Source organism: Theropithecus gelada, chromosome 14 (assembly GCF_003255815.1).
Source record: "Theropithecus gelada isolate Dixy chromosome 14, Tgel_1.0, whole genome shotgun sequence".
In the NCBI taxonomy this organism is placed as follows: Eukaryota; Metazoa; Chordata; class Mammalia; order Primates; family Cercopithecidae; genus Theropithecus; species Theropithecus gelada.
In genome coordinates, this window is record NC_037682.1 from 104,579,109 (window position 1) to 105,155,824 (window position 576,716).

General features: G+C 43.5%; 4 protein-coding genes, 1 long non-coding RNA gene and 1 pseudogene across 16 annotated transcripts; 4 read left to right on the top strand and 2 right to left on the bottom strand.

The window, feature by feature from the left end:
* Positions 1-32,046: 32,046 nt before the first annotated feature.
* Positions 32,047-36,274, bottom strand: LOC112605560. The gene is made up of 3 exons (XR_003115523.1): positions 36,024-36,274; positions 34,151-34,260; positions 32,047-33,635 (listed from the first exon to the last, which is right to left on the bottom strand). It is a non-coding gene; the product is annotated as an uncharacterized LOC112605560 (long non-coding RNA).
* On the top strand, positions 33,993-347,073 carry NCAM1 (neural cell adhesion molecule 1). 8 transcript variants are annotated; one of them, XM_025355123.1, is made up of 23 exons: positions 34,121-34,448; positions 277,434-277,508; positions 279,339-279,557; positions 280,595-280,738; positions 281,128-281,265; positions 282,381-282,498; positions 282,953-283,122; positions 289,828-289,970; positions 296,436-296,465; positions 300,802-300,952; positions 301,322-301,506; positions 301,849-301,945; positions 302,269-302,439; positions 304,059-304,190; positions 305,326-305,340; positions 309,617-309,664; positions 311,649-311,690; positions 324,740-324,864; positions 328,740-328,917; positions 338,809-339,016; positions 340,403-340,519; positions 341,591-342,406; positions 343,918-347,073. In XM_025355123.1, the coding sequence occupies exons 1-23, from the start codon at positions 34,397-34,399 to the stop codon at positions 344,036-344,038; spliced, it is 3,495 nt and encodes a 1,164-aa protein (XP_025210908.1). In that variant the 5' UTR covers positions 34,121-34,396; the 3' UTR covers positions 344,039-347,073. The 8 variants fall into 8 exon arrangements, with proteins under 8 accessions (XP_025210909.1, XP_025210912.1, XP_025210910.1 ...); XM_025355124.1 differs by lacking the exons at positions 305,326-305,340; positions 309,617-309,664; positions 311,649-311,690; positions 341,591-342,406 and adding an exon at positions 315,196-315,198 and having other exon boundaries at positions 33,993-34,448; XM_025355127.1 differs by lacking the exons at positions 296,436-296,465; positions 338,809-339,016; positions 340,403-340,519; positions 341,591-342,406; positions 343,918-347,073 and adding exons at positions 315,196-315,198; positions 331,454-333,813 and having other exon boundaries at positions 33,993-34,448.
* On the top strand, positions 50,429-50,494 carry LOC112607456 (annotated as a pseudogene).
* Positions 347,074-374,373: 27,300 nt separating the features above from the next.
* Positions 374,374-427,038, top strand: TTC12 (tetratricopeptide repeat domain 12). Of its 4 annotated transcripts, XM_025357580.1 has the most exons (24): positions 374,374-374,755; positions 374,822-375,027; positions 376,072-376,144; positions 383,128-383,291; positions 383,842-383,863; positions 384,456-384,533; positions 385,374-385,495; positions 389,475-389,638; positions 389,750-389,809; positions 394,756-394,827; positions 398,612-398,672; positions 399,441-399,629; positions 400,810-400,879; positions 401,975-402,063; positions 404,411-404,579; positions 410,186-410,278; positions 411,363-411,423; positions 412,195-412,332; positions 419,503-419,601; positions 420,077-420,145; positions 422,824-422,925; positions 424,471-424,570; positions 425,478-425,703; positions 426,871-427,034. In XM_025357580.1, the coding sequence occupies exons 9-24, from the start codon at positions 389,756-389,758 to the stop codon at positions 426,944-426,946; spliced, it is 1,668 nt and encodes a 555-aa protein (XP_025213365.1). In that variant the 5' UTR covers positions 374,374-374,755; positions 374,822-375,027; positions 376,072-376,144; positions 383,128-383,291; positions 383,842-383,863; positions 384,456-384,533; positions 385,374-385,495; positions 389,475-389,638; positions 389,750-389,755; the 3' UTR covers positions 426,947-427,034. The 4 variants fall into 4 exon arrangements, with proteins under 4 accessions (XP_025213365.1, XP_025213362.1, XP_025213363.1 ...); XM_025357577.1 differs by lacking the exons at positions 374,822-375,027; positions 389,475-389,638 and having other exon boundaries at positions 374,374-374,462; positions 394,738-394,827; positions 426,871-427,038; XM_025357578.1 differs by lacking the exons at positions 374,822-375,027; positions 389,475-389,638 and having other exon boundaries at positions 374,374-374,462; positions 426,871-427,038.
* Positions 427,039-448,647: 21,609 nt separating this feature from the next.
* Positions 448,648-461,202, top strand: ANKK1 (ankyrin repeat and kinase domain containing 1). The gene is given in 10 exon segments (XM_025358353.1): positions 448,648-448,804; positions 448,807-448,831; positions 454,345-454,639; positions 455,811-455,898; positions 455,901-455,961; positions 456,296-456,359; positions 456,985-457,153; positions 458,179-458,297; positions 458,934-458,970; positions 459,899-461,202. Coding segments are annotated over 10 exon segments (2,319 nt in total).
* Positions 461,203-470,428: 9,226 nt separating this feature from the next.
* Positions 470,429-537,012, bottom strand: DRD2 (dopamine receptor D2). 2 transcript variants are annotated; one of them, XM_025357010.1, is made up of 8 exons: positions 536,809-537,012; positions 485,457-485,772; positions 478,855-478,964; positions 477,698-477,834; positions 476,255-476,445; positions 475,211-475,297; positions 473,391-473,718; positions 470,429-471,757 (listed from the first exon to the last, which is right to left on the bottom strand). In XM_025357010.1, the coding sequence occupies exons 2-8, from the start codon at positions 485,739-485,741 to the stop codon at positions 471,564-471,566; spliced, it is 1,332 nt and encodes a 443-aa protein (XP_025212795.1). In that variant the 5' UTR covers positions 485,742-485,772; positions 536,809-537,012; the 3' UTR covers positions 470,429-471,563. The 2 variants fall into 2 exon arrangements, with proteins under 2 accessions (XP_025212795.1, XP_025212796.1); XM_025357011.1 differs by lacking the exon at positions 475,211-475,297.
* Between the last annotated feature and the right edge of the window lie 39,704 nt (positions 537,013-576,716).

Below are 576,716 nucleotides of genomic sequence, written 5' to 3' on the forward strand. Positions count from 1 at the left end.
GGGGAGTTTTTTGAGCCAGGATGAGCCAGGAAAAGGACTTTCACAAGGTAATGTCATCACTTAAGGCAAGGACCGGCCATTTCCACTTCTTTTGTGGTGGAATGTCATCAGTTAAGGCAGGGCAGGGCATTTTCACTTCTTTTGTGATTCTTCAGTTACTTCAGGCCATCTGGACATATACTTGGCAAGTCACAGGGGATGAGATGGCTTGGCTTGGGCTCAGAGGCCTGACATTATAGATTTAAGTTTTACCTTTAGGTTTATAATCTATTTAGAGTTAATTTTTTTATAAGGTGTCACCTTTTTTATTGCTTATGAGTAATTATTCCGGTAGCATTTTTTAAAAGACTAATCTTTCTCTACCGAATTGCCTTTGCATTAAAAAAAATCAGTAGATTGGCCAGGTATGCTGGCTCATGCCTTTAATCCCAGCACTTTGGGAAGCTGAGGTGGGTTGATCACCTGAGGTCAGGAGTTCAAGACCAGCCTGACCAACATGGAAAAATCCCATCTCTACTAAAAATACAAAATTAACTGGGTGTGTTGGTGCATGTCTGTAATCCCAGCTACTCGGGAGGCCGAGGCAGAAGATTCGCTTGAACCCAGGAGGCAGCAGTTGCAGTGAGTCAAGATCACACCACTGCACTCCAGCCTGGGCAGCAACAAGAGCAAAACTCAGTCTCAAAAAAAAAAAAAAAGAAAAAAAAATCGGTAGATTCCATATGTGTAGGTCTATTTCTGAACTCTCTATTCTGTTTCCTTGATCCATTTGTCTAGCTTTGCACCAGTGCTGCACTGTCTTAGTTACTATAGCTTTACAATAAGACTTAAAATCAGGTAGTGTAAATCCTCCATTATTTTACTTTTAACCTATTTGCGTTTTTATATTTAAAGTGTGTTTCGGGTTCCAAGATGGCCAAATAGGAACAGCTCCAGACTACAGCTCCCAGCATGAGATGGCACAGAAGATGGGTGATTTCTGCATTTTTAGCCAAGGTACTGGGTTCATATCACTGGGGCATGTTGGAGAGTGGGTGCAGGGCAATGGGTGCAGGACAGTGGGTGCAGCCCACCGAGCGACAGCCGAAGCAGGGTGAGTCATTGCCTCAACCGGGAAGTGCAAGGGGTAAGAGAATTCCCTTTCTTAGCCAAGGGAAACCGTGACACAGAGCACCTGGAAAATCAGGTCACTCCCACCCTAATACTGTGCTTTTCCAAGGGTCTTAGCAAATGGCACACCAGGAGATTATATCCCGTGCCTGGATCAGAGAGTCCCACGCCCACGGAACCTCCCTCATTGCTAGCACAGCAGTCTGAGATCTAACTGCAAGAATGGCAGCGAGGCTGGGGGAGGGATGCCCACCACTGCCTAGGCTTGAGTAGGTAAACAAAGCCACCAGGAAGCTTGAATTGGGTGGAGTCCACTGCAGCTCAAGGAGGTGTGCCTGCCTCTGTAGACTCCACCTCTGGGGACAGGGCATAGCCAAACAAAAGGCAGCAGAAACCTCTGCAGATTTAAATGTCCCTGTCTGACAGCTTTGAAGAGAGTAGTGGTACTCCCAGCATGGAGTTTGAGATCTGAGAATGGACAGACTGCCTCCTCAAGTGGGTCCCTGACCCCCGAGTTGCCTAACTGTGAGGCATCCCCCAGTAGGGGCAGACTGACACCTCACACGGCCAGGTACCCCTCTGAGACGAAGCATCCAGAGGAATGATCAGGAAGCAACATTTGCTGTTCAGCAATATTCAGTATTCTGCAGCCTCTGCTGCTGATACCCAGGCAAACAGGGTCTAGAGTGGACCTCCAGCAAAATCCAACAGACCTGAAGCTGAGGGTCCTGACTGTTAGAAATAAAACTAACAAACAGAAAGGACATCCACACCAAAACCCCATCTGTACGTCACCATCATCAAAGACCAAAGGTAGATAAAACCACAAAGATGGGGAAAAAACAGAGTAGAAAAGCTGAAAATTCTAAAAATCAGAGTGCCTCTCCCCCTCCAAAGGAATGCAGCACCTCACCAGCAATGGAACAAAGCTGGACAGAGAACGATTGACGAGTTGAGAGAAGAAGGCTTCAGATGATCAAACTTCTGTGAGCTAAAGGAGAAAGTTTGAACCCATCGCAAAGAAGCTAAAAAACCTTGAAAAAAGATTAGATGAATGGCTAACTAGAATAACCAATGTAGAGAAGTCCTTAAATGACCTGATAGAGCTGAAAACCATGGCTCGAGAACTACGTGACAAATGCACAAGCTTCGGTAACCGATTCGATCAACTGGAAGAAAGGGTATCAGTGAAGATCAAATGAATGAAAGGAAGCGAGAAGAGAATTTTAGAGAAAAAAGAGTAAAAAGAAATGAACAAAGCCTCCAAGAAATATGGGACTATGTGAAAAGACCAAATCTACATCTGATTGGTGTACCTGAAAGTGACGGGGAGAATGGAGCCAAGTTAGAAAAAACTCTGTAGGATATTATCCAGGAGAAATTCCCCAACCTAGCAAGGCAGGCCAACATTCAAATTCAGGAAATAGAGAGAACGCCACAAAGATACTCCTCGAGAAGAGTAACTCCAAGACACATAATTGTCAGATTCACCAAAGTTGAAATGAAGGAAAAAATGTTAAGAGCAGCCAGAGAGAAAGGTTGGGTTACCCACAAAGGGAAGCCCATTAGACTAACAGTGGATCTCTCAGCAGAAACTCTACAAGCCAGAAGAGAGTGGGGGCCAATATTCAACACTCTTAAAAAAAAATAATTTTCAACCCAGAATTTCATATCCAGCCAAACTAGGTTTCATAAGTGAAGGAGAAATAAAATCCTCTACAGTCAAGCAAATGCTGAGAGGTTTTGTCACCACCAGGCCTGCCCTACAGGAGCTCCTGAAGGAAGCACTAAACACGGAAAGGAACAACCAGTACCAGCCACTACAAAAACATGCCAAAATGTAAAGACCATCGATGCTAGGAAGAAACTGCATCAACTAACGAGCAAACCTTAAATATAAGTGGGCTAAATGCTCCAATTAAAAGACAAAGACTGGCCAATTGGATAAACAGTCAAGACGCATCAGTGTTCTGTATTCAGGAGACCCATCTCACGTGCAGAGACACACATAGGCTCAAAATAAAGGGATGGAAGAAGATCTACCAAGCAAATAGAAAACAAAAAAAGGCAAGGGTTGCAATCCTAGTCTCTGATAAAATAAACTTTAAACCAACAAATATCAAAAGAGACAAAGAAGGCCATTACATAATGGTAAAGGGATTAATTCAACAAGAAGAGCTAACTATCCTGAATATATATGCACCCAATACAGGAGCACCCAGATTCATAAAACAAGTTCTTAGAGACTTACAAAGAGACTTAGACTCCCACACAATATTAATGGGAGACTTTAATAGCCCACTGTCAACATTAGACAGATCAACAAGACAGAAAGTTAACAAGGATATCCAGGAATTGAACTCAGCTCTGCACCAAGTGGACCTAATAGACATCTACAGAACTCACCACCCCAAATCAACAGAATATACATTCTTCTCAGCACCATATCACACTTATTCCAAAATTGACCACATAGTTGGAAGTAAAGCACTCCTCAGCAAATGTAAAAGAACAGAAATTATAACAAACTGTCTCTCAGACCACAGTGCAATCAAACTAGAACTCAGGACTAAGAAACTCACTCAAAACCAATCAACTACATGGAAACTGAACAACCTGTTCCTGAATGACTACTGGGTACATAACGAAATGAAGGCAGAAACAAAGATGTTCTTTGAAACCAATGAGAACAAAGATACAACATACCAGAATCTCTGGGACACATTTAAAGCAGTGTGTAGAGGGAAATTTATAGCACTAAATGCCCACAAGAGAAAGCAGGAAAGTTCTAAAATTGACACCCTAACATCACAATTAAAAGAACTAGAGAAGCAAGAGCAAACACATTCAAAAGCTGGCAGAAGGCAAGAAATAGCTAAGATCAGAGCAGAGCTGAAGGAGACAGAGACACAAAAAACCCTCCAAAAAACTCAATGAATCCAGGAGCTGGTTTTTTGAAAAGATCAACAAAATTGATAGACCACTAGCAAGACTAATAAAGAAGAAAAGAGAGAAGAATCAAATAGATGCAATAAAAAATGATAAAGGGGATATCACCACCAACCCCACAGAAATACAAACTACCTTCAGAGAATACTATAAATACCTCTATGCAAATAAACTAGAAAATCTAGAAGAAATGGATAAATTCCTGGACACATACACTGTCCTAAGACTAAACCAGGAAGAAGTTGAATCCCTGCATAGATCGATTACAGGCTCTGAAATTGAGGCAAATAGCCTACCAACCAAAAAAAGTCACAGACCAGAAGTATTCACAGCCAAATTCTACCAGAGGTACAAGGAGGAGCTGGTACCATTCCTTCCAAAACTATTCCAATCAATAGAAAAAGAGGGAATCCTCCCTAACTCATTTTATGAGGCCAACATCATCCTGATACCAAAGCCTGGCAGAGACACAACAAAAAAAGAGAATTTTAGACAAATATCCCTGATGAACATTGATGCAAAAATTCTCAATAAAATACTGGCAAACCAAATCCAGCAGCACATCAAAAATTTATCCACCATGATCAAGTGGGCTTCATCCCTGGGATGCAAGGCTGGTTCAACATATGCAAATCAATAAATGTAATCCAGGAGATAAACAGAACCAAATACAAAAACCACATGATTATCTCAATAGATGCATAAAAGGCCTTCAACAAAATTCAACAACCCTTCATGCTAAGAACTCTCAATAAATTCGGTATTGATGGAACGTATCTCAAAATAATAAGAGCTATTTATGACAAACCCACAGCCAATATCATACTGAATGGGCAAAAACTGGAGGCATTCCCTTTGAAAACTGGCATAAGACAGGGATGCCCTCTCTCACCACTCCTATTCAACATTGTGTTGGAAGTTCTGGCCAGGGCAATCAGGCAGGAGAAAGAAAGAAAGGGTATTCCATTAGGAAAAGAGGAAGTCAAATTGTCCCTGTTTGAAGATGACATGATTGTATATTTAGAAAACCCCATCATCTCAGCCCAAAATCTCCTTAAGCTGATAAGCAACTTCAGCAGTCTCAGGATACAAAATCAATGTGCAAAAATCACATACATTCTTAAACACCAATAACAGACAAACAGAGAGCTAAATTGTGAGTGAACTCCCATTCACAATTGCTTCAAAGAGAATAAAATACCTAGGAATCCAACTTACAAGGGATGTGAAGGACCTCTTCAAAGACAACTACAAACCACTGCTCAATGAAATAAAAGAGGACACAAACAAATGGAAGAACATTCCATGCTCATGGATAGAAAGAATCAATATCGTGAAAATGGCCATACTGCCAAAGGTAATTTATCAATTCAATGCCATCCCCATCAAGCTACCATGACTTTCTTCGCAGAATTGGAAAAAACTACTTTAAAGTTCATATGGAACCAAAAAAGAGCCCGCATTGCCGAGACAATCACAAGCCCAAAGACAAAGCTGGAGGCATCATGCTACCTGACTTCAAACTATACTACAAAGCTACAGTAACCAAAACAGCTTGGTACTGTTACCAAAACAGAGATACAGACCAATGGAACAGAACAGAGCCCTCAGAAATAATAGCACACATCCACAACCATCTGATCTTTGACAAACCTGACAAAAACAAGAAATGGGGAAAGGATTCCCTATTTAATAAATAGTGCTTGGAAAACTGGCTAGCCATATGTGGAAAGCTGAAACTGGATCCCTTCCTTACACCTTATACTAAAGTTAATTCACGATGGATTAGGAACTTAAATGTTAGACCTAAAACCAGAAAAACCCTAGAAGAAAACGTAGGCAACACCATTCAGGACATAGGCATGGGCAAGGACTTCATGTCTAAAACACCAAAAGCAATGGTAATAAAAGCCAAAATTGACAAATGGGATCTAATTAAACTAAACAACTTCTGCACAGCAAAGTAAACTACCATTAGAGTGAACAGGCAACCTATAGAATGGGAGAAAATTTTTTCGATCTACTTATCTGACAAAGGGCTAATATCCAGAACCTCCAAAAACTCAGACAAATTTACAAGAAAAAAACAAACAACCCCATCAAAAAGTGGGTGAAGGATATGAACAGACACTTCTCAAGAGAAGACATTTATGCAGCCAACAGATACATGAAAAAATGCTCATCATCACTCGCCATCAGAGAAATGCAAATCAAAACCACAATGAGACCATCTCACACTAGTTAGAATGGCAATCATTAAAAAGTCAGGAAACAGGCCGGGTGCGGTGGCTCAAGCCTGTAATCTCAGCACTTTGGGAGGCCAAGACGGGCGGATCACAAGGTCAGGAGATCGAGACCATCCTGGCTAATATAGTGAAACCCCATCTCTACTAAAAAATACAAAAAACTAGCCGGGTGAGGTGGCGGGCGCCTGTAGTCCCAGCTACTCAGGAGGCTGAGGCAGGAGAATGGCATAAACCCGGGAGGCGGAGCTTGCAGTGAGCTGAGATCCAGCCACTGCAGTCCAGCCTGGGTGACAGAGCGAGACTCCATCTCAAAAAAAAAAAAAAGTCAGGAAACAACAGGTGCTGGAGAGGATGTAGAGAAATAGGAAAACTTTTACACTGTTGGTGGGACTGTAAACTAGTTCAACCATTGTGGAAAACAGTATGGTGATTCCTCAAGGATCTAGAACTAGAAATACCATTTGAACCAGCCATCCCATTACTCGGTATATGCCCAAAGGATTATAAATCATGCTGGTATAAAGACACATGTACACGTATGTTTACTGCAGCACTATTCACAATAGCAAAGACTTGGAACCAACCCAAATGTCCATCAATGACAGACTGGATTAAGAAAATGTGGCACATATACACCATGGAATACTATACAGCCATAAAAAAGGATGAGTTCATGTCCTTTGTAGGGACATGGATGCAGCTGGAAATCATCATTCTCAGCAAACTATCGCCAAGAAAACCAAACACCACATGTTCTCATAGGTGGGAATTGAACAATGAGAACACCTGGACACAGGAAGGGGAACATCACACACTGGGGCCTGTCCTGGGGTTGGGGGAGGAGGGAAGGATAGCATTAGGAGATATACCTAATGTAAATGATGAGTTAATGGGTGCAACACACCAACATGGGACATGTATACATATATAATAAACCTGCACGTTATGCACATGTACCCTAGAACTTAAAGTATCATAAAAAATAAAAAAATAAAAAATAAAATAAATAAATAAATAAAGTGTGTTTCTTGTTGGCCAAGTACAGTTCTTGCTTTTGTACGTAATTTGCTAATCTCTGCCTTCTAATTCAAATACTTAGGCTATTTACACTTAATGTGTTTTTAAAAATGTGTTTGAGTTTAAACTACCATCTTGATATGTCATGTCTAATTTATCTGTTTTTCTCACTTTTTTTCTCTTTTCCTCCTTTTTAAGAAATTGAGTACTTTTATGATATATTTTATCTCCTTTGTTAGTTTATTAGCTATAACTCTTTGTTGTATTACTGTAATGGTTGCTTTAGAGTTTATAGTATACATGTTTACCTTATCAATATCTACCCACAAGTGATATTAGACCACTTCATTTATAGTATAAGATCTTTACATTTGTATACTTGTCATTCTCTCCTTCTTTTTTATGTGCTATTTTTGTCACACATTTCATGTTATGTGTTATAATCTGCATGATATATTTTTATTATTTTTGTTTTAAATGACCAATTATTTTTAAAGAGATTTAAGCAATAAGAAAAAGTATTTTTTGTTTACCTGAGTTTTCATTTCTGGTCACCAACATTCGTTTGCATAGATTCAGATTTCCTTTAGTCTCAGTTCTTCCTGAAGGACATCCTTTAACATTTTTTGTGGTACAGATCTGCTGGTGATAAATTCTTTTTTAAAAAAAAATGCTGGCTGGGCGCAGTGGCTCAAGCCTGTAATCCCAGCACTTTGGGAGGCCGAGACGGGCGGATCACGAGGTCAGGAGATCGAGACCATCCTGGCTAACACAGTGAAACCCTGTCTCTACTAAAAAATACAAAAAAAAAAAATCTAGCCGGGCGAGGTGGCGGGTGCCTGTGGTCCCAGCTACTCAGGAGGCTGAGGCAGGAGAATGGCATAAACCCGGGAGGTGGAGCTTGCAGTGAGCTGAGATCGTGCCACTGCACTCCAGCCTGGGCGACAGAGCGAGACTCCGTCTCAAAAAAAAAAAAAAATGCTTTATTTTGTCTTCCTTACTGAAAAACATTCCTGCTGGATATAGAATTTGGGGTTGGCTTTTTTCTTTCAGAACTTTAAAGCGATTGTTTTACTGTATTTTGCCTTGCATTGTTCTGACTAGAAGTTTGCTTTTATTCTTATCTTGACCCTCTCTAAGTAATGTGTCTTTAATTCTCCATGTACTTTAACATACAGTAGTCCTCCTTTATCTGCAGGGGATGTTTTCCATGACCCCCAATGGATGTGTGAAACTATGTATAGTACTGAACCTATATATACTATGTTATTTCTATACATACATACCTATGATGAAGTTTATTTTATAAATTAGGCACAGTAAGAATTTAACAGCAATAATTAATAATAAAATAGAATAATTATAGAATAATAAAATAGAATAATATAACAGTATACTATAAATAAGTTATTTGAATGTGCTCTCTCTTCTCTTTTTTTCTCCTCTCTCTCTCAAAGTATCTTAGTGCACTGTACTCACCTATTTTCAAACTATGTTTGACCATGGGTAACTGAAACCATGAAAAAGGAAACCACAGGTAAGTGGTGATTACTGTATTCTCTTTATCACTGATTTTAAGCAATTTGATTATGCTGTGCCTTGGTGATGTTCTCTTCATGCTTTTGTGATTGGAGTTCATTGAAAGTCTTTGATCAGTGGGTTTATAGTTTTCATCAACTTTGAAAAATATTAGACCATCATTTTGTCAAATATTTTTCTGCTCCTCCCATTTTGAAGACTCTAATTACATGTGTATTAGGCCATTTGAAGATGTCCCACAGTTCACTACTGCTAATTATTTTTAGTCTTTTTCTGTTTGTTTAACTTTGGATAGTTTTTATTGTTTTATGCATCTTTCTTATGCAATATCTAATCTGCTGTTAATCTGTCCCACACCAGTGTATTTTACTTACTCTGAAACATTATAGATTTTACCTTTAGAAATTAAATTTGGGTTTTAAAATATTTTCTATCTACTTAACTATTCAATATTTCCTGTAGCTTCTTGAGCATATGGAACATGGTATAATACATTTTAATGTCCTTGTTTATGAATTCTATCATGTGTGTTATTTCTGGGCCAGTTTAATTAATTGCCTTTTCTCCTTATGAGTTCACAGTGTCTTCCTTTTTTTTTGTTGGCGTATTAATTTTTGATTGGATAATAGGCATGAATTTTACTTTGTTGGGTGCTGGATATTTTTTTATCCTATACCTATTCTTAAGTTTTGTTCTGAGACACAGTAGAGTTACTCGGAAACAGCTTGAACCTTTCATTTCTTGCTTTTATTTTTTTTAGGTGAGGCCAGAATAGCAGTTTGTCTCTGATGAATTTTACTCTATTTCTGAGGCATAATGTTTTTGAGTATACTACTCAATGCCCCATTAATTATGAAGTTTTTCCAATCTGGCTGATGGGAAAGGTAACTATTCCTAATCCTGTATGATCTCCAGTGATTGCTTGCTATAAATCTTCTGCAGTGCTTTTCCCAGCCTCAGGCAATTTATTCACATGCATAATCTGATCAGTTCTTGGTTGAAGACTTAATGAGACTCTTTGTAGATCACCAGAGCTTTCTGCAGCAGAGTTTACTCTTCTCCCATAATTTGTTCTAAGAACTCTAGCCGCCTTGGCTTCTCTAAATTCCTGGCTCTGTCTCCTCAACTCAGAGGAGTCCTTGTGCCATGACATAGAAATTAGTAGGATAATAAGATAAAGTGATTGTAGGGCTCATCTCTGTTGTTTCCTATCTCTCAGCGATCACTGTCCTTAATTGCCCAGTATCCAATGTCTTAAAAATCAATGTCTCTATTTTGTCCAGTTCTTAATTGTTTCAGGTGGGAGGGTAAATTCAGTCAAGTGACTACAGCTTGGCTGAAAACATTCCAATGTATGTTTGTAAAGATGACTTTGCTCTGTGGATAATAAATGGGAAGGCAAGTGAGTTTTGCTGGACATCAGATTTAAAAAAGGAAGGGGTGGCCTGCCCCTCCACACCCGTGGGCATTTCTCGTTAGGTGGAACGAGACACTTGAGAAAAGAAATGAGACACAGAGACAAAGTATAGAGAAAGAGAAAGAAAAAATGGGCCCAGGGGACCGGCGCTCAGCATACAGAGGACCCACGCCGGCACCGGTCTCTGAGTTCCCTTAGTATTTATTGATAATTATCTTTACTATCTTAGAAAAAGGGAAGTAGCAGGATAATAGGATCATTGTAGGGAGAAGGTCAGCAGTAAGATATATGAATAAAGATCTCTGTGAGATAAGTTTAAGGAAAAGTGCTGTGCCTAGATATGCATATGCAAACATCTCCATAAACCTTTTTAGTGCATAAAGAGCAGCATTGCGCTAGCGAGTCCCACCTTTTGCCCTAAGGCGGTTTTCTCCTTTCTCAGTAAACAGAACATACAGTCAGGTTTTACACTGAGATGTTCCATTGCCCAGGGACGGGCAGGAGACAGATGCTTTTCTCTATCTCCACTGCCAAGAGACCTTCTTTCCTCTTATACTAGTCCTCCTCAGCACAGACCCTTCACGGGTGTCAGGCTGGGGGACGATCAGGTCTTTCCCTTCCTACGAGGCCATATTTCAGACTATCACATGGGGAGAAACCTTGGACAATACCTAGCTTTCCTAGGCAGAGGTCCCTGCGACCTTTGGCAGTGTACGTGTCCTTGGGTACTTGAGATTAAGAGAATGGTGATGACTTTTCACAAGCATACTGCCTTCAGGCACTTGTTTAACAAAGCACACCCTGCACAGCCCAAAATCCATTAAACCTTGAGTCATCACAGCACATGTCTCTTGCAAGGACAAGGTTGGGGGTAGGGTCACAGATTAACAGCATCTCAAATACAGAATAAAATGGAATCTCTTATGTCTTCTTTCTATATAGACACAGTAACAGTCTGATCTTTCTTTTCCCCACAAAAAAAAACAAATCAGTAAAATATAGCCAATATAGGTAAATCCTATTCCATATTGTTATTATGAAAATTAAGTTAGATAATACATACAGTATACAAAGAAGATCAGCTCCACTTTTTTCTTTATGGCATAAAGATGATAAATAATTTAAAGAATATTCTTTTCATATTCCCAGGTATATACACTTAATACATGTTTGTTGTTGGAAATTCAATCCACTTGTAAGACGGCAAAATAATCTAGCCAACAACGACATCAAGATGTCAAGGTAAATAAAAGTGGTTTAAAAAAACAATAGCAGCATGGCCAGGCATGGTGATTCATGCCTGTAATCCCAGTACTTTGGGAGGCCAAGGCAGGTGGATTATTTGAAGTCAGGAGTTTGAAACCAGCCTGGCCAACATGGTGAAACCCTGTCTCTACTAAAAATACAAAAATTAGCCAGGCGTGGTGGCGCTCGCCTGTAATCCTAGCTACTCAGGAGGCTGAGGCACAAGAATCACTTGAACCCAGGAGGAGAAGGTTACAGTGAGCCGAGATTGCCCCACTGCATTTCAGCCTGGGCCACAGAGTGAGACTCTGTCTCAAAACAAAAACAAAACACAATAGCAGCATATGTATACCTATTACCCTGGTAAGTTCTTACAGGAGGGTCCCACCATGGATGGAGGAGCCCCAGATAATTGTGAAGGGACTCAAGAGATAAACCTGACAAAGACCTTTTACGAACAGTTCACTCTTAGGCTTGAAGGATATCTGTAGGACAATAATGCCACCTTGGAACCACCTGTGATGAACATGTTAGCAGAAATAACGCAAGCGTATTATTTCAGAGTACACAATGCCTCTAAAAGAAAACTTCCTCAAGAGGAACACATTTAAAGACACAGCTGTTTATTGTCAAAACAGAGGGAAAAGATAGAAATTGTCTGAATTTTAAAATTAGAGTCTTACTATTTATAGTTCCTGAGCATATGAGCACACGTGAAACATCTTCTTTATTGCACATGAGAATTGATTCTGTCCCTTCTAAACAAATGGCTACAACAAAACCATCTTCATTTCCAGCTACACTGAAGAAAAGTCTTGCTTTGTTCTTAGGCTATTTCATTTCCAACATGCACTGTCTTGAGCCAACTCTAAGATAAGCAGTTATTATGTTAACAGTTTATCAAATAATTTCCAAGAGGCTTCCCTTTGCTGTTTATGTTGGAAAGTTGTTTCTGCCTAAGATTATATCGATTCTAAGCAGTGTATGTGGTGAGAGTCCATGCTGATCTGACGTAGCTTACTCCAAGCTTTCACGTATATGAGAGCTCATTTTGGGTACATTTATATTTTTTAAACAAAAATAGCTGATTAGCAAATCCCACGGCGAGGTAAGTCCCCAGCTCAGCCCTCCAAATGTTTACTAGCTACTTTTTGGCTGCTGGAATATTTACCATAATAAGCAAAACTTTAATCATATCAGCAAAGGTTTTTCAATTGCAGTGTTCAAGTTCCCTCATTCTGAATTCATGCTGACTGTCTCCATTAGCACTGAATAACCGGATGCAAAGAACAAGGGATGGGATAAAACCCTTTTTTCACTGAAAAGGAAGTTACAAATACTGATAAGTCTTCCTAGCTTTTGAATTTAACAGCTCAGCTAACAAAAATGAGCATATTGTTGTCTCTCTAACCAAAGTGATCTAATTCCCTGAAAATAGTTGATCATATCTGCTGAATTGGTGCTACTCCCTGCCATATTTTCTATTTCGATCCTCATTTTGTTCATGAAACAGCAACGATGATTTAGAGTGACATGTTGTTGCTATGGAATCTTATTTCTCTCTGCTTTTAGTCTATTGAGGACTTGTGAGCTCTTAAATGTCTTTGCATGAGTTACTGCTCAAACGCACTGATGCACTGATGGGCTGGGCAGCTGTTCAAACCCAAACTCAAACCAGGGATGGTTACAGAGTCAAAGGTTGGGTTTTGAGCTGTGTAGCACATAAAATAAAAACAAGTCAAATGTTTAAGTCATGGCCTGTAACTTTATCTTGAAGGATTTTGATGATTCGAGCATTACTGCTGTGGTTTGGGACTGTTTTAGCCTCAGCATTTACAGTTATTCTTTTTTATTCCATGTATGGCATGCTCAGTTACTTCTCTTGCCTGATTTTCATAAGGCAAAGTGGTGCAGATTGACGAAGGCTCATCCTCTCATGGACTGGCAACAGATATCTTTACATCTAAAGGAAAAATTCAGCTCAGTTGCTCTGATATCAAACATTGACTGTTTGTTACCCTGCTGAGGGGTTCCATAGGAAATTCACTGGAGTGCAGTCTCCACAAGGATAGGGACACTGTTTTATTTACTGCCGTCTAGCTAGCAGTTTGAATTGGAACTTAATCCAGAATAGGCAATCAATTAATATTTGCTTAAATGGTTGAATGTAATCAAGGAAGCTTATTATTGAAAGGGCACTGAGCACTGCTGATTCTATTTCCCAGTCACTTTAAGTGTCTCTTCTACAGAATGATGACTGCTGATCTACATCTGCTGGAACCCCTACAGCTACAAGACCCTTCACTACCTAGAAAGTAATCCATTCCATTTGTGGAGGTCTTCCATTGTTCAAAAGCTTCATCATACATGAGATCACAATCTATCTCTTTCTGTATTTCTTCTTTAATTCTTATTTTTCCCTCTAGAAGTACACCTTCTTTCTCCTGACAATGCTTCAGATAGCAGGGGACAGGTCCCACAATCCCTGTAGAGCCCAAATGGCATAGAGTATAAATGGCTAAGTGGTGTAACCCATAAAACCAGGAAGGCGCTCTCTTCTCTTACAGAACAGCTGATTTTTAGGACAGTTTTCAGACCTACCAATTTTAAACATTGCGTGATACTAATAGGGTAATCAGGATTCATTACAGTATAAGAAATTACTGGACCTTAGTGGGGAAATCTCCATTTTAATTTTGCCTGACACAAAGCTTTAGGGAACTGAGATGATCAAGGAATTATATGTTAATTTTTGATTAGTAAAGACCTTGGAACTGAAATCTTAATTAATTAATCATCCAACTCTTTCTTAATTGAGCACCTACTCTGTGCCATCACTTAATTTTCCTATATTGAATTAAGGCTTTATTACTAAACCTTAAGATTTATAGAGTGCTATTGCTCTGCAAATGTTATCATACTGAATTCTCATAAAAATCTCTGATGATGATTCTATTATTATCCTCATTCTCATAAAAGGAAACTTAAGTTCAGCAAGGATGAGGAACTAATCCAAGGTCAATAACAGGAATGTCAAAGATTGAGGCTTCAAACTCAGATGTATCTTGGCACCAAAGTGCTCTTAATCTCTAGGCCATATATTTCTAATGAGAAATAAACTACTGCAGGAAAAAAATCCGGGTTCAATTAATTTTTGTATTTCTCATAGTGCCTTTCATAGTCAATGTTCAATAAATATACATTGAATAAATGAACACATTTGGTGAATGTGGACCTTGGGACAAAGCATGAGCCACGACTTAACACTTTATGCCTCAAATTTCATTTCCATGAAATGAGAGAATCGGGCTGAATCATCTAAGTTTTCCCCCAGTCTTAAGCGTGTCTGCTGCTAGTCTAAGAATGAGGATGAAGTGGAGTTTAACAGCCACAGACAAGAGTGAAGAGCATTTCTAGAGGAGCAATATGACCTAATAGAACATTCCTTTGAACAGAATGTCCCTCTGCCCAAAATACCCTTTCTCCACTTGTTCACTTGGCAAATGTCCAATGACCAGCTCAGCTGGCCTCCCCTCTGAAGCTGTCCTTGACCTCTCCCTCAATACACATCTCCCCCTACCACACACACACAATTATCTCCTTTTGAGGGGCCCCAAGTACACTGTGCACGATTAGTGGTTATTTCACGTGCCTGTCTCTGTACTCTCACACCCTAGACTGTGAGTTCCTTAAAGACAAAAACTGCATCGTATTTCTCTCCAGGCCCATCACAGAGCTTGGCACATAAAGCAAGGCTTCAGTAAGTGTTTTTTGAGTGCCCATATGCATCAGCGGGGCATATGTATGGGAACTGGAGGGGAACAATTTGACCTTGATAGAGGATTCATGCCAGGAAACAGGGAGAAATCAACTTAGTAGGATAGGATGAGGCTTGAAGTCCAGAAAGGGGAACTTGGGCTTGGTGTCCCAGGCATTACAAAGCCACTGTACCATTCTTAGGGGAGAAGTGATGATAAAAAGAAAATCCCATTGGGAAGATTAGTGTAAATATGGTTTCTCATTTTAAAAAGATGAATAAAGGTTATGAATTTGCTTTCTTCCTTTACATACTATTAATAAATCCACATCTCATCTACTATATCTAACACTTGCATACATAAAAAACACAGACTAGTCTGGTTTGAAGGCGTTTTTCTTATTTTATTTTAAGTAAATGAATTTTTAATAAATTACTAACATAGTAAACAAACATCTTAACTAGGATGAATCAAATTTGAATAAGTCTAAACTGTTGTTATCATGTATGTAGCACCAAGCTCAGTGCCTCACACATATTAAGTGTTCAATGAGTATTTGTGGGATGTCAAGTTGATATTGCATTGTGGTTACCTTCACTCTGGTTATTCACATAGATAGAGAAAAACAGCAGTCCCCAGATCTAAAATACTGTGATTATTTTAGAAGATTAAAAGATTAAAAAATAAATTAGGCTGGTCGCAATGACTCATGCCTATAATCCAAGCACTTTGAGAGGCCGAGGTGAGTGGATCTCTTGAGCTCAGGAGTTCAAGACCAGCCTGGGTAACACAGTGAAACCCCATCTCTACAAAAAATACAAAAATTAGCCAGGCGTGGTGGCACGTGTCTATAGTCCCAGCTACTTGGGAGGCTGAGGTGGGAGAAATGCTTGAGCCCAAGAGGTTGATGCTGTGGTGAGTCATGAATGTACCACTGTACTCCCACCTGGGTGACAGAGCAAGAACCTGTCTCAATAAATAAATAAATAAATAATAAAATAATTAATTAATTAAAGATGGAAAGACTTTAGCCTTTATGTTTAGAATACAGCACAAATCTTTTTATTCATATCAATGCTTGCCTTTTAATTCTCTAAAATGTAAAGTAATATTAAAATATGTGCATTGTCAGGGCACATGTCAAATAACTACAGCAGATCGTAGCTCAAAAATGCATTCCATGGCAGCAAGACACCCACCCCAGTGTAAGCAACCAAGTGGATCAAATTTCTCTAAAATCCAAACAGGCCCTTTTATCTAACTCTGGTGTCTTGAAGAAACTGGCCCTGGAAAAGAGTCGTCTCAGTTCAAGTGCATTGACAGAGGTGCTTTAGCCATCTTCCCCCAGGTAGTAATCCATATTATCATGTAGTTGCATCATTTTGCAATCTTGGGATTTAAACTCATAAGCAGTTTCAGAATGTACAATTTTCTTCCTAACTTGAAGAGCAGAAAGGGGTGTGTGTGTGTGTGTGTGTGTTTGTGTGTGTATGTTTTAAAGTAGGGAGGGCCTAAGAGGGCTCCTCTGTGGTATTTGGTGTCTGATTTTGAGTAATTAAGCTTCTCAGTGACTAAGTACGGTGCTATTAGATGAACAATATGTGACGCTGCCTGATGTAGTGCATAATGATCTCATTTGGACCACCTATGAATCAACATTTATGCCTAGGAAAGGGTGAGGCTTTATCTTTATTCCTAGATTATGATAAGGATTTCCATAATTTTGCAGCTTTACGGATGGCTTATCTCTATCTGTGTGTGGAGCTGTGCAGCTCTTCCAAGCTTGGCTCTCTTATGCATATTTATCACTTTTAAATTTATAGCTAATTACTAGGATATCATGTCAGAAATAAATGGAAATCAACCCCAGTCTCCAGTAGTTTCATCTATAGTGAAAGTGCAAAGGAAAGAACTGAGGAAAGGTGGCAGGCTCTTTCCTTATACTTGGAAACCTTGTCATAACATAAATTTTAGCCAGAAATTGGCTATTGTATAACAGGTCTTTGAACCACATCCTAGTTTTTAAAATCCTAAAAGATCTCATGATAGCAAGGTCTCACTTCTTGTGTGTATTATTATAGGTGCTTGTAAATTTGGAGGGTAAATCTGAATCGTGTCAAAAAGGATCCCATTCCTCACTGATGTTCGTGTATATTTCAAAGATAACTTATCTTCATTCCTGATTTTGATCTTTCTTTGGTATTGGCTCCTAGCTCCCTGGATTTATGTATCTCTGCCCCTGTCCCTTCTGAAAGTAGTTAATCTTTCCCAATAGTTGTGAATATAATGTATTGGAAAAGAATGTAGGCTTTGAAGCCTGTGGTAGTTATTAGGCTGTTTATTAAATATTCTGATTCTCCCTCTGGGCATAATAGATTTTTACCTCCCTGACTCCTTAAAGGTAGGAATATTCATATGGCTTGTATTGGTCAAGAAACTGGAAGTGTAAGGGATGTGGCCACTTCCAGATGGAAAGTTTAAGGGCCTATGCATGATTGAACTCACCACTCTCCTTTTTAACTTCTGCTTCCATAATCATGGAATCATGGAGATGGAGCCTTCCTCAGATTGAGTCCCCGAGCGAGTACAACATAGAACAGAACCCTCAACAAATAACCTTTGTTGTTTTTAAGTCGCTGAGACTTAGAGGTTGGCTGTTATCCCTGCAGAACCCAGCTTCCACAGTGTCAGAGACAGTCCTAGACTCAGATCCTTGAACAAAGTGCAGAATTTCTTTGACTCCCTCAGGGAGTCATATGAAGAGTAAATAAATGTATGTAAGTAAAATGGTTTGCCCCCCTAAATGTATATGCCAATGTTGATTTCCTCTGTCCTCCTTCCTCTTTATCCATGAGGAGAGAAAGGGTGTCTTGTTTATCACTTGATTATGCCTAGCATAAGCCCTGAAATATAAAGGTGCTTAAACAAATAAGTAAAAGCATAGAACTATTTGAATGAACTTAGAGAGTAACTTTTTCACACGATCCTTTAGCAATCATTGTGCGACATAAATATTCTTTCTATCAATTTTCTTACATCAGGTTTTCCAAGGCACATTTGGACAATGAGACAGGTTGGATAGGAAGAGAGGTCTGTATAGGGATTTTAATTCCTGCATAACTAGTTGCAAATCAGAGTGACTCTGGACTGAATGGGACAATTTGTAGCATTCTGAGCTGAAGTGGCAATGGCTCCACTGGCCTCCACATTGACCGGACCTCTTTTGGAGAAATAAGCTCTGCTCTGAGCATCACATTGAGAATTATCTTAACAAACTGGAAAACACACAAGTAGCAGGTGAGGGGGCAGACATTGCAGGCAGAGCAAGATGCTGAGAAGCCGGAAAGGTATTGTTTATTGCTCCAAACTCCCTCATGCTGTTGGGAGGTTAATTGAACATAGAAACTATTCGTATTCTCACTACTTTAGCAGACAAAGTGAGTAAAAATGTTGCCAGTGGATAAATTAGTCTGTACTGTGACCCAGGGACACAGAGTTTTTAAGAAGAGAAATAATGTCCCCATCCACTTGTTTAGAAATCATAGAGGAAGAAAAGAAACTTGAAATTATCCAGCAAACAGAAAGATGGAAAATCATTAACACAGAGTTTTGCTGCCCTATTTCATCATGAACTGCATTGGCAAAGGCAACAAGGGACCCAGCATTAGACAGGAGGAAAAGAGGGCAATGCGAAGAAGAGAGGAGCTGTGAGCCATCAGCCAGGGCAGATCTCTTTGCAGAAATCTGGGGGCTGCTAATCCAGGGCTTCAAGGAGGCACTAAGATACCAGAAGAAACTACCGTTGAGATGGGCATGGTGCCAGGGCACCTGAGCTTCATTGGGAGAAAAACGATGACATTAGTGAGAAAATAGAATCTTCCTGATTAATCTGGGATAGGAGAATCAGAACCATACAAGACTGGTTACAGAGACTGGCCCGAGATTATCTAAGATTCTCTAAGATATCTTAAGGTGAAATTCGACTTTACTTGCTAAATCTACAATTGTTGTCACCATTGTATGCATTTTTCCCTTAGCAACTCCTATATAGTTTTATTAGTTCATTCTCATGCTGCTAATGAAGACATACCTGAGACCGGGATAATTTATAAAGAAAAGAGGTTTAATTGACTCGCAGTACTGCATTGCTAGGGAGGCCTCAGGAAATGTACAATCGTGGCAGAAGGCACCTTTTCACAGGGCAGTCGAAAAGAGAATGTGTGCTAAGCAAAGGGGGAAGCCCCTTATAAAACCATCAGACCTCATGAGAACTCACTCACTGTCATGAGAACAGCATGGGGGAAACCACCTCCATGATTCAATTATCACCACCTGCTCCTGCCATCGAGATGTGGTACAATTCAAGGTGAGATTTGGGTGGGGACACAGAGCCAAACCCTATCATTCCACCCCTGACCCCTCTCAAATCTCATGTCCTCACATTTCAAAACACAATCATGCCCTTCCAACAGTCACCCAAAGTCTTAACTCATTTGACTGTTAACTTAAAAGTCCACGGTCCACAGTCTCATCTGAGACAAGGCAAGGCCCTTCTGCCTATGAGCCTATAAAATCAAAAACAGGTTAGTTACTTCCTAGATAAAATGGTGTACAGGCATTGGGTAAATACACTCAATCCAAATGGGATAAATTGACCAAAAAGTACATGGCTACAGGTTCTATGCAAGTCTTAAATCCAATGGGGCAGTCATTAAACCTTAAAGTTCTAAAATGATCTCCTTTGACTCCATGACTCATATCCAGGTCATGCTGATGCAAGAGGTGGGTTCCCATGGTCTTAGGCAACTCCATCCCTGTGGCTTTGCTTCCCCCTCTCCACTGCTTTCATGGCTGGCATTGAGTGTTTGCAGCTTTTCCAAGGGTACAGTGCAAGCTGTGGGTGGATCTATCATTCTGGGGACTGGAGGATGTCAAGCTCCACTAGTCGGTGCCCCAGTGGGGACTCTGTGTGGGGGCTCTGACCTCACATTTCCCTTCTGCACAGTCCTAACAGAGGTTCTCCATGAAGGCTCTGCCCCTGCAGCAAACTTCTGCCTGAAAATCCAGGCATTTCCATACATCTTCTGAAATCTAAGTGGAGGTTCCCAAACTTCAATTCTTGTCTTCTGTGTACTGACAGGACCCACACCACATGGAAGCTGCCAAGGCTAGTGGCTTACACCCTCTGAAGCAATGGCCTGAGCTGTACTTCGGCCCCTTTTAGCCATGGCTAGAGCAGCTGGGATGCAGAGCTTGAATTTTTTCCCAGAAAATGGGCTTTTCTTTTCTGCTGCACGGTCAGGCTGCAAATTTTCTAAACATTTGTGCTCTGTCACCTCTTGAATGCTTTGCTGCTTAGAAATTTATTCCACCAGATTCCCTAAATCACCTCTCTCAAGTTCCAAGTTCCACAGATCTCTAGGGCTGGGGCAAAAAGCCACCAGTCTCTTTGCTAAACATAACAAGAGTGTCTTTTACTCCATTTCCCCAGAAATTCCTCATCACACCTGAGACCACCTCAGCCTGGACTTCATTGTCCGTATCACTACCAGCATTTTGGCCAAAGCCATTCAACAAGTCTCTAGGAAGTTGTTGCAAACCTTCCCACATCTTCCTGTTTTCTGAGTCCTCCAAGTTTCTATGTAAAGTTTCAAACTTTCCTACATTTTCCTGTCTTCTTCTGTGCCCTCAAAACTGTTCCAACCTCTGCCTGTGACCCAGTTCCAAAGTTGCTTCCATATTTTGGGGTATCCTTATAGTAGCGCCCACACCCTTGGTACCAACTTACTGTATTAGTTTGTTCTCACACTGCTAATAAGGACATACCTGGGACAGGGTAATTTATACAGGAAAGAGGTTTAATTGACTCACAGTTCTGCATGGCTGAGGAGATCTCAGGAAAATTACAATCATGGCAGAAGGCACTTCTTCACAGGGTGGCAGGAAAGAGAATGTATGCCGAGCAAAGGACGAAGCTTTTATAAAGAAGCCTTTTATAAAACCATCAGATCTCATGAGATCTCACTCAGTATTATGAGAACAGCATGGGGGAAACTACCCTCATGAGTTCATTATCTCCACCTGATCCTACATGTGGGGACTATTATAATTCAAAGTGAGATTTGGGTGGGGACAGAGAGCCAAACTATATCAATAGTATAAAGGTAGCTTTTACCACATCCAAGGCAAGTGGTCTAGGAATAATTTATTGATGACATTATTCATTACATCGTAAGCACTGAACACCTACTATGTGCCAGTCAACATGCTAGGTACTAGTGATACATAAAATTAAAGTCTTTGTCCTATAGAATTTCACTGGCTAGTGGAGGAGAAAGAGCCAGAAACAGGCAATTAGATTGCAATGTGTGATCTGGGTGCCGTGATAGGGGTGAGTATCCTGGAAGCTTCTGGGAAGAGCACTCAATCCAAGGAAGGAGGATAAGGAGCAAGAGGTGGGAAGGGAAGGGTCAGGAAAGAGATGATTCCATAAAAGCTTGGAGGATGAGCTGGAGTCTGCCTACGCAGGATGGTGCTGGTGTATGCTATTACTTAGGTCCACCATGTGACATAAGAAGAGGTGAGAGGTGAAACTGAGAGAGCAAGGGCCTGGTCCCTCAGAAGGCCTTCATAGGGCTTGGACTTCATTCCAGGGGGAAATGGGGAGCCTTGACAGGGTTTTAGTTAGGGACATGACACGTTCAGCTCCTCATAATTATTCTTTGAAGGAGATGACTCTGGGGATTGGGGGAGATGGATTTGAAGAGGGGAGAGTGGAGGTGGGGAGATTAGTCAGGAAGCTTGGCAGAAAACTATGTGAGATATGACAAGTGCCTGAATAGCAGCCATGGGAGCTGGGGAAGGAATCCTGGGCCGAAGCCCCAGAGCAAAGGAACCTTGAGCTATTTGTGGATTTGCTTGTTGATTCCATTCTTTCAACAAACATTCAGAGTGATACTTATGGTGGAACACTGGGTGGGGCAGTGAGGGGCAATGGGAGGAGAGGTCTGGTGTTTGTCACAGTTCTCTCCTGCTCAGACTCACTGAGTAGAATCTTTCTTCTTGATTTCTTCTTTGCTTGTGCAAGGATAGATGGTGGTTGGCGTGGGAGCCTCCCATGCTGGAACATGCCTGGCTCACTCCACACTCCACAGTCCTTGCAGATGTATCAAGGAATTTCTTTTTCAGAGCATGTGACTGGAATGAACGCTGTGCCTTCTTGGAGCTTCTGGAAGCTGTCAGGCTCTATGGAAATCTTAGCACCCAAGGAGCAAAGGAGCAAGGATAAAAATGTCTGCCAGCCTTTGGAAGGCATAGGTGGGGATTCATTTATATCCATGTTGACTTCCAATTCTGAGCTCTTTAGGATTCTGTAACTATTGTGGAGCTAACATCATCATCTAGGCACTCTGTTTCTTCAGGATGGTGACAGAGTATTGAGATGTTGTGCCATGGCTGTGTCAAGGCTGGGGAAACAGTTCAGTTCTTTTAGCAAAGAAGAGGGGGGGAAGATGAGATGAATGACTGTCAACCATAGTGAATGACAGCCATCTTGCTTCCTCCTCTTCCTATCTCTTTCCTCACTCTCTAGGGTGCTTGTGCTTAGGAGAAAAGGTGGCATGGGCTCCCTGGATGGGCATTTCTCTGGCCCCAAAGATATAGATGAACCTAGAGAGACCTACATTTAACTTTGGCTCTGCCTACAAGGCCCCTCTCTTTGGTGCTGGGGCTGATGCCAAATGGTATTCTGATGTGTGACAAAGGGAAGCAGTACAACCAGAGAAAGCACAGGGGAACAGTGGTGAAGATGATGGGCAGGATTAAATTGGAGAAATAAAGATAGCAGGGGAGAAACAAAAATATTTTTTCCTTTTCCTCCAAGTACTGATGTAATCAAATCTTCTAAAACATGAGTTGCCCACAACTGCTATGATAATTATTCATAAAAGGCAATGGAGTCCTAGCCTACTCCTTAAAATAAAACCAACTTCTACTTGTGAATAGCTAATTGTCCAGTGCTACACTCCTGTCCCTCGATGAGGTCCCACATGTCTTTCTATCATCACACAAGCTCAAAGAAGGAAAAAGCATGGACCTTCTCTGTCCTCCTTCGACTTGGCCTCTTAGCAGCATTCACCAGAGTGACACCTCCTTCCTGAACAAAACTCTCACTTTTCTTGGTGCTGAGACACTGCTTTCCTCTGGTTGGCCTCCTACTTCAATAGCGCCTTATCTCAGTCTTTTTGCTTGTTGTTCTTTCTCTCTCTGAACTCATGATATGGATGCTTCTCAGAGTCAAAGTCTGGGTCTTCTGCTCTTCTCTTTCCATATTTTTGCCTAGGTGTTCTCATTTTTTTCCCATGGGTTAGGTACTGTGAATGCTGATGACTCTGAAATTCATATCTCCTGCTAAGACTTTTCCTCTTACTTTCTCTCATATGAGAACCTCAGAGATATGAGAACCTCTGAGGTTCTCATATCTGACCATCATCTTTATGTCTCCATTTGGATGTCTCAAAGGTAGACCCAACTTGTCCCAAACTGAACTCTTGCTTTCCCCTCCCCTCCAAGGAAACATACCCTGCATCTTCTACATGTTGACTTCTCTTCACTGTTCTTCACATCCATCTGCAAGTTTGGTCAATTCTGTCTCCACTTGTCTGCATCTCTTCCACTGCCTCCCCAGCCTCCATCATCTCTTTCCTGGATTTCTACAGTGGTTTCTGATTAGCCTCTCCACACCCACTCCTGCTTCCCTACAAAATGTTCCCCACTCAGCAGTTGGAGTACATATAAAAACATGTAAAATAGGCCGGGCGCGGTGGCTCAAGCCTGTAATCCCAGCACTTTGGGAGGCCGAGGCGGGTGGATCACGAGGTCAGGAGATCGAGACCATCCGGGCTAACATGGTGAAACCCCATCTCTACTAAAAATACAAAAAACTAGCCGGGCGTGGTGGCGGGCGCCTGTAGTCCCAGCTACTCAGAGGCTGAGGCAGGAGAATGGCGTGAACCTGGGAGGCGGAGCTTGCAGTGAGCCGAGATCGCGCCACTGCACTCCAGCCTGGGTGACATAGCGCGAGACTCCGTCTCAAAAAAAAAAAAAAAACAAAAAACAAAAAAACATGTAAAATAATTCATGTCTCCAACTGAAATCCTATTTAATAACTTTTGGAAGCTTAGCAATATTTATTTATTTATTGAGATAGAGTCTTGCTCCATCACCCAGGCTGGAGTGCAATGGTATAATCTCGGCTCACTGAAACCCCCACCTCCTGGGTTCAGGTGATTCTCCTGCCTCAGCCTCCCAAGTAGCTGGGACTACAGGCACTTGCCACCACACTTGGCTCATTTTTGTATTTTTAGTAGAGACAAGGTTTCACCATGTTGGCCAGGCTGGTCTCGAACTCCTGACCTCAGGTGATCCACCCACCTTGGCCTCCCAAAGTGCTGGGATTACAGGCGTGAGCCACCACACCCGGCCGCGATTTTTACTTATTAAACTAAAAGCCTTTACACACACACACACACACACACAGAGATGTCACTCTGCTGCTGATAATCCTCTAGCGGCTTTCTTTGAACTTTGAATAAAATATAAATTCCTTACTTTAGCCTTCAAGGTAGCTATTGTGCTCAGCTCATGCTTTATTTTGTGTCCCTCCTTCCCTTGCTTTTTCTATCCTGGCCATCCTGGCATTCTATTAGTTTCTGGAACCATCCAGGCTTTTCTGCCCTCAGGATCTTTGCACACTCCTGGAATGCACCTCCACTTGCTATTTCCATGGCTGGGTATTTCTCATTATGTAGATTACAACTTATATGTCATCTCCTCCAGGAAGCTTTCCCTGATCTCTGCTGTCATACTTTATCAGGGAATCCTGTTACTTCTTTCATGGCTCTCATTACAACTTAAAATTTTTTCATCTCTTTGTTTAGTTATTTATCTTCTTGACAGTCTGTAAACATGTGTATTTTGTTCACGTTTTGTATTCCTGACTACTAACAGTGATTTGCATGTGATAGGTATTCACTATATACATGTTGAATAAAAGAGTGTCAGGCTTGCACTACGTCCTCTACACACCTTATTCTAATTAATGTTCACAAGAAGTCTGAGAGTTAAATGTCACACTAATCCCATTTTATGGACAAGAAAAATTAGGTTTACAGGCGTCAAGGTAATATACCCAAATCCACAGAGCCTACAGGTGAAGAAGCTAGGATTTAAACTTGGATTGTCAAACTCCTGGAGCTGAACACTCATCCACATCACTTCATTGCCACTGGGGTGTGGGAGGATACATAGAAGAGAGCCAGGAAGTTGTTGTGTCTTTAACATAAGTTCAGTCATGCTTTCTGATTTTTAAGATCTTGACATGAAGACCCTAGCTCTTTTCTCGTCTGTTAAGTGACCAGTTTCAGAAGGTTTTGTTTGTTTGTTTCTTCAGGCACAAAACAGGGAGTTGGGCAGCCTGGAGTCTGAATTCAGCTCTGGGCCCAGGAACCATTTACAACTATCTCTGTCTTGCTAGTTCACTTTAACTTCCTAAAGCTGTGCACACTCCATGGCCTGATTCTTGCGATTTGATTCTGCCTCATCCCTCAATATTTACATTGAAACATATAGATTGCCCAAATGGTAATCCGTGACAGTTCTCTGTGACTCAGTTTCCATAACTCTGGAGTAACTTGTCTAAATATACTCATCTCTGAGATGTCAGCATGATTCTAACACTTAGTCCAAGTAACAACTCTGGTAGATTAGAAAACAGGACCCCTCCGTTCCTATCAAAATCTCAATGATAGTTTATGTAGAAATAGAAAAGTACATGCTAACATTTGTATAGAGTCTTAAGAGACCCCAAATAGCCAAAAGAGTCTTGAAAAAGAAGAATGAAGTTGGAAGGCTCACACTTCCTGATTTCAAAGCTTAGTACAGAGACACAGTAGTCAAAACAGTGTGGTACTGGTATAAAGACAGATATGTAGACCAGTGGAATAGAATAAAGACTTTAGGAATAAACCCTTGCATATATGGTCAAACAATTTTTGACAAGGGTGCCAAAACTATTAAATGAGAAAAGGATAGCATTTTCTACAAATGGTGTTGGGAAAACTGGATATCCACATGCACATAAATAAATAAATTTGGATCCTTATCTTATACCATATACAAACATTAACTCAAAACAGATCAAAATGTAATAACTAAAACTATAAGACTCTTGGAAGAAAACATAGGGGAAAAGCTACAAGACATATTTCACAATGATTTCTTGGATATGGCAATAAAAGAATAGGCAACAAAAGAAAACATAGATAAGTTGGACTTTCTTAAAATTAAAATGTTTCTATATAGTAAAACACTATTAAACAGAGTGAAAAGGCAACCCATGGAATGGGAAAATATTTTCAAATCATATCTCTGATGAGAGATTGGTATATACCATATATAAATAATTGTTACAACGTAACAACAGCAGAACAAACAACCCAATTAAAAACTGAGCAATAGGCTTGAAAAGACATTTCTTTTTTTTTTTTTTTTTTTGAGACGGAGTCTCGGCTCTGTCCCCCAGGCTGGAGTGCAGTGGCCGGATCTCAGCTCACTGCAAGCTCCGCCTCCCGGGTTCACGCCATTCTCCGGCCTCAGCCTCCCGAGTAGCTGGAACTACAGGCGCCCGCCACCTCGCCCGGCTAGTTTTTTGTATTTCTTAGTAGAGACGGGGTTTCACCGTGTTAGCCAGGATGGTCTCGATCTCCTGACCTCGTGATCCGCCCGTCTCGGCCTCCCAAAGTGCTGGGATTACAGGCTTGAGCCACCGCGCCCGGCCGAAAAGACATTTCTTTAAGGAAGATATAGAAATGGTCAATAAGCACATGGAAAGATGTTTAATATCATTAGACGTTAGGAAAATGCAAGTCAACACTATAATAAATTACCACTTTACACTACCACTTTACACTAAATTACCACTTTACAGCACTATAATAAATTACCACTTTACACTAGGATGACTACTATCAGAAAAAAAAGAGAAAGAAAAGAAGACAAAGAAAATACAAGTATTGGCAAGAATACATTGCCAGTGGAAGTGTAAGATGGTGTTCAGTCCCTGTGGAAAATGGCATGGAAATTCCTCGAAAAATTAAATGTAGTTACCACATGATTCAGAAATTCTACTTCTGGATATATACAAAAAAGAAGTGAAAGCAGAGACTTGTACAGATATTTGTATACACACGGTCATAGCAACATTATTCACAATAGCCAAACGGTGGATGCAACCCAAGTCACCATCAATAGATGAATGGATAAAGAAAATGTGGTACATACATACAATGAAATATTATTTAGCCTCAAAAAGGAAATAAATTATTACATGTTACGACATGGATGAGCCATGAAAACATTATGCTAAGTGAAAGTAACCATTCACAAAAGGATAAATACTGTATGATTCTCCTTACACCAGGCACCTAGAGAAGTCACGTTTATAGAGACAGAAAGTGGAATGGTGGCTGTTAGGGGCTGAGCAGGAGGAGGGAATTGAGAGTTACTGTTTCATGTGTACGGAGTTTCAGTTGGGGAAGATGAAAAAGCTCTGGAGATGAATGGTAGTGATGGTTGCACAACAATGTAAATATGCTTGATGCCACAGAACTGTACATATTAAATGGTAAATTTTATGTCATGTGTGTTTTATATTTTTCCACAATAAAACAAAAGAAAAGAAAAAAAGCTGACAATGTAATTGTCTACCTAGAAAACCCTAAAGACTACTACAAAATCTCATAGAACTGATAAAAGAATTCAGCAAAGTTTCTTGATATAAAATTAATGTACACAAATCAGTAGCTCTCCTATACACCACCAGTAACCAAGCTGAGAATCAAATCAAGATGTCAACTCCTTTTACAATAGCTGCAGAAAAAAGTAATAATACTTAAGAATATACCTAACCACGGAGGTGAAAGACCTTTACACGGAAAACTACAAAACACTGCTGAAAGAAATCATAGATGACACAAACAAATGGAAACACATCCCATGCTCATAGATGGGTAGAATCAATATTGTGAAAACATCCATACTGCCAGAAAAACCTCTACAAATTCAATGCAATTCCTATCAAAATACCACCATCGTTCTTCACAGAACTAGAAAAAAAAAAAAATCCTAAAATTCATATGGAACCCAAAAGGAGCCCGCATGGCCAAAGCAAGGCTAAACCAAATTGGCTATTTTGGAGTATAGCTAAAATCATGTAGTGGGTACTATGCTAAGCTGTTCAGAGTCCCCCTTCAGGGCTGGAGGGCTTATTCCAGATGCTGGGGATGCCCTCCTTCAGCTGAAACGAATCACCTTTCACAAGGCCAGGTTACATTCTTGGGGTGGCCTGAATTTGGTGATTGGTCAATGTGAGGATATTGCAACTATTTTCAGGGTTCTCAAGGTGGGGCTGAGGCTTTGTGGTGCCTGCCCGGAGGCCCAGTTTCCTCTTCTTTATTAGTAACCTGTTTATTTCCCTTCCCACACAGATGTTGATCCTGAAAGTAATTCCTAACAAACTTTCTGCACAATATAAAAAAGGAAAATGAAAACAGCACCTCTTCCTTGATGCTTTACTTCCACTGATGCCAGAAAATATCATCGTAACAACCGTATAAATATATGATGGGTACGATTTGCAAAACACCCCTTGAAGCTGTGCAGTGCACAACCCGCACAAAGGAGCAGTGGTTCTATGTCAACCTCTGTCTCGTTTCTCCCGCGTTTGGAAGTCCCCAGCACCACTGTGCTGGATTGACTGATGAGTGCTCGCTAGTCCTTAACCAGTGCCTGAGCCAGCCTTGAACAGGGAGGAAGCACATCAGTTGCCCCAGCCCTGCCATGCATTAGAGTTTATAAGTAATTTCTCATGTCAACCAGATTTGGAAGATGAGAAGTTAAGAGTGAGCTGGGAGGGTTCCCGAGAGACTTTCACGCTTGAACTCTGTGGGCTCAAGTTTACCTCCTGGTCCTTATGCTTTCCTGGCTCATGCTCAGCTCTTTGGATAAGCCAGAGAAAAAAACAGATTAAGTTGGACTTTCTCAAAATTTAAAACGTTACTGTATGGAGAAAACACTATAAACAGAGTGAAAAGGCAACCCATGGAATAGGAAAATATTTTCAAATCATGTATCTGATGAGAGATTGGTATCTACCACATATAAAGAATTCCTATGACTTAACAATAACAGAACAAGAAACCCAATAAAAATAAAAAAAATGGGCAGAAGATTTTCAGCTTCTATTAGCCTCAGGTCTTAAGTTGGCTTAAGACCTGTCTCTTGTGTTGGTCTTAAGATGCTGTGTTTCTCAGACTCTGTTTTGCCTGTATCGATAGTGAAATAAACTTCTTAGGGTATCTGTGAGTCCTAGGATCACACCTGGGGTCCCCACTGTCAACAACAACAGGAAAGAAGACCTAAATTAGGGCACTTTATTCCAAGTTCATTTTTCAAGTTGTATAAGTCAAGCTGTTGCATAAGGCCTTGGTGGTGCTGAGCAAGAGTTAACACCAATTTAATTTACTTTATAACCTGATAATAAAGTCCTCACGTTAAAAGAGAAGAAAAGAAAACCCTCTTCTAAGCCTCCTTCTCTCACAAGCTTGCCTCCCTGTCATTATCCCACTACTCTTTCAACATCACACTGCTGGAGAGAGTGTCCACACCCCCGGCTTCTCTCTCCTCCCCTCCCTTTCATTCCTGGGACCATGATGTCTCCCTTCCCCTCCATTCCATGAATACTGTTCCCCCAGGGGCCACTAAGGAATTTCCAATGGTCGAATTCAGGAAATTCTTTTAAATCTTCCTCTTTTTTGACCACCTCAAAGCTTTCTTCTTTAGGTTTTGTGACACTGTCATATTTCAATTTCCTTTCTAGCTGTCTGTTTTTCAGTATTTCATTGGTAAGTCCTTCTGCCTGTATCTTAAACACTGATGCTCTCTGGGCCCTCTGTCTGTCTTCTACACATTTCCACTTGGATGTCTCTGAAACATCTCAGACTTAGTATGTGCAGAGCTGACATCATTGCTTCTTTGCTTATCACCTGGTCTGAATCTGCCCCTCTTCTTCTGCTCCCTGTCAATGTTACCAGCAACTATTCAATCGCCTACAATGGACCCTTAGCAGTCATCACTTTCTCGAGATCTCTGTCATGTACACCCATATAGATCCACTAAACAAAATGGTAATCCCTCTCCGCCCCAGAATTCTTATCTCTCATTATTGCTTTCCTTAGCACTTATCACCACCTTTACACTACTAGATGTTTAATGATTTATTCTCTGTCTTCTCCCATAAGAAGGAAAGCCCATGTGGGCAAAGGCTCTACTTTGTCCCGGGCTACATCCCCAGTGTCTAGAGCAGTGCCAGGCACTTAGTTGAGACTCCATAAACATTTGTTGAATGAATGAAAGGAACTTGGATTTCCTCCTGTGCCTCATACTTCCATCTTCACACAATTCCCAAGTCTAGCTGTTCTTATCTTATCTTGGAATTGCAAATCTGGGCCCCTTTTTGCTTCTTTTCCCACTGTCGCTTTTTTTTTTTTTTTTTTTTTTTGAGACAGAATCTCGCTTTATCACCCAGGCTGGAGCGCAGTGGCATGATCTTGGCTCACCGTAACCTTTTTTTTGAGACAGAATCTCGCTTTATCACCCAGGCTGGAGCGCAGTGGCATGATCTTGGCTCACCGTAACCTCTGCCTCCTGGATTCAAGCAATTCTCCTGCCTCAGCCTCCCAAGTAGCTGGGATTACAGGCACGTGCCACCAGGCCCGGCTAATTTTTCTGTATTTTTAGCAGAGACAAGGGTTCACCATATTGGCCAGGCTGGTCTTGAACTCCTGACCTTGTGATCCACCCACCTCGACCTCCTAAAGTGCTGGGATTACAGGCATGAGCCACCGCGCCCGGCCACCCCACTGTCGCTTTCTTAATTAGGCCTTGTCACCCCATCCAGAGTTATCATGGCCTCCTTGCTGTGGCTGTCTTCTTAGACCTTTCTCTGCTTCCTCTCTAAATAATTTTCTCTCTAACGCACAGTCTGGAGTCTCCTTCCTTTGCCTCAATCCCATGGATGTTCACTTTGTAGATGTTCATTAATGTGTGCCTGACAGCCCGGGCCTCTCTCTGGGGAGAGAGGTCCAGTGAGAGTCACAGTTTTGTCCCATTTTAAAATGAGGATCAGGGAGGGATTGAACATAATACAGAGCTTACAGATGTAGGCACTGACCAGCAGAGATACACAGAATTGGAGACAAGTGACACAACCTGTTAAAAGAACTTGGGAGAGAAACCGGGAGTGTGGACTGGAATGACTGGGGCAGCATTCTAGAATGAATCATTACAACAGAGATCAACAACCACATGGGGTAGGGGTAGGGAGGGGCTGGAGAGAGAGAGGGGAAGAAAAAGAAATTCAGTCATGCTGAAGTGAGATTGGATTTCCACACTTGTCTACACTAAAAAGCTAAAAATAGGGACATCTGGGGAGAAAAATAGTGAGGAGTCTTTTAATTCTACTGACATGGACTATAAGGAGGGAGGTTTGCAGGGAAGGATGTGTCTCTTACTCTTAGGGGCAAAACTGGAAAAATTTTTATTTTGGGGGCCCCAACCTTCACTCTCTCCACTCCATCCCCTGCCTGTTCTCTCTATCTTTCCTCACTATCAAAACCTCTTTTTAAAGGAAAGAGTCTGATAACATTCATTTACATAAATCTGTAATATTTAATGTGGTGATTTTAGATGTTAGAAGCAGAAGTCTGAAATTAAAGACGCGTAAGTACAGCAACCATTAAAAAAAGACATATATAATTCACTGCATCCAGCACAGGGCTAAACCCAGTGGTTGCTCCACAAATATTTGTTGAAAGATGTTCAAAAAAGCATTATTTATATTATCAAACTCCACAAACAATACAAGTATCCAAAAATGGGGAAACCATTGCAAAATCATCCATATGAAGAAATATTACATAGCTATAAAAATATCTAGAAAAGCTTTTTAATGATCCAGAGGAATAAATGCTTATACTAATATTAGGCAAAAATAGCAGGATTCGAATTGCTACTATAATATGTCAATTATAAAAATCATATGCACATACAGAAGACAAAATCTATGAGTATCTCTGGAATCCGTGGGATTTGGGGTTATTTTTAGTTCTACTTTTCTGTTTTTTTGAATTGTTTATACTTGGTATGAAAGAAATAGCCCAAAGTAAACGTTGTGGAAGATTTACTTGGGGGAAGAAACACTTTTCAGGGGTCCCCTCTAATTACACTGTACTGGTGTGGCCCACTTGGTCTATTATAGAGGAGGAAAGCGGGGAAGAGATAGGGCCTGTCCAGTAAGGGAGGATGGATGGTCTGCCAGCAGAGGATGGACTTTTAAAAACTGCTACAGGGGCTGGGCGCGGTAGCTCACGCCTGTAATCACAGCACTTTAGGAGGCTGAGGCGGGCAGATAATGAGGTCAGGAGTTCGAGACAAGCCTGACCAACATGGTGAAACACTGTCTCTACTAAAAATACAAAAATTAGCTGGATGTGATGGCACCCGCCTGTAGTCCCAGCTACTCAGGAGGCTGAGGCAGGAGAATGGCTTGAACCCGAACGGAAGTTACAGTGAGCAGAGATGGCGCCACTGCACTCCATCCTGGGCGAGAGAGCGAGGCTCCCTCTCAAAAAAACAAAACAAAAACAAAACAAAACAAAAAACAAAAAATCTGCTACAGGAGTGGGGAGGCCGACCTTTGAAGAAAAAGGGCGTACCCGGTAATATTAGTGCTTTAGTGCCTTTGAACTTATGCAGACTTCCTCTGTTAGAGGGTTTCTGTGTTCTAGGCTAATAGGTTAACCTGACATCTAGAACACCTTCCTCACATTAGTTCCTTACACACCCAAGCCTTCAGGTGCTGAGACATGTTTCTTTTCACCCTGCTCTCTCCACCCCCTACTTTTGAAAACACAGCTGGAATTTTAATTAAAGCCTATTGTGTTGGTACCTCAGTAGTGTTGGTACCTCAGTAATATTCTACATTAATATCTTTAAGAATTAAGGTCATGTCCCCATGTAAGAAAATATTATTTAATGTTGCTTCTGTATCATAATATCTATATAAAAGCCCTGGCTATTTTAATAAAGAGACCACAGATTTCAGAATTTATATAAACAGGAAAACATTTTCTTTGGGTTATTTCTGGAAATCCCTTCCAAACATCTGAGTTTTCTTCTAACTCAAGTCTCTTCCCACCTCCTTCCCAGGGGATCTGCTGAAGGGTGTTGTATGTCTCCCTGTGGGACAGCAAACTTCACAGTCAGGATAAAACAAACAAACAAACAATATCAAAACAACACCCAGCAACGGCAACCTCCATCCCTCTCCAAAGTTCTAATTTCCCGCACTTAAAATTAAGTCCTGGGCTATCCTTGTGTTGCAAGAATCTTATAATCGAAATGGAGGGATTTGATAACTTTAAATCTAAAATTTTCTTCTATTATTTATTAGTTATCAAAATATGCAAACTGCTGATTAAGGAAGGCTGGGTGGCAGGAGCGCCTGCGAAGGCGTAGGGGAGAAGTGTGAAAAGAAATCCCAGCTCTCCCTGGGAGACTGCGTGTGAAAGAGCCCGGCTCCCCCGAAAACTCCAGGCCGCGTTTTGCAGGCTTCCGCATCTGCCTTCCCTGTCTCTCTTACCTCCTTGATGTTCGGCACTATTTGTGGCCGGCGTGGTGGAAGGACACAGTGAGGTTCTCACCCCCGCCCCCCCACCGCTCCTCGCTCCCATCCCAGTTCCATCAAAACGAACCCGGGCCAGCGCAAGGATCTCCGAGTTGCGAGTGTGCTGAGGCTGGGACTGTCACTCATTCTCCGATCAGCGCGTGAACGCAGCTCGGCTGCCGCTGGCAGGAAACAATTCTGCAAAAATAATCATACTCAGCCTGGCAATTGTCTGCCCCTAAGTCTGTCGCTCTGCCGCCGTCCACACTCGCTGCAAGGGAGGGGGCACAGAATTTACCGCGGCAAGAACATCCCTCCCAGCCAGCAGATTACAATGCTGCAAACTAAGGATCTCATCTGGACTTTGTTTTTCCTGGGAACGGCAGGTACATTTTTTTTTTATTCTCAATCTGGTTTGCTAATTACCCCTTCCAACTACTCCTAGGAGGAACGCTATTATTTTGGGTGGTTTTACGTGGACTGCTAAGGCTGGTCATTTGCGTTTAGCTGTGAAAGGAGCGCGTCGCCCTTGCTGCCCAGCCGAACCCCGCTCCCTCCCGGGCTGCGCTGCACGGGAGCTGCCTACCCGCGCCGCCAGCGCCCGGCGCCCCTCTGGCGCGTCCGCCCTTCCCACTTTGTGCGCCTGCGGCGGTGGGAGCAGAGCCGGTCGGCTCCTGGGGGCTCAGCGGCCGCGCTGGTGATGGGCAGCGCTCCTTCCTCAAAGGCGGGCGGCGGGGCGGGGGACATCGCGGCTCGGGTGGTGCCGCTGCACGGGCTCGGATTCCGAGGGGGAAGGGGCTTGTCAGCCCCGGCTCCGGGAAGAGTGAACAATAAGGCTAGGGCAGCCGCCCCAGATCGTTATATCCCCGGGTCTAATAAAGTCAGGATCGCTGCTTTGCCTCCCCCGCCCCAGCCGAATAACGGTTTGCAAAATGGGGCGAAATGGGCAGAATAGCAGGGCTATGTGGCCGTTGTTGCACCCCAGTCGATATGACGTTAGTTTTTCATTTGCCAAATTGCTGGTTAGTTGCAAAGCCTACCCTCGGCCGCGAGCACTGAAGGATGGGAGGGTCGAGCGCCGCGTTTTGACAGGAGGAAGTGCGGAGGGGCGGAGGGCGAGGAGGGCGTGATCGGGTCTGCCTGGTGTGTGCGCGCGTGTGTGCGCGCGTGTGCCTTTACACGCGCCGCGTGCCCAGTGTTGCACGGGGCGGGAGAAGAATGGCAGGTAGCCGCCCGAAACACCTCGCCCTGTCTCCTTTCTTTGGGCGAGGTTCTGGATCCTGGCAAAGTGTGAACAATAGGGAGCTGGGAGGAAGACAGTAGCGATGCTGCCGCGGGTGGCGGGGGTTGCGCCGCCGCCCAGAGAACCTCGGCAGCGGGGAGGGAGGTGCATTTCATTTTGGCTATTTCCATCCCGGCCTCCCTGGAAAATTCTTCTGTGCGTGCCCACCCTCCCCTCCAGCTGTCATCCCCCCACCTCCACCCAAGGATTTGCGCTTTGGCTGTGATGGACGGGAGGGGAGGAAGAAAAGCAGGGGCCGCAGAGAGCTGGGTGGGTTGGGCGGACATTCTGGGCGGGGGGGCGTGTGCTGGGAAGCGACTGAGGAAAGCCGGGCGGAGGGGCTGTGTGTCGAGGTTGCCGCTGCCAGGTGCCGTTGTACCTTCTCTGGACTGCCGAGCCCGGGTTGGGGAGCGCACGAGGCGGGTTGGGGAGCGCACGGGGCGGGCTGGGGAGCGCAAGGGGCGGGTCAGGGAGCACCCAGTGAGCCCCCTTCGCGGGCGGCACAGGAGCAGCGCTTGGCCGCCGCCTCCAGCCAACTCGGCTCCCTCCCATGGCGACCAATCAGCGCGAGGCTGGCTGGGCGGGAAGCCGCGAGAGGCTTTTATTGCGGCGCGGGTGGCGGCCAGGAGCTGCCAGGACAGTCTCCTGGTGCTCCAGCCTAACGGTCTCGCTCAGTCACCGCCGGGAGAAACCCCGCCCTGCGGCCGGTCCCCAGCCTGCCCGGCAGTTTCTGAGGAAATAAAATGGAGACTAGGTAGTCACCTGGAGTGCTCCTGGTCCGGCCGCCCGTGCTCGCCCACTCTCGCCTCTTTCTTGCCGACTTGGAGCATCCCACCGCCCCCGCCAGCGCTCACTCTCGCGCCGCGGAATCCGAGCCTGAGCGCGTCGCCGGGGAGGGCACCCTGGCAGGCACACCGACGCGCGTGCGCTGACCGGCCGGCCGCTGGCTGGGGGCGCTACTGGCGGCGGGGCGGGGCCGTGGTAGGGCCCGGAGGGTTGGGGACCAAGCCTAGTCTGCCTGGCGCTGGGTCTCCGCGCTGCCACCTGGGCGGGGGCCACCCCGGCTATGCCCCTTTCCGCAGTCCCGTAGGTGCTGCGACACGACCTGTCCGCACGGGGGGGGGGGGGGGGGGAGGGGGTGTTTTTGAGACCTCCTCGCTCCCAGGTGGGAGCGTGACAATGGAACCCGGATCTTTGGTGGGCCTTTTGGGGGATCGCCTGGCGGTCCTTTCCATCATCGTGATGGGTACAGTCATTAGTATTTGGATCCCGTGGAAGTTGCAGGCCCAGGAATTCCCACTGGGATATTCGTGGAGGCCCAGGCAGGGGAGGCATTCTGACCAGTGTTCCCTGGAATGAAAGCGACCTCTTTCCTGGCCTGGTACCTTTAGAATGGGAAGAAGGCAGAACGTGAAACACATACAAGGTTGCTTAACAAAAGAAAGAAGTCGAATGGTTTTCTAAAGAGAAATAATTTCCCATTAAAATGTCTTTTGTACCATATATTTAAAAGAAAATCAAAGAATTCAAGTCAAAGGGTCAGAATGAAAATGAAAATATAACACACAAGTATATATACATATGTATATATATCTGAGGATTTTTTTTTTTTTTGGACTCAAATGTAGCATGTCCAGGGCAGTGGTAACTGAGTTTATGTGCTCCGCTCTGTGCATATGAAAATTTACATATAAGGCAAGCTAACGTTAATATATCAAGTGAGTCCGATGGGCTGCCCCCTCCTCTTTTGATGTCCTCTGCTCTTTAGAAATGCAATGAAAGGTTGTGCAATTGCATAGTAAATTTGAGTTTACTCTAGTATAAATTTTGGATGTTTTGAAGAATTGTTTGCTTGAACGATCTGGGATGGTTAAATCACATGTTTACTTGATAATTTTAGTTTTGTGTCAGTTAAACTTGCAAGAGTCAAGGAATGGATAGGACTGGGTTTCTAAGAAGATAACACCGGTTAAGAACAAAGAGCTACTTTACAAAAGCTAACATTGAAATCAAGTAGTATACATAATATCTCTGACTAAGCAAATTAAGGTGCGCTTCCACAAAGTTTACTATGAGCACAGTTATAGTGAGCCATATATTTTTGTTGATTTTCATTTTAAGATTGAGAATGTGTGTTTTTAAACAGAATTTCACTGAGTGTAATAAAAGCTGTATAAAAATGTGGAAAACCTTTCATAACTCTAACCAAACCCTAGAAAGATTATTTTCTTTCAATAAATACTAGCATATTTAAAAATATTAATAACTGATAATTTGTTTAAAATCCAACAGAGTTATTAAAAACAGGGAATATAATCCAGACATTGTAGACATGTGGGCTGTGATTTATGTAAGTTTTTGAGTTACTATTCCCTCTATAAAGGTCTTAAAGATCTGCTAACCTAGCTAAGCTTTCATTACTCTCAAATTGTTTGCCTAAGCTAATTCTTTATGAACTCCTTCCTTCTTTCCCTAAATTATCGAACCTGATAACTGCCTTCCAAATACCTTTATCTAAGATTTTTTTTTAAAAAATTGGAATATCAGAAAATAGCAGGACACATTCTTGTTTAGTAAAGGAGGTTCCTGTAAGTCTTACTATGATAATTTATTAAACTAAGAATATGTTGATTTAACTGGTGACTGGTTTCTTGAGTTTGATAGTTCAAGAATTAAGATAGTAATTGCAAAGAAAAACAATCCCACATCAAAACTTAAAAAAAAAAAATGGTGTGGGTGTGCTATTTGTAAGGGATGTGGGTGTTTACTGAAGGCAGCAATAAGGAGAAATTAGTCTGTAGCACCCCCAAATTTCAAGTTTTGAACAGTGCTTCTGTTTGGAATCCATTTATCATTAATTGAATTCCTCAGATAGGTAATATGTAATTTAACGGAAGTAACCTATATCCGTATTTTCTGTTACAAGGAACAATGTCTTAATTGCCTTTCAAAAAAGCACCATTTTGTCACTCAAAAGCTAATCTTTAGACATGTGTTTGTTCACTACAGAACCCAGTTTCTCAAATTATAGAGAGCATTTTGTAAACTTTACACTGCTTAAAATATGGACTCTGGAATTTCTGATGCGACCACTTAATTTTTCAAGGCGACGAAGCCTCTGTTAAGTATGAGTTTGATAAATTTCTCATATTTTTTCGTTAGTATTAAGGAACTGTGGCTGCTGTCCAGACTGAAAGTGGCTTCAATACTACTGGCAGACTTCCAAAGACATTTTACAGACAGTCCTTTCTGACTTAGTGTAAAATAAATGATTGAGTACCTGTTGCTAAAGAACGGGTTGCACTTTCCCTTAGGATCTTGAGCTTGTGATGGAGAGCAGAACCAATTGGCAGGCTGGGGAGAGAAGGGATCGCACCTGCCCCCATCAGTCTGCAGGAAGAGTCATAGACTGGGAGGAGACAAAGACATTTTATAAAGGCTCTCCTGTACCAGTTCAGCATTGTGTTTTTGAGCACACACATGTTTTCTGGTGTCAAGATAAATATTTTAATGTAAATTCCATAATTGATCATTTTTCAGTTTAGCAGTTGTAACATAGAGGAGACTAAGGAACATCTGGAACTTTAAAAGAAATGACATCACATTACAGGGAGCATTTTACTAATCTTAAAACTGGGTTACAAACTACACAAAATTGAAAACATTAATCACGTGGCTGCGTAAAATGAGGTCATTTGAGCTTTTAATAAAAATCTCTAAGGTGAAAATTCCTTTGGTTAAAAAGAAAGAATTCTAAGTAAAATTCGGAAGAAGAAAATTTGATACGTTTCATAATATATTCAATGCCTCTGAGCAATACTGTAAGAGATGGCCTCTTAGGAAGGAGGAAATGTCCGAGACCTCTCTGAATCCTAATGATTAGGTTTCTATGAGCTCCAGAGTTTTTACTATTTGAAAACATTGTAGTGAAACTATTTTTGCCAATACGGGTAGATATGCTTACTACTTACGGTAGGATAATAGAATACAGAAGTCAATCTGAAGGTCATAGTCCTGTTACCTCTAGCCTCTTTTGTTATTAACTCTTGGGGTCAAACCTTAAAACCATTTGCTGATGTAAAGGGATGTAAATTATTTGGCATTGGCAGTGGTGCCATTATGCCCTTTCATTTCATGTTGTTGAAATACTGTCTCTCAGCTGCAGATGCTCATTAGGAGCATTGCCTTTTGATGTTGGTCTGGGTGCCAAATGGCGTCCTTTCAGGCAGTTTCAATACATTACATTTAAAACGTTCTCAGGCCGTGTCTACATCCAGCCACTGAGTTAACGGATTTTCAGTTGGGTAGACACACTTTTCCTTTCCTGCAGTATTAATTTAGCTTCTAAGCAATCGGAGACTCCAAGAGGACTGCACTAAAAGGATAGGCCATTTGGTATATCTTGTGTATGTGTGCTTTTGAAAAATAGATTGTAATAAACCCATTATGCGTTCTTTTTTCTTCCAAATATATGTAACATTTTCTTGAATTCAAAGATTGCATGGCTGATATGATTTAAAATGCTTCTGTGTTACCTATGTTCCACTTTGTACTCTGAGGACTTCTTGATTTGTAGCTGCAAACCCCGGTAACAGCTGATCTTCCGTTTTCTATTTGGCGTCATTCCTGAGATAAGGTGTAAAATGCCTTTTGTTGTACATTAATCTCCTCCTTTGGTATCTGATTACCTCATCATTTAAGAATATTCGTAGTAATGTCACAGTATTTGAGATTGTGTTACATTAGGTATTCTCTTCAATAGTTGATCAAATATGTTTATTGAGTGCCAGCTTTTTATCTTCTGCTCTGTGGGGAATTAAAAGGAGTGAGATGACATAATTTCTGCTGTCAGGGAACCTTGGGAGTAGTAGAGACTAGAGATTAAGAGAGGTAGATAACCCTGGATTGAAACCCCAGACATATCCCTTACCAGCTGTCTGATCTTGGACAAATGATTTAACTCGTCCAAGTTTCAGTTTCCTCTTCCGTGAGATTGGAAAATTAGTAATGCCTACTTGTTAGAGTTATAAATATTTTAGAGATCTTAGGAATTCAGTGCATGTAAACAGTGTTCATTAATGAGGAAGAGGGATATATATGGATCTGGAAAAAATAATTATTTAGACATAGTGCCCTCCTTTTAGAAGGATTTTAAAAAGAATTTTATGAAAACATGACTCCTTCAGAGATTAGAACTAGGCTTAAAAAGTTGGTCACTAAATATGTCTGCAATTCCATGTTGGTTTTGAATACTTCAGAGAAAAAAATGGCCTGATTATAAGGTTGAAAACTCTGCACAAGGGTGGATCTAGGTTTTGTGGGGCCTGAAGGGTATACAATTTTGAGGGCCTTCTTTAAGGAAAATACAAAACTCTCTTGCTTTTGCAAAGTTTAGTTGAATACATGACCATGAGAACACATTGCCAAGTCCCGGTCCCCCAGAGCCTTGGAAGGAGTCCATGCAATTGAGGAACCCTGAAAACTTCTGGCCCTGCTTTAGCAACTATCCTTTGGTCCACTTGGACTCATTGCTTGGGAATATAAACTAATTGTTCCAGTTTATTAAACGTGGACCTCATAGAGTTTGTTTGTGTAGTGCTTTGAAGATTACAATCATATCTTAGAATCACAAAGTCGTTTTTAGAAAGAAGTATTTCACTTTTATTTGACAGAAAATCTTAAATGAGATCTGAGCTGATTTGATATTTGTCACTGCCAATATTCTTGTAAATTACTAACTAGAAGAAAATAAAGCAATTGCCATTATTATTCAAATGAGTGAGACATAAGTGCCCGATTGGCAGGGCAAGAAGTAGTTTTGCCAGCTAAAGGCATATGATATTGGAGAGGAGACTGAAGATTTTGTCGTAGCTATCTAAAAGGAGATAAACTGGATATATAATACCAATAATTACATCTTAATCATCACGTTATGGTTTACAAAACACTTTGATATGCATTTAATCTTCACACTAATTATTTAGTAAATATTGACTGAGTACGTGCTCGGTCCTGGGTGCTGGGAATACAGTGGTGAACTAGACATACATCGTCCCTGTTTTCATGGAGTTTCCAGTCTAGTAGTACAGAGAAATATAGACATTAAAAAGTAACACACAAATTTATAATTACATATTCAGATTAAAATCCAAGAAAAACCCAGGATGAGAGATTATCAAGGGGGATTGGGTGGTTGGGGAGGTGAGGATGTAACATTTAAACAACTGTGAAATAGGAAGAACAGATGGTATTCTCATTTTAGGGCATGATTGATTGACTACTTAATTCAACAAATGTTGAATTACAGCAAACATTCCTGAATTCCTTAATTCAACAAATCTTTGTGAAGTCTGGAGAAGGTTGGACAGCTTCAGGAATTGTGTAGAGTTTCACGTTATAAAGTCCAGGAAAATATACATCTGCCTTTATAGAGCTTACCACCTGGAAGGAGAGGAGAGAGACATACTATACTTATAAATAGAGGCACGAAGTAAATGCTGTTGGACCACAAGAAAGGAAGCAATTAATTCTGCCTGGGACTCCCTCGAGCCGGGCTTGGGGAAGAGTTGCTTTCATTAGATGGAGCAGGAAGAAAGGGTGATCTGGGCAGAGCAGACAGCCTGAGCAGTGGTTGAGACATGAATCCGGTTGTACATGGGGAACAGTGTGAGAGTAGTGGGGAGGAGTAGCCAGAGATAAGGAGAAAAAAATTCTGCAAGTCCAGATTGTAAGTCTTTAAATGGAAACTGAGACTGAGAAAGGTTAAGTGACTTACGCAGGTGGAGCTGGGACTGTAACTTGCATTGGTTGTCTGAATTGTATCCTTTTCTAAGGCAAGGATAATTTGAATATATATAGCATCTGAATACGTGCGAAGCAAACAGGAGTTCCTGTGGCTTCTGGACTGAGTCTGACCAAAGTGTGGGAGGAGTGATGGGGAGGAAGAGCACTATTCAGAGCTGTGGTCTGAAGGAACCGTCCTGCCATTCTGCAAGTTGCTGTCATTTGAGCCTGTTTCCCCATCTGTAAAATGGGGTTAATGACACTTCCATTGTGGGTCTTGGTGAGCTGAAATAAAACCACATACATAAAGCAGATATGAAGTATGTACTCATTATGTGCTTTAAAAAAGTTCCCCATGGTCAGATTTTATTTGAAATGTTTGTTTAGGCCGGGCGCGGTGGCTCAAGCCTGTAATCCCAGCACTTTGGGAGGCCGAGGCGAGCGGATCACGAGGTCAGGAGATCGAGACCATCCTGGCTAACACGGTGAAACCCCGTCTCTACTAAAAAAAAATACAAAAAACTAGCCGGGCGAGGTGGCGGGCGCTTGTAGTCTCAGCTACTCGGGAGGCTGAGGCAGGAGAATGGCGTGAACCCGGGAGGCGGAGCTTGCAGTGAGCCGAGATCATCCGGCCACTGCACTCCAGCCTGGGCGGCAGAGCGAGACTCTGTCTCAAAAAAAAAAAAAAAAAAAAAGAAATGTTTGTTTAAAAAGGTGTACAGTACTCTGAATATGATGTGCAAAGTTCTGTGCTAGAGGCTGAGAGGAAAAACAATAAATTTAAGGTTACTATACTGACCCTTTCAGGTGGTTGGAGAGGAAGTACTTTTATTTAGTTCAAGTTGTGAAGAAATCATGAAAGATATTATATCAATAAGTGCCCAAATGAAGCAGGCAGGTAATAACTGGGAAAATTGAAAGGCAAAAATCACGTCTAGGTTTTAATGTCTGGGGGGAAAAGGTACAGAAAAGCTAGAACTTGACCTGGACCTCCACAGATATGAAGATAAATAGGGAGAGAGGGCCTGTTTTCCTATACGGTAAGATGGATCTGGCCAAAGAATTTCTACTGAAGAGCAGTTAAAGGTTGGATCTTGGGGCAAGTCATATTTAAATCTTAAATGTCAGAGAAAGGAGAGGGGTCCTGCTGGAGATGATAGAGGAAGTAAAAGTATGTACATGTTTAAGAGTATAGTCAACAATAGCAACTGAACGTGTGCTGCGCCAGGCTGTGTGTTTGGGACTAGCTGGGAATTAGCAGAGAGTTAAGTGGAACAAATTGATAGAGTTCACTGCAGCACTTAAAGGGAATTCTGGTTTTATATAGCATCCACTATGGTGGTTGGACAAAATGAAGGGCTAACGAAAGGGTTTTTATTGCTGCGTGAAACATCAACTAGATGATACTAGGAGAAGGGAGGTCAGTGAAGTCCAATGAAGGTATCTTGCTTAATTAGTAGGAGCACTTGTATGTGGGGAAAGGATACCATTGGGTTTAGATTCAAAAGATGTGGGTTCAAGAAGTTGCTCTGCTACTAACTAGCCAAGTGAATTTATATCAGTTATGTAACCTCTTTGAACTGTTACTTCCTCATTTGAATATAATAACAAAATAAGATAATATATGGGAAATGTATTGCAAATGAAATATTTCACAGCTGTACATTTTATACATTTTATTAGTAGACATGTTGCTGAAAAATTAAATAAAAATCAAATTTTATGTACTGCTAGAGGTGCTTGTTTGATTAAAGAAACCCAACTACGATATGTTTTCTAAAGCAGGTAATTTTGGAAAGATACACTTGTAATGATTTTGAATAAGGATAAAAGGGGCATAGCTGAGATGTTAGAAATAACAAAGCAACCAAGGGTAGATGATAGATCCCAAATGGTAGATGACTGAGAGGGAGAAAGATCTTTGAAGTTACAAACTCAAGGAAATTAAATAATCATGGTACTCTAAATATGATAGAGAAGTTCAGAGGTTAGGTTTTAGAAAAAGTTTGGACCTCCTAATACCTTAACCTGTAGGTCAGTATTTTTCAAACTATGGATGATGAAATCTATTTATTGGGCTTCCATATACATTAAACAAGAAAGAAGGAAGGGAGGAAGGAAAAAGGGGAGGAAGGAGAGGGAGAACGAGTGAAGGAGAAGTGGAAAAAGAGTGTGTTTTATGTAAGGGTAAGTATTGCTTTGAGTACTTCAAATTTTCTCTCTTTCTCTCTCTCTCTGTGTGTGTGTGTGTGTGTGTAATATGTAACTTGGTTGTGATGGAAAATACATTCTTTTGGCTCAGGTCAAAAGAGTTTGGAAGCTACTGTTGTCGAAGGAAGAATGTAGGATCAAAGAGAGGGTAAAGCAGTCTGTAATGGAGTGAGAGTACATCAGAAGGTATAGAATAGAAACTGAATGGGTTGTGAGGGAGGGAAGGAAGAAATGACAGCAAAATTAAGTATTGAGCATCCAAGCAATCAGTTAACAACAGGGTGTGAAAAAACAAAACAAATCAAACTCTAAATGTTATATCTTTTTTTGAAATGGTATTTCACTGTTGCCCAGAATGGTCTCAAATTCCTGAGCTCCTGCCTCAGCCTCCTGAGTAGCTGGGACTGAAGGTGCACACCACGGTGCCCTAAATGTGGTACCTTAACCTTACAGAGCTCACTGTCTGGGAATGAAAAGATAACTGGGAACACCAGGTAGCATCTACAGCCAAAATATGAGGCACTTAATGTTTCAGAGTCAGGATAAATATTGCCTGGGAACCAGGGGGTAGTTACAGCTGTACATTTTATTAGTAGACATGTAACTGAAAAATTACATAAAAATCAAATTTTATGTACTGCCATAGGTGCTTGTTAGATTGAAGAAACCCAACTGTGATATATTTTCTAAAGCAGATAATTTTGGAAAGACACACTTGTAATGATCTTGGATAAGGATAAAAGGGGCATAGCTGAGATGTTAGAAATGATAAAGCAACAAGCAAGGGTGGATGATAGATCGCAAATGGTAGATGACAGAGAGGGAGAAAGCTCTTTAAAGTTATAAACTTGAGGGAATGAAATAAACACAGAGAATTCACACGTTAGGTGAGAGTTGAAGGAGACTTTGAAGGAAGAATTTAGCCCCGCTGAGAGGAAGGGTGGATGAGGTAAGTATGTGTGTTCCATGTTTGGGAGGTGACTGGAGGAAAGCCCCCAAGAAGACTCAAAGATGGTAGTAATCTAATCTATATTTTTATATGTTCAGTGGAGAGAAAAACACCATGAGTTACGGTCAGTACTTTGCAGGGTTTTTATCACACCCACAGGTATTTATGTGGCACTATTTCTATAGCACACAGAATGATATCTTGCCTATAATTCAGAAGGTGATAGTGAACAAATGAAGAGAACCAGAGCTTAGTGGTACGAAAGCCTAGGTTAGAAAAGTACAATCAAGTGAAGTGAAAAAAAGTTGGAAACAAATAGTATATATAGGTATAATCCCAATCTTGTCAAAAAGCACCTCTTTCACTCACTCTATAATCAAGACTGGAAGAAGGTAAATCACTATTTATGTTGTCTGAGTTTTTGATAATGAGCACATATTGCTTTGCAAAACAAATAGTGCAGTAAAAACAAGGGCAGCAGTACTAAGGGTGGTTAAAAGTATAAAGAAGGTGAGAATTAAGTAGAAACTTGGGATTTGTGTCAGAGGAGAGTGGTGATGTCAGAGGGATTTCAGTTGACTGGTGAAATTCAAGTTCTTTACTTAGAGTCAAATACTGAGGAAGAGCTGATGTCCAGGATGCTTGGCAAAGAAAGAAGGAAAGGAGGGCTGCTAGTTTGGGTGATGGCTTCATCATGAAGGTTCCTGGGCACATTGAACTATGCATCACCACGGAAAAGAGCCAGAGGGAGGGGAGAGGTGATGAGCAACCTTTGCAAAGGACAGCAGGATAATTTTATGCCAGAGGAAATGAATAAAGTTAGGGGTTTTCCCCAGTGACTTCATTTATCATATGAGTTGATTATTTTTAGATTCAGTTTTGTCTTCTTACCTCATTGCCCGTGGTATTCAAACATTTATTTCTAGACCTTTAAAAAATGTTTCTATAGCAAAATCTTTTTGAAGCTTGTTCTGCATGTCACAAATTGGATGTGTTGTTTTTATCAGATCAGCACATCAGTGATTGATTACTTTTCTGATGTTCTTTTATTCATTTTCAGTTTGAGTGTCCATTCTGTTCACATGACAGGCTGCCAGTCACCAGTTAACCTGCAATTGCTATATGAGAATTGGACTTACAGTACACCATAAAGGTGTACTTTAAGCAGCCTTAAAGGCCTGTTATCATGGGCATAAGAAGATGGAAATCCAATGAAAGCTCTTTGATTTGGGTACATAATTATAAATTATCTTTCTTTCTGAATTTAGTATCTCCTTTTGGTGTCAGAGGCAATGCATACTGCACCGGGTGCCCCGAGGACCTTTGGTATCAAATCTACATTTCGAACCGTGACTCTCCTGCTTTTCATGACCTTGAGCCAGTTATTTAATCTCCAATGATCAGTTTATTTCTCTGTGAATCGGGGATAATACCCAACTAATAGGGTTATTGTGAGGACAAAATGAGGTAGTTTATACAACTGTCTGGCACATAGTGAGCTCAGTAATTTTTTTCCCATGTCCTTTCTTTTTGCTAAAGTTCACAGTGAAGGGATATGCAATTTGTGTTGGATTTAAGTATTTGTATTGATTCTAATGAGAATCACATTTTCCATTTATTTTTCATTTTCTGAGAGTTCAGGATCACTGTGAATTGCAACTGAGTTGGAAATGCCATGCTTAAATTTGGAGCTGTTTTACCTCCTGTGAAAGCAAAGCCTAGTAGATCTTGATTTTGACAATAGTAATATTTAAACAATTAAAAGTGGTTTATCTAGATTCTCCTTTCCATTTGCATAGAGTTAATATCAAACCTGTCAGTTCACTGTAATGGTGGAGCCATAAAATTTAGTATATTTAAATAATGGTTGCTGCTAAAGATCATATTGGTGACACTTCATTAATCTGGAAGTCACTTACCTGGCAACCTTGATTCTTTGAAACATGAAGAATGAAGAAGTGAGGGAGAGAAGCCTCTGAAGAGCTAGCATAGCATCTTTTTCTTTCTTGATGCAGTATCTTTCATATCGCTGAGAAGTTCGTAACATTTCTCTTGCTTCTTGTCTCTTTGTCTGAATTCCTCTTTATTATGTTTGCTCTAGTATCTCTTTTTGTGTTTCATGTTGTTTCATTTAACTCCTCAAATTCTAATGATCCCTGGCTGCCTATTAGTAAAGAATGAGACCTGAAGCACTGTGGGGCTCAGTGTGGGGTGTCATGCTGAACGACTGTGCAGGAACTTGGTTCATTGGGTGGGGGACATCCATGTATATTCATGAGTACTTACATTTTCTTTTGGACTGATTGACTTAAGAGAATCCAAAATTTTGCAGCAGGCAGGATATAAGTCCAAATACTGTTTTTCTCTAAGCTGAATAGGAAGAAATGGATTGGGGGTATTTTTCCTTCTGTAGTGTAGATTTCATTTAATTCTCCTATTTTCAGTAGGGTGTTTCTGTCCTCAACAAAGTCTGGTGTACCCAAGGACAAAGTGCATCTGGTTCAGTCTCTCTATTAATAAAAATTGAGCCTTCTGCTGGGGTGAGGGGAGTATAGGAGAAGAGATATATGGTGCCACCTTCCTGTAGCTTACAGTTTGTGTGTGTGTGTGTGTGTGTGTTTGAAGTGAGTGGTATGAGAGTCTCTATTGGCTTTAATTTTGGAGCAGACTCAGAACCCACTGATGACCTGTCTCCTTCAGGGTTTCTAATTGCTAAAGTCCAAAGCAGACTTTTAAAATCTTTTTTGAAATCTTTTATCTTGCATGTTTTAGGATAGAATCGTTGAGACTGAAAGAAGCTTGCAGTTCTTAAAGGAAAAGGGACATGCTCTAGGGGTGCATCAAAGGCAAAAACCCAAAAAGAGGAATGTTCAGACAACTTCAAGAGATTGACAATTTAAATAGTTTTAAGGAAACTTTTCTGAACTGAAGCATTCTCAAGAGATTCCAAGGTGGCCTGAGATTCCACATTTCTTAGATAGAAAGACGTGGACTTGGCAGTGATTTTGCAAATCAGAACAGGAACAATTTCACGAACACATTGGCAAATGGCCATGTCTCAGACTTGTTGAGTAGTTAAATGTTCACTAGAAACATTGACTTAATCCAGTATTTATGAAATAATTCCCGTGTTCTATGTAGTTGGTCTAGGAATTGGAGGTAAAAGATGAATACCATTCGGTAGCTTTGTGAAAAATTCTAGACTACGTTCGGAAAGTTTTTGTTCACACTTGTAATATTTATTCCTGTTGAATGACACAAAAGACAATCTTGAAATGTCCGAAAATGATAAATAAGAGTTATTTACTCTTTTCTCAGAGTTTTTTTCCTTTTGTGTATGTAACTGAAAGTTACTTATCACATGTTTAAAATTTAAAAATTTCATCAAAGAAAGCCATCTGTCATAATGAAGTAAAAAAGGAACATTATGTGATTTTCTTTGAAGATAAGGGATTGAAAGTGAGTCAGTTAACTGCCCTAGATTACCATTTGAGGTCATTTTGAACTAAATTGGCTTTGGAATCAGAATTTAAATTACCAGTCAGACTCAATTAAGATAACTGGTCATGAAGGCAGTTCATTCGCCTGCCTTCCTTCTCATAAAAAGAATATTTTTATTATTTGTATTCCTTTCTAGCCAAGTTAGACATAGGCGTTATTTTTGAGAATATAAGCATTTCACACAATAATTGATTTAGGTATTTAAGGGTAGTTTTGTATCTAAATAGGAAACCAGAAAAATCATTCACTGTTTGGTGTTCTAGAGATAGTCACAGTAGATGCTTTTGAAGTCACTGGGAGGTAAATCAATATATTACTGAGTCATATTTTTGCTGCCCTGTGCAATATTAACAGAATAACTTTCACAAACAAACCCCACTTAAAGTTATTTAGTCACAATAATAAACTTATAATTGGACATATTTTAAGAAAACATAAATTATAAATATGTACAGTTATTTTAACAATTTATGTATGTATTTCTAAATACTAGACTTTTTGTTTGTGATAAGTGAATATAAAATTATATATATATAATTATATACTCTTAACTTGCTCAACATAAGAGATTTAAAATGATGTGAGTTTAATCTTCTGCTGTGAGTTTAATCTTCACTTTCATCTTTTTATTTAGTTATAGACTAGAACAAATAAATCAATACTTTTTTAATTATAAATTTTTAGTACTTGAAAATTATTAAATGTACAAAAGAGGAGAACTTTTAGAATTTAGAAGTACAAAGGAGGAAAACAATTTAAACCTACAGATGAATTTGGTGGGATTGGTTGTGTGTCTGCGGCTGTCTGGAGAATCCAGGTGCTTAAGTGCCTTGTACTAGCTGGACACTGGAACTTCACAGGGAAACAAAAATGTCTTGAATGACTTGTTGATGTTCTTGAAATGATGCTAATATCTATTCTATACAACCTGAAAGTATGTAGATATTATTGATTGTTTAGAGTCACGTGTCTTGGGATTTGGGACTGTTGGTGAGAAGATTGGTTTGATGTAGACCATGATAGGTATCGATCTACATATATTTTTGAAATATTTTGGCTAAAATGCAATTTGATGGGGTAAGTCTTATCCATATCTAATATTTTATCTTAAAACTGTATCTAAAGAAGTTTTTTAAAAAAAGAACAGAAAAATCAAAGTTGCATTTTGATGTTTAATGCATTGGTTTTAAAAAATTATATTCAGAGCAAAATGTTTGAGTTTTTGATGATTTTTTGCTGAAAACATTAGGTGCCAATGTCAGGTAATTCTGTGACTACAATTGTGTAATGATACTTTGTGCATGGAGACAGTCCAAAACCAAAAATGAGACAAGTGAAATCCTTATTAAGGAAGGCCTAACAACCATATCAGATAAGTTTGTTTTTTTCTTGGAAACTTTGGTAAAAAAAAAAAAATTCACCTAGGAAATAATGTGATTAGAAATGCTCCTTAAATGTGCATATATGTTTAATCTGTTCTACAAAGATATTATTTTCTTTGTGGCATTGTTTTATTGAACAAATTTTGTTAAATTTTCTATTAAAACAGTCTTATAATGAATTTAATAACAATTTGGAAAACTCGCAATCTTTATAAGTGCACATGTAAGTGAGATGGATTACTATTAAAATGCAATTTCTAGTATTACAGCTCTTTTAGAATTTGTCTAGCAGATTTTGTTTTTTACCATGAAAGAAATGTCATTTCTTAGTCTTCATTTGGAATTTATAAAAAATTTTAAAAATCACCACATTTTCCAAAAGTTCATGCCAGACATCATCATTCACTGTTTTAAAATGAAGTGCAATTTCTTAATAAGAAAGTATAGCTTGAGTCTTGTCCCATATAAATGAGTTTCCGAGATTTGGAAAAAAAAGTTAATACATTGGAATCAATAGTTGACCATAGATTTAAATATGATACAAAAGGTTTAAAAATCTAAATTGTCATTGTTTACAAAATATTGGCAAATTAGAGCTACAGCGCTTGGTGTTATTGTGTAATCTTCTGTTTAAAAATAAACAGTGGAAATAATTGTAGAAACCTCTGGGCTTAGAAAGGCTTGTTGGTGGTTCTTCACATCCTACTAAAAAAGCAGGCTGTCTTTGCATATTAATCACTCTGTGAAAGGAAGCTTGCCTTATTTGCATTGTGCATGCACTAAGAAGTCCAATAGTGCGCCTGAGAAAAAAAATGAGGGGATTGTAATTGTTGTTCTGAAAAGGGTTTTTATTCCATTCAAGTGGAAAAGCTGAATACTGGAGAATTAGTGCAGTGTTTTGTGGAAGAAGAGTCCCTTTTGGCCACTGCATTGCATGTGGTGCAGTCCCAGTGTGTAAGGATCCTGAACGTTGGGGTGAAGAGGAAAGTGACTCATCTTTCTACGATGCAATAGTCTATGTTCTTGCACATCTCTAAAATTTTGTAAGCATTTTCTCCTTGTTATGTATCCAAAAAGAGGTAGATTGAAATTCTGAGAATATATGCCATATTGGAAATCTTGGGAGAATTAAACATGAATCAAAAAATCTAAATATAAGTAGCTTAGGTTTTGGGAGTGGGGTGAGATGGGGACACACAGCACAAAATTAAGCAAATTGTATTTAAGTGTTATTGTTTTTAGGAGATACGTGATTTGGTTAATGCCTGGAAGATATTTTCCCCCAAATTGATTTTAAATGATATTTTTGACATTATCTTAGTAATAATGGCATGGTTTTTTCTTCATTGTATTTTAAGATTCAGTGGTTGAATGTAAACATTGAGAATAAACAGAAGAAATGTTCTTAATATCAGTGAGGCCTTCTTTTAATAAGACTGTGTAAGATGAGCTACTTATAATGTTTCTCTTCTATGGTAAAATACTCTTCATGAAAGCTTTTCCTGATCTCCTAGTTCTAGCTGGCAACAGCCACATTAGCCAGAACAGTTTCCAAAACCTCAAAATGTACATTAATTATTTTGGAGGTCTGTTACTTTGGACTGGTTTAATATACTTTACATATTTTAAGCATCTTTTGAAAAATTCTGCACAGAATATGCCATTTCCAAGTAGATTTGAATTTCACAAGGGGGAAAATATGCCATTGTCTGTGTTCACATATTTTGACAAAATGATTGTGTATAATCATGGAGACAAAGCTTATTGTTTTTAAATGATTTTGTTAAATACTAGAAAGTAGTTAACTGAGTTAAAAGGTTTCATACAGGTTTCCTAAAACCCATTTGGCTTAGATATATTTAACTATCTATGAAACTACTTGTTTTTATCCTCTTTACTCTTGTATGGATTTGGTTGGATTTTGACTCTTGAACACAGATCCTCTGATGACACCATTTTGATTTTATTTGAATTGCTTTCTGTAATACTCAAGTACATGGAAATTGTGTTTAATTTGGGCTTATGTACAGTGGTCCATAGACTTTGAGTGTGTGCTTGGGTTGCTGTTCTGAAGAACAGAAGTAGTCAAGAAGTAGTCTGAAAAAGTAGGACCATAAAAAATTAGACTGGTAGAACAACAACAATAACAACAACAAAACTATAATTTTTGTCATTCAAAAGTCCTTATATAGGTTTCATAATAAATTTTTTGCAAAGTATTACTAATGTACTTCTCCAAATGTTTATTATAGACGTGTCAAAAGACAAAATTACAACAAATTTAGTTATAAATCTAATTGTCTTTTGTTTGTGATTCATAAATTGGGGCAGCCTCCATTCAACAAAATAGAACGAGAGCTCCCACTGAGCAGTGGCAGAACAGTAGGTTTGGAAAGTGGGAACATGGAAACAACTATAGAAAAAAAAAAAAAGACTGGTTAACATCAGGTTACTTCCAGTGACTTTTTTTCTAGTTAAAGCAGAGGAGACTTCTTTATTGCACTGACTCAGGTTGACTGGAATCTCCTGTTTTCAGGAAAACCCAATCTGTTTTGGGATCTATCTGCTTCTTTAAAGTTTCAGTTTGATTATATGGCATGTAGCCAGAGTGACTCCATTTTGGTTTGGTCTGGTCTCTTGGGATCGGGTGCAGAAGCTCAGTCTAAGACAATGGCCTCCCATAATTTTTGTTTAACAGATACAATTTTTAGGGTTTATACTTCATTTACATTTGAACCTTTTTATAAAAATCTGAAATGCATTACACATTTTTAGAATTGTGTAGACTTCATAAGTATGCAAAACAAAAACAGCTGGTATCAAACGTCACATGATCACCTCTAAATTCAGAAAACATACTTGACAAAATTCGACACTCCTTCAGGATGAAAACACTCATTAAACAAGGAATAGAAAGTACTCCCCTGACCTGATAAAGGGCATCTATGAACAATTCAGAGCTAACATATACAAATGGCCCATAAGGACAAATGGCCAAAAGATGCTCAACATCATTAGCCATCAGGGGAACTGTAAATCAAAGCCACAGTAAGATACCACTTCACACCCGCTAGGATGGCTAGAATCAAAAAGACAGATAACCACAAGTGTTAATAATGTTGTGGAAAAATTGGAACCCTCAGACACTACGGGTGGGAATGGAAATGGTGCAGCCTCTTTGGAAAACAAGTCTGGCAGTTCTTAAACAGAGTTACCATGTGAACCAGCAGTTCTGTTCTTCCAAGAGAAGCAAAAACATATGTCCGTATAAAAACATGTACGCTAATGTTCGTGGAACATTATTGACATAATAGTCAAAAAGTGGAAAAAACCTAAATGTCCGTCAATTGATGAATGAACCAAAAAATGTGGTATATTTATACAATACAATATTATTGGGAAATAAAAAGGAATGCAATACTGATACATACTGCAACATGGCTGAGCCTTGATTCGGCATTTTAGTAATGTGAGATCCTTAATTGTGTTAGCTGTTTGTTTGTTTGTAACCATGAAGGTTTATGTATTTATTTTTCAATAGTTTTGAGGGTACGGGGATTTTTTTGTTACATGGATAAGCTCTTTAGTGGTGATTTCTAAGATTTTGGTGCACCTGTCACTGGAGCAGTGTACATTGTACCCAGTATGTAGTCTTTTATCCCTGTACAGGTTTATTTTAATCTTAGCATTTGTTAATGTTTATCCTTAATTCTTACTAACTTTTAGATGGTGGGTATAACATCTTCATGAGAATAGCTAAAATAATTTTATTTGGATATTCCTCAAAGAACTACTGAATGTGAGCATGCTAAGATTATCCCTGGCAAAACGGAAAATGCCTAGCACCTGGAAGCATCTGTTTCTGTCTTTCTGGTAGGAGAGGGGAAACATTTATGTCTTCCATTTATGTGTTTTGACTGGGGAAAATTTTCCCTTTTATTCTGGGGAGCTGTTACTCAGGATAAGAGAATGTAGAGGAGAATCACCCCTTTCACATACCTAATAGCTTTACCATATTACTACAGTACTATCTTATCTTGTATGCATTGATTGTCAATCTCTTCCCTTTGTCTCCACCATTTTGATAGCTTAAGGCTTATCATTCATTCTCTGTGCATAGAAAAAAAAAAAAAACGAAATGATGTTTCCCAGTATTTTATAATCTTTCCTTCATGAACTGCAGAAGAAAGGTGTTTGGGTTTTGTCCCAATCATCATAAAGCTGTATATAATACATATGGTCGCATTTTAAAGCAAGGCTAAGATGGATTTAAGATGTATTTCTTGTCATGTGAAATGTCCTTCTCAGTGGTCTTAAATAAAATATTAATTAGATAATTCTGCAGTGATTAATATGAAAATGGTTACATAATTCTTAGATGGCATGTATTGTGTTGGGCTAACACCACATGGCTTTTCTAGAATACTGGCAAAGAATATCTTATGGGACTGCCCTTTAACTAAAAGAACAAATCTTTACTAGTGGTCCTGAGCTAACTGGAACTGCTGTAGATCGCTTGCCAATTTTCCACTAGGATGCTTTGGTGTATTTGGTGCAACTATTCCCACAATCACTTAGAGGAGCCATGCAGAGGGAGCTAACCCATAGGAAATTAAGGAATTCAAAGAATCTTTGAAAGTTCATCTTATTTAACTTCTTTAAAACAAAATTTGTGAACATCTCAGATAAGAATCTGTCTTTAAAAATAAGACATCTTAGACATACAGATGGAGGTTTAAGTTCAAAGTTTTTTGCATTCAAATAAAATTAGTTGTTGACTTTCACTAGATGGCTCTCTTTTTTTTAGAATGAGTTCAATATTTATTCAAGTAAACAATCAAGTTTTGATGTGCCTGTTCGGACAGACGTCTTATTTTGTGATACAGGTGACACCAAGCCCATAACGTGATTTTTCCCCCCTCAAGAAGTTTGTAACTTACTCTGGCAATTGGGATGCATTTCCCTATAAGATGTTATATGTGGTGGTTTTGTCCAGATTAACCAAAATGCAAATCTTCGTATTCTCTACAGTGCCTAGCAAAGGGTCTTGCACATAGGTACAAGTTGTCAGAGTTGGCTCAGTTTCACTCTGAGCCCCTTGTAGGTAGCCTTTATTCATTCCTGCATTCTACATGTATTTATGCCTTTGACTGAGAGGTAAGATCTAAGAGAGGAATAGATATATCTGAATTCATTTGTAAAAAGGGTGCTAGCTGGGAATGTATGCAAAGGTTTGGTGGCAGTGAGTAAACGAGAACTGGGGATGGCCATGCTCAAAAGATGGGGAAGTTGGGAGGTCATTGGAAGCAGTAGATTCTGGGAATGACTTGATGGGAGCATGTTTTGGGAAGTTGGATTTGTTGCTCTTCTTTTGGAAGCTGGGAGGGATTACAGTCTGGAAAACCAGTAGTGAAGGGGTAGGAGGAACTACTGTAGAAGCTGTGTGAGGTGATGGGAGGTGGAATTGGAGTTCCGATTATGAGATGTAAAGGAAGGCATTATGCAAGAAATACTACAGAGGGAAGATTGATGAAGTTAGTGACTGATTTGGATATGCAAAAGAGGAAAGAATGGAGATTATTTAGATCTCAGGTGAGGCACATGGTAAGCGTAAATGTCACTAGTAATGGAATTGGGGAAGGGGAAAACAGGGACTTTTAATTAAAAAAAAAAAAATGAAATAGTTTGGCTTGGGCAAGGTGACCCTGAGATTAAAGTGGACTGTCTAGGAAGAAAAGCCAGGTATACCGCTGGAAATAGAAGTCTACAGTTTTTAGGAGAGATCACGTTAGAGACATAAATCTGTAGTTATTTAAGTAGTAGATGGCTCTCGAAGAATAAGTCCATTTAGAGAGAGAAGCAGAGAGGACCAGGAACGGAACCTAGCCAAGCACTTACATTCTGAAGATGGGCAGTTTTTATATGTAATAGTTACTAAAAAGCGGTACCAAGTCATTTAAACAAGTTACTGTTTTGTATATTTTCAAAAAGAATTAAAACCACAGAGCTGCCTTTTTTTATATCGTGGTACTGCTTTGAATTCTTATTCTCTTTTTAATTCACTCTCTCTGTTTTAATGAAGAAGTTTGTTTGCAGTCTATACCAATTTCTTGTTGGGGTTTTTATCTTTTAGTGCTTTTGGTAATAACATAGCTGATACATGAAAGATTGTGTAGCTGTCATTGATTTCAAATCTTTAGGCCTTAATGAAATTATATTCCAGGATACCAGGAGAATTGTAAATAAATCCATGAACAGCTACAGAAAATGATTTTGAGAAATCATGAAAATGAACAAAACTTCTGATTTTTTTTCAAGTGGAAAGAGGGTGAATTCTTCTCCCAGGAAGATGGGGGAACTTAATGCCCATCCCAGAAAAGTTTAAAGAATCGACAATTAAGCAGATGATATGGGAGCCCAGAGAAGAAAGTCAGCATCTAATGTGGGTTCACTAAGGACAGGTTATATCAGAACTCAATTCTGTCTTTGGCAAGATTTCCAGACTGAAAATGGAGTTTATATTCGTTTATCATGATAGCCAAATGGAGAAATACAAGCTTGGTGCAAGTAATTGGTCAAATGACCATGCGCCTCATCAACTTGGAATGTGTTGGCTCTGCATTTTGCAGGATTTCCTTAATTATTTACTTATTTAATATTTAAGGTGTTAACTATGATGTTTTGATATACATGTACATAACAAAGTGATTACTATAGTCAAGCAAATTAACATATTCATCATCTCACATAGTCACCTGTATGTATGTATGTATTTATTGTGAATAGAGTTCTTAAAGTCTACTGTCTTAGTGAATTTCCATCATACAATACAATATTATTACCTGGTCATCATGTGGTGCTTTAGGTCTCTAGACTTATTCATCCTCCATAATTGCAACTTTGTATGCTTTGACTTATGTCTTCCCATTAGCTCCTCTCCTAATCCCTGCCCTGGTAACCACCATTCTACTCTGTTTCTATGAATTTAGTTTTGTTTCTTTTAGAATCCACATATAAATGAGATTATGCAGTATTGTCCTCGTGTGTCTGGCTTATTTCACTTAGTATAATGTTCTCTTGGTTTATCTATATTACCTTAATGGCAGGATGTCCCTCTTTTTAAAGGCTGAATAATATTCACACACACACACACACATATATACACACACACGAATTTATATGTATATACTAATTTATATATATACTAATTTATATATATATATTTATTGTGGCACAGTTTTAAAATTCATCTGTCAATGGATACTTAAGTTTTTTCCTATAACTTGTCTATTGTGAATAATGCTTCAGTGAACATAGGAGTGCAGATATCTTCATGAGGTGGTGATTTCATTTCCTTTGGGTACATATCCAGAAGATGGATATTTTCTGGGGCATATAGTAATTCTATTTTTAATTTCTCTAGGAACCCCCATACTATTTTCTACTGTGGCTGCAGCAGTCTTACATGCCCACCAACAGTGTACAAGGGTTCCCATTTCTCTACATGGTTACCCACACTTGTTATCTCTTGTCTTTTTGACAAAAGCCATCCTAACAGGTGTGAGATGATTTCTCATTGTGGTTTTGATGTGTATTTTTCTAATAATTAGCACTGTTGAGCACCTTTTTGTATACCATATCTGTTGGTTATTTTTAGGTGTTTTTAGGAAAAACGTTCAGATCCTTTGCCCATTTTTAAATTGGTTTATTCATTGTTTTTGCTCTTCAGTTTGTGTGTTCCTTATGTATTTTAAATATTAACTCCTTTTCTGATACATGGTTTACAAATATTTTCTCCCAACCCATAGACTTCCTTTTCTATTTTTGATTGTTTCCTTTGCTGTGCAGAAACTTTTTAGTTTGATATAGTCCCACTTGTTTATTTTTGCTTTTGTTGCCTGCAGTATCCTATATATATATTTTTTTAAATCATTGCCAAGACCAGTGTCAAGGAGCTTTTCCCCTATATTTCCTTCTAAGAGTTTTATAGCTTCAGGTCTTTAATTCATTTTGAGTTGATTTTTGTGTATGATATAAGATAAGTATCCAATTTCATTCTTTTGCATGTGGATATTTATTGAAGAGACTGTCTTTTCCCTGTTATGACTTCTTGGTGCTCTTGTTGAAAATTAGGGCATATAATACCATATAATGCATATAATGCCACATATCTTTTGGTTTATTTCTGGGTTATCTGTCCTATTCCATTGGTCTATGTATCTTGTTTTTTTTGTTGTTGTTGTTTTTTGTTTGTTTTTTCTGCCTGTACCATACTGTTTTGATTATTATCACTTTGTAGTAGATTTTGAAATCAGATGGGGTGATGCCTTCAACTTTGTTCTTATTGCTTAGGACTACATTGGCTATTCAGAGTCTTTTGTTTTCCATATTAAAGAATTTTTTCCTATTTCTGTAGAAAATGTCATTGTAGTTTTGATAGAGATTGCATTGAATCGGTAGCTCCCTTTTGGTAGTATGGACATTTTAACAGTATTAATTTTTTCAGTCAATAAACATGGGACATCTTTCCATTTATTTGTGCCTTCTTCAATTTCTTTCATCAATGTTATGTAGTTTTCTGTATACAGATTTTTTACCTCTTTAGTTAAGTTTATTCCTAAGTATTTTATATTTTTTGATGCTATTCTAAATGAGATTGTTTTTAGATTTCTTTTTCAGATAGTTTGTTTTTAGAGTATAGAAATATTACTGATTTTTGTATGTTGATTTTGTATCCTGCGATTTCACTGAATTTGTTTATTAGTTCTAACAGCCTTTTGGAGGAATCTTTAGTGTTTTTTTTAATATAAAGGATTATGTTACCTGCAAATAGTAACAGTTTAACTTCTTCCTTTCAGATTTGGATGTCTTTTATTTTATTTTTATTTTTTCTTGTCTAATTGCTCTGGCTAGGACTTTCAGTACTATTTTAAACAGAAGTGATAAGAATAGACATCCATATCTTGTTCCTGATCTTAGAGGAAAAGCTTTCAACTTTTCAAGGTTAAGTATGGTGTTAGTTGTGGGCTAACACATATGACCTTTATTATGTTGAGTACAGTCTTTCTATACCTAATTTGTTGAGAGCTTTTAATCACAAAAGAATGTTGAATTTTGTCAAATGCTTTTTCTGCACTTATTGAGATGATTGTATGATTTTTGTCCTTCATTCTTTTAATATAGTATATCACATTTATTGATTTGCATCTGTTGAGCCATGCTTGTTTTCCGTGAATATGTCCCCTTGATTATGGTGAGTTATCCTTTTAATGTGCTGCTGAATTAGGTGTGCTAGTATTTTTTTGAGGACTTTTGCATCTATATTCATTAGGGATATTGGCCTATAATTTTCTTTTCTTGTAGTGTCCTTGTCTGGCTTTGATATCAGGGTAATGTTGACTTAGTAAAATGAGTTTGGAAGTGTTCCTTCCTCTTCAATTTTTTGGAAAAGTTTGAGAAGGATTGGTATTAATGCTTATTTAAATGTTTGGTAGAATTCATCATTGAAGCCATCAGGTCCTGGGCTTTTCTTTGATAGGAGATCTTTAATTACTGATTTAATATCTTTACTTGTTACCTGTCTGTTCACATTTTCTATTTCTTCATAATTTATTATTCATAGGTTATATGTTTCTAGGAATTTACTTCTAGGTCATCCAATTTGTTGGCGCATAATGTTCATAGTAGTCTCTTATGATCCTTTGTACTTTCATGGTATCAGTTATGTCTCCTCTTTTATTTCTGATTTTATTTTTAAGTTAGCCTAGCAAAACTTTTGTCAACTTTCATCTTTCAAAAAAAAACTAACTTAGTTTGTTGATTTTTAAATGTTTTTCTACCTTACATTTTATTTATTTCTGCTCTGATCTTTGTTATGTCTTTTTAAAATTAACTTTGTGCTTAGTTTTTTTCTTAATTTTTTAGTTCTTTGAGGTATAACATTAGGTTGTTTACTTCAAACCACTATTCTTTTCCAATGTAGGCATTTATGGTTATAAATTTTCCTTATGGAACTGCTTTTGCTGCATCCTATAAGTTTTGGTAAGTTGTGTTTTCATTTTTGTTTGTCTCAAGATTTTTTTTATTTCTCTTTTGATTCTCCTTTGACCCACTGGTTGTTCAAAAGCATGTTGGTTAATTTCCATATTTTTGTGAATTTTTCAAAATTCCTCCTGTTTATGATTTCTGGTATCATGCCATCATGGTTAGAAAAGATACTTGATATGATTTCAGTCTCCATAAATTTAAAATTTGGTTTGTGGCCTAACATATGATCTGTCCTGGAGATTGTTCCATGTGTGCTTGAGAAGATTGTGTATTCTGCTGCTGTTGAATAGAATGTTCTATGTATGTGTGTCAGTTGGTCTCATGTGTAGTTCAACTCCACTTTTTCCATAATGATTTTTTGTCTGGACAATCTGGCCATTGTTGAAAGTGGGATATTGAGGTCTCTTATTATTATTGGATTGCCTTATGTATTTCCCTTATTATTATTGTATTGCCCTCTGTATTTCGCTTCAGATCTATTAATATTTGTTTTATATATATAGGTACTCTGATGGTGGGTGCATGTATATTTACAGTTGTTATATTCTCTGAATTAATCGACTTTATCATTATGTAATGACCTTTTTTGTCTCTTTTTACAGTTTTTGACTTAAAACCTATTTTGTCTGATGTTAATATAGCTACCCCTGCTCTCTTTTGGTTTTCATTTGCATGAGATCTTTTTCTGCCCCTTCACTTTTATTCTATGTGTGTCCTTAAAGCTTCCAAAGTGAGTCTCTTGTAGGTAGCATATAGTCAAGTCTTCTTTTTAAAATTAATTCAACCACTTTTTATCTTTTGACCTTTTGGAGACTCTAATGTATTTGCATTCAAGGTAATTATTAATAGGTAAGGAATCACCACGGCATTTTATTTGTTTTGTAAAGGCTTTGTTCTTTTCTACTTCTCTTGCTTTCTTCCTTTGTGATTTGATATTTTTTCTAGTGGCATAAGACTTGATTTTTTTCTCTTTATCTTTTGCATATTTACTACAGGTTTTTGCTTTGTAGTTACCATGAGGCATACATAGAACATGTTTTAATTATGATAGTTCGTTTTAAGCTGATAAAACAAACTTAACTTTGATTGCACACAAAACCTTTACACTTTTATGCCCCACCTCCCAGCCTTGTTTTACGTTTTTGTATCCCAATTTACATCTCTTTATATGGTGTATCCTTTAACAAATTATTATAGCTATGGTTATTTTTAATAGTTTTGCCATTTTACCTTTATATTATACATAACAGTGATTTACACACCACCATTACAATATTAGAATATTCTGAATTTGACTATTTACCATTACCATTGAGTTTTTACTTTTATGTATATTTATTTTGTTCATTTGCTTTTTTTGTTTCAACTTAACACCCTTTAGCATTTTTTTTTGTAGGGCAAGTCTAGTGGTGATGAGCACTCTCAGTTTTTATTTGTCTGGGAATGTCTTTTTGTCATTCATTTCTGTAATACAGCTTTGCTGAGGATAGTCCTCTTGATTGGCACTTTTGTTTTGTTTTGTTTTAAATCCATATATTAACCCATTTCCTTCTGGTTTTAATGTTTATGGTGAGAAGTCCACTGATACCTTTATGGGGGTTTTCTTGTATGCGATGAGTTTCTTATCTTTTGCTGCTTTCAAATTTTCTCTTTGTCTTTGACTTTCAACAGTTTTTTTTTTTTTTTTTTAGATGGATTCCCACTCTGTTGCCCAGGCTGAAGTACAGTGGCATAATCTCAGCTCACTGCAACCTCTGTCTCTTAGGTTCAAGTGATTCTCATCCCTCAGCCACCCAAGTAGCTGGGATTACAGGTGTGCACCACCACACCTGACTATTTTTTATATTTTTATCAGAGATGGGATTTTCTCATGTTGGCCAGGCTGGTCTTGAAATCCTGGCCTCAAGTGATCTGCCCACCTTGACTTCCCAAAGTGTTGGTATTCCAGACATGAACCACTACACCTGGCTGACTTTTGACAATTTGATTATAATGTGCCTCGGACTGTTCTTCTTTGAATTGATCTTGTCTGGAATCCTTTGAGCTTTGTTAATCTAAATGTGTGTATCTCTTATGAGATTTGTGGAGTTTTCAGATGGTTTCTTTAAATAAGCTTTCTGGTCCCTTCTAGCTCTGTTTGCCTTCTGGAATTCCCATAACTTGTATATTTGTATGCTTGATGGTTTCCCATAGGCCCCTTATCCTTTCTTTGCTCTTTTTCATTATTTTTCCTTTTTTCCCCTATAATTGGCTAATTTCAGATGACCTATCTATATTTGAGTTTGCACATTCTTTCTTCTGCATGATAGAGTCTGTTGTTGAAGCACTCTTGAATTTTTCAGGTGTGTTGTATTCTTCAGCTCCAGGATATCTTCTTGGTTCTTTTTTATTTTATGTTTCTATTTATTTATTACATTTATTATTTTGTTCATGAATTGTCTTCCAAAACTCATTTAGTTGTCTAATTGTATTGTTTTGCATCTCACTGAGCTTCATTAATATTATTTTGAATTCTCTTTCAAGCAGTTATTAGATCTCCATTTCTTTGGAGTTGATTGTTGGACCTTTATTAGTTTCCTTTGGTGGTGTCATAATTGCCTGATTCTTTGTTATCCCTGTAGTCTTGTGTTGGTATCTGCATGTGAAGGAGCAAACAGATCTTCTAGTCTTTTCTTGGGAAAGAGTTTTTAAAATTATATGTTATATATTGGACAAAATTACTTAAAGCCAGTAAATTTTTATTCAAGGAATTTCACATGTGATTCCTTCTACTGTTCATCAAGGTTTCCTTAATTCCTCTAAAGCTGGAGTCAAGTTTTATCTTCAAGGTAACCCTTTTAAAAAGAACTGAGGCTTAATCCACAATTGTCCTGTCAGCCCTGTCATAATTATTTTATTTTGCCTTCTTTTCTTCTAGTTTTAATGGGGTTGGAGCTGGGTCATGTGGCTGCTACTCCTTCTGCAGTGGGGCCTGTAGGTGGCCAGCCTGTTACCAGGTGGTTTACTGGGCATGGATCCTGCTCTTTGGTCTCTGGGTGGACTGGACTGTCTCCAGGACTTTGGTCTACAAGGCTAGTTCTGGGTTGAAGGTCTGCTTTAGGGTCTGTAGAGAGCAGACTTGATTACTAGGTTCATAGACAGTTGTGTTTTTCTCTGGGTCCCTGGGACATCTTCCCACTGGGTCACTGGTTGGGTCCCTGGGCAAGCATTATTGCCCTGGTCTATGGTTGAAGAAGGCTGAAACTGAGTGCAGGTTTGCTATAGGGCCCACAGCTGGGTCTAAGGTCAGCAGTGCTACCTGGAAGACTCAGGAAGGCATGTCTCCATCTTATCTCAGTGCTGCTGGCATGACTTACCTCTGACCACCATTGAGAGGGACTGTAGCCAGTCTCAGAGCCATTTCAGAGTTTTTTTGTGGGACTGAAGTCAGCAACCCTGTTCCGGGGACTTACAGAGATACAGCTCTCTCTGGGACCCTAGTAGATCAGCTGGACTAATCTCTGACTGCTGCTGAGAGGGACTGAAGCCAAGTCTCTTGGCTGTTTCTGATCCACAGGTAGAGCTGAGGTCTGTAGGTTTATCATCCATGGCGCGAGTGGGTGTGATTTTTTTTCTGGGTCCCAGGGTGAATGGTTCTAATAGAAAGACAATGATCAAACAGAGCTGTAGCTGAGTCCACAGGAGTATGGAAGCCATTTTTGGGTCTAGAGCTAGGGCCATGGTAAGAGAGTCTGTCACCTGGGTGCAGTGCTGTCCTATCAAAAGGTTCTCCTAGGCCTTGTGCTCCACTGGAGTTTCACAGTCTCTTACTTGGCTCTTTAAGCTTCCATTAAAGGCACTTTTGCTGTAGAGGGCTCTGAAATTACTGTCTCTGTTGGGAGCTATGTGCATCTGTTCCACCATCTCTCTGGTGTTCTCTTGTGTTTTCTTATTCAACTTTTACATTAGTATATTAGGTAGAATGCCATTATAGGTGGCATGGATTGGAACTGAAAATTAATATGATGAGTAATAGTATCATGATTCAGTATCTCAATAAGTTGGATTAATGAACTAAACATGATGAAATTTAATAGGAATAAAAGCAAAATTCACACTTAGGTCCTCGGTCTGCTACCCCAGGACATATCAAATGATCGATTGAATAAACAAACTAGAATTTAGAGGCAGCACTTTGAAAAAGCCTCAGTAACCTCACTCAGATTCAACAACGTGATGTGGTTTATAGGCTATTATAGTTCATCTGACTTTCAGAATAAGTAGATATTAATGGCTATGAACTGGTTACATTCACTAAGTGATCTTTTGCTGTTGATTGTTCACTAGTATATGGCCTGAGAATTTAAAAAAAAAAAAAAAAAAGATTGGAGCTGGCAGGTATTTTAGAGATGATTGAGTTTACCCAACTCACTTTACAAATGAAGAAGTGAAGTGAAGAAGAAAGAGAGCAGAGCTTACTTGACTAGGTTCACACAAATAACTACTCATTGTTCTGGGACAGCCTCTGGGACTCCTGAATTTTAAATTTTACTCTCAACATTACATTTTGTATTTTGTATTTATTGAAGGAAATGTTTTTGATAATAATTTTAGACATATTTTGTACTATCATCGGTTACTAATTGTGCATAATAAAACATTTTATGATTGGCAACATGTTCTGTAAAAGTTGATACAGTAACTTAAGTTTCCATTTATTTTAATGACGAGTAATGTAACAGTTTATATCTGCTTCCTGCCTCATTTATAAAAGTTTTAAAGGAGAAATATTCATTTTTATTGACTTTATTAAGTCTTTAAGGCATTAAATATATTTTTATATTATTTTTAGTGTTGAAGCATCTTTTATTGGAAATTCTGTTGTAATTATGAATATCTCTTGGGAGGAACAGGGAAGAGGAAGCTATGGAGAAAATGGGAGAGAGGAGACTGTAGAGGATGTTTCATTATTTGTATTCTTGTGGGACAACTGCTTCCTCTCAAGGCATCCTTTCTTAAAGAGGCCTGTTATTCAATATGAGATTTTTCTTTACTTTTATGCATTTTTTTCAATGAAAATTCATAATCATAAATTGTTAAAAATGCAAGTGAGTTTACAATGAAAAACACTAGTTCACTGATTACTATTTTCCATCTAAAGAAGAAACCACTTTTACATCTTATAGTTGTTTCATTGAGTGGTTGCTTGCATATTGCTAAATAATATATTTTTATGTTTTAAACTTAATATGTCTAATTGTTTTAAAATGTGACTCACTTACATGGTTCGAAAATGAAAAGCATAAAAATATATGTACTGAGATATCTCCTCTAAACACAGAAAAATCAATGAACTCTTTTTTTTTTTTTTTTGATATGGAGTCTCGCTTTGTCGCCCAGGCTGGAGTGCAGAGGCGCGATCTGGGCTCACTGCAACCTCCGCCTCCCGGGTTCACGCCATTCTCCTGCCTCAACCTCCCGAGTAGCTGAGACTACAGGCGCCCGCCACCACGCCTGGCTAATTTTTTTATTTTTGTATTTTTAGTACAGACAGAGTTTCACCATGTTAGCCAGGATGGTCTCGATCTCCTGACCTCGTGATCTGCCTGCCTCGGCTTCCCAAAGTGCTGGGATTACAAGTGTGAGCCACCACGCCCGGCCCGAAAAAAAACTGAGCTCTTATCTCTTCTAGAAAATATTTCATATTAATGTGTAAGCAAATACAAAAATCATTTCTCCACTCCATTTTATGTAAATGTATCCTATTATCTGATTTATCAATTTTTGTCCTTATTTGTTGACTTCATGCTGTGATAAAGAAAGTGTATATCCCTATGTCACCCTACCTCACTAAACTTTCATATCCCAAAACAGGTCTGTCAGTATTTATAATTCCTCTGTTGGTTAAATTCTTAATTTTAAGCGGTCAACTGATGCTTTGCTTTTTGTGTTGTTTTAGACCATTCTTGCATTGCTATAAATATCTGGCACTGGGTAATGTATAAAGAATAGAGGTTTAATTGGCTCATGGTTCTGCAGGCTTTACAGGAAGCATGGTACTGGCATCTGCTTGGCTTCTAGGGAGGCCTCAGGAAGCTTACAATCATGACAGAAGGCAAAGAGGGAACAGGCATGTCATATGGGGAAAGTAGGAGCAAGTGACAGAGACTTGGGGGTGGGGAGGTGCCATACACTTAAATGACCAGATCTTGTGAAAACTCACTATCATGAAGATGGCACCAAGCCATGAGGGATCTGCTCCATGATCCAAGTGCCTCCTGCCAGACCCCACCTCCAGCATTGGGGAATAAAATTCAACATAAGATTTGGGCAGGGACGGATATCCAAAGTATGTCAGTTGTCAACTATAGATGATGTCTCTTGATTCCTCATTTTGTGAGATGAGGATTCATAGTATCCCTGTACTCCCTTCAGCTATCCTTTTTATCATTCTTCTTCCAATTGTTAACATTAGTTTTTAAAATTTTTATATTATCAATGTCAATAACATCTACATTTTGTTCTTTATCCATAATTAAGTTATCAGTGATTTCTTTATAGCTTAAATTTTAAAAGTTGAAAACTGTACTTTTTACATTATGATGAACAAGTAAATATTGTTCACTGAGGAGCCAAGTGGTATACGATTATTATATTTCCTTTCCTATAAAGAAATATTACAGTTTCTACTAGTCTTTTTTTCCCTTTCATTGTCTGGCTAAGTGATCTTCTTAAGTTTTTCCAGTGTCTTTACTCTCTGATACCCAAGGAGAGTGTCAAATCTGTGAAATCCCTTATTGAAGAGGAATCTATGATTCTTCTGCCTGTCTCCTACTCTCTTCTGGGTTGATTGACCCTGGATCAGCTGCACAGCTGTCACCCTGGGATGACCTTTCATTGATCTTCTTGCCTGAATCCAGTTTTGGTAATGTAATGCCTTTTTCTTTCTGCTTTGCCATCTAGCTTTGAGCAAAATTTCAAGTTATTCCCAAAGGAAGAGTGAATGAAAGGTAAACTTTATGCATTATTAGTCGACACATTTCTAATAATGTCTATTCTTCCCATAGATATCTAATAATATCTTTATTCTGTCCTGCTGATTACAGGGTTAACAAGGTGTGGCTTCTAGACTGAGAAGAATTTCTACATTGTAACTGGAAGGCATTTCTCATGATCTTTTAGCCTCTATGACTCTGATGAGAAGTCTGATGCCAATCTGATTTTTCATTTTTTGTAGATGACTTTATTTTTCTCTCTGGAAGCTCATAGGATCTTCTCATTATCCTTGGTGTTCTAAACGTTTTAATGCAATCTAAGTGTGGATCTTTGAAAATTCATTTTCTTGTTTATGTGGTGGCCCTTTTCAATATGAAAACTTATGCCCTTCATTTTGATACATCTTCTTGTATTAGCCTGAGATCAAGAAACCTGGTAATTTAGCCCTCAGTGATGGGACAATGGGGAGGAGGAGTCAGCAGTCTGGTCTGTAACTTTCTCTTAGTCCCGACTAATTAGTACCCATTGTTGGCAGCCCCTACATCATGCTTAGAGTACCCCGCAGTTCTGCACCTGGAGGCTATCTTGGTTTCTACAGGGCAGGTCAGCTCCTTCCTAAGCTGTAGGTCCCCCAAAGATGAATTTTCTACAGTTTCTTTACCCTGCTTCTTTAGGCACTATTTGGTACCTGCTTGTGTAGAAATCTTTTAATCTTTGTTTGTTGATGGCTCTTCCATTCTCTGCTTGTGTGTTTGTATGCTATCTTTATCCTTTTATTATAAAGGTATTGGAGTCTTGGTGAGAAAAGAAATAAACTCATGTGTTCTGTCACCCCAAAGTTTGAGGGCCTCAGTTGATCACAAGCTCAATAGGGCTTTCCTACAGCCTTGTCTCAGTAAGTGGAGGTAGGGACCTTTTCTTATTTATCTTTTTATATATCCTGGAGGTTGGCACATAGTCAACACTGAGTAAATGCTTTCATACCTACTGCTGAATTACAGTAGTTATGAAAGTTGAGTTGCTGTATTTAGGAATGAATGCTAAACTGCACCCCACCCCCTGCCACTGGAATACATAGGCATTAAAAGGACATATGAAAAATAATGAGATTTATGGTGAATTTGATACCCATCTACCTTACTTTGTATTAACAGAATTGTTGGGTTTAGTAATTTCATTTTTCATATCATAGCTGTCTGAGAAGTAGTTCTTCTAAATATACTTCTGTTAATTACCTAGTTATTTTTTGCAATTAGAAAGCTGCTCGAACTTGACACTCTATTTTAATGTAAGCTAAACTGATTGTTAACTAACGTAAGAATCTTGGGGTGGCATAAACTAATGTTTACAACAGTATTTTATACACTATAAAGTGCTATGGACATTTAAGTTTTTGTTGATATTATGTACGAACAGCCAGAATTGTGTTGTAAGCTGTGCTATTTTAAGCAGGGATTAAGGCACTAATTAGCATGCTATTGTTATCTATTTTTGTACTTTAAATGGAGAAGGAATGATTTTATAATGTGCAGTTGTGAACTGTAGCTAGCAATAGCAAAGATAGAGCAGCTCTGCATAGTTTTTGATTATTTTCAGATGAATTGACTAGTGTAGACATAGCTTTAGGGAAATATAGAGGACTGAGCCTGCTGTGAAGATCTTTGGCCGTATCTCATATATAAATGTAATGTAGCCCCAGTGGTAAAAATCTACTGACCCATGTCTGTTTCTGTTTGGCTAGTTCTATTGAAGTAATCAATCAACTCTGCCTGACTGGGTGGGAGTGTGGTGGAGCCTGACCACCGGCAGGGCTGAGACATTGAGTTATCATTGAACATAAGAATCATGCTCTTTGTGCAAGTCAAAACTCCTGGTGGCATTTGTATCTGAGGACCTGTCCTCCTCCCCTTTGTCCACTATTTTGATCTTTTTTTAAAGTCATTACACATTGAATCAATTTAGCAGAGAAAAGGGAATATAATTCATTTAAATCTCTGTTTAAAACATTATGTTTCCTTCCAATTTTTATCTGTGTGTTTGTACACTTTGCATTGTTGTAAACAGTGTGTAATATGATGTTTAACTTTTCCTACTTAGCATTATTTTATATATGATTTTAAAAACTATGTGCTTATGTAGGTACTGTCTTCTATTTTGCGGTAAGGACATTTAACATGAGCTCTACCCTCCACAACTTTTTTCAGTATACAATCACACAGTATTATTAAGTATAGGTGTGACTTTGTACTGCAGATCTCTGGATCTTAATCATCTTGCAAAATAGACTTCACATGTACTGTCTTTTAACGTTGGTAAGGCATTCACTGGTATGATATAGTGTACTTAACCTTTCACTGTTATAAATTGGCTTGTTTCTAATTGTTTATTATCATAAACAGCATGATATAGGCATCTTGATACAAATGATTATTTTGCTTTGGGATTATTTTCTTGGAATTAAACCCAAAGTGACATGATCAGGTCTAATGTTGTGTACCTCTTGTTTATGCAGTCATTTTGGACTCCAGAATGACAGGGTAGTGCAGTTGTTTTATTCTGCATTTCATCATTAAGGAGGCTAGGCATTTTCTCCTGTAATGATTTATCGTTTTTCTTTACTTATGGAATGGGAGAGCCCATAGTTTGGTACTTTCAGCTGAATCTGATAATTGCATGGAAAAAGCTGGAATGTGGGATAACAATGTCATTGAAGGAACCTCATCCCTTTTCTGGCCTGCTCATCATACAGTGGTTTTCTAGGGAGGACATTTCTCCAGCTAAAATGCAGACGTTACTGGTAGGAGTAACAGAAGTCAAGTTTTTAGTGGCAAACCCTGTGGTAAGGATTACTTTATCAGCTCAATTTCCAGTGCTAACAGCTGGCTAAGAGCAGTGCCTCCCAACAACAGGACACAGGACTGGTAGGGCAGTGGGCATGAGAAGCTTGTGTAGGATAGAAGAATGAGGGAGTGGTCACAAGGATGTACTAGGCAGGGTTCACTCCCTTTCCTGGGCTTCCTCCTGTTTATGAGAAAGTTAATCAGAAAAGAAAGATAATTACTGCAGTGAGAGAGTGGGTGTTACAGAACACTGCCTGGGTCAGAGAAATGATTATTTTGAGAAAATAACAACTTAGAATTAAAAGGCTAATTTATTTCCACCAAAGTCAAACATAAAAACTAGTGATAATTAAAATGAAGGAACATGAATTAATTACATAGTATATTAATTTGCCGCAAGAATAGATTTATAGGTGTTGTCATGTCCTTTGTTTTTAGGGGGTGAATTTTCACAAGAGAGGTTAATGAGACCACATAAAATGGTCATATGAAAAATGTTTTTGCCTTCTTTGGTAAAACTGCTCTGGGGACAGTGCTCATTATTTTCGATTTTTCTTTTATAAAGATCCAAATGATAGGGTCATGAGTTCAGGGCTAGGAAAAAGTTGATTTTTTTTTTTTTCCTGAATAGTATGATTTAATTTATTAGATAATAAGATGCACGTTACCATATGTAGCCCCTTTCTCTCTTTCTTGCTTTCTCTCTGTGTGGCTGGAAGGTAAATGAATGAATCAAAGGGAGTTAAGACCTAAAGAAATTATTTAAGGCTGCTGCTTCCTGGAATATCTCTCATAAGAACTGTAATTAAATAAAGTAATACGTTATCCCCATCAAAGATTATTTTCAAGTCCAAAGCAGTGTATTTTGGTGGCAGCTAATTGATGATTCTGTTTCAAAGTGTATAGTTTTGTGAATATTTTGTTCTCTTCTTATGAAAGCTTAAAAAATGATTATTTTCCCGTGAAGACACTTTTGCTTCGATCTTTTCTGGTGGTTTGCCAGGAGGTGGGTTGGCCTGCCTAACCTTAGCCTCCGAGGGAAGGAAGTGCCAGTTCAGGAGCTCAGCAGAGGACAGAGCTGGAGTTAGATTGCATCCTCAGGTCCTGGAGTCACTAAATGTTAGGGTTGAAAAGGACACAGTGAGGAACTTGAGGCCCAGAGAGGGGAAGTGCTCATACATATGCGCATACTTTTTAGTGGCCAACAAGAACTTTTGCCGTTTGATTCTACATTCAGGCGCTTTTATGGTGTCATGTGATGTTTTCATCAAAAAAGAAGTTGAAATTGCAGAGTAATTTCTGTTGAACTGTGGCCAGTTCACCAAGGCACATGCCTGTAGGGCTGGAGACCCACATGAGGTATTGTCTGATTGCGATTCCTGGAGGCAGTTAGACTTCTTTAAGGATGGATGGCAGAGAGATGGGGATTCCTGCTTGATCTGACTTTTATATTCTCTTATTATTGGTTTAGTAGAAGAAATATTTAAACTTTATGTTCTACTAATAAATTGTAGTGTATCCTAGTTAGGAAAAAGGGAAAAAAAAATCCTAGGTGCAAGCGTAGTCCCTGATCTAATTCTCCAAATAATTGTCCCACCCTCCCCAGTCCCATTTTATGGTCCCATCTGTTCTGCTTGTGTTCACTGCCATTTAAAATACAAACATTTACTACTTTCCAAACACCTCGCGACACGAAGATGCTTTCCTTTTCTCCCAGCTTCAGTTACCACTTTTTAGTCAAAAACTCAAAACGATTATCTACCCTATTCTTACCATAAATTCTGAATGTCTTTCATACACACCCAATTTAATCGTGTGTGCCCAGGTCTCTTTTTTACTCTTTCATCCAGAACTTTACTTTCAAGGGAATTTCTGCACCAGTTAAAATGTTTTTTGAGCTTTTGGATTCTGCCAAATAAATAAAGTGTTTTAAATACAAAGCTAAAGAGTTTCCTCTATACTTCAAAGACACATGACCATCATAGTTTCATACTTGATGGACTGAGCCAAAAATAAAAGCAAAAACCAGACCCCTCCCCCTCTTTATTTCGGATCCTAATTTAACTACCGATTAGGTCCCACACACCTGGCTCCTTCAGAGGGTATATTTACTGTAAACCATCATGTTTGTATGAACTACCATTCCATTCAAAATGGCGGAAGGAATTTAAAATAGTGTGATAATTTTATAGGCCTCCTTCTGATATTGTATGGAATACTGATTATGTATGTTGTGGTAGAAATTTTAACAGGAAAGATTTCTCAAAAGGCCTTCACTCTTCTAAGCGAAAAATGTACTGCTAAAAATAAAACTTAAGGTCTCTTCATTTTGTAGCTGTGTCTGTGGCTCACCTTGGTAATTTTTATTCCATATTGTTCAAAGGGAACAGAAGTGCCACTGAAACATACCAGTAAAGTTAAAAGATGGTTCATGTTTTCTGGAATATTTACAATATCCCCACATTGTGAATTTCTAGAGAATCTTGAAAAAAAACTATTTAAAGTATTTTATTTCCTTTTTTGTTTTTTAGCTCTCTGGGTCCTCATTTTCAAATTATGGAGCCTTTGAGTCTGTCTGCATTTCATGTTTTGAAGAAATTTTTTTTAAAATAAAAAATTAGGGAAAAGTGGATGATGCCAATAACTCTAATTAAGAGGAAACCAGGTCCCACATGGATATTGTCTGATTCATTATAAATTACAGCTTTAGAATTTAGAAAATTGTGTCATAAATCATGATGTCATTTCCAGGTAATCACATTCGAGCCATGTTTCCCCTGAGACAGTGTGCCTGTTACAACAGCTGTGTCATCCCAAGGGCTGCAGGAGAGGTTTGGGCAATTCGTAATTGTAGAATGAAGTGTATGCTGATTGTATACTTCTTACCTTTGTTATTGCTCACTGTAAGAAGTAAAGTTTACTTACATTAAAACATCAGCTTATGAATAAACAGAGTTTGTTTAAATTAAAACACCATTAGTCACCATGGCAGTTGATTGTCCTGGTACACTTTCGATTATAAAATAAATTCAAATTAGTGAAGACTCAGATAAATAAGAGGCATTGTTACACAGAGGAAAGAGTGTGCACCCTGGAGGTAGACCTGGCCTGATATTCTGCCACTGATTAATTAGGTCTGATCTCATATATTTTACTTAATTTTTTTCACTTAATATCACTATCTGAATGTTGGTTTACTTATTCATTCAGCAAGTACTCTTTGAGACTGTCTTAAAACCAGCCATTAGCTAGGTGCTGGAGATAACATGATGAGTAAAAAGGAAGTAGTCCTTGATCTCATAGAGCTTATGGTTTAGCGAGAGAGCCAGGTGTGGAACAGAGAATCACACAAATGATACAATGACAGTTGTGATAAGTGCTGTGAACAGAAAGAATACAGAGCTATCTAGTAAAATTGGGATAAGATTGCCTCTTTTTCAAGGTTCTGACACATAAAAAGCACAGTGAATGGTAGTAGTGATTGTTGGAAGTGTTATTAGTATTATTATTATGTCATCCTAAACCAAAACATGATCAGGTAAGGACAGATAGTACGGATAACTAGGTGCAGGCTGTATCATGAGATAATGAAATATGGTGAATTCAGGCTGTATCATGAGATAATGAAATATGGTGAATTCAGGTTGAAGAGGTATAATGCATGACTATGTGAATTAACATACAGCCTCCTAAGGTACAGATGGCATCTTCTAGGGGTCAGAGTAGATGTTACATTGATGGATCCTTGGGTGTTCTGTGGTTAATGCTCTGTTCCTGGAAGGCTAATGGGTCAGGGTTGCTATAGGAGGGTTGCATTCTAATGGTTACTTTTTAAAAAATGCTTTTAAGCTCTTTGGCGTTTGAAGGCAACCCTATAGAATTCCATATACAGATACACACACACACACGCAAATATATATATACATACATGCATATACATGTACGTGTATATGTATATGTGTATGTATATAGCCATGTCTTTCTCTACAGGATATAGGCACTTCGGTTGTAATTATGGGAAAGAAGGAATGTTTCCATGTCTTCAATCTGAAGTTGAAAAGCATGCTGCCCCAAATCCCAAAATAGAAATTCTCTGAAGAGTTCACCTAGAGGTGAGAGAATCCATGAGCCCTCTAGTCGGTTTTCAGAACAGCCATTCTATATGTGTGACCTGCACTTTTTGGTATAGCAGGGTGATGAGGGGAACCAGTGTCCCAGGTGTCCTCCTAGGTCTGGAGCGATCACCTCTTTGTGATTGTGTGTACCCCACACAGAAACTGTGAAGAGCAAGCATATAGACTCTGTGCTGATGAATAGCCATGTTTCCTGGAGCGTAGAAGTTATTATCGGAATGTCTGCCCTAGTTCAAGGAATTACTGGATGTAACAGAACTGAGTTCTCTACTCAAATGACATGGAATTGTGGGTGTAGAACTCAATCAAGTTTCCCTTACTAATAATGGTCATGGTTTATTGGGCATTTAGCTAAGTGATTTTCATTTAGAATCTCATGTAATTGAGACCAGGCTGTGAGGTAGGTACAACAATACTGCTTTTCTAGAAGGAGACAATAGAAGGTTATATATCCAGTAAATAGCACAGCAAGGTCTGGAACTTGGGTGTTTCTGGTTGTGAAGCTGGCTCTTTCAACTGGACACTCAGTCGTCCCTGTTTGTTCTCTTATTGTGAAAGCTGCACTGATACCTACTGACGCGTCTCATTTGCCATTGTAGGCCGAAGGCTCGTGTGGTGACTAGCCTTGGGTTAGATGTCTTAGTGCTCTGAGGTTGCAGGTGACAGAAATAGAACCCAGACTGGCGTAAATATAACTCAGACTTTATTGGCTCATATAGATTAGGAAACTCAAAAAACTCCAGTGGTGAGGTACAGTGCTTTAGACATGGCGGGATACAGGTGGATAGATGATATCATCAGGACAGCCTTTCTTTCCATCTTTTGGCTGTGCTTCCCTCCACGTTGGCTTCATTCCCAGGCAGCTTCTCTCCGTGGGGAGGCAATTAGAGCAACCCACAATTCTAGACTACTCAGCCCAGAAATAAGAGGTTGTCTCCTTCTAACTGTTCTAACAAAAGCCCTAGGGGTGACTCTGGTTAGCTTGGTTTGGGCCAGATTCCCATTTCTGAAACAATTAGTAAGCTGGGGAGATGATGTCCCTAACCCTGGCGCTGGAGGGTAGAAGAGTCGACCCCACCTGAATCCCATGGACTGAAAATGGGGCAGCAGTTGTTTCCTCAGAGATACGGGCAAAGCGGAAACCTATGTTCATTGCAAAAGCTGTTTCATAAATATTTGTCAAGTAAAGGAGCGAAGGAAGCAATGAATTTCTACTCCATTCTAGGGAAACTTCAGAAAGTACACAAATCTAAAACTATTTCCTGCTGGCCTTAGTGAAACAAAAACATGCTGTTTAATTGAATCTTATCAATTTTAGAAAGTTGGGTTGAATTGAGGAGAACCAATACCATAAATATCTAAAATATTACAAAATTAGGCTATATATTAAGCTTGTAGTACCTTTTTACAAAATGAATGTAGGAACAAATGAACAACTTTGAGAGGAAAGTTTAGAATCTGTGTTCTACAGAAGAAGAAAATCAAATAAATGCTCCTTGTCAGAGTAATGCATATTTGAAGGGGCTTCCATTAAGTCCTTTCTGTCTTACGTTCCTCTGCACCTTTCAGATATCGGGATCAGTACTGGGATAATGGAGGGAAAGGAAGGCCAGCAATGAGAGAATTAGATTTTCCAAGTGGGCCCTCTAGCTAAGTCTCCTGTGGCAGAGAGGAATTGTAGACACCTTGAGGGCTCCTGCAAAGGGAGAGTCAAGTGAAATTTCCTGGAAGTCTTATGTTTTATCTTAAAAGATTATGCAAATTTTGGATTCTGCTTTATGATATTTACATACTGCTTTTAATAAGTTAATGTTTAAAGTTAATTACCATTGAGAGAAAAGCAAAAATAGTCCCCACTGGTCTTAGTGAGACAGAAAGGTGCTGTTTAATAGAATCTTACCAATTTCAGAAAATTGAGTTGAATTGAGGAGAGCCAATCAGTGTCATAGTTCAGGCATTTCCTTCGGTCTTAGTTTCTCGGTATTTCACATACCCAGATCCACATAATTAGAAGCCTCATAATCATTTAGAAGAGAAGCTTAAAATATTGCCAGGAGGGCATCAACTCTTCCTATTAAAGGAATAAGTCATTATTCAGTGAGTCTCTTGTCCAGCAATCTCTCTTTGTCTGTCTCTCTCTCCCTCTGTGTGTTAGGGAAACATGTTCAAAGGTCTCTCCATGTCAGAAGAGTACTGATGGTCATATGTGTCATTTTACCACTAATGCTTTTATTTGTTTTGTGTGTGGACAAATGAAATGTCCCAAATAATTCATAGTGCTCATGTTCAGCACTCTTCATCCAACTCTCAAACTTCCTTTTTATTGCAGTTGTCTTGTGTTGTGTGGCAAAAACACTCAGCTTGGTTATTCTTTTTTCACCTTTCAGATGTTGTTGACTTTAAGTTGTTAAGGTAGCCCTGACTTTGTGAACCACTGTGTCATTAAGGTGAAGAGTGGATTTTTTCAGCTTGTTCAGATTTATTTTATGACTATGGGTTTCCCCCACTATGTGGAAAAATATGTATTAAACCCTTCATTCAAATATTTGGATTAGTGCCTTCTGCTAAGCCAACATAAAAGTCACTTACTTGTGCATTACAGATTTGCTATAGAAGAGAAGTGTTCCATCTACAACACACATATATTAAAAGTAATTTTAACTGTCTTGTTGATCATGCTGAACCAATTGGGCATCAGACTCTTTGAGATCTTTGCAGTGATCGGGGAAGGGGCAGTGGCTTTGGCATGGGCTCTTGTTTCTGCAGTTTCTCTTTTCATAAATTTGTCCACATTTACTCCTGTATTTATGTGTCAGTATCAGCCTTGCTAAAAACTCATAATCATAGTTAAGATTTCTTCACCAGGTGGTTTTACTTAAGAATTTTAAGGACGGTTGTCTTCAGAGCACATCTTCATTGTAAATATGTCAGGGAGATGAGAAGATGACAAATCATTGTTGTGCGTGCTTTCTTTTAACCGTGGAAAAACAATTAGATGCATTTTAATATAGAACCGGCTATTTGAAAACTATTTTTCTAAAATGTTTTTGTTTGTGTTCTTATTTTTCTTCTGCTGTGTGTACTTACACACACATATATACACTTAAAAATGTTTTTTTGTGGCTGGGCGCGGTGGCTCACGCCTGTAATCCCAGCACTTTGGGAGGCCAAGGAGGGTGGATCATGAGGTCAGGAGTTCAAGACCAGCCTGACCAACATGGTGAAACCCCATCTCTACTAACAATACAAAAATTAGCTGGGCATGGTGGCACGTGCCTTTAAATCCCAGCTACTCAGGAAGCTGAGGCAGAGAATTGCTTGAACCCGGGAGGCAGAGGTTGCAGTGAGCCAACATTGCACCACTGCATTCCAGCCTGGGTGACAGAGCGAGACTCCGTCTCAAAAAAAAAAAAGAAAAAAAAGAAAAAAAAATATTTTTTTTTTGCTAAGATGAGGATCATACAAGAATTTTCACTCACCATTTTGAAGGTGTCATTTCCTTGTTCTCAGACTTCCAACGTTGATGTCAGGAAGTCCCGTGGCATTGTGATTCTTGCTGTTTAGAGTGTACCCTATTTTCCACTCAGGGTGATATTTCAATATCTTTTTTCTATCCTTACTATTCTGAAATTTCACAATTCTGTGGCTTGCTGTGGCCTCTTTGCCTTTATTTTGTTAGACACTCAATGTGTCTGAAATGCAGTCTGAAACCCCAAACCCTCAATTCTGTGAAATTTTCTTGTACTCATTCTTGGATTTTTTTTTTTTCTGTCTCTGTCTCTTCTCTAATTTTTAAAAATTTATTCTTGTCCTTCAGATTTAGGGTCTTCTGGATTCAGCTTCTGATTTTCTTATTTATTGTTTTTCTTTTGGCCATTCTGTTCTGAATTTGAAGAGATTTCTTTCAACTCCAGTATTGATTTACTTTAATTTTTGCTGTCATTTTTTTAAATTTTCGAGAGCTCTTTCTTGATATTCTCTTCTCCCCCAAGCTCTTGTTTTATAGATGTAGTATATTCCTTATTTTCTAGTGGTTCTTGTTGATGTTTTTCATTTTTTTTCTTCTTCCTAGATAGTCTTCATTATCCGATATCCTTTCTTCTCTTAGTAGAAGAAAACTACTGGCCAGTTAGCCTAATTAGTAGTTTGGCTTCTCTTTCATGTGAAAGGCTTTCCCCAAATTTCTGGTGATCATTGACTATCCATTCATAATCATAGAAGGTACAAAAAGCCACAGAGACCTTGTGTGGATGGCTGAGACTTACTGAATGATGAGCTTCATTATAAGGTTATGGGTGACCAGCTGCACTTCTCACATCCATAGGTCTTTTTTGGGGTGTGACTTGGCTCCTCCTGGAAAAGATCTTCCAGTCTTCTGCCTGGGGAACGGAAGCTTTGCTCTGGTGTTCTGGGACTGAGTACAAGGAAGGAGATTAGTGGGGAGTGGTCTCATCATTCAGCTTGCAGACATTCACTTGATCTCCCTGTATGCATCTCCATTTCTGTTCATACCTTTTTCTGGGCCTGGTGTCTCCCATTCAGTTTCTGTTGACGCTAGCTGTGTATCTTCTGTTCAGGAGGAGTAGTTTAACTGTAGTATTGAGATGGGGACCTGGCAACCTATCTGCTCATTTTATAGACTTTCAGACAATGCATCTATTTTCAGCTTCTGTCTCCAGCCTGATTTTCTAGTTTTTGAGCCTTTTAAGTGTTTTTACTCTGCATTTTGAAAATAGAAGTTAAGTATGTCTTTCAAGCACATTAAAACATATCCTTTATAAGTGTCATTCAACAATGATGCCTTTTTTCAATTTGGTTATTCTGATTTTTTTTCCCTTTAAACTGTTTTCACCACATCTCCAGTTTAGAACTTCAACCAATTTTCTCTAAATATGTAAATCTTTCTTCTAAAGAGATTCTGTAAGCAGTCTCAAAGGCACCTTTGAGCACTCTTCTTATTTGCTTGGTGGAATTTTGTATCATATTGCTCCTGGCTAATACATATCCTTTTTTGGTTTCAAAAAATTCTGGCAGTTTCTCTTTTGATTTTGCATGATTGGTTTTATGAAATGTCATTCTAAAGTGAATGGCTATGTATACTTCTTGGACATATTTTCACACACAGGAGTCATCCATGTGATCGTAATTGGCATCTGCACATAATTAAACTCCTATTTTAAAGACAGCCTTTGCCTTTTTGATTGATTACTGCTATTCACTGGGGATTCATTCATTTCGGTAAGGGGTATCCTACAGTATCAGCTCATTCTGGGGACTCTCAGGGACAATGAATTCCATGTCTCAGTTCTCAATACTTGCAGGTTGTTTTTAATTTTAATCACTGTCTTACAAATTTGCATGAGTCAGAAACCTCTGTTTCTCATTTCCTGCTTGAAACCTGCAATTTTTATTCACAGTTGCAAATATAATTTTTAAACTGTTTCACTTTAAACAAGTAAATAAATAATATCACACAAGTGCAAGCACCATGATTTTTGCTACTTTTGTGCCATGGTGAATTGGATTTGAGAGTAGTTGTATGTTGGTAAAGAGAACTTTTGGTCAGTGTCAATTATGGCAGAAAGTTGAACCAGTAGGTTTTTGTATAATCAAAACTGAAGCAAACAAAATCAGACAAAATGCTTCCTAAGGTGATAAGACAAACATAATTTTCAAAATAATAGCCCTAAGGGGATCCTGGGAGTTCCGAGCTGTCACAGATTTCAGCCGTGGGACAGGTGGTGGAACAGCACTGGCTGTGGCAATTTCTTGCATAATATAATCTTATTGAAGTAGTGCACCATTTCCACTTTAAGACTGTAGCTGTGATATTTAAAGGATGATACATTTTTCAGTCTCTTCTGGCTTTCATGAAGAAACAAAAAGACCCAAAACAAATTAGCCACTATGAAAGAAGGCATTCTGCTAATCTTGGTGAGCATGACAAACATTTTTAAGAGTACGGAAATTCGAAACCTGCTCCCCTTCTCCCTTCAGTCACAGAGTAGGAAGTGTTGCATTAATCGGGGCAACTTTCCAAATAAATAATTATACTTCAGGTTAGGACCTATTGTGTACTTCCACATGAAGGGAGCAGGGGAATGTAAGACCTGTCTGTATCCTCTCTTTCTTTTTTGTTTGAGACAGGGTTTCACTCTGTCACCCAGGCCGGAGTGCAGTGGGTGTGTGCTCATGGCTCATTGTAGTCTCAACCTTCTGGGCTCAAGAGATCTTCCTGCCTCAGCCTCCCAGAGTGCTGGGATTGCAGACGTAAGCCACATGTCTGGTCTGTCTATATTCTCAAATTGTTATCGAATAGTCTAAAAGCATCATGTGATAACTAGGAATAGATCTGCCCAAGCAAAACAATGCAAAACAAAAACAAAAACAAAAACAAAACAAAACAAAAACAACAGAATGTAAAGACCTGAGAGCCCTCTCTGTTTATCAATTAGCAGATGAAATCCAAGCTAAGGGACCTGCACAAGGTCACAAAACTGCCATATTTTACTGCTTCTAAGATGCCTACATTTCCATTAGAACAATTTTGAAAGTGAGATGGCTTCTTTTAGCTGACGGCATCTTACAGTTACTCAGAGCCACACAGTGGTTGTGATATAGTTATGATTGCCTGTGCATGCATGAATAGCCCAAGTACCAGCAGTGCAATTTGCAAAATGGAAGAAATCCCAGAGACAACAGTGAAACATTCTTACCAAATGCTGCATTGCCAGTGTTCTTCAAGGCACAGGGATGGTATGACATGGAAAAGCAGGGGCTTGAAAGGTTTGGAGTCAAAATAAATTCAAAGTTGGATTCTGAATGTGAAGAAGGGTTAGAGATACTGAATGAACTCATTGTTCTGATATTTTCTTTTGTACTTAAGCTTAAAAGTGATATATGGTAAAAATATGTGTCTGTGTATAAAATGATTTCCATGATAGGTGGAAAATAAAAAATTTGAAGTAATAAGGCATCGTGTCAATTTAATTGACAGCTTCTATTTCTTTCTTAGTCCATAAAATAATGGTGTATCTTACAACACATTGAGACTTAGAGTTCATGAATTATGATAATTCAGAGTTGCTGAAAGTCCTTCCTCTTCATAGTCGTATTCTAGTATGGCCTCATCATCATGGATTATGAATATAAGTTATGGCACTTTTTGATAGAGGATCAGAGAATTTAGCCTCAAAGTTGGACTGTTCACATTATGATACTCCGATACTATCTTTCAGAATGATCACAGATCGGGGGCAGGGGTCACATGGCCATTTCTACGGCTTTCCTCCTTGCAAGCTGAGGAGATTTCTCCAGAGCACACCTCAAGAAAAGCAACGTAGGAATACGTGGCTATGATGAATGTAGCCAAGACAGTTTCAGAGCATGATTAACAATGACTGATTTCAGCCATGGAAACATTTTATTGGTCCAGGTGTCTAATTTTATTTCCTGCAAAACTCTCCCCATATATTAGTTGCAAATTATCCCCCTAAATGAATTGTTGGTTTTAAGCCAGTTAATATTGGAGGACTGCTTCTCAAAATTATGATTTTGATTTCAAATTGAAGCCATTCTTCTCGATACTAAATAGTTCCATTGAGACACCAATTGTCTGTCAAACTAGTGAAACTAAAATCATATCATCTGGAGGTTACTTATCTCTCGATTTCTATAGTGATTTTAAATCAGTAAGTTAAAAGTCAGAAAGAAAGGGAACCAAACATCTCTTTGTTTTACACTCTGAAACGTTTTCTGATCCGCTGGAGATCATTCTTACTGCTCTTCCTCAAACTCTGGCATTTGACGATAGACACACCATCAGCAGTATCTGGGCTCAGGATGGCCCGCTGAGCCTGAATAGAGCCGAGTCAAGTGCACAGAACAGAAGACTAAGGAAAGGTCAACACAAGCTGCAAATTGTCCTGTGTTTTTCTGACCGATCTCCCACAGGGGCCTCAGGGGTGTCACGGCAGGAGAGTGCAATAACCTGGTCTACGTCTTTTGCTATTCATGGAGAATATTAGCCTGAGAAACTGAGCCTTGAACTCAGTTTCTGACGGAAACTCATAGACATTATGTTTGGCACACAGTCATCTCAATTCATTTTTTTCTTTTTCAAATAGGACAGACTCATGTGGGACCACATTGGTAAAATTATCAAAAAACTGGCAAACAATTTATCTTCTTAGTCAGACTAGACCTTGAAATCTGTGGTGGCAGGAAGTCTCCATTGGGCTGATTTAATTGAAAAGGTTTTTTTTTTTTTTTTTTTGATTGAGACAGGGTCTCACTCTGTCACCTAGGCTGGAGTGTGAGGATGTGATCATGGCTCACTGCAGCCTCAACCTCCTGGCCTCAGGTGATCCTCCTACCTCAGCTACCAGAGTAGCTGGGACTACAGGTGCCCACCACCATGCCTGGGGAATTTTTTGTATTTTTTGTAGAGCTGGGTTCTCACCCTGTTGCCCAAGCTGGTAATTGGAAGATTTTAAACTGTCTCCGTATGTGAGAGTGAGCACAACTAGCCATCCGGTGAGGATAAGAGTCTCCATGCAACCAAGTGTGATTTAATGTTGTTTTTCTCTAGGACTCATCTCTAAACTCCAGTCACAGGTCAGGAAACTTTTCCAAGACCATGTCTCCACATTTTGAGTTTGAAAAAATGAGATCAGGGTCCTAGAGATGTTTGGGGATTGTAGAAGATAAAAGGAGTAATATGGGTTTGGAAGACCCTGTTATTCGTGACAATGCAGAAGGGACTAGAGCAATGCTTATTTTTGTGTGTCAGTGAAAAGGGGGCCTACTAAGAAGGGAATAAAGTCAACAGATGCATAAGAGACCAAGATCTTCAGGCACAGGGAAGCTCGTATTTATGCACCATCTACAATTCCCAGTGTAAGCAGCGACCAGTGTATAGGCTAAGAAGTACTGAAACTTTCTTTGACTTAGGAAATTGAGCAGCATAATCACCTAATGAACCAATTTTGTATTTTCTGAAAGTAGGAAACTAGACTAAAACTAGGATGTCAGGCATTCTTACATTCAATTCTGCACTAAATTAGCTTTCTAGTTGATTCATGTCTTTGGCTGTGATATGCTAATCGCAAACCCTTTTTATATATTTATTAAAGTAGGATCTCATCTTGAGCAATTCATTATGATTTGGTTTTAAAAAATAATTCTACCCTTGAAAGAATTAAAATGTATTTCCTCAGAAATATTCTATAAATCAGACTTCTCTATTTTAGTCAGATGGGCTTTCAATAATGTGAATGTGAATTAGTGAGGCTTGATTTTAATTGCTTCATTTTCCTTATTCTGATGAATAACAGGATCCTATAGCTTTTCAATACAATAGCTGATAATAAAACCACCTCACCTGTTATTTATGAGTCATATTCTATTCTCCAGAGTGCCTTCAGCTAATGAGCAAACATCAGCTGTCTCCCTGAAAGAATAATTGTTCTTATGGAAATAATGACTGATTGATAATTACTGACTTTTTTGAGATGGAAAGACTTGCTCTCTGTTTTTCTTTTATGCTGTACTCAACAGGAAAAGTCAGTTGGCGAGAGTACCAACTATTTAATTACTCAAAATATTAATTTAATTAAATTCAAGTAATACATATTGAGTGCATAGTACTGCCTGTCAGGGGGACTCTGGTAAGATATGACCCATACACATGAAAAGTTAAGTGACATGAAGTCAGGTTATCATTATGTGTCAATCGAGCACTTACGACAGTAGCTATTGCAGAATTCAAGAAGCGGAGGAGTCATAAGATCAGGAATTAATGAAGGATTCATCATGGCGGGAGGCCTTTTTGGGGGCCTTTAGTTGGGTAGGATTTTTAAGGGAGTGAGGAGAAGGTCAGAATAAACAGAGAGATGGTAGCAGTGGTAGCTTGTATAGCATAAGCAACCATAAAAGGAAATAACTGTGTTTGGAGGGGACCGTTAAGCAGTCTGCTTTGCTCTGCCAAACAAGGGGCTTGTGCTCGTCAACACTGTCAATGTCTTGAAGGACAAGGAAAGGCTGAAGAATTGATTCATATGGAAGGAGACTAAAGAGGCGTGACAACTAAATGCGAAGTGTGATTCTGGATTGGAGACTGGTTTGGAAAAAGAAAATTCCTTCCCTTCCTTCCTTCCTTCCTTCCTTCCTTCCTTCCTTCCTTCCTTCCTTCCTTCCTTCCTTCCTTCCCTCCCTCCCTCCCTCCCTCCCTCCCTCCCTCCCTCCTTCCTTCCTTCCTTCCTCCGTCCCGCCCTCCCTCCCTCCCTTTCTCCCTTCTTCCTTTCTTTCTTTGGACAGATTCTCTGTCTCCCAGGCTGGAGTGCAGTGGTGCGATCTTGGTTCACTGCAACCTCCGCCTCCTGGGTTCCGGTGCCTCAGGCTCCTGAGGAGCTGGGACTGTAGGCGCGCGCCATCACGCCCGGCTATTTTTTGTACTTTTAGTAGAGGTGGGGTTTTGCCATGTTGGCCAGGCTGGTCTCAAACTCCTGGCCTCAAGTGATCTGCCTGCCTTGGCCTCCCAAAGTGTTGGGATTATAGGCTTTTCCATTGTGCCCGGCTGGGAAAAACATTTCTATATAAGACATTATTGGGAAAAATTTCTGAAATTTGAATATAGGTTGTACACTAGATGCCAATATATCAGTGTTAAATTTCCTGAACTTCATAAAGGTATTGTGATTGTGTATCCCTAAGTGTTCTGTAGTAACGCACCACAAACCAGGGACCACAAACCAGAAACACATTATCTCATAGTACTGGGGGCCAGAAGTCTGAAATGAAGATGTTGGTGGGGCCATGCTCCCTCTGATAGCTCTAGGGAAGTCTTTCTTCACCTCTTCCCTGCTTCCAGTAGTTGTTGGCAATCCTTGGCATTCCTTGGCTGGCAGCTGCCTCGCTCCAGTCTTTGCCTCTGTTGTTTCCTGGTGTTCTTCTTGTGTGCCTGTGTCTTCACATGGCCTTATAAGGACGCCAATCATCGGGTTTAGCCCCCACCCACATGTGACAGCATCTTAACTAATTATATCTGCAATAATCCTATTTCCAAATAAGGTAACATTCTGAGGTTCCAGGTGAACATGAATTTTTGGGAGAATATTATTCAACCCAGTCCAGATTACATATGAGACTGTCCTAGTTTTTAGGAGATAGATGCTGAAGTATTTAGGGGCAAAGGATAATGATGTGTACAACATACTTTCAAATGGTTCCTCAATAATAATAAAATTATGGTCGTATTTATGGAGAGGGAGACAAAATACAATATGGAATAATGTTAACAATTGATGAATTTCAGTGAAGTGCATGTGGGTTGTATAATTTTTGCAACTTATCTAAAGGTTTGACGTTTTTCATAATAAAAATATTTTTTAAGAAGCAAAAGGAGGTGGACTGCGGTGGCTCACACCTGTAATCCCAGCATTTTGGGAGGGTGAGGTGGGTGGATCACCTGAGGTCAGGAGTTCAAGACCAGCCTGGCCAACATGTGAGACCCCATATCTATGAAAATATAAAAATTATCCAGGCATGATAGCGTGTGCCTATAATCCCAGCTACTCAGGAGGCTGAGGTGGGAGGATCGCTTGAACCCAGGAGGCGGAGGGTTGCAGTGAGCCGAGATTGTGCCATTGCACTCCAGCCTGGGCGACACAGCAAGACTCTGTCTCAAAAAAAAAAAAAGAAAGAAAGAAAAAAGAAAATTCCACAAAAATGTTGATCATAGAACATTTTTCCTCTGAACATTGTTATATCTGGAATGGTGCCAAAACTGCTAACTCTGTACTGCTTCAAGTCTAAAGAGGTAGCATTATCAACTAGCCTTAAAATTTATGCTGTCTCTGTTCTTCCTCTAAGGGAGATTTTTTTTTAATGGCTTAAACAGGTTTGACTCAGGATTTTAGTTTCTTGCAGCTGAAAACATCTTACCTCAAACAATAGACTATTGCAAGACTGTGTGTTATATTAGCCAGGTTAAAGTCAATATTAGCCAAGTTCATGTCAATATATTTCATTTATTTGAAACAAATAAAAAATCTACTTTGATACTTTCGTGCTTTATCTATATTTATAAAAATAGGTTAACTTTTAAAAATCAGAATTCCAAGGCAGTTTTCTTAAGTGAAATGTTTGGCATTTTGCCCAAGATTTTGATACATGATACCTGTCCTAATTGTCCCTTTGAATGTCCCAGATAAAACTACATTTCTTAGAGACAAGTTAAAAAGTCTAGATTTGTCTTCTCGTGACTTTTTATTCCTTATAAGAAATAGCTATGAGCAAGAATATGGGGCTTTGGCGGGAAGGTACATTTCTAATTTTTGTAACTTTACGTATTAATACAACTGCAGATAAATGATATACTACACAGGCTTGGGAAACACATTTAAAATGCGTTTTGGTTTTTAGTTGAGAATACTTTTAGAATATAAAATGCAATGCAGTTTGCATTTCCTGAAATAAATAAAACAGAGCTGTGCAAAATACACGGTGCAGCCCTTTGAAGAAAGAGATATACTAGCTCAGGGCAAGCCATTTGATGGAAATAGCATTTTCTCCAAGCAGATGGGGCTGGCTCCACCTAGTCCTGCAGAGGGCCAGGGGGACTTGTTTGTGTGCAAAGCCTTGGTCTCATGCCAGGAGAGCCAGCTTGTAAAGTTATTCCCATAGGGCTCATTCCCGTCTGCCCAGCATCACCCCTGACACGAACAAAACAGCCATGGGCCTCCTTCATTTCTTTAAGATGAATGAATGCTGCCGTAAAGAAAGACTTTTATTGAACAGTGCGACGTGATGCAGAAAGAATGCTGTAATGAAACACAAAACTATATGTTAACATAAGAGAAGTAGTTTGGGGTGCATTTTCTGATGTCTACCATACTGTAAGACGTTTCGAAGGATAAGTTAGAGTAGTAAAAGGCTGTCTCCATAGTATTGGAAGTACCTGCTGGATTTCTCTGAGGCTGTCTTGGTTGTAAGGACAGAAATACATTCAGACTGGCACACAGCTGAGACGTTAAGTGAAATATAAGCTCACGGAAATCTGAGAGTGGGAACCAGGGGACAGGGCCTAGCAGTGTTGGAGCTTGAGGGGTTATTCTGGATCCAGAGCTGCTGATCTGGGGCCCAGAGCAGCAGGTGCTTCTGGATCTTGCACTCAAAGGCTGCGAGTGGATGTGGCCCAGCCACCGTCTGCCTGGGTGTGCCGCCGCCAGCTGGCTTCCAGCCTTCTGCTCTGTTTCATCACCTTGCAGTCTCCACCCCCTCACCATTTCTAGTTTCTCTTAATGCTCTCCATGCATCTCTGGCTCGCTGTGGTCCCTCTAAGCCATTTACTCCCTCTCATCCTTACAACTTCTCTACTTGCACCTCACCCTCTCATTCCTTCAGTATTTTTGAGTTCAGCCCCCTAAGGAGACAGATAGACTTATGGCCCAGATTGTCTGTGTGCTCTGGGCCATGTCATTGTCCCTGACCCTCCCTGGTCCAGGTGGCAGCAGCTGGCAAACCATAGGGGTTCAGTGGGACAGAGAGTAGTCAGCCAAGGCAGCTTCCTTCAGCAAGAGCTTTGGACATAGCAGACCTGATTGACATGTCTGGTTCAACCAAATATTACAAAATACTTTGGGTGTAACCCTCTGATGCCACTTTATGATAGACACTTTAAGATAGATGGTTTAGGTCAGGTGCGGTGGCTTATGCCTCTAATCCCAGCACTTTGGGAGGCCTAGGTGGGTGTATCACCTGAAATCAAGAGTTCGAGACCAGCCTGGCCAACACGGCGAAACCCCATCTCTACTAAAAATACAAAAATTAGCCAGGCGTGGTGGTGGGTACCTGTAATTTCAGCTACTCGGGAGGCTGAGGCAGGTGAATTGCTTGAACCCGGGAGGCAGAGGTTGCAGTGAGCCGAGATCGTGTCACTGCACCCAGCCTGGGTGACAGAGACTCCTTCTAAAAAAAAACCACACACACACACAAAAAAAAAACAAACAAAGAAAACACAAAGACAAACAAGACAGCGTCACATCACTCCTAATTTAAGATCTAAGATCTAGATATATAACCAGGAGTAAGCATTACACTTAAGCTCTTCATGCCGGAGTCAGTGCCTCTGTCGTAGGATGTTTGTTATAAAAGGAGGGCATAGAGAAGAATGTTTTCCTTTGAGACAGAGGTGGTGAGATGAGAGAACGTAGGGTCAGCAGCCTGATGTTATCAGGTGTCGAGTGGGCTTTGTAGGAGAAGAGCCGGATCAGGGTGATGGTGGTGTTCCGAGTATCAAATATTTGACTGAATTGACTGGAATACGGTAACAGCTTTAACTGAAAGAATCCAAGGACATACCCATAAATGGTTCAATTTATGAAGCCCATTCATGGATCTGTTTAGGAGGTTGAGTTCATGCAAACGTTAACAGTAATTCTTGGGTCTCTACTGTAGTAAGTCAAGCACTGAGCCGAGAACTTTCACTGGCCATCCCATTTCATCCTCATGGCAACCTTTTAGGACACTTAGGCTTGTTGTCTCTATTCGCCAACTGCAGAAATTAAGTTTTAGGGAGGCCAAGCAACTTTCTCAGGGTTGCAAGATGGTGACCTGGCTGAGATTTTGAATTTGGGTTTCTGCCTAACAGACAGACATAAAAATAGGACACTGGGTCCCATTTTTTTCTGGTGCTGCTCCCATGCCACCTCCTTCCACCAAAGCAGCTGCTGCTTAGCAGTGACAATCCACCATCCAGCCTTTAGGGTTCTGTATGGTGGCTTAAGACAGGAATACTTGTCATGCAGTGCAGAACTTGCTGGGAAGAGCATCCAAGAGGGAAAGAGACACTTGGGGGCAGACACCAGAGCTTTGTAGGGTGTGCCAGTTGCCTGTTGTATGACAATCTCCTAAGAGACTTTACGGGTGGTAGTTGGTGGCCCTACACACTGCCAGGTGACACACAGTGCTCAACTAGAAGGAGGGAGATGGTGAGGAGGTCATTCTGTTCCTTTTAACCATTCTGGAAAGTGTGTAGAGGTGTGCCCTCACAGTCAGGGCAGGTGAACCCTCAAATTTTATGAAGAGCTTAGGTGAGACAGGGGACATGTGTGAAAGCAGTCATGTCTAAATTAGAAATTATTGGCCGGGCGCGGTGGCTCATGCCTGTAATCCCAGCACTTTGGGAGGCCGAGGTGGGCGGATCACAAGGTCAGGAGATCGAGACCATGATGAAACCCCGTCTCTACTAAAAATACAAAAAAACTAGCCGGGCGAGGTGGCGGGCGCCTGTAGTCCCAGCTACTCAGGAGGCTGAGGCAGGAGAATGGCGTGAACCCGGGAGGCGGAGCTTGCAGTGAGCCGAGATCGCGCCACTGCCCTCCAGCCAGGGGGACAGAGCGAGACTCCATCTCAAAAAAACAAAACAAAACAAAACAAACAAAAAATAAATTATTTCTGCATGCACCGGCAAACCGTTGGCACCCATAAAAGTCTCTGCTTTTCGTTGCTGCTTCTTCACTAATGAGTGTTTGTGAGGAGAGGGTGCTTCCAACGAATGTTTGCATTAAAGGAATTTGTTAGGTCTAAGAACATACCGAATACAGTGTTCTCATGATTTGTAGCATTAAGCCTTCTTTAATTCAGAGTTTTGTCAACGTGTTGCAAGAACCTATGAATTGGAGGATGACAGTTTGAATCCTTGACTCTTCAGCAGTTTCCATCAGGTAGAAGAAACTGCTCCACCTTCTCTCAGAGGACCTGAGAGACACTCTTCTTTTACTACAGCTAGAGAGGGTTTTTTGTTTGGTGCTTTGGAGCTGGAAGAGGTGAATGAGGCAGACTGGAAAAATAAAACAGTTATTATACAATACACTTGGATGGAAATTTAATTGTGTTTATACATGAACAAGTTTTTTTTAAAGCAGACATAAAGTTATTATGCTTTTCAAATCTTTAGAATGTATTTTTGAAGGTTCTCCTTCTCTTCAACCTTTAAATAAGAACCAGTAGAAATAGTGCGACTTTTGGAGAAAACAATGGTTAGTATTCCCCTGATGTCACAGCCAACTTATTTAGCAAGTGAGTAATTCCCAGGGTTGTGGTGACTTCATCAATGAATCTGATGCACAAACAAAAACACCCTTCATTTGTGTCCAAAAAATAAAATGATTATTATACTTTTATGTTGATAATAAAATCAGCCATCAGTACTGTTGTATGTGTGTGTGTGTGTGTGTGTGTGTGTCCCTAGACCCTGAGGATTCCTTGATAAGTTATTAAATCCTAACCAGAAGCTTTGGACTTAAAGGAAGGAATACTGTATACACAAAGTGAATGAGGCTTTTTTTCTTTCGATTGGTAGCAATGATGTACTACATATATTATATCATATCAGTATATTGAAAATTTCCCAAGATTACAATATTTGAATAGAAAGTGATCTTGGCCTATCTAATGCCAGTGATAAGGCAGAATTTAAGCTAAACAGGATTCCTTTGATCCCTTCCAACAAACAATTGTAAAATACAGAATTCAAAAAGGAGAAATGAAACAAACTGAAAACTCTGTTGACCATGTGCTACTATTAGTACCAACTGTAGTTGGAGTAAGTTTCCATTGGGCAAGGCATAGAAATAAAAATACTTCTGAGGTTTAGATCTTACTTCTCTTATGCTGTCCTGTTGGCCTATGACTTAGCCAGGCTTGTGGAATGCCATGGCATATTCTCTGTCTTTAATTAAAACAAGTTTTAATTGTGTTTTAAAAAAAAACACATTACACAAAATTTACCATCTTAATCATTTTAAAGTGTACAGTCCAGTACTGTTAGGTATGTTTACTTTATTGTGTAACAGCCATGCCATTTCTCTCACTTTTACATTTTTTAAAAATCTTTTTTTTTTTTTTCCCCAGAAAGAAGTGGGGAATGAAAAGGGATTTTTCTAAAAGGTGCCTGCATCTCCAAGGAAACTTATTTCTCAGCAGTATAACCTGTTGGGCCATGTAGATGAATCTCTTCAGGCAGCCCTTCCCTTGAGATAATATTATTCATGTGTGCGTTCCCCATAGAGCAACATCTATTCTGCTTTTGATGATTCTTACCTTGGGGTTGTGGGTGAGGCTACACAAACAAAATTACCCCATAGTTCACCTCATCTTAGTCATGAAGACCTAGGCCTTGTCCATTCAGTATCCCCAAGTCAGCCACTGCATACTAAACTTGAAATATTTGGCTCTATTATTGATTGATCTTATAGATAATGGCCCCAGATTCAATCACCCATCCGAAATACTACTGTGGTTGTACTTGTTTTTTTATTTTTTAAAGTCATTTAAAACAGACATAGACTTAAATACTTTCTCTTGGAAATCTGATTTAATATAGTAATTATAAAATTACTAGGTAGTTTAGTTTTATTGGACTTTTATATTTGGTGGAGAATTTTCATTACAAAAGTTACCTATTTTTTCCCCCCAATGTTGGGCTTTTTATAAAGAATAGAGGAAAGTGCTTATATAGATTTACATAATGAACAAAGGTGAGAGAGTTAAGTTTCTAATTTTCTGGAAACAGTAAAAGGTGGTTTATCCCCTATCTTTGCTCTGGTCATAGATGAGAGGATCCCTTCCATGTGAAATGCCCCAAATGAAGTGTGACAGTGATACTCGGTCATGGTTAGGGAGAGGTGATGCTTCCTGTGTCATTATGCTGAGGTGTGTCAGCACACCTCTGTGCCATTCGGTAGGCTGTGATCCCTCTGGCCAGCCCACCAAGAGCAAACCTTAATCCAGTTGTGTTGTTAAGCACACAGATATTTAGGGACTTTGTTTTACCTTTGACAGTCTTCCAAGGAGTTCTTAGTTCTAACATTTGCATGATTTCAATAGCTGATGATAAACTCTGTGCAGGTATTTAGGGACGTCACTTTACCTTCAATAGCCTTCCAAGGAGCTCTTAGAGCTAACGTTTGCCTGATTTCAATAGCTGATGATAAACTCTGCAGATGCGGTCTCTTTTTTGAAGACCTACCGATTTCCACATTTATCTTTGTTTCCTACAGATACTGTCTCCTGAATAATTCATATTTTTCTTACTTTCCTGGCTCCTTTCCTCTATCCATCCTTAAATGCTGGTGCATCTTGGCCATCTTCTTTTCTTTTACACTGTTCTTGGGCCATCTCTGCCACTTCTGTGGTATCAGATACCACTAATAACATATGTATGCGTGTATACTTGGAACAGATAACATCACCTGAGTTCTAGGTCCCACGTATTCCATTGCTTCTTAGATATATTACAATTTCTAGTCACCACAGACACGTACGATTTCGTATGTCCAATACAGAACTCATTAACTTTCCCTTCACTGCCCTCCCCTGAACCAAATGTAGCACATGAGTTCTCCTGTCTGTGTTCCTGACCTCTGTGAAAGCGGAAGTCTAGATGCCACCTTTGGCTCTGTCATTGCTGTTATTCTGCATCTGTGTGGTAGTCTTTGGTAATGATGTTCCTGTTATTTCTGAAATTGCATAATAGCACAGTATGACGTCTGTTGCTTCACATTTCGCTTCCCATTCTGTGATTATAAAGAGGTCATTTTTGCAAGGATGTTAAAGGCCATCGTCAGCTTCTCAAGGGCCCTCCAAGTCCTTCGGGAGACAGCCATGCAGTCCTTATCCCAGTTCACTTTCACCCCTTCCTTGTTTGCTGGTCCCTCCTTTGTCAACAATGTGTTCGTGATTTGAGCAGTTTTTCAGCATTCCTTACATTGCCTTTATGAAATCTTATATCTTTATAAGATTTGTGAATATTTTCATTGAATTTGCTTTCTATCCTTGAATACCTACCTCATCTGACCATCAGGAAGAGGCTGGGTGAGGGTGCTGGGTTGATGAGTGGAAGAGGCGCTTGCATGAGGCAGGGCTGTTTCAGTTGGAAGTCATCTCCTCCGTACTCAGCTCACCCCCAAGTGTTGCATTCTTAAGGCACCAGTCGCTTCCCCACCTACTCTCTTAACCGTAGGTCTTGGATATTCACAGACAACGATCTCTTGCATATTACCTTTGAACTGTCCCTTATATATTTTGTTATATTTTTACTTTAGAGGCTGTAAAGATTTTTCAATAGCGAAGGACGTGAAAACTTAGGGAGACAGTGGCCAACTTAGTTTGCTATCTTAGAGCACAACCTAGTTTGCTCCCAGAAGGAGATATAGGGACATATCGCTGTTGATGAAACCATTCTTAGAATTTGAAAAGCAATTTTATGCCTACCATTTTATTGGATTTGTTACTTCATTTTGGGTAGCTGGCAATGTTTTGCCATTTATTATTATTATTATTATTATTATTATTAGATGGAATCTCACCCTGTCACCCAGGCTGGAGTGCAGTGGCGTGATCTCGGCTCACTGCAACCTCCGTCTCCCAGGTTCCAAGTGATTCTCCTGCCTCAGCCTCCCGAGTAGCTGGGATTACAGGCGTGTTACAGGCATGTGCCAACATGTCCGGTAAATTTTTGTATTTTTAGTAGAGACAGGATTTTGTCATGTTGGCCAGCCTGGTCTCCAACTCCTGACCTCAGGTGATCTGCCCCCCTCGGCCTCCCAAAGTGCTGGGATTACAGGCATGAGCCACTGTGCCCAAGGTTATTATTTTCTTAATTGGTGGCTCCTACTAGTCAGCAACTGCTAACTTGTAGGATAAGAAATTAACAATAATAATAGGAATAATGGTAAGACAATTGAGTGCTTACCACATGCTGGGCAGTATGCTTAGTGCTTTCCTCATATTTGAGTGTACGAATTGACTGAATAAATTAGATCGTCACTGCAAAGGATCATGAGTTAGCATGCTGTAGCCCATTCTCTGTCCATCTAAGTTCTCAGACCACTTTTATGGGACATGCAGTGAATGGAATCAGTTGTTAGGATTGCAGGAGTCCAGGAAGTTAACATGAATGGAGAAGACATTATATAAATGTGTCTAGAGACATGTTTGGAAGCCTTATTCTAATAGGAAACATAATAAAACTATTATGACATCCTTTGGCTATTTATTTGGGTTTAAGTCATATAGTAATTGGTATAGGAAAATGGTCTTAAGAGACAAACTGGAGTATGTTTGTTTTCATCCTTCCTAAATCTCAGAGACAATCAGCTTTGGTAATTCCTATGAATTTTTTCCATGCTTAAGAATGTGAGGAAAATATTTCCTATTTATACATTATATTAATTAAAGCCCTCAAAATATCTCTGTTACACAAAATGCAACTAATAATGCCACAGTGATTTTCCCATTGTCATGTCACTAAATAAGTTGGCTTATGCAGACTTACACAAATTGTCATTTTGCATGATTATAGTATTACAAGAAATTTTTGTGGCTTTTAAAAACCTGCTGTGGACCATTTGGCTTTGCTTGACTAGCCTTCAGGATAATAATGCCATTTACAAGACTTTACTAAACCCCTGAAATAGCAAAGGTAGATAATTAAACTAAGCCACAGCTACTGCATGGTTGTTTCTGTGCAATAGGGAGAAGATGGGAAGCCTGGTAATGTTTTGAGCAGAACCAGTTCATCATTGAAATGCTAAGAACGAGCTGGAAAAATATTTTGTAATAGGAATTATATAGCCAAAGCCAATGAAACTAACAGAAACTCATAACAGTTGGTCTGGTGTTAGTCCACCCACCCTAAATTTGAGTTTAAAAGATGCTTTGGGACTAAGCATATGTTGGAAGGAGTTGGTTTAAGCCAACAGGCCTCTGACTTACTTTGCTTAAGATAATGCACTCAATACAAACACCTCACTTGGGGCATTCAATCCAATTGTCCGGTTCACCGTTTAGAGAGCCATACTTTTGTAGTTTTCAGAGATAAATATTTTGCTTGTTTATGACTCTAGGGAAGAGGATAATACATTTCTGAACAGCACCATCAGAACTGATGAGGTCTCTACACTTTATTTATTTATTTATTTATTTATTTATTTAAGGGACGGAGTCTTACTCTGTCACCCAGGCTGGAGTGCAGTGGTGCGATCTCAGCTCACTGGAAGCTCCACCTCCCAGGTTGATGCCATTCTCCTGCCTCAGCCTCCTGAGTAGCTGGGCCTACAGGTGCCCGCCACCACACCCAGCTAATTTTTTGTATTTTTTTTTTAGTAGAGACTGGGTTTCACCATGTTAGCCAGGATGGTCTCGATCTCCTGACCTCATGATCCGCCCGCCTCGGCCTCCCAAAATGCTGGGATTACAGGCGTGAGCCACCGCACCCAGCCCCAGGTCTCTACACTTTTGTTGTTTCTATTCTGGACAGGGTAAATTCTTCTGAAATTGCATAGATGATGGATCATCCCAAGATACCATCCTAAGATAATGCTGTGCTTGCCCCTTAGACTTGTGGGATGAAGGAATATAGCCAGTGGCTTCATATAAACTTCCCCAATAGTATTACAGATCCTGCTTTTCAGAACTGAGTACAGATGGGTTTGAGAATAGAATCTGGTAGAGGGATGGCCAAGGAAGCACAAGTAGAATGCTCGTATTAGTTAGAATTGGGTTTGGCCACATGTGAGCAAAAACTTAAAATAATGATGGCTTCAACAGGTTACTTTATTTATTTTTCATAAAAGAAGTCCAAAGGCAGGTAGGTAGGTAGGTAGTCCAGGATTGTTATGGTGGTTTCACCATGTGATCGGGGAACAAGGATCCTAGTTTTCCGCTCTCAATCTTTATTACTAGGATCTTACCTTGTGGCTCAACATGGCTGCTACAGCTCCAGCCATCACATTACATTGACAAACTATAAGGAGGAAGTGACAAAAAGAATAATCTTTTCTTCCCTATGAGGAAGCTTCTAGGAAGTTACATATCTCTTTGGCAGAAACTTGGTCACCTTACCACACCCACTGCAGGAGAGGACAGAGAATGTAGGCTTTTAGCTGAGTATACCTCTCTTAAAGTCCAGTTCTTACTACTATGTAATAAGAAACAAGTGAATATTGAGAGAAGAGTTGCAGACCCTGGCACAACTGCTAGATACGATACTATTTATGCAAATATCAGAGCAACATGAGCTTGAAAAGATGGCACCATAAGTGTGGGTTATCTTTCTTACCATGGAGAAAAACAATATATGTGTTGAGGCTCTTATTAGAATATAAATATTGGGTAGTTGATTGAAATTGTGCATTAAAACATTGATTCCCTCTTAGTAGTCTGACAAGTCTTATGCAAGCCAAAAGGAAAGATGTGGCCCAGGAACAGAGAAACGGAAATGATTAAATGCCAGCTCCGTGACTTTTATAGCAGTTCATTCAGCTGCCTACCCACAAAGCACTTCCCAAGGAAGTTACAGCCAAGAATTCACTTGGCTGTGCTTGTCCATTTTTCATTCATTTCAATGACCATCTCCAGGAATAAAAAACATTCTGAAAGAAGAAAACCTATTGAAGGACTTGAGGAGTATGAACAGAGTTTTCCTTTAAAAGAAAAATTTTAAAAGAAATCGCTTTAAACCACCTATGTTTGATTAGGAAGTTTAGGGTCCTGTTTTCCTCTGTGTGTTTGTTTGTGTATCTAAGTCGCTACAAATATATACCTATGTATTCAAGATCAAGTTATGAATTTCATAGAATTAGGAAATTTGTATATTTTCTTGTTTTAATGATGTTGAGTGAAAACAGAAAATAGGAGGACATTCCTTTAAAATAGCCTTGCCAAAAACCTGAAAAGGACTCTAGCATTCAATAAACTGTACGTTTCTCCCCCATTGGGGGTAAATGAATGTTTAATGCACGGGGCAAGATTTTAGTCTGATCTGCAAAAAAAGGAAAGAAAAGGGTAAATCACAGACACAGGTTTGCAACAACGTCTTGGATAGATCCCATAGCTCTCCAGTTACTTTCAGGGATTTAAAAAGTTGGGTCCAGCTTTCTTCATGGCAGGTACCTTGGTCACTTTGGAGGGTTCCCTTGGGGTATCCCTTACTCAGCTTGAGGCAGGTGAGTGGGCAAGGTCAGAGTACTGCTTATGCTTGTGCATTGCTTATGCCTCAGAGAATCTCCCAGCAACAGCCTCTAGTCTCTTACAGTGGTATGGCTGGGCCAAGGAGCAGTTTCAGTATCTCAGGAAGGCCTGCGGTGATGCATCTTTAAAGTTACGGTAATTTGTCATCTACTGTCCTTGGTTTTGAACTTTAGCTAAAATTTGGAGCCAACACGCAAACTTCCATTCCATATCCAGTCATACATGTGATGAGTTTTATATTTTAGGTATTTTTTACTCTGTCATTTACTATTCACCCCTTTTTGTAGTGTCCTCTCAATTCATTGTTCGCTTCTTTCTGTGTTTGTTGGAGTAGTTTATTTGCTTATCTCTAGTATTTTAGAAGTTTAGTGTCATTTAGAAAAGGAGGTTAGTACCAGTTAATGTGTTGCAAGCTTTTAGAATATAGTCTTGTAGAAGGTTTTCTAGGCTTTAACTTATGCTGACAAGTTGTTTGCAAAAGTAACATAAGAATATATGTATTTTTTCCATCATTATGAAGTTTATATTTTTAGCAGTAAAGTGGGGATTATGAAACTTCAGACTTACCGTATGGTCAAAAAAAGAAAAAAAATTGAAGCCAGGGGTAATTTGCCACTGGTGTTGTGTTTCATGCCTATTCAAAAGAATCTGAAATTAACCCCCTCTATTTTTTTTGTCTAAAAATGCACTACATTAGGAAGATTGTTTAGGATATCTTCACTCACTGCTTAAAAACAACTTAAGTGAACTGCTGCAAAGTGGTAGGTGGTTTCAAAAACCTTAAGCAATTGCTTCAAATTCTGTAGTCTTCTGAACCATCTGTTCATTTGCCAGGTATGGACAATTAGGGAAAGCTGTTTGAACCAATGTTGAAATAATTTAAAATCTCATTGGAAATAAATGGCTAACAGCTTCCAAACGGTCTCATCATTGATTTCAGGAAATGGTGTAGTCGTTTGAAAATGGTTTTGTTGTTAAAATATTTGACCATTTAGTATGCAAATCACCGGAATTAAATAATTTGCTTAACTAACAATAATTTAGCTATTTCTCGAGTCATTTTTTAAATCAGGATTTACTAAACACTTAAAGTATACATAGAATTGTACCGGACATTTTATGGAATAGTAAATGGAAACGAGGTCTTGCTCATGTGTTGGATTATAGCGTATTTAAGTTAGTTATAAGACATAACTGTAGAACAACCACGAAAACAGCCATAGTTATTCATTCTTTTCTTCCTTTATTCACATATTATTTGCCGAGCACCTACTTATACATCATGAATGCTGGGTTACCGTGGTAACTATACATTAAGATGCTGTTCTCATAGATCTGTTACTCTGATTGGAGGAGACACATGGTGTAAAGGTAAAAGAGTGAATGAATGAATGAATGAATGAATGAATGAATGAATAAGATGTTTCAAATACTAAGAAGTCCTATGAAGAAAATAAAATGCTATATGCTCCGGAGAGTAAGTGAGCAGAGAGGAGGGTGGGTTAAATAAAGAAAGTGCCCTCTGATTGAGCTCAGGAGGTGGAGGTTGCAGTGAGCCAAGATCGTACCACTGTACTCCAGCCTGGGTGATAGAGTAAGACCACATCTCAAAAAAAAAAGCTCTTTCTGATACTGGAAATGAGATTGGAATGACACAGGGAGCTGAGAGAGAGAGAGAGGCAGAGAGAATTGTAAACATGTAAGCATAAAGTAAGAGAAAAATCAGCATGGGTTGGCTGCTTTATGGAAACTTTTTTTGAGTTGTTTTGTGGTTGTGCCCACAACACTATACATCTTGATGTAGTTTGCATATATTTTTAAAGTGGGTTAGCATCATCAGCTAATGCTTATTGAACTGTCAGCAAATATTTATGGAGAGCCTGCTGTGCTCAAGAACACTTATTAAATGCAGAGCCCTGAATTGTGAGTTACAAGGATTTTCAAAAGACAGAATTCTAGGGTTTAAGGGAAATATTTCAAAGGAATTACAAATTAACTTGAAAAAACTCCAGGGCCTTCTTAGAGAAGCACTGTACATTCCAGATACAGCATCTAAAGCCAAAAGATTAAACCAGATGGGCAATCATTTTCTTTCTCATTACCCAACTAATAGGGACTGTGAAGATGGGCAGGGACTCATGTCTAGGGCCCACATGAAGTCACAGTGGACCTAGAAATAAGTTAACATCATAGTTAAGATTTTCACCGGCCACTTTGCTTCCCCAGGATTTTATATTTTTTGAGGAAACAGAAGCTCTCTGTCATACACAGAGAGGTGCTGACTTCCTTGCATGCCGTGTAGACATAGGAGGAGTGGTCACAGAGGGGGCATGTGCCATCAGCCTTCTTCTTGAGCTAGTGGCACCCTTAAGGATGCAGGTGGGGAATATCAATGTATTATTTTAGAAAAATCAGAAGCACACATTGTATAAAGTTTAAACAGTGGCAACAGAAGGTGCTGGACACTTTAAAATGTCCTTGTGTGGATAAATATTTTGTATGGGAGAGAGCACAGACTCTGAAAGCAGCCAGACACATGGTTAGATGGATGACTTATGATCTTGGAGTCTGCGTCTACTCATCTTTAAGATCGTAGTAGTAACGATGATAGCTGTCATTTATTAAGCACCTGCTAGGCATTTAATGTAAGTTATAGCCATGCTGAGCTGGACGTTTTAATCTCTATTTTATAGCTGGAAAAACAGGCTCAGAGTGAGTAGGCAACCTACCTCATGCCAGATATTCAGTATGTGGCAGAGCTGGACTCAGACCCCGTTCCCTCTCTTCCGAGGTCTTCCCACCCACACTGCAGTGTCCCTTGCAGTCTTGTTCGGAAGATTAGCAACCATGAATGCAAAGTGCTGCTAAGCAGGCTCACAGAGAAGCACAAAGATGAGGCATGTCCCTGGCTGCTTTTTCCTCCTACATCCCAGGACCTGGGATCACCTTGAGATTCTCTGTGAACAAAGAAATCAATATGACTAAATATAATTCTTTGTACAATTACATTTCAAAATTGACAGCCTCTTTCATTGTTGCCTCAACAATAAATAAATAAATAAATAAATAAATAAATAAATAAACCAAAAACCTAGGAATGATGTTTATGTGTTTTCAAAATGAAGAAAAGAAATTCGGGATCCTAAAGAGTATATAAAACATGTTGATGTAGCCTGTAAGTGGAAATGGCTAAAAGGTAACAGAACAGAACAAATGTTGTAGGAATTTAAAATGTTAGTGTCTTGTTTAATGACATAGACAACATGCAACAATGGGGCTTTGCATGTGAAGTCCCGTTGTAGTATGATGAGTCTCAGTACAGATAGGGAGGCTGCTACTCAATATTAGGTTAATTTTGGTCTTCATCAAGACCTTTAAAGATGATTTCCTGGATTTTAGTTCTTATGATCATTGTTCTGCCTTCAACAAGGACTTGGTAATGATAAATTGTTGGTGTAGATAAGTCACTGGCATGAAAGTTGATCTCAAACAGCTTCTTTTGGCATTTAATAATTACTGTAGTGAATTTTCACCTGAATGTATAAGAACTGTCTCACCCTGAACTGTCAAATCTAGGAAATTATTAGATGAGACACCTCCAAATAATGAAAGACCTGATTCATATGACTCCCATGAGCTAACTTTTCTAAGAGTGAGTTTCTTTAATACGATTTTATTTCAATTTAAGGTAATTTATATCAAACTTTTTACATTCCTGGTCTTAATGCTAATGTAACTTACCAGAAATTGACTACGTTTCAGGGTTTTGATTCATATAGAATAAAAAGGAAGGACATAATGTTAAATGAAACTAGCCAGGCACAGAAAGATAACTACTTCATGATTTCACTCATATGTAGAATCTAACAAAGCTGATCTCATAGAAGTAGAGAATAGAATAGTGGTTACCAGAGACTGGAGAGGGGAAAGAGGTGAGCAAGCTGGGAAAAGGTTGGTCAGCTTATATAGGAAGAATAGTTTTGGGTTTTCTATTTCATAGTAGGGTGACTATAGCTGATACCAATGTGCTGTGTATTTCAAGATAGCTAACAAAGAAGATCTTGAAAGTTACGACCACAAAAAAATAAAGGTTTGAGATGATGAACATGCTAATCACCCTGACTTGGTCATTAGACAATGTATACATGTATACATCACACTGTACCCCATAACCATGAACAATTATTATGTGTCAATTATAAGCAAATGTTTTACACTTGTCAAAAAAAAAAAAGAATAGAATGGGAAGCCCCTTTGGGTATTATTGGTATCAGAGAACATGAATCACACCCGTGTAAAAGACATTCTCTTATGATGGAGAGATGCATGTTTATTCCTAAATTACCAGGAGGTGTGGATTTGACTCATACTAAATCAAATCCATGAATTAATGTTTCCTAGAAAGTTTTCTCTAGATGGAAAAAAAGTGTCTATATAATACCTTGTTTTCTTTGTCAAGTCATGCCTACCGTTTTGAGTTGCTTTGCACTATAGCACTATAAGGTTATCTAGTGAATCAAACAAATGTATATGCACATTTTAAGCATTCAGTATCTATACTTTTGTGCAGTATGAAGGTGATTTCTTTCATCCTAAGTTATCTGGTTAATTACATCAACTGGCCATTTGGTTTTTACTTTATAAATATCGGCTTAAGTAAAATAGCATAATAGCCTAACAGTTGCTCAGAGAGTATTTACTTTACATCCACTTTTATTTTTCCTTTTATTCTCAGCAGCATGTCTAGTTTTTTTAGCCAAAGTCTAAAAATATCACTATAGCTCAGAAAATAATACCTCTTAAATAGAACTAGCAAAAATATTTCTTCAGTGTTACGAGGTCATCTCTTAATGCTAGCAGGTTATGACATGAGCAGAACTGAGAATTACCCAGCTGGCATTGCTCCTTTAGCATAGAACAAAAGCATCTTTTCTGTGACTAATGTAAATCCCAAAAGTTAGTGTTTTTCAGATATACAGAATAAAATTTCGGCAGTAATGATTGAATTGATGATATTGTCAGCCAGTGGTAACATCCTAGGTGACCATAATCACAGGATTGGTTGGCAATCAATAACTGTATGTGTTTCTTGGAAGTTATTTGGGGATGTGCTTCAGCAAAGTAAGGGAGAAAATTAAGAAAAAAGGTGAGGAATTCAGGAAAAATCTATCTCCAGAGAGTGGTGAAATATTCCATTGACTCAATACATGCAATGGGGTTGAAAAGTCCAATAGTTTAACAGAAGGCCCTATGTTAAAAAGCAGTGGTGCCCTGTCCCACCCCTTCTCAGTTGCTTTGCATGTAGTATTATTATAAAGTTATCTATGAATCAAACAAGTGTATATGCACATTTTAAGCAATTCAGTATTGATACTTTTGTGCAATATGAAGGTGAGTTTAGAACACAGCAGGGCTAAAGAGGAACCAACAGCACCAGGGTTAAAGGGAGAGCCAATTCAGATGACAGCAAGAAGAGTCAGGGCTCCTGGAGAGCAGACTCTGGAAAACTCAAGAAATATCCATTTAAATAAAGTATTTAGAGATGTGGCTGTCACTTTAGAAAAAAAGTATTTTAAAGACTTAAAACGTGCTTCTTTGAAACATAAGGCCTTCTGCTGAACTATTTGACTTTTTAACCACATTACATGTATTAATTTAATGGAATGTTTCATTAAAAATAATGCTGTGATTAAAAAAAGTTAAACGGAGCTGGTAAGCTGGTGGAGGAAAAACTTTGCCATTCTTATTAAGGATGCTGGACTTTGGCCTGGGCCTTTGTATTTTCTAGGGATGCTTCAGGTATGGTGGAAAAAGTATAGGCTGGGGACCCAAAGAGACTGATTGTCAGTCCTCTCCCTGCCCTACTCGTTGTGTGGCTGTGGATGATGGCAATGTTGCATTTCCTGCACACCTGCTATGTACCTTAGGGGTTGGTGTTATCTTTATTTGATAATAAAGGGAGCGTCAGAAGGTCTGTGACCCCAGGCCAGTTACTTGAAACTTTCTGCATCTTCATTTCTGACACAGATATGAGTAGTGCCTGTCTAATAGCATTGCTGTGATGGTCAGAGATGTACTGTATGGGCAGTAGCTCTAGCTGCTTGTTATTGTACTAAAGTGTATGGTTTCAGCCATGCCCCTGGCCAGGTATTTGACTTAGTTCCTCTCTTCTCTAAAAGATGAAAACAGTAATTCCAGACTTGTATTGGGGCGTACTTTAGGATTATATATTGGAAGTTCTCTCAACTCTGTGATAAGAGGATCTAGCAGTCTAAGAAAAAAAGATGAGACAACATCATCTACAGATACCATCTCAAACATGGTTCCTTCCAGAATTAAGATGTTATATCTCATTGATGGTTAAGATGGAACAATTGACATGTAAATATGATGCATTTTATTCTCCCGTTAATTTTTTGGTGAGGTTATCAATCTCATTGGAAAGCAAGAAGGGTCTGCAGATGTCTGGTAAGGAAAGCATTAACATCAGTTGTACATTAGACATATCACTTGCTTTCCAGATCTTGTTAAGGTATCAGGAAATCCCTTTATCCTTTGTTATACAAAGTAGTACTTGAATTCTTGCAATATATTTTGTACTTCCTGTTGCAAAAGGGAAGATTTAACTAATTTTTTCTACTAGGGATTTGTAGTAGGATATGAGAATAAATAAAGCAGTTTCATTTGCTCACTTGTGCAGCTGAAGCTTGTGAAAAACCCCACCTAGATATTTCAAGGAAGTAATAGCTAATTTTTTTATCCCCTATACATGAAACACTTTAATATACATCATCTCCTACAATCCTCACAACAACTCTTAAGGATACTATCATAGTCAATGCTTATTCTTTTTGGTAATTACATTCTACACAGTCACCACAAACACTGAATAAGGGAACACTGAACTGTTGCTTCTAGTGAAATGCAGGATTAGGTTCCTGGGAGCCTCTGGCCACAATATTTTTGTCGACGGATCAACATCTTAGCTTGTTTTATGTGCGTTTCTGTTTAAAGACACCTTACTTAATATTTATTTTTGATTAGTTAAAATTGAACTCATAGCCATCAGCATGACTATTAATAATCTGTGACTGAATGAAGCTTAATTAACACTTGTATTTTTATTGTAAGGCACATCACAGATTTCTTGTACTTAGGAACACTAGATAGCACTTCACCACTACCTTCGGAGGCATTTTAAACAGCGACATCACCGCCAAAAGCACAAAAATGTGAAAGACCTGGCACTAAATAGACCGTAGAAGACTGAGCATGGTGGCTCATGCCTGTAATCTCAGCAGTTTGGGAGGCCGAGGCAGGCAGATTGCCTGAAGTCAGGAGTTTGAGACTAGCCTGACCAACATGGCGAAACCCTGGCTCTACTAAAAATACAAAAATTAGCCAGGTGTGGTGGTGGGCACCTGTAGTCCCAGCTACCAGGGAGGCTGAGGCAGGAGAATTGCTTGAACCCAGGAAGCAGAGGTTGCAGTGAGCCGAGATCGTGCCGCTGCACTCCAGCCTGGGCAACAGAGTGAGACTCTTTGTCTCAAAAAAAAAAAAAAAAAAAGAAAGAAAAGAAAAAAAGAAGAGCATGGAAAGGACACTTGTTTATAGTATGAGAGCTGAGGCAGGAAGGCAGAGCATCGCCTTGTTTAGCTGGGAAGGACAGTGCTCTGCACATGACCAAGGAAGTACTGCAAGTATTGATTTTGGGGTTACAAATAAATTTCAGAGAATAGGTGAATTTGTAAATACAGAATCTGCAAATAATGAGGAATGTCTATATTACTGTATTATCATCATTTTGTTTGTTTGTTTTTGAGATGGGGTCTCACTGTCTTGCCCAGGCTGGAGTGCATCAGCTCCCTGCAGCCTGACTACCTGGGCTCAAGTGATCCTCCTGCCTCAGCCTCAAGAGTAGCTGGGACCACAGACGTGCCACCATACCCAGCTACTTTTTTACTTTATTTAGAGATGAGGTCTCTCTATGTTGCCCAGGCTGGTCTTGAACTCCTGGGCTGAAGTGATCTTCCCAGAATTTTCAATTTCAAATAAAAAACTTAATTTGAGTGACTTGCCTAACTTCCACATAGGTAATAGATAGGGAAACTGACGCCTATACTTTTGGACTTGCTTTGTTCAGGGTATGCCATCTACTGAAACACTCCCTTCCACCCAGATCTCAGGGGCTTACCACAGGTCAGCAGGGATGTGGGACTGCAGCAGACCCTACTCCATACAGTCATTCAGGGATTCAGGCACCTCTATCCCCTGGCCCTTCCCAGAATCCCCTGCATCCCATCAACTGACTCACAGGAAGGAGGGAGGGGCAAGGCCTGGATGTAGTTTGGGGACATTGCTGTTCGTCTATCTACACTGCATTGCACCCGGAGCCTGGGGAATATTCTTTTCCTGTGTGCCCAGGCAGAAAAAGTAGTGGGATTTGGTGAGCATCATGACATTTTCTTCCTTCCAGGAGCACATAATGATGTTTTAATCCCATTCTTATATTCCTTACACCATTTTTCTGTGTCCCTTCGAGAAGTGTTAGAGACTTATAGCTTCTACCTGTCGGGATTCAGTTGAAGAAAAGAGTGTAAGTGGAGGTTTTGTTTTCTGGGCAGTAAGTTTCCTGAATGCCAGGGGAAATGAGCTGATTATTTTCTTATACTTAGCTGGGTCTTTCAACAGAGAGTCTTTTCCAAAATCAAAAGAGTTTTCTAAATGAAATGACTTGATTTAAAATTAAAATAGATGCAGAGATGTATTTTTCCCCCTCAATACATTTTCTGAGTCAGGTTCTTGCCTCCCATAATTGAAGGCAACCATAATAACGAATTTGATTGCATGGCTTTTACTATTACTTTTGAGGTAATTGCCAGATTGGCATACACAATAATTTGTATGTGAGAGGTGATCAGATGTGAACATTTCCATTCAGTCATCTCCCTGGAATTCAGACACATCACTGCTTCTGGTTTTAGAATTAGGACCAGTAATTGCAGCTCTGGGGTGAGCTGCGCATCTGAAATAGGCTGTGTTTCATGTGTGATAGTAATGTTATCAGACTTGCTTAGGGAGGCAGAGGTGAACAGATTTCTAGTCTCCTCCATATCCTGAAGTAGTAATGGTAATAACAGTAGTAGTAGCAACAGCAGCAGCAGCAGTTGTTGTTGTTGTTATGAAAATATAGCAGGAAATGTGCAGATGGGGGTGGAGTTGGGGGTGCCCAGCTTCAGGATGTATTAAAACAAGCGTGGAGACAGAATGAAGACTGATGAAAGATTAGGATGAAAATATACAAGTTTCTTACTTTTACTTTTAATCTCAAATTAGATACTGGGTTAATTTTTTCTTCAGCAGAAGTGGAAACATATTTTTCCTCTACTATGCAAAGAGAATAGTGGCTATTCTTCAGAGGATTTAAAAAGAAATCATGTGAATTAAAGGTAAACAAGCCATATGGCTGTGGATCTATGCTTCCTTCTGGAGCTGTCTTTTAAAAGGATCTGTTTTCCAGCTTCCTTACTCTTATAAAAAGCACTTTCATTCTCCTGCTTGTTTTTAATTAGTTAATATGCATTTGTTGAACTTCCGCTGTATTCACGGCATTGTAACAAGCACTCCTGGTGGATACTGAAGACATGACTAAGACATTTAGATCAATCCTGCGTATGTTGTAGGGATTTATAAAGTTGATTGGCCGGTAGCATCTTCATGCTGCAATCCTGTTACCGTTGTTTTAGACGTATTCTGTTTGATATCCATAAGAGACAGAAAACTGCTGAGAGTTATAATCTGCTTTTGTTCAAGTTGTGACTTGCAATTTATTCTGATTTCTTTTAGATTTGGCCTAGTTTCTTTGAGGCTTGGGCCTGAGGTCCGTGCTAATTTATATGATTGATGAGCTGTCTTTCATTTTGTGCTGTTGACAGAAAAGAAATATTAACCTCAAATCTGGTCATGATAATTAGGCTCCAGCTTAACTCACTCACATGTCCTGGGGGTCAGTTCCTTTCTCTGTCTGTTGTCCAGTCATGCACAGGCAAGTGGCACATTAGTACCTGGGCAAAGAAACTCTTCCCTGGGGATTTGTCCTTGAGGACAATAGACTTTTTTTTTTTCACTTTCACCTACCCTTTAGGGGCTGTGAATTTGGTACAGAGATTTAAAAGAAAACCCTAAAGGCTTTGCTGTAGAGTATTCAAGATATAAACACACTGATATTTGACTGGAGTCTTGGTGTTACCATGACTCTTTCCCTTTATTAAGAAAGAAAGCCATTTTTAAATTGTAGAAAAACTAAATATCCAGAAGTAAGAGAACTCATCTGTACATGTGAATTTCTTATGAAGTTTTGTGGTTATTTCTTTTCTTCTTTTTCTTCTTCTGGCACTGCTTCTCTTGAGTGGCCCTGGTTTCTGTAGACCTGGACGATGTGTGATTGGGTGACAGCTCCAATCTGTTAACATCTCATGGTGTAGGATGGGACAGAAGATGAAGATGAAATATTGTTTTAATATCCCCTTTCCTTAGCTGTCAGCAGCTTTAGGGATTCACAGATAGCTTGTGGTTTATAAATATTAAATCAAGGATTCATTATGGGGAGGCGTCACCGTGACTAGCCAAACCCCAAACCCAAGGGATCTAGCTATCACAATGCCATTTGTGATGAGAAATTCAGGGCTGAAAAATAGTTTCTATTCTCCTTAGACATTTAAAAACACATGGGAAATATTCTGTTATTATAGTAAAGTAGTCTGGAGTCTACGTTAGGAAGACCCTGTTAATAACCTTGAATCAACACTCTCTAGCATGGTGGAGAAGGCAATATAATAATACTGCATTTACCTGGGGCAGTTAGATTTTTGACACCTTATTCCTTGAATTTGTAGAGACAAGAAAATGAAACACAGTAAAAATAACTAAGCACTGAGTAAAACTGTTGTTATAAAACTCCTACTTAGTAGGAGTCTTACAGAAACACCCTTAGACCTTATAACTAGGGCCCATTTTGTTATAATTCTATGAAAACAGCAATTCTGGTTTGATAAGTTTGATTCTCAATTTTTTCCCTTGAAACTCTTAATTCAAGTTTATATGGACAACACATTATAAGACACATCTCACCTTGAGATGAGACGATTGAGCCGGAGACAGCAGAATCACTAACAATGACATCGAGATCTAGGATTCCTTATTGAATGGGTGAGTAACTCTGCACATCTCACCACCCCTGAAGGCATTCTAGTATTATATTGTCCAGGATAGTGACAGATTTTTATAATGATGACCCCAAGACACCAAGGAGATATTAGATTATGCTCAGCCTACTGGGGAAATGTGTAGTTCTTTTTTAAGAGCACGCCACCGAAATATTTTTTAAAGGCCTTGGTGTTCTAGAAAGAAAGCTTCATTATTGGGTGAGTCACGTGTGCGAAGCCCATATCATCTAACAGAGCTGGATGTGAGAAGCCCTGGAATATTTTCTAGATGAAATGTAACACTACCCCCTGCTTTCCATATTTGCATTTATGAAGTATGTTTGGTCTAAATAATTATTATGTCACTGTTATTTTATGATTACTGTGATTTCCTCTTTAGTTTTATTTTCCTCTTAACATCTGTCTTTCCAAGACAGGGGTATGTCAGGAAGGAATGTAGACCATCTCCACGCCTCCTGGAATATGCCTTTGCCTGGGAGGGCCTGAATAAAACATTTAGCATTTACCAGCCAGTTTAAGGATGTGACTCCAGTCCCTGAGAAGTCCAGGTCTGTTTCAGAGCCTGCCTTGTCAGCCCTACGTCAGCATGGCCCCGTCATTTCCCTGCTCCTGTCCCGGGTGCCTGGGGGAAGTCTCCAATCTCAGGGAGTCCTTGTAGCCTTGTCTGCTTTACTCCCTATCTCAGTCCCCACCCGGGCTCTTCCAAGCCCTTTCCACACTCCCCAAGCCCCCAGCCCTGAGCCTGATCCTGCCACTCTTAGTAAATAACCTCACCTCTGGTTTGGAAGTTCTAATCTACCTGACATGAGCTGCTTCCTGTTTTTATTCTTCCACTCCAACTTTTTGGAGTCCTTATTACCCTCTGCTCCCAGCTCAAGAGAAGAGCCACCCTCTTTGTTTTCCAGGCTGGACGCAGCAGCCCTCTCCGGCACTCTGCCACCCTGAGCCATCAGCTTTCCCTTCTCTCTGGCCTGCCTGGCTTGCTCCTCTGCTCTGGTCTAGGGCGCCTCTCCCCAATTCCATTGCTTGAACCACCTGCCAAGCCACTGCTTCCCCCTGCCTTGCCCCCGCGCTCACCTCCCACTCTCCCCTTTCTGTGTTGCCGTTGCCTCTACCCCCTCTACTTTATAGATGCCTTCCCTCCAGGTCACTGTCTACTCCCAGGACCCCCATCCTTCTGCTGTTTTGGGGTTCATCCTTCTTGCCTTCTGTCTTTATTTGGTGCTTCTGACCACCTTTTCCTTCTGGAACCCTCTTTCCTTGGAACTCTTTGCTATTATCATAATTCTCACTATCCTTGTAAACCATTCTACCTTGCAAGGTAAGCTCCTGCCCCGCCCCACCCCAAATATTTCAAGGAAATGGATGCCCTACAGATAGGCTAAGACTTCAGTACCATTTCGCATGTCTCTCTAGGTCCCAGGGGCACCCGCATCTGAATTCTAGTGCCTGGGCTTCTTGATTCCTGGCCCAGTTTTTTTTCTGATGCCCACATTGCTTGCCGGGAACAGGTGGGCATTCATCTCAGTTCATTTCTCAGCTTTTTTCGCTGTGCTTTTTCCATTCTACCCTTTCTTCTGTACCCATGACTTTAGCTACTATCCTTATTAATATGACTGCCAAACTTATCTTTAGCTAGATCCTCCTCCTTCAGTCTTTATATCTGAGTTTTTATCAGGTACCTGATGCCACACCAATGCCTTAGAATTAACACCCACATCAAATCATATTCATAAAGCATTTTGAGATTCACAAAGTGCTCCCACATTCCTTAGCTTATTTAATCCTCATTATAATTCAGAGAGGACATTATTATCAGCCACCTTTTTAAGATGAAGCAGTTGAAGCCCAGAAAAGTTACAGGATTGCTCAGAATGACAACAAGGAAAACAAGAGGGCTAGGTTTGTAAGTTGTAATCCCTTTGCTCTTTTCCTGCCCAGGCCGCCTCGGGTCTGTTCCCAGGCTAGTTCAAGGCTGAAATTGCCATTGTCCCCCCTCTTGTCTCCTTGATAACAGTAATAAAATAACAGAAACAAGGTGCAAGCCATTAGCAGCCTCAGACTGTCGCTGGTGTGGGAACGTGTTAGCTGCAGAGACCCCGTCTCCATCATGTCTGGACGCCTGAGCACAGGTTCTGTTATATAGGACTTTATTTTTAAAACATCTGCTGATTGATATTGAATTGTTCAGTGTTCAGTTCTTGTCTAATGCACCCAGACTCACAGCCTCATGATCACATTGGAGTCCCTCCTTACTCTTCTTCATTAAATGCATGAGTTCGATATATCTGTCCTTTTCCAATGCTGTGGGCATTTCTATGTTGCTCCCACTTTCTGCTTCAGACACAAACTCTGGTCTTCATGTTGACATGTCTCTTGTACTGTGCCTGTAGCGTCCTCCATAGTCCTTAGGCTTCCAGCCTCTGGCTGCACGAGTGCCAGGTACATCTCCTGAAAATACAACTCCCTTCCTGGACTCAGACATTTTCTTCGAGTGTGTGAGAATTTTAGAGATTGCCTGGCCCAGCCTCCAAGAAAAGAAAAATGTCAAAACACAGTCCCAGAGGGCCAGGCCCACCCCTGCGGGTGGGGAGCACTACCCCCAACCAGGGCCTTCTCTACACCCAGTCCCGGGCTCTTGCCTCTGTGTCATTGTGCATCTCGTCAGTCCCTCCATCTGAAGCCTGCACCAGTTCTCCCCAACCTGCCAAAAACGGAGTCCAGGTTTCTTTGTCCGGCATTGAGGCCCTCTCCATGACCCAGTTCTAACATGCTGTTCGAATTATTGCTCACTAATCCCTAAATCAATGTCCCAGCCAAAGTGCCCTGCTCACTGCTCTCCAGCAAGCCCACTGCTCTCTGGCCTCCTTGCCTTTTGTAGATAATTCTCTCTGCACAGAATCTCTTCATCATCTTCCTCTCGTGCCATCCTTTCCAAGGAAAGTTTCCTGATTATTTGTAGTTGAAAAGAAAAGGGCTCTCCTGGCTGGGCACGGTGGCTCACGCCTGTAATCCCAGCACTTTGGGAGGCCGAGGTGGGTGGATCACGAGGTCAGGAGATCGAGACCATCCTGGCTAACACGATGAAACCCCGTCTCCACTAAAAATACAAAAAAATTAGCCAGGTGCGGTGGTGGGCACCTGTAGTCCCAGCTACTTGGGAGGCTGAGGCAGGAGAATGGCGTGAACTTGGGAAGCGGAGCTTGCAGTGAGCCAAGATCACGCCCCTGCACTCCAGCCTGGACGACAAAGCGAGACTCCGTCTCAAAAAAAAAAAAAGGGGACTCTCCCATCTCTGAGAGCCCCATAGCACTTTAGTCTGGACTTACCTCTTGGTCTGACTTGCATCGTACTTATTTTTATGCCCATCTTATCTCCCTACTAATTCTAAGCATCTTTAAAGCAAGCAAGAATTTCATTTGTTCACCACTGGTGTCCCTTACCATCCAGCATAGTAGATCTGCTTGGCTTGGGACTGGTACTGATTTGATGATGGGTAGTTGAAGACATGACAGAGAGATGGTGCTGTGGAGGGCCCACGTATTAGGAGCCTTGGATTTAGTTCATCCCAAAAGAACTCTAGGGTTTGGCCTCCATTGAGTTAAAATTAGATTAAAGTTTTGAAAACATCATAGAGATGTTGAGAGGAAGAAATGCTTTGCTTCTGCCATTTCTTGCCCCCCTCCCCCCATGGTCGTTGCTCAGTGGTGAGAATCCATCAGCTTTTATCACAGTCACACCTTTATGGCTGGTTCTGTGCTTTCTTGGGAGAAACGAATGTTGGTGTTCCAGGAAGGGGTATTATAGTTCACAAATACTGTGGATATGATGAGGTGAATAGACATCACCAGGGCTGCAGACTTCTCATCATGTATGTAAATGTCATCCATTTGTCTCCTTATACGACATAGATTTACATGGAAAAAAATATGGCTAACCAAAGGGAAAACTCACTGATTTAAAAAATATATATATGTACTGTAAATCTGTTAGCTTTGGGTGTTAAGTGAGATAAATGTTAAGCAGAATATGTGTGAATCTGCAATAATAATTAATGCATTTTGTATGATAGGTTGTATTGTCCAGATTTGTTTTTTGCAATTGGCAAACAGAGGCTCACTTGAACTTGGCTTTTCCTGGCAAGGCTTTTCTGCTCTTCTCTTCTATTCCTTTACTTGTTAGTGTGCTACAGGGAACTTGATGGAGGTGAGACTTTGCATTGTTCTTATCTCTGTAATGAGGGAAGATGAAAGGATGTAATTGGTCTTCACCAAAATGTATTGCTCTCAGGCAGTTTGATACCGGCAACTTACACTGTGTCTGTATGTAGCCAATAATTGAACATTTTCACTCATTTTCTTCAGTCATCTCAAGGACCAAATTAACCAGACAAGTTGTACAATTTAGTTATGAAGCGAATGAAAAAGCAGACCAATTACCAATCATTTGCTGTCTAAGTTCTGGGAATATAGCCTAGACACAGGATGTAAGTTGAATTATGTTATTTCAGCATCACATCCTGGAGAAATATAATTTTCAGAGTATTATTTGTCTGGGGCCTAGACTCTAGGCTACTTCTCTTCAGGAGAAATAAAATTAGAGCTTCATATGTATTTAAAAATTTTCTAGTAGCTGTGTTAAAAATAGAAACTAATTTTAATAATATGTTCTGTTCAACTCAATATATCAAAAGTATTATCATTTCAACAGGTATGCAGTATTTTAAAAACAATTGGCCAGGCACGGTGGCTCACACCTGTAATCCCAGCACTTTGGGAGGCCAAGGTGGGCAGATCACCTGAGGACAGGAGTTCGAGACCAGCCTGGCCAACATGGCGAAACCCCATCTCTACTAAAAATACAAAACTTATCCGGGTGTGGTGGAGTGTGCCTGTAGTCCCAGCTACGCGGGAGACTGAGGCAGGGATAATTGCTTGAACCCAAGAGGCGGAGATTGCAGTGAGACGAGATCGCATCACTGCACTCCAGCCTGGGCTACAGAGTGAGACTGTATCTCTGAAATAATAATAATTTTAAAATAAATAAATAAATACAAATAATTGATGTGATATCTTACCTTTTTGCTATTGTTTTACTGACTCTTTGTAATTCGGAGTGTATTTTGCACCCCTCAATTTGTGTTAGCTACAATATATTCCAAGTGTACCCTGGTCGCAAATGCATGGTGGCTGCCGTATTGGACAGCACAGGTCTAGGCTGGTTGGGATGTGATTGTCTGAGAAGGAAACAGGTAAAGGAACAATTGTATCATTACCCTTAAAAAGAGGACAGCAAACATTTTCAATAATGGGCAAATTGTAAATATTTAGGTTTTATGGGCTGTGTGGTCTCTGTTGCTCTGCTGTCATAGCACAAAAGTAGCCACAGACAATACATAAACAAATGGATATGGCTGTGTTCCAATAAAACTTTATGTACAAAAAGAGATGGCGGGTGAATTTGACTTGCATGCTGTAGTTTGTCTACCCTGTTCTTAACCTTAAAATACATTGCTCTCTCGTATAAATCTAAATAATTTCTGTTTGGAATTGTTGCTTGTATGTTGAATAATGGCGTATTTAGAAATCATAAGTACAGCAAATGATAGCCTCTGTTGTTTATTTCCTCTCTTATAAAGTGCTGGGTGATTCTCACTATGTTATAAGTGTTGTTCGTTGGTTGGTTTAGAAAATGAAAGTGTTTTTACATCACTATTGATTACCACTTTTCTCTTTTTTCCCCCTTCTGCTCTTCATCCCTTCTGGCTGGAATAACATTTCTGGATGGTTTGGCTACTGTCTTCCAACTCATATTATTCTGTTACAATAGGTAAGACCCTTTTCTTTCCTTTTGAATTATTATTCTGCCCAATGTTATAATATTAATATGTATGGTTTTGCTTTTAAGTGTTCAAGGAAATAGCATGGCATAGTTTCCATAAATTTATTCTAAATTAAATTATTTTCAGCTACAAGGAAATGTCATTGGTACAGAGTATAAGATGAGATAGATTCCAGTCAACTGTGGAATATCCTTTTAAAATATTTTATAAAACATGGTTTACACTCAATACACAGTCAAAAAAGAGATATGTGCAGAATTTTACTGTCTTATTTTTTTTCGTTCTCAAATTGGATATAAGAGAGTCATAAACCCATACACGCCTTTATGTTTGTTAATGTGGTTATGTTTAAAAATTTTTTTAAGCTTTTTCTCACATTAGGAGTGCTGGCAAGAGATGTTTCTTTGTGTTATAGCCTTGGGTAGCATGCTGGTAACTAGTCTGTGAAGCCAGGAGAGTAACTATATAATGAATTGACGATTTGGTTATGTAATGGGGATGGCTATCTTCAGATTTATTTTGACAACTTGATGTGAACCAATAGTAGACCTGCTCATCAGGGTGTAATAGGAACATTTAATGAAATAAGATATAATGAACATCTTTAGGTCTCTTCTTGTCATGTCATTTTATTGTGTCTGAAAAAAAATTATTTTAAAATTTGTTCTCCGCCATTTAAAACAACAACAGCAACATCACTGTGAAACCCTCCAGGGCGAGGTCTGACTAGTTCCACTGCTCCTCCCATGGGTGACCCAGTCATCACTGGTAGAATCCTCCCCACCATCCCCCAGAAGCACTTTACCCCTTTACCTGTCCCTGTGTCCATCTGTGGCTCTTACACATTACGAGGAAGAAGCAGTGCTCTGAAAAGAGTCCCTTCAGCTTTTCTCTTCTCTCTCTAAAAGACCTCCTTTCTCTTAATTCGCTTTCTCCTTCTTTCTAGTTTCATGGGAAAAACCAATCCATCTTTCAGAAGCTGAACTTTGCCCTTGTCACTCGCGCCTCCCTCCTCTGACTTCCTCTGGTACCTATTTCATTAGTTAAGCCTCGCCCTGTGGCATTTGATGTTTTTTCTTCTCCAGCAGATCTCTGAGCCCAGAGTCCAGCCTGCAGACATCACAGGGCTTCCTTGTGCCTGAGAGGGACAGAGAATATCCCTTCTCCTTGCTCCTTTGTCCTTCCTTTCCTCACCACTTGTCTGAAGAGATGTTATCACCTCCTTTTCCTTCCACTCCTGACTCCCCGCCCCTGCCACAGCCTTTCCACTAGCCATATCCTCCCAGACACCGAATTCAGTGGCGCCTTCTCAGCCTCGGCCTCAGCCCTCCGCAGCACCTTCCTCCCTCTGTCCTTTGGCCTCCCTCCCTGTTCTCCTCTGGTTTGCCTTCTCCCTTTCTGACTTCACCTTACTTTTGTTCTTCTTAGGCTCCTTCACTTGTTCCCAGTCCCCGAATGCAGGTGTTCTTCAAAGCCCTGCTTGTATCTTTCCTCCTGTCCTCATTGACTCCTGAGTCATCCCTAACTCTTCTCTCTCATCTGCACTGCAGCCCATACTTCCAGTGCCTGCCTAGGAGTGCTTTGGATGGAATACACCCCAGACACATCCGTCACCTTCCTTCCTCCTGTTAGGGCCATGGTCATTCCCTTGGTCTCTTCCTCACCTGTTCCAGCTGTCATTTGTGAAGGCCTCAGGTCTGCCTCTGCCCTGACTTTTCCATTCCCTTCTCCATAACCACTGTGGCCTTTGCAGGGTCATGCCAGATTCCCCGGCTCGCCCCTTCACCCGTTGCTGTTAGATTCATCTTCATAAAGCGTAACTCTCATCCTGTCCTTCTTCTGCTCCAGAAAGTGTCCCTGACTTTTCATCGTTACTTAGATTAGTGCCTGACACATAGTAAGGACTCAGTCAATACTGGTTTTCCTCCTTCTCATCATTTGTGTTCTCAAATTCTTATTTTGCCATTTAAAGCTTTCTGTGATCTAGAACAACCTTCTTTTTGACTTTATTTCCCGCCAGTGGAAATAGAGTGGGAAAGGGGGAACTGTAGGTGGTTCCTCCCCAGGGTGGGAAATGGGGGCCAGTAGGAGATGAGGCTGGCGAGGGGGCACTGGGGACATATCAGGGACGGGGGCTCTATCTCGTTTTAGAACTTCATCCTGTGGGTGCGATGAAGGATTTCAAATAGAGGCGTGATATACCTGTGTGGTCATCAATACAGACCACTCAACCTGCTGACTCACACTATCCATCCCCTCTCCTGTGTCCCTATTGAAATCCTACCTTTTTTTTTTTTTTTTTTTGAGACGGAGTTTCACTCTTGTCACCCAGGCTGGAGTGCAATGGCTCACTGTAACCTCCACCTCCCCGTTCAAGCAATTCTCCTGCCTCAGCCACCCGAGTAGCTGGGATTACAGGCGTACGCCACCACGCCCAGCTAATTTTTGTATTTTTAGTAGAGATGGAGGTTTCACTGGGTTGACCAGGCTGGTCTCGAACTCCTGACCTAGGTGATCCACCCGTCTCGGTCTATCAAACTGCTTGGATTACAGATGTGAGCCACAGTGCCTGGCCTGAAATCTTGCTTTTAATCAAAGGTGGATTTGGAATGCCATCACTTTTAAGAAGTCTTTTGTTCTCTCTCCAGCTGGTAACAAGCATTCCTCCTCAGGGTCTCCTCGTTGCTGCGAGCACATCCAGCTTTCCAGCTTGTAGTACATCTCCTTATGCCCCAGTCATATCTCCCTCCCCAACCGGCAGGGCCCCTGCCTGACACAGCCTCCAGGGCCCTGCTCCGACTAACATTGTGCCATGTGCCCTGCCTGTGCCCTGCAAGTGTTTGTTGCAGTCTAAATGTGCCTAGACGTTTTTGAGTAGTTTCCTTTTTTATTTTTTTTCAATTTCACAGCAGATTTATTCAGGCTCACTATTTTTAGTGATATTTTCATTATAATATTTAGCCTCGGTAATATTTAGTCCATGTCAATAACATCTGTTTAACTAAAGGAAATAAAAGTTTGCTGGGTCAATGAGTGGTCTACCAAGTCTGAATCGTTTTTCCCCAGACAAGGAGGACACTTTGCCTGGTTCCTTCCTGTCCACCTGTTCTTTCTCATGCCCTTCCATATCAGGCTATTGTCTGAACAGCTTTGGACCCATAACTTCTTCAGGACATGGCAGAATGCCAGGATGGATCTAGTAACGTTCATTTGACTTTTGAGGGAGGATAAGAAAGTAATTATTTTTAGTTATTTGTTTCATCGTGCTGCACTTTGCTAATTCCTTCTCTGTGTGACACACATACACACACATACACACACACATGCTGTAAAACATGATTTGTAGGCTGTGTGCCATGGCTCATGCCTGCAATCCCACCACTTTGGGAGGCTGAGGCAGGAGGATCACTTGAGGTCAAGAGTTCAAGACCAGCCTGGCCAACATGGCAAACACCCATCTCTACTAAAAATACAAAAATTAGCTGGGCAGTGTGGTGCAGGCCTGTAATCCCAGGTACTTGGGAGGCTGAGGTAGGAGAATCACTTGAATCTGGGAGGTAGAGGTTGCAGTGAGCCGAGATCGCACCACTGCACTCCAGCCTGGGCGACAGAGTGAGACCTCCGTCTCAAAACACACAAACAAACAAAACTATGATTTGTAGAACCTAACAACGAAATGCTAGCTTGTGAGCTTTCTCTCACTTTTATTTCTAAGGCATGGAAGGATGGCAGATATTTGAGCGAAAACATCCCCAGTTTTAGTGTATTCTTTAAACACATATAAAACAAAGATACAAGTGTTTACAAGCGAGGAAGATGACAATTGGTTTACACTGTAAGCATTCTCCCAGGACAAACTCGCTGGGTTTGTTTCCCCTGTCAGTAAGAAAACTAGCACTAGGTGGATTCCCTCCACCGTCATGGCCTTCTTGGGTAGAAAGACAGGATGGCCGTTTTCAGGGGATGGATGAGTCACTACTGGGCGGTGAGAACTTCTCAGCGGGTCACAGTCAGGCTTCGGCAACTCGGCAGGTGAGAGAGCACCCACTAAGACAGTAATTGTGGTAAAGGAAGGACGTGCACTCAGACACCTCCGCGCCCTGGGAAAGGCAATTCCCTTCCCACTTTACTCCCTAAAACAGCCCCCTGGGAACCACATTCGCGAGCTTGCTGTGGGATCACGCACGCTGTGACTACAAAATGTAAAGCAATAGAACACAGAGAACACACTGGAGCATTAATCTGAGGTTCTGAAATGCCATCATGCATTATTTATACTTCCTGATATGAAAATATATCACAAATGAATTTAAATGAGAGAGATAATAGTTCTGCTTTTCCCCTGATGATGGATTCAGAATGGGTAAATTGCTTTATTTTATTTCAACCTGTCTTCTAAAATAGGCCAGTATGTTATAGAAATAGGCTTTTCTCTTTGAGGTGAGTGAAGTGGCTCAACTCAAGGAAATTTTTCTTTGGATAAAGGAGTTGTTTTTTTTTTAATTGGTTTTCTAACTGTGTTATATTATCTGCTGATCAGTTTTGGGAATGTTAGAAGTTTTGTCATTTAAAGCTCTGAGGTGAGATGAGTAGAGCCACAAACCTATAGGTGAATGATGAGAAAAAGATGAATTGTGGTATGTTTCTAAAGACTTACTCTGTTCCCTTTAACAGCATTTGGGGAAAATTACATGGGAGAGACAGCGCAGTTTGTTAATTATTCATCACAGGAGTGCCCATTAGCCTATACTAATTTGATTGCTTTGAAAAAAACAGATTAAAATACTCTGTAGAAGGCAGAGCCATAATTATTGAGTGTCCAGTAGGTGTCTTGCTTATTTAATTCCCTGGATCCAGTCTCAGAAGTTAGCATTAATATCACCTTGCTTCACAGTGGAACAAACAGAAGAGCAGAGAGGTTAGGCACCTGGCTTAAAAGCACAGAGCTCATAAGAGAGGAGGGTAGGCTTTGAACTCAGTCCAATGTTGGAGCTTGAACTCTTGACTATTATTTTATACTGACCACCTCCCCATCCCAAAACAGCACTGATCTAAGGTACACAGAATCCATAACTTCCCCTTAATGTTTACAGACAACTCTCAGTTACCTTAAATTGAAACGTTGCTTTTACAGCCATAGATGAATAGGAGTTGACTCTTTTCAACAGGAGGGTCAAAGGTACCGGGCATGGAAGATATCCTGTCCACAACCATAAATGTTTTGATCTTAGCAACATTGCAGATGGTAAATAGATGAAAGACAGAAGCATGAATGGATAGATAAACACAACGATAGCTAGATGGATAGCTAGATGAATAGACAAAAAGACAGATGAACAGGAAGAAGAAAGGAAGATAGAAAGATGGACAGAAAGATAAATGGATGAAAGAAAGATGATAGAATAGTAGATGAAAGAGAAAGAAGGAAAGAAAGAAAGAAGGAAGGAAAGAAGGAAAGGAGGGAGGGAGGGAGGAAGGAAGGAAAGAAAAAGAAAGAAAGAAAGAAAAGAAAGAAGGAGAAGGAAGGAAGGAAGGAAAGAAAAAAGGAAGGAAGGAAGGACATAGATGGACAGACAGAAGAAAGAAAGGAAGGGAAAGGAATAAAGGAAGAAAGATGATAGGTAGATGGTTAGATCAATGGATGAACAGCTAAATAAATGGCAGTTCATAGATGTGGAAATACACTGGGTGTTAAAGTTCATGCTTTAAGCTTTGTATGTGTTAGGTTTTCATGTAAACAGCATTTGCTGATGGGAACAGCAACGTAGGCACTCAGGAGATTTGTGGCTTGATACTACTGGTACTTTTACTGGAATCCATGTGTTCCCATAAGGCTGGTAATACAGGAGCTAACTTTTTTATTTTGCCACATTTTTTTCTGAATAATAACAGATGATCAAAGTAAATCCTATTTTCCCATTAAATTCCAATATTTATTTAACCAAATATTTATTGACTTGAGGAAATTCTCATCCATGTAATAAAATCATGATGAAATATAATATGACACTTAATATAAAAATAACATAAAATCACACTTAAAATATTTTTAAAATAACTTGATTATAAGCAATACTGTAAAAATATTTGAAATATTAATAATGTCTTAGGTTCAACCCAGCAAATAACAGAAAATAAAGCCTCTACTTCCCAGGCCATACCAGGTTGGAGGCAAAAATTAAGTTGTATGTATAGTCTCAGAACCATTTCTCTGTCCCACCTGCTCTGGGGTGATCAGAGTTCTGCACTGTTCCTGTCGTCTCTGGAAGTCAGCATCATGTCTTCTTGATCTTCATCGTCTGTTTTAGTCTATTCTTATGCTACTATAAGGACATATCCAAGACTGGGTAATTTATAAAGGAAAGAGGTTTAATTGACTCACAGTTCCCCAGGGCTGGGGAGGCCTCAGGAAGCTTACTATCATGGTGGAAGGGGAAGCAAACAGGTCCTTCTTCACATAGTGGCAGCAAGGAGAAGTGCAGGGGAACTCCCCTTTACAAAACCATCAGATCTTATGAGACATATTCACTATCATGAGAACAGCACAGGAAAGACCCACCCCATGATTAAGTTACCCCCAACTGAGTCCCTCCCACAACACTTGGGAATTATGGGAGCTACAATTCAAGATGAGATGTGGGTGGGAGTATAGCGAAACCATATCATCTTCATATATTCTGGTCCTGGTGGCTGCTGTCTTCCAAGGCTCCAGCTGACTGCAGTAACATCTCTGCTTGCAATGAATCTCTCTGGGCTTCAGGTTCCATGTCTGGAAATGGGCATCAGAACAGTGATGATGACTGTTGCTGAGACTTGAATAATCAGACACTCTGACACTGCTGTCCTGTTTTTTCCTGAGAAAAAGAGACAAAACTTAGAGCTTTAAAATATTGAGGAGGGAAATAGACCATTTGTTTGGAGTGGCATTGCCATTTGTTCCAAGAATGTTGTTTTTGACAGAAACTTTGAAAACTTTTAAAACAATGTCAAAACAATGGGTATTTAGGTGGTTAGCAAGTTATTTTTAACTCTTTACAATATCCCAGAAATGGCTTTGTGCATCACTTGCTATATTAGGTTTGCCTTCTAGTAATACCTCTGGTCCACCATAGAATCCGTGCACACTTGCAGAGATCACCAGAAGATAAGCTCCTGCCTGTGGTTGAATTACTGAAGAGCAAGGACTTCCCTTGTGGACACGGATGTCAGCTCACATTTTGTTGGTAGCTTTACTACCCATCCTGATGATCCATCCATCTTGTGAGGCCTGCAGTTTCTCTGATTCCCTCGGTTCTCCCTGCTTTTGCAAAATGAGTAAAGGACTGTGCTCCGGACTTTAATTTTTCTCGTTCTGTAAGGCATCCATGGTCTAGTGTTAAGAAGTGTGGACTTTGGGTTATCCTGCCTGGCCCCAGGCCTGGCTTTGACACATACCAGCTCAGTGAACTCAGACAAGGTGCTTCTCTAAGCTTCAGGTGTCCCCATGCAGAATCGAATGAGATAATGTAAAGCTTCTATCACTTAGGTGTGTCAGAGGGAAAGGGTTAGTAGTTCACTAGCTTAGTACCAATTCCAGCTGCTTAGTACTCTGCTTGGTTCACAATCCTTCAGTATTCCTTGAAGGAGTGTTTCTTGGGGTGCTCTTGTGAGCCAAGTATTGTTCTACAGGCTAAGGGTGCAGTGATGAACCAGATCCCTACAGTTCCTGCCCTGGGATTAGACTCAGGGCAGGAACCTTTTGTGAACAGATCTCACTGTCAGACCAGCTTTTGAACTCAAGATTCTGTGACCTGGGAGTGACAGCTTCATGGGTACAGGGTTTTCTTTTGGAGTGATGCAAATGTCTTGGAACTTGATAGAGGTGGTGATGGCACTACTAAATGGCACTGAATGTACTAAATGGCACTGAATTGTACACTTGAAAATGGTTAGTTTCATGTTATGTGAATTTCACTTCAATGAAAAAAAGATGATACTATGATCAACTCCCTGGCCTTCATGCCAAGCTGTGATTCATCCCGGACCTGATTCATCCTGATCTTAGGTAATTTCTTCTCTGAAATTTTATTTCCCTTTATTTAGAAATGCCTTTGAAACTCATGGGTCAGGGCCAGAAAGTAGCCTATGTAATGTGTCATCAGCTATCTTGCAGAGTGTTTTGCACATGTAATGAGTTAATAATAATTAACTCTATCACCCAGGAATGCCTGCTTTCTACTTCTGCTTCCATTCTTTGAGCTAGGGTGATGATTCTTTTCCCGGATACTCTTTGGAGGGCTCCCAGGGAAGGGAACAGAAGATCTGAAAGTGCTGAAGGTGAACTTAGCTTCAGCTTGAGTTTCCTAGGGCTGCCCTGACACAAAGAGTGCAGGTCTTTGCGTTAAACCTCTGCTAAAGGCAGAACAGAAAAACAGCAGGGGCTCTAACAAAAGGCCCCCTAACCTTGTGCCAGAGTCCTCCTTTCTCTACACTCCCCTGAGCTAGAACAGTTACGATCATTTCCCATAAAACTAAACAGCTATGTGTCTGTCCTATTGACAAAGCGTGTTTGAGGGCCATTCAGGTGGCATGGCTGAAGCAGGTGTGAGAGAAAGCTGGATTGAGTTAGTTGTCTTCAAGGGACACAAGTCCACCATTCTAATGGTATCTAATCCATTTGATTCAGGCATTTGGCATGAGTCTGAATGCCTGAAAAAGAATGCCTTGGAGAAAGTCTGAAACAGACATTTGTCTCCTCGTGGCTGGTATGGATGTCTCAGATTCAGTCAATTCTGTGGGGTTTTTCTATTCCATTTTTTGCTCTGTGGTGAGAACACATGGTGCAAGGTGGGGGGCAGAAACAGAGGGTAGAGGGAATGAGTGACAGAGAGAAAGAGAATGAATGACTGAGAAAAAAGAGTTTATATGTGGCTGGATACAATTTACACTCATAGAATCAAAACAGTACATAGGAGAATGTTGTCCATACCTAATGGTAGTAAATAAATCAGTTAGAAATAAGGCATTTAAGTGCTTATGCATTGTAGACCAGAAAGACTGAAACTACTGGCTCAGACTCTGACTCAAATATTTAACTTCTAGTTTTTTGTCTCAATAGCACCAGATAATTTATTATAGGAGGTTTGAGAAATTCCATTCTTTCCCCTTATTTTCTTCAAAACGTATAATTAACTTTGTCGATTATCAGTTGGTTGTAGATACGTGACTTTATTTCTGGGTTCTCTATTCTGTTACATTTATCTGTGTGTCTATTTTTATACCAGTACCATGCTGTTTAGGTTACTGTAGCCTTGTAGTGTAGTTTAGAGTTAGGCAGTATGATGCCTATAGAAAAAAAATACACAAAATTCAAAACCCAGTACAAAATTTAATGTAAAAAAAAGTGTAGTTCAGTATTCACTTAAATCACCCACATGCTGTTTTCCCTCCTAGTGCAGGATTTTTAAAACTTGGGTTAATGAGCTTCTGGGACAGTCACTTTCATATTCTTTAACCCCAATCCATGGTGATAAATATATTTTATATCACAATCTAGAATACACAAGCAAATCATACAGTTAAATATTCCTGTGATATATTTAGATATTAAAAATAATTCCTGAGACAAAATTTTCACAAAATATTACCAACCCATCTCATATGCATGCTATATTTTATATTGTTCTATTTGGTTCTTCTTTATTCTATCATTTTCTATCCTGTCCTTCAATTTTTTGTCACAAGATACAGCATACAACACACTGCTGTAGGGAACCCATGGACCAGCTTTGGGGTCCCTTTTAATCCATGAACCAATGCGCTAAATTTCTACTAGGTCATATGCATTTTTCCAGGAAGAGCACTTGTGGTACTTGTCAAATATTTCAAAGGTAGATTCAATGACCCAGAAAAGCTGAAGAACTGCTACTATAGAGGGTCTTTTGATAAGTTACAGGTTATTTTGATAAGTTTGTAATTCATTTAAGTTCCAATTTAGTTTAAGACAATATTAATGCAAATAGTGACTTAAATTCTTTCCCCTTTTGGTGGGAGAGTTTCTTTTTCCCCCAATATAACTTTTTAAGCAACAGCATCACTCTATATGAAATGAGGTCTTGGGTTAGATTATTCTTAAGTCTCTCATAATTCTAACTTTACCCAAATACTTTATTAGTATCAAAAAGTAATACATATTTATTATAGAAAATTTACAAACACAGATAAACAAAGTAGGAAAATAAAAATTGCCCATTAAACTACCACCTAAAAAAAAAATATGTTCAACATTTTGGTGTCTATCCTTCAGGTCTTTTGTTTATGTACAAACATAGACTTTATAAACTACATTTTTTATATTGTAGTATAAACTATTTTGTAACATTTTGCTCACTATAGCATCATTTCTCCATGTCATCATATATTTTCTACTGTATTTTTTTATGCCTGAAAATACCTATAAAATATTTAATTGTATAATTTAACCAATAGCAACACTGAGCATTAGTTTACTTCAGTTTTTCTCTCATAAGCAACATTACAATGACCATCCTTTCAGTTTTTTATATTAATTTGATTTTCATAGTCTAAATTAACTCATATAAATGGAATAGCTGGGTCTAAACGTGTAAACATTTTTGAGACTTTGATACCTGTTACAATTTGCCCACCTAAAAGGTGTACTTACGTAGATTCTAGGTACTGCACTGGTCTTCCAGATGCAAGGCTCCTGTGTCCCCGTGCACTCTGAGTACTGTGTAGCATCCAGGTGCACCTTTAGGCAAGAGAGACTTTTAAGTTTCCCTTCATAGAGAAGTGTTCAGTAACATGAGGATTTCATTTGGGACTGAATCTGTGTGGGTAGTAAGTTGTTTACCGGACAGTAATCGAATCCAATCCTTAGCTGAATTGGATGTGCTGGTGATACCTACCTAAGGAAATTGCTGCAAGTCAAGTCAATAAAGCAATTTCAAATGGGAGAAAATCCGAACTTCCTTTTTAAAGAATAAATAGACAAAGGACTTTTCTTTTGAAACATTGTTAATTAAAATGGAGTTTGAACAACCCTTGAGCCATGAGAAGCAGATTTGGTATTTCTCAGAAATCATCTTTTATGAAATGTGACTTGAATTTCTATTTTCTGCCTAATCTGAACAGAAGCCTAGCAGCAGTCCCTCCCCACCCCCGCACCTCCACCCCTCTAGAGATGTGGGTTTCACATGGGACTCAGGGTAAGCTGGGACTCACATAAGCTGGGAAATGCCATAGTATGTCACTAAAAGGAAATTTAGTTAGCATGATTTAGCTTGGCTTGATGATAGCAGTGGTTTCTTACCTCACAATAACTGAAGCAATATTTTACCTTTCTCCAAGTATAAAGAAAATTTTGTGAACTTTAGATTTTGTTGTTGTTTATTATTATTTTTATTTTTAAGTTCCGGGGTCCATGCGCAGGATGTGCAGGTTTATTACATAGATACACGTGTGCCATGGTGGTTTGCTGCACCTGTCAACCCATCACCTAGGTATTAAACCCAGCATGCACTAGCTATTTATCCTGATGCTCTCCCTCCCCCCACCACCCATACCCCAACAGGTCCCGGTGTGTTGCTCCCCTCCCTATGTCCATACTCTTTGGAGGGCTCCCAGGGAAGGGAACAGAAGAGCTGAAGGTGCTGAAGGTGAACTTAGCTTCAGCTTGAGTTTCTTAGGGCTGCCCTGCCGCAAAGAATGTAGGTCTTTGCGTTAAAACTCTGCTAAAGGCAGAACAGAAAAATAGCAGGGGCTCTAACAGAAGGCCCCCCTACCTTGTGCCTGTGTCCTCCTTTCTCTACACTGCTCCCACTTGTTCAGCTCCCACTTACAAGTGAGAACATGTGGTGTTTGGTTTTCTGTTCCTGCATTAGTTTGCCGAGGATAATGGCTTCCAGCTCCATCCATGTCCCTGCAAAGGACATGATCTCATTCCTGTTTTATGGCTGCATAGTATTCCATGGTGTATATGTGCCACATTTTCTTTATCCAGTCTATCGCTGATGGGCATTTGGGTTGATTCCATGTCTTTGCTATTGTGAATAGTGCTGCAATGAACATACCCGTGCATGCATATTTGTAACAGAATGATTCATATTCCTTTGGGTATATAGCCAGTAATGGGATTGCGAGGTCAAGTGGTATTTCAGCTTCTAGATCTTTGAAGAATCACTGCAGTGTCTTCCACAATGGATGAAGTAGTTTACATTTCCACCAACAGTTTAAAAGCATTCCTGTTTCTCTGCAACCTTGCCAGCATCTGTTGTTTCTTGACTTTTTAGTAATCTCCATTCTAACTGGCATGAGATGGTAAAAAAAAAATTTGTGAAGTTTGGGGTTATAGACAAAATTTTTCCAAACTTTTCCCAGTATGAATAATAATGCTAATGATCCAGATGCCTCTGGCCTGTCCCTGCTTATAACTTCAGTGAGGGTCACACTGAGAGTAATGATATTACTTACTCTTGCCCACCCACACACCACAATCTTCGCCACAGAAAAATTCCTCTCAGTTCCTGGAAGTCCCCTGGGGGCTTGTGAATGCCCTTATGTTACCCAGAGCAAAAAATTCTTCTTTGGTTTTCCCATGTCAGCCTTCTCTTCTCAGGGTCCAGGCCTAAGCCATAGGTCTAGGCAGGGGCAGACTTGGGCAGTCTCTGCCATGCTGTGTTCAGAATCATCGTCTCCAACTCTGGGTCAGGTTGGTGGCCCAGCTCTATGTCACCTTAGGATAAATTCATTTGCTGAAAGGACCCCAAGTCTCTCACGTACAAAGATATTTGACAGATCCCCTGGCCCCAAGTCCACCAAATGTGCTTAGAGATGTTGGAATCCAGATTCAGGCTACCAGCCGAGTGAATTAACCGAGGAAACAGGCACGTTTCTGGTGAGAGACTGAGGCCCAGAGAAGTGAAATGAGCTACCCAACTAGTAAGTGAAGATTGCTCTGATCCTAATGTTCCATGCTGTTTTTAAAATTCCTGATACTTAATTGGAGTCCAGTGTCAGCCAGTATAGTGCCAGGGCTGGTGGGTTTACCAACTTAAAATAAAAGTCCCACCGTCAGCATTTTAAACCCTTACCTGAGGCATTAGGCAGCCCCTTTAGAATCTGGTCCTCCCCTCGAGGAAGGATATTTTTCCAATGGAATCCTCTGGGTGCAATTGAATTTCACTGGGTGGTCCCTGAAATTCTAATTGCAGATAATGGCTACACCTCAGAAATTACTTACAGCCTTTAAAGTTTACTGGAGAATTCTCTCCTTATTCCTCGATACAGAACTAAAGAGAGGCCTGAGAGAGGCTGTTGTCACTGTGAAGACGTCAACCTCCTCGGCTTGTTGGGGGCCAAATTGATCCAGTCTCGAAGCCTTTTTAGACGATTGCTAATAGCTGTATGTTTTTGATGGAAAGCCAGAAGTCATTTTTTTTCTTCTTCCCTCATCCATAATGTTGCTTGAAAGGCATTTGGGGCCTTCTGCATGGCTGTCGTGATTAATTCAGTGTCTGAGAGAGCAAGAGAGCCACTCAAAGGGGAAGCATAGCATTTATAGAGAGGATTGAAGCCCTTTAAAGGCAGGATATAGGAAGGTTTTGAGACAAAGTTATACCTTGAAGTGACCACTGTGTCATTGGCCATCTTAGGGCGACCCGGCTGGAGAATGGCAGGTCCCTCACAACTTTGTCACAGGCTGCCGTTTGCTGAAGACGTGGTACAGCCCACAGGAACACGTTTAAAGATTGCTGGTGCATGAAGTACATTCTTTATGTTTTGAAATGTTTTACTATACTTCCTTGACTTGCCTTATTTCCATAAATTTTGCTTTCTCTGAGGAAAATTTGAACACCTCTCACTTTTCAAATTTCAGTTTTTATGAGGTTGACATTTTCCTTAGTGTATTGTTGGCTATAAATTATTGAGATATATTAAATAAGGCTCTGCCTCCTAGGCCCCAAACACCCTATAAAATGGATGGAAAATAAATGATTTAAGAAGATTCTAGCTGATCTACAGAACCCGTTACAAAAATAATGAAGCTCAAAGGAATGCAAAAGGAGAAAATAGTCAACGTTTTAAACTTGGTGTTTCCACCCAAACCCTGAGTTATGCTTTACAGAAATTTTTAATTGTAGAATTCTCTGGTAACCTAAAAGTCATATTCAGGAAGATAAAAAGATTAAGATTGTATGGTAATATTTGCATAGAAACATATTCCTTTTTCCCTTAACATATTCCTGCTGTTCTCAACCCACTCCTTGCTGTTTTAGCTACACAGCCTTTCTGGTGTGGACCTACTCCAAGATGGCCCCTGTGATCCCCACCTCCTAGTCTTCATGCCATTGTCTAATCTTCTTCCCTTGAAGTGGGACCCGTAATTTGTTTCTAATCAATGTAACGTAGCAAAGGTGATGAGATATCACTTCTGTGATTATACTATGTAAGATTGTAATGTTTGATATGGAGGTTCCTCAAAAAAAACTAAAACTAGAACTATCATGTGACCCAGTAATCCCACTGCTGGGTATTTACACAAAAGAAAGGAGATCGGTATATGAAAGAGATACTTGCACTTCTATGTTTAATATAGCACTGTTCACAATAGTCAAGATATGGAATGAACCTAAATGTCCATCAGTGAATGAATGGATACAGAAAATGTGATATATATAATATACATACACACGCAGTGAAATACTATTCATCCAGAAAAAAGAAGGAAATCCTGTCATTTGCAGCAACGTGGATGGAACTGGAGGTCTTTATGTTAAGTGAAATGAACCAGGCACAGAAAGACAAATATCACATGTTTTCACTAAAAAGTGGATCTCATGGAGGTAGAGAGTAGAAGGGTGGTTACCAGTAGAATGGTAGAGGTTGGGAAGGGAGAAGGGGAAATGAAGAGAAGTTGATTAATGGTTACAAAACTATAGTTAAATAGTAAGGATTAATTCTAGTATTCAATAAAACAGTAAAGAAATGATGGTTAACAATATATGTTTCAAAATAGCTAGAAGAGATGAATTGTAATCTTCCCAACACAAAGAAAAGATAAATGCTTGAGGTGATGCATCTACCAATTACCTTGATTTGATCATTACACATTGTATTCAGCCATCACATGTACCCCTAACATAGGTGCAACTATTATATATCAATTTTAAAAGAATGTCATGTTTATCTTGCTAAGAAACTCTTTTCCTTTCTGGTCATGCCGGGAAAACCCATATGGCAAGGAACCAGGGGGTGGCATCCAGCTGACGGCCCTCAGTCCAGCAGCCCACAAAGAAACGAATGCTGCCAACAAGCACATGAGCTTGAAAGCCAACCCTTCCCTAGATGAACCTCAGATGAGATTACAGCCCTGGCCAACACCTTAACTGTAGTTTGTGAGACCCTAAAGCTGAAGACCCAGCTAAGCTGTGTTTGGATTACTGACTTACAGTAACTATAAGATAATACATTTGTTTTGTTTTAAGCCACTAAGTTGATTGTAATATTGTTGCACAGCAACAGATAACTAATGTATTTTGGTACAGATATATCCCCTGAGACTACATTCATAGAATCATTTAATCATCCAATTATTAAAAATCCCTTGAGCATCCACTACAATGCCAGGCTTGGTGTGAGGTGCTGGAGAAACAAAAAATAAGTATGTCATTGCCTCTTGAAACTACATTAGTAATGAGTGTTGTATGAGGTGCTGGAGATGTAGTGGCAGGAGTAGTCCAAGTCTCTTACAGGAGCAAAGCAGCGGGGGACCTAACCCTTCAGGTGGTGAAAGATGAAGAGTAATGTCAGGAATGACTTCCTAGCAGCAGAGACACTTGAGCTATGCCAACAGTGACAAGGAGATAACCAGGTGAGGTGCAAGAGAATGCAGAAGTGAGGATCGCCCAGACAGAGAGGGGACAACATTGGCAAAGGCACTGAGGTTCTGGGAACTGCCAGCAATGAAGTGAGACAGTGAGGGGTGAGGTACTGTGCATAAGAGATGGGAGGGGTGAGATAATGAAGGATCTAGTATACACTGTTAAGGAACTTGGGCTTATCCTATAGGCAAAGGGAAGCATTGAAGAGTTGAAAGAAAAGGATGAGGACACATTTGTACTTTAGAGGGACAACTATGGCTTTTTGGGGGTCTCAATTTGGAATCCAACTAGTTCTGCTCTTTTTCCATAGCCCACTAATGAGGTAACAGATGTCTAAATTAGGACTACACTAGAATGGAGGAGAAGGACAAGTTTAAAAAATACATATGAGAGGAAATCTAGTAATTTGTTAGTGAGTATGCTTTTTGGAGAGAGAGGCAGAAAGAAGTCAAAGATAATCTCTAGTTTCCTAGCATGAGTAACTGGGCAGATCTTACCAATTAAATAGAATATACAAAATAGCAGGTTTACCATGGAGGAAGATGAATCAACTCAGTTATGAACATGTTGGATTTGAGTGCGTGTGGCACATCCAAGGTGAAGATTGCTGTTCAGTAGACTGCAAGACTTCTTATCTCTTGCCCCACTTTATGGCCTGGCAGTACAGAAGCTATGGAAGGATATGTAGATTTCCTTGACTGGCGCTATGGGGAAAGAGTTGTCCTCAGAGAAGAGCCTGGTTGTCATTAAGACATGGAGGTGGGGTGGGTTTGGTGGCTCACACCTGTAATCCCAGCACTTCGGGAGGCCAAGGCAGGTGTATCATGAGGCCAGGAGTTCGAGACCAGCCTGGCCAACATGGCAAAACCCCGTCTCTACTAAAAATACAAAAAATTAGCAGGGTGTGGTGGTGGGCACCTGTAATCCCAGCTATTCAGGAGGTTGAGGCAGGAGAATCGCTTGAACCTGGGAGGTGGAGGTTGCAGTGAGCTGAGATCTCACCATTGCACTCCAGCCCTAGAAACAGTGCGAGACTCCATCTCAAAAAAAAAAAAAAAAAAAAGACATGGATGTGGAGAGACTGTTCTATAAAATATAAAGGAGAGAGGTGGTATGTTTTCAATGAGAAGGAATGTCAGGGAGCCCGATAGAAAAGGTTATGAGAGGAAGATTGATAGTGGAAGGCACACGTAAGCATTAGGAAATGCAGGGGTTTTGATTGAGATGAATGTTCTTCCTTTGCACAGAAGCTATGCCGTGAAGCACTGACTTCTCCCTGCATGCCTGTATTTATAGACTCTTTATATTAAGGCATACAGGCCCAGCTTATTGAGTAGGATAATTTGAAATTTGCCACTTTCTTCAGTTTAGAGTTTGAGTTTTCCTTCATTCTGTCGTTGTTTTGAACAGATGGTGCAGAACTGCTTCTTCTTGACCTTTAAAAAAACTATTAAGAGTAGAGTCCAGTTGTTGTCCATTTCTGCTTCTTCACGCCTCTACATAATGATCCCGCCAGCTTAACTGCAACTGCTTTCATAGCCGGCTCAGCCTGGGGATGCGCCATGGCCTTTTTCCTGAAGCCACTGGGAGCACGTTGTACCCTCCTGACAGACACACTTTCATCTGGGGGAAGCCGTTATTCATTCCTATAGGGTCACCTAAATTAGAAACATGACTATGATGAACTGAAATCTTTTATATCTGTTATTGGCTGTTTTTTCTAGCCTGGAAGCCTTGGTTCTCCATTTATTTCATTAATACATGTGTGCTCTGGACAAACAGCTTGAAAAAGTAACTAGGAGAATGGCTGGACGGCACTAAAGAAGTGACAGAACAGAGTTCTAGGCTTCTCCCCGACTTGCCTATGACGAGGTGATTGATGCATTCTGCTATCCTGGACAAGCCATTTAATCTTTATGGGCCTCAGTTGCTTTCTTAGTAAACCAGTATAAATTATACTTTACCGAGCTTAAGATAGTGAGCTCAACCAGAATCTCTTTAAATCGTTTTCAGATCTAACTCCCTTCCAAAGCCAAGCCCATGGGACAGTGTTACTATTATCTACTGCTGTGTAACAAACAACCCTGAGATTTAGTGGCTTAAAACAGCCTTCTTCTTTTCCTCCTGTTGTGAATCAGGAGTTCAGGAAGGATTTAACTGGAAATTTTGTTCCCGATCCTCTCAGCAGTCATGTTGATGATTGGGGCTGGAGGATCCACTTCCAAGATGGTTTCTTCACTTGCACATCTGATACCTCCATGCTCTTTGGCCTCTCCCTCCATGTACTGGCTTGTCCTCCCAGGCCTTTCTATGTAGCTCAAGATTCTCACAGCCTGGAGATCTCAGGTAAACACTTCTTACGTGGCAGCTGGTTTCCAAGAGGCAGGAAGAAGAAGCCACAGGTCTCTCAAGGGCTTCACATGTAACCAGCACTGCATCACATCAGCCATATTCTGTTGGTCCAGGCAGTCACAGGGCCACCTCTTGATGGTAACACGACACAAGAGTGTGTGAGATGGGGACGTCGTGGCCACCTTTGGAAAGTATAACTTGCCATAGCCAGTGACTCCTTCCCTCCAATGAATGGAGAAAAAACTTGGTTTTAGGGGTCATGTATGTAAAGCACTCAGCACAACAGCAAGTGTTTAATACATAATACCTCTTACTAGTCCAGTGAAAACAAAAGACAAACAGGAATGAGAGCCAGGGCCTCTCTCCCTCATACAGGGAGGAGGGTATTTTGCTTAGGAGACAGAATGGATGAATAAGAACATAATACAGAAGACTGAATACTGGATGTGAGATGAGATTCTCAAAATAGACTGACTGAAATAAAAGAGTTAAATGTTTTTAAGATTAAATTATTCCTGGCTTTATAATATTTGTCTCTAGGCTTTGTAGATCTTGACTGCTTCACTTAAAAAGACAATTCAGAAACATTTTCAGACAAGATTTTTAATATGTGATGCACGTCCTTTCTGCTTTTGCGACATCATGATTTATGATACCATAGTGGCTGATTCCAGGGCATAATTGAGATTGCTGCCTATTTTTTGGCAGTGATTTTTTGCCCATTTTATGAACTAAATTTGGGTATTTACATTCATTTGTATACAGTGTAGCCATCTTCACTTGAAAGACTTGGGTCAGGTTCTTTAGAAGGTATGTGTACATTTCTTTAAATATTTTATGTCTTTGGTGATGTGTGAGGTTCAGCTTATGAAGAATTCTAGCTTTGAAGTTGGTTTAGAAAGATTGCCCCTTCTATGAATGCATAAAAATAGTTTAAATTATTTATAGTTCTAGAAAGGCTGTGTTATTTTATGTGGGACAGAAATTATGGGAGATTCAGAAGGTTTCCCATTGCTTCCTGTCCAAAACTGAATCTCAATTTTTTGGTTGCAGATTTTATTTTTAAAATTTTTATATTTAAACTTTTATATTTGGAAAGAGAATGCATTTATATCTTTTGCATTTCATTTCCTTGGTGTGCCCCAATGTTTTCCCTGGATATGCAGTTTGGGTGCTTGTCACTAGTCACTCTGAATTTTTTGTAGAACCGTGGAAAGGTTTACAAGATAGTGATCAAGATGTTGAAAGTAAATGGAAGAATGCGTAAAGAATGGTGGTTAAGAATACTTGATGTAAGATCTGCCCTTGTAGTAGAGTTTATGTATATAATGCCATTTTGTTAGCTAGAGGCCCTATGCTCTGTAACGAATCTCCAGAACTTATATATCTGGCATAACTTGGACCCTTTAATCAACACTTCTCCACTTCCTCCTCCTTACAACCCCTAGCCACTACCATTCTACTCTCAGCTTCTGTGAGTTTGCCTATTTTATTAACAGATTCCATATTTAAATGAGATCATATACAGAATGGTCTTTCGGTGTCTGGCTTATTTCACTTAGCATAATATCCTCCGTCTTGTTGCAATGGGAAGGTTTCCTCATTTTTAAGGCTGAATAATGTTCGGTTCTATGTTAAAAAAAGAAATGGTTAAGTTACTGACCAGCCTCCTAGGTAGGAACATATGTACTTAACTGGAGGTTCCTTACAACTTTAGAGTCTAAGTAGTATTTTAATTGAACAATTTCTTGCAATACCTGCCTCCCAGACCCGTGTTTTATGAGTAATCTCAAAAGTAGGTGAATTATGGAAGTGGTATACCAAATAAAAACGAAGCTCTTAGATAGTTAAGAGGAGCTTATTTGTGGTTTATTGCCACTTGCGATGGGAATGACATTCACGGAAGAGGGAAAGGAATACTTGAACAGAAGCCATCTCCTTCTGTTTTGAAATCTCCCATGTCCCATTTCCCATTGGGCCAGCTTGGTTGGCTCGCACAGGGGACAAATACATGGAACTCACATCCTGTCCCCTGTATGTGTAAAGCAAATGAAATGCAACAAATATCATTTATTCACTTTCTGCTTCTAATCATGCAGCTTGTCCTGAGCTCGAATTGGCCATGACAATTAGTATTGAGCATGACAGTAACAGAAAAGAAATTATTGGTGTGCTGTAGTCTGATTTGACCATAATATTAGGAGACTGGAACCTGGGGTTCCATATGTGACTGTGTGTATTTACAACCCCCTGATTTTCCTTGGATTAATTAACTTGACAAAAGTAGATAGTCCATCTCGATGGTTCAGTGTTTGAGGACCTAGTCTGTTGCTGTCACATCCAGAAAATGTGCAGCCTGGCATGAGTCTTAGGAGAAGTACCCTACCTCGCAGCTGTCATCTGCCTGGAAGGTGGGGGACCATGTGAGCACAATGCATGCACATAGAAACCGGTTGGTTTTCTATTGTGGTAAAATACATGCAACATAAAATTTACCACTAGTGACGTTTAGTAAATTGACAACCTCATGCAACCATCACCTCTATGTAGTTCCAGAACATTTTCATCACTACAGAGGGAAACCCTGTACCCATTAAGTGGTCACTCTCCATTGTTCCTTTCCCCCAGTATCTGGCGCCACTGAGCTATGTTCTGTCTCCATGGATTTGCCTATTCTGGACATTTCATACAAATGGAATCAGGCAATCTGTGACCTTTTGTGTCTGGCTTCTTTCAGCGAGCATAATGTTTTCAGCACGACTAATTTTTACTGAATGCCTGCAATGTGCTGGGCACTGGATCTACAGAGACAAACAAAACCAACATATTATCTGCCCTCATGAATCTCATGTCATAGTGGTAGAATCAGGCCAAAAACCAAGTAAAGGGACTAATAAGATGACTTTAAATCATGCTAAATGCCAACAGATATCAAAGAGTGTGCCAAGCAGTATAATATGAGAGCGAGGAAGGGGTTTGCTACTTCAGAGAGGGGTCAGGGATGACTTCTCCAAGGAGATGACATCTAAGTAAAAAATTTAAAGTTTAGGCCAGGTGCGGTGGCTCTTGCTTGTAATCTCAGCACTGTGGGAAGCTGAGGCAGGAGAATTGCTTGAGCCTAAGAGTTCGAGACCAGCCTGGGCAACCTATTGAGACTTTACCAAAAAAATTTAAAAAGTAGCTGGATGTAGTGATGTGTGCCTTTAGTCCTAAATACTTGGGAGGCTGAAATGGAAGGTCCACTTGAGCCCAGGAGTTTGAGGCTGCAGTGAGCCATAATCATACCACTGCACTCCAGCCTGGGCAACAGAGTGAGATTCCACCTCAAAAAAAAGGAAGGAAATCAGTTCTGTGAAGAATGGAAGGAAGGGATGTTCAGAGAGAAAGAATAACCTTTGCAAAGGCCCCAATGTCAGAAAGAATCCTGCAGCCTCCGAAAGAAGGCCAGGATAGCTAAAGCAGCTGGAGGGACCGGAGCAACAGGGAAGACTCTGGGTTTTACTTCGAAGGTAATGGAATGTCAGTGAAAGGTTTTAAGTAGAGGAGGATTATGAGTAAACTTACCTGGTGCTGTGTGGAACACTCAGTGGCTATTCCAGTGATTTGCAGAGGACAGAGAGCCCTTTCCTGAGATTCATAGCCATATGGGCTACACAGCTGAGTGTGGCCTGCTGTTAATGCAGAGATAGCCTTCCTCCCTTTCTGATTTAGACTCTGCTCTCTGCCTGTGCCTAGCCTGGCCTTGCAGTCATTGACAAGCCTTATGCTCAGATGTCTTCATGACCAGAAGTCTCCACTGACATTCCACCCAGTAGCACAGGCTGTCTGTGAGCCTCGCTCTGTGTCCTCCGCAGACCACTCAGCATCCAGTGTTACTCATCTAGAGGGTTTCTGCTGAGTTCTTCAAATGAACTGCATTATTTCAAGATGCCCAGTTCACATGGTGCTGAGGAGGCACACAGTGGGCCCACATAACTGAAGTGACTTGGATGGGGTTCAGACATTCTGCTCAATTCCAGGAATCACTCACTTCCGATGGACCCATAAGCCCTTCCAACACACTCATACCTTGTCTATGCTAAGAAAACATGATACCTTGGTCCATTGTAACCCTGTTAGGCCATAGCCCTTGTAGAAACAATACAAAATTTGACTTAGTTTAAGTGAATGTTTAAGTAATCTTTTAGAGCACCAGAATATGCATGAAGGACTCATCAGCATTAGCTTGAAATCAGTCCACAGAAAGCAGAATCTGTATTCTGAGCAACTGGTATCTCATTTGGCCCTTTGTAAAGAGATAATGCAGTTTATTTACCAAATGTAGTCGTTTAAAAGATGGAAGACATCTCTGATTATATCATTCCAGATCTATATGGACAGGTTTTACAAGTATTGAGACAGTTCTAATCAACTGTAGGAATCGAAATTATTTTCTATGGGAAGTCTGACTTCCTTCTATTCAGTGGTCTGCCTGATATTGAATGATTGACATTCTGATGGAGTGGGGAGATGTGGAAATTGCAGTCCCACGTCTTATTGCTCTCTTTTCTTCCTCACTGTGACAAGTGTTTTTAACCCGCTAATATCCCTTGAAGTGAGTCATGAGAGTGTGTATTAGGAAACCAGTTTCTCAATGCCTCCAGGCAGGTAATATGACTAGTAAAATTATGACTGCTTAATCTTTCAAGTGGATATATTTGGAGTGAAATAATACATCTAAACCAATGTTTAGTTTTAGTTAGATGGCGAAAATGAATACTACAGTCAAACATAAAGGAGTTCTAGACTTAAAATTATACCAGTATACCTTTTCTTCTTGAAATTATTTTTCCTTAAACTATATATTTATTTTATTTATTATTGATTAAATATTTGTTGCGTGTTAGATTCGGTTTTAAAAATTTAAATACATCATCTCATTTAATTCTCCAGTAGTCCTTTGCAGTTTGTGTCATTACTATCCCCATGTTTTAGGTCAGCAGAGTGTGGCTTACACACTAATGTCAGATATATTTTAACCCACTCTCAAACTCTGAATTTCAAGTCGGCACATTCTCTTGGATCACCCAATACCAGGTGCCTTGGCAAATTTAAAATGTAAATGACATAATTTTCTTCGAAGGCACTTTTAAAAACTTAAAGGTGTTAATTTTTTTCTGAAGAATCAAAATATAATGTTTAATTTAATATAGATTAAGATGGTTGCATATAGAATATTTATAGGTATGTGTACATACACAGGTTAGTATACATACATACATATATTTCTTTTCAGCTGAGAGAGCATAAAAGAAATGATGCCCCAGTAGCAACAAGTACACCTAGCACCCATATCTTGGTTTCTAGTACCATTCTCTGAAAAAAAAGAACCAGAGATTTTTGGAGAAATGTCTGATGCTAGGACTAGCAGGGGCAGGAAGTATGTAAGATGAGCCTGGAACATCTTGTAGTGCCTGAAATAAGGAAGTGCTGCAAAAGAAAACCACAATGGTTGGAGTCTGTCAAAGGGACACAGAAGCCAAATGAAACAACTCCCAATGTCCAACGCTGAAACAATTGGAGCACCAAAACAACAAAATATTGAATTATAACCTAAAGTGAAAAATAAATATCCATGAATCTATACCAACACAAATAAATGACTGAATAAATTAATGTATGCGGAAAAGAGACAAATTTCACACGTAAAGGAATTTTAAATAAATTATGTAGCTACTCCATCCTAGAGCGGGGAGAACATAGCCCCCTCCTTAAGTGAGGCTTTGCATAGTGACTTCCTTCCTGCAGCATAGAAAGGGGAGAAAAAAGAGCAACTTCACAGGGGAGAAACCTGGTAAATACTACCCAAGCCAGGTGACCAAAGGCAATTTCAGTAGTTGCAAACCACTGATAGTATGTAGGCTTGAGATGATGCAACGAAAACGGCACTTTACATGTGTGATCTTCCTACCCATGCCATCATCCCAGTCTAATTGTGAGAAAAACACCAGACATAGCCAATACCAGGAAGTTCTGTAATATGCCTTACTAGTACTCCTCAAATCTGTCAAGGTTATCAGAAACAAGCGAAGTCTGAGAAATTGACACAGAAATTGACATATGAGGAACCTAAGGAGATGTAACAACTAATTATAATGTGATACCCTGGATAGGATCCTGGAACAGAAGAAGGGCATTAGGGAATAAAAGGAAATTTGAATAATCTGCCTCAATATTGGTTCATTAACTATAACAAATATACCATGCTAATATGTTAATAATGGAGAAAATTTGCGAGTTGATGAAGTGTATATGAACACAATTTTCCCTACAATTTTTAAAAATAATCTAAAACAGTTTTAAAAACTAAAGTTTATTAATGAAAGAAGTGTGCGTGTGAACATTTTACTATGATTCATGAGACAGGGTCACTGGCTTGGTTCTTGCCCATTCATTTTCATAATTCATCTGTCTAATTTATCCTGTGAATTAGGATGAACATATGAATTTATTGAAGTGGAGATTGTCAGATAAGTAATTTTTGTAAAAGGAAGTCGTATAAAGATCCCTTGAACCCATCCAGCTTTAGAATATGAACAGTTCAGTGAGAAAAAAAAATCTGTAGGCAAGAAATGATTCTCTAATGTAATTTTAATCTTGTAAATGTCCACATAAAGGTATTGAGATTATTTATGTACAGAAATATATTTATTTTTGTAATAGTTGTTTTAATAGATTTTAAATTAGCTTTTGGTCTTTTCTATTTTGCTCCACTAATTACGTAAGACTTTGACTATTACATTAGGTTAATTTATCTCCATTGCATCCATCCAGGATTGGGTAAAAAAGGTAAAAAGGCGAAGTGTTGGATCACTCAGGATCAAAACAAGGCTGCAGGCATCTCAATTCCTGGTTTCTGTGCTTTGCCTACCATGAATATATTGGTTGACTTTCAGATTGCATACTCCTTTAATCAGCTTTTCTCTTACAACTCTAGTTTTCATTTTCTCTTGGGATTTTACAAGGCAGATTTTATTATGAAAGTACTTTGAAGTGAGAAATATGAAGCCCTTTTGCAGTCTCTTTCCCTCTAAAAAGAATTAGATTGGCTGGGCCCAGTGGCTCATGCCTGTAATCCCAGTACTTTCGGAGGCCGAGGCGGGCAGATCATGAGGTCGGGAGATCGAGACCATCCTGGCTAACCCGGTGAAACCCCGTCTCTACTAAAAATATGAAAACAAAATATTAGCCGGGTGTGGTAGCGGGTGCCTGTAGTCCCAGCTACTCAGGAGGCTGAGGCAGGAGAATGGCATGAACCCGGGAGGCAGAGCTTGCAGTGAGCCGAGATCACGCCACCGCACTCCAGCCTGGGTGACAGAGTGAGATCCCGTCTCAAAAAAAAAGAAAAAAAAAAAGAAGAATTAGATTGCAAGAACACAGTGGCATTTTCGAGTTTTCTGTGATAACACTTAACATAGTTTGTTCATCTGATTGCTGGTTTCTTTCCACCACACTGCGGGAGAGGCTGTGTTTCTTCCTTAGCATAAGAGTTTGGCATATAGGAGGTGGTCAATAAATGGAATTTCAATAAATAGCAAAGAGTGGTTCAGCGGAATTGCCAAGTACTGCAAGTTATTTGTAACAAAGACACTTGTTCTCCTTCAGCCTTTTACTATCAGGTTTCCCAGACTCATGTGCTTTACTGGAAACCCAAGATTTCACTGGGGGAATGTGAGTGTCCTAGAAAGGAAGAAAGTGTGGCAAGACTGGAAAACCACATAAGCAGACACGGATATAACCTCAAAATTAGAAAACCGTGACACCAATTAAGCAGTCTGTATACCTTTGCCTCTTTGACAAATTGTCTTTTTGAATTGGCTTTGTGATTCATGGACTCAAATTTGGAACACTGGTGTTTAATTCAATGAATGGAAAATACTTTTCATTTGACTCACGAATATTGTCACCATTGTTGTGTCACCTGGCATTTGAGATTGTGACACAACTGTCTCACTAGTTCTACCACCTATAATTAATCCTGCAATTAGCTGCTTTCTCTTCCTGGCCTCAGTGGGTTCATAATCCCTTTAGTTATCATCTAAAGCCAAATTGCATTTTGCAAAACATATGCTCCCTGACAAATTACAAATGGTTCCATTACAAAGGCTCCTGTAGTCAAATAAGTTTGAGAAATGTCGTGTTAACAAAGTTAAAGGACTATCTTTATTGGGAGACTTCTGAGAATCCTGACCCTATTAATGCATGCAGAACCCTCCAAGTGCGGCATTCATATACCAAGTGTTTTTGGGTTTTTGTTTTTTTTTTTTTTTTTGCGACGGAGTCTCGCTCTGTCACCCAGGTTGGAGTGCAGTGTTGCCATCTTGGTTTACTGCAAGCTCCGCCTCCCGGATTCAAGCCATTCTCCTGCCTCAGCCTCCCGAGTACCTGGGACTATAGGCGCCCACTACCACGCCCGGCTAATCTTTTTGTATTTTTAGTAGAGACAGGATTTCACCATTTTAGCCAGGATGATCTCGATCTCCTGACCTCGTGATCTGCCAATCTCGGCCTCCCAAAGTACTGGGATTACAGGCATGAGCTACAGCGCCCGGCCTCCCAAAGTACTGGGATTACAGGCATGAGCTACAGCGCCCGGCCTCATATACCAAGTTTTTAAGACTTGCCTGAACATGGGCTTGTTGATAAGTACGGCAAGAGTGGTTAAGAACTCTGCATTAGAGTCATATTCATCTGGATTATAGAGCCTTAGGAAAGCCCTATGATTAAGCATCAGTTAGGTGGGTATACTAATAACAGGTGACCATAAGGTTATTATGAAAATTAAATGAAATAGTTGTGTATAAAACACTTGGCACAGTGCATGGCACCTAGGATGTCCTTAGTAGATGGTAGCTAATGGTGATATTACTGTCTTGGAGAATATGAGAGTGCTGCAAAATACAGTTTTGGAAAAGCTGATCTGTAATCTTATAGGTTGTTCATTTCATCCAGTTTTACATATAAGGCCAATATAAATTCCTGTGATTAATTCCATGGTCGAATCCTTGCTCTATCTCTAGTGCAAATGCCAGATCTTCAGTCTTACAGGACATATTGTGATGTAAACATTCTACCAAAAGGATCTCATTTCGAAACCAGGCCCTGTTTGTGACTGCTTTAGGAATCTTACCGCTGGAATATGAGGGGTTTTGATGATTTGGTCCTAGAGGTGGGGTTTAGTCTATTCAGTTGTATTGTTATGGCCATCAAATATTATCTAGTACCCCTTGAATGAACATAATAATATGTAGTCACATTACATCAAGGTGTAATATGTGGCTCACCAATGGAGAGAAGGGGTGTCTAGCTAAATTTGATGCTTGTGTTTAATTTAGATGTGAGTAATGTTTGTGCTATCTTAACAGATGTCCCAGCACATGGTACTTTGTTTGTATTCATTAATTCATGTATTGATTCACAGATATTCAATGATTGCCTCCTATGTGCTGGGTATGGGGACTGCAAAGATGAGCAAGAAGTGTGCCCTGTCTCCAAGGCTGTAGAGTTGCCTTGTGGAGCTGATCCTGAGTGTGAATGATCAGAGTACAGTGGAGGGAAGTGTCCCAAGGAAGGACAGAGAGATGTATAGAGAAAAGGAGGCACTCAAACCCAAGCAGAAAAGTCTCCGAGGTAGAGTAGAAATATGCCAGACAGCTTATGAAAGAAAAGAGCTTTGGGGCCTTTCAAGTGGTCTAGTATAATGCCAGCAGCAGTGGGCAGCAGGGAAGGGGCTAGGAATGCCAGGATATGAGATGGAAGTGGAGGCAAGAGCAGGCCATGACGAAGCCTCAATGACAGGGCAAGGGGTTTTGTAGGAGTTTGGACTGTGACATACTGATTAGGTTGCTTTTAAGGCAAATACCTGGAAGCAGTATGGAGAAGGACCCGGAAGGAACCAAAGTGGATGCAGGGAGAGCAGTTCAAAAAGATGAACCATTCAGGTCTGGGCTGGTGCAGGACGAGGGGCATTTGTGTTTAGGAAAAAGAGGCAAGTGCAAGTTTTAAAAAACTCAAGCAACATTGTTCTAAGCACTTGAAGAGGGACTTATGAGGCAATGGCTGTGGAGATGGAGAGGTGAGGAGAGGTTTAAGAGATTCTTTATATGCGGGATTGACAGAATATGGAGACAGTTTATTGCTGGCATTATTTTGGTAGACGGGAGGGAGAAAGGACATTGAGGATGACTCAGGTTTCTGGCTTTGATGATTGGAGATACGGTGAGACCATTGACTGAGACCTGGAATGCGGTGGCCAGAGAGAAAGAAGCCATGTGTTCCCGAAGGATGGGATCCAATGAGTTGGAAGTGTCTGTGAGGTATTCAGGAGGACTGGTCCAGTAAAAAATGCAAATATGGCCCTGGCACTCCCACAAGCTCTGGGTTAGAGATGTGGACACAGGATTCATTAACCTATTTGAAGAGAGGGGAAGTCATGGGGGCAAGGGAATGGTTCAGGCTGAATTGGAGTGAGCCAATGAGAAGGTCATAGCTAGGATAAGCCAAGTGCCATTGCACGTTGATTCCTTCTCAATCTTAAGAGATCCTGGCTTGGGTGCTGAATAACCTGATTATGCTTGATGGAACCCTAGGACATATCAACATTTATAGTGAGAAAGGGAGATGGAGACTAATAGCCAGGGAGGTGAAAGGAAATAGCAAGAAGAGTGATGTGATAGCAAGTGGGGGAGTGTAGACAAAAGCTGGATGGCAGTGCCTTTAGGATTAAAGGAAAGATGCAGAAACATCATTCTTTCAAGAAGTTTGCCTCAAAGGAAAAAAATGCACAGGTAGCTGGAGAGAGGCATGGGGTTGAAGGGGAGGTGCTATTTATTTCACAGAAGACTCTACAGAACATTTTAGTGGACTGAAGGGTATCAGATAGTGGAAAGGGAAAGATGAGAGAAATAGAGGAGAGAGAAATGATGGACGGAATCGCAGAGGAAGACAGGAGGAGATGAAGGATACAAGTGGGAGAAGTATACTTTAAAGATAAAGTATGGCTTTTTCTAATTGGAGGAATCATAAAAAGATTGATAGGAATACAGATAAATTTGGAAGTAGCTGGGGAGCAGGCCTGGAAGCTGAGAAAATCAGTTCTTCAGTGGCCTTTCTTCTCACTATAAAGAAAGAGGTAAGGTCATTTGCTGATAGGGGAGAAAAGGCAGGAGCTAGGTGCTTGAGAAGGTGGTAAAAAAATGGGATAAATGGGAAAGGAGCTGACTGGATGCCTCCCTCACAGAAATATTTTTGGGGTGTGCTGAAACTGGAAATCACAAATTTATCACTAGCCCAGTCTGCATCATTTATTTTTCTTCTGCAGCATGTGGCAAGCCCTGTGCTGGTGAGACATCCATAGATCATTAGATTGATCCTATTCTGGGAATAGGCTGTGTGTGGTAGAGAGATGAGGGCTGAAGAACTAAGGCTGAAGGTGAGCGAGCCCTATGGTGGAAAGTGAAGTCAATGAGGCCGATTGGAAGAAAAAGGACAGGAAGAGGAATCCCAATAGATGGCAAGGCGTTGGTATGGCTGGAATAGATGAATGAAAAAGAGCAGAAATGTGAATGGATTGCCGTTGGATATAGGAGTATCCAAATTTAAGATTGCAGAGATGGAACAATTCCCAGTGGCAACAAAGTCTAGGATGTAGCCGTAGGAAATTATTGCTTAAGTGAAATAAAGAGACAGTTTGTCAAGTGAATAACATGATATTCTTTGAAGCTTTTCACTTGAGCAACCTTTCCAATTTATTACTTTGGAATTTACCATTGTTGGTTGGAATTGTACTGAGAACCTGGATCTTTCTATGATTGGTCTAGATAGAATGTTTTGTTGGCAGTAGGCAAACTGCAGGACTGTTTTCATTGGTAACTCTTGAGAACTTAAAAAGAATCTGAAGGTTGCCAGTTAGACAAGGTGCCTCACACCTGTAATCCCAGCACTTTCAGAGGCCGAAGGTGGACCACTTGAGGTCAGGAGTTCGAGACCAGTCTGGGCAATATGGAAAAACCCCGTCTCTACTAAAAATATAAAAATTAGCCAGGTATGGTGGTGCATGCCCAGTAATCCCAGCTACTCGGGAGGCTGAGACAGGAGAATCACTTGAACCTGAAAGGTGGAGGTTGCAGTGAGCTGAGATTGCACCACTGCACTCCAGCCTGGGTGACAAAGCAAGAATACGTCTCAAAAAAAATTATTGATAACTGGCCATTAATAACTTGTTCCTACAGTTGTGTTAACTTTGTTGGATTTTGATGTGGCCAATGGTTACACTAATTTTGAATAAGCTTATTAATAAAGACAAAAATTGAAGAATGAATTTGGAATAATCATTTGGAGGAAGCCAAAGGGCATTATCGTATTTCAAATAAACAATGTCATCCATGAAATGGTAGTCTCAGATAAATGTGGTATAATGAATGCGATAAATGTGGTATAATGAATGCAACAAATGTGTATTTTCAGTTGCCTAGGGATTCGGGTCAGCATCCTGGACAGTGAAGACAGAGCATTTTAAAGGAGACTTTGTAGTGGTGCTCAGGATAACTAGAGAGAGAAAAAAAAAAAAAAGCCAAATAAATCTAGACTGGGCCCGTTTTGTTGAATTATGTTGTTTCATTAGTCATGTAGATTTCTCATACATTACCTAACAATAGAGGGTTAATGTTTTGGGGCCAACCTCATCTGGTGCACGTTTATTATGTTACTTTAAATACAATCTGTGACTTGATCTACATGTTTGTTGACTCAGTATGCATACTTGAGACACATCGAAGCCAAGTTGTTTGCTATGTTGCTAGAGTCATCTTTTTTTTCTTACTTTACTATAGTAAACTTTCTTACATGGATTTTAGACCAATAATCATGATTTCTAAGTATTTTACATTGTTTCTTTCCTTTATTTTTTTCATTTTTTTTTGATTGTGGTAAACTATACATAACAAAATGTATCATCTTAACCATTTTTAAGTGTACAGTTAAGTAGTTTTGAATAGATCCATAGTGTTATACAACCCCCATCACCACCATCCATTTCCAGAATTCTTTTCATTTTGTAAAACCAAAACTCTATACCCATTAAACAATGTCCCCCTCCTCCCAGACCCTGGCAACTACCGTTCTGCTTTCTGTCTCCAGGAATTCAATTACTCTAAATATCTCGTATAAGTGGAATCACACAGTATTTGTCCTTTTGTGACTGATTTATTTCACTTAGCATCATGTCCTCAGGGGTCATCTATATGAACTTCTTTACTTTTTTTTAAGACTGAATAATATGCCATTAAATGTATAGGCCACATTTTTTTTCTTGCCTTTTTTTTTTTTTTTTTTTTTGAGACGGAGTCTCGCTCTGTCGCCCGGGCTGGAGTGCAGTGGCCGGATCTCAGCTCACTGCAAGCTCCGCCTCCCGGGTTCCCGCCATTCTCCTGCCTCAGCCTCCCGAGTAGCTGGGACTACAGGTGCCTGCCACCTCGCCCGGCTAATTTTTTTTTATTTTTTAGTAGAGACGGGGTTTCACCGTGTTAGCCAGGATGGTCTCGATCTCCTGACCTCGTGATCTGCCCGTCTCGGCCTCCCAAAGTGCTGGGATTACAGGCTTGAGCCACCGCGCCCGGCCTTCTTGCCTTTTTTTTTTTTAATACTTTTCTTTCTTTCTGCAGCTGAATATAACTGCATCTTTATGGGGGAGAAAAAAAGGCCCTCTTTCTCAAAAACACATCTTTCTTCCACTGAGTCCAACATGTGTTAACCAAACTAAAGAGGGTAAGAAAGAGAGAGCTATGTGTAGAAAAGTTATCTTTGAAATGTAGCTCAGGAAACATTTCCATATCTCACACACCGTAAGAGTGCCTCTCTGGCAATGTGTCTGCCTTCATACCTCTCTGGCAGCTGCCCCACCTTCTGGTGTTCCTAAAAGTATTTTTAGCATGGCATTCGACTTACTGGATGATGTTTCTCCATTTTTTAATTATAAGGTTATTTTATGTTAATTTTGTTATTTTAAAGAGTATTGCTAACTTTTCTTAATGTCCTGAGGCCATATGGAAGCATCTTGCTCCCATTTAAGCTAATGAGAAAAGAACCTTTTACAGAACCTTTAAATCCACATCACACATTTTAGAACACCCGAGTCGGATGGTGGTGTGGAGGTGGTGGTGGGGATGTGGAGGTGTCAGAAATGAGGAACACACCTGCTGCTCTTATTTCTTCTGATCAATTCATTTGCAACCTCCATGCAAAGAAAGTTGCAGAAGGAAATCTGAAGCACTCACCTGTAATTCCAGTCTTGAAAATGTTCCTGTAAAGCATCTACGTCTGATATTTATGGCTCTGTAAGTGGCAGTGCCTAGCTGTTTTCTGAGTGGGAGTTGATTTCTGCTGTTGAGTAAATAGTAGGTGTCAGAGAAGCGTTTGTAATGAAATTTAGAAGGAGAAACACGTCGGTGTGGAAATAATAATAGTATTTACAGGGGAGCACCTTGAAAATAAGGTAAGTTATTTTAAAATTGCTTTTTGGTGCTGCTGCTGTGTCCTTCTCTCCAGATTCCCTTTGAGCTTGGCAGTATAAAGTTTCCATAGCTCCTAAATATGAGGGCATGATGTGGAGCAATTGAAGAAGAAATAATAAATTTGGAGTGGCCAGGGTTGCTGTAGGGAGCTATGATCCAGGACAAGACATTTTAACATGCATTGTGAGGGAAACGGGACCCCTGGATTTGTATAGCCTGGTGGCCCTGGCTGTGGCAGAAGGGTGCACCTGGGGAAATAATCATTTATTCAGTGGTGTGTTTTGGGCTTACTGGAAGTAACTTGAGTTCTGTCTGAGTTATGCCTAAAATTAAAATCTTGGGTCTCATGGTGAAAAAAGAAAACAGTCTAAGACAGCCCTGTCCAAATAGTACTTTCTTTGATGAGCTAAGTATTCTGTATTTATGCTGTCCAATACGGTAACCCTTGTCACATGTGGCTTTTGAACACTTGAGATGTGCTAGTATTACTGAGGAGCTGAATTTTTAATTTTATTCAGTTTGATTTTTTTGAGATGGAGTCTCACTCTGTCACCCAAGTTGGAATGCAGAGGCATGATCTCTGCTCACTGCAACCTCTGCCCCTCAGGTTCAAGCGATTCTGCTGCCTCAGCCCCCCAAAATAGCTGGGATTACAGGCCCATGCCACCATGCCTGGCTAATTTTTGCATTTTTAGTAGAGAGGAGGGTTCACCATGTTGACCAGGCTGGTCTCGAACTCCTGACCTCAGGTGATCTGCCCACCTCGGCCTCCCAAAGTGCTGGGATTATAGGCATCAGCAACTGTGCCCAGCTGATTTTATTCAATTTTAATTAGTTCAAATTGGAATGAAAACAGCTTCATGTGGCTAATGGCTACGGTATTGGATAGCACCTGTGTAAAAAGAGAGCCACTTCCTGAGTTTCTGCCCCGCACTGTGTTGTTTGTTTGTTTTTGAGACAGGATCTCACTCTGTCACCCAGGCTGGAGTGCAGCGGCACAATCATGGCTCACTCGCTACATGCTGGACCTCCCCGGCTCAAGCGATCCTCCTGCCTCAGCCTCTCCAGTAGCTGGGAGTACAGGTGCACAGAACCACACTCGCCAAATTTTTTAACAAATTTTTGTAGAGATGGGGATCTCACTATGTTGCTCAGGCTGGTCTCGAGCTGCTGGGCTCAAGATATCCTCCTGCCTTGGCCTCCTAAAGTGCTGAGATTACAGGTGTGAGCCACTGCACCTGGCCCTGATTATAAACCCTCTGCTTCCCACACATTTTAGAGGGGATAGCCTTTAGCATAAGAAAAGCTGCATATGGGATGCTGGAAACAGTGTTTCTGTATGGGATGCCTGGTCACTGGCCACTCTCTCATTCTCACATTCCTTAGCTATCTTTGGAACTCAGCTATTGATTTCCTTGGTCAAGGGGTAAGAGAAGGTTGAGATGTGTAGTTCTTGAATCACTAGCTGGGGCCTTTAGAGGAGGGCTCTCAGCTTTCCTGAGTTGCCTCTACAAATAAGAGTTTGAATAAGCCTACATTGGGAGAATTTTTGAGGTCCTAGGTAGGCCAAAGAAGCCAGGGTTAAAGAAAAAATGATGGAATATTCATAAGAAACCTTACCAGCATCAAGTACTCTTACTAGCCAGATGACCTTGAGTCAATCACATACCCTCCTAGAAACTCAGTTTCTCCCACATAAAAGGGGAAGAATAATAGCTGTTCTGCCTACTTGTGTGGTTCTCAGGAATCACCAAATGAAACAATGTCAACTGCGAAGTGCTGTTTAAATGCTTGTCATCATTCTTGGCCAAAGGCCTGTGCTTACAGCTGTTTTTTGTATCCATTCCCTCTGACTCCTTTCCTTGTTAAGTAGAAATAAAGCTAAAATGGGGAAAAAAAAGAATTTTATATTCTAAAAGAAATGCGTAAAACCATCAGTGTCTTCACCATTGGTTCAAAGAAAAAGGCCTGATGTCTGTTGGGCAAGGGTTCCCTGTCCTCTTTTGAATTGACAAGTGTCTAGAGAGGCTGGGGTTCTGGCATGGCTAGGACTGGGTCAGCATCACCAAACTCAGTGTCCCTGGTCAGAAGGCCACACACTTGGCCTTGAGGGGAAAGTTCTTGCTTCAGGAGAAAGAGGGACCCTTTTCTATTTTCTGTGACCCAGGAAGCAGCAGCAGTTTGCAGATCAGTTCTGCTCCTTGCCAAACACAGTCGCATTTGCCCCTCCCTTTCTGGGTTCCAGTTTTCATTCTGCAGGTTGTGAAAACTGCTTGCTCATTTTGCCACCCAGATGCATAGCCATGGCCCCTCTAGGCCAATGGCAACACCACATTAGCTGCCTTCAGAGGGGAAAATAATATATGAAGAAGTAGAGGAAATGATATCCTCATTTCTACACAGATAATGAGAATTTCCTAGACCTAGACACTAAGAAAACATGGTTAGAATCTGTCCCAACTAAATAGTTGAGTGACTTTTTCTTGTATTCTATTTCTCAGCATCAAACCATTTCTTCTAATGCTAGACTACTTAGACAGCGGTCGGATCCAAAATATTCCTTCCCTCTAAATGCAAAATAAAGTAAGATATTTATGTGTACCTCTCCCTTCTGGGAAAAAATATAACAGATTTGTTTCTAGGGTTTCAAAGGATTGTGCTCAGCTGAATTGAAATTGATAAATTATTACCTTTTGTTGCATCATGTTCAGCCCACTTTATTATATATTTGCATCTAATACTCTTGATTATGTACCTAGGGAGAATGTAACATTGGCATTGAATTACAATTGAGCAGAAAAAAGGAGAAAAAATTTCTATTTTGATACAAGAATATGATTCAGTTTGATTGTGAATATGACTACTCTTAAGTATCTGACCTAAAAATATTTTAATACCTGATTATTATCCATGTGTCAACATGGGATCTTGACTCATGAATAAATAATCCCAAGTCACTCATTCAAAAAATACATTGAGCATCTCTTGTGCCGGGTACTAGGGATGCTAGAATGTATCAGACACAGCCCCTTCTTTCTAGGAGCCTGTAATTAAGTGGAGGAGGCAGAATTGTCAGCAGACAATGACAAAACTGCATGATTAGTGCTATTATAAATGTATAAAGAGACTGATGGAGATATATAGAGGAAGAAATTACTAGTTTCCCAAGGGAGTTGGTCAGCAAAGGTTTCATGGAGGAGATTGTATTTTGATCTTGATATAAAGACATTTACTGGTCAAAGAAGGGAAGAAGAGCAAGCCAAGAAGTTCTTTCTATAGGGCTTGGGTGAGTGCTTGGCTTATCCTAGGCACACTGCAAGTGTTTAACTTAACTGTATATACTTCTTCTCTGAATGTGATATGTCTGTCCCCAGGGATCCAGCTGCAGAGTATCAGCCTGCTTTGTCATGTACATCTTTTATTTAGGCCAGTTTATTCTTGTGTACTGACCGTATTCTAACATGAGGTTGGATGCCAGCCCAGTCCATATGCCAAAATGTGTTTGTTGAATTCACCTTTTCCTTATCTCATCCAACATGTTCCTCGTGTCCTGCATAGCTCAGAGCTTGGCATGTAGTGGGTGTTAAGGAAGTACTTCTTCTTTTTTTTTTTTTTTTTTGAGACAGAGTCTTGGCTCTGTCTCCTAGGTTGGAGTACAGTGGCACGATCTCGGCTCACTGTAACCTCCTCCTCCTGGGTTCAAGTGATTCTCCTGTCTCAGCCTCCTGAATAGCTGGGATTACAGGCGCAGGCCACCATGTGTGACTAATTTTTGTATTTTTAGTAGAGACAGGGTTTCGTCATGTTGGTCAGGCTGGTCTTGAACTCCTGACCTCAGGTGATCCACCCGCCTCAGCCTCCCAAAGTGCTGGGATTACAGGCGTGAGCCACCACACCCAACCCAGAAGTACTTCTTGAATGGGTAAACATAGCTGCTTATTTTAGAGTCTACATTTGTTTCCTAGAACTGTCATAACAATTAGTATAATCTTGGTGGCTTAAAACAACAGAAATGTATTCTCTCCCAGTGTTAGAACCCAGAAGTCTAAACTCAAGTGTCGGCGGGGCTGTGGTCCCTCTGAAGGCTCTAGGGGAGAATCCTTTCATCTTTCTTCCAGCATCTGATGGCTCCGAGAGTTCCTTGGTTTAGGGCTGCCCAACTCCAGTCTCTGCCTCTGTCTTCACCCGGCTTCTGTGTCTCAAATCTCCCTTCCCCTTTTCTTTAAGGACACAAGACATTGGATTTGGGGCCTTTCCTAAATTCCAGGTGATCTCATCTCTAGATCCTTTGTTACATCTGCAAAGACCCTTTTTTTTTTTTTTTTTTCCAAATAAGATCTTATTTACCAGCACTGGGTGTTAGAACATGCACATGTCTTTTTGGGAAGCATATCACCATTCCACCAGCTATAGGATGCTTGCCAAGGCCTAAGGCTGAGTAGGGTACAGCAACTATAGAAAGCTTTGGTCAAATAGCTGTTTCGATTGCCATGTTTGCATGGGAGTGGAGGGTAGTGATGAAAGACTTTTAAAGATGTCTCATTATATTTCCCTCTTTCTTATCTGCCTCATTTTGAGGAAGGGTCTTCTGGAAGAGCATTTCAGTGAGTCATCTAGGCCATCCCATGTGGCTGGTCTATAGCTCCTTTGACCCCAAAGGCTATGCTGTAGTCCACAGTAGCTCACTTCTAATCATGGCTGACTTGAGGCAGGTTGGAGACCTGTCCCAAGATCATCCAATCTTCTAGGCTGTCCAGTGGCTCATGGCAGATGGTCTTATTAGCAAATTGAGGTGATCCACTTATATTTTCACATGGCAACTTGAGTTTTGAAACTCAAGAGACTGAGTTAGTTGATAGTGCACTCTGCAACTGGAAGGTCCCAGGGAGTTCCTCCCAGCTGGGCTGGCTACTGGGCCAAGGGTCAGCAGGAGTTTCGAGGAAGCTGGTCAGTAGGGAGAGCTGACTCAGCCATGTGGAGAGAGCTGCAGAGGCACCATGATGGAGGGGCACCCGTGGCCTCTGAGAAAGACCAGCCTTGGACCTCAGCCACCTTCAAGTTTACATGAGGCTGTAATTTTGTGTTTCCTATTCTTGAACTTCCATGACATATAAAGATATACCAACATAGTGTTGATGTGTTAAGCATGCGCTCTATATTAAGCTTTTTACGTGCATTATCCGATTTATTCCTCATTGAATAGATGCTGAGATGGAGGCAATAGAGAGTAAGGGACTTGTCTAGAGTCAGTCCACTGGTAAGTTGTAGAATAAGCCTCAACCCAGGGATCCAGCTCCAGAGCTGTGCCTGCAGCAATCCCAGCACCTCCTCTGGTACCCGTGTTTCTGTCCCAGCTTTTATAAGCCTCCCTGGTTTTCTCCCAAAGGAACTGGGTATGTCCCAATTCTTATATCCCAAAGACAGATGCTGAATTGATTAGCCAAATTAGTAACAAACTAAAAACTTCGCCAAGTTTTTTGGTGTAGTCTTCATTGGGTTAATGTGAACATGAAGGTAATCTATGATAAGCCACGGAGATGTAGAGTTTTTGTGATATACATTTTTTGGAAAGTATTTATATTCTTCATAATAAATCCATTATAGTTTTTTAAAAATTAAAGCAACCTTGTGTTTGATGAATGTCATGCCATGATACCCTAGCACCTTCAACTCAATCAGCCAGTCTAATCAGTCTGTTTCACAGTGGCTGAAAACACTGCCCTGACTGTTTTCCTGGCCATTTTCCTGTACTGGGCAGACATGGGCACTGTAATATAATAAAACTATTTCAAGATTGGCGTATTAGAGAAATGTGCTCTTGCCTCAGCTTACTTTTTCTTCAAAAGGAATGGTCTTCATTCTTTGGAAGGCTTTGTGCACAAAGGTATCTTTAAGGGTTTGAAGTCCTGAAAATATTGCAGTATATTATAATTTAGCTACAAAGTCTTCCAGAATAATACCGGAGATTCAGATTCTGAAATTCTACAGAGAACAGTCTGAGATATTTGATTGTGTTTCTAGAAAAGGGAATAGATTTGGGTTTGAATAAGGCGTGTGAAATTACAGGTTATCATTTTTTTTTCTATCATCCACTTATATAATAATGAAAAGGGAGGCTGGCAGAAGATAATACACCCTATTGAGTTAGTAATATAGGGTGTGATTTTCAAGTGCCCACTACAGAAATGTGATTTACTTGATAATTTGAAACAAGTCCTCAGGTAAACATATATCTTTCCCCAAAGTCTGAAATGTCCCTAAAGAAACACTGTTTCCTGATGAAAATTTAGGTTCACAAAGTAAAAATCTAAAAGTATTCCATCTAAATCACATACCGATTGTCAAATCAAACACATAAAAACCTGAAAATTAAATGCTCTGAAAAGAGGGTTTTGTGTTTTTTTTTTCCTTTTTTCTTTTTTAAAGGCCTGCCTGTCAGTCAGGTTTGATGCGGGTGGTATTCACATGCAGCCTTGCTTTTGTGTATAAGAGCAAGCATCTGCCCCATTGAGCATCTAATTGGTAATCACGGAGTATTAAGTTAATTATTTGAATGGAGGCTATAACTGATATAATTTATAAAGCTCTGGATTATAGAACAGTATTTTTATAGTGATAGGAAGGAAAGGGACATGGCTGTGACTGTATTGCCAAAACATTGGATCTTATAGACGGAGCCACACATAGGGTCATATTAGTGGTGGTTTTGTTTTCCTAGGTGCTTGAAGGGCTCCTGAGTGCCAAGTCATTGTATATGTAGTTACCAAGGGAAATGTAAGTAATTAAGGGAACAGAGTGCAGCGGCTTCCGCTGTGCTATTTCTCACTTTGTTTTGCATACTGCAAGGATCCAGAGCGATATGATTGGCATTTGAGGGAAGATAAGCACCATACTTGTGTTGCTTATTTTCTTTTCAAATAAGTTGCTGTCTGACAATCATGCTTTCTGACATTTATTTAGCCTTTCCATTTTGTAAATGACTTTCACATATGCTGTTTCATGTAGTTCTCTTAACATTAAAAGGTAGTGTGATTTCTCTTCCAGAAGCTAAGTTCAGGGAGAGATGATCCCGGATAAACACTGGGGATGCCCGTAAGAGGGGAGGCTGGCACACTATTTCCCACTGGGTGACAGCCTACCCGCTGCACTTACCCTGGTGCTACCAGAGCAGGGGGAAGGAGACTTGCAGTGAGATGGCAGGACGGGGGTCCCATGAGGTAAAGGAGTCTAAGACAGCCTTCCATCCTCCAGTCAGCCAGATCCCAGTTTCCGAGAAGTATGGCGGGCGGCTCCTCAGTGCTTGCCGGTTCTGGAATTGGGCATGAACGGTAGAGGAGGTCAGGAGATACAGTCTTGCTGAATCTTCCACAGCGTGGTGGGCAGAGAGGCACTCGCCGAAGGATGCTACGTGCAAGGCCACGGCCAGGGGTCTGCCCGCAGATCTGCCGCATGCCACAAGGAATGAGAGACTTTTTTCTTTTCTTTCTTTTTTTTGTTTCGCTCTTGTCACCCAGGCTGGAGTGCAGTGGTGCGATATCGGCTCACTGCAACCTCTGCCTCCGGGTACAAGCGATTCTCCTACCTCAGCCTCTCAAGCAGCTGAGATTACAGGTGTCCACCACCACACCCAGCTAATATTTGTATTTTTAGTCGAGACAGGGTTTCGTCATGTTGGCCAGGCTGGTCTGGAACTCCTGACCTCAAGTGATCCACCCACCTCAGCCTCCCAAAGTGCTAGGATTACCAGAGTGAGCCACCACGCCCTTTTTTTTCTTTTAAAGAAAATCTCATCTAGATTCTTTTTGTTAAAGAACTAAACCCAACTCCAATAACGCCTTTACTATCTGCCTATTTGCAGTTATACTCAATTTGCACACAATTTGTATGCCATATACAAATATATACACATTCTTTTTACACTATATGCACATGAATGGAAATCTGCTGTACTAATATTGTCTTTTAATGTATATGTTTCGATTATAAGCATATCAAAAGCTGCGATTGCCTCTTTTTTTCTATTATCGTTCTTCTTGGTCCAGTATTGATTACAGGCTTGGTACATTGTATTTAAGACCAGTTGGTACTTCAGCTTGACAATGGCCAGTTATAATTGATAACTGAGAAAAAGTTGTTGGAAGCGAAAACAGACCAAGGACCATACAGATTGTTCCCACATACTCTTAAGGCTACTTGGTATTTAAATTGGAAAAGCTGTGATTATACGTTTTTTGATATGCCCATAGACTTGTACGTGTATCTCCTGAGACGCAGATTAAATTTTGAGAAAATGTTTTGAGCAATAATTTAATATAACGCTGTGGTAGTCTTATTGTAAAACCACAGGGCTTAGTGGAAATTTTTGTTGTATCACCATAGATACCAAAATCTAATTTGATTACTCTTGTGAATAGTTGCTAACTATAATCTGATATTGACTGTTACTTTTCATCAGCTGGAAGTAGTCTGCTAATTGAGCTGGAGGCAAGCCAGGGAAATCTTTCAAAGGAGTAGTTTTATATACAGCAGTTTTAATAAGCAATTCAATGAAACCTTTTATAAAAGCAACAAAGGCAAGAAGGGGCTGGACGCTGTGAGCGTGCTTGACACATCTATGACTGAATGCAGGACAATGCCGGATCATGTCGGTCACTCAGACCTGGCTCGGCAAGGTTAAATAAGAAGAGCTTAATGTATTCAGCAACCGTGAGTATCCTTATTTGCTTAACAACTCTGTCAAAAGCAGCCCTCTATGTCCCTGGAGTTGAATAAATGAGCAAGGTGCCTCTTGCATCATCAAATTATGCATGTCTATAGCTCTGCGAGGAGGGCACAGTTTGCTGTGTGATTTTTCAATCACAATTAAAGTAATATCAGATACCTTTACTGGGAAGATAGTTTTTTCAAAGAGGCAGCCATATCTTTGCGTGTTGTCACCTAGGATCTCCCAAAACACAGTGAATGTTTTTTTTATTCTTTTTCTTGAGGATAAACAAATTCCATAGGGCAAATTGTTAGACTAGTTATTTGTGCTTGTTTAGTTTAACAAGTCTCTGCTCCTGGCCGTGTGGTGGGCTGTGCTGTATTCGTTGAGCTTTTCCTGCACACCATACACTACTAAACACTTTACGTCCCTTCTATAATTTCATCCTTATAACATACACTATCGTCTCCTATTTTTATGATGAAGAGACTCAGTTTCAGAAAATTTAATAACTGGCCCAAATGTACACAGTTAATATCAGGCTGTACATCCTGGTCTTTAGTCATTTTAACTGTACTGCCTCCTACCAGGGCTTGATCATTAGATGGTAGGTGAGTATGACACTATTTGCAGGAAAAAGGTGTAAAAATGCTGTTTCATTGGGCTGAAATGATTGGTGTACCACTTCTACTTGGGCCATTGAATTTAAATGAATTAGCATTTATTTCTCTATATGGTTGCATGTAATGGAGTTGCCCTATGGAAAACACTTGACAGGTATTAGGTGCTAATAAGTAGTCGTTATTCTCATTGGAGTTGCTTTTCAGTATGTTCGGCATGATTTTGCCAAGTCCTGTGCTTCTCAAACTTACTGTGCTTTCAGTCCCCCAAGAATCTTGTTAAAATGCAGATTCTGCAAGTCCAGAGAAGAGCCTGAGAGTCTGCAGTTCTAAACTGTTCTGAGCCAATGTAGTGCTGGTGGCCCAAGTACCACTTTTTGAGTAGCAAGGGCTTTGTCCTTGAGCACAGCAATGGATTTCCTGTGAGATGGTGTGTAGTTTTTAACTGAGATACAGCCAAATCACCAGCCCAGAACAGACGTTTGTCCTTGGTCTCAGTAAAAGAGTGAAGAGCCAGTTGAACTAACTAGGAATTAGGCATTTTAATAGAAATGGGAAGAAGCTGGAAGGGAATAGAAATGAAAGGAATGCTCCAAGTCAAGGAAATACATCTTCGTAGGAAACATGAAAGTAGTTGGAAAAAGTTGCTCTGAAGTGTGAACAGGTTTATCATGAAAAGATCTTGGTAGGAAACCCCCAGAGACAAACTGTCTCAATCCCACATTGCTTTCATCATCAATGCGCCTACTAATGAGGCAATTAAGGTTGCCAGGATACAGACTTTAAGGAGGTGCCCACTCTCAGGGCCCGTCTCTATTTGCACCACCCTGAGAGTGAGTGCCTCATTAAATTTGAGCCCTAGAGACTTCATTCTCCTCACCCCTGTTCTATCTATCTAACATTGTCAGACTGAAAGGGATCTTACTAATCACCATATTCAGCCCTCTGTTTTATAGATATAGAAACTGGGCTCCAGGTTAAATGACTTGTTCAATGTAATTAAGAGTGAAATTATGTTTAATGGATTCCAGGATGCACATTTCTCCCTGATGGTTGATCTGAGATCAGGATTGTCTTATCATTGATGGCTTTTGACTTTAGTGTCATAGTTTGATTGACAGTGTTTCACCTTTCTTAGTGGTATAAAAATAATGATGGTGCATCTTACCGTGGATGGGTGCTTATGTACCATGAGCCACAGTATTAGAGAGCCAGGTCCTCTGCCTCCTGATTCGGTGCTCCTCTGCTGCACACCTGTTGACAAAGTTATCCTGATGTCTGCATGGTTACTCTGATGCTTTTGGAGACAGCTTAGCATTGTGGCTGATAGCATGGGCTGTAGAACCAGACTGCCCTCCCACATACCAGCCATCTAACTTCTGCCCATGCAGTTTACTCCTCTATAACCAAAGGTGGGAAAAGTGTTAACTACCCAGTAGTGTCCTTGTGAGAGTGAAATGAATTAATCCATACAAATCAGTTGGAACAGTTATTGACACATAGTAAGCACTCAATAAACATACTGTTGTTGATGACAGTCTCACTGACCAAGTCACCTTGGACCCCCGCTGGTGTCTGTACAGTAACTTGAACCAAATAGGTATTCCTCTATGCATGCTATATGAATATAACTCTATTGAGAGTCCTGTTAAACCCTGGACAGGATTTCTGAGTATCAGCATAATTCACTTCTTATACTTACTACCAAGGGAAACCATAGCATTTCCACCCATAAAGGGTGTTAAAAGTATAAATTGACAAAGATTTGTCTTGACTGGTACAGATGTTGGCCTATCTGCAAACAGAGCTATACCAGGTGAAATCCATGACAGTTCTGTAATTTTCTGTTAAGTGAGACCCGTTATTGTTTTAGTACTAATCCCACAATGACCGGGGAGTTCTGACTAGATTGCAGTTGTTGTGAGCCTTGATCAGATGAGACATGATTGGCCACTGTGCCTTCTTCCTTTACCCTGCCTCCAGCTCTGCAATTATCATTTGTATTAGCTCCCTTGTGTGATTGCCTAATACAGTCATCTTGAAAGTGATGGATATAGACAACATGATTGTTCTTCACACTTATTCTCAAAATTTCTCCTTATTTTTTCTTTCTTCTCTTGTTATCACTGTGTTTAACTAGGTGATTGGAGAATCTGGGTTAAGCTTCTCCTAAACCTCTTCCCTTCACCTTGCAGGATACAGTTTCTCCTCCTGAACCCCCAGGGCACTCTGCAGCTGTCTTCTACCACTTATCACAGGCTTCAGTTTATGTGTTTACTTGTTTTGTCTGCTGCTCTGCTGCTTGGTTATGAGGACCCTTAAAGAAGGGATCTTGGCTCACTCTTTATCATCCTGCAGCAGCTGACATAGTACTTCACGGTTCTTAGTAGACATTCACTGAATGGATACCTTTTGGGTTTCTGAGTAGATCTGGGTTAGATTTATTTCACCCAGTTCACATATATTCTATAAATAGATAATAGCTCATCTGGGATTATGCCAACTTCCCTAATTATCTGCCTTATAAAAGCAGGGCACGTTATTCTCCCACAACATAGCGAATTTTATCCAACTTCTATAAGCTGCATTACACATCAATAATAGCAGTAATACTATACCTTGGAAGATGATAATAGATGACTTCAGTCCAATTTGCTTCTAACACCCAGATTCCATACAACGAACCTCACATTGCACTGATGCTCAGTTGTCAAGGAGAAAATCTATTCCATTGGTGGTGAGAGTTTCAAGGGGCTGAGCCTTGGAAGGCAAGTTGAGGGAGGCACTCACTTTCTGTGATGTAGCTGTGAACAAGAAGGTGCAGGCTGTGCAGGGCTCCTGGCCCCAGGCAGTCTAGCAGATCTCATGAATGGAATTTTGGTCTTCCAGAACTTACAAAGTAGGGAACACTTTTGGTGAACGTTTTTTGGTGAATGCTCTAAAAGACACCTCAGACTTCCTGCCAATCTTCAGGTAACATTTACTAAGTTTGCAATGGGTCTGTCTTCTTAAATATACTTTTCATTGACCAATGGACGTATATTGGGAAGGGCAGAGCAATCTGATATTGAAGAGCAGCTATTTTTCTATTTGAAAGGAACTCTACAGTTCAGATGCTCAGGGATGTGTCTTGCTTCGAAGTTCTTGTAAACGTTCTTAAGGAAGGTAGGTGTTAAAAGTTCATTCATTACTGAGGCATTTCACTGTCTCTTATTTATGTCTTTCACTTTGAAAAGTGTCAGCCACACATTTTGGTTCCCTGTGTTACTTTGCATCAGTTTAAGGTGAAAAAGACTGTTCCTAACTCACAGAGTTGGAAGAAGCATGAACAGAGGAGTGGATTAGGAAAGTTAGACAAATTTCCAGCTTCTGGCAGAGTCTTTATTTGGTAACTTAAAAAAAAATAATACTAGTAGTGCTAAAAATTCTCAGGTTATAAATCATAATCTCAATAAAAGTTAAGAAAAATAACAGGAGGTTTTATTTTTGATTATCTGAATAACTTCTCTTCAGTTTTCATGAGTACTTATAAGTTGACTGTACTTAAATCCCCTTTGTAACAATGCAAGGTGAAAAAATAATTAAAACATGGCAGCTGTGCAGATTAGTTCAAGCCTACAGACATATTTTTTGACTGAGGCTTTAGAATCCATTTTTCTGAGGCTTAGATAAATGCAAATTTTAACCAGAAAGAAAGCACATAGTTGTATTCTAGTCATTCTTTCTTGAGGTGGTTTTTCTTTGCAAACAGATAAACTAAATGTATAGTTGGTAATGCATATGAGAATCACAGAGAATCATTTATCACAGGCTGGAGGACTTTTCTTTGTATTCCTTTGCATTTATATCTGGGGGCAGGTCATGAATGTATCTCCTATTTCCCTGTCTCCCCATCTTACCTCACTGTGCTTATAGCATTCATGTTATGGGCTAACAATGGAAGGACTAAAAGGCAAAAGAGCCTAAAGTACAATCCACAGATGACCTCAGCTGACTTTGTTTTTTGTTTGTTGGTTTGCTTTTTTGTTCAAAGTGAACTTTTACATTCATAATTCTCTAGCTTCTCAATTCACAGTTGTTCCAGATCTTTAGCACTTTGCCATTCATTCCCATTTTGTCTGTTCCTTTCTGAAGTTGTCCGCACCTTAGTGACCCCAGGAAAGCCCTTCCTGATGGCATGCAGCTAACTTAAGGGTGTCAAACTTCCTATTGATAGGAGCTGTTAAACTTGACAGCCTCGATAGAGGGTGAGTATGAGGCATGAATAACTCAATTTGTTCCCTTGATCGCTTGGGGGGCTTCATAGCATAGTTCTCTCTATTATCATCATAAAATAAATTTGCATGAAAATGTCTGTGCATTGCTCTTTTGGCCTTTTCAGAGAAAGCAGATTTACTCCTGCTTTAAGGAGCTCAGTCTCTAGTTTCATTTGACTTGTGGCATTATAGAGGTCAGAGGACATGGGCTATCGTTAGCAGCTAAGATCACAAGGCATTCTGCATGACCGTAACTGGCAAGGTAGCATTTCAGGCCAGTGCAGTGTGTTTTTCAGGTGTCATAGTGATTGCCTTCCAAAGCATTTGAAAAGAAAAGTTAACATTAACCACCATAACAAGTGGTAGCGTCATTCTAATGTTGAGATCATTATTTTAACAAAACAATGGTTCTGGAAGGATACTATATGCTGAAGAATCAAAGTTTAATGTTAGTCTTGAGTTTATTTGATTTTGAAGTTGCTTCATCAGAAATGAAATGAATAGACTTAAGGAGAGAAATACCACAAGCTTCAAACATAAACACTAAGTAGATTGACATCTTGTCTTTAACTTCAAATCATAGTAAAATCAGCAATTCACAAAGGAATTATATATATTCCTCAGCCAATGGTAAGTGGATTAGATGATGGGAATTCGGGCTGATACAAGCTAATCAATAGAATTTTACTATCCTTAGAAGACAATCCAATGGCCATTCTGTTGTAGTCAGTCATTATGAGAAACAACCATTTACCCACTAGGTTTTATTCCAAGTAGAAGCTGAAACCACATGGTGGGATTAGCTTGGTCAGTCCAAACTGACTGACCGTGGTTTTTTGTTTGTTTTTTTGTTTGTCTGTTTTCCCCTCCTCAACCATTTGATATGGCATGGAGAGCTCCCTGGTCGTTGGGTAAAATACTAGTACCGAGCTACCAAATTCATGTGCAGTTTGCAAAGCTTAACTTTATGGGCCCATCTTCTGATGTTCTTATTTGGGCAGTGATATGATGCGAGTAACAAAAGATGGACTTTTATAGGCTACAGGTGTATGTAGGAAATTTGTCATATTATTATATTTCTCTCACTCCTTTTTTTCTAGGTTGCTTTTAAATGTATCATTAGCATCTCTATATATTAATGAGTTACTTTTCAAAATCCAGTTCCTAATAACACCATTTTTCATAAGTAGATTTTATCTTTATTGACTTGTTTTGCTGGAGTTTAATGGCGGTGTTGAAGGATATTATTTATTTTTTGATTTGGGCTAAGATAGCTATAATTGGGAACAGTATGCACTAAAAATATAAAATTAGCAAAGCAGTTGAGAAATCTAAATGTACCAGATCTATACATTTCGTTAAACTCTACATCTGGCTTAAAAATTATAAGGCAGCCGGGTGCGGTGGCTCACGCCTGTAATCCCAGCACTTTAGGAGGCCGAGGCGGGCAGATCATAAGGTCAGGAGTTTGAGACCAGCCCAGCCAACATGGTAAAACCCTGTCTTTACTAAAAATACACAAATTAGCCAGGCGTAGTGGCTCGCTCCTGTAGTCCCAGCTACTCGGGAGGCTGAGGCAGGAGAATTGCTTGAACCTGGGAGGCGGAGGTTGCCGAGATTGCACCACTGCACTCCAGCGTGGGTGACAGAGCAAGACTCCATCTCAAATAATAATAATAATAATAATAATAATAATAATAATGCTTTGAGTCTTTCCCTTGAAACTAAAAAATAGAGTGGATTTAGTTGTTTTTTTTTTAATCAGAGCATAACAGCTATTAAGTAGGTTTACATTTACTAAATTGAACAACCATGTTTCAAGACAGTGTTAGACTTAGAATTTTTCTTTATCGAGGTCTTGTTATGTTGCCCAAGCTGAACTCAAAATCCTGGGCTCAAGAGATCCACCCACCTCCACTTCCCAAGTAGCTGAAACTACAGGCACATAGTACCGTGCCTGGCTATGCTTAGAATTTTCTCTCTTTCCTGACTTTAGGGTGGTATGTAATTCAGCAGGATGCAGAATAAGTGTGTTGCAAGAGTTTGGAAAAGTTAAGATAGCTGTGTGTTGGAGAAAAAGAACAGAATGTTTTATAAAAAAAGCAACCGGGGAGGCATTTTGGAAAGGGAGAAGATGAAGATACATAATAATGCTAATCATAACATGAAGAAAGTATATTTTTCCAGAGAAAGATGATAATGCTTGTTGTTTTGATGAAATGAACCAAAGAAGTACAACCAAGGATTCAGATCCACTTTTCCTTCCAAAAGTAATTGGAAAGGTTCTTGTCTATAAGATTCGATTCTGTTACAGGAGAAAGAAATTTTTCAGTACATTCAACCTAATATTATGCAGAGTGAAATACATAGATTGACTAAAAGAGTATCCTCAAAATTTGTAGGATTTTGTGTGCATTCAATAATTTGAGTTTTTCCAGCAATTCGTAGATTGTGGTATTTCCAATTCTTTTTGTATCGTAATCTCAACTAGTAGTTACGAGAAAATAATTTTTAACTGTCCTCTCTGACCTAATTAATATTACGTTGTGCTGTGTACTACGAGCTGTTAAGTTCGAAGGCTCTGACAGGAAAAAGCTATTGTTGGTTGTATGTTTCAGTTAACATTCATGATGACTTTGTCTTGCATGAATTATTACTTAGAGTATTACTGACCCATATTAATGGGATCAAGACCAATATATCTTCTGTAAGGGAGAAGTTTTACATCACTGAACAATAAAGCAGGACAGCGTAGTTTGTGGAAAAGAAGATTTAGAACTACATAGCCCATTATTTCACTTTCTGCGACATAATTTGTAGTGAAATGCAATGAATGAACTCTTGAACTTGTAGGAGATATATGCAACATTAAGGCCAAGGAAGTAATGTTATTTTCCTCCTTAGATGCAATGCCTAATGTCACAATGCCATCGCATCACCACATCATCTGAAGAAACATTTGGGAAAAGTCAGGTCTGCATGTCTGACTTGTGAATTACATTAGCTAAGTCTAAATGTAATAGCCCGAGTATGCTAGAGGGAAAGGAGAAAAGGGAGAGTTAAAATTGCTTTGAATTAAAATTGGAAAAAAAATGAGAACCTTTGTAGAAACTTAAATTATCCCCAAAACATGACTACCAAAAAGTAGCACTTCTAGGCAGGGTTTGATATGTATTTCATCATCACTGCCATTTGTTTGTTCAGCAAATGCCTACTAGCACCTACTATAGTGAGTCAGCTATTGTGTTATGCACTTGGGATATGGCAGCAAAAGGTATGGGAAAGATTCATTCTCTTGAGCTCACATCCTAGTAGAAGATTTGAACAGTAGACAGTAAACATAATAAATGACCAAATGCTATAGTATGTTAGAAAGTGGTAATAGCCAGGGAAAAGAAAGCATAGAACAGAATAATAGTGACTTGGAGTATGCGTGGGATGAGCTAGTGTGTGGGCAGTTGTCACAAGTTTGATTTCCTAGAAGATCTAATCCATATCATGGCATCTCTCCCCCGCTGCACACACTTTGTAGAATAAATCTATTTTAAGATATAAGCCAACTGCTTCTCAAAAAGGTTAAGTAACTTGCCCTAGATCAAGCATCTGTTAAGAGAGAAATCTGTTTACCCTAAAATATTTTTATCATACCCTGCTGCCTCCCAGTTCAGTGACTCCTTGCTCCCCTGTTTCTGTTGCTTTCTGCCAGGGATATCTTTGGCTCAAAGGGTTATCTCAGGATGGTATGCTGCAGATGTTTTATCGGACACTTGCTTTTTCTAGGCCACTCAGGGTTCCAGTACCAGACATAGTGCACTGCTATACTTATATCCTTGGGAATAGCAGCTTATAATAACTGGAAATTAGATATGCATGAGAGGGTAAGAAGGCTAGGATCGAAATGTTAAGATGTAGAAAGTAGGTTAGAGGCCAGAGCTGTATAATAGGTGAAGGGAAATAATTACTTAACAAGAAAATTGTGTCCAGGGTTGGTGCTGAGGACAGTAAATAAGGCATGACCCATAAAGGATGCAAAAATCACATGAAGAGTTAGTGCTGCTGGTTCTTAAAACTCACATGCAGTATCTCATTCAGTCGTTGGGGCCTGAAAAGTAGGGTTTATAGCCCCACTTCATGGATAGCTAAACTAAGAATGGAAAAAATTAGGTGGCTTGCCTAACAGTCATGAAGGCAGGTGAGAATTCAAATGTAAGTTCTCTAGTTGCAAAGCGTCTTTCTTTCTACTACACCAGAGAGTAAGATTAGAAGAGAAAGAAACAGAGGCAAAAGGAACAAATACAGCAATGTCTGCCCTTTGATGTCCTCCACCAGTTCTTCCTTGAGTGAGGATTGAGTTCTACTCGAGTTCTGATTTAAGAAATATTGATAGAGAGGTAGCGAGATTTATTTCCACCCCGTCTACCAGATTTCCGGGACAGCCTTCCTTTCAGTGGAAACGAACTCACCATTCTCATATTGTCTTTACAGCAACTTCTAGAGCTGCAGCTTTTAGCTTGCTGTGAACAAGAATAGCTAGCTTTTATTAAGCACTTACTCTCTGCCAGACAGTGTTCTAAATTTAATTCAATTAAATTTCATAATGTGCCTATGAAGTAGGGTCTGGTATTTTCTACATTTTACATATGAGCAAATTGAGGCATAGAGAAAGGATCTTTCCTGAGATTTCACAAGTAAAAGGAGGACCTGTGTTTTAAACCCAGTAAGTCTTAAGCCACAATGCTGTGCTACCTCTCAACTGAAAGGTGAGTAGCTACCATAAACTGATAGTTGTCAGTGCTTTGCCAGAAATTGAATCATTACAACTCTGGAGGCAGGTCCTTTTATTATGTTGTTTTTATTTTACAGGTGGGGAAACTGAGTCACGGGGAGGTTAAACTATTTGCCCCTAGTTACACAGCTACCAAGTAGTGGAATTGGGATTCAAATCCCAGCAGAACTGAGCCAGTTCTTGATAAAATTGCAATTATATGAAAGTCTATTATTGGTCTTTAAATTCTTAAGATGTTAGTGAACTTGGAAGGTGAAGGGAATCTGATCACCTTTTTTCCATCCTGCTTGCTTATCAGTTGAGGGCTACAGAATCAAGATTGTATGGACTAGGTAGAAAACTGCTTTTTATCTTAGGCAAATAAGTCATTACACTCACTTGTATAAGAAAGGAGTGAGATTATATGGCATCTCTTGTAACTGTCACTAAAGAATATCTCTATGTTTAGCATTAGGAACTAGCACTGTCTGTCCCACAATTGCTTCTTCACAGCAGTGGTTCTCAAAGTAGGCACCCACAAAATACTAGCATTAAATGCTGAATGTGAAAATACTAAATGCTAAAAGAAAATAATGGTAAGCCTAACTTGCAGAAAACAATTATGCAGATAGAATTTTCTTCATTGAATATTTCTTTCTCATGAATTCTTCTTGAATCTTTGGAGCCTGGCTTGTCAGCGAGTGACAATATAAATGAAGAACAAACACAGAGCATTAGAAATTGCCTGGTCTGCTCCAGCTATATTTTGGGAGTATCCAAGAGTGCAGTTTCCTATTACATTCATAACTTGGATCATCACTTTTGGGGGTTCCTCTAGGAGCACCTTAGCTCCCAGATGGAGGCCATAAGGTCAAGCAGCCAGCATGGAGCAGGACATTTGATGGAAAATGGGTCACTCAATCTACATGGCTTTTCTTTCTGGCCTCTGGTTTAGTATAGACAAGGCCCACTCAAGGAAAGCTTGTTTCATAGAAAAATGCTCAAGTAGGCATTCAGAAAAGCTTTGCTGTTGCATCGCACCAGTTGGAATGGGAGACTTTTTTTTTTTTTCATTTTATTCTCAAATGTAGTTCACATCCTGGTCTTCCTCCTTCGTCCCGCTCCACAACTCTCATTCAGCTACGTTGTGAAGGGTCCACAACCCATTTAGGGTTTATGGTCTTATGAAGCACAGCTGGAAAGAGGTTCTTTATTCCTAAGCCTTTGGAAGGCTTCCCTTTGAAAGTTGACAAACGCCCCATCTCTTTTCTCTAGGTAGGAACATTAGGAGCAGACTTTAGTGGAAGTGAGGCATGCTCAGTAGCTACCAACACAATCAGGTACATGGAAGTCATTCCATTTCTGACTGCAGGGATTGTTTCCCATTCTTTTACTTAAAAGCAAGTAAGCAGATGGATTGGAGCAAATAACAATAGTCAAGGCCCTCTGCAGACTGGTGGAAGCACTCAGGAATGGCCTCCCACCTCTGTGGGCCATGAAGTCATTACATTCTCCTGATGCTCTGCCTTCGCTCTGTGGTCTTCCAGACCAGTTGGAAGCTGCAGTGTGCTGTGCTTCTCTGCAGGAGCTCCCCTTCAACCCCCACCCCCGACACAAACACACCTGCAAGCTGCTTTAGTGGCTGTTCCATCTGTGGCTTTAAGAATAGATAAAACAATCAATAGCAGATAAGTGGTATCATGCTGCTTCAAGCACAGAGGGAAACATAGGGTCCTCTTTAGACAGTTAAAAACGGCAGCTGCAAAAATGAACAGCAATGACTTGGGGGAGGGACCAATCTGACATCTGTTGACCATTTGGCCAGTAGCTAGTGGTGAACCAAAGAGGTAACTTGAACAAGTTCAGAATCCAAGAAAAAGAGGTTGAATTGATTTGGATATCAGAATAGGGGAACACATTCTATCGTTTGGCACCATTTTGATCAGAGATAGACGATAGACGAAAGGCCGATTTATCAAAATCATTGTAGAGATGATGGGTTTTGTATTTTTGTATAGTCAGCTTTGGGGTGCTTTGTACACCTTCACATAGCTGGCCAATTAACCTTCGGAGATGGAACTACATTGTTCCCTCAGTCTTCCTCGTTGTCATAGAACAGAGAAGTTTTTCATTTGCTGTGCTTGTGAAATCTTAAGGCTTTTCCATTGCTCTGCCACCCTCAATCCTGCATTTCTCATTCCTCCTCTGGCAAAAGGCTTCTTGAGGCCCATGTTTGGGTGTCATTCCATGTTTCATAAGCACTTAGGGCCTGTGATTTGCTGTTGTGGCCCCACACTCTTGTTAACTGCCCCCTGTCTGCGGTCTGTTTTTCAGGCCAAGGCTCTACCAGTCCATGCTAATGAGCTAGCGGCAGGTAGGTCAGCAAAGGCATCTGGGCTGCCTGAATTGGAATGAAGGGAGAACAGATTTGTTGTTGTTGACTCTTAAACAACTCAGTTAGCTGTGGCCTAAGTCTTTTCTAAGTCACATTGACAAGAATGAAAAATGTTGAAAGGAAAAACTTTAATATTAAATCATATTTATTTCATATGCAAACAGCCATAGGTGTATTTTTATATGAGGGCTTTTATAAATAGGGAAAATAGTATTGGGTTTTGAATGATTAATTATTTTATATTTCTCTTATTCAAGCTGCTAGACCACTTACAGAAAATGATACCTTCAAGTTCTTGCAGTTAAGACTTCCTCATAACCTTGAGCGCTAAAAGAAACTAAACCTTGATCTTTTATGGAGTTTTTTTTTATCAAAACTCAATAATTTTGTAAAGAGAATGTAATTGAAGCGCAGCAGTTCAGCTGATCCATCATAAATTAACATTAGCTAAGTGCTCATGAGGGATTTGTGCCGTGTCTTTAATTCCTTCCAAAACAAAGCTAATGACGACATTCTCAGCTTTGCATTGTCCTCTGATATAGCACTGACCTTGCTGTGATAGAATGTGTGTGTGTGTGTGTGTGTTTATCTCACTCATAGACTGAGCATCTAAGATCAGTTTACCCAGTTTTCAGCACAGTGGTCAATCAGTGGTTAATCAGTGCTGAGCAAATGAATAACCACACAGTCCAGCAATTGCTTGGATGTGGTTCTTTTAGCACAGGCAGCCCATATTCACGCCAACTCTGTGAAAAGGCACTGGCTCCTCTCAGGGGTCCTAAAACATACTAGGGAAACCATGGGGGGGACCACACCGAGCTAAGACTCACCAAATCCCTTCTCCAGAAACTGGAAACAATCCAATTAATAGCAATAGCTGACGTTTTCTGGGTTCTCATTTCATTTTATCCTTACAACAATCTTACAAGGCAGATTTTATTAATCCCATTTTACAGATGAAGAAACTGGGTCTTAAGAAGGCTAAATTTAAGTTGGGAGCCAGTTGGATTAGCCTTGTGCTTTAGCCACAGACATTCTGGGTTCACAGCCTGTGCCTTGCCTCCTACTGACTGTGTGACCTTGAGCAAATTCCTGTCATCTGCCGGTGCCTCAGTTTCTGTATCTGTAGAATGTATAATAATTGCTGTTTTTAAAAATCTGCTGCAATGATTAAATAAAATGATGTAATTGGAATATCTAGTATAATGTCTGAGAGTAAACATTTAGTGTTTTTATTATAATTAATTATTGCTGTTAGGCCCACAGGAATTCAGACACAGACTTGTCAGGCGCTGCAGGAGGTCTGTAAGCAAGGCTTGGCAAGGTCAGGTCTGACTTCAGGAAGTACACCGGGGTCACAGAGCAAAGGATGGCCTGGCTTGGGATAGTTATTGGCTCGGAGAGAGGTGGGCACTTACCAAACGACTCCAGGCTGAGCTGGGTCTCCAGCAGTGGGATATCAAGTCGGGGTGGTGGAGTTGAACTTGAGATACCTTTCTGAAATAGAATTGACAAAATGTGTTATCAGTTAAAAATAGGGAATGAGAGACAGAGAAAAGCTAATGACAAGGGAGCCTGGGGAAGGGAGGAGCTACCTTTAAGAAGCAGAATAAAGGAGAGAGAATTGTCAGGGTGAACATGAGAGATGTTAATGTGTTAATATGTTAATGTGTTAATGTGTTTTGTATGGGAAAGGTATACACAGGATTGTGCATTATGTTCAGGTTAATGCAGACAGTGGGTATGAAATGCCAGCTGCGGCCCAGCTCCAAGGTCAGGGAATGCTTCTCAATGGAAATTGAACCCTGAGTATGTTTTCTAAGCACTTTATTTATCACTTTCCGTATCTGTAAAAATGTGGCTATTGGACAAGATCAGGTCCCTTCCAACTCTATGCTTTTTCTGGATTTTTTAAACTTTTGTTGATTATTGCAATGCAGTGGATCCCTTTTTAACTGGCCTCACGGATGACAAACCCCTGAGCCTGGGGTTCAGAGCCCTCATCCCACGACGATATCTTACTTTTCATTCTCCTGTCTTGTTTCCTCAGCCATCCTAATGTAGCTAACAGAGTGACTCACCATCCCCCAGATACACCCTCATGCTTTTTTTCCAGGTTCTGCTCACAATGCTTCCTCTACCTGGAGTGTCTGTCCCTTGACAAGTTTGTTACATAGCAGGCACTACTCCCTGCAAGCTCCCTTCCATGCCAGACCCTGATTACCATTTGTTGAGCCCCTGCCCTGTCCCTAGCCCATGCTATACAAGTATCCTATCTAATGCCCTAATGGAAAGTCTTGCAAGACGGCAGACTTCTTATCTCCATTTTATGTGGGACCAAATTGAGTCTGACATGTTAAGAAGCTTGCTGAAGCCTCAGAGTTGAGATTCCATCTTGGCTCACTCTTATCCCAAATTCCAAGCCCTTTCTACTCCTTCAGGCTGCAGGCCTTGGGACACTTCATAAATCTTTCTTATGGCTTTTATCTAATGTTGTCTTCTGCTTTAGTGAATTCAGCATAGTCTTATTGAGCATCTTCTGTATGCCAGACACCTGCACAAATGTTAACTCATTTGAGGGTAGGTTTTATGTCTTACTTATTATGGTTTTCCAAGACTTAACAGAAAGATGGCACCAAGGTAGAAATTGAGTAAGTTTGTTGATTTCAACTGAAATGAGTAGAGTCACTCATCTGACATAGAGAGCTATCATCAAATTAGGAGTCAACAAACATGTCCTCTTGTTAGCTGAATGATCTTGTTACCTGTAGGATGACTGCCAGCTTCATTGGGAACTCTGTTAAATAGATCAGTTGAAACTGATAAGGGGTGACTTGGGCTTTTTTTTTTTTTTAACTCTTTGTCCTTAAGGTTAGTAGCTGTTTTTTAGAACATACTTTAGAGAATTGTTAATGAAAGCAATTAAATGGTTCCTTAAAGGACAAGAGGAATTTATGTCAGAATAAATTGACTTATCATTAATGGACATGTATTTTGACATAAATACCTAAAATCACAGTGGGATTACTACTATCATCAACAAGATGTATTTAAGTTGGATTTGTACAAGCTCTTGTGTTAAGTGTATGAGAAAGAAAACTATGGAGAGACTTTATTCATCTCCTGTTGCACGGGCAATGGGGCTTTCCTCATACCTAAATATTTAAGATAGCTTAAGCTTATGCTACCAAGTGCCAAGGCCTTTTATTTTAAACATAACTGATAAACATATTTCTTAAGCAAAATATATGAGAGCAAAATTTTCTAATATTCATGCAGTGTCCTAAAGTTCATGACGTGGAATGTATTCAACAAACTGAGCCCACTTACGATACTAAGTGATCTAAGTGCCAGGTGGTGATCTAAGTTCCAAGGATAAGGCAATAAATGACACAGGTGCTTGGTCTCATGGAACTTCATTCTAACAGGAGGAGCATGGAATCAAAAAATAAGCAAATAGAGTTGTCCCTCAGTACAGAGGAGATTGAGTCTAGGACTACCCCTTATCAGGATACCAAAAGCCATGGATGCTCAAGTACCTGATGTAAAACGGCAATAGTATTTGCATATAACCTACACACATCCTCCTGTATAATTGACTCATCTCTAGATTACTTATAATACCTAAGGCAACATAGATGCTTTGTAAATAATTGTTATACTGGGCCGGGCACGGTGGCTCACGCCTGTAATCCCAGCACTTTGGGAGGCCGAGGCTGGTGGATCACGAGGTCAGGAGATAGAGACCATCCTGGCTAACACGGTGAAACCCTGTCTCTATTAAAAATACAAAAACAATTAGCCGGGTGCCTGTAGTCCCAGCTACTCAGGAGGCTGAGGCAGGAGAATGGTGTGAACCTGGGAGATGGAGCTTGCAGTGAGCCGAGATCGCGTCACTGCCCTCCAGCCTGGGTGACAGAGCAAGACTCCATCTCAAAAAAAAAAAAAAAAAATTAATAATAATAATTGTTATACTGTATTGCTTTTTATTTGTATTATTTTATTATTTTTTTTCCCAAATATATTTGATCCACGGTTGGTTGAATCTGTGAATGCGGAACTCATGGATGTGGCAGGCAGGCTGTAAGTGAGAAAGGTAACCTCAGATATAGTGATCACAGCTATGAAGAAACTACAACAGAATATTAAGACAAGGAATTATTTGCTTTGTAGCAGGGGCAGGGGAAGAGGCCCCTTTAAGTAGGGTGGTCAGATAAGGACTCCTTGAGGAGGGACATTAAATCTGAAAGTAGAAGAATGACCATCATATGAAGAACTGGAGTAGAGCAAAGGCCCTGAAATGAGGGAAGCACAGTGTGTTCCAGTTTGAGCCAGTTTGTTGGACCTGAAGTGCTCACGAAACTTTCAAGAATATAGGTTGGGCAGGTCTATGACCATGGGAATCAGAAGCATGGGAGAATGATGGCACAGGAGTTAGGACTGGATGGGCCTCAAGTTCCTGGAGATAATTAAAACCATTGAACAGGATCATTGTTTACAAGAACTATTATGGAAGTTGCTTCCCTTGTCTGACACATCTCTCAGTGACAGCAGTAAGTCCTATGGGGCATTATTCTAAACATGTTTCAAATATTAACTCATCTAAATGTCAAAACAACCCGAGAAGGTAGGCACTATTACTTTCCTTCCATTTTTCAGATGAGGAAACTGAGGCACAGAGATGTTCATTTTCCCAAGATCACATTTGTTTAGTAGTGGAGATTAGAGTCAAACCTAAGTAGTTTAGTTGAGGAGTCCAGGATTTTAATTGTTATGTCCTGCAGCCTCATGCATTATCCATCAAGATGGGATAAATTAGACCTTAGAGAAACAGAGATAAAGAATAAAGAAGCATAATGAGAAGATGGGAGAAGAGTTGAGTCGAGTAATATATTCATTGTCTGCTGGGAAGTAGGTAGGGTACCATGTTTGTTTTGGTTCTCTTGAGTTTATCACTCCACGGTTGCATAACTGTTGTTCTGTCACATTCACCATATGCTTTCCTGGACCAGTAGCTAGAATAAACTCATTGTTTATAATAACCTCTTCAACTAGCTAACAGAAGAATGTGCGTGAACAACAAACAAACCAGAAGCATGAAAGGAGCTGACAAAAATGAGCAACAGCAAAATCAAATGACCACCTAAAGCCATCTTTAGCAAAGAGGAAGAGCACTGGTTCCCCAGGCTGCTTTTGCAACGCTTGCTTCAATGACTTTTTTTTTATTATTATTTATTTATTATTTTTGAGACAAAGTCTCTCTCTATCACCCAGGCTGGAGTGCAGTGGTGCAATCTCAGCTCACTGCAACCTCCGCCTCCTGGGTTCAAGCAATTCTCCTGCCTCAGCCTCCCGAGTAGCTGGGACTACGGGCACCTGCTACCATGCCCAACTAATTTTTGTATTTTTAGTAGAGATGGGGTTTTACCATATTGGCCAGGCTGGTCTCGAATTCCTGACCTAGTGATCCGCCCGCCTCGGCCTCCCAATTGCTGGGATTATAGGTGTGAGCCACTGCTCCCGGCCCCAGGGCTTTTTATTTTTAAGAGAACACAAGGGCTGTTTGAAGTCCTGGTTATGGAAAAATCCCACCTTCTTTTCAACCAGAGCCTAGCACCCTAAATTTTGCCTATTGTACTTGGTAGAAGACACTAGTACTGCCTTCTCCTGTTATTTTCATCTCTTAACTCATCCTGGGGGTTGTCATTGAGACAGAAGAGTTCCTTGGTCCCCTTCGCAGAACTTATGAGAGGGGTACGGCTCACTTACAAGGGGTGTGGTTCAAACCCCTTGTGGAAGGAGGAGCACACAGGCAAGTGGATGCCAGGGCCGGAGTGAGCGCTTTTGGGCTCTGGCCCCACTGTAGCATCTAGGGTTGTGTTATTACAATTAATGCTCTTTTAGCAGTTGCTGTCTGTGGATGGCTAAGTGTTAACCAGCTCAGTAGAGGGTCAGGGTGACAGCCTTTTACGCCCTGCTCTCTTGGTACCTAGGTCCTTGTCTGACATCCAGGAAGAATCAGGTCACATGAACTTGAAGGATCGTGAATGCAGAGGTTTTATTGAGTGACGGAGGTGGCTCTCAGTGGGATGGGGAGCTGGAAAGGGGATGGAGTGGGAGGATAATCTTCCCCTGGAGTTTGGGACAGCTGAACTCCTGTTCAGCTGCCTCTTCAACATTCAGCTGCTTCTCTCTTCTCTCCTTCTCTGCCACACCACTCTGTTCCTCTGCCAGTGGAGTCTGGGGTTTTTATGGGTACAAGATGGGGGGGGCGGTGCATGGCAGGCCTGGGTGGTTTTGGAAAAAGCAACATTCAGGCGGGAAAACAGGGATGTGAAGTTCTCATTTATGGCCATGGTCCCAGGCTTGTGGGTGGAGCTTTTGTGAAGGAACTGCCCTCTTCTACCCAATGTTTCCCTGCCTCCTGTCAGTATCACTGTGGCCACTCTGTGATGGCTTCTGTAGAATGTTTCTAAATGACCCATTCTGGTCCTTTACACAGCTCTGAGATTGCAAAGGAGAAAGTGTCAAAAGAAGGACTTCCTCCTGTTCTACTCAGTTCTCCTTGTCCCCAGAAGGAGCCTGGTAGTATTCAAATTAGGAGAATCCAGCTTATATTATGCCTGGAGGAGTAGCACTCACCACCCTTTCTTGGGAGAGTTAAGGAAGCTTCCCTGGTTTGCCTTTGACCTGGAAATCCCTCATTGTGATTGCTGTCACTCTGCCTTGGTGTACTCACTTACTTTCAGTGTATTCTTTGGTGACCACCTAGAGTTCCTATGGCCTCCACTATTGTGGCAGTGCCAGGAAATTTTAATAATTTTTAAAACCTTTAAAATGAAATGTGAAAGAGGCCACAAATTCTTCTGTCACGGCTTCAATTCCCCTGTTAGTTGTTAGCACCGCTGAGCGTGTGACCTTGTTTTTAATAGCATGGTTATTTTCCTTTGTTACTTTCATACTCTATTTCTTTCCATATTTAACTTTGCTTCTCTATGATCTGTTCTAAATTATGGTTGCATTGTGTATTGTGTATTGCTCCTTAATTATAAATCCTGGTGTCACACTTTCTCCTGTTTTTCCCCCATTTGCTTTCTGATTATCTGATTTCTCCTCTTTGACTGGATTTATGCTCATTGAATGAACCATTTATTTTCTACTATCTCTTTATGTATCAAAGAAGTAAGATTCTTAAGAAAATGTGATCAAAACTTTAGGAATAATTTTATTAAGTAAGAATAGTTAACACCTGCAGTGCTTACACCGTGCTAGGCCCTTTAGTAACTCATTTAATCCGAACAATCAGGCCTTGCAATCATCTTCCCCATTGGGAAACTGAGGCCCAGAGAGTTATATAGCTTAACAAATTTGGCCTTGCTGTTTCCCAAGATGTGCTTCTGCAATTATTTGTATTATTTTATGACATAAGTAAGTTGATTTTCAAATATGGTATTTCTTCTTTGTTTGCATACATTAGCCTATTTACATGATGTTCTATTAGCTTTTTCTACAAATTGATTAAGAATACTGTTATGTTTGTTTTTATTTTCCCCTAAGTATGGGTTAATACCTGGTAAAAAAAAAAAAAAAAAAAAAAAAAGAAAGACATTGTGGTTGTTTACTCATTCTGCAAACTCATTGTTTGTTCAGAAGATTGTAATAAACTCTACCCTTGTATAATGTCAAGAATAATCATTACTTTTTTAGCCATGTGAAAAAGTTCTTTAGGATTATTATTTCATCCATATTTAAGTTTTCAGGAGGATTTTTAAATGAAATATAAATTGTAAATATGATAAGGATTGTCCTACAGAGCAAAATGGAGGTTATAATCCGCAGGAAGGCAAACCTGTGCACAAACGCTCTCATACACTATGCACGTGTACTAGAAGCATGGTTGAACTATGACAGCTGCAAAGGCAGTTGACCATTTCACTCCATAGGAAACTTGAAATCAAATTTGCTGCAGATAGTGAGGTGAGAGTTGAGTGTCTTTAATCAGTATTTTTTCTGGCCTAAGCACCAGTCTTGCAATTCCTTTTTTAGCTGGCATGGAGGCTATGGAGGTGACATTTATCCCAGCCATTGTCAGATTGGAAGCCACCACTGGGATTACTGGCTCTTGGGCATAGTGATATGCCAGCTGGACTTCTCATAGATCCCCCAGCCATCTATACCTGTTTGCCACTTGGTATTTCATATTTACTTACTTACTTTGAATGATTAAAAAACTTAAAAAGGAACTGAAGAGTTTAAACATGAGCAAATTTTGATTACAATGTAGACCATTATTCTACTATTGCACTGAAAGGAGCCCTGGAAAGCTGACCATAGATTAGCAGTTTCATGGGGAAGGTGAAAGGAATAGCTAGAATTTTTCAGAGAAAAATCTTTAAGGCAAGGTGAGCTTGTAAATCTTTTAATTCTCGTTCCAGACTTTAGAAACCGTTAGAATCTGAGTTATTTCCTTTGTTCCCTCCTAAGAACAAAAACGCACTTGCTTGATTATTAGACACAAAATAAACTGGGTGACATTTAGATTATGAAATTTGGGTACAGACATGTTTCTGCATGTTATTTTGTGATTAGGCAGAAGGCACAGAGCATGGCATTCTCTGGTTAAGTACAGGATAGTGTTAAGGAAACATGAGTATATAGGGAATGGTTGATAAACACATGCAATCAATGAAACTTTGACATCATGGCACTTGGCTGTTGTCAGTGAGCTCGGGAGCCTCTGGCTCCTATTCATTATTTATTCTGTTTCCCTAGTTGAATCATTCCTCCACCCTCACACAGGCAACATTATTAAAGGATGGATTAAAATGGAGTCCAAATTGATAAGAAGTAGTTATCCAGTGTTTCTGGATGTGTTGGTGACTTGAAAAAAGTTTCAAGCTAAATGGAGTGAAGACGATTTGAAATGTAAATGGATTCCTTGTCCTTTTTGTAGATACTTGTACTAAATGCTAATTTGTGGGCAGCTAATGTGTTCTTGTGTTCACTGATAAGCTGTGTGGCTTGAAACAAATTTATAAAAGGGGACAAGTTATTTGTTGGCCAAAACTCTCAACACAGTCAACTCTGTATGTGTGATACTTTTTGTGTTTCTGTGAACAGGAAACCCATCTATGTTACCTGCCTCTACAAGTGCAGAACTCCACACCACCTCCCCAGTGATAATGGGTGGGTTATCACTGGCTGTCTTTCTTTGAAATCCATTTTAGAGATTTAGGATGAAATGTACACTTAGGATGGGCTAGACAAGGGGTCCCCAAAGTTCATCTGTGAAGGGCTTAATAACAATTTGTTTTGTCTTTGCAAGCCATATGGTCTCTGCCACAGCTACTCAACTGTGTCTTTAAAGCCCTGAAGTAACCACAGGCAATATGCAAATGAAGGGGCAGGGATGTGTTCCAATAAACTTTCATTTAGAGGCACTGAAATTAGATTTTTATGTGATTTTCATAAATCATAAACTATTGTTCTTCTTTTGTCTTTCTTCCAATAATTTAAATAATTTTTCCAATAATTGAATTTTCTTGTAGCCACAGGGCCTTACAAAAACAGGCAGTGGGCAGATTCGGCTGCGGAACCCTGGGTTGGATGCGTCCTTTCTGCTGTGAGGTCCGAGGACCCTTCTGATCTCTTCTCTTTTCAGCTTTCTAAACTCAACCCAGTACTGCCTCCAGGATTTGGGTTTTGTGGCTTTGCATGGAGGCCCTGACTAGGTTTTCGTTTTGTTCTGTTTCTCCTGTTGGAGAGCAGGGGAGGAGGAGGTGGGGTGGGGGGGTGGGCGGGGTGACAGTGGCAGCGCAGGGGAAGGGAACAGGCAAAGCTTTTTTTGTTTACAAGAGTAGGGAGAACAGTAACAGTGATTTATACTGCCTTACTACAAGGGTGAAGAGTTTAGACATATAGCATCTGAGGCTGCTTCTGTGGCTATTTTTTTCTATTACAAGAAATTTAAATGCAATAATTTAGTTCGTGAAAAAGATCACGATGATGTATGTGTGAATGAGTATAATGCATTTGAGACTTATCTGTTTGTTATTGTTTTTGTATTCCTTAAAAAAACATGCAGATCCAATTGTGAAAAGCCAACCGGGACTGACTGCAGTATTATTGGGCTCTGGCTGCCTTTCAGCTTGAAGTCCTTTCTAATGAGAACAAAGCTGAATTGGGGGTAATCGCTCATTGTCCTCAGGCACTAGTTAGCAAACCACCTCTGGTAATTTGGAGGATGCAAAACATTTTTTTGTCCTACATAGCCTTATAATTACTGATCTTTTGAACCTCTCTCTTTGGAATAAATTGGGTCTTATGCACTTGAGTCCTGTAATATTATTTTACTTGAGGGTGAAGAAGTTAATGTATAACCTCTTTGGCTAGTACTTCAGACACTTTGAAAATGCCTTTGATATTTAATCAACATAAAAACAAAGTAAATTTTAACTGTGTATGTCCTTTCCTAGGAATATTTTAATCGAATAGGCTGTTACTCTTTTATTAACTTCTCTGTTTATTTGAATCCTCTCTTTTCATTTGGATAAGGTGGTGTCACAGTCAAAGGGAACATTAATAAAAGCCTGATTTGCCTATTGATCTGCTTCAGGCATTAGTGAGAATACATTTTGATGTCATTTGAGAAACTTGTCAGAGTTTGGCTCAAACATCTCCTTCCACTTCATATTGGAGGAAACGGTGCTGGATTTTGGAGGCTTGTGGGTGGGATGTACAAGCTTTGCTCATCCTTGGCTATGTGCAGTTGAGGTTGGCAGGCCTGTGGGGTCCCAATAGCAGATGGAGGAAGCCCAGAGAATTATGCTGCTGTGCAGCAAGACTGGCCCAGGAAGGGTATGGACCTCACCTTGCACTCCCATAGCTGGCTTGTTCATTTCTGTATCCTGCTCTCTCACAATTCTTACCATTAAGACTTTCCTTTCATTGGCATAACATAACATATTTCTTTCTTTGTCGAAGATTGTGATTTTCATAAAAAATGAGATGCTTGACATACAGCCACGCAAAAACGTGTGCACAAATTTCATAACAGCGTTACTCACAGTAGCTGAGAAATGGAAATCAAACAAATGTTCATCAACTAATGAATGGACAAATCAAAGATATGTATTCATATGTTGAATTATTATTCAGCCATAAAAAGGAATGAAGTACAGATATCTTGCTACATGGATAAATGTTGAAAACATTATGCTAAGTGAAAGAAGCCAGATAAAAATGACCATATAGTGTATGATTCCATTTATATTAGATGTCCATAATAGGCTACTCCACAGACAAGAAGTCATATATTAATTGTTGCCAGAAGCTAGGCAGGGAGAATAGGGAGTGGCTGCTAAGAGGTGTGTTATGGGATGATGAAAATGTTCTAAAATTAGTGGTGCTGGTTGCCCAACTCTGTGAATATATTAAAAGCCACTAATCTTTAAAAGGCTGAATTATTTGAGATGTGTATTCTATTTCAGTAAAGCTGTTATAAAATGATGAGTTTGAAAAATAGAAAAATTATGTTCATATCGTTTTGTCATCACCAAAAGCTAATTAGTGTTTTGTATAACTAGTTACACAATTTGTAACATATATTTTAAAATAATTTATTTATTTACGTTTTATTTGACTTATTGATTTAGTAGTCAATTACCAAACAAATATTATCTGAAAAAACTAAGTCCTATCTTATGGATGAAATATTAAGTTTATTATTCAGTATATTGTGATTTCAGTAATTTCTAAATATTACCAGGTCTCATTTATGTGATGAGTATTTTGTGGTTGCAAAGTACTCAAATGTGAAAGAAAATATTTGGTTAGAGATCTGAATTCTTTTTTTCTATAACAACAAACATCTTAACTCAGTAAACTTCTGAGTTCATGGCATTATGGTTCAAAATGTGGCCAGCACAGTTTGTGGTTTGTATAAATTTGCCTTTCTGGGGAGGCTAACAGTTGATGACATAAAATGGGCAGTTTCGTGTGACATCCTACATAGGGAGGCTCTTGTGTTTGCTAAAGAAGAAAGTAAAAAACAGTTGAGTTGTCTCTCATCTTGATTTTCCTTTATTGTGACAACTGAAGATAAAAAGTCCGTTATATACCAAATAGTATCATCTGGTATATCTGCCTCCACTAAGACATAACAAAGATCAGGTGGCCCATAAGATTTCTTCAGCCAAAACACAAAAGGACATTGTGGTTTAAGATGAACTGAACCGTGGCTCTTGGAATGGGAAGAATGCTCTCTAGGCCCACTAACGGCGTAATTATAGGAGCAGCAGCAGTTGTTTGTGGCAGGAGAAATTATTCAGAAGATTGCTATTTCTGCAATTCTGGGATGCTCCAGCTGCATAGGTTGGAACTGATAATACCCAGTCAGTAGCCCATCTGTTTCTAAAAAAGCCCAAAGAGAAATGTAAAAATGGCAGTCGGAACAGAGGCAGTTATGTGGTGTGGACTAAGACACACAGTCAACAGTTGCTTGTGGTCTCTCCTCCTTGATTTTCTAAGTAATGGAATTGGAATCGGGATTTTACCTATTTGTTTCACACAATGATTTCTGTTACAGTATTTGCAACTTTCAATTCCGTTTAGTGAATATTTAATGACGAAGATGAGGATTAAGAATATGATTGCATCTTGAAAAGAGACTGGATGGCTTCAACCGTTTAAGCTCAGACCAGTAGAAGACAGAAATGCTTGGGGGAGTGTGGTTATATGGTGTAGTTGAGAAAGTTTGGGTTCTAAAGTTAGAAATACTGGGGTTCTTGTTCCTGCTCTACCTCTTCCTAGCTGTGTGCTTGTAGGCAAGACACTTAACATCTCTGTATAGTCTCTGAAGGTTCTCAAGGGGTTGAAATACTAATTTTATTAGGTGATGAGAGTTAAATGAAATGATATGTGCAAAGCTCCAGGCTTTTTGAGTAAGTATTCCATAAATGCTTTTGAGATTTACCATGAAGAAAGAAAAGACTACTATTGGAAATGTTGTACCCCTCGTATTAGTCCGTTTTCACACTGCTAATAAAGACATACCTGAGACTGGGTAATTTATAAAGAAAAAGAGATTTAACGGACTCACAGTTCCAAGTGGCTGGGGAGGCCTCACAATCATGGTGGAAGGGGAAAGGCGTGCCTTATGTGCTGACAGGCAGGAGAGAAAATGAGAACCAAGCGAAAGGGGTTTCCCTTTATAAAACCATCAGATCTCTTGAGACTTTTTCATTACCACAAGAACAGTATGGAGGAAACGGCCCCCACGGTTCAATTCTCTCCCACTGGGTCCCTCCCACAACGTGTGGGAATTATGGGAGCTACAATTTAAGATGAGATTTGGGTGGGGACACAGCCAAACCATATCACCCCTAGTGTTGACCAAAAGGCATAAATTAAGGGAGGAGAGTCCTCTGCAGTAATTCTAGGACATAACCCAGCAGAAGTCCACAAGCAACCTGCAACTTCTGTGTTATCAAACTGCATTATCTTTTTGTCAGAGTCAGAGTCAGAGATGATTATTGTTAACTCCTAGGTCAAGTTAGAATTTCCTGGAAATTCTATGGTCATTTGGAGGTAAGTTCCCCCAAGCTCCTTGGCAGTTAGCAAACAGGTTGTATTCCATGAGTCAATTCAAGATGAATTAAACCAACGGTGCCCGTAAGTCCCCACATTTTAATATTGGACTTTAAAGATTAACTTATAGGAATTTGGCTCTGGTTTGAGAATTTTTTTTATGGACCCTAGTGTATGCATAATTTTTAATAATATAAGCGTTAATATTTTCATCTGCAAAATGAGCTTAATTTACCTTGTGTGAGGGCGAGGTAAGCAAAGGTATGCAAAGCCACACATCAGGAAGTCAGTGAATGTTAGTTATCTCTGAGCAGGGCGCTGGAGCATGCTGTATCTTTGTTCTCCTAAGTTTTAAATTTTTGAAACTTTGAAAAAGACAAGAGATGCCAAATTAGAATGATTATTGTTCAAAGCTCTCTGACTTTCGGGTAATGGCTTTCCCAGATTTATAGAGGAAGGTATCTCTCCATACTTGATTTGCATTTTCTTTCTTGACTGATCTCTTCTGTAGATTGTTTCATTGATTAAAACGTGTAAGTTAGCTGTGATTCCTGAGAAGACTATAGTATTAGTGTCTGGACAAAAAGTTCTTTGTTAACCTGAAAGCATATGGCAGACATATCATTTCTTCATACGCTCATAAATCCCAATCTAAGCACTTTGTACTCTCTGAAATAAGTTTCTTCTTTAACTTGATACTCAATTCTTTTTATTTTTTTTACTGGGGTTGGGTCCAGAGATGCTATGAACTATCTGATACATCCCTTGAAGTGTGTTTTTATTTTTGTTTTTGTTTTGTTTGTTTGTTTTTGAGACAGAGTCCCGCCCTGTCGCCCAGTCTAGAGTGCAGTGGTGCAATCTCGGCTTACTGCCATCTCCGCCTCCCAGGTTCAAGCAATTCTCCTGCCTCAGCCCCCCAAGTAGCTGATATTTGTAGTAGAGGTGGGGTTTCACCATGTTGGCCAGCCTGGTTTCGAACTCCTGACCTCAAGTGATCTGCCCGCCTCGGCCTCCCAAAGTGCTGGAATTACAGGCTTGAGTCACCAGGCCCAGTCCCTTGAAGTATTTTAACAAGGTTTTAAGAGGGTTGAGGAGGCCGGGCACGATGGCTTATGCCTGTAATCCCAGCACTTTGGGAGGCCAAGGTGGGTGGATCACCTGAGGTCAGGAGTTCAAGACCAGCCTGGCCAACATGGCGAAACCCCGTCTCTACTAAAAATATAAAAATTAGCCAGGCGTGGTGGCATGCGCCTGTAGTCCCATCCACTCAGGAGCCTGAGGCAGGAGAATCGCTTAAACTCGGGAGGTGGAGGTTGCAGTGAGCCAAGATAGTGCCACTGCACTCCTGCCTGGGCAACAGAGCAAGACTCTGTCTCAAAAAAAAAAAAAAAGAGGAGCAAGGAATTGTCAGGAATTGGAGATTAGAATATTGCCAGAGACGTATTCCTGAGTCATCTATTCTGGTCTGTGCCGCTAGTGCTATCTGATGAGAACAAAAATTGATGATTGTATTAAAATGGAATGAAATACTGGTTTATTTCATTCTGAAAATGTATATTAATCCCCAATTTTGGACAGAGTGCTATCTAAGCTAGGCACTGAGGACAGGGAGATTGCACATAAGAATTGTCCCTGGGCTCTGCTTTCAAGGAACTTTTTGTTTTGTTGTTCAGAGATGTACATAAATCATGAATTCAAGGTAGAAAAGAGAAAATTACTGTTTCTAGCGCAGGGAAACTTGGAAGAACTTGATGGAAAAGTGACTTTGGAGCTGCATCTTGAATGGTGAGGTGTCATCTTGAATGTGGATCTTGAATGTGGAGATAATGAGTTTTTTAGTCAAAGGGACCATCTCATGCTGTTCCGGAGACATCAGATAGTGTAGGCCTGATGTTTGGGAGGTCATTCCTTGGCCCCTGAGTTTTCTCAATAATGTATGATCCGTGAACATTTTACATACGTACATGTATACATACATATATACATGCAAAATACATATGCATAGAGACATACACATGTGAATGTGTATATATAAATGAATTAACTGTAATTCATATGTGGTTATAATTTGTTTTTTGGCAAAAGTGCATGAAGCCAATAGTCCTGTTTTTAATATACGTATATATTTGGCCAAAGATGGCAGGCATATTTTTAATTCAATTGCCATTTATTATAAAAATCCTGGATCAGTTCAGTGAATTATGAACTTGTCTCAAGGATGAGAATTAAATGAGATGTTCTATTTTAATCTAAACATTTGGGAGCTTCCCAGCAGAGACAGATAGACTTTCTCACTTCCTGGCATGTATTACAGCCTTGGGAAGATAAAGGTGGATCATATTTGTTTTTTCATCAACTCATTTCACCCCAGAGTCTCTGACAACTGAAAACCTTGCAGAGATGAACATCTATGATTGTTTGGCCTCTTATGCACTGATCTTAAATGTTATGCTCTGGTTTAAATTTGGCTAGCTTTATAATTGACTATCCTCATCTCCCCTAAATTCATGCCATATTGTGGTATGAATAAATGTTATAGGGTTTGGGTCATTCATACAGAGGGAGAGGAGAGTTAGACAAATGTATATTTTCACTAAAGGATCACTGGGTTCTAAATAGTAAGAAAACATTGATTAAAGTTGTAATGGTGACTGGTGTTTACTATTACTATTCCCAAGGTAATGATTTCACTGAGAAATCATAACAAAGCACTAAGAACTTTATTGTGAAAAAGCAGAAGTTTTAAATTTTCTGAAATGGAATGTCTTGAATTTAGTTTTGAGATTTAAAAGTAAGCCTGTGGCCTGGCTCCATGCCCCGACACCACTTCCCTTTGCCTATAGAGGCAGAGAGTCCTTTCCCATTGGGATAGGTCCTTTCCTATCGGGATACCTCCCAAAGTCTCAGTAATGATAGTACTAAGAAAAGCCAAATAAATAACACACATAATTCTAGTGCTAAATTTTACCAGGTACCAGTGACCTAATGCACAGCCTCATCTAATCATTATAATGACTTTGCACGATGGGCACTATTTTAACCTGTAGTTTAAACATGAGGACATCGAATCTAAAAGATGATAAATAACCTGCCCAATGTCACACAACTAACAGCACAGCTGGGAAGTTTGCCTTGCTGTAGCTGATGGCGCATTGCCTCTCAAGGTTTGGGTGAAGTAATATTCCACAATTTAAAGATCATACACACAGCGTTTGTTTTCATCTGTGCTTTCATGGCTTTATCTACTTCCATAATGGCCTGTCACAATTAATTAAATTTTTACCTTTGTTTTTCTAAATTGCAGAAGTAATTATGTTTGTAATAAAAAATTAGAAAATATAGATAAGCCAGATACCAAAAATAAAGAAATCATCATGATCTATAATCCCTATTCTAGAAAAAAAAAGTGCTAATCAAAGGATATTTACCGTCTGATACATGGATGATTTTTGAGACTAAGCAATACTACAAAGAAAGAAAACAGATCAGTAGCATCAGGGCCTGGAGTGGGAGGTCTAGACCACAGGAGGACACACAGGAACTGTTTTAGAGTAATGGACACATTCTCTATCTTGATTGTTGTGTGGTTGTATGACTGTATACATGTGCTGAAACTCAGGATTGTATACAATATAGGGAATTTTACTGTATGTAAATTATTCCTCAGTAAACATGACTGAAAATATAAGCCAATGTTAACACCTTGTTGTGTATCCTTCCACACATTTTTCTATGAATATCCATTACAAATATATATCAAATATGTATATATTTAAAAGAGAGACTCTGTCTTATAACCTATTTTTTCACTCAAAAATGTATCGAAAGCATCATTTCTGATCAGTAATCATTCATCTCTATCATTAAAAATGAGCATGATTATTTGAATAAACGTATTCATTATTCAAATTAGCTGTTGTCTGGATTTTCTTATAGCAGATCTTGTTTTTAAGCTTTACTAGCGCATGTGTACTATGTGAAAGAGAAAATCTTTCTCCCAGAACATCATTGCTTTAGCTGGAAAGTAATGAAGCTGGTCGGTTGCCTAAGGTAATGGCTTTGTGGACATTCTGTCTGTTGTTAGACTGCTAGTGATTAGGTAGCTGAAGACTCCTTTTCAGTACATTTTCTTTGACCTTGAATTAGAGGTAGGGCTAAGGCAGGACCAACCTGTGTGAGTGAGCAGTCACAAGAAGCTCATTTTACCTGATGTTAGTCTTTTGTAATCTCACTTTTAAAAACAAACTTCCCTTTCTTAGGTTCTGCCAGTGGAAATATTTACCACTTGAAACTTACTCTTCGGGGAGTCTAATGAATGTTATTCCCTTTAAAAGGTACAATAAATATTTTCCTTCTGACCTCTAAAAGTAGATGGCAGAAAATAAAATCGATTGTTTTCCTCACAAATTTAAATAGACATATTACCTCTGTTTCAGAAATGACATCAGCTAGTTGACTTCCCAGGCTAATGACAGTTTTCCTGCCAGACAGAACACTTGATTTACCATTGCCGTGAAGTCACTGTGCCACCCTGTTTCCCATTCCCCTTGCACGCTTGAAGAATTGTGATACTTAAGGTTTCCTATAATGAAAAATAAGAAAAAACTGGACAGGGCTCATTGTTTACCATTATGTAGAGAAAGATCTCTCCACAGCAAACATTATGAGAGTATCTTCATGGGTCTTGCTGAGCGTGACCAGCCTTCTCTGTCCGCCCCCCACCCCCCACCCCGTTAACACATTCCCTGCCTCTTCTATGTGGATTTTTTAAAAATACATATTAGTTTTATGAAGGTCTTTCTGCCTGGAGAAGTGGAATCCCCCAACTTTTGGAAAGCCTTTTAAAGTCTCCATGAGTCCAGCCAGGTGTGGTGGCTCACACCTGTAATCCCAGCACTTTGGGAGGCCAAGGCAAGTGGATCATTTGAGGTCAGGAGTTCCAGACCAGCCTGGCCAACATGGTGAAACCCCGTCTTTACTAAAAATACAAAAATCAGACAGGCATGGTGGTGTGCACCTGTAATCCCAGCTACTCAGGAGACTGAGGCAGAAGAATCGCTTGAACCCAGGAGACAGAGGTTGCAGTGAGCCAAGATCGCACCACACTGCATTCCAGCCTGGGCGACAGACCGAGACTCCGTCTCAAAAAAATTAAATAAAGTCTCCATGAGTCCAATTAGCTACAGTGTTTCATGTCTTTTCCGTATCTAAAATTGTTATCCTCTGACCTAGTAGAAAGGGTCTAAACCTCTGCTTTCTTTTTAAATAAACCCCTAAGTTACTTTGGGGGTGGTTGTGAGGTTTTTTTGCAAATTAGATAATCAGTAAGTCCCTAGTGCCATAGACTGGGCCAGATGCACTGGGCAATGCAAAGAAATAAGCAATGTCCTGCCCTATAGGAACTTGCCATTGTTCATTTGAATTTGTTGACTTTGTTTCTCTCTGGAATTATATATAATTTCCTGTTTGCTATAATCCTCACCTTAAAATAAACCTGCAGTATTATCCCATTCACTCCTTGGAGTGTTCTGATTTGTGACTGTTCAGCAGTTCTCTCCCATCAGTAGGCTCTCAGGAATGTCCTAAATCGGCTATCTGTGGACTGGTGGGTTCCATCTAGAGCCTGATAGGGTGGAACCACTAGGCAAATGGAGAGTGTCTTTTGTTGTCATTGCTTGTTTCAGCATCCCTGGAAGGATATTTACTTTCCAAAGCTTCATTAGCTAAATGAAACTCAAGTCTTGCCTCTAGTTTGAGACAGGTTCTTTTTTGAAAAAAAAAAAAAAAAAATCATGATGTATCTTAGATAGACATTCTCTTGGATTATCTTCCCTTTTACATGATGTGGCACTTATAAAATCAACCTTGCGTTTGACACGATCAGTGGATGGAGATCCAGGAGGAGGATTGGTTCTTTAGGATTTCACTTCACATTGCTGTCCTCTGCAGAGCCTTCTCTTCCAGTTGACATGCTGAGGGACTTGGAAAGGGCTAACAATCTACTTTTAAACTAGCCACGTATTCTGATGCCCAGTCCTTCAAGCTGTTTCCCTCTTTAGGTTTAAGTTTGCCTGGAGAGGAAGGTGGAGACCTTGAATATTAAACTCGTATTGCCTTGTGTGATTTGATGGTGGTTTTCTGGAGAATTATTTGTCCTTAGCTGGAATCTCAGCCCAGTTTGGAATGAAGTCATCATAGCCACTTGTGCCAGGCCCCAAACAGCCCATATAGCTGATCTTTTCCCCAGAGTCAGAGACACAGATGGAACTGTTTCAGAGCAATGCAGTGGGGAACTCTAGAGAGGTCTGGCCGCGGCCACTCTCTTTTCTGCTTTTGAGATGAGGTGCATCGTGCTTGGGCTGACTCCACGCTGGTAACCAGGAGACAAGCTGCTCCAGAAGATGTTGCTCCTAGGGCATGGGGCTCCTCTGCCTAAGAAACTCTAGGGCATTTAAGCAGCAGGAAAAGAAAGATCTGTTTTGGCTTTATCTAGCCATGCCACTGAGTATAATAACCCAACCATTTCTTCTTCTTCACATTCGTTTTGATGCCAATTCCTTTTTGCTGGCTTGGGGATTTTTGTTTTTCCGCTTCAGGCACTTCCCAGCGTTCTGCACAAGCGTCCTCTGCAGTGGGGTGGCGTCCCTGCTCCCTCTGGTGGAAGGCCTGAGCCACAGTACTCTGAGAGCACCTCACTCACTGCAGTGAAGCAAAACATCTTGCCTAGCCTGTGTGGCGCAGCTTTCTATTTTGCAGTCATAACCAATTTACTCAGCTAGTCAACAACAGGTATTCTGTGACTGCCCGAGGCTGGAGAATCAACTGTTCCTATCTCATGGAGCTTGTATTTTAGACATGCATCAAAATTTTGTATCTGAAGTGCAAATACCAGAAATACATAAATTAAGACAAGCTCCCCTCTCCCCCACTGAAAATAAAGGAAGTCTTACTCAATTCTTGGGAGGAATTGCACCCAACTCACCAATGTTTTGTAGTAGGAAATTCAGAAAAGACCGTTATAAATCTTAGATTATATTTCAAGAGACATAACTAATAAATAGCACCTGGGGAGGCCCCTGGACAGTCAGTGCTCCCCTCCTCAGCTGGTAGCATCCTGGGAGCAAGGTAGCTGTGCCTTTTGAGTTCCTGAGTTGCTGTTACCTCAGCATTTTGCACATTGCCCCACCAACCAGCTGAAGTGCATAAGGAGTGCCAAAAAGTTACTTTAACCCAGATGCCCATCGTAAAACATAAGAAACAGCTTGGAAATAGGTCCTGTGTCAAGGAAGCTTTATTATGATAATATTACTAATGAATGGAAAGACAAAAGTTGAACCAACATTTGTTGCCTCCACATTCCTGGTAAAGGTTCAAACGTAAGCACAGAATTACCAGTGTGTGAGCTGTCTTTTCCCTCATTCTGTGCTAAGGAAGCGAAATTGCCATCAGTTTTAGTTTTTATAATTTCTGAGCATCCACGTGAAATAGCAAGAAAGGAAATACCCTACCCTCCACCTCACTGCCAAGGGTGCCAGCAGTTTCTTTTAGATTCTGTAAGGGACACGGTGACCAGAAAGTCAGGACAAATGGATTCTACCAATAGCCAACCAACAAAATGAATTTTCAGATTGTTCTAGAAATGAGAACAGAAGATCAGAGAAGCCACAACAATGAGATCCCTGTTACACATGTATTCTTGGATCTCCTTCTTCCACTTTGTGGATGCTCTGAAGGAGACTTTATTTACATGCACTAGTTGAGAAACAGTTTTTGTTGAAAACAAATAACAATTACAAGAACCTGGCCAAGCTTAGACTCACAGATTCTGCCCAGCTAAATGGTGGGATATCTCTTTCTTACTTTTTAATTGTGCAAAAATACACATGACATGAAACTTTGCCATCTTCACCATTTTTAAGTGTACAGTTTGGAATATGGATGTCTTTTAAGAAGGATTCCGCTGCTAACAGAAAAAAAAAATTAATTATTTATCTCATAAGTTTAAACTAACTTCTCTAATTCCCAAATAGACATGGGTGTATGGAAAATACAAAAATCTAGGCTTAAAGTGACAAAGCAGAAATAGATTATGCCAAAATACATGGGAATAATAAAGGTATTCTTATATGCAGTTGATATCTGATCACCTCCTTCGCCTAAGTAGGGAGCTTTTGACAGTAAGGGCTGTCTCATACTAATTCATATCTTTGTAGCACTTAGCATAATGCCTTACTCAAAAGTACTCTAAAACTATTTGTTGCTTGAGTGCTACCTATTTTTTGGTCAATAATCTTTTGTCCATTCAGGCAACTGCCCTGAAATGTTGCTGTGTTATGCCTTCATTATGGAAGGGTGGTAGACAGGCAATGCCAGGGCTCCGAGGCTGCAGCCCTTTCTCCAAGGGACCATCATAGCACTGCAAAGCAACTAGAGAAATGACAGCCCAACAGACCCAGTGGACTTTAAACCAAAGCTAATAAGCTAGTTCAGCTGGCACATATTTTCAAGTGACTCCAAACTAAAATGTGTATTTGCATCAAACGATTGGAATTATTTTAGCCTTGGAGTTACTTAAACTTATCGACAGGGAGAAGAGCTTCTGATTTTTTCTATGGGTTTGTCCTGTCAAACATTAGTCTGCTCATTTCAGAGAGCAAGACTGATCAATAAGGTGCCTGAAAAGCTAACTCCAGGCAACGCTGGCAAAGAGAGTGCTGCTTGGAACCCATTGGCACTGCACATTGACATTCTTCAGGAGGCTCTTTCTGCGTCCTTTCTGGCCTTTTTGAAAAGGCGCCACTGTGTTTTGGGAAAGGGTCCAAAGAGTAGATTAAGATCTAGTATTACGACTGTAACCTTTTTAACAAGGTGAGATTTCATAGAAAAATGTTTATAAAAATATGCCCCTTTATGAATATCGAAGATTAAATGTTCTGTAGCTGGTGAGCTCAAGTGGGCACTCCCAGCAGAATGAATTCTGTATTTTCCACCTCAAATCCTTTTGAATAAGACTGGAGTAGACATAAATTACATGTTTCTCTTTGCAAATTGGCCTTCAATATTTCATGTGCCAAGAATATGTTACAAAATTGGGGCACCATTGATATCTTTCTCCTAATGCTCTCTAAACAGATTTTTTTTTTTTGTATTTCATCTCATCTGCATAAGCCATTTAGTGGCCAGCAAAAACTGTTATGAGGGCGCAAACTAATACATCAGAAGCAAAACCCAAGATATATTTAGTGCTCAGATCTAAGTTATTCACAATTTAGTGTCCTTTCCACTGCATGGGGTCTTCAGACAGTGTTCTAGGAAACATGGCTTAAAAATGTCACGTCCTGCCTGTTGTTAATGTTGTTAATGAACAACACCCTCCCCTCCTCTCAACATTCTGCTTGGGGTACACAGAACCTGAATCTTCAAACTCCTACCTTCCCACTCCCTCTCTAATTCCCTCAACTCAGACCAGCTACTTGTGCTGTGAACGACCTGATTGTCATTTTTGCTTTAAACCTAACCAAAATAACTACAAAAATTTTGATGACCATCCAGAAATTTCTTTGGATTGTAGATTTCTGGGATAATGAAAATTATTGATTTAGTCAGCAACTTTGTACAGCTGTATTGAGGGAAAACGAAATTGTGTATGAGAATTTAAATTGGCAAAATAATCTAAATCCTGATAAATTTCATACCACTTATAAATCTGTGAGACTTCTTAGCCTTTTAGTTTAAAGCCAGAACAGAATATGAAGACACTGACCTATGAAGGTCAAGTAAACATGCATCTTATTATCATCACAGCAAATTGCTTGACATTGTCTGAAATTTTGAAGGGGGGAGGAAAAAGGAAGACAGATTTTTAAATACACAAATTATTACAAACTGGCATCTCAGGCAGTCATTTGGTCTCCATTTGCAAGACCATTCTGGGCCACTTAGACCTGAGAGTGAAGTGATTAATAGCACAGATTGAAAGAAGGTATTTTAAAAAGTGCATTATCATCTCTTATTTTCATGAGGTTTAGGGATCAGGAGGTTACTGTGATACTTAGTTTTATTATTTAAATAACCCACTATGAATAAGAATTTGTCACATTTTTCCACTTGAATCATTTTTTTCTCTGAGGTTTCTTTTTTTTTTTTTGTCATAGTATCTAGGTACTTAGAATCTAAAAATAAGATGTTAAATGTTTTTACTCTTTTTGTGCTCTCAGAGGACACTCATAAGCATTTGTTCTTCAGCTGTGTCTGTCTTGGAGAGGAGTCCTGCTTCTGTTCAGCTGTTATTTTAGCCTGACAGGAAGATGAGCCCAAATGAGATGCATGTAATTGACAATGATACCTATTACTGATGTCTCAGACCAGGGCCCTGCCTTTACTGGGAAAGATTTTATTGGACTTAAGATGTTTTAACTGGGCCAGTTTCTGTGGCCTAAAAGCACCTGCCTCATTCACAGCCCTTGGTGTTTTCGAGAATGAGAAGGGGAGCCTGGATCATTGCAGGGTGTTCTTCAGGGAACCCTGGGCTCTGTGTCAAGGGTGGGGGCTAGGGCTGGGGTCTTAGAGAAAAGAAGCAGGCAGGCAGAGGTGGCGGGCTAGCGTGTGAAGAGACAGTGACAGTAAGAGTGGTGGAGGATGCAGAGCACATGGAGGTTAGGCCAGGGGCAGACGGGGGGAATGATAGCAGGTATGAACAGTAAATTCTCCATGGATTTGTGATTGATTGGATTAGAACGGGGGTTTACATTATGAAGTGATTGTTTCCCAAAGTAGATTAAGTTTCTCGTCACTTGCTCCCTATTTATCACCTAAAATTCAACAGATATTACATGGACACAGAGTTTGATGGTAACCAACTAACTACATAAATACAACTTTTAAAAATCAGGAAACTGATCTTAGCCACATAGCCATTGGTTACTACTTACGCTTCTCACTCTTCTCACTCTTCTTACAATGTGTTCCTTAATTCGTTTTTAAAAATAACTTCCTCATCATTTCAGTGAAATATTTCAGGAAACTGGTGTATTAAATTTGTATTAGTGATTTCTTTTTTTTTTTCTTTCTTTCTTTCTTTTTTCCTTTTTTGAGACAGAGTCTCGCTCTGTCACCCAGGCTAGAGTGCAGTGGCATGATCTTGGCTCACTGCAACCTCCACCTCTCGAGTTCAAGCGATTCCTGCCTCAGCTTCCTGAGTAGCTGGGACTACAGGCACCAGCCACCATGCCCAGCTAATTTTTGTATTTTTAGTAGAGACGGGTTTTTGCCATGTTGGCCAGGCTGGTCTCGAACTCCTGACCTCAGGTGATCCACCAGCCTCGGCCTCCCAAAGTGCTGGGATTATAGGCATGAGCCACTGTGCCTGGCCTGTATTAGTGATTTCGAAGGAGACCATGTTGGGGGAGCTGGGTGCTGAACAAACATGTGCAGGTAGGAAACTTGTCCAATTTTTAGAAAGTAGGTCCATCTGTAATTTCACAATCATGTTGATTATATGGCCTCAAAATTCTTTGTGTTCATAAAGGCAGATATTGCTTTGTTTTAAGTGGTGGTCCTTTTACAGAGAGACTCTCCATGGTGGTGGTTTAAAGGTATAACTAGTCATTGATCTTGGAAATCTGATGAAAAGAGCTCGGAAGTCATGAGTTCACATTCTTCCAGAGTAATGCATAAAGAGAAATATCTTAAAAACCAGATTATGCCATTCTTCTGCTTAAAACCTTTCGACGACTTTCTAGTAGTCTGAAAAACAGCATCTCAGTTCTTTAGAAAAGTCTCGCAAGCTCTGGTCCCTGCTACCTGTCGTCTTGCCCTGTCGCTTCCTCTCCTTTTGCTAGACCCAGTCTAGCAAAACTCATGTTCTTTCCAAGTTCCTAGAAAATCCAAACTCCTCCCTGCCTCAGGGCTTTTGTCCTTGTTCCCTCCCCTGAAGTTCTCGTTCTCAGCCCTTTGTATGGCAGTTCCCTTCACTTTTTAGGAACGCATCTTCTTGGCGAGGCCTTCTCTGTTGGCCTGTCTCAAACAGGCCTCCTGCTTCTTCACTCAGTGTGCGAGTCTTTTCTTTGCCACACAGGTCATGTCTGATTATTTTGTGTATAATACTGTTATATTATACACAAATATAATGTTCACATATTTATCGTCTGTCTCCCCTTCTAGTATGCTTGTCTCATGAAACAATGAATTCCCCAGTGCCAGGCCTGATTCCTGGCCTCTGTAGGCATTCAGTAAAAAAGTTGCGGTGAATAGAATGGAAGAATGGGTTCAGAATTGAAACCTGTGAGTCTAAGGAAGAGAAAGGAATCTGTATAGAAAAAAAGTCAGAAGCTGTTCTACTGAATTTTAGTATTCATTTGAAGCATAGAGAATGAAAATGAGCCATTAAAAGACAGAAACACAAGGAAAGAAAAGACCTTTATATTCAAAACAAGTCAAAGAAAGTAAGCGTTTAAAATACCAAAACGAATGATTACAGAGCACAGACAAACAAAAATCAATTGTGTTTAATTCCTTTAAAAAGGTTTTTGGAAAGAAATAGGAAATATTCAAATCACCTTCAAATTAAGAGAAGAACATTAAAAGATACCTCTTTATGGTTAGTTTTAAAAGAAGGTAAATGGGAGGAAGGGGAAGAGCTGGAAGACAAAGCAAAAGAAGGGAATGAGGAGGAAGGACAAAAAAGGAGGTAGAAGTGACATGTAGACAGAGAGGAAGGGAGAGAAAGATGCTCTGAAAACTCTGGCCACTTATAGGGTTGGACAGTTCTCCCTGCCCTGTGAAATGCTAATTAGTTGAGTCATCACAGTTTAGAGCCCTAGACCTGCCATATGGGAGGGAAAACTGCTTTCAGAGCTGCAGAACTTCTGTCCGGAACAATAGCCGATGATAGCCATGGAGCAGAGGAAATAAAGCCAGAAGTCAGATTTGGCCAAGGGGGTATAGGTTTCACACACTGTTTTATCAGCCACTGGTTCTGTGATCTGGAAGCCCTCATGTCATCTGCACAGTGTCATGGAAAATGGCACCATTCACAGTGAATTGTCTTGTTTTTGTTGGAATGGCTGGTAGCAGTGCCCTAGACCCTGGGATTGACCTAGGGGCCATCGCGATGGAATTTTGGGACGTGCAAAATTTGCTTGCTGAGACTAATATAGGTTCCAACCTTGGTGGAGGAAGTGATATTTAATATCACATAAAACCAAAATAAATTATTCTCTAGGGAGTTGTCTGGTTGGCATTTCTTTCCTATTTTTCTTCCTTCCCAGGCCAGCTCAATTCTATTAAAAATTCTGTTAGCTAAATGTCAATGGGTTCAGCATGTCTCCTCTCTGTGCCACACATTGAAATTTTCCTATAAAATACTATTTTAATGTATTAGAGATAAACAGAATTTTATTAATGTCAGCCCCATAGAGCTACACACAACCCAGTACCCGGTCTGGGGTTACATTTCCCACCACTAGTTTATTATTGGTCTCAATTCAAGGTGACAAAATACTTATTTGGAGCACAGAAAAATGAAAGTGGCTTTGCTACTTAAACTAAATTGCTGGAGGATGAAGATTTGCATTTAGTGCTCTAGCTGTTAGGCTTAATTAGGCTCCACAGTTTTCTAAAAGAATTGAATATAGAGTGTTCTCTCAGTTGCCTAAGAAGAATTAGCCAGCCTTGACTGTGCCAGGTTGGAAAATTTACTGGTTTATGAAGAAAAGGCATTTTACAGAAACCAAGTCAAAGGGTTTTAAGCTATGCTAGCACTTTTGTTTTCTCCAGTTAAGAATTGGTAGTGTTAATGTTTGCTCTGAGGAACTTCCCCGGGGCCATTAGCACCCTGTAGGCTGGCATTATCCAAGGGTAGTGTTAAAAGTGAACTCATTTTGCAAAGTTGGAAGGTTTCCGGTAGAAGTATCCTTGTCTTTTTTAGTACTCAGCCAATTTAAAAGTAACGACCACCATCTATACCACTCTACCTTATAAACAGCCAACAGCCTAGCCTTCATGAAGGACCTTTAGCTGTATTCAGACATGATCATCTGACACTAAATAAAATCGTGACCCAGGCTCATTAGGAATACCACAGGCCTCTCGCAGTACTGCTGTGATCACGCCTTGCGCTGATTCACATCTCAGATTGATTTTATTATCCGAGGATATAAGGCTTGGCTTGGATGGAATCAGTGAAAGAGGCAAACACTGTGGCTACAGAAAGGGGGTGATCTCCTTTCTCCCCATCATAAGGGATCACGGCTGACACTCCTATAACAAAAGACAGGTTAACAAGAGAAAAGCATAACAAATGGATTGCATGCACATATGTGGACAGGAATCATACAAAACACAAAAACTCGAAGAAAATGCCAGAGGGTTGATACTTAAATCCCTTAAATGCCCTCTTCATTGGGGAGAAGGAAGGAAGGCAGCGAGGGCTGTAAATGAATGAGCCTGAAGACCAGTCAGTGCTTTGTACATGATGCTGTTTGAGAATTGAATGGGACCTGAGAACAGAGGATAGTTTGGGATGATTATCTAGGCTCTAGGTGTGATGTTTAATTTTCAGTCTCTTCCTCTGTGATATGAGTTGTCATCTTTCCTGCTTAATGAACTTTCAGGGAAAGGATTGAAGGCAATTGTGTCTTTAGGGGTCCAGTTTCTGGGTAGATAAGGAAACATCAGAGGACAGTGTTATCCTGTGCTTTGGGAGAGACAGGATTAGCGGGGTGGCCTCCTTAGTTCAGCATGTTAAAGTGCCATATTTTGGGATATCATTTTCTGAGCCCCAACAACACCAATTTTTTTTTTTTTTTTTTTTAGACAGAGTCTTGTTCTGTCACCCAGGCTGGAGTACAGTGATGTAATTTTGGCTTACTGCAACCTCTGCCTCCCAGGTTCAAGTGATTCTCATGCCTCAGTCTCCCAAGTAGCTGGGACTACAGGCATGTACCACTACACCCAGCTAACTTTTGATTTTTTGGTAAAGATGGGATTTCACCATGTTGGCTAGGCTGGTCTCGAACTCCACTCCTGACCTCAGGTGATCCCCCTGCCTCGTCCTCCCAAAGTGTTAAGATTACAGGCATGAGCCACCATGCCTCTCCAATGACACCAATCTTAAAAAAAAAAAAAAGGCATTGTACTCCAGACAGGGACTTTTGAGAAGAATAACAATGATCCTCCTCAAAAAGGAGACAGGAGTAGGATTTACTGTGAATTTCGGAGTCATCATCCCAACACCCCAGAGACTCGTTTTTGTCTTGGTAGGACTTCATGAGTTTCAAGATTCTCCTGCCTTCCCAATCTCTCAGGAGGCAGAACAAAATCCTTCTCCAGGAAAGTAGAATCAAATCAGAAACTAGGAATGAAGACAAAATCCATTCCTTCAGGTGCCTATCCAAAGATTTTTGAGTTGTCTGTAAATGTGGACCTATTTGCTGTGTAATGTCTTTTGCTCTATGAGTAACTATTTAGAAAATATGGTAGTGCTTCCACTGGCAAATGTAAAGCAGATCTTAAATTCTTATCTTGTCCACAGTGCTGCTGTGGCCATGCTTTGCACAGATTCCTGTCTCAGGTTGATTTTATTATCCTGAGGAGATAAGGCTTGGTGTGGATGGAATCAGTGAAGAACGCAGACACCATGGAGGCAGAAAGGGGGTAATCTAGTCTATTTCGGCCGATTCCAAGTGCCCTTACCCATCTCTGTAAGCCCGTAACAGTTGCTTGGTGTCATCAGCTTGCCTTCAGATCCCATCCCCTCCTCTTCAATCTCTAGGTCCTTTTGCAGAACTTAGTGTTTTCGTGAGAGCAAAACTTTTAGAAAAAAGTTGTTTAATCTTAGAAAGCTGTTGAAACTGGTTTATCGATTAGTCTGAACCCGGTAGAAATTTAGTGGTTTTATTTTTCTCCACTGACTGTATTAACTGCACTGTGTTAAATCTCTCTTCTCCATAAGTAACAGGAAGGCTGGGCTCTTTGTTTCATTCATTAGTGTCATTGTCACTCAAGTGCCTAAAATAGTGACTGACACATGGTGGATCCTCAAAAAAGATTTATTAAATTGAACATCTTTGGTGGAACCTCATTTGTTTTTGTTAATTAAAAAGAAACTCGCTGGGCATGGTGGCTGATACCTGTAATCCCAGCACTTTGGGAGGCCAAGGCAGGCGGATGACCTGAGGTTGGGGGAGACCAGCCTAACCAACATGGAGAAACCCTGTCTCCTACTAAAATACAAAGAATTAGCCAGGCGTGGTGGTGCATGCCCATAATCCCAGCTACTCTGGAGGCTGAAGCAGGAGAATCGCTTGAACCCAGGAGGCGGTGGTTACAGTGAGCCGAGAATGTGCCATTGCACTCCAGCCTGGGCAACAAGAGCGAAACTCTGTCTCAAAAATAATAATAATAATAATAAAAAGGAACTCAGGGTTGTCTAGTTTAAGGCACCATTCTCATATTCTTTGCAAATCTCATCTTTTCCATTCCCTCCTGCACCTGCCTTGTTTAGTTTTAAAAGGACTTGGATGAACCTGGAGGTCATTCTGTTAAGTGGAGAGAGTATGGGACAGAAAGACAAATATTGCATGTTCTCACTCATATGTAGGAGCTAAAACATGTTGATCTTAGGGAGGTAGAGAGTAGAATGGTGGTTGCCAGAGGCAGGGAAGGGTGTGTGTGTAGGTGGAGGAAGGAGGGGAAGAACAGGTTGGTTAATGGATACAAACATAGAGTTAGGTAGAAGAAATAAATCTTAGTTTTGGATAGCACAATAGGGTGATGACAGCAACAATATGTTATATATTTCAAAATAGTTAGAAGATCTGAAATATCCCCAACACAAAGAAATGATAAATGTTCCTGGTGATGGATAATCTAAACACCCTGATTTGATCATTACATGTTATATGTATGTATCAAAATATCACATGTACCCTGTACATATGTACAAATATTAATGTATCAATTTAAAACATAAAAATAAAAGACTTGAATCATTGGAGGGGGTGCTTACTCTTTCCATCCTCCTCCCCTTCCCTTGCCTTTGGAGAAGGGTAAACGAATTTGATTTAGCTCTGGGACACTCTTACTCTGTCCTTCTTCTCATTCTCCTTCCCTTCCTGTATTTTAGGGTGGGGAGGAGACAAGTGTCTCTTACACCACTGGCCATGGCTACCATCCTCTCTCTGGAGATGTGCCTGCTTCTCTGGTACCCCTGACTGGTGGTGGGGGCCTGCCAGATGGGAGACATCCAAATACTGGCCTTTTCATGGTACTCAAGGGAGGTTTCTTTAGAGCCCTTTCAGGGGACTCCCTATCCTGTGGTTCCTGGATGTAGGAGATACAGTGTCAACCCGGCTTTATCAAGCCACCCCTCAGCTCCGTTTCTGGTGGTACAGCCCACAGCCTTTCCTTTCTGAGCTCCCTTGACATTCTGGCTGCCCCCTTAGGTAGGACCCTGGCAAGGGGATGTAGGCCCACTGGTGCTTGGGAAGCTCACTCATCCTGGCCTTTGCTAGATGGTTCCTGACCCCTCTTGCCCTATCGTTTCTCTCCAGTTCGCTTTTTGCCTGCTCAGGGTGGTTGGGGGACTCAGGGCCGTTCAGCAAAGCGGCTGACCCCGCAGTCATCCAGCTGGGAACCGGGATGCCAGGTTCTCCTTCACGCTGGCTCCTCCAAAGTCATTCTCTTAAGTAGTCACCTTTGTCTTGCTTTAGGTGAAAGAAAGGATAACAATGCCAGGGAAAGAAGAAGGGAAAGCTGTAGCTACTCTCACTAGGCAGAAGACCCCGAGCGAATTCCACCTCCTGTCTTCTTTGTCTTCTCTAGACTGGGAAGGAGGAAGGAGGGGCAAGTGGGGAGTGCGGTGTCGCGGCACTATTCTGCCATCTCCCTGAGCTTTTCCGGAGGTGTCTCTTCTCAATCATTAGTACTCTGCAGACTGCAGTGCACCTGCCCATCTCTTTGACCTTAGCTTTGCTTCCTTGGTCACCAATATAGGGCAACAGAACAAGTCCTGCTCAGGACTCTGCTGCGCAGCGAAAGAAACAGATCTCCACCTCTCTTTTCTGACTCTTTTAACTTCAGCCGAGCAGGGACTGACAGCACCATAGCCAAGTCCCTGTCTGTACAATAGAGCGGCTGTGGTATGTTTACAGTCACAAGATATTTCCAAATTCTTTGCTTTTAGTCTTGTGGTTCATTATGTATGGGAAACTGAGGTGTATCTCATTCTTCAGCATAGCTCCTGATGGTAGCTGTTTATTTTGGAAGAACTTTCCTTGGATAATAACTTATCAAAAGATGCCAGAGCAATAAAGTATAATACTTCAAGGAAAAAAGAATTCTCATTTTTCCTGTGTGTGTTCATTTGACTGTCACTACAGCATTAAAGTCAATATAAGACACGTTTACTGACAGCTGGATTACTCCGGGTCTGGCAAAAGAGCACGAATCAACACTTCTGCTAAATTTCTCAGCAGTACATTGAATGTATATTTAATGTGTGTCATAAAAATGTGTGCAGATTGCTTGAGGCCTTCCGTCATTAAAGGCCTGAATGTCTACCATTAGCCATCACACTGGTGGTACCTCCAGTATAATTGAAAAAGGTTTAGCAATATATAAGCATATGTAATGTTTGTCATTTCTATTAGTACTCTAATTAAATCAGCCTTCTAATCGGACAACTTCTAAAATCTTAAGTAATATGATTAGAGAAATAGAGGATGCAGCCCTCGTATTCTGAAGCACAGTTGGGTAGTAACTTTTTGATATTGTTTTACTGAATGGATGGCTTTGCTCAGGAAGCAGGTAGTCCAGTGTTGAGATTCTGACAAAGCTGGCTTTCTCTGAGTCCCCGAAAGATTCCAGGCAAGGCAGTTTCCATTGTCACACTTATTAAGGAATGGACCACATTTGCTCTATAATGATTGCAGCAGTATCTTAGAAATTCTAATCTCTAACACCATTTGCTGCAGAAAAATAACAGCATATTTCATTTATGAGAATGTGGGAAAATGGTTGTAAATAAATCAATAGAAATCTCAATTATATTTATTAAGGAATGGGATTAAGTTGGATTAACGTTTATCACCCTTATATTTTGATTATATCAAAACTGCAGCAGAGATTGTGGCTTGGGTGGATCCAAGAGTGGCCCTTTACATGCTATTGGCTTTGAGCAGACAGAATTGATCAGCAGTAGTGGCTTATACTACCTTAGTCTAGAAACCACTGTTTGAGTCAGCCAAAGGTGGATAGTCAGCTCAGAACTCGCTGGGCAGAGTGCAGAATGCCAGGTCACCAGGTTGGACATGAGGGCAGACCTTTGCAATTAAAATATTGATTGAAGTCGTCATCTGTGGTATCTGTGCTACTGGCTTTTGTCCCACACTGCAAAGTTTGATTTTACATCTTTGAGTCTTTCCTTCCCTACCCTTAACAACAATAACAACAAAAAATAATAATAAAACCTGGCTGGGTGTGGTGGCTCACACCTGTAATCCTAGCACTTTGGGAGACTAAATTGGGCAGATCACTTGAGGTCAGGAGTTCAAGACTAGCCTGGCCAACATGGTGAAACTCCATCTCTACCAAAAAATACAAAAATAAGCCGGGCGTGGTGGTGCATGCCTGTAGTCCCAACTCCTTGAGAGGGTGAGGTGGGAGAATCCCTTGAGCCTAGGAGGCAGAGATTGCAGGGAGCCGAGATCACACCACTGCACTTCAGCCTGGGTGACAGAGTGATACCCTTTCTCAAAAAAAAAAAAAAAAAAGTGACAATAAAACCTTCCCCTACCCTTAACAAAAACAAAGAATAATAATAATATACAGTAATATAATAAAAACAGTACATAGCTGCCATTTATTCAGTGCCTCCCATGTGGCAGGCCTTGTGCTGTGTGCTTTCTAGTGTCAGCTCTGGTCTCTGCGCCACTCTGAGAGGATTGGGCTCAGTGAGCGTTTACAGCTTGCTCAAGGTCAGACAACTCATCCAAGTGGTAAAGTCAGGACTTGAACCCAAGGTATAGAGTTCTACATGTGGCCTCCATCCCAGGGTGGGCCTACCCCATGTGCTCATGAAACAGACTCAGATGTGTTTATAGCCACAGCTTCCGATGCTTATCACCCTGCTCTTTTATTGCTTAGTCTTTAAGCAACACAAAAAGATCTGTTATATCATTACAGTTCATTTTTCTCATAATTGTATTCTCAGCGGATGCAATTGACAAATTATCGAGCTTCTCTTGTCTCCCTGACATTCTTACATAGTTTTGAAATTCTTTTACATGAACGGTTCTCATAAAAAGAAATTTTGTTACTTTTCAGTAGGAATCCACTTAAGTGCCCAACCCCCACTGCAGACACAATGCAAATTTGCCCACAACACAGACAGAGAATAAGTAAATTCGCAGCAGAAAAACTCATCCACGTTATAGGCCAGACTTAGGCAGAATTGCCGTAGTGCCCATTTATCCCAGGATATCCACCACACCTCCTTACAGTGTGCAGTTTATTTCAGACCAGCCAGACAGATCTTGGTTCAAGGGACACAGCCAGGTTTAAACTTTCTCTAGAGGATAAATCCTCCCTCCGGTTTGTTTTCTGTGCCACTTTCCTGCCTACCACAGTGGCCGCCTATATTCCAACATTGAACTCAGAGAAGATAGTGATGTTTGCTGATTGTCTGAACAACACATTGTCCCTATTCTATTACCTCTTATGTATTAGAATTGTGATTCCCAAGCTTGATTCTGTCGTAGACTCATTTGGGAACTTGTTAAATCCACATTCCAGGGCTCTACCTCAGAATCTCCAGGAGTGGGATTTAGAAAGCATTTTTACAAAAGCTCTCCAGGTAATTCTTTTGGACAGACACTGCCGTAGAATAATAAATGGAATTTGCAATGAACAAGAGCTTATCAGAGCTCTGCAAAAGCTCCATGTCCACTCCTGCCTGCCATAGGGAGCTACAAGACTGTGCACAGAAAACTGTTTCACAGGAGTTACCAATGCTTTTGTCTCTTTTCTTCCGGAAGCCATTTAAAATAAAGCTTGCATCGTACTGTTACTGGTCTAATTGCTCCTGTAAAAAGAAAGGAATGAAGATTATAATGGAAGTATAAATGCAACACCTTTTAAGGCAGGAACTATCTTTTAGGGATAGTGTTTTTAAACCCTCATTGCTTTTAGCAAAATTGGTGATGGGTAAGTCGTGATGAGAGGATAGAAATTTTAAAAAATTGGTGTTAAGAGTCACGAGGCATTGAAACTTGGTAATTCAATCTCCACTAAAAGAAAAAGGAATTATAACAATAAAAAGCTTAAGTGATTAGTGCCCAGTAACAAAAATCAGACAGCTGCTCAGCAGCGTGCCTCCCTACAAGACAGAGAAATAGTCCAGCGGTTCTCAACTGAAAGATGGGCTGCCTTTCAGCAAGTCAGTTGTATGTTGAGTATGTGGAACTCCAAACATAAAGTAGCCTCAGGGCACAGGGGATTTCGGGAGGGTGGCTGCTTATCACATGGGGCGTGGCTGAGCCATCATTTTGACCAAATACTCCCTGTGGCATGCTCACCAGACTGCTGGGGCCGACAGTGTGCTCCCTCTGTCTATTGTCTTGGCCTGGTCGTACATTTTTCCTTGGCTGGTGTCTGTTTTATTACTTAATCCGTGCGCCATGCACCTCAAATCACTTTTGGCAACCACACTTTCTTTCCAACAGCATCTAATACGTGCAGCATCGCCCATTTACTCGGTAGCTCTTCACTGCTCGGGTCTTGTGTGCATCACCAGAACGGTTTGGGAGAAGGCAGACCGAGCTTTGCATCTCAGGTGTGTCACTTATCAGCTCCGTGAGCTTGGGTATGCAACCTCACATGTCCAGGCCTCTGTTCTTATGTGAAAAGGGAATAAAAGTACTCTGTGACTTATGTATCAGTGCATTCAGGTATTAGAAAGTGTCCTGCACATACAATTCTTCTCCAGGAGCTTTGGATACAAGAGTCAGTGGTAAATGGTTCCTCCCCTCCATGTTCACAGTCTAGGGAACGAGACATTTGTATAAGAAGAAAAATCACAAAAAGGGGGATATACTCCATGGTGACAATGGTGACAACAAACTCGGCTTTTATCCCTTCCCACAGCAGCGTCCTTTCCCTCTGCCCCCTTCATAGGCATGCCCCCTCCTTTAGTCCTCTTTATTCTTGGGATGACTTACTCGCATCTCTGTGCCTGGGCTTACAGGTTGAAAAATAGGCCTTGTATTTCTCATTTTATTTGAGACTCTTTTTAGCAGGGTCAACTTGGATTCCAAAGAGGAAGGAATGAGTGGAGAGATAGGGAGGAGAAGCTGCCATGTGGGCATGGGCGTGGGGGTACAGGCCATGTTTGTCACTGGGGACAGCTGGAATTATTAACATTCATGACTGGCAATTGGAGAGTAACTACAATACTTTAAGTTGTGGGGGGGGTGTGTGTATGTGTGTGTGCATGCGTGCCTACACGCGATATATTAAAAATTAATCCTTGGGGGAGATTATATAGAGCAAGAAAGAGAGCAGAAAGATTAAACTCATATTTATTTTATCTGGGAGCTGTACAGTTTAAAGGAGGCTTTTTGTCTTCTCATTGGACAAAACCTGATAGATGAACTCTGGGGAGAGCCACCATGGAATAACAGCTTTCTCCTTTCACTTCTGGATTGGAGAACTGTAAGGCCAAGTCTCCTTTGAATTTCACATGGGACCTCTCATTTCCCTAAGAGGACACTTTGGGTCTGACAAATGAAGATATTTTCAATGAAAATCTCTTATTAGCTTGGTATCTTAGGGCCAAGTTTTACTTTTGAAGATTAAACTGTTGTCCTGGCAGATTGGTTTCTGCATAATTTTCTGTGCACGCGGAGCTGGAGCTGGATGTCTCCATCGGCTTCGTCTTCACTATAATGACATTATTTTTGGGTGTGTTTCCTGGGGACTCTATAGACAAGGACCTGTATTTTTTTATGCCAGTAACAGTGACCAAGACGTATGAGCATCCATCGTTTGCTCAGTAAATGCCCACTCAGTCACAGCTGTGAGATGAGCACAGGGGTGAACTTGGTCAGGAAGACTAAATCCTGTTCATTTCATCCACTGATTAAATATGGCATTATTCTGGAAAAACTCCTTAGAACTGATCTTTCTCTACTCATGCCATAGGAGCCCCAAAGTGTCAAACGAATACACTGGCACCAAGATTGCTAGGAGAGAGGCAGGAATGTGGATTTCAAGATTTCTTACGAGACTTCACAGTATTGTGAACATCCTGAATAAAGAAGATATGTGTTCAGTGACAAGGGTGAACAGCCTCAATTCATCCTGCCCTTGCGGTTCTTTTCAGACCGTTGCTAGTTAAGTAAATAGGCCAGCAATTTAGCATAGTGCTCTGGTAGTTTCAGGTTTTGCTGTATTAGACACACATTTCATGTGGGACACACAGGCTTGCCCTTTTTAATGTTATTACCATGTTTTTTTAACGGCACTAACAGCACTTATGGCCCTCTGGATTTACACATGGGTGTCTAAGGGCCCCCTTTTTGGTTACACCATTAATTCAAATAAGAAGATGGCCACGTAGAAGACAGGCTTTGCCCACTACATCTTCCAAATATCAGTGTCTTGTCTTTGACAGTGGAGATCCTTATAAATTTGAAGCCTTGTTCAGCATTCACATTGGCGAGCAGGCTCTAGCTATTGTTGGCAGGGTGTCTGCAAACAATATTTTTAGGAGCATGGGAATTACTTTTTTAAAAATTAATTTCTGGTTTCAGAAGCTTGTCATGGTTTTCCTTTGCTTGACAGATATTTATTATGCATCTTCTATGTGCCTAGCACTGTGCAAGGCACTGGGGCACAACAGTGAACAAAACAGAGAAAATCCCGGCCTTCATTTAAGCTTATTAAATACATTCAATGAGTCAATTAAACAGCATACCACAAAGTGATGTATATTAATAGGGAAACAAATCAAACAACTAGGGCAACTAGGATTGGGAGTGCCGAGGAACAGTAGCATTGGCAGATTAGATGAGTTTGAAAAGCAATTTGGGTACAAATAATAGGCTGAATTCCGCCCAGTGACTGGGCTGTAGGTACTTTTGTGACATCATTTGTGCTATTGTCTTGTTATTTTATTTACTCTTTCATGCTATGTCTTGCTTCTGTTAGTAGTTTGTAAGCAACTTGAAGATGGGAATGATAAGTCCTAAGTCCTGGCTTCCCCTACGCTGATTCCAGTGTAGGACACATTGCAAATGCTCCCTACCTGTGGTTTAAATGGATTTACACCTCCCCATCAGCAAAAGATAAGTGTGACCTTGTACAGGGCTATTTCCTAAGCCTATATCAAGTGTGTAATGGGGGTGTATGTCATATTTAGGATATTCTTCCTAAGGTGAAATGGTGCTATTGTTGCAGTCCTTCGTCGAACTGTCTCCTTCATAGTAACTTCATAGTAACTGTCTCCTTGCAGCACAGGTTGGACTATGAGGAAAACTACCAGAGACCTTTTCTTTTTCTATTCCTCCTCTGGAAAAATTTGCTTCCTTAGCCTAAAAGTCACAGGACAGACAGTAACGACTTGACCTAAACCAACTGGGAACAGTTGCCTCTGTATTCATATTTAGCTCTGAAGAGCTTCAGACCTTGTGGTCTGATCCAAGATATTCCAGTTGCTGTCAGGAAATTCTTTTTTATGTTCTTTCTAAATTTAATTGAAGCCTATTTGTCTTTTTTCAAGGTAGGCTGTAGAAGAGGCAAACAAGCTAGTTGATGTGATTAGCAATGAGCCCTGTCAGGGCCTGTCAGGAGCCTTTGTCTTGATGCTTTCTGCCCTCTGGGCTGTGTGAGGGATGACACAAAAGCACCTGCCCCACTCCAAAAGCCAGTCCACTGTGCCTTCTCACTGGGCTTCCAGGACATTTTCTTCAAGCCCATTTTACTCAGGGATTCATTGATTGTAAGGAACAACACACATTCAGAAGAGCTTAAATGAGAAAGAGGGGTGTGTTAGAAGCACACAGATGTGTCTAATGGAAGCTAAACCTGGCAGTGTGCCACCCTCGCAAGGGGTATGTAAGTGAAGTCGTCATAACAGGTGAAGCCTCAGACCTCAGCAGCTCAGGACAGCAGATGTTGATGTCTCATGCTCAGAAACTCCCATAGCTGGGTGGGGCAGGCTGTGCTCCACACAGTCATTCAGGGGCCCAGGATGTCAAAGCTCTGCTGTCTTCCCCCTAGATGTCCCCAGCCAGGCAGCTGATAGGGGAGGAGAGATGACTGAAAGATCGAGCAGGTGGTTTTAGGGGCCAGTCACAAAAGTGGCATAAATGATTTCTACCCATAATCCACTGGCCAGAACCCAGCCACATGGTCATGGCTCACTTGTCGGGAGATAAGGAAATGAAGTCTAGCTGGATGCCCATTGGTAAAGGGAAGTAGGTTTGGAGAACGGTTAGCCATCTCTGCCATAGCCAGGAAGTTGAAGTCTGTCTGGAGCTAGGTGAGCCACTTCCTTTGCCCTGACAGAGAGCTGTGTGTCTTCTGCGCTTGTTTCTGTTCAGATGGGGAGGGGGACAGAAGATGCTTTTTAGTGAGTAAAGAAACACACATCCTCTCCCTCCTCCATGACTTTGCAGTCCTCTGTGTGGACACTGTTTCGGCTTGCTGGAACACCATGCTGGGGTTCGGTAAGGCCCTTCATTGTCCCTTGCTCTTGGCCAGGGGTCAAAGGTCAGCTGAGTTGTTAGCATATTCTGTGCAGGCTCATCTCAGATAGCTAACAACAGGCATTGAAATAATGTCTGTAAAATACGTGAGCAAAGACAGTTCTCCCAGGAGACTCTGACCTAAATTTTGAGCCAGGCTCTGCAAATTTGCCTCTTTAACTAGGAAAAGATGAAAAAAAGGACAGGTTCCTTCAATTCACATCTGTTCAGTCTTGCCTCAGCTCTAGACAATGTGTGTTCCTCCATGCCCCCAAAGGGATAAGGGGCTTTACCTTCTCTCCTTTCGGGGTTTCTACACTGTATTTTCTCCCCAGTATAGCAGTCAACACAACTCCCAGCTCCTAGGCTCAGCTGCACAGCTTTAAGGGGGTTCAGATGAGTTTGGGATCGGGCATATATTAGGAAGCGTGTGTGTGTGTGTGTGTGTGTGTGTCAGAGAGCGGGGGGCAGGGGCTGGAGAGAGAGAGAGAGAGAGAGAGAGAGAGAAAGAGAGCGTGTTTAGGAACTGCTGGGGAACACTGCAGTTCTCCAGTGAACACTGTCCATTTTCCCTGCTTAATGTTTGAGGTAGCTATTACAGGAAGAGGAAGGACAGTCGGCCTGACCCGCCCCATAGAGGTCTGTCCCACCCCTATTGAGACTGGAGAACTGTCACCACCTTCCCACACCAGAGGCCTCTTCCACAGGGCCATGTATACTGTCTGTTTTATAAGCCACGTCTCAGAAATGTTAGGGAATATGGAAATGTTCGTGCCAGTGCCATGGTTGTATTTTGAGGGAATGAAACTCTCTTCTCAGGTTCAGGAGAGGTATTATAAGAAGAGGAACCCATGCCCAGACAGCCCTGCATTGTTGAAGGAGGAATTGTGTCCTACGTGTTTGTAGTAACAGAATCCACAGCTAAGAAAAGACAAGCTCAGGAGGGAAGTCTTTGGGTAGATGCTAAAGAGCCTTCTCTTTGTTCTTTGTGCCAGAAGCTATAGGTTTCTAATTATGATGGCAGGAGAAGTGTCTCTTATGAAGTGTGTCGCTGTGTATAAAAATATCTCTATATTTTGTTATTGCTGTGTTCTTTGTGTGATAGATGTTATTAGGAGCACACTCTGTCCTTCTTTCCAAGGACGTAATCTAACTGTTCTCTGTTTCCTCTTCTTTTTTGCTTTTCTTTCCAACCTGGCGATGTGCTGCTGTGTTCTGTTGCAATGAAATTCCATCATCTGTTTCACATCGCAACAAAAAGGTAAGGAACTGCAAACCATATTAACATGCTGAAACAGCACCAACTTATATAACATGCAAAAGGAGATGCATTTTAATCACTGGGAATTTTCTTACTTTAAGAGAAAAAGTGATGGATTGTGAGGACCTCAATTCTCGTATTGATGTTTGGCTGATGGATTTCACATCTCCTGAGGCCTGGTGTTGAATGAGACTCAGGTTTATGTGTATGATGGGGGAGAAAGTCGTGGAGGGGGGGAGTCTTTGCGTTTATGAGTTTTTGTCAGCAGCTCACAAACTTGGAGAGAAATTCACAGACATTTCAGTTAAGCTGTATAAAGACTAAAATATGAAATAAAAAGGTGAGAGGGGTGTTAATATTGCTTTGGCTCCAGACTTTGAAGCAAAAGTAATTCAACTAATAATGAGTTCATTAACTATGTGTCATGATAGGGGAGAGGCCATTTATGTTCTTTGCCAAATGAGAAAATTTGTAATTTTGTATCGGCTAATCACATCCACCTACCATATATGCTTTCTTCTCTCTTTGCCTTTTTTCTGTGGAAAAAACAAAACAAAACAGAACATAAAATTGACCGTGTTAACAGTTTTTCAGTATACCCTTCAGTAGTGTTAAGTATTTTAACAATGTTGCAAAATACATCTCCGGAACTTTTTCATCTTGTAAAACTGCAAGTCTATACCCATTAAACAACTTTCCTTTTCCTTTCCACTTCAGGCCCTGGCAGACACTCTTCTGCTTTCTGTTTGTAAGAATTAAACTACTTTAGATACTTCACATAAGTGGAATCACATAGTATTTGTCTTTTTATGACTGCATTCTTTTACCTAGCATAATAGCCTCATGGCTCATCCATATTTTCTCATGTAACCGGATTTTTTTCCTTTTTAAAATCTGAATAATATTTCATTGTAGATATAGACCATATTTTGTTTATCCATTCACCCACCGATGGACATCTGGGCTGCTTTCACTTCTTTGCTACTGGGTTGCCGTGAACATTGTGCAACTTTCCCACCATATCTTTTGATTGGATGAATGGATGTGTATATCCATTCCAAAAGTCAATTTTCACTGTCTCTTGTATTATTAAACTTTCAACATAGTCAAGCCAAGCATTAGTGGCTCCTTAAGGCTGAACACTCATTTTGAGGCTTAGTGGCTGTCAGGTTCCTATCCCCTGTCCTATAACCCAGCATCCTTTCTCTTCCCTACTTCTCTTTCCTACAAATTTGGGGCAGAAGGCTGTGGAAGCACATGTTCCCCCTGCACTCCCCATCACTCTCACACTAGAATGATTGTCCTTTGTGACACACAGTTGCAAGTATTTTCGTAATGTGTATCATTTCATGTAAATGATGTGAGCTCAGGATTAGCCATGAATTCAAATCGTGTTGCTTTGTTGCTTGGGAAGAAGCTTATTTTATTGCAGTAACCCATACTAAGAAGAAGAAAGCACCATGTGATCCTGAGTGGCAGACAGTTTCTGTTTTTCCTCCCACTCCTCACTGGGGCACACTGGATCAGGCCAGGGAGAACAGTGCCTGAGCTGTAGGGCTATGGGAACAAGACCTTACCGGTCATTGACCTGAGGTTCTGATGGTGAAAAAGGGCTCTTTTCCCAAAGTTCTCTTGGGTGCTGCTAACTGTGTGAGAATAGTGGAAAGGGTGGGAGCTAAGGAGGTGAGTGGGTAGGGAGATTTTGGTAATGCTAGAGCTTGTGGCAACCAACGTGGCTTCACTACAGTCCCAGATTTTCTCGGGGAGCAGCTTCTATAGGCAGAGGTGGGGTTCACCTTCGGATAGCCAAGTTGAGAAAAAAGTAACAACCATTCGCTGATTTTTTTTTTTAATTTCATCTGTAAGAAAGGATCAAGAATGTGCTTCTTAAGCAGTAATATTAGTAGATTCGAGAGTGTGTCCTAGACTGGGTACTTGACACAGAAAACAGACTTGGGCAACAGGGTCTGCAGAGATTGAGCATGGGAAGTGCAATATGTTGAGCCCTTGTGAGGCTCCAGAGCAAGATGAAGATGCTCCGACTGTTCAGCTTCTTGAAATACACCAGCTGGGTGGTGTATTCCCTGGGTAGGCAGTGAACTTGCTCCTTAGATAGGCCCTCTGATTCAGGAGGTTTAGTGTTAGTGGCACTTTAAGCCTTCGAGAGCTGTTTGGGAGCTATTTTGCTTACTAGTGCTTTTGTGTACATTCCTCTGTGTTCTGCATGGGAAATCAAGGACGTGCTGGACTAGGCCCCTGCCAGAGCCACCTGCAATGCCATGTAGGCAAGGTGATTTAACACCCAGGGTTCCACTTACTGATTAGACTGTTTGCTGAGAAAGCCAGGGCCAGCTAGTTCTTGAAGATCAGTAATGGGGAGGTTGGATAACAGGTTTTCTGGCATATTATATGGGTCTGGGGAGTACCTCTTTTTGTGTGTGCCCCAAAATTAGTATAATTGATAAAATGCAAGGAATCTCCCTTGTGGTTTCATTTACTTTTACGTTAATTTGCAGGCAAGGGTGGACACTGGACACTTAACTTGCTCAGGGTTTTTATTTTAGTGCACTTTAAGTTGAAATTAAAAAGTAATACAGGCTGGGCATGGTGACATGTGCCTGCAGTCCCAGCTACTTGGGAGGCTGAGGCAAGAGGTTCACCTGAGCCTAGGAGTTCAAGGCCAGCCTGGGCAACAAAGTGAGATCTTGTCTCTAATTTTAAAAAGTAATACATTGCATGCGTGGCAAGAATGGGACTGCCGAGAAAGGAGACAGTTTGAGACATGGTAGTCTTAGGAAGTCCATCACTGCAAAACATGCAAGTGGAAAGAAATACACAGCCGCCTTAGATTTTGGCTAGAGATGTTATTCCTATTGAGAATTATAAATGAGCTATGGGAGGGGAAAAGGAACAGGTGTATGGGGCTGTGGGGTGGGCGAGAGGCAGTGAAGGAACCCTGGCTAGGTCCACACTCCCCAGAGGGCTGTCCTTCGCCGTGGTGCAGGAGCAAGGCCCTCTAGTGAGACGGGGCTGGGGACCGAGGAGAATTGAAGCAGACTGGGCAACAGAATAGTTTCTGTGAGGTCTGGGTCAGGAAGATGAAGAGGCGTGCGTGAAGCATATCTGAGCACCATCCATGCTTCTCAAAGTTGGTGGTGTTTGAATCAGTAATAAGCCAACTTCGCAAAGATTTGTCTTCTCTCCATCTCAGTGATCTGCGACCCAGGCAGAGGAATGGATAGAATGGATGGTGGGAATGGTCTGAGGCCAGGAATTGGCTTGAGGTGTTTAGGAAAATGCTAGCCGTGCAGGAGTCTGGGATGTGGAGAGGGTAGCTTCCAATTCCTTACTCCTGAGCCTTGGAATGGAAAAGGAAGGCTGGCAATAGACAACAGAGGGATAAGTAGTCCCAGTGCAACAGGAGGAGCTGAATGGAGTGGAATGATGCTGTGGGTGTGGTCAGACTGGGGACATGGACAGAGGATGTGTCCAGGGGAAGGCCAAGGCTGACACTGACCAAACAAAGGGCAGCTGTTGCCTCTTCTGAGGAATGAGGGGCGCGGAACATGGACAGTATGCTTAGAGAGAGTCACTTTTCAATTAAATCCAAGAAGAGAAGGAAAGATTGAAAAATAGGTATGGGATACAGAGTAGCTTAGTAGTCCTAAAGCAGGGCATAGCAGGCAGAGGTTGTAGAAGGGAATAAATCTTTCCTTTAAAAGGAGGGAGCAGGCAGTGGCCATGGTTTCTTTCCCCTTCAAGACCAGCAAATAAAAAAATGAGTAAAATATAGAAACAGCTTAAATAACATGAATATTTTATGTTCCCCATGTTATCTGGAAACCCAGCTGTTTGCTGACCATTAAAAGAAGACAGTTATAGACCTGGTAGTAAGTTATTTAAAAGGAGAACTCAGAAAATATATCTGTTGAAAGATGTTTCTTGCCTTGAATTCTCCATTATGCTTTTGGCCTTTGCAGAAAGAAGGAAATAACATTATGTACAAACGTTGTTAATTACTCATTAATCTGACATTTTGATGGCATTAAGCAACAAATATTAATTTGCGACTCAACATTGTGATTATATCTAAAATGTATGACATCTCCAAAAATATGAAACCTACATGTCAAAATTACTTTCTTCAAAGACTGATTGTGGCAAAACTCATTATTAGGGCCTTCTGTACTTTAAAAGCTTTAAATGAAACACTGCAATTTACAGAATTCATTATGGTGCACAACTAATTAGAACTTTAAAGGAAATCACAGTAGGGAATTAGACATTTTAAAGAGCATTTTCTTGAGCTGGAATGTTCTTCAGGATAAAGGTTGTTTTGCATCAAACGAGGCACTTGGATTTTACATACATATATAGACACACACTCTGGAGAGTAGCATGTTTGACCAGTCGTGTTCGGAAATCATTCTTGTTCTCTATTCAGACAAAAGGAAAAAGCAACAAAGGCAACAAGGGAGGGACAAGACAGAAATGCAAATTAGATGTCCATAGCATACTCGGGGAGCTAAACAAAAAATGCAGACATATCTAATTAGTTTCCAAAGCCAAAGCCAGTTTTACCCTAGGAAAAAAAACATTCTCATCTAAGAAACAGCAGTGCGGGCCGTGAGTCCCAGGTGTATGGGTGATTACAGCACACAGCAGAGAAAGCCACTGTTGTTCGGCTCAGCTGCCTCTGTGCTACACAAATGTGCTTACAGAAAGAGTATAAAATCGACCATGGATAACTCCCTCCCTTTCCCCCAATTGATTAATTTCTCGACGTGCTGGCAGATTTTTCCATGGATGGGGATCAGGTTTGAGAGATGAATGTGTAAATCAACAGCAGGTGGAAGTTGAATTTGTCTGGCCCAGCTGCTGTTCCCCGCATTTCCTATTCTTTTTGGTTATCTCAGTCCAGCATCTGTCATGGAGCAGGACTCATGGGCTTCTGTCATCTCAGGCCTAGGGAGCCACAGTGTTGCCTGTGTCTTCCGACAGCTTAGTGCTTTCAAATAGCAAATGGCAAGAATGACAGCCCCGTCACCATTAGCAGGAACTGCCAGAGAATTGAGGAGGGTATTTTTTGTATCGTGTATTGAGATTTCTCTTGATATGGACACATGCCTTCCACTTCACCTTGAATTTGGATACTTGAATGATCTGGGCTCCTTTTACAATATTTCCTTTCCTAAATTTATTGCATAATAACAGTCATATTTGAATGTGATTTTCTTTGTATTTTAATCTTGGTGATTGTACAATGGCGATAAAAAATGACCTGCTTTCTTGCCCCTTAGATTAAGTTTTGAAGGAACAATGTATTTTCCACACACTCCGGAAATCTCTGTGGAATTTAATCATCCAGCTGAAACACATTTTCAGAATTTCGTAACATCATACAGTTTTAGTGTTGGGTGTAATCTTCAGAGGTCAACGTCTCTACTCTTCCAATGTGGGAATCCTTCTGCCTGACTCATCACAGATGGCCCCCCATTCTCTGCCTAGCGTAGGTCGACGAGGTTGACTCCGATATTGAGGCAAATGGCTGATGCCTATCTTTGACAGTACTTCACCATTGGGGCATTATCCTAGTAATACTTAGCTTACCTTTCTTAGACAATAAGGTTGCTGTTTCTCCGAGGCTTTCTTTGAAAGCGCAAACAGACTGCCTTGCTTGCTTGCAGTGTTGCTTGGATAGATCTTATCTTCCAAGTGAAATTACAGTTACTAATGTCATTTAGAAATGTTCTACAGAAAATATTGACTGATTATTACTGGCAGAAAGAAAGTCAGGTCTTTGTCTGATATTTATTATAAAAGAGATGAGTGACATTGTCTTAAGTTTAGCTACAGCACAAAATATTACTTTCAGTGCTATAGCAGGATGTGAGCGCTGAACTATTTAGCTTATGTATATTGTTTATTTTCATTATTTGGGCATTGATTTTCTCTACCATTTGTTTCCACATGAAGTCTTTTTTTTTAACAAAATCTAATTTCTCATAACAAGCAGAAATGCTTTTAAGGAATTTATTCTTTTTCTGTCAAGTTGCAGGAAACATCAAATATTGACTGTAAGCTGTTATCAATTTGATATATGACAAGGTCTGCCATCTCTTCATGTACACATTTTCACAGCCCTTAATTACTTTTTTATTCTTTAAACCTTAGCTAAAGTATTTGGTACACTACATTTGTTTTTATATAGTTATTTGTAATCTTTGGGGTAGAGAAAAGTAAAACCAAATATTATTATCTACAGATTTCTAATAGAATTGGCTTCAAAAATCTTTCTGTACATTTTCAGCAAAAAAAAAAAAAAAAAAAGTCATCAGAAAGGAGAAAAAAATTTAAAAGAAAATCCCAAATTATTTGGAAAATTGATAGAAATAGACTATCACCCATAGAAATGTGGAGTATTCAATTAAAAACTTGTAAAGAGGCTCCAAATTGTTTTCTAGTGATATTTTAATTTGTCAAGGAAAAGATTATATGCAGATAAAAAATTGTGACATCTTAGAGTTGGAAATTTCCTGGAGATCAAACCCTTGCAGCCTCTTCATACCTCAGGTGATAAGCAGTTTGTCAACATGATCACAAACATTTGCAGAGAACAAATTAGATGCCAAGCAGTGTCTCCAGTATGGGTTGCAACACTGAACGGGACAAAGATGAAGAAACAGCTCCCACTGTCAAGGAATTACATTTGTGTGGACTATCTGCCATGCACAACAAGCTGAGTTGTTTAAATTTGCATCTTATATCATCCAGACCCCGCCTCCTGTGTCCTCAGGGACTCATAGAGCTCAGAGTTAAGATTATCTTGGAGGTCTTCTAGGCCAGCCTTTTACAGGTGTAGGAAACCTCTCTGTGGAAGCCATAGTTGAACACCGTCCTCTGGATGGGCTCTGATAGGTCAGTGTTTCTGGTAAAACTGAGCACAGCCTTCCACCTGTGGTCCAGCATTATGAAGTGAAGCCATTACCTCTCTAGTTTTAGACACTAGACATCCCCTGAGGAAGGCAGCCTGAGATTTTGTTAGCTGCCACACAGAGTTACTTGGCATAAAGCTGACGGTCAGCTATAAACCTTAGGCCTTTTATAACATGCATTGCTTTGGAGCCAAGCCTCCCACATCCTGTACTTGTATATTGGATTTTTTGACCCTGAATGTAGGACTTTACATTAATCTTGTTTATGTTTCATTGTGGTTAAAATTGGCCCACATTCCAGCTTATTTTGAGCGTTATGAGTCTTGATTATTTTCTCCAAATGGTTTTGATTGATTACTTCATTTGTAAGTAACTTTTGCGTGTTCTCCTTCCATATATGTGTATTTATTATTTTATAAATCATATATGTGTGTCATTAGCTAATACCTCAAGGCATAGTATATACTAAAGGAAAGATTCAAATAGTGAATTAAATTCATATTTCACATCATCCTGAGGATTTCATTTCATTTTTCTTTTTTCTTTTTTTTTTTTTTGCTTTTTCTGATCAGATGTTATCAAATCATTGTTTTTATCCGGTAGGATGAACATAGTGCTCGTACTAGGAATAGTAGAACTATCCGTTCTGCTATTCACTTATGCTTTCATTATTAGTATTATCTTCAATACACTATGTTTTTGTGGGAATCTTTTTTGTAAGCCAGCTGTTCATTTAGGGAAGATTGGTTTAGTTAAAACTAGATAATGTATTGCATAAATCCATTTAACAGAGCTCAACTAAAAGGCTGTGTGTGATAATATGGAGAAGAGAAAAACAGATGAGAGAAGGCCCTCTGGATGGGCTCTGCTGTGATGACCCACTCTGCCCTCAGACTTGAATCCCTGGCATGACATGCCATCCTCCCAATTACAGACCAGGTGGCAGTATCGCTGTCAGTCAGTGCATTTAAAATGTTAGTGAAGCTGGCCAGGTGCGGTGGCTCACACCTGTAATCCCAGCACTTTGGGAGGCTGAGGCGGGCAGATCACGAGGTCAGGAGATCGAGACCGTCCTGGCCAACATGGTGAAACCCTGTCTCTACTAATAATACAAAAAAAAAAAAAATTAGCTGGGTGCAGTGGTGTGTGCCTGTAATCTCAGCTACTTAGGAGGCTGAGGCAGGAGAATCACTTGAACCCAGGAGGCGGAGCTGAGATTATGCCACTGCACTCCAGCCTGGCGACAGAGGGAGACTCTGTCTCAAAACAAGCAAACAAAAGTTAGTGAAGCTTAAGGAATTTTAGTTTAAAAATAGACAGAAAGTGCTCAAGCACTGCCTTCCCACATCGTAGTGAGCCACCTTGCATACCTCTCGGGGCTGTACTCACCCTGCTTTAGTGATCTCTCCTCTCGTATATCAGTTGTCTGCAATTTTTTTGTCATCCATATTTTGACAGCTCACTTTTAGGTGTTCATTCCAGTCGTATATAAAAGTAGGAGTTGAAAGAAGGATTAAGGCAAATTACTGGAACACTTGCGACCTCTTTCTAGCTTGACATTGATCCATTTATCAACCCTCTTGAGGTACAGATTTTTAACTAGATGGGAATAAGCTTGATTGTCTTGACAAACAGCCTCTAATTTTTCCATTTGGGCTAGAAGATTATCATAAGACATACAGTCAAACACATTGATTCTAGTGGTAACTGTGACTACCGCTTACTGGGTGCCTCCCCAGTAACAGGCTTAGTACTAGGCTCTTTACGAATGTTATTTCGTGTGTTTCTCATGGGAAGCCTATGAGATGGGAATTTATTCCTGTGTTGGGAGGAATAAGTTAGGAAACAGACACAGAAGGGTAAATTTGGGGGCAGCTGCAAGTGTCACATGAGCAGGTTTTTTGACATTAGTGTATGTCATTAGGAAATGTACCAGGGCGTGTCCACCACATAAATCCCTAGAGTGAACAGCAAGATGGTTTCAAAGGATGCAGAAACATGAGTTTTAAACCGCTGTGTTCTCTGAGTATGTAACACTTTATCCGCTTTTGAAAATTGGGACAGCTGCATGTCTGTAGTATGCTAACCTCCCTCCTCTCTGTGCCACACTGCCTAGGGGACAGGTACCAGCGTGTTTTTGGTTCATACGCACGCTCCTTTAACAACCCAGGTAGAGATTGCCAGGACCTGGACATAGGAACATGTGCAAAGTAGCTAGGTGCCCTCTTACTCTTCCTCACCCACCTTTAACTGCAGGCCCCGTTTGCTGTGTTTATCTTTGCTGGTTGGAGAATCATTTGAGGAAACAGAGCTGTTTTCTCTGCCATCTGCTGCTGTCTTGCCACCTTCCGGAAACAGTGGCTTTCTGTTCTCTGGAAGGTGCGTATAAACCAAGCAATTTAGAGTTAGGATACTAAAGTATCATTTGAAATGATACGTTAGTTATTTTCATTTTTTATTGGAAATTTTCAAACAAATTTCAAAAATTGAAAAAAAAATAGTACAATGGATACCTATTTACCAACCAGGTAGATTCAAATGAATGTTTTCCATATTTGCTCTTTCTATACTTTTTTTCTGAAAATTTAAAGGGATGCAGACATCATGACACCTAACTCCTGAATAATGACTGTATCTCAGAGTTGTATCTACTAAAAATAAGGATATAATCTCTAAAATAAGGTCATTCACCTACATAACTGCAATGCCATTTTCATACATAAGAAAATTAACACGAATTCTCTAGTATCATGTAATACCCAGTGCAATTATCCCTCCGAAATGTATTATGTATTTTTTTCCCCCAAACTAGGATTCAATTAGTTTTCATACATTGCATTTGGCTTTTATATCTCCAATAGTTTTAGAATTTAGGCTTTTGTTGTGACAGAGGTGAGAATAAAAGATCTGGATGATTTTCAAAAAAATATTTAAATCCCATCTCACATGAAGGATGACTTTTCAGATTAAATAGACTATTGATCTAGATTGTTCCGGTGGTTATTTTACTTGGTAGTAAATGGTGCCGGATATGTTAAAGTTGTAAAATATAGAAATCTCTAAAGTGTGTACATGAACCACATCTTAACAGAGGCAGTCCGTCATCTGTAAATGTACATGGGACCTGAGTACTTTGATGCTGTTGTACGTGTGAAACCATCTCATAAGCAAATAATGCATCAAGAGTTTTGGCTCAGCACTGATAATGGATTATAATAGACTGAAATTAAATATGATTTAAGTGACAGGAAAATGCTGCCAGCTAAGTAAATAATTGATTCATCATCCCCCGATTAAACCTGGCAAGTTAAATTGCAGGGCTGGAATCGAACGCTTGGTAGAAGCTCCTCTCCACATTTTAGTCCTGATAAAAACCCTGGTGAAGAAGAAAAGAAAAACCAGAAACTGTTCAGAGAAAGGGCCTGTCCCTTGCTGCGTCTTATTTGCAGCATCGCATCGTGTGTATTAGTTGTGCTGTGGAAGTAGTGATAAGAAAATGAAGATCCAGGAAAGAGCTGTCACAGAAAACATAAACAAGTAGAGATCCATGGTTGCTTAGAAATCAACAAATTTAGAAGGCAAGTGACAGCATACCTTTTCTTTCTTCATTTTGTTCTGATTGTGATAAGTGGGATCAATATGACTTAGCCTAGCAAAACTGGTCCCAGCGTGTGCGTGTCACTGTGTGGCTGCCACTGGATGGTCAAATGACCTTGGCTCGGTCACTAGCCTGCCAGTAGTCTGGGTGTCTGGTTTCTAATCTGTAAATAAAAGACTTAGATGGGAGATCTCTGAGGTGCCTTCCAGCTCTTCAGATCTAAGATTCTAACAGCCAGAAATCTCTGTAACATAGCGCTCTCCTGATTTCCTCGTGTAATTATAACTGGTCTTTGTCATGATGACCCTCGGCCATTACAGTCCTCCATGTGTCTCCTGAGTCATCAAAGAAAAATTAAGGTGTGCACTTAGTTTATATGAAGCATATGATTTTGTTCTACGTCTTAAAGATTAGCAGTATTCTCCTAACACTTTATTAAGGAGAATGCTATATGAATCAGAATAGTCTGTTCTGGGACCATGTAGAATAAGAGAAATTTTATTGTAATTAGAAAAAGATGTATACATTTTTAAAAATGGAATAACCGGTCAGGTGCGGTGGCTCATGCCTGTAATCCCAGCACTTTTGGAGGCCGAGACGGGCGGATCACGAGGTCAGGAGATTGAGACCATCCTGGCTAACATGGTAAAACCCCGTCTCTACTAAAAAAATACAAAAAAAAAATTAGCCGGGGGTGGTGGCGGGCGCCTGTAGTCCCAGCTACTCGGGAGGCTGAGGCAGGAGAATGGCATGAACCCGGGAGGCAGAGCTTGCAGTGAGCCGAGATCACGCCACTGCACTCCAGCCCGGGTGACAGAGCAAGACTGTCTCAAAAAAAAAAAAAAAAGGAATAACCACTAATACATTAAAGTTACTGCTTAAAAGCCCTTAATTCACAGTAATGCAGCAACCTAAAAGAAAAAGAGCTGACCCTACTCATTATCCAGGGTAATGTTATGTTGCATTTTAATTATAAAGATCGGTTCAGCATTTGTATTTTCTGGGTCAGCAGAATATGTCCTGTATAGCCTTTAACAAACTTTTTAGACTTTTAAAGCTATGATTTCTCCACCATCAAATGGGAAAAATACAGTACATGTGTCAAAGAGTAGTAAAAGGGTGAAAAGAAATCACAAATCGTGTATGTAAAGAGCCTGGGGCATAATAGGTGTTGACAAATGTTAATGATCATAGCCATTGTGGTATCACTGAGTCCTTGGCAATTTCATTCAGGGTGGAGAGTCCTCCAACCAATCTGCATGATCAGGAATCAAGACTCATTATGTTATGTCAGTCACCTTCATTGGCTCGCAACATTGGATTGACCTTACAGCAATTCACTGTCTAACTCACAACCTGACAAAGATCGATACCTCCTCTTAGTTTAATATGGAAAATAAGAATTCGCAATACGCTGATTTCAAGCTACATGAACATTTTGTCTAGAAAAGATTGACACTCATTCATTCATTCTTTCCATTTTACTGACCCCAGAAATGCCAATAGCAGCTGTCTTATCTTCAAATGTAAACATATAATAATATGAACAAAGAATCCACAAAACAGACCTTCGTTATAAACTGTGATGATGATTCTTTATATTTGAATCTGAGCTAGATCAAATCACATTTCCCTAAATATAAAAAGCACAAATGACAAAAACATGATACAATTCAGGAATCATGCTCAACATTGACATTACAATACTATACTACCTTATATGAAATGATTTAGTATTTGTTTCTGGAACAATTGCAAAAAGGAAAAATCAGAATCTCCCACTCAATTTTTCATCTTAGAAACTTGAAAATACTCTTAACCATATTAATGAAGACAACTCCAACGTTGTGAATAGTGGGCAAGTGAACACTATTATCCTGTCTTATTGGCTCTCTCCTCTTCTTTTTAAACACCTGTCTATCCGTGGTCTTCTTCATTGCTATACAGTTGCAGAAAGGTTAGCTTTTAATCTTTTCCAGGTCCATGTAAAGAAGGGTTTCTATTTTCACTTCATGTGTGTGTTAATTGAGGTCAGAATGGCATTATCCTGTGTGATTGGGAGCATGAGCCCCACCCCACCCCCACTTTCCTCCACCCCCTGGGAAACAGGCCGTGAAGTGGTAAGAGTCTGTGATAATTTAAGCACATCTAAAAGCAAGTAACCGTCTCTGGAGGCAGTTTCTTGAGGCACCAGCATCAGGATTTATTCTTCTGGAAACAAGCATTGTCATAGAAATCAACTCTGGTGACACTCCTTTTTTGGGTCGGAAAATGTCAGAGTCTTTGGTTTTAATCAAAATTGCTCATAATCTGGCTTAACAATGCCGTAAAGGCTTTGGTTTATTCTGCCCCAGGTGAATGAAAATATTTGCTGTGAAAAATAGGTTATTAGTTTTATAGCCCTACCTACTTCAATGCCTCTATCAAGAGTATGAGAAGAGATATTAAATCTCAATTTTTAATAAAATTATTGACATCATCGGGGAGCTTTATAACACTTGACATTTGCTTTCAGTGTTGGGGGAAAAAGAGAAAGTAAATTGATTGGATATTTATTTCCTAGGTTGGAGTACAAGTTACTTTAAACATAAAATATGTATTTTGCCTTTGAATACAATGAGCAGAATGGGTTGTTGGTTCTGAAAATGAACATAAATTTTAAGATAAAATGGGTAATGTGGTAATGATAATAAGGTAATCTGATTGCTAAATGAACCTATTTTATTATATTCCTCATTGGATTCCTGTTGCCACCTAGACACTCTTCCAAATTGATATAAAGTATTGTTTGGACCCAGAACACACAGCTCAGGAGTGACAATATAGATCACATAATGAAGTTAACTTCTTTTCAATAATGGGCTTTCAGTATTACTTTTTCTACAAGAGTTTAAAACAAAACTCCCAGAAAATATCTTTGAATGTGAACTTGCTTGCAGAGAATATCTGTCTATATTCCAATGGAATTTGCTTGTAATGAATGATCGTGAGATACTGGGACCAGGGCAGCGATGGAGTTGATGGCAGTGGTTGCTAGGCACAGGCCATCTGGGACTGGACAAGGTCCAGCGAAGATTTTGGGGGATAGAGGGAAGCCAAGGGTCCTCTGTTACTACCTTAACAGGTTGGTTTGCCTATCACTAGCTGGTTCAAACCCTAGATCATCAATATGGAAAGGTTCCTAATACAGTGGGATAAGTGAGGGGTCTATGTCATTAGGGGAAAAAAAAAAACCTGCTTATTAAAGTGTCAACCCTTTAACACCATTTGTCACTGGCCTCTACAGGGAGCTATTTAGGAATGGGCATGCCTCTTTGAAAACATGAGATCCATTTTCCTGAAGAATGATCTCAATTGATAAGTTTCCTAGTTGTGCCATTATATTGCTACCAAATTCTCTTGAAAATATGCTGGCTTCTGCAGTGATCACTTGCATTTTCAGGAAAAGGCCTACAAAACTTGTATAAAGGCCAGCTGCAATTCGGTTTATTTTATCTGTTCCTACACTATGTGCAACAGACTGTCTGAATTCTTCTTTTTCCTTGCCTTGCTAAAGGTGATGCCAGCTTATTTACCCCAGCAGTGTTCTTGATGTAGATGTTAAAGTGCGCGATAGATTTTTAAATGAATGTTTAATTACTTTCTGCTATTCTGAGCTCATTGCAATCAGCAGCCATCTTGCTTGAGGATAAAACAAAACAAAAACGGCTAGCTCATGGGAGGAGCAAAGGCCTTTGCAGGAGTGGGGGACAGAAGACCATTGTCAGCGACAGCTGCTGGAAGCTTTCCCCAAGCACAGGCTCAACTGCCAGAGGGTTCTGGAGGCTTTGAGTTTTCTACTGATGGTTCCTCTTCTCTAATGAGGTCACCTCTCAGCACAGTAGGTGGGACGACTCTGCTAATGGGAGATTCAGAAACGCAGATTGCAATTACAGTCTTTGTTTCCAGCCATCTCATAGTTTCTGAACAACCCCGGAAGCTTGTAACAGGGACAACTCCTCTACAAATACATAAGAGAGCCAGATAGGACATATCACTTATTGGGCAGCACCTCAGTGCCAGACGCTATATGGTGAGAATGACGCTGGCCAGGAATTTACATGATGCCATTTCTATAACATTTAAAGCTATGTCATTTACAGTTTCATATAGTCAGGCAAGTCTTATCATCCACATTATGCCAATGAAAAACGCATGGTTCAGAGGGTATAAGTTGCCTGTCCATGGCCACTAATCTAGGCTCCGTATTCTTCAAAGTGTGAAGAATACAATCATACCTGTGCCAGTTGTTAGAGTTTTATAAAATACTACGTGTGAAAATACTTTAAAAACGAATGAATGCTCTACAAATATCATGTCTTACAACAATTAATCCTAATATATTAATATATTAATATTAAAATAAAATATATTTTTAGTACCACACAGAGAATGGAAGCAGATAAACATCTTCTCTCCCCTCCTTTCACTTTCCTTAATGGAATTCGAGGAGAAGCCTGACCTAGGGACCTAGGGACAACAGAGCCCTGGTCATCTGGACTGGGCAGTTCGGACGTGCAGGTGTGGCTCCCAGCAACCGCCTCCATCTCTGCTTTCCCGTCCCAGGATTATGATGCTCATGTCACCATGAAGACAGGCCACCTCCCTACTCCCAGCTGGCCAGATCAGTCATCTGGGCCAGTTCTGGCCAGGTCATTTTTTGTTTGTTTGCCAAGCTTTTTTTTTTTTTTTTTTTTTTCCCCAAGTTAACCAGATCAAACTCCATATCTCATTTGGATTTTTCTGTCCTCTTAATTTCTGTATATTTTTTGGATCTGATTGTGAATTAGTAATTCTCTTAGTGAGGCAGAATGAAGGGGAGAATACCAAACAAGATTCTGCTTGAATTCCAGCCCCAAGGTGAGAAAGTGGGCATTCATCCAAGTGAAAATTTTTGCTCAAGTTAGGTAAGGATTCAAAGGCTCTGACGCAAAGCTTTAGTACATCTCCTTATCTTAGATTGAATTGATGCATAGCTGTATGAATGTTTTCATCAGGCATCACCACAGGTACTTTCAAACCTGCTCACTCAATCCCTGCCGCAGTTTCGGGTGGAGGGAATTATTGTCCCTTTTGTTCACAGTGAAGACTCTTCCAAGTCTCAGGAAAGCTGCTTTGCTCCAAGGCAAGGGTCCCTCCACTCCGCTGCGCTGATTCTCTGCACAGCCATATGAATGGGGCTCTTGACTCTTCCCAGAGGGGTCAGTGGGCTGCAAGATAAAGCAGAAGCCAATGAGTAACTGTCTCACCTCCTCACTCTCCTCCTTGGGCTGAGAGCTCCAGCATCTCAGCTCTTCTCTAAAAGGATCCTGCAGTGACCAAAGTGGAACATCACTTTCTGGTCTTCAAGACCAGACCAATATTCGGGGACTTCCAAAGAGAACAAATTGCTTATGCTTCCTTCAGACCAAGAATCCTGAAAGTCATTTGAAGGTGCCTGGACTACTTTGAATGGGAGCCAGTACATCTGCTGGACCCTGGGTGGGGCCTGCCAGTGGGGGGCCTTCCTCCAAGACAAGGGTGCACATTCCCACAGCAAAGGCTGACTAGGGCTGTGCCTTTCTGATGTGATGGGCATGTGACATCTTGCTGATGAGAACAATGACAAGAGTAAACATATGTTGAGGGGTTCATCGGAGCACCACATGCATAGTGATATTAAGGAAGAGATTGGATTTAAAAAAAAACCACTGGGAAACCATTAGAATAATCTAAATAAGGAAAGATAACATCTGGCTGAGGACGGGGCAGAGGAAGTGGGAGAATAGATAAATGGAAGAAATAAGATGAAGGAAGGATCAGAAGGGCTGGTGGCTGAGTTGAGGAGGTAGGTGTAAAATTTCAAGATTTAGAACTGGGTGCCAGTGATCGAAGCCCTCGAGATCTCCACAATTTCTATTTCCCTGTCTGTCTCTAAATAAAAGTATTTTTCTTTAATTACAAAAAACTAGGAAAAACTTATTTTTTTACCTTCACTTTTTAGTGTTTCATTTAATTATACTGTTACCATATTGCTTTCTGCTACTTTTCATTGCAGATGGATTAGCCAAACTTTGTTTCCTAGCCAGAGAACAAACTGAATTACTATTTATAATTCAGTTTCTATGGAAAATGAATTATAAATTTCAAACAGCCTCACAAATAGAATTTTGGAATATGGAGTTGTGGACTTCTTTTATTGAATTTTATTTGAAAAAGAGATATTCTCGTAGTAGATGTGGGATTGCCTGAGAAGAAAGGTAAAATTGGGCAGCATATATGTGGGGGTCATTTGCATAAAAGGGAGAATTTAAGAGGATGGAAACGATCACAAAGTGGGCAGTGGGGAAAATCAAGGCAGCAGTGTACTCCATTTGCCCAGCTAGTTTAGAACTGAAAGGAAAATGAATACAAGGTCTGCTTTATTTTAAATTTTAAGAAATGAACATTTCTATGGTAAAAATCAACTGCAAAAAATAAAGGTAAATCACTCTTTTAGGAAAGACTAATTTTGGTGAATTTATCTTTGAGTTGTAAAGAATATTAATTAATATATCAAGCAATGTAAATGTCCTTTTTGAAAAAAAATGGATGGAGCCATACATCCTAGTTTAAAATGATTTATAATTAATTTGTTTGGCGAGGCAAATGAATGGTTTGTGGCAAAGGGCTGGTGGTGGCCCTGTCTATATGGAAACTGCATGAGTCCCTCAGATTCATATGCATGCCTGTCTGAGCTGTGACACCAGCCTGCTCATTTGGGATTTCCTGTTGAGAGTATAATTTTTCATCCAAGTTGCTATATTTAATTCAACGCAACAAGTCTTTATTAAGCATCTTTCATTCACATGCCAGCACCAATATAGGCACTGGGAGGAGTCAACATCATAGGACCCTTTCCCTGCCATTAAGAAATTTGTAACTCATTTGGGGAGGCAAGACAAACTGACATCAGCCAGTTAGAGTTCAAAAAATATGGAGTTATCTTTCTGTTCACAAACTGTTGGACAGTTTGTATTGCAGGGACATGGAAAGAAAGAGAGAACGAGAGAGAGAGAGCACAGGCTCTGGAAACTGAAGCAGTATCAGAAGACCTTGTGAAGGAAGAGGGATGTGGGAAGAGTTTGAGTGGATTCAGGATAGAATATCATCAGACTAGGAAGAAGGGGAAAGATGGGCTGGGCGAGGAGGAAGGGGTGATCAAAGCCTCATCCTGATTGTCCACATCAAGAATTATGGGAGAGGAAACCCAGATAGTTGAAGTGTGTTCAGTTAAAGTGTGAAGACCTCGAATGCCTGGCTAATGGATGTGACCTTGATCTAATAAGTAGTAGAAGCAGGATGTGGCCAGTGAGACAAACCAGTATTGAGCACAAAACTGTACAAAGCCAGGTAATGGTGCTGATGCTCCTCAGTGGGAACTCGTGAGCCATGTTGACATTCTGAGATGACAAGCCTAAGAATAATGAATCTGTCAGTCCTCTGGCTTTTAAAGACCTGAATCCTAAATGGACAAGGGGTATGGCCCTAACTTGAAAAATGCTAGCTGCAACCAAATGGACAGAAGTATAGAGTCCAGATAGAAAATCTCTTGCAAAAGAGAGAATGAAGCTGTGGGACCCTTGTCAATTTTCAAAAACCACAACCCAGTCAGGCAGCACATATCAGAGCTCAAGAGAGAAAATATGGCCAAATTGAATCGACCGTCTTCGTGATCCTGAAAGCACTGCCTGCAAGTGAAAATATACTCACTCCTGGGGAGGCTGAAAATGACTTGTCAATTGGATATGGTCAGGAGACATTCCCCTACTTGAGAAACTCAATGAATTTTTCACTTTTAAGGAAGTTTGCCATTGTGGAGAAAAAGCCACAGAACTTCCTGATTGGTGCACACATTCTGAGAGCCCAGCATTCCACTCACTATTGCATGAAGTTGAAATGATAGGAAAAAAGGAATCTGCAGCTGTCTCTTTTTTCCTGCCCTTCCGCTTCTGTCATCAGCTTTCATGGAAAGCTTTTCATGCAGGGGCAAGCAGAGCCAGGCCCATACCAGCAGCTCTTGGCCTTCAGTTTCCTGAGCTTTGTTACTCATCAGTTATAGTGGTCTGTTCTTATCCCCAGTGTAGCAAGTTCTAAATCCCATCAGCTCACCAATCCACGGGGCTGAGCAGCTGACTTGGGAAAGATGGAAAATGGATGTAGGAATCAACCACAGAGCAGAAAGATCCCCAGCAGAGCTGCAGGCTTGGAGGTAGGAGGGGAAGGGAATGGAGGAGGCACATTGGGCATTTGATCATCTCTAAGTACATAAAGCATGCCTGTGACACACCCTAGAATGGGTCATTTAAGTGTGCATTTGCAGTAAGTTCCAGAAAACTATAAGAAATGGTTGAAAGCATCCAAAAATTTAAGAATCCTGTTTAATGAGTTTTAGGAGGGCATCTCTCATGGGAGCCTGGGGTGCTGCAAAGTCGCTATTGGAACTTCAGCATCACAGCTCTGGCCTTACTTCTTTGATGTACCCCATGTGTAGGGTGTTACAGGCCCTGCCTTTGCAAACAGAACCCAGGTGTAAAGGCTGCAGAAGTCTTACTGTGGATGGGCTGTGCTTCCACCATACTGCATCTGTGCATTTCTGCTTTGGGCATTATGGTTTCCATTTCTTTTAACAAGTGGAAACTACAACTGCCACAATCCCCTTGGCAACTTCTCTTTTCCAAGCCAACATATGAAACAAATCAGTGTAATGTGCTCGAAAAATATCCATGTGATGTTTTAAACATGCGTATTTCCAACCTGTTCTCCTTCAGAACACTTTGCCTTGGCAGGCAAGCACTACCTTTACATGCTTTTGCTCTTTATGTACTAGGCCCATCCTTAGCCAGGTTGATTTTGCTTTTATTCATGTTCTTTATGAAATTGGCTCAGATATAGGAACATGGAGCATTTGTAACTTTTACTTATTCATTTAATCAACAAAACTATATTGAACATTCATTGCTGTCCATTGTTCTAGATGCTGAACATAAAAAGATGAAAAATTTGGTCCTTCCTTCAAGCATCTTGAAAGGAAACAAGCAAGTACACAAATATTTGGCACATAATGTGGCATATCCTTTATAGAAATCATAATGTACAGTAGAAGTTCCAAAGAGGAGTGTTAAGGATTAGGGAAGACTTCGTTGAGGAGAGTGGGGTTTGCAGCATGTGTAGGAGTTTGTAAGGAGGACTATAATGTGACTGGAGCAGAGCTTGGAAACATAGGCAGAATGAAACTCTAGAGGTCTGTGCATGCCGTTGTTAAGAGCATTTACTTAGTTATCTCATTGACTGGGGTAGCGAGCCTTTGCAAAGTGTGAAGAAAGGCAGTGACCTCATCCTCATCTTTGTGCTTTATAAAGATGACTCTGGTATAAGAGGAGAATGAATTGTAGAGGGTCAAGCTAGACAGATTCAATTGCTGGTAGTTCAGAATTGCTGGTAGTTCAGGTGAGGTTTATATGAGCCTAAACTGCAGCAATGTCTGATTTTTTTTTTTTTTTTTTTTTTGAGACAGAATCTCTCTCTGTCACCTAGGCTGGAGTGCGGTGGTGCAGTCTTGGCTCACTGCAACCTCCGCCTCCCGGGTTCAAGTGATTCTCCTGCCTCAGCCTCCCGACTAGCTGGGACTACAGGCACCCGCCACCACACTCAACTAATTTTAGTATTTTTAGTAGAAATGAGTTTTCACTATGTTGGCCAGGCTGGTCTCGAACTCCTGACCTCCTGATCCACCCGCCTCGGCCTCCCAAAGTGTTGGGATTACAGGCATGAGCCACCGCGGCCACCCGCAATGTCTGTGACTTAAAGGAAAGGATAGATAGGGGAGATGTTTAGAGAGAATTGACAGAAAGTTATCACTGGGATTTGGTGGGGGTTTGGGGGGGGAGGCAGAGAGAGAGAGAGAGTATATGTGTGTGTGTATGTGGCAAATGTGATGGATAAGATGTTTGTCATGATTCTGGCTTGGATATGTGGATAGATGGTGACACTTTTAAGATTATGAGTGAAATAACTGGTTTGAGTGGGAAAATACTGAGTTTTGTTAGAGATAAACTTTCAGATAGAAACTTAAAGTGAACAGTTATATGTCTGAATCTGGGGCTAAGTAGAAAGGCCTGGGTTAGATATATAAATCTGAGAGTGTGTCTTGTGTGTGCAGGTGGCAGTAAGGGTAATAGAAGGAAAAGGATCACAGAAAGTGGAAAGCTCACAGGTTTGATCATTGTTTCTGGATTTGAATCCTGGCTCTGTAACTGTGCTTCCTGTGTGACACATTGAGAAAGCTGTGTAACCACATTGAGCCCTACCTTCTCATTTATTAAATGGGATTGGAAGGATTGACCTTAAGGCATTGTTTGGTTATTTATTTAGTCATTAATTGAACAAATATTTATTGAGCTTGTACTATGTGCTTGGATGTGGGAATGCATATCTGAACAAAACAGGGATAGTCCAGGTTCTGAGTTGGCTTTCAGCCTTGACAATTACTGTAAGGGAAAATAGCAAGAAGAATTGCATAAGAGAATAAATGTAGGACACCTGCCACAATTGAAGTGCACAGAATAGGCCCTCAGATAGTTCCAGCCAAAGTTCTAACTTTAATGGAATGATGCAGATAGACTCCAGTTTCTGATGGGTTGAGGAGCAAATGAGAGATGAGAAATTGGCAATAACAAACAATGATTACTCGTTCAAAAGTTTGGCAGTTAAGAGAAATAAGAATTTTGAGGACTATATGGAGAAGACTGGTGGTTGAGGACAGATGGGGGGGGCTTTCAAGATATGAGTCTTGAACATGTTGACATGCTGAGGGACAGGAGCTAGTGGAGAGGATGAAGTTAGAAGAAAGAAGAAGAGAGGTCTTTCGGGAAATCAGCAGATGCAAAGAAAAGCCCCTTTTTCTGAAATAGCAAAAGAAGCATGTGAAGGGGATTAAATGAGATAATGCATTATAAAATGCAATGAATGTCATTTGGGGTACTTAAAAATTGTGTTGACTTTGGCTGTAAGCATGGATACACACATATCCATATTCACATCCGTGTACTAGTATCTATAACTACACACACCCGCCACACACAAACACACAGAGTTAAACGTTTTAGTTGAGACTGAAGGAGGAAAGCTGAAGTTTATACCTGGTCACCTCACTTTCTTGATAAAGGAGGAAGGCGTCTGCTGAGAAATGGGACAGAATTGTAAGGTCACGAGGATAGGAGTGATGGTTTAAACTGGCCTCTAAAAGAATGAGAGAAAGAAGAAGGGGCATCTAGAGGAGGACTCCTGAATGACACTGGGGGTCTGCTGGAGATTGGAGATCATGTGTTATAGACACTTAGGGCTGGAGATTTCCTGCAGCAAGCCCCATTTCCCTCAGAAGCTTTGGGATTGGCTGGGAAGCTGTGGTGTAACAAAAAGCAGGTGAGAGAGAGTAAAGGATGCTACCAGCACAGGAAGTGAAGTGGTGGACTACAGGGTTTGAGTGCATAGAATGAGAAGATGCAGCCAAGGAGATCCCAGAGAGGATGACACTAGATGGCTCCATAACATCCAGGAGCAAGTGCACAGGCAGTGAGGAAGGAGAGGAAGTGGAAGAACTGAAAATGGTCATTAGAGAGCTGTATATTGGAATTTCAATTTTTAAAAAGGCAATAGCTTGGCCAGGTGTGGTGGCTCATGCCTGTAATCCCAGCACTTTGGGAGGCCAAGGCGGGTGGATCGCTTGAGGTCATGAGTTCAAGACCAGCCTGGCCAACATAGTGAAACCCTGTATCTACTAAAAATACAAAAGTTAGCTGGGCATGGTGGCGGGTACCTGTAATCCCAGCTACTCAGGAGGCTGAGACAGGAGAATCACTTGAACCCAGGAGGTGGAGGTTGCAGTGAGCTGAGATCATGCCACTGCACTCCAGCCTGGGTGACAAAGAGTGAGGCTCCATCTAAAAAAAACAAAAACAAAAACAAAACAAACAAAAAAAAAGTAGTCTTAGAATGCCTCCTAGGTAAGGACTTGCTAAGGTAGAATACAAGTGATAGCCATAGGAAATTGAGGAGCTTTGAGGCTGCTCCTGCACCCACCCACACTAATGAACTGAATCTTCTTTCTGCAAGGTCCCAGTGGTCTTTAGTTGCCCATTTATATGTCCTTTTCTTCATTCTCAAAATTTTTCACATCTCTTAGAGTCCTTTCCTGTTGACCACCTCCTTCTTCATGCCCTCTGCTCCTTGGGTGTCTGGCACATGTATGTACTCTTGGTTCTCCTCTCCTTCCCATTCCTCCACTCTCTTCCTCTTAACCCTCAGCTTGCTGATGGAGACATACTCTGAAGACTCCTCTGTCTCCACATTTGCGATCAGAGTCACACTGTGACAAAGGTGTGCACAAAAGATTGGTGGAGGGAAAGAGGAGGCAAGCAGACCAGTTACAACACTGGTTCTGGAGTCTGAGCAAATGACACACAAGCCTAAAATTGGAAAGTGGCTCTGGGAAAGGGAAGAGAGACGGATGTGGAACATATTTTAGAGTTGATAATGAAGTCAGTAGGACTTGACAACTGGGAGAACACGTATATGGGGAGATGAAAACAGAAGGACAAAAGATGACTAAAATGTTGAGACTAACTAAAAAGAAGACATTAACAGAAGGAGAGAACATGAGAGGACAGAGGCTTGGGAGTAAGGATCAAGGGAGATATTGGGTTCTGTGTGGGGCATGTTGAGTTTCGGGTAGTAGCCGCCCATTCAGATAAGATGTACAAAACATAGATGAAAATTAAAATGGTGACCAAAGACAGCGAGGTGAGTACTAGAAATACATATTGGGGGTTAATGACCCTAAGTTAGTTGTGTGAATGACACACTAGAGCAGAGGAAGTTAATGCCAATTGAGAACTAGTAGGAAGAGATGATAGGAGGGCCAAGTAGAGAACCTCAGAGACAGCTATATTAAGTGGTGGCATGAGAAAGGCTCTCAGAAATACAGATTTGTCGTGACGTGGGCAAGTAGCAAATAGACAGTGAAAAGAAAAGAGAAAGCAATAATCTTGAGGTCTAGGGAAAACTTTGTAGAAAGACTAGAATTTTTGTGGCTCAGGGGAAGGAGAAAATAAGGAAGAGAGAGAATATAAGCAAAGAGCTACTTGTTGGATTAAGCTGTAATCAAGGAAGACCACAGCCTTGTACCTTTATTCCTCTGAGGTGGTAGAGAAGGAGGAATATGTGGGCAAAGAGGGAAATGTTCAGATGGAGAAACATGGCAGGCTGGTGGTCTTCAACATTCTTGGTAAAGGAGAAGGTAGGCATCTCCACATGGAAGGCTTGGAGTAGATGCTTTAGGGAATGGAAAAGGCACTAGTTAGACCTGTAGGTGATGGCCTGGGAAGAAATTGGGTGATTGGATATCCTGGGTTGCCCAGGACAGTCATGGTTTACACATGTCATTCCAGCATAATTATTTTAATTGTACCTCTTGCCACTCAGTTTGGAATATATATTGCAGGGTCACCCCAGAGAGAAGCAATGAAGACTTAAAGACAAAAGATGTTTCCCTAAGAAAAAAAAAGAAAAAAAAAAAAGTCAGACACCCTGGCATGTTCTGCTTAAAAAGCTGAGGCACACAGCATGTCATTTGCACTGTTGGGTCCAACAGAGAAATGAAAGGCTCAAAAGCCTAGAGAGAGCACCTAGGGCATTTGAAATTTAGTTCATTAGAACTTCACTGTTGAGCAGATGCCCACACCCAAGTTGAAAATGTTCAAAGTTTATTTCCACATCAAACAAACCAAATAAACAACAATTTTTTCTTTGTATTGGTTCTGTTTGGAGCAATTGTCAATACATTCTTCTGTCCTCTTTTTTCCTACTTTCTCGGTATATAATACGCATCCTAGTCAGACAGTGGCATTAAGTTTTTTGGAAGTCGTATCTTTTTTTAAATCACCATCTAGATCATTAGCTCTAAGTATTTTTGGTTCAGGCTTCTCTATACTCCTAAACATTACTGAGGACCCCAAAGATCTTTTATTCGTGTTGGCTCTCTGAATCGATAATTATAAATACAGAAAAACTGAAAAACTTGAATATTTATTTATTAATTCACTTAAAATAGCAGTAATACATGTTATCACAAATAATATATTTTATGAAAAACCAATAAATTTTTCAAAACAAAAAGTATCAAGAGTCACTTTTTTATTTTTGCAAATTATTTTAATATCTTCCTTAATAAAAGACAACTGATTCTCATATCTACTTCTGCATTCAATCTACTGAATATCCTTCAATAGAAATGTATGAAGAAAATCCAGCCTCACACAGATACGTAGGGAGGAATATTTTAATAGACTTCAAAGATAATTGTGGGTATTCTTTAATACTACACCAAAATTTGACAAGCAGAAGTTTTTTAAAAGTTGATTGCAATGTGGAATCTGAAATCATCTATTGGTCATTTAGAAAATATTGGTTCACTGAATGATGCAGTGTTGACAATAACAATATATATAATATTTAAAAATTGTATACATTGGTATCGCCACAGTTTCATCAGACAAGTCTTTAAGTATTGGAAAATTGTTAAGCTCACATTGGTAGATACAGAGTTTCCAAAAAGCAATTTTTCGCTTGAAAGCTTGAATTTTATTGTTAGCCACAAATACTACCAGGTTGTTTCCTTAAAATGACAGGCTTACTTCATTCATTGCTGGGAAAATGTCTTCCAGAGACCCAAGTCTGGATAACTTTGTTTCTCTGTCAGTAGTTATTTCATGAAAAAAATGTGAATCCATCAAAAACGTGGCCAGTTGAGCTCACTACTCAGTTGCATGAACTGCAACTGAGACTATTGTACTTCAGTGCACAGCAGAAGTGCTCTATTCTCCCTTCACCTTTGGTCGCACAGAATTTTAAGAAGATGTGTATGTTCTCATGACACGCTCCCACCTTTCTCTTCTTCTCTCCCCTTGTCCCTCTGTATTCGTTGCTCCTGTAATAAGGCAATCCGTGTGCATTGTACATTATCCTGGTTGCTTTTTAAAACTGTCTTCTTAAATTGTGGTTTTGCAAGCCAAATTATAGAGTTCACCCAGGGGCACAGCTTAGATATCATTCCTTCTCATTAATTAATATGTTTTACCGAGATGTATAGTAGACATGGTATACATAGTTGTCCAGAGAACACTGGATGAATGAAGTGGATGAGAGCCTCTCTATTTATTGGGTTAAGTAGGGTTGTTGAGGGCATATTTTTTCTCAATTGAATTATTAAAACAAACATCACCACCCAAAACAGCAGACAGCTTAATAACTGTGTTTATCTAAAACATCAAGTTTTGTGTTTCAGACATGTTTCTTTAATAATAAATAATAACACACTATTTCTAACAATAGTTATCTCTAGAGACCGGTGCTACCAAGTGAAACGTAAAACTCAGCATCTCCTTTGATGCAAGATGGGGGTTTTTAGATACAATGTAGACCTTTATTGAGTAGAGTGATTTATTTAATCTTTTTAAATTACATACTGATGCCTGTGAGAATTCCATAAGATTAATCATCCAATATCATCGATAGCTTGTTGCAGCTTATTTGTAAAAGGTAACGAGAATTTTTAAAAACTTACATTCATCTATCTTCTCAAATTTGATAGTCAGAAATATTGTAGTTTATAATTAGGAGTTACACTCTGTGTATATATATTTTGAATTGTATATATTTAAATTGTATATATTTCTTCAATGAGATGTTTATGTATTCTAATAATTCACTTTTTTGTGTGTAAGCACCTGTTGGAAATAAAATAATACCTAGATAATTAGGCAGTATCCAGAGCTGCAGAAGTGTTCACAGTGACAGTTCACAGTGAAAAGTCTCCATTTTCAGTTCACCGTCTCCCTCAGAACTGCCGCTCTGAGAAGCCGCTGCATATCTGGGTGAAACTTACTAGATATCGTGAAGAAAAGTCTGTGGTGTAGCCCTTACAGTTGAGAATGAAACTATCCTTTCAGACTTTTTCTGCATATATAAACATGTATTAGAAAGAGAATTATTTCTAGTAAATGCGTTTTAAAAGTGAAAATGTAGTTGTAGCTTTTAGCAATGTGATTTGTAAAATATCATTACTCAGTGTTCATTACTATATGTATTCATTACTGTATGTAGCTCCATCCTTCCCACTGTGCCCGAAACTAGGTTTCACGTGTGCCTGCTAATACCTTGTAGGCAGAACCATGAGTGCCCCATGCCTGGAGAGACTATGGCCAGCAACAAGGCTGGTTTGCAGCTGATGTTATTCCTATCAGCGCCTGAGGTCACACATGGGGCAGGCCATGCTGAGCTTCCTAAGGCAGCCTTTGAACACCAAGCTTAGGAACACAGCCTTGGACAATCTCTCACCACATTGGAGTTGACAGCATGAATGCAATCATGGAGCTAAATGGTGTTTCAGAGAATGAGATTGTACCTCCTCTTTAGTTCTGCTTTGCTCCAGGTTACCAGCTGCCCCAGTTTCCATGGGACTGTTCCAATAGCAAGACATGAAGTCCGAGGGCCCCTTTTATGTTGCCCAATTTTCCTGGCACTGGTACAAAATCCCAAATCATGCACGGTGGGAGTGAACTTGGAACCGCAGAGTTTTGCAGGGATTATGAAAGAATCAGACACAACCCATGTTACTGATCTGCAATGAAGAGAAACTCCAGAGCATTTCTTCCCCTGAACTGATTTTACTTTTTGTCAACAGCAGCCAATACAAAGCCTCAAACCCACTTGGCATTCAGCACTTTTGCGTTGGAAGCTGCCTGTGTTATTGTGCCAGTGGTTGCCCTAGGTGTTCATCATGAGCACTTAAAATGATTGCTTTCGCAGTTGCAGATAGCTGTACCAGTTCCAAACAAAGAGGGTCACTGAGGGCTCTGCTTATACAGTGCAGTTTCTGGAAAGAATTCACCACAGATTGTACAATGAAGCCCAAGCTCACTGGACTCTGCTGGCCCAGGGAATTTTTACAAGGTTAAGTCAGCCATAAATTCTATCTGGGCCTTGTCTGTTCCCTGATAGTTCCTCTAGGGCTTTTTTTGAGAGTTTAAATTAAACTGTGTCTTCTTGTCCATTGAGATGCACAAGTCTCACTCCCTATGAATGTGTTTGTGCAAGCTCCGTCACAAGAATATGTGGGAAGTTGGACTCTGTCTTCACTGCCATCTCACAGAGAAGAGAGTTGAGGGACAATACTGAATTACACATGATCGTGATCTACATAGACCATCCATTTTAGAAAAAAAAAAGAAAATCTCTGCCACCTAGAAGAGAGGAGGGAATCAAAATAGCCCCCTAAGAGATGATTACTTTCATCTTATAAAATGAAAATTGTAAACTACAGGGAGTTTCTTTGTAGATTAAAAAAATCTTATTTCAGAATGTTTTACTTCTTGCTTCAGAACGTTTCATTTCTGCTCCTTACATCTACGTAGTATTTTTAAATTGGTGCATGTCATACCTTGGACTTGGAATTCTTTTCTTTTTTTTTTTTTCTTGTTATTGCCAAACCCTGTGCCACTGAAAGAGTTCCAGGTGTTCATAAGAGGTTGCTGGAGTGTATTCTTCCTGTCAAATGTGCAATTACTGAGTTATCAAAAATACGTGGGCTCCCTTACCCTGATTCTGTTCTCACCTTCGGACATTTTATTCCTGAGACTAATCAATCTTGTGATCAGGTTAAATCTCTTATAAAAAAATATTTAGTGCTCTTATCATAGTTAAACACACATAAAATCCTCCTGCCTGTTGAGTGTGGTCAGTATGTCGTGCTAGTAAAGAAAGTCACCGTGTTTCCTGTTAAGCATGAGGATGTAGTAAAAGAAACTTGTTGATTTGGCTTCCCGCCCACCCCCTTTGCCCATCATTCAGCAGAACCTGGAGTGTGTAGGTTTCCACTGACTCGCAGCAGAACCGAGGGAGAAGAGAAGGTGGAGAAGCACTGCGGTTGAGCTCCATCACGTAGGCTGGGCTTCTGCAGAGCCTTCTGTGCCAGGGAGCAGCTGGTCATTTTTGTCCATCCCCTGAAATGATTTTTTTTCCCTGAAACCTTGGCTTGGATCGCTTCCTGCAAACAACGTGAAATCTTGCATGTGTGCCAGGTGAACTGCTGTTTGAGATATTTTCAGAATTCAAGGGTGTTATGCTAGGAAGTCAGGATCATTTAAGTAAAACAAACAAACAAACAGTTATGGGGTTTTATTTCTGTATAATCTGTAATTTTGAGTTGTAGTTCCTCGGGGGGAGGAGCAGCCTGAGATGGTTATGGTGTGTTACGAGGCAGTTGCTACAGGAGCAAGGCCAGGGGCCTACTGTAATTTAGCCTTTGCAAACAGAGCTAAAAATATCAAAACATGATATTATAGCAACCCCTTTGTCTTTTTGGTTTCCAGTCATTAGAAGCATATTCTTTGTCTTGTCATTTATTTGTTTTTAAAAAAATAAAAAAAAAAAAAGGTCCATCTCAGGCTCGAGGTACCTGCCACAGTATAGGAGCAGGGTCCTGTGCATAATGAAGCTGTCCTTGCTGGCTGCTAACACAGAAGCCAGGAGACCAAGGTACCTGCTGTTATCTTAGAGGTTGTTTTTGTAGTGCTTGCTTCTGGCCTAATAACTACTACTGGAGATGAAAATTGAATAATCCATTTTTCTTTTCTAAATTACATGGAAAGCCAGCCCATGATGTCACTCTCCTAGAGCAAATAACAGTAAAAAAGAAAATTGTTTTAATGGCTTTTTGAGATAAATATGAATTGCTGTGGAGGGATAGCGGTGATGTAATGGAAAAAGAAAGAAATGAATGTGGGACTGTCTAAACGTTTGTCTCCACCAGGAATGTTATTGGATTCTGCCCTGTTTGTTCTTCCTTTGTTGTTACGGTCACGGGGCATATTCTCAGCGGGCAGACCACAAGACACAGGCAGTGGAGATGCGATCTCATTAATGATTCAACACGCCACCCTAGTGGCCACCCGAGCACATATTCCACATGGAAATTCAAAATGGACGTTCAGTTCATTGCTTTGGCTCTCTGGGAAAGAGGCTCTCAGCTTGGGGTTGCATGGGAAAATCACCTGGACTCTTAACAATTACTAATGCCCTCCCCATCCTCGCACACTCAAATTCCCCTAGTCAGAGGTAGGGCGCAGATGTAAATATTTTTCAACCTCCCGGTGCAGCCAGGGTGAACAACCGCTGTCTTAGAGGAAAGCAGGCAGCCTCATCTGGCAACCTCAAACTGCTGACCTTCTTCTGCTCAAGAGTAGATGTCTTCTTGCCCTCCAGAAGGAAGGCAGAGAAGACCTTTGGGAATTGGAGTCAGGGTTGTCATTTTCTTAGTCTGCGGCATATCTTTTTCTGTCTACAAAATAAATACCACAAAAGTGCTCAAAAATTCGGAAAAAAAAAAAAAAAACCACCCATGCCGCCGTTTTGCATCAGTATTGGCTCAGCAGTCGGGTCAGCCAGGCAGATTTAATGCCTTTGTTATAATGAGAACCTTTTTCTTCACCCAGGGGAACAGGATGTCACAGTTTTGACCTTTGTGGGTTTCACTATTGAACTGATCCTCAAAGCCAGAGAGTTCAGAGCTAGGTCTGAGGTTCTGAGGTTCTTCTCCTGGGAATTGTCAAGAGTATTTTGGAAAGTCATCGGTCAGGGACGAGGCATCTTTCTGGTGAATGGTGACACTCTGAAAGGAAGAGATGTGTCCAGCCTTGTCTCAGAGACGCCAGCAGGGAGTGCCCTTTGCTGTCTGCCAAGAGGGAAAACCATATGTTGGTCAGCGTTCTGCTTGTTGGATAAGAAGTGAACATCTAGAATGGAGTTAAGGAAAAGTTTTGCTCAGACTTGGCTAAGATCGAAGGAAGAAAGTGTCAGGGTTCAATTGCCCTAAAGTCGTAAGTGTCCAGGCACTATGCCAAGTGCTGTGGGTGCCAGGCTATGCAAATGAGAGCTGGCCTCAACACCCTAGAGTATGCACTCACGGGGAGAAGACAGTGAGTGAGCAAGTGTCGGGGAGGAATTTCACAAGGGAGGTGCTGGGTGCCATGAGAAGAGACGACTGTAGGACCCTACCCACTGGCATGTTCCCAAATGGCCACTGAATGGGATTGCCGAGCACCCCACTATCTTGCAAGGTTGGATGAAGCATCCTCCCTCCCCATGTGCAGATGTCATTGCAGGTAGACCAGATGGCTCTGGGTACATGCTCTGCAGTCTGCACTTAGCACAGCACTCTGAACTAAGGGTGGAGAAGAGGACTCCATGGTAAGAAGCACAAACTGACTTGTTTTCTCCTACAATACCCATACTCACTTTCAATACTTCACTTCTGACATGAGATGTTGGGGCAGGGGCATTCCCACACACCAAGCAATTCTCCAGTGAACACCAACAGGGTATCCTAGAATTTAATTCATTTCTGACGCTGTCTTCCTGGAGTTAGAGTGAGATCCCACATGCTCAGGGCTCAGTCCCACGAGACTGCCCTCACATCACATTTCAGTCACAAGTACCAGGTTGTGACCTTTGCTTCTGACCCTCCAGCCATTAATCAGGGTTCCCACAACTCCCTCCTTGGGTTCCATGATTGCTAGCATGGCTCACAGAACTCAGGGAAACACATATTTACATTTGTTGGTTTATGATAAAGGATAAGGATATGACAGAGGATACAGATGAACAGCCAGATGAAAAGGTACCCAGGGCAAGGTGTGTGGAAAGAGGTTCAGAGCTTCTCTGGGTGCACCCTCCTCCCAGAACCTTTGCCTGGTCAGCAGCCCAGAAACCCTCTGAACCCTGCACTTGAGGGATTTTTATGGCGGCTTCATCACGTAGGCAGGATCCATTATTAACTCAATCTCCAATCCCTCTGCCCTTCTCAAAGGCTGTGGAGCAGGGCTGAATGCTCCAACCTTCTAATCATGATTTGGTCTTCCTGGTGACCAACTCCAGCCAGGAGCCCACTGAAAGTCAACTAATTTGACCAAAAGACTCTCCTATATCACCCAGGAAATTCCAAGACAGTAGGAGCTGTATGTTGGCATAAGGGGTCAAAGACCAAATCTACGTTTCTGATTTTGTCACAATATCACAGGGACCCACTGTCTGCTCATGGGCAGCAAGTGCCCAGCATGACAGTGGAAACATGTCTGTGGGAAGAACAGAAGCTAGACAAATGTGGCTGTGAAATAGCCTGCAGCATTGTGGAACCCACCCTTCCATCACTCAGGACCCTCCACAAGGTGGAAAGTGACTTAGAAAGAAAAGGAAATTTAAGTAAAACCACCTCTGTCCACTTAGGTGGATTTGCAAAAGGCCAATCGCTTTCTGACACACCTGTTCAAAAAGATAATTTCTAAGGCCTTTTTAGAGCTAAGATCCAGAATCTCAAGTGTGGTCTCTGGGCTCCAAGTAGACTCACTCAGTCTGTTTTGACTCAACCTCAGGCCTTCTGCTTGTCTTACAAGCAGAGAATGGGAAGTATTGAGAATCTCCACTTCTCAGGTTGCAGTGAGCCAAGATCGCACCACTGCACTCCAGCCTGGGCAACAGAGCGAGACTCCGTCTCAACAAAAAAAAAAAAAAAAAGAAAGAAAAAGAAAAAGAATCTCCACTTCTCAGACTAAGTCAGGGCCTGTAGTTCATTTTAAAAGTAGATTCGAGATTTGCAGTTTAAACCTTTGAGACATCTGGTTGTACCTGGGATCTGTATAGCCTTTGCCTCCCCCTACCCTCGAAAGGACCATTATGAGAGTAGAATGTTTTCCTGCACCCTTAAGAGCCTATTATCCACGACTGAGTGAAGAAACCTCTGGTTTCTCTAGTTGGGGAAGGCTCTGGCTGTCTGGATTCCTCTGTGGTAGCTCAGACCCAGTATAGAGAAGACCACCATTGGCTTTCCTGGCTTCTTGCCTGTTCCCCTGTTTCTCTCTTGCTCCTAAGTAGCAAAATTGATTAATTTCTTTTTTTTTTGAAACGGAGTCTCGCTCTGTCGCCCAGGCTGGAGTGCAGTGGCGCAATCTCGGCACACTGCAAGCTCCGCCTCCCAGGTCCACGCCATTCTCCTGCCTCAGCCTCCCCAGCAGCTGGGACTAGAGGCACCCGCCACCATGCCTGGCTAATTTTTTTTTTTTTTTTTTTTTTTTTGTATTTTTAGTAGAGACAGGGTTTCACCTATTTTTAGCCAGGATGGTGTCGATCTGACCTCGTGATCTGCCCGCCTCGGCCTCCCAAAGTGCTGGGTTTACAGACATGAGCCACCACATCCTGCCGAAATTGACTGATTTCTTTCCATGCCTGTTTATATTTCCCGCCTTCTCCCTGGGAAAGGTGATAATGATCAGAAAGATAGCAAAAAGGCAGCAGCAGGAAGATAGAGAAGGGGCATAGGACTGGATCTCAGCCATGGTCCTAGCTGCCTTGCAGCATAGTTGCTAGGGGCAAGATCTGTGAAAGGGATTTGCAGATGAGGGACTCTGAAAATTGTAGGAAAACAGTAATAAAGAACCCACCAATGGGTGCTGCCTGTCTCCACGTCAGTGAGCCAGCCAGAGGCGCTGCTGTACCATTACAAATCCAGTGGAATAGCTCTATGACCTTGGGCAAGTCATTTTAACCTTTCTCAGCCTCAATTTCCTCACTTGTAAAATAGGTACATTTTACTTAAAGGGCAGATTGTTTTAAGATCGACATGATATGAATATGACAGGACATGGCAAAGTACAAGGAATAATAAAATATTGGTGGGAGATTCTTACGCCCATACCTTGCTAAGTGATAACAAATAATGACTCTCTTAGATCATGAGAGAGCCTTTCAGATCCTCAGTTCACCATAGATAACTTGTCATAGAAGGAAGTGTGGAGCTCTCTGTCAGGCAAGTATAGTCGTCACTGGGACACACACACACACACACACACACAAAAAAAAAAAAAAAAAAAAAACACTGACTCTGTTCTACCTAGTGTACATTAACTTCATAGTGCATATCTCTATATAGCCAAGAAAAATGAAATACAAATATAATCATTTTAAGCACTCTTTTTTTTTTTTGAGACAGCATCTCACTCTGTTGCCCAGGCTGGAGTGCATGGCACAATCTGGGCTCACTACAAGCTCCGCCTCCCGGGTTCACGCCATTCTCCTGTCTCAGCCTCCCGAGCAGCTGGGACTACAGGCGCCCACCACCACGCCCAACTAAGTTTTTGTATTTTTGGTAGAGATGGGGTTTCAACGCGTTAGCCAGGATGGTCTCGATCTCCTGACCTAGTGATCTGCCCGCCTCGGCCTCCCAAAGTTCTGGGATTACAGGCGTGAGCCACCACGCCCAGCCTTAAGCACTTTTTAGTAATCACAAATTCAGCTGGGTTAGGTCAAATTTCAGGTTTAAAACGAACTTCTTGTAGAATCACTCACTCATTCACCCCTTCATTAAGTCAGCAAAAATTTGATTTCTGGCTCTTTGGGATTTGGTGTAATGAATTTTCCCTTGCATTTAAAGAGGGCTGCTATATTGATAAACATGTTGACGAACACACAGGGTATGCCACTCTCACAACACTGACTACAAAGTACACAGTCTGGATCCTTCCATAATCAGAGGAGCTGTCAAGCAACACAGATCTGCCGGTGTGAAGAATCCAGAACCCTGACGCTTTTACTGTTCATCACTAGCCTTGAATTTGACTCATTTCTGGAAAAAGCTCAAATGTCCTTTGTATGTGTATGTATCTTTCTAAGCTTCATCACTCCTATTCTTGGAAAAAAATACCGTTGTTTCTAAATGCTTTACGAGCAGTGTTAAAGAGCCCTACAGTCTGGGGTGCCATGAGGGAACCAACTTCCAGAGTCTGCTGCCCAAAGCCTCCTGATATGGTGCTGACTTGGGTCACCCACAGTGGCTCAGGCCACTTCTCCACAGGCCTTCCTGTGAAGGTGGGTGTCATTTACTATGGGGCAGTTGGCCGCTATTTCTGAATGGCAGAAACGTTTTTGTTTTGTTTTGTTTTGTGTTTTTTTTTTAATTTTAAAAAAAAAATCACCAAACTCTTACTTAGCATTCAGCAGTCACTCAAATTTGGCAGGCAGACTTTTCTAGAATGGATCCAGCGTGACCAGTTTGCTGTGGCTTCATAATAGCACGAGAGATGGCGGGTGTGTGTGTATTATTGTTGCTGTTGTTTTTGTCCAACAGCTTGGTTTTCTCTTCTCTCCCCAAAAAGTTGATCCCCATCTTTACATACTTGTTCTATAACTTCTTTGGAAACTATGTATATGTTAGGGTGTGACTGGATTCTGAAGCCAGAATTTCACAGTACACATTTTTCCACATCTAAAAGGAATTGGAATTGAATTCCAAAGAGCATTTAGAATTGAATCGGACAAGTAAGGCCTCTTCCGGGTTAGGCTGGATAATCGAGTTAATTCAAATCCATTTGAAGGATGTTCCTTGAAAAGTGTTGCCTTGTGGAAAGGTGCTGTATACACAGTGAATGCATCATCTGTCTGTATTCTGAGAACTAAAACCTTGTGGTCTCGGTCCTATTTGAATTTGGTGTCTTGGTTTTCTTTTTGGTTTTTTTTTTCCCAATTCACTTTTACTGTTTTTGTAAACACAGGTTTGGAATACCAGCTCACGACTGTTTTTCCAAGGGAGATGCTAGATGGTCGCTGTCTGGTCGTGGCAGCCTCCCTGCTAGCTTGCATGGTCGTGACTAGCTCAGTTCCGAAGTTCGAATGTGCCTTATGAAAAATGTGCCTTATGAAAAAAGAAGGGCAGCGTGTGTCCTCCTAGATTGGTTTACACCCTGCATCACTTAGGCATGTGTAATTGTAGTTCGTTGCAGTGTTGATATCCATTACCTAGTAATTAATGTACTTTCTTCCACTTCTGTTTGAGATGTGTTATTAACTTCTCAGATCTGTCCTGCTGCTCCTGGTTTAATCTGTACACAGTAGGAAGAAATTCTGTTTCTTACCAAAAATTGCAGAGCAATTTGATCCAGTTTCTTTTGTTGAAACGCTGAGCTAATTATATTTAACCACGGATGATAGTAAAGTTGCACTAACAGCATTTTTTAATCAATGGGAAATGTTTAGCTTGTGTGGGGTGGGGGAGCTGGGAATCCAGATGTGGGGGAGGCCAGGCAACCAATTCTACAGAAAAACGTTAACTGTGTGATTAAGCATAAGCTTTCTAATGGAGTTGTTGCAGGACTGAAGAGGCCTTTATTGCCTGAACGTGGAGGCAGGATGTGCTTGTGTGTGTATTAAAGAGGAGAGAGAAGATCCTCTCTCTTCCTCTTTCTCTCTCTCTCTGTGTGTGTGTGTGTCTCTGTGTGTGTGTGTGTATGTGTGTCTTTGTTTTTTGCACATCTCCAAATTGCTCTGTAGAAGTAACAGCCAGCTTGGGAAACCCAGGACAAGATTGACCTAGCCGATAGCAACCATATCCCAAAAACTGAAACCTGGGACAATGGTTTATGTGGTTTAATGGGCAGCTAGACAGACATGTTTGCCCACGTTATGAGGCTAGCAGATCATTTCAACTTGCCTTTATTGGTAGAACAATTAGGGTTGAACTCTCCCCAGTGTAAAATTAGTGCTGCAGATTGGCTCCACGTTAATAATGCAGAGAGAACATATGTTTGCTTAGAAAAAGCTAGAACGTGAACTGTGATTTGCCTTCTCCTGACCCTGTGGCAGCTCCTCAAAAATATAGTTTGAACTGTACCTCACATAGGGGAAGAGATAATACATATTATCACGTGTCATCAATTCCCCGATTTTTGTTTAGGCTCTTGAGTGTAAGATAACGGTTCTATGAACACATTGGTCCTGGTAAGCTTGCATTGCTTTTTCAGTGTGGGATGGGAGATTTTTCAGTGTGAGATGGGAGATTTTTTTGTTTGTTTGTTTGTTTTTGGAGACAGGGTCTTGCTCTGTCACCCAGGCTGGAGTGCAGTGTTGCAATCTGAGCTCACTGCAACCTCGGCCTCCCGGGTTCAAGCGATTCTCCTGCCTCAGCCTCCTGAGTAGCTGGGATGACAGGCGCCTGCCACCTGCCCGCCTAATTTTTGTATTTTTAGTAAAGATGGGGTTTCGCCATGTTGGTCAAGTTGGTCTCAAACTCCTGACCTCAAACTCCTGACCTCCCGCCTCGGCCTCTCAAAGTGGAGAGAGATTTTTTACAGCTGTGTTTCATTTGTTTGTTTGTTTGATTGATTCTTTTTTTCAAGAGACATGAAATAACACAGCCAGTAACTTTCTGTGATTTCCAGGCATCTTCATTTTCATGTATCTCGATTCCTACAACTCTTTTGTAGATCAAAGCTACCTTTTCCTGCAAATTATATTTATATTTCTGTGGTGCTTTTCAAATCATTTGACAATTGCCAGATTATTGAGAACTCATAGCAGCCTGAAACCAAAGAAGGCAGATTGCTAGGACTGTCCTTTCATGGAAGAACAAGCAGATATCAGAGGACATGCCCAGCACTCCATGGTTAATAGAGGGAGAGGGTTCCAGGCCTCATACCAAGTCAATAGACCTCTTCCCAATAAGCACTTTGCTCTTGATTTGATTTTTGGCAAACAATTTCTTCCCACCATTAAAAGATTCTACCAGCTCTTAAAATAGGATCGCTGTCCTTTGGTCATACCCAATCCTCTTTGGTTTTCTGTAAAGGCGGTGTGCAGTGAAAGTGACGAGTACCTGACAAAGAGCAAAAAAGCAAGGGAAAATAGAAAAGCACTGGCTAGATGTTAAGAAGATACAAAAAATGCACACTTACGTCCTCACTATTTGAAAATATATCCAAAGATCAAAAGGCTATGGAGAATCACGTTGAGGAATTGGTCTTCAGGAGGGAAGGGAGAGAAGTGAAGGAAGAAGAGAGTGATTTATGTTGCTGTGTGTCTTGCTTTGTTTTTTTCTTTTCATCTCTGGGCTGCTTGTTTAGATTTCATTTTTATGTCTCCCTGGCCTGGTTGGTTATTAAACAGAGGGCCTAAGAAAACTAAGAGCAGAAAGGGGTTTCTCTTTCATACTACATGGAATAGACATTGAGAGTCATGAATTAGAGTTCTCTTTGGTGGAAAATGAAAATCATTAAGCTTGTCTTCCAACACCACTAAAAGCTAATTGCATTAAAATAATTATGTATGCTGTAAGTAAGGGCCAGGTAATCTGAGCTGATGTTGGTGTTACATTGTATTTGTGTTTAGAAAATCTGCAGTAGTATAATTAAAAGTAAAATACAGTGACTTGATTTTCAGGGGTCTTGCTTTCTGTGGGAAGTGCAGGGTTCAAGAGGGAGCAGGAGAGAGATAGGGAAAGTGGATTAATGAGTGCTGGTTGTCTCTGTGTGCCACAGACTGTGACCTTATTTATTCATGTTATCTCATGTAATCTCCACTATAAAACTCTCAGGTAGATGTTATCATCTTCATTTTGCAAAGATGGAAACAGACGTTCAGAGACGTTAAACAATTTGTGCCAAAGCATACAACTCTTAAGTAAGTGGCAGAGCCAGAATTTGAACCCAGGTCTCTCTGATCTGTTCCCCCATATTGTTTCTCAAAGGACAGTTTGGGGAGGCATGTGGCTTGAAATGCTCGTGAAAAGGGATAACTTTCCCAGGCATGGTGGCTCACACCTGTAATCTCAGCACTTTGGGAGGCCAATGCAGGTAGATCACCAGAGATCAAGAGTTCGAGACCAGCCTGGCCAACATGGCGAAACCCCGTTTCTACTAAAAATACAAAAAATTAGCCAGGCTTGGTGGCACACGCCTGTAATCCTAGCTACTCAGGAGGCTGAGGTAGGCAGAATTGCTTGAACCTGGGAGGCGGAGGTTGTGGTGAGCCAAGATCATGCCACTGCACTCCAGCCTGGGCAACAGAGTGAGACTCTGTCTCAATAAACAAACAAATAAATAAATAAAGAGAAGAGATAACTTATTGCCCTCCTGAAGCTAACAATGAATTAGATTTTCTGATCACTCACTGTCCAATTGGGTAATTCATTGCTTTCCTATGAAATATGGGTTGAATTTTGTCCTCCCCAAATTCCTATGTTGAAGTCTTAATCCCTAGTACCTCAGAATGTGACCTTACTTGGTAACAGGGTCATTGCAGATATAATGAGTTAAGGTGAAGTCCTACTGGAATAAGGTCGGCCCTATCCAGCATGACCGGTGTCCTTATGAAAAGGGAAAATTTGGAGACAGACATACTTAGAGATGAGAGTTATGCTACCACAAGTTAAGGAACTCCCAGAAACTAGAAGAGAAGCCTGGGACAGTTACCTGGACAGTACCATGGTACCTTCCGTACCTTCTGAGGGAGCATGACCCTGGGGACACTTTGATCTTGGATTTCTAACCTTCAGAGCTGTGAGGCAAGGAATTTCTCTTTACCCTGCTCAGTTTACACCAGTTTGTTTCAGCCAGCCCTAGAAAACTAACACAGTACATCTCATCTCTTATTCCCATTAGGCCCTTGGTCTTGTCTCATCAGCCCAGGCTGGGCAGTGATACTCCTTCTAAGCTACCTGTTCACATACTTTTGGCGGATTCCAGGGGCTGCCATCAAAACCATTTTGTCTTGTGTATTGCATGAAGCTCATCCCCTCTGCATTCCAAATAGCCGTCCTCACCTGTATTCCCAGCAGTCCCTCTCCCCTCCAACTTATCCTCATTGTGTCCTGGAATTATTATTTTCTGTGCCACAGTGGATTCCGTAAGTACTCCTTGGCTGGATGTCAGCATATTATAGCTTGAGGATTGATCTTGGTATGTTCTTTTTTCTGGGTCTTTTATTTTGCCTTATATTGTTTATTCACAGATTTTAGGAGATTGCACATTTTGTTTAATTATGTTGGAGACAGACTGGCATTTTAGCTGTTACAGTCTGTGGGAGAGGGGTTGATAGCAAAAATTATGTGGAGTTTAAATTGTGTTCGGTAAAGGAAGTGGAAATGAATAAAGCTGTTTTACCATGAAAAGTAGGTATTTTGCCTTGGATCTTAGAATGGGTCTTTTTTTTTCCTTCTTAGCTGGAAATGTTCTAAGTGCTGCATTGTCTATTTCGTTTGCCTTTTACAAGTCTGACTGTTATAAAAAGGAAATTTGTATCTGTATTTGCAAATTTGAGCCTGGCAGCTGTGTTTTGAAGGCTTAATCTGGGATCGAACTGAGATGCAAATGATGTCGAATAGTTTTTCCCATGATGTTGTCAAGTTTTACTTTTCAAAAATACTGCTCGTGGCAGCTCTAGCCTCCACATAGGGTCTATTGAGTTTTAGATTTTTAAGTAATAGGCAATTTTAAACTGATGTTCACTCAGAAAAGCAGTGGCTTCTCGTTGTACCCTCCCTACACAATGCCTGCGCAACTGCCGTGGGGGTGCAGAAAGAATCCTTTCTCTGCTCTTATTACATTAGCCATGGTTTTGATTAGTTGAGGGAAAAAAGAAGCCCTCACAAAACCACAAAGCTTTTTGTCTCTCATGTCTGTCAAAATGTGGCTGATTTAATTTGAATGAAATTTTAATTAGAAAAATTCTGCCAAGATCTAGCCCTGATTTGAATATTTATAGATATGTGAAGAATCTCCGTAAACCTGGGGTCTAATTTGAATTACTTCCCTGGACCTCAGCCCTAATGGTACAGTAAGCGGCGGGGGCGCTGCGCGATAGGGCAGAGTACCCACACACTGGGCTAGAATGGCGGTTCGGACGGGGAAGCGGCTACGTGCGTGGTCTCTGATGTTTTAATAGCAGCAATTTATCCAGAGATGTCTTTCAGGCTTGTGAGCACTTCATTATGGGCGTGGAAAAAATATGACTAATATTAGCACGTTACTTGGAATATATATATTTTAGAGGGTGCAGGGTATGTCTGAAAAACCATGGGAGTTGGGAGAGTCAGAAAATCCCTGTCCACGTTCATTCTTGCCTAGTTCAAGGCTTGTGTTCTTGGACTTAACCTGCAGACCCTCAACATCTTTATCTTTAGAATAGGGAAAATAAGATGTGCGAGGCTCACAGAAGAACCGGACCAGCCTCAGGAGTCAGCATGGAAGGGCTGGTGGCCTTGGGCAGCAGGTTACTGTGGTTTATGAGTAAAGATGGTGGACTTGGATTGTTGTTGCTTCTAGCTAGCTGAATGCCAGAGGTCACTTGTTCCAAATCATCCCTTAGCCCTAATGAATGTGCTTGATGTTTAAAAAAAAAAAAAAAAAAAAAAAAACTCCATGGCGTGTTACCTGTGTCATTGTGTGTTTAGAATAAATACTGTGTGTCCAGTGCAGCAGAATGAAGGCTTTTAACTAGCAAATGGAGTTGTTATCACAGTCTGCCTTCATCTAGGAGATTAGAAGTGGAAAATCCTAAATATATGCAAATATAAATATATATCCCCTCCTGAAGATTTCCTGGCAATCCTGTTCTTTTTAACAGACCTACAGAAAAGACCCACAGGGGACTTGTTTCTCTACAGTGAATCTGCAGACCCACAGCCCCTCAACACTTCCTGAGTGATTGCTGGGGTTTCAGCCCTTATTGACATTTCTGTTTCAGAGATAAGACTCCACTTCCCCAGCAAACACCAGGTATGTCTAAGCAACCTCAATTTCATTTAGTAATGTTGGTGCAAAAGTGCACAGGGAGTGCAGCAAGTTCCTTTGTATACGGCAAAATAAATTGGTGAGGTTTTAGTGAAAACAGAAACAAATCTGCAACAGTGATTTGCTCCAGTAAATATTGTCAGCAGGTATGGCTGTGACTCCTGGAATAGGGGTCTTATGTGCACATGAGCTAGTCATTTTGCACATTGGTCCCCCGGCTCCTCCTGAGCCAGAGACATGGAATGTCCCCACCCAGCTCATCTGACCACCCATGGCTAGTGTAGACTTTAACCTTATTGCAAATTCGGGAATGTGAAAAATTCATATACAGTATGCTTAGTATTTGTTCCACTTGCAAGTGGTATCAAGAAATCAGGCTTCATTAGGACTATCTCCTGAGGTTAAGAAAGACCAAGGGGTGGTGAAGAGCAGGAAGCAACATGGAAGATGGCTTAGAGTAGGAGGGATTCCTGCCAAAACTCTCCTCCGTGTGCATCCCAAAGGAGACTTTTGGGGAGTACAAGTATTATGCTGACACTTACTCTCACTCCAGGCCCACCAACAACTGTATCTCCATCCTCGGGGAATAGTGCCTTTATATCTGCTGGAGAAGGTTGTGGGTATGTGTGGAATTTGCACACCAGCCAGGGTCCAAAAGGCTTCCTCCATGGAACTCCTACAAAATAAGACTCCAGAGGTGCCTTGGCAACTGAGGTTGCTGGGTGATGTCATGCCCTTGTGGGAGATCTGTATTTCTTAGATTGACTGAAGCCTTTGAATACTGACTTTGATGTGTTATGTTAACCATCTGGAGACATTTTACCGTTGTTGTCAAGAGGTTGACTGAGGTCTCTAATGCAACACGAGGAGTTGATGGAAGCTTAATAGAGTTTACCAGTTTTGCTGATTTGTGAATGACAGCACCACAATAACCCTTGGCCCAAGAGATGGCGGCTGTGTGTACTGTTTGAATGAAGGTGGCAAGGGGTAGAATGTGAATCGTGCATTTTGTAACAATTTGGAAAGCAGTTGAATTGGATACATCCACCCTAGTTGGGAAACTTTGCCCTGTTGGTTACATATGTGTCATTGATTTATTCACCACTTATTTGCCTTGTAGAAAGCCCTCTTGGTTTAGGAGTTTCGCACATCAGCCCTCATTCCTCAATAAGAGGGGTGTGGTATATTTCAATATATCTTATGTGTGCATTTGGTTTTAGATCAAGGCCTAGCGTAAGCTTCCAGGGTATTGCTGATAAAGCTGTTATGATACCGAGAAAGATGAATCTTTAACCTTTGCTTCTTTTCTTCACATGAAGAAATAGTAAGACGTCTTCGGTTTCCTGTTTTTCGTATCATTCACCATTGTGGAAAAACATCAATCATACTCCCCACATATCTGAACATATTTAATACTGTGTCCCTACATTTATAATCCCAACATATTTATGCATGTGTATAATTATGCATATGTAAAAATATGAGAGAGAGAGGAGAAAAAAGCAAAAATAATGAAAATGGGAATACTACTTAAATAAAATGGAAGCAATACAGAAGTTGATGAGAGGGTAGAAGAAGAAATCACGATAAGAATGTGAGTGGCAGTTACCCTGATTTGATTATGTGACTGTATGAAATCATCACATGTGCTCCCAAAATATGTATACATATTATATATCAATAATAAATAAATAGTGTAAAAAAAGAATGTGGGTAGTTGGTCAAACAACTACCAGATGCTGGTGTTTTGATACGATATAATATGTCTTAGGGAAACAGGGTTTAATCATCAGAGACTATGTTGAGAACACCAAGCTGGGAATCCAGAGATTAGAGTGTGTTCGTTCAGGTCCCTTCATCAACTGCGTGAACCCCCCGATCTATGCCAGGAATGGGGCTGGTCCTAGGGATGCACAGAACAAGGACAAGCATAGCCTCTTTGAGGTTAATAGATTTAGGAAGAGTTCTCTGTCGCCTTTTCAAAGCAAAGGTATATGGTAAAGATGGTTTATGTTACTCTAAATTAGATTCTGCTTTGATTGTGGTGAAGCGTTAGTATAAGGAAGTGGTCCCAAGGTCAGAACAGATGCTAGGTATTCTAGAGCCCATGAAAATGGTGTCATCTGCAGTTGATTGAATTGTTGTATTCTATAAGACATTAGGTGAAGGCCCATTTTACTACCATCCAGTTTTTAGGCATTTTGAAAAATCGTCTGGTCTACTCTGAGGTCACATCCCCACCTCAGAGAACACCCACTAGTCTGGGAAGAATAAATACAAAACACTCCATGGTTTTCAAAGGAGGTGTTATGGGTTTTTGCAAAGATTAATTTTCTTTCTTAGTTACATCCTAAGATATGAGACATCTGTAAATCCTCTCATTATTTGTTTTTTGTGTGTTTAATTTATGTGTTTTTTCTTTCTCTATGGCTATGGGATGGGGCCAAATTTAGCTTAACAAATTCCTAAAGGCAAATACAAGAAATGCTTTCCAAATGTTTCCACTGTACCATAAAAAATACACCGTTTATTTCCCAGCCTGTTGAGAAAAGCTGGCCCATCAACCTCTTATGAGGACTGCATCCTTGATGAAAAATTAACATACAGAAGGGCATATGAGAGTTATATGCTACACTGGGTTTACCAGGAATGATAAACTTGGCTTTGCAAGGTTGCAATTTATAACCTGCTTCATCTTCTCGAAACTCCTCAATAGACTTTCTTGCCTGACAATGCGGCGCAGGGGTCATTGGCAAGATCACAAAATGTTATCTCAGGCATATCCTGGGATATGTTTTTCTGGCTGCTTATGAGTCACAGATTACATATTTTAACATACCCCTGGTTAGAATGTTTGCAATGCTGGTGTTGATCACACTTATGCACAGAGTAGACCCTGGTGTAAGCTGCTGACCACATGAGTGGCTTGAAGGACGTCGGCTTTTCCAGCCTCTATCTTCTCCGATCATGCTAGGATGCTGCTGCTGCCATCCTACCTTATGTAGGCTGAAATTCCACCAGAAAGTAAGATGGGATATGTTTTCCCCCAGAAAACCACTGTTAAAAGTCGCCTAGGAAAGACAGCCTTATGTATTATGTCTTTTTTTCTTTTTTTTTTTTTTTGGTCGGAGTCTCACTCTGTCATCAGACTGGAGTGCAATGGCGCAATCTCAGCTCACTGCAACGTCTGCCTCCTGGGTTCAAACAATTCCCCTGCCTCAGCCTCCTGAGTAGCTGGGACTACAGGCGCGCACCACTATACCCAGCTAATTTTTGTATTTTTAGTAGGGACGGGGTTTCATCAAGTTGGTCAGGCTTATCTTAAGTTCCCGACCTCAGGTGATCACCCCCACCCCCCTGCCTCAGGCACCCAAAGTGTTGGGATTACAGGCGTGAGCCACCACGCCTGGCTGAGAGCATCATGTCTTTCCTACAGTTTGTAGCTGAACACTCGCCTGTCATAGGCAGGCTCAGATTTCAATAGAGCCTGGAGCAGCTGAGGTGGGACTGTCCCTCTCAGCACTTCCTTTCTGCTTTCTCTCTTTTCTCTTTGTCTCTCTTGCTTGTTACCGTCACATTTTCCCATGGCCTCTCCCTTCACTCCCTCAAAAGGAATGCCTACAGCAGCAGTGAACGAGAGATTCACTAGAGGAGAGTGGGTGGGAGAAATGCTATTTTAGAAAAGTAACTAAATAAATGGATAGTCAAGCTCTAAAAAAAACTTCCTTAAAGACTGTGTGGGATTTAACATCCAAGAAACGAACATGAGATAGACCATACAGATGAAATAAATGCAAATATGGTCCCGACATTACATATTTCCTTCTTCTTTGCCCCATTCTCCGGGTGCCTCCATTTTAGAAGAGAAAAATGAAGAAGGAGAGACAAAAAGTGAACCTGAGAGCAGAAGAGAGGCAGGGAGACAGAAAAATGGGGGCCAAATGGGAGAGAAAGACATCGGAGAAGAGTAAAATAACTTAGGACGGGGACACTCTCACGTTACACCACATCCCTGATGCATTAATGTGTTGACTTAAAAAAGGCTGCAGGGGCTCATCTCCCTACACAAGGCCTGCCTTTCTGCCCTGAGAGATGATTTGGAGTTCTGATGTGTATTTCATTAACAGATTGATGAAATGTGGTGGCACATGCCAACCGTCTGGAAGTGTGACAGCGCATCCAGGCTGGTCTCGCCTCATATCCGTGGACTCTGATGAAGCTCCTTCATCCGGGAGGCCAATTAGCAAACTGTTGAATGCTCTGCTTTTTTGCAAGTTTCTGACAGACAGCCTGGTTTCTGGCAGATGCAGGGTAACCAAAGCAAGCCTGCTTGCTGGGATCAGGAGGAGGAGCTCAGTGCAAAAAGAAAGAAAATGAATTTCTCCCCGAGTAAATGGCACGTGAGCTGCCTGGTTGATGTCAGGACAGAAAATGTTTGCTGGGTTTCTGAAGAGTGAAGAACCTAGGACTAGAGTTCACAGAGTGATGACACATGGCAGATTACAGCGTTCGAAGGCCAACCTTTGAAGAGCCCAGGTGCTTTAGTCTAATTTGCGTCAGCTCACTCACCTGCTGCTAATGCCAGGCTGGAAGAAGCAGGCTCTTGGTGACCCATTTTTGTTTCAGAGTCCAGGACTAGGACTTGAATGTCAGGCAAGACAGTATTGTGCCAGAGCCACTCCACTGGTTTGTGAGAATCAACCATACGCATCTCTTCTCAGCTCTGCATTTGCTAATATACCATGTTGGTAGCTTGAAATTTCACAGTGGGAGGATTTACACCACAGATATGGGTGAATGTTACAAGTCAGGACTCCCCCACCACCAAGAGCCTTTTGGTAAATATTTACCAGCATGCCACCGCGCAGGAGAGAGAGATGAAGAAAACTGTGTCACATATATTTTAATTATACATTTTAACTATTTTGAAGCCTAGCCTTGTTTTCTGTGAGAGTGTATGATTATGTGCGTACCCCAACTTGTTGATTCCTAAGTGAAGAATTTGCTCTCCTTTTGCTATGGAGCAAAATGAAAGCACATTTCCATTTTCAGGGTTTGTTTAAGAATTTTGCAACAAGTTGAAGGAAATCATGTCTGCTCAGCTAAGCAATTTGGTGTCTGTTGATAGCCAAACAGCCTGGAAAATTATCTTTGCCTCAGCTCACCCACTGTGCAGGGAATTCTGCTGACAAGCTGGCTGCTTCCAGAGGCCTATTGTGTGGCAGCACAGTGGTGAGGGAGAGGCAGGTATGTGACTTAGCCATCTCTTGCTCTGTCTGCTCTGCTTAATAAGTGAACACTGCCAGACTGTCTTTGTGTGCCTTTTCTATCAACACTTGGGTCATTTCTTCTCTCTCATCCCCCGAAGGCATGATAAAGTATAGACAATCACCAAAAGATTTTGGAAAGCATTTCCAGCAAACCACATGGAAATTGCTAGCATGAAATGCCAAGATTTCTTTTGCTTTTAGATTGCATGTCTTAAACTATGGAGACACTTGGCTTTTGTGACAGTGTCTTTAAGAGGCATCTTGGTTAATAAGAGACAGTGGATGGGGAAGGATTCAACTCATTAATATTCTAGAGTCAAAGAATGTTCACACTCAATCTCAATGATTTTATTAATGTAGAAACTGGGGACCCTGGGGTTATATGACTTTCGTAAGTTGGGCACACAGAACAAGACCCCAGATTCCTGGGCAACCCAGGACAGCAGCAACATCTGCCGCCACCGCTGCAGCTGCTGCTCCTTCTTTTCTCACTCCCACGATTTGTGGACCACTGACTGGCAGGCTCTGTGCTGAGCATTCTCCTGGCTTCTTGCTTCTTCTCATAGGCATTGAACAGCTGCTGGGCACAGGTATGACTGAGCACTCGGAGGATGCAGAGAACAGTGAGATATAGCCCCTGACTGGAAGAGGGTTACAGTCTTATCCTTCTTATTGGATGTGGACTACCCCAAAAAAGAGTGAGTTGAGTGCTACAGGGGTATTGAAAGGCAGGAGAAAGTACATTTGGTTGGGCTTATAGGAAGCTCCAAGATTCCTTCTTGGGAAGCATTAGCTGCAGGATGAAGACAAACTTTTAGAGGTAAAAACTATAAGGTGAAGTTTTTCTTAGCATGACTTGATACTAAAAGAATTATAAGGCATTCTCTGGAATGATCCTTCATAAAGCCTGACGTAGGAGCCCCTATCCCTGGCCAGAGCACACATAAGGGAAACCCTGGATCTCTGTGAGATGTGTAGGAGGCCGTCTTCCTGTAGCACTAAGTTTTTCTTCCACTCTACTCGGAAGCGAAAACAGCAAGGACTGGTACAGAGTAGAAAAAGTAGAAGAAATCTCTCATCTGAGGCCTCACTGCATTAGTGGGGATGGCATAGTACAAAAGAAAGGAAATGGACTTTGGAGCGGAATAAATCCAGCTCCCCAGCTACTAGCTGTATAATACTGAGCAATGTACTTAACCTCCCTAAGCCTCCGGCTCTTCATCTGTATAATGGGTGGGTGGATGTGAGGTTCAACCACTCAGTCAATGAGTATGCAGAGACCATGCTGCATCCCAGAGATGATGTTTGTAAAGCATGTGGCCCACACTTAAATGCTTGGGTGTTGATGGGAGTCTTGCGTCTGGGATGAGGACCTCATTCATATTGCAGTTTTTGGTACAGTATCAAGCAAGAATAAAAATATCCCTGATCTGAAATAGCAATGCTGACTCTACTGCTGGGGCTTCTTTATCATGTTCTCAGTTTCACTAAACTGTAAAGATGAGTTCCTACAGCCTAGGCTGGGAGAATCCACTTAGAGTAATTTGCTACTGATTTTAAGAGGGCTCTGAGATCTGGTCTGCAGCTGTGGTGTGGGAGAGCCCTGGGCAGCCTCTCGGGCCCCGCCAGCCCTGTGGTTCCAAGCTGCCCACTCTCCAGCTGCCCAAGTCAGCTTGGCATCCTGAGCTTTATTTGGTAGGACGCAGGCTGTTTGGCCTTGGCAGGTGCAGGTTCTGAGGTGTAAGTACCTGCTTTGAGTGTGAGTAGGCTAATAAGTGATGGCCAGACTTTTCTTAAGAAAGGGGTTTACCAAACTCCACATGTTCTTACTTATAAGTGGGAGCTGAACAGTGAGAACACATGGACACATGGGGTGCCGAACAACACACACTGGGGCCTGTCGGGGCGGAGGATTGGGAGACAGAGAGCATCAGGAAGAACAGCTCATGGATGCTGGGCTTAATACCTAGGTGATGGATTGATCTGTGCAGCAAACCACCATGGCACACGTTTACCTATGCAACAAACCTGCACGTCCTGCACATGTACCCTGGAACTTAAAATACTAAAGAAAAAAAGAGGGGTTGGTTACTATGTGGTAGTAATCCAGATGGTCTTCTCTCCCCTCTTCTGAAACAGGTCTGGACCTCAGAAGCAACCAGGGGTCCTGGTCCCATCTCTCTGATGGACAGCCACTCAGGATTAGATTGAGGGAATGCCCTCTATTTTTGACATACAAGCCTCCAGAGTTTAAAATTTCTTTGAATGAGACCACTTAGCCACTTTAGCTTCAAAAAGTATTTTTTGAAATTAGCTCCAGGGGTACATTCAGAATACACATGTCTAAGTAGCTTACTGCTGCCTATAGCCAAAGGAAAGAAGAAAAAGACAAATCAAGACAGTGATTTTTTTCTCTAGCTCCTTCGTTTTATTATAGCCCTGGTTGGAATGATGTTATTTGGTAAAAGACAACTTACTGTCCTCAGAGGTATTCATCTCGCTTCCCGTCAGTCCATAGGAATTGCTTCACACTTGAAGAAACATCAAGCTTTTTGACTATACCCCAAGGGAAGTAAAAGCCTTGATAGAAGAATAGTCTGTCTCGTTCTCTGTTTCTCCAAACTCACTCTCCTACCAGGTAGCAATATGTCCAGAGACGACTGGGAATGCATTACAGAAGCACACCGGGCCCAGCCTGTAGAGTTCTTCCTGCCGGTCAGGCAGGAGGTGTGGAGAGTGGATCTGTTCCTTCCTTCATTGTCCTCTGTCAACCTGGCCCGGATGCTTCTCCTCTGGGCCCTCAACGCAATGTAATTAACAGCTGTGCAGAGTGTCCCTTTTTGTGTCTTGTATGATGGTTATAATGCCATTTGCAGAGTGCCTCCTACATACTAGGCACTCCATGTGTCATTTTGCTGGCTCTTCACTGCCTCTCTGTGATGCCGATAGTGCTGTCATCTCTATTTCACCAAAGAAGAAAAGCTGGGAGTAGCTGGTTCCTCCAGAGCAGCAGCAGCAGCAGGAGCTCAGAGTGGCAGCAGAATCCCCTGAGTTAGGGGCGGCGCTGTGTTCTGGGTGGACTGTCTGATTTGAACTAGAACTTCAGCCAGCAGCGGAGAGTCCAGGGAGCAGAGCCCCCACCACTGGGGAGAGGGGCTGCAAGAGGTCAGCACCTCCCAGATATTCCAGGACCTCAGGCTTACAGTGGCAGCCCTTGCTTTGCCCAGGTGACTTGGGACCTCTGATGTGCTGCCAGCATCAGTGAAGACTGGCTCAGAACTAGGTGGGCCTGGGCCACAGATTGGAGCCCCACCTGGCAGGACTGGGGTGAGCCAGCCCTGGAAGAAAGATGGGAAAATTGGGAAACTCCTTGATAAATTGTCAGTTGGGCCCCAGTTGTATGACTATAGAGGTCAAATGAGTGTTAAAAAATCAGTTAGTCCAGCCCCTTCCTTTCTAGATGAGTGAGCTGAGCAACCTTCCTGGCAAGACACAGTCACTTGCCTCAAATCCTGTGAGTGTTGTAGGGGCAAGACCAGAACAAAACCCCTAGTTTTCTGGTTCCTTTTCAACTGCTTTTCCCATTTTGCCACCCTCTGTCTCTTTTATCCTAATTCTACAGCTGGGGCATCAGTGCCACAGAACCCATGAGGACGTTAGAAACCAGAATCCGGATGCCCTGCCTTGTGTGCACAGCAGGACTCTTTCTGTGGGACCTCTCTGTCTTGCTCCTCCGATTGACCAGGCATTGCCATTGAAAACAATTTCAAAATGCGTTTTTTACCAAGTAATTTAAGAAACAATATACACCTTAGGAGATAACACGCAAATGAAAGAGGATTTGCTGTCAGGCAGTGGAGAGCATTTATTGGAACCTGCTGGGTATAAAACCAAGTAAAAGACACTTCGAAATTACAGACACGACCTGACCTCACTCTGGGTAGCTTATCGTCTGACTTCTTGGTGTGATTTTTTTATCCCCTCTTTTTCTCCAATTAACTACTTGCGTCATCTCGTAGATATTGTTATCAATTTCTAATTTGAAGACCAAGAAACTTTCAGCAGCAAATTATTTAACCAGCTAGAACTCGCGTCCAGGGGCTTCTTCGTGTTCATGAATACCAACCGTTGGAAAGCAAATGACATCCTCACCTGGGGACCAGGAGGCTGCTTTGAATCCTGTGGGTCAGGTCCTCAGGAGAGTGAGCTGGGGAATGACACTTCTGTGTCATTTGACTTTCTCTTGATAGTTTAAAATAGGGAAACAAAAAGATTCTATAGGAAAATGCCTTTATACATTTTCTTGTGTATTTTCTACATGTAGGCAATGTCTAGGGAGTCTGTAAGCTGTAGAGATCCGTATGGAATGCTCAGAAAGATCTATCATTCCAATGGAAAGGGTATCTGCACTTGTGCAGTGGCTATGAATTCCCAAATTCAGAGAAGAGCTAACAAATCACTGAATGGCTTTTTCTTTAAAGCGAGGCAAGTGTTGTAGAGGAGGGAAAAAAATCAATCAACAAGCATAGAGATACCAGGAATAAATAATAATCTTTTACATATAAAAAGAGCATCTGTCCTTGGGACTCCACAGCTTTGAAGGCAAGATGAATTCAGCTAGGAACTGAGGGAAACAATTGAAATTTTTCTTTTGTTGGATTCAGCAGGGGATTGAGAATCCTAGTTAATGCACCTGTAGAGGTTTAAAATTCATCAGTAAGACAGAATAAAGGTAAGAGGCAGGTAGTTCCTTATACCATGGAACAGAAAGCTTTCTATGCTCAAAGTCTGCCATTTAGTGCCAGGTATCCTTTTAACTACCATTTTGAAGCTACAATAGCAGTAATTCATCTTGTTTTATGATTTATAGCTAATTCAGAATTTCTAAAGACTTTTTATTTCAGAACCCCAAAGTCTCATTTTAGGAAGGCAGTGTCTGATGCCTCATGCATACCCACTCCTTTCTTTTTCTTATGCTTAACAAGAATCTGCTCTGAGCTTCTGAATACTTCTCACACTATATCCACCTGGTGACCAGCACATTCATCTGTGGGAGCTCTGGACATGACTCACACAGGGAATATGTCAGACCGACCTGCTTAGCAAATCAACAGAAAGATTGCCCAACTGATCAGCTGACACTTATGGAGACCTTCCACTTGGAGTGTGTGAGTTGTCATCCTGGGCTATGGACCAAGGATGCCAAACTGTGTGCTAAGGGCAGTGGTGTCCAGTTGTAACTTCCTGTCTTTTATATTATATCCATTTTGATTGCAAGTCATATCTACTTTTAGAAAAATATGACATTTTCATGTATATTGATGTACTAGTCTGGGTTCTCCAGAGAAAGAGAACCAATAGGATATACATACACACATGCATATAAGTGTGTGTATATATATATTATATATATGTGTGTGTGTGTGTGTGTGTGTGTGTGTGTGTGTAGAGAGAGAGAGAGAGAGAGCGAGATTTATTATAAGGAATTGGCTCACACAGTTATGGAGGCTGAGATATCCAAGATCTGCAGTTAGCAAGCTGTAGACCCAGGAGAGCTTATGGTGTAGTTTCAATCTGAGTCCAAGAACCAAGAGAGCGGATGGTGTAAGATTCAGTCCAAGTCCAAGTCTGAAGGCAGAAGAAAACCAATGTCCCAGCCCAAAGATAGTCAAACAGAAAGAAAGAATTATTTATTAATCAGCCTTTTATTTTATTGAGACCTTCAACTGATTGGATAAGGCACACCCACATTGAGGAAGTCAGTCTGCTTTACTCAGTCTACCCAATGTCAATGTTAATCTCATTCAGAAACACCCTCACAGACACAATCAGAACAATGTTTGACCAAATATCTGGGCACTTTATGGCTCAGGCAAATTGATGCATAAAATTAACCATCACAGTCAGTTTTAGTGTCGCATTGTACTTTCTAAAGTGTTATGGGACAAACTTAAAAACAAATGCATGAAATGAGAGTTTCTACAGAGCCATGTCACATTGCTTAATGTAATACATGGTCAAGTAGGCAGCACAACATTAGAATAATTGTAAAAATAAACAATTCCAGGAAGGAGCTCGAAGAATTTAACTGAGTTTAATGGTATTTGCAATTCATCAGTTCTCCTCCCAGGTAGGTTATTGACTAAGCCAGTGACCCCTCACCTGGCTGTATATAAAAGTCACTTGAGGAGCACTTTAAAACTAGAACCACAGTGGCCTACCACGGAGGTACCGATTCAAAATTTTCAGGCTGCAGCAAGGAAATCTATCTTTAACAAGTTCTGGAGGTAATTCTTAACCAGATAACCTGACATTGGTCCAGGGCCTGCACCCCTGCATTTGGGAACCATTAGACTGGTGTGAATCTCAGAAAACAATGGTCACAATATGATTTTCAGGTTACTTCAACAACTGTACTTTTAAGGCATGGCCAGGCACTATGCTGGGCGTTGGAAATGCAAACACTCAGTCCTTACAAAGTTCAGTCATTTAGACCAGGGGTCCCCAGCCCTGGGCTGCAGACTGGTACTAGGCCATGGCCTGTTAGAAACTGGGCTGCACGGCAGGTGAGCAGCGGGCCAGTGAGCATTACTGCCTGAGCTCTGCCTCCTGTCAGTTCAGCAGCAGCATTAGATTCTCATAGGAGCACATGCGAGGGATCTAGGTTGTACGCTGCTTATGAGAATCTAATGCCTGATGATCACAGTTGGAACAGTTTATCCCAAAAACACCTCCCAACCCTCTGCCGGTCCATGGAAAAATTGTCTTCCATGAAACTTGTCCCTGGTGCCAAAAACTTGGGGACTGCTGATTTAGACAGATGATAATGCATTACATTATAACACAGTGAGAGCTTTGATCAAGGCACAAGCTAATTACTATAGGGACACAAAGGAAGAATTGACCTTCATATGTGTTTACCTTCATTCCATGGTCTTGGAGAATCGTTGGTCAGATTTTGACAGTTAAGATCAGGAGATGGGCCCGCATCGGCACTCTGGTGATCTGGTTTGGTTTTTCATGGGAGAAAGAATCCAGAAGTGTCACATTTTGAAGCCTACAAAGGGCCGCCCTCTATTCTTTCCAATCTAGTGTGTCCCAGCCCTCTGACAGCTGGTCAGGGTCTCATGGAAGGTCCTAGCAATAGCCTCTGAGTTCAGAGCATGCAACAGGATGTTCACACACAGCAGAGGTGCGAAGCCGGTGTCCCAGCTGGTGTTTCTGGAAGGCTGTGAAAATCAACAGAATTAGTATAGAGGGTGGCTTCTTACTCAGGCTCCTTAGGGGCCATGAGTGACACTCACTAATGTGTCCTCCGGTTAGTTCCATCTCTTTTTGTTGCCACGGTGGTATTTTCCTTCTCAACTGAAGTGCTTAGCTCCCTTTCTTGACTAATTCTCACCTTTGTAGGTTTGCCTCTTGCAACTGGTATCTAAGGTATCTTCTTACCTGGGGCAACTGGTACCCCAGGTAAGAAGAAGCCTCATCTCTGAGCTGAATAGCAAGGTTTTTTGCTAAGATGCAAAAATAAGCCAAATTCATGTTTGACTGCAGCAGATTTTGCTCTGTGAGGAAACTGGACCCGACCCTCTTGACTTCAGCCTTTGGTCTCTGGGTCAGTCTTCCTCGTGACATTACAAAAGGATCTTGGTCCAAGACAAGGGCCAACCCTAGACTTCAACTCATTTTGGGCGTTTGATGGCCTTTCCCCAAGGGTTCAGGGAAGGTACAGGACACAGAGGGCAAGAAGTCTTTGATGTGGTGGTTATTTTTGTTTGATTTTTTAGCCTTGTAACTTACCTAGCAGTTTTGGAGAAAAATTTGAGTTTAGAGTCTGATATTGTATAGATTGGGGATCTCTCTCTCTCTCTGTCTCTCTCTCTCTCTGTGTGTGTGTGTGTGTGTGTGTGTGTCTGTGTGTGTGTGTGTGTGTGTTGGTATTAAGATCTGCATAAGCTATGCAAAATGTGTCAAACTTGCTTACATGGACTCAGTGAGAAATGTTCCATGAAATGTGAAGCTATGTGTAGACCCCACACTGAAAAAGAGGAGTAGACTGTAGTCACTTATACCTCCAGAGGCAGAAAGAAACTCAGCGACAGATTCGTTGTACCAGAGGGAGTTTGAGGACCGCTACTGGCACTGTGTGCTCTTTTTTCTCAGGCCATTTATTCTGGCAACTCTGGCCCTTTAGCAGACATGGTTGTCAGGTTGTTACCATTTAATAGCTTTCTATAAGATACTGGCATCTTTAAAGGCCAAATAGTGTTGCTGACAGCTATGACTTTATAGAAATAAAGGCAGCTTGCCTTGTTATAAAATAAGGTACATTGCATGAGCAGGAGTACGTATTCATATAGATCAGTGCCTTTTCTTTTTGACCAAAGTTTGTTGCTGCTGTTGCTGCTTTTGGGTGTGAAGGACTTCTGTCTTGTCTGCCAGTCCTGTGACATATTCAGAAAGCTCACCCTGGGAATTTGAGGGTGTGAGGAGAGAGAGAGCCAAAGGGGAATGAAGGTAAGGATGCCATTAGACAAAAGACAGACACGTCGGAGAGATCCCAGCCCTTGTGAAACCAGCAGCCCATTTTATCACCATCATCTGTGATGAGAGCCTAAAAGCCACACCTCATCCTCTATGATGAGAGCCTGAGAACCTCAAAGGGGCTCCTCAGTCACCCCTAGGACTCCATATCTATCTAAGAGCAGACAGATGTGTTACTGTTTCTACAGCAGCAGAAATTACAGCCTTGGCTGTCTGAATCATTAGAGCCATTCAGCATGGAGTTTGTTTGGGGAAGTTTCTTATAGGGATAGAAGAGAACTGAAACTTGAACCTCTCAGCATTACATTTCAAAACATCCTTCATGAACTCCTAATTTAAATCTGTTCAGATTGATACTAGTCTGAGGGCTTCTTGGTTTTAGAGCTGTCAGTCCAATTTGGAATAGAAACTAGTTATTGCACCCCATATTTAGCTACTGTTGAGGTTGATTCTATTTTTAAGGAAGAAAAATTCAGTGACTGGTGACCTGGGTTCTTTTTAAGGAACCCAGTTTTGCCTGGTCACTGTGACTTGACACCACTTTGAAAGTTCAAAGCTGTCAGGCCTTTGAGAGCCTTGCCCCAAGGGTTTAGAGAAAAAGTACAGGACACAGAGGGTAAGAAGCCTATGATGTGGTGGTCAATTTTTTTGTTTGTTTGTCTTGAGGTTTTTTTGTTTGAGTTTTTCAGCATCATAATTTACCTACAAGTTTTGGGGGGAAACGGGTCTTATCACCACCTCTCGTCATCTAGGAAGCAGGCACATAACTCACAATCCAGTGACTTTTGGTCACTAACATTCCCAGGGGGAAATTCACTGTCCAGGGAGACACGATGAGGAAGGTGATGTGTGTATGTGTGAGTGTGACAGTGTGTGTGTGTGTCTCCCTGTGTGTACGTATGTGGTTTCTTCCCATTGTCCCACTCACATGCCTTATTTAGAGTTGGTGCTGGGATGCCAAGCAGAGTCACTGTGGCCACTGTAAACGTCCACCTCCAGAAAAGGCATTTGTTCTCCTGAAGATGGGAGGAAGTTTTCCGCAGGCCTGCCCTGAAAAGAGTTGTCCTCTTTGTAGGCTTTTCCCTTTCATTTAGACAGCAATACAAGTGATCCAGGAATAAGGAAGCTTAGTTACTTGGTTTAAAGTTGCAAATAACTAGAATTTGTCACCTTGGTGGAGAAGTTAAGAAACATAGCCTTGCCGGGCATGGTGGCTCACACCTGTAATCCCAGCACTTTGGGAGGCAGAGGCAGGCGGATCACAAGGTCAGGAATTTGAGACCAGCCTGGCCAATATGGTGAAACCCCGTCTGTACTAAAAATGCAAAAATTAGCCAGGCATGGTGGCATGTGCCTGTAGTCCCAGCTACTCAGGAGGCTGAGGCCAGAGAATCGCTTGAACCCAGGAGGCAGAGGTTGCAGTGAGCCAAGATCATGCCACTGCAGTCTGGCCTGGGTAACAGAGCGGGATTCTGTCTAAAAAAATAAAAAAGAAGCATAGCCTCTGTGAAATTCTTCCTAAAAGGAGACTCAGCTGCCATCTGATTAACTTGGTTTGTGTTTGTTTCTCATGGGTGAGCCTCATTACTTGTCCCTGACCTTTGAATTGGTTCGTTGGGACTCCATTCCAATTTTAGTCCTTGAACATCAAAGCATATTATGACATTGTGCCTTGGGGGTGGGGGGCTGTCTTTAATGTTTGTCTTTGATTTCACAGACTGGGATTCAAAGCCTCTCTTGCCTATTGGATGAAGCAAAGTGAGTTTGTCAAGGACAGTTGGGTTTGGATTGAGGGAGGAGGAAAGTCTAAGAAAATCATGAATGTACTGGTTGCCTAAATAAAAAATAAAAATGCTACCATGAAAACAAAACCCTGCCGGGCGCGGTGGCTCACGCCTGTAATCCCAGCACTTTGGGAGGCCGAGGCGGGTGGATCACGAGGTCAGGAGATCGAGACCATGGTGAAACCCCGTCTCTACTAAAAATACAAAAAAAATTAGCTGGGAGTGGTGGCGGGGGCGCCTGTAGTCCCAGCTACTCGGGAGGCTGAGGCAGGAAAATGGCGTGAACCTGGGAGGCGGAGCTTGCAGTGAGCTGAGATCGAGACACTGCACTCCAGCCTGGGCGACAAAGCGAGACTCTGTCTCAAAAAAAAAAAAGAAAACAAAACCCAAACAAACAAACAAAAAACTATGCTGGATAGAAGGATCTTATTCCATATTCAGTTTGTATGACTTATTAGCAGTTCTTTTCGGTTGTAGCATTATTCTGGGCAGGAAGACAGGAGCATAATTAGCACATGGGGGAGATCCCGGTGACCAAGTTTGTGTGTTTGGTCATGTTCCCCCAACCTCCCTACTCCTACCAGTGAACCATTTCCCCAGCCCTCCCAACTGACTCCATCTAAATCTTTGATTTATTATAAGTCAGGAAAAAAATGGATGGCAACCTTGAGAGCAGCCAGAGGCCCTTGCTGTTCTTAGACATATAAATCACAAGGTAGAAGTGTCAAGAATGAAGACAGAATGTCAGTAACCAGCCTGGGGGTTGGGGAGGGATTGTGGGACTTTTCTGGGTCTCTGAAATTACAGCGTGTGAAGACAGGAGGAGGCCATCCACATAGCCCAAGGATTGTTAACTGAGAAAGAGAAAGTAATGCTATGGGTAATTCTATGGATGGATGCATCATGATGTTGACAGATGTAATACTGCAGACTCACAGAGGAAGAATGTAGTTTGGATGTGCCAGCACCACCCCACAGCCACCATCTGCTGCTGCCCCTTCTCCTCTCCCCTCTCCACACCCAGCCCTAGGTTGGGCTACTCTGGGTTCTGAGTTCCTGATAAGCCATGGTCGTGATGACGTGGCATTTCCTACCCTGATTAGTGGTGAAAAGATGAGGGTTCCAGGGACAGCTTCACATTTGTTCCCTAACTCAAGAAAGCAAAACAACGATGGCCCAGGGTATTCTGTTTGGCAAGTTATTATTCAAAGGGCTGGATTTTCTTCTGCTCTACCTCCTTCAAAATTTTGTATAACTTAGTTTATGTATTATCTAGCAGGTCAGGCACCATCTGATCTGGTGTGACAGTGGTTGTGGGGGTGGGGAATGGACTCTCCATCCAGTAGAAGAGTGTGACCTCCAACAGGAATCCCTTTAACACGGACACTCTACAGATGATCTCTTAAGGAGAATGGCTGCTTGGAGACAGCACAAGTTGAGTGGCTGTATGAATAATCTGTTTCAAATGCACAGTCTGCAGGGAGTGGGGGCAGATCCAGTCACAATTTATGGATCATCAAAGGATAATTTTATTATCAACATTTTAATAAGGGAATGTATGGCTTATCCAGAACCCAAATTCGGGGATCAAGAGTAATCCATAGATGGGAAAATGAAAATCCAACTAGCAGCCCCTGACCCCATCCCCGTTGACGTCCACCACCAATGCTGAGAACTGAGCCGTACGTGGACATCGAGGCTGGACCCACTGGTGGTGAGGAGTGGGGTTGGAGGGAATTCAGTCAGAGAGGAAGGCGGGTCTACTGCAGGGAGATGCGTGTAGCCAGGTGGGCTCAGGAATTCCAGCAACCTGTTTCCATTCCCTGTTGAGACTCAGTATATCCGTGGGGCTGAATCAGTATAGCTCCTAGGAGACGGTATTTTTGTTTTCTTACGTGCCTGCCTGCCAGTTCACCCAGTAGAAAATCAACTTCTTTTTCATCAGAGGTAATTTTGAGATTGACTTTATAGAAATACATACTTAAGAGCAAGGGCTGTGGAGCTGGATCTCCCTGGGTTCACATCTTGGCTTTACCACTCACCAACCTTGTGGCCTTGGGCGGGTTACTTAACCTTTCCATTCCTCAATTTCTTTGTGTGTCAAATAGGATGATAACAATACCTATCTCATAGGATTGTTGTGTGGAGTAAATGAAGTGGTTGGTACAGTGGCACAGAAGATAGAGATAGATAGATAGATAGATAGATAGATAGATAGATAGACAGACATATACATACATAGATATACACACACACATATGTGTATATATATATGAATGTGGAATTTTCCACTTGATATAAACCAAATTTAACAATTCTTTGCACTGGTTGTTGGAGAGATTGTAAGCCTTTGTATCTTCAATAGCCCAGATGTGCTTAAAGCAATGAACACATAAGGACATTATTGAAAGGCATGGGCAGGATCTAAAATTCTCAGGATGAAGTTGCATGCTAGCATTCTCTGAATTTCTATTTTCTGAATGTAAAGAATACAACATCTGCAAACAACAGCTGGACAAATATTGAAAGATATAATTCCAACTTCTTGCCATGTTGGCAAAAGCAGTTGGGAGAGAGGGAAATGCTTCGCCTTGTATCAGTACCTTTTTATAGCCGGAAGAAAAGAACATCGACAAGTTATTTTGTCAAGGTTTCAGGAGAGCAGACCAAAGAAAACATTGTCTGGAGCCTCCTGGAAGCAATCAGATAGTGTGCAGTCATTTACTAAGAAGGCCTGGCTTATCAGGGCAGATTGATGGATTGTGCTTTGTTTATCTGGAGAAGCTTAGCTGAGTTCCGAACATCAATTTGCATCCTTGCTCTACATTTTAGTAATTCAGCTTCATGTGAAGTGCTGGCCCACAATCAGGGACTGCTTAGACAAGGGAAAGAACAGGAAAGGTGGCCTGAAAAGGGAGCAAGAAACCTGAGCTTCTGTTAAAAAGTGCCCCTGGGGTCGGGGGAGGCACTGGACGGATTAATCAGCTTGCCACAGGACTAGCAGAGCACACACCATTTGTCCAGCTTATTTAGCTGTGCTTAATAGAGCTATTCTCTCCATTTAATGAGAGAATGGCTCTATTAGGATGGAGGTGAGACCAGGACAGAGCAGGCAAAGAGGAAACAGTTGAAGAAATAACTACTGAGGACACAAAAAGAAAATGAGACACAGAAGCAATAAAAAGCCCTGGGTCAAGTGTCAGTACAACGGCCAACCCCATGGCTTTCAGACTTCTCTGCAGGCATCCCAGATTTCTGCTCCTGGTGTCTCCCTACCTATAAAATAAACAGGTTGGAGATAAGCATCAGGTCCTTTCCAGCTCTAACCTCCTTTGTTAGTAAATGGCTCTGCAATCCTGGCCGTGACTCCAATGTAGTAGAAGATGGAAAAATTGTACTTATCATTAGGCCAGGTTCACCTCTTCTTGGCAGACCCCCTCGCCCTTGGCTGTCTGCTCCTCAGTGCATGAGGCTGCGAGACATTCCTGCCTTCACCTGTTGTGTTCTATATAAGACTGGGCTAATGTCCACTTGAAAAGGATTTCACTCCTGGCCCGGAATGTGGCCCTTGTGGAGCTCTATGGAGATACTTCTGATTTTTTTTGCTACTTTGGTAGGAAGCCATAACATCTGGAGAGCATTCTCTTCTTTTATGAGACTGTTAAAACTAGAAAACAAACAAGCAGGCGTGTATCATCAAGTCAGGCGGGAGTCTCTGGCTATGTGCTTGATCCACGGCTTTGGTCTAGGACATGTCTGTCTCCTGCTCTTGCTTATGCTCCCTTTGAGTCATTTCTTCTGACTGCCCATTGAGATGCTCCAGCGGGCTCCTAGTAAGAACTGGGTGACGAGCGGTGGCTTACTCCGGTAATCCCAGCACTTTGAGAGGCCTAGGCGGTTGGATCACCTGAGGTCAGGAGTTCGAGACCAGCCTGGTCAACATGGTGAAACCCCATCTCTACAAATAATACAGAAATTAGCCAGGCATGCTAATTGGTGGTGTGGGCCTGTAATCTGAGCTACTTGGGAGGATGAGGTGGGAGAATCACTTGAACCTGGGAGGCAGAGGTTGCAGTGAGGTGAGATCATGCCATTGCCCTGCAGCCTGGGCAACAAGAGCAAAACTCCATCTCAAAAAAAAAAAAAGAAAGAAAAAAGAACTGGGTGCCTTTTGGGGGCTGGGAATTGGTGGTGGGAATGAGAGCCCGGGAACCACATAATTCTATCACTTCTGAGGAGATCAACCAACGTGTAGATTTTCTTGCCCTATAACCAGAAGCACAGGACGCTGTTATGTGAAATTAGCCACAATTTCCAGCAGCTAGGTGGTTTGTAGGGGCAGCAACCATGGTTCGAAACCACTCACTTCTTTCTATAAAACTAAATCGGATGTAATGAAATGCTAATTTGACCCAGGGAACTTAGGAGGCCAAGAGAACTGAAGCCGTTATCTGGCTTGGCTCTGTGTTCTGATCTGAAGCCAGCCCCCATGGAACAGAGCCAGTCCCCAATTATGCCTGATTCCCAGCAGCTCATATAATTTATTACGCTAAGAAATAGAGCCTCCTGCTTCTGGCTAGTTGGTTTCTGTTGTTTGGTTACTAGTGTTGCATAGGATAGAGTATGGTAATAAAATATCGGATAATCATCCAGGGCTCAGTTGTGCAGGGGTATTCAATATCTTTCCTTATTGTAATATTAGAGTATCAATTATGATGTCATATTAGACAGAATGCTGAAGGATTCTGAAGCCATATTCACCTTCTCTATCCTTTCCACCTTCACTCTGTTTGGAAGAGTCATAGGATTTGGGGACAGGGGTTAAGCAGAATTTTTACCAGGACTGCTTGCTGCATGGTTTTTGTGTATGACTCAATACCCAGTCCAGGTAACTTTATTTAAAATGATAGATTTTGGAAACCAGCTTGCTGTATGAGTGTAACGAGCCCAAGTGTCTCTTTCAAGTGCATTTGGTTTAGAGATGTCTATATAGTATCTGAAAGTTGTCTGTGTGGCTCGTCTTTATACCAGGAAGCTCCATTCTCTTTATCCGGTGGCATAAAAAATGAACCTACCAAGAGTCATCTTTCCCTCCGCCTTTTGTCTCAAATTCTGCTTTCACACATCTGCTATGCACTAATATTCCTAGCCAGAAAAGACTGCAGCTTTCAAGAGGGGTTTCCTTCATTCTCCAGGCTGCTTTACGCCTCAGGGGAAACCCAGGGGCCTGTGGGGACTTCACACAGAGCATCTCCCAAGATAAGTTGGTTATAAACTTATCTCAGTTGACTTGGAAACCTAGCCAGATCACTTCTAGATATTTATGTTTAAATAGGAATTAGATAGAATTCTTGGGATTTATAGAAGAGGACCCCAACTGCCCTGACGGAAGGACTGGCAGTGCTAAGCATGACTTCTAGGTGATTTCAGTTGCTGTTGTGAATCAGCTTTAAGCCATGAGGATACTTCCAGTGGCAATTAATGTATGGTCTGCCATTATACTGAAACAGAAGCCAAAATCTGTACAAACACATATTTTATAGTCTCTTTAAAATGGCCTCTAGCTTTTGGATTAATATTTGAAAGTTAAACAGTCTACGTCATTTTCTTCTTCCACCCAGTTACTATCAACAGTAGCTTAAGCTGGAATTGTAAGACTCACATGTCAAGTATAGACAAGACTGCTGTGTCATCCCTAATAATGTATTGGTTCTTCTCTCTGCCAAAATGAGATACATTTACTTATGTCCAGCTATTTCTTGCAACAATATCAACCTGACAAGTTCCATTATTCTATTAATACACACACATATTTTTTATCAACTCTCAATGGATGTATCCACACATACACAAAAATGTAAATACACACCACACACGCACACATCCCTTAGTAGATTTTTAGACAGGCTGAATTCAATAGTATATAAGAGGCCCCTGCTATCTCATTCTCATTACATGTGTCATTGGGAATTGTGTTTGTTTGCAAGGTGTGTGTGTGTGTGTGTGTGTGTGTGTGTGTGTGTGTGTAAGTTCAAAGTACTGTCATATGTACTGTCATTTAAAAACATACACACAGCTTGACCTTGTGTTTGGTACTTTATGTACATTACCTTTCTAAATAATTTCAATATCCCTTTGAGATGAATAGGATCATTATATTCACTAGCAGTTGAGAAATACAGGCTCCGAGATTCACCTGAGAACTTAGTTTACTAACTGTCAGAGATGGAATTTGGACCCGGACCTCCCTGACTCCAGATCCTGAGTTCTTAATCACAACCATCTCCTGCCTATTTAATTCTTGTGACAATCCAATCGCTTTCGTTCAGTTTTATTATCCCTATCTTACAGACAAGAAAACTGAGACCAAGTTGGAATTATTTGTCTGGAGCCCCCCATGTTATGATATTTTGGCTGTGGTTAAATTCAGTCTTTTATATCTGTAATGTTCTGACCAACAAATAAAATGCCTTGTTTTAATGTAGCGAGTAGAACTGGGCCACCTGACCACAAACTAGATTATTCTGGAAGGTTGATTTATCTTAAACCATAAAGGGAAAACATTGCTCCCCTCAGAAATAGTAACTGAAATAATTTCTTCGGGAAGGGTTGTTACTAGAGGTTAATTAAGAATAATAATACACAACAGGTATTAAATGCTTATTATCTGCTTTACATATGTCAGTTCATTTCATCTTTTCAAAGCCCCATGAGGATGGTTCTGTTTTTTCCCTGTTTTGCCAATGAGACACTGAGAGATTAAAATAACTTGGCCAAGATCATAAAGCTAATAGGTGGCAGAGCTGAGATTCAAACTCAGGTAGTCTGGCCTGGTGTCCTTGGCCTTAACCACTCTGTAGTGTGACCACATTCGTTTCCACTTCGCTTTCATTGAGTTTGTAGGTTTGGTGGAGAAAAGACCCTTTGTTTTCCCTCCAGAAGTTTGCTAATAATGAGAGCAAGCCATCTGTATTAGTCTGTTATTACAATGCTGTAAAGAAATGCCTGAGACTGGGTAATTTATAAAGGGAAGAGGTTTAATTGACTCACAGTTCTGCATGACTGGGGAAGCCTCAGGAAACTTACAATCATGGTGGAAGGGAAAGCAGCACAGACCTTCTTCACATGGCAGCAGGAAAGAGAAGGGTGAATGAGCAAAGCAGGAAGAGCCCCTTATAAAACCATCAGATCTCTGAGAACTCACTCACTATCGTGAGAATAGCATGGGGGAAACCGCCCCCATGATCCAATCACCTCCCACCAGGTCCCGCCCTTGACACGTGGCGATTATGGGAATTACAATTCGTGATGAGATTTGGGTGGGGACACAGAGCCAAACTATCTTGCCATCCCAGGCAAGTGGCACTGCCTCCATTCTTATGCTCCTGGTCTGAGCATCTGGATTTCCCACAGGTGTAGCCAAATGAAAGAGACCTTAGAATTCAGTTATGCTTTGAAAAATACAAAACCAATTCTCCATTATAGTGGTTATGTTTAGCAATACTTAAGTCTCATTTCTAGAATGATAGCCAACAAGACAAACATATAGCTGTAATTTAATGCCTTTTTCAAAAGTCCATGGTCATTATTAAATAGATTATAGAAAACTCCCTTATCTCATCATAGTCACTGATGAGATTCATCCTCTGTGTTTCACCTGTTCTTTAAATTGGTGATCAGAGCATCTTGCTCAGGTGTGTCTACATTGACCCTGGGCCCTAAACATCTGTAATGTCTTCCTCAGCCTCCAGTGTCTTTGTAACATCTAGACAAGAAAGTATTTTCAATTAACCACGGGAGAGACCTTGGTTCCCTGTCTGCTGTCAGCTCTTCCCTCCTCAAGCCCATTGGAATCTGAAAAGAAAACCGATAAAATAAAACTACTGCAAGAAGTTGCTGATTCATGTGAACTCTTTTTGAAATCAGAACAAATTATTCTCTGTTGCTTTGCCCACATCTTCTGATAAGCACCTGAGCATCTTTTAGAAACTTAAATTTTAATTCACTTTTCTTCAGCAGCTGAGACTTTATAGCCTACTTCTGCTAGGGAGTTGGGAGTTACAAAACATCTATTTACACCTGAAGCCTTTTGCTAAAAGAGTTGGCATTCCTTTCAGAACATAGCATCAATTTAAAATAAAAAAAGACATTTAAACAGAAAACACATTTCAAAATACATCAGTCTCCCATGGGGCTATTTTACTCAACTGAGGTGGGGAGAGGGAGATTGTTCGGTTCTCAAAAGACAGAACCTTTTTTTCTGTCTGTGAACAAGGGATAGAATAGTGTGGGAGAAATGGCTGGACTTGGGACTCCAACCCAGGCTTGAATCTTGAGCCTATCGTTATAATCACTTATGGCTCTGAGCATCCCTTACCCATATGTAAAATAGGGGCTAGAATGCTGTGATTATCTATGAGCAAAGAAGCCAGTTATAGTTAACCGGGAGAGAAATGATGGCAGCAACTTGATATTAGATTTTTTTTTTTTTTTTTTTTGAGATCGAGTCTTGCTCTGTCACCCAGGCTGGAGTGCAGTGGCATGATCTCGGCTCACTGCAACCTCTGCCTCCCAGGTTCAAGTGATTCTCCTGCCTCAGCCTCCCGAGTAGCTGGGACTACAGGTGCGTGCCACCACACCCAGCTCATTTTTTGTATTTTTAGTAGAGATGGGTTTTCACCATGTTAGCCAGGATGGTCTCGATCTCCTGACCTTGTAATCCGCCTGCCTCGGCCTCCCAAAGTGCTAGGATTATAGGCGTGAGCCACTGCGCCCGACTGATATTAGATCTTTGTACAAAGACTGTGCTCTTTCTAGCCCATGATTTGGAAAGAGTGTAAATGGTAACTAATAGGTTATAATAAACCTATTTGGAGATGGACAGAAGGTTACAGTAGTTGAGGGGTTTAGGGGAAGAGCTCAAGCCTTAGAATTACATGATTTTTCATCTTGGTTTTAGGGCTCATTAGCTAAGGGACCCTGAGCAAGTTATTTTATTTCTCTGAGCCCCAATTTCCACGTTCATACAGTGGAGAGAATAATATTGGCCTTTTTATGCCTCAGAACAGTCTGATGAAATAATGAAGTGTGTTTTGTAAACTGGAAAGTGTGAACTGTCTACAAAAGAGACCTTGGGGGATGAGTGCTTCTCGGAGGCATGGGAAGCGCTATTGGAAGCACCTCTCGTCCCTGCCCCTGGGTCCTGCCCAGCCCAACACCTAGGTTCATAAGCACGTGTCTTTGAATCCAGCTAAGATGATGCAGTATGTACGCAAGGAGTGTTTATGGAAAGCAAGAGATGAGATACTTTGTCTGTGAGAAATGTTTACATAAGTGCCTTTTAAGGTGGGGTTATGCCTAGTGATGAAATTTCACTTACACATGCAACTGAAAATAAAAGGTGAAAGTTGAGGTAGGAATTTTTATTGGGAACAATGAAAGTAGTAACAGAATAGGAAAGGACCGGGCAGCAAGCAATGGAGGGAAGGAGTTTTGAGATCAAAGCAGGATTTCCACTTACTATCATTAAACCTAGTATTTCAACGCTTAGTGTTTGGGGAAGAATGATCAGCCATTGTGCTGCAGTGGAAAACATCCAAGCGTTGATTTCCAGAGAGCCTGGGGTTCCTCTGGGCCAGCTTTGTCTCTGGTGTTTTGAGGGAGGAATCACTAGCTTTTCCATGTGTGCAAAAGGCCAGGCGTCTAAATGGATATCTCTTCCTTTAAAAACTTCTGTGATGATAAATGTGTGCGTGGGATCCTGTTAAGCAGGGAATTCCTTTGAAAGCCTTGTTTCCCTTTTCTCTTCATGGCCCAGAGATAGATCCTGGCTGCATTTGTATATGAAAACTCCTCAGCCTTGCTGTGTTCTCCTGCCCCTTGAGAGTCCCGTTCTGTTTGAAAAGAGCTGAACAAATGAAGGCTGTTTTTTCACTTGGGATAAGAATATCCTTCTCAAAGCAGTAAGGGCTGAACGAGGGTAACAGGATCCATATGTTGAAGCTGGCTGCTAATATTCAGCATATGGTCCAGCAAACTTTCTCGGGGGGACTCAGCTTCTCATTCTTTCAGGAATGCCCCAGTGAACTCCAGAAAAGATCAGGACTTAGGTGACCATGGTGTAGACACAGCTTCTGGGCTTCATAAGCCTGTATCCCCCAGAGAATGAAAGCCGCAGGAAGTACAGGGAAGGTCCTGGCTGGCCCCAGCATGGATAACACTGGCCTGCAGCTCTCTTGTAAAGTTCCATGCTTCCCAAGATACGATGGGCCCTTATCAATTCATGGGTTGTCTGTGTTCTGTTAAGGGATAGTGAATCCAAGGGTTACTTGGGGTCCCCAGATGGTGTATTCTAGTTAATGGAAACGTTTTGCCCTCTGTGCAGGGGCAGCATTGCATCGTGGAAAGAACACCTACCTGGAGCCAGGAGGCCTGGACTCTGGGGCATGCTAGCCCTAGCTAGAAGTGACCAGAGGGAAGTCACTTCACCTTTTCCTCATCTGGAACATGAGGAGGCAGGACGCGGTGATGTCTGAGACCCCTTTGGGCTCTCACAGTGTAGAATCAAGTGGCACCTGAACTCCATCCTAAGGAGAATGACAGGAGAAAGCAGCCACAGCTAATCACACTTGCACCTGCGCGCAGTGACCCTGCGGTGCAGAATTCCAGCACAGCTCTGTGTGGAGCGGTAGGGGAAGACCTTTTATTGCTCTCAGGCAAGAATTAGTCCTGAGCCTCAGGGAGCTGGTAGTGGTGGTCTGAGCGGGGGAGAAACTAGCTGCCCTGCATTACTCTATTTCTTCCAAACCAGTTTTTGGAAGTCTGGGTTTTCCCCTCTGATTTTCACAGAGGACAGCTCAGCATCTTCCCCCTGCCTCTGCCCAGGGCCCCATTTCTCCCCTTACGCCCTCCTCTTTCCCTTTTCCATCCCTGTCTCCACCACATCACCGCTTTCTCTCTAAAGGCTCTGCTGGGTTTCTCCATGACCTGCCTTGTCTGTTGCTGGCATGGTTAGGAAGGCCTCACCCGCTTCCCAACCCCAAGCAGGCCCTCTAATCCCTGCAGTCGGCTGAGGACAACTGTAGTCTCTCCATCAAATAAGCATAGACCAAGACCTGCGGCAGCTCTGCCTGCGAGCCGGTCACCATGGCAACGAGCATTGCCTCCATTCTACTGTGAAAAGAAAATGGCTGTTGGAAGGAAGGGCTCACTGAATCTCCATTCCCCGGCCTGTTTTGTTCAAGCCCCTCCCTCCTACTGGACTGAAGAAGCCTCAGGCACTGAACCAAATACCTGTTTACCTTTAGATTTGGGGCTTACTTAAGAGGAGGAGAGGCAGAAAGAAGTTGAATTCAAAGAAATAAAGCATTTTTCCACCCCAAAACTCTATTTTCATGAGGAATGGTTATCTGCTCCCAGCAGATAAACGAGGAGCAGATGAACACAGGGATCTGTGAGATCTGGCGCAGTGTATTTTGTCTTATCGGTGCAGTGGAATGACAGAGCCTACGGATGTTCAAATAAAACTTCAGGGAAAGTAGCCAAGGGACCCAGGGAATTCCGCAGGGCACGGGCTACAGAATTTCCGAAGGGTGTCTGAGTAATTGGGGTGGTGATATTATGGAAAGTGGCGTGTTGGTCCTGTAGTCATGAGGGAAGGTGAGCATTTACCCTTGACCATCCCCACTTCAAAATCAGTGTGAGCCCTCCTAGTGATTGTGTCTGGACGGCGTGGGGAACTGGCAGGAGACCCCTGAGGTTGATTCTGGAGTGCAGGCTTCCTGCACTTGACACAGCTGTGGAGACACTTCAGATGACATCCAGAAGGAATTGGTTGGGTCACCATTTCTGTGAATCCCAGGATGCTGCTGTTTTGGAACAAGATCATAAGTCTTCTCAAGGGGTTGGAAACATTTAGGGTAGAGATCACCCAGAATCTCCCAGGGCACCTTGCAGTCTCTGATGGAAAATAGCCATTCCATAGGAGAATGGTCTGGGCCGTGTCTCTGCCTGGCAGCACATGGCCCTGGCTGTTGGTGGCACAAGTTCTCAAACCCCACACAACCTCCTCCCTTCACTCTTTCTTAAAGTCAGTTGGGAAGCCTGTTTTTGAATGGAAGATCTGGGTTTCATTCTTGAAAAGTGGAATGTATGTTTGAACTGGACTTTGTTTTTGTTTTGTTTTGTTTTGTTTTTTCAGTTTCTCTGCAGGTGGATATTGTTCCCAGCCAGGGGGAGATCAGCGTTGGAGAGTCCAAATTCTTCTTATGCCAAGGCAAGTGCCCAGTGCGCAGCTGCATTTTAGAACTTGCTTCAGAAACTCACCGGGTAGAGCAGGAGCCCCCAGGCCATGTGAGCTGGCTGGTCACGCCACACCTAGAATTCTTGGCATCGCGCTATTACAGGGTCAATAGTGTGGCCATTTAAGAGCCAGGGCCTCTTCCTTCCTTTTGCAAAAGGCTGCCTCAACATAGCAAATCCGTCACTTAGACTTCACCTTGACTACAGAGGAAGTCTAGGAGTTTTCTTAAGAAAATCAGCACAACTTCCAGAATAGTGAATCATCCCACATCTCCTGTTCTGTATACATTCAGAGTTCTGTAAATGACAATGGAGAACAGCACTGGCTCAGAAATAATACTTTGGTGGATCTGTTTAAGGCTTATTTCTTAGAATTCCCCAGAGCTTGAAAATCTAAGTCTAAAACTTGCCTGTAGGTAAATAGAATACTGGTATGGCTTTTCTTGTGAGGACATATATCCTGGGTTTACCAGGTCTATTGTGAATATCAATATTCTGTGCCATGGTCCCCACCAGAGCTCTGAGATATGCCAGACCTGGTGACCTTGTTTTACATTTAGAAAACATGCCCCATTTCCACAGCCCAGATAATTATCAGAAAATATCCTGTGGAGGAAAAGGCTTCAAGTTAAGCCTCAGATTCTCGTATGTGACATGACTGGGATTCAGAACATGGAAGAACGAGGAAAGAGCTGAGCTACGTATAAACGGTGACATTTAGCGAGCAGCTTTTGGCAGGGAGGGGCCTTTAAATGCTGTCATGATTTGCGCGGACGAGGTGGCTTGTGGCCGTCAGATGTGTTCACTCCAGCTTTGCCTTCATTACAGCAATTTCAATGATCTGGAGACGCAGCCGTGGAGCCCACAGCACATCTTGCAAATAGCAATATTTATTGAAAACATGATGGGCCTTGAAAGGAAGACTGCTTCATTTCCATACTAAGCATCTGTGCAGGGCTGGGTGGTGCGGGCTGAGAAGGGTGCCATGTGAAGAGGCAGGGCCCCATGCAAAGAGGCAGGGGGCGCAGCCACGTCTGCCGGATCTGAGCGCCCTTCCAGCTCAGTGTCCTGGGCAGTGTCAGTGTCAGAGCCCTGTTCTAGCTCAGTGCCGGGGCAGCTCAGCCACCGCAGTCTGTTCCTCCTCATTGGTGCCTGGGGAAAGGAAGGGGTGGTTCTGGCCACCTTCTTTGAAGCATGCAAGGAAATGAATTTGTCTGAGCAGGGGGTGCTGAAATGACAGTCATGCCAGTTTGTGCAGGCAGATGCTAGAATAAACGTGGCTGGAAAAAAATATAAAAAATAAAAAGTGGTTGGAATCTGCACCCCTATACTAGCCAGTATTTCTCACCTGCAGCTCAGGAGACCCATTATCCAAGGCTTCGAAAACAAGCTGATCAGTTGACTCAGACCAGTCAGGCTCTGGAGCCCAAATCCTAAATACACGAATTCCCTTGGTTACCCGTTCTGTGAGGCATGTGTGTTCCTAGCTTAGTGCCCGGCACACAGTAGTTCTCAACAAATATCTCTTCTCTTCCATCATTAGGGATAGGATCATGATAACAACTAGCACAAGTGGTTGTTGAGTTCTTTCCAAATATTGTAAGAGGTGTTAAGTATATAATAGTTAAATGCAGAAGCCGAAGAAGGGCTGCACGTCATTCTAGCAGCCATACTCGCCCCTCCCTGATGTTCAAGACTTGACTGATCCGTTGTTCAGTAACTCGTACTGATCAGCCACTGTCAGTCTGGAGGGGACTTAGTCTTTTCAACTTCAGTAGCTTAAAAATAATCTCTTCCTCTTTAGTGGCAGGAGATGCCAAAGATAAAGACATCTCCTGGTTCTCCCCCAATGGAGAAAAGCTCACCCCAAACCAGCAGCGGATCTCAGTGGTGTGGAATGATGATTCCTCCTCCACCCTCACCATCTATAACGCCAACATCGACGACGCCGGCATTTACAAGTGTGTGGTTACGGGCGAGGATGGCAGTGAGTCAGAGGCCACTGTCAACGTGAAGATATTTCGTAAGAGCCTCCTTCTTCTTCTGCATTCTCTGGCCTCTCCTTGCCAAGGAGACACGTGGGTAGTAGAAAGGTGGAAATGATGATAGAGGGACCAGCTGAGGGCCTGACCAGTCCCATTCTCTCTCCCTAAGTCTTTTCTGACCTTGGCCAACCCAGAACTCACAACCGTGGTTCACACTGGTCGCAGCTACTCCCCCATAGGCATTCATTCTCAAAATTCAAATTACACAGTTCCCAGAGGGCAGATACGGGTTTCTCCATCCAGAGGGCAGATACGGGTTTCTCCATCCCTTCCCCAAATGTTGGCTGACTGTTCTACAGTTTGGGCTCTTCTCCCTTCTTATTTCCCTCTCCCCTGCTGGTAATGGAGCCCAGGGCTCAGTGGGGTGGGGGATCATTATCTGAACACTCTCGCCACTCAGAGCAGGCAGTTCCTATTGCCTCTGAAACCCCATCTGAGGGTGACATCTTGTTACCTTGTTATTAATATCACACATCCATCCTGGTGGTTGGAGTAATGGTGGGTGACAGCTAATGGAACAGTATTGATAGTACGGTATTTATTGCCATTAAATATGGTTTTTTTCTATTCTTTTCATCAGCATTCTCTCTGCTGTAGAAAGTTGGGGTGGGGCTGGGAGTTTGAATAGGAGACAAGAAAAGGACTGATGACTCTTACTATTCGTTGTGGAATGGATGTTCCACCAGTTCATTCTACCTATAACCTGTGCTTCACTGGCATTATCCTGCATGACAAGGAACCCTTGGTGAAGATATTCCTTTCGTTCTGTAGGCCCTTTTCTGCACAAAATGTGATAAATTTAGCACTCAGTGAGCAGATATTGGTTGCCAAGCATTGGCAACCTATGCTTGGGCCAGCTGCTCTGCCTGACGTCTATGAGGGTGCCCCTCTTATACAGCTGTACATCAGGATCGAGACTTGCCCAGGAGTCAAGTCCAGGTAGCATGGCTCTAGTGAAAGGGGATCTTTGTGGGAGAAGCAGCTGTTTTCCCTCACTCTTCTGCTCATTTTCCAGAGAAACTCATGTTCAAGAATGCGCCAACCCCACAGGAGTTCCGGGAGGGGGAAGATGCCGTGATTGTGTGTGATGTGGTCAGCTCCCTCCCGCCGACCATCATCTGGAAACACAAAGGCCGAGATGTCATCCTGAAAAAAGATGGTGAGACCTGAATTTCCTGGCAGCTGCCTTTTCCCCAGGGCACCAAGTTCCCTAGCTTTTTCACCTGTACCAACCCCTGAGGCATTCCAGTCCAAACTCAGATTCATGTGCGCCCGAGCCCTCATGCAGTTTCTGGGTCCTGAATAGATGTATATCTGAAGTTGGTATACTTAGGTACTTGATTTTCTCTCCAGTACAAAAGACAAATTTCTAATAGACATTTACTCTTGGCTGTATTTCAAAGCCAGGGACACATTTTCTTATTTGGGCTTAAAACCCCACCTTCTAAGACTGAAGTCAGGAAACAGGAAAGAGACTCAGCCCCCTATCTGCAGATACCAGAGCTCTCTGACTGATTCTTGGATGAACCTGCCTCTTATCTCTTCTAGTCCGATTCATAGTCCTGTCCAACAACTACCTGCAGATCCGGGGCATCAAGAAAACAGATGAGGGCACTTATCGCTGTGAGGGCAGAATCCTGGCACGGGGGGAGATCAACTTCAAGGACATTCAGGTCGTTGTGAATGGTGAGGAGATCCCGTTCTTCCTGATATCTGCATTGCTACAACCTTGGTTCTCCAAAATCATTCTCTTAACTTCCTCTTTGGTCTGTAAACTAAATCCTGTCCTGACTCAATCATCCCTCTCAGCTAAATACCCTCCCCACCTTAACATCTAGATTTCTTTTTTTTTTTTTTTTTTAATATACTTGCCTATTGGATCTTCTGTCAACTATGGGGGATGTTAGTGCAGCAATTGAATGTCCTTCACTGTTCTGCAGCACTAAAAACTTTCCCACTGCTTACCTATTAATCCTCATTGTCCTTGATGTTACCATAATTGTGAAGTTAGTCCTCTGCTTAAATGTTCAAAGAAAATATTACAGTCAACTCAGGCCTCAGAATAGTCAGAATTGTGGTCCATAGGCTTATTAATCTTAATCTGCAGTGTCAAATAAACACACCCATGGAATCGATCTGACATTTACAAGACGTTTACAGGAAATTATAATGTCAGTACTAAGAAAATAAGTAAATCAGGGTTGAGTGGTTTTGACTATTGACACATTTTTCTTTTTTTTTCTTCTTTTTTTTTTTTTTTTTTTGGCCAAACTCTCCCCCTCTCATTCCTTTGGTAAAAAACAGTTTTGTGCAAGGTTGTTTATCACAGTCCCAGACAAATGGCACTCTTTTTTGTAGCTGATGCACTCGAATTGGTGTTAACCATTTAACCACTGGGAGCAGTAATGTCCAACTTTTTCCAGTATGAAGAGCCCCTTTTTAACATCGAGTTCCTCTAACTCTAGTAGTTATTAAGTTTAGTATGCATTGACTGAGAAAATATATAATGAAAAATAGCAACTATAAATTAAATACCATCTTAACATGAATAAAATGTATTATTATAGCTTCTCAACTAATGAAAAACAAAAAAATGCATGTTTGTAGGAGAACTGTCTATTCAGTTTGCAGAAGTTATTTAGTACATACACGAATTTCGATTCCTGACACTAACTCTGTAGCTGCACGGGACGTTTGTCCCACAGGCTGAGAACTCTTGACCTGGAGTGGTGTCTCTTCTCCAGGCCATTGGGTTCTTCCAAATTTTCACAACCACCCCATGACACCCTTTTTTCCTTCAGTGCCACCCACCATCCAGGCCAGGCAGAACATTGTGAATGCCACCGCCAACCTCGGCCAGTCCGTCACCCTGGTGTGTGATGCCGAAGGCTTCCCGGAACCCACCATGAGCTGGACAAAGTAAGACACTGGCTCATGCCTTTTATCATGGACTAGAGGAGAATGGGGCATCATGAAGTCTGCTCCATGTTAGTGTCTCAGTGAAATGGATGTGGGCTTCTTAGGAATATCAACCTCAGGAGAAGAATGGACTCTTTTCTATAAGATTCTCTTGCTTGTGCATTGATTATTCCTTCAATTTCAGCCTTGTAGGGGCAGAGTTAGAGCCAGAGGGTGTGGTCTTGGGAGCCCACTTTTAAACCTTTGTGGGTACAGTTGCAGCTCTTGGATAGTCAGAGGATGGAATAGAGGAAGAAAGGGTGATTGTGGACGTTCAACTTGGTGCCTTAACTTTTTGTGAAGACTGAGGAGTCTTTCCCATTGACTCAGTCTGCATTCTATGGAACCTAATTAAAAATAAACGTCTTACTTCTGTGGTCGAAATCATGCTACTTTGCCTTTCTACACACTCTAGGGATGGGGAACAGATAGAGCAAGAGGAAGATGACGAGAAGTACATTTTCAGCGACGATAGTTCCCAGCTGACCATCAAAAAGGTGGATAAGAACGACGAGGCTGAGTACATCTGCATTGCTGAGAACAAGGCTGGCGAGCAGGATGCGACCATCCACCTCAAAGTCTTCGGTAAGGGCAATGGGGGCCCAGGTCACTGCCCTGCCACAATTCCTCTTCCTCTGCACATTCAGTCCATCAGTAAGACCCTGGTCACTCTCCCTCAGAACATAACCCAGTGCACCCATTTCTTGCCAGTTCCACCACCTAAGCCCTAGTCCAAGCCACCATCATCCTCACCTGGGCAGTGGGACGGTCTCATACCTGGCCTCCCTGACTCTCCCTATTGGTCCACTTCATTCCCTTCTCTCACAGTAGCCAGAATGACCTAAATGCCACTCATCGGTTTGAAAGCCTCCAGTGGCTCCCTATGGCAACCAGAATAAAAGCCAGACTCCCTGCAATGGCCTACGAGACCAGACATGAACTAGCCCCTACCTTCTTCTCCAGCCTCATCTCTTTCACTTTGCTGCACATGTAAAGTTCTCCGACCACACAGGCCTTCTTCATGTCGCTCAGACACACCAAGCTTGTTCCTCATCTCAGGGTCCTTGCCCTTGGTATCCCTTCTGCTTGGACTGTCTTTCCCTCTGACCCACTCTGAACTGCCTTCTTCTGATCCACCATTCAGATCTTAACTCAAACTCACCTTCTCAGTGGCTCCTTCCTCCACTGCCCTGGCTAATTCAGCTCCCCCTGCACTGTGACCACCCCCACCCACCTCCACTCATCTCTTTCTCGTGACTCTTACTGGATCTTCTTCTCTGTACCTAACAGTACCTGAACACATGTCATTTGCATATTTGTTTTGGGGATTGTCTGTCTCCTACCTCTACTAGTGTGTAAACTTCAAGATAGCAGAACCCTGGCTGTCATACACGGCGTTATCCCTGCGACTCCAAACAGTGCCAGACTTGGCATAGGCCCTTGGTAACTTTAGTGGCCGACAGGCTGGCTGCTTTGCCATGTTTGCTTCCTTCCCTGGCCTGTGTGAAACAGTGTCATAGAAGAGCCCCTACATCCCTGCTCACTTCATCTTCATAAACTCAGGAAACTTCCATTCATTTCAGAACTGAAAGGCATTTTGACCTGATCTTGAAAAAATAATTGGTTGCAGAGAAACATTTAACCTAATGGCCCTCGAGTCTCTCCGCACGTCTGTTTAGAAAACACAGATAAGGGCCGGGCGCGGTGGCTCAAGCCTGTAATCCCAGCACTCTGGGAGGCCAAGGCAGGTGGATCGCGAGGTCAGGAGATCAAGACCATCCTGGCTAACACGGGGAAACCCCATCTCTACTAAAAAATACAAACAACTTAGCCGGGTGTGGTGGCTGGCGCCTGTAGTCCCAGCTACTTGGGAGGCTGAGGCAGGAGAATAGCGTGAACCCAGGAGGCGGAGCTTGCAGTCAGCCCAGATCGTGCCACCGTGCTCCAGCCTGGGCAACAGAACGAGACTCTGTCTCAAAAAAAAAAAAAAAACAAAGCACACAGATAAACTGGTCTACTGTAGACAGCGCTGCTGAGGAGGTGCCAGTCTGAGGGGCAGCTCTGGTGCATGGAGCCCCCAGGTCATTAAAATGTGCACCCGGGAATCAGGGTTGGGACCTGCTTATTCAGCCTGATCAGGAGAACTGTTCATAAACACAGACCCTTGAAAATCAAGACTTTATATGCAAATAGTCTGCTAGTTATTCAGTAGTAAACAGCTGGGTTTAGAAACAGGCTATCAGTTTGGTTCAAGTTAACTGTATGTATTTGAGAGTGAAAGCTAAACTTCATGAAAAATATTCTTGAAAGTCTTTTCTTGGATTCAGACTGATCTTCCCCAATCACTATGGTTTTAGTAAGTTTTTCTGTATTATAGAAAAAGATAGATGCATTTGTTCATCTCTTCATTTAATAAATGTGTATTGATCACCATTGTTGCTGGACAGAGGGGCTACAGAGATGAGTAGGATATCATCCCTTGACCCTGGGAAGCACAAAGAGGGAGATAAATGGATAAGCATAAACGTTACAATAGTCAGTGTCAGTCAGCAACATTTGAGTGACTGCTATGGACTCAGTCATTGCCAAGTTTAGAAGATGAATAACATGGACTCTGTTCTCATCAGTAGGTTCACAGGCTAATGTAGATAGTCAATGCTGAAATTTGAAACGACAATACGTTGTTATGACTTCATAATAGCAATACGCACAGTGTTTTGTAGGAAGCAAGTTCTCTGGTCCTGTGTGATGCAAGTTAGAGAAGTCATTAAAAGGTACTATTTCATAAGTAGGAATTACCCAGCTGAAGGAGTGGATGAGAATTTTAGGCAGCCTGGGCACAGGCACAGAGGCAAGAAAAGCACAGGCTGTGTTGAATGGGAGCTTCTTGTGGACAGAGGCTGTGTATGTTTTACTCACAGATACATCCCCAGCACCTGAAACAGTAGCCCGCATACAGTAGGCACTAGATTGAATAAATGGAGGAACTGTCATTAGTTCTATGTGATGAAGCAAACATACATATGTGGCAGGGAGATAAGCCTGGAGACACGATCATCACCTGTGTTTTGGATATTATTTTAGACTTTAACTCCGTAAAGTAATAATAATAATAATATCAAACACAAACAGAACATCTATAATGTGCCAAGCACTCTGTGAAGTGCTATCTGTAAGTTAACTCTTTTAATCCTCATCACTCCCCTATGATGTAGGTTTTATTATTATCCCCGTTTTACAAAGGAGGAACCTGATCCCAGAGGGATGAGGTGCCTCTGGATTCAGACCGAGGCAGGTGGCTCCTAAGTCCCTTCTCTAATCTAACAGTGATGGTTGTTAACTCCACAAAACCCAACAGAACACATATTGTATCTGAATTACATAGGGAGTGTCTGGCAAAACTAGAATTAGTGCACTCTGCCTGCACCACCAGGTAGCTCATGGTTTCTCTGCAAAGGCAACCCAGTCCCAACTTGGCTAGGCATGAACAGATCTCGGCTTCTCTTCCAGGCCTCTCTGGTGGTGATGGCTGCCCCAGAGCAGTGACTGCAGGGCTATGTGGGACCATGGTAGAGGGAAGAGAGTGGGCCAGGTCGACGGAAGGAGGTCATGAGGCAGGGAGAGTAGCGGGGGGAAACTGCTAAGACAAGATTTGTCTTCCCACCCCCCACCTTGGACACATACACCCCTCTTCATCACACACACACACACACACACACACACACATTTCACAATTTCTTTCCCAAAACTGCAGCTAGAAGAATAGGGAGCATAGTGGGACAAACAGAGAAGAGATGGCCGGGCTCCCAAAGAGACAGGGCAGGAATCATAGACTTGTAGACACTGAGTCCACTCAGAACGGGAATCCTCCCCTGTCATAGTCTGAGTTGCGTTCATACAGCCTCCCTGAAGGAACCTGGTGCCTCCTCTCCACCACCTTTTCCCATCCACCTCCCGTTCTCATCCTCCTTTCTCTCCTCCTCCACTGGCCTCCCCATTGGTTGAAGAGACTAATACAGGGCTAGGAAGCCACCTGGGAGGGACCAGCTGGTTAGGGCTCCATCTTCTTCCACCCTTTTATTCCCTCTCCATCCCCTTCCAACTTGCCATCGTGGACCATTGCTAGGGGAGAAATGGGGCAGGTTCCCTAAGTGGGAGTAGAATCTACAGCAATGAGGTAGAAAAGGGAGGAAGCCTGTAGCTTAGATAGTAAAGAAAAGCCCAGAAGTCCTGTGGCTTCAAGAAGGGATGTCCATCAGTATGTACGGGACATATCTCAATTAGGGACTTTATGACATCATTTGTATCTAAGTGGCATCATTCTTTCCTAAGAAAAAGACATGTTCTAGCACATGTTGCCTTAGTTATTAGCTAGATGCTCCTTTTACTAAGTAGGTGCATCCTCTCGTCCTTTAAATTTGGCAGTGAATTCTCATTACTGCTGTCCACATGCATGCCTCTGAAGAAGTTTTGTCTGTATTGATTCCTTTGATGCTCATGTAAATGCTCTTGAGGTCTCATGCTTCTGTGACTGAGGCAAGTTCACCAGTGGCTAGGAGCCCTGTGTCTCAAGCAGCCCCTGAGGGTTACAGCAAAGGACAAGCAGCAGCCTGAAAGAAGGTGCACCTGGTCATGCCCCATAGCATAGTGTCCAACCTCTTTGTTCAAGGACGCAGGGGCCTCAGGGCTCTTCTTCGGGTTGTAGGAGCATGAACTGGAGTGGGAGTAGACAAGGCTGCCTCTTAGTGGAAAGCATTCTTGGAAAACTCACAGGAAGAAATATGGGGAAAGGTGCAGTAGAACAGTCTGAGGCACTAAGGCCCATGGAGGCAGGTGGAGAATAGAACAGGGATCCAAAAGTCAAGAACTCATAAGAGAGGTTAATTAATAGAGGGCAGGGGGTATAGGAAGATGAAACCCAGAGAGATTCTTCTAGATGCTGGAATGCAGAGGGAGGAAATCTTTTCAGTAGGGTGACCCCGCATTTGTCCCTGTTGGCCTACTAATGCCCTTTGTCCTGGTGCAATTATTTAGAGCCTTTCATGTCACTCTCAAGAGAGTCCCAATTTAGACAATAAATTATGTATATCACTGTCTTCTTCTAAGGTGGCATTCTGAGCTTTCTGAATTAGTTCTGACAGTAGCACTGCTTCTAGAGTAATAGAGAATTAAGTTATCAGTGGGAAGCTTGCCTTCTTTCCCACAGCACTCTGTAGACTCTACAAAATTAGCCATGATCATGTTTTAATAAGAATATGGTTTGCCTTTTTTCTAAGGAGTCATACAATGCACCTTCTGTAGCCATCTGGGAAATGGAGCCACCAAGGCCAAATACTAATAGATGGCAACTGACCCTTGCCTGTCTTCTGTTAACCTTCGGCTGCCGTGACAAAGTACCGCAGGTCAGGAGAAGGTCAGCAAAACACTGTCCAGATCTCAGAGTCTGACAAGATTTTAAGAGGCCCCAAATTCAACCTTCCTGAGATTGTCTCCGGACCTCAAAACAACTGTTGAGTTTAGCGGATTCAGTTATATGGCTGAATTTTTTTTTTAATTTTTTTATTCTGTGACTTTTACAATATAGAGATTCAGCTCTTATTTTACCTTTATTTTATTTTATTTTATTAGCCTTTTTTGTTTTTCATGTTTCTTTTATTTTACCTTTATTTTACTTTGCCCTCTAAAATTTCCCTGTCAATGGCACTTAGCACATATTCCTTCCAATACAAGTTGTAATATTCTCGAAAATCATATCTATCGAGGAAGACACAATAGGGAGACCTACGAGGTTTAACCTCATTCATGTGGACTCCATCAACTGAAATCTATGAACATTTGGCCAAATTGGATTGAGATGTGCCTATGTGCTATCCATCAAAAAAGGATTTGCTAAACAGGCTGTTAGTATGCATTACCTTTAGGCAAATATTTGAACTATGTAGGTGATTTCATGTAGAAGCAGGCATTTGTAACAAAAAGTGTATAGTTCTGTTACTGTTTTCTGTTTATTAAATCAGCATCAAAGACCTCAACATGGAGAATATATATAGGCAGTCATTTATTCGCCTACTTAGGGTTACTGTATGAATTTGAATATAAAGCAAATGTAGTCTTTTCAAAAACTAGCTATCATTCTCTTGGGGTTTTTTGGTTCATTTGTTTGTTTCCATAGCCTGGCCTTTTCCTTTATTCACGAAATAAGTTACATTTGTGCAGTGTTATCTTTTCTCTTCCACACAAAGTTCAGCGATTTCAGAGCATAATTGTTTTAAATTGGGAAAATTCAATTTTCTCTAATGTTTTAACATTTAACTTAGCTTTGGAATGCTTGTGTTTTCTTGCATTACCCAAAACATTTGGAAAATGAACTCATCTCAACTCATCTCCTTCCCATCCTGAGCCCACCCCAGAGCCCCCATCCAGTTCCTTGCCTGATTTCTTCATTTGAGTTAATGCTGATACCATTCTCCCAGTCGTTAAGACTCCGAGTCACTTGGACTCCTTCTTATTGCTCCTTTTGGTTCTTCTCACCCCTCCTTGCCCTCTCTTCAGTTGCCACTTACTGAACCTTCCTGCACTCCAGCATCTGTCTCAAAGCTGCTCTTTGCTCTTTCCTCTCGAACAACCTCTTTCAGAATCCAGCGTTACCGCACATCTGGGTCATTGCCAGGGCTTCCAAACTGGTTTTCCCACCTCAAAGTTTTCTCTAGTGCAACGCTTCCTGAAATGTCCCTAGGTTAACCTTCTTGAAATACAAAAGCTTTTGTGTCGCTGATTAAATGCTGTCTGTGGGCCTCCACCAGGCACCAGGTAAAATTCCAGCCATCCAGCCTCTGCTTCCTGTGCCTCATGCCACACTGTTCTCTTCCCAGCCATCTCTCCATACGTTCTTGCTTCTTTGCTTTTATTCAATCAGTTTCCTACACTTCAAATGACTCCATCTCCACCCTAGAGTTCCACCTGCTGAAAATCTCATGGCCCAGCTCCAAAGCCATCTCCTCTTGAAGGCTCCATCCAGGAAGGCACTCTTCTGCTGCGTCATGCCTCCTGCATTCCTTGCCCTTATCACTCTTAGTCGATAGGATATTTCTTATTTATTATGGTTTCTGTGTTGTCACATGCCTACATCATTGTAAACCTTGGGGAGTCAGGTCTGTATCTCCTAAAACACCTAGACTAGGGTCTTGTACTTAGCAGATAGATAACCTTTGTTGGATAGGTGCGTGTCATCGTTGAAACCCAGAAAGCTCAGTAATTAGATAAACTCAGAGAAATGTTTTGTCTTTTCAGCAAAACCCAAAATCACATACGTAGAGAACCAGACTGCCATGGAATTGGAGGAGCAGGTCACTCTTACCTGTGAAGCCTCTGGAGACCCCATTCCCTCCATCACCTGGAGGACTTCTACCCGGAACATCAGCAGCGAAGAAAAGGTATCATGCTGCCCAGGAGTTTCAGGGCCTTGGAATGCAGACTCAAAGCAGATTGAGTCTGCTCGTGCCCAGTTCTCTTTGGTGAGCTGGGAGATGGGTTATGGTCACCAGAGGCCACAGCCAGATCCCGGGGCCTCCCTCCCCGAGCCTGCAGGACATGGCCTGCTCAGCATCCCCTTGCAATGGAATAGGCACAATTCCTTGGACAGGTTGGCGGGGGCGTGATGTATGGCCATGCTCAAGTTAGATGTTCTGGGGAGGAGGCAATGGTGATTTTCAATCCCCGAGTTATGGAGCTGTGAGGGAACAAAGAGAAAGCAATGTCCTAGGTGCACCAGGTGACATTGTCATCATCTCAAGAGCACCCTAGGAGAGATCTCCCAGCAATAATCAGGCTCAAAATGAACCTATTAATTCTTTTTCTTGTGTTTGTATACTCATGCTATATATGCACTTATGCACAAATGCTTGGTTGCCATTGTGTCTGCCTGTGTTCTTGGTCACATTTGGATATCATTTTGTTCTAAAGGCAAAAATATTTAGCAGTTTCTAAGTGATGATTACATCCTGGTTTTTCAATATATTCATGGAGGGTTTAAGAACATTGTAGCAACCTTCCTGGCAAATCAAAATGGTGGGAAAGATTGAGCTTTAAAGTCCATGGATTTATAGGCCACCAGAAAGATACTTCATTGTTGACAATATATAAAAACTGAGGTGACCCCACATCATACAGCCCTTGATTATTGAGTGGGCCAAAAGTTGGAGGAAAAAGCTTGGTTTTAATGCAACTTAAACCCTCTTATGGTACTTCTCCAATCTCATCTCGTATATCCTGTAGTAATGGACTCTGTTTTCGTTATCCCAGGTTTTGTCACCTATTCAGTAGTAATGGCCTTGCCTTACAGAACATTTATAATGGACTGCTTACTGATCAGAATGTCAAAAATGATAGATCTTCACTCTTCTGCCTGCCCAAAGGAAATCTCTAGAGAGAGTAAACTCAAATAAAGCCAGAAAGGGATAGTGTGAAATACCAGAGCTAAATTTGGGATTTGCATTTGAGGAGCTGATTTCTTTCCCACTAATAGAAAACAAAACTGCATCAAATGGAACAGAAATTGCTCTTCCAAATAACCTATTATTTTTTGCAACCTTTACCTCCAGAGTTAAATTCAACTTAACAAAAAGTCAACTGAGGAACTGCTAAATATTTTTGAAACTCACATATGCTGTTTGATACTGTGAAAACCAGCTAGATTAAGAGATGTGGTGTTTACTTGGATACTTTCTTTATCAACATTAGAATTAAACCCTCAGCTAAGATTTCAGCCCCACTCACGTGTGTTATGCGGATTGAATGTACATTTCAGGGCTTAAACCACAAGGCTGCTGCTTGGCAGATCTTTCTACATTAGCTTAAAAGTAGATTTTTGTCCAGAGTGACCCAGTGTATATCTTTGACCTACAGTGAAGGACAGAAATAATATCTGCCTCAGATGAATGATGCTTTTGAATTCTATATCTTTTCTAGGAATAGCTCAACAGCCAATCTAGACCAGAAAGGTTATTAAGATTTGTGCCTACTGAGGTTCTTTAGTAGGTTGGCACTTCTGGCTTGTAGCTGTGATTTCATTTTTCTAGAATGAGAATAATAGCCAGGAACGAATACACATTCATACTTGCTAAATATGGAGACAGGTGTCCAGCAGAGACTGTCTCAAGCCTAGTAGTGACTACTTTTTATGTAATTCTGCCATCGCTATAGATCATTTGTCTTAATCTTAGATGGTTATTTCAGTCCAGCCACATTGGTTGTATTGTATTTCTTTTACTTGCCTTCAAGTTCACTTTATTGGAACATAAGTAAATCAGTGTTAAAACAAGTCCTCCAAATCAGCTAGTGATGTGACACCAGACTGACATATTTGCCTGAGTGAAACTCTATATAAGAAAATTTGCCATTTCTGTTAATTATATATTGACATCAAAGAGGCATATTGTCCATCTTACACTGTGGATAGCTAATAATTAAGAAAACAAATATGGGCTGTTCATGACTGGTTGGAGTACAGAAAATACATTTCATTTTTACTTTGGCAGCCTCTCCTCATGTTCTCCTCCATCCGAAGTTGCATTCTATATAATTAGGAATCAAGATTACTAGCGTCGCTGTAATTGTAGGAGTGGAAAACAACCATTTTCTTTTTAAAATCAGGGTGATATGCTAAGCAAACGAGAATAGATGATTGTATCTAATTGGTCAGGTAAAGAAGCCACCTGAGATTTAGATCACGTAAAATGCTAAATCATAGATGTTCGGGAGGCACCTTTTGAGGTCATCCAGTCTCGCCTGGCACCCTGGCCTAGCATCCTTGCCAGGAAGCCAGTCGGTCCCTGTCTGAAACGTGATGGTATCAGTCCTCTGCAGGGGAGTTGGCCAATGCTGAAGAGCAGAATGAGCTGCTACCCTGCCCCTTCCTTTGCTTAGTCCTCCCAGCCTCTGCCACTCAGTCCTTTGCATGAGAGCCATTAAAAATTCTTCGACTTTCCTCCAGTCCACTCCTCTTACCTTGAACACACCAGTTATTTTCACTATTTCTCATATGTCATAGTTTCCATACCTTTTATCTTTCTGGTTGTCTTATACTGCATAGTTTCAGTTCACTAGCGCTCCCCTAAAATTTTGCTGTGCTCAGCGTAATTAATGCAGACTTCAAGAGAGCCGTTGCCTCTTTGATGTGGATGCCATCATGCAGGTAAAGGAGCATTAGCTCTTAACAGTCTCCTTATTCTGTTGCCTCATATTGAGCTTGTGGTCAACTAAAATGCTCAGGTCTTTTTTTACATGAACCCCATTTAAGCCACATATCACCTATCCTGTTCTTATGCAATTGATTGGTTAACCAATATTGCAGAATTTTATATTTATTTATGTTAAAAATTGCATTTTGTTTGTTGCAACCCAGTGCTTCTCAACAGGGTCATGGTGGCAATTTGGGAAGAGGCTTCCTTCACTGGGACTGTACTATGCATTGCAAGAAACTTAGCATTTCTAGTCCCCTTCCTGTTAAATGCCAGTAACCACCTCTAATTTTTACTAAAACTATGACACATACAAACACCTCCTGGCTTGAGAATGACTGTTTGAGTCCATCTTTGTAACCAGTCAGGACTGACTGTCATTAGAAATTCACCTTAGAAATCTGTGTGTCCGGGGCACTTCAACCCATGTGTATATTAAAAGTAAAGAAGTAGAGCAGTCAGTGGGGATCCCAGCCTAAGCATAGAGCCCAAGAGCAAAGAGCAGGCAGTTCAATAGTCTTCCAATGCAGTCGTCATCTAACATTTGTATTAGCTGTTGCTTCCAACCTTGTATGAACACTTATTTGCAATATCTTTGTCCAAGTCACAGATAGAAATGTTGACTAAAACAAGGTCAAGTACAGAGCCCTTGGACTGCCACAATGGCTTCCTTCTGACTCGGTGGCTGAGAAGGTAGGCCACCTGATGCCACGGTGCCACAGTGCTCTCTCATGGTTTGTATTACTTTAGTGGAAGGTTCAATGATTCCTTTAATAAAGTTAGTTACAATGTAAGTGAGTTAAAGCAGCTTTGTGTTTTGCTTCACTGCTGAGTATAGTCTAGTATTAGTCTTCTTAAGGGAAGAGGTGGAAAAGAGGGCATTCAACCATAGACATATGGTTATTGACTTTCTAATGGAATACCAATGTTCTTGTTCATTATAAAAGAAGGGGGGAGATAAACAAAAACAAGTACAATGAGCCTGAATTCAGGTCACACTCTACCTTTGATCATGTCTCTGTATTGAGTCTAATCACTCATCTGAGAATGACCATTACCAATCAGTTAAGCTTCAGCTAGTTGAGTTGGTTTAGCTCAACAACTGATAATAGCTAGGGTACCTAATTGTTTGGGTCATCGAGATCATTAAGATAGATCAGCTATCCAAAAGTTGATGTATTACTTAGTAGTTACTATTACGTTGACCAAAAAAGTTGACCGTCATAATGGGTCAATTTGATCATCTGTATGAAAGTCATTGTGATACCTCAGAAAGCTTCTGCATCCATGTTATTTCAGTACTCATCCTGCCCAGATTCCTTTTAAATATTGCCAGGTGTTTGAGTGAGTGCTGCTAAATTCCAGGTGTCATTTACGTACTGCCTGAGACCCACAGATGATGATTTACATACTCTATCCCTGGCAGGAAAAATCCATCATATGCCTCTTTGAACATCTCTATGCCTTTGAAATGGCTGACAAAGAAAGGCCTATAAAGCCTTATTAAGGAAAGAAGAGCAGCGAAGAATTGAGATCAGAAGAGATAGAAAAAATGAAAAGCATTCCGTGAATCTTGAATCTTAGGCTTACAGAATATCCCACAAGTAAGAGAACTTTTGAAGTTCTGGATTCTTTGGAAGCTGGAATTTCCTTTTCACCAGAAAAAATTCCTCATTCAGTACAAACTCAGGGCCTGCTTTTAAACACTGGAAAAGACAACTGCATTGAGCAATCAGAGTCAGGTTTTTCCAGTATGTGGGTACATGAATAATAGAATACATAAGAAAATTATAGAAATGCTTCACTTTGTTTTATATATATATTCCTACAGACTTGTATGTAAGACAATAAAATATGAATATCAAAACAACCTAGAACAATTTTTGGAGGATTACTAATCATACCCTGATTTATTTCATAAGTGTGTACATTTGCATATCAGGTTGTCTTAATGTGGGTCACACATTCACCAAATGGTTAGGGCCAAGATATTTCCTATCATTCCACCAGGCACAAAAGTAAGAGGTTGTGTCACTGGAAGCTTTGTGTTACTAGCAACTACTTATTCTAAAAGCCACAGAACCATAGTGATTTGGGAGAGACACAAGAATAATCAGATTTGAAAAAACATACAACTCAATGTGATAGAGTCTCTCAAAAGAAAGATGTTGATTCCTGCAGCCCTGGCATGTAACCGACAAGCTTCTAAGTGATGTGGAATTGGCAAGCACATTTGACATGTTGGCCCACCGTTCCTTTGGTCTCTGCACGTTCCTCTGTTCTCACCTTCTTCTTCATTCCCACATCATGTGACATAACTCGATATTTCCATCTCATTTCTCACAGAAGTTCCTTGCATTTAGTGGACTCTTACTAAATGTTTGCTAACTTATTTGCATTCCCTGGATTGCGTTGCTATGATTCTGGCGTCTTTTCTATCCTTTTTCCATCTGAACATCAGAGACAATCAGGCAGTCTTGCCATGTAATAAAAAGAACAATGCAGCTGTCATATCTTTGAATCCTAGTATGAAAAACAGATAAACTGTAAGGAGAATAGATTTCCAAGTGCTGGAGAAATAAAAAAATCTAGATGTGGGTGGAAAATTCCCTAACCCCTGTGTCCCTGGGTTGGCTTGCGAATGCCAACTTGTGAATGGAATGCCGTGTTTGATGAAGATGGTACATGCCGGAGCCCGCATACCATCTGGGCATTCTCTGCTGTTAAGGACCGGAGCCCTCCCACAACCACTTCCATTTGGTATCCTCAAAGCTTCCTGACTCCTGGTCTCAAGGACTTCATACTTCTCATTCCTAGTGTACCTCTCTGCTCCTTGCTTTGTTCCTTTTTGGCAATAAAAATTTGATTTTCACAGAATGCATGCAAAGAGTTATAAAATGCATGAGCATTAAATGGCATTAGTATATTTATGATAAGCTGCCTTATAAAATCCGAAGGAGGAGACCTGTTCTTTTTTTTTTTTTTTTGAGACAGAGTCTCGCTCCATTGCCCAGGCTGGAGTGCAGTTGCACTATCTCGCTCACTGCAAGCTCTGCCTCCCGGGTTCACGCCATTCTCTTGCCTCAGCCTCCTGAGTAGCTGGGACTACGGGTGCCCGCCACCACGCCCGGCTAATTTTTTTGTTTTTGTATTTTTAGTAGAGATGGGATTTCACCGTGTTAGCCAGGATGGTCTCGATCTCCTGACCTCGTGATCCGCCCGCCTCGGCCTCCCAAGGTGCTGGGATTACAGGCGTGAGCTACCACGCCTGGCTGGAGGAGACCTATTCTCTAAGTATCTCTAGATAATGTGGTTAGAACTAGTCATATCATGAAATACTGTGAACAATATTTAAGGTATTTTGGAACAAGAGCAGTCTGGTCCTACTGGTATTCATATCTAGGTATACCAAAGATTAGGAAAGCCTGAACCTTTTGAATTATACATTTTAAAGTGCCTAAGGGGGAAAAAAAGCTGGACATAAGCTAAATCCTAAATTAAATTGTGTAATAAACACACCATTGAAAGTGGGCCTTGGAAAAAGTTCTGAATTAAAGAAAAGCTGCATGTGCACGGAATGCAGTGTGATACATTCTCTAAAGCAACATGTTGTAAAATTTTACTGCTTTCTTGTTGTGTTTTATATCTTGTTCTCTCCAGGCTTCGTGGACTCGACCAGAGAAGCAAGAGGTATAGCTTGCCTGACCACTAGCCAGTCTTTAGTTTTGAAAGCATTACAGTTTAACTCACCATTGCAGTTTAATAACCAGACATGCTAAACTAATTAGTCATTTAGCTAGATTAAAGAATAGGTCGATAGTGGTAGACATTACTTAGCAATAGTATCATTTTAGGATGAGCAAGCAAGCTGTGTTGGGAGTGGATGAACAAATCCATATTATTTCCTAAAACTGGATCTTATTCTCTTGCTGGTGCTGGTAAAATCACATCCAGGTAATTATACCGATAGAAATAAATTGCCCCCAATTCCCAGGCCAGGCATTTTGAAATGATGAAAGTTTTTTGACTCACATGGTTGATGTGGCTCTGGACCATAAAGTCGCAGAGTTAGTGATCTAAAAACCCACTCCTCCCTTTCCTTTCCAGCTCAACTCATCTTGTTGCTCACTTATTATATAATAGTCTTGGTAAATTATCATGTCAAGTTTCATCTCAAAAGCAATGCAAATGACATCTCTCGTTGGTTTTCCCAAATTGCTAAACATATCTCCATTACTTTCATAGACCATTAAATGTATGAGATTAGAATGATGTAGTACAAATGGTTTTATGTTTTTTAAAGTCAGTAGTATTTAGCCTTTGAAATTTCTCTGACTCATCGCTTCAGTTTGGATAATGTGAGACTTAGTTTGAAAACTGAAGCTAAATATTAATCTTTAGACCTTGACTGCCACATCTCAAGACCCTACTTATGATCATGCCTATAATTTTTTACCTGATTTATATGAAGTGACATACAGTGAAAATAAAACCAGTAGACTTCAGATGAGATTCAAGGATCTAATCTCTAAGGACTTTTTTAAAGTAGCCTTTGCCTTTTATCCAGATGGGGCTTTGATCGTGTAATGCTATAAATGCAGAACATGATGATCCTATAGATTCTGGATTTTAATTTGGTAAATCTATCCTCTTAATCTTTCAGAAATGATAATTATCCATAACATATAACTCATGTGTTCAGGTCAAGGCCATCCATATTGATATGCTGTTTAATATTTAAAAGTTGACTGCCTGTCCCCAGGCACTGATCTTAGTTTCTGCACATGAACAGGCTGCCATTGTCAAATTTGGTTCATTCTAAACTTCTTGTGTATAAGACCTTCCTCCTCCCTGTCACTGGGATGACTGTTAAGTGCACATCCTCACTGAGATGCTTCCCGCCTGTGGCACAGGAATCACTTAGTGCTGTCACAGGTTGGGTGCTTTATTGTCCAAAAGTCATGGACCCACTGGGACTGAGGAAGAGAGAGAAGAAGGGTTAATTATCAACCACTCTTAAGCAGCTACAGATCTCATTCTGCTTGGCCTCATACGACTTTCCTTGTCATTCTCATTTAGACCTGGTTGAGGAGGAGGTGAGACTTATCAGGGAGTATTAAGGAGATGTTAAGAGAATTATTATTGTAAGTGGAAGTAATAGGTTTACTCCCAGGAAAGCAGACACCTCACTCCATTTTTCAGAAGTGTCCTTATCGTGAGTGTCTTACTTTGGACATAATTGACTTTCAAGTGGATGCTGCCCCTAGGGCTCAGAAGTTCCATTCTCTCCTGTTTGTCTCATTCGGAGATGAAGACCATAAGTCCAGATGAGTGCAAAAGAAGGCTCGGGTTATGGCCAATTTCATTTTGTAAGTTCTAAAAGCGTTAGCACTTTTACCTGGAAGGAGGGAGACAAAAACGTTTTGATGACAAGAATAATTATCATTACTCTTCATACTTTTGGGGAAAAAAGGAGTTTTCTTGCCATCAATATCTTTCATACTTGCCCAGAGCTCATCTGCTCCTTCTGCTGCAGCCTGGGCAGTCAGCATACTTTTTGTCTGGATGGCTGGTAGGTGGCACTCCCTGAAGCTGTGTAGGAGCCAGAGTAAAAGCATTTCAGGGGAAGATAGTCTAATGACACTGGAGTCTATCTTTGTATCCTCAAAGGGAGAACTGGGCATCTGGCAGATAATTCCATCACCAAATCTGTAGTGAGCCTACTGCAAAATAAGAATTCTCTTTAGAAGGCTGGTCTGTGGACATCATTAAACAGGAGAAATTTCCACATGGAGAAATTTGCTGAAAGAAACTAGATAGAGATCAAAAAAAAAAAAAAAAAAGCATGGCTCTCCATGCAACTGCTTTCTAAGCTTCTCTTCAACCATTTTCTAGATTATTCCAAGTAAAGACTCGGAATATCCCCTGCTTTGTTGTCGTTAAGGTCCTATTCTTGCCTACATTAGTTTCTCTGCCTCTTTTGTTACAACATCTCTTCCTTATGGAAATGTTCTCTTGACTTCCGGAAGAGTATGGTTCAACTTCCAAGTTTGTGTGTGGCAGCCCCAGGACAAGTCTGGTCTGTGTCACAAAGAATTTTAGTTCAGTTGCTGGTTGATATCACAGAGATCACCAGAAAGGCCAGGGGTTGTCCTTAAGTTCCCTCTGCCTTCAGTCCTGCTTTGTTTGGACAAGTAGGAGAGACAAGCAGGTCAGCACAGCCCTTTAGAGATACCTGCAGGGATGGCCTCATGGTCTCAAGGCCACTATTCTAGACTCACAGGTAAAGACTTGTGTGTATGACGTATGAAAATAGCCCTGGAATGTATCAGCATTGTCACCCCTCAAAACTCCAGTATCCCCAACAAACTGGGTGTCACGAGGCTTTCTAGCGAAGTGCTCCACACCTGTTTGTTGTCATCTCTCATTAATGTGTGGCATCTCCTGGGATGCATCTTTCAACCAACCAGTGTCCCAGATTTGTAGGTCAAAGCAGAGCAACAGAGAACTCATCCCAGGGAGGAATGGCACGCGCAGCAGTAGGCAGTCATGACTTTGCTTGGCTCTTCTGTTCATCCCAGGGAGGAATGGCACGCGCAGCAGTAGGCAGTCATGACTTTGCTTGGCTCTTCTGTTCATCCCAGGGAGGAATGGCACGTGCAGCAGTAGGCAGTCATGACTTTGCTTGGCTCTTCTGTTCATCCCAGGGAGGAATGGCGCACGCAGCAGTAGGCAGTCATGACTTTGCTTGGCTCTTCTGTCTTCTTGCTAGAGTTGTTTTTCAGCTTCCAGACATGAAATGCGAGGGGCTGAGATGACCAGAATAGACTAGATCTGTCAGTGATGGTCCAAGGGACTTCTCGTGGGAAATCTGCTGAGACTGCTGAACAAGGCCAGTGATGCCTTTCTTGTGAGCTTCCTACTCTGGCTGCTGTATGACATTGCAGTTCTGGGCTTCAGAGCCCCACATCGGCGTATCCAAAGAACCTGAAGCCAATGGTTCTGTCATTCTTTAAAGACCCAATGCATGGGATGGCAGATGCCAGGTGCAGAATATAACCTCCTGTCCGTCCCCACAGAACATCATATACTGGAGACAAGAGGGCCCAGCCTGCACAGAACAAGACCTTTTCTCCAGATCACTAACTTTCCTGAGAATCTGAAGTTAGGCCACATGCGTAGACTCTTCCTGGGCCAGCAACCATTTTACTTAGAATGTCAAGGGGAAAATCCGCTTGGAAATACTCCAGTACCCATTGCCTAAGGACCATGTACTGATTCTCTTTTTGACCAATCATTATAATTCCAGAGATTTAGGAAGCCCATTGCTGTATCAAGGACTATAAAATGGTGGTGGCCGAGGTGTCAAGGATCCCAGACCTGCCTAGGACTTTCTGTACCACTGTCCCTGGAGAGAGAACCCAGTTACTCTCCCTTCCAGTGCGGTGGCTCCTGATCTTTGAGTTGTGTGGCTTGTTTTTACATGGGATTATTTCACTTTTAAGCATCCAGGAAAGAGGCATCTGCAGAAATAAGGATTTCTTTAATAATTTCTTATGTTGGGCACTTGGAATGTCCTGCTACGGGTACATGCACCGTGGAACTGGCAAGTGGACAGACAGAAAGGACAGGGTGGCAATGCAGTTTTCCCAGCATCTCATGAGGTAGGGCTGCTGCTGCTGCTGCAGTATCTGCTGTCTGGAGGCTTTGCTTCCATTTTAGACATCCCAAACAAAGTCATCTTGGGGAACCTAGCCCCAAACCAATCTTGGCACTTAGATCAGGCTGCCTGACATAACTGAGTCTCATTTTCTGTTTCGGATACTCCCAAGTTCTCATGCTGCTTCCCAGAGCCTCCCCCATTAGATGGTACCTAAAGTAAGAAAGCCATTGACACAGAGAGGAGAGAGGAAGAGAGACGGGTCACAGACAAGCAATGGCCTAGTCTCCTAGACCCCATCCTGCTATAGCACTCTTGCCCTCCGCTCTGCCTCGGGCTCTGACATGCTCCCTTTCCCCCCGGCAGACTCTGGATGGGCACATGGTGGTGCGCAGCCATGCCCGTGTGTCGTCGCTGACCCTGAAGAGCATCCAGTACACTGACGCCGGAGAGTACATCTGCACCGCCAGCAACACCATCGGCCAGGACTCCCAGTCCATGTACCTTGAAGTGCAATGTGAGGAATAAATGGGGAAGGATGTGGGAGGGGAGGGGCAAGGTAGGATCAGGATGAGAGAGGAAAACAGCAGCAAGGACCTACCTGCACCCTATGAGTTCTGCTCACGTTCCCTGCAGCTGGCTCTGGGCCATTCAGAGCTCTGTTCCCAAGCCACCCCCCACACACCATCTCCAGGCTTCTTACAATCCTGCTGTGCCCTTGAGTCTTCCCATGCTGTACACAGGAATTCTGAAACGGCCCTGACCTCTACTATACCAGGCACTAGCTCTGCTTTAGGGCACACCTGCCTTCCCAGTGCCAGGAGACAGGATATGGGGGCTTCATGATCGTGGCAGTGATCCTGAGAGTCATTGTTATTTATTGCAGATGCCCCGAAGCTACAGGGCCCTGTGGCTGTGTACACTTGGGAGGGGAACCAGGTGAACATCACCTGCGAGGTATTTGCCTATCCCAGTGCCACGATCTCATGGTTTCGGGATGGGCAGCTGCTGCCAAGCTCCAACTACAGCAATATCAAGATCTACAACACCCCCTCTGCCAGCTATCTGGAGGTGAGTCAGGATGGGGGTGGGGCAGAGCAGAGAAAGCACAGTTTGACTCTAGATGGGCTCTAAAATGCAGCTCAAGTCCTCTCTCCTACTTCTCTGACATGGGCTAGAGAAGACACTGGGCCTCTTTTCAGCTCCCCTTCGCCCACTCTACCAGTCCCCTCCCTGAATGTGCCTCTCCCATGAGCCCCTCTGCTATTCTTTTCTCTTGTTTAAGGCTGGGCTGGAGCTAATGTTTTGTACTTTAGTAGTTCTGTTTTTTACTCACTTAATCCAGTAAATAAAGATCTGAGTCTGTGACCATCCCATGGAACACTTGTAACCCAAGAGCTTCTTCTTCTAAAGGTGACCCCGGACTCTGAAAATGATTTTGGAAACTACAACTGTACTGCAGTGAACCGCATTGGGCAGGAGTCCTTGGAATTCATCCTTGTTCAAGCAGGTGAGTGTCCCTTACGGCAGCTGCCACAACCCCCCACCTACCCCTGCCAGTCCAATTTGTGTACTTGAGTGATTCCAGGATATTGGGAAGAAGAAAGGGCCAGGGTCAGCAAACCCAGAGGGTTGGGAAGCTGGGAGTCATTGGATCTGTGCATAGGACATGTTGGGGGAGAAGCATCTGGTGACATGGGCCAGGAGGACAGGATACAGTGACAGGATTCCCAAGAGTGAGCAGAAATGAAAGAGATGTGCCTTGTGACTGGGAGTTAATGGTCTTGGGCCAAACTGGGCTCACCTGGGTCTCCATATGTGTCCTCCCCACAGACACTCCCTCTTCACCATCCATCGACCAGGTGGAGCCATACTCCAGCACAGCCCAGGTGCAGTTTGATGAACCAGAGGCCACAGGTGGGGTGCCCATCCTCAAATACAAAGCTGAGTGGAGAGCAGTGGGTGAAGAAGTATGGCATTCCAAGTGGTATGATGCCAAGGAAGGTGAGTTGGGGGAGTCGGTGTTTCCATTGGGATCACGAGTGCCTTGGTACTCAGATGTCCCCACCTGCCATCCTGTACATGTTCCTACAGAATTAGGAACTGCACCTCCAGAATTAGGTCAAAGTCACATCTGCCTGTAGAGTTGTTGCCCCTATTGCTACCTCAACCCACGCTCTGTGCTTCAGAGCCTGGTTCTCACGACCCTTCCAGGATGGATGAAGGCATCTCTACCACATTCCAGGCAGGAGCCTTGCGTAGGTTCTGAGCACAGCCAGATGAGTCCAGTGCATAGGTTCTGAACGTGGCCAGTTGAGTCCAATCCACCCTACTTTGCACGTTTGAGTCACCCGTGCTGCAGGTTCTCTGCCGACACCCGGCCAGTCCTGCTTGGATACCTGTACTCAGGGACTGACCGTCTTGTAATTGTGATAGTAACCAAATAAGCACAGCCAGCAGGACAAGTCTGCCCTTAAATCAGTCCTGTGCTAGCTTTCCAAGCTAAGGATTAAAAGACTGAAGATTCTTGTGAAAATTCTGAGCCTAGGTCGTCTGAGGATGGTGTGTGCTTATGTTGGACTCCCCCTTTTGGGTTTAATTGGAATAACTCAGTGAAGTATGTTTTGTTTCTGTACAAATTTTTAATCCTGGTCTCATATGTGGTCATTGGAGTGGAATTGGGAGTGGGCTAGGATACCAGTATCACGGCCATTCAGAGATATAGTCCAATGCAGTTTTATTCAGAATTAGTTCTGCCAGAAAGCTTCCATCACTCCTTCAGCTTCTGGGGGGAGCCAGGGGGCCAAGAGGAGCTGCTGGGTAATCAGGATTGGAGCCAGAAGAAAGCAATCACTTTACCTTCCTAACTTCCCTCTGAAATCTCATACCAATTTTGTGGCAGGTTGATCTCATGTCACTATCTGTCCACCAGATTTTTTTTCTAAAGATCAATTCTAGTTATTTTTATTAATATAAAATATAACATACATTTTACAGTCCATCATTTTTAAGTGTACAATTCAGTGGCATTAAGTTGTAACCATCACCACCATCCATCTCCACAACTTTTTATCATCCCAAACTGAAACTCTGTACCCATTAAACACTAATTCTTCATTCGCTACCTCCCCCTAGCCCCTGGCAACCACCATTCTTTCTGTCTCTATGTAGCTGGCTATTCTAAGTACCTCATATAAGTGGACTCGTATGGCATTTGTCCTTTTATGGCTAGCTTATTTTATTTCACTTAGCAAAATATTTTCAAGGTTCATCCATGTTGTAGCATGTGTCAGAATTTCCTTCTTGTTTAAGGTGGAATAACATTCCATTGTATGTATATGCCACATTTCATGTATCCATTCATCAGTCAATGATCATTGGGGTTGTGTCTGCCTTTTGGCTATTGTGAATGATGCTGCTGTGAACATGGATAGCCAGTTATCGGTATCTGTTTGGTCCCGACTTTCAATTCTATGCATATGCCCAGAAATAAAATTGCTGGACCAAATGATAAATCTATAGTTAATTTTTTGAGGACCCTCGCTACTGTTTTCCAGAGTGGCTGCACTATTTTAACAGCAGACTTTCACTCTTCTGTCATCCTTCCCATATTCTCATAACAGCCAGCATGGAGGGCATCGTCACCATTGTGGGCCTGAAGCCCGAAACAACGTACGCCGTAAGGCTGGCGGCACTCAATGGCAAAGGGCTGGGTGAGATCAGCGCGGCCTCCGAGTTCAAGACGCAGCCAGTCCGTAAGTAAAGCCAGCTGCCCACCTTTTCCCAGCCCACCCTCTTCTCCCTGGGGGCAGCGGGGGACCCTGAGCTGGCCCATGTCATTGTTCAGACCACAGCTTTTTGTCTTTCAGATCCCTCTGCTCCTGGAGGCCTCACCTCCTAGTTCTCTGGTTCTCAGTGACAGCTAACACACAGTCCCTTCATTCTCTCTTTCTCCAAGGGGTTGGGGACACTGTCATAGTAGCCGGTCCAGCTCGTTAGAAACAGCCGCGGGGAGGGCACCAACACGTTATTAAAGGAAGTGGGGAGAAAACCAGGAGTGGGTCGTCAAAGGATCTGGGAGAGTTGCTTTTTGACAGGCCACAAAAGCCCTAAGCACCCGGTGACTTGCAGGACACGGGTATAGATGGTGGCAGTTCACATAATGCATTGTGAGATTGTTGATGCAGCAGAGGTATTCAGTCAGAGACAAATGGAAACTGCTAGAGAATATGTGAGCAGTAGCAGAAACCCAGCAAAGCCAAGGGGAAGAGGTAGCCCTGGCCTTGGCCTTTTCTGCTCCTCTCCCTCCCATAGCAAGAGCATTCCCCATGGCCTCTTTCAAGAGAATTGCTTCCCCCTCATTCCACTCAGGGATGGATCTCTAGGTTTTCCTCTGCCATTCCCTCTTTCTTTAAATTACGCCTGTCCCACTGTGCCCTCCCTTCTCACCAGCAGCCAGGCTCCGGGCAAGCCCTGCTCCCGTCATACCCTTCTGCAGACAGAGATTCTGCCCTGGGAAGCTCCTGAGTCCACCCAGCTAAAGAAGATACCGTAGAGCTAAATTCCTGAGTGTTCACAGAGTTCCCTGGGCTCTCTGACCCCTGGATTTAAAATGCACCTGGGAGAATCCTTTGCTTCCTTCTCTTTGAAGCCAGGGGCCTGCAAAGGGACCCACTACCCTTACCTCTTCCCAGAAATCGGAAAGCCTGTCTCATCTTCCGTCTACAGGAATGGCTTCTTTCTCTGGATTTGAAGTAATTTGATAATTTGAGTTCCAGCTCCGTGTGCTCTGCGGATTCTATTCATTATCTTTTACATCTTTTTTTTTTTTTTCTTGGGTCTGTCTCTTGTCTTTTCTTTTCGTCTGTGTTCCATCCATGGGAAATGCAGATAGCCCTCCTCCACGTAAGTGCCTCTTCATACCTCATTACCTGTTTCCATAGCGTTAACATCTGCTAGTTCTAGTTCTTAATTTAGTTCTGGTCCCTTTTTTGTCCCCTAGAGGCTGAAGTAGATGATATTGTCTGGGCCCTAACCACACTGACCTTAGTCTAGTTGTGCTGTTGTTAACGTCTGTAGGTTACTCCAAGAGGCTAACACTCTTCCTGTTTTAGAGCATGCAACTTCTGTGTCTTTGGAAATTGTGCTTATTTATTAATTTTTGTGTGTGATGATTACCCCATGGCAAAGATGATGTTTGCTGAGCCAAGCATGGTGGAAGTCTGCAGATGAGCCCCGAATAACACGCTATAGCCCCGCCTCACCTGCAGCCAGGATGCCGGGAAAGTGACCACAGCCCCACCAGGTCACTATTCAAAATACCTTGAAGGAAAAAAAACCTGAAAGGATTTTCATATTTGCTTTTAGGAGATAAAGGAATTGAGCTCAGTTGCTTCCTTGCTTTTTGTCTGTCAGCTTGGTAGCTGGAGGGGAATAGGAGGATGGTCAGGGAGGCTCCTACAGCAGCTGCCATAGTCAAAACATAGCATGAACTTTGGTTCTGAGCCATGGGCATGTCCCGCAGGCATCTGTTGCAGAGTTAAGTCTCTAGTTCCGGTCAGCTCTGTTCTTTAGCGTGTAGTTACTTGCAGTGTGCATCTCCTTGTTTGGGGAAGACTAACCAGCTAATGTAGGAGCTCTTCTGCCATGCATGGTAGGGAAGGGGAGATTCCTCACTGGAAGGACACCCTAATCATGGAAGCTGTACATAGAGGACACAGGGAACAAGGGTAACAGAGAGATGAAGTGTGGTTTGACCCCGTCAGCCTGCAGAGATGCCCCTAAACTTCCCTTCTCCTGAGATTTGGCACTTCCTAGGATGAACCAGAATAGCGGAGGGAGGTGTTACCCACACAGACACCGAAGAAAAAGTATTCAGGAAGCTGTACAGTCTTTTCAGAAAAAGGCTCCCTGCACCTGAAAGGTACCCAAGGAAGCTTATCTTTCTAACATTATTCAGAAATATCGCAGCAACAGCAAAAACTAAGTAGCTACATGTAGGCGTTCTGAGATTTTGAGCAAGTGCCAAATCCACCCTCAGCAGAGTTGGTGCCGGGATGAACCAGCTCTCGAAGGCATCAGAGTTGAGGGATGGAGCCATCAGGCCGGACTGACAAGTACCTGCTCTGGGCGTGCAGCTGCTGTGCCCTAAGCAAGTTTGGGAGGAGTCACTCTGGGCATGAGAGAACCTTCCTTCTGGATCTTCCTCTGATCTTTAACTCATGGTTCAACTGAGTCTCCAGGTTTCCTCTGGTCTGGATTTGATCAGTAAATGAATGCTGGCTTAGTTACATTAAAGAGAGGAAGGCTGGGATGAGGCTCCCCTCTGAGTTTCTAACCAGTAACTGGAGTTTGAGTACTGAATCAGAGTAACTGGGTCTTGGACTTCAAAGGCCACAGTGGTTTTCATGCATTGCCAGCTCAGTTCTTGCAAAGGTGAGATTTTATATATGTATAAATATATATATAGCAGAAGCTATATTTTAAAGCCAATGTTAAAAATGAAATTCTTAGTGAAATTATAACTTTAAATTAAAATTTTTAACTACAAAAAAGAGGTCTCCGGACCTTGTTGTTTATTGTCTGATAGTATCAAAATGGATAAGTAACCACGACTCAGAGAAGCCCTTTGGAAAAGGGTGGTGTCATCTCTGCATTCCAAGTAGATCGTGAATGCTACAACAGCAGGCATTGTTAGTGGTACAAAAAGTCAGTTTTTCTCAATCATATAATAAAGTTAAGGTCTGAAGAATCAAAAGGCAAACTTCTTTTAGATAAGTAGAACCATGGCATATTCTTAGAATTGAGCATGCCTTTTGCAAGAACTTTAGCAGGATGAGGCAGTGAACATATGGGAACATCATATTATCACCAAAGATGACTTATTATGGTCTTTCTTTGTGCCCTGATAACCTTCCCAGAGTTACTGAAGTGAGGACTTAGCCCACAGAGTATCCTGCTACCCCTAGACCCATCCTGAAAACAGATGTCATTGGGAGGATGCTGCCAGCAGTTACCACTGTTATGACAAACTCACCCTTTTGCTGCTAGGAACTGAGGAACGAGACTTAGGAAGGACGTTCTCTGAATTCTTACTCCCATTTCTTGGAAGACACAAAGGTTGTCTGAATTTAGGTAAACAGAATCAACCACCAGTTTAGCTGTGTGCTTGCACTGAGCCCAAGAACCAGTGGCATTGGTTTCTGATGCCAGCTCACAGCACCGCTGACACTGCACCCCTGTCCTGTAATACTGTTGGAATGCAGATGCACAGCAGGATCCCATGCCACTGGAGTTGTGCCCTGGTTACACCCCAAGCCCTAGGGAAGAGAAGGCACAGAGTCAGCAGAGGCCAGTGTGCTTCACAGGGAGGTGTTGCTGCTGGACTCCTGGACTGCCAGGTGTCAGGTGAGACCAGCGCATTTGGCACCGGTCTCATCACTTGAAGTTTGTTGAGATGTCTCAATAATGGGATTACTTTCTTGGTTCTTTAATAGACCTCTCCGTGTTTAGAGACATGGATACGTCAAAGCAGGGATGAGCGGGGGAGCTAGTAAAAGCCACAAATTCTTGTGCTTTCAAGCTGCCAGTTAGTAAGCATGGCTTACCTGTTTGGAGGTTCCTTTGTTTGTAGTTCATGAATGTGCATGAAGGTCATGAGGAAACTGTGACTCCAAACAAACAAATAAAACTCTAACCTGGGAGAATGTGCCTATTTCATGTTATTTTTTAAGCCAAATGTCTGCATGCCATCAAGACACTCAGGAGGAAAGCTCACAACCTCTGTTTGCCTTGCGAGGGGCTGCTTCTGTGAGACTCCTTACAACTCGCTGTGAATCCTCCCCTCCATGACTGAGCTACCCACCTTTATAATTTCATTGCCCAAACAATGCATCTTAATTTGCTTCTGTACCATGAAGCGAAATAGACAATTTCTTTTAGAATGTAGAGATTATGAATGAGTCTCTACTTTTTGAAAGAGGCATCTTGAGATTTTTGTTTTCACGTGTTGTCCCCCAGGTGGCGCACTGCAAGTATAAGTTAAACGGATTGTCATATATGTGGTTAAAGCACGTAAAATTCCATCTCTTTGCCAGAATAATATGGACAACTATGCAAACAATTCAAGCCAAACAAAGAAAAGAGAGGGAAGGAGACCATCTAATAATGATGAGTTACGATTCTTTGTTGCTTTGATTCCAGTGACACTGTACTCATGGTTTCATGAGATGCCCTCATATGGAAGGTCAAGGAAGACAAAACCATGAGTATTAGATATTAAGGCAGTGTCGGAGATGCGCTGAGGTTTTTCCAAATTTTCATCTAGCTCTCGAAGGGGACTTGTTTTGTGACTGTTGATGGGACTACTTCCAAATATTTGCCAATGAAAAACCAAAGATCCATTCAGTGTCCCAGTATCTCAGATGCACAAACAACCATCCTCTACACAGAAGATTGGCTAGAATTTCAGTCCCAGTCTCTTCAACATTTCTGTTCTCTGGAGGAGTGAGAATAATCCTGAATATTATTTGCATGGCTCTTCTGTAGCAGCCTCCAAATAACCACATTCTATAGGGGAGTTTTTGGAAGGCAGCAGTGGTTGCAGCATCATCTGTATGATAAAGGATCATGAACTTCACCCAGTAGTACACATTAGGTAGGACAGCCATTTCTGTTTCATTCAATCAGATGTTGAAATGAGTGAGGCATATAGGTTTTGCTATAAATAAACTCATATATGGAAATATATACCTATATAGAAACACATATATAGATGTGTAACATGAAAAGCCAATGTCTATTTTCTCCTTCACTGGTTCACCTTAAACTGAGGTCCAAATTCCCTTTCCTCCTATACCTCTGGTCCTATGGAGACAGCTGGTGCTGCTGAACTGGATATTTGTTTTCAGTCAAGGTTTGAGGCTTGTGCAGCTGTTCCTGGGCCAGACTTTACCTGAACTGCAGGGTTTGGCAGGTGCACAGCCTCAAGGTTTGAAGTTAGAGAGAGCCCTGCTCCTCGCTGGTGCCCTGGCCACCTGTTCAAACACAGTGTTGTTCTTCCCACTGTAACTTGCTTCAGCTCCTCATACTGACGCCCCAGGGTAGTTGCTTCCGTTTTTTTCATTCAGTATCTGTGTACCTCAATGATCTTTTTTCCCCACCTTCATTTTTCTTTCTTCAGCGGCATCTGCTAGCTCGTCTACCCCTGTTCCATTGTCTCCACCAGATAGTGAGTATCATTTTCTTCATCCATCTCTCTGCAGGTCGCTTTCCAGCAGCCACAGTTTGTTCTGCCTAATGTTATCTCCTTCACCAGGTGATAATTCAACTCAGTTGGTGGAAAGCAGCGTCGGGTTTTAGAGAAGCAGATGAGAAGAGAAACAGGCATAGGGCTTCTCAGATCCATGAGGGGCAGCCTTCCCTGAAGGAGAGGCGAGGGAAAAGCATTGCTCTGGATAGAAACCCCTGCAGGCAGGATCCCCAAGGCAGCTTCCCTGGGGTCACCCCTGTCCTCAGGATTCTGAGTGGGCTGGATCAAAACTCGTATTTGGAGAAGCCAAAGGAATTGACCAAGAAAAATGTCTCCTCTGCAGGGTCATAGAAAATGTGTTGGAGTGTTTTGTTTTTACCCTTCATTTTAATTGGCACAGTTGGATACAGACATTGAAATTAGATAGGGAGGCCTGTAGCTTTCGCTTTATCCATAAATGCATACTTTTCTTGTAAATATTTGTGGGAAAATAAACAGTGTCTGGCAGATGTGCCTGGCAGTAGGCGCTCAGGCAAATCGTTTAACCCTTCACAAGTGAGCCTTGTTTATCTCCTCCGTAAAATAGGATGCGTAGTCACCCACGTCCTGCCGCCCAAAAGAAAATCGCAAACATTTTAATGTTTCTCAAGCTCTGCTTTACCCACCTGGGATCATTACCACCGAGCCAGCAGTAATGTCAACGGGTCGCTCTCAGGTTTCGTCATCCTGGCTAAGCCTTGCTCATTTCCGATCTAATGAATGCTGCTATCCTGTCCTTTTGTTCTTCTGAATGCGCAGGAGTAGAAGGGGCTCCAGGCCTGCCACTGTTTGGAGTTTTCAACCTAGCTTTCCAGGGAGGAATAGCAAAGTAAGACCACAGCTCAGTAGGACACAGGATGCAAAGCCAGCATCTGCCCAGAGTGGCAGACAGCAGCAAATGGGCAGGCAGGGTGGTGCCACCTGGCTGGCTTTATTCTCCTTGATATGTCAGAAGCCCCTGCAGTTTAGGCTCAGACTCAGGAGGCGACTCAAGCCTCAAGCTCAGAAGCCCTCTGTCACCATCTGTTGACTCAGAAGCATGCCCACCGCCCCATGCAGTGCTTTTCCAGGCACTGTCCTGTAGCAGACGGAGTTCAGGCTTTGGAAGTAGACAGACCTGGGTTCAAATCACAGCTCCACTACTTCCGCCTGAAGCTCCATGACATAGGATAAGTCACTAAACCTCCCCAAGTCTCCGATTTCTTACCTCTAAGGTGAAGAATGGATTCCACTTACCTTTTAAGTGTTTGTGAAAATTAAAGATTAAGAGTGAAGAACACAAAACATACTGCTCGGAATTTAGCAACTGGAATTAATAGTCAGAATAAATGAGAGTTATGTTATCTCTTGCTGCGTGAGAGCCATTTGTCAGCAAAATCTCTGATCATCTCTTTTAAATAAGTATATTAAGGTATTTTCAATATGTATATTAAGGCCCAGCATGGCGTCTCAGGCCTGTAATCCCAGCACTTTGAGAGGGCCAGGGGCTGGATTGCTTGAGGCCAGGAGTTCAAGACCAGTCTGGGCAACATGGTGAAACCTTGTCTCTACTAAAAATATAAAAATTAGCCAGGCATGGTGGCATGCACCTGTAATCCCAGTTACTTGGGAGGCTGAGGCAGGAGAATCGCTTGAACCTGGGAGATGGAGGTTGTAGTGAGATGAGATCGTACCATTGCACTCCAACCTGGGTGGCAGAGCAAGACTCCATCTCAAAATAATAAATAGATAAATAAATATGTATATTAATATTGATAACTCAGAGAAGAGAGTGAGAGAATACCTCCACCATCTTTATAATGATGCCTACATATATATAATATATACACACCCATGTATATATACATATATAGCTATGAGTTTAATTTATCTCCATTCTCTCCTTCACCTTTCTGTGCCTTTTCTGTCTGTCATGTTTCCATAGCAACCTGGCCTCTTCCTGCCCTTGCAACCACAGAACCAGCTAGTGAGTACAGAGCTGAGCTGCTCCAGCCAGACCTCTGATCGCTTGTTGTAGAGCCGACTTCTAGGTTACAGCGCTGCCTGTTGTTTTCCCTTTTATTAAAAGCAACAGTTGTGAATGCATGAAGGCTCCTAGCCTGGTGTGGTTTCCTAAGCCTGCTGTCTGCTTGGCCAAGAGAGCAAACCAAGCATCAGCAAAAGAACGGGGGTGATTATTGGAAGAATACTCAGTGCATGAGGAGGCCTTTCCAAATCGACTGTCTAGTTAAAAATAGACAAGAATTAGGGAAACGCTGAGGACACAAAAGAACAGCATCTCCTTCCTGGCTTTTGCTTTACTGTCCCTCCTTCTGAAATACACACGCTCATGTGCGTGTTAATTTAGCAGTAGAAAAAAGACTGAGAACCAGGGAAGGAATAGGAGAAAATGGCTGCTTGGGGAAAGGGAGAGGGTGATGCCGAGAAGGAAGGAGCCGCTGCTTCCTGACAGCATGCCTGGCTTTGTCTCCCTGTATGCAGAGCACAGGGAAAGGAGAGAGCTCCTTCCTGCTGTCTCCTTTCAGGCTCCTGCCTCAGTGCTAGAAAAATGATGGGCAGAAAAAGCCTAATCCAGGCTCCCCCTGGGTTGAGAGTCCAGATGAAAGTGCTGGAATTTATCTCTTGACAATAAAGTCAAGAGCCAGACTGTATCCTCTTTTTTTCAACGTAGAAAACATTGCACAGAATCACTGCTGTAACATGTTCCAAACTGGTCTTTATAATGCTCTAATGAAGTAAGATGTGTGTGGAGGACTTGAATCCCCTGAAGAATCCATATGAGTATGTGTGCATGTTTGTAGTGTTCAAGCATCGAAGCTGTGTGGGAGTTTTAGATTTTATAATATTTCTGGTTGCACAGAAAAAAAAATGGCATACATCCCATCAAGCAGAACGAGAAGGCAGAAAGCAGGTATGCAAAGTATAACTCCAGCTCCCAGGGCCAAGCTTTCCAATACATAATTGAACAGAGAAGAAAAGAGTTTCCTGGTTCTGTGTGTTGCATGAAATGGTTCTTTTTTTTCTACTGCAGAACACAGCTCAGGGTCTGCTTTCTTGGTGTTCCTTCCGTGTGTGTGCTGTGATGAATTTTAATTCCTGATGCTTTTAAGGTTTCATTTTGTCAGCAGAGCAGAGCCGATGACAATAGGCTGTGCTCGCATGGGTTTAATTCAGAATATGAGTTTGTTTTTTTTTTAACATTTGGAAAAGGAATGCAGCTAACAGCCTCCTTTCTTATTCTACAGTGTCACTCCTGTCCTTTTTCAGCCTGGTGCAATGTGTGTCCAGGCACAGTACGAGAAAGCTACATAACGTATTTGCACAACTGTGTCGCATTTAAGGTGACTCACTCTAGGTTGGTCCTCTCTGTTAGTGAAACACAATCTTGGCTCCAGATTTTGCCTGAAGAAGGAATTAGGTGTCTCTCCCCTGACATGTCTTTAATTTTTAAACATCAGACATTTCTGCCCACAGATAAAATGCTTAGTTGTGACATCCAAAGGGAAGAAAGTTTGAGTCATTTTATTTTGAACCACTTGACTACTGACCCAAATTGTAGGTCCCAGTGGATACTGAGATAAAGGGAAGATGTTCACAATTGGGCAGCAGCCTGAGTTTAGCATGAACATATTTCTCACCAGTAAGTGAAATGTAGCACATGTGAATTGCAGTGGAACTAATAGCAGAGTAGCTATCAGCATGTGAATATCCATCGATCATCAATCCATCAATGGGGTTGAAAATAAATATCTCCCAGTTTTGCCTGTGTGTGTGTGTGTGTGTGTACCCATTTATAATTATGAGGGAATAAATATATTCTAAATAAAACCAAAGGAGCAATTGCTTAGTTGTATATAGTCCCTGAAAGTCCCCTTTGGCAGGAAGGTACCGAAATCTGTGTAATGCCAGACAATAAGAAAGAAGCATACATTCTATCAGCTCACAGTGGCAAGGGAAGAGGTAGCCTGGTTAAAGCATTTCTCTCGGGTTATTTTTAACCAGCAGTGTTCTTTACACAGAAAGGTGTCTTCATCTGCCTTCTTTGCCCTTCTCCCTCAGCCTCAATTGGCAATGGCCAAAACATTCCCTGGCCTCTTAAATTTAAGGTCAGAAACCCAAAATGCCTTTTAACAAGTCAAGATCACTCAGTCACAACATAGGACCAAAAGGAATGCTTTTACATCCATACAAGAAAAGTGTTTTTTTTTTCATTGTAAATCTCAAATTTATGTCTTAGTGCAACCACAAGTCTAAAGATACAACTTTAACCACAACAGGTTGGGTGCCGTGGCTCAAGCCTGTAATCCCAGCACTTTGGAAGGCTGAGGTAGAAGGATCCCTTGAGCCCAGCCTGGCCAACATGGCGAAACCCCCATCTCTACAAAAAATAGAAAAATTAGCTGTGCGTAGTGGCACACGCCCGTGGTCCCAGCTATTCAGGAGGCTGAGGCAGAAAGATTGCTTGAGCCTGAGAGGTCGAGACTGGAGTGAGCTATCTTCACGCCACTGCACTGCAGCCTGGGTGATGAAACGAGACCCTGTTTCAAAACAAACAAAAAACTTTAACCACAAATGGCCAAACATTTGCTTAATGTCAAACGCTCAGCGCATTAGGCCAAAGGTACAGTTTCTGCTGTTTAGTGTCAGCACAGCCATTGTCTCAACCATCAGAAGGAAACCTATTCCTTAGTCTGCGCTGGCCTCTTCCTTTGTATGGGTCTTGACTTTAGGGAGGCTCACTGAGGTCTCAGGAATAATACGGGTTTGTGGAGAAAGAAGTGAGATGAGATCATCAAAGCCACCATCTCTGGCATGCATCCACCCAGCCTCATTCAGCCCATGCTCCCCTCTTCCTTATGCCACAGGAAACATGAAATGACGCTTTTTGATTTAATACAATCTTTTGTTCTTCTAGGGCACACAGTCTTCACCTTAAGATTCTCAGGACTTTTCCTTGATGACCCATATTCTGTTTCATTGCCCTTGTTTCCCAAGGATGCTGAGACATTTCTGGAATCTGTGGATAATAACTTGCTTTTTTCTTTTCCTTTAACAGTCTCCTGGATTGACTTTGACATCTGGTTCCTGACAGCAACACCTCCCCATTTCAAAACAAGTTTACATGCTCCTGATGTGGTATTAATATGTAGTGTTGCAGCCGTAGCTAATGCTTATTGGTGTTGTTAACCAAATGCTCTTTATGATTTATTATCCTATTTCTGGGCAGTTTTGCTGCCCTCCCAATGTTTCCTATATATGCTGCTAATTTAATTTAATTTCTCCTTTTATTTAGTCTGTGATTTTGTTGTTGATTTTTCTCCCTGCCCATTGTTTACATCAGTTTTTAATTTTTTTGTATTTTCCATGTGACCTCCTCCACTTTCCTTTCAACCAATCATGTGCGTGCGTATCATGTGACTTTGTCATGTGGCTTGCATGGTGCTGATGATGTCGTCCACGCTGGTGAACAGAAGGTAAAACTCTTTGTTCTGATTAGTGAAATAAATCTGGGACCACAGCCTGGCACGTAGGGCACACCCATTTCTTCCTGTCTCAGATTTCCCAAGCAAAGCCATTTGAGAGATTCCCTCTTGTTCTCAATTCACATCCAGAATTCATCATTCCTTGCAAACTTGACATGACAATTTGATATCACGACAACCTTTGGTTTGGTATTTTGCTTCAAGAAATTTGGTCACACAAACTGTTCTCTACAGCCAACCCACGTTAGCCACAGCACAGTTTGCAAACTGAATTTTTACCAGATGGTTCATAAAAATTATTTCCCAGAAAGGTGTTTGGCAAATTAGCTTTATAGCATTGTTGTTTAACTTTATCCGGTAGTTCTAAAGACCATAGTTGTTCTAAAATGAGTCACATTCCTGTGAAAATGTTTACAACCTTGAAATGCTACAGAGTGAAATATATCAATTGCAAAGGTTGTATTTGTTCAAAACCCAATGAGAGTGCTTCATAAAATTCATGCACATTGAGGACTTTCTGAAATAAGAGATTTAAGAATTCGGATTAGAGCAGTTTGGCTGTGATTACCGAGGTGTCACTTTTTAAGAGTGGCCCTCCCCCAGGGAGGGGGAGAAAATCAAAGCAAAAGTCACTTGATAATTACCATGACTGGAGATCTCCGTATAATCAAGAAACACATGATTGACCCTTGCAGCAAAGGAAATAAAATTATAGCCTAATTAAGTGCATAGCAATGACAAAATAATTAGTTAATATTGTGACTGTCACAACCTCATTAAAACATTTCTCGCTTACCAGAAAGAGAGAAGGAAGCCTCTGCTCACAGCTTCCCTCACTAAAATCAAACACCTATTCAGAACCTGCTCTTTGAGTCATATGCATTCAGTTTTCTCCTAACTGAAATGTTTTACTTCAAATCACACCCTGAGACATGGGCTACATGGATCACGAAAGCAAAACTAACACCAGTAACCCCCGGTGTGCCCATGCATGCAAGGGGTCCCTGTTTGACCTCACTTCTCTGAGAACTGATTGGGCGACATCCACACAGACAAAACCGTCAACAGCTGGTCTCGCATGTCCTTTGTTCCTGGTCTGTTCTTGTGTTTCGTTCTCCTCCTGTGTGTTTAGCCCTGTGTACCTTCCCTCTCGTTCACCCTCCACATTTCCCATCTCTGAGCACCTCAGCTTTATAGGGATGTCAGCTTGGCCCCAGTGTAGTCCCATTTACAGCCAGACTCCTGAACTTGCCTATGAGCCATCCTCATTTCCAAAAAGGAGATACTGGATGTTGACATTGTACGAAATAAGGTGGGATTGTCCCAGAAGCAGAACATCTGATAATCTGATGTAGTCCATGCCAATAAATTGGGCTTACCTTTAAAAATCATCTGGATTTGCAAGTATTAGGACAGAGAATATAGAGAGCTTAAGATTTTCTAAACTACAAGTCCTACCCAAAATATTATATTTTCATGATTTCCCAAAGGTTGACCATCAGCAAGACTAGACATTTTTCAGACTTGTGATGACTGTTCGGTAGTTGATGTTCTGGAAAAAGATCTGGGCCTTCCCCATGAAATCTTAAATGTGAGCAGTTACTGGATGTTGAATTTGAAACCTATTCATTTCTTTTTAAAAAACAAGTTTGGTCATTTCTTTGCAATGCTATAATTTGGAGCGAAACAAAGCACAATGTTAATAAGGTAGACACTAATTCACTCCTCTAAAGAGAGATCTCTTCCAGACATTTTAAGCCAGGGCAAGAAGTGTTTAAAGATGTTTTCTGAAGTTGCCATAGAAACATTCCTTAGCAGTCTTCTTGGCTGTTGATAAAAAATGTGGACAGTACTTAAAAAAAAAAAAAAATCACTGAGGGCCTTAGAGAATTCCAAAGCTATGATTACCCCCTCCTGGAACTGTGTCCTCATCCATGACGGACCCTCTCCTGCCATCTGCAAGGGGGCAAACTGAGGACTTATTCAGGTGAGCCCTGTAAGCAGCAGGAACTGGCCTTTAACAATAAAAATTTAAGGGAATGGAGAGGTCAGGGCCAATAAAATTCATGGAGGAGAGCAATAAAGCTTAGTTAAGGACAGTTATCACCTCCTCTCCCTGGGTATTAGCAAAGATTTAAGCTGAATTGGGCCTAAATGAGAAAGGTGAAAGTAAGCGGAGGAGTGAGGGGGGACTTCCTGCTGTCAGTGGGTTGTACACCCAACAATTGGTGACATCTGATGTTCTCTGTCCACCTTGCACCCCCTCAAAAAAAGAAAACTGCCTGGGATATGCGTAACATAAGCTGGATGCTCCATCTACCTGAGTTCAGTGGGGCAGTGTTTACAGAATCCAGCAGCACTGCATGAAGTGTGGCGACTCAGAAGGAGAAGGGAGGTTATAACAGGGATTGAGCGCCATCCTTTATGGTTACTTGGCCCCTGAGCCTACGGGGCTTGGCCTGTAGAGGACTGTGACAGATAAGCTTAGACACCTGTCCCAGAAAAGAAGAAGTGAGGATGCAAACTTTGATTTCTAAGGTCATGGCATCATGTCACTGCAGGGCTTCCTCCAATGACTCCACGGAGCCGTGGCTTTGTCCACCAGCTACTGAGGACTCTGTGTAAATGGGACTCCCCACCAGCAGCATGCGTGAGATGAGAAGCCCCCTGCACCCCTCTGTCTGTGTGCTGCATGTCTGAGCATGACTCCCTCCCCAGCCATTCATAATGATATTTTTTTTCTTTAGCTACTGACACTGACTCGTACTAGGAAATGCTGATTCTGATGAGCTAAGCTCTTTAACACCCACTCTTCCTTCTTAGATCGAAAACATCACTAACCACCCCTTCCACTCCCTCCTTTATTTTTTTACAGCTGTGTGTCTGGATTGCCACGATCTCTGGCAGGTCGACACAGACTTTTCACCAGGGTTTCTGCTCTAATTGCCTTTACCTCTAAGGATTCCCTGCACTGGAGGTTCCCAGGGTAGAGAGTCAGTGGGAAGGGGCTGAAGGAAAAGGCAGTGAGGTGTGTCAGCCCGAATCCTGTGGGCAGGGACTGTGGGCTGCCGCTGGCCTTGGAAACTGACAGTTCCCTTAGGGTCACCAGTATGAGGGCTGAAATTCCCCAGGAGCCACATTCTTCTTCATAACCAATCTAATGTCCATGAAATAGAGCTGAAGACGGACAGGAGCCCCCCTTGTGGCCTTGGAGGCAGGAGCCGAGTTAACTGTTGGTGATAGCAGTTATTTCTGTCATAACTTCCTCAGCCTGGATCAGCCCCATAACCACAAGCCATACCTTCCTGGTCATATTTTCTTTTTAGGATGATGAAACAAAGATAATTGATCAATTAATCTGTTGGTGTTTTCATGACACCCGCGAGAAGGGAACTGGTATTTTTGTGGTTCGGTCTGTCAGAGCTCATTGCTGTTTAATTTGTACTTCATGCTGCCATTTACCGCCCCACCCCAACACGCACTCTCACATTCATAATTCCTCAGGAAACTGGTGCTGGAAAGGATTTACAGACCAGATGCCTTAGTGAGTGTGGCCGCGGGGAGCTCAGCATCCTTGCTGTGCAAGCTGGGAACTGGCCATACCCTCACTCACTCATTGTGTATCCCGAGGCTCCCTGAACCCAGGGACTAGGATGGCAAAGATTCTGGTCACTCAGGCACAAGCAAAGCCCTAATGCTGAAGACAAAAGGGTCCAGGGGGGAAAAAAAAAAAACTTTACTCCAAAAGCTTCATCTAGCAGGAACAATGCCAAAGACAAATTAATACCCACCCTTACACTGCCAGGCTGTTCTTCGGGATTGTCCAAAAGCCACTCGGCATCCCTAGAATAGCCAGGTAGGTTACCAAAAGAGGCGCCAGGGAGAGTCATGAGGATCCAAGAATGTATGCGACATAGATCACACCCGATTCTTTTGTTTGGTATCAAGGGCTAAGAGCTTTGTTTCTTTAGTTTCAGGAAAGAGAGTTAGTGGTCTAATAACGCTAAATCCTGATTCCCTCCGATAATTTGCTGATGCCCTAAGGACCAACCACGTTTCTAACCTCTGGATGTAATTGTAATGTTTCTGACTTGGAAAAAGTAAATAGGCTTCATATTTGAATAGCAAAGTCATACATTTTGGACTTTTCAAAAACTAAGAGTAAAAAGGTATATATAACACAAGTTTCAAATTGCTTGGAAGAAATAATCACCCAAATGAGGCAGGAGTTAGGATAAACAAAATGAACAGTATTTTTAAAACTAGACAGTCTTATTTGATAGGAAAAGTAAAAGATTGTAATGCAAGCCCCACATTTATCACGGGTTTATGCTCAGACACCTGAAACTTTGTGCAGATCTCTATGAGAGAGAAAACAAAGTGGATGAATAGAGAACACAGATGGAGGGCTTTTTGTTTGGTTTGGTTTTGTTTTTTTGAGGCTGAGTCTCACTGTCACCCAGGCTGGAGTGCAGTGGTGCAATTTCTGCTCACTGCAACCTCCACCTCCCGTGCTCAAGCAATTCTCCTGCCTCAGCCTCCTGCGTAGCTGGGATTACAGGCACCACCATGCCCAGTTAATTTTTTTATTTTTTTTAGTAGAGACAGGGTTTCACCATGTTGGCCAGGCTGGTCTTGAACTCCTGACCTCAGGTGATCCACCCGCCTTGGCCTCCCAAAGTGCTGGGATTACAGGCATGAGCCACTGTGCCCAGCCCCAGATAGAGGCTTCCCTGAGGATGCCTGTTTGGCACCCCAGCCTTTCATTCAGAAGACACAGCTAACTCTTGGTGTTTGGGCTCCTTTGAGAGAGAAATAGAATGTTGTTTCCTGCTAAAATTCACCAATGCTGTCCAAGTACCCTGGATTTGCTACTATTTTTGTTGTGGAATTCAGATATCCAGCCGGAGTTTTCTAATTCCTGGGGCTTCTGCTGATGAGAGGAAGGGCATAAAGCCGATTCAGATTTAAGAGTACAGTAGCACAGTAATTACAAACAGAGAACCTGCAATCGGCATAGCCAGAAATATACATTTCAATTATGGTTTCTAAGAGAGAATTTCATAGGACCTGCCTGTGATATATCTGACTGTACGTGGCCTCTATGGTACGTTCTTTCTTTCTTGGGTTCATGATTCACATCCTGCTAGAAAATAACAGAACTGCACAATACTTTTTATTTGTTATTGGCAAAGTTTCTTTTTAATGTTCCGTTGGTGTAGTCTTTACATAATGCATTTTGGGGGGAACATTTGACTCATGGCTAAAGCTAAACTCCAAGGGTGTAATTAACCCCAGGGGTCTTCTGGGAGCAACCTGCCGATTGCTGCTGAATCGCAAACCAACATTTACAAATAATTACAATATTGGTTTTACTGAAATTACTCATAATGACTTCAATCAGAGCCACCATCTCAGAACACAGTGCACATCAGGACTCTCTCAGGCATTTCTTCTGCTAATGTGCTCGATATAGCAGTCAGCCTCCTGAACAGAAAGGTCCTTTTCTCCCACCACAGCCCCTCCCTCGTCAGGCATGGCTTTGTGCAGAAAGCCTAAGAAAGTGTCTCTAACCCCATTTGTAATCTTTAAGAGAATTCACTGACAGTGAACACTGGAAGATAAGACACTTGATTAAACAATTGCTCTTTCCATATTTTCATGTACTCACAGCAAGTTACAGAGCCACCAAATGGGTCCAAATCTCTGTGATATTAGTTGAATATGATCTTCGTGTAGAAATACTGTCATAGGCTGGGTGCAGGGGCTCACACCTATAATCCCAGTACTTTGGGAGGCCAACGTAGGAGGATAACTTGAGCCTAGACGTTCAAGACCAGCCTTAGTAACATAGTGAGACCCCATCTCTACAAAAACTTTAAAAATTAGCCAAATTAGCCAAGTGTGGTGGCATGTGCCTGTGGTCCTAGCTACTCCGGAGGCTGTGGTGAGTGAATCACTTGAGTCATGGAGATTGAGACTGCAGTGAGCTATGACTGTGCCACTGCACTTCAACTTGAGTGACAGAGCAAGACCCTGTCTCAAAAAGAAAAAAAAGGTCATAGGAAGCATTATGTATCTGTCCAAGGGCCCCATCATCTTTTAAAAGAATTAATCATAACTTAGTTTTTTCATCTGGCAAACAAAATTGTGTCTTATTTACCTTTGAGACTTCAGTGCCTAATAGACTACCTGGGACCTAGTAGATACTCAGTACACGTCTGTTGAATAAATCATAGGTAGAGCACTCTAAATAATAAACCTAAATTTTATTTTATTTTATTTTTGAGACAAGATCTCACTCTGTCACCCAGGCTGGAGTGCAGTGAAACGATCTTGGCTCACTGCAACCTCTGCCTCCCGGGTTCAAGTGATTCTTGTGCCTCAGCCTCTCGAGTAGCTGTAGTGGGGATTACAGGCACATGCCACCACACCCAGCTTTTTTTTTTTTTTTTTGGTAGAGACTGAGTTTCACTATGTTGGCCAGGCTGGTCACAAACTCCTAACCTCAAGTGATCCACCTGCCTCAGCCTCCCAAAGTCCTAGGATTACAGGCATGAGCCACTGTGCCCAGTCAATATTATTATATAATATAAAATGCTCTAAATTCTATGAGAAAATAATACATACATATCAGAGTACTGATAGTCACTCAGATACAATGATAGCAAATTACAATGTTCTAACTATGTCAAATGTTGGAACTGTGTTCTAACTATGTCAAATGTTGGAACTGTGTTCTATCTATGGTATAGATTTTGATGGTTTTTCTCTGATTCAAGTTAAATTTTTTTCTGAAACAAATCTAAAGATAAGAGAGTACTTTCATCAGGGAAGTTGGTTTCTGCAGGATTCCCCAGAGAGACTTTTATTTTAGGTCTTTGAAGAGACTTGGGGCTCTCTTTTCAAAGATAAAACTTTTGAGATAATTTTTTCAACATTTTAAAGCAAAAAGTTGACAACTTTCTGCCTTAGAGATGTGGAATTGTTGACCTTGGAGTGCATCTCCCTAAAATTGGCTGAAAGTCTTGTATTTTGCGTTCTGTTTCCCACAATGTCATGAGAAACAGCCCAGGTATAGTTGGCAGTCCGTGCTAGTGCAGTGGCTGTCACTGTTTCACATGACGGCAGAGCTGGAAGGAGCCCTAAAGAGCATCCAGTTCAGGGCCCATATTTTGCAAATGTGGAATGAAACTTGATCGAGGCAACAGACCCCCCCATGATGCAGAGTTTGGAGACAGCATTTTGCAGGATTGATTCAGCCTTGAAAACTCACACTGCTCAATTTCAAGAGGAACTCATTAGGAACGTGCAGCCAGAGAAGCCCCAGTGGACTGATCCCTAAAAGGAGGCCTTGGGAGAAGGACGCAGTCCTTGCCTAGTGGGCATGTTGGAAGGGCCGCTGATGCTGCCTGTAAAAATCCCCTCCATGCTAGGGCAGGTAGACCATTCAGCACAGAGCCAGTGTTGTGATTCTGAGTGGATAAAGTTAGAATAATTACGTTCATTTGCAGTAGGTCTAGGGTCATCAACCATTCCAGTTTGCCTGGGACTGAAGGGTTTCCCAGGATGTTGAACTTGCAGTGCTAAAACCTGGAATGTTCCAGGATAACCGGGATGAGTTGGTCACCCCAATTTAATCAGAGAATACAATTTGTAAAGTTCTCCTGTGTCACCTTCTGTTTGTTCAGCATTTCTGAATCTACACAGAGCTCCTGCCCTGATCTAAAATCTATGCCACTTTGAGTCGCTTTTCAGCGCTAGATATCTATAATGACATAGACATAACTGATGTATTGTCTAGGACTTGGGACAGTCCAAAGGAATTTGGAAAGCCTAAATACCTTGACATGTCTAAACCAAATTTCTACCTATTTTCCACTGAATAGCTGTGGCCCAGGGCTAGATAGCGGCTTTAAAACAAGACAGGTCTTTGCCTGAAATCCATTCATCTTTTTATTCCTATTTTTATTTTTCCTTAATTATTGATCTAAGAAAACAAATAATAAGCACAACTTTTCCTAAATATCCTCCCGACATTATGTATCCTCCCTGTTGTAGCTTTTAATCTATTCCTGTTACTGCTACTTCTCAAACCTAAACGTGCACACAGATCACTGGAAGGATCTGGTTACCTTTCTGACAAGTGCCCAGGTGATCCGCCTGCTGCTAGCCCTGCGATGATGAGCAGTGGGCTCTTCCTTAGCCTTCTCCCTGGTTCCTCCTTGTATCGAAGGAAGGTGGTTCCCAGAGTAGCTGAATGAGAAGTGAGGCGTGACACTAACTGTGCCTGTAGCCGTCTCGTAAATGGCCAGTGGTGCAGTTTTAGGTGCTTAGATCCAAGCCCTGGTGACAAGCCGTTTTGTGGCTCTTCTGTCACATGTCTGTGATTCTGTTTTCCAGAGAGCAAGCCAGAGTGACCCACCCAGAAGGTAACTGTTTTGTAGCATCTCCAAGTTTTCTCTCTGAGGTTATGAAATAGATGCAGAGATAGCTCCTCGCAGAAGTGCAGGATTCCCCGCTGTGTTAAATCTTCATTTTAACTTTGTATGTGAGATGTCCTCTCACTTTATTACTTTCAGCATATATTAATGCAATTGTTTCTTTTAAAGTAAATTAGTGCCTTACTCACTGGAGAACCATCCTAGCCCTAGCAGTTTGTCCCATGCAAGTTCATCTTCCTTCTCAACCTTGGATTCACAGTGCTACAAGCTGAGTGTATATTGCAAATCAAGAAACAACTTTTTTTCTGTTGAGAAATGCTAAAGACGTTTTTCTGTCTCTCCTCTCACAAAGAAAAAGACTGCACTGATTGTCACTTTAACACATTAAAGTGTGAGGATTAGCACTCACTCATTTGAACCATAAGTGGATACTTACAGGAAACTTGCGTAAGAGGCATAAGGATACTTACAAAAAACTTGCCTAGGGCAAGTCGTGCTTTATTTAATCACAACCGGAAACTTCTTATTTTTTTAATGAGTCTGAGTAATAAAATGTCATTCATGAAAAGCCAGTCCCAAGAATGCAGCATTATTTACTCCCACTAGAGATCAGGCCTCCTAGCCCCAGGGGTGAGTAACGTGTCCCGGCAAGAAACTGGGCTGTTTTGCAAAATAATTTTATGGATGGGAGTTTCCTACTCAAACACTTGTATTTTCTCCTATTTCAGGCTGTTCCTCAAGATGTGTCAGGTTTATAAAAATTAAATCTTCAGTTATAAGAGCAACTAAAAGGAAACATAAGTACCAGTGAGAGAGACAGAAAAAAAAAGCCTATTCTTAAAACGCTGAAAGGACCCTGCTCACAGGAAGGCTATTTACCAGAACATTCCCAAGAGGCACTCTCAGTTTGGGCTCAGTCTGAGGCATCTACCTGGAATTCAGTTTTATTTTTATTGCTTTTTAACCATTTGAATTTCTGAGAAAGCAAGAAAAGTGTCCAGCCCCACCCTGTCACTCCATCCCATTCGAATGGGTTGGATTTTCCTTCTGTGGATGCGAATTTCATGTGAATTAACTGGCTGTTTCAGGGGAACCCAGTGCACCTAAGCTCGAAGGGCAGATGGGAGAGGATGGAAACTCTATTAAAGTGAACCTGATCAAGCAGGATGACGGCGGCTCCCCCATCAGACACTATCTGGTCAGGTACCGAGCGGTGAGTGGCCTCCTTCTCAGACTTCACCAGAACCCTGAGACCCTGACACCCAGCTTGCTAGGGAAACAACAGGGGCAGCCCAGGTGGGGCAGGGGTGGGATGGGGTCTTACTCTGTGTCTGGCAGGTGGCCCATGGGCCCTGGCCATGGCTTAAAATCCCAAGATGGCCCTACAGCTGTTAGGTCATGTTCACACTGGGTCCATTTGAAAGCCTCTTAGATGACTGTGGTGGTGACAAACTCATACCATGGTTGATTTTTCTGTGTCTTGAACTTTTCTACAAAGTTATTTTGCCATTATCTAGTACTTCTCTTAAATGCCATACTAATATATAAGAATCACTACCTTGGATAAAATGTGTATGGTAGGCCGGGCACCTGCACTGTCACTGTGACCACATGCATTTTCTCTGCACGAGAACCCTGTGTGGTAGGTCTGACCATTATCCCCTCTTTACAGATGAAGTAAGTGGGTGCACAGCAGTCAGTAAGTGCCGGATCTCACACAGCTGGGTGAGGCAGTTTGAATCCAAGCCTGACTGAGAGACTGGGCTCTCCCCACTGCCCGAGGCTGCCTAAGGTCCTCAAACAATCCTTGTTCCCTCACCAGCCCTTCACCTGGCCACCTGAGCTGTCCTAATCCTGCTAACAGCAAGTTGGCTCTAAGCCATCTTCTCCTGGTTTGCTCACCAGCCACTTAAGATTTCCCTCATTCCACTTTGATCCGAATCCCACACTGAAAATCACCCTTTCCATTTGGTTTTAGAATGACACTTGGTCATCTTCAACTACAACCAATGGCTGAGAGATTTAGAGGCCACATCTGAACACTGAGAATAACCTCTTGCTAGGGTTTTGTAGTAGAGAAAAGAATGAACAAGGGAGCAATCTCCTTTCTTCACATAGCCCCAGGGAAGACTTTTTCTGGGAAGCTGAGTTACTTCCTCTCTGCCTTGTGATCAGTCCCCCGTGGAAGTGATAGGTCTTTCACTGGCTAGCCTTCTGGAGAGCCGGTTCAGCACAGAGCCCTGCAGGCACACTTCTCAGCTGGGGAGGCCTTGTTCCCACTTAATTTGTAAGCAGGTATGAGCTGAAATAGTAGGAAAGGCCTGTCACTGCCCTAAGGCCCAGTCCAGAGATCCCAGTGACTGAGAGGTCCTCATGGCTTCCTCACTGCCGAGTAGGGCACAAGGATTGGGCAGGTGGTCCCCAATATCCCCCTGGAAGCGGAGGTGTGGTAGGCTGGGATGCCTTTCCAGTGGTTTTCCTGATGTGTCCCCGTGGACAGAACACAGGTTTTAGAGCCAGACAGACATGGCATCCAGTTCTAGGTTTACTACTTATTCTGGAAGAATAGGTCACCTAATCTTTCAGAACTTCAATTTCTCCATCTGTCAAATGGGGATAAAATAGCTTATTGAGTTGTTATAAAGATGCGTTATAATATATGCAAAGAGCCTGAAATGTGCCTGACACTTGGAAACCTTTATAAATGGTCACTACGGTTGCTGCTAAGAGGCAGGCTCAGGCTGGAACCATCTCCCGTGTGAGATCACGTCGGATGTCTGAGGAACCACTGTGGCTGCAGCAGGCAGCTCTGCATTAGAAAGACACAACTGGGCACAACACTGAAATGTGTTAGATTTTAACAACCTTAACCACCCTCTCTCTCACTTCAAAAACCTCATTCATGTTTGCTAAATATTATCATTTTATATTATGGATAAGTATAATATAACATACATTTTCTCTAGATTCTGGTTGTCTCTTGTATAATGATGTTTGCCAAGGAAGACAGAGAAATGAAGAGGAAAGATACCTGAACTGCTTTGTTTTAAATGAAAATGGAGCCACATAGTGATATATATATACATCCTAGCTTACAGCATAGCCAGACTTTCTGGTTAGACTCTAAGGAAACTAGAATTCCCCTTCCAGCACTACTAGCATTTGCCCATACGGCATGAGCACTGTCACATTCCTAAAGCCATCTCTTTGGCTAGTGCAAACCCTTTTGCCTGGGAGGACTGCTTTGCTGTAAGATAGCTCCTCATCCAGCCTTAGCCATGGGCCTACAACAGCTACCAGACCACTGTCCAGGTGACAGTGCTATTGTGTTCTGCCCTTCTAAGGAGCAGCCTGTCGTGCAATAAACATCTATCAAGCCTTCTTGTGTGCCCAGCAGATACCCCAGGGCATCTGCCTTGTGAAAAGACCAAAGATTGCAAAAAGGTGGGCTGTGCAATTGTGAAACCGTCTGAAGACTTCTCAGGCCTTCCACGTCTTCTTCCACAACTGTTTGGTGAGGGAGGTGGTTACCTAATTATCGTTCTCTGTGGACCCTTTGAGCAGCCCACTGTTGGACTTGACAGCAGAACTTAGTCCTGAGGTACCGCCATCTATTTGTTGCAGTTACAGAGACCAGGCCACACTGCATGGAATAGAAAAACCTTATTCAGTCCAACAGACGTTTGTTGAGCTCCCTACTAAAGAAAGGAAAGATCATGAGAGGAGGAGAAGATAAAGAGAGATTGATTGATGGGAACAAATGCAGTTTGATAGAAGAAATACAGCCAAGCGTTTGATAGATCAGTAGTGTGACAGTAGTTCACAATTACCTATTGTATGTTTCCAACTAGCTAGAAGAAAATAATTCAAATGTTTCTAGCCTGAAGAAAGACAAATATTTAAGGTGATGGATATTTCAATTACACTGGCTTGATCTTTACAAATTAAGTGAATGTATTAAGTTATCACATGTACCCTGAAAATATGTATAGCTATTTTGTATCAATTAAAACTCTTATTTTCAAGAACACAATTAAGAAAAAAAAAGGAAAGATCATAGTTTTGGGCCCAAACGAACTTAGCTGAAGCTTGACTACAGGTGTGATTTTACGTTAGTCACCTTACTTCTCTCTCACTTCCCCATCATCGGGTTTAGTAAGAGCCTGACGAAACCCCACAGGCATGTTGTAGGAATACAACGAGAAAATATGTGTAAAGCTTCTTGTAGTGCCTAGCACTTAGTAAGGGCGCAACAAAAATAGTTTTTATTTTTAACGAAACTGGAATCTACACAGTATTCACACATCAGGAAGGTGAGTCACACACCTTAACTTAAGCAGCATCCTGAAATATGACAAGAAACATACTTGTTTTATTACTCTTCTAAGACATCTTTGTGCATATGTCCCCAGCACCAGAGTATAGCCTGGGAGACAGGGATGGTGCTTGAGTCTCTGCATGCCCTGAAGGTGATGGGACCTTGACAGGGTTGGCTCAGTGCCACACTGGCATCTGCTGCTGCTTGTGTTTGCCAGCATGCAAGGTTGACCTCCTGACCTGTGCAATTTTTCAGGCTGGTAAAGAATAAAGACCATGTCCCATCACTGCTTTTTTTTTTCTTCTTCTTTGTTTTTTTTTTTTTGTTTTTTTTTTTTTTTTGAGACAGAGTCTTGCTCTGTCGGCCAGGCTGGAGTGCAGTGGCATGATCTTGGCTCACTGCAACCTCCACCTCCTGGGTTCAAGCCATTCTCTTGCCTCAGCCTCCAGAGTAGCTAGGACTACAGGTGTGTGGCACCACGCCCAGCTAATTTTTGTATTTTTGGTAGAAATGGGATTTCACTATGGTGGCCAGGCTGGTCTCGAACTCCTGACCTCAAGTGATCCACCCGTCTTGGCCTCCCAAGGTGACTGGGATTATAGGCATGAGCCACTGCGCCCAACCCCATCATTGCTTCTTATTTCCATGATTTCGCACCAAAAGTTATTGAGTCCCGTAAGTTCTGCCTATTATCTGGTCTTACCAGTACTTCTGTCTAAAGCTTTTTTGGTCTCTTGTATCCTTCTTTTGGTCTCTTGTATCCTCCGAAGCTCTCCTCCGAGTGGAAACCAGAGATCAGGCTCCCGTCTGGCAGTGACCACGTCATGCTGAAGTCCCTGGACTGGAACGCTGAGTATGAGGTCTACGTGGTGGCTGAGAACCAGCAAGGAAAATCCAAGGCAGCTCATTTTGTGTTCAGGACCTCGGCCCAGCCCACAGCCATCCCAGGTATGGCTGCCTCTGCTTTCTGTTTGTTTCCCGCTTTGAATTAATGCACAAGTGCTGCACCTCCTAATGCGCCTGAAGAACCCTGACAACTTGCTTGCTTACAGCCATCCTCATGATTGGTTGCCCATGCAAAGCTTAGTTTTGCCTTGTACCTATCTGTGCAGTGGGGTGAGATGTACTGGACCCCCAGGAAGGCTTGGCCAAGCATCCTGGAGAAAAGGTCCTATCCCATTTGGCCTTGAAGGACTGATGCCAATCAGTCCATTGGACCCCTCAGATGGGAAGTGCTCCAGCTCCAGCCTAGCCTTGGAAGTTGGTTGAGTAAGCGTCCTTTTTTGAGACCTTATCTGCCATCTGCCACATCATACTTGGACCACATAACTGTTTCTAAGCACTTTCTATCTGATGCTTGCTTTATCAGCACAGCCATGGTCCAAATCTCTTCTCTGTGATGACCCCAAGAGAAGGAAGAGATGATGCCCAGTTAGTTACAAACCCTATCTACCAAAGGCCTCTCAATGGAAACATACATTAAATTGAACCACTTGTAATAGAACAAGTGGAGAAAATAGACGCTGGAAAGCATCATCAGTGAAAGCAATTCAGTCTGCTAGAGACTGTGATGGCAGCAATTCTCCTAGTAGATGCAGATCTGTCTCCAGGGATCTAAGACCTAACCTTGCCACTGATGGCCAGTCTCCTTATTGGCCAAATCCCTCAGAGAAGAAGGAGCTCTTCAACTGATCACTCTGCTTTTCCAGACCATCCAAAGGCCAACCATAGGCAGGAGAGGTGGGCATACAACATACAGCTGCAGCCTTTTGGGGGCCCCATATACTCTGCCATGTTCAAGTGTGGTGGGAAGATGGCCTTAGGCAGCCCCCCTCACGCCTACGCTGTCTTCAGTGCTTGCCCAGCTCTTGGCTCTGTGGTCATGATTGCTCCTCCCAGGGGGAGACAGGCCAGAGGGCTGTGGGCTGCCTATGATTCAGGGATGTATGTGCAAAAGTGGGCTAGGACAGCAGCAACCAAACAAGATCAGTGTGTGGTTCCCAGTGGTTGTTTGTACATGGATGTGTGTGTCTGGGAGACGTGTGCTGGACCTCCAGTCAGTTGGCAGGTGAGTTTTAAACTGTAGATCAGAAGCATCAATTGGTGCCCCCTGCACTGTCAGGAAGGCTCCCCAGTGCTTGCTGGGGTGGGTGTTTCTCCACAGTTGCTGGTCAGATGGTCGGTGCAGAAGGCAAGGCACATGGGTGAGGCTGCAGGAAATGTCCTCATTATACCTTAATAGGATGTTCAAATGGAGGTTCTCCTTGTTTTTCCTCTGCCCCTTCTTTCTCTCCATTCTTTGGTCCGTTCCCTTGCAAACGACAGTCCGGGGTGAATGTCCAGATCTGTCCGGCCTTCATGGGACACTTAGGAGGTGAGATCAGGTGAGGCTTGAGTAAGCCCTTTGCAGCAAGACAGATTCCTTATGGCAATTGCTCCCTGGGGTGAGACTCACTGGGTAAGCTGTTTGGACCTGCTGTGTTCACATGCTGGGTACTCCTAGCGGTACTGGCTTCTGTGGTTTTTGTGTCAGAGACCGAAATTCCGGGTAGACCTTGTCCTCCAGAGTTGTGCCTGCTGGAGACGTCAGAGTCCTTCTTGTGCATCGCCCAGGTGCCCGCTTAAGCCAGAGAGGGCTGGGGGATTGCTCACCTCACCAGTGATGGCTCTGTGGCTCTCCTGCACAGGTCTGAGAAGGTGGTTGGCTGTGTTCTTGGTTAGACTTTCCTGGCCATTGAATTGGGATCCGAGAATAAAAGCTCTCTGAATGACAAGTTGGACATCTGTGGTTGAATTCTGTGGTCAGCAAACAGGGTAGAAGGTGAAGAGGGGAGCAGAACGAGACTTCCTTTAACAGCACTGGCGTGGGGGACTTGTGGCATAGGAGGAAAAGCCTGCTTCATCTCTGACAAGGCGATCCCCAATCCCTATGCACAGTGTGCTGACTCATAGTGCAGCGATTGAATGCATCTCCACCACTATGGGTAAAACACGCTAGACACTAGAAGACGATACACTTGCTGGCTGTGTCTAAGAAGCTTCACCTTAGTGAAAGGTAACACTCTCCTAATCAAACTCTTGTATTTTACTGTGGAGGCTTCTGTTCTCTCACTTTAATTTCATTTGCTCGCTGATCCCTAACCCCCAGATTAACCCTGCTGTGCTGCTTCTGGCATTGCTGAGCTTCTGAACTGGCCTTATGGTATTGATACCGCACTGAACCCTCTCTAACCTTTGTCAATTTAATTTACTAAGTTGAATTAACCTGTGATTCTGTGTTTTCTAGCGTTGACCTAATTTTTTTTCTTTTTATCTATTTTTTTTCTCTGTTTCTGTCTCTACCTTCCCTTTCCTTCTCTCCCCCTCCCCTTCCTGTGTCTGTCGTCACACTTGTCACCTTGGACGTCACTGGGACATCCCCACTGCCACATTTGTTTTTAAACAACCACATTCTCTCTGGGGACCCATTGCCTGACACCTGCAGCAACCTTGGGAGGCAGTTCTGCATCCTACACCTTTGTCTCATTGCTTTTCTCTGCAGTGACTCTGCTTTTGCTCTGTTAGGAACTTGAACACAAAAATTAAATTTGCTTAAAAGCCCAGTTCCTATGAAAAAGATCAGTGCCCCCTTTGGAAGAACCTGGCAGGACCACCATGGCCACAGCTGCTGAGCGACCATTCTGTGTGGAAGAGAAGGTTTTGCGATTGGAAAAAAGCTTTACCTCCAGACATGTTACCACTCACAGATACTTTTGTGCTACTTCATAAGGAGTTTGCCCCCTTTTTAATGGCAGTAAAAAGAATTTGAGAGCTCTTTCTTTAAATGCTATTTTTTAAAAACCATCATGCTAGGTTTACAGAGAAGTTTCTGCATATCTGCTACTTGTTGCATTTTGTGTTCAAACCTAAATATGATGTAGCAGAGGAAGAATTCTAAGTACCTTCTACAGCTTGTGTTAGATTGTTAAAATCACCATGCATTCCCCTCATTCTAACTCTGTGCTCCTTGTCCTCCCTTCAATAAGTAATTGGCTTTGCTTGCAATTAAGCATTTAGGTGCCCATGTTAAGAGAGCCAGACCGCACTGACTCACATGAGCATTTTGCTGACATGATGGGCAACTTAAGTCACCCCTGTTGCCCATGCACTGGAAAAAAAGTTGAATTTGTTGGATATTTTCTGGGGCTGATGAACGTTCTGGGATGTGCTTTCAGTCCTCGTATTACGGCCAGCACCTCACACTGTCTCTGTGAACAGGGCCAAGCCGTGATGTGCCAACAAGTGTCAGCTTCGAAAGGTCTTTGCCTCCCAATCGGGGTGACTCCCCTGCTGCCTGGCAGCATGTCACAGATCAGCACAGAGTGGGGCTGTGGTTCAGCAATGACCCACAGAATGGCTTTGAGCATCAGTCTACAGGACAGGTTGGAAGCATCCACTGTGAACCAGGCATTAGTGCCCTACCTGGCCTGTGTGTGTTCAGTAGAGAAGAAGGGGAGGGACAGGCCACTCCCAGACTGCTCAGCCCAGGAGGGTTAATAAATTGGGGCCGAGCCAACCTGGCAGTACTTCCTGAATGCCCCAGCCTCTGTATTGGTGGGCTGGTTCAGTGACATTTTCTAAACTCTCCTGAAAATCCAGCTGCTCCTCCCTGCTGCTTGGGAGTTCACCCGGGAGAGAAAGTGGGTGTGTTTTGTTAAGGTCCCTCGTGGAGACTCAGGGATGAATCCTGCTTGGTAATATCAGTGTGTGTGCTTGGGGATGGACCTTCTACTGAATAAAAACTCCCTCCCTCCCCCCATTGTGGTCACATATCATTCTACATATCTCATCTTTGAGCATCTCTACGGAAGCTTGATTTTTGTTCTTTTTGGTTTCTTTATGTATTTTTTTTCTGTTGTTATTATTTTTAATGTTCAAAGACTAGCCTTTCCCTTTGGGATTCCAAATGACCCCATGCTGTGGTCTGAGGGGCAAAGCCACCTATGTTGGCGCTCGCCATTAATCCCTAGCGCTCAGTTTAGAGGCTCACGTGCGGACATCAGAGGCTCCATGCTGTGCAGTAGCTCAGGCAGGGTAGTGCCTCTCACACCAACCACAGAACTCTCCCCCGCTGGAGTCCCAGATGGCACTTCACACCAGGGCAGTGGAGGCAGGCACGGTTCTTGGGCACAGGGCAGAGCATAAGGATCACAGGTCAGTGTGGGAGAGCTACTGGCTCTTAGGATCGCCTTGGGCAGAAGTCACATGGCTTCACCCTAGTAGGGCCCAGTTTGGGAGTCTGCCTCCCCCTGATCCCAGGACCACCCACAGGAGAAGGGCAGTGTCCATCTTTCTGAAGGGACCCTTTGGAGATCTCGTCCTAAGTGTGGAGAGGACTGACGTGGCCCTGTCCCCTCAACGCATCCCAGGGTCAGGCAGGTCTCAGCTGAAACAATGTCAGGGTCCTCAAGGGTCCCATTTAGACAGACCCATGGCTTGTACCAGTGCGCCTCTCAGGAGGCAGCATTAGCTCACACCCACTCCCACTGGACACTGAGTTCCCAGTGATGGCTGCAGCCTCCAGCCCCGCCAGGAGTCCTGAAGACAGCAGCCCTCAGAGACCCTGCAGGAGTGAGCGCACCCCACCTTGCTCAGCTGCACCCCACTCCCCTGTGCCCTGTAGTTGTGCTGCCCATGCTCCACACACCATGGGGCTCCTCTGCTCATTTTTGGACTATTTATACGGCAGGTTTGGATCATGTTTTTCTACTAACAAGAATGCTAACATTGTTGTGTAGATAATCAGTGAGGCCTTTATGAAGTTTACACCTTTGCATTATTAAAGGAAATAACAGTTCATGTGAACTCACCAGCGTGGCTTGATTTTATTCAATAGTTGTGTCTGACAAAGCATCAAAGACCCTTTCCCTCCACCTCACATGTACCTGGATAAACGATTACCTAGAAAAATAGTAGCCTGGTGAATGGAGTTCTAACCGAAGGAAATACTTCTTCTTCCTAACGGGGAGCAATCTCTTTTTCCCAGGGATCCTAAGAGCTGTTAAGAGGCATTGCTGCCTTGGAGTCCCCAGCAGGCAGTGGGAGGGGAAAATGCCTTTGCAGAACAGGGGAGGTGGCCACTATGGGTGAGGATGGGGCCACACCCTGAGCCACCAGATGCACAACTCTGTGGCAAGGCCACCTGATGACACAGCAGCCTTTATAGTCTCCCTAACAGAGGCTGCACAGAGTGAGCTTGTGGAGAGGGAATCCGAGAGAAGATTCTCTTTGCAAGTTGTATTCTATTGATAATCACACTTAACTCAGACACATCCTGCAAGCCCCTGAGACCAGCCATCTGTTTAGCTGATTCAAAGGAGCAAGCAGACATGTCAGGGGCTTATGAGTGAACCAGAACCCCAGCTCGGCAGTTCCAAGAGTCTGACCATCTTCTGGGAGTCTTGGGGGTGAAGAGGGCACTTCTGCTGCACCAGGGTCTCATGGCACAAGGATTCAGGCCCATCTGGACATTCGTAAAATTTGAGACCCGTGTTCCTATATTAAAGCATACAAAAGTAGGCATCTGTGGATCTCATTCTTGGAGCAAGCCAGTTCCTTCTTTAGTGCCAACCCCTCCCAAGCCAGGAATCACAGAAGATGGACAGCTCCAGCTTCGTCATCTCCCTGTCCTGGGCAGCTCTGACCTCGAGGTTATGGGGAAGCTCTTCCCCAGAAGCCTTCTTTGCATCCAAGGTGCACGGGTGAGTTAGTCAAGGGAGGGCCGAGGGAAGACCATAGCAAAGACAGACCGCTGGAGGTTTATAGTTTTCCTTTTGTGAAATATTACACAAGAGGCAGGAGATGGCCTTTGTTCTTCTAGTTATCTTGGACTAAACAATTCTGTGATACTCACTGAGAGGGAATGGGTGTTGGCTTTTGCTTTGAATACCCTGCTGCCCATTTCACAGCCTGTCCCTTCTTCATAGCCTCTTTTTTGTAAAAGCCACAAACATTCTCTTCCTAGCTTAAGGAGCATCTCACGTGCTTGAGGAGTTTAGACTCAGTGGTGGTGAACAGTGTGGTCCCTTTTCCTTTGGGGGATACTCTTCATTTTATATTCAATACATTAGGTCAAGTTTGTTTTCAGGGTCACTGGGTGAGACAGTGCAGTGCACCCTGGGGTGGCAAATCCCATGAGTTGTGCACCTGTTCCTCTTTGTGATGCAGGGGAGGGAAGACCTAGGAGTGTGGTCCTCATGAGAATCAACTGGGCTGCTTGTTCAGCTCCTGATTCCTGAGCCTCACGCCCAGTGATTCAGATCCCATAGAGCTGGGGAGCCCCAGATGCTGAATTTTTAACAAATGCCCCAGGAATTCTGCTACAGGTGGAGATACATTGAGTTTAAAGGTATTTTTCATGCCAAAAATAAAATCACAAGGATCAATGATTAAAGATGGGACCTACCGAGCTTGTTAGTCTTCTAGGAAAAAGTCTTTCTCAGTCCACACTCTGGAGGATACTGGCATTAGGGAACCGGTGCCATGTGCCAGGCAGTGTAGAATGTATGAGTTAGAATGACAGGCTCTTGTGGTTGAAGAGACAGTCTCCACCCACGCTCCTGCCCAGTGCAGGAGCCTCATCCACAGCCTTACAGCATCCCTGCCAAGGCGTGTTCTGGTCTCTGCTCGAATGCCTTCAGCATCAAGGAGCTCACCTCTCAGAGCAGCCCACACTATGTTGGATTAGCGCTGTTTATTAGTCCTTTCTCAGATGGAGCTAAAATCTGCCACCACCGTAATTTCCACACATTGGTGCCATATACAGTAAGATTACTTCTTCCTTCTCGTTATAACACCTTTAAATATTGGGAAATAGCGTTCTCATCTCCAGACTAAACACTCATGCATTTGTGCAACAAATATTCTTTGGACATTTTCTGTGAATCAGGACTGTCCTAGATGCTGGGGAGATACAAGAGAGACAGGCAGGGTACCTGCTGGGATGTCCTAGAGGGGATGGCTAGATCACAAGCATGTAAATGAACAGAAAGTGGCAGATAGTAGTAAGAAGAGAATAAAACAGGCTAGCAGCATGGTAGATATTGGCTGGAGGTGCCACACTAGATAAGAGATCAGATAAGGCTTCTCTGAGAAGGTGACACCAGGACTGAGGCCTGCAGGACAACAGAGAGCCACGCTGGAGGGAGAGTTCCACGCACAGAATCATCAAGGCCCTAAAGCAGGACGAGCTGGGTGTGTTCAGCAGGCAGAAGGGAGGCTGCTGGTTCATGCCATGAGGCCCAACAGAGGGGTGGGCAGAGCCTTTTAGGCCGGGAGAAAGACTTTGAATTTTATATTCAAATGAAAGGGGAGGCTGTTGCCCTACTTGTTTATGGCACAGTTCAGAAGGCTTTTCCCTGCCTGGCCCTCCCCTGGATGTGCGCAGTGCCAGCGCCGCCCTCCAGCTGGGTCTGACGAGCACAGAGCAGTTGTCTCAGCTGCTGTCCTCTCAAGCACATAGAGCAGCTTTGCAGGAGTTTATTTTTCCTCTTTAGAGATATGATTAGTTTCACAAAATCATATTTACACATAAACCTCAGAAGATATAATTAGTGCCATTGAGTCCAAAAATCCAGACACATTCCCCACTGTCATCAAAAAAAAATACTTCCAGCTCTTTCTTCAGGGAGTAGGCACTTCCCACCTGTCGGGTCCTGATGTCCGGAGGCTGCGGTGGCCTGGAACCCTGTGTCATGGAATGGAGAGAAAACCCAAGGCTAAAGTTTCTTCCCTGTTCGGGGAAACAGCTTTGGGATCCTGAAGACCAAGAAGGCCTGTGTCTCCTTTGCTTTTTGGGTGGAATGTGTGAGGACTCTGGGGAAATGGATGGTTTTGTTCTTAGGAGACGAAACAGAAATACCTCTGCATTCATGGCTACTAAGAAAATGACCCATTCTAGCTGACAGCTGAGGCCAGTGGCCAGCTTCCTGCTGCCAAAGCCCAGAGACAGTTGGCCAGAGCTGGGTTCTCCAAGCAGAGTTCTTCGCCATCTCAAAAGCCTTCCTGGGGGAATGCACTAGGATCTTCAGTGCAAGGTCGGCAGGGACCAACCAGGGAGCCTGAGGAGGAAGGGCTAGGAGGCAAGCCAAGGTCCCAAAGGGACTGAAAATGTGTGCAAGCTGCACCCAAGGGTCTCAGGAGTCGTTTGCGAGGGATCCTCTCTGGCATGCTAGGCTGATGGCCCATTCCCCAAACTGAAGTTTGAAATATGGATCAATGGAGAGGGACAGCCACCAGAGAAGCACTACAGTGCCTGGACAGAGACCCCTGGGGCACAAAGAGCCATCACTACCACCACCCTCCCGCAAACACAGGCTGCATGAAACATGAAGAATGTGTGGCCCAGCTCTGGTGCTGGTTACTTGGTTACATGTTTCCTCCACTATCTATCTGGCATGATACATGGCTCGCAGGCTGTTGGGCCTGGCCTGGTGCTTGGCAAAGCCTAGTGAGCTGGGTTGGGAGTGGGGTGGCTGGTGGGGTGAGCCCCAGGTAGTGTTGGCTGTAGTTCCCATCTTCAGTCTGCAGTTCTGGGTGGCTTCAGTTGGCCCTGAGAGCACAGGAAGCTTTAGACAAAGTCTACTGGTAGGGCAGGGCTGCCAGTTATGGAAGCAGGTCGTTGTGGAGGAAAGAAGAAGTGCCCATATTTCAGTCTAGGGTCATTGTTCCCACATTGACTTAATGGCAGAGCTCCACACGGGTCCTTGCTTCCTGCATCATGACCACTGTCTCCCAGACACTGCTGGGAACCACCAAGAGGTCGATTGGTCCATCCCAGGCAACTAGTGTCAATCATAACCATGGGTTGATCTCCCAGGGGCCCCAGAGAGCTGAGTCCAGGTCTCTCTGTGAAACCATCAATAGCCGAAGACCCTGGGGGGATTGATGGGCACCAGGGAAGTAAGACACAGGCTGAGTCTTTCAGAGTGTGTCCAGCCAGAACCAGGGTGCCAGGTGCTAGAATGTGAGAGTGCATGCCTGTCTGCGGGGGCATTTATCCTGAGTGTGAGTGTGCCTGAATGTGCGTGTGTGCACCTCTGAGTGAGTCTGCACTCACTTCAGGTTTTCCTGAAGTCTGGTCCAAGCAGGCCTGAGCTCCTAGATGGTGAGTATTCCCAGACCTTTCACCTTGCCCAGTGGGCTTGGGGAGGCCTCCATGTCTCTGGAGTCACCCGGGCTTCACTCGTCTTTCTGGGGTGCAGTGAGGAGGGTAAACCATGAACCCGGGGTGCTCTAATGCAGGGTTCCTTTGGGGTCATTCCTAAAGAGGGAAAGAGGAAGTGGAGAAGTATAATGGGGATGCTATTGTGACGGACAGCCCAACAAGCCCCAAGAAAGCCCCAGAAACCCTCCACCACCCCATTTTGGGCCCCTGTCCCTGAGTACTCCAGAAGCCACAGCCCCGCCTGAAATCAGTGGTCACTGCCTGCCTGTGCTGCAGAGCCTCTTGCCCTGGTCCAGGGGAAACACAGCGGTGCCCTCCAACTGCCTCATTAGCCAGTGTTCTCAGACAGGCGGGGCTCAGTCTGCTCCCAGGACTCACGGAAGGCCAGCTGACCAGGCTCACCCTCATCCCCCAATCTGTGAGGTGACATTGTCATCCCTCCCTCTGGAAGGTATAGAGAGACCCTGTTTTCTCAACTCTGGGCCATAGAAAGGCCCCAGGAAGGTGTCACTCTGGGCATGAATGCCATGACTCAGTCCTCTGGGACCTCCCCACCCCCAGGGGCTTTTGCTGGCAGGGTCCAGAGGTCTCGCATCTCAGTCTGTTAACCATCAGCCATCTCTCTCCCTCTCAAGCCAACGGCAGCCCCACCTCAGGCCTGAGCACCGGGGCCATCGTGGGCATCCTCATCGTCATCTTCGTCCTGCTCCTGGTGGTCGTGGACATCACCTGCTACTTCCTGAACAAATGTGGCCTGTTCATGTGCATTGCGGTCAACCTGTGTGGAAAAGCCGGGCCCGGGGCCAAGGGCAAGGACATGGAGGAGGGCAAGGCCGCCTTCTCGTGAGTGCAGACCTGTCCACCCTGCTGAGGTTTGGGCTCTGCTCCAGCCCAGGGACCCAGCAGCTGCACCACCCCGAGCCATCAGCTGGTGCCTGTCGTGACCTTTCCTTACATTGCATGTTCTCCATTTGGAACCCTGAGGGGGGAAAAACATTAGAGAAAAGCTTCTCAAAGCATGGTCTTTGGGGGTTACCTGTTTGAAACGTAGACTCTGGAGCCCAATCCCAGATCTCTTGTATTAGAATCTCCCCAGAGTGTGAAAATCCCTGTATATGTCAAAATGAGGGAAACTGTCGGAACTAAACCTGGAGAGGAGCTGCCCTGGGGTGGGGCAGCATTAGACGGACACACTCGCCTTGCTTTCACACATCATTTATTCATTCATTCATTCATTCATCCATCACTCAACAAATATTTAGCAAGCAGCTGCTGCAGGCAAGGCACTGTTCCCAGGCACATAGGTACAGCAGGGAACAAAACAAAAAGAAATTCCTGTCCTTATGGAGCCGATGATCCAGATACTGTCCCTCCAACAGCATCTTGGAGAATCAGATCCTAAGCCAGTTAGCAGGAGCCTTCGAAGACTGTCACTGGGTGGAGCAGAGCTGGAGCAAGCCAGAAAGGGACCGAGCAAGGAAATAAGTTGTTTAGCACCACCACATGCCAGGCACTGTATATGCATATACATGTATGTGCGCATACTTAGAAATGTATATGTAGGGGTGACTCACGCTTATAATCCCAGCACTTTGGGAGGCTGAGATGGATGGATCATTTGAGGTCAGGAGTCTGAGACCAGCCTGGCTAACATGGCAAAGCCCTGCATCTACTAAAAATACAAAAATTAGCCGGGCGTGGTGGCATGCTTCTGTAATCCCAGCTATTAGGGAGGCTGTGGCTGGAGAATCGCTTGAACCCAGGAGGCGGAGGTTACAATGAACCAAGATCACGCCACTGCACTCTAGCCTGGGTGACATAGCAAGACTCTGTCTCAAAAAAAAAAAAAGAAAAGAAAAGAAAGGAAAGAAAAGAAAAAGAAATGTGTGTATACCTGTGTGCAGAGATAGATGTATGTATTTGAGCAATGACCTGTGTCAGGCACTGTGTTTAGCACTTCCCATGCATCCTCTCATTGACTTCTCATAATAACTAGGCAAGGTAACACTGTTTTTGCCTCATTTTACAGATGAAGGAACTGAGGCAGGGTGATTAAATCCGAAGCGCAAGGTCACACAGCTAGCAAGAGTTGGGCTGAGACTCATACATTTGAATCTGTTGGCTCTCTATGGCCACAGTGCCAGCCTTGGATTGAGTCATAGCTGCTCTTCTAGGGGAGCCTCTCCCTGCAGCTGCCCTAGGGTCTAACCAGCAGTGCTGTCTCCACAGGAAAGACGAGTCCAAGGAGCCCATCGTGGAGGTCCGAACGGAGGAGGAGCGGACCCCAAACCATGACGGAGGGAAACACACAGAGCCCAACGAGACCACGCCACTGACGGAGCCCGAGTACGTGGGCCGGGAGGGGCTGGCACCCGCTCCATAGAGACCCCCACACCCACCTCCCCACCCTATCCCCACCTCCCGTGCCCCTACCCACAGCTCCCGGCCAAACAGTTCTGGCCAGGATTCCAAACCCTTGGCCACAAGACCTGCTTGGCTAAGAAATGCCTGACCTCACTCTGTCCTCAGAGAGAAGGCATTTTGGTGCTATTTCGGTGGCTGTGGGTACCCTTAGAAGGCTCCTGTATAAGCGGGGATCCCTGGATCCCTAGCCCCTGTTCTCAAGTTGTACACATATTCTGGAAATGACTTAAGGTGGCAAAATCTCAATGAGGCTTAGCAGAGTCTGCTTAGGATTTCTTGAAATTTTAGGGTTTTGTGTTTTCCTCCTGAAAGGATAAGGGAAGCCAGGGACCTGGTAAAGTTCCTGGCCCCTCCTCTGTTCAGAAACCTCGGGGACCCACAGAGCCCCTGACCAGTTGTGGTTGTAATGCCTGCCTAACGGTCAAGGATCCTATGGGCTTAAAGGGAATGGAGTTTCAAGGAACCACAAAATCTGTGGCTGGAAGAACCCACAGCTCCTAGGAGCCATTCTGAGTACTCATAATCTGCCTTACTGGTGACTTTTCCCATCAGTGCCCTGGGGAGCCCTGCAGGGCAGCTGGGCCCAGTTCCTCTGGGACCTAGGAAGCCTAGGGCAGGTGGATGCTGAACAGAAGCCTGCCCCTCCTTGAGTCGAGATCCAGGGCAGGGATCAGGAAGCCCTAGGCAGGTCTGCAGGGACTTCAGGGAAAGGGAGCTCTGTGCAGAGAGCTGGAGGGACATCAGCGGGGAAGGGCTAGCAGGTCCCTTTTGAAACCGCCACGTTCTCTGTTGTCTCCTGTGTCCTCTTCTGCCCACCTGGGCGTGTGCTTCCTCTCAGCATCCTTCTCTCTGTGTGGGCCTGTGTCCATGCCTGTGCCTAACTGCATGCCCCCACCCCCATGGTCCCTGTCCTGGGCTTCAGCCCTCCTCCTCGCTTCTCTGTCACGTCTCAGCTTCATTGTCTATTCTCTTCTACTTCCTGTCCTTCCACAGGCTGCCTGCCGACACTACGGCCACTGTCGAGGACATGCTGCCTTCTGTCACCACCGTCACCACTAACTCTGACACTATCACCGAAACCTTTGCCACTGCTCAGAACAGCCCCACCAGTGAGACCACCACCCTGACCTCCAGTATTGCCCCGCCGGCCACGGCCACGCCTGACTCAAACTCTGTACCGGCTGGCCAGGCCACCCCTTCCAAGGGGCCCAGCGCCTCTGCCTCCTCCCCAGCCCCAGCTTCAGCCCCTAAGGTCGCCCCCCTTGTTGACCTGAGCGACACCCCGACCTCAACCCCTGCCGCTAGCAATTTGTCTTCTAGTGTCCTGGCTAACCAAGGGGCTGTCCTCAGCCCAAGCGCCCCTGCTAGTGTTGGGGAGGCCTCTAAGGCTCCTCCGGCCAGCAAGCCCACCCCTGCACCAGTCCCCACCCCGACTGGGGCAGCCAGTCCTCTAGCAGCAGCGGCTGCCCCTGCCACAGAAGCCCCTCAGGCCAAGCAGGAGGCTCCCAGCACCAAAGGCCCGGACCCGGAGCCCACCCAGCCCGGAGCCTCGAAGAGCCCGGCCGAGGCAGCCACAGCCCTTGCTAGCCCGAAGAGCGAGGCTGCCTCCGTCAGCACCACAAACCCTTCCCAGGGCGAGGACTTTAAAATGGACGAAGGGAACTTCAAGACCCCAGATATTGACCTTGCAAAGGATGTTTTTGCAGCCCTGGGCTCTCCTGCTCCCGCCGCTGGGGCCAGTGGACAAGCCCCTGAGCTTGCTCCTTCCACTGCAGACAGCTCTGTTTCGCCTGCGCCAGCAAAGACCGAGTACGGCCTCTCTTTGTCTGCTGTCATCGGGTTGTGTCCTGTGGTGGTGTGCATTTGTGCTGTGTCCTCCTTCTTAGATGTGTCTTCAGCCTCATCCAGGGCTTCTCTGAGGCGACCGTCAACCAAGGGGCTGGGACAAGGCAGAGAGAGCAGGACAGGCAGCTGGGCCCCAGGAGCAGCCGCCTGCTGGCTAATTAGGCCATGTTAATTATGTTTTATCCTTATCATCCTAGCAGCGGCTTCTGTTTTCCCTGGGGGAGCCCTTGCAGTCGGGCCACTGATGAGAATAGCTTGGGAAGCAGGCTAAGAAGGCCAAGGTGCCCTTATCAGCCACCCTGGGGCCCCCAGTCGGTGTGTTATTCAGTGCCAGGCTGAGGCCCCACCAGAAAGACACTGATGTGCAGGAAGAAAAGAGGTAGGCCCCAGGCCCGTGGCAGGGGAGGGTGCCGTCCAGAGGCCCCCTCGCACTCTGGCTCGGATGCCCACCCTTCCCTTCCAATCCCGGCCCTCAGCCCACTCTTGCTTCTCCTGCTCTTAGAGTGGCTGGGAAGACTCGGGGCTCCCAGCATCACATGGCTGCTGGGTCTCTAAGTTCCGGAGAAAGTCCTTAACCTTTCAGGTTTGTAAGTGTCTTGCCAAAATTCAGTGGCACCAGCTGAGGCTGGGGTCTGTACCTGTCCCCATGCATCCTCAGACCCGATTCCCTTTGCTGGAACTGATGGAGGCAGAGTCAGACCTAGATGTTTATAGCGGCTCCTGTGGCTGCTCCCCAGATAGGCTGACATGCTGCCACCATGGGCTGCAAGGGGCTCTCGCCAGGAGCCCTGAATCTCAGCGTCAGGAGGGAAAAGGACTCTGATAGCACTGCCCACTCAGCTGCCCTCAACTCCCGCATAGCCACCAGGTCCGCTCCAGTCCTCCACCAAGCTGCCATGAAAAGCTGCCTCCATCAGTGTTTTCTCACCCTACCCGGGCAGGCCCTAAAGGCATCATCCTGCAATAGCACAGGGTGGGGTGGGGAAGGGACAGGCAAGAGTGGGTTGCCAAGGGGCCCCTGAAATCAGTGCTGGGAGCCCAGCCCAGCCCCGCAGGCTGCGTTTACATCCAGCTGCGCTGTTGCCACTGCAGCTGGTCAGGGTGAGGAGGAGCTGCCTCTGCTGCCCCCTTCCACCACCCCAGGTAAAAACACAGCCTCTGGCATCACCTTAGGGCTGGAAGAGGAGAGGACTCGTTCTTCTGACTCAGTGCTTCTCAACTATGGCTGCACATTAGAGTCACTTGGGTGCTTCTAAAAGTCACCGTGTCCGGACCAATTAAATCAGGATTTCCGGGAACAAGGCCCAGGCATGGGTGATTTTTAGCGCTCCCAGGTGATTCTGATGGGCAGCGGTTGGAGCCGGGTGCTGACACTGGAGAACCCCCTCCTCCCCGCTGTCCCCAGGGCCTGGATACAGGGGCGAGATGTTTGCAGACCGTGGTCTCAGTGGTGCTGTTTTCCTGATTCTCTGCAGGAAGGGCCCTGTAGAAGCAAAGCCAGAGTGCCAGGAGACAGAAACGAAGCCAGCGCCAGCCGAAGTCAAGACGGTCCCCAATGACGCCACACAGACAAAGGAGAACGAGAGCAAAGCATGATGGGTGACGAGAACCGAGCAAAGATCAAAATAAAAAGTGACACAGCAGCTTCACCAGAGCATTTCCAACACCACAGACACACACACACACACACACACACACACACACACGCACACACACACACATCTCATTTCTCTAGTGTCTTTTGCCTTTAAAAAAAAACTAAACAGATAAAACATGGGAATCTTATAGAAAGGGTCCCTTTGTTAGCACTCACTTGTAAGAAAATGAGACAAAAAGGTTAAACCCACAGCCAAACTAGGACACTCCGTTCCCTGAAACCATTTAAAAATCAGACAAAAGGACCCCAAATTAAGAATCTAGGAAGCTCAGAAACAAAATCTAGGTTCAGGAAGACCACACTTGGTGTTACCCGATTGGCACAGACCAGTTTCAGAGAAATAACTTTCAGGCACTAAGACTAATCGAATGAACAAAGTCCACAGTTTATTTTTATACTTTCAGTCAAGTTTGAACTCTGTAAAACCTCATAAATAAGTTATAATTTCTGTTCACTTTGTATTTGTTCAGTATGCAAAGTGTGTCACCCTTTCTAGCTGAATTCAATTCCCACGTAGACTCTTATTTTGTAGGAAGAATGCCAAATTGCAGCTTCTGGGGGTAGATCTCAATTTGCAGTATTCAGACTTATTTTTCTTTCTTTTACATTCTTTTTTTTTTCTTTCTGCCAACTTTGTTTTCCAGTGTTTACAAGGTGACAAATGTTCGACTTTGGTTGTGTTTAAATGTCCATGTGAAATAGCTGCCTTTTATTTTTTAAGGTAACAAATACCACCTAGAGGTAGGTAGGATCATCCCACGCTTGCTTTAGCACAGGACGACTTCACAAAACATGATTGTTTACAGCTGCTCTTCCCCTCTTTTCTGATCTGCAGTTTTTGCCTGGGTCCCACTCAGGTGAAAATCCATCTCATTCTGGAATGGTTTTGCTTTTTCAATTTTTGGTTATTTTTGTGTTTCTTTGGGGGTTAGACCACTTTCTGATTAGCCGCCACCTGCCTGCATCTGTGAAAAGGGATCTGCTCCCAGGCGTTCTCACCCTTCTTTTGAAGGACTCCTTAGGCTTTGTTGAATGAAGCAGAGAAGATTGTATAGTTGGGGCTGGTCTTGGTGAACACACATTATTACCCCACACATCCCCTTTGTGTAGAAAGCCAAATAAAATATATACATACCATTTCCTTTTGAGCCCAGAATCTAGATTTGAGCGGAAGAGCATGTGTGCTTCAGGGAATTAGTGTCTTTTTTTGGAAATCTGTTGAAGTAAAGTAACATCGGCCTTCTGTTCACTTAGGCAGCATTTATAGAAACAAAAGAGAAAAGAAACAACCTACTGTCTGGAGTCATAACACAACTTTCCTGGATTGGAAACCAAGTGGGGGAAAAATACAGAAACTTTCAGGGGGATGGGAGGGCGGGGAGAAGGGAAAAGCCAGCCCTTTGTATAGAAATTTTGCTTTTTTTTTTTTTCCTCATTCTACTTTAGAACTGCAAGCTTGTGCACTGTGGATGCGTGAATATTTTAGTGTGAAACGTGTTTTTGTCATAGTATTGAAATAAAACTTCAACATAGTTTGGTTGTGGAAGGTATAGCAGATAGTTCAGAAAAAAATATTCAGGAAACAAAAATCACTCTTAAAAGGAATCGAAGCCTTTAAACAAAGAAAAGGAAATACAAATGATGATGATGATGATGAAGATGACGCTAAGTAAACAGAAATCAGTACTCCGCATGCGCTCCTCTCCTAAGGTACAAAGCAGCAAGAGGTTAGGGTGGCAAGGCTGCCTCTGGGTCGATTCTGTGGGCCAGTCTCCCCAATGTTCTGACACTTCTGCAGTCCCATCAGTGGCGATGCTAAATTATACTTTCAAACTGTGAAGAATAACGGTCTTGTCATTTGCTCAATGTGGGGTTATGTTGCATTTTCTCAGCTCCTGGGGATGGAAATGGAGGATCCCAGAACACACAGCCCTGGCCCCTTTGATTCTAGGGCCAGCACAGATCTCTGGTTCAAATGCACAGGCCCTCAGGATAGAGGAACATGAAGAGAGATCTTGGAACACACAGTAGAATATGAGAGCCTGGGTGTCTGAGACCGGGAGGGCCCAGCAGTGAGGGGCAGGCTCTTCCAGTCACCAGGCTGTTCAGCGGACTCAGTTCCTCATCTTGCAGTGTCGATGGCTTTGCCACACCAGGCCAAGCCCATGCCATGCCTTGTCAAGACTGTCAAAGTGGTTATGGTTAGGTCAACTGATTTTGGTTCTGATGGTTAGAAAGAAACAGGTCAGCTCTCAGATCACCTGGCCCGGGGCAGCTGACCCCCTAGAACCCTGGCTCTGCCATTAGCTAGGACCTAAGACTCTGCCCACATTTTGGTCTGTTCTCTCCCATTACATGTAGGTTTGTCTTAGCATGCAAGAGTTTTCCTTTTTTAAAAAAAAAGTAAATAAGCAATGCTTTCTCTAAAATCAAAGAGGGAGTCATTTTATTCCAAGATGTTTTATCTTTTATGTTAAGAGATCAAAGCTTATAATTTTCTTTTTTTTTAATTTTTGAAGGAGGGATCAACTCCACCAGTTTCCAATGTCTATGTGTCTATGTGTGTATGTGCCATACATATGTATTCACATGAAGACCGGCATGGCCAAGTTCTGCTGGAGGAGCACTCAAGTGTGATGAGCAGGGCCACTGGACCCTGCAGGGCTGTGGTGTACATAGTGCAGCTTTGGAGGTGGAACTCTATTTTCACACTTTTCTATGGAGCCTTCCGAGTCCCAGGTTTTCACTCGAGGCGTCTGTCTGGACGGCGGTTTTCAGACCTCCATTAACATCCCTACCCAGCATTCTGTACTTCGGGGGCCTTTCTCTCTTGTTATAAAACTTTTTACCAAGTGAAACATCGATACCACCTTTGTTTCCATTCTCACTGGTGTAAATACTGAGTACTAACTGAGAATTTTGACTTTGCATTCTGTCAGAATACTTGTGTTCAATAAAAATTGAAAGAAAAAAAGTTATTATGATCATACTGGGGTTTATTTCGATGCGGTGAGAGTCTGTTCTGTGCATCAGATGTGGACATGCGTGTGGTAGTTCCTTTAGGACCTTGCGTGCGAGGAAGGTTAGTGAAGTCTCAGTGTCTTGAGTTCATGTGTTGCCTGAATGATACTTTCTGTATTTTTTCTCGCAGGTTGATAGATGAGAGCCCTAATTTAGAAGGGGCAGACATCAGATTCAGAAAGGTTTCCTTCAAACCCTGGTTCTGCTGCTCCCTGTTTGACCTTGAAAGAGTTGCTTAATCTCCCGAAGATTCAGTTTCCTTTTCTGACACACAGGAAATACCAAGAAAAGAGAGTTAGGGTGCTGGTTGATGAATGAAACCATGTACACGAAGGCCTAGTGTCTGCTTTCTTGGCACACAGTGGGAACTCGATCAGTGAGATTTGGTGCTGTTGGCATCCCGGGTGTGCGATACCATCAGACCTAATCGTAGTAACAGTCAACACCTGAACTTCAAGATTTCAGCAATAAGGTAATGGCATGGAGCTTATTCTAAAATAAGTAATGCCTCCCTCTTACTGCTTTGGCCTGTCTCTCAGTGTTTAGAGCCATCATTCAGCCCCTGGAGTTTATTATGTCTCTAAGCTAGACAAAGAGTGAATATAACATTGCCTCAGCTAAGCATTCTCTTGTATATGCTCCTGGCTGTGTCTGAAAGCAGCAGCTGCTAGAGTTGGAATTGTCCATTAGGCTGTGGAATTGGGAGTTCCTGGACAAGACCTGCTATAGAACCAAGGCTAAGGTAAAGCGAGGGAGAATCCAAGGGCACAAAATGTAAGGAGGTGCTCACTCTCGAGGCCAACCCTGCAGTTACATGAATCTGAGAGTGATACGTCCTTCAATTTTGCATCCTTCAGTTTTGCCTCGCTTGCCTGTAATAATGACACAGAGCCATATGCATCTATACGATTTTCTTTGCTCCAGATTTCAGCTGCATATGACAGGCTAAGACTAAAACACATTGTTTACAAGATTTGGAGAAAACATGAAATGATGACAGTCTCCGTTCATCCATGGGGGCTTGCTTCCAGAGCCTTCCCCTTCGGGCTAGTTTCCTCTCAGATTCATTCAGTATTCATAGAGCATCTCCAAGGTGTTTGGGTTACTGGGATGTGGCAGTGAGCAAGGCAACTCTTTCTCATGTAGGTTACATTCAAGCCTGGGAGTGGGGCAGACAGTAGACACGTAAACATCCAATGTGCTATGGTGGTTCTCCCTTTCTTCATTCTAGACACATAGTGGGATTCCCCTCACTTAAAGGTAGGCATGGCCAGATGACTTGCTTCAGTAAATGGAATATGAACAGAAGTAGCTTGTGCCACCTCCAGGCACAGCCTTTGTCATGCCCGTTTCCCCCACACCCCCTATAGCAATCAGCAATGCTTCAGGCGATGGAAGTGCCATCACCTGGGCTCAGAGTGAAGGATGTGAACAGGTGCTCCATGATGGACATGGAGTGTGTGAGAGGGATGAGCCAGTGGTTGTTGGTAAATGTTTAATGGCCAACTCTCCAAGGGAGAAGGGCAACGTGTGTGTGTGCACACATGTATGTGTTTAACTTATAAAGGATGCCATTGACAAATAATAAAATATACAGTATTCTACATTGAAATTGCATCTATCCAACTGATACCCACAGAATGCTTTGGTTCATTTTTTGCTGAAGTCTTGTATCCATAATCAGTTTGTGGTTCCCATTCACAAAGGACTGTAGTTCCAACCTGCATGTTGGCTGATGCATTCATTTATGTTAACAAATAAGATGAAACAATAAAGACATATGTTAGAACTTCACTCATCCATCTATGATGTGAGTGACTTCTTTGTTGAATCGGGGTAAGTTTTTGAATACTAGAGAAATACTGCCTCAATTTTTTGTGCCGTTCGTTCACAGTGTAACAGCTGCAGACATGGCACACTTGTGAGTTTAATCTGAATCATAAAATATTTCCCCATTACTTCCATAAGTCTAGACAAGCACTAAAAAAAAAATAAATCAAACCTTGATTTGTAGCATTTACTGACTTCAGCAGTGTGTAAATACTCTCAGTATGACTGATTTCAATATGGCCTCACCAGACGAGGAGTTAGGTAGAGATGCATAGTAGCATGTCATTATATAATACTGTATTTCCACCATGCAGATACAAGAGAAATAACGTCAAGTGCATAGGTAATAGTAGTATGTAGTAATAATAAAATTTTTAATATATCAATAATAGTAGTAAAGTAAGTAGTAATATAATTAAGAAGCGATGCATTTTGAGTATTGCCTTTGGTTTTAATATAATTTACTTAATTATAACTTTATATAATTTAACTTTTTATAAATTATATATGTTTATGTAACAACTGGCTCACAAATTTCCTGAAAAGTTAGCAGTTGGCTCTCTGGAGCCAGTACAAGCTGGCTCCAGCATATCACTGGAAAACCCTTTATATTATAAACCACTTAAATTTGGGATTTGTAACCTTACCATTATTTAGCCTATCATGGCTAACTCAGGGAATGGTAAGTGCAGAGGAGAACAGTGCATCTAGGTAAAGGGGTTATGGAGTATTATTTTATATAGGGCAATCAGTGTAGTACTCTCTGAAAAGGTGACATTTGAGCAGTGACGTGAAAGAAGCAAGGAACTGAACTGTGCAAATATCTGAAGGAAGATATTTCAGGCAGAGAGAACAGCACGTGCAAAGGTCCTGAGGTAGGGACTTGGCTAGTGTCTTTGAGGAAGAGCAAGAGGCCAGTGTGGCTGGAACAGAAAGCAAAAGATGGGGTGGAGCAGAGAATAAAGAGATAGGAGATGACTCAGAAGTATCTATGAGCTAGACTGCACAGGATCTGTAGACTATTGTTAGAATTTTGCCTTTTCTTCAAGTGGGATGGAAAGCCAAGGGATGTTTTTGCCAGAAGACTGACATGACTTGAGTATTAAAATGAGCACTCTGGCAGCTGGGTGGATAACAGATCACAGGAGGGCAAGAGCAGATGTAAGGATACCAATGAGGAGGCGATGATCCAGAGGGGACAGGATGATGTGCTTGCAGCAAGCTACAGCTGGTGGAAGGGTGAGCAGTGGCCAGTTCTGGACATGTACTAAAGGTAAAGCCAGCAAGATTGGATAATAGATTGGATGTGCGGTTTGATAGAGGAATCACTGCTGACTTTCAGATTTTGAGTCTACACATTTGAAAGGATAGAGTTGCCATTTGCTTTCTAAAAGGAGCGCAGGAGAAGCAGATTATTTGGACGATGGAACGTTTGTCTCAGGACACTTGAAGCCTGGGATATCTGTGAACACCTGAGCAGAGATTTTGAGTAGGCTAAAGTTTGAGAGGTCCAGACTGGAGATTCACGAAGGAGCTGTCCACATAGTGCTTGTACTTCAAACTCTGGGACTTGGCGTGATCACCATGGGATACCCCCAAGTATATAGATTAAAGAGAGAAAAGAACTAAGCAGGAGGCCCAGGAAGTAAAATGCACAGGCAGCTCCATCTCAAGGAGAATTGTCAGAAATTCCTACTACACCACTCGCAGCCTCACCTTGGAGGACAAGGTCAGGAGAGGCAGTGACTCGGTGTCTCCTTTCCAGGTGGCCCACTCTTCCCAGTCCCTTAAGAGAACTTGCATCTACCTGTCCTGTTGCCTGGAAAGCATGGGTATACTCTGGAGTTTAGAAAATAAATTTATCTTGTAGCTAGAAAAAGATTTCCTGGGATCCTTGTTGCCCTGGGTGTTTCCATGATCACCGCGACACTGGCTAGTGTCCCCCATTGCTTTCCAGACCCTCATACCCCCTTCACCTGATTTAACCCTGATGCTACTGGGGCAGGCAGAGTAGGGCCTCTGAGTGTTGGGGTGGAGAGTCACCCTAACATTACCAGTGAAAGCAAGGCACCTATGCGTCCCTCCAGGTGAAGGTCTCATATAAGCTAGGCTTGGATGGTAGAATTAGACGAAGGGAGGCTGCATTAGATTGCACCTGGTGGCCTCCAATCCACTGCCCTCACTCTGGACAGAATGACTTGTGCAGAATGGGCATCTCATCCCATCTCTGGCTGCCCCCAACAAGATCTTCAATGGCTCCTAACGACCCTTAGGAGAGAATGCAAGCTTTTTAACAAGACTAACACAACCCATCTTGGTCAGGTCTTGCTTACTGCTCCAGCCCCAGTTCTAGCACTCCTAAAACTTGTACCTATGCTCCAGCCCTGCTGAACTACTTGTGGGTCCTAAAATGATCCACATTCTCTCCCACCCCCCTGAGCTTACACAAATTATGTTTCATTTTGCTTCAATGCCTGGAATTGTTAAACACGTTTGACTGTATTTTAAAGATGAACACCATTTACGGTAGCTTTAATGGCATTTCCTAAGCAGAGCTTGGTTGTCTGGGTCCAGGCTAGATTGCGATAAAGGAAACACAAGCATTTCCTCTGACCAGAGACCCAGGGAGGGATGGGGCCTCTCATGTTCCTGACCCATTTCTGTGGAGCTAGATGTGTTGTCATATCAGAGGGTAAGTCAGGAGTTGCTGGCTGAGCACTGGAACTCTTGGGAATGGGGTCACTTGGTCTTGAGAGGAGCAGGATGATGGTCGTGGATGTGGGACCAGTAGTGATGGCAGCAGAGATTCTTAGGGAGACCAGGCTAGAGCTTGGCTATTCAGGAAAATATTCTCCCAGGCAGGGCAACACGTGTCCAGTACTTTGCATGATGCTCTTGATTCACTGAATATTCCTGGAAGCTTGTAGAAGCTCCGTGGAGTGTGGCAACATGCACTTCTGTGCTTGGGCAATCACCGTGGAGTAGCTTGTATGCAGAACTAAGTATTAAGGTTTGTTTATTTTTGCCATTTCCCTGCCTATCTGACTTGTTCTCAAATAATGCTAAGGAAAGAAAGGTAGGGTGATAACATGGCTGCTTTCCCTATTAGATGTGGTCATGTAATAAAATATTCTGAAGGATGGAAAACTGGTAGAGGTACATCCAAGCAGAGAAAACTCAGTTCCATTCCTCTCCTCCCTCCTAAATTATTCTGCCAGGTTCTGGGATTCCCATAAGACGATCAACAAACTTCCCTATGCTTTCACCTTCCCTGTCAATGTGTTTGCATCACCTTTCCTTACTTGTTTCTCCTCTTCTCCAAACACTGATTCCTGGACGCTGCTACTTATTCTGCACCCTGAGTGCCCCAGGATCTGGGCACAGGGGCTGTGTCTTGCTCGCCCCTTATTGTGACCTCCAGACTATCATTCCCTCACTTTGTTTTCAGGCTGATGTTCCACCAAGGCTCAGGCCACTGAGTCCTCCAGGCTGCCACTGCCAAGTGCAGAATCCTGAATATGCAGTTACTTGTGAAGATTTTAATCTTTAGCCTATGATCCTCCTCTCTCCTGAAGGTCCACCATCATCCTCAGTGACTTCAGTACATTATATGGGCAATTCCTCCAATACACAGGCCCCTCATCTCCAATGACTTTCCTCTTCATTCCACTTAAGCCACTTTTTCTCTTGGCCAAACTCTGGGCTGATCATGCCATTCACCTGAGTCAGAGTCCAGAGTCCCCACTCTCCCACACTCCCTTGGATCCATCTAGCTCACTCACCCAGCTAGTCTCATACATCAGTTCTTTGTCCTTGCTCAGACTCCTAGGTTTTCCTCTATTTGCCACATCCTCCCTTCACCTCTGTCCTTATTCAGCCTCAATTCTCTGGTTTAGCACGGCAGCCACACAGTCAGTGATATCAGAAACTTCCTTGCCTCGATGCTGTCATGTTGCATCTGTCTTGTAGAACTCTAGCCCTGGCAAATCTCCTGGCTGCCACTTCTTTACTTACACCTGGACAGCTGGGTGCTATTTGAGAAAAAGCACATTAGTAGCAATATTGAAGGTCACTCTCAACAAGGTCCTCAGCACTGCCTGGCAGTTCTATTGACATTTGTCAGCAACCCATTCAGTTCTCCTCTACAAAAATGTCTTCACTTTCCCAAACCAGTTTGTCCCTCAGCCACCTCTTTCACCTCAGCTACCAGTCTTGCTTCCTTCCTGTAAAAGGAAAGAGAAGCCATCAGAAAGAAACGACCTCCATTCGCGACACCGAATCTACACACCTACCTGCATTCCAGTCGCCCCTTCCTCCTCTGCCCCTGTTATAACAGAAGCAGCATCTCCCCCTTTCTAAAGCCAATCCCTTTCCCTCGGCCCTGGCCTTTGTGTTCTACTTCAGTGGGGTCTTTCTCATCCATTCAATATCCTTTCCAAGGTTTATTGAGCACCTGCCAAGACCAGGAGCTGTTCTAGGTGCTGAGGAAACAAAGCCTACGTTCTAAATAACTGTATACAATAAGCCAATTATGACAAGTGCTGCAAAGAGACAGACACGTGTGAGGCAAAGAAGTAACTCATGGGGAGGAGCTGCCATTTTACATGGAACAATTAGGGAAGACTTCTCTGAGGAGGTGGCATTTAAGCAAAGGCCTAAAATCAGGAGGGAGCTTGTGTTCCAAGTGTTCTTAGAGATCTTCTCTGCTGGCTCCTTCAAACATGTGCAGTAGGTAAGACTCTCAATGAATATGAAGTGCATGCTTTTTCTACTATTGAACTTAACTTCTCCTTCAATCTGCCATTCTATGCAGTGGTAGAAATTTAATCTCCATCAAATTAGGGTCTGTCTCATCCTCAACCCTCTTAATGTTGCAGATAAGATGCCTTAATGACCTCTCCAAGCCCATCTCACACAATTCTCCCTTCACACTCTACATGCCATAAATAGTGAAATGATGGTATTTCCTGGGTTATGCCATGCACTTTCTCATCTCTGTGTTTACACAGGTGCAAACACTTCTTGTTTTCTCTGGAAGTCTCTCCAGCACCCGCCAATGCCTGCACCAATCCTTGACTCCATCGTTAGGTCTTAGTTCAGGTATCTGAGTTCAAAGGCTCAGGTAAGCCTCTCCTGACACCTGATACAGCTTGCATTCTGCTGTTTTATGCTCTGTTGAGGGCCAATATACAGCTGGCCTGTGCCGGTTTGGTCGTATCAGGTTATTAAAATATTGAAATGCTTCTTTGCTGTTATAAGTAGCTGCTGTCACCCCAGCCCCTCACGAAAGAATTTCTAGTTGGCTCTACCTGGCCCAGAGAGGATCTCCAGGGCTTTGCTCCAACACTACGGCTGGTGTTGACAGAATACAGTCTGTAAATATTTTTAACATATCCTAAGACCTCATGCTTTGTTTAATCTCTGATTTGTTTCTCTTTCTCACTGATCTCTGAACTCCTCCAGGGCAAGTTCTGTGTCTGTCTTCATTACTACTTTATCCAGACACCACATCCAGCACCTACCACAAAGCCAGTACTTGATATTTGTCAGTCTTATGAATGACAGAGTGAATGAGTACATGAGTGAAATGATTACACACGCATACCAGCCATGGTTACCTGCCCATGTTCATCTATGTGTGTGCAAATAGGGCCTACAGCTGGCCAAGAAGATGCCTTTGACAGCCACACAGCAGTGCCCACTGCCCAGTACCCTGGAGGAAGTCCACACCTCCACCCACAAGGCTCACATGTGCGTAGAGAGGTTCTCTGCTCTGCCTGTCCAGCCCCTGGCCATGGGTCACCACCTCCTCCTTCCTCCAGGCAGGTGGCAATGTCCAGTCAGTGAGCAGCACCTTCATGATGGGGAAGACCTGGAAAGACTTGAGTTAGAGGACCCTGAAAAGCAGGAGCATTACTATTGGGTCTACCTGTGTCTGTCGCAAAGCTGTGGTAATCTGAGCCCCAAGGCTGACCATGCAAAGACTTGGAGCCTGCTTGCTTGGAGTCTCCTCTCTAAGGGGGCAAACCTCTGGGTTGAGAGACCGAGAAAGAGCAAAGAGGAGGCCAAGTGTGATCTGGGAAGGGTCTACTCATCCCCAGGTCTAGGTGCCGGTGACCAGGGAGAGCACTGTGCTGTTTCTCCTTCCTGAAACTGAGCTTCCAACCCCAGCTGAGAACATGATAACCCACAGGGGTCTGTTTAGAGTGCTTCCCATGGGGATGGTCATCCACAGGCTGTTGGAAAGCTGGCTGTGAGCATGAGGAACCAGGCTTGGAAGATCGCTCCCAACAACAGGTGATGAATCTTCCCCAGGGAGCCTCAGTTTGGAGTGTAGGAATCTAGCCCAGAAGCCATGCTGTCGTCCATGTCCTGATGCTGAAGGAGGAAAGAAAGCCCAACCTCTGACACATGGAGAGGGTCTGTCATGGGCAGGCCCAGGCTGGGACACAGCAGCAGCTCTCCTCCCCACCCCACTTGGCCAAGCTCCTCCATCATCCCCTACATCACCCTTCTGAGTCTCCCGAGGCACTGTTTAAACTGCACATTCATGGACTCCAGCCTCAGAGATCTGCACCTTGGCTATGGCATGGGACCTGGAAGCCATACAAGTGTGATGACTTGGGTCTGGGACAGGAAGATTCCATTGCACGTGGTCCTTAGACCGCACATGGAGAAACACTGGCAGGTGTGCGGCTGGGGAACGTCTCCACCATGAAACGCCTGGCTGGAGGTCCTAGCACCATCCAACTAAGGCTGGGGAAAGTCTTTCCGGAGACTTTCGTTCCATGTAGACAGACAGGAAATGCTGGAGACACAGCCGTGTGTCTGGATGTCGGCAAGACACTTCCCAAAACTCAGTACACTTCACCACACACAGGCTGGACGGCAGTTAGCACCCCAAAGGAGCTCAGCTGAGCTGTGTGGGGAAACAGCAGCTGAGATGATGTAATGCCACAGAGACAGATGGAAACTCTTGCACGCTCTCAAAAAATCCAACCACGAAAGTGCACGCTGACAGCAATGGGGCTCATCAGCAGAGAATATTTGAAATAGAAAAATAAAAGGCTCTGGGGTCTAACTGGACTATAAACTCAATATGAGAGATGATGCATTGCAGATGGTCAAAAATACTTGTGATATTGAAACTGACAGTTTGATTTATTTATGTTTAACGCTTCTATAACACTGTATCTGGCCATGCTGTGAGCACTCTACAAATATTTATTCATTTAGCACTTAGGATAATTCTGAGGTAGGTACTATTATTAACCCCATCTTATAGATAAAGAAACCGTGGCAATGTTTGATCATTTGCTGAGAGTCACACAGCTAGGAAGAAGCAGAGACAGGATTTGAACCCGGTCATGAAGTCTCCATAGGAAACAATGTGTAAGCCAGCACTCTGCCCTGCTGTGGTGTAGTCTCCCGGTCCCATGCTATACCCAAGGAGAAGTGCTGGCCAGGGATCCCATCCAGGGCAGAAGCACTGGAGGCTGAAGGAACTCACAGCCATGTCTGACGAGGAGCATGCAGAGGAGTTGAGTATGTTGCGCTTGGGGAAGAAACCGTGAAAGCAGGTGGGAGGGTGGGAGGAAAAACGTATACTTCGAACAGCTGTCTTCACGTATGGAGAAGCTGTTGTTTAGAAAAGAGGGTGGACTTAATATTTAATACTCCTGAGAGCTCAAGTAGAACAAACATTGTAGGGAAGTCTGTTTTATACACAAGAAAAACAGACCATTCTGTCTCTTGGAGTGACCCTAAAAGTGGACAGTCAGTGCCCTTAAGCAGAGACCAGGCAGCCACTCTTCAGGCCTGGGGAGAGGAGACTGACGCATGGATGCACAGACGACCCTGTTCAGATTTCAGATGCCTTTGATAGCAACAGCCCTGATCTCCCACCAAGGCCTGGAGCACTGAAGGCAGAGGAAGCAAATGGTCAACACAATCACAGCCGTTGTTCCAGGTCACCTTGCAAGCACAGGCAGTGAGCTGAGTTGGCAAAGGTCAGAATGCACAGAGGGACTGGAGCATGCAGGACATGGTGTGCCGAGGAGCAGTCGGGGCCTAAAGAGGGAAAGGGGACTTTCCAGTGGCAAAGTCTACCTGCCCTTTACCCCCATTTTGCCGCCAGGGAAGACCCAAGTCCAAACACACTCCAAGATAAGAGAATGTGACATTTCAATTACTCATTAGTTCAGTATCTATTAAGGTGAAATGTTTACTGAGCACCTACTATGTCAGCACATATGTGTTGAGTAACGGGGGTGCAGTGATGAATACAATAGACAATGTCCTTGTCCTGATGGAACTCAAGGTCCAGCACATTGGAAAGATCATAGGCTCCAAAAAGCAACATATCTTGCATTGGAATCTAAGCTCTGGTGCTTCCAAGTTGTGTGACCATGGGCAAAGTGCTTAAACTTTCTGAGTATGCTTACTTCAGCTCCGAAACGAGAATTCCTACCTCACAGAAGTGTTTGAATTTTAAAGAGGCCCTGTCCTTGGCATGTGAAACATCAGCATTAGTATTCATGTTAGCCCGGGTTTCTTAGCTGCAAGCATCCCAAGTGATTCTGGCTGATTAAACAAAACACGGAGTAAATTGAAAGGATATTGAGTGATTCACACTGTTGTGGGAGGCCGGGAGAACAAGCGTTCAGACCAAGCTTTCAAAAGTCATGTCCGTTACAGTGCTGAGCCATCAGTCTTATTGGAACACCACTGCCATCCATGGCCCCCTTCAATACCACCTCTGGATCGAGAGCTTGACCTCCCAACTGCTACAACCCACTTCCCCTCCCCACCCCTACCCCACTAGAGAAAGCCACACGCCTCCGCAACCATCTTTGCCAGCAAAATGGGTACAGGAAAGAGCTTCTCTCCTCCTTCGGTCTCACCTCCAGACGAAGACTCACATCGTTAAGTCTGCTGCAGAGCCTGGGTCTCACCGATGCCGGTGATGTAAAGAAGCCTGGGGAATGGAGGTCTCAGCGTCAACTATGGGGAGGTGGGAACCCAAAAGCCAGAACATCCTCCAGTACAGCAACGATGTTGGACAAGTGCTAGGCAACATGACAAATGTTTACTGGAGTCCCTGGCTTCGTCTGCTCACCAAATACACACCCAACCTCTTGCCAGTCCTGCAAACTCTTGGAGGAGATGCCTAGACTGGCCAAAAGCTTCCCTTCCTCCTCCTTGTGACCCTGGCACAGCACTGAAATCCTTTATACGCATCTACCCACACGTGAGTGCCCCCGTCCCCAACATAAAGGACAAAACTGAGGTGGGCAGAGGGCTAGGGTCCCTGAGGCTCTCAGGGGAAACCCAGATGAGCGGCTGGGCCTGGCTGGGAAGGGCGCAGTGGGCTAAGGCTGCCACCAAGTGGCCGTGCTGAGAACCGCGAGAAACCAGGTTTTTCCCCCAACCTGGCCACCCAAACAGAAAGCCGCTGCCTGCCCCTGGGGCCTGAAAATGAAGGCTGCTCCTCCTCTCTGCTCCTGAATTGAGGTGTCCACATCTGCTGAACTCCAAAGGAGATAATGAAATCTAGCATTGATTTGCTGTCCTACAGCTTATAAAATGCTTCATAGGGTAAGAATAATTACATGATAATATTAAGTATTGTTGCAGCAACTTGCATTAATTGTGGGCTTGCTACATGCCAGAAACTTTAAAACATCATCTCTTAATCCTTACAACAAATCTGTAGCAAACAAATGCACGTATCCAGCGGATATCCATTTTCCTTCCTTCTCTTAACAGCACTTTGATTTTTCTTCGGGAATGTTCCTTCCACTCCTAGGACTTTTGTGGAAATGACTAGCAAGAAAGAAGCTCTGTTGGAACTCATAGGAAGATAAGTGCTTCCAGGTGCCACCCCGAGGGAAAGGCTGCCTGAGACTGAAACCAACACACAGGAAGCAGAACAGATCTCAGCGGCATTGGAGTCCCATGGACCAGCCGTGACTGAAAAATGCCTGGGCTTTTCAATTCCCTGAACCAATGTATTTCCCTTTACTGAAGTCAATTTGCTTTTGATTTTTTTTTAACTTAAAATAAAAAAATACTATTAATTGCTATGTAATTTTAAAAATTAGCATGTGGAAGTAAGCTGTTGTAAGTAGTAGATCCAAAAATAGAGAACTGTATGTCAAGGTCGGGGGCATTTATTCATTACCATGTGCCACTCCCTGTTTTCTATAACTGAATGTTGTTATTTACAATTCATTTGTCGAACTCCTAATCGCCAATCCTAACCCCCAAGGGACTTTGGGAGGTGATTAGGTCGTGAGGGTGGAGCCCTTGTTTAATGCCCTTATGAAAGAGACCCCAGAGAGCTCCCTCGCCCATTCCACCATGTGAGGACACAGTGAGAGGAAGGTTTATGACCCAGGAAGTGGGCCCTCACCAGACACCATTCACTAGTGCCTTGATCTTGGACTTCCAGCCTTCCCAACTGTAAGAAATACATTTCTGTTGTTTATAAGCCATCCAGTCTATGGATTTTAGGCTGAATGGACTAAGGCACTGCTCTAGTGCTAGAGATTCAGTGGGCACCAAAATGGATGTGATCCATGCTCCCAAGCCACCTTCCTGATGGAGAATGCCACCATAAACCACTGAGAACTCAGCAGCTCTGCAGAGTACTGAGCAGAGTGATGGGATGGAGTGAGGCCACATGGCTTCTTGAGGTTGCATGGGCAGAGGTTGATGCAATAGGAATGTGCTCGTCGACATGTTTGCTGTCAGTCACGTTTCCTAGACGCCCTTGTTTGTATGATTCCAGTTAGAATTAGACAAAGAAAGGACTCATGGGTGATTTGAAGGCAGAAGGATGTGGTGTCCATCATGCTCTTAAGGACTTACCATAGTCTCCTGCAATGACAGAGAAATGTGGAGGTTCTCATGAGTCCTGCACACCTTTGCTCTCCTCCACTCAAGTTCAGCTGACCGTCAGTGTCCTTCTGACCAAGCTCAACCTAGGTCCACTGCCCGACATGTGGCCACGGAACACACAGAGATCACAGCCTCCTGTGGACCTCTTCATGAAATTCCCCTTCACACACACATGGGGTGGCTCATGTGAGGGAGGAAGCAGCAGCCGTGGAAAGAGAACAAGTTCAAGATCTGAGTTGGAAGTCGGTTTGGCAGGACTTGCTGGTAGGTTGGATGGAAGACGTGGCTTAAAAGAGAGTCAGGATGTCTCCTAGGCTTTGTCTTAAGCAAGAAAGTGAATGTTTGAGGCCATTTATTGAGATAAGAAGGAGCCTATCTAGGATTGGAAACAAGAGTTCTTCTTTGGCCATTGTGGTAGGTTGAAAAAAAAGACCATATTGTGGTAGATTGGGGAAAAACTGGTCACACACACACATACACAAATGTCTTCAGCAACTCCCAATCATAATAATAAACTTACATAAAAAATGCAAATGCAATGCAAAGATGTTTCTTTTTCCTGAACATTTGAAAGTAAATTTCTGACCAGATGCTCCAGCACCTGTGAATATTGTACTACTTCTTATAAGCAAGGACCTTCTCTCCCCTACATAATCAAGATCAAAATCAATGTCAAGCAATTAACATGGGGCCAGGTGCGGTGGCTCATGCCTGTAATCCCAGCACTTTGGGAGGCCGAGGCGGGCCAATCATGAGGTCAGGAGATCGAGACCATCCTGGCTAATGGTGAAACCCCATCTCTACTAAAAATACAAAAAACTAGCCGGGCGCGGTGGCGGGCGCCTGTAGTCCCAGCTACTTGGAAGGCTGAGGCAGGAGAATGGCGTGAACCCAGAAGGTGGAGCTTGCAGTGAGCTGAGATTGCGCCACTGGACTCCAGCCTGGGCCACAGAGCAAGACTCCATCTCAAAAAATAATAATAATAATTAACATGGATACAATACTATTATTTAACCTGTAGCCCTTATTCAAATTTCTCCAGTTGTTCCTCTGATGATCCTTAAAGCAAAACAAAAATAATCTTTGTGTGTTCAACATTCACCCCAGGAACACACCTTTTTTTTTTTTTTTAAGTTTCTTGCCTCTCTAGTCTCCATCGATCTGGAAGATGAGTTCTGTTTTCTTTGTCATGATCTTGACATTTTCGACGAGTGCAAGCCATTTGTTTTGTAGAATGACCCTCAATTTTAGCTTGTCCGAAATTTTCTCACAATGAAATTCAGATGCTGCTCTTTCACAGGAATGCCATGGAGCTGCTACTCTTACTCTGGCCGCATCTTACAAAGTGGCACGTGATTTCCATCCTTCTGTGTCTGACGAGGCCCTCTTGGATCATTTGATTAAGGTGGTGTCTGCCAGGCTTTTTTGCTGTGAAGTCACTCTTTTCTCCTCTTTGTAGTTAAAAAGCATGTATTCATTGTTGTAGTATTAACATTAATTGAGGGCACGCTACGTGTGGAGGGACTTTAAAACTTTGTAGATATCCTGTGCCCCATCAAACTTTCAATCGATTGTTTATCTGTATCAGTATAGACTAGACTAGTGGTTTACTAGTTTTCAGTGAATTCCGTTAGCTTCATTATTTATTTTGATGTTCAGATTGTCCCTGATCCAGTCACTCAGCGGAAGCCCATTCAATCTGGTTTCTGTATCTTTTTTACATGACCTTATCATTCTTTGAGCTCTTCATTCTTCCTGACACAACAGGATGTTACATTCTCATCTTGTTCTTTCTCTACTTCAGCCCTGGAAGCAGCCATTTCCTCATGAAACCTAAGTTTCAAGAGGCGCTGGTGTAGTGTACTCATTGCTCCCAGGACTCCTCCGTGGACACACACACACATTTGCTTTGGTGCATGCACAAGAACATGCATGTACCTTCCTCTTCCTCTCTTTTCTCCATTGCCAACTCTCCTTTCCAGTCCACCTCACCATATGGACACCCTCCTCACCCTGCTTGGAGTTTAATGCCCCATGCCAGGCCAGGCCACTCCTCTATGGGAACACCCTTCTCCCGAAGTGGGGCTACTTCCTGCCATACCCTCGTCACTCTGCAGAAGCTCTGATATCCTGCACAGGGCCATCTTTCTACCTAGATATCTTTCACCTCACTTAGGCTCTGGTGGCCCACACCAACCCTTCCCCCAACCCCATGCTGCATGGGTACTCTTCAGCCTCCTTCTGCCCTGGCACTCTGTGCCAGGCCACCCCACGCCTTGAATGGGTGCTCTTGCATGCCACTTGTGCTGCGATTTCTGTGGACAGGTTTTCCTCCTCCATCTCACCCCCATCCTCCACCCACACTTTCCTCCCTGGGGCACTGATTCACTCTTCCCAGCTGCCTCTCTCTGGGAATGCCTTCTCACCCTATTTGGCCTCAGACACCCTGCTTTGGCTGCAGCAGTCTGCCTACCTCTAATGGCTTTAGCACTGAATTATTCAGGAAGAGAGGTGATGGGTAAAAGTCATTTTGAAGTTTTAAGAAAGCTGTTTTACTAGAGAAACTTCAAGTCTAAAAAATAAAAATAAAAATGGCTTGTGATTGCTGAAGCCCTAGGCCAGTGTAGATTCCCTTACTCCAGCGCCATGGTTGCCCCACCCATACCAATAGGAAATGAGCTGCTAATGCGGGGCACAGACCCCAGGAGGGAGAAGTCCTCCAGTGCCTTTCTCAGAAGAGGGCAAGGAGCAGAAGTGACAAGGGCTGGCATTCCAGAGAATGTGACAGGGCATCTGAATATCTGGAACTTTGTTGCATAGAAAGAACATCCATGAGAATGAAGTCAGCAGACAATAGCAGGGCTCAGCAGTGGTGGCATAAGCTCAGCCCTGATGACACCGTTCAACACCAAGAATCTGACCACAACCAAAGCCAGATATAATTCCAGGATTTTCATTTCATCAACAAGCCAATAAGTTCCTTTCTTGTCTGTTTTTTTAAGAGATAAGGTATTGCTATGTTCCCTAGGCTGGACTCCAACTCCTGGGCTCAAGCAATCCTCCTGCTTCAGCCTCCCAAGTAGCTGGGATTACAGGTGTGTGTCACCATGCCCAGCTAATTCCTTTTTTCGGTTTAAGTGAGTTTGCAATGGATCTGTTACTTTCATTAAAAGAGATCTAATACTAACTCCTTTGTGAGCGAATTTTCACCATTTTACGGATGAGGAAACTAAGACTCAAAGAGGTTGAGTGACTTGCCTAACATCACATGAATGTTGCGATGGTTAGTTTTATGGGTCAATTTGGCTAGGCTCTAGTATCCAGTTATTTAATCAAACAGTAACCTAGGCGTTTCTGTGAAGGTATTTTGTAGATAGGGTTAACATCTGTTACCAATTGGCTGTAGGTAAAGGAGATTACCCTCATCCAATCAGTTGAAAGGCATTAAGAACAAAAACTAAGGTTTCCTGAAGAAGAAAAAAATTCAGCCTAAAGACTGCCTCAACCTCTACCTGAGTTTCCAGCCTGCTGACCTGCCCTGTGGATTTTGGACTTGCCAGCACCCACAACTGTGTGAGCTAGTTCCATAAAACACACCTTTTATAGATAGATAGATACATGGTGTATTACTAGTCTGTTTTTATATTGCTGACAAAGACTGGGTAATTTATAAAGAAAAAGAGGTTTAATGGACTCACAGTTCCACGTGGCTGGGGAGGCCTCACAATCATGGCAAAAGGCAAAAGGCATGTCTTACATGGTGGCAGGCAAGAGAGAATGAGAACCAAGTGAAAGGGGAAACTCCTGATAAAACCATGAGCTCTTGTGAGACTTATTCACTACCATGAGAACAGCATGATGGAAACCACACCCTGATTCAATTATCTCCCACCAGGGCCCTCCCACAACACATGGGAATTATGGGAGCTACAATTCAAGATGAGATTTGGGTGGGGACACAGCCATACCATATCACATAGATAGATAGAGAGAGAAAGAGAGATAGAGGGAGAGAGAGAGAGAGAGAGAGAGAGAGAGAGAGAGAGAGAGATGATAGATAGATGATAGATAGATAGATAGATAGATAGATAGATAGATAGATAGATTCTATTCTATTGATTTTCTCCGGAGAGCCCTGACACAAATGGGACATGGCAGAACTAGAACTTGAATCCAGACTTATCTTACTCTATACCCAGAACTCTTTATTTTTCTCAGTGAAAACTGGCTTAAGAGGAAGATACACATATGTGTACAGATACATATGTGTATCTTATTGTCACAGGATTCTAGAAATATGCTGATAATCTCACATCTTTATCCTCATCCTAAATGGTTCTTTCAAAGTCTGGATAGACAGCTTTCCCCAGCACAGTGAATTCAACCCACCAAAGCTCCTCATTATCCCTTTCTTCATCCCTCCTCCTCCTCCAACTCCTCCCCCTCCTCTTCCACTGTTGTCTATCATAAAGAAGGGCAGAGCCATCCACTTGCTTCAGTAAGCTGAATAGCCAGCATCATCATCAGAATCCTTCCTTTCTCTCTCCCCGTTTCCAATTTGTCAATGTTTTCTATTGATATTCTCTACTGAACATCTCTTGTATTCATCTCCTCCTCTCCAACCCTGTAGCTGCTGACTTCGTCTCTCAGCACCTCCCATCTGTGCTTTGCAATTGTACACACTTCCTTGCCCATAGGCAAAGGCCTGGTGGCTGAGCACTGGCCACAACACTAAGAAGTCAGCAAGCGAGAGCTGAGTAAAGGACATGTGTGTATAGTCTGTGGAGCTGTCTCAACAAGGAATTGCACAATCCGAGGCTACATCGATGCTCTGAGGCAGGGAGGCAGAGAAAAAGGATGGGGGTGTGCAGGCAGTGAGGACTAGTGCTTTCCTTTCCTTTCCTTTCCTTTCCTTTCCTTTCCTTTCCTTTCCTTTCCTTTCCTTTCCTTTCCTTTCCTTTCCTTTCCTTCCCCTTTTTCCTCCTTCCCTCCCTCCTTCCCTCCCTCCCTCCCTCCTTTCCTTCCTTCCTTCCTTCTGAGATGGGGTCTCAATCTGTCGTCCAGGCAGAAGTGCAGTAACATGATCTTGGCTCACTGAAGCCTCAAACTCCTGGGCACAAGTGATCCTCTTGATTAGCTGAAACTACAGGCACATGTCACCATGCCTGGCTATTTTTTTTTTCTTTTTTTACTCTTTCAGAGATGGAATCTTGCTATGTTGCCCAGGCTGGTCTTGACCTCCTGGCTTCAAGCGATCCTCCTGCCTCCGCCTCCCAAAATTCTGGGATTACAGGCATGATCCACTGCGCCTGGCTCTGTCTTTATAATTTCTGAGTGGTACGAATCACCCCTAAATGAATGACCAAGAACCCTAAATAAATGATGAATAAGTGTTAAACATTCTCTGGAGCCTAAATTGTTGACATCATTTAATTCACTATCCAGAGAAGCGATCACAGCAGCAGTAGCAGTCAGAGGCAGCTAGCCAAGTACGGGACACATAGTAGGTGCTCAGCAAACATTAAATAAATGCATGAACGGCTGACTGCTCATGGGTCCCAGCCTTTCTCTGCCACGATGGTTGTCCAGGAACAGCCAGTGTGCCACACGGTGGCAGTGCTGTTCCACACTAGGCAGGGTTCGTGGCACTGGTTCCCCCTGGCACTAAATGCTCAGTGCTTTTCCTTTTCAGGCAGAGAAGTCCTACAATCCCCAGAAAGGATCCAAGGACGACATTGGTGGAGACACACTGCCTTTCTTAATGGAGTGGGGGGCACGCCCCTCTGGCTGTCGTTAAGATGCATCCTTCACCTTTGCAGGGGTGGGCCAGCCTGTGAAGTGGAGGGAGCAGTCTGTAAGGAGGCTTCTACATTCACGAGGCCCAGCGAGGCCCAGAGGCTCCTGCAGTGGTCACTGATGTCAGGAGTCTAAAACAGGGCTCTCTCAAGAAAGTACATCTGAGGCAGTGTGGTGCGGTGGGGTAGCCTGAGCTCCGGTGGGACACAGACCAGACCTCATATCTTGGCTCAGCCCCTGACAAGTCACTTCACCTCTCTCACTGCATTTTCTGGTCTTTGAAATAGGAATAAGACCTTGCACAGCTATCAAGAGCTTTAAAATAAATAATGCATATGAAGGACTGAGCACAATGCCTGGACCATAGCATCTCATTGAGGGCTAGTTACTATCATTACTGTTGTTGTTGTTTATTATTGTAGTGTCATTCATTAAGTATAGAAATCTCAAGGAAGACTCTTGGCCCCTGTGGCCACACGGACTAAGTCTAGCTGGATCCTGAAATTATTTCTACGTCTATGGTAGAATGCTGGTTTTTTGTTTGTTCGTTTTTGTTTTTGTTTTTCAAAAGGACATAGGTTTGGAAAAAAAAATCAAATGTGACTTTCGAATTCTCTTTAGGGAGGAAAGAGACGGTGTCAAATTCCTTCGGCTTCCTCCTTCTCTAAATCTTGAAGCCAAAGTTATCAAATCAATTGCAGCTCCAGCATCCATGGTGAGGGGTCTTTGTCTAATGGGCCATGTTTGTAGTTTGGATCCTGGATTCAGGGACTTTGTCTACACCAACCACTCTCAGCAGGCAAAGGTGAGATCTCTTTATTCCTCATGTCCTCAGAAGAAAAAAATATTATCTTTCCTAAACTTTTTTTTTTTTTTTTTTTGGAGATGGAGTCTTGTTCTGTTGCCCAGGCTGGAATGCAGTGGTGCAATCTCGGCTCACTGCAACCTCCACCTCCTGGGTTCAAGCAATTCTCCTGTCTCAGCCTCTCAAGTAGCTGGGACTACAGGTGGACGCTGCCACGCCTGGCCAATTTTCTGTATTTTAGTAGAGACAGGGTTTCACTGTGTTGCCCAGGCTGGTCTCGAACTCCTGAGCTCAGGCAGTGCACCTGCCTCGGTCTCCCAAAGCGCTGGGATTACAGGCGTGAGCCACAGCACCCGGCCACACCTAAGTTTTTAAAGTATGGTTGATGAGAAAAGACAAAGAGAGACAAAGACAATTGTTTACACTAAAGAGAGAGCAGAGTAAAAAAGAGGGGAGACAGGTTATACAATCTCCAAGTCTCAGATTTACTGTACAACCTCCAAGTCTCAGACTCACTGTGAGCAAATGTTCTCCCAATTTTACTGAGGACATAAAGCAAAAGTAAAACTGAAGTACCACACAAGGGATTTAGATCAGGTGGAAGTAGTCATTGTGAAATATGATTCATAAAGGTTCTCTAGGAGAAATATATTTGAAATGCAAGTCAGCAACAATTTAAAAGTCTGTTTCTCTCTGTGTGTTTGAATATATATGAAAATGCATAGACATTGACACTTAAAATGTAAATCACAACCATTGTTATTTACACGTACTCATATGTGGGGTCCCTAGACTTTGTCATTGTAACAAGTGAAGAACAAGTGGTCTGAGTGGCTGTATTAGACATGATGGGCTATGTTATGCTGCATTAACAAACAAGCCCCAAAGTTTTATGGATTATAACAAGAAAGATTTATTGCTCACTCATTCTACATACCCATCAAAGGTGGACAGATATCTGTCCTCCATGTCCTCACTCAGGGACACTATCTGGTTGCTGGGTTGGGGAAAAGGACATGTATGGGGAGTCAAACTGGCTGTTAAAGCCTTCTGCCCATTTGACTTCTCCCAGCACTGCACTGACCAAAGCAAATCACCAGGCCATAGAGAAGTGAGATCCTATGGTGCGCCTGGAAGGGGGGAAATTGGAATCTTCGTGGGCAGCCACGTGGCTATGCAGAGTTTACTAGGACTTCTGATATGTTAAAGTGATCAGTCTGTCAAGTGCTAGATTTATCCTGAAAAGTATTTTGTGACTGTAACAGTGCTTGTCCTCCAGGATGGACCTCTCCGGGAAGGCTGAGGCAGAGAAACTATAAACACCTTTATTCCTTTTCCATCTAGAATAACATATTTGAACCTTCCTCTAAGTAGAGCAAGAGATTAACTCACTTATTCAACAAATCTTTATTTAGCTCCAACTAAGCACCAGGGACTGGGGATACAAAGATACAATAAAGCAAAATCCCTACTCCCAGGAAAGGCATTGTCTAGTTACCCTGTTGGATTTAGAGTGTTGAGACTTGGAGTAAAGTTTGGGTTCACAGAGATGTATGTGAGAATCATCAAGATGGAAGTGACTTCTGAAGAAGCCACAAATGTCTGTGGCTTCCAGCTCAACCAGGAGCAAACACGCTGCTCCCATCTTTTGTATCCCTCCTGCCTAAGGAACTCTCATCATTCCATCCCTGGTCTCTTGCCTTGCTGTGTCCCTGTTCCACACCCTTCCTATGGCTTCCCTCCTGGATATAGCTGCCCCTACCCACATCTCTGGGCTCATCTTGCACCACTCTTTTTTTTTTTTTTTTTTTTTTTTTGAGACAGAGTCTCGCTTAGTCGCCCAGGCTGGAGTGCAGTGGCGCGATCTCGGCTCACTGCAAGCTCCGCCTCCCGGGTTCACACCATTCTCCTGCCTCAGCCTCCCGAGTAGCTGGGACTACAGGCGCCCGCCGCCTCGCCCGGCTAATTTTTTGCATTTTTAGTAGAGACGGGGTTTCACCATGTTAGCCAGGATGGTCTCGATCTCCTGACCTCGTGATCCGCCTGCCTCGGCCTCCCAAAGTGCTGGGATTACAGGCGTGAGCCACCGCGCCCGGCCACCACTCTTGCCTTTCACAATGTTCCTTGCCTCTAAACTTTTACCAGTCCTGTGCCCTCTGCCTGGAGTCATCAACACACTCCCAGCCTGCACATTAACCAGGGAAATCCCTATTTTTGTCGGGACTTGCCTGACAGCATTTCCTCCTCCCTCACTCTTCCTTAGGCACTAGACCTTCACTGCCCTTATCATACTGTTCTATTAATATAATAATCTGTTGATGCATCTGTCTTCCTCATTGGACTATGGGATTCCTGAGGACAGAGGCTGTGCCCCTGGCTCGTAGTGTGATATTTGGTCACAGCAAACACTCCAACAACTTTTGTTGATATTTCTGTGGTAGAGAAGTATGATGAGATTAACAGTAAAAGAGATGCAAGCATGAAAATATATCCCATAAGGTTGGGCACGGTGGTTAACATCTGTAATCCCAGCACTCTGGGAGGCTGAGGCAGGCAGATCACCTGAGGTCAGGAGTCCAAGACCAGCCTGGCCAACCATGACCAAATGGTGAAACCCTACCTCTACTAAAAATGCAAAAATTAGCTGGACATAGTGGCAGATGTCTGTAATCCCAGCTACTCAGGAGGCTGAGGCAGGAGAATTGCTTGAACCCAGGAGGTAGAGGTTGCAGTGAGCCAAGACCATGCCACTGCACTTCAGCCTAGGTGACAGAATTAGACACCATCTAAAAAAAAAAAAAAAAAAAATTCCATAGTAGGATAGTATTCCAAGTGTGTATGGGGAGATAAAAAATGGAAAAATGACTTCAAGGAGAAAAAATAATAACATAACCTTCTTAATTTCATCATCTCAGTAACAAATTGCTCCAATGTTTAAAGTTTATTGGATGAGATGCATTTAAAAATTAACATGTGTTTCATTTTAAAATAGCAACATTTCTATTATGCTAGTATAACAATATTATTTGGACTTATGATGAAAAAATTAGATATAAACATTAAGAGAGTGTTAGTTGAATGAATGAATGAATGAATGAATGAATGAATGAATGAAGAGTGCTTTCCATATCAGTTAACATTAGGTTTGACTGGGAGTGACAGAAAACCCAAGATAGCAGAATCTTCAATAAAAGTCTTTATATTTCCAGCAACTGAAGTATCTCTTGTTGGTGTTCAATGTCTCGCTCACATAGAAATAAGAAGTTGGGCAGCCCAAAGCCTGTGAGGTAGCTCCATGATCTCAGGACCCAGTCTCCTTCTAGATCCTCAACACAATGCTTCTATACCATGGTCCAAAATGGCTGACCCAGCTCCAGCCATTGGGTCCCCATTCCAATCAGCAAGGAAAAGGAAAGGCAAGGAAAAGAACATCCTTCTGGGGACACTTCCCAGAAGCAGCACCACCACCTCTGCTTATATGTAATTGGTTAGAACTTGGTCGTGTATTACACAAGGAAAGCTGGGAAACACAGTCTATTTTATGTGTCGTGGGCCTTGCTAAAAATTGGTACATCTGAAGAACAGGAGAATAAATATTAAGGGACAATCATCAATTTACTCCACATCTACACTTGGATAACTCATGGGCATTTTGGACTGGATATCACAAATCTGAACTCATCTTTTCTCCAAATGTGATTCTCTAATATTCTCTGGCTCAGCCAATGGAGAACCTTAATCTGGTTCAAGCTGGAAACCTAACGTCATTATTGATACTTTCCTGCTGTCAATCCTTCCTCCAAAATACATCTCAAATTCATCTCTATTCCTACTGCCAATACCCACTATCAACCTCCTAACTTGGCTCCCAGTGTCCCTCTCACCTCTTTTCAGATCATTCTCTGCATTGCAGCCAGAATAACTTTCTAAGAAAATATAAAAATCTGAGCATGCCACTCTTCTGCTAAAACCCCTGGAAGGCTGCCTATGGTGCTTAGGAAAAAGACCAAAAACCTTTACATGGCTTTCAAAGGCCTAATGTGATCTGGCCCTTGCTTCATCTTGTACTGCTTACCTTTTGCTCTCCATGCAGCAGACAAACTTGGCGTTCTGCTGGTTCCTCCTCCATACCAGGCTCCTTCCTGACTGCCCATGCCATTTGCTGTTTCTCCACCTCCCTCTTTAACTGTCCAATGCCCACTGACTCCCCCAAGTCTCTTCTTGAACACCACATCATCAGGGAAGACTTCCAGTGTTTGAGACTAGACTTTCACGGCACCCTGTGCTACCTTTGCTTTTCACCCTTTACTTTTTATAGCATTTATCACAATGAGAATTTACATGATGATTTTGTTTATTGACCCTTATTGCCCCTGGGTGATAAGCAAGCTCCTTGAGTCTGGTGACCAGGTACCACTGGTGCTCTGCTGCATCCCAGCATTTAATGAAGTGTCTGCACTTTGCTACTCAGTGTGGCCACAGTCCACAGAGGGGTGTCACTGCAGACCTCAGCCCCTATGCCTGTTTAAACAAGATCCGCAGGCAATTTCTACATACAACCAAGGTTCGGAGGAGCTGGTCTAACATATACTAATCATAGTTGTAGTAATAGTTAATCATACTTACTAATTATTGATAATGCTCCAGGCATTGTTCTAAGCACATTGCCTGTATTAACTTATGTACCTCTCACAGAAACCCTATGGGATAGAGCATCATTTAACAACTCTGTTTTACAGATGAGGAAACTAAGGCCCACAGGGATTAAGTAACTTGCTTAAGGTCACACATCTAACAGTAGCAGTAGCAGATGCATATTGTACGCCCACTGTGTATAACAGACCAGTTACATTGAGACAACAGGATGTGCAGCACATAAAGAATCAGGTCACAGGGCACCAAGTGAGGGGGCGGAGAGCTGGAGTGAGGAGGAGCCCCTCAGATCTATCTCCCGGTGGAGTGATGGGCTGGGGTTTTTAAGGAGATCATGGAGGGCGAGGGGCTAGAAAACTGGGGTTGTCCATTGGTGGGATACGGGGGATGAAAGTATCAGAATTTGGAAACTGCATTCTTTGGTGAGTCAGCTTCTGATCAGCTACAGTAGGAGACCTGGACGGGGGCCAGCAGGACAGGGTCACAGTGGGGCTCTCAGACCAGCTGGTGTCAATGGGTCCTTCAGAACAGCTGACATTAGTAATTTCACTGGTTTGTGGGACCTGAAAGAATATTCCAAGTGGAAAACGTAATGTTCTATGTTCAAGCTGTTATCTATAGAGCAGTTAAGGGGAACTACAATCTTGTAACAGGTCTATGTGACGCTGAGATAACAGACACCAAACAATTGTGAAGAAGCAGGCCAGAGAACAAGCTGACCTCGTGGTTCATGCTGAATGTGCTGCAAGCTGGGCTTATTTTATTTCTCCCCTTCCCTGCTTCACTGATTAATTTTATAAAGTTTGTAAGGATGGTTTCAGTAGTGTTAGCAATAAAAGAGGAGGAATATGATCCCCAGTACCTAGCACAATAGAAGGTGCATGGTAGGTGCTTAAAGACATTTTAATGAATGCCAATAGGTGGAGATGTGAGATTTGAACCCAGCAAAATGGCTCCAGAGCCCCAGCTCTTAACCACTTAGCGTGTGATGAATATATGTCAAGTGTACCCCAGGGGCCTTCCACTGCATCTAGCACACTATAGACCACTCACATTTGCTGAACGAATATGTGAGTGAATGGTTATGTGGTACAGTCAGTTGTGGGCAGATACCTCTGGAACATAGGAAAGGAGTTTAGTGAAAAGAGTAGTAGGATAGGAAGTAAGTGATTTGGAACAATTGGCCTCAAAGTGATAAGAAACATCCTGAGTTTGGGGACCATAGGCATATAGCCTTCATGTGTTCAAGGCCTCACAGGCCTAAGAGGAAAATGGGACGATATTAATGGTGATAACCAAAACATCACTGGTTCTTGTCTCCATCAATTCCCATAGGCTGGAAGGTCACTGTAAAATACCCCATATCTTTCTGAGGATCCCTATGGTGTGCCTGGCCTGTGCTCGTCAACGTCCTTGCTCCTGCCAGGCACCTACACTCTCTGCTACTTCTCCTGAGGCACCTCAGTTTGGGACAGCCACTGTGATCATGTCCTGCTGGGACCCCCAGGTCTCCTGTTGCAGCTGATGAGCGAAAAGGCTCACTCTGCTGATGCTGTACCTGTTCAGCTGCCAAGAGGAGCAGAACATCCCTGGCCCCTTTGTGTTATGCTGCATTAGGGGGGTACCCAAGCAGGATGGCATGTGGACCAATACATCATAGAGACTTCAGTCAAACAGCTCTTCTGTTCTCTACAGGACACAAGCATGCATCCTATGGGGCCTAGGCCACAAGAGAGTCAACATGCTGTACTTGGAATCAACATTAGAGCTAGCTGGCCATGCCTGGATCCCTCTCCCCTCTGACGAATTCCATGTCTAGGGGCCCCTTGTTCCCTACCAAACAGGTTTCCATAAAGCACTCATTTGCCAGGAAGTTCCAGGTGTTTCTGACCATGAACTTAAGCTCAAGTTTCCCCAAAACCTGCTTTTTTTCCATTGGTAACCCTGCACATAATACTCTGAGATTTTGTTTAGAAAAACAGACTGAAATTTCTTTAGGGCTGTGTGCACATATTTGGGGCGTGAATGAATGTGCCCATTAGCTCATTCTGCTCTAAACCCTACTACGATTCTCCGGATGTTGTCTGCCACCCATTCCTACTGACTAGGTACCAGGCACTGAAACCGCCATTGCAAAATTATAACTGAGATAGTGAAAGGGATCTGACCTAACTGACTCCATCTTGCTTCTCATCTCCAAGCTGTCTTTGTTCATTCCCAGGCATAGGCCAAACTAACTTTGGGAGAAACTTAGTTTACAGTTTAGCTTTGAAACAAAGACAATACCAGCTCTTTCCCAAGCAAATCCGCTTCTTGCCTGGGGATTAGACTGCCTTTTCGGGACTAACAAATGAGCCACAAAATTATAAATTATGGTTTAGGAGTTATGCAGCTAGAGGCTGCTAGATTCTAAACCTCCTCAAATTGCTCCTGGGGATAACATAAACTATTGTAAAACCTAAGATCATTGCTTAAGATATTTGACAGACACTGCACTCGATGGATCAGCTGGCACCACCCAGATGGATAAAATGGCTCATCTGGTCTTATGGCCCCCACCTAGGAACTGATTCAGCACAAGAGGACAGCTTTGACTCCCTGTGATTTCATCTCCTATCCTACCAGTCAGCACTCCTGACTCACTGACCCCTACCCACCAAATTATCCTTTAAAACTCTGATCCCTGAAAGCTAGAGAGACTGATTTGAGTAATAAGACTCCAGTATCCCTCACAGCCAGCTGTGTGTGAATTACTCTTTCTTTATTGCAATTCCCCTGTCTTGATAAATCAACTCTGTTTAGGCAGTGAGCAAGGTGAATCTGTTGGGCCATTACAGAACTTTAACCATGAACCGTATGAGAAAGTGCCATTTCTCCATTTCATAGATGAGAAAACTGAGGATTAAAAAGGTTACTCAAATAATTCTCCTAAGGATAAATGTGTAAATCTTCTAACTCACACATTTATCAATAAACAAAACCGGATTCACAACTACACTGGAGACTTTACATTTTGGGCAAGGATATTAAGCTAATGGGAGTGAGACACCCCCTCTTCAGGAGAAAAAAGGCGAGCAGCAGGCGCTGCTTTAGAGACCAGCACTTTGCTTCCTCCGTCTCCCCGCGCTAGGCATCGGGCATTCCAACCTCGACTTTGGCCTTGAACTTGGCGCGCTCCGGAGCTAGAGCTCTAGGGTGGTGATCGCGGGTCCACGCCCGCCCCCGGTTCCGCCCCCGGTCCCGCCCCCCGGCCTTTGACCCCGCCCCTGGTCCCGCCCCGGGGCCCCTGGCTCCTGGCCCCGCCCCAGCCTAGGCCAGTAGCTGCGCCATTTCCTGTCCAAAGCTGAGCGAGTCAGGTTGGTGCTGCGGGGTATCCCGGAATACCCCGTGGGAGCTGGTCCTGGACTGGCCTTCAGAGCCGAGCAGAGGACGCTGCTTTGGGCCCCAGAGCATGGGAAGGTCTCGGCTGCGGTCTGGGACCTGCTTGGAGGGCCCCGGGCCTGCGGACGCTGGGGAGCGGTTGCCGGGCAACAGTGCGGGCGGCCTGGCCTCTTTGCGCCCGGCGGGCAGCGCGCGTCTGGGGCGGGCTAGGCGCGGGGCTCGGGCACAGGCCCCCGCTGCCGCAGCCCTACCCAGTGAAACACCGAGGGCGGCGTCGCTTCGCCGTCACCTGGCTCTGGCCCTCTCACTCTAGCGTGGGGGTGACACTGGCCAGGCAGTGAGGACCCTGAGATCCATGCCCTGGGAGACAGGGGTTGTCTCCTGTCCCTGCACCCGCGTGCCTGCCTTCTAACCTTCATACCGTTGGGCAGGTTAATTCACTGGACTGGGCCTCTGTTCCGTGGGAGTTGAAAAGATTTGACCTGGAAGAAACCCTACCGATCATTCAGTTAAGCCGCAACCCCACCCCGTTTTATATAGGTAAGGGTGCTTCACAGTGAGCGCTCGTCGCGTGCCTGGTGCTTTACATCAGTCCCCAGAGTAGTCCTCGTGGTTTCTGTCTAACCTTCCCATAGTATGGGTGAGGACTCTGAGGCTCGGAGAGGTTGTGACTTTAGCCAGAATCACACAGCTTGTAACTGGTGGAGATAAGGACACCCAGACTCAGATTAAATCACTCGCAGTTTGTTCGTGGCAGATTACGTGTTAGAATCATGTTACACTACTATGAAACCTGGCTGTAAATCAGAATCACCTGGAACGTGTTTAAAATCTACATTCGTGGGTGGGCACTGTCCCAGGTGTACTGACTGGAAATCTCGGGCTACGGCTGAGGAAGCTGTATATTTAACAAGCTTTCTGATGATTTTTATGATCTGTGGATGAAGCACTGAGTACCGCTGGGTACACCACGGAGCCTTCTCACACAAAAACAACTATAAAATAATGTCTAAGGTACCTAGAGCAGAAGAGACGCTGGTGAGCATGGTAACATCATGTTCTAATCCCTTCAGCCAATTTGTACCCTTTCTTCACTCTTCAGAAACAAGCCAAAGGCGTATTTTAAACAAGTATGGACATTTGGATGCAAATTGCCCCAAGTTTGTTACCTGTCACACATCCACATTTAAGTTTCTGACTAGACAGGCCTGTCATGATCAAAGTCAAGAGTTAGTGTATTTCTCTATCCTTGGCAACCTGTCATCTGCTCTCTCCTCATCTCCATGCCAGGTCCCTAAATCGCCGGGATTGATGTTAGCTTTGGAAGAACTATTTGCAGAGCGTTTTCTGCACTGAAAGGAAGGCTGGAAGCTTTGTGGAAGCATTGCCGCACATAAATGAGTGCCTCTTGGCCTTAAATAGCAGTTGGAATGAAACGGATCACCCTACTGTTATTCATTGACATTTATAAACAAAACTGTCATAAAAATAATCACTTGGCTCTTAGTTTTAGAATGCTAATAAGCCTGACCATTCTGTTTAGTGCTTTATTATTAATTTCATCATTTATGCTGCATCCCTTAGGGATTCCGGTTCACAATGGATGCTGATCAAGAGAAAGATCTGCAGAAATTTCTTAAAAATGTGGATGAAATCAGTAAGTACTAGTAAATCATAAATTAATTTTTGCTTTAGAGAGGTGGAGTAGATAAAGGGAAATGATTACTCTTAAGTTCCTGGGTGGCTTGACAGGTTTGTAACTCTCAGGGAAAGAATGTAATTGAAATTAAACAGAAGGGTATTGAGAGGCAAGTTATAGCCTCGGGGCCGTATTTTCTGGCTGTTAATTGGTATGAGAGAAACTGTTAACATTCTGATAGGAATTCAGGCTGATGGTTTTCCTCCGTATTTTGTATCCTTCTTTGTGGAATCCGGTCAAAACGAGCTGCTGTTTCCTCACTGACAATGAACCTAGCTGTTCCCTTCAAGGGTCTAGAGCCTCATTGATCAGTGTGAGATTCCTCCCGTTTTAGAGTAGAGCCATTTCTGTTCTAGAGCTGCAGAGGCAAAATCAAATGGCTTTCCTTTAGAATCCATCACATTACATGGATGGCTTATGATCGTCATTCCCTTCTCTTCCTCTAGATGAGAAAGTCCTTTCCCAAGCTCGGACAGGTTGGATCTCAAAGAATATGTACTGTGATCCCACAGGTCACTTTCAGGAATTTCCAAACCTGTCAGTCCCTGTTCAGGGAGCTCGTTTGAGTATAGAAACAAACCAACCAACAAGCAAACAGACCTTCCATAGTAAATACAAGAAATATGTTGAAATTGCTGCTTCTAGCAGATTGTCTGGGTTTATAGAATCAACTGGTTTTAAAGCTAGTTTGGGTGGCATCATAAATGATACATGTATAATGCCTTGTGTGCCTCATGGGCCTGCTCATCCCTGAGTGCTGTTCCATGGAGCTCTGGCCTTGGCCCACTGCTGCCTTTCTCTTCAGCTGGTCTAAACATGTAGCTTTACCTGCCATCAGTATGCTCATGACCCCCACATCTACGTGGATACTTAGCCTTCTTTTCTGAGCCTCTGCCTCTATGATCACTGTCGTACCTACTGTATCCCACAAATAACTCAAATGTGTCCAAAATGGAGGCATCATCTCTTTCCCTCCCCTTTGCCCTCCCCCTCCCAAATAAAACCTGCTTCTCGTACCCTCCCCTTCATCCTGGTCTCAGTTGGTGACACCACCATCTAGAAATTTACAAGTATCTGGGACTCCTCCCACCTCATAACCCTGCATCCAATTAGCCATCTAGTTTGGTTGGAGAGCCATCCTCTCTAGCCCTCCCTTTGTTCTGGTTCCTCTCACCCAGACTATTTCAACAACCCCCTGATTGTTTTTCCTATCTCCAGGTTTATACTCCCCACAGAGTAATGTATCTAAAATGCAAATCTGACCCAGACACTTCTCTGCTTGGATTCCTTTTGCAGTCACAATAAATCCCAAGCTCTCATCAGGACTTAAGTCCTCCCATGACCTTGTCCTTACCTCTCTCATATCTCCCTACCTCACGCTTGAGCAACAATAAACTGCTGATAGTTTCCCCCACACATACTCTGTGTTTCACACTCTGCACTGGGTCTTTGCCATTCCCACTGCCTCTTCATCTTTTTTTTTTTTAACCTGGCTAACTTTTATGGATACTCACAGTTCATTCAGGTATCATTTATACCAGTGCTGTCCAATAGAGCTTTCTGTGATGATGAAAATTTGCCATAATCCTCACTGTCCACTATGGTAGCCACTAGCCACATGATTATTGAGTATTTGAAATGTGGCTTATAGCTCCACTCTGTGTGGTTAGGATTCTGTGTGTTTATGGCTGCAGCCCAGGTTTGAAATGTGGCTTTAGCCACATGTATATAGATTCTGTACATTTACTTCTTGGGCTCTTGCTATGTATTGAGTGTTGGTAGGCCCTAGAGAATACAGTCAAAGAATTACCTCTTTTCATGGTTTCAATAGTCCAGTGAAGAAAACAGATATTAAACAGTAATTTCAAGTGTGCAATATGAGACACAGAGAGAATTATAAAGTGTAGGGATCTAACCCAGCTTTGGGAGGTTGTATTAGTCTACTAGGGCTGCTGTAACAAAATAGGCTGGCTGGCTTAAATGACAAAACTTTATTTTCTTAAGAGATCTGGAGTTTAGAAATCTAAGACCAGGATGTGAGCACGTTTGGTTTCTTCTGAGGCCTCTCTCCTTGGCTTGCAGATGGGCACCTTCCCGCTGCGCCCTCACGTAGTCATCTCTCTGTGCGTGGATGTATTTGGTGTTTCTCTTCTTATAAGGACACTAGTCATATTGGATTAGGGCAATAATTAATTACTTCTTTAAAGGCCCTGTCTACAAATACAGTCATACCAGGAGTTATAGCTTCAACATGTGAATTTGGCAGGGGGGATGCAATTTAGTCTATAACAGAAATCAAATTAAGTTTTCCTGAAGAAGTGAGATTTAGGCAAAATGTGAAGAGTGAGTAGGAGTTGGTCACTGGGGAGATGACGGGAGTATTCTGGGTGGGAAGTAAGGAGGCAGGAAAGCTAAGAGTGAAGAAAGAGTGTGGTGCTTTTGAGGAAGTGAAAGAATAAAAAGCCCCATATAGCTGGAAAGAAGAGATCAAGGAGAGAAGAGTCCGATCTGAATATGGAGGGGCCATATTAGGAAAGACCTTGGAAACCATGGTAAGGAATTTGTGTTTACCCTGAAAGCAGCAAATCCATTCCAACTAATTTATGTAGTGACTCTTCCCTCAAGGAGATGGAGCATCTCTACCCCTTAAATGTGAGATACATTTAGTGACTTGCTTCCGAAGAGTACAGTATGGAAAGAGAGGGAAGAAAGTAACTTTACAGTGGAAAAGGTTGACAAACACAATTTCAGACAGATGATCAAGGTTAACCTCCTGATAAATCACGCTGATTGCATGCATCCTTGATATGCCATAATGTGCCATGGTCTTTTTCCCCAAATCCTGTAACCCAGTCTAACCATGAGAAAAATACCAGATAAACCCAAATTGCAACGTATTCTATGAAATACCTGATCAGTACTACTCAAAACTATCATGGTCATCAAAATAAGGAAAGGGTGAGAAATGGTCACAGCCTAGAGAAGCCTAAGGAGACATGACTAAATGTCATATAGTGTTCTGGAGGGGATCCTGGAATAGAAAAAGGACATTAGGGAGAAAAACAATGAAATTAGAATAACGTGTGGAGTTGAGTCAATAAAAAAAGTTAATTAAAAGACATGAAAGAAGAGCTAAATAAATGGAGACATATTTAATCATAGGAAGACTTATTTGTTAAAGATGTCGATTTTTAAAATATTCTATACAGTAAATGCAACTTAAATCAAAACCCCCAAAGTAGTATGTACTAAAATTCAGCAAGCTGATTCCAAAGTTTACATGGAAGAGCAAAGGACCAGCAAGAGCCAAGAAAACTCTGCAGGAAAAAAAAAACAAAAAACAAAAAAAGCAGGACAACCCTCCCTACCTGACGTTGAAGATTTATTATAAAGCCATAGTAATCGACGCATGGAGGTTTTGGTGCTGGAAAAGACAATCAGGGGAAAGGAATGCAGAGCCTGGAGCAGACTCGCACATATTACAGGGCTGATGAGACACATTGCTGGCAGGGACTTCTCCACAAATAATGCTCCTGCCCTACATGAAAGTCAACTCCAGGTGAATTACATACCTTAATGAGAAAAAAACTTTAAAACTTTTATAAAATACCATAAAATAGTATATTTATAACCTTACTGACACAAAAGGCCTAAATTGTAAAGGAAACGATTGGTATATTTAACACATTAAGATTAAAAAGAAAATCTCTTCAACAAAATATTCCATAAAAACAAATGAAAAGACAAAGCATACCCAAGGGGAAGATGCTTGGAAATACATGTAACCAGTCCAGAATATACAACTGATAAGGATAGGAGACGGGAATAGTGGGTAGGAGAGGGTGGTTCCCTGGCAAAGACCCCACCTTCAAGCCTGGAGTTCTGCAGCCTTAAGGGGGAACAGGCATTTCTGTTTTTGTGCCCAAAAAGTTGCCTTTTGGCCTGCCATGCTCCCCTATCCTGTGCCCATATAAACCCTGAACTGCAGGCTCCAGAAGCAGGCGAGGTGCAGGTGAGGAGATGAGGACACAAGCAGACAAATGGCAGAATGACACAGCAGAGCAAAGAGGAGGAATGTCTGAACGCTGAGAGGAGTTTGGCTGGGAGCAGTCAGAAGGCAGTTTGGCCCCTGGATGGCCAAGCTCCAGGGGAAGATCATCTTTCCATTCCATCCCCCCTTCCAGTTCCCCATCCATCCCACTGAAAGCCACCTCCACCACTCAATAAAACCCCACATTCATCCTTCAAGCCTGTGTGTGACCCGGTTCTTCCGGGGACGCTGGGCAAGAGCTCAGGATACAAAAAGCCTTGTGAAAAGGCAGAGGATCCATCGAGCTGGTTAACACTCAAGTCGTCCACAGATGGCAGGGCTAAAAGGACACACAGTAACATGCTCCCAGTTGGGCTCCTGCACTTGTCTCCCCCTCCCCTCAGGGGTTTGAGTAGTGGTGGTGACTGAACAGGCAAGCCACACCTCTGTCGCATGTCCTGCGAGGGGGATCAGAGAACTCCCCTGTTTCACAATCAAATCAACCAGGCAAGGTGGTGTGTACCTGTAGTCTTAGCTACTCAGGAAGCTGAAGCAGGAGTATCACTTGAGCCCAGGAGTTCAAATCCGGCCTGGACAACGTAGCCAGACTGTCTCTTAAAAAAAAAATTTTTTTTTGAAAAGAAATTATGTTAACTAATAAGGAAGAGACAATGACCCAATAGAAAATTGGCCAAGGATAGGAGTAGGCTCTTCATAGAAATCCAAATGGGTGCAAATCAGTAAGAGGATGCTCAATTCCAATCACATTCAGCAAAATACATATTAAAACATTAATGAAATACCATTCCCATTCATTACATTGACAGCAATTAAAAAGTTTAACCTAGCAAGTGATGACAAGAATGTAGAAGAATGGGAACTCCCTCTTGTACACTTTTGTAGGAGTAAAAATTGGTACAGCCACATCCTGAAGGATTTGTAACATATGTGCACAGGGAAATATGTAAATAAAGATATTCAATTCAGCATTTATTTACTTTAGAAAAAACTAAAATTAAAAACCACCTGGCGGTCAATAAGAGAATGGATTAACTATGGTATATATAATGGTTTAAATGAATCAACTGAACTATATGTATCAAGAACAAATGTCTAAAGCATCTTAAGAGAAAAAAGTAAGTTGCAAACGAATGCACATTTTATACAACTATTTTTAAAAATTGTTTAAATATTGCATACACAAATATTCTGATAGATTGCAAGAAGGGTTACAAATTCCTTTCTTCCTATCAAGGGTGGAGCCTATTTCTCTACCCCTTGAATCTGGGTTGGTTGGCCATGTGCCTCACTTTGGCCAAAAGGATGTTTGCAAACATGACACACACAGGCTTGAAAAATGCATGTGAATTGGGGCTTGCACTCATGCCACTCATGAGAAGGTAAGACACACTTCCCCTCATTGCTCGCATTTCTCAAGCCAACAGCCAGCAGACTTTCTAAAGCAGAGCCACTTAGATGACTGACAGTTGACCATGGATATATGTGTGAGTCCAGCTGAAACTGGAAGAACTGGCCAGCTGAATCCAGCTCAGATTGTTGACTTAGAGAATTGTAAACTAAGCCACAAAAATGGTGGTTTGTTTCAAACCACTAAGTTTTGACGTGGTGTGTGATGCAGCAAAATCTAAATGATACAAATACTAAGCATTAAAACATGCTGGAGAAAAGATACCATTAACTTATAAATGGCATAGAAACAAAAATGTTATATTACTTTCTGTATGCTTAAAATATTGTACAATTAAAAAATTTCAAACTTCCTTGAAGAGTCAGTGGGAAATGAAGAAATTGGAACAAGAAAATGTCTTTAAGAAGTTTCATTGTGAAGGGGAGGAGACAGAGCATTAGGAGAGATTTAAAGTACATAAATACATTTAGGAAGAAGCTGGTCGAATGGAATGGGTTGAAAATATTGTGCAATAGGATTATTAATTGGTGATGCAGGGTTCCTGATTATGCAAAACATGACGATGGACTCCTGGGCCCAGGATGAGGGACTAACCTCACTGAAGATTGGGCACTTTTTCCTGGTAGGAAGGAAGGATGGATGTAGGTATAGGCAGTTTCGTCGTTTTAGTGGCAGGAAGTTGATGGCATCTCTCTCCTCTCTGAATTGATAAGTAAGGTCATCTTTTTGAGATGGTCAGGTTCAGATTACAAACTGTTAAAAGTCATTGGGGGAATGATAGGATATCTTGCCTAGGATAACAAGGATTGCTAGGCATCACTGAAGGTCCAGTTGAGTTTGGACCAGTCCCCCAGGCATCTATCTGTCTCCTTCAGTACTTAGCATTCCTAATACAGACTGAGAGAATTGGGTAATTGGAATCATGTAGAGCTGGAATTTTGTCTGTTAGGTGGGATAGTGGGGGAAGGGAGTTGAGTATGTGGGCAGGATGACTGCCAAGTGATTGACCATGGAATCTAAGCTGGATAGGCAGTACAGTGAAGACAGGTGAGGATAGGGTTAAGGGCTGTTGTTTTGTGATTTTGGAGCTGCCTATACTTACATGTTTGTCTCCCACACAAGTTCATAAACTCTTCAAAAATGGATCTTTTTTTATTCATCATTGTTATCTATAACATCAACATAATATCTAATAATGAGTTCTCCATAAATTATTGTTGAATTGAATAATGGCTTAAAACTCTGTTCCTTAAAGCTAATAGCTACACTCACCTGCAACTTTTTTCTAGGCAAAAAAAAAAAAATATATATATATATATATGTTAATTTTTTCTCATTGGTTCTGCTTGCTCTATTTTGCTTTTGATTGCGCTATTTTTTTTCTTTAAGATCTTTCCCATACATTTTATGCACCATCCTTTCTAGTGAATAGAGTCTTTTGAATATCTTGTTTGATTAAGTCACATCTGATTTCTTCTCTAGCCAATTTAATTCAGGAGATGAATTCTGATGACCCAGTTGTGCAACAGAATGCTGTCCTGGAGACAGAAAAGAGACTGCTGCTTATGGAGGAAGACCAGGAGGAGGATGAATGCAGGACCACCTTGAATAAGACTGTGATCAGTCCTCCACAAACTGCTGTGAAGGTTTCTTTTTCTATTGAGAAGTTATATAAGTACAGACAGTGAGAAGACCTACACCAAGGCAGTAGTTTCATCTCAAACTGTCCGGCGAGGCTGAAATGGTCTTTTGTTTCTTAGATTCATTAGATTTATTTTTTATAAGAAAGTATAAAATTCAATTTTTTTCCTTTGATCTTTCTGGGTTATCTTTGAACAACCCTTTGAATCTATTTTAATGAAAACTTCGCCTCTCCACCCCCTGAGCTTGTGTGATATATTTAAGCTGTACTTTTAAGGTAATGTATTCTAACTCATTTCCAACTCATAAGCCACAGCTGAGGTCTCTTGACCTGGGCAGCCTTGTTTTGCAGACTCGGTCCCATAGCAATTTTGCCCATAATCAGATCTCCTGATTTAAAGCAAGCCCCCTGAATTCTGATCTCTTCAGTTTTGATGGTTAAAGGAAGTGACCTCTTGTTTGTAATTGATTTGCCTTCTTGGTTTATATGCATATAAATTAGAGAGTGGTTTTTGAAATTTGTTTCTTTGTTTTTATGATAACCTACATCTACAGAGTGCCGAAGAAGTAAACTCAGGTAAGGATAGCATCTTTCTTCCCAATTTTTATTCTTTATATAGGACCAGTTTTGATTGAGTGTAGCTCCCAGACCTTTAAATTATTGCCTCTGGGCTTACAAACAACCTGTGAACAAAAACCTGCTGATCATCCCATTCTGTTACTAGTGGTCAGCAGGAACGTCCCTGAGAGGTTTTTCTCTATTTTCTGTTGGTCAACCTTTTGTAAACTCAATTCATTTATTCTGTATCATCCAATTTACCCTGTTCAAGGGATCCAGATAGTTTCTCTGTTGCTCAGCTCAGAAGCTCATTATGCTAAACAGAACAAAAAAATCTGTCTTCAAAGAAAAACTCTTTTAAAAGACATAATTCAAATTTGAAGCACAGTCATAGCCATCATGTATAATAATAAAGCACACAGATTACCATTTAATGTCAAATTAAGAAAATGTCATTTTAGTTGCCTCAGAATTGTGTGTGCGCGTGTGTGTGCGCCTGTGTGCATATGCATACGTGTGACTCTAAAGTAACTCTTCTGAATTTGAGCTAAATAACTGATTATAGTATTTGGATTTTTCTTTTTAATATCTGAAATTACCCTGCTGTCAGAGGCCTTCTTGGCATCTGTGGAGAAGGATGCAAAGGAACGAGCCAAGAGAAGAAGGGAAAACAAAGTCTTAGCAGATGGTAATTGTCAGTCCTTACGTTTCAATGGTGGGATGATTTGTGCTAGAAAGAGCACACGAAAGCCTGAATGCTGACATTTGAGGACATCTAGATTCCCAGTGGTGAGGTTTGTGATGGGCTCGAGGCAATGGGACTTGGCCAGAAGGAAATCATTGGTGGTCTCTTCTTTATTCCTGCTGCAACAAGCAGGGGGTAGGATATACCTACCTCCAGTGAAACCTCTTTCTAAAGCATCCCTGTGCACTTAGCAGAGCAAAGTGAATCGTACTAAACAGTGCTCAGGAAGTAGTGGGGGGTGAGAGTGAGCTGCCACTGGCTAGACTAAGGCATAGATGAAGAAGTGGAAAAGAAGAATAAAACAGCTGTGAGAAAAGAGAGGAGAAATCAAGGAAAAGGAAGGGATGGGATTGTGTATGTTGTGGGGAGATACATACGATAGAAGAATGTTTTCAATTTATTTTATACCACCCAGGGCTGTGTGTGCTGCAGATCTGAATGATTCCATCTTTGTTGGGAAAATTAATTATTTGACCCTCTTTATGAGACACCGAATGCACAGATTTGGTCTCTGTGGCAAACTTAGTATGGTTCTGAGCCTTGGTGCAGAAACGTTTACTTTTTCTGAGAATCTACTTAGAAGACATGGGTGGATTTCGAGAAAAAAAATATACTTGAAGAAGCTGGTCCTGAAATATCTGCAGAGAAAAACAAATGTTGAGTCCCTTTAGGATCAATAGAAGTGAAGACCTTCAAAGTAGAATTGGAAAATCGGGGGAATAAAGTCTGAGAGATTTTCTGATGTGTGGTGAGAGCTCATCTGTGTGACTTATATTCCCATAGCCCTAAAAGAAAAAGGGAATGAAGCATTTGCTGAAGGCAATTATGAAACAGCTATCCTGCACTATAGTGAGGGTTTGGAGAAGCTAAAGGACGTGAAAGTGCTGTACACCAACCGAGCCCAGGTCAGTGAGGCAAGCATGTGTCTATGGGGCTTTCTCAGGGAATAGTTACCACTAAACCTGGGAAAACAAAGATGAGACTAGATGTTGGACTGGGAAATGTTTATAAGAACTGGCTCTTGTTTTGGGTGTGGGAGGAGCTGACTTATACGTAGCATTTACCAGTTTCCATGATGCAAATATTCTCACCATGATCTAATTTGAAATCACTGCAGGAGGACTTGGGAAGAACTGCCCATTATCAGCTGTCTCCATAGTATAAGTCAGTTCTGTCATATCACTGATGGTGACCATGCACTTGTCCCTGTGGATAAAGGAGAAAACTAGTGGAATGAAATGACCTATAGGACCTTAGAATTCTGCTACCAACAGATTTCTTCAGCCTCCTTTTTTGGTACTAGTCTTAACTCCTAGGGGATGCGCTCCTATTAGTTTCTCATTCGTTGTATCAGTCTCTCTTTAAGATTCTGCGACGGGGGTAAAGTGGATAACAAGTGGTCCTAGAACCAATTTCTTGGAAATTTTGGGTTTCTTAAAGTTTTTATGCCTTAGTATGTGTCACAAATGAGCTCAGTTTCTTGGAACACCAGGTAAAAACCACCCAGATGTTTATTTACCACTTAATGAAGGGATGGGCTGATAGCTCTCAACTGAAACAAAACCATCACCTGTGACCTTGTGTTTGAAAAGTAGTTTAGTTTCTGTGTGGTAGAGTTCTCTGCCAGACAGGCCTGAAAATTTGGCAGATTCGTGGACGTAATTACCCCATGGTCAGAATATGTCAGCAGGACCTGTGTGAGGTGGACTTGGCGATGCCTTGTCATTTGCAAGAGGGAGAGGCTGCAGCAGAGTCCTCATCAGCTCCAATTTCCCTAACTCGAGATTAAGAATGTCTGGCTCTGGGATGTTGAGAAAGAGGATTGGAAGCAAGAAACAGGACATTCAGAGGCCAGAATGTCTGGGGAGTGATAGTGACTTAATGATAAATAAATCCAAGCAGTATAATCTCACTAGTTTAGCAATTTGGATAAGTTAGACTAGAATTGAAGTGTCACTTAAACTATCCCAATTTTGGAGAAAACTAGTTATAAGGAAGTGAATCGGTAAAAAAGATGGCCAGAGGTTGATTTAACAGTACATTGCATTACCCGAACAAGATTATAAACTTTTTGAGGGCAAAAACTACCATATACTTTTTCCCTTAATGCTTTATTTATAGCAGATGTTCAATAAATCCTTTTTTAGTTACATAACATTGGAAGCACAATAAGTCCAATTAAGGGAGTTAAGTTTCTGTTGACAATTCAGAAGCATCGCTTAAATGCAAGCAATTAATAGAATAATTATAGTTCCTTCTTATTTATTACCAAATTTGGTCTCTAAAAACATCTGCCTACTGATGCTTGTTCAGTTGTGTTACTCTGAAGTTATTTGAAAGCAATAAAATTGAATTGCTTTAAAAAAGTTATGTAATTCAGACATATCTAATTCAGACTGTCTATACTCTGATTCATCTGAATTAGTTATATTTTCACTGCACTCATTTTTAAGCAGCACTTTGATTAGTTCTGAAGAATCACATTAAGAATGAATGTGGATAAATATAAGGAAATGTAATGAAAAGGTTTGAGGGAGTGATTCCTCCCAGCTTTCCCAAGGAGAAAACTTACACAGAGACAAAAAAATGGAAAATGTACTCCCTGGTGTTACAAACCGTTTGAACCACTGAACTATTTTTAAAATGCTTCCCTGTATGCATGCAGTGTTAGAAAACACTTAATAAGGACCCTGTAAGTTTTCTCTTGCTAGAGAGAAAACCTAACCTTTCATTGCTTTGTTTTTCCCCTGGAGTTAATGTTATGATCAATAGATTGCCGGTATAATTTAGATAAATCTGGAGTTTAATTGCTGTTTGGAAAAAGTAGTTCTTTTTTAAAATGTGCAAAAGCGAAAGAGATTGAGGAAGTTATAGGGTGTTTAATCCAAGCCTTAAGAGAGAAAGAAAAAAAAAAAGTAAAAGGCCGTGTAGAGAAATTGTTGCAACCCATGAAGACTTCTTCAGAGTCTGCACGATTCCTGAATAATAGTGCCATGAAATCATGGCCACAGCTGTCTAGAATGATGCCAGCTTCCTTCTCACATCCCCTAATTTTCAAATGAAACCTGAGACCCTGGAGAAAAGGAGGATGCTTTACAGAACAGATAGCTCAAAGAGTCATCTTCTCTAATTACTACAGAATGTGAGTTAATGAAAGCACCACTTGCAGCTTCCTTGCTATGGGAGCCAAGAGCGGCATGATTTCAATGCATTTGCTGGCTGTTGCCTGCTCTCTTCTCACTTGGGTTGGATACTTGGATTACCTGTGAGTTGCAACATTAACCCCACAATTGGCTTGTCCATGCAAATATCTCATCAGGTTTGTTGTTAAGAGTGTTGCAGTACCCTGGTACAGTTTTGATCATGGACAATCCTACGTGTAGTACTGGCTTTATTATTGGTGACTGATGGAACCCTGGAAAAGCCACTGCCCCTGGTGCTTGGCTATCCTTTTGTACAAATGGGATGATCGGTGCTGCCTCTTAGGGAGCTTTCCAGAAGAAGAGTGCTTCAAGGCTACTTAGTGCAATTTGATAAGACTTTATTGACCACTTACTGTGTCCAGTAATTAATAGAGAGGTTATAGTAGCCATTGTGCTTGTTTCTAAATAGTCGTTCATTTGTTTATATTCCTCTAGTTCTCAATCTAAGTTCTTAATCAGTTAAGTTTGAATGGATCACGGAATTCTGAGTCAATTCTTGATTTTCAAGATTTTCCCCAATTCTAAGGGATTCTAAAAGAGTGCCCCAGGCATTTGATACTAAGGGTTCATGGTGATGCTCTTGACTCTCATATGTCACTCTACTTCTTTCATTTTTTTTCTGCTGTGCTCGGGAGGACAGAAGCAGAGTTTTTTTATTATATTTTGATAACAGCGTTATTGAGATGTAATTCACATACCATACAGTTCACCCTTTTATAGTACACAATTTAATGGGATTTTAGTATAATCACAGAGTTGTGCGACCATCACAATTTTTGAACATTTCATCATCATCCCCCAAAAAACTTCATCTTTACCTGTCAACTCCCCAATCCTCCCATTGCTACTCTCAGCCCGAGATAATCACCAATCTACTTTTTGTCTCTATACCTTTGTCCGTTCTGGACATTTTATATAAATGAAATCATACATTTGTCCTTCTGTGACTGGCTTCCTTCGTTTATCATAATGTTTTTAAGATTCATCCATGTTATGGTATGTATCAACTCTTCATTTCTTTTTATTGCTGAATAATTTTCCATTGTATGGATGTACCATATTTTATGTATCCCTTCATCACTGATGGACATTTGGATTGTTGCCTTTTGACTATCATGAATAATTCTGCTATGAACATTCATGTATAAGCATTTGTATGGATGTATGTTTATATTCTTCTTGGGATATACCTAGGAGTAAAATTACTGGGTCATATGGTAACATAACCTTCTGAAGAACTTCCGGACTATCTTCCAGAGGGGCTGTGCCATTTTAATTCCCACCAGCAGTGTATGAGGGCTCTAATTATCTGTCTTTTTTATTCCCTTTATCATTTGGTGTTTTTCTGGAACATTCACAGCAGGGTAGACTACAGAATTCAGCTCTTCCTTCTTGGATGTAGCTAGTGAGCTGGGTATTTTCTGTGTCCCTCTAGATCCTTCCCTGCACTGTGCCCTGGAGGGCTGACCTGTGTGGAGTGGCTCCTTGGCTTCCCAGCCTTCTAGCCTCCATTTGCATTCAGCCAATAAAATAAGAAGGAAGGAGGAAAAGTGAGATTGGGTATTATTCTCCTGGCCTTTGGCTCTAGTGAAGGCCTCAGCTCATATCAGGCAGTTCTTTTCGCAGAGCTATCCTCTCCCATTGTGTTCATTGCTCCCTCCTTCTGCCCCTTCTATTACAGCAGTGGTAATGGCTGTCCACTGTTGCTAGCTCTGAGATTCTGTAGCATCCCTTGTCAGGTTCCCTAAGCCCTGCCTTCACCGTGGAAGAGGTCCCTGGATTCAACTCTCAGTTGCCCAGTGTAAGTGTGCCATCTGTTTCCTGGCAGGACCATGACTGATCTAGGTAGGGGATAGTTCTTGCTGACATTCTACTGTTCGAATGTTCTTTCTGTGTGAACTGAAAACTGCCTGATGCAGAGTTGTGTGTGAATATCAGCTGTTGGTTTCATTACAGGCTTATATGAAACTTAAGAACTATGAGAAGGCCCTGGTGGATTGTGAATGGGCTCTCAAGGTAAGAGAGTATTTCTTTTCCCCCATGATGGTATTGGGCTGAAGTAGATAGAAGGCAGCTGCCAGTGTATCAAGATAGGAAAGGATATAACCTCTGTAGCCAGAGCTTCAGTTTCCTCATGTGTAGAATGGGATAGAATAGAATTGTTAGGAGGGTCATGACAATGCACAGAAAGTGCCTGGTTCCTAGAAAGCAATCCAGGGAGCTGCTGCTATTGAATTTTCAGTGTCTTATATTACTACAGCTCCTTCTTTACTCTTGTGTTATCAGACACTTTGTTCTATGTGTTAGTGGAAATGCCTCCCTCTCTCTTCCGGGGCCAGCCGTTGGAGCTGATTTCTGCAATGCTGCAATGCTGTTCTTCCTTGTCGGTTTGTGTTTTTTCCCTCCAGCCCTAATAATTTGAAAATATAGCATCCTCTATTTGTAGAGGAATAATCAGAAGAAAGAATTCCTATTTTTCAACTTTAGTCAGGCCTTGGGCAGATAAAATAATTCTACGCATGGCATTTCCTCTGAAATCTGCCAAAATAGATGGTGAAAGATGCATAGACGTAAAGACTGTTGATGGAAATGTTAAGAGTTACTAAAAGAGAAATAACACAATCACTTTTTAGGGACATGACCAAATATTTAAGTAACCCTTAATCTACATTCCCCTGAATTACTCTGTCACAGGGGTTTTAACTAAGTAACCAAAACTAGTGCTTCTCAGACTTCTGCACTTGCTGCTAACAGCAGAGGAGAATGGACATGAGCCCCTCGAGAGGGACTAGAAGCAGAAAGCATGAAATTTCTTTTAAGATGTGTGTTTTATCTTAAAAACCTTGTTAATTTTGCACAGCACTTCATGAAAGTTACCTGTTTGTTTTGATATAACAGCATTATTTTCAGTAACTTAGAATCAAGTAAAATTGAGGTTCCAGGAGAGTGTGCCAAGTTTATCCTGTGGCTTCAATTCTTGGGTACAGTGCAGCTACCCTAGCCTAATGAGTATGTCCGAAAACAAGAGGACACTTTCCTAGCAGCATACTGGCCATATCTGCTTTATTTCTTGTTGAGAGGGTAAGCAGAGGAAACCGGGATGAATGAGAAAGTCACCTCTGCTTATAATCATTCATAAAACACTAGGGATCCTCTTAACACTGACATCTGGAGTGTCCAATTTCTTTATCCCTTAGAAGATACAATGTGTGGCAAATTTTGTTCCATTGCATGAGTATAGTCTTTAAGTTATAAGGTTGGGGCCGAAGCTGATGACGTCAAGCTCTTCACAGCTCCATCATAGGTCCACTAACCTGCTTTGTTGCCTTGCCTGATAATGATTTCTTTTTCTATCATTATTCTGCAGGAGAAGAGAGAGGCAAGGATGTTTTCCTTGGTTTTTCCAGTAATAACAGCAAACAACATTTGCTGCATGCTCACAAAATTCTATTCTGTTCTGTTCAGTGTCACTATTTTCTCTATTTTTCTGACGAGGAAATCAAGCCTCAGTGATTAATTAAGTACTTTGTGCAGGATCATGAAGCTAGTGTCTGTCTAACTCTAAGCCCATGCTCTTAACCTCTATAAAGGGCCTCTCCACTGCAACTTTGAACCCCATAATCCCTGGGTGTGGATGTCTTTCCCATCTGTGGAAGAAACATGATCTCCTCACAGGTTCACCAAGAGTATCTTTTCTGATCTAAAAAAGGCCAAAGGGGCAGACATACCATCATGCTGATTCAGGATAACACACTGGCCTGTTCCCAAATGTTAATTGAAGTACAATGTAATTAACAGTGAAACCGAGGCCAAGCAGGCCCAATGGAGCTGACATTAAAAAACGCTGACACTCAGCAGCCAATCTTGTTAAATGCCCAGCGAGGCTCCCAGTTGAAGAGGTTTGGGTAAACACTTGGAGAAATGAGAAAAAAAAAATGTACAAAGAGTTCTAAAAACTAATAATGATTTGTTTTATGTTACAGCGGTGAATTTAAAACTTTTGCTCTCTTTAAAATTAATGTATCAATAGCGAACGTCACTGGCACTCCGTTACTAATAGTATTAGTACTTTCATGCCAACTTAATCTTTTTTGACACTTTTAAATTGGTAGAGACAAGCTTATGTGATGATATTTCAAGACTGATGTTTCTTGTCAAGGAAGATAAGGCAGCAAAGCTGGTTTCAATTAGGACCAGAATAATTTCTTTCTCAGCAGAACACTTCTTGCACAATGAAATACATCTTCCTCTGAAGGCAGGATTCCTTCAAGGGGAAGCTGGGGTTCACCCAAGAACATTCTCGTGAGGGTTGATACCTGGTCAAAGGAGAATGGGCCTATTAGTGAGAAAAATCCATTAGCAGCCTTTTGCGTCATTGTCTTAGGAAGGCAAATTCACAGCTATCCGCACTTCACGGTGACACACGATAGGTCGGGGACAAGGCTTTAATGCTTGGGGCTCGGTTTCCCCCACCTGCTGTAACCCCGGTGCTCTGCCAGTGAATGTACTGTGAATATTTGGCTTTCATGAGCTGAAGTGCTAGAGTTTCCTCTTTTCTCTTTGACCATCCCTTTCCTGCTTCCTCAATTTTATCCTTTGTGAATTCATGAGGGATCACCCCTCTGCTCCCTGTCTTTTGTCTCTGTACAGTTACTCCTTTACAGCTCTCTTCTCTCATGGGCTCAACTCTTATCTCTGCAAATGGCTCTCAGACCTGCTTCCCCAGTCTCCCCTTCCCCAGCTCCAGGGCTGCATGTCAGCTGCCTCCTGCAGGTGCCTTTTGATAGTCTTGATGTCATCTGAAACTCGGTATGTCTAGAAGCCAACTCTTCATCTTCTCACTCAGCCTTTCTCACTCCCTGCCCTAGCTGACCTCTTTCTGTTAATGACACACCACGTCTTTCAGGTATCTAGGCCCCTGGTTTTGACTTCACATCCTCCATCACCCTTATCGCTGATAGTTAGTTGATGCTGGTCAGATCTTTCTTTGACATAGCTCTGGCATCTGCACTTCCTTTCCCTTCCACTGTCACCAGGACTTCAGACATTAGCCCTTGTTCTAAGTGATTGTTCTGCTCTCCTTACTCATCTCTCATTGTTCAGCCCACCATACCTCTTGTTCAGCCTTTCCCTCCTCTGATCACATCTGCATGCCACCTTCCTACCAGCTTACCTCCACACTGCCATTGGTGACTCACCCTCCTCCAGTGTGGCTCAAGATGGGATCTTCTCTCCACCCAGTACCTGCCCCTCGATCCCAGCTGGACTGTCCCCAAAGCCCCTTGTACTCTCAAGTTCTTGCCCAGCCCACTCTCCCTCCATCCTCCTCTCTTCACCTCTACGTGTCACTAAGACTCGGCCCATATCCCTCCACCTTTGCATGCCCTTTTAAAGACTGCATTTTCAAGCATATTTTCTTCCACTGATTTTTTTCAGTAGCATTTTCTATAGCATTTATATGCTCTTTTCTGTAGCACCTTTCTGAAGGAGATTTGGTGTCATTTTTAAACCCTTGAGAGTTTAATGGCCAAATTTCAAATTCCAGCTCTTCGACTTGTTATCTGTGTGACCTTGGGCCTCTCCAACCCCTAGTTTTCACATGTGTAAAATAGGGATAATAACTGTATCTGCTTCGTAGAGTTGTTTAAAGCTTCTGTGAGATCATCCATATGAACCATAAAGCTTAGTGCCTGGCACATGGTTTGGGCTGAACAATCATGCACATTTATTTTTATTATGACTTCCATTCACTTAGCAGTGAATTGGGAAATGATATACACAAGAATGTATCTCTAAAAGCTTCTCCAACAATTATTGTTCTCTCTTTTATTATTGTTGTTATTCTCTCTTATTATTACTGCTCTTTTATTAAATTTAGATTTTCTCTTTTGCTCTGAAATGAATTGCTGCTGATATAACTGCAGCAATAGCAGCTAATACTCTGTTACCCAGAGCCACACCAAGTGTTTTACATAATTTCTTTCTCACAGCAACCTGAGAGAAATACTATTATTGTCTTCATTTTCCAGGTGAGGAAAATGAGTGTCAGAAAAGTTAGGCGGCCTGGCCAACAACATGCCACTTTTGCTGAGTAGCAGAACAAGGATCCACCCAAGACATTTTAGACTCCTGAGCTTGAACTCTTAACCTCTTCATATCTAAACCTTTGAAGGGCATCTGATTTGGCACAATGTCTTGCATATAAAAGAAGTTCAATAAATGTTCATTAACTGAATGTCTTAGATTTTAGTGTATGTCTCTGTCAAATCATTCCCTGTGGAGTTATAATGACTAGGGTCAGGCAGGTGCAGGGCCCCCTGTGTAAATGGTCTAGTTTCAGCCATAAGTTTCAATCCTGCCTTTTGAAGGGGGCATCCCTACTAATCTTAAGTAATATGAACAGAAGGTCCCAGTACATATGTTGTGGTTTATTTGGGAGGAGGGACTTCCCAGGCCCACTAAGATGTAATGGTAACCTCAGCTATTTTCTTAGAGTAAGTTCTCTTCTAGTAAACCAGTGACTCTCAAACTTAGCTGCATGTTTACCTCAACTAGAGAGCTTAAAAACTTATTGATGCCTGGGTCTTATCCCAGAGTATAATGTAATTGATGTGGGGTGCAGGGCCGGCAGGATTTTTACAAGCATCCTAGATGATTCTAATGTTCTGCCAGTGTTAAGAGCTCTTCTAAACTGAGGGTTTGCTTCCTGATTGCGTCTCATTAAATGGAAATGAAAAGTGGCAGGTATCATTAATTAATTTGGTGAAGAGCTTGTTGCTGCACCCAGGCTCCTTGCAGACATCGATTAGTTTGGTCACAAATGCACAAAAAAGTTTTGTCAATTCTGGTAGTTGCCCTGAGAATCAAAGCTTCGCCTTAACTCTTTTAGCTGTGTAGTGAGGGGAGTGGCAAATGACTTCACATCTTCTAAAACTTCTGATCAGTCATTCTCTTTTATGCAGTGTGATGAAAAATGCACAAAAGCATATTTTCACATGGGAAAAGCCAACCTGGCCCTGAAGAACTACAGTGTGGTAAGTTCTTAGAGGAATGTAATTGACATGTTTGATCACAGACTGATGCTCCCAGTTGTGCTAGAGGAGAACCATGATTCTCCAAGCTGATTAGGTATCAATCCATCCTTCAGTATTTTCCAAGGTAAAGCTCAAGATCGTAAAGTTGGGAAGAATTTTGGTTGTCAGTTCAGCTCCACCAGTTGTAGGACTCTCTTCTGCAACATCCTCTACCAGTGTCTGTTCAGTCTCTGGAGAGAAAATACATAAGCAAAAAGAGAAAACAAAATTTGCTGTAACCTCATCACCCAAAAGTAACCATGCAGATCAGTCAACCTGTCTCTCTATCTATCCATCTATCCATACTAAGATATTTTATATCGTTAAAAGTAACTTTATTGAGATATAATTCACATACCACACAATTCATCTGTAGAATGTATAAAAACTATATGATTCAGTAGCTTTTAGTATATTCACAGAGTCAGGCAGCCATCACCACAATCAATTTTAAAAAATTTTCATCCCTTCCTGGACAAACCCTGTACCCATTAGCAGTCAGTCCCCTTCCCCCAGCCCCATCTCAACCTTAGGCAACCACCAGTCTTTCTGTCTCTATACATTTGCCTGTTCTGTAGATTCCATATAGAGTCATACGATCTGTGGTCTTTTGTAACTGAGGTCATTCACTTAGTATAATGTTTGCCTGGTACATTTATGTTATAGTGTGTATCAGTTCTTCGTTCCTTTTTATTGCTGAATAATATTCCATTGTTTGATACCATGTTTTATTTATTCATCAGTTAATAGACATTTGGGTTGTTTCCACTTTTTGCCTGCTATGAATAACACTGCCATGAACATTCATGTGCAGGGTTTTCTTTTTTATGTTTACTGTCCTCTTGGGTGTATATCTAGCAGTGGAATAGCAAGGCCGTATGGTAACTCTGTGTTTAACCTTTTGAGGAACTACCGAACTGTTTTTGAAAATGACTGCAGCATTTTACATTCCTACCAGGAGTGTATGAGGGCTCCAGTTTTTCCACATCCTCTTCAATACCTGTTGTCTATTTTTTTGTTGTAGCTATTCTAGTGGGTGTGAAGTGATGTGTCATTGTGGTATTGATCTGCATTTTTTTGGTGACTAATGATGTTGATGATCTTTTCATGTGCTTATTGGCCATTTATATATTTTCTTTGGAGAAATTTCTTTTTTTTATAATGAGATGTAAATGTCATTTATATATTCTGAATACAAGTTTCTTATCAGATACATGATTTCCAAATATTTTCTTCCACTCCTTTTATTACCTTTTCATTTTCTTGATGATGTTCTTTGCAGCACAAAAATGTTTAAGTTTGATAAAGCCTCAATTACCTATTTTTTCTTTGGTTGCTTGTGATTTTGGTGTTATATCTAAGAAATGATCATCTAATCCAAGGTCAGGAAGATGTATACCTATATTTTCTTCTAAAAGTTTTATGGCTTAGCTCTTAAATTTAGCTATCTCTAATCCATTTTGAGTTCATTTTTTGTATGATGTGAGGTTGGGGTTCAACTTCACTCTTTTTCATGTAGATGTCTACTTGTCCCAGAACCATTTGTTAAAGAGACCATTCTTTCCCCCATTGAGTGATTTTGGCACCCTTGTCAAAAATCAGTTGACCATAAATATATGGGTTTATTTTTGGTCTTCCAGTTTTATTCCATAGATCTACATGTCTGTCCTTGTGTCAGTACCACAGTGTCTTCATTTTTGTAGCTTTGTATTAAGTTGAGAAGTGAGAGTCCTTCAGCTTGGTTCCTCTACTTTTTCAAGATTGTTTTAGCTATTCTGGTGCTCTTGAATTTCTGTATGAACTTCAAGATTATTGTGTCGATTTTTGCAAAGAAACCGGATGGAATTTTGACGGGTATTACATGAATTCATAAGTCAATTTGGCAAGTACTGCTATCTAAACAATATTAAGTCTTCCTATCCATGAACATAGGATGTCTTTCCATTTATAAGATATGTCTTTAAAATAAATTGCTTCATATTATACATTTTTTAAAAGTTTGTTGGATTTTAATTGTAAATGTAATGCAGGCTTATTGTAATGAAGCTAAATAAAAGAAATATGAATAAAGGAAATGTTAATCTTTCCCTGTCCACCAATTTTTATTTACTCATTCAATTTATTCATTCAGCAGATATTTATTGCATGCTTTCTATGTGTCAGACACTGTTAATACAGGCAATAAAGAATACATCAGTGAAACTAGACAAAGTCCTTGGCTTCATGGAACTCATGTTCTTGGGGTAAGGGTGACCAGGAGACAAAAAACAATCAAATAGATGTGTAGTACGTTACATGCACTATGTTAGATAGTGGTATGTAGTACTGAGAAAAATAAATCAGGAAGCAGTAAAGATGAGACTGGTTTTATATAGAGTGGTAAGAAAAGGCTTTCTAAAGGAATGGAGGGAGTGAAGTGAGCAAACCATGTGGATATATAAGGGAATAAATTCCTGGTGGAGGGATAGCTAGAATGCAGCCAGCAAGAGGAGAGCAACAGGAGATGAGGTCAAACAGGTGATAATGGTGGGGAAGGGGCTGATCCTGTAGGGCCTTACAGGCTTTTCAAAGGACTTTGGCTTTTACTTTGAGTGATCTTCAAGCTTTATTGGAGGATTTTGAGTAAAGGAATTAAATGATCTGACTTATATTTTAAAGGATTACTCTGACTGCTAGACCGAGCATGTGTTTCAGCATGGTAAGATAAGAACAGAGAACGAGTGATAAGGCTATTGCAGTAAATATCCAAGCAAGAGGTGATGATGGGGACCAGGTTGGTAGTGACGGAGGTGGTAAGAAGTGATGGGATTTTGGATATTTACTGACAGTGAAGCCAACAAAAATTGTTGCTAGGTTAGATCTAGGGTTGAAGAGAAGTTGGATACAGGGTCACTCTGATGTATAGACTTCTGTTCCTGCGACACCGGTCTCTACTTTAATGTGCTATTTTTTCCTTCAGTTTGTTTCTTAACTCTAGTCTTCTAGACGAACTTTGAACCTTCAAGATTATCTCAGAACTGTTTGTTTGTTTGTTTGTTTCTTTTGGGGTGTTTTTTTTTTTCTGAGCTTTTTCTCTAGGTGACTGGTTAGATTATACTCTGGGCAGTTCTTATATTCCTGTGAGAAATATAGCACTAAGCCCAGGAATCCCATGAACTAGAATCTTCATTTTTCCAGTAACTTTCTATCTAGCAATTTCCTCAATGAGAAGCTCTCACTCTTGAGTTTTCCAGCTGACGGTTATGTGGCCAATAAATGGATCCCTTACTGGTTCTCTTCACAGCCTGTACATTTAACTAGGCAGTTCTCTTTTCCTATTCCCGAGTCTCTGTCAACATTGCCTCTAGTTTCATTTATTTCCTAACTCCCTATGGACATATCTGACAGCCTTCTGTGCTCTCTCAGTGCAAATATCATATCTAAGTTTTGCATTTACTTTATGATTATTTCTATCCCAGACAGACATGATCCACAAGAATTTAAGACTGGGTATTTTTCATCATGAGCATCTAACAACACTGTTTCTTTAAAACGAATTTTGAAATAATACCTGTTGCCCCCTAGAACTGGAGAAGCCTGAACAAAATGTCAAATGCACACTGTGTTCCTGTGCCTGCCTCCTGCACTGGGAGCAGGAGGAGGCGTGGAGAAAATAATGAAGCAGCCAAGCCCAATGACACCCATTGTCTTTCTCATAATCACGTTTACCCCAACCACTCTTCAAGGTCTTGTTTCTTTTTTCTAGTCTAGAGAGTGTTATAAGAAGATCTTAGAAATAAACCCCAAGCTGCAAACCCAGGTGAAAGGTGAGTGTGTTCCTGCTGAGACCCCTTGTCTGAACTCCACCTCCCTCTGCCTCCTGCCTTAGAATGCCTTCCGTGCTTTCACTGCTCTTGGCCACAAGGCAGCAGCGGATCCTCTTTCCTGCACAGTTCAGTCTTCTGTGTTAACTGGCCCACTCTGCTCCTCTGCTTGCTGTAATCCCTTGCAAATATTAATATTTGCCTTCTTCATTTTCTACACCATCCTCCCTTAGACACTTTTAGACTCCCTTGAATCTCCAACAAGGTTTAAGATTCTGGTTGTAGATTTAGACTGTTTCTAAAATTTTCCTTGCTAAAGAAGAGTTTTAATTATTTTAATGCTTTATGCTTCTCAAACTCCCATCCTCAAAAGAAAGTAAAAAAAAAAGGTTGCTTTAGCCGGGCGCGGTGGCTCAAGCCTGTAATCCCAGCACTTTGGGAGGCTGAGACGGGCGGATCACAAGGTCAGGAGATCGAGACCATCCTGGCTAACATGGTGAAACCCCGTCTCTACTAAAAATACAAAAAAATAGCCGGGCGAGGTGGCGGGCGCCTGTAGTCCCAGCTACTCGGGAGGCTGAGGCAGGAGAATGGCATAAACCCGGGAGGCAGAGCTTGCAGTGAGCTGAGATCCGGCCACTGCACTCCAGCCTGGGCGACAGAGCGAGACTCCGTCTCAAAAAAAAAAAAAAAAAAAAAAAAAGGTTGCTTCTTGTGTGGTATTGTTGATTGTTAGGGTTTTGTTTTGCTTTTCCTTTCTTGTTTTTCTAGATTACCTGAATCAAGTAGATCTTCAGGAAAAAGCAGACCTTCAAGAAAAGGAAGCCCATGAACTGCTGGATTCAGGAAAGAACACAGCTGTGAACACCAAGAACCTCCTGGAGACCCTTTCCAAGCCTGACCAGATCCCCTTGTTCTATGCAGGGGGGATTGAGATCCTGACTGAAATGATAAAGGAGTGTAAGCCAGAGATGTGTGTGATCTCACGAGTGCTGTCAGTGTGAAGGGACATGTTCAGAGGTCTGCCCTCAAGAATCCCTCCCTTTCTTCCGCAAATATTGATTGAGGATGTACTCGTAATGTAGCTGCTAAAAGGGGTGCACAAGAATGTCCTCCCGCCTCTGCTCCGTCCTCTTTACAGAGCGTGCGTACACTCAGCACACATGTGAGAAACATACACAACACAACACATACACATGGCACACGCTCCATATATACTTACATACGCCATACATGCGCTCAGCTTTCACTCACTTGAATATATCCTTATATTACGCACACACCACATACCGCACACAGCACACTCACACCATAAGTACTCACGTCAGTCCACATATCTTGCGCACACTCCACCCTCACATTTTCTCCACACACCCCATGCACATCCTGCATGTACTCCACATATACCCCCACAGACACCTCAAGCATCCCATACCACCTCGCACACTTTCCCTCCACTGTGGAGGAATGGAAGACAGAATTTTATAGGTTAAACTGTAAGGTTCACCCAGTTACACTGATGGCCGCTTAGGATGTGAAAATGGTTTCAGAGCAAACATCAGCTCTCCTACTAATGAGGGTCATACTGTTTTCTTTTACTAGCTCTTGTAAACATTGTTACCAAGGCTTAAATAATCTCTATACTCAGTGACAGCATGTTGTTTGTACAAATAGATGGAGTGTCTGACTTCTCTTTAGTGTACAATGGAGGGCATACAAATACCCCCTTTAGCAGTTTCTTGGAGATTATAAATTCCTCTCTAGAGCCTGGAAATAGCTTTGAAATAAATATTTAAGAACAAATGGATATGCTGGTACTTCCCATAGGTTAAGCAGCTCTGGGAAGCTCTCTAAAGATTACAGAATGATGAGCTGTGCAGATAGCCCTTGTGGGTACCCCAGCTCTGTTCTCCTTCTCTAAACAGTCCCTCTACCTGAGAGGCACTGAGGCCTCTGACACTGAGAGGTTGCTGACAATTGTATTTTTCAAAATGTTAAGTTGATTTGTTTCTGCCAAACCATTCATGTGGGCACCGTGACATTCCATATTAGGTTTCTCATTAGCAGGTGGCTGTGTCGCAGCTAGACACCAGCCAGCCAGTTTGGGAGTCTAAAGTGGTTTTCTCTGTATCTGTTTCAGGCACAGAACAAACTTTATTCAGAATGCACGATGGATTTAGTATCATCAGTGACAACGAGGTCATAAGAAGGTAGGGATGTTCATAAAGACAGCCCAGCATCAAAGCAAGGGAAGATAACCACTTCTTATGAAATCAGACACGAGGCATATAGACAGTCACATTTCTGAACATTACCACCCTTCAATCAGTAGTAGGGGGATCTCCAGGAGTGCAAAGCTACTACACGAACATCTTTGAGTGCTGGCCTTAAAGTCGCTGGAGTTACACTGCAGTTAACAATTGAGGCTGGGCACGGTGGCTCATGCCAGTAATCCCAGCACTTTGGGAGGTCAAGGCGGGCGGATCACTTGAGGTCAGGAGTTTGAGACCAGCCTGGCCAACATGGTGAAACCCCGTCTCCACTGAAAATACAAAAATTAGCTGGGCATGGTGACGGGCACCTGTAATCCCAGCTGCTCGGAAGGCTGAGGCACAAGATCACTTGTATCTGAGGGGTGGAGGTTGTAGTGAGCCGAGATCACGCTACTACACTCCAGCCTGGGTGATACAACCAGATTCAGTCTCAAAAAAAAAACAAGAGAGAGGAACAGCAGCACTTCCCAGGGCTCCTCTAAGCTCTTCAAAGTCAGAGAAATTATCATTCTTGCTGCTTTCCCACCAGTTTTTGCAAGGTTGTCATTTGTTTATTTCTTCTTTTGGAATTTGCTGATCATATCAAGAGTGATATAAATGTAAATGGCCCAATCCCATTTATAATTTCATCTGAAGAAAGACCTGTATGGTAGGAGGCAGTTTGCTAAAGTGACTGTATTTTAATTTCAGTTGTTCTGGTGTGCTTCCTGAGGCTTAGGATACCGGTGTGGGTTGGAGTCACCAGTACATGTCTTGTGTTCTCAGCCACAGTTCATTGGTCCCAGTGCAGCCATCACCCATGGCACTGGCTCACTGCCTAGCCTCTGTACAGCCCAGGCTTCCTCAGTCCGCGTCCTTGGCCTGGGACTCATGGTTCCATGATTGATCCTGGTGACCCATGGCTCTGGATTATAAAACTATACTTTCTGAAACCTGTATTTGGCGAATCTCAGGATGAAATAAAACCAAATGGAAGAGAAAATCAAGGCTGATTTTCAGACTTTTAAGATAGCCCTCCTTTGTCCATTCTAGGTGTTTTTCCACAGCAGGAAAAGATGCAATTGAAGAGACGGTCTGTGTGTCTGTTCTCAAGCTCTGGCAAGCAGTGTGCTGCAGGAACGGTAAGCCTGGGTAATCACCACTGATCACCATTAATGCGCTGCGTGCAAGGGAGTCCACTGTTGGGCTGACTGTCTTCCCCAAAGGCCAGGCCCCGGAGAGTTGATGTCTAGACTTCCCCACACACTCGCTCCCTCCAGGAAAGCTTATGGATCAAAAGCAAGGTAGACAGATGAGGGGTGAGGTCAATGAAGGGAGGAGGTTGTCAGCATAATGAGTGGTCTCCTCTCTCCTCTCCTCCTGCTCTTTGCAGACTCATGACTTCTGTTCGTGCACTGGCAATGAGGTAGATGGAGTTTTTCTTTTCTTGTCAGCCTAAAATATTGTTCCTTTTTGCTAACCACAGTACCTTTCCAGCATCCTGAGATTTATAGTCATCCCCGCCGGTATCTTCAGACACTAATTAGCATCTAGTATTGAAATAGTAGAATGCCACGGGCATTTTATTTACTGGGCTAACACTTAGGCTTTTTGCATATTTGCATCTTCCAGGGTTCATTACGTTTTTGTATAATCTTTCTTAATCTCTTTTGTAACTTCAATGTAAATACAAATTTTAGTTACTTCTGTCATTTTTAAGAAGTGTGTTTCATAGGAAAAAGTTTGACGCTGGACAGAAACACTGAAAAGGGGGATAATAATAGCTATGTCTCCTTTTCACAGGGCGACTGTGGGGAGCCAGCGATAGAGCTTGTGAATGCAGTTTGTATACTCTGAGATGTTAAGTAGGAGATAATGCCTTTTTTTTTCTTTTTTAGTAGAGTAGAGGAATCAAGAACTTAAGAAATTAAACTCTTGAAAATCTAGACAATTGGGGGGCCTATTTCCTGACAAGGTTTAAGGGGAATTATGCCCAGACTACTATCATCATCAAGGTGCCTTGCTACTCTGTGTAAGACCCTGCACCAGCTTAGGGCAGTGTTTTTGCAAACTCCCCTACAGGAGGGTGAGGAAGGCAGGACTTGGCGATGGTATGTCTACTCAGTGTGAACCTGACATAACAATCTATTTACTCTATTTCTGTGAACCTATTTATTGTTTCTGTGAACCTTACAGTTACATTTTTTTATCATCTGAAAAATATTTTCAGATACCTGTGATGTAAATGCTGTGTCTCAGGTCAATAAAATCTTGATATATCTAACTCAATAAATGCAAAGCAGTTTTTCAAAAGGGCAAGGGAATGCTTAAAAGTAAGGAAGTGAAAATATGTCAGTGATCTATTGTGGAGTGGGGAAGAGAAGCCAATTACAGGGTAGGATGTATATTTTACACATTATTTATATGAGAGGTGAATAATACCTCCTTTGGGGCATGGGCTTACCTGGAGGGGTATCAACTAACTCTGTGTTGTTTGAATTATTTATATCAAGCTACTTTTCTAGTATAAGAAAAAAATATATAATCAACAAGGACCTTTTCATTTCAGAAATCAGTAGATCCTATCTTACATGGACAAGAGTAATTATGGGTGAAGTGTGGGACTGAGATGTAATGTTTGCAACGAAAACATGGTTTGATATGTGGGCTACACATAGGATCCTGCAGTCCTGTTACTCCGGCTCTTTCAGGGCAAGCAGAAACCTGGTGTGTGTCTTCTCCTGGATGCTGTGTGCTGTGTGTAAATGGGCAATTAGCACAGGAGGGGAGAGAGCCTAGGGTAATGAGGTCCATGTGATGGGACCCACCCCTTTGAGAGCCAGTTTGCTCTGTTTCACAGCTTTGCCTCATACTGCAGTCTGTACCCTGCAGTTTCAAACAAATTCATGTACCTGGTCAGAAAATGAAGCAGATGAAAGGGGATAAATCTACTGCCACCACCGTGAAAGAGCTTATGTTCTAGGAAGGAGGGCACACTTTATTCTTTAATGCTCTCATGTGATATTTTAGTTTCCTGGATAACATTTCCTCAAATGACCACTCTAGCCATTGTGTGAATATTGATGGTCTAAAGACATTCCACAATTAAACTGATTTATTTCCCTTTTCTAGTGTTTCCAGATACCACACACCAAGGAGGCTTGACAATAATAATGACATAGTTGATTTCTGGTTGCCAGTCCCTGTCTGGCACAGTCACGTACTGATTCATTTAATCCTCATGACGTCCCTGTAGGTAGGAACGTAATCCTCGTTTTACTGATGAGGAGACCAAGGAGCACTGGTAAGGTCACTCCCCTGGGCATTCAGACCCAGCAGTCTGGTTCTAGAATCCACACTCTTACACTTCATTATCCTGCCTTCAAATGAGTGGGCACCAGTTGAGTTTCCCGTTAGGAGAGAGGGCGACAGAGCTAGTTTAATTGCCGTGATGGCACGCACAAGACACACAACGCCTGTGTTTTGCAGAGGAAAATCAGCGTGTGCTAGTGATGCACCCTGACAGGGCCAGGCTGTTGGCCACCCTCTTGTCCTCCAAGGTCCTGGCCATCAGGCAGCAGAGCCTTGCCCTGCTGCTACAGCTCGCCCAGACTGAGAGCGGACGGAGCCTGATCATCAGCCACCTTGACCTGACCAGGTAAGCCTCTGCTGGCAGGATCTTCCTGGGACATCTCGTGTCATCACTTGACAAGTTCAGGCGTGCCTGTCTCCCCCTTATATCTCTGATGTGTGACTTGAAGGATCAGTAACAGAAAGAGCCTTTGACAAGAGTGCTCTGTCATGAGGACCTCTGAGACAGACTCCTGTCTGAACTTGGTACCATGGACAGTTTCACTTCTCCTGAGCAACTGGCTTGTCCCCATCCCATAAATGGTGCAAATGGCAGCCCTTCCATAGCCAGATCAGGAGCCCCACCTTAAAATAGGTTACTTGCTTCTGTGCCTTTGGCCTCGGTCCTATCTCTACCTTGTTCCTACCCTTCCTTTTCTTCTTTCATTCTTATTTGAGGTAATCCTATCTTATTCTATGTGTCCTTAAACCCTTTCTGGAACAAGATGCACTATGAATAAATAAAACATTTCAAATACTGTTAAATGGAGGTCTTTCCAAAGTGTAAGACTATGAGCATAGAATGTGTGTCCCCTAAGTAGACTTTCTAGAAAGATTACTGAACTACAGTGATTCCGCCCAGTTCTTTATAATTTATTACTTCATTTTTAAATTATTTATTTATTTGTTATTTTGCTTACTTGTTTTACTTATTCATTTATTTACTTTTATTAAGTTTTCAGTTTATCTTTACATGATTAGTTTGAACATATGAAATTGTCACTTATTAGATCTAAAAGGTTGCATGCCCGCCATTTCATGTGGTTCAATCTAACAGAAACAGTGGCGATTATTGTAACTTGCTTTATAAATGTTTCTCACACAATCTAAAAACAGGAGATTACCCTTCTGAGTTTTTTTGTTCACTGCTATTTTGTTTTATCTCCCCTCATGCTGCAAGGTAGGCAAGGTAAGGTTTATTACCTCATGTCACTCATGGGGCAAGAAGAACTATAGCAAGGAACCACGGGAATCTCACCCAACTAGCCTAGCCCCCAGGTACTGTTCTGAGGACCCAGCTCCACTCTGTGTTCTCAGGAGGAAAAGGAGCCAGACCTGCTGCAGCTGGCTCCTGTTCCTTCCAGATCTTTTTAGGACCCTGCCGAGCCCTCCCACACGGTCCAATTTGGTGTGGAGGTCCATGTGTGCCATGACAGGGTGGTTATTAAGCCTTGCCTACGGCTCCCCTTCCAGGCCCAGTCGCAGCCGCAGTGGCTCCCGGGAAAGGCTTTGGCAAGCCACTGAAGCTGAGGCTGCGCGGCAGATGCAGATTGTTAGTGGACTTAAATTCCCCAAAAGCACATTTCGCATTTCAAATGACTGCAGTCATTTCCTCAATACCTTCATCGCATTTTTTTAATATTGTTTTTGTCTCTTTGAGTAAATGTAGCTATAGCTATCATGGGCTTTTCCCCTCAAGCTATCTTTGAATTGCTTGAGTTTCAATGTGCATTTTTCCAGTGTCTCGCAGAGTAGCGTTCACGATCACCTCGTGTGGTCCTGCCTACTCTCTTTAGACAGTCAGAGAAACCTCAGCTTTTTACTTTTATGCCCACTAGCCTCCTTAACGTGCATCTCCAGTTGAACCAGACAGAATGGGTTCTCTGTGATGAAATGAGGCAGTTTGAAGCAAGACAGGGCTGCGCATAGCCCTATGACCGTCACGGCAGCACACTTATCACATTCCTCCCACAATGCTTATCCTCAGAGAAGAGGTTGAAGGCATGAATGTGTGCTGGCCAAAGACCAGTGTCATTTTGTCAGAAGTGCTGGGTTTTAGTCTTAAGCAGTACTGAGCTTCAATTCCCTGCATGTCTCTGCTTGTGTGACCCAGGCACTGACGGGCCCTGGCATCTCATCTGCATCACTCACTTACGATGACACTTACAGGGGGTGATGCAGTTGAATTTTTTCTGCTGCATTATGCAGAATACTGGAGCGAAAGGAGCTTAAGCAAAATAAAGCCTGGCTTGTTTTTTCACCTAATAAAATGAGACTAAAGATAGCAGCTGTTGGTGCAGGGGCTTAAAGATGTCGAGGTCAAAGTCTGTGCCCTTCTCTTGACCTTCCTCACATGGTCATACCTTCCCTCTTGCTGCAACTCCAAGCTTCACATCCTTCTTTAAGACAGGTCAGCACCAGCTGGATCTGTCCCTTTTATCAAGAAAAGCTACTGCCTATTTCTCTTTGGACAGAATTTTGTCACATGCTACCCCTAGTGGAAAAAAAAAATGATCCCAGCTTCTTCTGTAGTAGAGTTAGGAAGAATAGAAGGGAATGGAGAATATCTGTGGAGTTAGCCAGCAAACAGCATCTGCTATAGAAAAAAAAACAACAACAACAACTAACATCAAGCAAGCCTGACACATGGTATGATGGGGCTCAATATTTTTATAATCATTTTCTCTTAGGGAATATTGTTCAGGGTCCTAAACTGAAGTAACCATGCATTTATTGGTTACATGAAAGCTTTTTCTGACCTGTGGTTCACTCACAGAGACAGTTGCTTATCAGCAGAGCAGAAAATCTGCCACCATAAAAGAGGGTATGTGAGGAAATAGAAAGGGATACACCGTCCTCTATAGGTGCTGAGTCCAGTTAGGATGTGTGCATTGTCACATAGAGAGGGGGGCTAGCTGTTTATGTCTCTCAGGACAAAGCCAAGATGGTCTTAGGCTATTGTCTCATCTGTGCTATTCAGGTTCATTAGCATTTATTTTCAAGACCGAAGAAAATAGGTTTAAATTGGTGAAGGAAGAATCTGAACTGACTGTAAAACAAATAAATTGTTTTTGACAGCAGGAACACTGGAATCCATTTCTGAAGATGTTAGGGATTTGCAGAAGCTCGGTGTCACCTGGGCCCTCAGAAACCATCCAGTCAAGCCCCACTCAGCATAGATGTCCTCTGCATAGCCCCATACAGCCTGTGCATCATGCCCTCCAGGGGAGATGCCAGCAGTTTTCATTATTTTTATCTCCATTTGATTCGGGATGGGCACTAATGCAGCTAATAGACTGGGTGGAGGAAGTCTGTCCCCAGTTAGTGAGAGGTTGTGGGTCTCACCTCCCAAGGTAGCCAACTGTCCATTTCAGGACAGTTCTGATTGATATAAATTATCTCCTTATACTGTGCGTAAGTTGCCTGCCCCATACTGTTCTGGGGTTGATTCTGCCTCCATACATTGAGGCCCAGGCCCAGACTCCTTCCAGCTTTCCAGTACTTTAGGTATCTGAAAATACTGATATATTTCAGGTTAAGCATCCTTGTTACCTCCATCATTCCTTTGATGATTTGGCCTCCAGACCACTCCGAGAATAAGTGGCTAAATAGATCCAGCACCATAGATATGGGTGACTGGAGTTCATATTCCCAAAAGCCCAGTCTGATAGCCTGTCATCTGTCTTTCTTAAAGATGTCAAGGTCAAAGTCTTCACCCTTCTCTGTCCTGTGGCATTTGGTCCTATTGATCACTACTGTTCTTGAAACTCCATCACAGTGATTGTCAGGACACCATCCTTCCTGGCCCACCTCCTACCTCCTGGCTATTCCTTTGTGGTTTCCTTTGCAAGCCCCCCTATGCTATCACCCTTCCAAGTCAGGGACCCTGGGATCCTACCCTTGTCCCTCTTCCCATCCATGGCTTTCATCAAGAAGCAAAGGGTGTAAGTCTCACTCTGCTGAGTGTGAGATGAAAATACCCTTCTGCTACTGGACATCTCTATCACAACATCCACAAGTGTCATTGACTTAATAAATCAAAACGTGGTCTCACACCAGTTCATCTACCTGAATTTCCTGTCTTCATAGAGGGTATCTCCGCCTATCCAGTTGCCTAAGCCAATGTCCTGGAAGTGACCTGGCTCTCCCTCACCACATCCATAAGATAGTATGCTGCCAGCTCTTTCTCCTTAGCATCTCCTGAATTCATTTTCTTCTAGTTCTTATCTACTCTCTCCAGTCATTTCTTCCAGGTCTTCGTGAGCGTCTCTTTGTGTTTTTACGGTGCTTCTTACTCTGCTGCTACCTCAGTCTGGTCCCTTAGCCTTTATTGTCTGGACAATCACAGTTCTCCCCTGGTTGAATTCCTGCCTCCTGTACTACCTGCTGCAATCCAGCTTCCACCGTACACTGAAGGGATTTTTCTAAAATGCACATTTGTTCTGCTATTTTCCTACTTAACACACTGAAATAACTTCCTTGTAAGGCTGGTTCTCCAATTACTGAGAAATATAATGGCTAGGAATCACATGAGGACTTCATGAAAAAGCAGCCTCCTGGAGCCTCCTCCCACTCAGACTGACTGAGGAATCTGTCCCGGAGACCCCCACCACCAACCACACATTGGAGAACAGGGGCCTACAGGGCAAAGTACAGACTTTCCAGCAGGCCCTAGAAGGCCCCCAGGATCTGGGCTCTGTCCAGCTCTCTACCGTCCCCTGTTTTCCCCTCACATCCTAAGTATTAACTGCATGCCAGCAGTCCCCAAATGTGCTCCTGCAATTCTATGCCCACGTAGTCTGTGACTGCAGGTGGCTTTGCCTGACATGCCTCTGTACCCGTCCCCGTGGGCCCGACACTGGCCTGCAAGCTGCCTGGAACCAGGACATTTTCTTGTTTCATTGTTAGGACCCCAGAACCGACCACATTGCCTGGCACGCAGTCAGTGCTTGTTCATTGTGATTGGTCAAATGGATAAACGAATGAATAGCTAACACTATACTTCAAGAGACACTGAAGTGTCATCTATTGAAGGCTTCTTCACTTCCATCCCCACACCTCCCACCAGCAAGACTCTGGTCCCCTCAACATGTGTCTGTTTCTAACATATCACCTAAGACAGTTTATCTTATTTATTTACATATGTATCACTGTAGGAGACCAGGAGCTCAGTACTGAGCACAGTATACTTAGCACCTTGTAGATGCTTAATGCAAGTTTGCTGGATGAACAAATTCCTCTTACTTCCATTGTCGTGGTGCCAGTAAGTCCATTTGGGTAGCCTGAGATTGTATCAGGTGTTTTTGGCATCTGTGTTAGACTGTTTGCTCATTTTGTGTTTGTAAGTGGCTAAAAATCCTTAAATATTTCTCATATGAACCAGTTACAAACCAGGTCTCACAATTCTGTTACTTATGCAGAATTTCCAGCTCTAAGTGGAAGACTTTGAGCTTAACCCTATTAAATTTAATCTAATATATTCAGCAGCCTGTCACAATCTTGTTAAATCTTTATTCCATCACCCACCTTATTAGGGGGCCCTCCCACTTTAGTCATCAGCAGATTAGTAAGCATGCCATTTAGATGTCATCTAAGTTAATGAACTTGACTGAGCCAGAGTCACATGGCAGAGTCCCAGAAACTCCTTCTGAGCTGGCGTCCGATAATCAATAAACTTTGGTTAAAAGTATTCAGCATTCTGGGGATTCACATTAAGTGGTGGAGCCAACCACTTAAGAGTGTCTGTTTCCGGGTGGGCAAGGAGCTAGGCTTCCTAGGAGGGCATGGGAAGGCACCCTTTCTGCTTATTTCACCCGGATGCTGACTGCTTTTTGGTTTCCTTGCAAGGTTACCCTGTTGGGATGTTGTTAGTTGGAGGACAGCTACCTCTGAGGTTATTATGGTTTTTTGCAGATTATTGGAAGCCCTGGTGTCATTTCTTGATTTCTCGGATAAGGAGGCCAACACTGCTATGGGACTGTTCACAGACTTGGCTCTGGAAGAAAGGTAATTTTTTTTATTTATAGAAATTGACATTTCTTCTTCAGTCTTTGTTGAACTGTCTGATCTTTAAAAATGTGCCGTATTCAGAGAGGCTAGGCCAAGTCTCCAAGTGAGTATTGCAAGATTCACTGAGAAGGAGGGCTGATGCCTCCCAGGGGGCTGCAGCCACCCACTCCCATTCTAGTCACTCTGCCTAGAGGCTGACCTGGGCCCCCATGGGTTTGGAAGCAGCAGCATACTTAAAGCAGTGCTTCTCACAGTAGGCAAGCCTCCAAAGTGTCGGGAACCTTCCTTCCTTCTCATCAGTGCCTGGTACGTAGGAGTTGCCCAGCAAATTCGCGTTGAATGAACCTGAGTGAGCCAGTGAGCCAGCAAGCAAGAATGAACAGTCAAATGCAGCCGCCTCTGGGGTTGCCAGTGACATCATGAGTAACGACCTCCTTCTGCCCCATGGCTTTGTGTTGTTTTGTCTTGTTTTGCCTGGCTGCTGGGGATGATAGTAAGGGTCTTAGTTTTCATAATTTTTCAAGAGCTTTTTTTTAAAGTGCATCTTGTGTTTTAAATTTCCTTACAAATTTTAGGACACCTTGCTTAAAGATGGTAATGGGATGAGAGAGCTGCTTGTGCTCACAGGCAGGCCAGCCAGCTGGCACGGGCCGGGGTATGGAACAAGTGGCTGTAGCGTGTGGAGATGCACATGCATCCAGGCCCTCCCAGTGGCTCCGATGGGTAAACATGCTTGCACGGTATTTGCCTTCCGCACAGCACACACATGCTGTAGACTCAGAGCAGGGGTTGGGGGTAAGTCAGCTTGGCAGAAGCCTAGAGATTCCAGCAACCCCTGCTTAAGGGAGCCATCATCTGAGATCTGTTGTTTAACATCAAAGGCAATTCTCCAGACTCAGAAAAATTAAAGCCACATTACATACATAGTGACATGTTTTTTTCTGTTTTTGTTTCTGAATTCTCCATGCACAGTCTAAATCATATGGACCTAGAGTTTGCAACATTAATTATCTGAGACACTGTATTTATGTTACAGTTTATGCAATGTAAAAATAAATCCTGGCTGATGGTTTCTTGACAGATTCCAAGTCTGGTTCCAGGCCAACCTTCCAGGTGTTCTCCCTGCACTCACAGGCATTCTGGTGAGCAAACCCTCATTTTCACCCTCTGTGACAGACACTCTCAGCAGCGTGAATGGGGCTGTTTAAACACAGTTTACAATCCAGAACAACTATTGTCTCTCGGTTGAGTAATCATTTATTCACAGCTGGAATTTACACAATTGTCACTTATTGAAACAGCTACAGTAGGGACAGGTGGAGGTGGCATATGGATGGCGCTGGTTACAGGGGAGGAAAAGCTGGATATGGGTGGCATCTTAAGTGAAGGTGGATAGAGTTCATCAGTCTCCATCAGTCCCCTGCTGACAATAAGTTCGATGTGCAACGCTGTTCCCAAATGGAAGTCATCCTGTCAGGAAGACTAGTTATAGCAATTTGAGCTGATAAGGCAGTGAATAGTGTCGGGGGCAGGGCTTCTCCTTGGAGAGTGTGTTGCAACTGAAGCCTGTCCCTATTGAACCTTAGAAGTTTCAGGGGCCCTTAGAGAGCATAACCACACCCCAGCATGCCACAGCTGTGGAAATGAGCCTCTAAGAAGGGAAGGGATTTGCCCAGGTCCTCCCAGCTGGTTGATGGAGGAGCTGGGATTAAGCCCTAGGCCAAGACCCTTTTGGGTCTACCCCTCTATGTGCCTCCATCCTGTTGCCAGTGTGACCCCAGGGATGCCCCTGTGTGACATGAAGCTATCTGGTTGGTTCGTGGGCCTTTCGGTGAGTGGGGAATTCACCAAGAGATCATGCGGCATCCTTTGCCTGCTCTCTGAGGCTCTGCCTTCTTTCGATTCTCATTTAGAAGACAGATCCCAAGGTAAGCAGCTCCTCAGCTCTGTGCCAGTGCATTGCCATCATGGGAAACCTCAGTGCTGAGCCTGCCACCCGAAGACACATGGCGGCCTGTGAGGAATTTGGGGATGGCTGCTTGAGCCTCCTGGTATGTTAGCTTTTCTATTCATAATTGGTCTTTATCCTCTTCGGGGGCATTAGCTGCTGCTTAGTTATCTGGCTTTTCCAGAAATTCTGTTTCTGTGAGTGCTGGATGGCACCAGTGGCTTCTCCCTTCTGTAACCTCGGATTTTATGCGCTGCTGGCCTTAAAGAGCCCCCCAGATCAAGTCTCATTCGCCCTGGGGAGATTTGAAGGATTTTCTTTGTTAATTTTTAAAAATTTATTTATTTATTTATTTATTTATTTATTATTTAACTTTTAAGTTCAGGAGTACATGTGCAGGTTTCTTATATAAGTAAACTTGTGTCATGGGAGTTTGTTGTACAGATTATTTCGTTACCCAGGTATTAAGCCTAGTACCAATTATTTATTTTTCCTCATCCTCTCCCCCTTCCTCCCACCCTCCACCTTCTGGCAGGCCCCAGTGTGTATTGTTCCCCTATGTGTGTCCACGTGTTCTCATCTTTTAGCTCCCACTTACAGGGAAGAACATGTAGTACTTAGTTTTCTGTTCCTGCATTAATTTGCAAGGGATAATAGCCTCTAGCTCCACCCATGTTCCTGCTAAGGACATAATCTCATTCTTTTTTATGACTTAATGGTATTCCATGGTGTATATGTACCACATTTTCTTTATCCAGTCTATCATTGATGGGCATTGAGGTTGATTCCATGTCTTTGCTATTGTAAATAGTGCTGCAGTGAACATATATGTGCATGTGTCTTTATAATAAAAATATTTCTATTCCTTTGGGTATATACCCATTAATGGGATTGCTGGGTCAAATGGTATCTCTGTTTTAGGTCTTTGAGGAATAGCCACACTGTCTTCCACAATGGTTGAACTACTTGATGCTCCCACCAACAGTGTATAAGTGTACCTTTTTCTCTGCAGCCTTGCCAGCATCTGTTATTTTTTGACTTTTTAATAATTGCCATTCTGACTGGTGTGAGATGGTATCTTATGGTTTTGATTTGCATTTCACTAATGATATCAGTGATACTGAACTTTTTTTCATGTGCTTGTTGGCCATCTGTATGTCTTCTTTTGAAAAGTATCTCTTCATGTCCTTTGCCCACTTTTTAGTGGGGTAGTTTATTTTTCTCTTGTACATTTGTTTAAATTCTTTATAGATGCTGGATATTAGACCCTTGTCAGATGCATAGTTTGCAAAAACTTTCTCCCATTCTATAGGTTGTCTGTTCACTCTGTTGATAATTTCATTTGCGGTGCAGAAGCTCTTTAATTAGATCCCATTTGTCAGTTTTTGCTTTGGTTGAGATTGCTTTTGGTGTCTTTGTCATGAAATCTTTGCTTGTTCCTGTGTGTAGAATGGTATTACCTAGGTTATCTTCCAGGGTTTTTATAGTTTTGGATTTTATATTTAAGTCTTTATTCCATCTTGAGTTAATGTTTGTATATTGCATAAGGAAGGGGTCCAGTTTCAATCTTCTGCATGTGACTAGCCAGTTATCCCAGCATCATTTATTAAATAGGGAATCCTTTCCCCATTGCTTGTTTTTATCAGGTTTATTGAAGATCAGATAGTTTTAGGTATGCGGTTTTATTTCTGGGTTCTTTATTCTGTTCCATTGGTCTATGTGTCTCTTTTTATACCAGTACCATGCTGTTTTGGTTACTGTCGCCCTGTAAGTATAGTTTGAAGTCGGGTAACGTGATGCCTCCAGCTTTGTTCTTTTTGCCTAGGATTGCCTTGGCTATTCAGGCTTCTTTTTGGTTCCATATGAATTTTAAAATAGTTTTTTCTAGTTCTGTGAAGAATGTCAATGGTAATTTAATAGGAATTGCATTGAATCTATATATTACTTTAGGCAGTATGGCCATTTTAACAATATTGATTCTTCCTGTCCATGAGCACAGAATGTTTTTCCATTTGTTTGTGTCATCTCTGATTTCTTTGAGCTGTGTTTTGTAGTTCTTCTTGTGGAGATCTTTCACTTCCCTGGTTAGCTTTATTCCTAGGTATTTTCTTTTGGTGGCAATTATAAATGGGATTGTATTTCTGATTTGGCTCTTGGTTTGACTGTTGTTGGTGTATAAGAATGCTAGTGACTTTTGTATGTTGATTTTATATCCTGAGACATTGCTGAAGTTGTTAATTAGCTTCAGGAGCTTTTGGGCCAAGACTGTGGTTTTTTCTAGATACAGGATCATGCCGTCTATAAACAGAGGTAGTTTGACTTTTTTTCTTCCTATATAGATGCCCTTTATTTTCTCTCTTGCCTGATTGCCATGGCCAGGACTTCTAATGCTATGTTGAATAGGAGTGGTGGGAGAGGGCATCCTTGTCTTGTGCTGGTTTTCATGGGGAGTGCTTCCTGCTTTTGCCCGTACGTATGATGTTGGCCATGGGTCTGTCATAGATGGCTCTTATTACTTTGAAGTATGTTCCTTTAGTACCTAGTTTATTGAGAGTTTTTAACATGAAGAGGTGTTGAATTTTATCAAAAGCCTCTTCTGCATCTATTGAGATAATCACATGGTTTTTGTTCTTAGTTCTGTTTATGTGATGAATCACATTTACCTATTTGCATGTGTTGAACCAACCTTGCATCCCAGAGATAAAGCCTACTTCACTGTGATGGATAAGCTTTTTGATGTGCTGCTAGATTTGGTTTGCCAGTATTTTGTTGAGGATTTTTGCGTCAGTGTTAATCAAGAATGTTGGCCTGAAGTTTTCTCTTTTTTGTTGTGTCTCTGCCAGGTTTTTGAATCAGGACAATGCTGGTCTCATAGAATGAGTTAGGAAGGAGTCCCTCTTCCTTGATATTTTGGAATAGTTTTAGCAGGAATAGTCCCACTTCTTCTTTGTACATCTGGTAGAATTCAGCTGTGAATCCAGCTGATTCTGGGCTTTTGTTAGTTGATAGGCTATTTATTACTGACTCAATTTCAGAGCTCATTATTGGTTTGTTCAGGGATTCAATTTTTTCCTGGTTCAGCCTTTGGATGGTGTATGTGTCCAGAAATTTATTCATTTCTTCTCAATTTTCTGGTTTATGGGCAGAGAGGTGTTCATAGTATTCTCTGATGGTTGTTTGTATTTCTGTGGGGTCAGTGGTGATATCCCCCTTGTTGTTTCTGATTGTGTCTATTTGCATTTTCTGTCTTTCCATTTTTTTTAGTCTAACTAGTGGTCTACCTATTTTATTAATTTTTTCAAGAAACCAGCTTTAGAATTTATTGATCTTTGGAATGGGTTTTTGTGTCTCAGTCTCCTTCAGTTCAGCTCTGATTTTGGTTATTTCTTGTCTTCTGCTAGCTTTGGGATTTGTTCGCTCTTAGTTCTCTAGTTGTTTTAGTTGTCATGGTAGGTTGTTAACATGAGATATTTCTAACTTTTTAATTAGGAATATCTGTTAGGGCATTTAGTGTTATAAATTTCCCTCTTAACACTATCTTACCTGTGTCCCAGAGATTCTGGTATGTTGTATCTTTGTTCACATTAGTTTCAAAGAACTTGTTGATTTCTGCCTTAATTGGTTTATTTGCCCAAAAGTCATTCTGGATCAAGTTATTCAATTTCCATGTTGTTACACAGTTTTGAGTTCATTTCTTAGTCTTAATTTCCAATTTGAGTGTTAAGGTTTCAGTTATTTTGCATTTGCTAAGGACTGTTTTACTTCCAAATATGATTGATTTTAGAGTATGCACTATGTGGCAATGAGAAAAATGTATTTTCTGTTGTTTTCATTTTGAGAAATCTGTGTATGTACATCAGGCCCATTTGATCCAGTGCTAAGTTCAGGTCCTGAATATCTTCATTGATTTTCTATGTCAATGATCTAATATTGCCAGTGGGGTGGTAAAGTCTCCTGCTATTATTGAGTGTCAGACTAAGTCTCTTTGAAGGTGTCTGAGAGCTTGCTTTATGAATCTGGATGTTTCTGTGTTTGGTGCATAAATATTTAGGATAGTTAGATCTTCTTGTTCAATTGAACCCTTTACCAATATGTGTAATGCCCTTCTTTGTCTTTTTTGGTCTTTGTTGGTTTAAAGCCTGTTTCATCTAAAACTAATAAGATTGCAACCCCTGCTTTTTTGTTTTCCATTTGCTTGGTAGATTTTTCTCCAACCTGTTATTTTGCCTATGTGTGTCATTGCTTGTGAGACGGGTCTCTTGAAGACAGCATACCAGTGGATCTTGGTTCTTTATCCAACTTGCCACGCTGTGTCTTGGGACATTTGGCCTATTTACATTCAAGGTTAGTATTTCTATGTGTAGATTTGATCCTGTCATCATGATGTTAGATGGTTATTTTGCTGACTTATTTATGTGGTTGCTTTATAGTGACACTGGTCTGTGTACTTCAATGTGTGTTTGTAGAAGCTGGTAACGGTCTTTCCTTTCCATATTTAGTGCTTTCTTCAGGAGGTCTTGCACTACAGGTCTGGTGGTAATGAATTTCCTCACCATATGCTTATTTTTCCTTTACTTATGAAGTTTAATTTGGCTAGAAATGAAATTCTGGGTTGGAATTTATTTTCTATAAGAATGTTGAATATTGGCCTCCAGTCTCTTCTGGGTTGTAGAGTTTCTGCTGAGAAGTCTGCTGTTAGTCTGATGGGCTTTCCTTTGTAAGTGACCTGACCTTTCTCTCTAGTTGCCTTTAATATTTTTTCTTTCATTTTGACCTTGGATAATTTGATGATTCTGTGTCTTGGAGGTGATCTTCTTAATGACGTATCTTACTGGGGTTCTCTGCATTTCCCAAATTTGAGTGTTGGCCTCTCTATCTAGGTTGGGGAAGTTCTCATGGATGATATCCTGAAATATGTTTTCCAAATTGGTTCCATTCTTCTCATCTCTTTCAGGGACACCAATTAAATGTAGATTGGGGCTCTTTACATAATTCTGTATTTCTCAGAGGTTTTGTGCATGCCTTTTTATTATTTTTTTATCTATTCTTGTCTGACTGTCTTATTTCAGAAAGCCTGTCTTCAGGCTCTGAGATTCTTTCCTCTGATTGGTCTATTCTGCTATTAACACTTGTGATTGCATTATGAAATTCTAGTAGTATGGTTTTTCAGCTCTACCAGGTTGGTTATGTTCTTTTCTGTATTGACCATTTTGTCTGTCAGCTCCTTCATTGTTTTATTATGATTTTTGGCTTTCGTGATGTGGGTTTCAATGCACTCCTGTAGCTCAATGAACTTCATTCCTATTCATATTCTGAATTCTATTTGTGTCATTTCAGCCATGTCAGCCTGGTTTAGACCCTTTCTGGAGGGGTGTTGTGGTTGTTTGAAGGAAAGAAGGCATCTGGGTTTTTGAATTATCAGGTTTGTCATGTGGATTCTTTCTTTTCTTTGTTGATTTCTCTACTGTCAATCGTTGAGATTGCTGACCTTTGGATAAATTTGTTTCTTTTATCTTATTTGATGACCTTGAGGGTTTTATTGTGGTATAAGGTGGATTCAGCTGAGTGGCTTTATTTCTAGAAGATTTTAGGGGGTCAGTATTCAGCTCCCAGTTTCTGGACTGGATGCTCTAACTCTCAGGGACTTGTATTGGGCCCTGACTTTGTTTTCTGGCTCCTCTAGGTTAAGAATACACTGCAATGGGGGAGCCAAGGTGATCCCAAACCTCTGGTCACTACACTCCAATGGATGGTGTTAGCCCAAGAATTTCATAATGTGGTGATAATGGGACCTTAACTTGTTCACGCATGCCAACAGCAGCGGAAGACCTGTGGCAGGGTGCTAGCAGGTATCAGGGTGCCTGCCTCCTTGCAGGTGTTTGCCACAATGGCAGAGGCAACACAGCTGGGGGAGAGGGTCCCTGCTGATGACTGCGTGTGTGGTCATGCTGAAGATTGTGCCTTCTCTGTGCCTCGCAAGCAGAGGAGGTTGCTCCTAGAGGGACAAAGATCCACTGTACTCTATGCCATGCTAGCACAAGGGCAAGTTGCTGGTAGGGGTGGGGCTGGCTGGCTCTATGCCCATCAATACTCCATCTACAGTGGTGGTCAGTGGGAAGAGGAGGGGCAGGACTGCACTCCCATGCTCTGGCAGGGCAAGGAAAGCAAAACCTGCCTGATCAGACACTCACCAGCAAAGTGATGTGGGGAGTTGCCTTGGGCCCAGGGGAAGCTGTGGTGTAGAGAGGGAGCATGTGGGCTGGTGCATGGTGATAGGGGTACCCTGCTGGTGCTCTCCACTGGTCAGGCATGGTCTGCCAGTGCAGAAGCTATGGTGTGGGCCCCCAGGGCCCCCGAGACTGCTCAGCAAGCAGGTGTGACCAGGCTGGGGCCCCAGGAGAGTCCAGCAGAGCAAGGGGTCCTCAAGTTGGACTGGCCCTGTTTGATGGGCAAGACCACCCTGCAGAGTTCAGGTCTGATGATTTCCCGAGGGCTAAAGTCTCCTATGGGACTTATTTGAGCCTAGGGAAATGGCTGTCCCTGGCCATGCTCCACTATAGATGCTTCCACACCCAACCCTCTGGGTTCCACATCAACTGGCTTGCCACCCCTACCACTTCTCTAAGCAGCTCTCCCTGACAACTCACTGAGTGTCTGTGGTGGTCAAGGGGATTTCTCCTGCCGGGGTTCCAGAGGACTATGATGAGATTAGGTTGCTCTTTGCCACTTCAATTCACCCATTCCTCAAGAGCCTTTGGGGGCCAAGAACAAGCCTTGGTACATAGGAGCCCCATGCAGGGTTCCCAGTTACTTCCCTCCGCCCCGTTTCTGCATCTTTCCTCCATCTACTCTCAGCGTCTTCCCTTTGAAGATCTGTTAGGAGCATGTCAGTCATCTCTCTTCCTCAGTGGGAGCTGTTCCACCTGGCTGCATCTAGTCGGCCATCTTGGCTGATCCTGATTTGAAGGATTTTTCTGATGGAGTTGAATGATCACCCGTCTCAGCAGCTCACTCTTCACTTTCAACCCAGGGCCAACCTGATCCATAGTCCCATGGCAGAGGCACCAGAGACTCCTTCCAAGTCTCCTGGACCAACACTAACTCATGGAACTGGTCTCTGATCCTCCAAAACCGTTTAGGTTCATGACGTTGGCAATTTATGAGTTGGCAATTAGGGAGTATGGGAACTCTGAGACACTAGTCCAAGGGAAAAGATGACCATAAAAAGCTGTAAGGCAGAAAGGTCATTGGTTACCTTGTTTTGTTTTCCAAGGCCAGATGTGAGGAGAATGTGGACCTGTTCAGAGAGGTTATCTACACACTCCTGGGACTCATGATGAACCTGTGTCTTCAGGCTCCCTTTGTCTCTGAGGTATGGCGTTCTTGTCTCCCTGTCTGGAAGCCTGGGACAACGTGTACACATTCTGTGGCATAAAACCATTCTCGTGTTCATGAAGAGACAGAAGCATGTACACTCACATGCTGGCCGTGGAATGGGAAAAGGCTGGAGGGATGCACTCTCCCTTTGCTCTGCTGAGGGGTGGATGCATCACTCAGTCATGTATTCACTCAGAAAACAGACTGGGTATCCAAGGTGTGCTGAGCAGAGTATGAGGTGCTGTGTTTACAAAGTCAAGTGAAAGGTGGTTCCTGCTATCAGGGTAATACCCTGAAGTTAGGGGAGACAGACATGGGGAGGAATAAGAGCCGTAAAAGATGGTGTTGTGAGGGAACCTGGGCACAGTGCCGTGGTGCTAAAAAGGAGAGGGTGCTCAGAAGAAGCTCCGCTGAGAATTCAGATTGTCAGAAAATTAAAATCTCCTGCTGGCCTCTCCCCATTGTTGTAGGTTTGGGCTGTGGAGGTGAGCAGAAGGTGCCTGTCTTTACTAAACAGCCAGGATGGAGGAATCCTGACAGTAAGTTTCTCCCAGGGAAATCCAGAAGCAACTTTCACTGTTCTTGTTTTGTTTTGTTTTGTTTTGTTACCAGTGTAATCTTTTTCAAGTTGCCACCTTTGAGAATCTGCTGAGTCTCTGAGATACGGTATGGATATACTATTCGAATAATGCACACAAGCACATAAACACCAAGTTTTGTCTGCAGTTTCAGGGATTTGGTGACCTCCTTGCCATGTCCGTCATCTGTGGATCCCCTAGAGTCCAGGAACCCAACTTAAGAATCCATCCCTTCCATTTGGTCTGAAATTTAACCAGCTTAGAGGATATAATCGATCTGATTTGTCCTATTTCAAAATATCCTGTGCAAATTGGACAGATCAAGTGTCCAACTTATTTAGAATCCCTTTTTTCCATAGGAAAAAATAAAAAGCCAGGCCCGTATTTTAAGCCAGTGATCCTAGAGGTTGTTTGTGCATAATAGTTTTAGCCTCTTTTTAAAATATATGCTGAAATGGGTTTCTCAATTCTGTGTCTGACATTTGAATAAGAAAACTGAGAAAGCCCTATATGTCAGCACAGTGCATCAGGAAAAGAATATTAGTATGATTCAAGAGGCTGTTTGCCATCACCCTAGAAAGTGTTCTTCACTCACGTTAAGTGATCACCCCTGTTTTTCTCCCTGTCAGGGCAGGGCCCTAATGCCTAGAGAAGCAATCAGGGCCACATCTAGGGTGGATCTGGGAAACCAGCCTTTCAAGGGTTGCAGACTGAGGACTGGCTCCACAGTTTAAAAAAGGTTCTGAGTAGATCCAACATACCCTGTTTGGGGGTAGCACTCTCTAAACGTCCCCAAAGTCAATTCAGACAGGATAGGGTGAAGGTTTTGTGCGTGTGCATTTTCATGGATGGGGCATCATAGCTTTCATCAGATCCTCAAAAGAGGTCCCTGACCCCCAAAGTGGTAAGCACCACCGTTCTCAGATGGTCCAGACCTAAAGATAGGCCTACACTAATCCCTGAGTGTAGGGATTTAGGAGAGCTCTTGGGCCAGATTTCTCCAGCATTCTGTGTGTGCCACATTGGGTGCTTCCCAGCTTGCTGGGCAGCAGCTTCACCATGGGCATCTGGTCCTAGTCTAGCACAGTCTCCACTGTCCTGGGCCTGAAAGGGGATCTGTGGTGTCAACTGTAGCAAAATTCTAGGATCTTTAGGAAGCAGATTAGGGAAGCAAGATTGATAATACACAAGTTTATCTTTTCTCCCTCTGGAGTCCTCATTAAAATGAGATTAAAGCCATTGGGGGGAACAAAAAAAGTAGAGACCTACATTGACGGTGAACAGGCAATGGTTACCAATAGGTAAGTAATTTTAACAAGTTTCCTGAAGATGGAGAGCAGCTGCTAGGGTGGTAATTAATGAGGCAGGGCTGAGGACACCTTCGTATAGAGTACAGACGGAGGAACACATAGCTGGTCAGTAGCAGATTTGCCTTATAATGAAAGGATCAAGATTTCAGAACTCCTGATACAACAGAGAGCAGAGGTACAGGCAGTGGAGCTGCGTTTGCTGGCAGGCATCTATCCTTCAGGCATAAAATCAGAACACTTTCATCTTTAAAGAACTGAAACTGGAGAAAACATTTTTCTTTCTGGTATATGAGAGTGCCACCTCTCTACCTTTCCATACTTCCCATAAACATAGCATACCCAAACATATTTTATTGCTTTTTTCGTACATGTGATTGGGCAGGTAAGAGTCAACCAGACATTGCAGGAAAGCCACACACATAAATAGGAAAACCAAGATAAACATAAAAATTGATCCAAAAGAAATAGAGATGAGGCCGGGCGCGGTGGCTCAAGCCTGTAATCCCAGCACTTTGGGAGGCCGAGACGGGCGGATCACAAGGTCAGGAGATCAAGACCATCCTGGCTAACACGGTGAAACCCCGTCTCTACTAAAAAATACAAAAAACTAGCCGGGCGAGGTGGCGGGCGCCTGCAGTCGCAGCTACTCGGGAGGCTGAGGCAGGAGAATGGCGTAAACCTGGGAGGCGGAGCTTGCAGTGAGCTGAGATCCGGCCACTGCACTCCAGCCTGGGTGACAGAGCGAGACTCCGTCTCAAAAAAAAAAAAAAGAAATAGAGATGATACAGGAAACAGAAGAAAAAAATAGTAACTATCATTTGTATCCTGAGAAAGATTAAAGATAGTTATATCCATAAAAGAGTAACAGCTTGCCATTTATTTAAAAAAAAAAAAAAAAAGAGAGAGAAGAGCTGGGAAATAAAGTAAATGAACTATCCCAGAAACTAGAACAAAAGACAGAGGAAAAGATAAAGATAAACGACACAGAAGACCAATCCAGGAAATCAAACATCCCCTAATAAAGGGCCTGCTGATATCAGAGCTCTGGGAGGAATCACAAGGGAGAACTTCCTTTCTCAGAGTTGAACTGGTTGATCCTGTGTGAAGCTGAAATAATGTGGGCCTCTGGGTGGCAAGGGGCTATGGCTGCAGCTCCATGACAGTTTTATTAAAAAGAACAGTGCTTGCTATTATTTGGCCATCCTATTTTTTATATTTTGCTTCCAATGTTAATGATTGATTTTCCCTCACCAAACTTCCTGTTAACTTTTAAAGGTTGTCAGCATTTCTGAAAAGGACATTTAATTATCCTCTTTCTGCTGTATTCAGAGAGCTGCTGGTGTTCTGAGCCGGACCCTTTCTTCCTCTCTGAAAATTGTTGAGGAGGCCTTGCAAGCAGGAGTGGTAAAGAAAATGATAAAATTCCTGAAGGTAAGATCACTTTATTGGTTACAACCCTGAAATGTACAGAAGTCTCCTATTTTATTCGGGGAACAGAATTAAGGCGGGTTTTGTTTGGTTAATGTGCTGCCATTTCTTCCTTGCTAGATTTTAAACTTCTTGGATAGGGATTTGCTTCTGCCTGTCTACCCAGACCATACTCTGAACATCAATAACAGATCGTTCAATAAATAAGAAAATTGTTCATTAGATACATCTGTAACACTTTGGGAGGCTGAGGTAGGCGGATCATGAGGTCAGGAGATCAAGACCATCCTGGCTAACATGGTGAAACCCCGTCTCTACTAAAAATACAAAAAAATTAGCCAGGCGTGGTGGGAGGAACCTGTGGTCCCAACTACTTGGGAGGCTGAGGCAGGAGAATGGCATGAACCCGGGAGGCAGAGCTTGCAGTGAGCTGGGATCGTGCCACTGCACTCTGGGCGACAGAGCAAGACTCCATCTCAAAAAAAAAAAAAAAGAAAAAGAAAAAAAAAAGACTGCTTACCCCTCAAGCCTGACTTTAAATATATATATGGCCTCTGTTCTTGATAAAAATGATCTGAGTGGGTTTCAGGCACATTGTTTTGCTCAGGTTTTGCTACTCATCTATGAGACATGTAGCCTGCAGAATTACCATGTGACCAAAGGATATTGGGATTTCCCTGTGAAATGAGTGCGGTGAATCTAAGCAAGCTGGTAGAGCAGCTATCTGGATTCACCTGCAAGGGTGAAGGAGATTATTATATTAGGTTGCCATCTCAGAATCCCACCTATGATGTGTGTGCCCATGAGGTCCACACACCCATGTTGGTGTGGTGACACATGGCTTTTATTCATAAAGCCTCAGGCTGAGTGGGGCAGGGAAGCATGCTCTGTGGGCTACTGCTGGGGCAGGGGTAACACCGAGGGGGCAGCACAGGGGGTCTTAAGTTTAGGCTGCCACTTGAACAATGACTGTCATTCATTATGACTTTTCCAAACCCACCAAAAGCTCCTGATGGCATGCATACCTATGCATCATGCATGCATACATGCACACATGCCTTTTAAAGACCCCACATGGGAAATTGCAAGGGCGGTGTTTGACAGTTGTCGCCTCTTAAAATGATCTAGGTTCCTGAGGTTCCTCATGCAGGACTGTCCGCCTAACAGCCTTGGCCAGTCAGTCCTCATTCTCAAATGGGAAAACGATATGGGAGGGCCTTTTCCTCCCTTTTTGGTAGGTCTGCCATTCATCAGCATCATTCTCTTCTCAGCCACTTGCTCATAAAGCCTTCTGGAGGCAATTACTCAGGTGTACATGACAGGCCTACATTCCTGTCAGAGGTGTGGGCTGGGTTAGAGAGGATGCGGGTGACACTCTGTTCCAGCAGGGACCATGCCTGCTCACCGGGAAGCATATGCCGTTCTCCATAGAATTCTCTTTTCAGAGTTTAGGAAGCCACTAGCACTATAATAACTGCTCGCTGTGGTTTGTGGCCAAGAGCAATCATAGCACTGATTATATTTTTCTGATTTCATTCTGAAATCTAGACAGGAGGCGAGACTGCATCACGTTATGCTGTAAAGATACTAGCTATCTGCACGAATAGTTACCACGAAGCTCGGGAAGAAGTAATAAGACTGGATAAAAGTAAGTGATGATTTCCTTAAGGGAGCCCTCATCCCAGAGGTTCATCCACCCTTGAAGCTGCAAAGGGAACTGTGGTCGAGGAGGAACTTAGCAGCAATGCTGTTAACCTCTCCCAGGCTTCAGCAATGTTTATGGAAGATGTTTCACATCAGATCTGAAAGCATTTAATTAGCCTTTTGGTTGCACACAGGTAGGATACCCAGACTGGAGACCCAGCTGACAGACAGCTCAAAGATAACAGGGGCAAAGCTAGGAAACTCCCTCCTCTCAGCAAGTTCAGTTCTCTGCCTTCACAGAAGGAGGGGGGAAAACACCTTCAACATTTAGTGAACAAGGGAAATACCAGAGTCTGAGCCCAGCTTTAGTCCAGTAACTTAACCCGGCTGTAGTTATTCACAGCAGGCTTCCCAGGAGAGGCAGCCTGCTAATGTTCTTCTTACCAACTCCCTGGAGTGCGCAGAAGGTGAACTAAAGGAGGCTCCACCATGGAAGCTGGAGCCTTTCTCCTGGATCCTGTTTCATACCCTGCAGGTTTGGTTGCCAGCACATTGCCTCCCACCTGGGGGCTGTCAGATGGGACCTCTCACCCTGGTGCAGTGAGAGGTTAAGAACAGGGGCTTTCAGGAGGACAGACCTGTTTGACACATAGCATTCATTCATCTAACAACTGTGTTGTGCTGGACACTGTTCTGGGAAGCCAAGATACTTCAGAGACTCAGCAAGGAGTTGAGGAGGTTCATATGCATTCAGTGAATGTTTGCTGATGAGTGAGTGAACAAGTTCTGCTGCAGAGTTATTGGGGAAGCTCGGTGTCCACTGACACCTCCCTGTGCCCCTCATGTCCTGTTGCCAGCCTCCTATTTGGGGATTAAAAGGAGCTGTTGCTTGTTCTCTTCCTTCCCTGCAGAGTTGAGCATTATGATGAAGCTGCTCAGCTCAGAGGATGAGGTTCTGGTGGGCAACGCTGCCCTCTGCCTTGGTAACTGCATGGAGGTGCCCAACGTTGCGTCTTCCCTGCTAAAGACAGACCTCCTGCAGGTCTTGTTAAGGCTCGCAGGCAGTGACACACAGAAGACGGCCGTGCAGGTGAACGCAGGCATTGCTCTGGGGAAGCTGTGCACAGCTGAGCCCAGGTATGCTGTGGACACGGAGCCAGGCTGACCCAGCGTCGGTCCCATTGCAGAAAGCAGCTGAGCTGAGGCGCTGACTTTTGGCTGGGACTGCGTGCCTCATAGGATGCTGTGGGAAGCCCTCATGCTTTCTGTGCAGACCTAGGTTAAGCCCAATAGCTGCTTCTCTGAAGAAAGCCTTTCTAGAGGAAACGGGAGCTCTTGGGCTCCAACCAGAGAGGGAATCAGCTTGTCTGATGGGGACTTGCTGCTCACACTTGCTGCCGTTGCCTTCTCTCCATTCCATTTTCCGCTGTTCTGCATCCCTCTCCCTGTCTCTTTATCCTCCTTCTCCCCCACCCCACTCCACCTCCCCTTCTCTTCCCTCTTTTCTCTCTTCTCTACTTTTCCAGAAACAGACCCCCACTTCACGTTCTTTGTCTCAGCCTAAACAAATGGAGGAATGGCCAGCGAGGGTCACATGTTCACGCAGGAGGAAACAGTGGAGAAGCAGAGACACAGAACAGCACGTCGAGGCCCCCAGTGAGCGAGGGCAAGAGATGTGGGCTGTAACTGTGCCCATGGCTTCTCTGTTAAGCTCAGACCTCCACTCTGCTCTGCTCCTGTTCTGATGTGCAGATGCACCTCGTTGCACGTGCTTCTGGGGGGTGTCCACCTGTGGCTGAGCGAAGGAGCCCTGGCACAGGGCAGGGGTAACCCCAGGAACTGAGTGAGAGAGGCTCCTTCCCTTACATCCACATGCCTTTAATTCCTCCTCTGTAGATTGAGGGGGTTGGCCTCGATAATATCTAAGGTCCTTTCAAGTTCTGTCTGGTTGTTCAAATGGAAGGAATAGTTAAAATCTTTCTTCTATAGAAAGCAAGCACATTAGCTAGGATGACTTCAAAGTGGCAACCTATGGGGGAGTTCTCGAGAGCAAGGTCCTGTCTGATCAGCCTGACACACCTGCCACCTGCAGCAAGTGTTTTCAGTGCTTTGTGGGCCTCCCTGAGGGTCTGTCTTACCCCTGTGATCTTTAGGGTACCCCAGTGCCACAGCCACTTCCTGTTTCCACCCAGCGATAGGACTGACGTTCTCAGCCAGCTTCCATCTGAGAGGGTGTTGGCTCTGGGCTCCAGAAGCCTGAACCGTGGCACTTATGTCCTGGGTTGTTTGTTTTGATTGTGACAGGTTTGCTGCTCAACTGAGAAAGCTTCATGGCCTAGAAATTCTCAACTCTACAATGAAATACATCAGTGATTCTTGAGAGATACGGTGTCTGTGTGCATTTAGGGAACACACAAATGCACACTACGGGTTGTTCCTATGCTAATAAAGACCTTTGATATATCCACTTCAGAATCAAATATTCATTGTCAGAGTGTTTGCATGTCGGGTTTTCATGGATAACAAGAGAGTGGGCCTTAGGCTGGCTGCTATGGTGGACTCTGTGTACTGGCTTACTCAACTTCCATTGTACCCTCCTTTGAATGTTCCTTCCTGTTCTGTAGAAGATAGAAACCATCTCACAAAAAGCCACATTGCCCAGACTCCCGTGTAGCAACAATTCTAGATGGGAACTTGTGGCCAATCTAATGCCGTTTCCTACCCCTTTTGCTATTTTCTGCTGGCAATATGCTGGAAACATCAGATTTGTTGGTAGCAGGATTTCAGCATCCATTTTCCAGCTGTGGAGTGCTGAGAGAGAGTTGCATTGGCATCATTGGTGGCCTGCAGCAGACTCCTGGCCTGCAGCCACTGCGTGTGCTCTTAAATTCAGTGGGGTGAGTGGTAGGTGGTGTCTCCCCTGTTAGGAAAGCTCTGTGTGAATCCTTCTGGCAATCATTCCTGGGGGTCCTTCCTGGCACCCTCCTCCAGCCCATGTGGTGGTGCTATAGGCACCCTGTTCCATGGGTTAGATTGTTCTCTGCTTAAGGTGCCAAAGCACAGGCTTCTCTTTCTGCAGTGAACCCTGACTGATGCGAATGTGTTCATTTCCCTAACCCACCTTGTACTCTCACCCCATCCCCAGTGGCAATGCTCCCTTCCAGTTGCCCCCGGGTCGCTGTAAACCAGGGTCACCTGTGGACTGCAAGTCCCTAAGTGAGAAGTCCAATAAGTGGCACTACTCTCTGGCTTCTCCTTACAATCACATAATCATTTTAGAATAGGAGGCAGGTACAGTGAATGTCAGGAGTCCCAGACCAAAGTTCCAAAGACTTTTGGTCCTACCCTGCTACCTGCCAGCCGTGTGACTTTGGGCAAGTTGCTTAACCTCTCTGAGCTGTGGCTACTGCTTCTGGAAACACTAATACCTGCCCAACCTACCTCCTCCATTGTTGTAAAGGTTAAATGAAGTTTTGGAGGTGAAGGCACTTGGGGAATTATAAAGCGCTACGCAAATATAAGAGATTACCAGACTCTATCTTGAGATTGAAGGTATCAACTATGACGTCAGTTGGGTTAAGTTTGAAGGGTCTGGGAAAGGGAGAAGCTCATGTCCTTTAAGGAATCAAAGTTGGCCATTCTCTGAAGCATGTAGGAAAGGAAATCTTCTTCCTCCAGGGAGATTTTATTCAACACACCCAAAGAAAGTGTTCTTCACAGGTAAGGCAGCTGTTGGCTTAAATTAAGAACTTTGTTTCTGAAACCAATATAAATAATTGGCATTTGGTGGCAGGGGGGCGGGCAGTGGAAGAGAATCAATGGCCTGAGCCCCTCACTCAGATTGATGTACTGCATATGGCTGGAGGGAGCCCACTGGGGCACTCTGTGGTGACGCCCTGGGTGGCAAGCAAGTGACAGGCCACTGTAGAGAAGCCAGGACCTGCCCATCAGTCCTATCATGCAAACAAACACCCTTCAAGAGGCTACTGAATTGCAAAGGGAGAACAGCTTGATGCTAATCAGAGCACAAAGAAGAAAATTAGAGGGTGCAGAAGTTGCTGTTTTCACAGAGAATTCCGTGGAGCTTTGAAAACTGAAAGGCTGTTTGTGTTCATAACCACCAGGCCTGTCTCCTTTGAAGTTCAGGCCCCTCCTTCCCCTGCTCTGGCTGCACTCCTTGGCTTTTGAAAATGGCTATTATAGGTGTATTCTCTTCCCCAAAGAGTGGGGAATGTCAAATTATGTTATTACGATTATTGCTCCAGAGTGCCTGCCAAGAGCAGCCATCTCCAGTTTGGAGGAGAGTCTGCTGCACCTGAAGCTGTCTCTCCTCACAGGTGGGAGGAGATGTTCCACGTGCTAGTGTTCTCCCTCCCCCGTGTGGAGCCACCCCCGCCACTGCCCCAGCCTTGTTACCCCTAACACATGCTGCCATGCAAACCTTCCAGGCAGCATGGAAAATACCAACGCCATCTTTAAGAAGGCCTCATCTCTACTTGCCAGGAGCCCCGATACCACCCTTGGAGACACAGCTTGTTCCGGATAATCAGAGTCTTCTGGTTCAACAAGCAGAGGAGCTGGGATTTTCCATCCTAAAGAGGATGTGGCTGGGATGGAACTCCATCACCATCCTGAAGCCACAGCAGAGGTGACAGGTAACAGACAGTCCAGAGCTGCTCACTGTCTTCATAGATGACGTGAGGATGGCGGTTCCAGTGCACCGCAAGGTGGGACTGAGGTTCAGAGTTGAGGGGAAACAATAGGAAGGGGCTGCTATTGTAAGCACTTTCTTGAGGATTTGTTCAAATTAAGAGTTTCTTGGCTTGGATAACTGAGGGAAAGAGTACAACTAAGAAGTATCAGGTTGGTGCAAAACTAATTGTAGTTTTTGCCATTAAAAGCAATGACAAAAACCGCAATTTCTTTTGCGCTAACCTAATATTCTGAGGACAGAAGACATTTAATCCCACATGGCTTTTTTTTTTTTTTTAAGTAAGAGGTCTCATTTTCTAAATAACTTGAAAATAGAGGCTCTCCAAGGGTTCCATTAAAGGAGAGAATAATCAGAGGTGAAGAAAACCCATTTAGAACTGACTCCTTTTCCCATGGAATGAGCTTTTGGTCCTCACAGACTGGCATCCTGCAGACACGCAGAGAGAATAAATCCTGCCTGTGCATTGTTTGTTTGTTTCTTTGTTTTGAAACAGTCTCACTCTGTGGGCCAGGCTGGAGTGCAGTGGTGGGATCTCGGCTGACTATAACCTCTGCCTCCCAGGTTCAAGCGATTCTTCTGTCTCAGCTTCCTGTAGCTGGGATTACAGGCATGTGCCTGTATCCCAAATTTTCATATTTTTAGTAGATACGGGGTTTCACCATGTTGGCCAGGCTGGTCTCAAACTCCTGACCTCAAGCGATCCACCTGCCTCAGCCTCCCAAAGTGCTGGGTTTATAGGAGTGAGCCACCACGCCCAGCTCCCCCATGCATTGTGCCTTTGCTCTGCACTAGGCACCCTATCAAAACTTGAAGATCCTGCCCCAACGTAAGGCTCATAACGACTGTGAGGCAGGTATTATCTCCACTCTACAGGTAAATAAACTAAGATATAAAGAGAATAGTACTTTCCCACCCAGGATCACATAGCCAGTAAGCAGGGGAGTCAGAATTTGACCCCAAGCTGTGTTCTTAACTCTTCCTGCATGTAAAGCGTTCCTCTCCGTACTAAGTGTGACCTGCAGAAAAGTCACCACATTTCTCTGAGCCTCAGTTTCCTCTCTATAAAATGGAACATCAACACCTACCTCTTCTGTGGTTTGGATATAATATACATGAAGTACCTAGCATAGGTGACTGACAGATAGAAAGTGTTTACTTAATGGCGACTCTTTTTGAGACTGGAAATGACCATGAACCCATTATCTGCCCCCTCCCACCCTCATGGATCTGCTCATCTTCCTTGGTCCTCCGTCTCACTGAAGGCAAGCATGTATTTGGCTCTGTTTACCCCAAGAGTCAGCTGCCAGCCAGCAGCCTGCCTTCTTACATGATCCCATGGCAGCAGGGCCTGAGAGCACTGGTCTTGGGTGGGATGGGGTTATGAGCACACTCAGGGCTCAGGGATAGGGTAGCAGCGCTCCTTGTCAGGGCCTGGGGCCGGGGGTGCATGGGCATCAACAGGACCCAGTGTGAAGTGGAAGGTGCTAGGATCAATGCTCTGAAGTCCTCTTTGCAAACAGATACTACTCCGTTACTTGCAGTTTGTCCTCAGTTTATAATCAGGAAAACCTGTTGATTGCAACGACTATAGCTCCAATCATATATTCATCAGGATGTCATTAGCTCTTTTCTCCTAAAGCCCCAGAGCTGCATGCCCCTACCCTCCCTGATGCCCTAGAAAGAGGAGTGCTAGCCCAGCGGGACATCCAGTTGCCCACCACCTCCTCCAGCAGCTCCCGGCCCTGTGGGTGGCCACATGCCAGCCAAGCACTGGGCTTCTGTGACCTGAAGCTGCTGGATGACTTCTTTCCTTTTAACAAGACTTCTAATTTGATCTCTATTTCAAAAAGGCAAAATGATGAATGAGTTCTCCCTGGAGACATTCTGTCCTGTGATCTGATTTTGCCCAGGGGCTGGATCAGGCTTTCCTGGCTGCTTTGAGGCTTAGCCCTGGCTTAGGTGGGAGGGAGCCTTAGGGTGCTGGCAAAGCAGGGAACAGTGGGCTGCCAATCACCTCTGCCAGCCACCCCAGCCTCAGATCCCCCCAGTTCTGGAGCAGGGCTCCTGTCACCAGGGAGGCTGGAAGGAGCTGCTTTAAATGAGGGTGGCTGCCTGCCAGATGTGCCAATTCAGCTCAGCCTGAGCATCACTCCATTATCACAGCTGTCCCCAACTTTACATTTGGGCTTCTTCAGTAGCTCTGGATGCTCATTTAGATCCCTCAACTCCCCTCGGCCGACAAGCACACACATACACAGCCCCACACACACAAGGAGTTCATCTCGCTGCTGCTGAGAGATGAATTTGCACATTAAAATAGATGAGTTAGTGTGCAAGGTGATTTAGACTAGATCAAAGGCACAGCAAGATAGTGAGAATTATTGGAACAAGAGGCTGAAGAAAAGGCTCCTAGAATGTCCAAGCTGAAAATTATTCAGGGATCCTCTAATCCTCTGCAGTCATCCCTTTGTATCCACCAGGGATTGATACCACAGATACCAAAACCCTGGGATGCTCAGGTCCCTTATATGAAATGCATCGTATTTGCATATAACCTACGTACATCCTCTCATACACTTTAAATCATCTCTAGATTGCTTATAATACCTAATACAATGTAAATGCTATGTAAATAGTGGATATACTGTATTTCTTAAAATTTGTATTTTTTTTTAATTGTTGGAGTGTTATTTTTAGTTTTTTTCCCCAAATATTTTCGCCCTGCAGTTGGTTGAATCTGCAAATTTGGAACCTGAGGGTAAAGAGGGCCGACTGTATCTGCTTTGTTGGAGTTCATCTGATTCATTGTCCAAATACAATTAATGGCTCCAAAATAGCTAGTCCATGTCCCCTTATTTTATAAATAAGGAATCTGAGACTCAGAAAGGCCAGGTGAGGTATCTTCAGTGTCCTTACCTTTGTTCAAGAATCCTCTGAACTAACGGTCCAGAGTGAGGCAGGGACTCCAGTGAGACCCAGGGAGGCAGGAAGCTCAGTGGTGGGAGTGCAGGCTCAAAGCTCTCCTCCACCTCACTTTAAATTCCATAACCTCACTTTAAGTTTCATAACCTTAGTGAGTGGCTTAGCCCCTCACTAAGATTGCCTTGTCCGTAAAAGGCAATAGGGGAGATATGATACTTCTTGGGTTTGTTGTGGAGATTAAATGAGATGATTTCTATAAAGCTGTCATCACCGTGCTTGGCACATGGAAGCCCTGAGGAGATGGGCACTCCTGTTGTGGTCGTGTTAGTTGAGCACACCTCCGCAGATGCCCCCGCCCAGCCATCCCTATATGCTCTTTTGTGGAGTTCTTAAAGATGAGGATTTTTATCAGGGTTGGAAGGGTTTCTATGTGACTCTACCCTAAAGGTGGGGGATAGAGCAGTAGGCCTCCAAATGGCAGGCTGGGCTGGCAAGGAGGGCCGAGAGAATCTAGGTGGAACACACGGCAGGCACAGGGAGAGCATGAAGGATTGAAATGTACATTCAGTGGTATTAGGCGTTGCTGAATTCTGCGCTGTATCAACATCAGGGGAAAATAAGAAAAAGACGCTGGATTCGGTTAACTTGACTTATTGCCATAGCCTCCTTGCTGATCTCCCCATCTCACTCCGCCTTCTAAGCCATCGTGCACACTGCAGCCGGGAGAATCCTCTGAAACATCACTTTCATTATGCTGTACCCCTTCCCAGGCACCTTCTCACAATTGTCTGCAAGATAAAGGGCAAACTCATTTGCTTGGTGTATCTGCACACGTGCATGCATGTCTGCAGGGGGAGTAAGACCACAGAGCTTTTTAAATTCTCTGAAGTTTTACTGATAAAGCGCTCACATTATTGTACTTTAACTCTTGTAGGCTATAGATGCATTCCGTACACTGCATATGAGTAAGAGCTATGATTCATAAGTTATAGGTATAATTTAAAATAAGCATATCTTTTATTATCCCTCAAATTATTTTTCTTTATAAATAATAGTGACAAAATTCTACACGGCCTTTGCACATAAACCATCCAACGTAATCTCAACAAGCCTTAAAGTAGGCTTGCTTTTAGGGTCATGTTCTTGTTCCCAGTTAGGCCAGCCAATGTTGGGCATCAACCCTGGGTGTCATTGCTCACTGTGGTGTTCCAGCATCTCAGGGAAGCCTGAGCAATGTTTGTTGAAGGGCAGCTTCCCACCATACCATCTCTCCTCTTAGGCCAGCTTCCCACTGGGTGTCTGCAGGCATTCCACTCACTCCTTTCTCCTCTGTTTCAAAGACCTTCTCCTTTCCTCTCTTTAAATCTTACATATCCACAAAACCCCAACATAATAAAAATGATAGGTATCGCCTGTTAAATACTTGACTGGTTCCAGATCTGTCTAATGAAATGGGCACTATCATTATTCTCCCTTTACAGATGAGGAAACTGAGGTGCAAAGCAGTTAGGCAACTGGTCCAAGATCTAGACCAGGTACTCAATCACTCCACTCCACATGCAACTGTACCCAACCCATGCGATTCATCCTTTCCCTGAATGCTTGTGTTGCGCTGCCTTTTAAATTCGTAACATAATGACTTCATTGTTATGAAATTCTTTTCTGTGTCTTTATTTTTTCTCTCCCACTAGAATTTATATTCATTAAGGATTTGGAAGATTTCTTCTCCTATGAGAAGTCTTATGGACAAGAAAAAAAGAATTAGGCATAGACAGAAGGGGTGTGATCACCCTACTCTGACCATGTGTCATTCTGGAGGACAGGACCTTGAATTTGGGCTTGGCTCTGTCTTCAAGAGTATGTGGGTGAGTCACCAGTAGTGAGTGTGGCTTCCCGTTCTGTCATGGCATTATCTCCAAACTCATGGCCAGACACCACTGGCTCTCCCATTCCTCAGGGAAGTATGTGGGTGCCACCACAATTCTCCCTATCCACATGGGCAAATGTAGGCCCAAAGACCATCTTTCAAAGGTCTCAGAGAATCCTGGTGTTTTAGGCCAAGCCTCAGCCCTGCAGTGTGTCTCTTGTCCATGATAATAATAGCCTCACACGGGGAAGTGCTTTTATCTTCTTCAAAGGCCTTTCATGTCAGATTTCATTTCATCTGCACAACATCCCTGTGAGGTAGGTATTATTATTTCCCATTTGAAGCTAAGGGAAGACAGGCCCGGAGATCCAATATCTTGTCCAGAATTTCCTAAGGCTGAGCCAGCGCCAAAATCCAGCCTTTACCTTGAACCTCACTGCCCGCTACCTGGCCCTGTCTCTCCTTTCATTAATTTTCTGGTCCAAACTGCAACACAGTCAACCAGCTGGTTCTTTTCACCTGCACCCTGAGCACGAAGGGGAAAATGAAACTCTAACGCCTTTAAGGTTTTATCAGAAAGCCTCATTAATCCACCCGCAGTCTGTTAGATAACAGCTTAAATCTCTCCACTGCAAAGGATTACCTTCCCATCTGATCAGGCACAACACATTAGAGGAGGCGTGGGGTGGGCATGAGCGTGTGGAGGCCACGACGCTTTCTCTGCAAAACTGGAGATATTCAAATTTCCAGATCTGCTGTCCTCCCCCAGATGGGCTAGGAGCCCAGCATCTGCCTGTACGTCAAGCAGCTCCTCCGTGAGGTTACTTGAATGACAGCATGTTCCTGAAAAGCTCCTCACTCATTCATTCATTCAATATATATTTGTCAGGTACCTACTATGTGCCAAGTATTGTGCTAGATAGTACAAAATGACATTGGGAAAAATGAGTCCTATTTTCTCATCCACATCTATTATTATTCTAGCAGGGCATTATCAAGGTGAAAATAACTCAGACACATACAAAAACTCCCCTTGGTGCTGTCAGGGCCTTGGAACCTGAACTATGCACCCCATGGCAGGTATCACAGAAATAGCCACTGAGAATTGAGGGAAGGGTCTGGCTGGCCTGGAAGAATCTCCAAGTCCTAACCCTTGGATTACAGGAGTTATCACTCCAATGTTCAGAGGTTCAAAGTTCAGACTTCTGTCCATCTGCTCTCAGTCATTTATAAATGAAGGGATCTGGGCTGATTAAAGCAAATTCGCTCCTATGCGGTCTTTCTTTCCACTAGACCCAGCTGCCACTTGCTCTCCAGGGGCAGGTTGGAAGTACATCAGGAGAAATTCGGTCTGCCCTATTTACCCCATCAGGAGGCAGAGTGAACCCTCTGAGCACCAGTAAACAACCTCTGACAACTAGGGATAGATGGACCTGGCCTTATCTTTCCCTTAGATGTTCTCTGTGGCCACCCTTCTCCACGAAACCACAATCCATTCGGGATCCCTAGTTCTGGCTGAACCACACCTCTGAGGCTCTGGATCACTAAAAGAGCAACAAAGAAATACGTGCTTTTTGTTTGTTTATTCATTAAAACTAGTGAAATCATACAAAATTCAGGTCAGGAATTAAAGTAGGAGTGCTGTTTTTGAAATGAGGACATTCCAAATAGTGGAGCTGTTTGCTGCTGTAATCAAAGTCATTGAAAAGAGAAAATCACAAGTGGAGGGCTAGAAAAGATGGCCCCCAGCAGGTTTTTTCTGAGGGCACTCGGAAGCAGTGTGAACTAACAGTGGGGCTGCCAGCTTTGGCCATGCCAGGGCTGTGACCTCAGACAATCAGCTCACTTCTTTGGGTCTGGGCCTTTGACTTGTTCTTTCCTTGTAGATAAGACAATGGGTATTTGCTTGCCCATTGCCCACTCTCCCGATTTTTCTTGAGGAACCACCCCACCCCGGGCTTAGACCACATGATTTAGGTGGACCGGATGCTAGCTAGCCCTGCTTCCAGGGGTGCACATGGATTCGGGCTCAGCCAGTCACACCATTGCACATCCCTCTCATTACACTGATTGGGTCAGAGATGGTCATGTGACCAGAAGAGTGCCAGTCAGAAGTCAGCTCAGAGTTTTGCTGGAGTAAAGGAGAAAGGAACTTTCTCACTGAGTCTGCTCAGAAGATAGGATGGGCATTTGGAGCTGCAGTGATGATTTACCATCCTCAAGAGGCTCTTCACTGAGAATGGAGTACACACAAGAGGAAGGCAGGACCAAGAGATGCAGTTGAGGAGAGCCCTGACATCACTGCTGGGGCCCTCAGATCCCACTATGCCTGGGCTGTCACTGGGCTTTTTAGTTATGTGAGATAGTAAATTCCCTCCTTGCTTAAGCTCCTTTGAGTTGTCACCATTACCAAAAGATCCCTTATCAATACCCCTTCTACATGATTCCCCTTGTCCCTTTTATCTTGCCTAAGTTCTATTCACCCTTTGTGAAAGTTGCAGATACCAGGACAAAATCACTTTTGTCAGACCCAAATTGGAGGTGGGAAAGCAGGAAGAAGAAGGACCCACGCTTGCTTGAGATAAGACTGTTTCAAGGACTTTCTAAAATAAGCCCCTAAGAAATTCCTTCACGTCCTTCACACGTCTCATACTTTTCATGATCTATGTTTTATACATAGGCACATATTTCTAGGACCAGGTTTGTCACTAGACATTCGTTAGGACTACAGCAATTCAGAAAAGATACTCTCAAAAGAGCACTTGCCTAGTAACAGCATCTCCACCAATGAACTGACGCCAACTCTGGCTTTAAGCCTCCAGAGCCAATGAACTCTGTTTCCAAGCAGCTTATGTGAACTTATCCTTTTGCCAATAAAAGCTTCCCCTCACCCTCCCCTCTTCGGGTGCATCTGTTGCTTGCTATAGCTGTGCATCCTGGATTATAATCCTTTTGCTTACTCCCAAATAGACTAATTAAATTAGGAGATATATTTCTCTGATGTCTTTTTTTTTAGGCTGACACCTTAAGGTATCAGTTAAAATGTTAAGTGCTCCTGCCCTATTTTCCCCATCTCCTTTCTTTCTCCAACATAATACCTTAATACATATTATCCTGACATACTGTTTAACTCGCTTCTCATGATATATAATTTATTGTTTGCATTCTGCTCCCTTTTCCCACTAGAATATGAACTTCATAATTTTTGTTGGTTCTGATCCCTGATGTGTCCAAATACCTAGAAAAGTGCTGATTACATAATAGGTGCTCAATAAATATTTGTTGCTTGAATGATGAAATTTAGCAAGAGAAGGCATTAGGGGACTTTCACTAGGGCCAGCCTGGGGTGAAGCCTGATTACTCTAACTTCAGACTCTCCACAGCTCCCCAGCCCCTACTGGTGATAATGGTTTAAGCTAAAATACTACAGTAAACACTAGCTTCTGTTTATTAGTTTCCACTATGTACCAGGCATTGGGATAAGTGCTGGGCACACACAGAGGGATAGGACCTTCTCTTCTCTCAAGGAGGTCCCAGTCGAAAGAGAGCCAATGGACAACACACTAAAGGATCACATACCCTTGGACTTAGTGAATGTTTGTGATACAAAGCTAGGGCATCTGGCCCAGCATGAGGCACTGGGTAGAAATCTTCCTGGAAGAGATGATGTCTGAGCTGTCCCTTTCCATTGGAAGAAGGACATGGCAAATATGAGTGTGGGTTGTGGATAGGGAGAGAGGATGAAGAGAAATGAATGAAACTGAGACTACACCAAAGGCTGGGGCAGGAAAATGTGCTGTGATTCCCACCCTCACTTTTCTTATCTGAGCTGACCGAAGACATCTCCACAAGTTCCCTTATCCACTCTCTGCCACCAAAACACATTCTCATTCACCTTCCCAAGTAGATAAGGTCCTCTGCTCCTTTGAATTTCAAGGCAAAAATACTCTTAGCAGGCCTTCTTTGGTTACCTGTTCTCACATCACTGGATGCCATCATCTGGAAATACCTGTAAGCTTGTGTCTAGACCAGTCTTTGTTTCTATGAAAAGCCAGCCCTTGCACCTGTGCCTAGCACCTGGTACCTGCCACCACTGTATACCTGGAAAGGGGCAATGCTTCAGCTCTCATCTTCAGTCACTCGCCTTCTCCACTCCCAATTGCTCCTGATTCGTGCTCCCAGGGGCCCTCCCGGGGCCAACTATGAGTACCTTTCTCTTCTAGATCATCCTAATTCCCCCAGGAGAGAGAGGATAGCTCAGAGCTGGATGGAATCTGAAAGGCATTCTTTTCCCAGTCTGAAACTCCATCTGCTTGACACTCTCTGTGCCAAGTTTCCATATTCAATGCAAATTTACCAGCACATACATAGTTTTCCTCTTACTGGTTAAAAAGGGTTTTGACAGTCCCAGGGACACATTGCTTTCTTTCCAACCAAAACTGGAGAGACAAAGAGACATTTCCACTGCAACTAAGTAATCCTGAAGTTTCTCCATAAGCCAAATTTGACTGAGCTAATACTGACCTTTCCACAGGCACAGCTTCCAAAGATATCTTTTTGCTGCAGGCAAAGTCCTGATGAGCATATTAGTCAAAGCTCCACCTCTTCAGTACCAGCACACCCACCCTCTCTTTTCTCTTCCTTTCAGGTTGAAGGAGAATGGGGAGTGTCTCTAAATTTCCACAGCTGATTTTTCCCCCAGGAGGTCCTATTGTTCAGGCCTGACCTGGGGAGCACGTGACACCCCACCCCACCCCCAACAATGAATAAGCCTCAGTCTGAGAGTCCTATATTTGGTTTGATCAAGGCTATTCTGACCATATGTCAAGAGCAATGTACCTTGGCTGGAAGCAAACCAGATTTAAGTCGTGGGCCATTGAATTGCCAACTGCATGACCCAAGGCTCCACTAAACCTGCAAAAATGGAAATAATAATAGGACCAAACTCAGAGGGTTGTCAAGAATATTAAATGAGATAATGCAAGTTAAGCACTTGGGATGGAGGGTCTGGCATGAAGCAAAGGCTGGCAAAATGACTGTCTGATTATTGCTTTAACCCCTGAAGCCTCACCATCAATTTGTTCTTTCATTCATCAGAAAAGCCCTTTGCTTGGAAAACCATACTTATAAAAATATGAAGCATCGTAAATGATCATAAGGAAACTGATCGGGGGAAGGTAGCAGTGATGGGAATCTCTGAGGATCTCTCCCAGGAGAATCTGCCTAGGGGTTTTAGTGGCCTGACCCTGGGGAGGCAGGTTGGAGAAAACTGTAAAGGAAAAGCCGGATCTGCTACAAAATGACTCAGCACCTACTCAGACTAGAGAGGTCTCTGAAAAGAGGCCAGAAATCAGCCTTCACCCCGGGAGATTCACCTTCCTTTTCATTCATTCACTCATTCATTCATTCATTCATTCATTCATTCATTCATTCATTTATCAAATGTTAAATGAGCTCCCTCCTACATGGCCAAGTACTGACGACAGAGCAGAGAACAAGATTCCTGTCCAGCAGCCCATATTCTACTAGTCTATTTGAGTTTCTTTGACTTTTAAGAATTGTATTCTTCACAACCACCTATATCACATAGTGATAAAAACAAACAAAATATTTTCTTTTTTTTTCCAACTTGTATTTTAGATTCAGTGGGTGCATGTGCAGGTTTGTTGCATGGTTGTATTGTGTGATGCTGAGGTTTGGGGTATGAATGATCCTAACACCCAGGGAGTCAGCAAGCAAGCAGAGCACCCAGTAGGTAGTTTTTCAACCCTCACGCCCTCCCTTCTCCACCCCCAGTAGTTTGCAGTGTCTGTTATTCCCATTTTTCTGTCTATGTATTCCCAAGGTCTGGCTTCCACTTCTAGTGAGAACATGTGGTATTTTGTTTTCTGTTCTTGTTTTAATTCGCTTAAGATAATGGCCTCCAGCTGCATCTGTGTTGTTGCAAAGGACATGATTTTATTCTTTTTTATGGCTGCATAGTAGTCCATGGTATATATGTACCACATTTTCTTTATCTAGTCCGCCATCGATGGGTTCCTAGGTTGATTCCATGTCTTTGCCATTGTGAACAGTGCTGTGATGAACATATGAATGCATGTGTCTTTTGGGTAGAAAGATTTATTTTATACCCAGTAATAGGATTGCTGGGTTGAACGGTAATTCTAAGTTTTTGGAGAAATATTCAGCTTGCTTTCACAGTGACTGAACTAATTTGCACAACCACAAACAGGGTATAAGTGTATAAGTGTTCCCTTTTCTCCACAGCCTCGCTGGCATTTGTTATTTTTTGTTTTTTTTTGTTTTTTTAAATAATAGCCATTATTAAAAAAGGTTGGTGCGAAACAGTAACTCATTGTGGTTTTGATTTGCATTTCTCTAATGATTGCTGATGTTGAGCACTTTTTCATATATGCGTTAGCCGCAGGTATTTTTTTGAGATGTTCTGTTCATGTCTTTTGCCCACTTTTTATTTTTTATTTTATGTTTCCATAGGTTTTTGGGGCACAGGTAGCATTTGGTTACATAAGTAAGTTATTTGGTGGTGATTTGTGAGATTTTGGTGCACCCATCACCCGAGCAGTATACACTGCACCCTATTTGTAGTCTCTTATCCCTCGTCCTCCTCCCACCCTTCCCACCAAGTCCCCAAAGTCCATTGTATGGTTCTTATGCCTTTGTGTCCTCATAGCTTAGTTCCTGCATATCAGCGATAACATACAATGTTTGGTTTTCCATCACTGAGTTACTTCACTTAGAATAATAGTCTCCAGTCTCATCCAGGTCGCTGAAAATGCCGTTAATTCGTTCCTTTTTATGGCTGAGTAGTATTCCATCATATATATATATACCACAGTTTCTTTCTCCACTAGTTGATTGATGGGCATTTCGGTTGGCTCCACAATTTTGCAATTGCAAATTGTACTGCTGTAAACGTGTGTGCAAGTATCTTTTTCATATAATGACTTATTTTCTTCTGGGTAGATACGTAGTAGTGGGATTGCTGGATCAAATGGTAGTTCTACTTTTAATTCTTTAAGGAGTCTCCACACTGTTTTCCATAGTGGCTGTACTAGTTTACAATCTCACCAGCAGTGTAGAAGTGTTGCCTGATCACTGCATCCATGCCAACATCTACTGTTTTTTGGTTTTTTTTATTATGGCCATTCTTGTAGGAGTAAGCTGGTGTGGTTTTGATTTGCATTTCCCTGAGTGATGTTGAGCATTTTTTCATACGTTTGTTGACCTTTGCCCACTTTTTTTTTGAGACGTAATCTCACTCTGTCACCCAAGCTGGAGTGTAGTGGTGCAATCTTGGCTCACTGCAACCTCTGTCTCCCAGGTTCAAGTGATTCTCCTGCCTCAGCCTCCCAAGTAGCTGGGACTGCAAGTGCACACCACCATGCACAGCTAATTTTTGTATTTTTAGTAGAGACAGGGTTTCACTATGTTGGCCAGGCTGGTCTTGAACTCCTGACCTTGTGATTCACCCACCTCAGCCTCCCAAAGTGCTGGAATTACAGGCGTGAGCCACCACGCCAGCCTCCTTTGCCCACTTTTTACTGGGGTTATTTGAAGGCATTGTACTACCTGACTTCAAACTATACTACAAGCCTACAGTAACCAAAACAGCATGGTACTGGCACAACAACAGTCACATAGACCAATGGAAAAGGATAGTAAACCTGAAATAAAGCTGCACACCTACAACCATCTGATCTTTGACAGTCAACAATCATAAGCAATGGGGAAAGGACTCCCTATTCAATAAATGGGATAACTGGCTATCCCTATGTAGAATGAAACTGGACCCCTACCTATCACAATATATAAAAATTAACTTAAAATGGATTAAATATTTAAATGTAAGACCTAAAACTATAAATATCCTAGAAAACCTAGGAAAATACCATGTTGGACATTGGCTTTGGCAAAGACTTTATGACTAAGTCCCCCAACAAAACAAAAACAATTGCAAAAAAAAAAAATTGACAAGTAGGCCCCAGTCAAACTGAAGAGCTTTTGCACAGCAAAAGAAACTGTCAACAGAGTAAACAGACAACCTATGGAATAAGAGAAAATATTTGCAAACTAGGCATCCAGCAAAGGTCTAATATCCAGAACCCACAAGGAACTTAAATAATTCACCATGCAAAATCTTTTCTTGGTTTCTTTTTTTTTTTTTTTTTTTTTTTTTTTGTGGTCTGGCTAACTCCACCCCTAAAAGAGAAAGGGAGGGAGGGAGGAAGGAAAGAAGGAAGGAAGGAAGGAAGGGAGGGAGGGAGGGAGGGAGGGAGGGAGGAAGGAAAGGAACTTACTCTGCTTAACAGTAAGGAAAATAGGAAAAAAAAGAAGTTATAAGAAGCATGACACTAGTCACATTTTAGAAGTCCCTTTCTTTACCTGCAGAGCCAGCAAGCTTTCAGAGTTCCCAAGAAAACCACCTTTTAGTATTTAAGTCCTTCCCTAGTCCTAGCTTTCCCTTGTTCCCGCCTATCCAGGAAGGGCCCAGAGGAGAGCAGAAGGATAGATTTACGACCAGATCACCAAGGTTGACATAAGGAGGGCATTTTCCCTTTAGAGTCCTGCTAATAGGAGGGTCAAGGTGATTTCCTCAATCTCCTTGGCCTCTTTGTTAAATTAAAAAGGGTTAAATTTAGCATTCCTAGTCTCTTGGATACTCCCAGAGAAGGTATTGACCATGACCTCTTGGGCATGTTCTGAGGCTGCTCAGGCCCCATGTTGGAATGATGCTTCTCTGAAGCCCTGGCCACAGCCAAGCATTTCTTCTAAACTGCTTGAGGTGGCAAGATGCTTGGGACATCTGTTTCTTAATTTTATATGGACCCAGCCCAGAACCACAATCACCCAAGAGCATAGGAAACCTGAGGCCATGATTTTGACAATGAAAACCGTGGTTCATGAAACTCAGGGCTTCCATTTTTGGCTTCTTGACACTCAAAGTAGTTTTTCATCAAAAAGCCCTTCAAAAGGGAGACTGGTTTCCATATTAGGAAGGAAAATCTATACTCTGCCAACTCCAGAAATGTTCTTACAACATTGTTGGTTTACTCCATCGCACTGCCTCTTTCATACACACCCCATAGCAGGAGGCCCCAGCTTTGGAGCCCAGCCTGTGTCTGCATCCCTGCACGTCTCAGCCGCAGGCACATGATGCCTTGAGCCTCAGTAAGCATGCTGGATAGAAAGAGTCCCTGACATGATTTGGACAATGGCATGTTGGCTTTTTATTTTGGCTTTCTCTGAATGACTCTCATATTTTGTGAATTGGGTAGAATCCTGGCCCTGTCAGTGGGTCTTAGCTTATCTGACCATCACCTTGGTCAAAGTATTGAGTCTTGGAACAAGTTCGCTCCCTCTCACCATTGTCTCCAACCTCAGACATTTAACACAGTGGCCTTTCTCTTTCTCCTTGAGGTTTCTACGTGTCCACAGGGGGACACGTAGCTGTGTTCCTTAAGGTGCTCCGTGGTAAATGTCAGATTACTGCCTTTCTCCTATTGTGGGAATATTTTCCTTCCAAGAATATAACATTACCTAGTAATAAGGACAAGAACGAGAAATAGAAGGGCGAAGGAGAAGTAGGAGGAGGAAAAGGAGGAGGAGGAAGAAGAGAAAGGGACTTTATATGTATTTTTTTAAATGTTCCGTTTGGAGATAATTATAGATAAGCACACAATTTTAAGAACTTATGCAGAGATCCCTGATACCCTCATCCAGTTTCCCCCAAAGGTAACATCTTATGTCACGATAGCACAACATTACAACCAGGAAATCAACAGTGATACAATCCATAGTTCTCACTCTGGTGCCGTCAGTTTTACATGCACTCATTTGTGTGTGTTTGTGTATGTGTGTCTGTGCATCTGTGCATGCATTTAATTTGATGGAATTTTGTCACATGCATTGATTCATGTGACCACCATCACGGTTAAGATACAGAACAATTGCATCACAAGGATCCTTTGCACCAACCTTTTATAGCTACACCCACCTGCCTCTCCCCCAGTCTCACCTCTGACAACCACTAATCTGTTCTCCATCTCTATAATTTTGTCATTTTAAGAATGCAATATAAATGGAGTCATACAGTACGTAACCTCTTATGATTGGCTTTGTTCACTCAACAGAATTCACCGGAGCCTCGTCCAAATGGCTGTGTATATCAGTAGTTGCTGAGTCCTGTTCGGTAATACAGCACCATTGTGTGTTTAGCCATCATTAGTTGAAGGACATCTGAGCTGTTTCCAGATTTTAGCTATTGCAAATAAAGCTGCAATGAGCATTCGTATACAGATTTTTGTGTGAACACTGTTTTCATTTTTCTGGGATAGATTCCCAAGAGTGCAATTGCTGGGTTGTATGGCAATCGTATGTTTAGTCTTATAAGAAATTGCCAAATACTTTTCTAGAGTGGCCGTACCATTTTACATTTCCACCAGCATATGAGTGACCCCATTACTCTACATCCTCATCAGCATTTGGTGTTGCCACTATCTTTTCGGTTTTATTTTTAGCCATTCTGATAGGTAGGTAGTGGTATCTTACTTGCATTGCTTAGTGGCTCATGATGTTAAACATTTTTTCATGCACTTGTTTGTCATCTGTACATTCTCTTCAGAGAAATGTCTTTTCCCCATTTTCTAATTTGATAATTTTTTTAGCATTGAGTTTGAAGACCTCTTTATATACTATAGGAACTAGCACTTTATCAAATATGTGCTTTACAAACATTTTCTCCCCATCTGCACTCTTCTCTTCCCCTTCACCAGGTCTTTCAATGAGTGAGAGTTTTTCATTTTGATGAGTTCGGTTTATCAATTTTCCCTTTTATGGATTGTGCTTGTGAGGTTCAGCCTAAGAACTTTTCATCTAATCCTAGGTCCAGAATATTTTCTCTAACAATTTTTATAGTTTTACATTTTATATTTAAGTCCATGATTCATTTTTAGTTAATTTTTCAGGTGTGAAGTATCAGTTGGTTCATTCTTTTGCCTAGGAGTATTCCTAGTATATACCTAAGGAAAGTAACCTTTAAAAATAGACCTAGTATTTAGGTGTATTTTATGGATGATAATCCTAATAACTGTTCCAAAAGGTTGTTGTAAGAATTATAACCTTTAAAAATATACTAGGTATATTAAACTAATATTATATTATATTATCATGTTATATTAGTATAATATACAGCAATGTTTTGGAATGGTTATTATGATTATCATCCATTTTACAGATGGAGAAACCCAGAAAGATTTGATAATGTGACCAAGGTTAAACAAATGCTAAGTGATAGAAAGAAGTCAGGGTTTAAATGCGAGTCTGACTGACTCACTCCCTCCAGCATTTAAACCTGTTCCTATTGCCTCGTTCAATCCCTTTTGCTCTGGGAGTCCTGCTTCCTGAACAGATGTTCCAATTTCCTGCATACATTCCTTTATCCTGACCAACCTCAGTACACAAGCCACCAGAGGCTGGGGCCTGCCAGAACCTGTCCAGGGTTCTCTGTGACATGTTTGCAGGGTGGAGAACAGGGGCAGACTGGGAAACTTCCCTATATGCAAATAGCTTGTCATTCCGGTTTGGGGAAAGGCTCACATCGGATTTCAGCATCTTCTAAAGTATTGCAGAGCTACTGTACCAGCTCACTTGCCTGGGAGGGGCAGGCTAAACATTTTAGGTTCCCTGAAGACAATCACACATACACACAAAATTCATTTAATAACTCCAAGTCCAGAACACTTCCATCTTCATCTGCCCAAACAAAATACACTAATAGAAGTCAGTCAGAAGGACTCAGAGCATTTTGGGGTAAAACGTCTATGGCTAGAACCTGTTCCTTGCCCCTTCTGGTGGCTGGGGGTCATAGTCGGACTATAACCACCTCATTATCCATTCCCATTTGTAGGTAGATATGGGTAAAGGTCAAGTTTCCCTCCCAACCCCCCAGCTCTCTCCCCTCCACACACTGGCTGCTGACTTCCCAACCAGCCAGGACCTAGGGACTTGTGCACTCAGACCACTGGAAAGAAACCGCAGCCTCTGAGTTGACTTTGCTCCTTTGCAAATCCCTAAACCTCACCCTACTTTTAATGAGAGATGCAGGAGTCCTTTGCCTCTGTGACCTTATACTCAGAAAGGGTCCCTCCACTTACAGCTTCTCCCAGAGCTTATCCTACTAGGCCTTTGCCCTGGCCCATGTTAGACAGCTATAAGGAGCAGCACAAGCCCAGTCAAATGATCCAGTCCCTCTGGGTCAATGAATGTGTCTATTTTGCCTGACACCTCAGAAGCCTTGGGGGTGCTTGAACCCACGCAGAGAGTTTCAACAGGTGGGTCAGCAGTAATACGCCCTGCCCCTGCAGTTCCTCCACCTCCAGCCCTGTGAGAAATTCAGTGGTGTTTTGTTCGGGATCCTGGCAACCTGCCTTGAGCCCTGGGTGTCCCCTCCTCTAGGAATGATGCTTTCTTCAGCATTCCTGTGACAGTCTCTGCAGGCAGACAATGGCAGCTTCTGGTAACTTCCTCTCCCTGGAGAGCCGCTTCAGGTATAAGTGGATCAAGGGGAATTGCTGAAATGACTCAGGCCATTCACCCCTGGTATTTCCTCCAGGAGCTGAGATAGGTCTCCTGAATGTCAAAGATCTGGGTCTCAGTCAAACTTCTGCAGGGCTAGGTGGCTGGTCACCTTCCCAGTCTCCATTTTCACCCTCCCAGTAGAGGGTATGAAACATCCTCTTGACCTCCTGGTCTCCCTGACAGTAGTGTCCTTTATCACCTTCCAAACTTCTTTGGCAGAGGCTTTAAACTGGGGCAGGCAGGGCTACTCCAGCAGCAATGGGTTCTGTCATGCCCTGCCTTGCTCCAGCCAAAGCTAGCCGGGGGCCTCCCTCTGACATACGTCTGGGGGATATGTCCTGCTCCAGATGCAGTTTCCATCATCTCCACCCTCTTCCAGGGAGCATGACTCTCTGTCCCCCTTCTTTGTATTCATAAAAGGCTACTCCCTGATCCTCCATTGGCCAACCCATTTCCATAGAAACTAAGAGACCTGAGTTTGAATATCAACTACCACTTACTAGCTATGTGTCCATTCATTACTTATTGTCTTAAGGCCAGTTTCCACATCTATAAACAGGAGATGCTGACCTCATAACATTGTTGCAAGATAAACAAGATAATATCTGTAAAGCAATGCAGTAACTGAAATAGTCGCTGATCCTGGAACAAAGTGAATGTTCAATTAATAGTGGCTATCACTAGTTTCTATGACAACTGTCTCCAGGCCCAATCTTTGGTCCTTAATCTGCTTGCCAGAATTCATCCTGGAAGTTGCAGGTAAGTTGTTATGGAGGGAGCAAGTTCTCCAGCTTCCACAGGGAGTTTCTGTTTGCCTATCACGCCTACACTGTTCCCTGGGAGTCTGGTGGGCTTATGGCATGGATGAGGGGCTCTACAGGTTTGGGCTGAAGGCAAGGTGCTTCCTCCTCTGGTAGATGGGCTCCTCAAACCTGACAGTGGTCACTTTGAGGGTTCCTTGTGGACTTACCCAGCTGTAGGCGAGAAGTGGCTGACTCTGCCTTGTGTGGACACAGGTCCTGCAGGTATACCTGTCTCTGGGCAATGGCTCACTTGGTCAGTGCCCCTGGGGAGACCCGTCTGTTCAAGCACTTGTCATTTTCCCTGCTCTAGGGTCTCCAAGGTGAGAGGGCAATCCCATGGACCCAGAACCCAGGGGAACCTCCAGGCTCAGCACTGGTCATACTCCAGCTACAGCCTCCTCTTATCCCTGGCAACAAACTGCCCCTAGTAACTGGGCCAACCCCGAGGCTGGGGTCCATCCCTCTGAGGTTAGGTAGAGCGCAGCCCCAGGAAGGGAGTCCCCTGCAGACAGGAGCCCAGCCTCCCCCGCCACTCTGTCCCTGCTGACCCCTCCTTGGTAACCTATAGCACACCAAGGCTGGCTGGCTAACAAACAAACAAAACCCCAACAAGAATAAACGAAACATGAAACCAGTCAGACCAACAGATTCAGACCGGAAAATCCCCATTAAAATTGTTTGAGTCCCAAACTTGCTGGACAGGGGCAGGGGTCCAGGCCTGAATCCTTCATAAACCCTCTTGAATGCACTGCAGGAATGCATTAACTGATGTCACTTAGCGTTGGGCCTAAATAAACTGGATCCAACTTCTCAGGCTGGACTTCTTCCAGCTTCGGTTCACCTCCCAGCATCCCTCCCTACAGAGAACTGGGGAAAATCCAAGGCTGAGACGGGGGAAACGCGAGGGCTTAGGAGGGAAATACCCTCTCCCCAGGCCCAGGTTGCTCCATCCCTGCTGGGGCCTCAGGGCTCCTGTCTGGGATTTCCCCACCTTCGCGGGGCAGGAGCGGCCCCTCTTGGGCGGGGAAGGAGGCAGTGCTGGCTCGTCTCCCCTTTCCCCTCTCCCGGACCGGAGGAGCAGGAAGCGGCTGCTCCTTGGGCCACCCAGGAAGCAGCCCCGGCGGGGAGTGCGCGGCGCGGAGACAGCAAGAGAAGGGCCGGGCGGCCGCACCGACCCCATGGCCGCCGACCCCACGTAGCAGCGGCTGGGCAGCCTCCCCGTCTTCACTCGCGACGACTTCGAGAGCGACTGGCGCCTAGTGGCCAGCGGTGGCTTCAGCCGGGTGTTCCAGGCGCGGCACAGGCGCTGGCCGACAGAGTGCGCCATCAAGTGCCCCGCTGCCTCCCGCCCGACGCCACCAGGTACTGCCAGCCACGCCCTCCCCTTTCTCGGAGGAGAAACTGAGGCCCGGCAAGCTTTGGACCCAGGGTGCTTGCGAAGAAGGAGTGGGCTGAGTTTGGGGCTGAGGACTGTCCCCCGCAGTGTCTCTGAATTCCACCCAGTAGCCTGAGCCTCCCAGGCACAGCCATACCTGTCTCCCTAACCAAAATAGAGCTGGCACACAATACCTGCTTGTAGACTCAACAGAGGTCAAAGGCAAGCGGGAACTACCTACCAAAGACTCCTTTATCCTATCTAACCTTCCGAACTTGTCCTGCCTCCTTCCATCCTTCTCTACAGCGCCTTCTTCCCCGGGTGTCCTGTGGCAATGACTGCTCTTGACTGCTCTCTGCCCCCCTCCTACTCATCCCAACTCTCAGGGCAGGGCTGAGCTTCCTGGGAGGCTGTGGCACTTTGCTCAGTGATCTGCAGGGAATCATGTTCTCTCTTCCCATGGTGGGTAGAGGGAGGAGGCCCCTCCCAACCAGTGCAGGCTGAGGAGGCCGGGGGATGGAGACTGCCTGACCTGATGGCCTGTACAGGCCCCTGGAAGGTCAAGTCTGGAGTTCTCTGATGTCTGTTTTTGTTTTTGTCCCTTGCTGTCATCACGTGCACTATAGCCACGCCTTGACATGCCCCCATTTTTCTCTTCCTACCTCTTTCCCGCTGTTTCCATTGTTCTCTGTCTTCCCACTGATTTGGAATCCAGTCTCATTCCCACTGGAGTTGCATATACTAGCTGTGTGCTTGCACTTTGCAGCCATGAAGAAGACACTCGGGATGTTAAATCTGAGCATGATAATCATGTCCTCCAAGGCTCTGGGACATCAATTAGAGAGTTTGGGGCGGGAGCCTCTCCGACTGGCATCTGGCTTGGATGCTATCTGTGGTTCTCTAGGATTACCATGCAAACCCTTAAGACACAGCCTCAGGTGCCACACACTCAATTCCCAGGCCTTCCCCCACCTTATGAGGAGAGGAAAAATGAAATCGCCCAAGGCCCACTCACCTTCCTCCCTCAACATCTGCCTGTTGGTTTTGGAGGAGGATCAGATTATGCTAGGATTTGTCTAAATCATTTATAGCCTTTGGCATATAGAACGAAATGAAACAGATGGCAGTGACATGATTACACTGTGAGACATTGATGCTAACTTCTGCCGCTTTCCCTTCCCAAGTTCTGGGAATTCCCTGGGTGAAGGGGTAAGATAATTAATGGTAATTAAGGCTTAGTATGTATGGATTACTATACTAGGAGCTTTACGTGCATTACTTTACTAGATCTTCTTTCCAGCTATTCATTCATTCATCCACTTGACAAACGCTTATTGCTCTTCTACTATGTGTCAGGCACTGTTCTACACCCTGGGATTAATGATAAATGCAACAGATGTGTCCTTTCTCTCCAGGAGCTTGCAGCCTAGGGGGAGGAAGACGTTAACTAGATAATCCCACATGTAAATGTAAATGTGCAACTGTGAGAAGCTTAAGAAGGGGAGATTTGTGGTTCTAAGAGAGCTCATTAATAGAAAGTTTGAGATCAGAAAAGGCTTCCTTGAAGAAGTTACGCTACAGCTGAAATGTGAAGAATGAGTGAGTTAAGTAGGTGAGGAGGAGAAAGTTTTCCAAGAACAGACAACAGAGTGTGCAAAGAATCTGTGGCAAGAGGGGCATGGTAAGTACAAAGATGGGAAAAGGCCATGATGGCTGGAGCTGGGAGAGTAAAAGAGCAGTGGAAAACCACCGAGCATTTACAGCCAGGTAGCAGTGGTGATAATGGGAGGGATTAATCAGAATTGCAGTATGGAGAATGCATTGGGAGGGGTACAGTGGATGCTGGTCAAGTTAGGAGATTGTTATCTTCATTCTGACAAGAGATGGGTAATCGGGGCTAGACTGGAGTGTTGGTAGTGGAGATAGGAAAGGAATGGGTTAAGCCATATTTAGAAGATAAAAATCCACCTGACTTGGTGCTGGATTAGTCATGGGGAGGGTCATGATGAGGAAGAGGGGTATTAAAGCTAACTTGATGTCTGGCTTGCCTAAAGGAATGGAGGGTCCACTAAAATGTCCACTCCATGAGAGTGTCTGTTTTGGTCACAGCTCTGTCTCCTGTGCCTGGCACATAGTTGGTGTTCAATAAATATTTATCGAATGGCAGTGTTGACAATTAATGAAGAGAATATGAAAAGAGGCCTAGGTTTGGAGAGGAAGATCATGAGTTCAGCTTTGTACCTGTTGAGTTTCAGATGCCTTTAAATAGTCAAGAAGTGTTGTCAAGCGGACGTCAGAGTAAAGGTTGGTGTTAAGAATATTAAAACTTGGGAGTCACTTGTTATAAGTGGTCATTAAAACTAGGGCATCAGGCCAGTCCTGGTGGCTCATGCCTGAAATCCCAGCACTTTGGGAGGCCAAGGCTGGTGGATCACCTGAGTTCAGGAGTTCAAGACCAGACTGACCAATATGGTGAAACCCCGTTTCTACTAAAAATACAAAAATTAGCTGGGCGTGGTGGCAGGTGCCTGTAGTCCCAGCTACTCAGGAGGCTGAGACAGGAGAATTGCTTGAACCCAGGAGGCAGAGGTTGCAGTGAGCCAAGATCACGCCATTGCACTCCAGCCTGGACAAAAGTGAGACTCAGTCTCAAAAAAACAAAACAAAACAAAACAAAAGCATGGATGAGATGCATTCATTCCAAGCACTAAGTGAAAAAAACAAAGTCCCTGACCTCATGAAGCTTATAACCTAAAGGAGAAAGACAAAATAAATAGCAAATGAATAATAAACTTTTTAGCTATAGCACTCATGACCACCTGACAGTTCTTGATTAAAATATCTAAGGAGAGTTGAGAAGTCTGATTTTCTAAGAAATGGTTTGGTCTAAAAATATTAATGCCAGGGCCCTCTGTGTATAGGGGAGATAAGAGTTGGGATGAGGTTGCTTTTTTTATATAGACTCCTCTGTGAAACACACACTAATTAGGTACTATTTGAGTAGAGATTTGAAGCAAATGAAGGGGTAATCCATGTGGCTCTGTTAGGGAGGAGTGTTCTAGGTAGAGAGAACAACAGGTGCAAAGGTCCTGAGGTGGGACCACACTGGGCACGGTGGAGGAACAGTGGGAAGCCCGTGTGCCAGGAGCACAGTGAAAGGGGAGTGATTAGGAGAGGAAGTCAGCAAGCTGTGCCTGGGGTTGGGGACAAATCTTGTAGGACTTTGTCAGCCATGAAGGAACTTTGGCTTTTACCGTGATGAGGAGAGCCATTGGAGAAGGGCGGTGACATGCTGTGACTTAGATTTTAAAATATGACTTTGGCTGCTGGTTTGAGAATGATTGTGGAGAGGAAGTGAGAGAAAGAGAGAGTCCAATTAGGAGGCTTGGGGCAAGATGCACCTTGCGGGACAGGTGGTGAGAAGTGGTCAGCTTGTTGCTCGACAGTACTTTGAAGCTAGAGCTGGCAGGATTTGCAAAGACTTGATTGTAGGAAGTGAGAGGGAGAAAGGAGTCAAAGATGACACGAGGGTTCTATTCTGAGGACTAGAAGGACAGAGGCCCCATTCACTGAAATGATGAAAACTGGAGGAAGGGCAGGTTTCAGGGGAAAATCAGGAGGTTAGCTTTAAACGCATTTGGTATTGAATATCCAACTGGAGATGTCGAGATTGACTAGAGAAAGATTATAGAGGGAGAGGAGCAAAGAAGAGGCGCTTGGAGCAAGCCCCGTGGTCAAGTAACATGATATGAGCTTGCAAAGGAAACAGAGAGGAAGTGACCAGAAAGGTAGGAGAAACGCAGGAAAATGTTGACACATGGCTCAAGTAATGAAGTTTCAAGAAAAAGAGTGAGAGATCTGAACTATACACTGAGAACTGAAAACTGTTGGTTAGATATAGCAATATAGAGGCTGTTGGTGACTTTAGCCACAGGTGTTCAGGGAAGTGCAGGTGCCAAAAACTAGACGAAAGTGGGTGCAGCAAGATGAGGAAGAGGAGAGACAGCAGTCAATGCTCTCAAGACTTCTGGATATGAAGCTATGAAAGAACTGTGCAAGGCAGTTACAATAATTCCCAGTTTTTAGTTTAGAAACTGAGGCCCAGAGGATCCACTTGCCCAGGGTCATGCAGGTAATAAGGGGTGAAACTGGAATTTGGAATCAGGGCAGTGTGATCCCCACATCCCATGCTTTTTTCCACGTCATGGCAGATGTCATTGGTTCCTGTGAACCCAAGAGGATGAGAGAAGACAGATTAAAAATATCACAGAGGTGGAGAAGAGATCTCTGGCACAAGTAAACAAGAATGGGAGAAACCTACACTAGCCAACCTGTCCAGATGCCAGCAAGAGCATGTGGTTTTTCCTGAAGGTTGGGGCTCTCCAGCTGGCTTCCCAGGGAGGCCCCGGAAGCACATTGCCAGCAGGCTCTGACTGCAGCAGCATCACAGTTTTGCAAATACTGTGCTCTCAAATCTGTCATTTCTCCTTAATCCCCATCCCCGCAATCCCAAAACAATCCATATTTACTGTTCTGTGGGCACATACAGTGAAATGAGCAACAGAGTTTGCAAATGCTTATTTTGTAAGACCTTCCCTTAAGTTGTGACTTCTGTTCCAATTCAACAAAGATGTATTGTGCAGTGCATGGCAATGTGCTGTGGGAATTAAAAAGATGAATAATTACAGTGCATCCATAAAATGGAATAGTGTGCAGCTTTGGGAGATCATGCTTTGGAAGAACCCTGCAAAGGGAGGCTCAGGCTATGTGGATGCTGAGAGATAGGGCTGGAGGGGAGCAGGGGAGGAAGGCAGGGGCTCTGAGGATCCCGACAGGGCATGCACGCAGTGGGGCCTCCACAAATGTGGGGAATGCGGGGAAGTGCTCGTGCTCCACATATTATGTGATCCAAAAGGAAAGAGAAGAAAGAAGGAGTGAAAGGGAGGGAGAAAGGGAAAGAGATACCTTGAAGGTGGATAGTAAAAGGATTTACCAAAATATCAACAGAGGCTAGCTCTGGAAGGTTGCATACCTGATTATTTATTTTTCTTTTATATAACTCTCTATATTCCCTATGTTTCCTACAAGGTATACGTATGACTTCCATAATTTAAATGGTAACAAATGATGTTTTGAAGCAGAAGCATGAGGCATCATGTTGGTCCTCCAGGGGCTCAAAATCTACTAGGGGAGATAAACATAGAAACAAGCAACCAGAATAAACGATAAACTGTGATACGCGCTTTTTGGTGGCCACCTTTGCAGAATAGACTGGCTCCTAGCTGTAAACTCCTTGACCTCCTGCCTTGTTGCTGCTGGACTGTAATCTATGCTGCCTGCTAAATGGTGCTTCATGTCTGTCCTCCTCCACTACCTTGCAAGTTCCCGAGGCTTCTCTGGGTCCCCACAGCCTGGCATCATGGCTAGTTTTTGTGTTCTTCTGGTTGCTGTAGTAATGAATGGGTCACCCCCTTCCATGTCTTGCTTCCCCTCTCCATAGCTCTGATGTGAATTACCTCATTGAAGAAGCTGCCAAAATGGAGAAGATCAAGTTTCAGCACATTGTGTCCATCTACAGGGTGTGCAAGCAGCCCCTGGGTATTGTGATGGAGTTCATGGCCAATGGCTCCCTGGAGAAGATGCTGCCCATCCACAGCCTCTGCTGGAAGCTCAGGTTCCGCATCATCCATGAGACCAGCTTGACCATGAACTTCCTGCACAGCATTAAGCCGCCTGTGCTCCACCTGGACCTCAAGCCAGGCAACATCCTTCTGGACAGCAACATGCATGTCAAAGTAAGGGCTCTGGCCAATCCTCTGCTCCCTTTCACTTGAGGGTTTCCTTCAGGTAAGCAGAATTATCCACCTGCCTGACCGGCCTGACAAGGGTTTTAAGCAGTTCCCTTCATGGACAAATTCTAAAGGCAGGGATCACACTGCAGCAGAGATGGCTAAGCAGCGAAATTTGGGGCATGAGGCTGGGTATCAGGATGCCTATAATAACCCTCTTTGGACTCAGTTTCCCATTTCTAAATTGGATAGAATAATCCCTATCCCCCCACACTTTCTTTTATTTGGATGGAGATGTGTGTAAATGAGACAATCCCTAAGAAAGGTTGTAATGGACATTCTTTCACTTCCTAAAACTCTTTTCTGCCCCAGGACCTTTGCACCTTCTGTTCCCCCACCCCCCCCCCCCCCAATTTATCTAGCAAAGGTCTACTCATTATTCAGCTCTCAGCTTAAACATCACCTCCTCAGGGAGCTCTTCCCTGATCTACTCCAGCAGGTCCCCATTATATACCTTCACCGTACCTCTGATTCTCTGTATTACTAACCCCAACATAGGTATATAATCATAAGTGAAACACTTTCCTTATTGGCTGGACCCCCCATTTGAATAAGTATTTACGAGGATATGGAGTGTGTGTGTTGACAGGGCGTGTCTCATTTTTCTCATCTGCTGCCCAGTCTTTGGTCCACAGCCTTCCTGGCCCTCAATGCATGGCCAACTTGGCAAGTGAATGACTCAATGGATGGGAGCAAAGGGAAGATAAATGTCCATGGTATAAGTGTTTCAGGGCCCCTGGAGGTGAAACGAACAGCTCACCGAAGGTGGCAACTTCATTCGTAGTCTCTGGATAATGGTAACACCTACCATCTCCTAACTACGTGCCAGGCACTGTTTAAGTGCTTTTTGCATGGTACTTCATTTAGTGCTCACAATAGCACTATGAGTTAAATACTCATATTCCTTCTACTTTACAGATGAAGAAACTGAGGCTCTGAGAAGATGAGTAATTTGGCCAAGATCATCCAGATAGTCAGTGGTAGTCCTGGGGGAGTGCCGTAGAAAACCACTGCTCTACCCTGGAACAGGCAGATGGCAGGAGGGGTGAGAAGCCATAGCCGTTTTCTGTTCATGTGACTCTATCGCGTCCTTATCCCTGCCCCTGCTTTCTCCCAGATTCCAGACTTCGGCCTGTCCAAGTGGATGGAACAGTCCACCCGGATGCAGCACATCGAGAGGTCGGCTCTGCGGGGCATGCTCAGCTACATCCCCCTGAGATACTCCTGGAGAGTAACAAGGCCCCGGGGCCCAAACATGATGTGTGCAGGTGAGAAGGAGGCCAGGCACAATGCCACACATGCAGCAGGCAGCTTGCTGCCACCACCCTGCCTGGCCACTATGGCCCAAAGGGCAGGACAGTGCGGGGATGAGGTCTGGCCAGAGGCGGAGGGCTGGGGAGGACTCTGGCCGGAGGTGGAGGGCTGGGGAGGACTCTGGCCGGAGGCGGAGGGCTGGGGAGGACTCTGGCTGGAGAGGCGGAGGGCTGGGGAGGACTCTGGTGGAGAGGCTTGCCTGGGACTGTGTGAACCGTAGGCGCCCCAGGCTGGGGTGATCTTGGATGTTCAACTAAGTCATTCAGAAAGCGTTTTCTGCATCCACAGCTTTGCTATTATCATCTGGGAGCTCCTCACTCAGAAGAAACCATACTCAGGTAAGCAGGCAGCTGTGGCTCTGTGTCGGGGGCAAGAGGGCCCCTGGGAGGGGTTCCTGGAAGGGGCTGTGGGAGGACTGCGGGTTGAGAAGGAGTGCAAGTCCAGGTGTGTGTGGAACTGTATTCTCTTCAGGGATTCCTCTCCTCACCCTCCTTCCTTCCTGCCTCTATTTCTAGAGCTCATGTCACAGCTAAAGGAAAGGGAAGGTCAGCCCAGCCCCCAGCCCATGTTTTGTGGCTCTAACTTCCTTGCTTCTAAAGTGCCCTTTCTGCCTTCTCATACCCCTGCCCCCTGCCACCTATATGCCAGGTAAAGAGACTGCAGGAAACTTGGAAAACCTCGCAACGTTAAGAGTCAGAGCCTTTACCTAGGCCTGTCTGTCAGCCCTGCTACTTTTGGACAGCACAGACCTGTAATGTGGGGTCATGTCTAGTCTTGACCTGGGAGGTGGCTGGAGCCAGACCAGAGACACTTGGCTACTCAACACAGAACCTCAAGTCGGTTGAAAGTCTAGCTGTTTACTCACCAAGCATTTGTGGAGCCCCCACTGCATGCGTGCCTTGTCGGGATCCTCAGAGTCCCCACTTTCCTCCCCTGCTCCCCTCCAGCCCTACCTCTCAGCACCCACATAGCCTGAGCCTCCCTTTGCCGGATTCAACATGATGATGATTATTATCCAAGTGACGGCAGGCATGCGGCCCTCCCTACAGCCTGTCTCTGACCAATGGCCAAGCGAGGCCCTGCAGATGGTGGACCTGCTGAAATGCTGCTGGGACCAGGACCCCAAGAAGAGGCCATGCTTTCTAGGTGCTCATCCGGCGCCCCTTGCCCAGGGACTGGGAGCTGGGCGCGGCCGGGTGGGGAGATGACTGGGCACTCCTGGGAGCTATGCAGAGAGACACTTTTGACCCTATGGCCTAGAAGGACATTTTTTTTTTTTTTTTTTTTCCAGAAACACGGTGTCTGTGGTCCAGGCTGGAGTGTGGTGGTGCAATCATTCCTCACCATAAGCTCGAATTCCTGGGTTCAAGAGATCCTCCCACCTCAGCCTCCTGAGTAACCAGAACAACAAGCACACCACTATGCCTGGCTAATTTGTAGATTTTTTTTTTAAAAGATGGGGTCTCACTGTGTTATTCAGGCTGTTCTCAAACTCCTGGCCTCAAGTGATCCTCCTGCCTCATCCTTCCAAAGTGCTGGGATTACAGGTGTGAGCCACTGTACCTGGCCTAGAAGGACTTTTTGAGGCAGAATCTGCATCACGGGGCTGGGAGGGCAGCATTGGGAGCCAGGAGTAGCTGAGGATGGGTTCTGGGCTCTGTGCGTGTTAATGCATGTCCCTGTGGGAGGCAGAGTAGAAAACCTTCGGTGCCAAAAGGCAGAAGCCACAGCATCTGGGCCTGGCCCTGTCTCCAAACTCTCCAGCCAGCCTTGGGTCCTTTCAGAGCTACTGTTCCCTCATTTGTAAAATGTTTCCAGGCCATGAGATCACAGGCCGGGGATGGCCCGTGAGGTCATCCAGTCCTTTGGGGACTGTGAAAATGTACCTGTGTGTAAGTGTGAGCATCTTAGAGATCGCCTAACCTTGCCCCTCAATCTGTGGGAAAGGACCCTGATAACTCAGAGGGTCAGTGAGTTGCTGAAGGTGCCCCACCATGACCCAGTTTCCTGCCTTCTCGAGCATGTATATGAACATATGTTCATATGCTCATATGTTCAATCCAGGAATGGATTTTGGGAGGAGACAGGAATGCTAGGGCATCTAAAACAGGGAGGGTACTGTGGGCCAGCCTGTTGCTTCCTTTCCTGTCTTTCTCCCATTCATGGAGCAGACATTACCATTAAGACAGACATACTGCTGTCACCGCTGCAGAGTCCTGTGGTCGTCCCAGAGAGCGAGGCCCTGGCCAGGAAGGTGTCTTGCAAGCTGTTGCTGCGCCAGCCCCTGGAGGTGAGTGTGTGCGTTGGGCAGTCCTTACGGTCGTGCTAAGCTGGAGCCCGCTGTGTGGACTGTTGTGATCTCTGGCCAGACACTGAGCACTCATGCACAGTTCAGCTCGGGGCCACCTCCATCTAGAGGGAACACCTTTCCCTAATTTGCACGAAGGTGCGCGAAGGGATAGTGGTGCCTGGAGCACAGAGCCCCTGGGAAGGATATACCTTCTCTCACATGCTTGGGACCAAGCTGACTCCCGTCCTGCAAAGGAAGGCCTGGCTCTCCCAAGCTTTCATGCTGTTGGTGTCATCATCATCCCTCTGCTCTCCTGTCCCTACTCTAACACGGGAACCAGCCATGGGTTAGCATGGGACTCCCCTGGCTGAACTCACAGATCCACCCTGAAGTTCACATGGCCCAAGCGGAAGGCAAGGCCCTGAGCTGCCTCTTTCTGGAGGGTTTTTCCAGTTCAGTATTTTCCTCTGGAGAGCTGGCGATAGTCATAGCAAAGGAGAAGGGTCTCCCAAGATAGGGTGGGCTGTGAGTCCTGACAGTGACCCGGAGTGCTGGAGAGAGGAAAGGAGGGGAGGAGGGCACAGGCTAGAACTGCACCTCTGATCTCCACCTTGCCTGCTGGTTATGCCTCCCCAGGTGAATGAGGACATCAGCCAGGAACTGATGGACAGCGGTGAGTCTGGGTGCCACGGGTGGGACCAGAGAACTCACAGCAGAGAAAGTGGAGTCAAACCACACCCTTTCCCCATCTGCCTGGCCTCCCCCTCCTCGCCAGGCCTGTCACACATCCAGGTTTTGGATGCCCTTTTCCAGCACCCAGCCGCGTGTTCAGAAAAGCACATGCCCTCAGGGAACCTGGCCGCCTCCCCTTCAGGTCTGTGTCCTTGCAAGACCAGATTTCTCCTTTCCTGACCTGAGAGGTGGAGCATTGGTTCTCAAGGCTAGCTGCATGTTAGAACTGCTCGGGAAATTTAAAAAAAAAAAAAATGCTTTGCCTTGGGCACACCCTAGACTAATTAAACCAGAATCTGTGAGGGTCAGGCCTGGGTAGTAATCATTTATTCTAATACTCCACTGGGTAGAGCAAAAGGATGTTGATCCTTAAGACCTCAGAGGGGAGTTTAGATCATAGAGCTCCAATCACAAGTTTATTTCCAACTTACAACTACTTACTTCCCCTCAGGCCCTCCCCTGAAAGCTCTTACCTACGTAATTTGTCCTTCAATGGTAGAAGGAGCTGGTCATTGTCTGTCCTCTCTTTGCTGATCCAGATATGGAAGCTCAAAGAGGCAGTGAATTGGCTAAGGTCGGGGGATGCTGAGGGGTGAAACCAGGATTTGCACTCAGGCCTCCTGAGCCCACTGCTCTTTCTGCCTCATCTGTGGGGAAAGGACTGCAGGACTCAGTTCTCCAAGACGACAGAACCTGAACTTGAATAGTAACAGTTATGGCTGTGTAGAGAGCCATGCTTAGGAAAGGCATTGCCCTTACTGCTCTAGCCTCTGTTCCTGGATGGTACTTCCAGGAGGCAGGGGGATGGCCATGATGACCTCTGGACAGGTCACAGGTCCTTTATTTCAACCCCATCTTTCTCCCAGCAGACTCAGGAAACTACCCGAAGTGGACCTTTCAGCTCTCCGACTGTGAGAATTTGGTCCCAAGAGATGAGGAACTGTGCATCTATGAGAACAAGGTCACCCACCTCCACTTCCTGGTAGCCCAGGGCAGTGTGGAGCAGGTGAGGTTGCTGCTGGCCCATGAGGTAGATGTGGACTGCCAGACGGCCTCTGGATACACGCCCCTCCTGATCGCCGTCCAGGACCAGCAACCCGACCTCTGTGCCCTGCTTTTGGCACATGGTGCCGATGCCAACCTAGTGGATGAGGATGGTTGGGCCCCGCTGCACTTTGCAGCCCAGGATGGGGATGACCGCACTGTGCGCCTGCTCCTGGACCACGGGGCCTGCGTGGATGCCCAGGAACATGAGGGATGGACCCCTCTTCACCTGTCTGCACAGAATAACTTTGAGAATGTGGCACAGCTTCTGGTCTCCCGTCAGGCTGACCCCAACCTGCATGAGGCTGAGGGCAAGACCCCTCTCCACGTGGCCGCCTACTTTGGCCATGTTAGCCTGGTCAAGCTGCTGACCAGCCAGGGGGCTGAGTTGGATGCTCAGCAGAGAAACCTGAGAACACCACTGCACCTGGCAGTAGAGCGGGGCACAGTGAGGGCCATCCAACACCTCCTGAAGAGTGGAGCGGCCCCTGATGCCCTTGACCAGAGCGGCTACAGCCCACTGCACACTGCGGCTACCGGGGGCAAACACCCGATCTGCAAGATGCTGCTCAGGTACGGAGCCAGCCTTGAGCTGCCCACCCACCAGGGCTGGACACCCCTGCATCTAGCGGCCTACAAGGGCCACCTGGAGATCATCCATCTGCTGGCAGAGAGCCACACAAACATGGGTGCTCTCGGAGCTGTGAACTGGACTCCCCTGCATCTAGCTGCATGCCACAGGGAGGAGGCGGTGGTGTCGGCACTGCTGCAGTGCGGGGCTGGCCCCAATGCTGCAGGGCAGTCAGGCTGGACACCCCTCCACCTGGCAGTCCAGAGGGGCACCTTCCTGAGGGTCATCAACCTCCTGGAACATCACGCGAATGTCCACACCCGCAACAAGGTGGGCTGGACACCTGCCTACCTGGCCGCCCTCAAGGGCAACACAGTCATCCTCAAAGTGCTGGTCAAGGCAGGCGCCCAGCTGGACGTCCAGGATGGAGTAGGCTGCACACGCCTGCAACTGGCCCTCCACAGCCGAAAGCGGGGCATCATGTCCTTCCTAGAGGGCAAGGAGCTGTCAGTGGCCACTCTGGGTGGTTCAGAGCCAGGAGCCCAGACAGAAATTTAGACAACTTGGCCAGGCGTGGTGGCTCACGCCTATAATCCCAGCACTTTGGGAGGCTGAGGCAGGCAGATAACCTGAGATCAAGAGTTTGAGGCCAGCCTGGCCAACATGGTGAAACCCTGTCTCTACTAAAAATACAAAATTTAGCTGGGTGTGGTGGCGCATGCCTGTAATCCCAGCTACTAGGGAGGCTGAGGCAGGAGAATTCCTTGAACCCAGGAGGCAGAGGTTGCAGTGAGCTGAGATCACACCACTGCACTCCAGCCTGGGCAACAGAGCAAGACTTCATATATACACACACACACACACACACACACACACACATATATATATATATATATATATGTGAAGGAAGGAAGGATGGGAGGGAGGGAGGGAGGGAGGAAGGAAGGAAGGAAGGAAGGAAGGAAGGAAGGAAGGAAGGAAGGAAGGAAGGAAGGAAGGAAGGAAGGAATTTAGACAACCTGGCCTCTCGCCTGGATGGAGTAGGAATTGGTGAAAGTGCAGCTGGGCTTCTGACAGGGCGTCTTCCCCGTCTGCACTCTTCACCTGCCCCTTCAGCCTCAAGAGGAACCAGGAACCTGGGTGACGGAGGCATGGGGAGAGGTACCACTGTGGCTGCAGCTGAGGAAGGGGCCCTGGCTTAGAAAGCCGCCTTCAACACATCCTCCAGTCACTTCCAACAGAACCCAGGCTTCCTCCCCCTCCTTTTTGGGGACGCAAGCCCCCCAAATGAATCCCCTCTCCAGTCCAAGACACCTACGACCTTTTGCCACTCGCCTCTGAGTTCACAGGGACCCTTGCATCCTAGCAGACCCCCTCTGAAGATGGTGGGAGGTACAGCAGTGAGGGAAGTAGGATCCTCCCATCTCATGTCTTGTGTTCTTGGCTCCTTACCTCAGGCTGGGGTGGGAGAGCCAGACACATGTGCTTTGCTCAAGGTTCAGAAGCTAAAAGTTCAAAGGAGGTTTCTGCTTGCTGTTTAAAGTCCCCGCCAGCCACCTGTTGCCACACTGACCACAGCTTTCCAGTGCCCCTGATCCCAGTGCGTGGGTCTCCCTCATGGCCTTTGGGGGGTATAGGAAGGGTGCACTCCAACTGTGGATAAGTCACCCTATGTGAGATGCGAGGTCTCTGGTCCCCAGCGCCACCCTTCACCCTTCATCGTGTCCAGTTTTAAGGCCAGATTTCAAACTCTGAAGTCAAGAAAGCTGAGGCTCTGAGTCTCCTGTTTAGAGATGGATTGCCCTGTGGAACCAAGTTGCATATAGAGGCCAGTAGCGTTAATATGGTGTGCTTGTATGCGATTTGTCTAATGTAGGGTATATGTGTGTGCATATGTGTGTGTTCACAGTAACTTTATGTGACCAGAGCCCTAGTTCAGCTTCCAGGAGAGCAGCCAACAATTTGGAGGGAGTGGGGACAGGATGAGTGTCTTGGGGCTCTATCCTGCTCCTTCTATCTCCCTGCACTGCTGGACAGCCCAGTAGAAGCAGCCCCTCGCACTCAGGGATGTTTTGCAATTGTCAGAGAAAAGGAATCATCTGTCCCACATATTGGCCAGCTCTGAGCCAAGCTGATTGGCAGGCCCACCTCTGCATGTCATTCTCCTGGGCTGGGCACTCCAGTCTGGGCATGGGGCCAGCAGCCAGCAGCCTGGCATCAGCATGGTGTGAGAGAGGTGGGGCAGAGGAAATGTGTTGCCCACATGCAATCCTGTTGAATTAACAAGTCCCTTTCAGCAGAGCTAGCAGCTTTGTGTCCTCCATCCTTTGGCCTCTGGACCACAGCTCCAGCCTGTTGGGCCCTGGGCCCTTTACCACCGCCTTGCCATAGCTTATGGCCACCATGGAAAGTCAGGTGTGAGCCCAGGAAGCTGGAGTGTGTCCTAGAGCCAGGGTTGTAAACTGAGCCTGCACATTAAAATCTCCTGGGCGAGGGGCTTTTAAAATATACCAACGCCTGGCCCTACCCTCAACCAATTAAACCAGAACCTCCATGGTAGGAACCTGGTGTGAGCATCATTAACAATTCCCAGGTGATTCTGAAGAGCACCCAGGGCTGAGAAGCACTGGGGCGTCTCATGGTTTCCCTCTGTGCCCTTCCTTAGCATAACCCTGCAGACATCATGACCAGCAACTTGGGTATCAGAGGTCTTTTTCTCTCCCATCTGGACTCCTGAGGACTGGGGGCAGGGGACGCTTAGCTGACTGTTCCATCCTCCTACTCCCTGCTAGCTGCCCAGCTCGATCTCTTTAGTCTCACTGAGACTAAGCCTTAGGCAAAACTTGTAGTTAAAGATGTCCCTAGGAGTTCTATCTTTCCCAGAACATGGAGGAGCAGGAGGAGGGAAGTGGAGGAGGCACAGGGCTGTTTGCTTCTCCTTGCACTCTGAAGTCTCCCACCTGCCGGGATCCTATCTGCCCTTCCAGATCTAACTCCAAATCTAGGACTCTATGAGAGCCAGAGAAGGCTCTGGGGCTACATACTCCCAGCCAGGGGAGCTCAGATCCATTGGTGTGAGTGATCAGGAAGGAACCAAAGCGGGAGAAGAGTAGCTGGCTGATCCTATTGGAAAGAACTGAGAACTGAGAAAAGGCCTTGAAGAAAAGATTTAGAAAAAGTAGGTGATCCTTTGCACCTAGAGTCCAGTGAATGGCAGGGATGCCAGGTGGACAAGACTGTCCCCTGGAATCATTTCAGCTCTGGTGATCCTGAGTCTAGGCAGAGATTCTCACACCTCTGCTTCCTCCACTTCCTTCCTCTAAGAGATAACTCTTAGACGTGACTTCAGGCCAGCCCATGGCCCCTCATTACCTACCAGTGTCCTCTTCTGCCCTATCAAGCCGCTCCTAGCCAGACACAGACACACACACAAACACACACAGTATCCACCTAGAGTCCCATTTCAACACAGTTGCCTTCTAGAGCTTCCCCAAGGATGTTTAAAATTGGGTTTGAATGAGGCCCTTGAAATTCCCAAGGAGAGGGTCTCCAGTGGAAGTTCAAGCCCTATTTAGGGGAGACTGGGGATCAGGGGGATAAGAGCTCCCTAATGTCTTGCTGGGCATCTCCTCTTGGAGGTCCTGTAGACCCCTTCAACTCAAAGTGTCCCAACCTAAGCATTCTCTTCTCCCTCCACAAGCCTGACTTCACCCTTTATACTCCATTTTAGTTGAAGGTGTCCAAACTCCTAACTTAGGAGCCATTCTGGACCAGCACTGGGAGGATGGAAGCCTTCTATATCCACACTGCTCAGTATGATAGCCGCCAGCCACAGGTGCTGCTGAGCACTTGAAATGTGGCTCGTGTGACCAAGGAATCAAGTTTTTTTATTTCAATAAATTAAATGTGGGTATCTAGCCACATGGGGACAGTGGACAGCACAGTCCAGTCTATACCTGTCTTGCCTCCTCCAGGCAGTTGCCGTGTTGCATGGGGTCGATCAGGAAGGGGTTTTCTAGAAGATGCGTATGTTGAATGAGGACAAGGACAGAGCAGAAGAGGAGCAAAGCCTGGACTGGATAGAAGGGCAGAGGATCAGCTGGGGAATGTGAAAGAGACACAGCTGCTATGGAGAGCAGACGGTGGCCAGCCGATGGAGGGACAGTGCTGTCCAGGTGTGGGTGGGGAGGTGCGTATTCGGTGGAGAGACCTTAATGTCCATGCTGATTTGGGAGCTCCCACACAGGATGAGGGACAGTTGGGAGCCGCTGTCGGTTTCCCAGCAGAAGGAGGATGCAATCAGAACATGCCATGCATCCTAAAGACCTCTTCAGCTGTGTGCAGGATGAGGAAATGGGGGCCAGTGGTGGGAGATGGGGACCCTGCCCTATGGGGCTTCAGAGCCAGGCACACCTGGCTTGGCATCCCAGTTCTGCCCTTTGCTATCTGTGGGCTTTACCCAGACTTTCCAGGCTTAGGCATCTGTATTTATAACAGATTTGCTATCTCAGGGATGCAATTAGATCACGCCTATCTCCAGCACACATTGGTACTCACCGTCACTTCTCTCCTCTTCCAACTTTCTGTTCCCTGTCGTTTCTCACCAATGTTACTCAAGTAACTCCCTCATTACCCTTTACCCATATGACAGCCTCCTTTCCCTTCCTAAACTGTGCTTCAACCAATCCAGCCCACCTCAAGGAGGACATTCCTGGGTCCTGGGAGATGGCATCCTCTAGCCTAGCCATTCCCAGAGGTGTAGATAGCCCAGATTGTTCCACCTGGATCCTTTCTTGTGCTGGGAGATGGAAGCTGTTGATGGAACCCTCCAGTTATGAGACTGGGGATCCTAAAGGAGCAGGGGAGTCTTGGCAAGCTGTCTCCACAGCAAAGTGTAGGGCAGAGGCCCAAACGGGCTGCCGCCACTGTCTAGAAGGGAGGCAGGACTGCGGGGATGAGCAGAAAACTCCTCAGGGGTGAAAAGGCCTATGGAAAATGAGGAGACTGGGGAGATGGTGTCCCTCTCCAAAGCCAACCTGAGGGGAGTGAGCCCCAGAGAGAGAATGACAAGGGGCAGGGCTGAGAAGGGGAGGAAACAAGGCTCCGGGCCTGTGACAGGGAGGAGAGGAAGGAGGGAGCCCCAGGACTTCCTGAACACACAGATGGCAGCTCTGGGGTGATCTTGTGTTCAGGAACATTCCTTTCCTGATGCCCCCTGCGCTTACCTAGAGAACACATCTCACCAACATGTGAGGGCCTCCAGTGAGTTAGGGCTCCAGCCCACTCTGAAACCAGCCAGCCTTGCTGCCTTGCTGCAGCCCCCACCAGCCCCAGGCCCCTCTTCCTGCTAATGCTGAGTCCCCTTCTTCCACCGGTGCCTGCCGGGATCTGATCTGCCCTTCCAGATCCAACTTGCCTGTCCCTGCCCACGAACACTTCTCCGCTTGCCCCCTGGAGATGCTCACTCCTTCCTCAGGGGCATTCTGTCCCGATGCCCAGTGTGGTGAGGTTGACAGAGCTGCTCTCAGGTCCACCTTCCTTGCTCATTGCATGGCACATCACCACGCCCCACTTGTTTCTGTGTTCCTTCCAGTCCCCTCTTAGTGCCCTGGTGTCTGGGGCTCAGAGGGTGCTTCCTCCCTGCTTGCTGAATCGTATCACCGGTAGCAGGGGTTTTTGCTGTAAGGTCATGTAAGGGACAGAGGACAGGAACCAGGCTATGCTGAGGTCGGGGAGGGAAACTGGGTGGCTGGGTCTAGTGGACCCGGGCAGGCAGACCTGGGTTCTTATCTTGGCTGAGCCATTTACTAGTTGCAGATCCCAGGTTGCTAAAACTATCTTAGCTTGATGGTATCATCCAGTGTCAGTAATGCTTATCTCTGGTCGTTGTAAGAATTAAACCTGATGCCCTGCCAGTCAGAGGGCAAGGCAGTTAATAAGCACTCAACACATTCATTTCTTGCAGTTCCTCCTAAATCAGAGGCATGTTTCTCTTGCAATAAGACATAGACAGTCCATCCTTTGGGAGCCTTTTGCAAGGATGCTCTTAGAAGCCTCTGCCCGTTTCCCTTTGCCAATACACTCAGGAAAGGAAAGGGAGACTCTCCTTCAGTGCCTTGGTGTGGGCTGAGACACTGAAGCCCCCTGGGAAACACCTACGGATCAGGTCAGTTATAGAGCAAGGGCCAGCCCCACTAGCCGGTCATGCCTCCTCTACCCAGAGCCTGGGTGAGGTCTGTGCCGCCAGCTCTGGGAGAAAACCAACAAGGGACTTGTCTCCTCCAGGGCAGTGTCCTGCCTCTCTTGCCCCTCCCATGCTTTCCCCTGCCCTGGACACAGCACAGATCCTGGCCCCCCACATGACCCTCCCCACAACTTACACACTCCTGGGGGCAACAGGACAAAGTGTTGGGAGTTGGGCCAGATGAGGAAAATCCAGCAGGTGTAGACGGTCCAGCTTTGTCTCTGCACAGTCCATGGCCCCAGGCCCTGCCCTCCCATTCCTGGAATGGCACCACCTCCCCGCTTTCCGGATAGCCATCCTTCACTTCTTTCCTGTGCAGCTCTGACTCCCCCTGGCCCTGGGGTGCCAGAGAGGTGGCCCCCCTCCCTGGCCTCACGCGCAGCTCTGGGTGTCAGAAGCCAGGTGTGAATGTGGGAGAACGCCACATGGAAGTGGAGCGGTCATGCAGCACTTCCTATGAACCTGGGGCTGTCTCTGGCTCTGGTTGGGAGTCAGAGTTCTCTCCACATCCCTCCTTGCCATTCCCTCTCCTGCGCCTCTCTGGGCCTCTGCTCCAATGAGGCCTTATTTGCCAAGTAGCAGAACTGTGATGAGAGAGGAAGCAGGAAGCTGTTCCTACCAGGTACCCCCTTCCCACGTCCCCTCTAACCCCACAAAACCAGGGTAGGTCTCCCCACTCCAAAGATGGTCTGCTCTCCCTCCACCAGCCTCCTGCTTCCCCGTGCACCCCCAGAAACTAGTGTAGCAGAGCCAGGGCCACCTGGTTGGCAGGAGAGGACCCTCCAGCACACAGATGCCCAGACTGGCTTTCTCAGTCCTGAAGCCCCACTAAGAACTGCTCTGTCCCCACCACCTACCCACTTGCTTCCTGGAGCAGCCCAGGTTCTGTTGACATGCACCCCAGGCTGTTACCCTACAGGTCTGGTCCAAAACAGGTATTCTTTCTCTTTTAAAAAAAAAATCTTCTGACCATCCTAGCATCTTTCAGCTGCACTGAGCCTGGTCAGAAGCCTGGGCTGGAATGGACAATATAAGATGTAGACTCAGAAGATCTACCTTGAAAGGGAAACCACCCTTTCCGTATGAGAGGTTTCTGTTCTGTAAGTGGAGATGATAAGAATGCCCCTCACTCCAGGCTGTTAGGAGAAGAACATGCCATCAGGGAGGGCAAAGCCCGCAGACAGGGCCCTGTGCAGATGGAAGCTAAAGTAGCACACTGAGCCCAGGTCCTGGGACCCAAGAGGACAGTGAGCCAGTGGGACACAGAGAGGGTTGGGCCACCAGGTAAAAGGAGCTATGCAGTCCCTGGGGACAGGGATGTTTTGGGAAGGGATTCCAGATAAGAGGGGATGCTGGAAATGCCCCCAAAGCAGGCCAGGCCTCAGTGTTCCTAGTTGCAGGCAACTGGCTGTGCCTATGCTGAGACCACCTGGAAAGCAGGATCTGCAGCTGCTCCTTTCAGGGCCTCCTGCCCCAGCCACGCAGGAAGTAGTGGTCCATGCTGTCAGTCTTCCTGCCCCCACTGGTGCCCTACCTCATTGTTCAAGGCCAAGGCACACCAAGGCTGCTGTGTCACACGTCGTCTAGTAGAAGGGTGCCTTGGAAGTGCACAGCATGTGCCTCTGCTTTGTCTGCCCTCCCTGGGCTCTGCCTTGGGGGAAACGGAGTCTTACATTGTTGTGATCCCACTAGACTGAACTCACGAAGGCAGGGCCGGTGACCATTCTTGACTGTTTTAATCCCAGCACCTCACCCAGGGCCTGAAGCACAAGAATTGCTCAATAAGTATTCCCTGAGGAAGACAGCAGATAGGTGGATGAAGCAATGCAATTTCTTAGCCTGCTGAACAACTCATCTTCTAATTCCCAGGACCCTTCCCCAGCCCAGGGCCATCTGAGAGTCCTTCAGGAGGAAGAATGAGGGCCTGAAGCCTTGAAGACTTGCAGTCACCTCTGGGTCTGCTCCTTTGTGACTGTGTGATTTCGGTTCCCAACTAAGATGACATGTGCAAAGTGCCCCACTGTGCCTGGCCCTTAGGTGATGATCCTGGGCTGTGCTCTAGGAAAGGGCAGGGCAGGGGGCAAGGGTGCAGACTCTATCTGCTGTAAAGGCAAATGAATGATCCTTTGATTAAAAGGCACTCTACAGAGCGGCACAGGCACAGACAGAAACCTAGGGAAAGGCAAAGAGGAGTGAAAACTGGAGGCTTCCTTTCCACCCTGTCGTCAAGAGCAAGAGACCATCGTCAGGACCTCTCTGGAGAGAGTCAGAGCCTGGGCCACCCCCTTCCACCTTGTGTTCCCGTGTCGTGTCGGGTCCTACTCCTCCCATTTCTTTGCCCCTGAAGTGCTGAGAGGGGAGAGAGGGTGGAGCCCAGCCCTCCCCCTGCCCACTCTAGCTGTCAATCTGCTGTCTGGCAGAAAGACATGAAGCCTCGTGACAACTGTGGGCAACTTTCCTCTGCCCCGCCTCCCGCCCCTGCCCTGCCCTCTTCCCCTCTGCTCCCTGTCAATGCTCTTCTCACCCTGCTCTGGGTCTCCCTTCCCTCCCTCCCTTTCTCCCTCCCTCCCTTCCTTCTTTCTTCTGCTTCTCTTTGTCATCTCTTCCAATCCTCACATCTGATAAGCTTGTATACCCTCATAAGATTCCTAATCGTGGGATGTACTTTTAAGCATCCATCTGGGTCAAGATCTTTCATAGAGTTTGAGCATGGTATGTGTGCAATGGGGATGGGTTGGGTCCCTGGGGCTTCTAGCCCCCTTGGGGACCTGATGCTTTCCCCAGGAGATGGTCACTGAGTCATTGGTCTCCCTGAGTTAGACTAGGGACCTGTTTTGCTCACCTTCCAGAATCAGGGTGCTCCTGGGGACAGGAGCCTCACCCAGGGCTTAGCACTACCTTTAGGTTCAGGGAGAAGATCAAAGTCCATAATTAACTGTTCAGGGCAAGTTAAGTGCTCCAAACTTTGGTGCTAAAAATATTGTATTTAGCATGCAAATTACGCCCTGACAGCTCCCCAGAGCCTGAGCCCGTGGGTGCCGGCACCTTGTTTGTCATCACTGCAGTTATTCTCAAGGTGGTAAGAATATTCCTCCCTCACTGGGTTGATTTACACTTCATTTGTAGAAAGTCAAGTTTCTGTTGTCAGGGCAGTACCAAGTTGTGGCCCCAGAAGACTTGGAGCTAGGGACCCGCCTGGAGGCTGAGAGGAGGGAGAACTGTCCAGGCCGCAGTGGTCAGGGCCTTCCCTGCTTCTCCCAGCCTGCCCTAGAGGAAGGGGATCCTGACACGGGACAGAAGACAGGGCAAGGGACACAGGCAGACACAGGCAATGCCAGTACATCCAAGGCCACTTTTCCACAGAGCCTTCTCTTCCCTGGTGGGTGACAGGGCAAAGAATGGGTCCTTCAGAGGAAGCAGGAGCTGCAACAGGGGAGGTGGAGCAGTGGGGGCGACCTGGCTTCCCTTGAGTTAGACCCTGCAGACACAGGGGTCTCGCTACACTTGAATGCCAAGCATGGAAGTGGCGTTGCTCCCTTCTACCCAGGGGTCCTGGAAGGTGACTCGTCAAAGTTTTATTAGTTTGGTGCATGGATAGTGATGTTACAGAGTCTGGGGCCCAGGGGCTCTCCCAAGCTGCAGCTTCCCCTCCTTCCTCAGGGCAGGACCAGGCCAGGCCAAATGGTTTTCAGCAGCCTCTTAGCCATGGGCTCCTCTAAGGCAGAGGCAGTGGAAGGGAAGGGAAACAGGAGAGAGAAAAGGCCAGAAGGAATAGAAAAGGAAAGTGGTTTTGCGTCCGAGTGTGGCAGAGGCAGCCCCTCAAAGAACCTCTGACGTCCCCTAGCCCAGGCCCAGATAGAGTTCCAGGGCCTGACCTCCCCGCCAGGCCCCAGGCTGGCCAGTAAGTGCTGTGAGAAGGGATGCATTGCAGGGCCGTCAGAAGGCAGCAGGGCGGGCTAGGGCAAGGAGTTCCTCTCCCCATAGACCCTCCTGGGCCCTTCAAGATGAGGATTCCTCTTCTCAGAGCATGTGGAAACCACTTGGGGAGCTGTAACGGGATGAGGCGGGTCCGGACTCGCCAGGAAAAGTAGAGGTCCACATTGGGGTGTGGGAGGGAGCTAAGGTTTTTGGCTTGGCAATCTCTGGGGTCCATCCTGCTGTCTGGTATTTACATGGGTCTCCCAGGACTGAAGTTGCCTGGCTCCTCGGCGAGAGAGCTTGCTTCCCTCCTGTGGGCCTTGCAGGGTGTGAACTGTTCATCTCCCCCTACCGCCTGCTCCATGCCAAGCCCCACAAACAGAGAAAACTGAGCCTCTGGGCCCTGAATCTGGCTCCAGCAACCCCAGAGCCCCAGAGGAAGGTCAAGGAAGGCGGCTGCATCTTTGGTGCCAAGGATAGGGGACCTGGAGGTGGGAAGGGGGACTCTATGAGCTGCCCCTGAGCTGGGAGGCCCAGCCCCAGGGCTGGTACCATGCCCAGCTCACTAGCACTGCCCTGGCAGAGTGAGGGTGTGCGGGCAGTGAGGGGCACGGAGCCAAGAGAACACTGCAGGGCCTGCCGGGGTGAAGAGGAGACTGGTCCACCCGGGCCTTCCTGCCCACGGTTCGCAGGGGTGAGGCCGGCCGGCCTGGGCAGGGAGGTGGGAAGCAGGCTGCTGTGCGGGCGGGCAGCAGAGTCAGCAGTGGAGGATCTTCAGGAAGGCCTTGCGGAACTCAATGTTGAAGGTGGTGTAGATGATGGGGTTCACGGCGCTGTTGACATAGCCCAGCCACGTGAAGGCGCTGTACAGGACAGGCGGGATGTTGCAGTCACAGTGTATGTTCAGGATGTGTGTGATGAAGAAGGGCAGCCAGCAGATGATGAACACGCCTGGGGGAGAGGGCATGGTCAGGCTGGTCCCCAGGGCCAGGGAGGCACGGCTGGGAACAGCCGCACCCAGTGTGCGCGGGCACATATGCCAAGACGGCGGGCTGTAGCCACAGCAGCACTGTAGGAGGAGTCCCGGTCTTGGATCCTAGACCTGCCTCTGACACCCATTTGCAGTGAAGGATCCCTTCAGCTCCTTCAGCCTCACTTTCCTCATTTGTCCCTTTCCCACCTCTTAGGAAAGGGTACATGGTTTAACAATAAATCCAAAAGGTTACCATTCTGACCCAGGTTAGCCAGTAGAAATGGAAATATCTGCTCTACTTCCAGGTCATCTTTGAGGGCTATAGACCAATGTCACTTACTTCTTATAGCATCCTCATGAGGTACGTAAGAAAAACGCTCCCAACAACTCTGCAATATACCCAAGGTCGCTCACTCTTGAGCAGCGAAGCTGAGAGCTGAACTCCGGTCTATCCAGGTCCCCAAGTGATCTTGCTCCAGCCTTCTCCCAATTTCCCTAGTCTTGGTGGGTACACACTTGCTCATCCCTGCCTCGAACCACGCCCTCTCACCCAGGGCGGCCGCCTACCTGCTCTGCTCACCTAATTCAGGTGCACTTTTTCCAGGACCTCCTGCGCAGGTGTGACATTCAGCCTGGAAGCAGTGTGTACATGGAATGCCCTACAGGCACAGGAGGCATCCCTGGAGACTGAACGGTGTCTGGGAAGAGTAGGGCCACAGGGCCGAGCCCCTGTGGACTGCAGCAGAGGGTCTGGCTCCAATCCCAGCCTACCACATCCCAGTCCCATGATCATGAGTGGTCCCACGGAAACAAGTGCCATCATTCATAAAAGAAGGGAGGTAACAGCTGCCCCACTCATGCCCCAAGATCATCAGGCAGTCAAAGGGGATTCAGGTGCTTCCTGGAAGACAGAGTCACAGGGGTCCCTCCTTTTCCCAGCCACCCATATCAGTCCACCTTTTGGGTTTTGACCTTTACCACGTGGTTTTCTAGACTTCTATTGAAAAATCCTGCTTTGTGGACAGGGCTGCTTTTCATTTAGATTGGGGGCCACTCCCCAACATCCCTTTTATTTTTCACAGCTCTGGTCCCATGGAATCTTGCTTGAGGGAAGTGAACTAATTTCCCAATTCCTCAACAAGAGCAATAGTAATAAAAACCATAATAATGACACTTACATATGGATAGTGGTTTGTAGCTTAGAAAATGCTTTCACCAACGGATTGTTACGACAACCCTGAGAAGTAACCTACTCTACAGATGGGGAGTCTAGAGAGAGAAAGTGACTTTCCTGGGCACACAGACACACGAAGTTCTGGTGCCAGCATAATAGACTGATCAAATTCCCAGACTCTGGAGTCAGACTGTCTGAGTTCAAACCACCGGTCCTCTTGGTCAGGTTTTATAACCATTCTAAACCTCTGTTTGCCCATCTGTAAAGTGAGCACAAGTACAGAAATTACCTAATAGGGCTGTCTGTATGTCAATGGGCTTGGCCTGTGCCTGAGGAAACGCTAGCCCCATGATCCTGCAGCCATGGTTAGGAAGGACGTGGCAGGGAATGGGACCTTTCGCAGACGGGGCTGTGGCCAGCAGCCAGGGCCGACTCACCGAGAACAATGGCGAGCATCTGAGTGGCTTTCTTCTCCTTCTGCTGGGAGAGCTTCCTACGGCTCATGGTCTTGAGGGAGGTCCGGGTTTTGCCATTGGGCATGGTCTGGATCTCAAAGATCTTGGCAATCTTGGGGTGGTTTTTGGCATGCCCATTCTTCTCTGGTTTGGCAGGGCTGTCAGGAGTGCTGTGGAGACCGTGGTGGGACGGGTCGGGGAGAGTCAGCTGGTGGTGGCTGGGCGGGATGGGGCTGTACCGGGTCCTCTCGGGTGGGCTGGTGCTGGAGAGCATCTCCATCTCCAGCTCCTGGGCTCGCCGGGCAGCCTCCTGCACCAGAGGCAGAGGGCTCTGGGTAAAGCCGGACCAGTTTCCAGGCATCAGCCTCCCATCTCACTGGCCCCTCCCTTTCCCCCTCTGAAGACTCCTGCAGACACCACAGGGTCACCCTGCCAGGGAAGCAAGGATGTCACTGAGGCATGGGACCCAGGACCCACGGCAGCCCTGGCAGGATTGACCCTGTCCTTTTTCCCATGGCAATCCTCATGCAGCCTTAATACCCAACCTCTGTTCTGCCGGGGCTGAGTACCAGGGACTTATCTCTTATGGCCTGAGCAACACTTACTGTTAGCAAAGTGCCAGGTGCTGCACTGGCTGCTGGGATCAAGAGCTGATGATGTGTGACCCTGCCTCCAGAAACTCATGTTCCAACTGCAAAGAGGGCAGCCACCCCTGTTCTCCCTGTCAAACAAGGGGCCCAGTGCTCCCACTTCATGGGTATCTGCACCTGCATACACACATGGGCTCCATATTCTTCTGGATAGACTGATCCAGGTGCCAAAGGGCTGACCCCCGGGGCCTCACATCTTCCCTGCCGGGGTGACCTAGAGGGCCCTGGCATGGATCCACTCATGACCTCCTGGGTTCTTCTGTAGGTTCTCCTGTTTGAGGCCTTGGAGGTGTTAGTCTGAACTTCTGAAGTGCAGCTTCACTATGTGCCCAGGTGGCATAACTGGGCTGCTGCCTTGGTCCTGACTCTGAGGCTCTGTTTTGGCATCTGCCTCATAAACAGCTTCTTAGAGTCCTGTCCTTGCAGTGCAGGTGAAGGCAGGACACCTGACCTGGATTTTGTATGCAGCCCTCTGTGGGTTCTCTGGCCCTGTTCTCCATCCCTCTGGAGGATGGAATGCCTGCTGCCTGCATCCTGGTACAGCTACCACCTGGCAGAGGCGGGGGTCTGCTGTGCTTCTGCACCTGAGGGCTCTATGTACACAGACTGCTGCACCACCAGTCCCTGCAGTTGCTCTATTTCGTCCTCCCCCAGAACCTGCCCATCCATAAGGCAGCTCATGTCAGTGGAAAGAACACAGGTGTGGATTTCAGAGTCACACAGGTCTGGGCTTAGTGTCGCCAACTCTTGAGATGGGTGAGTTGCCTAATCTCTCTGAGCCTGTTTCCTCTTCTGTCAACTGAAGATTGGTTCGATCAAAGAGACTTACCTCCCGGGGTCGAGGTGAGGATTTGATGAGATAATAGGGATATGGTAGATGTTTGAGAAATGCGAATAGCCATTATTATCATTTTTATTATGTTGGTATGGCCAACCGTTTTCTTGTACACATCCATGCCTTGCAGAACCAAGGTGTCTCACTCCATGCCTGCTTGGAGGTGTGCACAGTGAGTCTGCCTTCAGCTGAAGCAAGGTGGGGGTTTCTGGGGGTGCTTCTCCCATTGGCCAGCTTCTGAGGTCTCAGAACCATGGCCAGTGGGCTTCCTTAGGGACAGAAAGACCTGGCTCTGGGTCCCTGGCCTGAGCACTTACCACTCTCCGCCTGTTCACTGGGAAACTCCCATTAGACTTCATGATAACGGTGCAGAGTTTCATGTCCTCGGGGTGAGTACAGTTGCCCTGTGGAGTGAGCCAGCACATGGGTCACACAAGGTGGTGGGGATGGCAGGGGAGAGAAACCCAAAGTGCAGCAGTCCATGGAACTCAGACTGGGCAGAAGGGCTCAGAGATCAGTAGGGTGGGGGCCAGTGGAGGCAGCTGGGGCAAGGGAGAAGGCTGGAATGAGACAAACAGTGGTAGGTAGGACGAGGGACACAAGGACCTTGTTTTTTACGGAGCACCTGCTAAGGGCCTGGCACTGTGCTAGGCACACTCACATCCCTTCTCACATGGAATCCTCAAGACCACCCTGTGGGGCTGGTATTTTGATTCCCATTTAACAGATGAGGAAACAGGCTCAGAGAAGTTAAGCAACTTGCCTAAGGTCACTCAGCAAAAAAAGTGGCAGTGACAGGATCTGAACCCGATGTGTCTAACCCAAGAGCTCTTGTTCCTTCTGTGCCCACACAGTCTTCCTTGTGAAGGACTGAGTGAAGGGGAGAATTCACAAGACATCAGGGGGAAAATGAAAGAGCAGCAGAGGAGAGGCATAGTGGAGAGAAAGTCAGGAAAAGGGATGTGTGTTTGGAGGGGAGGACAGAGAGTACAGAAGGTAAAGGAAAGAGGATGGAGGAGTCAGAGGGAGCTAAAATGAGACAGAGAAACCAGAAAAGAGGAAGAGAGGAGCCCACGGGGGTACCAAGCAAGAGTTGCCACCTTCAGTCACAAAGATCTCCAACCAAAGACTTCTCCCTGTTGTTGAGTGTCATGGACCCTGCCTCCCTCTCCTGGAGACTCAGATTGCTCCACTGAGGTCCATGCCTTCAAAATCTGCCCTTCCCCAGCTCCTGGGAGTTCCTTTAGCCTAGACCTAACCCCTTGCTGAGGTGTCCCAAGCCCCCACCTGATCATAGGATGAACCCTCTTGGTAATGGTTAGGTGGGGACACTTGGAGTTGGTGGGGGGGTGTCTTGAGACCTTTAGTGGAGCCCTCAGGTGGGACCTGAAAGCTCGGCTGCTGCGCTTCGTGTTGACTCGCTTGCGGCGTCTGCGGAGGACAATGTAGATCTTGATGTAGACCAGCAGGGTGACGATGAAGGGCACGTAGAAGGAGACGATGGAGGAGTAGACCACGAAGGCCGGGTTGGCAATGATGCACTCGTTCTGGTCTGGGGGAGGGAGAGCCCAGGCGGGCAGGGAGTCAGCGGGCCCACTGGGTCATAATTCCACAAGAGCCCATTCATGTCCTTCCAGAAATGAGGAGCGATTTTACAGAGAATATGAATGCGACTAGATGTTTAAGGTTGCCTGGTCATCTTAGATACATATAAATGCACAGCAGAAACCAGAGTATTAAAAACATGTTGTGAGCAAAAACCTAAGCTATGATGATGGACTGCTCCCAAGTCTTTCCATTACTATTCCCTCATTACTTGGTCATTAGTTTTGCCATGTCTGGGCATAAAAAGTGAAGCTGGAGTATCCAGAAGGAATGACACAAAAAAACTTTTAAAAGAGTAAACCATCATCTTAGTCTGACCTGTGTCTTGGGAGAGGTCGGCCACCTTTTAATGTTTGCAGCAAGATAACTTGGCTCTGTTTGTTGAACTCACTTGTGTTCCTATGTGTTTCATATGTTTGTGTGCACTCCAGGTCTACCACATGCCTGTCCTCTATCTCAGAGCCTTCCTGCATTAATCCAAGTATATTTAGCGCTATTCCCACTTAGAATTCCTGTGATGCTTATAATAGATACTGAACCACACATTTTCAAGGCTTCACTGTATCCTATGTTGTTACGATCTCCAGAGGTGCACACCTGCCATCGCTCTTGCCTCCCTGATGAGAGGAAGTTCCACGCTGTCGGGGGCTTTTTGTTCTCTCTGTCTGAGACACTCCTAACTCTGCCTCCCACAGAAATGGGCACGCGGTCAGCTCACCTCCTATTTGCTTCTAGCTTTCCTGCTCCAGGTGACTCAGGCCTGGCCTGGGTTTAGCGGGCCCTGAGGGCTGCAACTTCATTACAAAAATACCATTGTCAGGGGCAGATGGAAGCCCAGCAAGCCTCCCCCATCCCGTGTGCGTGTGCACATACACACACATGCAGTTTGTGAAGCATGTCTTGCCTCTTCAACTTAATAACCAAAGTTGAAAATTCCCAGTCATCCCCCTGAACCATTATCCCCACTCCTCATTGAACTCCACTGTGTCCTGGACCACAGTTTCCTCTCTGCCAACCTAGGACGATTCTTGAATTGGGCTTGGCCCAGGACACGTAGCCTGGACTCAGTCCAGGGTGGCGATTGGCCCCCATTGGGCCTCCACCCATATCTGTGCCAGGGACTCTGCTCCCTCAGGGCCCTTTGAGGGAGCAGGGGCCCAGGGCCAGCCGAGCCCCAGGCAAACAAAAGCAGAACGTACCTGCGTTGTTGAGTCCGAAGAGGAGTGGGCAGGAGATGGTGAAGGACAGGACCCAGACGATAGCGATCATGACGGTGACCCGGCGCTTGGAGCTGTAGCGCGTATTGTACAGCATGGGCATGGCCACAGCTGTGTACCTGCAAGCGTGGGGGACCCTGAATCTGAGGTGCAGGCCCAGGGACCCCTCACTCCACAACATGCACACACCAGAGGCACCCTCACTCCTTGGGGCTAAAAAGTTGACACACCTCTATGAAGCTTGCCTGAGATGCTAACTCAACCCTCCCTCCTGTCCCCAAACAAAGATGGCGAGGACAGTTGGCAAAGCCCAAACACTTAATTACTGGTGAGCTATTGTTTACTCTTGGCTCATATCTGTTATTCTAAATAGCCCCACTCGGATTTCAGGCTTTTCAAAGAACCATGGTGAGGATCTTTGCACCTTTGAAACTGTACCCACTGCACTTGTGCTGAGCCCATGAAAGGTGGAAATGTTTGTTGATAAATTGTTAGCCAGGCCCCTCAGAGCAAGATTTAAGCCTTAGTAGGAATTAACAATGTCATTTGTTTACAATCCTTCATCACATTTGTTTACCCAGCACTTCTCATTCATTAACTTATTTCATCTTCCAAGAATGCTGTGAGGGAGGTAGGGTCATATCTGTGCAAATTAGTGGAAGCCTCCAAGGATGCAGCTTAGCAAGGTGTGCATGGCCTGGGACCCTTGGCCATGTGCCAAGGACATAAAATGCATAACCAGATACTGTAGCTCTGGGCCGCAGGTGTCATCAGTGTAGGTTTCTAGAAAATGAAACTGAGAGCTCCGAAAATGTCCATGATCTGCCCAAGGTCACATGAGTGAGATGTGATAGAGCTAGGGCTTCCATCAGAATCACAGTCTTTCCTTTTTATACCAGTCGCTGTCTGAATATGCTTGGCAGCACCACTGCCCATAGATGGCTTCTCTTTAGGGAGTGTGTGCTCCCCTAGCCAAACATACACACATGCACGCCCATACACACAAACACATGGACCCACATGCACACAGCCAGCTGCACAGCACCACAGACACCAGACACAGTCTGGCTTTGAGAAAAGCTGGGGCAGAGGGAATGGTGAGTGGCCAGAGCAACCTCTTCCACCCTGGCTGGGCTCACCTGTCGATGCTGATGGCACACAAGTTCAGAATGCTCGCCGTGCACATCATGACGTCCAGAGTGACGAAGATGTCACAGTGAATCTTGCTGAATTTCCACTCACCTACCACCTGGGGATAAAGCAACATAATGGATGAACAGCAGGAGCGGGAGATTAGCTTAGGTCCTGTAGCCTGGTACTCCTGAAGCCGATGAGGCCACAGACTCAGGAGACAGCTGCGAGTCTTGTGGGCATCCAGCTGGGGTATGGGGCATGATGCCCATGGGTGTCTGAGGCCCTTGCCCCTGGCTCGTCTTTTCCCAGATACGTAAGACCACTTAATGCCAATTACTGTGCTAGAAGAAAGACAGCCAGCTTATACAGAGGGCCTCAACTTTCAACCTTAATCTCTGCAACCTTTGTTAACCCTGTGTGTTTTCTTAGATTCTGTATTTGTGTATTTGGCATCCGTTTATCACAGAGACACCTATGTTGACTATATTTTTCTATTTTCTCCATTCATGATATGCTGGCACTTCGGAGCCTTGCAGACCCACAGAGAGACTTCCTGTCCCAGAGCTAGTTAATTCCTGAAGACAGAAAGTGACTGATTTGGAAGGATGCCTCTCAAATGCAAGCCAGCCACCCTGTTTCTCCAACTCACACACACATCAAGCCAATATTTCCTCTGTCCCAAATTATCTCAGGTACCAGAGAGACAACTAGAGATCACCCCTGTAGCCCAAAGCCTGCCAGGATGATTGAGACTAGCCAACCAACCCTAGGTTGCTTTTTTCTTTTTTTTTTTTTGAGATGGAGTCTTGCTCTGTCGCCTAGGCTGGAGTGTAGTGGCGCGATCTCCGCTCACTGCCATCTCCGCCTCCCAGGTTCACGCCATCCTCCTGCCTCAGCCTCCTGAGTAGCTGGGACTACAGACACCTGCCACCACGCCTGGCTAATTTTGTGTATTTTTAGTAGAGACGGGGTTTCACTGTGTTAGCCAGGTTGGTCTCGATCTCCTGACCTCATGATTGGCCCACCTCGGCCTCCCAAAGTGCTAGGATTACAGGCGAGAGCCACCGTGCCCAGCCCCCTAGGCTGTTTAATCTGCCCTGCCTTGAGTTTCCTGTGGGATCCCCAACAGGGCTGTGGCCTGGGCTTTCCCTCGCCCCTGATTCTGCCTCTTTACCTAAGCCTGCTGCTTCCCCCTGCACCCCACATGGCAGGCCGAGCATCTGGTTTCTAGGGATATTGTGCATCACGTTAAACTCTTCCCAATGGCACTGGCTTCCCTGTGCTGTCACTCAGCCATACCTCTGTAAATTAGATTCCAGGTAAAATTTTAGAATGCCCATGAGGAAACTGAGAACCAGTGAGGAAACTGAGCCTCCGAAAAGTGCAGTGATTTCCCCAAGGCCTGTGGGCCCAGTTCCTGGTCCTGCTCTGGCCCAGGCTCTGGCTGCGCCAGGCAAGCCCTTCAGTGGTAGGCGCAGTACATGGCAGAGTCGGGGCCCCAAAATTATCTGTTAAGAATAATGGTGAAGATGAAGACTCTCCATGAAACAGAGAAGAAATTTCTGTTCCTTCTTATACCCAGAGAATGAAAGAAGGCAGATCTGGGCTAGTGCTCGAGGAACGCCCGAGTGGGCTGGGGTGGGCAGAGGGGTTGCTGTGATGAGCTGTGTCCTTGGTAGGATGGGAAATGGAGAGTCTAGCTCCTGGCAGCAGCACGTTTCTCATACACACATGCACACAGGCGCACACACACACATGCACACACACCGCCCCCCCACCTCATACCACCCATTCACACACAGGCACACATGGCAGACTGTCGCTAGCACTCGGGAAGCTTGGAGCAGCCCCCGTTCCCTGAGGATGGAGTCAGGACAGGGAGATGCACCTTTGGCTTCTATCAATAGGAGCAGAGGGGAGCGGGAAAGCCCCCTCCCGCAGCCTGGAGTAGGGCAGACTGCGTGTCACTGCGCAGCTCGGCAGCAGGGCTAATTATAACCTTGCTCATTCTGATCACTGCCCTCTCTTCTGCTCCTAGTCATCCAACCAAACGCTGGCATTTAAGCTCAATGATGGGCAATGCAGCTGCTGTCATCTTGTGTGGCAGAAACATCAGCTTGCCCCAGAACACAGCCAGCCTCTCATGCGGCACTGTCTTTCCAGGGGCTCACATGGGGGCCCCGTACTAGGGCCTCTCCTGGCTCCCTGTGCTGCTGCGCTGACCAGGTGGGCAGGAGCTGACAGCTGGATGTCTAGTTTGGGGGTGGAGGCAGGAGGGCACATAAAGGGCTTTCCTGGCATAAACAGAGTGTACCTTTAGGGTACCACTGGGCAGGGAACCAGCGCCACCTGGTTTACATCCCACTTTGAAGCCCCTCCTAGGACTGGTACTTGGGAGCCACTTTCACTGGCTCCCTGGGGATCTAGGTTGAGATATCAGGGCCTTCCTCCCTGTCTTCCTCCTCTCCTTCCCTCCTCTCTGCCATCCTTCTTTCCTACAAACACTTATTGAGCAACTTACTGTGTGCCAGGCTCTATCCTAGGCTCCTGGACACAGTCGTGAGCAATTCAGACACAGTCCTGCCTTCATGGGCATCTTAAATCTCTACTTGTACTGGCCTCTCCGGAGCCCAGAATAACAAAGAGATTTCCTCTGTGGTCCCAGGGGAAGCTGCCTTGGAGAGTAGTTAGGGCTGCTAATCTAAAGACTCAAGAAAATGCATTGGTGGCCACTGTCCATAAAACATCTACTGTGGGCATGGCACTTTATCTCATGTACAGTTCTTAAAACTTTTACAAGAAGGGCTTGCATAACCCATTCATAGGTGAGGGAGCTTACGCTCAGAGAGGCCATGTAACGTGGCCAAGTTCACCCGGCAGGTGTGCAGCAGAGCTGGAATCTGAAGCATCACATCCCATGCTCTCTACTAAGCTGTCCTGGAAGGAACCATCTAGCTTATCAAAATAGGAGATAATTATGTGACAAGTACTTGGTAAGCATGAGGTGTGAAAAGGAAAGATGATTATTTCAAGGGTGCACAAAACTAGGGAGGGTCAGAGAAGAAAACAGAACAAGATCACTTGGTGATTTAGTAGCAGAGGAAGGAGTGGTCCCAGGTTTGCTAGTTGAACCCAAGGCTCTTTTCTTCATACCCCAGGCATCATTTCTTAATGCTCTTGCTCACATAAAGCTGAGACCTGCAGTATAGGCCCTGAGCTGGCTCAGCTAAGTCCTAATAACTATAATAATACTAAGGACTTATCATATGTCGGCACTGTTCCAACCACTTGATGCTCATGTCTTAGAATGCAGACAGTAAGCCTCAGAGGCAAATGACATGAGCACCTCTCCTCCATACCTCCAGCCAGCTACTCCCTCTCCCTGCTGGGTGGCTTTGTTGAGAATGCAAGGGTCTCCCTCCCTCTCCTGGGTAATTTTTCCTAAAGCATCACTTCTCCCTGAAAGTCTTCCCTGACACCCCCATGCTGGGCCACATGCCCCACACCTCCTATGGGGACTGCTCCACTGTCACCTGCAGCAGACTGCACTGTAGGAGCCCTGTCAACCTCTGCATCCCCCACAGGCCAGTGCCTTAGCCCATTGCACAAAGATTGGGGTAAGACCTCAGAGTGCTCAGTCAATGCTGACTGAGTGAATGAATAACTCTGAGATCTTTGTTCATCTTCTCAGTCTCCTGTTCTCATCTAGAAAATAAATGCGCACAGGAAGCCCGTCTTTAAAGGGTTGTGAGGCTGACATGGAATGGCACATGTGGACATCAGGAACTCTTCCCATAGCATCTAGATAAAAGGAGTAGAGCTGGGAGTTGAACCTGGTCCTCTTACTCCAAAACCAGTGTGCTTTTTGTACACTGAGCAAGATAAATAATGCACACCTAGTCCTAAGCCAGACAGGCGCTGGCATGGCATTGCTGGAAATGGAACAGGAGGAAAAAGTCTGGATGACAAGAACATAAAGAGGGGACAGTGCATGGTTGTGAGGGTGCACTGACAGGACGTCAGGGCAAGGTGAGATGCCACCTGGGACATTCTCTAGGGACAAATCTCTGAGATAATGTCCATTAAACAAGGCTCAGTGCCCAGCTCTAGCTTGATGAGATGCTGTGGGAGAGTCTGAGCCCTGCCCTGTGAGAACGGCTTCTGCACCCTCCTCCCCTGACACACTCAGCTTCACCTTTAAAATAAGGTGAACAAGCATGTTTAAAGGATCTGTTTGAAAGACTTACAGGTTCCTGAGAACTCCCTATAGCCCACGTACGGATTTGTCTCTACTCAAGTATCTGGGTAGGGACAGGGGGTCTGGAAGCCAACAGAAGCCATGCCCAGAGCCCCGGGCAGAACACACATTCCTTTGGGAAGAGGGTACCTACTTGCCTGGGGCAAACATAGGGAGTACTCTCTCCTTCCTCTTTATCCCATGGCGCAGTGAAGAGGAACGAGGAGTCCTCCCTATGTGGAGCAGTGCTGGATATCTATCGTCATCTTCCTCTTAATCATCATCACCATGGCTGACATTTATGTAGTGCTCACTGTGAGCCATGTACATTCTAATCACTTTTCATACATCAATTCATTTGATCCTCAACAATGCTATGATGTACGATACTATTTTCTAGATGAGGAAACTGAGGCACAGAGAGGTTGTTTGCTCTGCCATTTTTCCCTATGGTCTGAGATCTAGGACCTCCTTTGGAAGAGAGAAGAAGGAGGGGATCAAGTGTAAGAATTAAGAAGGCATAGACAGAGTCTAGGGGCCCTCATAAACATGGATCCAGGGGGAACTGGACTCCAGGCCTGTGTCAACTGAATATTTTTAAGTGGTTTTGTATTTGTGTTTCCTTTTGGTTCTTCCTTAATATCCAATTAGGTCATTTTGGAAGTTGCAGCCTGCGTTGGCTGTAGTAAAGGAAGCCAAGGGGTGACGGATCAGCGCTCCCTTGGGGTCGGGGTGGTGGTGGCAACAGTAAGCGCACGAGCCCCTTGGGGGCCTGGGGACAGGGAGGTGAGCCACTTTCCCCCAGTCTCGCCTCCTCACCTGAGCTTGCTCGTCTAGATGTCTCCTCTGTTTAAACCTACGAAGCTTTGGCATTTTCTTTCAACAACCCCTTCCCTCTCAGGCGGGGATGGCCTCAAAGGCACTGGTCAATTCCTCTTCTGCTCGGGACAGGAAGGTAACGGTTCAGTGGGCAGAGCACAGGCACTTTCCTAAATGCCTGCTCCCATGCCTTCCCATGCACCCAGACTCCCAGGTTGCTTCAGCCTTGGACAGGCCACCCTAGAAAGCCGGGCAGAGAAAGCGGCAGGATCCGGCTTGTGCCCACTGATGATCCCTAAATGCTCCCACATCTGCTTGCTGGCCCTGAAGGTGTCTTCCTGGAGAAGAATATCTGCTTTGGGATTTCTCCAACAGCATTTCTCCCTGTGACCTGGGTGAAGAAAGGCAACTTCTTCTCCAAAACCTCTATTTCCTATTTTTTAAATTTTAATTTTAAAATTTTAATTTTATTTTTTTTTGAGACAGAGTCTCACTCTGTCGCCCAGGTTGGAGTGCGATGGTGCAATCTCAGCTCACTGCAACCTCCGCCTTCCAGATTCAAGCAATTCTCCTGCCTCAGCCTCCCAAGTAGCTGGGATTACAGGCGTGTGCCACCACACCTGGCTAATTTTTGTATTTTTAGTAGAGATGGGGTTTCACCATGTTGGCCAGGCTGGTCTTGAATTCCTGGCCTCATGATCTGCCTGCCTTGGCCTCCGAAAGTGCTAGGATTACAGGCGTGAGCCACTGTGCCCAGCCTGTTTCCTGTTTTGTAAAGTGAGAAGAGTATCATGGACTTCCAGGGTTACCAAGAGTATTCACTGGGTCTGTGTCAGCAATGCATCAGGCACAGTGTCTAGAATGTGCTGCCTACTCCCCATTTTGAGGTGCAGAGCTGGGCCAAGAAACGAGTGACTATGCAATTCTTCCTAACAAAAGAGCTACAGCACAGTCCATGGCAGCCTCTACCTGGAGGTCCTGGACAGGGCCCCAGAATAAGCTGCGGGAAGGAGAGGTGATATGGGGAGCATAGAGCAGCAGCCCCGTTTCTGAAGTGGGGAGATGGGAATGAAGGTTTCAGGGGCCTGGGAGCATAAACACGCCCCTCCTTGGGGATCCTCGCCAGTTACTCCTATTTCCAATATGATGTAAGGAACTAACTCTGAGGCCAGTGTTCCAGCTTGGACTTGCCAGCGTGTGATGCTGCAGCAGTCACTTAACTTCTCTGACCACCTGGTTTATCAACTGCAAAATGGTGGCAATAATGCCAGCCTCTGAGCTGCTGTGAGGGTTATATAGGAAAACGCTATATTTAAAGTCCTTACATGAGGCCCAGCACTTAGCAAGCACTTTACAAATGGTAGTTGTGATTACTAAGGAAACAATCTACCCGTTTCAAAAGGAGAAAAAGTAAGCCCAGAGTGAAGGAAAAATCACCTGGGGAACCACCAGGAAACTCACTGGTAAAAGCCAGTGGGGAGCTAGAGTCCCCAGTGTCCAAGGCAGGGCCCTGCTGGAGAAAGTGCTGGAGCAAGCGGGGAGCCCACCTACCTCCAGGTAGACAACCCAGGGCATGACCAGTGTGGCCACGAGGAGGTCGGCCACCGCGAGGCTGACGATCAGGTAGTTGGTGGTGGTCTGCAGCGCCTTCTCGCGGGACACGGCCATGCACACCAGCACGTTGCCGAAGACGATGACCGCGATGAGCAGGGTGAGCAGCGTGGCATAGTAGTTGTAGTGGGGTCTGTCTGCCTTCCCGTCCGACCCGTTGAAGGGCCGGCTCCAGTTCTGCCTCTCCAGATCATCATCGTACCAGGACAGATTCAGTGGATCCATCGGGGCGGCGGAGCCACTGGGTGGCCAGGCTCTGGCCAGGAAAAACGGACACAGGGTGTCAGTGGGTGGGCCTCTTGCAGAGGTCTCCAGGGAGAAGACCAACTCCTGGCATTTAATAATGAGAATTCTCCAACTCAGGATTTTAAGGTTTACGGCTAAGAATTTTCTTAAAATGTTGGGCCTTCTGCCACTCTTTTGCTAGCAAGTTTTTACAGCTAGTAGGACAAATGAGCAAGCACAAATTTTTTTAAACATATAATAAGATGAGCTTGAACAGAGCTGATCCATCATTTATTTATTCATTTAACAAACACTTCTTAAGCATGACCCATGCCCCACACACTTGAGTGAACCAGGCTTGCTACCTTCCAGTCATCGAAACAGAAATGGGTATTCATTCATTCTTGATTCTATAAATATTTATTAAGCATTGTTTTATATAGTTCTAGAAACATAAGCAGGAACAAAATATACATGGCTCTGCAGATCACATTCTAGGAGAAGCAACAGCCAATTAATCAAGCAATTACATCTATGGGTGATAGTTAGTAGGAAATGGAACAGGGAGAGAGATACATAGCCTCAGGTATTCAGGGAATTCAGGGAAGTTCAGGTATTCAGGGAAGGCTTTCTAGAGGAAGTCATGTTCAACAGACAGACACCTGAAGGATGCGTAGGAATTAGCCAGGTAAAGAACTGGGAGTCAGTGGAAGGTCTAGACATTGGAAGCAGTATATGCAAAGCACAGAGGTAGAGAACAGGTAGAGGGCCTGAAAGAGATTCTGGATAGCGGATGCGGAGGGACCTGGCAAGGGTTGAGTCTGGGGAGGTTGCAATAGGCAAGATCATAGAGGGCCATAAAGGTCATGGTAGGAGTTTATACTTGATCCTAAGGGCAGCAGGAGCCACATGATCTGATTTGCCTTTCAAATAGGTGATGCTGACAGCATTGTGGAGAACGAAGAGGAGGGACCCAGAGTGGAAGCAGGACACCAGCTGGGAGGCTGTAGCAGGAATCCAGATAAGAGATGATGAGGTTTGGCAGGATGCAGGCAGTGAGAGCCCTGCAGAATGGGCATCTCATCCCATGGAGGGGAAAGGTGTCTTGAAGTAAGTATCATCTGGGATGAAGTAGAAGGAGAACTTAGTCTGCGAAATGAGAGGGGTTGAGGCGGGGCGTGTTCCAGAGAGACAATATGACATGGTCCCAAATCATCAAACAGCAATTCTGCTTGGCCAAAAATGTAGGGTATGGCAGTAATGTTGAGGATAATTAAACCGCAGGGACATTTGTAGGCCAGATTGAGTCTTGTCAGCTGGAAAGTCACTGAGAGGTTGGGCCCAGAGACATGACCCTATTGGACTGGTGTTCTAGAAAGGTGTATGATGTAGAACAGAGCTCAGAGGGGAGTGACGTTTTGGCTGTAATTTAGGTTAGAAATTGTGGTCATCTGAATGAAGATAGTGGGAATGAGGATGGAGAGACCTGTTCAGAATCAGGAGTTAAACTGGAAGTCAATTTCATGGTCCTTGGTCCTTGCATAGGTGTGGGGCAAAAGTGGGTACGGGACAAGCAGGGAGATAAGGAGTCGAGGGTAACACTAGGATTTCTGCCTGGGACTCTGGGAGGCTGGTGTGGCATATTCACAGAGAAAAGGGACCAGAGGGGCTCAGGAGCAGAGTTGGGAGGCATCAGGAGTTGATGAACTTGACAGCCTGAATTTTGGTTGTGACTGAAGCATAATGCACGGATAATATAGTTGGCTTTTCAGCTAACAAAAGTCTTCATATTTTACACAATAGAATTAAACTTATCTGCATTCCAAGGCATTCCATACAAAGCATGTGACTTCCAGGTACTTTGCTACCCCAAACCGAAAACCGCCAATTGATGCCATTTGGGATGAATGTGATGCCATGTCCAATCAATGAATAGGGCACACCTCCTGCAGTGGGTCAGAAGGGATAGTGGAAGAGGGTCTGCCCAACCTCCACACTCTCATCCCTGTCTGACACACCCACTCTTCCAGCTTTGGTAGAGGAGTATGGATCATGTCTTACCCACCACCATCACTCTGGAGCCTTGGGGAAAAGCAAAGTGCCTAATTCCATGTGGGGTGACATGGAATGCCACCATGCAGCAAATCTTCCAGTTCTAAGGTAATGAAGCATGTGTCATATTGATGCTGTATTCTACAAAGCCAACTGGGCCCTCTTCCCATTTGGAGCCCACAGCGGGAGGCCTGCATGTATGTATTGATCAGGTGCCTTGGGCTGCTTCTGACATTCATTTACTCAATCAGCATCTATTGAACCTGCTGGGCATAAAACACTGTGCAAAGCAGTGTCAGGGGCCTGAGGCATGTGAGGCACACTCACTGCCCCCATCCTGACCATCGCTCTCAGCTTCTCCCCCAACTCCCTGCTGCTGATGATAGCATCATATACTTGTAAAAGGTTTTATAGTTCGCTAAGTTTTTTGATATACTGTCTCATTTATCTTCAAAACAACCATCAGAGGCTTTTAATTATTTTCCCTGTCTATGGCCGTACTACCTGGAACATGCCTGATCTTGTCTAATTATTATCCCTACTTTACAAATGAGAAAGGGATTTGGAAAACTCTTCCCTTCACTTTCCTTCCTTCTGCTTTTCCAGTCCCTATGCATCCTTCAAAGCGAGTCTTGCCCAGAATCCTCCTGCCCTAGAATCCACCCATGTCCTCCTGCCCGAGCCATCACCCATCCTCTGCAGGGTCCTGCAGCACTGAAACACACCCCAGTGCTACACGAGACACCTATTTAGGAGTCTCTTTTTTTCACTGAGGTGTAGACGTCACAAGAGTTACAACCTGTCTTGCTCATTCCTCCTCTTGTTCTTGGAATGAACAACAACAAAAAAACATACCATCTTGTTCTTTTCCAACTCCTGACTGTGGTTTGCAGGCAGTATGTACTCAACAGACATTTGCTGAATTCAAAGGTTCTGTTAGTGCAGCTGGGAAGAAAACCCCTTCCCACTTGAAAGGTACCTGAGGGTGCCATAGGTGCTGTATGCTGGGTCCTGTTACAGTCTGCACTATGCTCTTCCCTCAACCCACAAAAGGTATATGCTGAAGTCCTAACCTCCAGTGCCTCAGAATGTGACTGCATTAGGATACAGGGCCTTTAAAGAAGTGATTATGTTAAAATGAGACCCTTAGGGTGGGCCCTAACCTAATCTGACTGGAGTCCTTATAAGAGGAGCTTTGGACATAAAAAGAGACATCAGGGATGCGCGCACAGAGGAGAGACCATGTGGGAATGCAGCAAGAAGGCAGCCATCTACTAGCCACAGAGAGAGGCCTTAAGCGAAATCAGTCCTGCTGATACCTTGATCCGGGATGTCCCAGCCTGCAGAACTGTGAGGAAATAGATTTCTGTTGTTTAATCTACCCAGTCTGTGGTATTTTTGTCACGGCAGCCAGAGTAGACTAATACAGGTCCCTAGAAGTAGACTCTGAAGAGGAAATCAGCCTGCGGGAAATGTACTGGGTAGTGCTCTCAGGATCAAGATGCGCAAAGGAGTGAGGAAGCAGGACAGGCCAGAGGGAGAAGTCACTACAAAGGCATCGGGCGACCCCACAGGGCACCCTACCAGTTGCCAAAATGAGGGCAACAGGGTAGGGCCTTTAATCCCCTCTCATAGATGTCATAGCTTGCGGCTGTCCCAGGGAAAGCAGTGTGACCTTGAAAGAGGCATCTCTCCTCAGCAGTGGGCAGTTGCCCAGAACTGTCAGTTGCCAACACTCCCAGTAGTTGGAGATGAGGGCTGTGGTCCTGCAGGGGGATCTGGGCGGCACTCCACAGTGTCCACTACAGTTGATGTTCAGGAGCATATGTACATGTGTGTGGCTGGGGTGTTTGTGGAGAACTTCCTGGAGGAGGGAGGATGTAAACTGGGATTTAATTTTCTTTTAATAGAGACAGAATCTCACTTTGCCACCCAGGCTGGAGTGCAGTGGCACAATCATAGCTCACTGAAGCCTCAACTCCTGGCCTCAATTGATCCTGCCACCTCAGCCTCCTAAGTAGCTGGAACTACATGCATGTGCCACCATGCCTGGCTAATTTTTAAAAATGTTTTGTAGAGATGGGGGTCTCATCACTATGTTGCCCAGGCTGGTCTCACACTCGTGGCCTCAAGAGATACTCCTGCCTTGGCTTCCCAAAGTGCTGGGATTACAGGCATGAGCCATACCTAGTCTAGGATTTAAAATTATGAGCACAATGTAGATGGCAAATGTGAGCACTGCAGGTCAGGGTGGGGTTGAGGGTGAGCATTCATTCTCTGGAGTGCTGGTTACTTCTGCAGGGTGAGGGAGAGTCCCTGTACCCAAGTTCTGAGAAAGGCCTCACGCATTTGATTTTCTAATCTATTATTTATTATTGGTTGTTCTTGTTGTTTTTTGTTGCTAATACAAATGTAGTATATTTATATTATAGAAAAAAAGGAAAAACATAGCAAATGCCTAAATATCTGTAACCCCTATAAGTACCTTGGTACAGGGCTTTTTGTTTGTTTATTTGTTTTGGTTTTTTTGTTTTTGAGATGGAGTCTCGCTCTGTCGCCCAGACTGGAGTGCAATGGTGCAATCTGGGCTCACTGCAAGCTCCGTCTCCTTGGTTCATGCCATTCTCCTGCCTCAAACTCCCCAGTAGCTGGGACTACAGGTGCCCACCACCACATCCAGCTAATTTTTTTGTATTTTTAGTAGAGATGGGGTTTCCCCATGTTAGCCAGGATGGTCTTGATCTCCTAACCTCGTGATCTGCCCGCCTCAGCCTCCCAAAGTGCTGGGATTACAGGCGTGAGCCACCGAGCCCGGCCGGTACAGGGCTATCTTTAACACCTGGTGTCAGCCCTGGTTTCTATCGTGTCTTCAGCACCTTACATAATTGGGGCTGGCATCTCTCACAAGCAGGGGTTGCCTGGCTGGCTCTCACCATATAAATATCAAGCTGAGCAGGAATTCAGACATCAGCAAATCCACTGCCACAGAGGAGGTACTCTAGCCTGAGAGGTGCTAGTATAACATTCGAGCTGAGGACTAAAAACCTTGGGTTCAAGTCCCAACTCTACCACTTACTAACTCTGCGGCCTCAGCCAGATTATTTGGCTTTCCTGAGCCCAGTTTTCCCATACACAAAATAGAGGTAACAACAATTGTGAGTATTAAGTAAGATGACTCATGGCCATGTGCCAGGCACAGGTAAGCCCTCGAGAATGTCGACTTTAAAAATCAAACCAAGCAAAAGAATGAAATGAAACAAGCGATCAGACCACAAGCCAATGGCTCAGTGAGATGAAGGGACTGGTGCTGTTCAAATGCAGCTCACGAGGGTCTGAGGTTCTCCTGGGCACACTGCCTCCTATGGCTCATCCTGAAAAGTAGGCGGCTGGATGAAGGGAGATGGATTTCAAGATGCAGCCACCAATTCCTTGGGAGGAAGTAAAGGAAGGAAAAGACAAAGCCTGTCCCTGGGCCCTGGCTGCAGGACAAACCCAAGTGACCCTTGGGATGAGGTAGCAGCTGGCCTGGAAGATCCAGCTCTCTCAGCCCAGCTGCTATAGCCAATGACTATCATACTAATCACCACATTTCATAGACTCTAAGACAAAATTGAATGAAAATGCACCACTATTTTATGTACCACTAGGAAAGAAAAAAAAATGCTATCCAACCAGTAGAGCTCCAAGATGTCGTCCATTGTAAAATGCATTCTGATTTCAAAGACATTAAAATGGTGGGGGTAGGGGAATGTGCATTGCAGAGTAGATAACAATACAGGGCCTTCCCAGCATTTCTCTGCTGGCATTTTCTCAAGAGGCCTGAGAAAACCTGCTGGTTCCTAGGCTTCCCTGCTGTAGCTCCAGCCCATCCCTCCCTTTTGTCCATCTGCCTCTGGGCTGCACAGGTTGTTGGGCTCCAAGGGGCATCCCACGAGAATACACAAGCGAGGAGCTTCTCCATCCTGGCTGGAGCTTGTGTTCGTGAGGAAAGGTTCCCAGTGCTGCTCCAGGTATGCTGGGCTGGTTCTGGCTCCAGAGAAGCCAGGTGAGTTCTTCGTCCACTCTGGAGCTTGTGGAGGGAAAATGCAAAGCCACATAACACATGGCACCTTGTATTTGCCATGACGGTCCCACCATTTCTTGTTCTTTTTTTAAAATGGAGATTGGCTAAATACATAACCCGAGGTGCATTATTCTCACATGAAAATTTTTTTCAGACGAAGTGACACATTATATTAAAAAATCTGTTGTTGTCAAAAACAAGCATTTGATTTGGGATTATGAAAATATGATCAGCTTGCTCACCACCCTCCAAATGTCATCTCCATCTTTCTCCCAGGTGGCCCCTGCAGCACGCATAAAAGCTGACAAAAGCTCCAAATCGCAGTCCCCAGTCAACAAGAACTTAATGAGCACCAAATACGTGCATGGACAATGTGATTTCCCAGCTCTTACAGGTTGAGCTACTTGACAGTGTCTCCTGGGTGGAGGATGGACGATCTAACCCTGTAGCTGCCAGGCCTCACTCCAGGGGTGGCTGCCTCTCCCCTAAGGCACCTTTCTGTGCAGGAAAGTGAGGGTAACTGCTGCTCCTCATTCTACCCTCACCAGGCAGATGCTTGCAGACAAGGTTCCATGGGTCTTCTGAGGCCTCCTAGGCTTTTCTTTCTCAGCTGCCCTGGTGGAAGCCAGGAGTAAGGGAAGACTGCATTTGTGTGGTGACCTACAAGCTACTAGTCATCAAAGAGCCAAAGATCATCTGCTCCTCATCTGTTTCTAGGACTCTTTGCTCTGCCTTAGCTCAGAAGGGCAAAGATCTACAGAAATATCTTTCAGAGTCATCCATTCTAGTGCTCAGGACCCCTGCCCATCAAGTTCTCCCTAACATCTAACCTAACTCCAGCCTTCTGTAATAGTGGCTCTCTTCAGAAGCTTCAGAGCAGAACTTCCCCAACAAGATGTTTAGAATGCATCAAGGTGCATAGAAATATCAGGTCAACTGGGATGTACAGCCAGGCATTTCCAACCTCCGCAGCCTCTGCCGTTCACCCTATGTGCCTTACAAATGCTACTATTTTCTGTGTGTGCCCTAATTTGGAAATTAGCTAGCTCTCAAGTTGAGAAGTACTGGAAGAGCCCAGATACCCAGGGCTAAGCTAGGCCACCCAGGCTGCCCCAGGCAGGCCATCCTGCTCAGGCCACCCACTGCACTGCCCCCCAGGAGTAGAGGAGGGGACAGGGAGGGGGCGGGCCTTCTGGGATATAGATGAGGTATAGAAGAGGTTGCTTTCCCAGTCACACCCCAAAACTGGCAGGCACCCCAACCTATAAACAGAAACGGCTTCTTTCAAGTGTATTGGAAGGTTAAAAAGCTCTTTTAAAGCTCAACAGTTTGAGGCTGACACCCAAACCTGATATTTTCTCTCAGGAGAAACTTGGAAGGTGTGGCCACCCTTAGTCCCAAGGCTGATGGAGCAGGGTGAAAAGGGTCAATCTGTTGGGACAGCCTGGAATCCAGGAAGAAAGCTGGCAAGTCCAGGGAAAACGAAGAGGATTTTCTCTGATCCTCTCTTTCTCTTTCTCTCTCTCTCCCTCCCTCTCTCTCCCGCCACCTCATTTCTATTTTGTCTGGGGCACAGAGCTGGAAAGGTGGGGGACAGAAGCCCTGGATGCAGCATAAACCCCAGCAACGTCTTTCCTGTGCTTCTGTCTCAGCTTAAGTCTTGGTGCTGCCTTCCCTGAAAGTTCGGCACTTGAAGGAATCAAATTGTCTAATTAAAATTTAACAATTCCTTATCAGGCTTGATGGCGGGTGAGACACTGCTGTCTTAAACACATCACTTTTTCCTCTTTTCTGAGATGTGAAGCATTTCAATGAAAAAGTAGAGGGGAAGAAGAAAGTATTTTTCATTTGCCTCTCAAAAGCAGCCTATCGGAGTGACTCGAGTTGGATAGGAATTGGGACTGAGTGGGTAAGAGGGTCCTTTCTAGGACGCTGGTGACGTAGGCCACCTGCCCCTGCCCCTCCAGGCAAAGGCCAGGCTGTGACTTGGGGTTGAGCCTTCTTTTAGTATCTCTTGCAATTTCGAAAAGGCAGTGTGGAAATGGAAGAGGGAGGAAAGAAGGTGCACCTGTTCCTTCCTACATCCAAGGGGAAAGGAGAGAGTTACTGAATAACACCCTTATGTACTCTGGCTTAGGAGGCTACCTCAGCAGAGGACAGAGGAAACAGAGACTGCATTCCCAAAGCCCTAGGCCAGGCAGCTGCAGACCTTGGGGAGTGGGAGTGGGTTGCACTTGGGCTGCAGAGGGTGGGAGTGGGTAGACAGACAGGCAGTCGCTGTCTGGAGGGCAAAACCTCCAAGCCCTGGGCCTGGGGTGTGGAGGGTCTGTGGAGAGGGAAAAAAGGAGGGGGAGGAGAAACAGAGAGGACTGTGGGGGCAAAGAGGAGCCTGGAGCAATGGACGATGGCAACCTCCTGGGCTCACTGGAAATGGCTTTTCCTGCATCCCAGGCCCAGGTGCACAGGGGAACGGGGTGTGAGGCTGTGGGTCTGGCCCCGGTGTCAGCAGTCACTTCTGAGGGAAGAAATGCAGATTGCTCTTTCCCAGTTAAGGGGAAGGGGTCCCCCCTCCTGAGCCCCTGGACTCCCCCTCCCCACCCACAGCCTCAGCACCACTGTGGGGGAACAGGTCTGGACTAGAGACCTAGGCTGGGGGATACCCGTTAGTGGAAGCCCAGGGAATGGCCTGAACTACCATTTGGGGGTGGCAGAGGCTGCTGCGGAAGACAGTGGGGGAGGCCACACACTAACACCCCCATTTGCCATCCCTTCTCCCCCAGCATGGGGACCCTCCCCGGAACCTGGTGTTCTCCAGAGGCAGGGAGGGAGCAGAGCCCAGGGGCCGTGCAGCAGGGAACATTGTCTAGGTTTCTTTAGAAGGCGTGGAACAGCCTGGATGAATCTCTCCACTGGTGGTCTCCGGCTGTGTCTGGCCCTATGCAGCTGGAGCCAAAGAGTGGCTACAGTCTCGAGGGCCTTCTGTGGCCCAGCCTGAGGTTGGCAACCCGGGTCACCTGCTCCAAGCCTCTCCCCTTGCTCCCCGGAATTAAACCTGGCCAGCAGTTCCCAGCCTTACCTCCTACCTCATAGTAAAAATAGAAGCTATCCTTGAGCACTTGCTCAACTTCCTGTCACCACATCCATAAACTTACGGGCACAGGCAGCCATATGTACCTTCCTTGAGTCCCAACTCCTAACCCTAAGCCCCTTCCTGCCACTTGGGCTCAGCATAGCACACCCTGGCTGGTCTCCTCCTCCTTCTTACCCTTCAGGACTATCTTTCCAGCCCCTTATCCAAGGAAGCCTTCCTGCCACTCCAGCTCAGAGCCCGTCCTCTCACTTAATGCTTTTACAACACAGGAGCTCCTCGGTGACACCCAGCACAGATGTAATGAAGTCAGTATTTGTCTAGTGATTTGTTTCATGTCTGTTCTTGCTAAACTGTGTGCAAGCTTCGCATGTGTCTTGTCTCTCCTGGTGTTCTCCCTCTCCAACACCACCTTGGTGATGGCATATGCTCCACACATGTCTGAGAGATGTCCATGGAGGTAGTACCTCATTCAAGTGTGAAGGGGCCAGTCCCTAGGTCTTTTCCTACCCTGCAGTCATTTCTTCTCCCAGATCCTTCGTGAAGGGTACAATAGCCTCGTCTGAGATCTCCTGTTGACGCTCTGGGTCCCAGTCATAGTGGTAGCTGGGGTTGGGTGCCCAGCTGGTTGGGGTCCTTGCAGGGTGTTTCCCAGGTGGGCATCACTGCGGCCCAAAGGCTTTATAAGGCATTTGAAAAAGAAGAGAAGGCACACGGATGGAAGTGAGTGTGGGAAGGTGGGGAGAGGTCATAGACAACACGCAGTCTGTGGAAGGAAAAGCACAGAGCAGGTGGAGATGGCTTCTGGGGTGCTGGAAGGCCTGGGGGCCCAGGGCTTCAGAGTGTCCAGGTTGGTACCACCCTGTGGGAGGGAAGTCACAGCAGGCCAAGGGAGCCATCTCCCCCCATCAACACCAGCCAGAGACTACCAAGCATCCCCAGTGAGTGAACTGAGTGCAGCTGAGACTCAGCTCTCTAAGGAGCATGAGGGTGGGGTGGGGGTGTCCCCAGGGAGAGGCTGGAGCACACACAGTTCCTTGCCCAGCTGTGGAAAGGGCCCCTGGGTGAGACTCTGTCTAGGAGCAGAGGAGACCACAGCTGAGCATGACCAGGGCCTCCTCTCTTCCAGGGCTGTCATCCCAGACAACCTGACAACCCCGCTCTCTGCTTCTTCCCAAGGTGGCCAGGTGGCCCTGGGTCTGCCCAGGTGGCCCTGGGAGTGTGGAGTCTCTGAGAGGCCTGAGGAGCGGCAGAATTCGAGTCTTCCCAGCCTCACCTTATTGCAGGCCTCCAGGGTCTGCAGTGGGGTGAGGCAGGGTCTGGGGGATGCAGTGAATGCAAGAAGGGGTGACTGCCTGACAGCCCCAACCTTGCGGATTTTTATGGCTCCGTAAAAATGTCTCCTCAGAAACTGTCAAAGTGTCACAAATTAATTAACTGTTAGCTGGAGTGACTCAGTGTGGGGAGGGAGTGGGGGAGAATGGCTCAGTGATGCTGAGCAGGGTGGTGGCGGTGCTGTTCTCTGCGTGTGCTGCCTTTTGATTAAAAATCCTCACCGCTCTGATACTGTGCGAGGGAAGGGGCAGATCCCTGGGGCAGCTCACGTGCGCCGCAGAAGACTGGCGGGTGGGAGGCAGGTTGGGGGTGGGGCCCAGGGCCCCCTCCCTGAGAAGGGAACATAGTGGGGAGAATGAAGCTTCTAGAAATTGCCCAGGAGATCTAAATTCAGAATGGAGCCCACAGACTGGCACTATATTCCTCCCCCCACCCCCCACTTTCCCTTCCTCCTCAATTTGCCCCCACAAAGAAAAAAACTGGAAAGTTGAGCTCGGTTTGCCCCAGGGGCTGCACAGGGTCACCTGAGCCAAGGACACGCTTAGCTACCAAAGTCCAGCCAGCCAGAGCCCAGAGAGGAGGAAGGGCTGGGTCTTAGACCAGCCTCCTTGACCTTTACTTTAATTTCAGGAAAGAATTGAGAAAACACGCTCTTGAAAGTCAATTGGGAGACAAATCCTGAACCTTATTGCTCCAAAAGGAGGAAAAACAATCCTGGCTATTTGGCAGAAAATTGCTCTGCTTTATTAAAAGACATTCCTGTTCATAAAAACAGAGAGAAGGCCCAGTCCAAATAACAGCACGGCCCACCATCACACTGCTGGAAACCTCCGGAAGCCCTTGTCCCCATGTTTCTCATCCTTCGGCTCCAGCAGCTGGCACCGGGGACCTTTCTTTCCCATTTGGCAGAGGTGATGGGAGGCCCTCTTGCAATGGAGGAGGTGGGCAGGCAAGATTGGACTTGAGGACTCCCGCACAAGTGCTGTTTAGGTGTCAAGACCTCAAAGACGAAGTGAAGGTAAAACATCACCACAGGAATGCAATCAGCAAAATCCAGATTGCAGAAAATACAATAGGACAAATGACCCAGTTTCTTCCAAAAATAAATTGCAAAGAAAAAAAATAAAAAGAGATGGAGTGGGGGGAGCTTCTGGAATAAAAGAAACTTAAAAGCCATCTTCACCAATTGTGATATGTGGCCTTATTTGGATCCTGATTCAAATAAACCATTTTTTTTTAAATCCCTGACATTTATGGGACAATTGAAAATCTGAACAGTAGATTCTTATGATATTCAGAATTATTGATATTATGGCATTCTGGTGAATTTTTTCAGAGTCCTTATAATTTAGAGATACACGCTGAAATATTTACAGATGAAATTATATGCTGTCTGGGAATTATATGACAATAGCATGGGGGTAGGAGCATGGATGAAAGAAGATTGGCCATAATTTGATCGTGGTTAAAGGTGGGTGATAGATACATTAAGGTTCATGATGCTATTATTGTTACTTTTGTATATGTTTGAAATTTTCTGTAACGAAATGTTTTAAAATATCTAATCTGCTCCTTAACCTTCACCCCAAAGCCCATCCCTAAGAAAACAGATGGGTGCAAGCCAGGCTTCAAGGTATCTTTCTGATCAAGTTCTCTTATTATGAACACTGGCTTTCTTTTCTGCCAGTCTGGCTGCCAGACCCTCCCTCTGTTCTGATCACTCCGTTGCCCTGTCCAGGACAGATGGAGCCCTGGGGACAAGCCCTGGCAACCCTTTCTATGGCCTGGGATCCTTTCTCAAGACATGACAGCTTTGGCCTAATGAGTCATGTCCTCTCTTTCACAGCAGGTGGTGGCTCAGCTGGTAGGGATGGAGGCAGAGGGGTAAAGCCCACTTTAATGACAAATAGAACAGCTACTGAGCGCCTATTGCAGGCCAGGCACTGCGTGAAGTGCTGGGCACCTACTATTTCATTTACTCCACATAGTAGCCCTGTGAGATTAGATATGATCCCCATGCTGCAGACAAAGAAACAAGCAGTGGGTTGTGAACACCAGTGGATCTGCCTGCAGAGCCCAGACTCTTCCTTACACCAGGAGTTGAGTATGGATCTAGGGTACAAGGAAGTAAGGTTTTCACAGTCCCGTGTCCGAGGCACATCTACACAGTTCATTCATCGGGATGGCCAGGGCCTCACCCCTCCAGGCTGGTAGGTGTCAGGCTGGTGTCCACAGAGCTCCCAAAGGAACTTCTTACAGCCCTATAAAGAGGGAAGTTGAGGTCCAGGCCAAACCCAAGTTTCCTCAGAATTCTAAGTGCCTTAGGCAATCTCGTATTTTCCAGAAAATGACACTCTTAGCATCTCCAGGACATGTGGCTGCTCTGACAAGGGAGCTCCGAGGAGCACAGGGCACGCTGGAGCCCGGGTAGATACGAGGAGCACAGGGCATGCTGGAGTCCCGGGTGGAGCCGAGGAGCACAGGGCACGCTGGAGTCCGGGTGGAGATGAGGAACACAGGGCACGCTGGAGCCCGGGTAGATACGAGGAGCACAGGGCACGCTGGAGTCCGGGTGGAGCCGAGGAGCACAGGGCACGCTGCAGCCCGGGTGGAGATGAGGAGCACAGGGCACGCTGGAGTCCGGGTGGAGCCGAGGAGCACAGGGCACGCTGGAGTCCGGGTGGAGATGAGGAACACAGGGCACGCTGGAGCCCGGGTAGATACGAGGAGCACAGGGCACGCTGGAGTCCGGGGTGGAGCCGAGGAGCACAGGGCACGCTGGAGTCCGGGTGGAGATGAGGAACACAGGGCACGCTGGAGCCCGGGTAGATACGAGGAGCACAGGGCACGCTGGAGCCCGGGTGGAGCCGAGGAGCACAGGGCACGCTGCAGCCCGGGTGGAGCCGAGGAGCACAGGGCACGCTGTAGTCTGGGTGGAGCCGAGGAGTATGGGCAAGAGCTGGGGTCTCTCAACCTCTCTCAGCTCCCAGGGCTGCCTCTGGATCCATCTGGCAGGCCAGGCTCATCCCTAAGGCTCCCTTGCATTCCATAGGGTGTGCGTCCACCACCAAGGGTGGCACTATAGGTCTGGGCGTCTTGCTTTGCCTGGGCTTCTGCTACCTCACATGGAGGAGGGGCAACATGGGCACAACGGGAGAGAGCAGAGAGGCAGTCTCTCCATCCTGACAACAGAGTGCAGGGTGCAGAGGAGCCCCCAGCTGCCTCTCCCAGTCGATGGAAGCAGGTCGGAAGAGTAGCCACAGTGCTGGGCACATCCTGCAAACAGGCTGTGCACCCACTGCTGCCGCATACCACTCCACATCCCGGGGCCCACATTGAGGCCTTCCTAAGCAGTGATGCCCAGGAGACAGAGGAGTCACTTCCTTCTGTCCCTGGAATTGAAGAAGGCGTGTCAATGCGTCCTCTTTTTATTGTTGTTTTTTTCGTCAGGCAGACAACAGATAGACCTGCGTTCCAGCCCCACTTGGTAGCAGTGTGGTCTTGACAATGAAATTGTTCTGGGCCTCAGTCTTCTCATCTGTAACGTGGGGGCAATAACCTCCTCCTCATTGGAGTGGTTGCAAAATTGACTTAGAAAATGTAAATAAAGGGGCCAGTAAGTGGTAGGTGCCCAACAAGTGGCAGCTAATGTCATTACAAGGATGCAACAGCTGCCGGAAAGGAGCTGAACTGTGTGAGGGTCCCAGGCAAAAGACTCAAGCTAGAATGAGGGGCCCGAGGGAAGGAAACTCCCCATTTCTCTGTGGCCCCCAATTTTCTGCATGCTTCAGAGATTCCAGCCATGCCTACCATGTTGTTCCCACTACTCACCCCTCAACTAAAAGCCCTAAAATATCAGGGGACCTGGCAGATGACCTTGGTTAAAGTCCTTTTGGGGTGTGTCATGCAGATTTGCAATAACCTTGAGCCTTCCCGCTAAATCTTTGAGAAAAAAGAAGTGCTACCTGGCGTGTAACCTTCCTGGTAAATCTAAGGATGCAACGGCTATGAGACATCTCTGCTCCTCAGGACAGAAGTAGGACCAGCATGAGACGTGATAAGGCTTGGCAGACTCTATCAGGCATCATGCAATCATCAGCACTGCATTATTATCGTCTCACTGTGTGGATGTCTGACATGCAGAAGGAAAATCCAGTTCCCTTGGATGAGCCACTTCTCTAATTCTCAACTTAATAGTTAATAATTTAATGATGAGAGCTGTCAGACCTAATTTCAGAGAGTGATAGATGAATCAAGTAAAATGATATATTCCAAAGTGTCTTGCAAACTCTAAAGTCCTATAAAAATGTGAATGTAGTGTATTATTATCATCTCACTCAAGAGCGTGCGGTTGGCGGTATTTCTTTGCCATGCACAGATTCTTTCCTACTTACTTTGCTCTGCGTCTATCCTTTCTCTCTGAGGCAACTGTGCACCTTGATGGGCAGAGCTTGTCTTAAGCCTATGTGTATCCTTAGCACCTCCTAGGAAGGCTACCAGTTTTGTAAGTATTTACTGGATGTTTGTTGTGCTGGAGGAAGCTGACAGTGACGGTGCTCCTTTGAACAGCCTAAAACAGGGCGAGACTGCCTTCTTCGTGGGGTTTTCAGAAAGATTAAACAAGACACATCAAGCCACTAGCGCAGTCTCTGAGTGAGAGAAGGCACTCAATTGTTCCTATTTTATTGGTAACTAACCTGGAAACATATAAAATATTGACTTTTACTGCTGGAAGAAGCCTTAGAGAATATCTAAACTAATCTCTTCATTTTATAGATTAAAAAACTAAGACCAGGGTTGGGCATGGTAGCTCACACCTGTAATCCCAGTACTTTGAGAGGCTGAGGCAGGTGGATCACTTGAGGTCAGGAGTTCAAGACCAGCCTGGCCAACATGGTGAAACCCCATCTCCAATAAAAATACAAAAATTAGCCTGGGGGCTGGGTGCAGTGGCTCACACCTGTAATCCCAGCACTTTGGGAGGCCAAGGCGGGAAGATCACGAGGTCAGGAGATCAAGACCATCCTGGCTAACACGGAGAAACCCCATCTCTACTAAAAATACAAAAAACAAAAAAATTAGCTGGGCGTGGTGGTGGGTACCTGTAGTCCCAGCTACTCAGGAGGCTGAGGCAGGAGTATGGTGTGAACCTGGGAGGCGGAGCTTGCAGTGAGCCGAGATCATGCCACTGCATTCCAACCTGGGCAACAGAGTGAGACTCTGTCTCAAAAATAAATAAATAAATAAAAATGAAAAATTAGCCAGGGCGGTTGTGGGCACCGGCAATCCCAGCTACTCAGGAGGCTGAGGCAGAAGAATCACTTGAACCCAGAAGGCAGAGGTTGCAGTGCGCCGAGACCACGCCACTGAACTCCAGCCTGGGTGACAGAGGGAGGTTCTGTCTTTAAAAAAAAAAAAAAAAAAAAAAAAAAAACACTAAGATTAAGACTAGAAAAGTGAAATGACTCACCCAAGTTCATAGAGCCCATTGCTTTCAGAACCAGGATTGCAATTAAGGTCTCCAGACAGGTCCCCTGCTTTATCCTACATGGCTCTCTGCCTGACTCCTAGAAAGGGCTCATCCTGGTCACTACCATCCTGGTCACTGTATGATTATCATCATCTGCATCTTCAAATAAATGAACTTAACTAAAGGAGACCAATTCTGGAGCCTCCACGAGTGCCTCTCCTGAGTCTAGCTTAACTTTATTCAACGTCTGTGTATGCTCGCCTCGCCCAGATACCGATCCTCAGTGGAGACAGGCTCAAGTGGCACTCAGGAACAATGCATATACAGAAAGTCCCACCCTAACCAGTTCTTTTCCAGGCCATAACCTTTTCTTTTAACCTTTCTTTGCAAGGGCTGTTTTCCGAGCACTCCCTCTCTTTCTGTCCTCTGGATATTGGTAAAAGCATGCACTCGCAGGAATGTGCTCAGAGACGATTCCCCCCAGACTTTCAGAGAGAAGCTCAGGGCCATGGGGCCTGTTAGGTTTCTCTGCGAAATGCTACTTATTGAAACTATTTCTTTGGGAGGTTTTCTGTCCCATTCTGTCCCAGGAGCCTGGGGAAAGGCTGTGCCTTTGGATGTTTTGCTCAGCAGCTTGACATGGGCCATGATGGGGATAATGGCAGAGGCAAATAATGCAAATCCCAAGTGCTTCATTAGATATGAAGACGAAAGGGCATTCCCAGGCATGAGAGCCACTCTGCCACAGAGGATGATGGGACGCAACCAGGGACCCTGCTCACGCCAGTACCTCCTTGGACAAGAAATCGAGACATTTTACTCCAGAGACCCACTTGTGAGGAGGCAGAAGGGAGAGAAATGGAGACGGCACCCCATTGGGAACACCCAAGACTAGAGCCACCGCACTGGTTTCTGATTCTGCGAATTTCAGAGATAGAATATGAACACTTCGATCTTCTCTTGAGGCTCCTGGGACACAGATGAGCTAAGTTTTCTGAGCCTGTCATGGCAAACAACATAATGTTGCTAATCAAACTTCCTGTGCGCCCACCCAATTTGATAAATCAGCCTTTTGATGCACTAAGTGAAGATGAATTAGCAGTAATGAGGCTGTGACAGCTCCCTGAGGCACAGGCTGACAGAGAGAGCTTTGATGACTGTGGCAAGAAGGAGGAGAAGCTCCTCTCAGGGATCAGTTCAAGCTGCCAAGTTTGTGCAAATAACCCTCCGATGGATGCTGAGGTCATCTGAAAACCAGATGTTTGCTGTCTTCCTACAGTGAGCCACAGACCATAAGCCCCAACTTATGGGCAGATCATAACATGGAATCAACCCATTCTGTTAGGTGGGAAATGGAGGCTGGCAATGGCAGCCTGCTAAAACCTTTTTCCTTTGCAAGGCTGCCTATTACACAGCTAGTCTCCAACAGCCCAGCAATGGAGACTTGGTACTGACTAGCTAATCTCCTTCGTGCCTAGAGACTGCAAACTGGCAGCCTATGGACCACATTTAGCCTGCATATAGGATTTGTTGGGCTCACATAGCATTGTTGAAAAATTGGCATTTATTGCCAATATTTACAGTTGGACATTTCACGTTAAAATACAGATCTCTAGCTTCTTTTACAAGAAGAATCATAAAATCTTGGAAACACTGGCTCAGCATTCTTGCATGGCAACAACAAGCTGGGGTCAAGTCCAGATAGTCCCCTTTACACAAAGCACACATGGATTGAAGAAAGCAGAGGACAGCCCGACTCATGAGGAATGGACTGTCTCCACACTCCAAGGATGGAAAAAGAAGCTACACCTTGGTGGCTCACGCCCAGTATTTTGGGAGACTGAGGTGGAAGTATCATGAAGTCAGGAGATCAAGACCATACTTGCCAACACGGTGAAACCCCATCTCTACTAAAAATACAAAAAAAAATTACCCTGGAGGCTGAGGCAAGATATTCACTTGAACCCGGGAGGTGGAGGTTGCAGTGAGCTGAGATCGCACCACTGCACTCCAGCCTGGGTGACAGAGCAAGACTCTGTCTCCAAAAAAAAAAAAAAAGAAAGAAAGAAAAGAAAAGAAGCTACACCTCTACCCATGTTCCCCACATTCCCTGCATATGGTGAATTTTTTCAGAGTCCTTATCCTTTAGAGATAACACATTGAAATATTTACAGATGAAATTATATGCTATCTGGGAATTATATGAAAACAGCGTGGGCGTAGGGGCATAGAGGAAAGAAAATTGGCCGTAATTGCCCTAGCTTGGAAGTGGCCATACCCCAAGACTTTGGCAGAAGCCAAGGCAGAGGTCCCTCCCTCCAGTCGTTATGTCCAGCTCCACACATGCTCTCAAGTTTACCACAGTCCCCAGCCATCCTTACAGCCCTGCACCCAGCTGGTTTCACTCAGTTTACATTAACTACCAGGTTCCAGAATGTATCTAAGTTTGTGTCCCGTGTTTTATAATAGTTAGCAGGGGTAACTGAGTTGCTATTATGTTGCTGGGCTACAAAGTCTGTGTCTGAATGATGCTCTCAGATCCTCTCACCTAATCCTCCCCATCAAGGGGTAGCGGCAGGAAGAGAAGCACTCTTGAGGCTGAGGAGGCCTGAGGCAACACTGGTGGCTTTTGAGCAAAGTGTTGATTTTCTACACCTCCCCAGCCCTGCCTGGAGACTTCAGCCCTGTCTCTGGAGCCTGTTTCTGAAGCACAGGCTCCTTTGGGTTCCTTTTCTTCCCTGCTGATATTCCATGGGGCACAGTAAATACAAATCTCTCTCCCTAAACGCTCCATTTGCTTTAGACTTTCTACGATTGATCATCTAATTACCTTTGCAGCCCAGGAAGTGCTTATCTCTTCAGCAACTGAGGTGCATGCCACAGATTGAAACAAAACATTCCATCTTCCTGGCATGAGGCAAATTGAGGTCTGGAGTCTACCGCATGCATCAGCTTGATAGGCAGGGCTGCTGGTGACCTGGGAGAGGGGCCTGCCCATTACCTTTGTCCCTTTTTCCCTCCATGCAGTGCTGAGCTCCCTGAGGGAAGGCTGGTTCTGTCCCGGTCTTTTCTTATCTGTAAGTCTGACAAATATGCTGGGGTTTGCGTGACGGGGGAGGGGAGGATTCTGGTCCCCTTCACCACCAATGCTGATGACGGTGAACAAGTGGACCCAGCTGCTGCTGGTCCTTTCAACTTCTATTTCAGAAAACACCCGCATCTCTGGTAACAGGCTTATTTGTATGCTTGGGTTGTTTGAGAAGATGAGGCTCAGTGGTCTCAGCCTCTTGCAAATTCCTTTCTCACCATGGCCTCTATTGCTCATCTGAGGCCACCTCCTCTGAGAAGCCTTCTATGATCTATTTTTGGGCAAATTATTTATTCCTCTTCAGTTTCATAGTACACTATTGGCTCTTCTTGGCACTTGTGGTACCAAAATCTGCAAGTCTGTCTCTCTCCTCTCCTGTGCTCTTTAAGAACAAGGCTTGTGTCTCATTCATCTTTTGCTCCTGGAGTATCCAGCGCATGTTAGCGCAGTGTGGCACTCAGCAAGGACAACTAAATTGAGATGAAAGATACATATTAGAAGCTCTCTAGTGACCTCCAAGTTCTGGGCAGTTTGGATTAACCATCACTCTCCAATCACTGTGTTGGGAAAGGACACTGATGGATGTGCACCGCACACCATGTGGTCCTTGCCAGGACCCCGCACTCTATCTGTCCTCCTAGCATACCAGGGGAGCTGTCGGCTCACCAGGCAGTTAGTCCTCTCCCAAACCTGTGTACACCAGTTGTTCTTGTCATTGTCATTAGCTCACTATTTCATAACAATGAAATATGGATACCCAGTCAAAATATTGGTCCATGAAAACTAAGTGGAATGCATTGGGAAAAAATTTGATAAAGAAAAGTTGCTAAAAACAGAAAAAAAAAACTAGTTATCTAATATGCAAATGAGATAACTGAAAATTCTTAAAATCTAAAAGTCTACACTATATCATTTTGTAAGTTCAAGTCTTTGCTTTAAAAAATGAAACTAAAACCAACTGGAAGTTGTAAGTAAAGTACTATGGGTACATGTAAGCAAACAGGGTGAGGCGAGACTCCAGTCGATGAATTTGTTTTTGTTGTTTGTGTTTTTATTTTTCCGTCTCGCTCTGTGGCCCAGGCTGGAGTGCAGTGGTATAATTTTGGCTCACTGCAACGTCTACCTCCCGGGTTCAAGCGATTCTACTGCCTCAGCCTCCAGAATAGCTGAGATTACAGGCATGCACTACCACACCCAACTAATTTTTATGTTTTTTAGTAGAGACGGGGTTTCACCTTGTTGGCCAGGCTGGTCTCAAACTCTTGACCTCCAGTGATCTGCGTGCCTCAGCCTCCCAAAGTGCTGGGAGTGTAGGAGTGAGTCACTGTGCCTAGCCGGTGAATCTGTACTCAAAGAAATGACCCACGATATGAACAGAACGTTTGGTAAATGAACATACATGAATGTCCTAAAGTAAAATGAAATGATTGGAGTATCATTTTTTAAATGAATTCCCTGTTTAAAGAACTTTTGAAATTAAGTCAATCCACCATACTGAATATGAGGGCTCCTGCTGTACTGACTGGCCAGCATATTAGCTTTCTCTATCTGTGTTCAGTCTCTAACAGGGCTGTATGTTCCTTGAGGAAATTACATGCCTTATACCTCCATAGCCTGAATGACTGTCCTTTACACTCCATGGGCCATCTATAAATGGTGGCTGATGATGACGGTGATTGCTCCTTTATTCACCACACATTTGCTGAGCCCCTATTTATGCAGCACTGATTAGGGACTAGGGGTACAACGTTGAACAAGAGAGGCAAGCTCTGTTGTCCTCATGGAGGCCACCATCTGGATAGAGGTACTAGCTTGACAGCTGGGGCTCTGATGTGAGCACAAGTTGGACGGGGTGAGTAGGAAAGAGGATGCACGTTTTGCAGAGGGGTAACGTGGCTAATGTCATACACTAAACATATGAACTTCCTGCCACTTTTGTAGCAACATGGGATCTTTCACTGCAAGGGACAGACTTTTGGCAGAAGCAACAGCTCTGGGGGTCTAGCAAAAATAAGAAAGTAGAAAAATATTAAAGCAACACTACAATACTCAGTGCTGCACACTCCATCACAAGTGTGAAAATAGCTCCACATTCTGAAAACACCTGACCAGCACTCTTCAAAAATCTCAAGGTCCTGAAAGACAAGAAAAGACTGAGGAGCTGTCACAGACTGCAGGAGACTCAGATGTGACAACCAAACCATGTGGGATCCTGGATTTGATCCTGGGCCAGGAAAAGGACATTAGTTGAAAAACTGGCAAAATGCAAATAAAATCTGTCATTTAGTTAATAGTATTGAGCCAACGTTATTTTCTTAGTTTTGATCATCACACTGTGGTTATATAAAACGTTCACATTAGGGGAAGCTGAGTGAAATGGGAACTCTCTGCACTACTTTTGCTACTCTTTTGCAAGTCTAAAATTGTCTGGAATGGAAAACAGACATTCACACAGGCACCTCCGATACCCAGGTATGTGTGTGAAGGGACTGTCCAGGCCTTCCGGAGGCATCTTATCCTCCTCCCATCTGCAGGCAAGGATGCAGAAACTTTTTCCAGGCAAAGGGGAGGGTTCCCTTCTCCTTTATCCTTGGACGAAGCAAATGTCAAGTATCTGTCCCACATGGTGCTGACTGCGCATGCAAGGGGCAGGAGGCAGAGAAGCAGAAAGGCAGGAGAGGGGAATTAATATCTGTCAATTGATCCATTTCTTGTAGCCATCATTTTAAGCACCTACGGTGTCCCAGGCACAGCAACCCTCCTTATACGAGTGCTCTCCATGAATCCTCATCATGTTTCCATTTTTCAGGAGACTAAGGCCCAGAGAACTTCAAAAATGTATCCACAGTTCTAGCTGCTAGGTGATAGAGGGAGGACTCTAACAAGCTCAGCCTGTCTCCAGAGCTAGTGCTGGCTACAGAGATGCTGGGGATGGCCCGGCCTTGGAGGCATTTTCCAACCACCTTTCTGGAGCATTTCCAGGGGCCTGGGTCTGTGAGTTCCAGTGAGTTGCCTGCTGTCCCAGCCCAGGAAGTTGTTCTCTGTGTCTGACCTGCAATTGTCCCCTTGCTTCCTGCCAGACCTCAGTGGCACATTTTACTCCTCCTAGGACACATGGACCCCACTTCATGCATGGGAAGTACATGGAGGGTCTTCAGCTTCCCCTTCCCACTTGCCCCTTTCCAGAAGCCCTGATGACAGATCTGATGCAGTCACCCCACCTCCATGGATCCCACCCTGGTTCCCCAGGCACCCCTCTTCATCCAAACTCCTTAGAGTCACATCTGCTGAAAAGACCAGTTTCTACCCCCGGGCACTGAGTCAGGCACAGAGTTACTTATCAGAACGGGAGAAAACACAGAGTCCGAGTAACAGTAGCTCCTGTTTGTTGATTGTTTGCAGTATACTGGACACTGTCTTGCACACTGTACACACCTTTGTCCTAATTCTGAAAGCAACCTTAAAAGATAAACATTGTTAACCCTTTTTCACAGATATTGCCAGCGAGGCCAAGGGAGTTTCTTTAATAACCTGTGTCAACTAGGAAGTGGCAGTGGAGGATGGAAGACGGGGTTTGTCTAGTTGCTAAACCCCTATTTCCACTGTGGCAACGAGGCCCCCCCCCCTACTAGCATTAACGTACTGCAAATGCAAGATGGGACATTTGGAAATAGTTTACCCATATTGCTGCTAAGCCTCAGAATACTCCTGTAAAGTCAATCCCCTGTCCCCATTTTACAGTACACATTGATGCAAGTAGTTGTGAAAATGAGAAACAGAGGGAAACCCTATGGAGGCATGTGGTTGTAAGAGCACCATTTAGGAACTCAGTGTTGGTGGCCAGTGAGGATGAGGCCGACACTGACGGTAACGCATATTCCCTGTGCTTCCAAAGTGGGAGGGGTCTTCAAGGAACCATCGCACCATTGCACAGGAACTGATGGCTGATAGGACAGAATTCTTAAGTGGCTGCTGCGGGCTTCATCTGCAGTCTTGACTCCTAAGCAGCACTCACACCGGACAAGAAGAGGGCTGCACAAATGCTGAGCAGACTCAGATCTGTGTAGATGCCCTCAGGGAACTTGGGATCCTCTAGCATATTACAGCCCTTGCAAGTCCAAATCTGCCCACTTCTGCTCCAGCCTCCAAAGATAGCAGCCCCACCTTCCCCAGGCCTGGGTGAAGTCGGGAGGCCCACTGGGTTGCACGGGCACACTCTGTTCCATTGTGCCCATGTCTGTCCCTGCTGCTGCCGCCCTGGAATTGCTCAGGCTCCATGATGTTGTTTTTTAAATCATAAAATCCTCTCCCCACTCTTGTACCTTTCCTGGGCGAGCTCTCTCGGGTTTTTAATTGAATTTGCAGCTTCTGGCACATCCCTGTTGCACAGAATGCTTGGTATGGGCGGATGGAAGTGCCCATGAGAACCAAAACAAGGAAACTTTGACATGATTCAAGGCTTCCATACTACCCTCTGAAAAAAAAAAAGAGAGAGAGAAAGAAAGAAAAGATGGTGCTGCTTGTTCTAGCACCTGCAGAGGATGCGAGCCAGCCAGCAAATTCACTACTCACCTTGCATAGGAATGAACAAACACACACGGGTTTGGTGGGCAACAGAGAAGGCAGGCGGAGCTCTGGGGCGTGAGTGGTCCATGAAGACAGACAGACAGACACAGGGCAGGGTGTGCAGGGACAGAATTCTGACCGGCAGTCAGCCTCCGGCTTCTGGCCCCTGCTCTGCCCCACATTTTCAACCATGTGACCTTAAGCAAGTGGCTTCCCTCTTCTGGCCCTGGAGATCCTTTTGTAACAAACACGTGTGGCCACGTGTTTGACACACAAGGCTTCCTCCCACCAGTCCTGAGATTCTAATCTGCCATGATTCAATCTCCAGCCCTGTCTGTGTTGAGGGGCCAGTAGCCGAAGGAGGGAGCTCAGGGTGCCCAGGCCCTCCCTGCTTGTCAGTCTGGGGACAACTGTCTACTGTGGTTAAAGCAGGTGTCTGCGGCCATGATGAAGGCAAGACCCCACAAAGGGATCCTGGGGGGGTTCTAGAGATGGGGTCTGGCAGCAGAGAATGTAATCAGAGGACCTTCAGGCTAGGAAGTCATCATCACTCTGTGAGATGGAACCACGAAACAGGGAGTGAGTGAGTCACCAGAGATAATGAGCTCCTAGGCAGGAAGATGCAGGAGTCTAATGACGCTCTTTTCCTGTCCTGATGAGATCTCTGGTCCATAGGCCAGTAGAGCACCCAAGCCCAGAGGACAGCCCAGAGCAATGGGTAAGGGGGTCTGGCTTCAACCTGGGGCAGCTGCTCCTTGGAAGGAACCGGGCAGCAACTGATTCCAACACCCCAGCCCAGCCCAGATGCACAGTGGCTGAAAACCACGCCCCAAGCTCCGGGGGAACTCCCTGGCTATTCTTGGAAATGCAGAGACTCCTGGCTCCCTGTCAGAGCTGCTCCCCACTCTACAAAGCCCAGGAGTCACTGCCACAATATTTTTCCTTCTGAAGGAGGTGGCATCTCAGTAATTGCAACGTGGTGCTCCCTCGACAGCAGCATTAATCACCTGTCTCCATCTCAGCCCCAGCCATGAGAGAGGAGCAGGAGGAAGACAGAGCCAGAGAGCCTGGTGGTGTTCACTGTCCTCATCCACGGGCATGGGTACAGCAGTCTGTTCTGTCTCTTCCTCAAGCTCATTGTCACTTCCCAGAGGGACCTGGGGTCAGGCCTCATTCGGGTTCCCTAGAGTGGGAAGGACTGATAAGGAGCCAGGTAGCCCTCCCTGGCCCCCTCTAAAGGAGGTGCACCACACTGCGCCTGCAAAGAGGAGACGAGACCCACAGACCCAGGCAGGATGGGGGAGATGGGAGGGTTCAGCAGGGGGCCAAATTCCAGAGCCTCTACCCATCCCTACCTTTAGCCTCCCTTCCTGACCATCCTGCACACGCCCACCAAGTCCACCTCCCAAAGCCAAGGCTTCAGGCTCACATCACCGCCTTGCTCAAAATATCTTATATGACTCCCTTGAAGGGAAAAGTCCAGATTCTTTAGCTCTCTGCCTTTGATCTTCCCACATTACCTGCTGGCCCCTAATGTGGACAGGCTAGACTGAAGCTGGCATCGATCTAGTCTGTGACTTTCGTACCCCCTCCCTTCGCCTCATCCTCCTTTGAATGCTGCCATTTCTCTACCTGCATCCCCATTCCCAACTGTCCAAATCCTGCCAACTCTTCAAAAGGGTAAAGCCCACCTCCTAGAAGAGCCTTCCCTGAACCCTCTGAGCTCATCAAGACTTCTTCCTGCTGTGCTCCCATAGAGTCTGATATGTGAGGCTCTGCCAAGGTGATACTGTAAAGCTGAGACATGTCCCAGACCCCTCGGGGAGGAGGGAACCTGAGATGCCCTGGGAAATTGGGGAAGTGAGACAGGAAGGCCTTGGCATTCATGACTTTTGGACATGTCAAGCACCTGTGCTCCACAAATGAACTGGGAACTGCAGGTGTCCTTCCAACAGGAGCAGACCCTGTGAGCCAAGGGGAGTCTTGGAAAAGCATGATGCTGCTTCCCCCTGGGCACATGCCATCATAGGTGCACAGTAAAACTTCCGATGAATAAATGCTGGGCTAGCAGAGTGACGGCTGTAACACGGAGCTGCTCCCACCAAGATGGTGTCAACCGTGGGAGGACTGTTGGGCAGTTAAGCCATGATTTTAAACTGGAGTAATAGTCGAAGAGAGTGCAGAAATGGCCTGAATACCTAGCAAGTGGATATACTCAGACAAGCCGGATGGGTCTTCCAAGAATTGGAGCCAGGGAAAGACTACCAGAGAAGCAAAAATTCACCCCAAAGTCAGAGCAAAATGGCTGGAAGCCAAGAGAGAAATCTGGGGGCGGTGTTTAGTGAGCAGTTGGGGGTAGAACTGATTATTCTGTGAGCTATCGTTCAGACTAGCACCAGCCCTGCTGTTCCACTCGTCTCACTGTGCAGTTCATATCTCTTCCATTTTGTATGCACTTATTCCCAGCATCCAGAGCTGCACCTGCCACCCTCCATGAATGCAATGTTCACAAGTGAAGTAGTGGGAGGTGGCTGGTAAACTGTAGAGAATGGGACCCTTAGGCTTTTGAGAATGGCATTTGAGAATGGCAACAATATTCAAAAGAAGACAGAAATTGGAACTTTTATTTGAAATCTCCCTATCATGAAATCCCGGCAACTAACTCATCACACTAGTTGAGCCAAAGCACTTCCAGCTTGCGTCCTCTACTCACACCATCTAAAACACCAATGCCAAACAAGCAGCCAGAGTTAACAACATTGTTGTGCTTTCTGAAGGCTCAAAACAGTCCTCTGACCAAGCAGGGCAGGGTTATTACTCCCTCTTTAAGAGCTGAAGAAGCTGGCCCAGAGAGGCTTCTCTATTTGCACAAGATTACTCAGCTAGTTAGTAGCAAAGGCAGAATCAGAACTCGCATCTCAACATTCTGCCTCACAGGCTCCTCCCCCAACCACCACATTGTCTCCACAACCTAATGGACAGCAGAGCCAAAGCAGTTAATAAAATAGTCTGAGACCAATGATGTTGGCTAGGTGATCATGGTATCCTTAGCAGAGAAATAGATAGGCAGTCTACTGCATTCTCACTTAATCTCTTTAAGTAGAAGAGTTCTACAACAAGTGATCAGAAGTCTAACTTTAATCACCAAAACACAGAGTTATGGCCCCTGATTAATTCCCAGATTTGAGCCAATTAACAGACGCAGAACCCCTGAATGAAGGAGACACTTGGTCCTTTTGAGGAAGACCCCTGACAAAAATTTACATTGTTATTATTTCTCCCAGCTTTCTCCAAAGGGACCTCTGGCCTTACCAAGGTAACTATGCATTGGGAAAATAAAATAGTCAGACTTTTGGAGGATTGCTAGATTAGGTTAGGGCTCTGACTAGGCTCTAATGACACTAATTCCAAGTGACCCAAAACATCGCTGTAGCCCCCGGTCAAAGGGGGACTTTTGGAGGTCAGGAAATCAATGGAGATTTAGCTCAGTTCCTTTTCACAGTGGGTCCAGTGGGTCTCTGAACCCATCCTGCGGTTACTTCCCTGGTTCCAGAACACATAATTGGAATAGGCATATTCAGCACCTTGCAGAATGGCAACCACTGCACAGGACTGGCTAGATTCTTTTAAGCTGTTAAGAATATGTATCCAAAACTTGTTAATAAGACAACAAGCTCACCTCAGGCTTTGATTCTCCAGAAGAATCTATTTTGTTTGTTTACTATTTACCATCCACAAGAGGCCTACACCTATAAGATAGATGCTAACAGGTAGAAAAGATGGTAACATGTGAGTGATTTCCATCCAGTAGAGAAGACAGTCCAAAGCCTTATGATTTTATTGCCCTGAGACATTAAGTTTTGTATCTAATTTAGTAATCTTATTCCAGATTTCTTCCACATGTATATGTATATATAATGTGTATATATATAAATTTTCCAGTATCCTCTTTTATTTATTTATTTTGAGATGGAGTCTTGCTCTATCACCCAGGCTGCAGTGCAGTGGCACAATCTTGGCTCACTGCAACCTTTGCTTCCAGGTTCAAGTGATTCTCCTGCCTCAGCCTCCCAAGTAACTGACATTACAGGCACCCGCCACCACACCCAGCTAATTTTGTATTTTTAGTAGAGACAGGGTTTTACCATGTTGGTCAGGCTGGTCTCAAACTCCTGACCGTAAGTGTTCCACTGGCCTGAGCCTCCCAAAGTGCTGGGATTATAGGCCTGTATCCTCTCTTAAACCCAGCTTTGTCATTCTGCTAGTTGTCTCATTCATGAGTTAAATAAATCTTTGACATGTAATTGTTTGAGAAATAGATTTTTTAATCTTTTGAAGAATATTACTTTAACAGTGTACGTGACTCAAAAAATAAGCATTCACAGGAAAATTCCGTAGCTGGGATGGATTAGGAGGCTGAGTGAGCTCCACTGTCCCATTTATTCTCCCCTCCTCTGGCCCCCTCCAGGCCAACACATTCAACTCATACCCCAGCACGCCCACCAGCAGCCCAAAAGGCCTGCAGGAAATCCTGCACACTTCTTCTTTTAATGGAGATCTGTGCTTCAAGTTCGGCCGTTGTGGTTGTAGTACTTACTACAACTAAGTAAGAAGTGGTTGACCCCAAATCTTACTGGGACACAGGCATGTTTCAGGTAATTGAGAGCATGACAACCTCTCCAGGAGTCAGAGATAAAAGCCAGGAGAAAGGGCAATGTTGTCTGACAGCCTAGGGGCTGGTGGATCCTTTATGTAAATGACTTGAAAAATAAACACACAAGAAAAGCAGCAACTGTGAAGCTGTGGTTTCCAGAAGATGGGAAAAGCTTGTCTGAAGTTTAGCCCTTGCTTTCCATGTTGAGGAGCAAGGGCTAGGGCTACTGGTGTGCATGCGTGTGTGTGTGTGCGCGCGCATGCGCGCGCACACATTGGGGAACAGGAAATGAGACACTGCTGATTCAGGTTCACCCTCAGTAGGGTCCTACTCAAACCACACATCTTCTGGAAATCTTCCCTGACCACTGACCATTGGATATCCCAGTAATATGGCCCTTCTCTGGACCAGCCCCTTTTTTTTTTTTTTTTTTTTTTTTTTTTTTTTTTTTTTTGCTGAGACAAGGTCTTGTTTTGTTATCCAGGCTGGAGTGCAGTGGTGCAATCTCAGCTCACTGCAACCTCCACCTCCTGGGTTCAAGCAATTCTCCTGCCTCAGCTTCTTGAGTAGCTGGGATCTCAGGTGCCTGCCAACATGTCCAGCTAATTTTTGTATTTTTTTTAGTACAGATGGGGTTTCACCATGTTGGCCAGGCTGGTCTCGAACTCCTGACCTCTGGTGATTCACCCACCTCTGCCTCCCAAAGCATAAAGCGCTGGGATTACAAGTGTGAGCCACCCTGCCTGGCCACCAGCCCTTTTTGTCTATAGTACTTCACACCATAATTTATATTATGCTCTTTATTTTATGGAGTTAGCAGGCCTATGTTTTAGTCCTGGGGTTCTGCTTCTTGTTAGCTGAGCTCCTTTGGGCAAGTTACTTAATCTCCGTCTCCCTCTCTAAGCCACAGTTTTATCACCTATCAAATGAGTAGATGAGAGAAAGCTTCCTGCTTTCTCTACTCCGTGGGGCAGTAAACATCAAGTCCTAGGTTCCCATCCTGGCTCCACACATACAATATCAACAACAAAAAATACTGAGGATTGCACTTAACTGCTGCTCATTTTATTCATCTAGGAAGTGGGGGTGATGATAACAGTACCCATCCCATTGGGGTAGTTGTACAGATTGGGTTGTCGTAAAGATTCAGTGAGATAATGTATGTTGAGCAAAGATACTGATGCCTGGCATACCATAAGCACTCAGTACGTGTTAACTCTTTTGACTGAAAATGCTTTGAAGTAGTAAGATGCCTATCAAATGAGAAGTTTTATAATTATGATTGCCTGTTTTCTTGTATTCTTCTCTGACTGTCTCGGATTTGTTAGTTATGCCTTCTTAGGTAGATTTCAAGTTCATAAAATAATTCAACAACTATTTATTGAATACTTTCAAAATGCTAGGCAATGTAGATACCAAAACAAACAAGACAGAGTCATTATCTTCCAGGAGACCACAGTGCAGGGACAGAAACAAGTCCACAGGTGATTAACATGGTCCATGACGGAGATGCCAGCACACGGAAGGGGTCATCCCCACAAGCTGGACTCTCCAAAGGCAGGGCTGGATCACATGATTTTTAGAAGTCCCTTCCTCATTCCTCCACACCTTTTACTGTACTCCTAGGACAGGGATTTGTATGTAATAGAAGGTCAATGCATATTTGCCAAATAAACATGTAGAATTGAGCAATCATTCTTATTATCTAGGTTACCCAGAGTCCTTTTGATGGGGGGGATGGAACTAATATTAGGAAGGAAACTAGTATTAATAGAGAACCTGGCACATCCCAAATACTGGGAAAGACATTTTATATATGGACCAGTGGTGTGCTGGAGCTGGTGTATGGATCACTCTTCCTTGCTCTACATTTAAAGAAGGCAGGTTGGTGGGTTGGTGGCTTCAAATCAGCTACAGTTAGAGTCTTTACACAATAAATTCATTGAATGCTTCAAATTAGAGCACTATTACTTTTGGAGAGCTGGTTGTTAAAAAATTTACCAGCACACACTATCTTGCAATAATCTAGTTACAGGTGAAGGAATTAGGATTCACGCTTGAACCCGGGAGGCAGAGGTTACAGTGAGCCGAGATCACCCCACTGCACTCCAGCCTGGGTAATAGAGCGAGACTCCATCTTGGACAAAAAAAGAATTTTATATATATATACGAATTAGGATTCAGAGAGGTTGAGTGATTTGCTCCAGGTCACACAGACCATAGAAGGTGGACTTGGGACTTAAACTTATCTAACTCCAAAGCCCTGGCTTTTCCCTCTGTAACTTGTGACCCACCCATCCCCCTTGTGTCCCAGTGAGCTTGATCAGACACAGATTGGTGCATTGTCTGTACTTTGTCCTGGCTGAAGGGGAGAGCAGAAAAGCTTCACTCTCTACTCAGTCTCCTTGTAAAAGTCAGAGCTCCCTGGACCAGGCACATCCATGTTCACTGCAGCATTATTCATAATAGCAGAAGTGGAACTAACATAAGTGTCTACTAATGGATGAGTAGATAGAGAAAACATGGTATCCACATACAATGGAATATTATGCAGCCTGAAGAAGAAGGAAATCCTGATGGAATCTGACAGAGAGCCAAGAAGTAAACCCGTGCATCTATAGTCAATCAATTTTCAGAAAAGGGGCCAAGAACACACAGTGAGAAAAGGGCAGTCTCTTCAGTGAGTGGTGTTGGGAAAACTGGCTATCCACATGCTAAAGAATGAAATTGTACCCTTATCTCACCCTTTATATAAGAATCAACTCAAAATAAAGACTTAAATGTAGCACTTGAAACTGTAAAACTACTAGAAGAAAATATAGGGGAGAAGCTATAAGACATTGATCTGGGCCGGGCACAGTGGCTCATGCTTGTAATCTCAGTACTTTGGAAGGCTGAAGTGGATGAATCACGAGGTCAGGAGTTTGAGACCATCTTGGCCAACATGGTGAGACCCCGTCTCTACTAAAAAACAAAACAAAACAAAACAAAAACAAAACAAAAATTAGCCAAGTGAGGTAGTGGGCACCTATAGTCCCAGCTACTTGGGAGGCTGAGGCAGAGAATTGCTTGAACCCAGGAGATGGAGGTTGCAGTGAGCTGAGATCACATCACAGCACTCCAGCCTGGGTAACAGAGCAAGACTCCATCTCTAAAAAATAATAATAAATAAAAAAGATGTTGATTTGGCAATATTTTTTGCATATGACCCCAAAAGCACAGTCAACAAAAGAAAAATCAACAAATGGAATTACATCAAGCTAAAATGTTTCTGTGAAGTAAAGGAAACAATAAATTTAGAGAAAATAGTTGCAAGTCATACATCAGATAAGGAGCTCACATACAAAACATATAAGGAACTCAAACTACTCAATACCAAAATAAAAAATAAGCCCGTTTAAGAACGTGCAAAGAACCTGAATAGGCGTTTCTCAAAAAAAAAGATGTGAAAGGTCAACATATATTTTTTTAAAATGCTCAACATTACTATTCATCAGGGAAATGCAAATTAAAACCACAATGAGATGTCACCTCATGCTGGATAGATTGGCTATTATCAGAAATATGATAGACCACAAATGGTGCCAAGGATGTAGAGAAAAAGGGAACACTTATAAACCGCTGGTGGGAATATAAATTAACATTTTGGAGAATAATATGCAGATTCCTCAAAAAACTAAAAATAGGATTACCATATAATCCAGCAATCTCACATCTGGGGTATGTCTCCAAAGGAACTGAGATCAGCATGTTGAAGAGATATCTGTATGCCCATGTTTATGGTGGCATTATTCACAATAGCCAAGATTTGGACACAATATAAGTGCCCATCAACAGATGAACATTGAAAAAAACAATGTGGTATATATATCCACAATGGAATACAATCCAGCCTTTACAAAGAATGATATTCTGTCATTTATGATAACTTGGGTGAATCTAGGAGACATTACACTAAATGAAATAAGCCAAGCACAGAAAGACAAACATTGTATGATCTCGCTTATATGTGGAATCTAAAAATTCGAACTCATAGGAGTAGAAGGTAAAATGATGGTTACCAGAGCCTATTGGCAGAGTAGGAGTTGACTAAGTTTTAATTAGACAACAGGAATAAGTTCTGGTGATACATCGCATAGCAGGTGACTACAGTTAGTAATGACAAGTTGTCTATTTCAAAATTGCTAAAAGAATGAATTTTGAATGTTCTCATCACAAAAAAATGATAAGTATGTGAGGCGATGGGTACGTTAATTAGCCTTATTTGCTCATTCCACAATACGTACATGTATTGAAGCATTACATTGTACCCTACAAATACATTCAATTTATTTTTCAATAAAAATACAATTTTTTTTAGAAAAAGAAGAAAATCCTGTCACATGGATGAACCCTGAAAATAGCACGCTAAGGGAAATAGGCCAGGCAGAAAAAGACAAATACTGCATGATTCCACTTATATGACGTATCTAAAGGAGTCAAATTCATAGAGACAGAAGGTAAAATGGTGGTGGCCAGAGGCTGCGGAGAGAGTAAAATGGAGAATCCGTGTTGAATGGGTATAGAACTTCAGGGTTGCAAGACGAGAAAGTTCTGGAGATCTATTTTACAATAATGTAAATATTCTTAACATTATCAAACTGTACACGTCAAATTATTAAGACGGTAAATTTCACGTTATGTGTTTTTTTTTTTAACCACGATAAAAGAAAATAAATGGTGATCCCCAATGGAGTTCACATGCACACACCCGACCTGCAGCAGAAAGGAATGAATGGACCCCTGGGCTCGCCATGGGCCTCCATGTGCAGCATTTGAGAGGCAGCCACCACCACAGGAGCCACCAGGCTGGGAGACTGTCATCAGGAGACCCAAGCAGCCCCAGAGGCAATGGGAGAGACAGATGAGAGTACGTAGGTAGCTGCCGGGAAGACAGACCTGCATTTGAATCCTGACCATGCCACTTCCCTAGACGAGTCACTCAACCTCTGTGAGGTGCAGTGGCCACATCAGATGGTCTCTCTCCCTGCAGTGGGTCTCGGTAAAGAATATCTGCATAGTACAGAGTGTCACTTTACTCAATAAATATCCACTCATTCAATTACAGAAAGCTACAAGTGAATAACAAGCAGGGGAGATCTCAGCAATAAAAAGCAACCCTGTTCTCTTACTCAGTGCTTCTTTGTGGACTGTACAGTGCTATTTCTGGGCAGGGCCCTCGAGGATGAATCTACAAAGTTTATAGTACTTCTGCTTCCACCGAGTTGAAAGAGTGCAATAGAACCGGCCTCACTGGCTTCAAGGTCTCTTGCCACCCCTTCCCCCAGGAACTGAGCTCCAGAATCCCCTCTCCATTATCCACCTCCCCGCCCCCCACTATTTGCATGTAAATGAAAAAGGAAGAAAGAGAAGCCTGGGATCCTGTTTACTATGAATGAAAATTTATCTGATTTCTCCAGCTTTTGCGAGAGCTGCCCCTGAGCTCTGTCTGCACAGCAAAATCCAGACCTCAGAAGTATCTAATTTGGAAATTATGGGCTGTCCGAGTGGCAGCTCTCCAAGCTGTTAGCTTGATGCTTGTCCTGGTCCCTCTGCAGGTAGCAGTTCCAATCAGTGATAGGCTCTGCCACCTTAGCCCTGCTCATTAGAGCCAGGGCCAATTATGTCCCAGCCCTGGAAGCTGAACCTAATAGCAGCCTCTGGTTCCAAGGGCTGTTCCCCAGTGGGTGGGACAGAGCAGGCCAGCAGCAGCCTGGGCTGGGGAGGAGCATGGAAGATCTGTGCCCTCCTGGGTGGTAGGGAAGCCAGGCTGTTGAAAAAGAATTCAAAGGACAGAACAAGACTTTCTTAGCTCCCCTCGGGCTCCCAGCTAGCTGGTGACACAGCCGAGACCTGCAATTAGAAAAACAACTGCCTGAGGCAACAGCTCTGCTGGTTAAATGGTACCTAACCTGAGTATTTAGCAGTTTTTATATATAAACACACACATCCCTGTAACACACAGTGTATGGGTTGTTTTAATTATTATTTTAAAATGATTTTCTGCCCTCATCTTTTGATAAATGCTGTTATCAGTAATTTCCTCATTTTGTGCTTTGATTTTCTTTCTTACTACATATGTAATCTCTGACCCACATGGGTGATACGGAATGCCAGGTGTGGGCCTACAAATGTCACCAGAAAAAAATGAGAGAAAAGGTTGTGTTTATTCCTTCTGAAAACACAGTCCTTCATGGTTTCTGTTGGAGAGGTCACAGGATCACCCTGGCACTGGCATGTGGATGTACTCCTTCCTTCAAATGCATCAGCTAAGATTAAAGCACTAATTTATTTGAAAGGCTATGTATCAGTTTTGATCTGGGGGAAAAAAATACTGGTCCACGACAACTTATGCTGTGTGTATATCATCACCAACAAGCTTTGATTATTGTGTGTGCGTGCGTGTGTGTGTGTACACATTTGCATATGAATTAGGATTTATTGAATGCCCACTATTTTGGCACTGTGGACTATACTTCTATATTTAAAAGCAGTCTCTAACTTACCCAAGTTCTAAAATTTTGCAATATATTCATTCCTTTATATGTACATCCTCTTGACAAATGTTCAGGGTCTACTATGCACTAAACACCAAGGGCAAGATCTTATGTGAGGTCATTACTGACCTCACATGCTAGGGGCAGCGATGGGGCTGGGGGAAATAAGAGGCAAGCCATCACATACATTGTGATATATATCATAATGAAAGTGAAGAAGATAAACCTAGCATATGTAGGAAATATGATCAGGGCAGCGTGGAAATATTGTATCAGAGAGATCTAGGCTCAAATACCAGCTTCAGTTCTCACCACCTGTGTGGCCTTGATTCACAATTTACTTTCTATCTCTGAGTCTCAGTTTCCTCATCTGTAAAATGGGAGTAATAATTTCTATCTTTTATGACTGTCACAAAGATTAAAGCTGATGCATATAAGGCAGATAATATAGTCAGTATTTAAAAGTGGTAGATATTATTCACTTGGATACACTGAATGCTACTGTGGGCAAGAAAGCATCTGCTTGAAAATGCACACCTTAATAGAGTATGTGTTTTAAAACAAGGTTTGTCACCCTCAGATGCAGCTCTGGATGGACAAAGGAGGAAAAGTGCGGGTGTTGTTGCTTATAGTCTATAAGGGACTTCATCCAATCCAATACCATCATTTTAGAATAAAAAAATCATAAGACAAAAAAAGTTAACTATACCTAGGCCACAAATTAGGTGACAGAACTGAGACTAGAACCTAAGACTCCTAATTCTAGAGACCTCCATAAAGACCCATGTAAGTCCATTTTTCTTAGAAAGAAAGCCGAGCAGTGAGAACTAAAAAAGGAGGATCTCCTGGAAGCAGAGAATAGTAGTAGTTACCAGAGGCTGGGAAGGCGAGGGGGAGATGGAGAGAGGTTGGTTAATAGATACAAAAATTCAGTTAGATAGACAGAATAAGATCTAGCATTAATAGTACAGTACAGTGACTAGTTAGCAATAACATATTGTATCATTAAAAATAGACAGAAGAGAAGATTTGGAATATTCTCAACATAAAGGAAACATAAATATTTGAGGTGACAGATATCCCAGTATCCCTCATTTAATCATTACACATTGTATGCAAGTATTGAACTATCACATGTACCTCCAAAATATGTACAACTATTATGTATGTACTGCTAGTCAGCAAATTAGCAGATTGCCAAATCTTCACAGAAACTGGGCAGTGGGCCCCAAGGAATAGCGCTGTGGGTCTGGGAAGAAATCTATGGGATTCCAGCTCTACTTTTCATTTCTTTGCATTCTGTGTCCATTCTACTACATTTTCCTGGATCTCTGTGTCTGGCAGACAGAAACTCAGCGGCTATGATTAGAGGCACTATCAAATTGACTGTCTTCAGACAAGCTGCTTATTTCAACCATTATCCCGGTTGGGGCTGCTCCAGGGCGAAGGCTGCCAGTGGACCCTGCCCTCTCCTGGCTGGCATTGGTGCCCTGCCCTCCCCAGCCACCCCCGGCCCCAGCAGCATTTGTGAGCTGCCACAGGCTGATGGAACAGGGACTGGGCAGGACAGGGAGAGAGGACGTGGGGACATTCAGGTGGGCAGACTTTCTTGAGCTGGGTTCTGCCCCAAGCTGGACTGGCTGTAGTCTTGACCTAGGGAGACACCCAAGCTGCCAGCCTCCAAAAGCTTCCTGGGGTCAGAGGCTCCACCTGTTGCTCAAGAGCTCCCTGGCTCCTTCTTTAGACAGAAGAATGTCAGAGGCACTGCTTGGGGGCCCTCTGCCCTGACCCCTCCTTGCTGCCAGGCTTTGGGGCAGGCACCCTCCCTGGCCTGTGGGAACTTGGCTGCTCAGAGGCACATGGACACTGCTGGCCACATGTGCCCCTGTCCCTGCCCTTTGCTCATCTCCTCCTACCAGGATTATGGACTCCTGTGGCTGTGACGTTACCGTGGAGACAGGGTGTGGGGAGATGCTGCAGAGGGCAGAGAGCTGCCCAGGGATGAAGACGAGATGAAAGCCAGACAAGCTGGGAGGCTCCAGCATCCTGTGCACTCGGGGAGGTAGTGCAGGCCCCATGCCAAGTCCCAGGTAGAGCCTCCAAGACCTCAAATCCCAAAGCTGGCCTGAGAACAGCTCCTTGGAAATCCCCTGTACCTCCTTCTCTGATACCTTCCCTCGCCTATCACAGTGAAGGAGTTAACTTGTTTCTCCAGACTTACTCAAGTCATTCAACAAGTAACTACTAAGCTATGGACTGGGTCCTCAGAGACATCCAGATTGGAAAGCCCAGGAGGGCAGGCTCTGAAGGCTCAGCCCTGCTGGGAGATACTACAGACAGCACCAAATGTTGCCACCTGGGTGCTAAGACAGGCCTGTTGGAAGATGAATCTGCAAGGCCACAGGATCTTCATTTACAGGGGCCCAGAACACCTTGCTAGCACCATCAGCATCCCCTATGTCCTTACAGACTGGCCAGCTGGGCAAACTTAACGATGGGGCTCCCAGTGGGTCTAGGGTTTGTTTCAGAGAGTGAGTCCTGCTAGTTTTGTCCAAGAGGTCCTTGATCTTCTTTTCTATGGAGTGTACAGGTCCCAGGCCTCCCCTCTACCACCCCCAGCAAAGCTGAACTCAGTGGTAGGAGTCAGGAAGCCCTCCTTATCCCTGCCTCCACCCCACACATCAGAGAGCAGCAGTAAAATGACTTCTGGAATCACACCCTGGGCACAGTCAAGCCCCGTCCAGATGCAGGCGTTGTTCCTATTATTACTATTGCCTGGTGGAGATCAGGGATCCCCCAAGGCAGACTGGAGTATATGAGAGAAGAACGTTGCTTTGTGTGAGGCATGGTGAGAGTTAAAGTCTTGGATTTTAGTCCTGACTCTGTCCCCAAGAGATCCTGGGTAATTCACTTGGCCTACTGGAGTTCAGTGTGCTCATCTGTGAAATTAGAGCATTAGTCTGAGATCCTGGTGTACAGGAGGCATTTAATAAATGCTTGTAGAATGAACACTGAGTAAACAACTTCAAATCCCTGAGCTCCTTATGACTATATAAAGCACTTAATATGCACACCCAGCTGCCCTCATGGGGAGTAATTCCTGGGTTTCTTATGACTATAAAAGACATTTAATATGCATGCCCAGTCACCACCCTCACTGGGCCTGAGCCCAGCTGGAACATTCAAGGGACCCCCTTCCTTCCCCTCTCTTCCTCCAAACTCCCTTTACTTTACCCCCTTACCAACCATTGTGCCAGCAGGTCAGTGAATCCTTTTTAATCCTGAACTCCCAGTTGTACTAATTGCTTTCTTTCTTGTCCTCATTTGCCTTCTAACTCAGGAGATGAGGCTTCAATTAGACAAGTGGGCAGCTATTCCCAAACAGGTGACTAGGAAGGAAAACAGTCCTACTCTGGAGGAAACAAAAGATGTCTATAAGGAACAGGAGCCACCAAAGCAGGACGCTCCCTTACAGGAGTAAAGAGTGTTCCCCTCCGACCCCCAAGCCTCCCACACCCACCAATTCATGTCCACCCAGAATCTCAGAAGGTGACCTCACTTGGAAGTGGTATTTGCAGACATTATTAGTTAAGGATAAGACAGGTTCATACTGGATTAGAGTGGACCTTAAATTAATGTCTGGTGTACCCTTATAAGAAGCAGAGAGGAGACAGAGAGCCACGGGGAAGAGACAATCATGTGAAGACAGAGGCAGAGACTGGGGTGATGCTGCCACATGCCAAGGAGCACCAGGAGCCATGGGGAGCTGGAAGAGACAAGACAGGATTCTTTCCTGGAGGCTTCAGAGGGAGCGTGGCCATGCAGGAGCAGGTATCATGCTCCATGCACGAGCAGTGTTTAAGGCATGTGGCTGTGAGCTCTGCAGAGGTTCTCCCACCTTCCCTCTCCCTCTAGAGAACTTCTGGATGCCCTGGGTCTCAGGGAGCCCACACAGGTGGGCAACACAACATGGTCTGCTCTACATGCTTCTGAGCAAATCTCAGCCTGCTCTGCAAGAGGAAAATATTCATTCATTCACTCCTTCCTCCTTGCAACAAGTATTTATTGGTATCCTACCACCTCCCATGCATATGCTAGATGGAGCACCCAGAAACTCCCCTTTCTCCTGCCCCCTCCTTGCTGCCCAGTTCCTAAGATCTTACTGATGATGTAGGAGTAATTTATATACCTTAGGTGGTTATTATTGTTAAAGACAATAGCACAGCATTCAAGGAGCATTTGCACGTCATGTGATATACTGAGCAGCGACTTGCCTACAATCTGCTTCCCTGTGAGAAAACGGGGATGTTGGTGGTGCCGTAGCCCCATCATGTAAAGTGAACCCCTCAAAATACATAAGTGCAAGCCTGGTCCTACTTTTACATTTCACTTATCTCTATTTCCCAGGCAGTGGAGTATAGCTGAATAATAAGGCTCACCAAATCAGCAATTTTGAACCCAGAAATGAGAAGAAAGGACAAGAGGATGATTTTTGGAGCTGGTTAAATTGGGGAAACTTTTAATGCAGCTACCTGCAGCCACAGTGTGGTGCACACCACCTGTGGCCATTGGGCATGGAGTTTGGCGTGGCAAGAAGTGGGCCATGTCAGTGACGGGTCCCAGATCTGGGACTGGTCTGCTTCTAAGCAGCCATGAGACCCTGAACACGTTACTTCCCTCTCCAAGTACAATTTTCTCATTCATGTGTAGAGTTAGTGTAGGTCTCTTTCTTTACAGCTGTGACACTCTGGAATGTCTCGTCTAAATCACTTGCTGGAGGAGCATTCCAGCCTGCCTTAGTAATGTGGAGGCCTTCAGGGATGAGCAGAAGACAGTGCGTGCTGCTGTCTTATTACGGTGAGCACGCGTGTTTGCGGGGGCGGGGCTTGATGACAGTCGCACTTTGTGCAGTGCAGTGGGCAGGCACCCGGAGATAGAGAGGTAAGGACTCCATTCCAGCCTTTGAGGAATTTACCATCTAGGGAAGGAAACAGGCCTGTAAATAAGCAATGACAACACAACTCAATATTGTATGTTAGAGAAATATAGACAAGAGGCCCCTGGCCAGGCAGGTGAAAGAGTGTAGGAAAGAAAATCGGGGAAGCCTCCCTGGAAGAAGTGATGCCTGGACTCCGTTTTAAAAGCTGAGTAGGAGTTAACCTTATAGGTTAAGGGCTGGAGCATTCCGGCAGAGAAAACAACACAACATGATAGAAGGTTCCAGGTGGCACACTGGGTGCAGAGGAACAACAGTTGTCCACAGATTCATTTTCTTTCTTATTCCCTGTAACCTCCACCCATTTCATCTCTCTCGTCGACATCTTTATACCCACTTGCCACCCTCTCTTCACCTTTCTTCTTTTTTTCCATTCTCTGTAGATATGGAGAGGAATGGGTTCTATGAACCACGGAGGGAGCAGAAGACAACAGCAGGATGAGAAGACCTACAGTGGAGGTGTGTACTGGGTGGTGGCAGCAGCCCCTCCCCTCCCAGCCTCAACTGAGGGCACCACTTCTGCTGCAGCCCTTCCAGGACAGAGCTCAGCCCCACATTCCTGTGCCTCATTACCACCTCCCCTACTCTCTCATAAAGACTGTTCCTTTCAGGTGCCCACCAGCCATTTATGCTCACTCTATCTCTCTTTGTCACTGTCATCTATACATTCCTGGTCACTTCCCCTCCCTCACTGCCTTTGGCACCTAGGTCACTGTCTTCCACTCCAACCCAAGTTGTGCCATGAACTCAGGAAGTGAAATCAGCTTCCAACAGCTTGGCCTCTTGATGCCTGGCCTCCTACTCCCCAAGCACACCCTCCACGTTAGTCACCTGCTCCTACGATTGCATCCTGAGCACTGACATCGCCAGGGGTGTTCCTCTCTGAGGTTAGAAATTTAGTTGCTCCACTGTATGACCACAATTGCCTCTGCAACCTAGCTTAAGTTCTCAATGATTCTAAGTATACCAGTTCTCTGATTTCATCAGTACCATCAGTCCACCGATTCTATCAGCCTATCTTCCCTTCCCTTTCAATCTGGCTTAGGTTTCTGGCCCAATACGCATACACTTTTACCAATATCCCTAATTCCCTTGCTTCATTGTTCTTAAATCATCCTTGGCTTCTCTCTTCCCCTCATCCTCCATAGCCCATCAATCACTGAGTTCTGGCGAATTTAAGATACATTTTCAGGTCTTTCAAGCCTTCCTACCTCCACTGCTCCTCCCTAGTCCAGGCTGCCAGCATTGCCGGCCTGAACAACTGCAAACTCCTAGGTACTCTGTTTCCAGTCTTGAATCTTCTGTAATCAGTTCCCCCACATGGCAGCCTCTGTGATTCTTTTTTTTTTTTTTTTTTTTTGAGACAGAGTCTCACTGTGTTGCCCATGCTGGAGTGCAGTGGCGTGATCTCAGCTCACTGCACCATCTGCTTCCTGGGTTCAAGTAATTCCCGTGCCTCAGCCACCCCAGTAGCTGGGATTACAGGTGTGAGCCACCACATCTGGCTAAGTTTTGTAGTAGAGATGAGCTTTTGCCATGTTAGCCAGGCTAGTCTCAAACTCCTGGCCTCAAGTGATCTGCCTATCTTGGCCTCCCAAGGTGCTGGGATTACAGGCATGAGCCACCATGGCTGGCCAGTTTTTGTTGTTGTTTATTTGTTTTACTGCATATTGAATCACTGGAGTTGTTCCTGTGCTTAAAACCCAATCCTTCAAGATGGCCTCTTGTTTCCCTCAGGATGGAATCCAGTCTCCTTCATAACACTTCAGGGTTCATAGTCTGGCCCCTGCCTATGCCTTTGGCCTTACCTTGTACCATCTTCACTTCAAATTCCGTTCTTTAGCCACTGAGTTTCTTCAAAACTCCATGGTCTAACCTGAGCCAGGTGTGGAGGAAAAAGCCTGGGCAGAAGTGAGTTCTAGTCCAGCTCTCCTGCTTCCCTGCTGTGTAACATTGGGTTCTTCCAAGTATAACTCTCTATGCCAATTCATACCTGGTCTAATGTTCTCATCTGCAATGGTGTCTTTCTTCCCTCCAGAAGAGAGAATATAAAATTTGGAGCACAGTTTGGGAAGGGTTCTATGGACATTTCTATCCTCACTGATAATTATGGTAAGGATAATGATAGTGAATGTTCACTGAGAGCTTACCATGCATCAGGTACCTAGGCAAGCACTTTTTGTGCATGACTCATTTACTTTGCACAAACCCCAATCGGGTAAGTACATGGTCATCCTATTTTATGAAGAGATAAACAACTGCATCTCAAAGGGGTTATAGTAACTTGGTAGAGGTCACATAGCTCATGACTGATAGAACAAAGATCTGATCGTGCATTAGCCTGGCTTCTGAGTGCTCTGAACCACTTTGTTAAACTAAATAACTAGAGGGAAAGGGGATGCATAGCCCAATTCTTAAAAGTGCTTTGTGGAAAGATAGGTTCAAACTGTTGCTGCTTTTGGAGGGTCTTGGGTGGAATTATGCTTATCTGTACCTTTTAAAGTAAGGACTAGTCCAATTCCCCAAACTCTAAACATAGAAATCACCAAAGCACTAAAGGCATCCCTCAATAACAGCTCTTTTCTGTCTTCAGGTCCCCAGGCTGACCTGAACAAACACACCTGTGTATGTTTCCTCAACAGCCCCTGCCCCAGTACCTTTTTCTTCATGTGTGTGTCTGATTGAAGTAGGCTCCAACCATCCAATATTCCCCAACTTCCATGCCCTGTGACAACTGTAAAAAATTTCCATCCAACCTATAATGTTATCATGGCTGAGGGCAGCCAGATAGTGCAGGTTAAGGATGAAAGAGAGAAGGCATGAAGTATCTTGCTGACCTACGAGATACCTCTAGTGGGGGATGCCTCAGACACTGCCGCTCTTGTTGAGCTGCAAGCAAAGTAGAGGGAGAGTGTCGCTATGGGGAAGTAAGCTGTCTCGCACCTACCCATCACTTATCCACTCACCCACTCTCGCTTAACAATTTAAGTAACTACCAAGTGCCTAGCACCATTTTAGGTTATAATAGATTTTAGAGAAGCATGAGACAAATTCTCTGCTTCAAGGAGCTCACAGTCTAGTGGAGAAGACAAGAAATGCACAATTGAGAGATTAGCATTAAGCATTAAGTTGGCTCCTCACAGAAGACAGGCCACAAGGGAGATTTTGTGTCATTGGTCACCATATGACTCTAGAGGGATCCCAGACCTTCAACTATACATATTACTAAAGAAAAATCGTGTATGGAAACATGGATCCACCGTGGTGTGGGGGTGGGGCTGACATCCTCTGCCTGGGACCCTGGAAGCTAGTTTCTGCTTGTCAACACACTTCTCTTATTGACCCTGCCATAAATGAGTGAAAGAGTTGAAAGGGCTGAGTCCATAAAAGGGTGAACCAAGGAAGATGACCCAGGAACAGAATACCTACAGTGCCTTCTGAAATCTTCTACCATAGCTAAACGGTGAACGTTTGTAGCTGGCCAGAAATAGATGCACATCAATTACAAAAGAGTCCTCCCCAAGAAGGGATTCATAGACCAACAAAAAGGCCAACAAGAGGGATTTCTTTAAGGATTGGAGAATCTCAGGGCCAGAAGCTTTTGTGTTCCATCCTCCTTTCTCAGGCAGGACCATACTTCATCTAAAAACATGATAGCATTTTCTCCTGCCATTAATGACTCCAGAAGCTGCAGAACACATGTTTCTGCCAGCTTTGGGGGTCTGCTCATGTGAAGTTCTTTGGCCCTCTCAATCTGGGAAAAGAAAAAAAGTCACCTTGTCCTTGTACACCAGTACATTCTCCTTATTTTTTGTTTTTAATAAAAAGTGGCCTGTGCCAGAGTGCAACATACCATGTGACATTGCCAATCAGGAAGGCTCCAACCATGAGATAGCAGACAAAGAGCCCAGGAAACCAGGAAGAAAAATCAGGCCATGAAAAGCCATCACCAGGATAACTGATGCCTCTTCCTAGCTCATGTGGGGTAAGATGGAAATGAATTCAGCTGCACCTAAATCAAAGGGATGACAAGCAATTCAAACCCCTATCTCGCTCAAAATGAGCAAGAGCTGCTGACAGGTGAAAGCCAAAGAATTTTGATGCAGATAAGTGTAGAGTGTGAGAAAGAAGTATATCCTCGAATTTTGTGAACGTTTTGGAAACATGATTTCAGAAATGTAAAATCAGGTGCTGAATTACTGCAAAAGGACAACAGCTCAAAGGGTTGTTTCTTACTTAAGCATCTTAATAATAAAAATAACAATCATTATAGCTAACATTTAAAGAGTGCTCACTTTTCCCAGGGACTCTTTCAAATGTCTTGTCTCTATTACCTTAATTAATTACTGTGACCCAATTAGGTTGGTATTAACATCCACTTACAGGTGAGAACCCCCAGGTGATAGAGGTTAATTAACTTGCTCATGGTCACATAGCTAGTAATTGTTAGAGTCAGAATTCAAATCCTGGAAGTCTAATAATTCCAGAGTCCACAGGTTTAGCTACCATATGGTGTTGTTTCTAAAGGGTTTAAATACGTGACTAAATATTGATATATGTCATTCATAAAACTCACTGTGAGGCTCAACAACAGAGGAATCTTCTCACTTATTATGAGGTGAGCACGATTATTAGTCCCTTATTTGTGCCTGAAATAACTGATGCGCAGGTTAAGTGCCCTGCCCAGGGACATCCAGGCCTCACCTGCCTCTGTCTACCAGAAAAGCACTGATCAGTTTTTTGTTTGTTTGTTTTTTGTTTGTTGTTTGTTTGTTTTTTGAGATGGAGTCTCGCTCTGTCACCCAGGTTGGAGTGCAGTGGCACAATACTGGCTCACTGCAACCTCTGCCTCCCAGGTTCAAGCAATTCTCCCGCCTCAGCCGCCTGAGTAGCTGAGACTACAGGTGCATGCTGCCACCCCCTAATTTTTTTGTGTGTTTTAGTAGAGACGGGGTTTCACTGTGTTGCCCAGGCTGGTCGTGAACTCCTGAACTCAGGCAATCTGCCCACCTCAGCCTCCCAAAGGGCTGGGATTATAGGCGTGAGCCACCACGTCTGGCTGATCAGCTCATTTTTTAAAGGCAGCTCTCACGAGTCACTCCTGTGTCTGTGCAAGATCCCAGGCCATCCTGCCTTCATCTTTCTGTAAAATGCAGAAGCTTAGTCTTGGAGATATAACAAGTTTTCCTTCTATGGTAATAAGAAGGCAACCCCAAAGACCCAATTGTTGGCAGAAGTCTGGCTTTCATCCTTTGGACAGTTCAGTTCACCTCAAAGAGATGTGGGACAGAAGGTAATGTCATCACAATTCCAGAAGAGCTTGACAAATCATCCGTCCACACCTCCTCCCGGCTCCTCCCCCAGGTTGGAAGGTTTAGCTGACCCTGCCTCCTTCCTGCTCCTGCCGCCCTCCCTGCTTCTCCCACTGCTTGCTGAGGTTTATGCCCAGTGCATTTCATCCAAAGGGGCCCAGATCCAGGTACAGAACACTTCCTCACTGGTTCTCAAATTTAAGAATCCCGAGGAGTTATTTCATTCATCCTTCTCCATCTGCTGTCTCCCTCTTCACTTCCCTGGTATCATACACAAAGATTACTGCCCTTTCAGTTCACTAAAGAATTATCTGCTTATCCCTGTTCTCCTCCTTTTCTTGTTCTTTATGCCACTTACATATCAGAGAGGGCTGTTGCTGTAGCCTTAAACGGTCTGGTTTTGAATCTCTGTCTCACAAATGAAACATGTGACCTTGTGCAAGCCACTTACCTTTCTAAGCCCATGCTTCTTCCTCTGCAAAATGGTATAATAAGCATTACTCTGAGGCAGGAGGATCGTTTGAAGCCACGAGTTCAAGACCAGACTGGACAACAAAGCAAGACCCTGTATCTGCAAAAAAGTCTTTAAAAAATTAGCTGGGCATGGTGGCATGCAACTGTACTCCCAGCTGCTCAGGAGGCTGAAGCAGGAGGATCACTTGAGCCCAGGAGTTCAAGGCTGCAGTGAGCTATGATTGCACCACTGCACTCCAGCCTGGGTGACAGAGCAAGATCTCTCTCTAAAAAATGAAAATAAATAAATAAATAAACAAACAAAAAATGTAAAAAACAAGGGTTCCTATTTCACAGAGTTGTTGCAGGCTTGGGAGTTTAAAAGAGGAACCTACATCAAGTGCTGAACACAGTGCCTTGCAAACAGTAAGTGCACAATAAATGCTGGCTGTTATGATGATGAGGCCAGCAAAGGAGGGACTGGTGAACAGGACCACTTCTCATTCTAGGGAAGCCTGGTACTAAGCCACTTTCCCAGATCAAGAGATCCTGGGAGTTGCTAGTGATGGCGCTGCCTGGGGTAGCAGGTAGGAGAGGAGGCAATGATGTAGCATGTAACAAAAATAATTTCATTTCTAATGTCTTTCTCCTGCTGGGCCACTTAGAACCCAAACAACAACAACAAGGAGGGGGTGGAAACGAGAAGGGCAGGGACGTTCTGAAGGAGACTAATAACAAACGAACAGGCCCCAGGACTCCCTTTGGCTCCCAGACATCTGCAGGGGATTATGGTTGGGGCCACAGCTGCAGTTCTGTGCTGAGCCACAGCTTCTGGAAGGCAGGACTGCCCAGGAGCCTGTGGATGGGGCTCCTGGGAGCCAGGTCTGCCTGTCTTCCCTTACCGCCCTGTCTGGAAGCAAGCTGACATTACCTAGAGGGCTGCAGGGGAAACCAGAGGTTGTCCCTCCTTCCCCTCCCTGTCCCTTCAGACAGCAAAGAATTTCCTCATCTCCTCCTGGAAAAAGTAAAAATCCTTACAGGTGACATCAGATTATGACAAAATTGCCCGAACTACACTAAGCTGATGCCTAGATTCAATACATATTTAACATCAGCCTCTTTCAGGGCCTCCTAAGAGTCTACTTCTCCTCTGCTCTCACCTCTGTACACTGCCCCATACTCTCCCAAATGCTCCTAGCAGCTTCCAGGCCTCTGAGTTCGAAGCACTGCAGCAGCACAGTTTCTTCTATCCAGGGGAAGAGGGAGGCCTCAGACCCCAGTGTGTCATCTCTGGCTCCTTCCTATACACTGAAGCCACCAGGATCATTGATCCCTCTGCAGTGAAACACTCTCATGTATCCTAGGGAGAGAAGAGGCTGTGCCTTCCAAGGGCATCCCAGCTGCCAAGGGTGTTGACTTAACCCATTTACCAGATTAAGGTGAAAGGAAAAAGAAAAGAAAAATCTGCAATTCTGAGGGCAAATTTCTCTCCTTTCTCTGAACCCAAATCAAACCAAACCAAGTGGCTGAGTCTTATAGTTTTATTACTCCTCCATCCCCATGTACTGACACTATAATCAAGCTATTTTCCAAGCCTATGCATTTAGATAATATGATTTTATTGTTAAAAAATAAGAAAGTTTTGCATCCATTTTAGCACAGAGGAAATAAATCTTCAATTACATTGGTGATGGGAACAGGTGAGAGGCAAAAGTATATTAATATTAGATTCCAACACCATTAGAGTAATTTAAAAGGCCAGAGTTAGCATTAGTCTACTGCTCAAATTGGTAAATAAGCAATTTGCACATCCTTAGTGGCTCCATGGTATATTCTGGAGAGCAGAAGGGCTTATACCTAATTCCAAGGTCCTCCCAGGGCCACAAAATGCCTTACTGGAGGTGAGAGGAGGGAAAATGGTGCTGGGGTTTAGCTAAGTAAGTGGCTACCTACAAGGGATGGTGCCTGCTGAGAAGTTGAATCAACCTGTGTCCTTTCTGCTGCCCATGATTTCCAGGTGTTTCCTATATGCAGGATGCTCCTCTGCTAAGTAGAATACCTGGTAGGATGGAGAAGCTTCGGTTGCTAATTCCAATCCTGGTGTCCAGAAAGTGGAAAACTTACACACTTCTATTTAGGAGAACGTTAATAAAAGAAGAAAGACCACTGTATTTCTGGACTAAGGAAACAGCTTCCCTGTTTGGAGTCAGGGGCATCCAGCATGACCTCTGAGGAGCCCAAGAAGATAATCTAAGAATCTAAAGTCTTGTAAACTATATCCCAGGAAAATGCAAATAACTGGGCTGCTGTTCTAAGCTATTTTCAAGACCTCAACTCTTAGGTAACTGTAACCTGCTGATATACAACCTGATTCCGGGAGATATTGCAAATATGGCTTAGGGTTCTGGCATTATAAAACCTCAACTTGATTCTCCTTCCTTCCTAGGTGTTGAAGCACCTTCACTGCTGGAGATTCATAGGTATTAAGCCACAAAGGAGGGAAAAGTGATGGATGCCAACACAGGATTGGCTCAAGGGAGTCTCATCATATCTGTCTCTCCTGGGCGATGTGCTCACATGTGTGCATGCACGTGTATGCAAACACACACAAAGACACACACATATACACAGTGCTATCTTCACAGTCACACTTTTTGCTTAACACTAAAATGTAACTTTTACTTGCAGGGGAGATGGAAACCACTCTCTCCAGGCAGAGTCCCCACATCTTTCCCCTTACACTTGTTTATTCAGAGAATGGTGACCCCAGACCTGTCTGGCTTCAGCAGGACAATCTCAGGAGTATATGAGGCCATATTTCTAATGACCCTAAGTTCCCATTTGTTTCCCATAGTATAAAAGAAAGAACAGAAGGGTTCTCTCAATTTCAGATACTCCTATATCATTCTCAAGATAATTGCATTTTCTAGACAGAAATAATCTACCCTCGTAGGTGAAGGTACAAGACTGACTAGCCCACAAGCATCATTACTAGCCTTTTTACCCCTACAAGCCTCCTTGCTTATGGAGCACAAGAACCAAATCAATACAGTCAATATGTCACTTCCAGCAGGGCATGAGTGGCTACAAGCCTTGGGGAGCATGACGTGCTACTAGGCTGAACTAATCACTCCTTGGCATTTCAGGAGCACTTAGGTTAACAGATCACAGCACATGCATAATGAAAGACAATAACTCACCCAGAGGGGAGGGCAGGAGGGAAACACTGAGTTGACAGTTAGTATTTACATAAGTCAACCTGAAGCCATATTGGTGATTCCTTAAAAGGGCCAAAAATTTTAGAAAGAAGAAAAGCCCATGAAGATCCTGGGGGAGAGGAGATTGGATTGCATCCTTACTTTCAGTAAAGAGATTTAATCAGGGGGATGGTCCTTCTACCAAGAGTCTCACGCTTGAAGAATTTAACAAGTATAACAGCAGGAGACAAAGGGTGAGATTAAATACCTTAATTTTATAAATTTCAAATGTATGAAATTTAGGAATATTTTAGATATCACCAAATGGTTGCCAAGGAATATGATTCTTTTAACTCTTAAAAACGCATTTTTTGTATCTTCAAGGCATTTTCTCAGATAGAATACCTGCTACCAAGTTTATGTAAAATAAACTTGCTTTCCATTTTCAAAATAAAATAAATGTATACAGACTCTCTAAGGAGTCTCAACTTTTGGGGAGGTAATTTGCTAATTCAGTGTACCTATGAATCACCCAGAAACATTGTTAAAACACAAATTTACTGGGCCTCAGCTTGAGATTCTCATTCAGCAGTTTTTCAAGGAAGAAGCAAAAATATGCGTTTTTAACCAGCTTCTCAGGGAATTCATTAAAAAGAAAAAAAAAAAACCTTAGAGAAATGCTACCCAGACTTCTACAACAAATCAGAACCTCTCCATTTTCTGGGCACTTCAGGCTGTGCAGGGAAGGTGGAAGGAACTCAATGATCTTTAAGAGCTGGGACTACCCTGGCCCTCCCAAACCACTTCCCTGTCAGATGTCTGCATTCAGAGATGGCATCAAAAAACCCTGCAAACAAATAATTCAGGAATTTTGAACACTAGGGAGGGAAGTCCAAGGCAGGGACTGGAACCTAGGAAACCAGCTTGCTGATTTTCTTGAAACTGGTCACGCTGACCAGTCTCTCTATCTGCCCACCCTCATCAAACAGCTGCATGGGGGAAAGACGATAAGTATGATTTCTTTTTCAAGTGGTCCTAATGCTGCAGGATGAATCAGAGATAAGCATGCATATTTGCATTTGAAGCAGGGTGGGAGTGGGGAGAATCATTGAACATCTAGCTCCCTAAGGAGGAGCAAAGATTAGCCTAAAAGGTTTGTAGCCTGGTCAAAATCCAGAAAGGCTTGGATCTGCAGAAGGATCTGGAGTGGGATCCACAAAGTGCCTCGCACCTCACTCCATCACCCCCTCACCCAACCTCAGGAGCCCCAGAACGAAAAGTAGTGGGGTGCCAGGTAGGGCAACAGTGACTTGCTCAGACAGCTTCCTTGTGGCTGAGAGCAAGTGCCTGTCCCCACGGAGCTGCAGTGCTGTGACTTGTGTCCATGGTGAAGCCTGTTATGTAGACGCACACGCACCCTCTTACCTCTACTCTTCAAGAGGAAGCGCTCAAGGGCTGCCCGCCTCAGACAGGTATAGGAACGCGCTCTGTCTGGTGCTTAGAGCTGCCTCTTGTTTCCGCATACCACCCTAGAGGGGCTCTCGGTCCATCAGAGAGCCGGGCCGAGAGCCGGGTGGTCACCCTGCGCTACTGCCGCCACCGTCGCCTGCACTCCTGGGTCGAAACGGGTCTGGCACCCAAGCCTCCCTCCCCGATTAGGTGTCAATCCGAGAAGACGGAGAGCGAAAGTTCAGGACCAAGGACAGCGGCAACCTGGGCGCGAGAGAATCCAGCCAGAAACTGCCTCTCCCCCATCCTTAGCTTCTGCCTTAGAAACTGAAAAGGGTCAGGTCGCACCAACACATAGTTGCCAAAAACAGCCCTTCTTCCTCCGGAAGAAGTCGGAAACTCTGGCCGCGAGCCCCGGGTCTCGCGCTTGGGTGCTGGGGGAAGTGCCCCTCCGAGATTGTGGGAAGCGGCCGCCCTCCGATGCCGCGGCTCGGCCGTGCTGCCCTGGGCGCCCCGCGGGGAGGCTGCCCCAGCTGCGCCCGCTCGTGCCCGGGGAGAGGATTCCCTTCTAGGTGGCGAGGAGGCTACTGAGAAGGAGGGAGAGGGGATAGGCGCCGCGGACTCCGGACGCCCTCCGCCCCCGCCCGACGGGGAGCCCGTGCAGAGCGGGACCCCAGGCGGGCGCTCCCAAGCAGGCGGCCGGGAGTGGCGGCACAAACTTCTGGTCCCGGCCGCGCTGCCCTTGGAGCTCCCTCCTCCTCTCCCCGTGACCCTGAGTCTCCCGCCGCTCTATCCGGCCGGTGCTTACCTTCAAGCCATAGGGCGCCCCGGGGCAGAGACGGCGCCGGCTGCTCGAGGCTTCCAGCTCCCGCCGCATCCACGCGCGGCCGCCCCTCCGGCAGCCGTCCGGGGCCGCCACTCTCCTCGGCGGGTCCCTGGCTCCCGGCCCCGCCGCGCCGTTCAGAGCCCCGGCGGGCAGCCGCTCGGCCGGCTCTGGCCCGCGGGGAGCAGTGGACGGGCCGCGGCGGGGCGGGGCGGGGCGGGGCCGGGCGCGGAGCGGGCGGGCAGGAGGGAGCGCGGGGACGGCGCGGAGGCGGCGCGGTGCGCGCGGGAGGCTGCCGGCTCGGCACTGAAGCTGGACAGCTCCGCGGCACCCGAGCGCTGGGAGCACGGGGAGCGCGGGGGGGAGGTGCCCGGGGCCCCGCCCCTGACACAGGCCCCGCCCCCGCCCCCCACCGAACGAGCTGTGACTCCTCGGCGCTCCCCGGCCTGGGGCGGGTAGGAGGGGTTGGGGGATTCCGCCATCCCTTGTTTTGAGGCGGGAACGCAACCCCCGACCGCCCACTGCGCTCCCACCCACACCCAGAGTAACACGCTGTGATTGCAGGCTGGGTCCTCACCGTCTGCTCGCCAGTCTTCTCCTTTGAGGACTCGGAAGCCAAGGGTTGCTGGAGGCACCACCCATCCAGCAAGTCAGGCAAGGAGAGGAGGTGTCGGAAGAGGTCCGCATCCGTTTTCTGACTTCAGGTCTTGTAATCTATGTAGTCAGTTCCATTGCTGGACTCATCCAAAGGAAAAAGCCTGTTTGGAGTTGACCTGAGATGGAAATGCAAAAGGAGGCCTCAGGGGTTCCAGCTCACCTCTGACTCCAAACTGAGGTGTGTGAGGCAGGGAGTGGGGAGAGGGAGAAAGAGATAGAGTGGTGAAGGGTGTTCCACTGCTACCCTGCCCACTGTCATTCGGGCTGCAGAGGAACCTCGTTCTTCTCCCCTTTTCTTCCTCTCTCCATTTTTCTTTCTTTCTTTTCTTTCTTTCTTTCTTTCTTTCTTTCTTTCTTTCTTTCTTTCTTTCTTTCTTTCTTTCTTTCTTCCTTCCTTCCTTCCTTCCTCTTTCTTTCTTTCCTTTCTTTCTTTTTCTTTCTTCCTCTTTCTTTCTTCCTCTTTCTTTCTTTCTTTTCTTCTGCAGCAATTAGTTACCAACTGTCCTCAATTTGCCAGACTCTATGTCAGATTCAGAAGTCACAGACAGAAAGAAAACCAGGCCCCTGATCCCGCACCCTGCCAATCCAGAGAGGAGACCCCCAGGGAAATAACTGAGGCTTAAACAGGTGCTGTGAAGCACAAAAAAGCAAGACTTCACAGGAACCGGGCATTGAAGGAGCAACACCAGTTACCAAGGGGAGAAGATGGCACAGCACTCCAGGGAGAGGGAAGAGCAGGGGCAGCAGACTGACTCTGCAGAGCAGGGAGTCGGCCCTGCATGGCTGGAGTCGAGCCATCCTGGGCCACAAGGACTAACTTCATCTCAGCATTTCCTCCAATGACACACACAATTACAGAAAGTGAGGGCTGGAAAGGACCTTAGCATTCATCTAATTCCTTCTCACCTCAGAAGGGAGAACTGAGTCCCAGAGAGATGGAGTGCCCTTTCAAATCCCACGGAGTCCAGCACTGAACCGTCCCCCTCTCCAGAGCCACAAAACAGCACCTCTCTCAAACGCAGCCATCTCTGGAGGCACTGGGGCAGAGGAAGCTGTGGGCTCCCACCTCACCCCACCATGACTCTTCCTGCCCCTGGATCTTGCTGATCTGGACTGGCCTCCATTTGCCTGCAGGCTCTATAGGGAAATATTACATCAATAGGAGTCCTAGAATGTTGCCATACTTGCCTTTAAGGGATCAGACATTACAGATATGGTTGCCATCCCAGTGTTTCCCTTGTATATCCTTGGGCCATTCTCTCCTAGGTTTAATCCACTTAAGGGGATACTTGGTACCTCCCAACTCAGCTCCTCTACATAGGTTCAGGGATGGGTCAGACTAGCCAGAGCACCTGGATTGGTGTTCTGCCTTGGTCACCTACCCGTTGTGTGGGCTTGCCCAAATTGTCTGATCTCGCGAAGCCTCAGTTTCTCCATTTTTAAGTGGGAACTAAAAATAACGATCTCTCTGGGCTTTACTGAGAAAAATAGATGAGGACATGTTAGACAATGGTAATATGGGCCATCCCTGGCTGCTCTGGGGTGGGGAGGGGAGCCTTGTTCATCAGGAGGCAGAAGCAGGAAGAAGATGAGCTCCATAAGATGCACCCACCCAGGGACACTGTAGCTCTGTGCTGCTTTTTTTGCCCCAATCTTACATGGTTGAATGGATTTCATGCTGGCTGTGAGTGAGACGGATGGATCTTTTAGTTTTCAATTAGCAAACGCCTCACTCTTTAAACAAGCGGTGCAGCAAACAGATGCACTGTGTGATTGATGACAGGGAACATCTGCAGCCAAGCAGCGGCTGCACCAGAAGCTCCCAGCTTCCTGGGCTAGCAGGGCCCTCTGGAGGTCATTTGGTGCCTCCCCCTGCCTCTAGGCAGGAGTGTGCCCAGTCCAAGTGGGCGGGGTGGGGGCAGGGTGTCCCTTTGCCTTATAGCTTTCCTGAAAAAGGATCTACAGCAGCCTCTTTGAATTCCTTACCTCCTCGGAGTCAGGAAGTTCCACCTGATATACCTCCTAAATCTTTCATTTATTTCTATCCTTTTCATTGTTGAAAATTGTAAGGAAATGAGTAGTAATGGATATTAGGGGTTCTCTTAGTCCATCTGGGATGCTGTTAATATAACAAAATACCATAAACCGTGTGGCTTACAAACAGAATTTATTTCTCACAGTTCTGGAGGCTGGGAAGTCCAATATTAAGGTGCTGGCAGAGTTGGCATCTGGTGAAATCCAGCTTTCTGTTTCATAGATGGCACTTTCTCACTGTGTCACACATGGTGGATAGGGGTGAATGAGTGCCCTTGGGCCTCTTACAAGAGCACTCATCCATCCCATTTATGAGGGTTCTGTCTCCTTCTGTCCTCATGGCTTCATCACTGCCCAAAGGCCTCACTTTCTTTTTTTTTTTTTTTTTTTTTTTTTTTTTTTTTTGATGGAGTTTTGCTCTTGTTGCCCAGGCTGGAGTGCAATAGTGCGATCTTGGCTCACCACAACCTCCGCCTCCCGGGTTCAAGCAATTCTTCTGCCTCAGTCTCCCGAGTAGCTGGGATTACAGGTATGCGCCACCATGCCCAGATAATTTTGTATTTTTAGTAGAGATGGGGTTTCTCCATGTTGCTCAAGCTGGTTTTGAACTCCTGACCTCAGGTGATCCGCCTGCCTCGGCTTCTCAAAGTGCTGGGATTACAGGCTCACTTTCTAATTTTATAATCCTGGGGCTTAGGATTTCAACATATGAATTTGGGGTGACAAAGACATTCAGGCAAGGCTAGGAGATGGGTAAGGGACAGATGGGGATTTTGTTGGCCCATTGTAATGAGGAAAAACAAAGGAGGATGCCAACAGAGAATAGGGAGAGCTAGAACTTCCTCCCGTGCTCCAAGAACTGCTCGCTGCAGCTTGGAAAGGGAGGTCCCTTGCTGATCTTCTTCAAACTGATGTACCCCCAGAGAGAACAGACTGTCACTGTCCCCTTCTAAAAATCATCTCACAGAAAACAAGGGAAATCTGAAAGGTGGGGAAGGCAGAGCAGGGTCATGTCAGTAGCAACACTGGAGTCACACAGAAGTTTGTTCCCATCTAAACTCCACAACCTTGGGAAATTCTGAATGGCTCTGGGGCTCAGTTTCCTGGATTGTGAAATGGGGATAGAGAGCCACATTGCAGTGCTATCATGAAGAATAAGTAGGAACGACAACCCACAGATGTTGATGTTTGTTCCATGAGTCTTCCCCCCCTTACAGAAAACTTTAACTGGAGAAGTGACACAGGAAATACAGACACCTTCTATATGGTATTACAGTTCTCCATTTCTTAACCCACTTTGCAGATAAAGACTGAGCCCCCATTTCCAAGCTCTGGGAATTTCTCTTTTCTCATCCTCCTCTTTTGTCTTAGTTCTTGTGCCATTTGCAAATGACTGGGGAGCAGTAGAACAGCAATCCATCTGGGTGAAAGGAAGTACAGGGCAAAAAAAAAAAAAAATCATCTTTTTTGTACTTTATTGCATCCCTTGAATGCAGAAAACCTTAGAGAAGTGTGGAATTCTTGGATATTGTTGTTATTGAGGGATCCACAGCCCCATGCAGAATAATCTAGGGCAGGGGCTGAAGGTAGTCGACATGGTAGACTCCAGAGAAGGGTGGGAAGGGGAGAATCTTCTGAGAATGACAGAAGTTCAGGGCACTATCCAGCCAAGGTAGGAGAGCAGAGAGTTACCTGAGGGTTTTGACATCTGCGTGTGTAATCACCCTTAGAAAATGATTCCCTCACTGGTAGACTCTAATGGGCCTTGCCACCTCAGTGTGAAATGGACATTTATTCTTTACTGCTTCCTATTTTGAAAGAGTAAAGAGAATACAGGGGTGACTCACTTTCAGAAATTCTATTACACAGTTCTTCAGAGTTACAGAACAGATAACTCAGAGTGCAATTATTCATATTGGAAATTTCATTGCTTGAAGGGAAGAGGTCATAAAAATATACACCTCGTTTTCACACCTATGTTCATAGCAGCATTATGCACAATAGCCAAAAGGTGCAACAAGCCATGTGTCCATCAACATGGGTAAACAAGATGTGGTATTTACATGCAAAGGAATATTATTAGGCCTTAACAAAGGAGAGAAATTCTCATACCTGCTACCACATGGAACCTCAAAGACATTGTGCCAAGTGAAATAAGCCAGTTACAAAAGGACATATACTGTACGATGCCACTTATATGAGGTACCTAGAGTCAATCCACAGAGACAGAGAGTGAATTGGTGGTGGCCAGAGGCTGGAGGCAGGGACAAATGGGGACATATTTGATGGGTATGGGGTTTCAGTATGAGAACATGGAGAAAGGTCTAAAGTGGAGTGGTGGTGATGCTTACACACAATGTGAATGTACTTAATGCTACTGAACTATGCACTTAAAATGCACAGTGGCTCATGGCTGTAAGCCCAGTACTTTGGGAGACCGAGGCTGGCTCTAAAGTGGAGTGGTAGCGATGCTTATACAACAATATGGATGTACTTAATGCTACTGAACTGTGCACTTAAAATGTGCAGTGGCTCATGCTTGTAATCCCAGCATTACAAGCCAAGGTAGGTGGGTGGATCTCCTGAGGTCAAGAGTTCGAGACCAGCCTGACCAACATGGTGAAACCCTATCCCTACTAAAAATAAATAAATTAGCTGGGCATGGTGGTGGGTGCCTGTAATCCCAGCTACTTGGAAGGGTGAGGCAGGAAGATCACTTGAACCGGGAGGTGGAGGTTGCAGTGAGCCGAGCCCATGCCATTGCACTTCAGCCTGGGCAACAAGAGTGAAACTCTGTCAAAAAAAAAAAAAAAAAATCTTGTGTTTCAGTGGTTACTGCAGTTGCCAGTCTATGTGAAAACAAAATAAAACATCTGGTGAACTACCAAGTAAATAGGTTGGAAAGTGACTGAAGTTAGAAAACAATCTACATGTAACTTCTGAAGTTGTATTTAGGTAAGTACAATCTACTGCCTTGAAGTTCTTCAGTCCTTTCCATAGATGATAAAGCACTTTCTTGTCTGTGATCTTATTTACCTTCCAATAGCCTTGTGATGGCAAGAATGTTGTTAATTTGGGGAGAGCACTGAGAAGGTTATGAAGATGAGAGCAGGCAATGAAACTAGGATGATGGATTTCAGGTAGTCTGCAAATGCAAGGACCATTCACCCATTCAGGTTTTGAATGGAGCTATGCAGTTCAAAGAAAGCTCTCAATGGAGAAGAAAAACTCAGTCTCAGCTCCTTTTTTATTGAGGGTGAGTGAATAAGGAGCAACGGTATCTTTAGTCTATAACCAGCAGCACTTGGGGTTCTTCTGCTCACACCTGACCCTGTGCCTGTGTTTCTCATCTCTGAGGACCACACCATCCAAGTACTCACACCCCCTCTTCCTCCAACACAATCAGGGTAGCAGTCGGGAACACAGATGTGAGAAACAAACAATTCTGATAGTTTAAGCAGAAAAGGAATTCATGGAAAATATTGTAGTATCTCACAGAATCATAGAGATTAGAGAACTAGACTTGTAAAACAGGCAGGAAAAATAAAGCTAGCTACTGTTAGACTTTCAACCAAAATCAAGCTGGAGCAACAGTCCAGTGAGAACTCAGCTATCATAGCTAAATACAGGGCACCAGATGGCATCTCCACCTTGGCTGTACCAGACACTGGCATCCCCCTGGCACCCTGTTATGCTGTCCCTGGAAAACTGAAAGTTGTGGCTACTGGTACCACCTCTAGGATTGATTCTCCAGTGTCCTTGCTTCTCTGATTCACTAGCTCCTCAGTCAAAATCTGAGGCAGCTGCCACTCATTGGTTGAGCTGGGCTATGAGCTGCACCTTTCAGTGGGGTGAGGGCTCTGCCTGCCACCAAGGCCCACACAGGAATTCTACAGTATAGGAGGGGGACAGAGGTGGTGCAGCGAAACGATTCACCATATTCCAGATCCAAAGGTAAAAATAAAACCGAGCTCTGCTTATTCTACTTTCTGAATGCTACACAGATCCACCCACTCACTCCACCCCCACTGGCACTACTCCAATCCAGCCATCATCCTGTCCCATGTAGATGATTACGAAGCCTTCTTGTGCTGCTGTCCTTACTCCAGCCCATGTTCTACACTGCAAAACAATGCTGCCTCTTAAACATAAACCTGATGATGTCATCCTACTTACTCCCCTTTAAAGTCTTTCCTGTTGCCTTTGAGATAAATTCTAATCATGCTAACACCACATCCATCCTTGCCTCTTTCCAGCCTCATTGCTGGTACTTTCCTCTCCCAGTGAATGAATCAATGAATGAATCAATGAGGTTTGGAAAGGATGGCAGGGATGACCTACTCGAGAGTTTCCCATATGCCAATCTTTGGATTGGATGCAATAGAAATCCCTGGGAAACTAAAAGAAAAATACAGATATTGGGGCCCAATGCCAGAACTATTACATTATAATTTAGGGGGTCAGGGTTAGCCCTCTGTATTTCTAAAAAGTCAGCCAATGATTCTGAACACCAGGCAGCGGGGGAAGCACTGAAATAATCCCTACCCATCATTTTGCATATGTGGGAGTTGAAGCCCAGAGAGGTTAAATACTCAATGCACATGAATCAAGTTTGGTGTTGTAATGAAGCAAAACTTCGAGCAAAGTTAATCTGACACATTTAGTGCTATACATAATCATTATTGTGCTACATGGTAATTAGGCATAAATAGTGGGTAAGCTATTCAGAGGGAGGACTATTATTACAGTTATAGAAACCAAGTAGTTGGGAGGGTCTTACCAGGGGGAAGGAAAGGAGCCATTGAGAAAAGTTGGGGTGTTGCTCTGAGACCCCATAGAGCCCCCCAGGTCTGTCACCTGCACTTGGACAGAGCTGATGACAGGTGGGTCTGCCCACAAAGCTGGAGAGTCAGATGGGAGCTGGGTTGCTGGGAGATGGTTCAAAGCAAGCCCTCAGTCAAGATGGGGGAAAGACAAGACAGCCCCTTTGTCCAGCCCCTTCGTCCAGTGAGGGAGGGACTGGGATGGGTGGGAAATCCTGTGAGGAGGGAAGAAAAATCATTGCAGACCTTGAGTTTGTCTCCTGCAGGAATGAAGTGAGGGACGAGATTTAAAGGAACCCCTTTCTCTGCCTTCTTTGAGCAGAAGCATCTTCCTCACACTTTGGGATAACCTGTTGTCTTCTGGGTACTTGTTCCAGGTCCACCTCCTGACACATGCTACTATTGTCTGAAATGCCTGACAGCCCTCTTCCCTGCATCCATACATACGTTTTCTGCTGGTTTTTCAAGGCCCCACTCACATAGTTGAGTTCCATGAGGCCTTTCCTCATTTCCCACACCCCAATATTAATAAAGACCTGTACCTCTCTGTGACATTGATTACATTGTCATTTGTGTTCCTGTCTTGCTTCTCAACTAAAGCGTGAAATCCTATGGCTCACCTGTGTCCCTCCATGCCCCCAGCACAAAACCTGACACAAGGCAGACTCGCAACAAGTGTCTGTTAAAAGAAACCTCTGCAATTAGTTAGTCCCAATTAATAATTTGGCTCAGTGAGCAAATGTAAGGGTGGAAATTTAAGGGTGATTTTTCTGTTACACATACCTGAGTGTGAGCTGGCTAATACAGATTGCTTTCCAGGCTCTGGGGGTGTGAAAGTTTTGATGGAGGGAGGGATGGGGAGAAGACATCCTTTTGCTCAGCATCTGGAGAGATGGGGGCTGCACAGGTGGGCCCGACTGCATGGAGTTTTTGAAAGTAGATAGATGATGCCAGATATATTGTGGATATAAGAAAGAAGAGAAGAAGAGAGGAGGTGGGAGGTAGCAGAAGAATGGCAGAAGATGGAGAGAGGGAAGAGACCAAAGCCGTAACTGGCCCTCTTTGTACTTCGATATGCTTGTGCTTTGGGCACCTCCCCTTCTCGTTTTCAGAACTAGGTTAGAAAGCGCCAGCCCAGTGGTCACCCCAACCCTGTCTGCACTCCTGGTCTGTTTACACTAGAGGGAAGGAGCCCAGAAGTCCCAGAGCAGAAATTTCTTTGTCCATGTTCCCAGCCTTCCCTCAGAGCCAGGAACTGACTCTTCCATTTGATTCACCTTCCCTCAGATCTACTTGTAAACGTTTTTGTGGTAATTATATGTGATCCTGTGTATGGGAACACCTTGAGAAAGACAGCCTGGGCCCTAGGAAGTGCTCTGTAATTGGGGTTTGCTATTTTTAGTGATGTGCCTGACCTCTCAGGCAGGTGAGTTAGTAGGAGCTGTGAGGTAAGCCCATCTGCTTCCATGAGCATGCCCTCAGCCCTTGTGACTCTCACAGGATGCATGTGAAGCTCTCTGCCTAGGGGGATGGCCATCCCTCCTCATCCTTCCCAGCTCCCAGCAGTATCCAGCAAACCTTCCCAGAGGGGCCATCTGATCTCTTTGCCACTCAGGTTGGAAAACTGAGAAATACCTGGGTTTCCCTGAGCCCTTCAGATAATCCTATAATCACCTATAGGCAATTTCATTTTCTTATATCACGACAGTCCTAAGTACAGTTTAGGGCAAATTGTTGTTCAGCCAGACAGGTGGGGAAAGCCACCCTGCCTGAGGGGCAGCAGCAGTAACACATCCCCACCGTGCCAGGTGAGGTGGGCAGTGGGAGTTCTGAGCATGCTCCCTGTTGGACTCTGCAGGGGCAACTCTAGCTGTCATTGCTGCCTAGCTCAGGCCTCATCCTTTCCCACCTGGACTATTGCAATTGCCTCCTCACTGCTCTCTCCCTCTCTCTCTAGACTTACCCATTGATCCAGCTTGGGCCTAGCCTCCAGAGGGCCATCCACATGCAGACATGATCACATTGCACGTTTCTTTAAACCCGTCAAGGCTTGCCCATTGGCCACACAGTGAAGTGTGTGCCTCTGTCTGCTCCCAACCTGCCACAGCCTGCCTTCTCCACCCACATCTCCAGTCGCATCTCTCACCATGTTTACCTCCCACCTTACAGCAATGCCTGACCTTACCATGGGCACTCACATTCATGTTTTCTTCTGTCATTCCCTCTGGCTGGGATGTTATTCCCTCCTTACTTAGCCTGACTCTCACTCATCTTTCTGGAGGGACCCAGGCCTCCTTCTCCCCAGAAAGTCTCAGAAGGGGCCCCCAGAGTCCCTTGGGCACACTATCTAATCACACTTCACATTATATTGAAATTATTGATAAGGACTTTGTTATCCATCTTTAGTTTCTCAGTGCCTCACATGGTGCTAGAAACAGAGAAGATCACTTAATAAATGTTGAGCTACTGTTGTATACCAACAGCAACCAAGCTGAGAATCAAATCAAGAACTCAATCCCTTTCACGATAGCTGCAAAATATATATATATATTTATATATATGTGTATATGTGTGTGTGTGTATATATATATATACACACACACACACACACACAATACTAAGGAATATACCTAACCAAGGACATGAAAGACCTCTACAAGGAAAACATGGCTACAAAACACAGCTGAAAGAAATCACAGACAACACAAACAAATGAAAATACATCCCATGCTCATGGATTGGTAGAATCAATATTGTGAAAATGACCGTACTGCGGTCTGATGTGGTGGCTCGTGCTTGTAATCCCAGCACTTTGGGAGGCTGAGGTGGGTAGATCACGAGGTCAGGAGATCAAGACCATCCTGGCTAACATGGTAAAACCCCATCTCTACTAAAAATACAAAAAATTAGCCGGTCATGGTGGTGGACGCCTGTTGTCCCAGCTACTTGGGAGGCTGAGGCAGGAGAATGGCGTGAATCTGGGAGGCAGAGCTTGCACTGAGCCAAGGTCACGCCATTGCACTCCAGCCTGGGCGACAGAGCGAGACTCCATCTCAAAATATAAAAAAAAAGGAAAAAGAAAAGAAAATGACCATATTGCCAAGAGCAATCTACAGATTCAGTGCAATTCCCATCAAAATACCACCATCATTTTTCATAGTATTAGAAAAAAATTCTAAAATTCATATGAGATCAAAAAATAGCCCGCATAGTCAAAGCAAGACTAAGCAAAAACAAAAACAAAAACAAAACAAATCTGGAGGAATCACATTACCTGACTTTACACTATACTATTAGGCCATAGTCACCAAAACATCATGGTACTGATATAAAAATAGGCACATAGACCAATGGAACAGAATAGAGAACCCAGAGATAAAGCCAAATATTTACAGCCAACTGATCTTCGGCAAAGCAAACAAAAACATAAAGTGGGAAATGACACTCTATACAACAAATGGTGCCGGGATAATTGGCAAGCCACGTGCCGAAGAATGAAACTAGATCCTCATCTCTCACCTTATGCAAAAATCAGCTCAAGATGGATCAGAGACTTAAATCTAAGGCCTGAAACCATAAAGATTCTAGAAGATAACGTCAGAAAAACCTTTCTAGACATTGGCTTAGGCAAAGAGTTCATGACCAAGAACCCAGAAGCAAATGCAACAAAAGCAAAGATAAATAGATGGGACTTAATTAAACTAAAATCTTCTGCACAGCAAAAGAAATCATCAGCAGAGCTAACAGAAAATGCACATAGTGGGAGAAAATATTCACAATCTGTACATCCGACAAAGCACTAATATCCAGAATCTATAAAGAACTCAAACAAACAAACCAGCAAGAAAAAAGAAATCCCATCAAAAAGTAGGCCAAGGACATGAATAGATAATTCTCAAAAGAAGACATACAAATGACCAACACATATATGGAAAAATGCTTAACATCACTAATGATCAGGGAACTGCAAATCAAAACCACAATGTGATACCACCACACTCCTGCAAGAATGGCCATAATCAAAAAATCAAAAAATAATGGATGTTGGCGTGAATGTGGTGAAAAGGAAATACTTTTACACTGTTGGTGGGAATGTAAACTAGTACAATCACTATGGAAAATCCAGAATAGAGATTCCTTAAAGAAAATCCCCACTACTAGAAATCTACCCAGAGGAAAAGAAGTCATTATACAAAAAGGATACTTGCAAATTCATGTTTATAGCAGCACAATTTGCAATTGCAAAAATATGGAACCAACCCACGCGCTCATCAATCAATGACTGGATAAAGCAAATATTATATACATATATATGTGTGTGTGTATATATATGGTGTGTATATATAATATATATACATAATATATATTATATTTATTTATATATTATATATAATATATATTATATATTATATAATTAATATAATTATATATAATTATATATTATAATATAAATATATATAATTATATATTATAATATAAATATATATAATTTTATATATATAATTATATATATAATTATATATATAATTATATATTATATATTATATATAATACATATAATATATTATAATATAAAATATATTATTATATATAATATATATACATATAATATATATACACACACCATGGAATACTACTCAGCCATGAAAGGAAACAAAATAATGGCATTCGCAGCAACCTGAATGGAATTGGATACTATTATTCTAAGCGAAGTAACTCCGAATTGGAAAACCAAGCATCCCATGTTCTCATTCATATATGGGAGCTAAGCTAGGAGGAAGCAAAGGTGTAAGAATTGTACATTGGACTTAGGGGACCTGGGGGAAAGGATGGGGGGTAACATGGGATAAAGGACTACACATTGTGTACAGTGTACACTGTTTGAATGATGGGCACACCAAAATTTCAGATATCACCACTAAAGAACTTAATCACGTAACCAAACACCACTTATTCCCAAAAAATCCATTGAAATAAAAAGAAAAAGAAAATAATAGATGTTGAGCTAAATCTGTCTGCTGAAGACTCTGAATCCTCCCTGAGAGACCTCATGGCTATGCCCAACTAACCAGGTGGATGACCTATGTCCCTCCAAGTTGTACCTCCGTGGCACCACTGGCCCGTTACCTGTTGCCCAGGCTTCCACACATCAACTTCTGCCTTCCAGGCTGTCTCGCCCTCCATGCCTTACACCTCCCATCCCCTGGGGTATGCACCCTCAACATTGTGTGACCCATACTACTGGCTGCCTTCTCTTCCTGGCTGTCTGCCAGCCATGGAGTATAGATTTGCAAAACTCAAACCAGGAAATGTAGGTAGCAGCTGAACAGTGCTCAAATTCTAGATTCAAGACCACTGCCAGGGAGGAAAGCCCTGTACTGGACACCTCAGATTTGTCCTTCCAGGTCTCCTTTCTGCCCTTCACCCTGCTCACACCCTGGAAGCTGACCCATGTGGACTGAATCAAGGCCCCTTCGCACTCTGCCTTTCTGAGCACTGGGTTGGACTACGGGAAGGAAATCAGAGGAAGAGAGGAGAATGAGGTCAGGGTCAGTCTCTAGATCACTCCAGGGGGATGGGGGAGCCTGCAACACTAGGCCACAGGTCACAGCTTCTGTACACCTCTCTCTCTCCCTCTCCTTCTTCCTCCCTCCTGGTAACTACTCCTTTCTTGGCCCCTTCAGGTCCTTCAAGTTGTAATGCAGCCCCACTGTCACTAATCCTAGAATCGCCCAGGCTGCAGTGCAGTGGTGCAATGGCTCACTGCAACCTCTGCCTCCTGGGTTCAAGTGATTCTCCTGCCTCAGCCTCTTGAGTAGCTGGGATCTCAGGTGCCTGCCACCATGCCCAGCTAATTTTTTTAGATTTAGAAGAAACGAGGTTTCACCAGGTTGAACAGGCTGGTCTCGAACTCCTGACCTCAGGTGATCCACCCACCTTGGCCTCCCAAAGTCCTGGGATTACAGGCCTGAGCCATCACACCCAGGCGTGGTCTTTTTTTTTTTTTTCCCTAAACTCCTCTCAATTGATACTATGATTTGCATATGGCTTGCATATGATTTTCATGTCTTGCATATGATTTTCAAGTGTCCTGCTAGGACTCTGACTGGTAGAGCGCCAAATAAAAAATCCAGCTATCAAGGTAGAGGTTGCTGAGAGTAAGGTGAAGTAAATGAACCCAGTCATCACTATGAATGAAGATCAAGACCCTACGGAAGTTGGGATGCTCTCAAGAGGCGCATACAGAGAACTGTTCAGTGCCCAGGCCTTGCCCTATGAGAGCTTCCAATGTGAACGGAGATAGGACGCAGACCTGATGCACAGTTGCACAGTCCCATGCTACCTCCAATGAGAAACTGCTTCTCTCATCGTTGACAGCTTAGAGCAGATAATCCATGAGGTGGTCTGACTGAAAAGTTCTTTCTCAATGGAGGCAATTATGATTAGCTGGATCTTTTAGATTTTATCTGTTAGAAATGCAAACTATGAGATTCTTTAAAGAGAATTATTCGGTTGGCATTGGGAGCAGAAACTGATGCAGAGAGAGGTCAAGAGAAGGCAAGAACCATGAGCAATCATGAGTAAGTGATGTTTATGAGTAAACCAAAATTATAAATAAGCCAAAGATATGAGTAGGGTGAGGGCATTGGTCCATATCCTGTAAAGTAGATAAACACAAAGAAGCAGACATGTAGAGCAGAACACACTTCCGTGAAGATGAAAATTGACCTTAATCCCTAGAGCAACTGGAACTTTGCCCGGTCTTCCGGTTCTGGTCTCCGAAAAATCCGCCAGGATATTAGTTTCTTTTCTTCTTGCAAGGCCTGATTACTAAACTCTCCCTGGCAGTCTTGACACCTGGCCATATGGTTGAGGTTTCTAATTACTTTATTTCCATATTCTTCCTTTCAATATTCCTTCCCTTACTCCAAGCACACACACACACACACACTTACTCAAGATGATCAAGAAAGCCTCCAGTGCTTTGCATCAAAAAAGCCTAACACTACCCTAAACTGAAACCCAGTTCTGAACAGTGGTTTCCTTCCTTCTCCTTAAGACTCAGATCCACCCCTGTTGCCCAGATCTGGTGCTCTGAGTTGAGTTTCCCAACTTGCTCACGTTACCCACTAAGAGCTCTTTCCAGATCTCTCTCACCTCCATCAACTCAAAGTCAAGACCTGGAAGGGGTACATGAGGTGGCAGGACACTGGAACTCAAGAGGGACATGCAGTGCTCTACTTAACCTGGCAGAAGGAGACTTAAATCAAAGGTAACAAAAAACTTGGAAGTCGACTGACAACTGCTTTCCTGAATACCTCCCCTTCACACCGCTTGTCCTCTCTTTGGCTTCACCAGCTCCATGGCTCTTCTCATTGCCCCTAGGATGGTCAGTGCCCTCAGGACTCTCGGCATAGGCCACTCTGAACCTTCCCATCTTCCTTCTTTGGTATAGAGAGTTTCTCTTTTCCTCTTAAATCAATAAAGAAGTTGGTATTTTGAGACTTTAGAAAACTAAAGGAAAACCAAACATAGCCTAAATGGAAAATAGTGAAAAGGCCAAGCAAGACACATTCTGTTTGTCTAGCACACATTCTTTATCCCAGGGTTCCTGAAGCCTCAGCTCAGGCCACCTTGCCTGGCTCATGTTGGCTGGTATAGATTTGGATTTGTATCCATGTGGGGCCTGGCCCAGGGATTCTTGGTTTTTGCTGGAAATGGCTTCTTTGCCCCTCTCTTCCATGGACCTCCCTCCACACCTGGCTGGACTGTTCTTCAGCACGTCATTCACTCTAGCTACTCTCAGTCCTCACCCCTGGATGCTCCACCTCTCCATGTATTCCCTGGGATCTAGGCTAGTGTGTCACAGCCTTTCCCTACCAGTGAGGTTTGTAAGACTGAGAAACCCATCCTTGGCCCTGATATAAGCCTAAACATACTGACTGCCATTGTGAAAGAAGGAAGCCAGCCCTTCCCCACGACTTACTCTCCTGCAGGCTCTGTGGTTCACACATCAGCAGATATTGCTCCATTGAATCCTCACAACAATACTCCAGATTTCACAGATGGTGAGAAAAGCTCTGGGAACTGCTGGAAGAGGAAGAACCAGGATCCAGGGCTGGTTCCTGCAAACTCTGAGCCCGATGCTTTGCCACTGATATTTTTACACAGCATCTAAGTTAGGAATAGCAAAGTGGTTTCATCTGACATGTCAGTTCTGATTGACTTAGTGGCTGCCTGCAGTGCTGTGGTGAAAAGGAGTATGAGGCCACATCTGTGCTCAGTGGGAGAGACCATGATAAACTAGAAATGTCTAGCAAGGGTAATAGCTGGAGGGACTGACAGGCTGTATATGTGCCATATACTTGCCACTGTTGGGCCAAGCCATTTTTGTGGCAGCCACATGGCTTTAGAGGCAGGCACCATTGTCCTCCAGACCTCTTTGCTTTATATCAGTCTCCCACCACATGGAGGAGCATACCTTGGTTCACCCAGGGTTCTATTCTCAGCTTCGCTACTTAATAGCCGCATGACCTTAGGTAGGTTACTTAACCTCTTTGAGCCTCAGTTGTTTTGTCAGTAATATATAGCTAAGTATAATACTTACCTCAAAGGGTTTCAGTAAGAATCCATTGACATAAAGCTTGTAGATCACCTGCCATAATGCCATGCACAGAGTAGACATCTGACAAACATCAGTTATTGTTGTTAGCCACCATTCTATCAAAGCCTGTAGCCCACACTATTGCGTGTACCAGCTTCCTGTTTCTATGACCTGCCAAGGCAAAAAAAATATCACCCAATCTTCACAACTGACCATACTCTCCTTCCCATGCCATGGGATATATGACAGCCCATATGGGGTCTGTGTTTGCCCTGAAATCCCATTACTCTCCACTCAACTGTTAAACATTTCAAATCCTCCTCCCCATGGGCTCCCCTCTTGTTAATGTGATTATATGTCTGGATTGTTTCATTAAGCTCTTTTTCATAGAGTGGCTGGTAAACACCTGGTAGAACATGGAATCTAATTATCATCGTAATTGGAGAAGACGAACTGGTAAATAATATGTGTTAATTATCAGGGAAAACCCTATAAAGCTTAATGAGAAATCAAAACTCATAAGCAAAGGTTCTTGGATTTCTGGACAGGTAATTCCCGAGCCTTGACAGCAACAGAGGTCAGGTGGCCATGGCCAGGCACCTACTGGGCCTTCCTTTGCGTGGGCCAGAAGATTAGAGCCACTGCTCTTTCTGATACAGAAGGTAATTCATGAACCTAGTATTTTCTTTAGACATTTATTTATTTAATGAAGCATTTGTCCCTTTTTCGTTGCTGTTTTCCCTCCAGCTTTGTTGAGGTATACGTTAAGCATTTCTTAAAGGCCTTGTACTTTTCTGGTGAGTTAGGGCTGTTGTTCTCCCCACATGATGAGAGTAGTAGGCACCAACTAAACCCATTGCCAGTGTGCTCTCCTCGCCTTGGGTTTCCTATTTCAAGAATGACCTGGGACCTCTCTCTCAAACGAACTCCGTATGCCTTGCTCCTGGGCTTAGCTCGCCTCTCTCACTGCCTTGGACTTCCTCCCTCATAATGTGAGAGCCCACAGTCTCCTTTAGAGTCAACTCTGTGGTAAACAAACGCTCATGTTCCCCCAGACTCCTCAACCAAGCGGACTCCTCTCTTCCCAGTTTAACTAAAACTTGGCACTTCCCTACAGACATTGTCTCTCCTCCAGGCTTCTCAACTAGTAAACACTCCTTCTTCCACCACCCAGAAATGTCTCATCAGGAGCTCATGATCTAGGGGCATACAGACAAGTACTCAAACTTTTACAACCCATGTCATTAGAGCTGCACAGAGGGTAGAAAAGAAAAGGTACAGACAGGAGGGCCCGAAACCCAAACTTGGACATCAGAGAAGTATCCCAATAGAAAGCGACATCAAACTTGATAAACAAATATGTACAGAACTTAGACAAACAAAGAAGAGGAGAAAGTTTCAACTACTTGGAAAAAACATCGCATTTTAAAGGCACAAATCCCATCAAATTCATTCCTTGCTTAAAATCTTCAATTGTCACCCATTTTTTAAATCCATGTAACTGCAGGAGGGAACACTGTTATCCACCATTTTATCCCCACTAGGCTCATAGTAGGAATTTGATAAATATTCGGCAATACCAAAAATTAACATAAAAATAGAAAAAGAATTAACAAGACATCCATAGGTGAAACATTAAAAGCACAAAACAATGTAATTGGCTAAATTCCCTAGAAAACTATTATTTCTTCTTATAACAAAACCAGCATTTGTGTAACGCCTAGTGCAGTGTCACTTGCATAGTCGGTACTTAATAAATGTTTGTTGAATAATACATGTAGCGTTTGGTAATTAAGGCACTTAAATTATAATATTCTGTAATTTTATGTCCTGTTATTCAATGTCTCCATGAAACAAACAAACAAACAAAAAACTGCTAGTTTTTTGTATTTTAGTAGAGACGGGGTTTCACCGTGTTAGCCAGGATGGTCTCGATCTCCTGACCTCGTGATCCGCCCGCCTCGGCCTCCCAAAGTGCAGGGATTACAGGCGTGAGCCACCGCGCCCGGCCAAAACTGATGTTCTTAAAGGGTAAGTAAATTTCACAAGATCTCTCAAGTAGTAAGCAGTAAAGTTACGACTAGATCTTATGGCTTCCTGTGACAACATCTATGCTCTTTTCAAGGAGCACATAGAGTCTAGATGCATGTAAATTGTAGCATCAGGGAAGACTTCACACAGGTGAAAACTGATCTGGGTCATGACAGATCAGTAGCATTGGGATAGACCGAAAGTGCAGCAAAGCAGGATTTCCTAGTGAGAGGACCTGCATGAACACAGGAATGGGAACAGGGACAACACGTGTCTTTCAAGGGACAGAAAGAATGTTGGTTCACTTTAGGCAGAGGGTCCACATCACTGCAGAAGCTTCTTATTCAAAGATCAATTGAATTCAAAGCACTGAATCCAAGTGGCAACTCTTTCTCCGTAATAATTGAACAGCATCAAATTGACTCTGATTACAGGTATCCATGGCAAAAAGGAAAAATGTTAACTTTCAGAAAGGAGAAAGTTCACCAGCTTCTCTCCTTCTACTCCAAGGCTCTGCAAGATGGTAATGTACATTTATCATGCTGGGTGTGTGTGCTCAGGTCCTAAAGTGAGTCACACACTAGTAGGACCAGAAGAAGACATCTATTTCCCCAGACAAAGTTGTATGAACCCACTGGAATTTATTGACACCCAGAAGGCCTTGAACAGACCTTAGAGTAGTATTATAAGCTTATCTGCCTGCAGATCCTAATAGGTTAAGAAGTTTCTGAGACAAAACTAGAGAACCAAGAAGGTGGTAGAACAAGAATTAAAGATTTCCATGAGAAGATGGTGCTGCCTGGGGCTCAGCAACTGGTGCATGTGGCTGGGAATGGGAGCAGATGGGGGAGGGAAGTGGATACCTTCTGAATAAGCATGCAGAATTTGTTGGAGCTCATAAATGTCTAAACTGATATTCCATGTCAGTTGCATTTACACTAGCTTCTTCTCAATTTTGAATAATTTCTTCATGCTTTATAGGGAAACTAAGACTTTCCTGGCACTAAATTTTTTAAGCTTACATTTCAGTGATTTTATATTTTATAACTTTGACTTCCTTATTATCCAAGCCGTACTTGCACACAGATAAAGTATGGCATAAACTGCAGTAGAGCAAAAAAGAAAGAACGAAATTCATCTGCAATCCCAGCACCGAGAGATAAATATAGTCCACTGGATATGTATTTTTCCAGAATCTTCGCATAATTTTAAAAATAAAAATAAGATCAAACTGTGCATACAATTTTATTTTATTTTACTAATGTATTTATATATTTTAGAGACAATGTCTCCCTCTGTCGCCCAGGCTGGAGTGTACTGCCCTGATCATAGCTCACTGCAGCCTCGAACTCCTAGGCTCAAGCAATCCTCCTGCTTCAGTCTCCTGAGTAGCTGGGACTATAACCACATTAGCTAGCTGCCATGCCTAGCTAGTGTTTTTGGCTTTTGTAGAAATGGGGTCTCACTATGTTGCCAAGGCCGGCCTCAAACTCCTCGTCTCAAGCCTTCCAAAGTGCTGGGATTACAGCCATGAGCCACCGTGTCCAGCCTGTATATTTTATATTATATATATGCTGATTTTTTTGCAAGACTCTCCAATATGCTGATTTTTAATTTCACAGTACAACATTTAGCATCTCTTCACATCAATAAATAGTCATCAGCAGCATTGTTTTTATAGTCATACAGTGTTCTATTGTATTGGTGCCACTGGTAACCCATTGTTTGACATCTAAGTTGTGTCCAATCATCAGATATTATAACCATAAATAATGCTTTGGTGAGTCTTTGCATGCATCCTGAATTATTCCCTCAGGGCTGCTTGCCCCTTTCCAGCTTCTCCCTGCTTAAAGCCGCTTCACTCTTGCTCCTCTTTGTGGCCAAACTGAACGTCTTTGGGTTTTCTGAACTTGTCACACTCTGTTTGTCTCTGTGCTTTTGTACATCCTCATTCCACTGCCTAGCACACTTTGCACTGACTAAGCGTCCTTGTCCATTCGTCTTTTAGATCTCAACAGAGACATCACTTCCTTAGATGAGTTTCCTCTGACACCCACCTCCACCACAGACCGAGTCCTCTGCGCCTCTTATGTCACCACCGTCACCTGCGCTTCATTCTGGTAGGGCAGGAAGCAGCCTGTATTGTAGCATCCTGTTGGCCCGTCTTTTTCCTTCACTAAAGCTGTAATGTCCACAAGGCTAGAAACCATGTCTGCCATGGTCAATGTACCCAGAACAGTGCCCAGCACATGATAGGTACTCCATGAACATCTGTTTAACCATCAATAAATACCTTCCTCACTATAACACTGCTGCATCAGAGGCATGCCCTTGTTAAGTCTTGTGACACACACTGCTCCCTGGAAAAGCCTTGCCTCTACGATTTACCTCTCCTCCCACAGTGTGTGAGGGTGCACATTTCCCCACATCTTGGATAGTCTTGCAAAAAATTCTGAGAAGACTTTCTTTCCATGGGGCTTTATTTAAGGAGCATCGACTAGAATGATGTGCAGTGGGTTATTCAGGAGTCTCAACGCAGTGGGGTATAAACATGAAAATTAATTTTTTCTAGTCACTGCTTTCTGCTGTGTTCTGTCAAATCCCTTTTCCCCATCACTTGATATTTTGGGCAGAAAGTGAATAAATATTCCTGTCACTTTCACTTACTAAAAACTCAGTCCGTTCCATTTAAAACTCCAAATTCCTATCTGATTCAAAGCTCTTCCTTTTGTCAATGCCCCAAACCCCAGGAAGACTGTGGCGTTAGGGACTTGGAGGTGGGGGAGCAGCATGGTCTCCTCCTTCACTTCTCCTCCTCCTCTTCCTCCCTCCTCTGGGTCTAGCAGTTCTAGACTTGGGGGCAGGAAGAAAGGATGGGGAGGCAGGAGGCATCTCAGCATGGTCGAGGGTCTGTGGTGGTGAGGAGGCATCTCTGATCTCAGCCTGGCTCAACCTGGCTCTGTGGGAGGTTGATGGACCCCACTGAGTGGCAGTCTCCACATGGAGGGTGGGGTCTTTTTATGGAGCAATGTGCAACTCAACCCGGCTCTCCTCTCCTAGAAGGACCCACTTGAAAAGGAGGTGGTAATGCCCCCCTGCAACATGCGCTGTGCCCCCCTCTCTCTGAGTGGTGTCTTCCCGACTTATTCTGGCAACCAGCTGGACAGCCCACAGCTCCTGCCGTTCCATTCCATGCCCCTTGTGTGGAACCACAGGCAATGCTATGGACTTCCTCTGTGTTCTCCAAGGGCTGCGAGACCCAGGATGGGGTAACCCCAGTGCTTCTTTCCCAGGCCCTCTGCAGCCCCTTCGCCCTCCACTGGCATGGGCCATCTCCACAGGCCTCTTAGAGAGTCTCTAGAGCAGAGTGCCAGTGCAGTGGTCTCTGTGATCATGTGTGTCTTCCCATGGGGAGATAAGGGAATTGCTCCCACCAACAACACTGTAAGATTGCAGCTCTGGTGCCATCTCCCCATACCATTCCCTAGTCCTCACTTGATATCTGCAAGAGTGAGGAGCAGAAGGCAGGATGGAGAGTGGCTTGAAGGGGGCAGGTCAGTTCTGCAACCTGTGGTTTACAAACCACATTGCCAGGACATGTTAGCCCTGCTCCTGGGCAGCTGTCTTTAGAATGCAGGCTTCCTCAGTGCCTCTTCTTCTCTGCTTTGATTTGGGCCTTAGCCACAATTCTGGGACACCAGAAAAATCCCCCTCATTATTTTGCTGCAGATTTAACAGTCATGATCCTCAACAGTATGGTTACGATAACTGCAGAAATAGATTGCACATGGCTATTTCTTGTAGCAGCACTGGATAAAAGCTAAGGGCAAGACTAGGCAATTTGGATTAAAAGGAAAATAGCCACATTAAGCAAGAGAGACAGAGCCCAGAGCCCTGTAGTGAGGGAGTGAGGGAGGGTGCAGAGGGGACAATGAGTTGAGTAGGCGTCTGTGTGCCTCTGGGGCCTAGAGAGTCAAGAGACCTCTCTGTCCATTTTTGTCCACTGTCGGGGGCAATTGGATGCCTCTTGCAAAGCAGGGAGGGAGAAAGGGACCCCAGTGAAACCCTCTCACCCTGCCTCAGTCCTCCAAATGTCACATCTATCTGAGCTGATACTCTGACCGAAGCTCCTCCCTCCTCACTGTCACTGGCCAGAACAATCCTTATATTCATTTCCCAGAGCCTGAGCTATTACAGATGACTGAATAGGTGCGGAGGTGCCTGTGGATTGAGAGAGGGATGGCCAGGGATTGTTTCCAGAACCCAGCATCCATGAGAAAAAGCAGCTTGGATAGGATCTCAATGAATAAATCACAGTGCGAGGCCCTCCCAGCTCTCTGGCATGGTCTGTTGAAATAAGATTCTCACTACTGCAATTACAGTCAGAGTGTGGGGAGCCTTGGGATTCATTAGTTTTGACTTCAGCAGCATTGATTTCTTGTTTAGTAATTAGCTCACCAGGGCCCCTGATGGCATAATCTCTTCATTTACATAATTAAGACATAAATCTTGAGCCTGGATAGTAGCCAGGGCACTGGGGACTGGACACCAAGGGCAGCAGGTGGTTGACAGCTTGTATTCCCAGTACCACATTCTCACCAGCTGACCTCATTGGCCTCTGTGACTTCAATGGGCAAAACTTCTTAGATACTTATTTTTGAAGACTCATGCCAAGGAAATCAATCCATTTAAACTAGGTTTAGAGAAAGGCTGTGATGATTTTAAAATACGCTCATAATTCCTTTGACATGTCTTCCTTCATCAGGTGGAATCTAATTCCCCTTCCTTCCAATGTGGGCCAGATTTAATACCATGCTTCTAATGAGCAGAATAGGGCAGAAGTGATGGTGTATGATTTCAGAGTTCAAAAGGCATCACTGCTGCCACATCCATCTCTCTCTCTCTCTCATTACTTGTTCTAGGGAAGCTGACTGCCATGTTGTGACGATACTCAAGCAGCCTGTGGAGAGCCAACATTGGGGAAACGGAGGCCTCCTATTGAGGGCCAGCACCAACTTGCCAGTCACACAAATAAGCCCCCTTAAAAGCAGATCCTCCAGCTCCAGCCAAACATTCAGATGACTGCAGACCTGGCTGACTTGATTCCCACCTCAAGAGAGACCCCACATCAGAAACACCCAGCTAAGCCACTCTCAAATTCCCGACCCACAGAAACTGTGAGGATAATAAATGTTTATTGTTCTTTTAAGCCACCGAGTTTTAAGGTAATTTGTTACACACAATCAGTAACTAACCCAGAGGGCATTTCTCATTCCAATGCTGCTTCCACAAGGAAGACATGGTCCGATATCAAGACCAAGACAACTGAAACTGTTCATATTCTTGACCAAGCAATTTCTGTTGTAAGAATCTATCTTATACAAATATATTTAAAATGTAAACACGCATATAAATATGCAAAATGCTTGTGTAAACGTGTTCATTGCAGCATCCTCTGTAATAGTAAAAATGGAAAGCAATTAATGTTTTCATTAATAGAGCTCAATTAAATAAATTATGGAGAAAATGGAATCATTATATGTAAGCATTAAAAAACTGAATTAACAATAAAAAATAAAATTCTATGTAAGCATTAGAAAAATTGAATGAATAAAAAACAAAATTCCTGCACTCCAAGTCCAGATGGTTTAACCAGTGGGTTTACCAGCGATTTATGAAAGGAATACTCAAATATTTATACAAACAGTCATGAGGAATTTAAAAAATGAAAGAACACTTCTCAACTTAAGCAATGACTTTGACTCCAAACCCTGATGGAAATCTTGGAGAAAACTAGAAATTATAAGCAAACTTGATCTACAAACATAGGTGCAAAAATTTTCCAAAAAAGTTTTAGAAACTAATGTAACCATAAATAAATAGAGTTTAATACAGAAATGCAAGGTTGATTCAGCCTTAGAAAAAAATCAAAGTGATTTGCCTTATTAATAGGAAAAGGAAAAAATTATATGATTATCACAATACATGTAGAAAAATCATTTCATAAAATCCAACTTTCATTTATAATTTTAAGGAATAATCTCTTAGCTGAATAGAAATACAGAGGGTGCTTTCTTAATGTACTAAAGAATATCTATAAAAATAAATACAAGGCAGAGACATGTGATCTAACAACAGCAGTCCAACATTGTGCTAGAGATCATCTCCAGTGCATTAAGGCAATACAAATAAATAAAAAGTACAAAGACTATAAATAAAGAAGTAAAACTATCGCTATTGACTGACAACATTATTGTGCACCTGGAAAATCAAAAGGAATTTTTATTTAAACTATTAGCATTAATAAGAGACTTTGGTAAGTTTGCTGGCTATAAAATTAATAGTTTTAAAAACAATGATATTTTTGTATATCAGCCACTAACAGAAAATACAATTTATAAAAGGAAGCTTTCATAATAGCAACAAAAAAAAAAAATAGCAGTACATAGGAATCCAGCTATCTTCCATTAAGCTAGACATTAATGGGTTTTGCAAAACTGTAAGACAATGTCAGTACTCTCTGTGTGATGAATCTTTAAATCATCATTGGGAGAACTAACATCTTTACAATATTGAGTCTTCTAATCTATAAATGGGATACATAGCTCCAGTTATTAAATCTTTTTAATGTCCTTCAATGAAGTTACAGAGCTTTCTTTGTAGAAGCCTTCTCCTTCTTAGATATTTTCTTGATTTTTTTGATGTTACACGGAATACCTTTAAAAAGTACTCAAGTCAAGATTCAATATAATTGATAACTTTTCCTGCTTATTAATGAACATTTTTTTCTTTTCCAGATGGAGTCTTACTCTGCTGCCAAGGCTGGAATGCTGTGGCGCAATCTTGGCTCACTGCAACCTCCACCTCCCAGATTCTTCTGCCTCAGCGATTCTTCTGCCTCAGCCTCCCAAGTAGCTAGGACTACAGTCACGTGCCACCATGCCCAGCTAATTTTTGTGTTTTTAGTAGAGGCAGGGTTTCACCATATTGGCCAGGTTGATTTCAAACTCCTGACCTCATGATCCACCTGCCTTGGCCTCCCAAAGTGCTGGGATTACAGGCGTGAACCACCGCACCTGGCGTTAAAGAACTCTCTTAAGTGAAATTGGCATTTTTTAAACTGTGGCACATTGTGGTGGATAATATGATGACTACTAGTACAGTCTGGTACCACGACCTTGATTCATGCTAAGGCATCAGCAGTTTTGCCACCACTGTTTTTGCACCATCAGTGCAACCGTCAACTTGGTGAAAAGAGCAAACAATGTCTTATAAAAAGTTTTCATCTCACAAATGTCTTAGGGATCCCTAGAGGTAGCACATATACTTTGAAAACCACTGCTGCAGAAAAATGAATGCCCATGTGCACCAGGAAACATCCATAAGAATGTTTGCAGAACATTGCTTAAAGTAGCCGTGAACTGGAAATAACCTGAAAGTTCTTTGGCTATAGAATTGATAAATGAACTATTCTTACCAATGAGAATTAATAAATAAGCTGTACTCACCAATACCAATAAAAATAAAATTGTTGGCATTGCAGGTATGGCGACTCATGCCAGTAATCCCAGCGCTTTGGAAGGCCAAGGTGGAAGGGTTGCCTGAGCACAGGAGTTCAAGACCATGCTGGGCAACATAGCAAGATCTTGTCTCTACAAAAAAAAAAAAAAATTTAATTAGTTGGGCACAGTGGTGTATACCTGTAGTCACAGCTATTCAGGAGGCTGAGGTGGGAGCCTGGCTTGAGCCCAGGAATTCGAGGTCTCATTGAGCTGTGATTGCATCAGTGCACTCCAGCCTAAGTGCAGACTAACAGACTGAGACCCCAACTTAAAAGAAAAATGATAATTGCTAACCACTATATGAAACAGTATGCAGTAATACCGCAAGCAAGAAGTCCCTGCTGGTGGCACCTGGACGGCACATCTGAGGCCTCAGGTGTTCCTAGGGATTATGAAGAGAGAGAACAGGCTTTATTCTCCTTAGATCCAGACAAGAGTCAAGTTTCCAGCAACAGAGGACCAGATTTTTATTTCCTTGAGCCTGGAGAAAAGATGAAGATTTTTTATGGTTTTCAGAGAGGTAAGGTGAGCTTAGCCAGCAGAATATGGTGAATCTGCTTGGAGAGGGACTGTAGCTGCCTGTGTTATTTGGTTCTAAAAAGGAGAATTTATCCAATCCTGCTGTTTCTGATCATCCAGGAGGACAAGTGCACTGGTGGAATTTCTCCAAGGACTTTATATTAGTAGACTTAGGTGCAAGAAAATATCCCCTCAACCTTTAACAGAAGATAATGAATTATCTGTTCAATAATCTCTGATTCAAATAGGCAGAAATCATTGCGTGTTCCACCATTTGTCAATTTAACACCATCAGTAGAATCCCCACCAACCTGCCCTCTGTGAAGATGAAGGAATCGTAAACCATGAGAAGGCAAAGCAATATTACAAATCTTTTAAGGGCACTCTGGAAGGGCTGATGGATGAGACATATGAGAATATTAATTTTAAAAAGTGGTGAGGGCAGTCAAGGAGACACAATGTGAGCACAAAGGGATGTTCAAAAGCTAACAACAAAACAAGAAAACCCTAAATATTTAATAGATTAAAGTAAACTGAGGAGCAGGGAAGTCACTACTGAGAATCACATTGGAGATCTAGGATATCAAGGGAAATGCTTCAAGGAACAGAGCCAAGGCACAAAAACGAATTAATAAAAGAAAAAGATCATCAGCTTGGAAAAAAATCTGGGCACCTAATAAGCAAAAAATAGAAGGTTCAGAAGGAGAAGAGAGGAACGAATGAAGAAGACAATTTCTCCTGAGCTTCAGATAGACTTGAATTCACAGATTGAAAGCATATAGAAAATTCAACTCAAGACTGATGAAAATAGATTCATACCTATAAATAACCTAGTGAAATTCCTAAAATATAATATTGAAACTTCTCATAGGGCGAAAAAAACATTAGCAGTTTCCAAATTGGGTAGGTAGGGAGTAGGAAACATGCATGGAAGAGAATCAGACTAGTATAAGATTTCTCATTTGCAACGCTGCAATTAGAAGGCAGCAGAAATTAGCTGGGCATGGTGGCACACGCCTGTAGTCCCAGTTACTCAGGAGGCTGCTTGAGCCTGGGAAGTTGAGGTTGCAGTAAGCCATGATTGCACCACTGCACTCTAGCCTAGGAGACAGAGTGAGACCTTGTCTCGAAAAAAAGAAAGAAAGAGAGAGAGAGAGAGAGAAAGGAAGGAAGGAAGGAAGGAAGGAAGGAAGGAAGGAAGGAAGGAAGGAAGGAAGGAAGGAAGGAAGGAAGGAAGGAAGGAAAGAAGGAAGGAAGGAAGGAAGGCAGGCAGCAGAGTGACAACTGTTCTAGAAACCACCAAGGTTCATCTTGAGAGAGATGGATATGTGGAAGTATGCAAATAATGGAAAAATGATTTTAGTGTCATAGTAGAAGTTATCAGTGCAATTATGACTGTTACGAATGGGAGCATAATCAACAACAAAATCAGAAAGCATAATAAAACATCACAATGAACAGGAATAAGAAAATAAGCAGAAATTCAACTAGACCAAATATATGAATATTCCTGCATTTGCCTTCCCAATATTCATTTCTCCCTTCTTCTGCTAACGTTACCCAGATGTTCTTTTCACTCAACAAACAATAATGCAGCACTTGCTATTGATACCAGGTGCTTTTCTAAGTTTTTCACAAATATTAACTTTTTTAATCCTCCTAATAGTTCATTTTACTAAGAGGGACAAAAAGAAGGTGGAAATAGGCACTTGACCCAAGATGAACAAACTGTGAGCGCTTTATTGAATGTTCTGCTTGAAATATTGTTAAAAAGATACTTTAGTGGCCGGGCACGGTGGCTCACGCCTGTAATCTCAGCACTTTCGGAGGCCAAGACGGGCAGATCACGAGGTCAGGAGATTGAGACCATCCTAGCTAACACGGTGAAACCCCGTCTCTACTAAAAATATTAAAAAAAATTAGCCTGGCATGGTGGCGGGCACCTGTAGTCCCAGCTACTGGGGAGGCTGAGGCAGGAGAATGGCGCGAACCCGGGAGGCGGAGCTTGCAGTGAGCCGAGATTGCGCCACTGCACTCCAGCCTGGGCGACAGAGCGAGACTCCGTCTAAAAAAAAAAAAAAGATACTTAGATACTTTCTTTTCCCTGGGATTCCTAAGCAGATGAAATCTAAGGCTGGACTTGCTGGTGATCAATCTTCAATCTTTGCTTTCCCACAGGGAGAACTTGTCTGTGTCTGAAGCTAGAAGAGGAAGATATCTAAACTTCAAATATATCCCTGATGGTATCACTTAAGCACTTGGGTTCAGCCTTGCCTGGTTCCACCTTTTGGACTTTCCATATTTCAGGCACCAATTACTGCTTTTGGTTAAAAGTTGTGTTCATCATTTGCAACAGTAGTCTTGACTATATTGTCAGCGAAATTAGAGAAAAGTAAAAAGAAGAAAATGACAACAGAAAATAAACCGCAAATGTAAAAAACATTTAAAATAAGTAATATGAAATAAAATGCACTGTGAAAACAATAATATGAAATGTAATGCACTAAATGTAAATTGCCTAAATTTTCCTATTAAAATACGGAGATTTTAAGACTGAATTTTAAAATACATTCAGTTAAATTTTGATGAATAAATATGCAGAAAATATGATGACAAAGAAAATTTGAAATGGTTGAAAATAAAATATCAGGCAAATACAAGCAAAAAGAAAGGCAGTCATGGCAACAATAATATCAAATAAAATGGAATTAAGATCTGGGACAAAAACAGAACAGTTATAATGATAAAAGGCATAGTCCATGAAGAAGATATAATAATCATTAAGTTACTGGTACAAACAACATAGCAGTCAAATCTGAAAAATTTTTTAACTCCTATAATAATAAGAAAAACTAAAATAATGGAATATTTTAAAATATTTATTTTAAATTTGATAGACCAAGTAGAAAAAAAGTAACAACGATAAAAAGGATTTGAATAATATAATCAAAGGATTTGACAGTTCTAGATACATAAAACATACATTATTTTATGTCAGTTGAAAATTTGCGAAAGTGCATCATGTACTTGGGACAAAGAAAAGCTTAATAAATTCCCAAAATACCTTATAGCAGACCACACACTCAGAAAATCAACTATTAGAAATCTGAAAATCAACAATTAAAAAACTTCCCCTTCTAAGCCAAAACACCTAACAATATAACAACTACTTGAAAGCAAGGAACACTTTTGTGTTTATAATTTCAAATATATCTAGTTGCTTCCTTAAATAATGATTGTATTTACATTTTAAATAAATAATGCTACATATCAAAAGTTATCCAGCACAGCTAAATTCATACTCCCAGAAATTTAGTCTTAAATCTCTCCTTTTATTGTTAATTAAAATAAATAATAAATTGGTTAACTGTTAAATTCTAAAAATTAGGATGTGTGATAACAAAATAAACCAAAAGAGACTAGAAAAGATATTTTAAAAAGATAAATGTTTAAATTAATGTAATGGAAAACAACAATGGAAATAAGAAGAGTAAACAAAGCCCAAAAGCTTGTTTTTAAGGAAAAAAAAACATGAAACAGAATATCTCTGTGTAGATTAAGGAAAAAAGAAAAAAAATATATATATATACACACACACAACATTGGGAATGAGAAGGGGATATAATCACAGATATGCAAGATATGTAATAATATTATGAGCAATAAATGTGAAACTCTAAAGGAAATGATGATTTTTCTGGTCAAATAATAACTATCAGGCCAGGTGCAATAGCTCATGCCTATAGTTCCAGCACCTTCAGAGGCCAAGGTGGGAGGATCACTTGAACCCAGGAATTTCAGATCAGCCTGGGCAACATAGTGAGACCCTGTCTTTAAAAAAAAATTTTTTTTAATTAGCCAGGCATGACGATATCTGCCTTTAGTCTCAGCTACTCAGGATGCTGGACCAGAGAATGACTTGAGCCCAGAAGTTTGAGGTTACAGAAAAGCACCAGATATTTGTGGAAAAAATACTAAAAACTCAATGATATTATAGGGAAAGAGAAAAAGATGAATATATTTAACTATATAAGAATTTTTTCCCTAGATTGTAACAAAGACGTTTGTAACAAAGACAATATGTGCAAAGTGAAAAAGAAATGATACAGGGAAGATATCTAGAATGATATGTTAAAGAGCTAATGTCCTTAACAGGCAAAGAGGTCTTACAAGCTGATAAGATAGACCAACAGTCAAATATAAACATGGGCAAATGATAAGAACTGGCAATTCACAGAAGAGAAAATTAGATGACCAATAAACTTTGAATCTCATTGTGTTATGGAAATGCAAATTAAAGTGGGTATGAGACATCGCTTTCACTCATTAGATGGGCAAAATTTAAATATATTTGTATTTGATATATAATATAAATTATATAAATATAATATGTTATGTAAATTTAATATGATATTAAATATACTTTTTTCTGATACCGTCATCTGTTTTCAAATCTCAAATTACTCTGTAAACTCTGGCAAATCACTATTCTTTCTGTGCCTAAATATCTTCATCTGTAAAATAAGGGTAGAAGTAATGCCTACTTCACAGGATTGTTTGAGGAACAAAAAGCACTTAGAACAAGTAAAGTGCTGAGAACAGTGCACACAGAATAGGCAGCTAATAAAGTTAGCTCTCATTACTAACAACAGGCCAAGAAGTGGAGTGATGATCACTCTCATTCATTACTTGTGGAGCTATAAGTTTCTGCTAGCATTTTAGACAGTCAACTGGCAATATATATTAAAATTTTAAAATACACTTACATGGAGAATGAGGTCAGGAATTATCTGGAAAGGGGCATGAGCAAACTTTCTGAAATAATGGTAATGTTCTGTATCTTGATAAAAGTTTGGATTACACCCATGTTTGCATTTGTCAAAAGTCCCAATGTTTAATAAGATTTAAGCATTTTATTGTATGTAAATTTTAATCAAAAAAAAGTAATAAATATAAAAATCTGCTTAATGACACAATTGCTGAAATGCTTAGGGGGAATGTATACTGATGTCCAAATGTTATTCTGAAATGTATCACAAAATAAGTTGAATAGTCCCCTGCCGTGTCTCCTGCCAAAAAAAAAAAAAAAATTCTTATGTTGAAGTTTTCATCTCCAGTACCTCATAAGCGACTTTGTTTGGAGATACAGTCTTTACACAGGTCATCAAGTTAAAATGAGGTCATTAGGATAAGCCCAAACCCAATAAGAAGAAATTTGGACACAGAGACAAACTTAGAAAGAAGATTTGTGTGAAGAGATGCAGGGAAAAGATAGCCATCTACAGCCAATGCCAGATGCTGGGACAGATCTTGTTTTATAAGCCTCAGAAGGGACCAGCCCTGCTGGCCTCTTAAATTTGGGCTTCTAACCTCCAGAACTGAGACAATAAATTTCTATTTCTTAAGCTACCCAATTTATGGTACTTTGCTACAGCAGCCCTAGCAAACTCATGCAGCTAGTTTGATGGATGGTTAGAGGTTTAGATAGGTAGACAGATAAGTAATAAAGCAAGTTTAATAAAATGTTAATGATCGGTAGAATCAAGGCGCTGGGTTTATGAATGTTCGCTGTGAAATTCTTTCAACTTTGCTGCATGTTTGAAATGTTTTAAATGTTGGCAGGAAAAGAAAGCATTACAAAATGTTCTCTTAGAACAAAGAAAAGTCAACTCTTACAAACTGTTGCTCCTTTTCTAGAAGTTCCATGATTCTATCATTCCACAGAAGAAATCCAACACCTTCACATGAGCAACCAGCACAGCAACAATGGCATTTAACACGCACAGACGCAGCCTTACATCTTGACTCAGAAATTACACTTTGGAGACTCTTTTATAAAAATACAAATACCAGCCAGGCACGCTGGCTCACACCTGTAATTCCAGCACTTTGGGAGGCCGAGGCGGGTGGATCACCTGAGATCAAGAGTTCAAGACCAGCTTAACCAACATGGTGAAACTCCATCTCGACTAAAAATACAAAAATTACCTGGGTGTGGTGGCAAATGCCTGTAATCCCAGGTACTTGGGAGGCTGAAGCAGGAGAATCACTTGAACCCAGGAGGTGGAGGTGGCAGTGAGCCAATACTGTGCCACTGCACTCCACCCTGGGCAACAAGAGTGAAACTCTGTCTCAAAAAAAAAAAAAATATATATATATATATAAAATATATATATATATAATATATATATGTACATAAGTATGTATTTGCTTATTTCACTATTGTCTGTAATGACCAAAAAGAAAAAGAAAAAAACTGGAAACCAAGTGACTATCCATTAGCAGAAGATTGGTTGACTAAATTGTGGTTCATTTGTGAAATACCATCTTGCTGTTGTTTGAGTGAGTTAAACCTACTGTATATTGTTTGATCCACACTCTTAGCCACCGCCCAATACTGTGTCCCAACAAAACCCATATTAGAAAGAGTATTTCGCTTTTACAATCAAGGACTAATACAGACATAGTTTTAAAAGATGAAAGAAACAGGTCATCCCTCTGCTGAGACTCTTGCTGTAGTCTAGTGGCCTTACTCTCCAGGCACATTCCTGCACCCCAGCCATTTAGAAGAGGGAGACTAGGCACCCAGGACTAGCCAGAACTGCCTTCTCCAAGGTCAGGCAGCAGAAACAAGGGAGGGCCCTGGAGTCAGGCCAGGTAGGCAAGCACAGGGGATAAAATGTCATCAGTTCTTCCTGACAGGTGAGCAGTGGTGGGAATAAAAGTGCAGATGGGATTTGGGTCCGGTGAAGAAACTAGGATTTGCTCATTGAAAACTCAGGTCATATGAGGCCAGCAGAACAAGGAACAGCAGTGGGTTAAGTGAGTAGGAAGACTTTGGAGCCAGAATAACCTCGGTTTGGAAATTCTGGTTGTTCCACAACCAGTGAGGCTAGGCAGCTGCCTCACCCTATTTTTGTCTTTTGTCAAATGGGAATAATGACATTTACCTCCTAGGTGTGATGAGAAGAGTACATGCAGTGATGAGTGTAAAATACACACTGTAGATGCTCAACAGTAACTGCCATCGTTATTCGCATCTGGGTATGTATCCATTCATAGCAGATGCCCAGTAATGGCCACCAGCATCAGCACCGTCACAGTGCTTTCCTCGGCTTCCCTGGAGACAAAAAGAGAGGGAGAAGCTTTCCTCTGCCCTCCTTGCTCCCTGCTCCATAACCCCGGAACCTCCTTCTGTTTCCTCTTTTATTATCTCTGCACGCAGCTGAGGAATGCAGCCTTTAAACAGCCTAAATGGCAGGAAGCCAAGGAAGGAACCATCACAAGAGTGTCCCGGTAATAACTGGCCTTGATTCATTAATGCAAATGGTTTGTGTGTGCACTGTGCCGATTAAGACATCAGGATTTGGGAACTAAGTTTAGTTATCTCTTCGAGGGCTAAGTTTTTACTGGTGTGTGTGTGAGAGAGAGAGAGATGGGGAAACAGAGACAGAGAAAACACACACACAGAAACAGAGACAAAGGCAGAGCCAGAGACAGAAGGAGGGAGAGAATACTCTTTTGTTTTACCCAAGAGTGGAACAAAGAGGGAGATAGTATCATGAAGTTCAAATGTCATTCACGAAAACCAGAAGGTGATTACCCTCATGTTCATGCAGATCAATCCTGTAGGTATTTAGATAGAAAATGCTCTGCTCTGATTAGCTATTTGGCTCAGTCATCTAACTCTATTGTGTCATCTGAATCTGGTGGGATAGCTAGGCAGCAGGGGTGGTAGCAGTGGATTGGTAAATGTATAGAACCTGAGGATCAGAGGGTTATTTGTTCATTCCCTCCCAGACAGGGTGAGCCACAGTTACCTCCTAGACAGGAAGAAAGCCTCTTTTTAAAAGATCCTTGATACCCCTCCGATGCTGCTTGTCACTCGGACTCTTTCCAAAGAAAAGAAGTCTCCCAACTTTCTTGCTTACGTGCTCACCACTCTCAGGATCAAGAAACTCTTCCCCTGAATTTCCATGGTGATTTTATTGCTGTGTTAAACATTTCTTCCTTGATAGAAGCAGAAAACAGGGACGTCCCTCTTCTTTGAATAAACTGTCCCTCACAGAACTGTAGGACATCTTTCTGTCTTCCATGAAAAATGTCCCAATCCCAGACTTCACAACTTTGCCCTCATCATAAACACACCTCTCTGTCCTGTCCCTGTCTCTTCCATCGCCCTTCAGACCCACTAACACAGCAGAGATGACAGAATAGGCGAAAATAGGCAGCTTGCGTGCAGGATTAGAGTTGGGGTGATGTCTTCTGTTAACTGATGCTGAGTGCTGACTCTCCTGGTATCCACATGGGCCTTGGTCTTTGAGACTAACCTGATTCTTTTATCTCACCTGGTGTCCTGAACACCCTATTGTCTGCCTGTCATCTGTCTTTTCTTTACAGCCCTCACCTGTTTCCTCACCTGTCTATCACCTTTATTCCCTCACCTGTCTTCACCTTCAGGCCTCTGTTAGCAGCCACAGTGGCCCTGGTATGTAGTCACTGAAAATATCCCTCTCCTAGTAGGCTGGCCAGCCTCTTTCAGCTTCACCACTTCCCTCTCATCACTTCACACTAGGAAGCTGAAGTTAGTTTGGTTTTATCTCCCTTGGCAAAACTGTAGCTCCGTGACTCCATGATTCAAGGCAGCTGCCCTGGGTTGGCCTTCTCATTCTGTCTATTGCATAACAAGCTCCTTTGTTCCTGCCTGAGTGTCGACGTTGCTTAAATGTGACAATGCTCCCTTTGTTCTTCTCCTCCCAGTGCATCCGCGTCAGCGGTTCCACACCACACCACCGTGAAAACCAAATCAGCAGAGGCCGCCTGGAAACTGATGAGTGATGCCTCAGAAACTCACCCCAGATACTAAGGAGATGCCCATTATTGGCCCCTTCTTGGCTGTCTCAGAATTGCTTTAGGGCCTTGTCACTTTGTCAGTCACACAGGTAATGAGCTGTTAGGTCTCACCTACCTCAGCCGATTTCATGGTCATTTCTGGACTCACTTAACTCTCCCTAGCAATAGATTCCCAAGCAAGACAGTGACCTGAAGAGGTCATTGGATACATCTCCAGCTTCCAGGCTAACCAACTGCCTGTCCACGGTCTAAGGTTACTGTTCCCTTCAACCTTTGTAAAGATCCCGGATGAAGGAGATATTCTATTCCCATTTCACAGATGAAAAGAATAAGGCTTGGTGAGCACACGAGGCTAGGAAGAGGTGGCACTGGCCAGAAACCCAGATGGGGGGCCCTATTCACTAGCTTATAATGGCCCTGCAGAATTAGGAAGAACAGTTTAAGACCATTTTCTCTTCTGCTTCCCAGCTACCCCTGACCAGGAGTAAGAGGGCTTGAAAGAGGGCCCTTGGTCTGAGAAGTAACTGAGTCCCATGATTTAATTCTGTGAAGCAGGGTTCCTTGTGGAATGAGGACAGAAGGTAAGCACAGCTATTGTATTAGCAGCAAAACCCCAAGATGTTGCAGAGAGCACAGTCCCTGGAAGCCAGGGCTTTCCTCTCAATGTCCTAGTATGGGGGAAAGTGAATAGAAGCACTGGTGAAATACTAACTCACGAGTCTCCAGCCCAAGCTGCAGCTCCCCATCGAGGTCTTCTAGACAGAGAATCAGCCCAGCAGAGGAGCCTGGAATTGCAGGTGATGATTCCAAGTCTCCCTTGCTAAAATTGCTGGCTTCCCACAGATTTGGATCCCACAACTTAGCTGCCTCACTCTATGAGATGAGACTCCCTGAGTTTGGTTGGGAGCAGGTCCCCCTCCCTAAGCTAAAGAATTGGCAGGGGCAGTGATATACTTTGGATGTTTGGCCCTCCTCACCCTGCACCCCGACAACCTCATGCTGAAATATAATCCCCAATGTTGGAGATGCGGCCTGGTCAGAAGTGTTTGCATCATGGGAACGGACCCCTCATGAATGGCTTGGGCCATCCCGTTGGTGATAAGTGAGCTCTCACTCTGAGTTCATATGAGAACCGGTCTTTCTAAAGTGTGTGGCACCTTCCCACTATACACACTCACTCTCTCTCCCTCCCATTTTTGCCAGGGGAGGTGACTGCTTTTGCTTCAGCTTCTGCCATGAGTAAAAGCTTCCTGAGACCTCTCCAGAAGCAGATGCCAGCACCATGCTTCCTGCACAGCTTACAGCACCATGAGCCAATTAAACCTCTTTTCTTATAAATTACCCAGTCTCTGATATTTCTTTATAGCAACACAAGCACAGTCTAATACAGGGGGTTACCTCCCCCATTTTCACCTCCAGCTCCCTAACATGACTGTTGATGTCTTGATGGAACATGCAGGTTTGGGGGCTGGTTAGGCTGGTAGGTCTTTTTGTTTCCTTTTTTGTTTTCCATTAGCAACAAGAACTGCTCCCATAGCCACGTTCTCTCTCTCTCTCTCTCAGCACTTGGAGAAATGCATGGAAACAGGGTCTCCAGCCCTTCAGCCACTCCTAACCCTCCCACCCACCAAAGCACTGCCTGTTCTCCTGTTTGGCAAGAGCATAAAACCAGGCTGACTGGGACTTGCAAGCTTTAATCAGAGAAGGTGGACTGGGGAGGGAGGTGGAGACCTGGGTGGGGTGGGGGGTGGACAGGAGAGATAAAGAAGAGGAGAAAGGATTGTTGAGGAAAAAGTAGGGGAGGGAAGAAGGAAAATGGAATAGAGAGAAGGGGGATACTGACTGATAAAGGAAGGAAGGAGTAAGATGGGAGAGAAGGACAGATAATAACGAGCGCTGTCTGTGGGAGCGCCATTTGTTTCAGAGCTGGGTTGTGCATGTTTCTGGCCCCATGCTCATGCAGGATTGGCTGAAGCTGACAATGGTTTTCCTGGGGGTGACCCAGGCTGAGCAGCAGAAAATAGAAACTGTTCTAATAGTAATGATAACATTAATAAATAAAAGAGACTAATGTCGAGGGTAATTGGGTTGCAAGAAAAACTCACTGCAGTGAGAGAGAAGCCATTTCACTGCCCATTTGACTTCAATTGGTGTCTAGTGAGGGCATTTTAAATGCCTTAGAAATGTAGTGTTTTTAAGCTAGGAGAAACCTCGGGCATCTTAGGGTTGTTTAACCCCCTCATTTTACAGAGAAGGCTCAGAGAAACTAAATTATTTTCTCAACACCACTCAGGAAGTTAACAGCAGACACTGACCTGGGGGAATCTTGACTTCCAGTTGGAGAAGCAGCTTTATAGAGCTGAGAGTCTGAGGTCTTTGGAGTTAGCTCTGAGTTCCAATCCAGTCCGGCCCCTCTGGCCCAGCAGGAGAGGCTTGCTCCTTTAGAGTTTCCTGTAAGGGAAGAGTTTTGAGAAATATTGCAATAGAAAAATGAATGTTTCTCCTTTTTTCAACGCGAGTCTTGGTCAAAAAATGCAGTCCCTTGAGTATAGCAGGCACAATCTCTCCTCATGGTGTTGAAGGCACCACAAGGACAAGAACTCTCTAGATTAGCCCAAGATCCCAAAAAACCACAGGTCAGAGGGCATTCTGGATCTTTCAGTGAGAAGAACATATTATAAAGTATTCCACCCCACAACGGGGACTGGACCCTTTTGCCCAAGTTACGTGATGCTTTACCAAGGTTTTCCTTTTCCTTTCCTCATCCCAGGTCTATTCCCATCCCTCCCCATCCATCCACTTCACAGTGTAGGCCCGCACTGTCCAATATGGTAGACACTCACTAACATGGCTATTTAAATTTAAATTCATTAAAATTAAATAAAATGTAAAATTCAGTTCCCTGTACTTGAAGAGTGATGTGAAGCCAGTGACTACCATATTGGACAACACAGTACAGAACATTTCTATTACTGCAGAAAATAATAATGAATATTAATGGTATAGGCCCACTTCTGTGGTTTGGTTGTTATGTTTGTCTTAATAGGTCCCACTAAAAATTGCTACAAGCCCAGGCATTGGCTGGTTTGCAGATCCCTGAACTTGAGGACAGCATTGCTTCACATTCCTTCCTGACTGCTCGTTGACTGTTTGTTGAGGGCACTGCAGGTGCGTGCCCCTGTGAGCGGGTCCTGTGCCTCCCTCTGGAGTAGCAGAGTAGGAAGGGGTAACTCCTTGCTGCCTGTAGTGTACTGACTTGCTGATCTCTTTCTTTCTTCATCTTCATCCCTGACTTTCTCTGTTACTTCCCCATGTCCCTGGTGACTGCGGGTTAAATGGCTTGACCAGTTCTTCAAGCTCCAAGGAACTGCTGCGTTGAGTTCATCATGGGGTTGGGGGATGGGATTGATTACCAAATTCCTAACTGACTCATCCCTCCTCTCCACTTTTCTACTTTCCCTTTCCTCACCAAGACTACAATTTCCAGTCCAATATATGTGCTAACAATGAGAGATCAGCCACAGCTACCTGCAAGTTGGAATCCCAAGACAAAAGCCCAGACTCATGTTTCCAGGCAATTACTGGTTTCTCCTAGAAAGAAAGGAAAGGAGAGATAGGGAGGAGGAAAGAACTTCCTCAAGTGCTGTTTATTTTGCCAACTGAGTGAATGGAAACAAGACTAGTGGAAGATCATACCCACCAATTTCCTCAACCATACAGAATGCTCATCTGTCTTGGCTTCTTTAGCTCTTCTTCCCAGCTAAAACTCCTTCTGCTTGCTCAGATGTCTTATTTGTTCACTCATTCATTCACCTACTCATTTTTCTAACCAAAGATTCTGATTTCTGCCTATCAGAAACACCTGGGGAGTCTTTTTCAAAGCACACAAGCCTCAACAATAGCCCAGACAAACCAAATCTGAGTTCATGAATGATGGGATGAGGGCAGGGAGGGAGGGGCACAGAGAGTGGAAGGGGAATAGGGCCTGGGCTTGTATGTTTTGCCAAATATTCTTGAGTTATTCTGTTGTTGGTTCTTGGGTAGGAAGCCCTTCATTCATTTATTCCTTTCTTCGTCACTCATCCAGCAAACATCCCTTGAATGCCAAGGATACGTTAGCTGATGGGTAGAAAATGGAGCCAAGGTTCAAATGCATAGGTTCTCAGGCTTGGCTACACAACAAAAATACCTTGAGAATTTTGAATATCCTGATGCCCAGGTCACGTTCCGGAACAATTCATCAGAATCTCTTGAGGGAGGGACCCAGGCATCAGCATTCTTTAAAGTATTTCATGTGACTCCAATATTGCAGCGTCAAGATGGAAGAAGTCTATGAAGTCATCGTGGGGAGGTTGCACTTAGCCTTGTTGAGGAGATCAACAAAGCTTCCCTATGGATGGACGCAGTCACAGTGAGCATCCTAGCCAGCTACACATCTTTAGTAGCCTTCATCAAGCAGGGAATAGGGCTGGCAAGATGGAGAGGACTGACCCAAAACAGAGTTGGAAAGGGCAGAGGTCTGAGTGCCATCCAGAGAAGGAAGAAGCCTACCTCAACCCCTCAAGTTGTTCAGAGCACAAACTTGAAGTAGCCTCGCCTTATTAACAACATGAAATCTGTTTTGAAACAAGATGCTCCTATGGTCACAGAGATGCCACCATTTCCAGAGGAATGGCCACTGGATGGGAGCAGGGGTGTCTGTCTCTCACCTCATTCCACTATTTTTACTCTTTTGTCAATATCTTTGTCCATGCTTTTCACAGCATTTTTTGAGCACCTACCCTCAGTCAGGTACCTTGCCAGACACTG

Coding starts and splice junctions, on each gene's coding strand:
- NCAM1 (XM_025355123.1), top strand. CDS start 34,397: ATGCTGCAAACTAAGGATCTCATCTGGACTTTGTTTTTCCTGGGAACG. Junction 311,691..324,739: donor TGCAACCACAGAACCAGCTA/GTGAGTACAGAG, acceptor TGGCTGTTTCAG/GGGAACCCAGTGCACCTAAG. Junction 340,520..341,590: donor ACGCCACTGACGGAGCCCGA/GTACGTGGGCCG, acceptor GTCCTTCCACAG/GCTGCCTGCCGACACTACGG.
- DRD2 (XM_025357010.1), bottom strand. CDS start 485,741: ATGGATCCACTGAATCTGTCCTGGTACGATGATGATCTGGAGAGGCAG. Junction 478,965..485,456: donor CCTGGGTTGTCTACCTGGAG/GTAGGTGGGCTC, acceptor CTTTATCCCCAG/GTGGTAGGTGAGTGGAAATT. Junction 475,298..476,254: donor ACCTGAGGGCTCCACTAAAG/GTCTCAAGACAC, acceptor CTCACTCCACAG/GGCAACTGTACTCACCCCGA.
- TTC12 (XM_025357577.1), top strand. CDS start 376,087: ATGGATGCTGATCAAGAGAAAGATCTGCAGAAATTTCTTAAAAATGTG. Junction 383,292..383,841: donor CTCCACAAACTGCTGTGAAG/GTTTCTTTTTCT, acceptor CTACATCTACAG/AGTGCCGAAGAAGTAAACTC. Junction 399,630..400,809: donor GACTGAAATGATAAAGGAGT/GTAAGCCAGAGA, acceptor TATCTGTTTCAG/GCACAGAACAAACTTTATTC.